We start from the raw sequence: 569,507 nt of genomic DNA, 5'->3' as shown, positions 1-569,507 counted from the left end.
TTTGTAAATTTTTTGCCTTCACACCCTCACTCCCATTCTGCCACCACCCTCCAGCTCCACATCCATCAGAGCAAGATTAACTTCTCGCTAGTTGCTCCGTCCCAAGGGCTTCATAGGGAAGGGGATAAGCAAGGAAGTCGCCTTCTCCCTTTGGGTTATTTATTTTCTCTTCCTGAGACCCAGTCAGAAAGAGGAAGGTGGGGCTTTCCTGGTGGCGCAGTGGTTGAGAATCCACCTGCCAATGCAGGGGACACGGGTCCAAGCCCTGGTCCGGGAAGATCCCACATGCCGCGGAGCAACTAAGCCCATGCGCCACAACTACTGAGCCTGTGCTCTAGAGCCTGTGAGCCACAACTACCGAGCCCGCATACTGCAACTACGGAAGCTCGCACGCCTAGAGACTGTGCTCCACAATGAGAAGCCCACTCACTGCAACCAAGAGTAGCCCCCGCTAGCCGCAACTAGAGAAAGCCCGTGCGCAGCAGCAAAGACCCAACACAGCCAAAAATAAATAAATAACATAAATTTAGTAAAACAAAAAAAAAAAAAAAAGAAAGAAAGGGGAAGGTGTCGAGCTATAGGCTAATCTACCTCACCAATCTTGGGGATACAAGTTCAATAAGCCAAGTCTTTCTTTTAGTCAAGTCATATTGACCAGAACCAGTTACAAAGATCAAGAATCAAAGATTTTCAGGATTTCCCCGGTGGTCCAGTGGTTAAGAATCCGCCTTCCAATGCAGGGGACATGGGTTCGAGCCCTGGTCGGGGAACTAAGATCCCACATGCTGTGGGGCAACTAAGCCTGCACCACAACTACTGAGCCCAGGTGTGCCTCAACTGCAGAGCCCACGCACTCTGGAACCCACACACCACAACTACAGAGCCCACGCGCCGCAACAAAGACCTGACACAGCCAAAAATAAAATTTAAAAAAAATTAAAGAATCAAAGATTTTTTATTCTTGATACTCTAAGCCAAAACGTTATCTTAAACTGTAATATCAGTTTAACTCCTGCTTCTTATTTTCAAGCACATAAAAGCCATAACAATACTCAACACTGGAAAATCTCCAAACTCCCCAAGATGTGAAAAGAACTTCAGGAAATAGCCCTATTCAACAACACTCAAAATGTTACCTAGTTCAACCCCTAATTAGTTGAAAGTTTTAATCCATTATCTCACATTAATTTATTGCTTTGGTTTTTGGGCAAAGCAGCATCTCTGCTAACCCCTCTCATATAATAATCACTTTTACTGCCAAAACTGACTAAATCCCAACTATACTTTCACAACAGACAAAACTTTACAAATCTTCAATTCTTTTTATTTTTTTAATTGAAGCTTAGTTGATTTACAATATTACATTACAAATCTTCAATTCTTACTGAAGACAAAATATTTCAAGTACTCTCATTTTTCACATCTCTGCACAAATCATTTAAACATTTGGCACTCAATTGTTACAAATACACAAATATTTCACAATTGATTTAAAAGGTTCAGTATATCCATTATTGAGCTATTTGAAAACAGCTATAAAATACGCCAAAAATATAAACACTGATTTTTTAAGTGCTTCACACCCACAGCTTTTCATTACAGTTCTTCAGCTTTCCTCATATATCCAAGATATAAAGTCTTGAATTGCTTGGCTTTTTTTTTTTTAAAGCGTATTTGTTTTATTCTAATGGCATCCTTATTATTGTTACACTCATGCCAAAAGCAACTTTTTTAAAAATGTCAGTTACCTGAAGAATGTATCCATCAAAACATAGTCACGCAATCCATTTAAATGTTACCACACCTGTCACTTATGCACCAGGCTCAGTTTTCATTCAAACCAAATACAAAATTCCTTAATAAGGAAATCTCCTACGACTACATTGAGAAAATATTCCATACCCTTTTCCTTCTCACAAGGATGTGCATCAAAACCTGTTCAACTATTCTATACATCCAGATTAATTTCAAAAACAACGGCTTAGAAAAATTACCTTCCATGTACTCTTGGAAACTGCATGTAATTTTAAGCAATGACTACATAAGCTATATTTCTCAAAAAGAATACACTCACTGCCTCCATTTCCTCACTAAACAACTCCTTAACTTTCAGTCTGCTTTCTACCACCCTACCACTGCAACAGAAGTAAAGATACTATTTCCCCAGGTCACCACTGACCTCCACATAATTGTCGAATCTTTCTTGTTCTCATTCTTTCAGCTGTCTCTGGCATACAACACAGTGCATAACTTTTTCCCTTGGCTTTTAAGACACTATAACATCTTAGTTCTTTTGTTCTCAAATCCTAAGCGGCATCCCATCTTTCTCCCACCCCTGAAAAAACAAAATTGTTCAATTCTTAAGCACGTTCTCTCTTCCCACAAAAATTTTATGCCCTACTGGCGTCAATAATTACCTCCAACTTCAACGCAAAAGCTAAAGACTATGTCTCTCCAGAGATTCAGCCTCCACGTAACCGCCTATTAGATAGCTACACCTATAATGGAATTCATCCAAAACTGCCTCATTTGAAGATTTCCAAAATTTTCCAAGTAACCAAGGGCATTTTTCAAGTGTTCCAAAGCTCAAAACCTTTAAGCCATTCTTTTAGTGCACCATTTCTTCCTATACCCATTTAAGTAATAAAGGATTTAAGGCCTTAAATCTATGCCTTCCTTTACATTCTCTCTGCCATCAACTTTCTACAGGTACCTGAATTAAAGCCTCAAAGGTTCTAAGAATTTCTAAGGTATCTATATCAACTAGAATATCAATAATTGCCTCTTCTCTACTTCACTGAAATGTCACACCCGTATTTACCTGTCTGAACTATCTTAATTATGAAACTGATGTCAAAGTGGAATGTTTAATCTTTTAGAATACTGCTAAACTCCATCAACTTCTGTTCACAGACCACCAACCATCACAAATAAATACAAGGTCTTTATTCCTTTCCGATCCCTACACTTGTCATTCTCCCAGATTGCACCTGTTTTTTTTGTTCTGTTTTGTTTTTTGCCTCCACCCTCCACAGACAGGTTTTCTCAACAGCATACTGAACATACACCTATTTTCTCATTTTCTGTCCTTCAATGAAACAGCAGTTACTCTTTACTTGACATCCATAGTAACTCCATGGTGTTTTAGGGTCACTTAACAATATACTAAACAGCCCTACTTAATAGCAGCTTGAGTTCTTAAGTGTAATTTTATAGGCTTCCTGTCACTCTTCTTAGGGTGTGCTGGTGTGCTATCAATTGCCACTTCTCAGTGTTGTGTGCCTGACCTTCCTCATAGGATGCACCTAAATTGGCAGAGGGCTTAGAGAACAGCTCACCATGCTGATTAGAACAGCGAGTAAAATCAGAATGAAAAACTAAAGCGAAGGCAGGTGTGTTGTTTTTATTTTTTAAACCACAGAAATCAAGTCCAACCAAACCAGTGACTAAACCCTAACATATAAAACAGATAAAAATGAAATAAGTCTAGTGGAACCAGGCACAGGAGTTCAACGGCCCCACCTGCATATCCATCCTTCATTTCCCATCCAGTACAAAACCCGAGCCTTATGTACCACAAATGTGGACACTGTTTGACTTACCAGCTAGCACCTAGCTGTATTCGCAATAGCAGTATTTCACATAGGTAAAGTAGTACAGTATTGTGATTAGGAGCACAGGCTTTTAAGCAACCTTGACCACTTTACTCTTTCTCAAGTCTGTGAGGAGCACCAAAGAAGATAATGTACCTCAGATGCTTAGCCTAGATCCTAATCGCTACCATAAATGGTAGCAACTATCGGATTAATGTACACTGACCACTTTCTTTTCTGTTGATTCTATTTCAAAATACTGTCAATTTATTCAAACAATTCAAATAACTTTACTGTGGTATAATGAATATCATAAAGTTCACCCTTCCTAAGTGTACAATTCAATGATTTTTAGAATTTACGAAGCTGTACAACTATCACCACAGGCCAACTCTCACTCCAACAAAATCCTGTGTGACACTGGTCATTTCTTTGTCCCACAGATGGCTAGACCGTCAGAGTATATAAATTGGTTCATGGTAAGCTAGCTACATCCCATTACAGCTAGGATCTTTTGATAAAGTGAGATAAGCATTAAAACAATTAAACAGCTCAAACTACCTTTAAAAAAATGAAAGTTCTTCTGTGATAATAAAATAGTAAATGGCTACTTTAGCTAACAAGGATTTTATTCCTGTTACCACCACCTGGATTGTTCTGTAATATACAGGGGTATTTTTTCCACCATTACCTTAGCACACCCAATTACAAGGAATTTAAAAGGTACTAAATTGGGGCTTCCCTGGTGGCGCAGTGGTTGAGAATCTGCCTGCCAATGCAGGGAACACGGGTTCGAGCCCTGGTCTGGGAATATCCCACATGCCGCGGAGCACCTAGGCCCGTGAGCCACAATTACTCAGCCTGCGCGTCTGGAGCCTGTGCTCCGCAGCAAGAGAGGCCACGATGGTGAGAGGCCCGCGCACCACGATAAAGAGTGGTCCCCGCTTGCCACAACTAGAGAAAGCCCTCGCACAGAGACAAAGACCCAACACAGCCAAAAATAAATTAATTAATTAATTTTTTTAAAAAAAGGTACTAAATAGGGACTTCCCTGGTGGTGCAGTGGTTAGGAATCTGCCTGCCAATGCACGGGACACGGGTTCGCGCCCTGGTCCAGGAAGATCCCACATGCCGCAGAGCAACTAAGCCCATGCGCCACAACTACTGAGAATGCGCTCTAGAGCCCGTGAGCCGCAACTACTGAAGCCCGCACACCTAGAGCCCATGCTCTACAACAAGAGAAGCCACCGCAATGAGAAGCCTGTGCACCACAACGAAGAGCAGCCCCGGCTCGCCACAACTAGAGAAAGCCCGCGTGCAGCAACGAAGACCCAACGCAGCCAAAAATAAATAAATAAATTTATTTTTTTAAAAAAAAGGTACTAAATAAGCTTAGAATTTTTTTAAGAGGTCATCTGATCTTCAGCAATTCAAAGTATTTCACCAAGTAACTGATATTATACCAGGAAATTTCTCATCAAAATAAAATGAGGGGCTTCCCTGGTGGCGCAGTGGTTGAGAATCTGCCTGCCAATGCAGGGGACACGGGTTCGAGCCCTGGTCTGGGAAGATCCCACATGCCACGGAGCAACTGGGCCCGTGAGCCACAACTACTGAGCCTGCGCGTCTGGAGCCTGTGCTCCGCAACAAGAGAGGCCGCGATGGTGAGAGGCCCACGCACCGCAATGAAGAGTGGTCCCCACTTGCCGCAACTAGAGAAAGCCCTCGCACAGAAACGAAGACCCAACACAGCCATAAATAAATAAATAAATAAATAAATAAAAATTTTAAAAATAAATAAATAAATAAAATGAGATCTTGATTGGAGGGGAAAAACTGAGATGTTCATTAAGTTACAATAAAAAACTGACCCAAAGAAAATGTTTAATGCGACTAAATTACATTAAGAATAACTTTGTTTCTCTTTTACTAGTTGCTACAAATAAACTACCAAGTCAAGGCCAAACAAAAGATACAATAATATGGTAATCCAAATAACAGCAAATTCCAATAAAACTTAATTTTGAACATTCAAAATGTTTTAACATTCCAAGTGTTTCAACAAAAGAAACAATTATAACTTCAGGAATTTGCCCATAATTGATCCTACAGGAATAATGCAGGAAAAGTAAGGCTCAGACTCCCAATACCTCAAGGAAGCCTTGCCCCGTACCTGGAATCAACTGGCAGTGCTTTCCTCTGTCACTCCCAACAGCATCCTCATTCCTAACTGCACTGTCTTCCCACTAGAATTAAGCACCTAGAGAACAGGGACAGTGCATTATTCATGTGTATCCCTAGCACCTAACAGTTGCTAACAAGTAGCAACAATAAATCTTTGTTCAAGTAAACACCTGTACAGTAGTATATAACATTAACAACAACAAAAAACTGTCATTCAGGCCTAATTTGGATTAACCTACATTCTGAGCATTTCAGAGAAATAAAATGTCATGAGAATATACTATCTAAAAAAGTTTTTATAAATGTAATAGTTTAGCTTCATTCCCACAACAAAAAGGAACTTTCATCAGTGTTTCAAAACTTGGAGTGGGCAAAGGAGTAACAGAACACTTTCAGTCTTCAAATGGCCCAAGAAAATTACACTTATCCTACAATAAACTGCAATTTACTTAACATTTGCAAGAATTATCTTAACTAAGTAACAGCAGTAGTTACCTCTTGCTTATCAGATCATCTGACTGGCAGTTACATCTGATAAATAATTGAGAAAATAATCACTTAAGAAATGGATTATCGGGACTTCCCTGGTGGTCCAGTGGGTAAGACTCCATGCTCCCAATGCAGGGGGCCTGGGTTCAATCCCTGGTCAGGGAACTAGATCCCGCATGCATGCCGCAACTAGAAAAGATCCCGCATGCTGCAACGAAGATCCCGCAGCTAAGACCCGGTGCAGCCAAAATAAATAAGTATTAAAAATACTAGCCTAGGGGCTTCCCTGGTGGCGCAGTGGTTGAGAATCTGCGGGCTAATGCAGGGGACACGGGTTCGAGCCCTGGTCTGGGAAGATCCCACATGCCGCGGAGCGACTAGGCCCGTGAGCCACAACTACTGAGCCTGCGCGTCTGGAGCCTGTGCTCCGCAACAAGAGAGGCCACGATAGTGAGAGGCCTGCGCACCGCGATGAAGAGTGGCCCCCGCTTGCCACAACTAGAGAAAGCCCTCGCACAGAAACGAAAACCCAACACAGCCAAAAATAAATAAACTAAAAAAAAAAAAAAAAAAAATACTAGCCTAAGCTCTAAAAAAAAAAAAAAAAGAAATGGATTATCATTCATTAGTGTACTTCAGTGACAATACCTAAATAGGGTAAATCAGAAACCCTGATTGAATAGGGAGTTATAAAAGACATTTTCTGAACAATTGGGAAAATCTGAATGTGGATTTATATCAGATTTTTATTGACATTATACATTTTAAAATAATTATTCACTTTCCTAGGTGTAATAATGTTATTGTGGCTGTTTGCAAGAGAAGCTTTTTGTTGTAAAGAGACACTTGCTAAGGAAATATTTAGGCATAAATGTCAAGATGTTTGCATTTCACTTTCAAATCATTCAGCCACAGAAGATAATGTGTGGAGTATATACAGAAAAAAATGTGGCAAAATATTAAGTAGTAACTCTACTTAAAAGGTACACATTATACTCTTTCAGCTTTTATAGATTTGAAAATTTTTTTTTTAATTGGAGGAAAGCAAACAGAAAAAAGAATTAAGACTGCAAAAGGACAGAAAAACAATAAACACCAGGCAAGTATAAGACCGTATGGCAGGACTTCCCTGGTGGCGCAGTGGTTAAGAATTCACCTGCCAGTGCAGGGGACACAGGTTCAATCCCTGGTCCACGAAGATTCCACATGCCTGGTAGCAACTAAGCCCATGTGCCACAACTGCTGAGCCTGTGCTCTAGAGACCGCAAGTCACAACTACAGAGCCCGCATGCCACAATTACTGAAGCCCACGCACCTAGAGCCTGTACTCTGCAACAAGAGAAACCACTGCAATGAGAAGCCCTCACGCTGCAACGAAGAGTAGCCCCTGCTCACCGCAACTAGAGAAAGCCCACGCGTAGCAACAAAGACCCAATGCAGCCAAAAATAAATAAATAACTTTTTTTAAAAAAGGTATGGCAGAAATATATCCAAAACATCCATAATTACCATAAACATGAATGGTCTCCATGCTCCAGTTAAAAGAGAAGTTGGCAGCTTGTATTAAAAAGCAAAATCCAGCCGTGTGTTGTTCATAAAAGATCTACCTAAAACATCCCACTAGAATTGGCTAAAACTAAAAATTAAATCAATACCAAATGTTAGCAAGGATATGGAGCTCTTACCCATTCGGTCTTGCGAATTAAGTTCCAATGTCTATAGTATCCATTGTATGTACGAATTAAATTCTTCTGTAGGCGTCTAGAATGATACTAGCTATGGAACATCCTCAAGAGAATTGAGAAAATAGTCACTCAACTTTCTGTGTTCTGTGGTTCAAATGTGGCGCCTAATTAAGAACGACTGTACAATACTATGGAAAATAGTTTGGGATTACCTAGTAAAGTTACACACACCTCACACACAACCCAAAAATTCCACTCTCAGTTATACATAGTCTCAGCAAATTAGTTTACTGTACTTGTTTTGAGGTGGGGTGCAAATGTTCACAAGGGTAATGAGTATAATTTGTAATTGCAAAAAAACTGGAAATGAGTCGAACATCCATCGCAATAGAATAAGATGTGGCATATCCTTACAATGGAATACCACACTACTGAAAATGATGGAGAGCTGTAAGAATCAATGTGGATGAACCTAAAACATATAAAAGAAGTATCAGAAGAATCATACAATCCCATTTAGATCAAGACTGAAAATGGGCAATACTAAACTATATATTGTTTATGGATACATACCAAGTAAACATTATTCTAAAAAATAATAAGGCCAAAATATAGGGTAATGATAACCCCTGGGAAAGAGAAAAAGTAACGCCTAGGATATGGGGATTTTAGGTAGCATTAATGTTCTATTTCTTGGTTGGTCATTTAACTCGTTTTTGAAAACTCTACACGTGTTTTTCTACCTCATATACCTCCTTTGGTGTGTACTCTGTATTTTTCAATAAAAAATCAGTAAGTATGCAAAGTACAATCTCACTTTTTAAAAAGTATATACTTCACGTAGGGAAAAAAAGAAAGGATTTATTCTAAAATGTTAAAACCATTTTAAGTCTCCTTTTTTTCAAATTTTCTAAAATGTATTTTCTTATGTAAAAGAGTGCCAGCCAACCTGACTCAAAAACCAACTTTAAAATGGAAATTTGTAAATTAACTTGAAAAAAGAGAGGGAGAGGAACTGGTTTGGTATAGAAAACAACTTAAAGTGAGGCTTGTCAATCAATCCTAAAGCCAGTCAGTCACTTTTTTCCCAGACCCTATTTCAGTTAAACTTGTATTTTTTAAGCCCACTTATTCTCTTGCTTATGATCTGACAATGACAAACATTATATTATTATCAAATGAAAAATCCCACCCTTCAAAGAGCATGCATTCCAGCTGTGTAGACATGCACAATACAGGTAGCACTATACACCTTCCCCAAGCCCATGAGATTGCAAAGATATTGCAGGTTTTCATCTGCTTGCTTGGGAAGCAGCATGTTACGGTGGCAAAGAGAGTCAGAAGGAATACAACCTCCTCAGTTGAGACTTGAGTGTTTTTGTATGGGGGTGAAGGAACAGAAGAAGGCAAAAAAAAAAAAAAAAAAGAGACAGAGAAAGAGAAAACAAGGGAAAGAGAGGAATAAGAGGAAAACAGAAAGAAGGAGGATGGGAGTGGAAAGAATTAAAGAAGGCAAAGAGAGAAAGACATTAATAAAGAGAAGCAACTCTGAGCTTCCAAAAGTCTTCATAGGTATATCTAGGACTGATTTGATGAGAAGATTAAGACAGGTAAAAATTTTTGAGTAAATATTAAAGCACTAAAGTATTTTGGGGGGAATTCCCTGGCAGTCCAGTGGTTAGGATTCCACACTTCCACTGCAGAAGGCACATGTTCGATCCCCGGTCGGGGAACTAAGATCCCACAGGCTGTGACACGGCCAAATAAAGTACTACTGGGTTGTGTATGTACAGCATAACTTTAAATGAGTAAGTTCCTATGTGACATCTTACTTAAAAAGTTTATTATAACACAAGAAACAAAGTTACAGCAACAGGTCTAAATCCAAATGAAATTCTCTCGTCTACAAATCCTTGAAAGTATTAGCATAATGAAATTTCTGACCTAATCTCAAATATACGTTCTTTTATTTTTAGAGTTCCAAATGAAGAAAAACAAGCAACACATTCCTAACAATCTTTAAAAGTAGAGCATTGCCTAGTCTAAAATGAAACACCTACTCCTTAGTCCAAGCCCTGTTTCACAAATTAATTCCAAATAGTTAAATGGGTTCCAATTTAATTGAGTTCGTAACTCCAGTATGAAAATGAGTTTTCTGAAAATTGAAATTCACTGTAGTACACATGCTATGTCAGCCAGAAATTCACGAACCTGTTCTTCAATACCTAGGCCAAGAAATTTCACAACTAAAATAATGGGACTTCCCTGGTGGTGCAGTGGTTAAGAATCCGCCTGCCAATGCAGGGGACACGGGTTCGAGCCCTGGTCCGGGAAGATCCCACATGCTGCGGAGCAACTAAGCCCGTGTGCCACAACTACTGAGCCTGCGCTCTAGAGCCCGCGAGCCACAACTACTGAGTCCATGTGCCACAGCTACTGAAGCCTACTCGCCTAGAGCCGGTGCTCCGCAACAAGAGAAGCCACCACAATGAGAAGGCTGCTCACCGCAATGAAGAGTAGCCCCCGCTCACAGCAACTAGAGAAAGCCCGCTGCAGCAACGAAGACCCAACGCAGCCAAAAATAAATAAATATATTTTTTTAAAAAACTAAAATAACTTTCTTTAAAAAGCACAGGAGGGGGGCTTCCCTGGTGGCGCAGTGGTTGAGAATCTGCCTGCTAATGCATGGGACACGGGTTCGAGCCCTGGTCTGGGAAGATCCCACATGCCACGGAGCAGCTGGGCCCGTGAGCCACAACTACTGAGCCTGCGCGTCTGGAGCCTGTGCCCCGCAACGGGAGGGGCCGCGATAGTGAGAGGCCCGCGCACCGCGATGAAGAGCGGTCCCTGCACCGCGATGAAGAGTGGCCCCCACTTGCCGTAACCAGAGAAAGCCCTCGCACGAACCGAAGACCCAACACAGCCAAAAATAAAGAAATAAATAAATAAAGTAGCTATAAAATTAAAAAAAAAAAAAAAAAAAAAGAATGACAAGCTATTAAATGTAAGCTAGACTTACGATAATCCCATAAAGACATTTCATGCCCAATACTTCAGCAAAAGAATTTAAAAAAAAAAAAAAAAAAGCACAGGAGGCACATCTTTGAAACAAACACTGTCAAGAAAACAAACGAACAAAAAAAAGGTAGGAGGGGGACTTGCCCAGCGGTCCAGTGGTTAAGACTCTGAGCTTCCACTGCAGGGGGCGCAGGTTTGATCCCTGGTGTGGGAACTAATATCCCACATGCTGCGTGACATGGTCAAAAAATTAAAAAAATTAAAAAAAAAAAAAAAGGAAATTTCAGCATAGTTTGCATTATAATTGTCAAAACAAACCCCACTAATTTGGTCTTTGGACTTAAAAAAGAAAAAAAGGACTCCATCCCTAAATACTTATTTGATAGTTGGGTCAAAAATATTTCAAAACCTACCACAGGCTTCCAAAGTGATATTTCCTGTCTTTGCCTTACTTCAAGTTATATCTCCACTCTCCTTTTGGGGTAAAAAAAGAGAAAACAGCTGCTTCTGAGCTCTATCAGAGATCCACCATCTCACCAGTCAACACCACCAGTGCCACACTATTTAGCTTTTAAAGGACACTCCATATACTCAAATTAACAACTAAGAGCTAACTGATAATTGCTGACTTACCGGTTGCCTCACAAGATAGATTTGTTTAAAAGCAAAGGAACTTCACAGTCTGTGAATTCATGCAGACCATTTCTTTTGAGCAGGCATTAATCCTTTATAATACACTTACCACCCCCCCCAAAAAAGTGTCTTATAACAACAACAACAAAATCTTAACAGTTAAGTTGTCATTAAAAAAAAAAAAAAAAAAAAGAACTGAGGAATCAACACTTCAAAAGTAAAGGCTTCACTTCAGACCAGTTCAAACCTTCAAGACTGGTTTATACTCCCTATGTGTAGTTTATACTCAAGGGAGTAGAGAGAGCAACCAGTTCCCATCAAAACACAGATACTGAAATAAACCCATTCTCCTCCATGTTCTCCTACCATTTCTCACCAAACAATAAAAGTCACTCAGGCTAATACCAAGAGACACTCCTGGTGAGCACTGCACAGGCTGCACCAGTTACGAGGAAAGGGAAGCAGACGTGTTACTGTTGTTCCAGCCTGGTTCTAAAGGCAGCTCCATGTGACTACTGCTGGTCCAGCCCACATTTAAAGAGAGAGGCCAGAGGAAACCAGAGCAGCAGGAAATAGGCAGGAGGGGCAACTATCACAACCCTTTCCCATGGCCTCATTCCCATGGCACCACTTCCACTCGTATTTCAATCACAACAAAAACCTCCCTTCGCTCAATCGTTTTAATTATCTAAGGTCAGAAACTACAAGGAAGCAGGCGGAGAAAATCAGAGCTGTGGGAAGCAAGAGGACAGGGGCGGGGGAAAAATCTCACCACACATGTGAACTAGCCTTAAGGAGGAAAAATCAGGAGGAACACATTGCAAGCGAGCAGAAACGTAGTGTGGGGAAAACTAATCACTTCTGCCTAATGATAAGTGAAGGCTCCACAGCAATGGGAGGGTAGCCCTAACCAAGGGGCTCTGCAGGTAGGTAAGAGACGCTGGTGCACTGGACGACCCTACCATCTCCAGAGTGGAATTTATTCCCTTTCCTGAGACAGACACCACCCGAGTCACCCAATCCCTAGGATATAGGAGCGCTTAGGTATTATGTTCACCTTCCTTCCACTTTTGTTAGACAAACTGACACTAAAAATTACTAATGTACAATTCATGGTGAAAAGTGAGGAACACACTAACTACTGACATACCCCTTGGTTTAAAAAATTAGTATCATAATCGAAGAGAAAATATAAAATAACTGGGTTCACCCAAAAAGTGAATTATATGCCCTTCAAATAAAAGATGATCTTTGGATATCTTATGGAGACCTCAGCTCTCAATTGTTAGGGCACAGAAAAGCAGAAGAAAGTAAGCCTAAATACTGGTAGAGACACCTCGGATACAAGTAGAAACAATATCCAACAGAGGTGGAAGTAAACTACAGGACTATGTCAAACAGGAAGTAACAGGAATAATGATGGAATCAACTCCTAGAGAGAACAAGGATAAACGAAGACCAGAGTGGTGAGACTAGTGATGGCACCTGAAATGCCTGGACAACTAATTAGATTGAAAATCCAGGGGAAAAGGTGGGAAAGCAGAGTGGGAAAGCGATTCAACAGCAAAGAAAACTGAGATGCAATGCATCAATTAAAGAATAACATTTGGAATAATGTTATAAAAGAGAGCGATTTAATTACAAAGCCCCTCTCAAACCTACACTAAAGAACTGTGACACAGCCAGACTACAGAAACTAGGACTGAGGAGGAAAACTGAGTCCCAAGTGTCTGACACCAAAGCCTTCCAGAATGAGGAGAAATAGAACTGAACTATGCCTCCGGCTAGCCGGGAAAGGCTAGAGAGTGCAGAAGTTGGGCTCTGAGATGTCCAGTCCCAGGACTAGCGACAGGCGTGAAAGCGGAAAGGTGGTCAGCGACAGCGTGGCGCGGGAGCGCGAGGGGACAGGCAGGGAGGGACAACGGTGGGAGAGAAAAACCACACCCTCCAGGGCACAAACCCGACGGGGGGGGAGGGGTAGGCGCCCCCTGGGGCTGGGTGGAGCCGGGCCGCCAAGGATCCGGGTAGGCAGGAAGGAGCACAGGACAACCCGCGGGGGAGAGGAAGGACAGCACCCAGGCCTGGGCAAACTGAGGACGCACGAAGCCGGCGAGGTAAGCTCGGCCAGATCTCACGGTGGGCGCTGGGGCAGTATGAAGGGGTCTGGAGGAAAGAAGAGCTGAACCCAGGACTACGAAGCGCAAGCTGCAGCGCTCAGCGACCTGGAACGGGAAAGGAGAGAGAGAGGGTGCCAATTACCGCTGCTGCTCTCGCTGGACTCGGGACCCACCGCCGCCGCCGCCGCTGCTCGTTACCTGCCAATGTGCCTCTTACAAAGCGGCGGCGGCAGAGGCGGTCCGGCCCGTCACGTGACCGCCACGTCACGCGCGAAGGAGGAGCCGCTGCACTTAGCTCGCTGCGGCGGCTCATCAGCCCGCCCACAGCGCGCGTCGCTTCCTTTAGCCGCCCCCGACGCCCACTGGGCGAGGCCAACAGCTCCGAGGTGCGGGGAGGTATGCGGATGGAGCCAATAAGGGAGATTTAACGGAATTTCTCGTACTCGGAGTTATCAGGGACTTACTACCCACCGCATCCAGGATGCCCACAAGAGCAGCGTTGTCGCTCTGTGATGACCTCTCAAGGCACCCCAGGTCACTCCCCTGCGGCCGCTTTCCCCTCGTCACGTGATATGGTCCAACCACTCAAGACGACCCTCGCCTCCCAAACGTTGTGCGAGGGGGCCACGACTCCCAACCTGCTGCACAGCAAAGGCACCCACCACCACAACCTTCCCCTCCCGGGTTCGTAGATGGTGCGCCTGTGACTTCGGACCGAGGGAAGGCCGAGACGGAAAGAGGACAGGGTTAGCATCTGAGACTAATAACCTGGTACACCGCCAGGTGGCTGAGCGTGGTTCCTACTGGGAGATGTAGTCCCGGCGGGGGCGTGGGGTTCCGCTACCACGTTGCCGGGCTCACGCTCCGCCCCGCCCTCCTGCGCGGGAAAATGCCAACGGCTCGCAAAGGTTGCCGCGGCACCCACCTGGCTTCAAGCAGCATCTCCACGGGGCGGGAGGAGCGTCGCAGCTTCGGTCCTGTTGAATGTGGGCTCGAATTCTGCATCCCCAAGCCCCTTCTGCCTGAAAACACTAACATTTATTGAAAGCCCACTCGTTGTCGGTCGTTTATACAACCAATTTTATTAAATCATAGAATCAACCCTTTGAGGCAGGGATTGTCCCGGTTTTAAGCGTAGGGAAAGCATTCGGTTTCCTGTCTGAAGAGACCCAAACCAGGTTTTCTGTCTCCAAACAATGAATAACCCGCTTTGCAAAATGACCTCACCTGTTTTAACTCCAGGAATTAGGCATAAAGAAGAAGATAATGGTTTATAATTGTAGCATAGTATTTTAAAGTTTAAAGTATTTTCTCATTTACTGGCCTATTTGATCCTCAAAGGCCGTATCCGAGACTGGTTAGACACACAGACTTCGGAGTCCACCAGACCTTACCTCAATTCGAGCTTTTCTTTGTGATAACACCACTTCACCTGCTTGTGAAATTAAATGAGATTATGTGAACTACCACTTTGGCACAGAATAAACCCTCAGTAAGTATTAGTAATTATTTTCACACCCTGTATGCATCCTTTGGGCACAACAGGTCTAAGTAAAGGTGAGAAGGGAGTTAGCATATAGTGATCTTTGTGTAGGGCACTATGCTAATTACTAACTTGCTAGTTTCAATAATAGACTAGTTGCAGATTAAATTACTTGATGAAAAACACTTGGAACCTTAATGTCCTGCTTAGTTCAGGGGAAGCCTTTGTTATTCATCTGCATTGATCAAAGAACGCTCAGGCTGTGCCTTTAACAAACAACTTATTATCATGACCATTCATGTGTAGATGTATCTTATCTCTCTTTTGACAGTGAGCTAGGATTTTGTCTGGTCAATTCAGTCTTTCTCCTTTTTGTATTCCTGCCGTACAGAAAGGTGTGGGAGAGTCTAAGATGAAAATCACCCTTGAGAAGCAAAGACTTAATGAAAAGAGCATAAGAAAACACTTCCAAAAGGATGTATATAAACCTGATAACAGCTGTATCTGAGAAGTCGGAAAGAGGGTTTGTGACTGAGGGTGCTAGTGAAATCTATAATGTTTTAATTTTCTACACGGAGTAGTACTGGTGTTTTAATTAAAGATTAACTTTAAGAAAAGAGAGACCAGGGACTTCCCTGGTGGGACAGTGGTTAAGAATCCGCCTGCTAATGCAGGGGACACGGGTTCGAGCCCTGGTCCAGGAAGATCCCACATGCCATGGAGCAACTAAGCCCGTGAGCCACAACTACTGAGCCTGCGCTCTAGAGCCCTCGAGCCACAACTCGCCCACACGCCTAGAGCCCGTGCTCCGCAACAAGAGAAGCCACCGCAATGAGAAGCCCACGCACCGCAACAAAGAGTAGCCCCCGCTTGCCACAACTAGAGAAAGCCCGCGGCCAGCAGCGAAGACCCGATGCAACCAAAAAAAAAAAAAAAAAAAAAGAATCCACCTGCCAGTGCAGGGAACACAGGTTCGATCCCTGGTTCAGGAAGATCCCACGTGCCGCAGAACAACTAAACCCGTGCACCACAACTACTGAGCGTGCACTCTAGAGCCCACGAGCCACAACTACCGAGCACACGTGCCACAACTACTGAAACACGCATGCCTAAAGCCCGTGTTCCACAACAAAAGAAGCCACGCAATGAGAAGAAGCACGTTCACCGCAAGGAAGAGTAGACCCCTCTCGCCGCAGCTAGAGAAAGACTGCGCGCAACAACGAAGACCCAAGGCAGCCAAAAATAAATAAATAAATAAATACGTTTAAAAAAAAAAAAGAATGGAATGGGAAAAATAATAATTTTACAATGTAGAGACTTGACAGACACCACCTTAACCAAGTGACCAAGGTTACCAGCACAGTAAGAAGTCATGTTGAAAAAATAGAAATAAAAATAGAAAAATTAAAATTAAATTAAAAATGAAATTTTAATTAAAAAATAAAAAATTTTAAAATCATGTTGATATCATGTACACCCTGATATGAGGCAATGTGAAGAGCCCATCTCTGTGGTATTCTTCCCCAAAATCTATCACCTGAGTGTTATTGTAAGAAAATAGCAGACAAACCCAAACTGAAGAACATTATACAAAATACCTGACCAGTACTATACAAGTGGGTCAAAGTTATAAAGAACATGCAAAAACTGATAAATTGATGCAGATCAGAAGAGACTAATGACGACTAAATGCAATGTGGGATCCTGGTCTGGATTCTGGGATAGAAAAGGGAAATTAATGGAAAAAGTGGGGACATCTGAATAAAGTCTGTAGCTTAAAGGTTTTGTTCATTTCTTACCAGGATTACAGAAAATGTTAACATTCAAAGAAGCTAGATGAAAGGTATACAGAAACTCTCTTTTCTATCTTTGCAGCTCTTCTTTAAGGCTTAAATTATTTCAAGATAATTTTTTTTTAAAAGGCTGGTCACAACCGACTAAACTGAATTTTTTTTTTTAATAAATTTATTTATTTATTTTTGGCTGCATTGGGTCTTGTTGCACGCAGGCTTTCTCTAGTTGTGGTGAGAGGGGGCTACTCTTGGTTGCGGTGTGCGGACTTCTCATTGTGGTGGCTTCTCTTGTTGCGGAGCACGAGCTCTAGGTGTGCGGGCTTCAGTAGTTGTGGCACGCAGGCTCAGTAGTTGTGGCTCACAGGCTGTAGAGCGCAGGCTCAGTAGTTGTGGCACATAGGCTTAGTTGCTCCACAGCATGTGGGATCTTCCCAGACCAGGGATCGAACCTGTGTCCCCTGCGTTGGCAGGTGGATTCTTAACCACTGTGCCACCAGGGAAGTCCTAAACTGAATTCTTGACCCACGAATACATCTAGATCTTCAGGTTGAAAAAACTGAATTAATACAAGCAAATACTTAGAACATTGGCACGCTGTAAGTGCTTAACAAATATTAGCTAATACTAAGATCCAGTAATATTGTTAATTTTCTGCGAGGTTAATTTTTTCTTTTGTTCAAACAGACTTGCCTTTAGTGGCTGAAAATACATGGGCCTCAATATAGAATGTCATGTATCATCTGTACGGACCAGAGTCCAGACTAAAGTAGGAGAGACAGAGACTAATTTAGCATAACAAAATAGTTCATCATAACTCTCAAAGTTGTTATGCCTAAAATACTGGGTGCAAACTGAGATATCCCAGTTTCAATATATACTCTTCCTAGCATTAAGGTAGCAGGAAAAAACTTCCTAAAAAGACCCAGAGGGACAGAAAAAAGTTAATTAAGGAGTCTAAGCTAGACTTCTACAAACAGCCACCACTGTGAAAGGAGCTTGCTTGTTGTCCACTTCTAAGAGATAGATTATGTCTTAGCAGACAGTAGTTACAAGTAAGTAGTGAGGGGGCTTCCCTGGTGGCACAGTGGTTAAGAATCCACCTGCCAATGCAGGGGACACGGGTTCGATCCCTGGTCCGGGAAGCTCCCACATGCCGCAGAGCAACTAAGCCCGTGCGCCACAACTACTGAGCCTGTGCTCTAGAGCCCATGAGCCACAACTACTGCACCTGCGTGCCACAACTACTGAAGCCCACGCGCCTAGAGCCTGTGCTCCGCAACAAGAGAAGCCACCGCAGTGAGAAGCCTGCGCACCACAACGAAGAGTAGCCCCCGTTCGCCGCAACTAGAGAAAGCCCACGCGCAGCAATGAAGACCCAACACAGCCAAAACTAAATAAATAAATAAAAAGAAAAAAAGGTAAGTAGTGGTATGGGACTTCCTTTGTGGTCCAGTGGATAAGACTCCGAGCTCCAATTCAGGGGGCCTGGGTTCGATCCCTGGTCGGGGAACTAGATTCTGCATGCATGCCACAACTAAGAAGTCCGCGTGCCGCAACTAAAAAAAAACAACAAATAATCCTGCGTGCTGCAACGAAGATCCTGCCTGGGGCAACTGAGACCCGGCGCAGCCAAATAAATAAATAAATATTTTTTTAAAAAAAAGTAAGTAGTGAGACAATTTATTACCAATCTGGGGGAAAGATTTAGAGCCACACTGCACTCTCTGTACCAAAATGGTTTAAAGATAAGGGGGTAAATATTTATTGTCTGTCAGGCACAGTGCTATATATGTCCATCTTATTTTTATCCCAATTACAAATATTCAAGGTAGATATTCAGATTTTACAGAACAGAGAGGAGAGGACACCTTAAATAGCAGACCCAGTATTCTAAACTATGACTTCAAAGCCTGCTCTTTCCACTAAACCAGGCCGCCACTCAGCTTGGTTTAGTCAAAAAACCAGCCTGATTTAGTGAACAAGAATTGTCATTTTTTTTAAATAGCAAACCTTGGGACTTCCCTGGTAGTCCAGTGGTTGAGAATCCGCCTTCCAATGCAGGGGACGTGGGTTTGATCCCTGGTTGGGAAACTAAAATCCCACATGCCGTGGGGCAACTAAGCCCACATGCCACAACTAGAGAGCCTGCACACTGCAACTAGAGAAGCCCGTGCACCACAACGAAGACCCGGTGTAGCCAAAATAAAATAAATAATTTTTAAAAATTTAATTTAAATAAATAAGTAAAATAGAAACGCTTGAAGGAAACAAATAAATATTCAAGGCATGGAGAGGCAGAAAGGAAGCAATAAACAGATAAAACAACTCTTAAGTAGAAAACTTCTTTATGTAACATTAAAAAAAAAGATAAACAATAGATGGAGGAAACAAATTTTTGAATGTCTAATATTTTTACCATTAAAAAACCTCATACAGGGACTTCCCTGGTGGTGCAGTGGATAAGACTCCGCACTCCCAATGCAGGGGGCCTGGGTTCAATCCCTGGTCAGGGAACTAGATCCCACATGCATGCCACAACTAAGAGTTCGCATGCCACAACTAAGGAGCCCACCTGCCGCAACTAAGGAGCCCTGGAGCCGTGACTAAGGCACCTGCCTGCCACAACTAAGACCCAGTGCAACCAAATAAATTAAGTAATAGGTAAATATTTTTTTAAAAAAAAGCTCATACAAATTGAGAACCCTGAAATTTCTGTAGATAAGAGGACAAAGCATACCAACAATTCCTAAAAGAGGGAATAGAGCCCATCAACAAACATATGGGAAGATGTTTGTCTCACAATTTTTTAAGTTGAAAGTTATAACAATAATATGCATTTTGCCTACCAAATTAATAAGGAGTGAAAATAATGGTGTTACTTAATGCTAATCAGTGTTTCATAAAAGAGGCACTCTCTTATTTGCCTAATAGAAATATATGTTGGCATAAACCCTTTTGGAGAGCAAAAAGTTATAATATATTAAAACTCCTTCATCCAAAGCAATTCTGGTACTCTGCCCTAAGGAAATAATTTTAAATATGGAAAATTGTTATGCTGAAAAAAACATTTCTCACAGCTTTATTTATAACAGCAAAAAATTGGAAGCATCTTCCACGTCTGACTGTAGAGGAATGGTTAAGTAAATTATGGCATTCTTACTAGATCCCACACTATGCAGCCTTTATAAATAACATTTACAAGGAACATGCCAGGATATGGGGAAATGCTTGCTATATACTGCTAGGTATAAAAAGCCAAAACCAAATCTGCTGAGTGAATGTAACTATGTAAGAACACTGTGCATAGGAAAAGCTATAAAAATGCATCAAAAGAATATTAATATGGACCATGTTTAGATAATGGGATTGTAGGTAACACTTTCTCATTTTCACTTCTGTATTTTCAAATTGCCTTTAATACACAAGTCTTTTATGATTTAAAAAATGTTTAAACAGGGACTTCCCTGGCGGTCCAGTGGTTAAGACTCCATGCTTCCACTGCAAGGGGTGCGGGTTCGATCCCTGGTCGGGGAACTAAGAAAACTAAGAACTAAGATCCCTCATGCCGCACAGCGCAGCCAAAAAAAAAAAAAAAAAGTTTAAACAAAGCGTTTAGAGCTGGGATATTGAAAGCTATATGCTTTAAGAGAGGAATCCAAGATATATAAATATGAATATAATAACAAGAGAAGACTGAATTTCTAGGGTGGTATTATAGGCTGAATTATGTCTCCTTCAAATTCATATGCTGAAGTCCTAACCACTAGTAGTATTACAGAATGTGACTGTATTTGGAGACAGGGTCTTTAAAGAGGTAATTAAGGTTAAATGAGGTCACTGGGGTGAGCAGTAATCCAATATGACTTAGGTCCTTATAAGAACATTAGTGAGAGAGGAAAGACCATGTGAAGATAAAGGGAGAAGATAGCCATCTGTAAACCAAGGAGAGAAGTCTCAGGAAAAAAAACAAAAACAAAAAACAATGCTGCCAACATCTTGATCTTGGACTTCTCCTGAACTGTGAGAAAATAGAGTCCTGTTGTTTAAATCACCTAGTCTATGGTACTGTCCTAAAGCAGTCCTAACAAACTAGTACACATGGGATGTTAGAGCACTACTAAGCAGGAAGAATATGGACTGGCAAAGAATTGCCTTCCTTCCCCTTGGAAGAGATTTGTTTTCATTCTGGTAATTGCATAGTTGGGGAAGTAGAAAGACCTAGGACCGTTACTGTCTGATGAAGAACAGGACACCCTGTTAGAATAAAAAATAATAAAAAAAAAAGAACAGGACACCCCACACACACCTTGTACCCAAGCTTCATTGGTCCTTAAGGTCAGAGACCTCACTTAATGCATAAATGTTTCCTTCAAAGATAATTGTATATCCATCCTTTATAGATTAAGTACATTTTAAATGTATAGAGAAATTATATTTTTAAAACACACCACTCCTCTGTTCAAAAATCAACACGGTACTTTGAAAATAAGCATAAAATAACTGACTTTTTCTCAAAGCGTTCCACAGTCCAGTTCGTACTACCTGCTCCACTTTATTTCTCTCTCCTACCCATTGGAGCCCCTCCACTCCTGCATCCCAAGACCTTCACGACTCCCTACCTTCACTATCCGCCCAATACCTACACTTCCACAACGTAGATCTCACCTCCTCTCCAGGCCCACCTCTCCAGGGAATCCCAGCCCTCCTTAATCCAGTCTCACAGTATTATTAACTCTTCATATGTGTGGGTCTTGCTACTCTAACAGACTATAAATTAGCAGAAAATCGCATCTGGTACTTGTTCTAAATTCCCTCATGGTCTAGCCCTCATGAGACTCAGAGGAGTGACTCAGTAAATACTTGTGGTTTAAAGAGAAAAGAAGGAAAACTAATATTTATTGAGCCCATGTGAAGTGCCAGGCCCAGTGCAAGATGTTTTATAGAAATTACTTTACTTTTCCACAGCAACTCTGAAGTACCATCATCATCATCATCATCACACCTCAGAAAGAGTTAATTCAAAACATACTGCTAACAAGTTGCAGAGTCAGGATTAAAACCCAGGTCTCCCTAACTCCAAACATAGTGCTTTATTTTCTCCAAAATCATTAGTATTTTTGTCTGCCTCTCCCCATGAGACTGTAAGCTTCTAGAGACAAGGGAGCATGTCTTTTCATGTCTGAATTTCTAGCTCATAGCAAGCATACTCAATATTTTTAAAATGAAGAGTGATACTTTCAATGGTTATCTTTTAAAATTCTGTTTTTCACATTTTTTTAAAATAGATTTTATTTATTTATTGGCTGTGTTGGATCTTCATTGCTGTGTGAGGGCTTTCTCTAGTTGCAGCAAGCGGGGGCTACTCTTCCTTGTGGTGCGAGGACTTCTCATTGCGGTGGCTTATCTTGTTGCAGAGCACAGGGTCTAGGAGCGCAGGCTTCAGTAGTTGTTGCACACGGGCTTCAGTAGTTGTGGCTTGCAGGCTCTAGAGCACAGGCTTAGTAGTTGTGGCACATGGGCTTAGTTGCTCCGTGGCACGTGGGATCTTCCCGGACCAGGGCTCGAACCTGTGTCCCCTGCATTGGCAGGCGGATTCTTAACCATTGTGCCACAAGGGGAGCCCTTCACTTCTACGTTTTGCTTACAAGGGAGATGCAGAAATCAATACATACCCGCCTGCGTGTCCAAATTATAACTCAGCAGATTCTAGAGATGGAAAGAATACAAGGCAAGTTTGACCTTGGGTTTATTGTATGCCCACTATGTGCCTAGCTTTGCTCTGGGCTCTGTGAACAATTAAAAACAAAAAACCTGATACAGTGCTTCACTGTAGTAGGTGATAAATAAATGTCCACTGAGAAAAGGAAGAGAGGGACTTCCCTGGTGGTCCAGTGGTAAAGAATCCGCTTTCCAATGCAGGGGACACGGGTTCAATCCCTGGTGGGGGAACTAAGATCCCACATGCTGTGGGGCAATGGATCCCACACGCCACAACTACTGAGCTTGCACACTTCAATGAGAGAACCCACGTGCTGCAAACTACAGAGCCCATGCACTCTGGAGCCCTCTCGCCACAACTAGAGAGAGAAAACCAGCACGCCACAACTAGAGAGAAGCCTGTGAGCCGCAACGAAAGATCCCGCATGCCTCAACTAAGACCTGACACAGCCATTAAAAAAAAAAGAAGGAAGAAAAAGAAAAGGAAGAGAGACAGACTAGGGGAAGGTGGGTTGCCAAATATTCCAGGCAGGGGAAATTGTGTGAACAGCAGGCAGAGGGGGAAATAAATGCAAGGTAGGCTCAAAGACCAGTTTGGCTAAAGGGGGAGTTCTTTGGGGATCAGTGTAGTGGATGATAAAATTATAGAGGTCAGTAGCATCTGATTGTATAGTATCTTGATGCTAAGCTAAGGAATTTATTTCTTCCTATTACTAATCCCAGCTAAAATTCACTTTCCAGAGGAATTGGAATGCCAACTGGGTTTCTAGAAGCAGAAAGCCCTCCTTAGAGACGCTGAGGAATTAAGATCTAACGGTGGAATGACAGGTGGAGGGGTGGGTATTGTAGATGAGGAGGCCACCCCCTCAGCTCCTCTGCTGATATGGCGCCAGTTCTGCCAACTTGAGGGTGGGCAGCTGTGCTCGCTAAAGAAAGAATATTTTCACTCAGCACTCACTTGCCTGTCAATTTTCAGTTCCTGAGTAAACTTAAGCAAAACTTTCCTATTGAGCTTCCAAGAACATGCACATGGTAGTGGCCAGGAGAAATCTGCTCTGACGAGGATGAGGAAAATTCCCAGCCTGGCTGTGGAAGAAAGTGCACCTCCCATAGCACACAGGCAGGGGAAGGAGGGGGCTTAATAACCTGTTCAGCCCAGACCTTCCCTGACATTCCGCCAGCCAAACACTAATCTCCCAGCAGCTTGGGCCTTGTTCCGGGCCAAAGATAGTTCAGTATGGCCTTTTGCAGGGACAGAATGGCTACACCTGTTGGCTTCTTAAAGTAGGATCAAATGTCTTTGGGGTGAAGGACAAAACCACAGTGCTTCTCAACGTTTCTGATACCGGGCTCTGCTCTAGGGGAAATTGTGAAGTAGGTCATGGATCTGGGAAATGACTTGTGAGCTCATCTCCTTCAGCTTCCTGGCAGGCAAGGAAACATTATCCGTATTGTAAAAAGGAGGATCTGAGGCCCAGAGAGATTAGCTGTTATGCTTTCCTCTCCCTAGGCTGCCTCTTTGATAAACAATTATTGTTGCCTACTAAATAAATGCCTAAATGCCTGAGGCTAAATTGGACAATGGGAGACAATGAATCAGATTCTGTCCTCAAGGCTTTCATAATCTTTTAGGGAAACAGATATGTCAATTCTTTTTTTCTCCAGCTTTGTTGAGATATAATTGACATGTAACATTGTATAAATTTAAGATATACAATGTGATGATTTGATACACATATATGTTGCTGAATGTTTACCACAATAAGGTTAGTTAACAAGTCCTTCACCTTATATTATTACCATTTTGTGGGGTTTTTGTTTGTTTGTTTGTTTTGGCGGCACTGTGTGGCCTGCGGGAGGGATCTTTGTTCCCCAACCAGGGATTGAACCTGTGCCCTGCAGTGGAAGCGCAGAGTCCTAACCACTGGCCTGCCAGGGAATTGCCTCTTTTGTGGTGTTGTTATGGTGAGAACATGAAAGCTCTACTCTCATAGCAGCTTTAAGTATACAAGACAGTATTGTTAACTGTAATCACCATACTGTACATTAGATCTTCGGAACTTATTTTCTTTTTTTTTTTTTTTTAATTTTTTAATTTTTATTTTTGGCTGTGTTGGGTCTTCGTTTCTGTGCAAGGGCTTTCTCTAGTTGCGGCGAGCGGGGGCCACTCTTCATCGCGGTGCGCGGGCCTCTCACTGTCGCGGCCTCTCTTGTTGCGGAGCACAGGCTCCAGACGCGCAGGCTCAGTAGTTGTGGTTCACAGGCCTAGTTGCTCTGTGGCATGTGGGATCCTCCCAGACCAGGGCTCGAACCCGTGTCCCCTGCATTGGCAGGCAGACTCTCAACCACTGCGTCACCAGGGAAGCCCCGGAACTTATTTTCTTATAACTGAAAGTTTGTATCCTTGACCAACATCTCCTCCATGTAAATCCTTCCAATGTAGGAAAATACTAGAGAATTAATTATGCCAGAGGAGATGGGGATGGGGTACCAGCTAAGACCTCAGAGAGGAGAAACTATGCAAGCAGGATGTGAAAAAATGGAGATGCCTCTGGGTTAGAAAGGAGTAGGGGGGCATTCCTGGTAGGGAAGGGACTCCAGCATGGGCAAAGGTCTGAAGACAAGACAGTGCAGAGCAAGTTCAGGGGAAGGTAAATGGCCCCATGAGGCTGGATATAGGGGTACAGAATGCAGTAATAGTGATTAAGCTGGAAACATGAAGGACCTAGATAAAATTTAGAATTTTATCTTGAAGGCTAGACGATATGGCAGGGATTTCAGCAGAAATGTGCTTTAAAAAAATAATAAATTATGGTGGCATTGTGGAGGATGACTGAACTGATAATGTTATGGACATTCCCACTCTCCTCATCCTCAGTCTGGAGATTTCAGGCCTCCCTGACCAATTTACCCCTTTATCTAACCTGCTCCCAGATTTCTTCAGAAAAGGCACGAGAGTCTGACAACAGCTCAAATAGTGCCCACCTCTTACTTCCCTCCCAAATTAATTTAGTCAGGCTCTTTAGGTGGCAAGGAACTAAATAACACTAAAATTACTTTCATTCATCTATGCCAGAAGAATTTATTGAGTACATATTATGTGCCAGGTATTATTTTCATGGAGCTTACAGTCTAGTAAGGAAACCAGGGTGTGCTGGAGCTGGCTCCTGTGGGCTCATGAGAGCCAATTGCTAAATATTCAGAAATTTTGCAAGTCCTCAAAAATTAAATTACATAAACTTAAAATTAAATAAGTTATATAAAAATAAAGATAATAAATATTCCAATTCATTGCCTTCTAATAATTTTACTATTATCTATGCTATTGTATCTGTGTGGTGGAAAAACTATATAATGGTGTGCTACTGTGCATTTCTTCCTAACTCATGTTCAATGACATCATTGTTGGCAGCTTGAGATAGGCTATGGTGGGAGTATTTACCCACAGAAATCAGCAAATGCTACAAATCAGGGCTAGTTTGGGTCATTGTCTAGACTTAAGAAAGTGATGGAGAAAATATGAATAATGCATATCAAAAGTGTGTCTGTAGCTGTTACATTGTGGGCACCACAAAAATTAAATAAATATTTTTCCACCATTCAAAAACTATTATTCAGGGACTTCCCCAGTGGTCCAGTGGTTAAAAATCCGCCTTCCAATGCAGAGGACACGGGTTCGATCCCTGGCCGGGGAACTAAGATCCCACATGCCGCAGGGCAACTAAACCTGCATGCCACAACTAGAGAGCCCGCACTCTGCAAGTACTGAGCCCGCACACTTTGGAGCCCACACGCCACAAGTAGAGAGAAGCCCTTGCACCACAACGAAGATCCCATGTGCCGGCAACTAAGACAAATAAATAAATTTGTCAAATAAATAAATAAAAAGCTATTGTTCAATTCAGCAAGTAAGTTGCTCACTTCTCTGATGAATGAGAGAAGTTCCTACACTTTCCTCTCATTTACTGTGTGATAAGAAGTATACACATGTTGGGAATTCCAGGGTGGTCCAGTGGTTAGGACTCTGCACTTCCACTGCAGGGGGCACGGGTTCGATTCCTGGTCACGGAACTAAGATCTCACACGCCAGGTGTCGTGGCCAAAAAAAAAAAAGTATACACATGTAACCCAGCAATTCTGCTCCTGGGTATATGTTAGAAAAAAACAAAAACACTAATTCAAAAATATACATGCACCCCAATGTTCATAGTAACACTATTTACAGTTGCCAAGATATGGAAGCAACCTAAGTGTCCATTAACAGATAAAAGGATAAAGAAGATGTGGTGCATATATACAATGGAATACTACTCAGCCATAAAAAAGAATGAAATTTTGCCATTTGCAACAACATGCATGGACTTGGAGGGTATTATACTAAGTGAAATAAGTTAGACAGAGAAAAACACTGTATGATATCACTTATATGTTAATCTAAAAAATACAACAAACTAGTGAATATAACAAAAAAGAAGCAGACTCACAGATACAGAGAACAAACTAGTGGTTACCAGTGGGGAGAGGGAAGGGGGGAGGGGCAGTATAAGGGTAAGGGATTAAGAAGTACAAACTATTATGTATAAAATAAGCTACAGGGGCTACCCTGGTGGCACAGTGGTTAAGAATCCGCCTGCCAGTGCAGGGGACACAGGTTCGAGCCCTGGTCCGGGAAGATCCCACATGCCGCGGAGCAACTAAGCTCGTGCACCATGACTACTGAGCCTGCACTCTAGAGTCCACAAGCCACAACTACTGAGCCCTCATGCCACAAGTATTGAAGCCCCGTGCACTCTAGGGCCCATGCTCTGCAACAAGAGAAGCCACCACAATGAGAAGCCCACGCACCGCAACAAAGAGTAGCCCCTACTCACCGCAACTAGAGACAGCCCACACATAGCAATGAAGACCCAAAGCAGCTCAATAAATAAATAAATAGAAATTATGAATAAATAAATAAAATAAGCTACAGGGGAATTCCCTGGCAGTCCAATAGTTAAGACCTGGGGTTTTCACTGCCTGGGTTCACTCCTTTTACAGGAAACTAAGATCCTGCAAGCCAAAAGTGGCATGGCCAAAAAAAAAGCTACAAGGATGGATTGTACAACACAGGGAATATAGCCAATATTTTATAATAACTATGAATGGAGTATAATCTTTAAAAATTATGAATCACTATATTGTACAACTGTAACTCACATAATATTGTACATCAACTATACTTCAATAAAATTTAAAAACAAAATTTTTAAGGAAATATACAGTTGTCCCTTGGTATTGTTGATGAAAAAGTTAATCAATAGTCAATCTAAAAAAAGTGGAAAATTTTACTAGAGCCAACCTGAGGATTATAACCCGGGAGACAGTCTTTCAGAAAGCTTTGAGGACTGTTCTGCCCCTTGGAGGTCAAAGCACAAGTATAGAAGTTCTTGAGACAAAGGGTTTACATCAAATGACATATTATTGACAGTTTACACAATCCAGATCTACAGGTACAAAGCAGTGGCTCCTGGGTCACGTTGGCCCCTCGTAAGATTAAGAAGGAAGGTTATCTCCTAATGAGTTGTGACTCTTGATGAGATTAAAAAGGAATGTTATCGCCTAAGGAGGTCTGGTTAATGCAGATGCACAATACACAGTAAAGGGGAGGGAGGAGGCCCAAAGGGGCAAAGAAGAATTTTATGTTTAAATATTTCTGTCTCGCTATTAATTATGAATTTTATTTCATTAGCATCCAGAGGGATTGGTTCCAGGATCCCACCCCACCCCCCAGAGGATGTATCCACAGATGTTCAAGTACATTATATACAATGGCATAGTATTTGCATTTAACCTAGCTATACACGTCCTCCCGTATACTTTTTTTTTTTTTTTTTGGCAGTGCCAGGGGCTTGCAAAATCTTAGTTCCCCGACCAGGGGTTGAACCCACACCCTAGACAATGAAAGCTCGGAGTCCTAACCACTGGACTGCCAGGGAATTCCCCCTCCCGTATACTTTAAATTATCTAGATTACTTATAATACCTAATACAATGTAAATGCTATGTAAAGAGTTTCTGGTGCACAAGAAATTCAAGTTTTGCTTTTTGGAACTTTGTGGAACTTTCTTTTTAATATTTTCCAACCTCCCTTGGTTGAATCTGCGGGTGTGAACCCACAGATACAGAGGGCTGGAAGACAAACTGTATTTGGCCCCTGGTTCCTGGCACAAAGCTCCTAAAATCTTTGTAATTATCTCAGTGGTAGGATTGTCTGTCTTTTGTTATTCATAATAAACCCTTTCTCTCCCACCTGAGTTATACTAATGGATGACCTGGAGGAGTTCCCTACACAGCCTCAGGATGGAGCTGGTCATCAGGAAGACCCAGTGATTAGAAAGTTGGAACTTTCAGTCCCGCCCACTGACCTCAGGGAAGATTTGATGAGCTTCTGGACTGGATGGTGGTACACCCCAATTCCACTCCCGCTCTCAAGATCCTTCTGGACCTTGACCTGTGTACCTCTTTATCTGGCTGCTCATCTGTATCCTTTATAATATCCTTTACAATAAACTGGTAAACGTAAGTAAATATTTCCCTGAGATTTGTGACCTGTTTTAACAAATGAAGAACCCAAGGAAGGGGTCATGGGAACCTCTAATTTACAGCCGGTTGGTCAGAAGTCCAGGTGCAATGTGTGCTTGCAGTTGGCATCTGAATTGAGGGCAGTCCTGTAGGACTGAGCCCCTAACCTGTGAGATCTGACACATAGTGTCAGAACTGAGTTACAATGGAGGGTACCCTGTCTGTGCCCGCCTGAGAACTGGAGAATTACTTGGTGGTGTTGGACAACACTCTATAAACAAAAATATCAGCCAATGTTTATGTTGGAACTACACTTGTTAGCTGCAAAGATAGATTGGCTGTGGATACAAGAGTTTGTCAAATAGCAACAAAAGCATTCTGTGAGAATATGGAATTTCCAATAAGAGCATTTATATTTTGTTATATGTAAATTGTGTTTTACACATCCTTTGTATCACTAAATTTATAAATAAAATTAGGTATGTAGGGCTTCCCTGGTGGCACAGTGGTTAAGAATCTGCCTGCCAAGGCAGGGGACATGGGTTCAAGCCCTGGTCCGGGAAGATTCCACATGCCACGGAGCAGCTAAACCCATGCGCCACAACTACTGAGCCTGCATTCTAGAGCCCGTGAGCCACAACTACTGAAGCCTGCACGCCTAGAACCCGTGCTCCGCAACAAGAGAAGCCACCGCAATGAGAAGCCCGCGCACTGCAACAAAGAGTGGCACCCCGCTTCCCCCCCTCGCCGCAACCAGAGAAAAGCCCACGTGCAGCAACTAAGACCCAACACAGCCAAAAATAAAATAAATTTTAAAAAAATTAGGTATGTATATATATACGTTTGAAACTGAGAAGGGCTCTGTGGGGCCCTCTAGGATACAAAAGCCTTTCCATGTCCCCTATTTCTTGTTTGTAGGAAAAGGCTTCATTTAGCTTCCTTGACCTTCCCTGAATTTAAAAGGGCAGATTCAGAAAGTTGCTTATCAGGGAAGGAAGGGGTTGCAGAGACAAGGGAGGAACAGTCAAGAAACATTAGTGCAGCCTTGGGGTAGGGTCCTGTTTCCTCCTCAAGGAATATACAAAACAGGGACTTCCACTGCAAGGGGCATGGGTTCGATCCCTGGTTGGGAAACTAGGATCCCACATGCCTCGCAGTGCGGCCAAAAATAAAGGGGGGGAATATACAAAACAATATCTTTGAGTTATTCTCTGAGAACTAAGGTCCCCATCCAGATGGAGGATGGTAATTTCAGGCTGAGCACAAGACTCCTGGAGCACTGCTGTTACCTCACCACCAACCGATCGGAAGAAAGTCACACACCCTGCAGCCCTCACCCCAAATTTTGCCAGTAAAAACCTTTCCCCAAAAACCATTAGGGAGTATAGCTGATTCACTTTGTTATAAAGCAGAAACTAACACACCATTGTAAAGCAATTATACTCTAATAAAGGTGTTAAAAAAAATTAGAAACAAAAACAAAATCCATTGGGGAGTTTGAGCGTGGCCCTGCAATAAACCTTTCTCTGCTCCAAACTCCGATGTTTCGGTATGTTTGCCCTCACTGTCCTTTAGGCACATGAACTGTGTTCCGTAACACATTCATACCGTTACCAAAAGCTTGGCCTTTCTGTACACCGGTGCCAAATCAAATCTCAGAGACAGAGTTTTGGGTGAAGTAGAGAAGGATAGCTTTATTACTTTGCCAGGCAAAAGGGGGCACAATGGGCTCCTGCCTCGGAAAAACTATGTGTCCCAACCCGGGAGGATTTGATGAGGGTTTATAACAATGGTTCAAAGGTGGGGTCTCTGACAAGATTAGAGTGCGCGCGCAGGGCCTGCCCTCCTTAATCTCATCTTGGTCTCCTAATCTTGATGAGCTTCTCTGATCCCTTTAATCTTGCTTGGGTGTTTTTTTGGCTACTCCTCCCTTGATGAGAAACCATTTGAATCTGCCCTTTGGAACTCAGGGAAGGTCATGGAGGCTGGTGTCTTGGCTACAAGAAGTGGGGGTCAAAAAGGCCTCCATGCCTGGGAGCCCCACCGGGCCCCGCTCGGTTTCAACAGTTTTCAGAGAGCTAAATGTTAAACATTTAGCTAAAATGTTAAACATTTTACCAGCATACCCATTGGGAGAAAAAGACAGTAAATACACATAATATAATGTGAGGTCTTGGGACTTCCCTGGTGGCGCAGTGGTTAAGAATCCACCTGCCAATGCAGGGGACATGGGTTCGAGCCCTGGTCCTGGAAGATCCCACATGCCATGGAGCAACTAAGCCTGTGTGCCACACTACTGAGCCTGTGCTCTAGAGCCCGCGAGCTGCAACTACTGAGCCCGTGTATCACAACCACTGAAGTCCATGTGCCTAGAGTCCATGTTCTGCAACAAAGAAAAGCCACCACAATGAGAAGCCGGTGCACCACAACAAAGAGTAGCCCCCATTCGCCGCAACTAGAGACTAGAGAAAGCCCGCACGCAGGAATGAAGACCCAACACAGCCTAAAATAAATAAATTAATTAATTAATTAAAAAACAAAATGTGAGGTCTTAAGGACTAGGAAGAAATAATAAACAGAGACTGGGGTCAGAGTGTCAGGGAATGTGCTATTTTGGAGGGGCAGTCAGGGAAGGTCTCTAAAATAAGATAACAGCTGAACAGAGACCTAAATGAACTGAGGGAGTGAGCCATGTGAAGAGGGTCTCAAGTAGAGAAACCGAAACTGTGTAACTCAGATTGGGACTTGAACCCATGGGTTGGGACTTGAAACCAGCAAAAACCCAGATTGGGACTTGAACTCATGGTCTTTTAACAGAGATCACACACCTCGTCTCAGTTTCTTAAGGTCTCATTACAGAAAGAATTCGGTGAGAGGCAAAGTGATAGGTAAGAAGTGGATTTATTTAGAGAGAAACACACTCCACAGACAGAATGTGGATCACCTCAGAATGAAAGAGCAGCACCAGGGTATGGGGTTGTCAGTTTTTAAAGAGGTGGGTAATTTCATAGGCTAATGAGTGGGAGGAGTATTCCAGCTATTTTGGGAAAGAGGTGGGGATTCCCAGAAATTGGGCCACTGCCCACTTTTTCACCTTTATGGTAGGCCTTGGAACTGTCATGGCGCCTGTGGGTGTCATTTAGTGTGCTCAAGGTCTGGTGGAAGTCAGTCATCAGCCAACTTGGACCTAGTTGGTTCTAACCAGTTTATGTCATGTCCTCGGACTATGTCATTCTTTTTTTTGAATTTTATTTTATTTATTTTTTATACAGCAGGTTCTTATTAGTTATCGATTTTATACATATTAGTGTATATATGTCAATCCCAATCTCCCAATTCATCCCGCCACCACCCCCCCCCACCACCACTTTCCCCCCTTGGTGTCCATACGTTTGTTCTCTACATCTGTGTCTCTATTTCTGCCCTGCAAACTGGTTCATCTGTAACATTTTTCTAGGTTCCACATATATGCGTTAATATATGATATTTGTTTTTCTCTTTCTGACTTACTTCACTCTGTATGACAGTCTCTAGATCCATCCACGTCTCTACAAATGACCCAATTTCGTTCCTTTTTATGGCTGAGTAATATTCCATGGTATATATGTACCACCACTTCTTTATCCATTCGTCCGTTGATGGGCATTTAGGTTGCTTCCATGACCTGGCTCTTGTAAATAGTGCTGCAATGAACACTGGGGTACATGTGTCTTTTTGAATTATGGTTTTCTCTGGGTATATGCCCAGTAGTGGGATTGCTGGGTCATATGGTAATTCTATTTTTAGTTCTTTAAGGAACCTCCATATTGTTCTCCATAGTGGCTGTATCCATTTACATTCCCACCAACAGTGCAAGAGGGTTCCCTTTTCTCCACACCCTCTCCAGCTTTTGTTGTTTGTAGATTTTCTGATGATGCCCATTCTAACTGGTGTGAGGTGATACCTCATTGTAGTTTTGATTTGCATTTCTCTAATAATTAGTGATGTTGAGCAGCTTTTCATGTGCTTCTTGGCCATCTGTATGTCTTCTTTGGAGAAATGTCTATTTAGGTCTTCTGCCCATTTTTGGATTGGGTTGCTTGTTTTTTAATATTGAGCTGCATGAGCTGTTTATATATTTTGGAGATTAATCCTTTGTCCGTTGATTCATTTGCAAATATTTTCTCCCATTCTGAGAGCTGTGTTTTAGTCTTGTTTGTAGTTTCCTTTGCTTTGCAAAAGCTTTTAAGTTTCATTAGGTCCCATTTGTATATTTTTGTTTTTATTTCCATTACTCTAGGAGGTGGATCAAAAAAGATCTTGCTGTGATTTATGTCAAAGAGTATTCTTCCTATGTTTTCCTCTAAGAGTTTTATAGGGTCCAGTCTTACGTTTAGGTCTCTAATCCATTTTGAGTTTATTTTTGTGTATGACGTGAGTGTTCTAATTTCATTCTTTTACATGTAGCTGTCCGGTTTTCCCAGCACCACTTATTGAAGAGACTGTCTTTTCTCCATTGTATACTCTTGCCTCCTTTGTCATAGATTAGTTGACCATAGGTGTGTGGGTTTATCTCTGGGCTTTCTATCCTGTTCCATTGATCTATATTTCTGTTTTTGGGCCAGTACCATATTGTCTTGATTACTATAGCTTTGTAGTATAGTCTGAAGTCAGGGAGTCTGATTCCTCCAGCTCCGTTTTTTTCCCTCAAGACTGCTTTGGCTATTCGGGGTCTTCTGTGTCTCCATACAAATTTTAAGATTTTTTGTTCTAGTTCTGTAAAAAAGGCCACTGGTAATTTGATAGGGATTGCATTGAATCTGTAGATTGCTTTGGGTAGTATAGTCATTTTCACAGTATTAAATTAATTTATTTTTATTTTTGGCTGTGTTGGGTCTTCGTTTCTGTGCGAGGGCTTTCTCTAGTTGTGGCAAGCGGGGGCCACTCTTCATCGCGGTGCGTGGGCCTCTCACTATCGCGGCCTCTCTTGTTGCGGAGCACAGGCTCCAGACGCGCAGGCTCAGTAGCTGTGGCTCACGGGCCTAGTTGCTCCGCGGCATGTGGGATCTTCCCAGACCAGGGCTCGAACCCGTGTCCCCTGCATTGGCAGGCAGATTCTCAACCTCTGCGCCACCGGGGAAGCCCATTTTCACAGTATTGATTCTTCCAATCCAAGAACATGGTATATCTCTCCACCTGTTTGTGTCATCTTTGATTTCTTTCATCAGTGTCTTATAGTTTTCTGAGTACAGGTCTTTTACCTCCTTAGGTAGGTTTATTCCTAGGTATTTTATTCTTCTTGTTGCAGTGGTGAATGGGATTGTTTCCTTAATTTCTCTTTCTGATCTTTCGTTGTTAGTGTATAGGAATGCAAGAGATTTCTATACATTAATTTTGTATCCTGCAACTTTACCAAATTCATTCATTAGCTCTAGTAGTTTTCTGGTGGCATCTTTAAGATTATCTATGTATAGTATCATGTCATCTGCAAACAGTGATAATTTTACTTCTTCTTTTCCAAGTTGTATTCCTTTTATTTCTTTTTCTTCTCTGATTGCCGTGGTTAGGACTTCCAAAACTGTGTTGAATAATAGTGGCGAGAGTGGACATTCTTGTCTTGTTCCTGATCTTAGAGAAAATGCTTTCAGTTTTTCACCATTGAGAATGATATTTGCTGTGGGTTTTTCATATATGGCCTTAATTATGTTGAGGTAGTTTCCCTCTATGCCCACTTTCTGGAGAGTTTTTATCATAAATAGGTGCTGAATTTTGTCAAAAGCTTTTTCTGCATCTATTGAGATGATCATATGGTTTTTCTTCTTCAGTTTGTTAATATGGTGTATCACATTGATTGATTTGCATGTATTGATGAATCCTTGCATCCCTGGGATAAATCCCACTTGATCATGGTGTATGATCCTTTTAATGTGTTGTTGGATTCTGTTTGCTAGTATTTTGTTGAGGATTTTTGCATCTATATTCATCAGTGATATTGGTCTGTAATTTTCTTTTTTTGTAGTATCTTTGTCTGGTTTTGGTATCAGGGTGATGGTGGCCTCATAATATGAGTTTGGGAGTGTTCCTTCCTCTGCAATTTTTTGGAAGAGTTTGAGAAGGATGGGTGTTAGCTCTTCTCTAAATGTTTGATAGAATTCACCTGTGAAGCCATCTGGTCCTGGACTTTTCTTTGTTGGAAGATTTTTGATCACAGTTTCAATTTCAATACTTATGATTGGTCTGTTCATATTTTCTATTTCTTCCTGGTTCAGTCTTGGAAGCGTATACATTTCTAAGAATTTGTCCATTTCTTCCAGGTTGTCCATTTTATTGGCATAGAGTTGCTTGTAGTAGTCTCTTAGGATGCTTTGTTTTTCTGCAGTGTCTGTTGTAACTTCTTTTTCATTTCTAATTTTATTGATTTGAGTCCTCTCCCTCTTTTTCTTGATGAGTCTGGCTAAATGTTTATCAATTTTGTTTATCTTCTCGAAGAACCAGCTTTTAGTTTTATTGATCTTTGCTATTGTTTTCTTTGTTTCTATTTCATTTATTTCTGCTCTGATCTTTATGATTTCTTTCCTTCTACTAACTTTGGGTTTTGTGTGTCCTTCTTTCTCTAGTTCCTTTAGGTGTAAGGTTAGATTGTTTATCTGAGATTTTTCTTGTTTCTTGAGGTAAGCTTGTATTGTTATAAACTTCCCTCTTAGAACTGCTTTTGCTGCATCCCATAGGTTTTAGATCGTCATGTTTTCATTGTCATTTGTCTCTAGGTATTTTTTGATTTCCGCTTTGATTTCTTCAGTGATCTCTTGGTTATTTAGTAACGTATTGTTTAGCCTCCATGGGTTTGTGCTTTTTACGTTTTTTCCTCTATAATTTATTTCTAATCTCATAGCATCATGGTCAGAAAAGATGCTTGATATGATTTCAATTTTCTTAAATTTACAGAGGCTTGATTTGCGACCCAAGATGTGATCTATCCTGGAGAATGTGCTGTGGTCACTTGAGAAGAAAGTGTAATCTGCTGTTTTCGGATGGAATGTCCTATAAATATCAATTAAATCTATCTGGTCTATTTTGTCATTTAAAGCTTGTGTTTCCTTATTAATTTTCTGTCTCGATGATCTGTCCGTTGGCGCAAGTGAGGTGTTAAAGTCCCCCACTATTATTGTGTTACTGTTGATTTCCTCTTTTATAGCTGGTAGCATTTCCCTTATGTATTGAGGTGCTCCTATGTTGGGTGCATATGTATTTATAATTGTTATATCTTCTTCTTGGATTGATCCCTTGATCATTATGTAGTGTCCTTCCTTGTCTCTTGTAACATTGTTCATTTTTTTTTTAAATTTATTTATTTATTTTTGGCTGTGTTAGGTCTTCGTTTCTGTGCGAGGGCTTTCTCTAGTTGCGGCAAGCGGGGTCCGCTCTTCATCGCCGTGCGCGGGCCTCTCACTATCGCGGCGTCTCTTGTTGCAGAGCACAGGCTCCAGACACGCAGGCTCAGTAGTTGTGGCTCACGGGCCTAGTTGCTCCGCGGCATGTGGGATCTTCCCAGACCAGGGCTCGAACCCGTGTCCCCTGCATTGGCAGGCAGATTCTCAACCACTGCGCCACCAGGGAAGCCCAACATTGTTCATTTTAAAGTCTATTTTATCTGATATGAGTATTGCTACTCTTTCTTCTGATTTCCATTTGCATGGAATATCTTTTTCTATCCCCTCACTTTCAGTCTGTATGTGTCCCTAGGTCTGAAGTGGGTCTCTTGTAGACAGCATATAGATGGGTCTTGTTTTTGTATCCATTCAGCAAGCCTGTGTCTTTTGGTTGGAGCATTTAATCCATTCACGTTTAAGGTAATTATCAACATGTATGTTCCTATTACCATTTTCTTAGTTGTTATGGGTTTGTTTTTGTAGGTCCTTTTCTTCTCTTGTGTTTCCCACTTAGAGAAGTCCCTTTAGTATTTGTTGTAGAGCTGGTTTGGTGGTGCTGCATTCCCTTAGCTTTTGCTTGTCTGTAAAGCTTTTTTTTGTTTTTTTATTCCTATCAAATCCAATATAATCAACTGAAAAATTTATAAAATAATTAGTTAACATATAAAATGTCACTGGGAATAAAATAATCAGTTTTGGCTTTTCATCTGTTTTCTTTTTTTAATTTTTAAATTTAATTTTATTTAATTTTTTATACAGCAGGTTCTTATTAGTCATCAATTTTATACACATCAGTGTACACATGTCAATCCCAATTGCCCAATTCATCACACCACCCCCCCCACCCCCCTGCGTTGTCTGTAAAGCTTTTGATTTCTCTGTCAAATCTGAATGAGATCCTTGCCAGGTAGAGTAATCTTGGTTGTAGGTTCTTCCCTTTCATCACTTTAAATATATTGTGCCAGTCCCTTCTGGCTTGTAGAGTTTCTGCTGATAAATCAGCTGTTAACCTTATGGGAGTTCCCTTGTATGTTATTTGTCGTTTTTCCCTTGTTGCTTTCAATAATTTTTCTTTGTCTTTAATTTTTGTCAGTTTGATTACTATGTGTCTTGGTGTGTTTCTTCTTGGGTTTATCCTGCCTGGGACTCTCTGTGCTTCCTGGACTTGGGTGGCTATTTCCTTTCCCATGTTAGGGAAGTTTTCGACTATAATCTTTTCAAATATTTTCTCGGGTCCTTTCTCTCTTCTCCTTCTGGGACCCTTATTATGAGAATGTTTTTGCATTTAATATTCTCCCAAAAGTCTCTTAGGCTGTCTTCATTTCTTTTCATTCCTTTTTCTTTTTCTTTTTTGAGTTTAATGCATTTTATTTTTAGACAACCTACATGACATGTTTTTTTTCCTCAAAAACAGTGCCTCCGCTCCAAACAAATCAACATCAAAACGAAGAGCTCAAGTTGACATCAGTCCCATTTGTCTAAGTCCTGGTTTTTTGTGGATGAAAAGCAGCAGCCAGCCAGTTATGATGAGCAGGTGATAGATCCAAACAGTCAAATTTGTTAACATATTTCCATTTCTAGACCATCCTTAAAGAAAATCATATTTGATATCACACCATCCTCACAGTAGTCCAGCAAAGCAACCATGCCATCTGGATTCATGTTTTCACCAGTAAAGAACTGATAGTTTTTGAAATTACCAAGGATGTGCTTGATTTGTTCTGCAGTCCCTGTCATAAAAGGTTTTACTCTTTCTGGTCTCTGTTCTTCAAGCTTCCCTTTGATTGACTTCATGTAATCCTTGATGTACTTCTTGTAGGCTTCTTTTGTGAAGCTGGTTTCTTGCAAGTGATGGTTCATGACAATATACACACCAGTGATTACTGTGCTTTTGGTACCTTCGCCCTCAGGGCCTTCAGAGGAGGCATTTCCACCAATGAGTGAGTCATTAATGTTACCCTCTGTCCTACTGACCATCTTCCCCTCCACCTCCAGACACAGCCTGTCCACAACCTCCCGGATCTTGTACATGTCAGAGAACATCTCTTCATGGCTGATGAGGTCCCGGTAGATGATCACGATGGCGACTGGAGGGAGACAATGGTGGCACTAGCTTAGTAGGAGCCCAGAGCTCAGAGCAAGTGCAGTGCAGCAGAAGTGGCGCTCGGGGGGAGGGGGGAGTGATCAGAAAAGCCATTCTTTTTTCTTTATTCTGTTCCACGGCAGTGAATTCCACCATTCTGTCTTCCAGGTCACTTATCCGTTCTTCTGCCTCAGTTATTCTGCTATTGATTCCTTCTAGTGTATTTTTCATTTCAGTGATTGTATTGTTCATCTCTGTTTGTTTGTTCTTTAATTCTTCTAGGTGTTTGTTCTTTCATTCTTCTAGGTCTTTGTTAAAAATTTCTTGCATCTTCTCAATCTTTGCCTCCATTCTTTTTCCGAGGTCCTGGATCATCTTCACTATCATTATTCTGAACTCTTTTTCTGGAAGGTTTCCTATCTCCGCTTCATTTAGTTGTTTTTGTGGGGTTTTATCTTGTTCCTTCATCTGGTACAAAGTCCTCTGCCTTTTCATTTTGTCTATTTTTCTTTGAGTGTGGTTTTTCTTCCACAGGCTGCAGAAGTTCTTCTTGCTTCTGCTGTCTGCCCTCTGGTGGATGAGGCTCTCTGTCATTCTTTTAAAGGTTGTGCCCTGCCCCTTCCCTCCTGTTTCAAAACCAGCAAGGACAGGGACTTCCCTGGTGGTGCAGTGGTTAAGACTCTGTGCTCCCAATGCAGGAGGCCCGGGTTTGATCCCTGGTCTGGGAGCTAGATCCCACAAGCATGCAGCAACTAAGAGTTGGCATGCCACAACTAAGGAGCTGGTGAGCTGCAACTAAGACCCAATGCAACCAAATAAATAAATAAATATTACACACACACACACACACACACACACACACACACACACACTAGAGCTGATTAAAAAAAAAAAAAGAATCAGAAAGGACAAAGTCTGTGAGGGGGGAATGTGCTTGTGTGTTCTGGGAATAGCAAAGAGGCTGATTTGGCTGGAGCCTGGTAAGCCAGCAGAGAGCAGTAGATTGAGATCCAAAAAGTGGAGAGGACCTTATAATGGAAGAGACTTTGAGGTTGATTCTACTCTGAGAGATGGTAAGCATTGGAGCGTTTTACAGAGTGGTGTCATGATCTGAATTTACATTTTTAAAAGATTGCTCAGGCAGCTGTGTGAACAGACTGTAGGGGGAGTGGAGGAGCTTGGGAAGGTAAGGAAGCTGGAGACTGGTCAGAAGGCAAGAGATGATGTGGCTTGGACCAAGGAGGCAGCAGTGGAGTTGATGAGAAGCAGTTAGATTTTAGATATATTTTGAAAATCTACCTGACAGGAAACACTGTGGATGTGGGGTGTGAGAGAAAGAGATGAGTCAAGGATGACTCTAAGGTTTTTGGCCTGAGCAACTGGAAGATTGAAATACCATATACATGAAAGAAATCAGAAAATGGCTGGGGGAGGGCAGGTTGGAAGCCATGGTGGAAATTTTACTGGTTAGAGGCTTGAACGAACTTTCTGGAATGATAGAAATGTTCTCTCATTTAGAGTGGTGGTTGCCTGGGGGTAAACACTGTAAAAACTCAGTGAACTGAATTTTTAATATCTCTGCATTTTATTTTATATAAATTATACCTAAACATACACACACACATACACACACACTTTTATTGATAATGGGGAAGACTTAAGAAAAAAGGAGTTTATTTTAAAGGTTACATATGAGAGAGAATAGGATTCATACTGGAAACTCGTTGAAATTGATCCTCCCATCTCTCTCATGGGGGTCCCTGCATCTCCCCGTGCTTCTGCATCTTCATCACTTTCTCTTTTTTAAAAAAATAATTTTATTTCATTTATTTATTTTTATTTATTTGGTTTTATTTTGTCTGCCTTGGGTCTTCATTGCTCCGTGTGGGCTTTCTCTAGTTGCGGCGAGTGGGGGCTACTCTTCATTGTGGTGCGCTGGCTTCTCATTGTCATGGCTTCTCTTGTTGCGGAGCATGGGCTCTAGACATGTGGGCTTCAGTAGTTGCAGCACGCGGGCTCAGTAGTTGTGGCTCACGGGCTTAGTTGCTCCGCGGCATGTGGGAGCTTCCCGGACCAGGGATCGAACCCATGTCCCCTGCATTGACAGCTGGATTTTTAACCACTGTGTCACCAGGAAAGTCCTTCATCACTTTCTTAAGCTGTGACAATCAACAAAACAAGCTGATTTGTAGTATTTGCTGATTTCTGTGACATGAATATTTCAAGCCACAGGCTACAGCAAGCTACAACATCATCCTTGGAGGTGGTAGAGTGAAGTAGTGGAGAACACAGACTTCAGTGCAGGCAAGTTCTTTACCTCTCTGGGCCTGTTTCCTCATCTGTAAAATGAGAAGGTCATACTAATGCTGTCTCCATAGGGTTGTTATGAGGATTAAATGAGTTAATATGTGGCATCTTGTACCTTTTAACTGTTAATAGCTCTGCTGTTAATCTACTGTGTGTCCTTGGGCAAGACCCTTCCTCTCTCTGGATCTTAGTTCCTGTATTTGTAAAACATAGAGGTTTTGTTATAAATAATCTTTGAAGTCCTTCCAGCTCTAGAAATCTTAGGGCCTTCTATGACTCCAGTTAAAGAGAAATCTCAGCCTCCCTCTCTGGGTTTTAAGCTCTATTCCTGAAATCACAGGTACAAGACACCTGAGTGGTGTGAGAGACAGCCAGGTAGATTCCAAAGTGGATTCAGTCTGAAGTGGAAAGTTAAAATTGTCAGCCTTGGTCTCAGCCTGGGAAAACTCCTCCTGAGCCAACAATTTCCAGCATTTGTGACTCTAACTGTCAGCTCCAGGTGCTGGTCAGTTCGAACTGCTTCATTTGGATAACTGCCAGGAGCCTTTGTTTAGGAAATTTCTGATTCTCCCCTGTTAAGTAGGTGCTGAAGGGAATACCTTTTTATCTTTTCTTTTCTTTGTTTTTTTTTTTAATTTTATTTATTTATTTATTTATTTTTGGCTGTGTTGGGTCTTCGTTGCTGCGCGCGGGCTTTCTCTACTTGCAGCAAGCGGGGGCTACTCTTCGTTGCGGTGCATGGGCTTCTCATTACGGTGGCTTCTCTTGTTGCGGAGCACGGGCTCTAGGCATGAGGGCTTCAGCAGTTGCGGCACATGGGCTCAGTAGTTGTGGCTCGCGGGCTCTAGAGCACAGGCTCACTAGTTGTGGAGCACAGGCTTAGTTGCTCCGCGGCATGTGGGTTCTTCCTGGACCAGGGCTTGAACCCCTGTCCCCTGCATTGGCAGGCGGATTCCTAACCACTGCACCACCAGGGAAGTCCCTCTTTTCTTTGTTTTAATGGAGAGAAACAGGAATAAAAAGAAGAAAACAAATGCAGAGAGAGACGAGGTTAACAGAAATAGATTAATAGAAGTAGGGAAAAAAATACCAAGAGAAGGAGATTTTTCCTACATTTTCTAACAAAAGAAGACAAATACAAACAGAGCTGAAGACAAAATAAGAGCTTATTCCTACCACAAGTCTGGAGAATTTCTTGGAAAGGATCATGTTTAAAATAAATACACATGCAGCACAGATGGAGGTATTTCTTGCCTCTTTCTCTACCAACTCTTAACTCTGAGGTAACTCCTGTAACCCCTACTCCCAAATGCCCAATGGAATAATTTTACATATTTTTCCATTCAGACCCATATTCTCCTGGCTAAATTCTGTAGGACCTACACTTATCACCTTAGAACCAAAGATTCTAAACTGAAAAGTGACCTCAGAGCATACCTCCTCTCTCTGCAGAATTTTACATATGAGGAAACCAAGGCTCAGAGAGGTTGAGTAACTTGTCAAGGTCCCACAGACATGTGACAGAGCTAGGTTAGGTGGTAATTCATATATCTCAGTGGCACTTGTCCTATCTATGAAGGTCCCAGCAAGAAACAGATGGATAACTGAGAGTTTAATAAAGGAAAAGCAACAAGAAATGATGCAGTATCCCAGGGCCAATGACAGTGGGAAACTTGATCACTATGGGACCTAGGGGGACAAAGGGAGGGAGCAGAGAGTGTCTGCAGAGACCCTGCTTTTAGGAAGGCGGGGTGTATGATGGGGAATAAACAATCTCACATCCCTCTTTTTCCCCCTTTTAGCCTCCATTGGCTGAACCTAACTAGAAGCCAGAGGACAAGGAAGTCTGTTGATAAAAGACCAAACTGAGGCACTGAACAGGGAGGGTGGAAAGCAGATCTGGAGGCTACAAGGAAGCAACCTATCACCATTTTATTCACTGAAATTTCAAACAATGCTGTTCATGCCCCATAATTTGGCCTTAAAGTGTGCAACACAGCAAGCTGCCAGGAACATAAGATACAACAGGAGTCAAGAAAGCTCCAAGTTAGGACACTGAGCTGTCATATAGTGATGGAAGCAGAAGACTAGCTGGGTGGATGGAAGTTTCCAGGGGCTGCTCTGCTCCTCAGCCCAGTGCTGAACCCACACAGACTTGGTGGAGAGCCTTTCAACAGCCCAGGCCCTGCCCTCAAGGAATCTGAGTCTAGTCTGCAAAGGGTGAGGCCTGACCATAGATGACTCCTCCTGGAGACATGCATGATGCTGATGGGCAGGGAAGACTTCTCCACCAGGGCGACTTCCTGGAGAATCAAAAGTGGTGCCAGCTATAGGAGAGAGGGGCTGGCATCTCTGCCCTGGGACGTGTGAGGAGACAGTTTGGTGGAAGCTCAGGGAGACCTAGGGAAACTTCTCCTTCCTCAGAATAAAGTTACTTCTCCAGGCATCTGATTTCACAGTTCCTTTTGGCTGTATCTGGTCTCCTCCTCTCCCACCCTTATACCTCCCTTCCCTGAAGCCAAAGGAGTCTGGGGTGGAGTTAAGACTCTCAGAAGCAAGTTAAGCCAGTTCCTGCACGCCTGAACATGTTCTGTTGAGGAGTAGCCCCTGCAGAAAACTACTGTCCCCAACTGTAGCCACAGTCAGCTACAAATAGTGCAGAAAGAGGGCTAAGATCTCAGAGAAAACACAAATCAGCACCTGACTCCAAACATAGATGAACCCAAACTGGACCTGTAGATGCTGGGGCCTTGCCTGCAGGGCAGAGCTAATGCTCATCGTGCCCTAACCCTGGTCAGCAGTGGCCACTTCTAAAAACATCTCTTTCCTTGAGGCCTTGCTCCAATTCTACCAGCTCAGCTTCTAGCTGAGTTCTTAGAGAAGCTGCATCCCAACAATGACTCAAGGAGCCCAGCTTTCAGCTTCTCTCTCTAGGGTTGTTCAGGTCCCCTGTGTCCTAGGGAAAAGCCACACATGGCTCCCTCCGGCAGGGGCAGGCTGGCTAAGCCTCTCACCTCTCTGTGGTTAAAAGGGGAGGATGCAACCAGGAAGTGTAAAGGGGCCCCTAGTTCTAACTTGGGTAAAGGCCTGGCTGGATGCTTGAAGGCTTGGATCCTTTTGTCCAAGTTAACTCCAGCTAGTTCCCATGCTCCTGGCTGTCCCATAGTCACAATTATTTGGACTGAGTTTAAGTGAGGGAGGCTGGCCATCTTCCAGGGACTGTGAAATCTCAGCAGACGGCTCAGCTTGTTGGGAGCCCTACGAACGCTTCACAGTTGTGCCCTATTTCAAAGCACCTTCACATCCCTTATCACAGAAGTTCACAATCAACCCAGAGAGACTCAAACAGCCTACAGTCAAACAGCTGGTTAATGATTAGAGACAGGATACAACTAGGAACATCAACCTCAGATCCAGTGCTCTTTCTCCAAGCTGCCTCCTACCTAATTCCTCCAACCAATGCTCAGTTTATTGAATTTGGAGATGCCCTGGCAACAACCTGTTGTTCCTTGAACAGCAAGGTCTATCTGGCTTTAAACAGTACACACACACATACTTTTGAGAAATTGTGTGCATATATTTTTGTAAGTCAAATCTGTACATAAATGCATAGGGGAGCTTGGTTCAAGGACTGAAAAGTTCATTATAGAGAACAAAACAAAAAGACCTCCTTTAAGACTTACATTACATTACAGCCCTGCCTACCTCTCCTCCCTCCCTTCTTAAAAAAATGTTTTGTGCATATCTTTGATCACACTCCATATGGAGTTTGTTTATACAGGGGTGGTGCCTCCAGAGGTTGGGAAGTAAGTTCTGGCTCCCCCTACTGGGCTCATGATGAATTCATTGGCCCAAAGGAATTTACTCAGTCTCCCCAGAAGATTCTGGGGCTCTAGGAACGATCATGTTCCTGCCTGTGCTTGGAAAGACCCCGAAAAACAGGGCTCCCTGAGGAAGGGTGTGATCATAGAAGACTTTCTAAAAGAGTTAGGTCCTGAACTACACCTTGAAAGATTTTGACAGGAGGAGTTGGTGGTGAGCAATTTTGAGAAGGGAAGTGCTGTGTGAATTGAGAGGATTGGATGAGCTGGCTGGCCTAAGCAGAATGTTTGTGCCCCAGGGAAGGGAAGTGAGGAATTTTCGTTCTAGGCTTTTTGAGCAAAGGAGCAATCAATATTCTCTCTCCTCCTTTATTACTAACTTCTTATTCACAACCAGCACATATTGAAGAAAAACTGGGAGGGGTGTATTTTAAGTGACACTACTAGAAAATACAGATAAGCAAAGGAATAACAAAAATATCACTGAGGGACTTCCCTGGTGGCGCAGTGGTTAGGAATCCTCCTGCCAATGCAGGGGACATGGGTTCAAGCCCTGGTCTGGGAAGATCCCACATCCCGCGGAGCGACTAAGCCTGTGCACCACAACTACTGGGCCCACATGCCCCAACTACTGAAGGCCACGTGCCTAGAGCCCGTGCTCCTCAACAAGAGAAGCCACTGCAATGAGAAGCCCGCATACCACAACAAAGAGTAGCCCCCGCTCGTCACAACTAGAGAAAGCCCACACGCAGCAACGAAGACCCAATGCAGCCAAAAATAAATAAATTAATTAATTTTAAAAAATCACTGAAACTCTGCTGCCAAGAGACCCACTACTGACATTCTAGTGATAACATTTTAGATTTTTCCTGTACCTAAATGTAGATATGTATGAATTTTACAAGAGATCCTGCATTAGAAGCTGGCTTATAACTTTGTTAATTAATAATATATTCTATGTTATAATCATCCTATGTCACTACATATAGATTTACCTGTTATATACCACTTTTAAAACTTTTTATTATAAAAAAATTCTAACATTACATAATTAGAAATACTAGCATCATAAGCCCCCATATACCCATCTTGCAGCTTCAACAATTATCAACATACCTCTCTAAAATAATCTAGGGACTTCCCTGGTGGCACAGTGGTTAAGAATCCGCCTGCCAATGCAGGGGACGTGGGTTCGATCCCTGGTCTGTGAAGATCCCACATGCCGCGGAACCACTAAGCCTGTGCGCCACAACTACTGAGCCTGCACTCTAGAGCCTGCGAGCCACAATACTGAGCTTGTGGGCCTAGAGCCTGTGCTCCACAACAAGAGAATGCAATGAGAAGCCCGCACACCGCAACAAAGAGTAGCCCCACTCGCTGCAACTAGAGAAAGCCCGTGCGCAGCAATGAAGACCCAATGCAGCCAAAAAAATAAAAATAATCTAACCTTCTGGATTATTTATTTATTTATTTATTATTTTTTTTTGGCCACACTGCGCAGCATGTGGGATCTTAGTTCCCCAGCCCGGGATTGAACCCGTGCTCTCTGCAGTGGAAGTGCAGATTCTTAAGCATTGGACTGCCAGGGAAGTCTCCCTCTGGATTATTTTAAAACATAACCTTGACATCATGTAATTTCATCTGTAAATAAAATATCTCTAAGAGGTAAGATTAAAAAAAACATAATCAGTAAAAAAAAAAAAAACAAAACCCAAACATAATCAAGATATCATTGTTATACCTAGAAAAAGTAACAGTAATTCTTTGCTATTATCTAATATCCAGTCAGTGTTAAGTTTTCCCTGATTACCTTTTTTTTTTAATAGTATTTTTTTTCTTGGCCGCATCGTGTGGCTTGTGGGGTCGACCAGGGACTGAACCCGGGCCGGTAGTGAAAGCACCGAGTCCTAACCACTGGACCGCCAGGAATTCCCTCCCTGATTACATTTTTCAGTTACATTGTTTTGAATTAGGATGTAAACACCCTCTACACATTACATTTGTTTTCTATGCCTGTCTCAAGTCTCCCTTAATATACAATAGTTCTCTTTTTTCGTGCTAGTTGTTTATTGAAAAAAGTAGCTCATTTTCCTTACGTTCAGCATTTGGTTGTTTGCATCCCTGCTCTACCATAATATGTTCTTCCATCCACTGTATTTTCTGAGAACTGATAGATCTAAAAGCTTAACTCAGATCAAGTTTGATTTTCTGGCAAGAATACTTCTTAGGTAATGCTGTTAACTTCCTATTGTAACCCATCAGGAGGAACATAGTATGTAGTGGTCTCTCTCTCTAATAAGATTGACCAGAGAATATTTAAAATTTTTATTTAACCATTTCCTTATTAATAGACTTAGGATACTTCCAGTTTTTTGTTTTTGCTAATTAATGCTACGACAACCATTCTTATACATCTGTCTTTGCATGCTTGCCTAGAATATTTCCTAAAATTCCCAGAAGTCTGGGTCAATGGATATAATCAATAACTTTTCAGTGCAATAAATACCATTTTGATAGGCTAAGCCTTCCTAATAAAGACCACAGTAAATAAAATAAACCAGTAGCCCAGGAACAGTAAAGTCAGTGCTGACTTTTTCTGCTGACTTGGGCATCCTTCTCATTCTGACTAGCAGGTCCAGGTCTGCACAGGCAGGCACAGGGCAGATCCTATTGTAAAGCTAGTTTAGGTATGTTAGGCCTTAGCTAGATCTTCTATTTTCTCCTGTTATCAAGGGGGACTGCAGAGAGCTGTCCATGTTATTGGCTAATAAATTCAGGATGGGAAAGCATCCTGAGACTCTACTGTCTACACTGTGAAAAGATGACCTAGGGTAAAAGTTAAAAATGTTGAGGCAGCTTGACATAGTTAGGAAAAAGCAACCAGAGGTAGGCAGTTCTGGGGATTACTGCCTCGGTCCTGGAAGGAACAGGTTTTTCAGGCAGAAGCAATTAAAGTATGGTTCTGAGCTTTAATTTTTGCATTTACAAGTCTTAGCACTACTATATAAGTACATTTCCTCTTTGTATCATCATAAAAGAAAAAAGTTTTTCTTAAATCTCAAATGTGATTTCATAAAAATTGGTATCTGAAAATTCCTTAGAATACCCCTAGTATTAATTTGCTAGGGCTGCTGAAATGAATTACCACCAACTTGGTGGTTTGAAAACAATGGAAATTCATTCTCTCACAGTTTTGGAGGCCAGAAATCCAAAATCAAGGTGTCAACAGGGCCACAATCCTTCGCAAGGCTCTAAGGGAGACTCTTTCCTTGACTCTTCCAGCTTCTGGTGGCTCCTGGCATTCTTTGGCTTATAAATGCATCACTCCAATCTCCTTCTGTCTTCAGGTCATCTTCTCTGTGTGTCCCCGTACATCCTTTTCTGTCTCATAAGGACACTCTCATTAGAGTTAGGGCCTAGCTTAACCCAGTATGAGCCCATCTTAACCCTTCCCCTAATTACATCTGCAAAGACCTTATTTCCAATTAAAGTCACATTGAGGTTCTTCTGGTAGACTTGAATTTTGGGGGGACACTATTCAACCTACAATTCCCAATGTTTTACTGGAAACCGTTAGGAAAATAAGATTCATTTAACAAACCTGCTATATTTACCTGCTTTGAGGACAAACTGCTTGAGGATCACTGCCTATTCTTCTTAGCCTTCCCTGCACCATTAGAATAGTTGTTGTGGATCCAGGAAATCTAACGTCTAATTTGAACTCCTGTCCTCATCATATAAGATTAAAAAAAAAAAAAATGATGTCCAGAGAGGGGAAAAGACTTGTTTAAAGTCATGCCCATGAGCAGCAGCAGTAGATCTATAACTGAACCCATATCCTCCCCTTTCAGTCCACACTTACCTTGAGCAATTGGCATTTGGGGGTGGCATGAATTTACCTCCTCCAGGGAAGAGCAATAGTATCTATTTTTTTTGGGGGGGGGGCCGTGCTGTGCCGCATGCGCATTCCCCAACCAGGGATCCAGGGATTGAACCCCTGGGCCCCCTGCACTGGGAGCGCAGAGTCTTAACCACTGGACTGCCAGGAAAGTCTCTTTTTTTTTTTTTAGTATGTTTAATTAGGTAATATAACATCCCCCTTCCTCAAGAAAAAAGAAAGGTCTAATGGTGGGAACTTAAGCATGGTGATTGGCGCAATAATTCTGTGCTTCTAGCAGAAGGGCCTGGGAGCAGAGAGCTGCGGTGGTGGTAGTTAAGGATGTTTCTTGGGCAAGCAACACATTACACGGCCCAAACGGCCACTCCTCAGGCCAACGTACCCAGCACAGTGTTCCATGCATCAACAAATGGCCTTGACCCTGGAGTCAAAAGAAGCTGCATTATTTTTTCCAGTCCTCTGTCCAGGCTGTCACCAGCTAAGAAAAAAGTAGCTACGAGTAAGGGAAGTTTATTTTCTTTAAGATGGGAGTTGATCATTTGTTTTCTTCCTGTTCTTAGCACTAGGGATGTTAATTACAGCTCTGAATACTGCTTAACAAGAAACGCAGTAAACATGTGACTCTGAGCTCAGTTAATGAGTATTATTATCTTTTAAAAATTCTGATTTAGGCAATTACACACTAATCAAGAGGAGTGTTCAGATGTGAGGCTCAACCCAGGGGGAATTTAAGAGGACAGCTCATACCTGTCTTGGAGAGCTGAATCGTGAGTTTACAGTCCCATCTTGAGTTCAGTTCACACCTCTCTCTCTCTCTAGTGGTAGTTTAGAAACAAATTTCTCACATGTGTTTCTCTAGATTATTCTTTGGAGGAGATGAAATGAGGGCAGGAGAACCAAGCTAACAAACCCGAACTTTCTTTTGTCTTCATCAGTAATTCCAGAATCAGAAGCCCACGTTTCTACCTTCCCAAAGCTTCCAGCCATTTCAGCGCAATAGCATGAAATGAGATGTGGCTAAAAGCAAGAAACATTGAGTGTTCCTCTTCTCCCCTTTCCCCTCCACATTGTTGTCTCCCAGACACCAGCCAACTGAAAAGGAAGGAAAAAAACACTTGGGTCATAGGATCTTACAAGATCGACCCCCCCCCCAATCCTAAGCCACAGGTCTTGACACCCTGACTTACTTTTCCTGGGTACCTGCTCTAGGAAATGTATAAGATCAGAGAGCCCTGGACTGGCAATCTTTAGCTTTATTAGGAACACTAATAAATTTAATAGAAAATTAATAGTTAATTAATTTAAAAAAAATTTATTATTTTTGACTGCATTGGGTCTTCGTTGCTGCATGTGGGCTTTCTCTAGTTGCGGCGAGCGGGGGCTACTCTTCCTTGTGGTGCACGGGCTTCTCATTGCGGTAGCTTCTCTTGCTGTGGAGCACGGGCTCTAGGTGCGCGGGCTTCAGTAGCTGTGGCTCTCGAGCTCTAGAGCGCAGGCTCAGTAGTTGTGGCACACGGGCTTAGTTGCTCCGTGGCATGTGGGATCTTCCCAGACCAGGGCTCGAACCTGTGTCCCCTGCATTGGCAGGCGGATTCCTAACCACTGCACGACCAGGGAAGCCCCAGTTAATTAATTTAATGGACCAGATTAATACTAATCAACTTCGGAAGTGGCAGGCATGAGGGAACCTGGGGCATAAATGAGGTTCCAAAGACTTCTGCAAAAGGACCCAAAGGATGATGGGAGGAGCCAGCAGCCCATTTGGAATGAGGTATGTGCCTGAGAACAAGGAAGTTCTTTCATGGCCTGGGAGTAAGGACTGCTGGCAGGAAAGGGAGGGACCACATAAAGTCCACAAAGCCCTTCTGTGATACACACTTTGCTGCAAAGTCTGGTTAGAAAGTGACAGCAGGGCCAAGATTCCACAGAGGCCAGAGGTCCAGGCCAGGCCCTCCCCACATCCCGTGTCACCTTTCTCTGAGCATGTTTCATGCACATGAGTCCCATGGTAACTCCAAACCTCAGGTTGTGAGAAGCATGTCTGTTTTAATCCGCATTTCCCCAAAATAATTTGACCATGGAGCATTTTGCAACCACCAATTACTGTTCCATGGATTGGGGAGTCTGAAAATCTCATTTTGGGAAAGGCCAATTCCAGTCTTTTTCCAAATGTAACTCTTCTCCTCTAGGAAGCCCTCTCACTTGCTTCAACTCATTCACCTCCCCCTTCCTGTTTTGCAGCCTTTGATCATATAGGTAGGTGCCTGTATGAGTCACGTTCTGAATCAGTCTCTAAGGGCAGCTGTATTCAGCTTGCCTGGCTCTGTGGCCCAGCCCTGATGGGTCTCCCAGAGATGACTGAGGAGAGTGGTGGGGTTCAGCAGTCTGCCTTTCTCTCAGCTACAGCCCCAAACAGCTTCTGGGAAGAGCATCAATCACTATGGACACTGCATCCTCCTCTTAAAGCTAGAATCTATGGTTCCAACTTCAAAAAACTGATACTGTTCCCAGGGCACTTTCACAGTCTTTCTCAGGGCCCCTCCACTGAAGCAGACGGGGCCTGTCACCAACCCTGTTTTACGTAAGAGGAGCTGGTCACGTTGCTCACATCCACAGTCACTCAGAGCAAAAAGACCAGCACGCCCCCTCATCGTCAGTCTGGTTTTCTCTCCAAGTACCACACTACTTCCCCCGGGCATACCCACTCCCAACTGGACTCCAGAGCAACTGATCTTGGGCCAGGGCTGGGGGCAAGGAGCAAGTAGGTCTTAGTGTTTGTGTGTTTGCCCTTGACCTGCCTTTACCCTTGAGGGAACTCCTGTGTTCTTCTGCTCCAAGCAATCCAAGCACCCCAAGCTGCACCCCACTTCCAACCAGTCATTTGGGGCCTTTTTCCTGCTGTCTCTTGGCTATACAAACTCAAACTTTGCATTGGAATAATATTTATTTATTTTTTTTACTTGGCAAAAAGTCAAGTGCCACATTTTTAAAAACAAAATCTCAAACAATCAAACGCATTACCCATCACAGAAGAGGGTCTGGCAACAGTACAAAACATCCTACTTAAGATTTTTTATACAAGTAGGTTTAAAATGAGTTCTGTGAGAACTAAGAAATCTACAGCTTGTAGTTTAATAATAGAAAAAAATTAAGACAATTAAAAGATCTGTAGCATCCAGCATTTTGCTTAATTCCCTGTTTTATAGCACCTATTTCTCTAGGTTAGAAGATAAGAATTCTAGAACCTGTGGTGTATGCCTTGTACCACAGCAAGATAGGGTGGACCTGCTGTCTCCCCTCCCCACCAGCCCCCATCACCAAGGAGAAGACACTCTTTTTTTTTTCAATCTCCCCACTTACTCCCAGAGCAGAGGGGGATAACTGGGAAAGCAACTTAGAAATTAGAGTGCAGGAATATGACTTCCTTTCCCCAGAATGGGCTGCTGACAGAAGCAGAGTATGTGTTTAGAATGGTGGAGGAGTTTGTGGGTGGGAACAGCTATTATCTGCAACATGATGCATAAAAAGCAAGGAGTAACTGGACATCACGGTCAGTTGCCTGCAAGTTTAAAAACCTCAGACTAAACAGACAGTTCAAGTGAGGAACAAATTACTAATCACATAGATGCTTTTACATGCACACCACTGTTGGCTGTAGGCCACCCCATCCCAGGGCTGAGCCAACAGAGTGGCTCCACTGTATTAAGAAAAACAAACATTACACACATGAAGCACCCACTACACACAGATAAATCCCCTGTTCATCCCCACCCTCCAGAACTGAACCCAATTTAGAAGACAAAAGCAACACCCACTGGGGAGATTAGAAGAAAGGCAAAGAAGTTTCTCCTCAAAGCCAAGGGGACCGAGTATGTGAATTTTAGCAGACTTGAGGCCCCCAGCTCCAGGCCCCTGAGAAACCAGATCAGGTCTTATTTGAGAGGAGGGAGAGGGAGGTTTGGATGGAGATTCTTTTTACCAAGTCCTACCAAGGCTTCTGTAGCCTCCAGAGCTGCACCTTGGATGGAGACCCTGATGTTTTGGGGGAGTGGCCATTGATTTAACCAGATGGGAAACTGAAGTGGAAGTGACACATACACAGAAATGTTCTCACCTGGGGGACACACAGATGGGAAGGCAGGTGGGAGATGGATTACTTTGGAGTCCTGGCATGAGTCCCCGGGAAGCTTTCAATCTAACTCAAAGGGTTTCCTACTGGTGATTTGTTTTCCTTTCTTTTTTACTTCCTATAATCAGTGTTGTTAGACTTTACAAAACAAGATAAAAACTAGTCCCAAAGCTGGACTCTGTGAATATAGTTGTTTCTTTTATAAATATTTTAATTACAGTAATCCTCACTCCAGATAATTTCAGTGACAAACGGTACTTGCAGGCACACAAGTTCTCACACACACACACACACACAGAGCCCCCAAACTTTCACAGAAAGTCTGACAGCAACCATATAATTATAAAGGAGCCCTACCTCTCAAGAGTGAAGTAAGGGTGAGAATGACTATGTCAACCTAAAGAAGCCAGAGAGGGGAGACTGTGTGTCGCTTAAAGAAAAAATATAAACAGGAATTAACAACAATGTCTGGTTGAGAAGCCAGAAAGAAAAAAGATAGTAAAGTAAAATTCTGCTTACCAAAAGGGAAAAAAGGAAAAAAAAAAAAAGAAAACCCTTTAGATTTCTGTACAGAGGTTCTTCCTGCCAAGTGCCTAAACCATAGGCAAACTCTGGTGTTCCCACTAAAATATGAGGGACTCACACAACTGGAAAAAAATCAAAAGAAGAAATGGAAACTGAGGATGGAAGTTAGTGAATTTCTGTGCATTCTGGGAGAGACTTAGTTGCCGTTAACTCCAGAGCCCAGCGTAGTTTCCATGGAGCCCTGAAGGGAGGGGTCCTCCTGCCACGAAGAGCTTCGTTCCGGACGAGTCATAGCAGTGCGTGTAGACAGCGTTGGGGAAGGAATCAGTGTCCGAAAAGTAACTCCTCCAGGTTTCGTCATGATTCTGTGGGAAATAAGAGACTCTGTGAGCACTCGCCGTGGGGCAGAAAAGGGAAAGAAGGGACAAGAATGCTTTCTAGGCTCCTTAAGAGGAGAGGGTCCTGTATCTATACAGGAGACTGGTGCTCATGGGAGTTGGAGCCCCATTTTTCCAAATGAACATTAGGGAGGAGCCAAGCAGGCTGAAGAATTGCTATGCAAACCTAAGGTCTTCTCAGGACTGCTGGAACCAAATGCTTTAATAATTCACTGGCAGCCTCAGTGGGAGGTTCCTCTCCTTCCAGCTCTATTTTCACCTGGGGGTTACCCTGGGCCAACCGGTGTGTCTTACTGGGCCTGTTTTCCCACAGACATGCAGACACAGAAACAAAACCAAGGGAAAGTGCCTTTCTCTGCTCCAAGGAGTGTCTCTTACTAGTGAAAAACTATGTGGTAGGAGGTGTGTCAGTGGGGGTGGGAGCGGGTGGGTAGAGTGAATACAACTTTTCTGTCACTGTCCAGTAACCATGTGAGGCACGGGCTTACTCACCAGCCAGCCTCTGCCAGTCGTTAGTTTCAGATTCTCCCCTGCTAGTCTGGGCTTGGACCCATAACAAGCTGAGCGCCTCTCTTCCAGGAACCTCTGAGCTCGGATGTCATAGAACAGCAGGGAGCCCTGCCCTGTGCCCACAGTGATGATGTGCTCATAGAAGCTCACTGACCGGATACCTGAGAGAGAGAAAAGTAAAGGGCAATCAGGTCTGCTAGCCTGAACTTCTCTGACACCGAGTTCACATGGCACCCCTAAATACCACAGCACCTTTCCCAAGGCAGACTTAGCTCACGCACAAGCCAGAGAACCCTGATGCCACACTGCCCATGCACACACTAACAGGAACCTTCCCATAAGCCTCAGAAATACCAAATGCCTGGTGATGCCCAAGATGCTTTGGGCCCAAGACCGTAAGTATGCCCTGAACTTGCTTGCCTCCCCTCGACTCACTCCGAAGTCACCTTTCATAACTCTAACTTCTTCTCCATTATATGTTTCCAACCCGTACTGAAACTGAGGGTAATCTGCATATTTACAAATCATTACATTAACAAGGACTTTCTTGTATTTGACCTAAAACCACTACCGTGGCACTGCAAAAGGTCTTTATCTGGTATTAAGTGTGTTATGAGAGTGGCAAACAGCCTAGAACTGAAGCACTCAAAGGAGCACTGTCTCTCACCTGTGAATTTAAGACAAGTCACCTAATCACTTTGGGTCACAGGGAAAATACATCTGCTGCATCTGTGGATCAGATAAGTGCATGGGATGTGAAGATGTCTCTAAGTACAAAAGAGGTGCTCGCTAATATTTGTGAAATCAATATTTCCTTATTAGGTTTGAAAGCTACTCCTGTAACAGTAACCAAAATCTCTTAAAACTTCATTGCAGACATCATTCCGGCCAAGACTATTTATTCTTTCCCTTACTACTTTCCTTACACACATTATTCTCTCTGTTCTGAAATGTATTTCAAGAATAACTGAAAACAGATCTAAAACAATGGCCAAAACTGCAGCATCTACACGAAAATAAATACTACTTGAAAGAGAGAAGATACTGTGCCTTTTAGGACTCTCAGGATAAAGTGGCCACATTTTTGCATGAGAAGGGGGACAATGTCAGATGAAGAAGAAAACACACTTTGTTAGTTGGACAATCTGGATTCTGGTCCCTGGCTGTTCCCCCACCAACCTGTGTAGTGTTTGGCAAGTTATTTAACCAATCTGGGTCTCAGTCTCCTCATCTATAAAATGGGGTGTAAACTGCTTCCCACAGGGTTCTTGGTAAGATGAAATGAGATGTCAGACAAAGGTATTCTGAAATCTTAAAGTACAGTACAAACGTAAGTCTCTCTTTTTATTCCTCAATGAAGAATGAGGGTGCCCTCAGAGAGAATATGCTATTAAAGATTGGGAGGCGGGGGGGCCTGAAGTCTAATTCACCCAGTGGGTAAGAACTAAACTGAATGTTTTCTTCAGCTTTATTGAGGTATAATTGACATAGAATACACTGCACATACTCAAGGTATACAATTTGAAGTTTTAACATATGTATATATCCATGACACCACCACCACAATCAAAATAACATATTTATCACCCCCCAAAGTTTCCACATGCCCCTCTGTAAAATCCTCCTCACCCCACCACATCATCCCTTAGCATAAAACAATTTTATAGTTCAGGTAGGGTCCCAGCAAAAAACTACCACAAGGAGTAGGGCTCTGTGGAAGAAAAAGGAAACCACCAATACGCTGACTACTGGTTTCCATCAAAGGCTTCTGTGCCCACACATTTGTGTGCGGTGTTTGAAGCTTTGCTGCCGTATGCAGGTATTCAATCTCCCCTCTGTGTCACCAAACACCTCCACCAGGTTCCATAAAGATCACTATATTTGTTTGGAAACCAATATTGAAACTGAAGGTCAAAACCCATTCACAACGCAGCTGTAAGGCTGAGGGGCACACGGGGGCCTCTTACCACTGCCTCGCTCCCTGGAGCAGACAGACTTGACATTGTATGATGGCTGCCGTGGATCCAAGAAGGAGACATGAGCTTGGGAGCCCACTGCATACACGGACCACTCACTACCATAGGCCAGGCACACATTCTCACGGCAATATGGCAATTTGGTGGAGAGGAGCTGAAAACAGAGAGAGAAGAGATGCACCTATGGCATTACCGGAAAGCACAGGGCAGGGCATTGTTCTTAGATGCCCACCTCTGTGGGCTTTCCTCATATACCAGACAAACAAAGTCACAGACAAAAAGACATGTCCCAATTAAGGAAATAACATCCTGTTCCACCCCTACGTATGTAAGAGAAAGAAAGAATGATGATAATAAACAAGATCTAGGTACTGAAGAGGGGCCAGTTAGGGAAAAAGGTCAAGCTTGAATTAAATAATCAGAAGCAGAGAGAAAGGCCAAAAGCCACAGGCTGTTTCCAGGGATAACCCCAGGGCACTAAAGCCAAGGTCCCACTCTGTTCTCTGCCAGGAAGAGCCACTACCCTTCTCACTGATCTTCAGGTAAAGGGGCTGATTTCTGGCTACCCTCAGCCTAACTCCCCAACTGTATGGGAGCTGTACACTATAGAAAGCACACTCGTGGGACTGCTCAACCCCAGGTAACCCCAATCAGCCTTAACCCTGGATCCTTGTCATTTAGCCAATCCTCAGTGGCTACTGCACGTAAGGTACCAAGCAAGGTGCTCAAAGGCTGCTGTGACATGAAGGAAATCAATAATTCCTGGAGCTCTGCTTCCTCTTGAAAAAGAGTCTATCGTAGAAGTTATAAGCTGCAAAGGCCTCTGGGACAAGAAGAGGACAAACGATCCACGGGTAGGTTTAACTTTAGGCAAAAGGTGCTTGCAAATATTGTAAATTAAATCCATATGTTACGTGATTATTTTAGAGATGATTAATCTTAGTTTAATTGATCTTCGGTTGCCAATGGTTCCTAACATTTAGGTTTTTCCTGCCCTCACAATATTGCAAATAGTCAGTAATCCATAAGCAAATACTTAAATGCATTGTGGATTGGAAGATTGCTAGTTAAAGGAGTCTCCCAGCAAGTCTTTGCAATGTGAAAGAATCACCCCCTCTGACTCCCCCCCGCCCAGTTCTGGACATTAGTTTAATCAGTCATTTTCACCTTCTCTGAAGAGCATAAAAATTTACTCAGTTTGCCAGTATCCCTGTCATAAAATTGCTGTAAGTTGTTCTAAATTAATTATTTCACAGGAAATAGATAGATCTCTTATTGTTGGGTAACGGAAATGCGTAGATTATCCTGTACGTGTTACTCCAATCAACTGATAACATAGTTTCTGCTGGGTTCCCTCTGACTTCTTTAAAAGACTTTTAAGAGGGGCAGGCCAGACTCAGAATTTCACGCACTGTGCAATCACATGCCCAGACCCTTGGAGAATTCGTGCTTTAGACAAGAATGAAAAAGTTTAGGGAGGATGAAAGTATTTTAACTATAAGGTGAAACTACTAAGTCATGTTCACCACACCTTAGACAGTGTATTTTCAGCCTTCCAGAGATGAAAGTAGCCATCCAGAGATACTGCTCCCAATTCCTGCAAGAGCAATGAAAAACAGGTTATACTCACAGCAACTAATATATAACAGTAAGCAGCGGAAGACCCTGCAGGTTGGGGTCCTCCCATTACTCACTCCTATCCTATGATGGTGCCAGGGATTATCAGCCCATCATCTTACCCTACAAAATGCAGCTGTACAGCATACTAAAGCAAGGCTGCTTCTTGAGAGAACCCGAGAAGCAAGTCCTGGTTTGAACATAGACAACCATGGTTAAAAAAGCCCATACTATACAGTCATACACATGACATCCTGTTTGATAGTTAGAGCAGAGCATGCACATGAAAGAGTTTTGTAAGTGTCAGTGTGAGAGTTTCTGTAAGTCGAGGGTCTACGCTGGGAGAGAGAAGTCTACCCCTAACCCATAAGTATGGATGAGAGATAGGAGGCGGCTAAGGGAACTACCCCTCAAATTGTGGCCTGATTCAAATTTTGGGAAAAGAGCCTTTCTTCTCTTCTGGCTCTGGGTCTCCATACTAACACTCTACTTAATAGCCCAGCAGTTTCAGATCTGACTCAAATGATTAAGTTAAGACTTGATGGCAGTGTTGAGAAGAGGCAGTAAAGAATGAAAAGAAACTGAATACAAGAGAGAAGAAAGTGACTGCATGTAGGAAAATCACACCCAAAATAGAGCACCGACAAGATCGTGTGCAAATGAGAGACAGTCAAATCAGAGTGGCCCTGGGGAAACTCTGAGAGGCTAATAGATATGAACCATCCAGAGAATACTCAGTGCAAGGGGTGGCTTTCATAATTTCAGTCATAATCTTTCTCAAGAGAGAGATTATAACTAAGCATCCCTCAGCCTTCAAGAGATGCTCTGTGGGCTCAGAACTGAGTTATGTAGTAAGCTCTGACTTGGGGAAGGAGAAGGAGAAGGAGAAGGAGAGTGCACCCCCCAAGACATAAGCCAAGAAGCTGAAGCAAGAGGAACAGGCGTCAGGGAACCTCTGGCAAGCTCATACCTTGTTCTTGTTGTTGAAGGCCAGAGCTCGGACCTTGCAGTTGTCAGGGTTTGTGTCCTCCTTGGGGATGTCCTTTAAGGCCTTGTGAGTGATGTGAGCATACACAGGGACCCGTGACACATTGTGCCTTGCGTCACTTTTGGTCAACACATCATCTGTCACCTCCCAGAGTCCCATAGAACCATCGCGTGAGCCTGTAGGGCAAGGAAACCACAGATGTCAGACATATCCAACTCTCCATGAGACAGTCCCACAGAAGCCAAATGGGATTTCTTAGTCTAGCTCTTTGTGCACCATGCTCACATGTGCTGAAGCTTGGCCAGGTGGCCCACACCAAAACAGAAAGCGGTATGTATTTTAATAGCCACACTAAGAGGATGATTCAACTGAGGTGTGGGAGTTAAAATATAACCTTTAAGTATAATGTAGTTGGTGGGACTTTTGAAAAGAGAGCATAATACATTTGATAAAGCTCAGTAATTTTCCAAGCCAAATGCTTAGGTCACTTGGGCATGCGTGCATAGGTGATTTCTACTAGGCAATAGGGTTTGGGAACTTCCACTCTAGATCAGTGGCGCTTAATATTTTCTGAGTCATGTATCCCTCTGACAGACTTAGGAATGTTAAAGACCCCTTTCTCTAGAAAAATACACAAAAAAACCTACCTTGCACACTCAATTTCAGGGAGCTTCATGGGCCTCTTGAAGGAACCATAATCCCTGAATTAAGAATGACTGTTCTGGGCTTCCCTGGTGGCGCAGTGGTTAAGAATCTGCCTGTCAAAGCAGGGGACACGGGTTCGAGCCCTGGTCCAGGAAGATCCCACATGCCACGGAGCAACTAAGCCCCTGCGCCACAACTACTGAGCCTGCGCTCTAGAGCCCGCGAGCCACAACTATGGAGCCCGCGTACTGCAACTACTGAAGCCCGTGCGCCTACAGCCCGTGCTCCTCAACAAGAGAAGGCACCGCAGTGAGAAGCCCGCACACCGCAGTGAAGACCCAACACAGCCAAAAATAAATAAAATAAATTTTTAAAAAATGCCTTAAGAATGACTGTTCTACATTAAGATGAATGCTTAAAAACATAAATAGTTTTCCTTAGGGAACATAATGAAGTACTTAAAAACAAGTCTGTGGTATAGTCATAAAACAGTATATCAAGAACCAATAAAAAGGGCTTCCCTGGTGGTGCAGTGGTTAGGAATCTGCCTGCCAATGCAGAGGACACGGGTTTCAGCCCTGGTCTGGGAAGATCCCACATGCCGCGGAGTAACTAAGCCCATGCGCCAGATCTACTGAGCCTGTGCTCTAGAGCCCGTGAGCCTCAACTACTGAAGCCCGCAAGCCTAGAGCCTGTGCTCCACAACAAGAGAAGCCACCACAATGAGAAGCCCCCACTTCGCCACAACTAGAGAAAGCCCACGCCCAGCAACAAAGACCCAACTCAGCCAAAAATAAATACAAAAATAAAATAAAAGAACCAATAACAAAAATGTTTTCAAATTCCTTTCCAGTAGCATTATCTGCCAACACTCCTTTGAGACCAGAAGCTGCCCTTCTCACATTGCAAATCTCCTGAATACTTCACAGTAAAAATTGTCTAACATGGGAGAAATATCATCCAACTTGTTTGTATCATAAGGTTTGCGGACAAAGGTTCAAAGCAGAGGGCTCATCACGTGTGAAATCTAGAAAAGGCCAGAGAGAGAAGGGCACATCTAGAGAACTACATACGGTTTATAATGCAAATATAAAAAATAAAACTATACAAGTTTTATTATGAAAAATTTCAAACATATTGACATGTTGAAAGAATTTTACAATGAATTGTATACTTACACCTATAGTCTACCATCAGCATTTTCTTATACTTGGCATATCATATATCTATACATATATCCATCCCTCTGTATGATCCCATTTTAACCTACTGGTAATCCCATTTTAACAACTGAAATATGTACTGAAAAAAGACTAGCAAGATCGATTTCAAATTGTTAACAGTGACTATCTCTGGGCACAAATTGTGTAGGTAATTCTTTCCTTTTTTGTTTATTTGAATTAAAAAAATTCTTACAATAAACATGTATTACTTTTACAGTAAAGAAAAAATTGTTTTAAGAACTAATCTGGCAGCAACATGAAGATCAGATTGGAGGAGACAAGACTAGAGGCAGAGAGAAAATATGGAAGGACATTGGGGTAATTCAAAAGATAGATGATGAGCACTCAAGTAGACAAGATAGAAAAGAAATTGATGGATATAAGAGATGTTTTAGAAAACAGAATCAACATGGCTTGGTAATCTAAGGAGACTGAAGAGTCTTACTTCTCTGGCTGTGCACCTAGGTGGAAGGTAGGAGAATTTACCAATATATGTCAATGGCAGGGGGAGGTGAGGTCCTGGAAGGGAGATGATGAGTTTGAATACACTGAATGTGAGGGGAATGTTCAGGGGTTGATGCTCATCATCAAGTCTGAACATTAACACTGGTTAACAAGTATTGAGCATTTTCAATATGGCAGCCACTAAGCACTATCTCATCTGATATTCCCAATGACCCTGTGAAGTATATATAATCATTATCCATGTTACAGATGAGGAAATCCAAGTCTCAAAAGCCTTAAATAACTTGCCCTCTGTGCTAATAAGTGGTAAGACCAGGATTCAAATTCAGATCTTTATTATCAGAGCCAATACTTTTTTTTTTTTAATGCAGCAAAAACTAATGTTAATGGTACATCAAACATTCTTTTTTATAAATAATAAAACCTTGTTTATATCCAATTTAACAAGACATCTACATTGACTTAAAACTATTTGGACTTTCTTGCTGATGTGACCTCTCAGAGTATGAAATTCCTGATTTGGATGTGAACAAAGCATAACTGAAAATTCAAAAGAAACATTTTTTTTTTTTTTTTGGCCGCACCATGCAGCTTGCGGGATCTTAGTTCCCCGACCAGGGATTGAACCCAGGCCCCCTACAGTGGAAGCATGGAGTCCTAACCACTGGACCGCCAGGGAACTCCCCACGAGAAATATTGTTCCCTGCCCTCCTGCACAGCTGAACGTTAGAACTATTTCCAACTGAGCTGCTTACTGCAAAATTTTGAGGCAGTTTCTCAATCTTTGTATAGTATAACACTCCTCCAAATTGGGCTCCTCGTTAATTGTCTCTGCACATATTAGTTTTAAAATGTATACTGGGGACTTCCCTGGTGAGCCAGTGGTTAAGAATCTGCCTTCTAATGCAGGGGACGTGGGTTCGATCCCTGGTCAGGGAACTAAGATCCCACATGCCTCAGGGCAACTAAACCCGGGCGCTCTAGAGCTCTCGCACCACTAGAGAGCCCATGTGCTGTAACTGCTGAGAGGCCCACGCGCCAACGAAAGATCCTGTGTGCCTCAACTAAGATCCGACACAGCCAATAAATATTAAAAAAAAAAAAAAGACAGCACAGATCAGTAGCTCACACTTCCTGGGCTTCTTTCACTGTGGTTGTTCTGCCTTTGAACAAATGGGAAGGTTGAGCTGGGAGGATTTTTTTAAAATAAATAAATAAAATGCATACTGTGTTTTTACTCTCTATCTTCCATAATTGTATGTGGTGTTGTGTACCATGTAATATGTCAACAGTATGTCACACGGCAACTCCATCACTAAGGTAGGGAAGTGTACTAACTTACTTTGATGATTAGGAAACTGAAACACAGCTTCTTTCAACATGTTAACAATTTGGAGAACAGAGCATTTGAAGATTAGTACTTTTACAAAGCTGTATTTCCTCAATTTAGATGGCAAAATTATATATTAGGAACATTGATGGAAGGATTTTTGTTGTGTATGTTGATTTATAGTGATTCTACAGTTTATAAGGTGTATTCTATATCATAATTAAAGTCTCAGTAGAAGATGAGAATATCACGAACATTTAGATTTTAATTTTTCATTAAAGTATGGTTCACTTACAATATAATATTAGTTTCAGGTGTACAGCACAGTGATGCATTATTTTTATAGATTATACTCTACTTAAGGTTATTATACAATAATGACCATATTTCCCTATGCTGTACAATACATCCTTGTTGCTTATTTTATTTTTTATAAATTTATTTTATTTATTTTATTTTTGGCTGCGTTGGGTCTTCATTGCTGCACGCGGGCTTTCTCTAGTTGCAGCAAGCGGGCGCTACTCTTCGTTGCAGTGTGCAGGCTTCTCATTGTGGTGGCTTCTCTTGTTGCAGAGCATAGGCTCTAGGTGCACAGGCTTCAGTAGTTGTGGCTTACAGGTTCTAGAGTGCAGGCTCAGTAGTTGTGGCGCACGGGCTTAGTTGCTCTGCAGCATGTGGGATCTTCCCGGACCAGGGCTTGAACCCGTGTCCCCTGCATTGGCAGGCGGATGCTTAACCACTGTGCCACCAGGGAGGCCCTGTTGCTTATTTTATACACAGTACTTTGTATCTCTTAATTCCATACTTCTATCTTGCCCCCTTCCTCTCCCCCCTGATAACCACTAGTTTGTTCTCTTTATCTGTGAATCTGTTTCTGTTTTGTTATATACATTCATTTTATTATTTTTTTTGATTCCATATATAAGTAGCAAAGTGTTTGTCTTTCTCTGACTTATTTCACTAAGCATAATACCCTCTAGGTCCATCCACGTTGTTGCAAATGGCAGAAATTCATTCTTTTTTAATGGCTGAGTAATAGTCCATTGTGTATATATACCACATCTTTTTAAAAAATTTTTATTTTATATTGGAGTATAGTTGACTAACAATAGTGTGTTAGTTTCAGGTGTACAGCAAAGTGATTCAGTTGTACATATACATGTATCTATTCTCTTTCAAATTCTTTTCTCATTTAGGTTATTACAGAATGTTGAGCAGAGTTCCCTGTGCTATACAGTAGGTCCTTGTTGGTTATCTATTTTATTTTTCTATTTTATTTTTTTAGGCCACGCCACATGGCTTGTGGGATCTTAGTTCCCTGACCAGGGATTGAACCTGTGCCCTCTGCAGTGAAACCGCAGAGTCCTAACAACTGGACCACCAGGGAATTCCCTGGTTATCTATTCTAAACATAGCAGTGTGTGTATGTCAATCCCAAACCCCCAGTCTATCCCTCCCCCCCCTTCCCCCATGGTAATCATAAGTTTATTCTCTAAGTTTGTGAGTCTGTTTCTGTTTTGTAAGTAAGTTCATTTGTATGAACTTTTGTTGTTGTTGTTGTTGTTTTTAGATTCCACATGTAAGCAATATCATATGATATTTGTCTTTCTCTGACTTACTTCACTTAGGATGATAATCTCCAGGTCCATCCGTGTTGCTGCAAATGGCATTATTTCATTCTTTTTAATGGCTAAGTAATATTCCATTGTATATATGTACCACATCTTCTTTATCCATTCATCTGTTGATAAGACACGTAGGTTGCTCCATATCTTGACTATTACATATGATGCTACTAAGAATATTGGGGTGCGTGTATTTTTTCGAATTAGGGTTTTCATTTTCTTTAGATATATATCTAGCTGTAGAATTGCTGGATCATATAGTAGTCCTATTTTTAGGGGTTTTTTTCAATTTTTTTAAATTAAAAAAAAATTTATTTATTTGGCTGCATTGGGTCTTAGTTGCAGCACATGGGATCTTCGGTGCGGCATGCAGGATCTTTCGTTGTGGCACACGGGCCTCTCTCTAGTTGTGGCGCATGGGCTCAGTAGTTGTGGCGTGCAGGCTCTCTAGTTTGGTGCACGGGCTCTAGAGTGTGAGGGCTCAGTAGCTGTGGCATGCGGGCTTAGCACCCTGAGGCATGTGGGGTCTTAGTTCCCTGACCAGGGATTGAACCCATGTCCCCTGCATCGGAAGGCAGATTCTTAATGAAGGCAAATTCTTAATTACCGGACCACCAGGGAAGTCCCTATTTTTAGTTTTTTGAGGAACGTTTATACTGTTTTTCATAATGGCCCCACCAATTTACATTCCTACCAGCAGTGTACTAGGGTTCCCTTTTCTCCACATCCTCACCAACATTTGAAGACTTTTTGATGACAGCCACTCTGACAGGTGTGAAGTGATTATTATCTCACTGTGGTTTTGATTTGCATTTCTCTGATGATTAGCAATTTTGAGCATTTCCTCATGTGCCTGTTGGCCACTGTGTATCTTCTTTGGAAAAATGTCTATCCAGGTTTTCTGCCCAATTTTTAATTGGGTTATTTTTTTATATTGAGTTGTATGAGCTGTTTATACATTTTGTTTTTTTGTTTTTTGTTTTTTTTATAAATTTATTTATTTTATTTATTTGTTTTTGGCTGTGTTGGGTCCCCGTTGCTGCGCACGGGCCCTCTCTAGCCGCGGCGAGCAGGGGCTACTCTTCATTGCGGTGCGCGGGCCTCTCATCGCGGCGGCCTCTCCTGTTGCGGAGCATGGGCTCTAGGCGCATGGGCTTCAGTAGTTGTGGCACTTGGGCTCAGTAGTTGTGGCTCGCGGGCTCTAGAGCGCAGGCTCAGCAGCCATGGCGCAAGAGCTTAGCCGCTCTGCGGCATGTGGGATCTTCCCAGACCAGGGCCCGAACCCGTGTCCCCTGCATTGGCAGCTGGACTCCCAACCACTGCGCCACCAGGGAAGCCCTGTTTATACATTTTGGATAACACTTATTGGTCATATCACTTGCAAACATTTTCTCCCATTCCATAGGTTGTCTTTCTGTTCTGTCGATGGTTTCCTTTGCTATGCAAAAGCTTTTAAGTTTAATTAGGTCCCATTTGCTTAATTTTGCTCTTGTTTCTTTTGCCTTAGGAGAGAGATAATGAAAAATATTACAATTTATGTCAAAGAGTGTTCTGCCTATGTTTTCTTCTAGGAGTTTTATGGTTTCCAGTCTTCCATTTAGGTCTTTAAACCATTTTGTTAGTTTTGCATATTGGTGTGAGAAAATGTTCTAATTTCACTCTTTTACATGTAGCTGTCCAGTTTTTCCAGCACCGCTTTTTTTTTTTTTTTTTTTAATAGGGAGCATTTTCTTTTTTCAAATTTTATTTATTTATTTTATTTATGGCTGTGTTGGGTCCCCGCTTCTGTGCGAGGGCTCTCCCCAGTTGCGGCAAGCGGGGGCCACTCCTCATCGCGATGCGCGGGCCTCTCACCACCGCAGCCTCTCTCGTTGCCGAGCACAGGCTCCAGACGCGCAGGCTCAGCAATTGTGGCTCACGGGCCCAGTTGCTCCGTGGCACGCGGGATCCTCCCAGACCAGGACTCGAACCCGTGTGCCCTGCATTGGCAGGCAGATTCTCAACCACTGCGCCACCAGGGAAGCCCTCCAGCACCGCTCTTCATTGGAGACTGGTTTTTCTCCATAGTATATTCTTTGTCATAGATTTATTGACCAGAAGTGTTTGGGTTTACTTCTGGGCTCTCTGTTCTGTCCCATGGATCTGTCCCAGAGGCTGCTCTTCGCTGCGGTACGTGGGCACCTCATTGCGGTGGCTTCTCTTGTTGCCAAGCATGGGCTCTTGGCACGCGGGCTCTAGAGTGCAGGCTCAGCAGTTGTGGCACATGGGCCTAGTTGCTCCACAGCATGTGGGATCTTCCCAGACCAGGGCTCGAACCCATGTCCCTTGCATTGGCAGATGGATTCTTAACCACTGTGCCACCAGGGAAGTCTTACCATGCTGTTTTGATGAGCAAAGCTTTGTAGTTTAGTCTGAAGTCAGGAAGCATGCTATCTCTAGCTTTGTTCTTTTTTTCCTCAAGATTGCTCTGGCAATTTGGGGTCTTTTGTGATTCCATATAAATTTTAGGATTGTTTGTTCTAGTTCTATGAAAAACGTCATGTGTATTTTGATAAGGATGGCATTAAATCTGTAGGTTGCTTAGGGAAATACAGACATTTTAACAATATTAATTCCTCCAATCCAAGAACATGGGATATCTTTCCATTCCTTTGTATCATCTTCAATTTCCTTCATAAATGTTTTACAGTTTTCAGAATATAGGTCTTTCACTCAGAGCCAATATTCTTTTTCCTTTTTAAATTGAAATATAGCTGATTTACAATATTATATTAGTTTCAGGTGTACAGCAAAGTAACTCAGTATTTTTGCAGATTATATTCCATTATAGGTTATTACAAGATACTGGGTATAATTCCCTGTGCAGCAGTCCCCAACTGCTGGGACTAGGGACCGGTTTCACGGAAGACAATTTTGCCATGGACCAGGGCGTGGGGGGGTGGGGAGTGGAGATGGTTCAGGCAGTAATGCGAGCATTGGGGAGCGATGGGGAACGGCAGATGAAGCTCTGCTCGCTCACCCACACCTCACCTCCTGCTGTGTGGCCCAGTTCCTAACAAGCCACGGACCGGTAGCAGTCCGCAGTCTGGGGGTTGGTGACCCCTGCTATACAGTATATCCATGCTGCTAATCTATTTTACATACAGTAGTTTATATTGGTTCATCCCATACTCCTAATTTGTCCTTCCCCCCTCCCTCTCCCCTTTGGTAACCACAGCTTTGTATTCTATATCTGTAAGTCTGTTCCTGTTTTAGAGACAATATTCTTAAACCCTGCTATACTGTTCACAAAATGTAGACTTGGAAGCTATCAGCCTGAAAACACAGAATACTCACAGCCTATATGAAAAAAGAGAAGGGAAGCTCCCAGAAAAAGCCATGTCCTGGCTCCTAACAACCACACTTAGTGCAAGTTACTGTCATACAGATGGTCCCTAAAGAGGTGACATGATTCAGCCTTTGCCTTCAAGGAGCTCTCATTTCTTGGGGACACAAACGACAGGGAATCCAAAAGCTTCTGAACCACTACTGAATAATTTTGAACTGTGACTATGCTTGTCCATTAGATTTATTTTCCCTCCTGGCTGCTTTCTATTGCCTTGCAAAGAATCCAAAGAAGAAACATTTATGTTCCCTTAGCTTTGTTCGTAGCAGTTCTAAGCATGGGCTTTGAACTCAGAGCTGGATTCAGATCCTGCGTCCACCTCTCACCATCTGTGTAGCCTTTGGCAAATTATAACTTCTCAGAATCTACATTTTCTCATTTGTGAAATGAGGCTAATAATGCAAACCTTCTAGGACTGTTCTGAGGAGTCTATGAGATAACACACGTGAAATACTTAATTTAGCAACTCTTACGATTTTTTTTTAAAATTTGGGAATCTGGAATGGGGGATTATATATTTACATATAGGTACCCAGCAAAACTGGTTGGCACTCTGAGCTTACTTTGTAGGCTGCTGTGGGTATTCAGAAAGCATCTGAGTACCTCTATGTTATCTTCTCTACACTCATTTCCATGTATTTTTTCTGACTGTTCTACCACTGGGAGAGAAATTCCCCCAATCCTATATAGCTTTATCAACACTATGTAGTTGTACAGAAAATGATAGTTGCTCCTAATACTTTGCAGAGCACACCAACTTTTCCAAAAGCACTTTCACAACTATTGTCTCAGTGAAGCCCCACAAAAATGTTGAGGCTAACATGCCAATACACAGGCTCTTTGGAACAAGGCAGAGTATGAATAATAAGTGTGCTAGTACTTCCACTTTCCAGATCAGGAATATACAAGGGGAATGACTTATCCAAGGTCACATGGTAAGTCAGGAGAAAGAGTATTAGAAACAAGGTTTCCTGGCCCCTGCCTGATGGTCTGTTTACTGGGCTATTTCCAATCACACTACTCTCCTTCAACTTTTAGCTTCCCTCCCTCCCTGCCACACCGGAACTCCCTACAAAAGGGCAATTTTACCAGATACCGCCATAGTGTCACTGATCCATGCAATGGAAAAGATCCAGTCCTTGTGTCCATCCTTCAAGAGGAGGGAGTGACAGGTACAGAGAGAGAAAAAAAAAGGAAAAAAAGAAATCAGTAAAATAAGGATTACCATGTACACCCCTGAAAAGCTTACGAGTCTGACTGAAAATATCTTTGTAAAAATTACAATTCTGATCTCTGGTGATTTCAACCCAAATGGCATGATCCCACAATTTTTAACTTCTGTCTTGAGAATCTCAAAGCTGGAATGAAACTGGCATTCTTGCGGACAATAAACATGGCCGGTGGACACACAGCTCTAGCATTCTCTCTCTGGATGTTCTACTTGTGGCTCCTATGCACAATTACCCACCTCTCATCCCTCCAACACACCTCCTGGCACTCTCCCCTTGCTTCCTGGGACTATAGCTACAACTGACCTCTATGCTGTTCCATCTGTCTGGCACTCTCTTCCTCCAGACATCAGTATGGCTTACACCCTCATTTCCTTTAAGTCTCCCTGCTCAAATGTCATTCTTATCAAAGAGGCCCTCCCAACTATCCTCTGAAATAGCATTCTCCACCATGCTCTCTCCCTTTAGCCTGCCTTTACTCTTCTCCATGGCACTCATCACACTCTGACATACTGCTGGTACATTTTTGTTGGTTTATATGCCTCCCTTCACCTGAGCGTAGGCTTCAAGAGGGTAGGGGCTTTGTCTGTTTTATTCACTGCTATGTCCCCAGTGTCTGAAACAGTGACCGGCCATAGAAGGGTCAAAAAATAGTTGCTGAATGAATAACTTAATAAACCCTTCTGACTATGGGCAGTAGGAGATGTGTAAACACTGTGATGTGGACTCAAACACCAACCCACCACTGATGGCCTCTGAGGTGTACTGCTCGCCTCTTTATCAAACATACCCTCTGTCAACATCTCTGATACTCCCTGTGGTGAGTGGAATACCAACTCTCAAATCTCCATCCCCATACCTCACCATTACGTACCCCCAACCCAAGTCCGCAGAAGTCTACAGAAAACTGTCCCTTCCTGGGGGGCTTGTGGGATGAGGACTGGGCTCTGTTAAAAAACAAGGCTACCTCTAACTACAATTACTGGGGAGACTTACATCTCCCACACACACAGGATCTAGTGTAGGCAGCCGGTAGATGGCAAGGCTGTTGGGGTTGTCTCCTCCGGTGGCTAACAGTGTTCTAGAGGGATTCAGCTCGATAGCATGGATACCACAGCCCTGCTGTGTCACACCGCCAGGCTCCCGGTCCTTCAGAATGGGGATCTTGGTGATCTGGCTTGTCTGGACATCCACTACAAACAGCTACAAGAGAAAAGGGATAAAGAAGCTGAACGCAGTTTCTCTTCAGTGGGGCTAACGCTGGGTACAAACATCCATTCATTCACTCAGTTACCCATCAAACATTTAATTAACGTCTACTATGTTAGACCCTGAGCATTATTAAATGCATGGTCAGGGCGACACTAGTCAAATGAAACACGTAAATAAGAAAACATAACAGAGATAGATAAAATATGCTACATAAACACAGAAGAGGAAGAAGTAAATTCTGCCTGGGATTCAAAGATGGCTTCAAAGAGGATTATGGATCTAATGAACCTGATGAAAGGGTTTCTACCAATTCAAGCATATTTTATATAACTTTTTTTTTTTTTTTTTTACTATTTATTTTATTTCTTTATTTTCCTCATTTTTTTTTGGCTGCGTTGGGTGTTAGTTGCGGCACACAGGATCCTTGCTGAGGCATGCCAGATCTTTTCGTTATGGAGCGTGGTCTGCTCGGGTTTCTCTCTAGTTGTGGTGAGCGGGCTCCAGAGCGCGTGGGCTCTGTAGTTTGTGGCACGTGGGCTCTCTCGTTGAGGCGTGTGATCTCGCTAGTTGTGGCACGCAGGCTTAGTTGCCCTGTGGCATGCGGGATCTTAGTTTCCTGACCAGGGATCAAACCTGTGTCCCCTGCGTTAGAAGGCGGATTCTTTTTCTGTTTTGTTTTTTAAAGATTTTTTTTTAAAAATTTATTTATTTATTTTATTTATTTTATTTTTGACTGCATTGTGTCTTCCTTGCTGAGTGCGGGCTTTCTCTAGTTGCGGTGAGCGGGGGCTCTTCGTTGCAGTGCATGGGCTTCTCACTGCGGTGGAGAAGGTGGATTCTTTACCACTGGACCACCAGGGAAGTCCCTATATAACTAATTCTTATCTAACCATGCACAGAAACTTATAAACAAAACACATCACAACCACTACTAGACATACCTATAAACATTACCACATTTGCAAGAGTGACCTGAGACATGACAAGGTAAGAGATAGTCATATCTCACTGCTTATCTATCACACACACATTCTGTTTTGTGCCACCATGCCTTTGCTCATGCTGCTGCTTCTGCCTGAAATGCTCTTATCCACTTCTGTACCAAACTAAACCCCTTTCACTCTCCAAAACTCAACTCAGAGAAATACTTTATGGAAAAGATCAGTCTTAGACAAAGGGCATTCCCAGTGGAGTCGTTTTTTTAAAAAAATATTTATTTATTTATTTAGGGTGCACTGGGTCTTAGTTGCGGCAGGCAGTCTCCTTAGTTATGGCTCGCAAGCTCCTTAGTTGCGGCACATGAGCTCCTTAGTTGTGGCAGGCGGGCTCCTTAGTTGTGGCACATGAACTCTTAGTTGCAGCATGCATGTGGGATCTAGTTCCCTTACCAGGGATTGAACCCGGGCCCCCTGCATTGGGAGTGCATAGTCTTAACCACTGTGCCACCAGGGAAGTCCCTGGAGTCTATTATTATTAAACTCTTTATGTGATTCAATGATTCATTTATTCACTCACTGATTCAGCACCAACTAAATGCCAAGAATTGTTCTAGGTGCTAGAAATATAACTACTAGGAATGATCTCTGCTCTCATATACCTTATAGTCTAGGTAGTTCATTTAAAATCTTATCAGCAATTCTCAGAGTGAAGCCAAATCATGTCATATCTTTGTATAAAGTAGCCTACTGCTTGCACAGGAAGATCTATGAAAGGAGAAAGTATGTAAGCCTTAAATTTAAAATAGAAAAAGGAAAGGAAGAATAGCTAGAACAAGACCGCCAGGTAGAGACTGCGGAAAAATTTTAAAAGGGAAGGTGGAGAGAGGGGAAACACTCCCGAATCTGTAAGCCCTGACAACTGCTTAAGGCAGACCCCCTGCCTAACAGGCACAGTCACTGATGTGTCTGACAGGCATTTTTATTTTATTTTTTATTTTTTTTGACAGGCATTTTTTTTTTTTTTTTTTTTTTTTGTACATTGTTTTATAGCTACTTTATTTATTTATTTATTTATTTTTTTTGGCTGTGTTGGGTCTTCGGTTCGTGCGAGGGCTTTCTCTAGTTGCGGCAAGTGGGGGCCACTCTTCATCGCGGTGTGGGGACCGCTCTTCATCGCGGTGCGCGGGCCTTTCACTATTGCGGCCCCTCCCGTTGCGGGACACAGGCTCCAGACGCGCAGGCTCAGTAGTTGTGGCTCACGGGCCCAGCTGCTCCGTGGCATGTGGGATCTTCCCAGACCAGGGCTCGAACCCGTGTCCCCTGCATTAGCAGGCAGATTCTCAACCACTGCGCCACCAGGGAAGCCCGACAGGCATTTTTAAACTCAATGTGTCTAAAACAAATACTCTTCCTCCCCAAATTGCTCATTTCATCTAATGTCACCAAAATCTGCCTGGTCACACAAGCCTGGGATTCATCCTAGACTCCTTCTCCTCCCTCATTCCCATCATCCCAGCTAGTCCTGCCAAACTATCTCCTAAATATTCTTACAGTTGGCTCCTTCCTCTCCATCCTCTCTCCTCTAGACAACTGCAACTGGTCTTTGTGCTTTCAGGCAAGGTCACCATCAAAACTATTCTCCATACTATAATCATTCATCTTCATAAAAATGAAAATCCTCCCATGTCAATTAAAAAATATCTAATGGTTCCCCTTTACCTAAATTCAAGCCCCTTAGCATGGCATCAAGACTCTTCTCAATGTGGCCCCTACCTATCTCTCTAGTTTCAAATCCTGCCATGGACCTTATACTCTAGAAAGAACTGCTTATTAATTATTATTCACACAAAACTCTTCAGTGAAATATAATTATTTTGTTTCATGCTCATGCTGTTCACAATGCCAGAAATGCTTTCTCCTACTCTTTTCTTTACCTGGCCATCATGTCCTTACCTTTCATGATTCAGTTCAGACATGTCCTCTATGAATATTCCTTAATGTCCAGGCTGGTTAAGTTCCTCTCTTGTAGGCTCCCAAGACAGCCCTCTACCCACAATACTTAGATCTTATCACAGTTTCAAAATCTTTACTTGTCTCGGGCTTCCCTGGTGGCTCAATAGTTAAGAATCCGCCTGCCAACACAGGGGACATGGGTTCGAGCCCTGGTCAGAGAAGATCCCACATGTCGCAGAACAACTAAGCCTGTGCGCCACAACTACTGAGTCTGTGCTCTAGAGCCTGCAAGCCACAACTACTGAGCCCAAGTGCTGCAACTACTGAAGCCTGCGTGCCTAGAGCCCATGCTTTGCAACAAGAGAAGCCACCGCAATGAGAAGCCCGCACACCACAACAAAGACCCAACACAGTCAAAATAAATAAATTAAAAAAAAAATTCTTTACTTGTCTCTCTTCTCCATTAAGCTAATAATGTCCTTCCAATTCCAAGAGCAGGGGGTTTACCCTATTTGGTTCGATTCTCCTGCCCCAACCATGCAGAGCTACATAGTAAGCGCTTACAGTAACCACCTTTCAGGGGGTCTGCCCAATGATGTTAGGGGGCTCCAACATCCCTGCACTCAGAGTGGGGGCTTGTAGCTGAGTTTGATACAGTCCAGATTTCCAGATCACAGCACTGTCCTGGGGTGGCCTCCTGGCTCAAGGAGAACCAGTCCAGAGGCTAGACTGGACTGGGTCATTCAAATTCTCTCAGCAATATGGAACTGGCTGCTGGCACTAAACCAAACTGTCTGTGTGGCCATTTTCTACCAAAGCCAGTCCCCAGAGAAAAGGAAACAGAAGACAGGAAGCATGGACATCCCTGGTTCCTAGGGGCTTTCCAACTCCTAGTTGTTTTTCTGAGATCCAGGGATACTTCCTGCTCTTCAGGTTTGCAAGCTAGCCCTTCCAATAAATGTGAATGGATTTCTTACCCTTTTAAACAAACGATCTCTAACCAACACAGCCCCTCAAATGTTTAATAAAGCAAAATGTACTGCCCACTTACACTTTTGTGTTGTGTGGTACAATGCAACCATAATATATTAGCTTCTAGATCAGTGATTCTCCAACTGATTACAATACAATATAATACAATACAATAACCTGGGGAATTTTCTTTTTTTAAAAATACTACAAAACAAACACAACTCCCAGGGACTTCCCTGATGGCCCAGTGGTTAAGACTCCGTGCTCCCAATGCAGGGGGCCCGGGTTCGATCCCTGGTCAGGGAACTAGATCCTGCATGTCACAACTAAGAGCCCGCATGCCACAACTAAGAGCCGGCACAGCCAAATAAATAATAAATAAATATTTAAAAACAATTCCCAGGCCCTACCCTAAAACTCCTCCAATTAGAAAGTTCTGAGTTTGGGGCCAGTAAAAGTGAATTTTTTTTCAAGGATCTCCAGGTGAATCTAATGACTGCCCAGGTTTAACAATCACTGATCTAGAGCCTTGCTATTCAGAGGAGTATCTGGAAGCTTGTTAGAAACAAAGAATCTCAGGCCTTCACCCTAGACCTATTAAATCAGCATCTGGAGTTTCTCAAGATCTCCAAGTACACTGAAGTTTGAGAAGCACTGATGTAGAGAGAATCTGCTCTGTACACTAAGGACGATGCATTTGATAAGACACAACCCTATGCCTTAAAACAGGGCTCCATTTCTGCCACCCAGAAAAGGTGAAGAGAAAAGGCTTCATCTATTCATGTCCAAGAAAGTCTTAAGCCCAACCTCTCCAGTTTTGGACTTGGGAGAGACCTAGGTTTGAATTCCATTGGTTACTTAGTAGCTATGTGATCTTGATCAAGTCACTTTCACCTTTCTGAATCTTGTTTCTTATCTATAAAACCTGAATAATATTATTTATCTAATAGGGTTGCTAGGAGGTCTAATAAAATGTAAAGTATCTAGCACAGGGCTCAGCACAGAATAGGTGCTTAACAAGTACTAGCTAATAGTAACATTCTATTCTAATGTTTGTTTCATTCAGTAGGTTATAAGAAAGGCTTCTACACTAGATGAAAAAGATTTCATACAAGGGAAATGCAAACAGCTGGCTCTGTAGAGGCCCGGGAAAACAAGAGTTTACCCCCAACCTCACCCTCATCCTTGCAGAGGAATGACTAAGCACCATGTGAAGGATACAGCCTTTTTGCTTTTTCAAAGGAAGGAACAGGGATGTGGATGGAGTGCCACAGACGATCTCCCCAAGCTGTCTGACAAAGGGTCAAGGCTTCATACAGCTCCTGTAACATTTCCCAGAATGAGGCTGCTCCACATTACCCTACTGGGATCCCTGCCAGAAACCAGCAGCACGGCAAGGTAAGCTTGAGGCTTAATGGCTCCCTGCACCTTACAAGTTAGGACAGAGGGAAAAAAGAAAGCAAAGGCCTTACAATCAGGAAGATTGTAAGATTAGTGAGTACACCTCTAAATGCATGTATTTGCATATAGACATATGCAATTGTGTGTATAGAAAGTCAAGGTGGCTGAATAAAATGGGGGGAGGGGAGATTCACAAAGTATCAAAGAGTGTTTTAGATGGAGGTTAATGGAGAAAGGAAAGCAAATCCACGTAGGTCGCACAGACAGGATGACTATACCAAGTCAGATGGTAAAAGGCAAGAGGGCAGCTTAAGTATGGGAAAGGGAGGATAATTGAAATCAAGCAGAGGAATACATTTTCTCTCCCAAACGGAGATGGGGAGGAGCAAAGGAGAGAGCCAAGATCCAGAAACACAACAGAAAATGGTTAGACAAAATGTATCAAAAATTAAAAATGTGTAAACTCTGCAATTTCAATTTTAGAAATTTATGATAAGGAAATAATGACAGGTGAACAATTTTAATTACAGTGAATTTTATTTATTTATTTATTTATTTATTTGGCCCCGCTGTGCAGCACACGGGATCTTAGTTCCCTGACCAGGGACTGAACCGGTGCCCCCTATAACAGAAGCACAGAGTCTTAACTACTGAACTGCCAGGGAAATCCCAAATTACAGTGAATTTTAAACTAGTGAAACACCACAGGGGATTGGAAATATCCACACAATGGATTATTATACAGCCTTTAAGAATGATGGAGTAGAGGATATTTATTAACATGGAAAGTTGGTCATGCTACGTTATTAAATGAATACCCTCCCTTTTAAAAACATGAGTCCAGGGACTTCCCTGGTGGCTCAGTGGTGAAGATTCCCAATGCAGGGGGCCTAGGTTCGATCCCTGGTCAGGGAACTAGATCCCACATGCATGCCTCAACTAAGAGTTCGCATGCCACGGAGCCGGCGAGCTGCAACAAGGAGCCCGTGAGCCACAACTAAGGAGCCTGCCTGCTGCAACTAAGGAGCCCATGTGCCGCAACTAAGGAGCCTGCCTGCCACAACTAAAACCCAGTGCAACCAAATAAATATTAAGAAATAATAATAAATAAAAGTAAAAATGCATCCAGGAATGTTGATTTTTTTTTTTTTCCTCAGGGAACACATATGATGTGCATAATTAAAAGATAAAAGAAAAGGGGCTTCCCTGGTGGCGCAGTGGTTGAGAATCTGCCTGCCAATGCAGGGGACACGGGTTCGAGCCCTGGTCTGGGAAGATCCCACATGCCACAGAGCAGCTGGGCCCGTGAGCCATAATTACTGAGCCTGCGCATCTGGAGCCTGTGCTCCGCAACAAGAGAGGCCGTGATAGTGAGAGGCCCGCGCACCGCGATGAAGAGTGGCCCCCGCTTGCCACAACTAGAGGAAGCCCTCGCACAGAAACGAAGACCCAACACAGCCATAAATAACTAAATAAAATTAATTAAAAAAAAAAAAAAAAAGATAAAAGAAAAGGACCACAGGCCCTGAAATGAGCTGCACTTACTCAGGACTCCAATGATGTCCAGGAGAATCAGGCATTCTGTCCAGCCCATCTCTAAAAGCTTGCTGCCTACTCACCTGCATCCTGCTGTGCAGGAGACAGGGGTATGGCCGAGATCAATAAGCTGCTTGAACAATATCAAGACTCTATAGCTGTAAATATTTTAGACTGTTCAGGAGCCAGAAGAGTTGTCATATCTAGAAAGTTGAGTCACTGTTTCTATTGCAAGTCTATTAAAGGAAAGACCCATGTGGTTGTTTAAAGTAAAATAACATTTTTGGGGTCCAAATTACAAAAGTAACACATCATAAACTTGTAAAACATAGAAAAGGGGAAATTAGAAAATGAACACCACCACTACCTACTACCACTTGGTGTATTTTTTTCAGGTCCTTCACTATATACCCAGTCACATGCATACATATTTTTCTCCATTTATAAAAATGTGACCTCATACATATTATTTTATATATTTTAATACCTTTTCAAATTAATCTATATACCTTTAAATAATTTTTAATGGCTTTAAGGTGATTCGCTGCATGGGTATGCTAGAATTTATCAAACACATTCCCTGTTATCGAACATTTATGCTGTATCCAAATTTTCAGTAATGCAAAACACACTGCAGTGAACATTCTTGTATCTAAATCCAGGTGCCTGTGCTATGCTAAGATCTCTTACTCTTTCAATTGTGAATCTAAGCTGCTCCTCCAAAAGATGGCTATAGGGCTGGCTTGCTGAAATCAGCAATGGTACTTCGTGTTAGGTCCTGAGTTCTGATATTTTCCCACTAGAATCATGATTTTGTGGGAGGAGGACCATATTAGGATTTACAATTATCCTGAATTTAAGTAACATAATAATTCTTTTTTTGGGGGGGGGCGCGCAGCTTGCAGGATCTTAGTTCCCCAACCAGCGACTGAGCCCAGGTCCTCGGCAATGAAAGCATAGAGTCCTAACCACTGGATCACCAGGGAATTCCCAGTAACATAATTCTTTACAAGTGTTATAGTTAACAATCCAGTAAACTGATTCTTAACCCGATTTTGGAGGGCTCTGTTGAAAATGGAATAAGTCCTGAGAGTCAGCTTTGGCAAGACACCTAAGATTTTGCCTGGTATCTGCCAAAGTCACCAAGTGAAGAGCCTCTGACAGTACACCACAGAGGTTTAACTACCTCAATCACCTCGACAAACATTTGGTAAAAAATTTCTCTTAGGTTGTAAAATCAGAACTCAACTGGGTGTTGCCTTTATCTAAGTACAAAGCCCATGTCCTACTTCCAAGTGATATACGATCCAATCAGAGAATAGAAGGATAAACAAAAGAATTGGTCAACTAGCCTGATTTTACACAGATCCTCATTTCTTCCTATGGAAGATGAAAATTAATTCCTATAGTACTGAAGGATACTAATAGTTAATGTATAGATTATTCAGAAGAAAAGATATTCTCAGCTTTTTGCTCCCCAGAGCATTTCAAGGCATAAGACCTCCTACTCAGAATTAACAGGAAGCCGTATCTCTAAACTGCAAACTACTGGAGAGCAGATTGTCATTACACACTAATTAATTATCTAGTATATTAAGAGATTATAAACTTTTAATAATAACAGTGTTAAAACAATAACATAATCCCTATTCTCTCATTCTTACTTCCTGAGCCTTACAGCACAAAGACTTAATGATAATATGATTATGTCTCTGCCCACTGAAAAGGAAGAACTCTCTCCAGGTGTTATCTGGAACTCCAAAAAACTTCTGTGACTTGAGAGGGGAAATTCCTTTTGCCGTATATCCTACCACTGTATTTCCAAGCTCTTTCTTTACACCCTTTCCCTAGAGAGGAGGTATACTACGTGACTGCTCAATCTTTGTCAGCAAACAAGACAAGCACTGAATGGCAACCTGGCAAGGCCACTTTCACCATTGCTTTAGGCTAAGAAAAAACATCTAGCTGAAGTAACATTTTTTTTTTAAATTATAGAGTTTATTGACAATACTTTATCTACAATACTGGAAATAAAAAATGCAAGAAAGATTGCTCAGAATCCTATCCCTCGGGACTTCCCTGGTGGTCCAGTGATTAAGAATCCACCTTCCAATGCAGGGGACTCTGGTTCCATCCCTGGTCAGGGTACTAAGATCCCACATGCCGCGGGGCAACTAAGCTCGCACGCTGTAACTACTGAGCCCGTGTGTCACAACTACAGAGCCCACGCGCCCTGGAGCCCCTGCACCACAACTAGGGAGAAGCCCACGTGCTGCAACAAAGAGCCCGCACACCACAATGAAAGATCTTGTGTGCCACAACTAAGACACGACACAGCCAAAAAAAAGAAAAAAATCCTATCCCTCTTTTCAAGTCTGTTTTTCATTTGTCAAGTTCCTGTTCAGTCCTTAATCACATGCATGTATAATGGTGCATAGCTATAATCAGCAAAGAGAGAATTCTGTATCTCATTACATTTAACATATCAAAAGCTCTGCATGTTATTACAGTCTTCACAATTATGTCAATACCTCCATATTATCATGCAGATTTGATTTACCATAAATTACTTAAGTATTCTATTGTTAACATTTTGATAAAATAGCTTCCAATAATTATTTTGTTAAAAAAGACTTCTCTCTTCCTTTGGATAATTTCCAAAGTATGAAAATATTAGGTCAAAGGGTATAATACTTATTAGGCTCTTCATTCAACAAACAATACACCCCAGGTCTTTGAAACATAATGCCAAATTACTTTCAAAAAAGGGTTTTAGTGGCAATAAATATATGACCTGTTCCACCACATCCTTATCAGAACTGGTTAACGCTTTAATTTGTATACAGAAAAATATTTTGCTTTTATCTATATCCCTTTTATGATGAAATTAACTATAATTTCCTAATTGTACTTTTTCTTATATAAATTACATCTAAATGAATTATTTTTAAATGTTTAAGCTCCTTGGGATGTGACTTACATACAGAAAATAACCAATTTACAGGGTAGAAAAATGGTCACTTATCTTATCTTATGTATCTGAATTTGGCCAGAAATACACCTAAAGGCTAGAACCATCAAACTACTGTTACCACTTCCTCCTCCACCGCCATTAATTACATCAACAATTTACTAAGTACATGTTCTAGGCACCGAGCTAACCAACATCTTATTTAATCTTCTTCATGACTGAGCTAGGCAGATACTACTCACTCCATTATTATTATTATTTTTTTAATATGTATTTATTTACTTATTTGGCTGCACTGGGTCTTAGTTGAGGCACGTGGGATCTTCGGTGCCACATGCAGGATCTTCGTTGTGGCATGTGGACTCTTAGTTGCGGCATGCATGTGGGATCTAGCTCCCTGACGAGGGATCAAACCCGGGCCCCCTGCATTGGGAGTGTGGAGTCTTAACCACTGGACCACCAGGGAAGTCCCCACTCCATTTATTTTAAAGGTGAAAGAAAGGCTAAGGAGAAATTACTTGGCTTGTCCAAGGGTACAAAGCTAGTTAAGAAATGGAGCCCAGATTCAACCCATGAATCTCTGAATCCAAATACACAATACAAAATGACTTAAACTTGTTGATATTTCTGACTTAAGTTTACTATAACTGTTCTAGTAAAGAGACCAAAAAATTGGAAAGTAATGACTTAAGCTAAGATCTGACCTAAAAAAAGAATGGGCAGGGGCTTCCCTGGTGGCGCAGTGGTTAAGAATCTGCCTGCCAATGCAGGGGACAGGGGTTCGAGCCCTGGGCCGGGAAGATCCCACATGCTGTGGAGCAACTAAGCCCGTGCGCCACAACTACTGAGTCTGCGTTCTAGAGCCCACAAGCCACACTACTGAAGCCCGCATGCCACAACTACTGAAACCCGTGTGCCACAACTACTGAAGCCTGCGCGCCTAGAGCCCGTGCTCCACAACAACGGAAGCCACCACAATGAGAAGCCCGCGCACCGCAATGAAGAGTAGCCCCCGCTCGCTGCTACTTGAGAAAGCCCACGCGCAGCAATGAAAACCCAACGCAGCCACAAAAAAAAAAAAAGAATGGGCAAATTTCTTGCTTTGTTGAGACCAGAACTGGCATATAAGGAAAATAATTATTTGTCAAGGGCTTCCTCAAAGTGCAGAAATAAGATTTGATTACATACTACTGGTTGCTGAACAGATATTAACCAAGATGCCTACAAGGAAATTCTTCCAGATCCATTAAAAATGATGTCCCACCTATGCCCTGAGTGTGGTTTAGAAAATACAAGGAGGATTCAAAGGAATGGTCTAGATTTAATAAGGTGACAAAAAAATTATTGCTATACAGCATAAAGTCTAAGCCAGTGGTTCATCTAAAAATTGCCTGAGAGCTTGTTTAAAATTCCAATTCCTAGGTTTCACGGAAGGAAAAATCCTAAACCAGTACTGGAGTGGGGACCAGGAAACTTGCATTTTAAACACATACCTCAAGTGATTGTGATGCAGACAGTTCCTGAGTCATGCTTAGGAAACAAAGGCCTAAGCAATCAGAAATCAAATATACATCAATTTAGAAGAAGGTGGACTGGCAAAAGAAGACTAAAGGAAGAGCCCAAGGAAAACAGGAACCAAATCAAGTAACCAGACTAACTCATTACTAACTTTCAGCAGGTAGTTAGCCTGCCAGGCACCTCCCAGCAAACCTCTGCTCTCAGCTACCCAGGTTTCCCCATCCTCCAAGTCGACAGGGCTGCAGGAACAGGCCATAAATTCACCAGGGGCCATGCTGCGAAGCATGTGACTCAATTCTCCAGATGAGAAAGGTGATCAACAGGATTATTCATTATTAAAGGCTAGACATGAGTCAGAAGGAAAAGAAAAAAAAAGTTATCCAAGTTATCCACAGGAGATTCAGTTAGTCTTGTCAACCAAATCCCCAGCGACTTGAGTCACTCTCCCTTGTTTCTGCCCAGCATCAGCCAAATGGGTCTATCCAGAGTCGCTCAACATTCCTTGTATATTCCTGACTCTGCTATGGAATGGACATCCTTGCTTCCTTCCCATCGTTGAAGCCTCTTCCTCCTCTAGGAAATCCTCTCTGAATACCCTAGCTAGGAATGACTTCCTCCCGGGAGCACTCCTGGTTGGCGCTTCTAATGAGGCATCTATGTTGTTATTAACTTTGCACGCAGCTATGTATTGTATCCCAGCCAAGCTAAGCAGAGGTCAGGCAGTCCTCTGCCATTAGGGTTATTGCAGTGAAAGTTTGAGGAGTACTTGTCATAACATAAAGAATTCTGACAAGGAATAAGGAAAATTAGGACCCAAACTTAACTCATTATAGAATATCAGGCAAATAACTTTTCTCCCTTTGGGTCTGTTTCTTCAACTCTAAAAGAAAAAGTGGAGGCCAGCGGTCACAGTCCCTTCCAGCTCTGTCTGAGATTTGCTTCTATATCACTGCAACCCCACATGAAGCAGTGTCTTGCCATACATGGGAGAAACTCAATAAATGGTTATAAATTTAGTAAAAGCAGACACAAACCACAAAGTTGTCCCACTACATTCTAGCCAATGAAATGCAGAAATATTACTCCATTTCTTCTCACATTCGAAAACTGTCCTGATGAAAACATCCCCACCTAACATGTGAGAGGGACTGATGGCCTCCAAGGATCCAAAGGCATATAAGGGCATTCAAGTGGAATCAGCAGTTTAAGAAGCTGAATGTTGGGACTTCCCTGGTGGCGCAGTGGTTAAGAATCCACCTGCCAATGCAGGGGACATGGATTCGAGCCCTGGTCTGGGAAGATCCCACATGCTGTGGACCAACTAAGCCCGTGCGCCACAACTACTGAGCCTGCACTCTAGAGCCCGCGAGCCACAGCTACTGAGCCCATGTGCCTAGAGCCCGTGCTCTGCAACAAGAGAAGCCACTGCAATGAGAAGCCCATGCACCGCAATGAAGAGTAGCCCCCACTTGCCACAACTAGAGAAAGCCCGCGCGCAGCAATGAAGACCCAACGCAGCCAGAAATAAATTAATTAATTAAAAAAAAAAAAAAAGAAGCCGAATGTTGCAGTCCAACCATAATCCTGGATTGAACCCAGTTGCCAATTTTGGGTCAGTTTCTTCCTTTTATCTCCTAGACCAGGAAATATACGAAGAATCCTGCTTAAGGTCAAGCTAAAAAGCAATACTCCTAGATATCACCAGGAAAAACTCTCATTCATCTTGAACCAGAACCGGGCACTGCTCCCATTCCAAAAGAAAAAACGTCCATGTGTCAGCTTGAGAAGACCTTTTTCTCTGACTGTAATGTCTATCAAGGATCCTGCTAGAAAAAAAAGCCTGGAGCGCAAGAGTCACTATGTTACTCCTATGCTCATTCTCCAACGTCCCAAGCTTCCAACAGACTATACCTGAAATAAAGGGCTCAGATCACTTAAGAGAAAAACTGCCCGCCTCAAGCTCTGAGGTGGTTGTCAACTGAGGGCACAATGTTTGAAAACGCATGCATGTGTGCCTGCGTGTACACGTGCGTGTGCCTGCGTGTACACGTGCATGTGCCTGATTGTCACAATAACTGAGGGTGCAGGGTAGAGGGGGACTGCTGGCATCTATGGAGCAGAAGCCAAGAATGTGATATCTCCAGCAATATGAGGTAAAGTCCCAGAGAAGGAAGAAACCACCAAAACACCATCAACATTCTTGTTGAGAAAAGCTGCCCTAAAATTCTTGAATCCTTCCACAGGACTGCTGTTCAGGCCCTAACCTTTTTTTTTAATTTTTAAATTTTTATCGAAGTATATAGCTAATTTACAATATTATATTCATTTCAGGTGTACAACATAATGATTCAAAATTTTTATGGCTTATACTCCATTTAAAGTTGTTATAAAATATTGGCTATATTCCCTGTGTTGTACAATATATCCTTGTAGCTTATTTATTTTATACATAGTAGTTGGTATCTCTTAATCCCCTACCTCTATCTTGCCCCTCCCCCCTTCCCTCTCCCCACTGGAAACCACTAGTTTATTCTTTGTATCTGTGAGTCAGTTTCCGTTTTGTATATACATTCGTTTTATTTTTTAAATTCCACATATAAGTGATAACATACAGTATTTATCTTTCTCTAACTTATTACACTAAGCATAATACCCTCCAGGTCCACCCATGTTGTCACAAATGGCAAAATTTCATTTCTTACGGTTGAGGAGTATTCCACTGTTGTCTGCAAGTGTATGTATATATATGTAAGTATATCTTGGCAATTGTAAATAATGCTGCTATGAACATTAGGGTGCACGTTATCTTTTTGAATTAGAGTTTTTGCTTTCTTTTTCTTTGGCTATATACCCAGGAGTGGAATTGCTGGATTATATAGTAGTTCTATTTTTAGTTTTTTGAGGAACCTCCATGCTGTTTTCCATAGTGGCTGCACCAATTTACATTCCCACCAACAGCATACAAGGGGTCTCTTTTCTCCACATCCTCACCAACATTTGTTGTTTGTGGTCTTTTTGATAATAGCCATTCTAAGAGGTGTGAAGTGATACCTCACTGTGGTTTTGATTTGCATTTCTCTGATGACTAGGGATACTGAGCATTTTTTCATGTGCCTGTTGGTCATGTATATGTCTTCTTTGAAAAAGTGTCTATTCAGGCCGTCTGCCCAATTTTTTTTTTAATAAATTTATTTATTTATTTTATTTATTTTGTTTTTGGCTGCGTTGGATCTTTGTTGCTGTGCCCGGGCTTTCTCTAGTTGCGGTGAGTGGGGGCTACTCTTTCATTGTGGTGCACAGGCTTCTCATTGTGGTGGCTTCTCTTGTTGCGGAGCACAGGCTCTAGGCACTCGGGCTTCAGTAGTTGTGGCTCGAGGGCTCTAGAGTGCAGGCTCAGTAGCTGTGGTGCATGGGCTTAGCTGCTCTGCTGCATGTGGGATCTTCCCGGACCAGGGCTCGAACCCGTGTCCCCTGCATTGGCAGGCGGATTCTTAACCACTGCGCCACCAGAGAAGCCCCCTGCCCAATTTTTAATCAGGTTGTTTGTTCTTCTGATATTGAGTTGTATAAACTGTTTATATATTTGGGGTATTAACCCCTTATTGTTTATATCACTTGCGAATATTTTCTCTCATTCAGTATGTTGTCTTCTCATTTTGTGGATGCTTTCCTTTGCTGTGCAAAAGCTTTTAATTGGGTCCCATTTGCTTATTATGCTTTTTTTCTTTTCTCTTAGGAGATATACCAAAAAAATACTGCTATGATTTATGTCAGAGTTTTCTGCCTATATTTTCTTCTAGGTGTTTGATGGTTTCCAATCTCAAACTTAGGACTTTAATCCATTTTGAGTTTATTTTTGTACATGGTATGAGAAAATGTTCTAATGTCATTCTTTTACAAGTAGCTGTCCAGTTTTCCCAGCACCAATTTTCATTGAAGAGACTGTCCTCTGTCCATTGTATATTCCTGTCTCTCTTGCTATAGATTAACTGATCATAAGTACATGGGTCACGCCCTAACATTCTTGACCATTAATTCCCTCACATACAGAGGGTGACTAAAGTCTGCAACACACTACATGAAATAGGACTCCTGGAGCCCATACCTGCGTTAATCCAAGCAAGGCCTTCTCAAGATGAAGACAAGTCAGAAAAGGGCAGCCAACTCTAGCACCATCACATATAAGAGGCATAAACTTATTCCTACTGCTCCTCTTCCTAAAGCCTTATAACATCAATTAACTTGACATAGTACTTTAGACTTTTTGAAGCATTTACACAATGATTTTCAAGCTACAAACACTTCTGCACATGTGCCCAGCAGAATGAACTTGCCAAGATAGCAATTCTATCACTTCCACATCTAAAATCTTCCTCTCAAAAGAGTCAAATATTCTCAAAATAAGATAAAGACTAATTCTGGGATAACTGTGAACATGTCTTACTAGACAAAGAATAACCATATGCCATTTAAAAAACTAAAACCTAACTAGCAGGCTAATATCCTAACTACAAAATATAGAAGGATCATACAGATAAGAATGCTGTTGACAAAGGATTAATCTCTAAAATATATAAACAGCTTATGCAGCTCAATATTAAAAAAACAAACAACCCTGTCAAAAAATGGGCAGAGGGCTTCCCTGGTGGCACAGTGGTTAAGAACCTGCCTGCCAATACAGGGGACATGGGTTTCAGACCTGGTCCAGGAAGATCCCACATGCCGTGGAGCAACTAAGCCAATGCACCGCAACTACTGAGCCTGCACTCTAGAGCCCTCGAGCCACAACTACTGAAGCCCGAGTGCCTAGAGCCTGTGCTCCACAACAAGAGAAGCCACCACAATGAGAAGCCCCCACACCACAATGAAGAGTAGCCCCTGCTCGCCGCAACTAGAGAAAGCCGGAGCACAGCAACGAAGACCCAACGCAGCCAAAAATAAAAATAAATAAATAAAATAAATTTATATTAAAAAAAAGGGCAGAAGACCTAAATAGCCATTTCTCCAAAGAAGACATACAGATGGCCAACAAATACATGAAAAGCTGCTCAACATCACTAATTATTAGAGAAATGCAAATCAAAACTACAATGAGGTATCACCTCACACCAGTCAGAATGGGCATCATCAGAAAATCTACAAACAACAAAAGCTGGAGAGGGTGTGGAGAAAAGGGAACCCTCTTGTACTGTTGGTGGGAATGTAAATTGATACAGCCACTATGGAGAACAGTATGGAGGTTCCTTAAAAAACTAAAAATAGAATTACCATATGACCCAGCAATCCCAATACTGGCCATATACCCAGAGAAAACCATAATAATTCAAAAAGACACATGCACCCCAATGTTCACTGCAGCACTATTTACAAGAGCCAGCTCATGGAAGCAACCTAAATCCCCATCGAAGGACGAATGAATAAAGAAGATGTGGTACATATATACAATGGAATATTACTCAGCCATAAAAAGGAACGAAATTGGGTCATTTGTAGAGACGTGGATGGATCTAGAGACTGTCATAGAGAGTGAAGTAAGTCAGAAAGAGAAAAACAAATATGGTATATTAACGTATATACGTGGAACCTAGAAAAATGGTACAGGTGAACCGGTTTGCAAGGCAGAAATAGAGACACAGATGTAGAGAACAATCGTATGGACACCAAGGGGGGAAAGCGGGGTGGGGTCGGGTGGGGGGGATGTGCTGAGATGAGTTGGGAGATTGGGGCTGACATGTATACACCAATATGTATAAAGTAGAGAACTAATAAGAACCTGCTGTATAAAAAATAAAATTAAATTAAAAAAAAAAAAAGAATGCTGTTAACCTGAGATGTACACTTGGCGAAACCCAAGGAATTCTGCAAGCATTTTAAAGCATTTTCTAAAGGGCTGTAACCCCACTGGGAAAATAAAATAGTAATACAAGGAGGAATGAATAAAAAATCCAGTCAGGGGCTTCCCTGGTGGCGCAGTGGTTAAGAATTTCAGGAATTTGAATATGTAAACTCAAGTTTATAATATTATAGCTATTTTCTCAACCCTGGTAACTACTATTCCACCCCACCCCCAAAACTAGGCTTCTCCAAGTGCTTCTTCCTCTCATCTGGCAGCAAATTGCAGCCCAAGCCTCATCTTGTCTGCTTCATTGTGATCTACCAAGCCTACCTGTGAAGTCAGCAGTATACCTCTGATCATTACTTTGGGAGTTGGTGAGAAAGATAAAAGCAGCTCTGGCAACAGGAGTTAGCCTGGTACTATCACTTAGGCTTTGGGGTCTTGCTGAAAATAATTCCATAGGAGATTTTCCTGTGAAAATCCTATTTACTTAAGCCTTTCCCCAAATCACCCTTGTAAATCCTTTCTAACACCCTCTTACTGAGAGGCTTCATGGTTCCCTGTGGTGGAGGTTCACCCTAGCTGCAAGGAGCAATTTTATCTATTATAGGTGAGTGAGTCCCTGAAAGTCAAAAAATGGGAAATAAGAGTTCATGTCTAAAATTAAAAACCTCGACTCTGCACACATTATCACTCTGCCTATCACCATCCTTCCCAAACCAACCCCTCTCAAAATATCCACTTTCTTGAATTGTTTTTGGTACTCTCCTGGTTTTCCTCTGACCTCCCTGCTCCCCCTGTAGCAGATCTTCCTGCACCATAAATGTAGGTGTTCTCCAAGGTTCTGTTCTTAACCTCTCTGTCAATATCAATGGTTCTTACCCATTTTTGGCTCACAATACTCCCTCCGAAAATGTAATGAAATCTATGGACTGCTCCCCTACACCACCCTCCCACATCATGCTCAGAAAATATACATCTAATGATATTTTTGCAATTTTAGGGAAGGTTTATGGAACCCGAGAACTTCTCTACCCTCTCTCCATGGTAATAGAACAATTTTAATAATCCCTTATACATATGTGAATCCTAAACCACTAACTTCTATCTTTACCCCCTCTCAAACTTCAACTGATTGAAAGCATAAACTAAACATTTTCTCTTCAAATGTTCTTTTGTTTCAAACGTTCTTCTGGCAAGCTTCTCTTATTTAGCTTTTCTGTATGGCTCTGTACATAACCTGAGTTTGTAACACTAAACCGGGAAAATATACCTACCCATCCTGGTTCCCAAACCCATACTTCAATTAAGGTTATACTACCTCTCCTTCTTTAAATAATTTAGTAAAAATATGAGTGTTGTAATGTTGTTAATAATTAAAACATAGGCTGGGGAATTCCCTGGCAGTTCAGTGGTTAGGACTCCGAGCTTCCAATGCAGGGGGCATGGGTTCGATCCCTGGTCGGGGAACTAAGATCCTGCAAGCTGTGTGGTGTGGCAAAAAAAAAAAGCAAAAAAAATAGGCTAGCAATCTTATTCCTGTGCTTATTAGGCCCAGGGAATTCAGAGAGGTTGAATGGACTGCCCCTAGTTTGAGTGTTAGCCCATAGCACAGGGAAATTCCCACCCCACCAATCAAGCTACAGAATAATTTACAAAACCTCTACTGCTTTTTTCACAGAGGATGACCCACTGCCTCAGCAAATGTTTCTATACTATAGTCCCAAGTCAGTTAACTTGGAAATGGCCTAACTTTTCAGCATCTGTGTACACTTAGTTAAACGCTCATGAATACCAACAGCAGCCAAGACAAAAAGCGCTTCTAACCTGCAGATACATATTAAAAGATTATTTTAGAATATAAATAGTTGTGGTATACCTTTCCAACTGAATACACTTAAATCATTTCACTGATGGTAAAATTTCAATACATCAAAACTTAATTTACTATTGAGAATCCAACATGAACTCCTCCCTCCCCAAACTCTTCAGATATTATCCAAAGATAGTGCTAACTATTTAAGTAATTTTCCTTTTAAACTGAGGGAAGTCCCAGGGAGTGCCAAGAGCATTGGAAAAGGCTTTGGATTCATTATCACCACTACTATTTCTGAACAAGTAAGATATTGCTAACTTGAAATATTTCCCAAGATGTATACAGCTACCTTCTCAGCACTCGCATTTTACAGATGGGAAAACAAAGGCACAGATAAGAGAATCATTTGCCAAATATCACAAAGTTCAGAGAAGAACACTGTTCTTGGTTCCCAATTTTGGTTCTGAAAGCTAAGCAAAGAAAAACACTAATTATAAAAAGAAAAGAAAGCAAGACTCCACTTAAACACTTTAAGTCATGAGGAAACGAAGACAGAAAGAGGCACGTATCAAGAGTAGGTTATTACTCAACATTATTCTCACCTTCAAAAGAGGGTCAATAGGGGCTTCCCTGGTGGCGCAGTGGTTGAGAATCCGCCTGCCAATGCAGGGGACACGGGTTCGAGCCCTGGTCTGGGAAGATCCCACATGCCACGGAGCAACTAGGCCCGTGAGCCACAACTACTGAGCCTGCGCGTCTGGAGCCCGTGCTCCGCAACAAGAGAGGCCGCGATAGTGACAGGCCCGCGCACCGCGATGAAGAGTGGACCCCGCTTGCCGCAACTGGAGAAAGCCCTCGCGCAGAAGCGAAGACCCAACACAGCCATAAATAAATAAATAAATTAATTAATTAATAAAAAAAAAAAAAAAAAAGAGGGTCAATAAATTCAAGAAGCAGGAGACTACGATGATTAATTCAGTTCAAAATTCAGCAACATTTGCTGGGCAAAACACTATGATGGTTTGTATGGGTATGGGGTGTTAAATGAATTCCTCTAAATGGAAGACTCTTTCTGCTCCAAGTGACAACGATGACAGTTCTCTTAAACCAAGAGTAGTGACCTGAGAGACTAGGAAAAGGAAGTTTTGTAGGAGCTTGCCACCACTATTTAGTTTTGAAAGGCCACCCGCGGTGCCCGGTTGTTATAAAGGTTGCTTTATAACAAGCAACCGTCAACAAAAGAGGAAATGAAAGCTTGGCCTCAACCACCATGGTATTATATCGTTCCTTAAAACTCATGTTTAAATCTTTGCCTATGTCCTTTATAAACAAATACTTCTCCTAGTACTTAAGACTTTCTTGATCTAGAGCCATCTTCTCTTTCAATTAATCCAAGATGTGTTTCTGTCCAGGGTAAATTCACCCAGCCATTATGACATTTCTTGTCTATTCACCCAGGGTGAGGTGAAAACAGAGAGCAGCTGGACCTACATTTGATCTTTTCTCACATGTTAATCAGAATCACTTCCCAGGGCTTCCCTCGTGGTGCAGTGGTTAAGAATCCACCTGCCAAAAAATAAAAAAAAAAAAAAAAAAAAAGAATCCACCTGCCAATGCAGGGGACACGGGTTCAAGCCCTGGCCCGGGAAGATCCCACATGCCGCAGAGCAACTAATCCCATGAGCCACAACTACTGAGCCCGTGTGCCACAACTACTGAAGCCCGTGTGCCTACAGCCCGTGCTCCGCAACAAGAGAAGCCACCGCAATGAGAAGCCTGTGCACCACAATGAAAGAGTAGCCCCCACTCACCGCAACTAGAGAAAGCCCGCGCACAGCAACAAAGACCCAAAGCAGCCAAAAATAAATAAACAAATTTATTAAAAAAAAAAAAAAAGATCACTTTCCACCTGCAGGCCCTGTCTTTTCTCACTTGCCATTCCTCTGACATCATGCTATTTGTGCTCTTCTGTTCCAATCATATCCACAATATCCAATCATGGATTGACATTTTATCCATGCCTTTAATTGTTCTGGTTAAATTTACTGATAAAATTTCCCCTTCATTCACTTATAACTATCTTCTAAGTCATTCTACGTAAAAATACTCTCTTACTCATGTCATATTCAATTTTTCTTGCTACTGAATCCTTTTCAGAAGGCTACTTTGCAAAGACCAAACATTTATTGGGTTGGCCAAAATGTTTGTTTGGGTCTTTCATAAAATCTTATGGAAAAACCCGAATGAACGTTTTGGCCAACCCAATACATCCTGAAATATACCACCGAACATACGTCCCTGCCCTTTCTTATAGGAAATACATCTTTAGATTCTATCCTCTGAAAAGAGAGTGTTTGTCTTATTCCTATCTTTAGCCAAGTACGAGTTTTTTTGTTTTTGTTTTTTTTTTTTTTGTTAAGCCTTTTTTTTTATTTATTTATTTATTTATTTATTTATGACTGTGTTGGGTCTCTTAGTTTTCGTGTGAGGGCTTTCTCTAGTTGCGGCAAGTGGGGGCCACTCTTCATCGCGGTGCGGGGGCCGCTCTTCATCGCGGTGCGCGGGCCTTTTCACTATCGCGGCCCCTCCCGTTGCGGGGCACAGGCTCCAGACGCGCAGGCTCAGTAGTTGTGGCTCACGGGCCCAGTTGCTCCGTGGCATGTGGGATCTTCCCGGACCAGGGCTCGAACCCGTGTCCCCTGCATTGGCAGGCAGATTCTCAGCCACTGCGCCACCAGGGAAGCCCCCAAGTACGAGTTTAAATACTTCTACATATGCCCTTAGCCTAGCAGACAACACCTAGGTTTTCACTATCCTGTATCCTGAATGATGCCCAGACCATCATTCTTTCCTCTGAGCCCTCTGACTTAAAAGACAACATAAAAACGGGGGGCGGGGGGAGGAAATCAAGAAGCAGTGGCATATCCATATGGCAAGAGGCCTAAAGAAATAGACTCCTCTGAAGATTTACCAGAAAAGAAATGTGGAAGTGGGAAAAGGAATAGAAAAGAGAAGAAGTCATGAACAGATAGGAGGGAATGGAAAGGAGAATAAGGCAATCTCCTCCCCCAAAGAACTGATGGGGAAGACCAGCAGTGAGAGATTCTAGGGCACGTGGAGCCATATATCCAGAACTAGGAGAAAGTTCACATCCACCCAGAAACTTACCGTGTTGCATTTTGTGCCACACACCACTTGCCTATGATTCAGCCACTGAGATGCAAACACTTTATTAAGGGTCCCCAGGTGAAACTCTCTCTCCTTCAGGAGGCTGGGAAGTTGCTGTGCTGCATAACCATGCAACACTCGAGAGTAGTTGGTTTCATTCTGTAGCCTGACTTCTCGGTTCTTCAGGTAGTGCACTAAGGATCTCTTCACTGGGGGGAGTCTTTTCCTTTTGTGAAGTGAGTGATCCCAGCCAAACTGTGGAAAGCAAAATTAGAAATCACTGCTTTGGCTACCTTTGTCAGAATAAGGGATCCTACTGTATTAGAGAAATCACTAAGAACTCATCCTGCAGGATTTACATACAACAGAAACACAAATACAATGGAACAGGAAAGTCAATCTAGAAGTCCAGTTTAACTCTTCAAACATTGAAAAGATGCTGCTCCTAGTGATACCTATGGAAAACAAGGGCTGAAAGAGAAAGGAATGAAAGCAGAAAAGAGTATGAAAGGTTTACTAAGGCCTTTTATAAGTGAAGGATTCAGGTACCTTAAAGCTATCCTTGATAGAGAAGGGAGTGAAGGGCAGAGAGATTAACATACAGACCTGGGCTGCATCTTTAATGGGCCCCCTTCTCCCTCTCAGCCTGTACTCCCCGTGGAGCATGGACGGTGCAACCCAAGGAGCCCAACTGGGGTCCCAGGTCTTTCAGGGATGCCCTATCAGTGGCCGCCTTCCTGTGACCAGGTCCACGCTCCAAGCAGTTACAGAATTCCAAAAATCAAACACCAACGGGGTGGGAGGCACAGGAAATCTGAGTCTGAAGAGACCCAGAGAGCAGGACAGGAGTGATACCTGGAAACTGCTGTTTCATCTAGGGGTCCAAGTGCCAAAAGACCCAGCTCAGAGCTTGGCTATCCAAAGGGAGGCTCATTCCCATGTGAGAGACACAATCATTTCCCCTTCCCCGGGCCACAGGAAGGCGGACTTCACTGTCTCTCCCGGTATCTTACGGGAGGTTTTGTTCCCGATTCTCCTCGACTTCGGTTTCCCTTCCTCAGAAACCCAGTTTGTTTTCTCCTCAAGCCCCGTTCCCGGCTGCAGGCCTCCCCGGAATATGTCTCGTTTTCACGTGCCCCTTTAGCTCCTCACCCCTGCGCCCTATCTGCTTTCCAGTGAACTCCTGCGGACCCAGCCCGGATCCTATTGACCAGGGCTCCGCTCTTCACCCGTCCCCCGTCCCCCCAAGACCTTGGACCTCGTTCCGGTTCCCTGATTTGCTAACCCTATCCTCTGGGTGCCTCGGCCTTATCACCCGGGGCCCGGCCTCTCAGCCCTCACCTGTGGGCCCTGAGCGTCGCTCCCAGCTCCCGGCGAGGCGGGTGCTTTCCGCTTCCTGCTAACTGCTTTCCGGGCCATAGTGGGCAGCGCCGCCGCGGCCCCGCAGCCACATGGGGCGGGGGAAGCGAGCGGGAGCAAGACGGCAGGTCATATACTGGGCCCCGGAGCCGCGCACCGTAGTGCGCCCGGTCCGGAAAATGGCCCGGACCCCGGGAGGCAGTAGAAAAAAAGGGAGGCAAGCAGAAGGGAAGGAGGGAGGGAGGGAGGACCGGGGCGGGAAAGGGAAGGGGAAGGGGAAGGGGAGACAAGAACCCGAAGCTTTCCGACGACCAAGTCTGGTAAGGACGGCGAGCGGCTGGAACCAAAACACCCTCTCCCTCTAGCCCGCGCTCCGTCATCCTCGCGCAGTCGCACTTCGTAGCGCGTCGCCACGGAGATGCAGTGCGGAGAGAAGGGCAGGGTTTAGGGCTCGCTGTAGAGTTCGCGGCAGTTGCTCAGCGGCCGCCAGCCCTTTTTCAACGGCCGTTTGACTGCCGCTAGAGGTGGGCGACCTGGGGGCAAAGGAATCTGGGTTCTGGCCCCCGACCTCGGAGCCCCACCCGCCCATCCGCAGGCACCCGGAAGTGAGGGCGATTACCCTCGCTCGGGGAAGGAATCCCTCCCAACACGCCTTTACCCCGCAGTCACCGCTGGTTATCTCCCTTTGATCACTGCACGTTTCCCCAAACCTATGAAACCGAGCCCAGGCGCCAAGGGCTGGACACTGTGAGAGGAGGCATTAACTTCCTTTTCCCAACCCGCAAGGTGGTGTCCGACTCGAAATCCACGCCAGCATGTCCAGACTTTCACACTTTAGAGAACCTGCCCTGCCCGGCACAGTCAGCCCAGGTTCCCCCAACACCAGCCCCAGGGCCTCAGGCCACCCTCTCCCCACTCCTGGGGAGCTCTCAGGCTTCATTTTCCACCCAGTCTTCTCCCTCCGCTGGCCTCCTCCCCCCACCTGACCCTCTGTGCTGCCCTAATCGCAGCAGCCCCTCAGTCACCTCTTCCTTAGCTGCTGTGTGGGACCTCGCCTCCCTTTAGAGTCCTGTGACCTGCCGGCCACACTGTCTTTTGTGCTCTATGAAATAGGCCTCCCTCCGTAATTTATGTTTCTTACGTCTTCCATGCAGTCCTAAGGTGAGGACTAGAACAGGGGACTGCTACTGCCTGCCTCTTCCTTGGGGCCCAGGTTACGTCTCCATCAGGGCAGACTGGGTGAAATTCTGAACCACAAAGAGAGGAGCCTTTAACTTGTCAGTCCAATTAGGGCTGTCATTGGTCACCAGACAAGGGGGCTTCTTCAGGATCACCCTCGCCTCCATTTTCAGAAGATTATGTACGGATTTGTGTGCCAGCTCCCACCTTTCCTCAGGCAAAGAAATCCTTTGAGGAAGCAGGAAGCTTTTCCTTGGGGCTGACGGCCCTCAGGCTGTAGTGCCCAGTTTACCCACTGATCCCTTCAGGCTTCAGGCCTCATACCTCCAGGGAGCTCTGTTGGCCCATCTGAAGTTCTGCCTACGAGGAGATTTGGATTTGTTTTCCAAGCCGAACCAAAGACCAGATTGAGATAGTGTCCTCCGCCATCCCAAGTCAGCACTGCCACTAACCCCTAATGCCACCTTGGGAAAGGCAGCCCCGTCTTACTTGGTCATGCCTATCCCTTTAGAGACATACATGCAGTGAGTGGGTCAGTAGTGGGTCAGCTTCCTTTTTTGAGCCTGTTGTTCCAATTCTGTCTTGCCTCACAATGCCCTGGATGACCCAGGAGCTCACTGGACAAGAGTCTGGAATTCCTTTGAGAATCTCTAGGTTTTTGTTGGGCTGCACTTGGATCTTGGTCTCCTCTGCCAGTGTCACAGGCTGTAGGTTCATCCTCGAGGTTGGTGCACTTCCTCTTGACATCCCAGGAACTATCTCCGAATGCACCTTCCAGCAGAGCTCACCATTTCTGTGGAAATAAAATAGAATGAAGATTTATTTGAAAGTTTAAAAGTTTACAATTGTTTTTAAAAGACTGATAATATGAACTATTGGTGAGGAGGTAGAATGACTGGAACTCATACATTGCTAGTGGGTGTGTAAATTGGTAGGAACAATTTGGAAGAAATCTATGGCAGTACCTACCAAAGCTAAACATGTGTACCTTGTGATGGAGCAGTTCTACTTCTGGTTGTAAACCCAACAGAAATGAGTGTTTATGTCCACCAAAAGGCATTTACAAAAATATTCATAGCAACTTTATTCATAATAGCCCTAAACTGGAAATAGTTCAAATGTCAGTCAATGGTAAGAAAGATAAACTGGGGTTCCCATGACCTCTTCAGGTGCGATAATTTGCCGTAATTTGTCACTGAACTCGGAAATAAATACTATTACTGGTTTATTATAAAGGATTTTAAAAAGGATACAAATAAACAGCCAGATGAAGAGGTACATACAGTGAGGTCTGGAAGGGTCCTGAGCGTGGGAACTTCTGTCCCCATGGAGTTTGGGGTGTGCTACTGTCGTGGCACGTGGATATGTCCACCAACTTGGAAGCTCTCCAAACCCTATAGTTTAGGGTTTATATGGAGGTTCCATTATATAGGCATGATTGATTAAATCATTAGCCATTGATTAACTCAATCCCCTGTCCCTCTCCCCTTCCTGGTAGTTAAGAGGGTGGGGCTGAAAGTTCCAATGTTCTAATCACAAGGTTGGTTCCCCTGGCAAATAGCTGCCATCCTAAAGTTACCTAGGGGCCCATCTTGAGTCACCCCATTAACATAAACTCAAGTATGGTTGAAAGGGACTTATTACGAATAATAAGAGCTGCTCCTCTAACCATTATCACTTGGGAAAAGAGTTTTAGGAGCTCTTGTGTCATGATCAAATGTATATATTTCTTATATCACAATATCACAGTAATAGAAGTCAGAATAGTCATTATTTTTGGTGGTTACTAGCTGGGAAGAGAACCCAAGGAGGCTTCTGGTGTGCTGGAAATTTCTATATCTTGACCTTGGTGGTGATTATACTAGTGTATACATATGTAAAATTTCATCAAGCTGTACATTTAAGATTTGTGCAGTTTATGTAATTATACCTCAATATAAAGAAATAAACATTCTATGGGAATTCCCTGGTGGTTCAGTGGTTAGGGCTCCGTGCTTCCACTGTAGGGGGCACAAGTTCGATCCCTAGTCGGGAAACTAAGATCCTGCATGCCACACGGAACGGCCAAAAATAAATAAATAAATAAATAAATAAACATTCTAGGGGCTTTCCTGGTGGCGCAGTTGTGTAAGAATTTTAAAAGAATATTATGTACAATTTTATTGAAGTATCTTTTACCAGCTATATCTGTTGTCTCAAATTCAAGGAAATCTTGGCATAAAAACAAACACGTAGGCATCAGTTACTGATAGAAAAGTACGGCTTCCCTGGTGGCGCAGTGGTTGAGAATCCACCTGCCAATGCAGGGGACATGGGTTCAAGCCCCTGGCGGGGAAGATCCCACATGCCGCGGAGCAAATAAGCCCCTGCGCCACAACTACTGAGCCTGTGCTCTAGAGCCTGTGAGCCACAACTACTGAAACCCGCGCGCCTAGAGCCCGTGCTCTGCAATGAGAAGCCACTGCAATAAACCCATGCACTGCAACAAAGAATAGACCCCGCTCGCTGCAACTGGAGAAAGCCCACGTGCAGCAGTGAACACCCAACACAGCCAAAAATAAATAAATAAAATAAGTAAATTTATAAAAAAAAAAAAAGTAAAATGACATACAAAGTGGAGCAAGGATTCTCTTATCATCAGGCAATTACATAATAACATTTTTGTTCTGATAACAAAAATAGCAAATTTCCAGAAAATAATTAAAAAATAATTACCAAGGGCTTCCCTGGTGGTGCAGTGGTTAAGAGTCCGCCTGCCAATGCAGAGGACACGGGTTCGAACCCTGATCCGGGAAGATCCCACATGCTGCGGAGCAACTAAGTCCGTGCGCCACAACTACTGAGCCTGCACTCTAGAGCCTGCGAGCCTAGAGCCCGTGCTCCGCAACGAGAGAAGCCACAGCAGTGAGAAGCCCACGCACCTCAATGAAGAGTAGCCCCCCCACTTGCCACAAGTAGAGAAAGCCTGCACACAGCAACGAAGACCCAACGTAGCCAAAAATAAAAATGATTTTTTAAAAAAAATCTTAAAAAAAAAACATTACCAAGAAATAAATGCAATAAATATTTTTTTATTTCCTTCCATCTATGGGTGTGTTTATTTTTTGAAATAAAATTGCAGACATAAATTTCCCCTATTCTTTCTTTCTTTATTCTTCTTTTTTTTTTTTTTTTTAATTTTTTGTCTGCAACACGGTGCATGTGGGATCTTTGTTCCCCAACCAGGGATCAAACCTGTGCCCCCTGCACTGGAAGTGAGGAGTCTTAACCACTGCACTGCCAGGGAAGCCCCATCTCCTATTCTTCAAATTTAACATAATATTATGAGAACTTCCCCATGTTATTTATATATTTTCTGAAAACATCGTTTTTAATGCTGAAAAATAATTGAATGAAAGAATATATCATACTTTAACTCTTTAATTATTGTTGGATTTTGTTTTATTTATTATTATTATTATTTTTGGCCACGTGGCTTGCAGGATCTTAGTTCCCCGACCAGGGATCAAATCCATGCCCCATGCAGTGAAAGCGCGGAGTCCTAACCACTGGACGGCCAAGGAATTCCCTATTGTTGGATTTTAGGCTGTGTATCTGGCAGAGTTCTCTAGAGGAAAAGAACCAGAGGATATATGTATATATTTATATATAATATAAGGATATTAATATTACATATGTATATATACATATATATCTCAGAAGGAGAGAAAGAGGGAGAGAGAGATATTAGAGAGAGATTTATTTCAGAGAACTGGCTTACGTGATTGTGGAGGCTGGCAAGTCCAAAATCTGCAGGGCAAGCTGGAAACGCTCAGGCAAGAGTTGTTATGGCAGTCTGGAGGCAGAAATTCTTCCTCAGGTAAATCTGTTTTCCTCTTAAGGGCTTTCAAATGACTGAATGAGGCCCACCCACATTATCAAGGGTAAGCTTCATTACTTAAAATCAACTGATTGTAGAATTGAAAAAAATTTTTTCCGGTTTTATTGAAACATAATTGACATATAACCTTATGGTAAGTTTAAGGTGTACAACATGATGACTTGATATACATAAATACTGCAAAATGATTATGTGAAAAATAGGAAAAATATATATTGATCTCTGCCTCTAGTTCCTGGCACAGAGCTCCTAAAACCCTGTAATTTCCTAAGTGATAAGAGCACTAGGAACATCTTTTGTTCTAATAGTCTTTGATCCTGTTTCCTGACAGGTTTCCTAAATCCCTTGGAATTTTCTGGGTGATAGCAATGTCTTTTGTTTTAATGAGGTGACTCTTGGTTGGCTCCTGGGGGAGGCTAGTCACCAGAAAGACCAAGCCATGATTAGAAGCATGGAATTCTCATTCCCACCTCCAATTCTCCAGAGGAGGGAATGAAGCTAATAATTGATCATGCTTACCATGATGAGGCTGCCATAAAAATCCCAATAGTATAGTGTTCAGGGGACTTCAGGTTGGTGAACACATCCATACACTGGGAGGGTGACACACTCCCAACTCTACAGGGACAGAAGCTCTTGTGCTCAGGCCTCTCCCATACCACCTTGATGTATCTCTTCATCTGGCTGTTTATCTGTATTCTTTATCATATCCTTTGTTATATAATAATTGTAAGTGTAAGCATTACCCTGAGTTCTGAGAGCTGTTCCAGCAAATAATCAAATCCAAGGCAGTGGAGGCCATGGGAACCCCCAATTTGTACCCAAGTCGAACAGAAGTTGTGGGTAACCTGGTGACCTACTACTTGTGATTCGCATCTGAAGCAGGGGGCAGTTTGAGGGACTGAGCCCTTAACCTGTGGGATCTGACACTATAGTGTCAGAATTGAGTTAATTGCTTGTTAGGAAAAAAAAAAAACCCAGGAGGAAGACTGCAGTTTTCTTTATAGATTACCACAATTAAGTTAAGGTTAACTAACACATCCATCACCTCACATAGTTACCTTTCTTTATGTGTGATGAGAACTTTTAAGATTTACTATCTTAGTAACTTTCAACTGTACAGCACAGTATTGTTAACTAAGTAGAATATTGGCCATATCTACAAAATACCTCCACAGCAACACCTAGACTAATGTTTGATTAAATAACTGCACTACAGCCTAGCCAAGTTGACACATAAAACTAATCATCCCAGTCCACCCCTTGTCAACTTGACACCTATACTTAACGCCTTAAGCTATACTTAATCTCCAGATAAGGACAATAACAAAATCATACTTTTGCCTAGCATAATACAACTATCCTGCATACAACCAAAAATACACCAACTCTTTCCCCAGAAGAGGACACAAAATCTCTGGGTGATGTTCACTCTTCTCTTTGATATCCTGTAACTGAAATACTTTGGTGTAAAGGTAACTTTATTAATGCATCTTATGTTATATGATAGGAGGATAAGAGAGGGAAGAAACAAAGATATTTGATACACATCACAAACATATTCAGAACAAAAAAGGGAAGAATTATGCATAAGCTTACAGTCTTCTCCTTGTTTCTGCAACTGGTCATGTGGTCATAGCTAATAGCTTCTTCCAATACCCATTCCATGCTCCCTTTGCCCTCAGCAAGCACCTCAGCTGGTTGTGGTATTTTGTGGTAGGAGGAGTTAAACCTTGATTCCTGAAGAGTCTGGGTCATAAGTAGTCCTGCCTGAATTGGGTTGTTGTAGTTTTCCATAGGCTTTAATTACAGGGCCTGGTAATACTAAGAGACTCCCTAAGAGATCACCTGTATTCCAGATGTAATCTTCCATAACTCCACTGTATAGTAGCAGACCAACTTTCCCTTGGTAATCAGGATCAATCATCCCAGCTAGTATAGTAACTCCTTCTTTGCCTGTTGATTGGAGGCATGAGGAGCTCAAATTAGCCAGGTGGCAGTCTTAACTTTGGTTCAATGGAATCGTTGTATCTCCCAGCAGATGCATTCTTCCCTTTGGAACTAAGATTTCTAGACAGGCAGAGCATTAGGTCATGAGGACAGAAAGCAAACATTTTGCTAGTAGATTACTAGGTATAACAGTGAGGGTGCCACTCCTATTTCCACCCCTTGATTCCTGGACCTATGAATATTGGATATTGAAGAAACAGCACTAAATATTAGATGCTGATTTAGAGAACATGCAGGCTCCTGGAGAAATCTTTGTGCATATCTCTGATTTCATGGGATAAATTCCCAGAAGTAAGGGTACTAAGTCAATGGGTATAAGCATTTTTAAGGCTCTTGATAGATTATGTCCCATTGCCCTTCAGAAAGTTCATGTCAGAGTTTGCACCCTTTAGCAGCATGAGTATTATCTATTTCAAAGCATTGTTATCATTACTGCTACTGCATATTATCATTGTCAACTACTTTGAATAAACTGTTCTCAGAAGAGCTTTCTGTTGAGGAGGTAAATCAAAAATCTATAGCCAACATGGGCCAGATTTTTTTAGGTATAGTACATTGATAGAGAAAGACCGGCAAGGTCTTTCCAGCAGGAAAATTGCTGCACTTGTTGGAAAATTGCTGCAATTATGATAAAGAAATTTCTGAAGCTACCTTACCTTCTATTTAATATCCTCACCTCCAACCTCATTAGAGCAGGCAGCGCTCATTCTGTTTGCTGGTGGCCAATAAAAAAATGATCATACAAAAGCTAGCTTTGTGATTGGAAAGACCCATTTATAGGTGAAAAAAACTAGTTTCCGATGAAGTAGGCAGTTCAAGTGTATCTTGCAGAACGGAATGAACAGGGAATTGGAACTGGAACAAGGATCCTTGTGTCTATTCTCATTTCTATATATCTGCCTAATTGATCATTGATGTTTGTTTGTTTTTGTTGTTGTTTGTTTGTTTTGCTGTAACACACAGCAGCATGAGGGATGTTAGTTCCTTGACCAGGGATCAAATCTGTGCCCCCTGCAGTGGGAGCACAGAGGTTTAACCACTGGATTGCCAGGGAAGTGCTGATCATAGAGTTTTAAAACACCAAACTTAAGGGTCTGGAAGCAGAAAAGGCAGCTGGAAATCTGTTCATGTAGGGTAACATGGATTAAAAGTGCCCTACTCAAAGTTTTAACATAGTACAAATTTTTCATAATATTAACAATTCATTTTTATTTTCAAGTGTTATTGATAATAGTATTCTGGGTTTTTTAAAAAAAGAAATGGATAATAAAACATTTATGGATATAGAGCAGTCTCCCCTTATCCACAGGGTATATGTTCCAAGACCCCCAGAGGATGGCTGAACTGTGGATAGTACTGAACCCTATATATACTATGTTTTTTTCCTGTACATCCATACTTATGCTAAAGTTTAATTTATAAATTAGGCACAGGAAGAGATAAACAAGAATAATAATAAAATAGAACAATTATAACAACATACTATAATAAAAATTATGTGAATGTGGTCTCTCTCAAAATATCTGATTGTATATATTTAATGCCTTTTCCATCTTAACTAAGCACTTATCACATACTATGGCCATAACTTTTGAACTTAACATAGGGCCACCTAAATACATAAAGCAAATATTAACAAAAGTAAAGGGAGAAATTGACAGTAACACAATAATAGTAGGGGACTTTTTTAAAAAAGTATTTATTGGGCTTCGCTGGTGGTGCAGTGGTTGAGAATCCACCTGCCAATGCAGAGGACATGGGTTCGAGCCCTGGTCTGGGAAGATGCCGCATGCCGCGGAGCAACTAAGCCTGTGCGCCACAACTACTGAGCCTGCACTCTAGAGCCCGTGAGCCACAACTATTGAGCCTGCGTGCCACAACTACTGAGCCCACACGCCTAGAGCCTGTGCTCCGCAACAAGAGAAGCCACTGCAATGAGAAGCCCACACACCACAACAAAGAGTAGCCCCTGCTCTCCGCAACTAGAGAAAACATGCATGCAGCAATGAAGACCCAATGCAGCCAAAAATAAATAAATAAAATAAATAAATTTTTTAAAAAAGTATTTATTTATTTGGTTGCACTGGGTCTTAGTTGTGGCAGGCAGCCTCCTTAGTTGAGGCTCCAGGGCTCCTTAGTTGCGGCTCACAGACTCCCTAGTTACGACACACGGACTCCTTAGTTGTGGCATGCGTGTGGGAGCTAGTTCCCTGACCAGGGATCAAACCTGGGTCCCCTGCATTGGGAGCACGGAGTCTTATCCACTGAGCCACCAGGGAAGTCCCAAGAGTAGGGGACTTTAACACCCCACTTATATCAATGGACAGATTATCCAGACAGAAAATCAATAAGATTTTTTTGGCCTTAAATGACACATTAAACCAGATGGACTTAATACATTATATAGACCTATATATAGACCATTCCATCCAAAAGCATCAGAAAGCACAACACATTCTTTTCAAGTGAACATAGAACATTTTCCAGAATTGATCACATGCCAAGCCACAAAACAAGTCTCAATAAATTTAAAAAGATAGAAATCATATCAAGGATCTTTTCTGACCCAATAGTATGAAAATAGAAATCAACTATAATAAAGAAACTGCAAAAAACACAATAACATGGAGGCTAAACAATATACTACTAAACAACCAATAGGTCACTGAAGAAATCAAAGAAGAAATTTAAAAATACCTGGAAACAAATGAAAATGGATGACCTAAAATCTATGGGAGGCAGCAAAAGCAATTCTAAGAGGGAAGTTTATAGTGATACAAGCCTACCTCAGGAAACAAGAAAAATCTCAAATAAACAATATAACCTTACACCTAAAGGAACTAGAAAGAGAAGAACAAATAAAACCCAAAGTAGAAGGAAAGAAACCATAAATATCAGAGCAGAAATAAATGAAACAGAGACAAAAAAATAATAGAAAAGATTAAAAAGCTAGGAACTGGTTCTTTGAAGAGATAAACAAAATTGATAAACCTCTAGCCAGACTGGACCCAAATCAGTAAAACTGAAATGAAAGAGAGGTTGCAACTGACACCATATAAATACAAAGGATCATAAGAGATTACTACAATTATAAGCCAATAAAATGGACAACCTAGAAGAAATGGATAAATTCCTAGAAACAATCTTCCAAGATTGAATCAGGGGCTTCCCTGGTGGCGCAGTGGTTAAGAATCCACCTGCCAATGCAGGGAACACGGGTTCGAGCCCTGGTCCGGGAAGATCCCACATGCCGCGGAGCAACTAAGCCCGCGCACCACAACTACTGAGCCTGTGCTCTAGAGCCTGCGAGCCACAACTACTGAGCCCTCATGCCGTAACTACTGAAGCCTGCGTGCCTAGAGCTCTGCAACAAGAGAAGCCACCACAATGAGAAGCCCACGCACCACAACAAAGAGTAGCCCCCGCTCGCCTCAACTAAAGAAGGGCTGCATGCAGCAACAAAGACCCAAGGCAGCCAAAAGTAAATAAATAAAATAAATAAATTTATTTTTTAAAAAAAGATTGAATCAGGAAGAAATACAAAATATGAACAGACCAATTACCAGTAATGAAACCGAATCAGAAAAAAAAAAAAAACCCTCCCAACAAACAAAAGAACAGGACCAGATGGCTTCACAAGTGAATTATACCAAACATTTAAAGAAGAGTTAACACCTATTCTTCTCAAATTATTCTAAAAAACTGATATGAGGCCAGCATCACCTGGTATCAAAACTAAAGACACTACACAAAAAGATAATTTCAGGCTAATGTCATTCATGAACATAGATGCAAAAATCCACATTAAAAATCGGCAAATTGAATTCAACAATACACTGAAAGGATCATGCACCATAATCAAGTGAGATTTATCCCAGGGATGTGATATCTGCAAATCAGTCAATATCTGCAAATCAGTCAATATGATATATCACATTAACTAACTGAAGAATCAAAATCATACGATTATCTCAATAGAGGCAGAAAAAGATTTTGACAAAATTCAACATCCATTTATGATAATAACTCTCAACAGAGGGCGTATAGAGGGAATATACCACAACATAATAAAGGTCATATATGACAAACCTACAGCTAGTAGCATACTCAATGGTGAAAAGCTGAAAGCATTTCCTCTAAGGTCACAAACAAGACAAGAGTGCCCACTTTTGCCTCTTTCATTTAACATAATATTGGAAGTCCTAGCCACAGCAATCAGAGAAGAGAAAGAAACAGAAAGAATCCAAATTGGACAAGACAGAGAAATAAAATAAATCCAAATGGAAATGAAGAAGTATAACTGTCACTGCTTGCAGATGATGTGATACTCTATATAGAAAATCCTAAAGACACCACCAAAAAGCTATCAGAACGAATAAATGAATTCAGTAAAGTTGCAGCATACAAAATTAATATACAGAAATCAGTTGCATTTCTATACACTAACAACAAATTATCAGAAAGAGAAATTAAGAAAATGATTCCATTTACTATCACATCAAAAAGAATAAAACACCTAGGAATAAATCTAACTAAGGAAGTAAAAGACCTGTACTCAGAAAACGATAGGACATTAATGAAGGAAATTAAAGAAGACACAAACAAATGGAAAAATACATGATGCTCATGGATTGGAAGAATTAGTATTGTTATAATGACCATATTACCAAAGGCAATCTACAGATTCAGTGCAATCCTTATTGAAATACTGATGGCATTTTTCACAGAACTAGAACAAATAATTCTAAAATTTGTTTGGAAACACAAAAGATTCCAGATAGCCAAAACAATCTTGAGAAAGAACAGAGCTAGAGGAATCATGCTCCCTGACTTCAGACTATAAAACAAACCCACAGTAATCAAAACAGTATGGTACTGACACAAAGACAGATAGATCAATGGAACAGAAAAGAGAGCCCAGAAATGAACCCATACTTATATGGGCAATTAATCTATGACAAAGGAGGCAGGCATGTACAATGGGAAAAAGAGAGCCTCTTCAGTAAATAGTGTTGGGAAAACTGTACAGTTATGTGGAAAAGAATCAAACTGGACTACTCTCTCACACTATGAACAAAAATAAATTCAAAGTGGATTAAAGACTTAAATGTAAGACCTGACACCGTAAAACTTCTAGAGGAAAACATAGGCAGTATGCTCTTTGACAACAGTCTTAGTAATGTTTTTTTGGATATGTCTCCTCAGGCAAGGGAAATAAAATAAGAAATAAACAAATGGGACTACATCAAGCTAAAAAGCTTTTGTCCAGTGAAAGAAACTATCAACAAAGCAAAAAGGCAGCCAACTAAATGGGAAAATATATTTGTAAATAATATATCTGATAAGAGTTTAATATCCAAAATATACAAAGAATTCATACCACTCAACATCACAAAAACAATCTGATTAAAAAATAGGCAGAGGACCCAAATAGGCATTTTTTTTCCAAAGAAGACATATGGATGGTCAACAGATGCATAAAAATATGGTCAACATCACTAATCATCAGGGAAATGAAAATCAAAACCACAATGAGGGCTTCCCTGGTGGCGCAGTGGTTGAGAATCTGCCTGCCAATGCAGGGGACATGGGTTTGAGCCCTGGTCTGGGAAGATCCCACATGCCACGGAGCAACTGGGCCCGTGAGCCACAACTACTGAGCCTGCGCGTCTGGAGCCTGTGCTCCGCAACAAGAAAAAGGCCGCAATAGTGAGAGGCCTGCGCACCGCAATGAAGAGTGGCCCCCACTTGCCACAACTAGAGAAAGCCCTCGCACAGAAACGAAGACCCAACACAGCAAAAATAAATAAATAAATAAAAATAAAATTTAAAAAGCGCCCCCCCCCAAAAATTATAGTTTAAAAAAAAAAAACACCACAATGAGATACTGCCTCACATGTGTCAGATGGATATTGTCAAAAAGATAATAAATAGTAAGTGTCGGTGAGGATGTGGAGAAAAGACAACCCTCATGTGCTGTTAGTGGGAATGTAAATTGGTGCAGCCACTATGGAAAATAGTATGGAGGTACCTCAAAAACTTAAAAATAGAGACACCATATATTCCAGGAATTCCACTTGGGTATTTTCCCAAAGAAAATAAAAACACTAACTCTAAAAGATATTAGCATCTTACGTTCATTGCAGCATTATTTACAATAGCCAAGATGTGGAAGCAACCTAGGTATCCATCAATGGATGAATGGATAAAGAGATGTGATGTATGTACACACACACACACACACACACACACACACACACACACACACACAATGGAATAGTACTCAGCCATAAAAAAGAATAAAATTTTGCCATTTGTGACAACATGGATGGACGTAGAGGGTATTACGCTAAGTGAAATAAGTCAGACAAAGAAAAATATTGTATGATTTCACTTACATGTGGAATCTAAAAAACAAAACAATGAACAAACATAACAATACAGGAACAGACTCATAGATACAGAGAACAAACAGGTGGTTGACAGAGGGGAGGAGGGTTGGGGAATGAGTGAAATAGGTGAGGGAGATTAAGAGGTACAATCTTTCAGTTATAAAATAAGTAAGTCATGGGGATGTAGTGTACAGCATACAGAATATAGTCAGTAATATTGTAATAACTTTGTATGGTGACAGATAGTAATGATTTCTCATGGTGATCATTTCATAATGTGTAAAAATATTGAATCACCATGCTGTACACCTGAAATTAATGTATTATTGTAAGTCAATTGTACTTAAAAAAGACACACACAGAAGACACAAGACACCCACCATACACACCCAACACACAAGACAGCAACACACAAACACAGCACATAAGACAGACACCACATACTCACAACACACACAAGAAACACATACACACCACACACAATACACACAAGACATACAGCACATCACTTAACACACAGAACACACATCACATACATACACACAATACACAAGGCACACACACACAAACATAACACACACATACAACAAAGAAGCTGTTGCTTTCTGGCTGTATCACAACACCTCTCTACCAGCTTAGAGGCCTCCAAGGAGCCCTAAATCATGACAGTAACTAGTTGAAATTGTACCACCATTATCTTGAGTTACCTACCTTATCTTTAAAAGAAAATGTCCTAATAAGCTTTTGATCCAACGTGGAGGACCTGTAATTTGGAACAAGTAAATTCATCTGTCTTTTTCTTTGGAAAAAGTAAAAAGAACAATCTTTTTTTTTAAAATTTATTTATTATTTTTTGGCTGCATTGGGTCTTTGTTGCTGCGCACAGCTTTCTCTAGTTGCAGCGAGAGGGGGCTAATCTTCGTTGTGGTGCATGAGCTTCTCATTGCGGTGGCTTCTCTTGTTGTGGAGCATGGGCTCTAGGCAAGCGGGCTTCAGTAGTTGTGGCACGCAGGCTCAGTAGTTGTGGCTCGCGGGTTCTAGAGCGCAGGCTCAGTAGTTGTGGTGCACAAGCTTAGTTGCTCCGTGGCATGTGGGATCTTCCTGGACCAGGGCTCGAACCCATGTCCCCTGCATTGGCAGGCGGATTCTTAACCACTAAGCCATGAGGGAAGTCCCAAGAACAATCTTGAAAAGACTTTAACTATGCTTTAAGATCCATAAGTATGCTTTGGATCCTCAAAGGAATAAAGAAAGAATAATAAATTGAATAAAGCATAAAGAAGAATAAAATATTGTGAAATTAAAACAGGCAAAAATAAAACATGAACAGGTATATATAAAATCAATCAATTTAATTAGTAAGTACTGTGGTGGTTTTAATAATGTCCACAAATTATTTGACACGTCTCCCTCCAGGAGGTAGAGCTTAATTTCCTTCTTCTTGAGTGTAGGCTGGGCTTACTGGCTCACTTCTGAGGCATATAGTATGGAAAGGGAAAAATAGTAACTTTACAGTAGGAGGACTTGGCAGATACCACCTTAGCCAAGTGATCAGGGTTAAATTCAATAATATTGACAGACTGATATTATAAACTCTCTGATGTGATGTGATGTGATGAGATGAGCACTTCACACCTATGGTATTCTTCCCCAAAATCTATAACCCTAGTTTAATAATGAGAAAACATCAGAAAAAACTAAATTAAAGGACATTCTACTACACGTCTGTCCAGTACTCTTCAAAAGCGCTGAGGTTAAAAAAAAAAAAAAAGCACTGAGGTTGTGAGAGACAAGGAAAGACTGAGAAACTGTCACAGACTGGAGGAGACTAAGGGGACTTGACTACTGGATGTAATGTGATATCTTGGAGTGGATTCTGAACATATAAAGGACATTAGTGAAAAAACTGAGGAAATCTGAATAAAGTTAATAACATTGTATCAATGTTAGTTTCTTACATTCTGACATGATAAATGTATCATGGTTATGTGAGATGTTACCATTAGGGGGAGCGGGGTGAAGAATACACAGGAAATCTCTATATAATCTCATAATTCTTCTGTAAATATAAAATTATTTCAAAATGGAAAGTTTAAAAAATATAAACAAATGAATCAATTAGAAATCCTTAAAAGGATTTCCTTAAATGGAAAAGTACAGTTATGGAGGTGGGGGGAACCCTCAATAAACAAGATACACAATTTTAAATAGACACAGTCAAAGGAGACTTAGTGAATTGGAATATTGTTCTGAGGAATTCACCTAGAGGATGGCACAAAAAGATAACGTATAGTAAAAAGACATGGAGGATAGAAGGGGCATCAGTGAAAAAGTGGCAAAGTACGGGTTCTGTCTCCAAAAACTCTGAGAAGACTTGGCAAAAACTGTCTCAATCTCACCAGAACTTTGGGAGATAGTCAAAAGTTTAAAGCAACTAAATGGGAGATATTCAAAAGTTTAAAGCAACTAAATGCTAAAAGTTTAGCAAATAAATGCTAACCCAGGAGGAAGGCCACTGAAACACAGCAGGAGATCTTTGTGATGTTTTATCTTACCCTAGCCCCACCGTCCTCCCTGCTCACTGGTACAGCGGCAGTCTTAAAGATGGCAGGCAATGTTCCTGGTGTGGGAGTCTGCTTCTGGAAGAAGCAGAGTGGACCTTGTTCCAAAGGAATAGAGTTTGTCTTTTTGACTTCACTGGGGTTTCCCCAAAGGACTGATGCAAAGGGCTTTCTTTTGTTTCACTTAACCTGGAACTCTATCAGGGCAGAGAAGCTACACAGAGGACTTTCCCTAAAAACATTGAAAGGCAAATGAACAAACTAGCACCTGCGTGGGCAAAAAATAATAGTTGGGGCAAACAACAGACACACCAAAATCCTGGGAGGAAAATCCCGGAGGTGATATTTAGGGAGGGGAGGGAATAAGGGCTTTGAAAGTTTCCTGTATATATTGGAGAATCTAGAAAGCCATATACATGCGAAGGGAAGGACACATGCTTAGAGAAGAACTGAGATGACCGTACACGTTCACCTCTGGCTCTTCTTTAAGCTCAGGGCGAGCAGAAAGTGGAGGTTAAGCTGGGGTTGCAAACAACCTGGCTAAGCATGGGAGTGATCCAACATAGATCACTGCAAAGACTTGGAGATATATTTTTCTCCTTTTCTGCTTTGTTTTTTCTTCCTTCTTTCTTTTCCTCCAAGAATGTAAGGACATCTCCCTGTAAACCACAATAAAGAAATGTGGTTATGTAGGAGAAGTTACTTGCTTTTAGAAAATAAACACTCAAGTACTTAGGGGTTTCTAACTTTCCAACATTCTAATGATATTTCCAACTTACTCTCAAGAGGTTCAGAAAAGAGAAGCAGGTTTGCTAATTTAGTAATCATTTCTTAGGCCCTTCTGTGTGATGGGTGTGGTGGATGGCAGAGATCTGACTTGGACTTCATCCCTGTCCTCCAGGAACTCATACGAGTAGAGGAATCCATCTACCTAAAATGCCAGACAGTCTAAGGGCCGTATGATGTGTGAAAGGACCATGGGAGCTCAACAGAGGGAGAGGAACAGGAATGGCTTCTTAAAAGAGGTCATATAAGCTAATTCTTGAAGGATGTAGAGTGTTTCAAGGGAGACAGATGGGTAGAAGCTGGCTTTGTTTGGAGGGGTGAAGGAGAGTGACTGCTAATTGTTCCCCAATATCCCCATCTTTCAGTTAGTAATGAATTCTCCCTAAGTTTAGCTGGGTGCTTGGCAGTCAGCTATAATACATTTTTAACCTCTCTTACAGCTGGCTATGACAATGTGACTACATTCTGGCCAAAAGGGAAGTGAGCCAAAGCGATGCTGGCAACCGCCAGGTCACACCTTTAACAGGAAGCTGCATGCCTTTCTCATCCTCTCTTTGGGATATAATAATGGTGAGTCAACATTGACCCTGTGGATGAGTGTATTCCCATGGGTGGAGTAACAAGATGGCTAGAACTGAGTCCCAGGATGACCTTGGGGAACAGTGTTTCTGATCAGCCCTGCACAGTCTACTAGCTCAGAGTTTTACCCAGGAGAGAAACAGAACTTCTACCTTGATTAAGCCACGGATATTTTTGTCTCCATCTAGTCAATATCCTAACTAATAAAAGCAGGAAGAAGAGAAGAAAGGCAATGAGGATATGAAACATACTTAGAAAGACAAACTCTCACTTTTTTCTTTCTTCTTTCTTTTTTTTCCTTCCCTTCCCCTCTTCTAATCTATCCTTTGTTTCCTACAGTTATACATAAATGTATATACACACACAAACACACATTTGCTCTTCCATATCCCCTTGGTTCCAGATTTTTAGCTCTAGACATATCAACAGATTCACATCTTCTATGTTCTTCCTGCTTAATCTAGCCACCAGTGAAACAGCTCTAAGTATGGAAACCATTTCCTTCCTCAGAGGCTCCCCACAGAGCACAGTGAGGCAGTAGGCATCTGGACAAGCAGTGGACAGGACGTCTTCTTGGTCACAGTGGGCAGAGGGTATTGCTTTCTTTGTACAAATCGATTTGTAGGGAATAGAGGAACCGTATTTTTCCTGGGAAGCTTTCTCTTTTTCCATAAAAGGGTGTTTTGAGGAAGTCTTCAATGTGGGAATCACATTGTTCCCCTTTTCCAATCAAAATGTCTAACTTCTCTATGTTACTTTACAGAGTATTGTAAGTATTGTTTTGGTCTTCTCAGTATCCATGCTTTTGGTAACAGAATCCTGTTTTTACTTTCAATTTCAGGTCATGGGGTTTGGCCTCGGGCTGACCCAGTCATTTGACCCTAGGATTGCATACGTAATCCAGTTCTGGTCAAAGCTGGAGGTATTGGGAAAAAGGCTTTCATAATGCTGGTGTTACTACACTAGAAGAGTATAAGGCTGGAGCTGCTGGGATCAGTTTGCCATGGGGGGAGGCTAACTAAAAATAAAGTCAAGGAAAACAGAACTGAGGAAAACAGAACCAAGGGATGAAAGCCAAGCCTGATAACTTTGTCTGGGAACCTGCTGCAGTTTAAGTAGAGTTTCTGTCACTTGCGACGAAACAAGTCTTGACAATCCACAGGGCATATCAAAAACATCTGTCTAAGTGACACTTTGGCAGATGTTATGCCTACCCAGATGTTTCTTTTTAAAAAATTGACTTATGTTCCATCCTATTCCAGAAAGTATTGTTGGTCCCTTCTAGTAAGAAGATCCCTCCTTTGTGTTCTGTCCATTTTGCTGTGTAGGAAAAGGAGCACCAACTGGAATTTAGGGTTCTTAATCCCACCTCCACCACTTCCTAACAGTAAGACTCTGAACAAATCAAGGGAATACATCTGAACCTTGGTTTCCTTATTTGTCAAATTGATGTATGATTATTTATTTATTTACTTTTTAAACGTTTCTTTAATTAATTTATTTATTTATATTCATTTTTGGCTGTGTTGGGTCTTCGTTTCTGTGCGAGGGCTTTCCCCAGTTGCGGCGAGCGGGGGCCACTCTTCATCGCGGTGCGCGGGCCTCTCTCTGTCGCGGCCTCTCTTGTTGCGGAGCACAGGCTCCAGACGCGCAGGCTCAGTAGTTGTGGCTCACGGGCTTAGTTGCTCCGCGGCATGTGGGATCTTCCCAGACCAGGGCTCGAACCCGTGTCCCCTGCATTGGCAGGCAGATTCTTAACCACTGCACCACCAGGGAAGCCCGATGTATGATTATATACACATTATTGACTTATACTGTGGATCACATAAGATCACATATATAAATTATAAAATGTTTTAAACATGTTAAGAATTACTATCAAGTGGACTTTCAGGATCTAGGGAATCCTTCCTTTCCATAGCCTGATTGTGTTGTGAAATTTGGGGTAGAGTAGAAAGGCCACATCATCCTCCAAATATTCTGCTATTTACACTTTCCTTATGAGAGTGTCTATTTTCCCACATCCCAGCCGACACTCAGTATTATCAATTTTTTAAATATTTGCTAGTCTGAAAAAAGCAGCTAATTGCTACATTTTAGCCTTGTGAATGGTGCTTTCCAGGCAGCTGGAGATATTTTTAAAAATCTTCCAAACCAGCATCCTAAAATCTGCACAAAGAGCAGAGCAGCAACTGCTTTTCTCCTGCCCTAGTACCAGCTGACTGTTCAGCATGGTAGTTAGATAAAATAGTTGGCCAGAGGCTTTTACAGGCTGTTGTGGCAGCAGAAGAGGACACCTTCACTTCTGCCTCATTTGTTGTGTGAATGAGCGAACACACACCCTCAGTGAACCTGCTAAATCATGGCCCAATGATCCACATCTCTTCAAATCCATTTCGGTCCCTGCTTGGTAACTTCTGAAATCATTCAGTTCAACTTTGTTCTCCCAGGAGTAAGTATCTGGGATGAGGGACCTATTCATACATTTAAAATATAAAAGAATGATTAGGGGAAAAGATGGATAAAATAATATTCTATTCTATTTTATAACTCTTTATGCTTTTCAAAACACTATCACAGCACCATTCTGCTTAAGCCTTTCAAAAACCCTGAGAAATAGACAATATCATCTCCATTCTACAAAGGAGGAATTTGAGGCTCAGAGAGGTAAGGCAAGGTGCAGAAGCAACACAGTGAATTATGGCAGAGGCAGGACTAAAACCATATCAACTGTCACCCAATCCAACAGTCTTTCCCCTATATCACACTGTTAGGGACATTGTTCACCTTCTGTAGTGGTGAGATCAATACTCACAAAGCCCCATCACAGTCTAGGAAGTTCATTCTAGGAACAGGTAGCTCTGTTAAGGGCATCTGTCCCTCTGGTTCTTTGTAAAGCACCTTCTCCTTGGCCAGAGCCAAGAGGTACCTCTTATACTAGATCCTGTACACCTGTCACCATCAATGTGTAGTCAGAGCTAGTGACAAAGGGTTCACTCATCCTTCACGACTAGTTAAGGATGGGGTCAAAATCAAGCAGTAATCACTATCCCAGGCTCCCAGGTCAAGTTGTAACATTACTGAAGATGTTGATAATGAAGTTTTTCTACTATTAATGGGAATTCAGCTGAAACAATCAGCAAGAACCTACAAGAGAGAAATTTCTGGCCTCAGCCAAGAGATTATATTTCAGCCAATTCTCCTAATTATATGAGCCGGATGGGAGAGGGTGGGGGCTAGAGGAAGAGACAAAGGATGAAACATGATTCAGGAAATTGTAAAAGAGGGAGATGAGAAACCCTAGTGCTTCTGGGAAGGAATGCCAAGATGTACCCCTTTGCCCAAGCGATTCAAAGAGCCTTTCACTCTCCTCCCTCTCTCCCTTCCTTCCTTCCTCCCTCATTCCTTTCCTTCCTTTCTTTTTCTTTTTCTTTTTCTTTTTAGCAGTCTGGCTGTACAGGGATTAAAAAATGCTGGGGATTTAATTTCTCTAATTACTTGGAAGGCCATCTGTGCCCTGCTTTGACACATAAGCCCCTGCTCTGGTGAAGGGACTGCCTGCTAATCTGGCCAGTCCTCCTCTTCTCCAGCCTTCCTTACTCCCCATTCCCTACCATCTGGCTATGGGATCACTTTTGTCAGAGAGTAGGGCTGGGAGATGGAGCCCTAGGCAGAAAACCTTCCCATCCAGCTGTGCCCCAATACCCTGGGCATTGGCAAACATCAGGGGACCGTTTGACATCCTCCCACTCTTGGCCACCAACCAATATCCAAGAGCTGCATCTGGGTGGAAACCTACTCTGGCTGAAGGGGTGTTTTTCTCCTCTCTCCACAGAGACTTCTGCACCTTTATCTCCCTTTTGCAGACCTGACTTAAGTTGAAGCCTGAGTCATCAGGGTGAGCAAGGAAATATCTTTTCTACACTCAAATGCAGGTTAATGACATTACAGCAGAATTCTAGAAACGATAGTATATTGATCTGGTTAAAATTGATTCTCTATAATGAAAATCATGAGCAAAAATGAATTTTTCAGATTCCTATTTACCATTTAGAATGACACTGGTTGTGGGCTGTTTGGGAAGAGGAGAAAGTTGATTTAAATTATTGCTTTTTTTTTTTTTTTTTTTTTGCCATTGAGCAGCAAACTCCTTTCAACTTCATCTACTCCTCCCTACTCTCCCAAGAATATGGGAAAGAAAGAAAATAGAGCTAAAGGTGAGGGCAAGAGGAGTAGAAAATGAAGTTTCCTCAAAGGGTGGCCCACTTTTCTTAACAACTTCTCTTTCTTGTTATCTCACTGTTCACTCTACCCAGCCATTTCTGCGACTGATCTGCAGCCTACCTCCCCACGCCCAGCCTTCCGGAGCCCCCTTCTTTACTTGAATAAGCCCAGCCCCTTGGTTCAGAGCTTGGTTCAGGGCTGGTCCCGGCACAAAGTCCATTATGTGGGACCTTGCTTTTCCTTCTGTCTGGGTTTTACAGAAACTTCATCCTGTTTCTTTTACAGAAACTTCATCCTATTTCTGAGTGTGATGTGCCCAGGGAATCAGCTGTGAGCTCAAGCGGTTCAAGCCCTGGTCCAGGAAGATCCCACATGCTGTGTGGAGCCTGTTTTCGAGGAACCACCATAGTGTTTTCCATCGTGGCTGTACCAACTTACATTCCTACCAACAGTGTGGAACAGTTCCCATTTCTCCACACCCTCTCCAGCATTTATTATTGTAGACTTTTAAAAAATAAATTTATTTATTTATTTATTGACTGCCTTGGGTCTTCGTTGCTGCGCGCGGGCTTTCTCTAGTTGCCGCGAGTGGGGGCTACTCTTTGTTGCAGTGCGCGGGCTTCTCACTGCGGTGGCTTCTCTTGCTGCAGAGCGCAGGCTCAGTAGTTGTGGTGCACGGGCTTAGTTGCTCTGCGACATGTGGGATCTTCCTGGACCAGAGCTCGAACCCGTATCCCCTGCGTCAGCAGGTGGATTCTTAACCACTGCAGGAAGTGGTTCTTAACCATTCTTAACCACATCAGGGAAGTCCCAAAGCTGTACAGTTTTAAACTTGTAGTTTCTTGGGAGAGAAACTAAGGCACCTGTGCCCTTTAGGGCCTGAGCTGCTCCATCAGCCTGGCTAAACTTTCCCTGGATCTTCAGGGGTGGACAGTCTTCTGCGTCCCAAGAGCAGTAAATTGACACCACTTCACGCATCCATCTCCATCTTCATCCTAGGCAGGGCTCCTTACTCCATACACCCTCCCCTCCCCCCAGAGAGCCTGGGAACCACAGGACCCTTCCATCTGCAGGCAGCCTCAGAAAGTCCCACCCGCTCTGCCCTGCCTCCCTTCTCCCACAATCCACAGCCCCAGCCCTCTTTTCATTCATCTCACAGCCTGTCTCACAGAAAAGTGACAAGCCTTTCCATTCTAAATTTGAGATCCAGCCTTGGTCCAGCTCCAGGACTTAAGCTGTCACCACATGGACTGTGCCAGCTACCCCTCCCTCAACTCGAGACCAGAGATTCCAGCTGCCTATATGTCGTCTTTACTTTGGGACCTCAGAAAGAGCAGGTCCACAATCCAGCTCCTCATTTCTCCCTGAAGTCTGCTGCCCGCACTGGTTTCTCCATCTCAACTCTTGCAGATGTTCAGCCAAACAAAACAAGACGAAACAAAACAAAATAGACAAAAAGAAACCAAATCTTGGTTGTCCTTCCCTCGATTTATCAGGAGTCTTATTACTTATATTCCTCCTCTAGCTACTGCTCTGGTCTAGAGGCCAGCGTCATTCTTTGGAGTCTATGGTGGTAGCCTCTTCACAGGACTTGCCTCACCCTCATCACCCACTTCTCTGTTCCTCCCTAAGCAGCCGTTGAAATACATTAAAACCACAACCTAGATCATGTTCTCTTTTATTCACAAGGCTCCAAGTCTCCCCAAATACTCAGACTGACAGTCCAAATGCTCAGGTTGCTATGGCAGGTGTGACCCCTCCTCACACTCTCTGATCCCTGCAGACAGGAGTCACACCCCAGGTTTGTGAATGCTTCTGGCTCAGGTGCACCTCCAAGGCTTTACAGGCTCTGGTCCTTTGGCCTGTCATACTCTTCCACACTTCATCACCCTGCCTGTCAGAAATGGGGACCCCACCCATGAACGCCCAATGTTTTAGCCACAGAGACCTGAACTTCAGTCATCTAAGCAGGAGGCCCTCATTTGGGACTTTAAGATTTGCATGGGGTTCAGGCAGGTGAGGGCCGGGAGAACACACACCCACAAGGGCCGGGTCCATCAGCATGCCCGTGGCCACAGGAACCTGTGGGCAGAGCTGGGCTTGGAGTAATAAAGTGATAAACTACGGAGACTGGCTCCTGTGTGATGGGAAGGACCCCTCCTCTTGCTCTCCTACTCCAGCTACCTCCAGTGGCCCCAGAGATCTGGAGCCTCTGAAACGGTGAATGTAATCAAAAGCAAACAAAACATCGCCACATTAAAGCCTTTCTTAGAACGTAGTAAGCATTTGAAAAACGGCTAATATTATGTATTTCATTACACCATGGTTTTTTTTTCTTCATCTTCTAATCAATGACAGAAGAAACGAAGGAAATAGGAGGTCACTCACTTCCAAGAGAGCCCTGGATGCTCTGCAAACCTGTTAGCTAAGATATCCAAGCTACTCAGGACACCCAGAGCAAGTAATTACTTCTTTCTACTGTTGGGAAAACTGAGAAGGAGTAGAAATTTAATCTTCTACCCAGTGGAATAGCACGCTGTAACAGAAGGAGCATGGGTTTTGAAAGTAGGTTTTTGACCTGAGTTCAAATGCTGTTTATGCTGTCTAATTGCTTCATGATGTTGGACAAATTCCATCACATCTTTGAGTCTTTCTGAGAGATATTAATACCTATCATACAGGGTTATTGTGAGGAGTAAACAAGATGATGTATTTGTATGCCAAGCACATCTAAGTAGTGGTGGAATCTATTGCTTTTGCCAGTTCCAGTATTTAATTTCCCTTATTCTAGTAGCATATTTTGATTTTTCTTTGGAGAGCTCCCTTTCCCCCACTGCACACTCTAATGGTGGATCTGGCAGTCAAGGTGCCCTTCTGCCCAGGACAAGTGGGCTTATGACCCAACTTAGGCTAGCCAGACCCTTGATTCCTGTAATGTGAACCCTTTGCAGAGTGAAACAGAGATGAAAAATGTTTGGATTTGATGCTCCCCAGGTGTCAGCTAGATCCTTGGAGCCACCTGGTTCTTGTCTTTTCTAAGGCCTGGTGGTCCAGCTGTTCTTTCAAGATTGTGAGCACCCCATGTCCTTCCAATGACTTCCTTTTTCTATATCATATTAGCCAGAGACAGTTTCTGTTACTAGCAACCTTGGAACCCTAATTGCTGCCCAGATGTTAGGTAAATGTTAGTTCTCTCTTATCTGCTTACCTCTTCCCAGCAATCCCCCATACTCTCTTGTCCTCTTCACATACAGAATATTCCAGTGTTCCAGGAGAACCTAAACAGTGGACTTCTGTTGTACTTAGGCTGGAATTAGGTCTAGACCATTAATTCAGTTGATGTTACCAATCCATCAGCAATTCTTATCAGTTCTACATTTAAAACCTGCAGGATCTGATCACCTTCAACTCTTTACTACTTCACTAGCGTAAGCTACCATCATGTCTCGCCAAGACTACTGTAATCATTTCCTAACTGCTCTCCATGTTCTCATTCTTGCCCATTATGATCCATTCACCACCTGGAAGCCAATGTGATCTTTTAAAATTATAAGTCAGATCATGCCACATCCAGCTCTCAACTTTCCAATGATTTCCCATCACGTTTTGAATAGCACCAAAGTCTTTCCGTGACCTTACAAGACTCTGTATGATCTGGCTCCTGGCCACTTCTTCGATCTCATTCCCTTCCACTCTCATCCTTGCTTACTGCTCTTCACCAACACTGGCCTTGTGCCCTTTGAACATGCCAAGCTTGTTCTTGTATTCGACCTTTGCACCTGCTGTTCCCTAAGTGTCCCCCTTCTCATGAACTTGCCTGGTCCTCTGCTCTCTCTCTCACACAGAGTGGATGCACAAAAGATAGATACTTGTTGAATTAATGAATGGATAGAGTTCTGATATATCAATAAAATGGAATACTCTGAAACTGTTGGAAGAGAATAAGGTAGAATGTGCTAATTGGAATGACCTCTAAGATATAATGTAAAGTAATAAAAAAGAAAGAAAAAATATACAGTACATTGTGTGTAATAGGCTTCCTCCTGGTAAAAAGATGTACTTTTGGAAATTTACATAAGAAATTGATAACATCACTCTACTATCTATGAGGGAGACTTTTCACTGCATATCCTTTTGTTCTACTTAATTTTTAAAATCATATTCATGATAAAATTGCTTCTTCAATAAAAACTAGTAATTACAAAAATTAGTAGTGAACTAGAGAAAAGAAAATATTTAATAAACCTAGGACAGAAATTGTTATAATTTGGTACCATTAAATTTTGTAACATCTTTTTTTTTTTTTTTTAGTCTGCTTGAGTTCATAGTGCTAACTGTAATAAAACGTGTTGACATATAGTGTTCCTTCTTAACTATTTTTTCTCTCATAACTTTTAATTTATCTAGATATGGTGGAAAATTAATGTACAGTGATAACCTAGGTCAAAAGTAAATTTAATCAGGAACGCTCTTCAGAAACACTTGCATATTTTTATAGTATTTTAATTTAATTATTTTGTTTAATTAAAAATTTTTAAATTTAATTTTGTAATGATTTTATGAAAGGAGTAATTACTTTAGGAACAGATAAACATTTCTCTTGAAACTTCTTTAGATTTTAGTCAATGATTTTTCCCCTTTCAATTCAATTTTTTTTAATTCAGTTTTTTATGCTGAAGTATTTTAAGGTAATCTAGACATTCCTAAATCTCTTTTCTTGCATTCCCAAACGATCTAATTCTCAGTTCCTATTCACAATTCTCCAATTGTACCAAAAATGACTTATACAGGTGGTCTGTCCAAAGTAGGATCCAATCACAGATCAGATTGCAAATCTTTGAATCTGGTTGTTATGTCCCTTAAGGCTTTTTAAATCTATGAGAGTATTTTTTAAAAATAAACTTTACTTTTTAGAGCATTTTTATGTTCATGGCAAAATTGGGCAGAAAGTACAGAGAGTTGCTATGTAGGCCCTGCCCCTCCACATGCACTGCCTCTTCAACTTTCGACCTCCCACACTGGAGGAGTTTTCTTTTTTTTAATTTGATAAACAATATATAACATAAACTTTGCCCTTTTAACCATTTTAAAGTATATTTTTCTTTTCTTTCTTTTTTTTTTTTTCTTTTGTTTAAATGACACTGGTTAGCTAAAGAACCCAGGCCAGGTTTCCTGTAGAATGTTCCACTTTCTAAATTATTCTGATGGCTTCCTTGAGCTGTCATTAAATTTGGTCTTCTATTTCCTGTAAGTGGAAGTTAGATTTAAAGGCTTGATTAGTTCAAGTTAAGCACTTTTAACCAAAATACATCATGGGTGATATTGTATATTGCCTCCCCCTCACCTCCCTGGTTTGTCCCACCATTAATGAAAGTAAGACCTACCTCAATCACTGGACTGAGGAAGTGACAACTTGATCCCTCCGCTTGAAAATTACATTTTTCTTCCCTTACATCAGAGTGGGGTTGCTTTGGACATACAAATGTACAGTTCCCTATCAACCATTCACTAATGATTATCACCAATTAATAAACTTTGCCTGAATTAATAATGTGATTAAGTACTGGGAAATGATGATTTTTCAACTACTTTCTTTTTGTATACCTTTATTAGCAAGCCATCTTTGATATAGCAGAATATTCTCTCATTACTTGGGCAATTTAGTTTCAATGAAATACCTGGAAAGGTAGGATAAATGTTTGATTCTTTCTGTTTAATTTGTAGCTGCTTCAAATGGTAAAAGTACTTTTCTTCTGGCTTTATCTCTTTGGATTTCATTTTGGATTTTTAGAGATTCATTATGTTTCATTCAATAACAATCATTATCTTTTCAGTTCTCAAACTGACCTAGCTTTAGCTAATAGGAACTCCTTCAAGATTAACTCCTGTGGGGACTTCCCTGGTGGTCCAGTGGTTAAGAATCTGCCTGCCAACGCAGGGGACATGGGTTCAATCCCTGGTCCGGGAAGATCCCACGTGCCGCCGAGCAACTAAGCCCGCGAGCAACTAAGCCTGCGAGCAGCAACTACTGAGCCCAAGCGCCGCAACTACTGAAACCCGTGCACCGCAAGGAAGAGTAGCCCCCGCTCGCTGCAACTAGAGAAAGCCTGCGTGCAGCAACGAAGGCCCAGCGCAGCCAAAAACAACCAAAAAAATTAACTCCTGTGAGCTTTTTTTTAAAATAAATTTATTTATTTAGGCCGTGTTGGGTCTTCATTGCTGCATGCGGGCTTTCTCTACTTGCGGCGAGCAGGGGCTTCTCTTTGTTGCAGTGCATGGGCTTCTCTTTGCGGTGGCTTCTCTTGTTGCAGAGCACGGGCTCTAGGCATGTGGGCTTCAGTAGTTGAGGCACTTGGGCTCAGTAGTTGTGGCTCGAGGGCTGTAGAGCACAGGCTCAGTAGTTGTGGCACACAGGCTTAGTTGCTCCATGGCATGTGGGATCTTCCTGAACCAAGGATCAAACCCATGTCCCCTGCACTGGCAGGTGGATTCTTAACCACTGTGCCACCAGGGAGGTCCCAACTCCTGTGAACTTCTTTTTTTTTTAATTTTTATTTTATGGCAGTGTTGGGTCTTCGTTTCTGTGCGAGGGCTTTCTCTAGTTGCGGCAAGCGGGGGCCACTCTTCATCGCGGTGCGCGGGCTCTCATTATCACGGCCTCTCTTGTGGCGGAGCACAGGCTCCAGACATGCAGGCTCAGTAGTTGTGGCTCACGGGCCCAGTTGCTCCGCGGCATGTGAGATCTTCCCAGACCAGGGCTCAACCTGTGTCCCCTGCATTGGCAGGCAGATTCTCAACCACTGCGCCACCGGGGAAGCCCCTCCTGTGAACTTTTGATATAACTTCATTGATGTTTGAAAACTTCCTTGATTTTCCATGTAACATGTCCTAAGCTCACCTTGTAACCTCCCTGCCACAGGAATGTAATCCACTATTTTTCTCTGTGTTAATATGCTCTTTAAACATATTTATAATTGCTACATTGCAGTCTTTGTTGGTGAAATCGGACATTTGGTCACTCTCATAGGCAGTTTCTGTTCCCTGGTTTTTTCTTTTTTTGGCTCTCTCTGACTATCTCTCTGACTGCATTCTGCTATTAAACTCTGCTAATTGTCTGCTGGTTACTCTATTTTCCACAATGCTAGGGCATAGATTGCTTCACAGAGCAATCCAGTTAAATTTGGGCTCCTTTGAAGGGATAGTTCCTGAGGTCAGTGTCTGAGATTTGTTCTAAGCCAGAAAGGATATTTGCAGTTATCTCTTTTCCTATTTCTCTCTGGCAGAGTAGCTGGTTTATATCTGAGCCTATTGTCAAAGAATCTGTCTCCTCGCAGCTGTCTTTTGCCACAACGCCCACTGGTTTTGAGAGCACTCTTAGGATTGAGTTTCTCCATAGTTGGTTGTAAATGAAGTCAATTCCTTTGGGAAGGGATTAGAACTCACTGTTCTATGGCGTGCTTCTCCCCTGGTCAAAATCTGTGAGCCACATCTCTGGTGCTGGATGTGGACACAATGGTGCACTTCTTTCTGAGTGACATCCCCACTTTCAGGGCTGAGTGCTCTGTGGATGAAGGGAAGAAGCAGGCCTGGGTCTCCTTGGCTTGCCTCTCTGCCTGAGACCCCTGCCCATGAGCCACAAGAGCAATCAGTATTCCCATCTGCACCACGCCCAATGAGTGGGGGCTGGGGATAATAAAGGAATCCCACACCTCTTGGCTGCCCTCACCCAGAATACAGCCTCAGCAACAGGTAGCTGGGGGCAGAATGAGAAATGCTGATGTATTGTCCCTTCCAAGAAATAGCCCTCTGACTGAGAGCCTGGGGGCTGAGGGAACCTTGGGTTCTCAACTGTACAGTCTGGAGTAGAGTTTCTGTCTCACTGAGTTGGGAGGAAGGGGACAGAGAGTGAGGTTCTTGGTTCAAACACCACAGACTGTGACAGCTCTTACTGAGTTTTAGTAGATTTTTTTGAATAAATGTTTCTTCATTTGCTTTATGCCCTTAGGGCCATATCCAAATACTTTAATTTTTTTTTTTAATAATTATCACCAGCTTCCACTGAGATCCTCATGCTCTCATGCCAGAAGTGGAACTTCTAGATCATTTATATTTAATGTAATTACTGATATGGTTTAAACATACCGTACTGCAATTTGTCTTCTGTTTGTCCTGTGTGTTCTTTGTCCTTCCTCTTCTCTTCCTCTTGCTCCTCCCCCTCCCTCCTCCTCCTTCCTTTTTCTCCTCTTGTTCTCTATATTGCTATTGCAATATATTTTATTCTATATATGTTATAAACTACAAAATACATTCCTATGTTTTAAATTTAAAGAGTCAATTATCTCAAATATATTTTAAAATGAGATATCTTTTGTTTGTATCTACATATTTACCATTTCTGGCTCTCTTTTTCCCTTTATGTAGATCTAAATTTCCATCTGGTATCATCATACTTCTATCTAAAGAACTTTCTTTAACATTTTTGGTATTATAAATCTGAAGGTGATAAAATTTCTCAGCTTTTTTTTTTTTAATATACGTTTCAAGTGTATAGCATCACAGTTCAACACCTGTATATACCACTAAGCCTATTACCATCCATCATCATACAGTTAACCACTTTCTTCCTTTTAGCCCACTCCCCAACCCCATCCCCTCTGGCAACCAGTAATCTGATCTCTGTATCTATGAGTTTGTTTTTGTTTTATTTTGTTCTGTTTGTTTTTTTTTTTTTTTTAGATTCCACATGTAAGTGCAATCATATGGTATTTGTCTTTCACCTTCTGATTTATCTTAATTAGCATAATACCTTCAGGATCCATCCATGTTGCCGCAAATGGCAGGATTTCATTTATTTTTATGGCTGAGTAGTATTCCACATCTTCTTTATCCATTCATCCATCAATGGACACTTGTGGTTGTTTCCATATCTTGGCTATTGTAAATAATACTGCAATGAACACAGGGGTGCAATATCTTTTCAAATTAGTGTTTTTGTGTTCTTCAGATAAATACTCAGAAGTGGAATTGCTGTATCATATAGTAGTTCTAGTCTTAATTTTTTGAGGAATCTCCATACTGTTCCACAGTGACTGCACCAATTTACAGTCCCACCAACAGTATATGAGGGTGAAAACTCTCAGCTTCTGTTTGTTTTTAAAAAGTCTTTATTTTTCCTTTATTTTTAAAATTAATAGGTGATATCATATGGTATTTGTCTTTCTCTTTCTGACTTACTTCATTTAGTATGATAATCTCTAGGTCCATCCATGTTGCAGCAAATGGCATTATTTCATTCTTTTTTATGGCTGAGTAGTATTCTGTTGTATATATGTATGTATATATGTACCACATCTTCTTTCTCCATTCATCTGTCAATGGACATTTAGGTTTTTTTCATGTCTTGGCTATTGCGAATAGTGTTGCTGTGAACACAGGGGTGCATTTATCTTTTGAAATTATAGTTTTGTCCAGATATATGCCCAGGAGTGGGATTGCTGGGTCATATGGCAACTCTATTTTAGTTTTTTGAGGAACCACCATACTTTTTTCCATAGTGGCTGTACCAACTTACATTCCCACCAACAGTGTGGAAGTGTTCCCTTTTCTCCACACCCTCTCCAGCATTTGTTATTGTAGACTTTTCAATGATGGCCATTCTGACTGGTGTGAGGTGGTATCTCATTGTAGTTTCTCTTTTTTTTTTTTGGCTGTGTTGGGTCTTTGTTGCTGCATGCGGGCTTTTCCCTAGTTGTGACGAGCGAGGGCCACTCTTCGTTGTTGTGCGTGGGCTTCCCACTGCAGTGGCTTCTCTTGTTGCAGAGCACAGGCTCTAGGCATGTAAGCTTCAGTAGTTGTGGCATGTGGGCTCAGTAGTTGTGGCTCACAGGCTCTAGAGCACAGGTTCAGCAGTTGTGGTGCACGAGCTTAGTTGCTCCATGGCATGTGGGATCTTCCCAGACCAGGGCTCAAACCCTTGTCCTCTGCATTGGCAGGTGGATTCTTAACCACTGCACCACCAGGGAAGTCCCAATCTCATTGTAGTTTTAATTATTTGTATTTCTCTGATAATTAGTGGCGTTGAGCATCTTTTCATGTGCCTGTTGGCCATCTGTATATCTTCTTTGGAGAAATGTCTATTTAGGTCTTCTGCCCTTTTTTTTTTTGGCCACACGCACCACGTGGCACGCGAGATCTCAGTTCCCCAACCAGCGATCAAACCCACGCCCCCTGCAGTGGAAGCACAGAGTTCCAACCACTGGACTGCCAGGGAAGTCCCAGTCCATTTTTTAAAATATATTTATTTAATTAATTTATTTATTTTGGCTGCACCAGGTCTTCATTGCGGCACACAGGATCTTTTAGTTGCAGCATGCGGGCTTATTAGTTGTGGCATGTGGACTTAGTTGCAGCATGCATGTGGGATCTAGTTCCCTGACCAGGGATCGAACCCGGGCCTCCTGCATTAGGAGCGCGGAGTCTTACCCACTGGACAAACAGGGACGTCTTTTTTTTTTATTATTAATTAATTTATTTATGGCTGTGTTGGGTCTTCGTTTCTGTGTGAGAGCTTTCTCCAGTTGCGGCAAGCGGGGGCCACTCTTCATCGCGGTGCGCGGGCCTCTCACTGTGGCGGCCTCTCTTGTTGCGGAGCACAGGCTCCAGACGCGCAGGCTCAGTAATTGTGGGTCACGGGCCCAGCCGCTCTGCGGCATGTGGGATCTTCCCAGACCAGGGCTCGAACTCGTGTCCCCTGCATTGGCAGGCAGATTCTCAACCACTGCGCCACCAGGGAAGCCCAGGGACGTCTTTTTGATTGGACTAATGGCTGATTTTTTTTCTCCTGGTTCTGGGTCACATTTTTCTGCTTCTTCGCATGTCTTGCATTTAAAAAAATTTCATGCCAGGGATTGTGAATGTTCCATTGTTGAGAGTCTGGATTTTTTTTTTTTCCCCCTTTATATAGCATTGACTCTTGTTTTGGCTTGCTGTTAAATTACTTTCAGATAAGCTTGATCCTTTCAAGGCTTATTTTTAACATTTGTTGGGAAAGGTCTAGAGCAGCTTTTGCTCTAGGGCTTGTTCAGTCCCACTTTAAGATGAGATCCTCTGGGGGTCTCTACTAAATTCCCCAGGTTTTCAATGGGTTCTCTCCTCTCTGTCTGGTTGGAAACTGAACTTCCTTCAGCCCTGTGTGAGCTCTGGGACTTGTTCAGCCACCAGTTCTCTTATAGTCTGACAAAGACTCTCTTTGATTAAACTCTAGCCAGGCTCCTCTGAGCCCTCTTATTCATGGACTCAATTTTGGCCTATAAAATCTATAGACTCTCAGCACAAATTATTTTGTTCAGTCCCCTTCCCCCACATTAAAAGTCTTACACAAACACTAACATTGTTTCTAACAGCTCAAGTGTGCATCCTTAGAATAATTCTCCTTAAAGTGCCTGAGAAAGCTCAAAGTTACCAAAGGAATTTGTTTTATCCAACACCCGACAATAGGCCCCGACCGCTCTTTCTTAGAGCATGTGTTTCAGGAAGGGGGACCCCTTCCAGGGCCCGAGAGTGGGCTCTTATCTAACACTCAGAAATGAATTGTCTGAGGAGACACACATGCTGACAAAGCAAGAGACTTTACTGGGAAGGGGCGCCCAGGCAGAGAGCAGCAGGGGAAGGGAAACCAGGAGGACTGCTCTGCCACGTGGCTTGCAGTCTTGGGTTTTATGGTGATGGGATTAGTTTCCGGCTTGTCTCTGGCCAATCATTCTGTCTCAGGGTCTTTCCTGGTGGTGCGGGCAGCTGCTTAGCCAAGACGGATTCCAGCGAGGAGGATTCTGGGAGGTTGGTAGACCATGTGGACTGGCGTCTCCTCTCTCCTTTTGACTTTCCAGAATTCCTCCGATTGGTGGTGGCTTGTTAGTTCCGCGTTCCTTACCAGGACCTCCTATTCTAAGATAACTCATGCAAGTGGCTACTATCTTGCCTGACCAGGGAGGGCGGTTTCAGTTAGTGTTTCCCCTAACACATGTACTAAAAAGGGCTTACAATTATAAGTCTTTCTTCTGTCCTTTTGAGATGTATCTATATCTCTTATAACCCCAAAGTGTCTTTCTCAAGGACTGAAAGCTATTCCTTTGAAATGTAATCATCAGGATAGATAAGGCTCTCCCAGGCTCTGTGGAAGGATAGACTTACTTAGATAATTGCCAGCTAACAGACACAGCTGACTTAACTGGCATTTACCCTGACCAGGCCTTTGTAATTTTTCAATTCCCTTAGTCTTTTCAGGCCTCTACCTTTCTCCCTGCCTACTCCCTCATTCTCTCCCAGTCACCCCTGTACCAATCAAAGTTAAGCTTGGTTCATGCTGGACTCTCTTCCCTGTTGCAACAGTATGTTACAGATGAAAATTTGTCCTTACCACTTTAGCTAGCATCTGGCTTTGTTTATCTTTGACAAGGTATTTATCTAGCCTTACAGAGTTTCATCCTAGTCACATGCAGCTTAGTGTGTATTCAGCATCAGATTCAATGGGGCCACTATGTATATTTCTGGTTCTCCTTTTCCATGGTGCTTCTGATGGTTAAGTCCTGCCATCTGGCCTCTTACTATTTTGGGATCCTGCTGAAACCATGCACCTCAGATTGGGACTTGAACCCATGTGCCAGGACTCGAACCTGGCCAAAACCCATAGTCTTCCAACTGAGGCCACACACCTGGTTTCAGGACCTAATGAAGCTCAGGTTCTTGATGTCTCATTGCAGGAAGAATTCAGTGAGAGACAAAGTGATTGGTAAGAAGTGGATTTATTTAGAGAGAAACACACTCCACAGACAGAGTGTGGGCCATCTCAGAAGGTGAGAAAGGCACCAGGGTATGGGGTTGTCAGTTTTTATAGGAGTGGGTAATTTCATAGGCTAATGAGTGGGAGGAATATTCCAGCTATTTTAGGAAGGGGTGGGGATTTCCAGGAATTGGGCTACAGCCCACGTTTTGATCATTATGGTCGGTCTTGGAACTATCATGGCGCCTGTTGGTGTGTCATTTAGCTTGCTGATGTAAGTGTATACTGAGGCTCAAGGTCTAGTGGAAAAAGTTGACTTGTCTGCCATCTTGGACCCAGTTGGTTCTAATCAGTTTATGTCATGTCCTTGGGTTATGTCATTCTTTCAAAGGTTGTGCCCTGCCTCCTTCCCTCCTGTTTCACTACCATTCCTATTGCTACCAAGGAGCCCTGTTCTGAAAGTGCAGAAGTAGCCACCACTAAGCCTCTCAGTGATGCCAATGCCCCTTTCCCCAGAGCATTCCTCAGGGTCCTCCTGTGGAATGGTCATTCGGTGCGTTTTCTGGTTTTTACATGCTATATCCACTTCAACTTTCCTCTTCTCTGAGCCTTCGATCCCTACTTGCACCATCTCCCATAGCGGTTCTGACATTTCTACTTCATATACATAGCTTTCTGCAAGAACCTTCCTAGCAACATGTTAGCACTGTCTCTCAGAGTCCTTGTCAGGGTGTTAAAGCCTGTGTCCTAGGAAATGCTCCCATATTGATAACCTCTCCCTCATCTAATTTTAGGTTCAACTTCTCCCAACGTAGATGCAGCCTCAGATTCTCAAAATGCATTCCCATTTATATTCTCCTGGCTTCTGTCAGATCATATTGGTTATGTTCTCCAGCTCTTTTAGGTATAGTCCCTTTACTCCCTTGTCAGGTCCTGGACATTCGTGTTGTTACTTAATCCCAGTTATTGGTCTAATGGCCAGGTTGGGATGTTGGGGTAGATCCAGATGGGGAGGCACATTTGTAGTAAGGCAGAGATTTCTGCATCATTTTCAAGCAATGGGGAGAACTAATCTTTAAGGAGTGGGTAACTTATAAAGGCCCAGAGGGGGCTTCCCTGGTGGCGCAGTGGTTGAGAATCTGCCTGCTAATGCAGGGGACACGGGTTCGAGCCCTGGTCTGGGAAGATCCCACATGCCACGGAGCAGCTGGGCCCGTGAGCCACAATTGCTGAGCCTGCGCGTCTGGAGCCTGTGCCCCGCGACGGGAGGGGCCGCGATAGAGAAAGGCCCGCGCACCGCGATGAAGAGCGGTCCCCGCACCGCGATGAAGAGTGGCCCCCGCTTGCCGCAACTGGAGAAAGCCCTCGCACGAACCGAAGACCCAACACAGCCAAAAAATAAATAAATAAATAAATAAGAAAATCCTTTAAAAAAAAAAAAAAAAAAAAAGGCCCAGAGGTACAGGGGTAACTGGAGGTTCAAGAGGTACAGGCAATTAGATTTTACCATCCTATGCCTCTGATTTCCACTCCTCAATCAGGACTCTAACCTGGGTGTAGTCAATTTGCCATGGTTGAGATTTCAATTCTCTGGAATTCCTGAAAATCTTATAATTAAGTTCTGGGCCTGATCCTGATCCTGATCCACACGTTTTTCTGCCCTCTGGCTACAGGAGATGATAGTCTCTCTATAGGTGACCAAGAAGACCCTTTGACTTTCACACTTCACCTTTATAGTCTTTCTCCAAAGTATTTATTACTCTCAATGACAAACATCCTATAACTTCTCAAATGCCTGGTACATTGTTCTCCCCCACCCGCCATGTATTCCTTTCCTCAGGCAAAAACATTCCAGTTTACTACTGGTGAAAAAATTTTTTTTAATTAATTAATTAATTTTATTTTTGGCTGCGTTGGGTCTTCGTTGCTGTGCGCGGGCTTTCTCTAGTTGTGACGAGCGGGGGCTACTCTTTGTTGTGGTGCGTGGGCTTCTCATTGCGGTGGCTTCTCTTGTTGCCGAGCACGGGCTCTAGGCATGCAGGCTTCAGTAGTTGTGGCATGTGGGCTCAGTAGTTGTGGCACATAGGCTGCTCTTTGATTGAGCAGCTCTTTTGAGCAGCTCTAGCTGCTCCGTGGCATGTGGGATCTTCCCTGACCACGGCTCGAACCCGTGTCTGCTGCATTGGCAGGCAGATTCTTAACCACTGCGCCACCAGGAAAGCCCCACTAAAATTGTGAAAATTTTAACAATTGCATTACTACCACAGGATACACAATGCTCCACCTACCACTAGTGATGGAATCCTCATTGCCAACAAGCTGGTGAGTGATCCATCTCTGAAATCCCATTTTAGAGTTTGCTTTCTTGGCTCACTCCTGGCACCAATTATTGTCAATCAGGTTCCCCAGGAAGCAGAAATTTGAATCTTGGAAGTTTATTGGAGAAAGCTCTTGGGTTCATTGTAGGAGAGTGAAGGAAGCAAGGCTGGGCAGAAGTTAGGCTGCAATGTATTCACAAAAAAGCTTCAGTCTATTCCAGGCAGAGCACTGGAGTCAGGATGGCCCTGTGGAATTGTCCCTATTTGTGTAAGGGGAAACACTGACTGAAACCGCCTGCCCTGGCCAGGCAAAGACAGTAACAGTTTGCATGAGTTATTTTACAACAGGAGATCCTGGTAAGGAACGTGGAACTAACAAGCCAGCACCAATCGGAAGAATTCGGGAAAGGTCAAAAGGAGAGAGGAGATGCCCGTCCACATGGCCTACCAACCTCCCAGAATCCTCCTTGCTGGAATCCATCTTGGCTGAGCGGCTGCCCGCACCACCAGGAAGGACCCTGAGACAGAATGATTGGCCAGAGACAAGCCGGAAACTAATCCCATCACCATAAAACCCAAGACTGCGAGCCACGTGGCAGAGCAGTCCTCCTGGTTTCCCTTCCCCTGCTTCTCTCTGCCCGGGCGCCCCTTCCCAGTAAAGTCTCTTGCTTTGTCAGCACATGTATCTCCTCAGACAATTCATTTCTGAGTGTTAGACAAGACCCCACTCTCGGGCCCTGGAAGGGATCCCCCTTCCTGCAACATTTGAAGCCAGGGTAACGAGGCCTTTATTACGAGGCCCTTGCACCAATCAGTCTTTGAATGTGGGCTGCCCTGGGGAAGAAGGCATGATTTTAAATGAACCTCAGGTAAGGATGTATGGGGAGCTTAACTGCAAACTATCAGTCATTAACACTGCTAGCAGCTGGGGGAATGAAAGTTTCAGTTTTGAAGGGTGGAGATCTGGGGAGCACACCAAAACAGTCCTAAAATATACTTCCTATTCTTTGAACCATTTACAATGGGAAAGTATTCGTGCGTTTTGTGTAATAAAAAATGTTCAAAAGCCTTTTAAAATAAGCAAGCAAAAAAGAAATTAGAAATCACCCATAATCTTTCCACTGATTTAACCACTGTAAATATTTTGGCATATGTCCTTTCAGAATTTCAGATTCAGAATTATATTGTGCATGTGTGTATAATGTTACCAAAAAAATGAGACCATATGTATACATTGCTAGTAGCTCTTTTTTAACTTAGTAATGTTTTAGAATAATCTTTTCATATTTACATACTCTGTAACATCCTTTTTTAGACTTTATTTTTTAGAACAGTTTTAAATTTATTTATTTTATTTATTTATTTTTGGCTGTGTTGGGTCTTCGTTGCTGTGTGCGGGCTTTCTCTAGTTGCGGCGAGCGGGGGCTACTCTTCATTGCGGTGCGCAGGCTTCTCATTGCGGTGGCTTCTCTTATTGTGGAGCACGGGCTCTAGGCGCATGGGCTTCAGTAGTTGTGGCACTTGGGCTCAGTAGTTGTGGCTCACAGGCTCTAGAGCGCAGGCTCAGTAGTTGTGGCGCACGAGCTTAGTTGCTCTGCGGCCTGTGGGATCTTCCCGGACCAGGGCTCGAACCCGTGTCCCCTGCATTGGCAGGCGGATTCTTAACCACTGCGCCACCAGGGAAGCCCTAGAACAGTTTTAGATTTACAGAAACAAATTGAGTAGATAGTGCAGCGTTCCCATATTCCCCCAGCCCCACTGCAATTTCCCCTACTATCAATTTTTTTTAAATTAATTCATTAATTTTTGGCTGCGTTGGGTCTTTGTTGCTGTGCGCAGGCGTTCTTTAGTTGTGGTGAGCGGGGGCTACTCTTCGTTGCAGTGCGTGGATTTATTGCAGTGGCTTCTCTTGTTGCAGAGCACGGGCTCTAGGCACGTGGGCTTCAGTAGTTGTGGCTCGCGGGCTCTAGAGGGCAGGGTCAGTAGTTGTGGCGCATGGGCTTAGTTGCTCCGCAGCATGTAGGATCTTCCCGGACCAGGGCTCGAACCCGTGTCCCCTGCATTGGCAGGCGGATTCTTAACCACTGCACCACCAGCGAAGTCCTCCCCTACTATCAATATTAACACACTGCATTAGCGTGGTACATCTGTTACAGTTAGTGAATCAGTATTGAAGCACTATTACTGGCTAAAGTCCATAGTTTACATTAAGGTTCATTCTTTGTACAGTTCTGTGGATTTTGACAAATCCATGTCATGTATTCACCATTACAGTATCATAGAGACACGGGCCTAATAATGCTATGTATTTCGCCTATTCGTCCCCCTTCTCCAAGCCCTGGCAACCACTGATCTTACTGCGTCTATAATTCTGTCTTTTATAACATCCTTTTTGATGGCTGCATAACATTGTCTCATGTGGATGTATCCAACTAACCCTCTATTAAGGGACATTGATGTTACCGAAAACTCTGCCTCTTTGTACACCAGTGCCGAATCAAATCTTGGAGACAGAGTTTTCTTCTGATTGATTTTTTTTTTTTTTTTTTTTTGGCCGCGCCGCATGGCATGTGGGATCTTAGTTCCCCAACCAGGGATGGAAGCTGCGCCCCCTGCATTAGAAGCACAGCGTCTTAACCACTGGACGGCCAGGGAAGTCCCAGACAGAGTTTTGGGTGAAGTAGAGAAGGATAGCTTTATTGCTTTACCAGGCAAAGCAATACACACTGGACGTCTGCCTCAAAAAACTATGTGTCCCAACCCGGGAGGATTTGATGTGGGTTTTATGACAATGGTTCAAAGGTGGGGTCTCTGACAAGATTAGGGCGTGAGCGGGGTTTGCACGTCCTTAATCTCATCTCAGGTGGTCAGGTCTGCTAATGCTTGATGAGCTTCTCTGGTCCCTTTAATCTTGCCTCAGGTGGTTTCGTGGCTGCTCCTCCCTTGATTAGCAACTTTTCGAATCTGCCCTCAGGAATCCAGGGAAGGTCATGGAGGCTGGAGTCTTGCCTACAAGAAACAGGGGACTGGGCTTCCCTGTTGGCGCAGTGGTTGAGAGTCTGCCTGCCAGTGCGGGGGACACGGGTTCGGGCCCGGGACCGGGAGGATCCCACATGCCGCGGAGCGACTGGGTCCGTGAGCCACACCTACTGAGCCCGCGCGTCTGGAGCCTGTGCTCCGCAACAAGAGAGGCCGCGATAGTGAGAGGCCCGCGCACCGCGATGAAGAGTGGCCCCCACTCGCCGCAGCTAGAGAAAAAGCCCTCGCACAGAAACGAAGACCCAACACAGCCAAATAAATAAATAAGTCAGGAGCTATTAAATAAATTAATTAATTAAAAAAAAAGAAAAGAAAAGAAACAGGGGACAAAAGGGCCTCTATGCCTGGGAGCCCCACCGCTCAGTTTTACTGATTTTGTTACATGACTTAAAGACTAGAATGATAACACCAAACCTTGGATTCACACAGCAGCAAATCAAATTTTGCCGACCTTGGGCACATGATTGATTCACTTGCCCACATACTCACACTTAACTGTGTGTGCTGATGTTTCATTATCTTTGGGCAAAGGAGCCTTTTAGATCTCACACACTATCTTGGAAACCAAAGAAAACATCTGGCATTCACTCTGATGGAAGAACCAAAGCAAAGCTGTAAACACCATCTGTCAATTTTGCCTTCCAAAGGAGCCTTTACAAATTTCTGGTGGTTTGCTTTGCCAAATCCTTGTCACAGTTAGCAGCACCAAAAACAAAATCATTGAGGTTTCTAATGATGTTCTGGGCCAGGAGGCTGGGCTCCCAGAGCTTCCTGTTGCACAGGTGCACATCCATATAGGCTACCTCTACTCTCCTTCACAGGTGCCTATATCTACCTCCTCCAGCCAGGCAGCTATGCATGGATGTGCATTTTGTCCTCTGTACAGAAGTACCTGGCTGAAGATCCAGAAAGCTGAAATTCAGCTGCATTCAGCCTGCCAAATTGTAAACCTTGGCATTGCATCCACTCAGAGAGGGTGACTTTTTCTATCTTACACAAAGGCACAGTTTAGTTTAGTTGCCGGCCTTGTCCTTGAGCTTGCTGAAATTAACTCTGTTGTAGTTGTCTGTCTACATGTTCGTCTTCCTCCAAAAAAAAATTTGTTTTTTGGCCATGTGGCTTGCAGGATCTTAGTTCCCCAACCGGGGATTGAACCTGGGCCACAGGAGTGAAAGCACTGAGTCCTAACCACTGGACCACCAGGGAATTTCCCAAAGATTCTTGATGACTGAAACCTGGTCTTATTTAATCTTTGTTCCCATTGCAGCGCAGGGTTTGGTTTATAGCTGACATCAGTGTATTAGCTAAATGATTACTAAGGACAGACTCTTTTAGCTCAGTGCCAGGACAGTCTCCCTATACCATTAAGATTTTTTAAATAAAATTAATTAATTATATTTTACTATTACTATTTACTTTTACTCTTTTACATAATGACCCTTCCCACACCTCCTGCTGTGTTTTTACTAGGTTTTCTCCTGTTTTTCACATCCATCTCTCTTACTGATTCTGTGAACTACACAATAACTTTTTGAAGTTGGTCATTACATTGTCATTCTCAAACCAATTCTCTGTTTTTCTCCTGAAAACTACATTTCCCAGCTCCTTTGCTGACTGGATATTAGCTAGATTCACTGCCAGCTAGGCACTGAAAGGAGAGGGAGGAAGGGAGAAGTCAGGGTGGTTCTTCCTCTTTCTTATAACTGTGGGAGCATTTTCCAGCAGGGCCTGCTATCTTCTACACGTTTTCTACTTCCCTTCTTCCTTCATTCCAGGTCCTGCTGCCCATACACCTCCAGCCAAGTCCTGCTCCCTCCAGAGACACAGTTGATAGTTTGGTGTGTATCCTTTCATGTTTTTATCTATGCATTTTTAAAATTTATTTATTTTTGGCGTTGGGCCTTCCTTGGTGTGTGTGGGCTTTCTCTAGTTGTGGAGAGCGGGGGCTACTCTTTGTTGCGGTGTGCGGGCTTCTCATTGCGGTGGCTTCTCTTGTTGCAGAGCATGGGCTCTAGGCATGCGGGCTTCAGTAGTTGTGGCACACGGTGTCTAGAGCGCAGGCTCAGTAGTTGTGGCGCATGGGCTTTGTTGCTCCACAGCATGTGGGATCTTCCTGGACCAGGGATCGAACCTATGTCCCCTGCATTAGCAGGCGGATTCTTTTTTTTTTTTTTTTTAATTTTATTTTTGGCTGCATTGGGTCCTCGTTGCTGTGCGCCGGCTTTCTCTAGTTGCGGCGAGCAGGGGCTACTCTTCATTGTGGTGTGCGGGCTTCTCATTGTGGTGGCTTCTCTTGTTGTGAAGCACGGGCTCTAGGCACGTGGGCTTCAGTAGTTGTGCCACACTGGCTCAGTAGTTGTGGCTCGCGGGCTCTAGAGCTCAGGCTCAGTAGTTGCGGCACATGGGCTTAGTTGCTTCGTGGCATGTGGGATCTTCACGGACCAGGGCTCGATCCCGTGTCCCCTGCATTGGCAGGCGGATTCTTAACTGCTGCGCCACCAGGGAAGTCCCTATCCATGCATTTTAATATCTATCTATATGTACTTTTAATTTTTCAAAAATGAATACAATATACATTGTTCTGCAATTTGCTTTTTTATTCCACAATATGTTGTGATAGTCACTGCCAAATTGCTCTACAAAAATTTTTCACCAATTTATACTGTCATCAAGAGTGTATACTCACCATCGTTAATCATCAGGGAAATGCAAATCAAATCCACAGTGAAATATCACCTCACACATGTCAAAATGGCTATCATCAGAAAGAACACAAATGGGACTTCCCTGATGGCACAGTGGTTAAGACTCTGTTCTCCCAATGCAGGGGGCCCGGGTTCGATTCCTGGTCATGGAACTAGATCCCACATGCATGCCTCAACTAAGAGTTCTCGTGCCACAACTAAGGACCCCACGTGCTAAAACTGAGGAGCTGGCGAGCCGCAACTGAAGAGCCCACCTGCTGCAACTAAGACCCAGTGCAACTAAATAAATAAATAAATATTTTTTAAAAAGAACACAAATAAATGTTTGTGAGGATGTAGAGAACACTTGTACTCTGTTGGTGCGAATGTAAATTGGTGCAGCCACTATGGAAAACAGCATGGAGATTTCTCAAAAAACTAAAAATGGAACTATCATATGACCCAGAAATTCCACTCTTGGGTATATATCAGAAAAAATGAAAACACTAATTTGAAAAGATACACGCACCCCAATGTTCGTGGCAACACTATTTCCAATTAGTAAATTGTCATGAAAACAACCTAAGTGTCCATCAACAGATGAATGGTTAAAGAACATGTGGTATATATACACAACAGAATGCTACTCAACCATAAAAAAGAACAAAATTTTGCCATTTGCAGCAACATTGATGGACTTGGAGGACCTAATGCTAAGTGAAATAAGTCAAACAGAGAAAGATAAATACTTTATGATATCATTTACATATGGAATCTAAAAAATACAGTGAATATAACATAAAAGAAGCAGACACGGATATAGAGAAAAAACTAGTGGTTACCAGTGGGGAATGGGGGAGGGGCAACATAGGGGTGAGGCAGTGGGAGGTACAAACTACTTGATGTAAGACAGGCTCAAGGATGTATTGTACAACAGATGGAATATAGCCAATATTTTGTAATAACTGTAAATGGGAAGTAACCTTTAGAAACTGTATAAAAAAATTTTTAAAGATACAAAAAAAAAAAGTGTATAAGAATGCTTATTTCTCCATCCATGCCAGCTTTGGATGTAATTAATCCTTTTAGCTGTTGCCAATCTGTTAGGTGAAACATGGGGCCTTGTTTTATTTTAAAAATGACCAGTGATACAGAAACAGTTATAGACACAGAGAACAGATAGATGGTTGCTAGAGGGGAGGAGAGTAGGGGGAGGAAATAAACAGGTAGGGAGATTAAGAGGTACAAACTTCCAGTTGCAAAATAAATGAGTTATGGGGATGAAATGTACAGTGTGGGGAATATAGTCAATAACTATGTAATATCTTTGTAGGATAACATATTGTAACTAGACTTACTCTGGTGATCATTTTGAAATGTATAGAAATACCAAATCACTATGTTGTGCAACAGGAACTAACATAGTGTTGTAGGTCAAATATACTTCAAAAACAAACAAACTCATAGAAAAAGAGATTTGTGGCTACCATAGGTAAGGGTGTGGGAAGGGGGAATTGGATGAAGGCGGTCAAAAGGTACAAACTTCCAGGTATAACGTAAATAAGTACTAAGATGTAATGTACAACATGATGAATATAATGAACACTGCTGTATGTTGTATGTGAAAGTTGTGTAGAGTAAGTTCTAAGAGCTCTCATCACACACACAAGTTTTTTTTTCTATTTCTTTAATTTTATATCTATATGAAGTGATGGATGTTCACTAAACTTGTGATAATCAGTTCATTATATATGTAAGTCAAATCATTATGCTGTACACCTTAAACTTACACAGTGCTGTATGTCGACTATAGCTCAATAAAACTGGGGGAAATAAAGCAAGCAGTAGAGCTAGATTTGGCCCATGACCATAGTTTGCCAACCAGTGAAGAGCCGAAAACTTTTAATGAACAGATAAATGGGACTTTCCTGGTGGTGCAGTGGTTAAGAATCCACCTGCCAATGCAGGGGACACAGGTTCTAGCCCTGGTCCGTGAAGATCCCACATACCGTGGAGCAACTAAGCCCGTGCGCCACAACTACTGAGCCTGAGCTCTAGAGCCCGCGAGCCACAAGTACTGAGCCCACGTGCCACAAATACTGAAGCCTGCACGCCTAGACCCCGTGCTCCACAAGAGAAGCCACCACAATGAGAAGCCCATGCACTGCAAGGAAGAGTAGCCCCCGCTCACTGCAACTAGAAGAAGCCCGCGCACAGCAACGAAGACCCAACACAGCCAAAAATAAATTAAAAAAAAAAAAAAAGAATCCACCTGCCAATGCAGGGGACACGGGTTCGAGCCCTGGTCTGGGAAGATCCCACATGCCTCGGAGCAATTAAGTCCGTGCGCCACAATTACTGAAGCCCGCATGCCTAGAGCCCGTGCTCTGCAACAAGAGAAGCCACTGCAATGAGAAGCCTGTGCACCGCATCAAAGAGTAGCCCCTGCTCATCGCAACTGGAGAAAGCCTGCGTGCAGCAACGAAGACCCAACACAGCCAAAACTAATAAGTAAATTAATTAATTTTAAAAACAGATAAATGGCATATAACCTATTTCAAACTAAAAAAAAAATCAGTGATATGGGCCATCTTTTCATATGTTCACTAGCTATTTGTGTTTCTTCTTTAGTGATTGCCTCTTATCAAGTTACACCCATATTTTTCTATTGAATCATTCTATTTTTCTTACTGATTTGTAGGGACTCTTTGTATGTGGGGAAAATTAACCCTTTTCCTATTATATAGGTCACAGATATTTTCTGCCAGTTTATCTTTTCACTTTGTGTAGGGGGTCTTTTGCCATTATCAAATCTGTCAATCATTTCCTTTATGCCTTCTGAATTTGGTGTCATGATTAGAAAAGTTCTTCCCAATGCATGATTCAAAAAATATTTTTCTATATTCTCTTCTAATATTTTAGAATGTGTGTGTGTGTGCGTGTGTATGTGTGTTTATATTTTCATCCTTTTGGAATTTGAAATCATCTTTATCCATTCATGGTCATCAGGATAATTGCATCTTCATATGATGGTCATCACATAGGTCTTAAAATCAGAAGGAACTCCAGAGGTCACCCAGAGTCTTTGAGCTTCTGGGGAAGGGCAGAGGGTTTCAACCTGACCTCCAAGATTGTAAGGACTCATCCAGACTTTTCTCTTGAACTTCCCAGGAGGAAAGATGTCAGTAATTTTATCTACAGCTTTAGAATTGTTAGACCCAAGCCAAGCCTTGTCCCCCTTGTCTCTCCAGCCTTATCTCCCTCTGCTCTCCTACATATACCCTTTGCTCTACTTATTAAATCTGAATTTCCTGGAACTTTCCTGCATCCATGCCTTTGCTCAAACTGCTTTGTTCTCATTGATTTGGGCACCCTTTGTTCTACCTGTCTGTTAAGGCCTAACATAACTGCTTCAGCTCTCCATGTAGTCTTCTTTGATTTCTCAAGTCTGCCTGAATTCTCTCTCCTCTCTACCCCTCAGGCAGGAAAAGTGCTACCTAGGAAACTCAGGTGATTTTCTGCCAGGTACCATCATTATCTGTACACCTGTATGATTTCCTTACTTAACCTTCTTTGGAGCATCTTTACAGACCCATGGTGCCTGGCACATAGTAGGATTTAGTCCATGTTGGATGGCTAAATGAATGAAAGATTCTAGTGCTGCTTGTATGTTTTTCCTGTCTCTGCTTTTAAATACCCAAAAGCCTAGTGTATGAAGGGAAGGAGAAAGAAGAGGAAAAGTGGGAGGAGCACAAACTGGTGCTCCTTGCCTGGGGGGATGCTTCTAGGCCAGCAGGTATGCTGGCACTGGGAGGGAAAGACACAGCGCAGGGAAAGTAGAGGACTGGCACCCTGTTCACCATCTTCTGGCCCCAGGTGAGCTAGCGCTGGGATTCATATGTGGAAACTGACAAGTATGAGTCATTCCTAGGAAGATGAAGAGCTATTTGTTTTTCTAGGAAATATCCTCACTTCCTTTCCATTTCTTTTTTTAAAAATATTTTTTAAAAATTAAAAAAGTTGAAGTATAGTTGATTTACAATGTTGTGTTAACTTCCTCTGTACAGACAAGTGATTCAGTTATACATATATATACATACTTTTTTGGATAATATTCTTTTCCATTATGGTTTATCATAGTATACTGAATATAGTTCTCTGTGCCTTTCCATTTCTTAAGGATGAGTTGCCTCCATGGGGGTTGGAGGGACATGGCAGGCTGGCCCAGGAGTAGGTGGTCAGCAACTTGGTCCCCACTTAAAGCAAGAAGGCAGAGAAGGAAAAATTACTAGATCAGGAGACCTAGGCTTATGAGGAAACTCAGGAAGTCCCTGCCTGATGGGGGAGGTTTGTCTCTGGCCTCAGGGAGTCCTACTCTGAGAGGAGGCACAGGCCCAGTCCTCCAAAGAGTTTTCCTTCCTAATCCTCCCTGGCACCACGGTTCCCGATTCCTTTTCTACTTCTCTGGCCACCACTTTTCCATCTCTCTCCTTTATCTTCCCATGCCCTATTTGTCAGTGTTCCAAAGGGCGGTATCCCCAGAAATTTGAATTAATCTGATTTTCCATTCTTGTAGCCATACCTGCAAAAATTTGACTCAGGTCAAAAACTTTAAAGTCATCCTTGAGTCTTCTCATTTTCTCACACTGTGTATCTAATCTGTGAGCAAATTCTTACAGCTTTATCTTCAAAACCTACCCAGAACCTGACCATTTCTTATCACCTTCACTACTACTACTTCTCAGTCTACAGCACTATCATTTCCTGTCTGGATTACTGCAATAACCTCCAAGTGGTCTTTCTTCTTCTGCCCTTGCCCTTCTTTAGCTATGCTCAGTGTAGTCACTACAGTGATCCCGCTAAAAATTTAGATCATTTTCCTTCTCTGTCAAAACTCTCACTTAGAGTAAAAGCCAAAGTCCTTAAAATGATCTACAAAACCCTGTATGATTTAGCCCCCTGTTACCTCTGGGTCTTCACCTGCCTTATTCTCTTCATTGCTCACTCACTCCATGCCAGCCATATCTGGCTGCTTACTGATCCTAGAACATAGAAGGTGAGCTTTCATCTCAGGGTGTTTGTACTTGCTGTTCCCTTGGCCTGGCATTTTGTTCTCCTAGGTATCTGCATGACTCATGTCCTCACTTCCTTCAGGTCTTTTCTCAGATGTCATCTTTCCTTGGCCATCCTTTATAAATTTCAACACTGGATACTTTCTATTTCCTTTCCTTGCTTTATTCTTCTTTGTAAAACCTGTCACCACTATTATTATTTTCCTCTAGAATGTAAGATTTGTGAGAGCAGGTTTTTTTTTGGGGGGGGTGTATTTTTATATACTGTTGTATCCCTAGTGCATAGAACAGTGCCTGGTATACTGCAGGCACTCAATTAATACTTGCTGGATAAATGAATGACAAATTTATTTGTTCAAGGAGTACCACTATGTTATACCTGTGTACTCCTTATCTCTTTCCTGATTTCCAAGCTCACATTTCCTCCTGAGCGTCTCTGCAGAAAATCTGCCATCATCTTAATCTCAGTTTGGCCAGCTAGACTCATTATTATCTCCCTTAGTACTTCAGTAAACCTTAGGCCTTATTTCTGTTAATAAGACACCTCCAAAACTTGGCTGTTTCTTCTTCGTGATTTCTCCTTCCATATAGCAGGTCTCTAAATCTTGTTGAGTCCATTTCCTAAGTCTTGCTCCAGCTTATCTCCTAGTCTCCATTCCCACTGTCTATGCTTTAGTTCAGGTGTAAGTCTTTTACTCAGTGTAGAAGTCTACAAGGTAGTCTCCAATCCATTTTATTCACTGCTACCATTTTAATTCTCCTGATGAAGAGATTTGCTCAGATCACTGCTCTCTCCACAAACCTTCTGTGGCTGCCCATTATCTGTTGAATTAAGTAGGCAAGTAATCCAAAAGTGATGATTTGCTATTCTCTGTTCAGTTTATTTTTTTAACATGTATTTTAAAAAATGTTTTATTTATTTATCTATTTATTTATTTATTTATTTATGGCTACATTTGGTCTTCGTTGCTGCGTGCGGGCTTTCTCTAGTTGCAGGAGTGGGGGCTACTCTTTGTTGTGGGGCGCAGGCTTCTCATTGTGGTGGCTTCTCTTGTTGAGGAGCATGGGCTCTAGGCGCATGGGCTTCAGTATTGTGGTGCATGGGCTTCAGTAGTTGTGGCTCATGGGCTCTAGAGCGCAGGCTCAGTAGTTGCGGCACACAGGCTTAGTTGCTCCGTGGCATGTGGTATCTTCCTGGACCAGGGGTCTAACCCGTTTCCCCTGCATTGGCAGGTGGATTCTTAACCACTGCGCCACCAGGGAAGCCCGGCAGGCAGATTCGTAACCACTGTGCCACCAGGGAAGTCCCTTAATATGTATTTTTATGTATTTATTTATTTTGGCTGCACTGGGTCTTCGTTGCAGCATGTGGGATCTTCGTTGTGGCATGTGGAATTTTTTTTTTTAGTTGCAGCATGCGGGCTCATAGTTGCGGCATGCAAACTCTTAGTTGCAGCGTGCATGTGGGATCTAGTTCCCCGACCAGGGATCTAACCCTGGACACCTGCATTGGGAGCACAGAGTGTTACCCACTGGATCACCAGGGAAGTCCCTCTCTGTTCATTTTAACTGCCCCCTTCTGGAATGCCCACTTTCTCTCATTGTGGATTAAAACTGCTGCACTCTTCAAAATACAATTAATCTTCTCTGAAGTTCTGGAGAGAAAACAGGGCTAGAGAATTAGATACCAGAGTGTACACATTCTTTATGTACAGTACCAAGAAAGTATAGAGATGTAAATCTCTCCTAATCCTTTAGCCAAAGGTCAATTTTTCCAGAGCAACTGATGCCATCATCACTCTGACTTTTTTCTAGAGTTACTGTTTATGCTTCTATTTTTCCCACCAGTTAGGAACTTTTGGGAACAATGACTCATCTCATTCAGTTATGAACCTCAATGCACTTGATTCTAGGAGACATCCAATAAGTATAGAAGGCAGTAAAGGTTTGGGATTGGATTACCTGGTTTAAACCCGTTGGATGTCAGAACTGGAGGGAGATCTAGAGGTCACCTTTCAACCCATTCATTGTGTTGCTGAAATTTGGCCTCTGTTCACTGGTGCCTAATAGAAACATGGAGACAGTTTTGCGTGAAGTAGAAAAGAACAGCTTTATTGCTTTGCCAGGCAAAGGGGGTCACAGTGGGCTAATGCCCTCAAGACTGTGTGTCCTGCCCTGGAGGAGGTAGTGAGGAGTCTTACAGTGTTCAAGGAGCAGGGAGTGGTCAGCTCGTGGACATTCTTCTGATTGGTTGGTGATGAGGTAATCGGGAGTTGGCATCATCAACCTTCTGGTTCCAACTGGTCTGGGGTCTACATGCTTGTGGGCAGCCTACAGTTAACTTCTTCCACCTGGTGGGGGCAGGGGTTCAGTATCTGCAAAACAGCTCAAAGGACATAGCTCAGACTATTATCTATAGTCCTTCAGGAAGAACTAAAGGTCCTTGACTTTGTTTAATGGCTAAAATATTATTATTGTGTCTTGTTTGACTGTTTTTCTTTCTTTCTGCATTTTTTTCAGTTCTCTGATTAAATTTATTCTTCGACTAAATTTTTTTTTACAGACAAAAGGCAGGCAGAGGACATGGGTGGGGGTCTTTTCTGGTAAGGCCTCATAGGGTCGTGCTCCCTTACAATTTGTAAATGGGGACAGTGAGGCCCAGAAAGAGTAGGACTTTGTACCAAGTCAATGACCCAAGACCAGAAGCCAGACATCCTGATTTCCAAGTGGGTCTCCTTGGTAAGCCTTTGTGCTTCCCTTCGAGATTCAAGTGTCTCGGACTCCCACCTGGGCCCCTTCTCCAACCCTTACGCATTACCCTCTCAGTGACCCCCACCTTTCGTCCCTCCCCTAGGGTGTGCCGGGTTCACTGGTTCCAACAGCGACGCTCTGAATCCTAGCAGATGTTCCGCCCTTGTGGAGATTAGTCACGTCACCGTTGACTCCTCCCATTGGCTCGAGGGATGGAGCGCGGCGCTATGACGTCAGACGCCCAAAGGGGAGGAGCGGTGAGGGGAAGGAGGAGGGAAGTGGGGCTTCAACATGGCGGCTGTGGCACTGGCGGTGGCTACGGTGACGGCCTGGCCTGGGGAGGGCAGAGTTGGAGGTGGTGGTCTTCGCTCTCCCTAGGGGCCGTCAGGAGCTCAGCGGGGACCGAGCCTGGGAGGCCGGCCGGCGGCAGCACCTTTCGGCTTCTGGGACAGCGGCGGCAGCGTTCAGGTGAGGGGGCCTCCCGCTGGGGGAGGGGGTGATGGGCGGAGTTGGGGGAGGGAGCAGGTACCGGGAGACGGATGGGGGAGGGATAGGGAGGAAGCTGGAGGCTGAGTGGAATGAGAGGAGCGGCAGCTCAGGGGGTGTGAAGGCGAAGGGGCCAGAGAGGGGTGACTTGGGGAGGATTCTGGGAGAAGGGTCGGAGTGAGGGGACCAGAGTTGAAGGGGGCGGAGGGCAGATGGGATGCGGGAAAATAAATGAGTTCGGATTAAGGGGACTAATACTCTACTGGAAAATAGGTGCAGTAGACATCTATCTGGCTGGAGCGAGAGCTCGGTGGGAATTAGAGGATGTTGGGGAGAGGGACCCAGGTTTTAGTAAAGGTTAGTGATGGGGAAGACTTGAGGGTGAGTTGGGGACAGGAGATACAGATTTAGTTTTCCCTGAGGCGATGAGGTTAGAGGGAAAGGGAGGAGACCAGATCCGGGGCGAGTGATCTTTGGGGATATATTTGGCCTTGCCTGGTCTTCTCCAGGCATGTTAATCTTGCTTCTTTTGTTTGTTTCTTGGGTGGAGACTTATCTGTACAGTCCCCCTGGGCTTCAGAAACAGCCCCTAATCTTTCTTGTGGATCATTAATTTATAGTTCATTTATTTGATCTCTGTCAGCGATCTCTGACCTTTGTGTTGTCGCCACATGTTTTTGTTTCCAGACAGTTTCTTAAAAGTGTGGCTAGGCATAAAAATACATTTTATATTAAACCGAAATAAAATTTTGAGAGTTTTTAGACACCATGGAGTATTGCAAAACCAGATTTGGTAATTTAGTTATCTATTAAATAGCTTCTGTTCTAACTCCACTTACTAGGGCTTCTTTCGTTCCTCAGTTCTAATTATTAGAATTTGAGAATTTGGATAGATATGATGGATGTTTCTCTTTAGAATTTTGTCAGATTTGATGATGTGAAAAACGGGGCACTTAGTCTTTAGTGATAGACAGCTCTTTCTAGTTAATGTCCCAAACTAGTTAAACTGAAAGTTTCTGGATTATTTTGTAGCAAAGAATGTAAAATTTCTGAAGTCTAAAAGAATTACATTGTCTGCATTAACCTACTTTTTAAAGTGGGATTTTATAAATTTTTGTTTCTAATCCATCCTATTCATTCTTTGTTACTTATTTATTCAACGTTTATTGACTGCCAAGTGTGTGGCATTAATAAGTCATTATAATTATGGAAATGGAAAAATTAATATTTCTCTAGTGAGAATATCACTGCACAGCCTCATTGGAAGAAAAAGTGTTTTCAGAAGTGAAGACTAAGGAAGGCTTATAAAATTATGTAAATATAAGAACTTACTGAATTTTTCTTTTGTTTAGTATTTGACTCATTATTTCATCATGACCTACTTTATGTATATCTGAAAGATTTTATTTTTCTTTTTGATTTTGAAGAAGACAGTAACAGTATCCTAATATAATATTAGGTCTGTGGACAATTCTCATCAGTAGTTTTTAGTTCCCATTTCTTAGGCTGGCAAACATCACTTTATCTTGGGTGACTTTTCTTTGATGTCTTGACTGTGGTAAGGTATTTAAAATGCGGATTCCTGTAGTTTAATTCAGTGACTAAAATTCTCTCTGAATTTTTTTAGCATTATGTATCTTCATTACCTCAGAGTGTAGTTGTCAGTATTACACATTTTTCCTGTTATTTAATTATATTGTTGAATGTTTTGAGGTTTTTTTATATGTAGATTATTTTAAGTGTAAACATTTTCCCCACAGAGCAACCAAAACCAAAACCAGATCATCAGTTTATCATTAATCAGGTAATTTTCTTCAGACAGTCTTTCTCAAGAAAGGCAAAAGGTAGCATACAGTACCTTAAATTAGGTATTAAATAAGCTTCTTCTTGGAGTCAAGAAAACCTTGAGTTGAAGCTTAGAAATCAACTGGATTTAGTTTCCCACATAGCATGGGAATCCTTGCATCTGTATCACGAAGATAAGTGAAAATCTATCCTCTTTTCCAGAATCTAATTCCTTATAGGAAGGAGCCTTTCAGTCAGAGAAAGATGTAAGCAGGGTGTTGCTCTTCTAACCTGTAGCACACAATTTCTTGTAATATTGGAAAATAATTTGAATGTAAGAATAATATTTTCCTATGAATTGAGAATTATAATTTCAGATTTAAAAAATTTTAGGTGAGGGCAGCTAGATTTACTAAGGGATATGTGCTAAAATTGGGTCTATATTAATGAGCTAGGCATTGTTAAACACTTTACATAATCTCACTTAATCCTTACAATTTGTTTAGGTAAGCAGGTTGTGAGAGGCATGCTTTTTAGGTGTTGAGGAAACTGAAGATTAGAAAAGTTGAGTAACTTAACCAAGGTTACTAAATTTGTCCAATTTCAATGCCTTTACTGCATCTGTTACATCATTTTGCCATTCGGTTCCTATCAAGTAAATTTAAAGTATAAGCATGAGTTTTAAAGTAATACCATTTTAAACTACTTGTTCTCACTGAAATAGTAGTGTAACTGGAATGATAAATAGTTCATTACAATTTTAGTCACTTAAGATATCATCAGTATTCTAGGAGGAAGTAAATACCTGAATATTTTGTACTTAACAAAATAAACTGGATAAACTGGATAAGGGACTAGAAGTTTTTATACTTGTATTGCTGAGTCAGGTTGGACCTGCTTCAGCAAGGGCCAAAATTTGTATTTGGCAGCAATCCTCATGTGTTCTCAGAATTTTGGATTGGTCATTGTCAGTTGCTTAATGCTTACCAAACACTTCCAGTGTTTGAGTCACTGAATTGGCTCATGGTAATTGTGAATCTTGTAGTTTACTGAGTCAAGAGCCAGCAGTGTGTGTGTTTTGGTTGTTTCACTTCCTCCCCAACACTTAATATTGTCAGAGTTTTAAATTTTTTTCTAATCTCTTGGGTTTGAAATAGTATCTACTGCGTTTTTATTACCATTTCCCAAAGTTGAGCATCTTTTTTGTATGTTCATTGGCCATTTGTGCTTCTGTGATGTGTATATTCAAGTTCTCTGCTTATTTTTGAGTTTTCTCTTTTTCTGATTGATTTTTAAGAGTTCTTTATTTATTTTGTGTACTAATTATTTGTTAGTTGATGGTTTGCAAATATCCTCTCCCAATTTGTGACTTGTCTTATCTCTTCATAGTCTTTTGATGAGAAAAGTTCATAATTTTAATGAACTGAACTGTTCAGTCTTTTATGCTTTTTATATCATATTTAGGAAATCCTCTTCTACTAGGCATGCTATTTTAACAAATACAAGAGTATACGTGTCTGTCACGTGGCATCTAATCTGACATTTAGTACCAATATTTGCTTGATTAGAAAGGCCAACTTCTCAAGAGTTGTGTTTGTATTGTCTTTGGAGTTACAGGGTCAGACGTTTTTTTTTAAAATAAATTTATTTATTTATTTATTTATTTTTTGCTGCATTGGGTCTTCGTTGCTGCGCGTAGTTGTGGCGAGCAGGGACTACTCTTTGTTGCAGGTGCGTGGGCTTCTCATTGTGGTTGCTTCTCTTGTTGCAGAGTACGGGCCTTAGGCGCGTGGGCTCAGTAGTTGTGGCGCACGGGCCTAGTTACTCCACAGCACGTGGGATCTTCCCGGACCAGGGATCGAACCTGTGTCCCCTGCATTGGCAGGTGGATTCTTAACCACTGTGCTGCCAGGGAAGTCCTGGGCCAGAGGGTTTTAAAAGCAGCTTGAGTTGTGCTTTATACACAGGTTACATATATTTCCCCAAACTGAGAAACTAACAGATTTGTGAATGATGTATGCATTTTACAAAATGTTAATAATGTGGTATGACGGTGAGAGAGTTTTCTTGTGTGGACAATTCATGAGTCACTCATTCTGAGCAGTTAGGATTTCTACTAAAATATGTTCAGAAAGATTTTTTGATATCTAGTCCTGTCTAGTGTGGGCTTTATCAAGAATAATTGTGGTTTGTGAGAGAGCTGATGTGGAAACATTTTGGAAGAGTTTTTTTGTTTTTATTTTCAAGTAATACAATATTATATAATTAGGATAAAATTAGGTAGAATGTAATTACATTAAGTAAAAAGGAGGAATATGTAAATTTTCATAGTTAAGCAACAACTTTGGACTTCCGTGGTGGTGCAGTGGTTAAGAGTCTGCCTGCCAATGCAGGGGCCACAGGTTCAAGCCCTGGTCCGGGAAGATCCCACAGGCCGCAGAACAACTAAGCCTGTGAGCCACAACTACTGAGCCTGCGCTCTAGAGCCCGTGAGCCACAACTGCTGAGCCCACGTACCACAACTACTGAAGCCCGCATGCCTAGAGCCCGTGCTCTGCAACAAGAGAAGCCATGCGATGAGAAGCTCGTGCACCGCAACAAAGAGTAGCCCCCTCTCGCCACAACTAGAGAAAGCCCACAAGCAGCAACGACGACCCAAAGCAGCCAAAAATAAATAAAATAAATAAATTAATTTAAAAAACCCAAAAAAACAAAACAAAACAACAACTTGTTCCTGTGTGTGTGGGGGGGGGTTGGTTTTTTTTTGTGGGGGGGTGAGTATCGTATGTTTATGGTATTTAAATTATGTTAGATACATTTAAAAGAATGAAGTACTCTTCTTAGTATTGGAGAAACTACATCTGTTTAAAGTTATGATGGGGAATTCTCTAGTGGTCCAGTGGTTAGGACTCCGAGCTTTCACTGCCAAGGGAGCGGGTTCAACCCCTGGTCAGGGAACTAAGATCCTGCAAACCACGTCGTGTGGCCAAAAAAAGAAAAAAATTGTGATGAACATTGCAAATTGACTAGAACATATGTGAGGGAGGATATAGTTTTTCTGTTTTGTTTTTTAAACTCCCTGCCCAGTTCTTTGGACTGTGTGGCTCCTATCCACCATTAAACCCTTATCTCTTAGGTTATTTTTATAAAAATCTTGAGCGATTTGATTTACTCTGTCGTGTATTAAAGCCTCTAAAAACTTTTTTCTTTTTTTCATGAGAAGGCTATGGAGTACTATGAAGGTTGGGAACTGTTCTTCTAAGCAGTTGGATGTTCTGATCCTGGCAAAGATCATGTTGAAATATAGAACATCCACCAGACTTTAATTATACTGCAAATACTGTATAGTGATATACAGTACACCCTTGATATTTGTGAAAGATATGTCCCTAGAGTTTTGAGAATCCTTGCATAAATGCCATACTTTAGAATGTCCCTCATAGCTTATAGAAGAGTATAATGGAAAATTTTTAGTTACCATCAGATTTGATGGGTAAATAGAAGAGAACAACAAAGTTAGAGATTTTGATGCTAAACTCAGTCTTCACCTACCTTTAACTCCCAATCTTTTGCTGTTTGTCACTGCTGGTTGGCCTATCCCCAGCCTCTTTTAATAACCCTTTGAAGACTCAAGGTCAGACTGGCTTTGCTTGTCTTGTGCTGCATCTCATCATCATGGTCTTAGTCCCAGGCAGGGTTCATATCCTCATTTCTTCCTTCGTTAGTAAGAATGGAATCTTCCTAATCCTGACATCTTCCTATAGTTTGGGAGTGTTAATATTTCCTTCTAGAGTTCAGTGGCGAAGGATATGGGCAGTAACTTCCCTATTTCCTCCTTCAGGCAGATTATACCTTATACCACACCATGTATGATAAATGACTCCTTTCTGTGGGTGGAATTCAAAGTCAAATGTCAGCTAGATTACAAATTATTATATGGAGTGGAATTTAGGGGTAGCTTGTGAATTCTCAAAAAATTTTCTTCCATCAAAGGTTACTCTATTTCCAAGTGATAATAACAATAGGAAATCAACCAACCAACCTACCACAAATTTTGTTCTGAAATACTTTAAAATTACTGAAGGTCTTGAATTGTTTATATCCTGTCCCATCCATTTTCTAAAACAGGAAATTCTAGCTAGTTCTTGTAATTTAATAGGGAATCTAACTTTATCCTTGTAGTAGATAGTTTTTACGATAATATTTCACTTAGCTAGCTTATTCAGAGACCTCGGTGTTTTATATAAGCAGATTTTGAAGATAATGGAACATTTCTTCTTTGAGAGCCCATGTTAAACAAAATTATTGGTAGATTATTAAATGAGAATCTTTTATAACTATACCTTTTATAATGCAGTCAGTAATAATGTATGGCTTACTCCATAATAATGTAGGTCTTACTCCAAATGTCTCTAGGAAGCTATGCTTTTTGAGTTGTTGGGTCTCTGTTTTAAAAAAAAAAATGTTTTTGGTCTGTATGTATTACTGGCAGTAAAATTTAGTGAAAGAGTGTACATATTAGGGTAACTGAGGCTTATTTTATTTAGTATTGTAAGAAATTATATTTAGGCACAGTTGTAGTTTGAGACGTTCTTGATCTGTCCAATACGATAGCCACATAGTGCAGATATAAAACATTTTTATCATTATGGAAAGTTCTTTTGGACAGCACTGTTCTCGACAAATGCTTGTCAAATTTTATTGTGCGTGTAGATCACCTGGAGATCGTGGTAAAATGTAGATTCTGATTCAGTAGTTCTGGGTGGGCTTGCGATTGTGTATTTTTAACAAGCTCCCAGGTTATGTTGATGGCCCAAGGACCATACTTTGAATAGTAATTTTTTTTTAATGAGATTTTTTAAAAAAATTAATTAATTAATTTATGGCTGTGTTGGGTCTTCGTTTCTGTGCGAGGGCTTTCTCTAGTTGCGGCAAGTGGGGGCCACTCTTCATCGCGGTGCGCGGGCCTCTCACTATCGCGGCCTCTCTTGTTGCGGAGCACAGGCTCCAGACGCGCAGGCTCAGCATTTGTGGCTCACGGACCTAGTTGCTTCGCGGCATGTGGGATTTTCCCAGACCAGGGCTCGAACCCGTGTCCCCTGCATTGGCAGGCAGATTCTCAACCACTGCGCCACCAGGGAAGCCCTGAATAGTAATTTTTTTAAAAAAATTTATTTATTTTTGGGCTGCGTTGGGTCTTGTTGCTGTGCGTGGGCTTTCTCTAGTTGCAGCAAGTGGGGGCTACATTTTGCTGTGGGGCGTGGGGTTCTTATTGTGGTGGCTTCTCCTTGTTGTGGAGAACGGGCTCTAGGTGTGTGGACTTAAGTAGTTGTGGTGTGCGGGATCAGTAGTGTGGCTCGCAGGCTTAGAAGCTCTGCGGCATGTGGCATCTTCCCAGACAAGGGCTCGAATCTGTGTCCCCTGCATTGGCAGACAGATTCGTAACCACTGAGCCACCAGGGAAGTCCCTCAGTAGTAAAGTTTTGAATTTACTATAACATGAGGTTGATTTGGGACCTTTTTATGAGATATTTTCTTAATATATTATAAGCTTTTTAATTAACGTCTTTTGCCAGGAGAGATTATATTGTAATGGACAGAACTCTGGACAGTGAGTTGAAAGATCTAAAGTTCTAGTTCTGGTTTCCCATTTAAAACTAACCATCTCTTTCAGACTTGAACTTTTTAGTTTGTGGAATGGGAATACCTGCTTATATCTCCTAGCATGTGAGGTTCATGTAAGATGATGTATGTGATGGTCTTTTCAAAAGTACCTAAGACTTTAACATATAGTTTTGAAAATTATAAAGTTTTTAGCATATACTTTGTTAGAAGCATAATACTTTTCCACTGTTAGCTAACATTCTTATTTTTCAAAAGCTAATATACTGCATTTTATCCGGGAATCTCAGTAACTTTTATTTATTTTTTTATGCTTAATGTTTGTCTTTTTCCATTAGAATTAATTTTAATGAGGGATTTTGTCCTGTTATATAGCTGCCACTTAGAGAAGTACCAAGCAATAATTGTAGGTACACTTTAAACAGATGTTGAGTGAACGAGGCATGAAGCCTGAGAAATTGCCTATTGCTGTGACCAGGCAGGGATAGTTTTTCAGATGAACAAAATTTGATTGGGAACCAGCAAGGGGGAACAAAAAAGTAATTAGTTAGGGACTTTTCTGCTGGTGCAGTAGTTAAGAATCTGCCTGCAATGCAGGGGACCCAGGTTTGAGCCCTGGTCCAGGAAGATCCCACATGCTGTGGAGCAGCTAAGCCCATGCACCACAGCTACTGAGCCTGTGCTCTAAAGCCTGTAAGCCACAACTACTGAGCCTGCGTGCTACAACTACTGAGGCCCGCGCGCCTAGAGTCCATGCTCCACAACAAAGACAAGCCATCACAGTGAGAAGCCTGCGCACCGCAATGAGAAGCCTGAGCACCGCAAGGAAGAGTAGCCCCCACTCGCCACAACGAGAGAAAGCCCGTGCACAACAACGAAGACCCAATGCAGCCAAAAATAAATAAATTTAAAAAAAGAAAAAAGAAAAAAAGAATTCTCCCTTTCACCCAAAATGTGCACACACACACACACACACAAAATTAAAAAAAAAAAAAAAGTAATTATTTAGCTAGTTTTTCCATTGGGGGAAAAGAATAACAGCCAGATAACATCTCTCTTCACTATAGAATTCTATTTGCATAGTCCTGTGGGGTTTTTTTTATTATTATTATTTTTTGGCTGCGTTGGGTCTTCCTTGTTGCACGTGGGCTTTCTCTAGTTGCAGCGAGCGGGGGCTACTCTTCATTGCAGTTTGCAGGCTTCTCATTGCAGTGGCTTCTCTTGTTGTGGAGGAGGGGCTCTAGGCATGTGGGCTTCAGTAGTTGCAGCACGCAGGCTCAGTAGTTGTGGCTCGTGGGCTCTAGAGCGCAGGCTCAGTAGTTGTGGTGCACAGGCCTAGTTGCTCCGTGGCATGTGGGATCTTCCTGGACCAGGGATTGAACCCGTGTCCCCTGCATTGGCAAGTGGATTCTTAACCACTTGCTACCCGGGAAGTCCCAGCCTTTTTAAAATTATTATTATTATTATTATTTTTAACTTTTGGGTTTATTTATTTATTTATTTATGGCTGTGTTGGGTCTTCGTTTCTGTGTGAGGGCTTTCTCTAGTTGCGGCAAGTGGGGGCCACTCTTCATCGCGGTGCGCGGGCCTCACTATCGCGGCCTCTCTTGTTGCGGAGCACAGGCTCCAGATGCGCAGGCTCAGTAGTTGTGGCACACGGGCCTAGTTGCTCCACGGCATGTGGGATCCTCCCAGAGCAGGGCTCGAACCCGTGTCCCCTGCATTGGCAGGCAGACTCTCAACCACTGCGCCACCAGGGAAGCCCCTTAAATTACTATTTTTAATCTTTAACTTTTATAGAGGGTTTCCTATTTGATCTTCAGGGACTCACTTATAAGTCAATGTAAAAATGAATGGGTTTCTTATTATGGGTGACGGTCTCTTGGTACCAGCTTTCTTTATTCTTTAGAGTACGTACAAGCCATTGAAGTGTGGAACTACTCTTATTAAAATAAGATTTGGTTTAGGAAGGTGAGGAGGTTCCAGTAGACAGTGGTAACTATTGCTTGTGTTATCTTATTTTGTACTTATAATAACCCTTTTGATTTACTTTATATTAACATTTCTTATATTATTAATCTTTGCTTTTACTTATAAGAAGAATGTGTTTGTTGAGTTTTGTTATTAGAGATATATTACAACCCGTTTTGATAGATACTTGTAAAGCAACTAAGATTTGTTGAAAGGTCTGCCATGTGCTTTTTGTTTTCCTTTATTAGAAATCATTTCATAATAAAATATATGAAGTTATAAAATATAGAAGAAAAATTCTTTTGTATATGTATTGTATGTATCTTTAGCTTTAGAAGTAGAGCTCTTAAGACCATTGCCAATAATCTTATTATGTTAATTGCTACATGCGGTAATCTGAAGCAAATCTGTTAGTTGATAATTTTCAATGGATGAGGAGCCTTTGTTGATTTTGTTTCCTAGACTCTAACCACATAGATATCTTTTCTATAACATTTCCTATCCTAATTTCCCATTTTCTAAAAGGCTTGTATTCTATGCTTTTTCTTTTTTTGAACCCAGGCTGAATATTGGTCTTTGAACAGGGGGAGTAAATTCTTTCATATTAATTATGATTATAAATCTACTTAGTTTTATTCTTATTCTACGTTTTCTGTTTACCCTCCTTTTTTCTTGTTTTTTAAAATCTTTTTCTTCCTTTTGATGAATTTTCTATATTTGACTTCTTTGCTTTAGTTATTTGAAAGTTGCTCATCCTATTCCTTTTTTTATGTTGGTTGCTGTTAAAATTTTTATATGTAATTTTAAAATTTATTTATTTATTTGGCTGTTCCGGGTCTTAGTTGCTGCATGCAGAATCTTCGTTGTGGTGTACGGTATCTTTAGTTGTGTCTTGTGAACTCTGAGTTGTGGCATGTGGGATCTAGTTCCCTGATCAGGGATCGAACCTGGGTCCCCTGCATTGGGAGCGTGGAGTATTAGCCACTGGACACCAGGGAAGTCCAATATATGTAATTTTTATACATAAAATCCATATGTCCTGTATATGTAATCTCTACAATAAGACAAGTTTGTTTTACTTCCTCCTCCCTCCCAAATTTCTCCCATTTTCAGGTCATCTCAGATTTTAGTTCCAGATCACTTATTTACTTTTATGTCAGGAGTTGCCTTGGACTACGTTTATTTTACTGATTTATTTGCCCACTGCTTTTTCTGATGTTTTCCATTTCTCCTACTTTAGATTAACTTTATGCTTTGGTAGACTATATCTCTGAATTCTTTTTTCAGGGAGGAACCAATGAAGAGTGAGTTTTCAGTCTTTAGATGTTGAAATGTTTTCATTTTGCTCCCTTATTTGGATACTAGGGTTCTAATTCTACAACTATTCTTAATCAGATTTTTGAAGATAATTGCTCCATAATTTTATAGCCTCTGTTGTTGATAGTGAGTTCTTGAAGCTAGTCTTATTCTCTTTCCTTTGTATATAACCACTTTCTATCTGGAAGCTGTTTGTTGTTCAGACTTTTAAAAATCTGGTGATGATCTAAATTTTTATGATGTGTCTAGATTTCAGTTTTTACCAGTGCATTTTGCTTGGTACTCACCTCTTCTAGTTTCAAGACTGTGTTATTTATTTACTTAGCTCTTAGAGGTTTTATTTCTCTTTTTCCGTACTCTCAGTTCTCTCCTGAAAGTCCTGTTAGACCAATTTGAGAACTGCTTAAAACTATTGATCCTGAGCTTGAAACACTTTCACCATGGCATATTTTTTCCACCTTCTAAACTCGTCTGTATTTAGGGCTGGGTTTTTTTTTTTTTTTAAGGATTTTCTTATTTATTTATTTATTTATTTATTTATTTTTGGCTGTGTTGGGTCTTCGGTTCGTGCGAGGGCTTTCTCCAGTTGCGGCAAGCGGGGGCCACTCTTCATCGTGGTGCGGGGACCGCTCTTCATCGCGGTGCGCGGGCCTTTCTCTATCGCGGCCCCTCCCGTCACGGGGCACAGGCTCCAGACGCGCAGGCTCAGCAATTGTGGCTCACGGGCCCAGCTGCTCCGTGGCATGTGGGATCTTCCCAGACCAGGGCTCGAACCCGTGTCCCCTGCATTAGCAGGCAGATTCTCAACCACTGCGCCACCAGGGAAGCCCCTAGGGCTGGGTTTTTAAAAATAGCTTTATTAAGGTATAGTTCATATATCACAAAATTCAGTCGTTAAAAGTGTACATACAGTTCAGTGTTTTTTTAGTATTCACAGTGTGGTGGAACCACCACTACAGTCTGTTGAAAATGTTCCAGAGCATTTTCAGTACCCCAAAAAGAAACCTCATGTCCATTAGCATTCACTCCCTATTCCACTCTCCCCACAGCCCCTAGCAACCACTTATTTACTTTCTGTTTCTGGATTTGCATATTTTAGACATTTCACATAAATGGAAATATAATATGTAGTCTTTTGTGACTTGCTTATTTCATTTAGCATGTTTTCTGTGTTCAACCATGCCATATTTTTTTCCATAAATTTATTTTATTTATTTATTTATTTTTGGCTGCGTTGGGTCTTCGTTGCTGCACATGGGCTTTCTCTAGTTGCAGTGAGCGGGGGCTACTCTTTGTTGCGGTGCGCGGGCTTGCAGTGGCTTCTCGTTGCAGAGCATGGGCTCTAGGCGCGTGGGTTTCAGTAGTTGTGGCATGCGGGCTCAGTAGTTGTGGCTCGAGGGCTCTAGAGCGCAGGCTCAGTAGTTGTGGCACACAGGTTTAGTTGCTCCGCGGCATGTGGGATCTTCCCAGACCAGGGCTCGAACCTGTGTCCCCTGCATTGGCAGGCGGATTCTTAACTACTGCACCACCAGGGAAGCACCATGCCATTGTTTTTTATTGCCAAATAATATTCCATTGTATGGATATATTATGTTTTATTTATCCATTTGTCAGGTGATGGACAGTTGGGTTGTTTCCACTTTGTCTATGTGGATGTATGTTTTCATTTCTCTCAGGGATTACACTTAACATCTTAAATTTCGAACAGTCTAGTTTGAACTGATAACCGACTTAACTTCAATATCATACAAAGACTCTGATCCTGTATGGTTCTGTACTACCCCCTTTAAAGGTTGTTGTCACAAATTGCAACTTACGTGCAACATGGATGAACCTGGAGGGCATTAAGGTAAGTGAAATAAGCCAGGTATAGAAAGACAATAACATAGGTTTTTTTTCCGGTTGCGTTGGGTCTTCATTGCTGCGGGCGGGCTTTCTCTAGTTGCGGCGAGTGGTGGCTACTCTTCATTGAGGTGTGCTTGCTTCTCATTGCAGAGGCTTCTCTCATTGCTGAGCATGGGCTCTAGGCACGTGGGCTTCAGTAGTTGGAGCACGTGGGCTCAGTAGTTGTGGCACACGGGCTCTAGGGCACTCAGGCTTCAGTAGTTGTGGTGCTTGGGCTCTAGAGCACAGGCTTAGCAGTTGTGGCGCATGGGCTTAGTTGCTCCGCGGCATGTGGGATCTTCACAGACCAGGGCTCGAACCCGTGTTCTCTGCATTGGCAGGTGGATTCTTAACCACTGTGCCACCAGGGGAGTCCAGTAACATAGATTTATAATAATTTTTGTGCATTAAAAAAAACAATCCGTACTAAATAAAAAGGGGAGTTGGAAACCGAAAACAATACTGTTAGCCCATTTATTCTTTTTTTAATAAATTTATTTATTTACTTACTTATTTATTTATTTATTTATTTTTGGCTGTGTTGGGTCTTTGTTGCTGCGTGCAGGCTTTCTCTAGTTGCACGGAGTGGGGGCTACTCTTCGTCGTGGTGCACGGGCCTCTAATTGCAGTGGCTCCTCTTGTTGTGGAGCACAGGTTCTAGGTGCACAAGCTTCAGTAGTTGTGGCATGTGGGCTCAGTAGCTGTGGCCTGCAGTCTCAGTAGCTGTGGCCTGCAGGGTCTAGAGTGCAGGCTCAGTAGTTGTGCCTCACGGGCTTAGTTGCTCCATGGCATGTGGGATCTTCCCAGACCAGGGCTCGAACCTGTGTCCCCTGCATTGGCAGGCGGATTCTTAAATACTGTGCCACCAGGGAAGTCCTAGCCCATTTATTCTTAGCAGAGATCTTTATTTCTTCCTGAGGTTTTGAGTTACTGTGGTATTCTGCTATTTCAGCCTGAAGGACTTTTTTTTTTTTTAATTTTATTTATTTATTTTTATTTTTGGCTGCCTTGGGTCTTTGTTGCTGTGCGCGGGCTTTTCTCTAGTTGCGGCGAGCGGGGACTACTGTTCGTTGCGGTTCCCGGGCTTCTCATTGGGTGGCTTCTCTTCCTGCAGAGCACAGGCTCTAGGCGCGCGGGCTTCAGTAGTTGTGGCACTCAGGCTCAGTAGTTGTGGCTCATGGGCTCTAGAGCACAGGCTCAGTAGTTGTGGTGCATGGGCTTAGTTCCTCTGTGGCATGTGGGATCTGCCTGGACCAGGGCTCGAACCCGTGTCCCCTGCACTGGCAGGCGGATCCTTAACCACTGCGCCACCAGGGAAGTCCCACTGAAGGACTTTTAACAGTTCCTGTAGGCAACAAACTCTCTCAGGTTTATTTATCTGAGACTGTTTCAGTTTCTCCCTCATTTAAAAAAAAATATTTTTTTGGGTTGTGTCGGGGTCCTAGTTGCGGCATGTGGGATCTTTCATTGCAGTGCAAGGGCTCTTTGTTGCAATGTGTGGGGTTCTCTCTAGTTCTGGTGCACAGGCTCAGTAGTTGTGGCACGTGGGCTCTCTGGTTGTGGCACATGGGCTCTGGAGCACATGGGCTCTGTAGCTGTGGTGCAGGCTCCAGAACGTGTGGGCTCTGTAGTTGTGGTGTGCAGTCTCCAGAGCGTGAGGGCTCTGTAGTTGTGGCGGGCAGGCTTAGTTGCCCCGTGGCATGTGGGATCCTAGTTCCCTGACCAGGGATCGAACCTGTTCCCTTCATTGGAAGGTGGATTCTTAACCACTGGACCACCAGGGGAGTCCCCCTCCCTCATTTTTTGTTTTTTTAATTAATTTATTTTTGGTTGCGTTGGGTCTTCCTTGCTGTGCATGGGCTTTCTCTAGTTGTCGCGAGCGGGGGCTACTCTTCTTCGTGGTGTGCGGGCTTCTCATTGTGGTGGCTTCTCTTGTTGCGGAGCACGGCCTCTAGGCGCGCGGGCTTCAGTAGTTGTGGCATGCGGGCTCAGAAATTGTGGCTCATGGGCTCTAGAGCACAGGCTCAGTAGTTGTGGCGTACGGGCTTAGTTGCTCCGTAGCATGTGGGATCTTCCCGGACCAGGGCTTGAACCTGTGTCCCCTGCATTGGCAGGTGGATTCTTAACCACTGCGCCACCAGGGAAGTCCCCCTCCCTCATTTTTGAAGGACAGTTTTTGCCAGATACAGTATTCTTGGTTGACAGTTCTTTTTTCTTTTGGTAATTTAAATGTGTCATCCTACTGTCTTCTGTTCTCCATAGTTTCTGATTAGAAATTGGCTGTTAATCTGTTGAGGCTCCCTTGTAAATGATGAGTTGCTTCTCTTGCTTTTAATGATTCATTCTTTTTTTTCAACAGTTTGGTTATAATTTGTCTTGGTTTGAATCTCTTTGAGTTTATCCTACTTGGAGTTCATTGAGCTTCTTGGATTTATAGATTCATGTCTTTCATCAAATCTGGGAAGATTTTGGCCGTTATTTTTTAAAATAGTCTTTCTGCCTTTTCTCTTTTCTGGGACTCCTGTAATGTGGATGTTGATATGCTTAATGGCATCCCACAGGTCTTTTAGGCTCAGTTTGCTTTTCTTTATTCTTTCTTTGTAGACATTGCTCTATCTTCAAGTTTGCTGATTCTTCATTTTGCCTGCTCAGATCTGCTGTCGTACCCATCTAGTGAACTTTTTGTTTCAGTTAGGATATTTTTAGCTCCAGAATTAAAACTACCGAAGTATAGAAAGTTGAACATGAAAGCCTTCTTTTACCTTCTTCCAGAACTAACCATTGTTAACAGTTTGGTATGAATCCTTTCTGATTTTTGTGTACATACAAAAAGCCATGCAAATATATGTGCTTGTTGAGTTTTTTTTAAGCATTTTGTTTTGATACAATTTCATAATTGCTTGAAAGTAAGTTGGGGACTTCCCTGGTGGCGCAGTGGTTGAGAATCCGCCTGCCAGTGCAGGGGACATGGGTTCGATCCCTGGTCTGGGGAGATCCCACATGCTGCAGAGCAACCAAGCCTGTGCGTCACAACTGCTGAGCCCACGTGCCACAACTACTGAAGCCCGTGTGCCTAGAGCCCGTGCTCCATAACAAGAGAAGCCACCGCAATGAGAAGCCTGTGCACTGCAATGAAGAATAGCCCCCGTTTGCTGCAACTAGAGAAAGCCCGTGCACAGCAACGAAGACCTAACACAGCCAAAAATAAATAAGTTAACAAAAAAAAAAAAAAAAAAGAAAAGTAAGTTGAAGACATGGTTCCCTATTACTACTTTACAGTGCGTGCTTCCTAAAAATAAGAACATTCTCTCACATAGTCACATACTAATGATCAAAATCAGGAAATTAACTGTTATTGAATCACCCATTGTCCAGCAACATTCTTATAGCAAAAGAACATCCTGGATCATGCATTACATTTAGTGGTTTTGTATTTTTTAATTGCCTTTCATCTGATACAGTTTCTTAGTCTTTGTCTTATGACTTTGACATATTTGTAGAGTGCAGACCATTTATTTTATAGAATGTCTCTCAAGATGGGTTTGTTTGATATTTCTTGATGATTAGATTCAGGTTGTTTGATACTTCCTCATGATAGTTTCACTTTTGGCAGGAATACCACAGAATTGATGTGTTCTCAGTGTATCATATATGGAGGTGTCAGTTTGTTCCATTACTGGTAATGTTAATTTTGATCACTTGGTTAAGGTGGTGTCTGCCAAGATAAAGTTACTGTTTTCTCCACCATACTTAATAAAAAATATATTGTGGGGAGATACTCTGAGACTATGTACATATCCCGTTACCCTTGTGGAACTTGAACCCACTTGTTTTAGCATCTACTGATACTGATTCTTCAAATTATTGATATGATGGTTGCCAATTATGAGTTAGGTTTAATGCACAGTTTTAGAAAATTAAAATGTGATTATTCTGCAGCCTCTTTCATTTTACACTATAGCAGTAACATCTTTTTATTTCTTTATTTTAGAAAGTTCCAAACTTATAAATGTAGATCTAGCCATAACAGCTGTCAATCTGCCTTTCTTCCTCCCTTCCTCTTTTTCTTTCTTTCTTTTTAATAAATTTCAGGTGTACAACATAGTGATTCACAATTTTTAGAGGTTATACTCCATTTATAGTTATTATAACAATCTTATTTCATATACATGCCCTCTTCCCAGTTATTTTGGAGCAAATCCCAGGCATATCATTCCATCTGTAAATATATTCTTGTGTATCTCTGAAAGATAGGAATTATAAAAAAACTGTAATACCGTTGTCCTACCTTAAAATTTAACTTATTTAATATTATCAGATATCCAGTTAGTGTTCATATTTTCCCAATTGTTTTGACTTTTTTCCTCAGTGTGTTTGGATTGGGATCCAAATAAGATCTGTATGTTGTGATTGCTTTATTTATTTAAGTAATACTTTTTAAAATTTTAATTTAATTAAATTAATTAATTTATTTGGTTGCACCGGGTCTTAGTTGTGGCTCGCTGGCTCCTTAGTTGCAGCACATGGGCTCCTTAGTTTTGGCATACAAACTCTTAGTTGTGGCATGCATGTGGGATCTAGTTCCTTGACCAGGGATTGAACCTGGGCCCCGTGCATTGGGAGAGCAGAGTCTTAACCACTGCATCACCAGGGAAGTCCCTATGATTGCTATAGATTTATTGCTTATGCTCTTTTTTAACTTATAGATTCCCTCCTTTCTATTTTTCTTTTTTTTTTTCTTTGAAATTCTGTGTTGATGGAAACAATTTTTCCTGAAAAGTGTCTTACAGCTAGGAGTTTGCTGTTTAATTCAATTTACTACTATTTCAATTAGAATTTAGTGTCTATATATAAATATAAGTATACATATATACAAATATATGAGGTTTGTTTCTTATTTTCCTTTTTTTCTCCTTCCTTTGTCAAGTTTTGGTATCAGTATTATGCTAATCTCATATGATAACTTGGAAATTTGGCAACATTAATTCAATAGGTACTTACTAAGCACTATTTACAGACACTGTGCTTGGTGAAATGGTGAACAAAGCCAAAGTGGTTCTTGTACTCATAGTGCGTAAAGCCTAGTGGGGAAAGCTAGGCAATAAATAAACCCTGTATAAAACTACAAACTGCAAAGCTGTGTTTGTCTGTTTCCATTTTATGTGTTGGAATAATTTAAGTAAAATAGGAATAATTTGTTGCTTAAAGATTTGCTAGAACTTTAAATAAAATCATCTATTCTGATGCTTATATTTACATAAAATTATTTTATTTGCCTGTGAAATTACTTAACAACCCTTACCTTCTCCCCTCAGATCCTTGATATTCTGTGAAGTTGTGCCATTTTTATATTGTTTGTTCCCTGGTATTGCACAGTGTTCCCCTGGGGGTATGAGTTCTCAAGTTTGGTGAGCAAGGCTCTGTTACTTCTTTGTTTCTATGGGAAAAAAATCATTCAGATTTCACAAGACTGAAACAGTCAGAATGATGCAATCCACTGAATGTGAAGACTGTTGAAAGGACAGAAAAATTATGTTTTTGATTACTTCTCTCAGATCAGATTAATAGCCTCTGGTATGATAATTAGCTTCTTTGTATTTTAAATTGACCAATTATTTTGTATTGGCTTCTAGTAGAGTGAAATTGTTTTATTAGTGTCAAATAGTAAGCGTTTTCTTCTCCTTCAACATGGGTGTGGACTATGTATACCTACTGAGTCATAGATTCAACAAGTAATTACATGTGTTTATGTGCCCTCATAACTAAGAATATGAAGTCTTGTGATATCTTGCTTATATATATTACTATAAAAACGATTGAAGTACGTAGTTATAAAAGAATGTGTCTAGATCCTTAAAGGTTTTGCAAAGATTGTCAGAGGTAATTTACTCCAGGCCTCTCTTTTTACCGAAGAAGCCCTGAATTTTTTTTTTTCTTCTTCTTCTTTCTTTGAAAGGTTTTGACTGGCTCTAAACCATACCAAATTGATGAAAGAACTGAGACTAGAACCTAAGTTTTTAACTGTCCAGAGTGCTCTTTTCTCTCTTGTATTCTGCCATAAGTTGTGATGTGGTTTTTGAAAGAGTTGGGGAGGAGATGATATTTTTGGTTCAGCAATTTCTTGAAATTATTTTTTCCCAGTTAATGTTTATTCATAGTTTAAAAAATTAAGTTGGATAGGTTTATGGCTGTATTTCCTCTTGGGACATTGTGCTCTTACTTGCTGAACTCTAAATTACATTAAAGGGAATGTTAAGTGAATTTTAGTGAATTGGTTAAGATATTGACTTGAAATTTTTAATTGGCTAATGCTTTATGTCATGACTCCCAATTCTAGCTTTTAGCTAGTCAGTACTTTCCTGTTCTTACATTATGTTAGCCTCACAGACCTCACCATTTCATACTATTTATTGGTAACTACAGGAAATCATTGTTTAACTTTTTTAAGGGCATTGTTTTGTCTAATTTCATTCCCAAGTTACGTATTAGTTAGCTATATAAAATTATCATATTTTCAGAAAGTTTGAGAGGGCAAGAAGACATGAAAAGGCCACCTCTGCTAAAGACTAGACACTGTGCTTGGAGGATTAAGAGGAGCCCAGAGTCCAGGAAGATCCTTGTTTGGATTTTTCTTGACCCATTTTGGAATTAACTAGAATTCTTAACTGCAGTTCTGATAAAATCACATTGGGTCAGTAACTTGCCTTGACAATACTATATTATCTTTTTTATGTACTACTTGTTGCTTTTTAAATTTTAGTGAGCTGATATTTAACTATAACCAGTTTTTATTAAACTGTGAAATGAACTTTGCATTGAGTCACTATTTGCTTTTCTTAAAGCCTTTAGTATACTACATGGTTAGTAGCTTTGGTAAAAACCTCATTTGCAAGAGAAATTAGCGAGAAACCTTGTACAGTACAACAATTTGGCTTTAAAAATAACGTTTTGTTTTCAAAGTTTTTCATGAGGCAAGCATTTTGTTGAATTTTAAGTCTCAGAAAGTTGTTTTTGCCCACTAGCTTTCTGTATAGAGTGAAATAGGTTTTATGTATTTGGGCAGTTGTGCACTGTTACTGCACTTTTGTTTGTTTGGAATTTATTTTGGTATGGAAATGTGAGGTGAGCATCCAACTTTACTTTTTTCTAGGTGGCTACTCAGCTGTCTCATCACTTCACAGATTTTAAATGGCACTTTATTTATTTTTAAAAAAATATTTATTTATTTATTTATTTATTTGGTTGCTCCAGGTCTTACTTGCGGCACACAGAATCTAGTTCCTTGACCAGGGATCGAACCTGGGCCCCCTGCACTGGGACCGTGGAGTCTTAACTGCTAGACCACCAGGGAAGTCCCTTAAATGGCACTTTAAATGTCTACATTTGGGGTATTTTTAGGGATTTCTACTCTGTTCCATTGATCTGTTTATGTGCCAGTACAGCACAGCTTTAAGTGTTGTATTTTGTAATAAGTATTTTAATATCTGATAGGCTATTCTCCCTTTATTATTTTCTTTGGAATTTTCTTGGCTATTGTTAATTGTTATTTCCATTGACCTTCAGAGTCAGCTTGTCTAGTTAAAAAAATGAAAACAGAAGACTCCAGTTTTCATTTGCATCATGCCAAATTAATATAGCAACTTAGGAAGAATTGATCTTAATGATGTTGTGTGCCCTAGCCAAGATTATCATATATTTTTCTGGAATTGTATAAGTCTTCTTTTGTGTCTCAGTAGCTTTAGTTGTCTTCCGTTACATCTTAGTTTATTCCTACTTCTTATCTCCTGTGGTATATCATGCTTCCTTTATACTTCTTATCTGGTCATTGTATATATGAAGGATATTTGTTTCAGAATATTAATTTGTAATTAATTAAACACCTTTTTGTATTATATTTGTAATAGTTTTTCAGTTTTTGGGCTTCCTTGGGAAAGTGTATCTTCTGACTTTTTATACTTTTTACTTCTTTCATCTGATGTTAAATAAAGCAATTGTGATAATGGACATCTTTGTCTTGTTCCTGTGCTTAGTGGAATCTTTGTAGTTTCCCCATTAGTCAGCATTCTCTGGCTTTGGTATTGAGAGGGATGATTTTTGTTATTGTTTTAACCTTATGTTAAGGACATGGCTATATGATTTTTCTTCTTAGATCTATTAATATATGGTGAATTATATCAACAGATTCCTAATATTGAACTATCCTGTATTCATGGAATAAATCCCACTTGGACATGATGTATTCCTATAATGTACTACTAAATTTGTGTTTTTTATTTTGAAGATTTTTAAATCTGTATTTATACATGATATTTTTCTGTAGTTTTTTTCTTTTATGGTGTCATATTCTTACTTTAAAAAAATTAGAAACCTTCCTTCTTATGTTTTAGAACCATGAAAATCTCATTGGACTAAGGTTTCTTTTGGGTGGCAAGGGCTCTTTGATAATTTTTTTCTCTTTCCTCTTTGGTTATAGGTCTGGTTAACATTTCTGCCTCTTCTATGGTCAGTTTTGATAGTATTTTTCTAGAAGATAATCCATTTTATCCAGGTTCTCAAATGTATTTGACAGAAGGGGAACAAAGCAATGACTTGGGATTATTTGAATTTCCTCTATCATTTTGTATACATATCCACCCACCTCCCTTTTAAAATTAAGTTAGCTGGATGGTTATAATTTTCCAAAGAACCAACTCTTGGGTTTATTTATTAGTTGATCTGTTTTTCTGATTTTTAATTGATTATTTTCTGCTTATATTTTTGCTGTTTCCATTCTTGTGTTTTCTGTGGGTGTGGTTATTTATACCCTAAGTGCTCATGCTGTGAATTTTCCTCTGAGACTGCTGTGTGCTATAGATTTTCCTGAGTACTGCTTTAGCTGCATGTTGTAGGTTCTCAAGTGCAGTATTTTCATTGTCGTTATCTTTTGCATTTTATTTTTGGTTCCCTCTTTTTTTTTTTTGGCCATGCCACGCGGCTTGTGGGATCCTAGTTCCCTAACCAGGGATCGAACCTGGGTCCCCAGAGGTGGAAGCGCGGAGTCCTAACCACTTGACTGCCAGGGAATTCCCTTTTGGTTCCTGCTTTGATCCATGAGTTCTGTAAGAGACAGTTTAGTAATTCAGGTAGTAGGACTTTTTTGTTTTCTGATGTAATTAAATTATAATTTTTTGCCTTTTGACTATTGGTTGTGCTACTGTTGATTTTTGAAATTCATTGGAATTTTCTTTGTGGCCTAATAATTACTCAGTTTTTTGTAAAGTGTTCTGTCGGTACTTAAAAAGGTATATTCTGCTCTTCATCATGGATTGCATTCTTTATCATCAGTAAAGTAGAACACCTATTACACTTCCATGAAGTCTGTTACCTAGAACCATTTGTGTGTTTTCAGGTATTCTTAGTGGTCTAGAAACCTCCGATTTATTCTTTTTTCTGTCTCTGAGATTACGACCTTTTACTAGTTACATACTATGTTGTTTCTTTTTTGGTTTTGTTTTGCTTTGTTTTAACATGAAAACATCACTTCCTTTATTTTGGGTTCCCAAAGTCAAAAGTAAGATTAGAACTAATATTCAGTCTATCACAGATATTTACTATGCTCAGTGCAATAATGCACTAACAGTTAAAAAAAAAAACCACTGCAATATTGTACATCTTTTCTGTGTTTTACATCATTTTTCCTACAGCTACTGAAAATTCCAGCGTCAGTTTGAAACACAACCTACATGACAGGCTATAAATTGTTAATAGTTCTGCTTCTTTGGAAAAGCACTATTGTGGCATTTGCTCATTTTAGCAGACAGCACAAGGGGAAAAAAATAAGAAAAAATAGTTCTCTTACCAGTGTCTGGGGTTTGTTTTCCCTCTGTTGCTCACTATATTTTTTTCCCCTTAATTACAAAGTATGTGTATGTATGTCAGTTGCTGGATATGTTCTCAATATAGGAAAGTTGGAAAGCAAATAGCATAAAAAGAAAAAACCAAAAGCCTCACCTGTAAACCCATCACCCAGATATAACCACCATTGTAAGACTATGTCTTATCCTTATTTGTTTCCGTATTCACATAGATATACTTCCCTCTTTTCCAAAATGGCAGGGTGTTTAACATATGGTTGCCAGCTTTTTATTTTGCCAGTAAAGACATCTTTATTTTATTTATTTATAAAATAAATTTGTTTTATTTATTTATTTTTGGCTGCGTTGGGTCTTCGTTGCTGCGTGTGGGCTTTCTCTAGTTGCGGCAAGCGGGCTTCTCATTGCAGTGGCTTCTCTTGTTGCAAAGCACGGGCTCTAGGAGCGCAGGCTTCAGTAGTTGTGGCACATGGGCTCAGTAGTTGTGGCTTGCGGGCTTATTTGCTCTGTGGCATGTGGGATCTTCCCAGACCAGGGATCGAACCCTTGTCTCTTGCATTGGCAGGCAGATTCTTAACCACTGCACCACCAGGGATGTCCCTAAAGACATCTTTAAGACGTTACTGTGTAAATGATATCACTTAACCTGAATACTGAGTATTTAATTTGGAAACATGAATATTTTTCCTTCATTTTATTATACCATTATAGATTTATGGTATGTTTAGAGTTGGCTGATTATTCAGTCTACTACCCTTATCTTACCCATGAAGAAACTGAGGCTCCAAAATGTCTCTTGAGACCTGAGAGAGAAGAAAGCTTTTTGTTAATGAGTATAGTCTAGTCTAGTATTGACATTTTAATGGCATCTACATGTGTGATTTTTTTTTTTCTTTTTCTTTGGCCGTGCCACAGGGCTTGTGGGGCCTTGGCTCCCCAACCAGGGATTGAACCTGCGCCCTTGGCAGTGAAAGCTCGGAGTCCCAACCTCTGGACTATGCCAGGGAATTCCCTACACGTGTGATTTTTTTCATATATATGTTGTATGGGTGTTAACTTGGTTTTCAGACTTGAAATTTGATGATTTCCAAAGCCATCTTTCTCTGTAAATTGGAGAATTTCCAGGATTAATTTGCATCTTGGGAAATTCCTGATTACAGCTCACATTGTTGTGTGTGATTGGGATAGCTTACTGAGTTGTTAAATTGCTGTTTTGTATTGGGAAGATGTTTGTAGTGTGTAATTTAATGATGATATGAGAAAGGGAAGAAAGAAAATTAGAACATTAATATTAAATTGCCCTTGGGCTTTCTCTTCTCCTTACGAAGCTGCCTGGGCCTTGCTAATATGTTTTCATTCTCCTGGTCTCCTACCCTTACTTCCTTTCCCCTACCCTCCTCACCTTTCCCTTTTTTCATTCCTTACTCTATCTCTTCTGCCTCTTGCATTCTAACTCCTTCTCTCCCTGCAGTTCTATCCTTGTTACCTATTTCCCCATCTCTCTTTGTTCTTAGATGTCTTTAATCAGTGATTCAAAATTTTAAGTTTTCCGGTTTTCTTCCTGTAGTGTTTGAACTAAAGTGGCACTGAACCAGCAAAATAAAACATTGCTTTTAATTCTTGGTTGCTTCAGGGAGTTCTGTACTTTATTAGTGTAAAGTTTATGAATTAAAAATGTGTGTTATTGTTAGTTCTACTTTCTACTTTTCCTTTAATAGAAGCATTTATATTTATTTTAGCGGAAATTTATGATTGCTTAAGAATTTTTTTCTCGTGAGCATTTGTAATTTTACATTTGGGGCAAATACATTGTTTTCAGTCTTGTTTTGGGTACATTTGTTACTTAGTAAAAGCAACTTGTAAAAACATTTTAAAACTTATACTTATTTCCCATCATTTATATGCTTTTAATGAACACTCTTCATGCCATCACAACCTATTTTCTGAATTTTCCGTAATTTAATAATTTTCATGATTGAACATTTAGATTATAGGAAAGTATTATAAAATAAGTATTTATAATTACATATAGGAAGTTTATGTGGAAGCTCAAACACACACACACACACACACAGACACACACACACACAATCACTTGATTTTGCTCAGATGTTCCAGGAAAAAAACGTTGACCCTAAGTAGCTATTAAAATGCTTTTGATACTTCAGAGGTAGTGAAGTGTTACTGCATAGCAGACATTAGAAAAATCTTTAAGTGACCAAATATGGATGGATTTCTCATATTCTTATGGTTTATGGAAAATATAATAGGAGTTGCGTTCAGTGAACTATTTTAATATTTAAAGAAAACCCCTAGATAATCTACATTTTATCAGCTCTATTGAGGCATAATTTTAAAGAATTTTCACCTGTTTTTTAGTAATAAGGGGGACTGTGTTTTAATTTTCATTTATTAGTCTTTTTTTTAGTAATCTTTTATTTATTTATTTATTTTTATATTTATTTTTGGCTGTGTTGGGTCTTTGTTTCTGTACAAGGGCTTTCTCTAGTTGTGGCAAGCGGGGGCCACTCTTCATCGCAGTGCGTGGGCCTCTTCACTATCGCAGCCTCTATTGTTGCGGAGCACAGGCTCCAGATGCGCAGGCTCAGTAGTTGTGGCTCACGGGCCTAGTTGCTCCGCGGCATGTGGGATCTTCCCAGACCAGGGCTCGAACCTGTGTCCCCTGCATTAGGAGGCAGATTCTCAACCACTGCGCCACCAGGGAAGCCCTATTAGTCTTTCTTTAAGAGAAATTTTGCTTTGTTGCTGATAATATGCATGTTTTTTTTTAAATTTAATTTAATTTAATTATTTATTTTTGGTTGTGTTGGGTCTTCGTTGCTACACGCGGGCTTTCTCTAGTTGAGGTGAGTGGGGGCTACTCTTCGCTGTGGTGCGCATGCTTCTCATTGTGGTGGCTTCTCTTGTTGTGGAGCATGGGCTCTAGATGTGCAGGCTTCAGTAGTTGTGGCGTACGGGCTTAGTTGCTCCTCAGCATGTGGGACCTTCCCGGACCAGGGATCGAACCCGCGTCCCCTGCATTGGTAGGCGGATTCTTAACCACTGTGCCACCAGGGAAGTCCCAATATGCATGTTTTAATGGGGTAGGGTGTAGTTATTGATTTGCATTTCCCTGACTAGTGAAAAATGTGTTAAACATCTCATGTGCTTCTTAGTCATTTGTGTATCTTCTTTGGAGAATTGACTATTCAGATTCTTTTGCCAACTTTCTAATTGGATGTCTTTTATTATTGAATTGTAGAGTTATTTATATATTCTAGATACAAGTCCCTTATCAGATAGATGATTTGCAAATATTTTCTCCCTTTCTGTGGGTTTTCTTTGGTTGAAGCTTTTTTTAAAAACCCATTAAAAATTCATTTAAATTTGATTGATATATATACACTAATATGTATAAAATGAATAATTAATAAGAACCTGCTATATAAAAAAATAAAATAAAATTCAAAACTCTTCGAGGGAAAAAAAATTCATTTAAATTTGGTGGAACTTCTTTAAAACATTCCTGATGTTAGCTTGTTCACAGAATTATTTATTAAATCAGAGCCTCAAAAAAAAAAAGAAATCAGAGCCTCTCCCAAGCCATTTACCTCTCAAAAACAGCTGCTTCTTCAAACAGCTGATATCCCACAATATCAGTAAATATTAGGAACACAGAGATGAAAACACTAATTTCCTGCACCTGTCTGTGAGCATATTCCCAGGTCTCACTGCTGGATGCTTAGATTCTGCTTCTTTCAACAGAGATTTAGAAAAAGTACATTTCTGGTCTTTGCCTCTGTGGGAAGATTGAGGCTGCCAAGAATCTTGCTTCTGGGTTTAAAAGTCTCCCTGTATTGTTGTGGTTTATGTACATTATGATGACACTGAAGCCTGTAAGAGTCTATGAAATGTCTTCTGTACATAGAAGAAAGTTAAATCATTTTCAGTATGGTTTGTTGGTTCTTTGAAAATTGATGATCCATATACTTTAAAATTTTAACTCTCCATTAACTAGTAGAATATCAACCAGAATGTTTCATCCCAACATCATGCTGGAAAACTGAAACTTTTAAAGTAAAGCTTTAAAGAAATTATAAAATTAATACTTGTTTGCCATACAGTGTTCAGAAACTGTAGAAAAATTTTATGAATTATTCCCAGTGCTACCACTTAGAGGCAGCCACTTTAAATATGTTTAATGTATTTCCTTCCGATGTTTTTCTTTTCACAAATTAAAAAATATGGCTTGTTTCTTTTAAAATCTGTGAATGCTTACTTTTTCCATAATACTTTTTTTTTTTTTTAATTTATTTATTTATGGCTGTGTTGGGTCTTCGTTTCTGTGTGAGGGCTTTCTCCAGTTGCGTCAAGTGGGGGCCATCCTTCATCGCGGTGCGCGGGCCTCTCACTATCGCGGCCTCTCTTGTTGCGGAGCACAGGCTCCAGACGCGCAGGCTCAGCAATTGTGGCTCACGGGCCCAGTCGCTCCGCGGCATGTGGGATCTTCCCAGACCAGGGCGCGAACCCGTGTCCCCTGCATTGGCAGGCAGATTCTCAACCACTGCGCCACCAGGGAAGCCCCCATAATACTTTTTATCCTTAAAGGGGTTGAGCACAACCTTTGTCTTCTACTCAATGTTGTGGTTAAGTCCATAACAGTTAACTAACCAGTAACTTTCTGTGACTAATGGAAATGGCACGGTAATTGTTCGCTGTTGACACTTAAAACTATACTTGAATGACATTTGCTGGCTATTAGGCCTTAATATGGGGTCACCTACACTACCTACAATGTGGGGTCACTGGACGTCAGGACAAATACATGCTCTTGCTACTGTTATAGTATGACTTTCTAACCAATGTAGGACAGATAAGTTGGGATGTGAAATAAGCTACGGAAATGCCTCTGTGAAGTGGCCTTGGCAAAGTTAGAATCAAGAATGGGCTATTGGAAGTGGTTTGTTTTGTTTGTTTGGTAGCTGCTTTTTTCCCCCCACTAAAGAGAGTTAATTTATTATCCTTCAGATTGTAAAAATTAATGAATAAATTTCTCTTTTACCAATGACTGAAATTATTACTTATTTCACTCATAATAGCCATTATGAAAGTGAAAAAATGTCACTCATCTTTCTCTTTCCCTTCCTCTGTACCTAAATAATCATTCTTTAGTTTGCATACCATATCAAATTCAGAGCTACTTTTTTTTTTGGTAACAGCTTTGTTGATATAATTCATATCTCATACAATTCAACCATTTAAGAATACAATTCAGTAGTGTTTAGTATATTCACAGAGTTTTGGGACTATCACCACAGTCAGTTTTAGAACATTTTCATCACCCCATAGAGAAATTTGGTTCCTGCTAGCCATGGTGACTGCATTGTAAAAACTGTTTTAGCCTTGCTCTTTGCGAAGTTTAAAAGGTATTTTACCAGTTAAAGACATAGTGTTAAAATAATGTTAATTGAATTTGTAATTTTCAACTTGTGTTTCATTCTTTCTTTCTAAAGGAACCTAAGCTAAGAGAGAGATAAACCGATTTACTTGCACTTAAAATTTTTTTTTTTGCTTTTAAATTGGGAAGAAATCCATTGTTAGAAGCCATACTTCACTGTAGAAAACCCTTGTCATCAGGCAGAAAGCATACTAATAGAATTTGGTACAGCCATATAATATGTTGTTTTGAATTTTTGCATTTTAAAAATGAAACTTTATTCTACTCCTAGTGGAGTAGCTTAAAATATTATTAGTGTTATTCAGTGATTCTATCTAATTTCAGTGTGATGGGTATATATATACACTTTTTAAAAATTTGAAGGTATAGTAAAATTTACCCTGTTTTCAGTCCTGTGATTTGTGACAAATGCATATAGTCCTGTAACCATTAGTGCAATCAAATATAGAAGTTTCAGTAACCTCAAAAAATTCCCACATTCCCTTTTATATAGTCAGTTCCTTCCCCCACTATTAGTGTCCAGTAGCTGGATTACTTTTTTGTTCTTGTAGTTTTGCCTATTCTGGAATATTGTAAATGGAATCCTATTCCGTACATATATGTATGTAACCTTTTGAGTTTGGCTTCTTTCACTTACCATAACGCATTTGAGATTCATCCAAATTGTTGTAGTGTATCAGCATATCACATACAGTCCATCCATTTAAAGTGTACAATCCAGTGGCTTTTAGTATATTCACAGAGTTGTGCAGTCATCACCATAATCACATTTAGAACATTTTCATCACCCCAAAAAGAAACACTGTATCTCTTAGCCATAATTTCCCCATCCACCTGAGTTAATTTTTATATACGGTGCAAGGTATGGATTGAGGTTTATTTTTTGCATACAAATGTCTGGCATCATTTGTTGAGAAGACTGTTCTTTCCCCTTTGAATTGCCTTGCACCTTTGTTGAAAATCAGTTAACTATATGCATATGGGTCTGTTTCTTTTTTTTTTTTTCCACTGTCATTATTTTAATTTCATTTTGAACAAAAAATCCACTTGTTGCATACTTCACAGAACGCAGCTCTTCTGATCTACACATGTCTGGGTCAGTTTGAATCCTTTTCTCAGTGAAGTACAGCCTAAAGCACTTGAGTGGTTGGCCGTTACGGTACATCTTCGGGACATTTTTTTCATATGGGTCTATTTCTGTACTCTGTTCTGTTGGTCTGTGTGATATACTTATGCCATTTCCATACTGTCTTAATTACTCTAATAGTAAGTCTTGAAGTTAGGTGGTAAGTTCTCCAGCTTTGTTCTTTTTCAAAATTGTTTTGGCTATTCTGTCTCCTTTGCCTTTACGTGTAAATTTTAAAATCAACTTGTCAGTTTCTTAAAATCCTGTACAGATTTAATTATTTTGAATAATTTTCACATGATGGGTGCAATATACTCTCCTTCTTTAAAAAAACTTACAGTGGAACATACAGGCATACCTCGGAGATATTGTGGGTTCAGTTCCAGACCACTGAAGTAAAATGAATATCACAATAAAGCAAGTCACGCAAGGTTTTTTGGTTGCCCAGTGCATGTAGAAGTTATGTTTACACTATACCATAGTCTATTAAGTGTGCAATAATAGCATCATCTAAAAAAACAATGTGCACGGGACTTCCCTGGTGGTCCAGTGGTTAAGAATCCGTCTTCCAATGCAGGGGATGTGCATTTGATCCCTGGTGGGGGGACTAAGATCCCACATGCTGGGTGGGGGGGTGGGCGACTAAGCCCGAGGGCCACAACTACCGAGCACGTGGGCCACAGCTAGAGAGCTTGTGTGCCACAACTACAGAGCCCATGAGCCACAACTAGAGAGAAGCCTGCATGCCACAACGAATTTCCCACGTGCTGCAACTAAGACCTGATGCAGCCAAAAAAAAAAAAAAAAAAAAATTAAAAAGGTTATTGCTAAAAAAGTCATAACAGTTATAATAGTAACATCGAAGGTCATTGATCACCATGACAAATATAATTATAATGAAAAAGTTTGAAATATCTTGAGAATTACCTAAATGTGACACAGACACGAGGTGAGCAAATGCTGTTGGAAAGATGGCGCCTTAGACCTTAGACTTGCTCAATGCAAGGTTGAGCATACCTTCAATTTGCGCAGTAAAGTGAAGTGCAATAAAATGAGGTATGCCTGTAGATCATTTTAAGTATGATGCCTTGCATTGTACTGTAGGTAATACAGGCTAGTAGAGACCATACCATATATTCGTTATGCTTACGTCTTAGGTTAGTTAAAGGTATAAACATCATATCAAGGGAAGTAAACTTTTAGGTTGAAGATCTCAGATTGTCTGTGCAAGAAAAGGACTTTGTATCTACTCATGTAAGGGCAGAGTGCAAAGATAATACTAAGCTAGATGTGTGGTTTTATGGGTTTTTCCTCCTTCCTGTTTTGGAATTTTTTTTTTTTTGGCCACACCACACGGCTTATGGGATCTCAGTTCCCCGACCAGGGATTAAAACTGGCCCCGGCAGGGAAAGTGCCGAGTCCTAACCACTGGATTGCCAGGAAATTCCCCTTTTTTGAAATTTCATACAAAATTAAAACAGTACAAAAGGTTGTATGTCATTGATTCCCTAATTCAGAAATGTCAGTCTTACAGTTACATTTGTCAGTAAAAGGTCTATATTTACATACTGGATAAAATGGGATATATAAAAAATCTTGACAGAACTACAAATATTGACATTAGTAGCTTATATCAGGAAGATAAATGTTTAGTAATTTTTTTTGACAGTTTGTGTATAAATTGGTCAATGGCCAGTTTGCTGTTCTAATGTTTTTTTTTCCAGAACATGCAGATTTCAGAAATGTTTTTTTCTAGAAAAGTGGTTTCTCCCCCTTTCTGCTTTCTTTTTTGAGACTTTGGGACTGAGAAGTTTGAGGGTTATGTCAGTCCTGGAACTTTTTAGTCTTCTGGTTTCTTTTTGTAGTCTCGATTTTCTTTCTTTCTTTTTTTAAGCTATTTATTGATTGGCTGCGTTGGGTCTTCGTTGCTGCGTGCGGGCTTTCTCTAGTTGCAGGAGTGGGGGTTACTCTTCGTTGTGGTGCGCGGGCTTCTCATTGCAGTGGCTTCTCTTGTTGAGGAGCACGGGCTCTAGGCGCGAGGGCTTCAGTAGTTGCGGTGCGTGGGCTCAGTAGTTGTGCCGCACGAGCTCAATAGTTGTGACTTGTGGGCTCTAGAGCGCAGGCTCAGTAGTTGTGGCGCATGGGCTTAGTTGCTCTGCAGCATGTGGGATCTTCCCGGACCAGGGGTCGAACCCACATCCCCTGCATTGGCAGGTGGGTTCTTAACCACTGCGCAACCAGGGAAGTCCTCAGTTTTCTTATAATGGTTTGTTTATATCCCCTCAAGGCATAATGCACCTAAGAAATATTTCTTTGTTTTTCAGGTTCTAAATGGCTTCTAAGAAGTTGGGTGCAGATTTTCATGGTAAGTGGACTGTTAGATATCATGGTTTAAGTTTTGATCTGATCAGAGAATTTGAGATCACATTAAATAAGTGTCCTTTTTTGTTTACTTAAACGAGCGGCTTGAGGAAAATAAAGTTGTACAACAATGTAGCATATTCATTCCATAGGACTTCACATAACTTTAATGTGAAGTTCAAATGGATAAACTTTAGAGTATCTCTGTATTTATTGTACTTGAAACTGCTGGAGGTAGATAGGGAGCCTGCCTATTTTGGTTGTTTTTCAGCAGTATTTTGAAGTAGTTACCATTCCTTTTCTTATTCTGGTCCATCTCTTCCCCATCAGGTGTGAAAAATTCTAAGCCTTTAGTTAACGTTTTATGATGTTTTGGTTTAGGTTTTCTCCCCCCATAAAAAGAAATGATTTACTACAAATAAGACATGATTAGCAGATCAATATATTACAGAAGTATCAGTAGTAGTAATTACAATTTTGCATTTGAAACTAATAGTTTATCATCTTTTTCTAAGATATGACCTTCCAAAATGGAGTACATTAATAAACTTTTATTATCTGCATTTGATAGGAATGGAGGTGCCTAAGAAGTTAAAATTAGACCCTCTTTTCGTACAAAGATAAGAATTAAAAATCAGAAATATCCAGACAACACAATTATTTTAAAAGGGGTTTTAAAACTAATCTTCCATTTTAAAAATCATGTCATTGTAAGAATGATTTGTTAGACTGCGTGGCAACGTGTATTGTTATGCTCTTCTGATCTACAAATGGTTACTTGATAATTATCACTTCTCTGAGTCAGGGTGGTGCAGCAGTTCTTTGGTTTTTAACTTGCTTGTATATTTTTATAAAACAGCTTTAATATTTTGAACTGCCACTGTGCATATACTTACATACATTGCTTGCGTATGTTTTGTTAAATCCTTTTGGAATTAAGTCATTCAGACTCTGGAATTTGCATTCTGTGTAACCTGTCAGGCATCAGATCTTCAGGTAAGCTATCTCCTGTTGTTTAAGGATTATTACAGGGCTCTTTCAAAGTATTCAAATGATATAGAGAGGCAGATCTGTAGTTGCCTCTGATCACTTTCTCAAGGGAAAAGAGAGGACAGAGCCAAGGAGAGAGGAAAGACCTAGGGAGAGAAAAGAGCAAAAATGAAAAAATTAAATTTATAATCTTACTTCAAAAGATACGTTTTCTATCTTGAATCTTTAGAAACTCCTTTTTGATTGGAGTGAAAATAAGTTGGACCCCAGTTTATATGTTCCAGCTCAACAATCCAGAGAGAAGATTATAGTTCTGAAGTTACCTGATCAATGATGACTTATTTTTTTAGGACTTCCTCCATCTCTTTACATTCCTAACCAAAATTTTATTGTTTAAATGAAATGCTCTACCTGAGTAAAATTTGAGAAGGATTTTCTCTTTCTCTCTTTGGCTGCTTCTTCTTTAATTTGCTGAGCTCCTACTTGAATTTCAGTGGCTTTAGTTGGGCTGTTAGAATAACGAATCTTATTTTTAGATATCATGTAGTTTAAGGAATAGAAATTAAAGTGAATAGGTGGAGAATATTTAATAGGCAATCTTGTAGGCATCTGAATGCAGGAAATCAAATTCAGCCTGGCCTTACAAGGCTGAAATTAGAAAGCCAGGAAACTGAGGCTACTACTCCCTCCATCTTTCACTGCTTTTCTCCGCAGATGTGCTCCATTTTTATTCTTCTGTTTATAGACTTGCTTTCTTGGCCTACTTGTGTAGAGTGCACAGGGCCAACAATGGCCACCCAGTTATGGTGCTTCTTGCTACTTGATCATATAGTGGCTAGCATCATATAGCTGAAGTTTTTGTATCTTTTGGTCAAGGGAGTATCTGACTGGAACATTTTAGTTTATGAGCCTCTGGGTTGGTTTCCCCTAAGTTAGATATTATCTGACTCGGGGTTAGAGAGAGAGAGAGAGAGTGAGTGTGAGAGTGTGTGTGTGTGTGTAATTCTAGGGCACTTGGGGTGTGGACAAGGAGGTGACAACTGCTCTCATGACTGGATATGAAAATGCTTTTTTTTCTGTTTAAATACTTGGGCTGACTGTATCTTATGCTGTGCTGTCTTAGGACTAGTGTTTGGTTTTTCTTCAAGTTCATTCTTTTCAACTGAGGTTGAACTTCTTCCACTGTCATTAATAACCACATACCCCTAAATAATAGAATAAGAAATACAAACAGTTACTTTTCAAAGGGCTTTAAAAATATTGTCCTTATATTATGCAAATTGCAAACCTTTGGCTCAGTTTAAAGCACGCCTTTCCGAATGTCAATTCTCTTTAATTTTTGACTCATTTTCCACTTGTTTAATCTAAGAAAAAAGTTATTTTCCAGAAGTGACTTTTAAAGGATTTTTTTAAATGTTTCAACAAACAGATAAGTTACTCTTTTAATATCTGGAAAAATGCCCTGATATTCTAATTTGGGAAAAAAATAAGTCTCTGTAATTGGACTTAATAAAACTAAACTCCCTCCTTTCAAACGCCAAGCTGTCATATTTATGACCATTTAGCTAACTTCTGGAAAGGTTTATTTTTCTCTTGGTTTAATTTCTACTAAGATATTGAAATACTTTTTCTATTGAGTGATAGAAAAAGGTGTTTTATTATTGTTTTTTAATTTTTTAGCCACACTGTGCGGCATACGGGATCTTAGTTCCCCGACCAGGGATCGAACCCGTGCCCCCTGCAGTGGAAGTGCGGAGTCTTAACCACTGGACCGCCGGGGAAATCCTAATCTGTTATTGCTTTTTAAGTACAGAGTAATGTAGAGAAGTCAGCCATCATTTAATCATTATTCTCCTGTATGTCATATGCTCCCATCCCCCTTCTTTTAAGACTTTCTTTTGTTTGCAGCATTTTAACTATGATGTGCCTTGGTTTGATTTTCTATGTATTTATCCTGCTTGGAGTTAGCTAAACTTCTTGGATTTGTAAGTTGATGTCTTTTACTAGTTTTGAAAATTTGCAGCCATAATCTATTCGCACATTTCTTTTGCTCCATGTCTCTCTCTTATCCTTTTGAGACTCTAATCACATATGCGTTAGGCTGTTTGATATTGTCCCAGAGATCTCTTAAGGCTCTGTTCTATTTTTTTTTTCTTTTTTTCTCTTTGTGTTTCAATTCTTTTAATTTCTTTTGACTTAATTTCAAGTTCTTTGATTCTTTCCTCTTCTGAGTATTGTCTTCTGGTTAGCATAGCCTGGCTTATGAACTATCAAAAATTTTTTCTATGATACTGCATTTTTCATTTTTAGTGTTTCCATTTGTCTCTTTCTATTTCCATCTCTCTGTTGAAATTTCCCATCTGCTCACACATGTTCACCTATTCTATTAGATCCTTTAACATATTTATTATAGTTATTTTAAAGTTCTCTGATAATTCCAGTATCTTGGCTATCCCTGAATTTGGGTCTGATGACTGTTTCTTCTCTTGATGATGGATCACATTTTCTTCCTCCTTTTTTGTGTATCTTTTTTAAAATTTAATGCCAGATACTACATATTAAAAAGCTGATTTTGTAGGTTATCTTGTTTTTTGTTAGGACATGAGTAACACTTTCTTTTGACTTCACATCCTGTATTGATATCTGTATAATTGTGTGTGTGTGTGTGTGTGTGTGTGTGTGTATGCGTGTGTCTCGCTCTGTTTAACTATCTATTGATGTAATTTTGCAAGTGTTACCTGACTTACAGCTTTAAGGTAATGATACTCAGTCATGGAATTGCAATTTTCAGTTAATTTTAAGTTTGATCTGTTTTATTCTTCTTTTTCAAAAACCTCAATTTGAACACACAGTAAAATCTGAATTAAGCATAATCCAGTTTCTACCCTCTATTAGGAATTTCTCTCCCCACATGGAATTACCTTTTTTCAGAAAAACAGGCAGGTCACAGGATCATAAACATTATCAGCAATTTAGAAAGAAAGGAAACAGAATGAAACCTTCCCAGAATTTATCCTGAGTCATTACACATTCAGCCCAGTTCTTTCCACCTTAGCATAATGGCGAGCAGTGTGCAGAACCTGACTTCAAGTAACTGCCACAGCCATCAGAGATGTACTTTCTTTTTCTAAATGGAACTGAGGAAAATGGGCTCAGACATCTTAGAAAGATTTTCAGTAATAAAGACTGAAACTAAAAGGTACTTGGGGGTGAGCCAGAAGATTTTTTTTTTTTTTTTTTTTTTTTGAGCCAGAAGATTGTTAACCACAGTGCTTTAATTCTCTGGGCCATGTGGTTGAGTTTTTATTGAATCTATTTAAAAAATAAAATGTATTGAGAAATAAGAGAAATTGATGTCTTTAAATAGATATTCTGATATATTGGATAAAAATGAATAGTTCCTAAGGCATAGTTGGTTATATTTGCAAAAATGTTCTTTTTAATCCTCACAGCAACATCATTCATTGTACTTATGGTAGTCTCTGGCCATCATTCAAAAAGTTGCTTTTCTTGTTGCTATCTCTTAAATGCCTTTTGCCCTTTAGCCCTACCCCCTCCTCCCAATAATCACAAAACTGTTTACTCATTCCGGGTTAACAGGTAAAGGGGGGAGGGGGAAGGTTAGAAGATGTGCTTAGTCACCTTGGCATTGGCTATGTTAGTGAAATGAAACTGCTTTTTAAAGCAGTTACCTGTAATTGGTGCTAATGAAGGGACACAGCAGTTGTTTCAAGGTATTCTACTTGATCTGGTCTGTCTCTAAGCCAGGGCCTAGTTCCATTTATAGAATATAAATTGTCAGTGTATACAACACTGTCATAGTTTCCTAACTGAAAGGTAGGCAAGGAAACTGAATACCCTTCTTGAAAGATATTATCATTTGGCTCAATGAGTACTTTTGGCTCAAAAGTACTATCTTAAGTATAGTACTTTTTAACAGATGGTTTTCCCCCCTCAAGTCCCCATTATCAACCTATAATAGAAGTATTCATTTAAGAAAGTTTTGTTAGTATTAATGTGGATAGGTTTTCTTAGATATGTATATCATATATGCATATAAGTATTATTATATATAGGATTTTTCTAATATGTGTGTGTCATATAATTAACCTACTTTGAATGTATACTTAAAATTTTCTTAAACAAAAGACTTAATTTTGTGATTATTAACTTGACTGTAAATCTTTCCCATGCTTCTTAGAAAATGCTAGTTCCAGCTTTGTTTCCAGTTAATCAGGGCACTAGCCAAAGTTAGACTCTAACTTTCAGTAACTTTTGAGCACCTGTTTCCATGGAAGACAGATAAAAGTTCTCTACAGTTAAAAAGAGCGTTGCTTTTGATCTCTGTAATATAAAGCATTTTATAAGTGGCGGAAGGTTTTAGTGTTATAACCAGAGTTTTGTTGGCAAGCTGTGATGGTACCTGATACTTTTTTTTGGTACCTCTGGTACATTTTTGTGATTTTCTGCAGAACCTTAGAAATGTGCTTACATCTTGCATGAGTACTGTGTTAAAACATTTTCATGACTAGCTTTGCCATTTTAGGTAAATCATTTTGAATTTTAATAAATACTAATTGAATGTGAGTTAGTGTGAGAGTTAAATACAAGAGAAGTGTAAGACCATGTCTTCTTTATTTATTCTCATTGAGCAAATCTCATCTGCTGGATGTTTTGCTGAACTTGGGGGGGTGTGGATAGGAATTTGATTAAATGCTTGATCAGAGTCTCTGGTGCAGGGTGGGGGGTAGTATAAGGATACAAACTATTAACAATACAGAATGGTAAGACCTGTTCTGAGATTGAGAAGGGAGTTGTTCTTAAGCTCATTCTTAAAGGACAAGACATAATTAATCAAGTAAATAAGGGTGGGAATGTGACAGGCATTGCCAGCTGAGAGAACACTTACAAAGGTATGACCAACTTGGAAACTTTCCTAGAGTGTTAACAGTTATGGTTATGCCTCAGAAAAATTATTAAATTGAACACAGTTGTGGATTTAATTTGCTAGCTGAGTGATAGTTAAAATGTTTTAATTCTAGCTAGAAGTTATATGGGAAAGAGGTAGACGCCCTCCCCCAAGAGTGGGAGAGGGGGCCTATTCTTCTTTCTTTTGGAGGGTTTCAGGTATATCAGAGCAATATCTACCTTGGGAAATGGGAATGATGAGACGATTACAAATATATCTTGACCTTGCTTGATAAGTGTTGAAATCTACAGAGTTCTTAGAAGGAAGAGAAATCTCTTTATGGAAGAGGTGCAATTGTCTTATTCTGTCCATGAGCACTTAAGAAAATATACTAGTGTGAGACCCAGAAGTAAGCCTTATTTTACTAGCTGCTAATATTCAAAAAGCAAAATTTATTTTATGAACTATGTTTCATTCTCCCTGATGCTTCTGCCAGTTAAGTTAGCCCCAAACCTGGTCCAGAAAAGAAATCATGATCTGATTTGGAGTGTATACCTAGTGAGAGTCACATACAAGGACCACTCTCATTTTTGTCTGACCCTATAAATCGATGATAATGTCCCGATCTTTCTGTATTACGCATCTGTGATGGGCAGAGAACATTTAGGGAGTTAAAGCAGTTCAGTTGTGTATGGTTTGTGTCTCCTGATAATCCTGGTCTGATTCCCATGGTCTTGTCTGGTTTTCCTTTTTTTCATAAGTGCTGTACTTCTTAAATATTTCCACATCTCCAGAATATAGCTTAAAAAAAAAAAACTAGAGGAGTTCTTTGTATTAATTAAAAAATGATTCTTACTAGAGTAAAGAAATCCTAATCAAGGAGGTTCTTTTGTGAAGATTCTATCATCAATTCATCAGTATTTAATAAGTGCCTAATATGTACCAGGAAGTACTGAGGTTTTGAGACTACATCAGTGAATAAAACAGACTTAAATACTTACCTGCAGGGAGCTTATATTCCATTGGGCAAGACAGACAATAAATATAATTAAAAGGCAAATTACATATATGTTAGAAGGTAATAAGTGCTATGGAGAAAAGATAGATGATGATGGGGGATTACTGCTGTGAGGGTGTGGTAGTAATTTTAAATAGGGTGGTCAGGGTAAGCCTCACTTAGAAAGTGCCATTTGAGCAAAGACTTGAAGGAGTAAGCCATGTGAATATCTGAGGGAAGAACATTCCAGATAGAGGAAGCAGCCAGTGCAGAATTTTTGAAGTAGTTTTGACCATGTCATGGTTGAGGAATAGAGGATCACTGTGACTTAGTTCAGTGAGCCAGGAATTGAGGGCAAGAGAGGTAATGGGCGTTGGGGATCGGACTTTTAGGCTACTGTGAGTACTTTGGCTTTTACTGTAAGTATAATTGAATATAAACCCTAATAAGATCAAGTAACCTCAAATAGGAGTTCCTTATTAGAGATCTAGGGTCAGGAGAAGGTAAGCAGTCAGAGAAGGAACTCTGTAACTTCTAATCTTAGGATAGCATAAATTAATGTTGTATCCTAGACGTAAGATTATACCAAAACAAATAATAAGTTCTTTGCTGATATTTTGTACTTTATTTTTGATTGTAGGGACTTTCAGTTACCTTGATGATGTCCCATTTAAGATAGGAGACAAATTCAAAACACCAGCTAAAGTTGGTCTACCTATTGGCTTCTCCTTGCCTGATTGTTTGCAGGTTGTCAGAGAAGTACAGGTAAGTGGTAATTTTTAGTTAAAGTTTAGTACATTTAACATTTTAAGGAGTAAGAATTTGATGTATAGTGAAATAGAAAAAAAAAAATTCTTCTGTCTCTTATTTGTGTTTCTGATAGCTCCTGTTATCGCTTGGCTCACATTGTCTCTCTCACTCACACACAGGCGTGCGTACAGACGCACGCACATTTATATATGTTTATATATCTGTTACAGATATTGTGTAATCTGATAGATTGTATGTTCCTGGGATTCTGTGCCTTGTCCAAAACAAATCCCCATTGCTCATCTGACTTGCTTCTTCCCCTCTTTCCTTCTCTTTATTAATGTCCTCATTACCTTCTTGGTCACTCAAGTTGCAGAGTATTTTCTCTCTGCTGTGTCTTCCCTTTGCCATTCAGTTTATCCTTACCTTATTTTTTCACCTGGGCTATTTCAGTAGCCTCTTTAATGGGCTCCTCTGCTTACAGCATTTTCCTTCTATTTTTCATATTGTTTCTAGAATAATATTCCTGAATTTAAAAACTTACAGTGATTCACCAACCCTTACTGAATCGTCTAGACATAAGGTTATGGTCGAGTACCTTAGCTCATCATCTCCTCTATATTCTCTCCAAACCAGGATACTATAGCAATTTGTTGAATGTACTGTGTGTATTACCTGTCTGTACCATGCTCTTCTCATGAGTTGTTATCCCCACTTGAAATATTCTTCTCTTTCTCACCATACTAAAAGCTGTCTGCTTGTTAAAAATCTATCTATTCTAGACTGCGCTTAAATGCCGTCTCCTCAATAGCTTCTTTTTCAACCCTTACATCTTTAAAGCTCAGTTATATATAAATGTATAAAATTACATCTTGAAAGCAGCAAATAGCCCCATGTTACGTGACTTCCTACACACTTATTGACTGCCTGCTTTTGAGTGATGCGCTGGTAGGGCTGAGGATAGAGATAAATGCCTTAATCACTTTCCTCAAGGAGCTTACAGTTTAGAGAAGGAGTTACATGGAAAAACAGAAAGGTACGCTACTCACCCAAACACTTCTTCCTGTGACTCGAGATTTTTTAAAATACAACTTCCTGGCAAAGAAGGGGGATTTACTAAGGCATTACCATGTTACTCTAAAATGTATTCTTTGAAAAAAAAAAAAAATTGGGAATTCCCTGGTAGTCCAGTGGAAAGGACGCCGTGTTTTCACTGCTAAGGGCCCGGGTTCGATCCCTGGTCGGGGAACTAAGATCCCACAAGCCACGCAGCACGGCCAAAAAAAATAATAATAATTTAAAAAATAATAATAATACTGAAAAATAAAATAAAATGTATTCTTTGTTTTACCTTCCACTCTTTTGTAGGGAATAATCATAGTGGGAGAACTTCAGTTACATTTTTTAAATAAAAGTTTTATTGATATAATTCACATACCACAAAATTTTCCCTTTTAAGGTATGCAAATAAATTTTTTTTTAGTATATTCAGAGTTGCATAACTATCATTACCATCTCATTCCAGAATATTTTCATCACCCTGAAAAGAGACCCAGTGTCCGTTAGCAGTCACTCTCTATTTTCCCCTTCCCCCCCAGCCCCTGGCAACCACTAAATCTACTTTCTGTCTCTATGAATTTGCCTATTCTGGAATATCATATAAGTGGAATAATACAATATTTAGTCTTTTATATATAACTTCATAAATATATATGTGACTGATTTATTTTACTTTAATGTTTTCAAGTTTTATCCATACTGTATGAATGAAGTATTAGTACTTCATTCATTATTATGGCTGAATAATTCCATTGTACTGATATATACCACAGTTTGTTAACCACTCATCAGTTGATAGACCTTTTTTTTTTTTGGCTGTGCGGCTTACGGGATCTTAGTTCCCGACCAGGGATCAAACCCATGCCCCCTACAGTGGAAGCGCGGAGTCTTAAAACCACTGGACTGCCAGGGAAGTCCCCAGTTGATAGACATTTTTGATGGTTTCCAATTTTTTGGCTTTTAGGAATAACGCTGCTGTGAACTTTTTTTTTTTTGGCTGCATTGGGTCTTCATTGCTGCGTGTGGGCTTTCTCTAGTTGTGGCAAGCCGGAGCTACTCTTCGTTGCGGTGCGCGGGCTTCTCATTGCATGGCTTCTCTTGTTGCAGAGCATGGGCTCTAGGCGAGTGGGCTTCCGTAGTTGAAGCACATGGGCTCAGTAGTTGTGGCGAGCGGGCTTATTTGCTCCGTGGCATGTGGGATCTTCCCGGACCAGGGATTGAACCCATGTCCCCTGCATTGGCGGGCGGATTCTTAACCACTGCGCCACCAGGGAAATCCGTGCTGTGAACATTTGTCTACAGGTTTTCGTGCAGACATAATGCTTTCAGCTTTCTTGGGTATATACATAGGAGTGGAATTGCTGGGTCATATATATATCTTTAACCTTTTGAGGAATTGCCAGACTAATTTCCAAAGTGGCTGCACCATTTTACAATCCTACCTACACTGCATGAAGTTTCTAGTTCCTCTACATCCTTGCCAACTTTTGTTATCATCTGTCTTTTTGGTTATTTATATACATCCTAATGGGTGTGCAGTGGTCTTACGGTTTTTGTTTTTGTTTTTTTGGCCACATGGCATTTGGGATCCTAGTTGCCTGACCAGGGTTTGAACCCACGCCCCCTGCAGTGGAATCATGGCATCTTAACCACTGGACCGCCAGGGAATTACCTCTCTTATGGTGGTTTTGATGTACATTTCCCTAGCTACTAATAATGTTGACTATCTTAGATGTTTTTGAATACTGAATCAATACTCCTTTTGTGTATGGAGACTTTATTGGGCCAGAAGAGATAGAGATTTCCCTTATGAAGTTTTACCTTGTTCTTTTTCCTTGGTGGCTTTTTTATTGGCAGCAACAAATATTCAGTAAATACCACTCTGTGTGCAGAATACTGCTAGCAATATGATTTAAATAACACCTCCATCTTGTTTCAGTAGTCCTCATATTCGCTGCCTCATTGATTCATTCAGAAGGCTTGTTTGGAATCGCACATTGTTGCCGTTCATAGGCTTTGCTGGGAATTTTCTATTTGCTCAGTGTGACACACTAGTGAGTGCCTGGTACTGTGCCTGACATACGCATCACACCCACTAATAACAAAAGAGGAGATCAAGGCTCCAAGCTCCATTCCTGTGTGGGCTAGCGGCAGTGTTTTTGTTCTCTAATTGCAGAGAGCTTCCTTAAACTTCGACTGCCTAGGGTCTCCAGTGGGGGATTTGGCTGTGTGGCGTGGTGTTGGCGCTGGCTCCCTCTCTATCCAGAGAAGAGTCAGACCTAGAGCCCTGGACAGCTTGAAGTTTCCTGTAACTTTTTCATATTTGCCCTTGCATGACAATACAAACTTGAGATTTCAGACTAAAAATCGTCAAAGTGAGCCAGTAAAACATACATAAACCTTTGCACCCAGGTCCGGAAAGTTTTCACTGAAATGGTGGTAGTGGCCACAGTAGCGGAGGGTGGCCTTTAGTGTCACGGTTTAGAGCAGACTCTGGTTCAGCAATTCATGGGCTAGAATTGCCATGTAACAGCTGTGTAATCTTGTACAGATTTTAAGGTTATTATAAGGATTAAGTAAAATAATGCATTTATAATGCTTATTCTGGTTCCTGGTACTCCATAAATGTTAGATGATGTTACTATTTATTATTGTACACTCAAAAATCACATTCTTTTTCACTGTACTATTTCTGCTGTTTTTTTCTCTCTGTTTTTTCCTATGTTCCAAGTATTCTACATTACTTTGGTAATTACAAAAAAACGAAAAAGCACTAAAGAGGAAAGAAATTTACACTTGTTTTGGGGAGTAAAACTTCAGAGATCTGTGTTTACAGGCAGTGGGAAGTTGGTCACAGCCTCAGTTTTTGGTGGAGGAAACCAGTTGCATAATTGGATTTCCTCCACAGTTAGAAGCAGCAACCTTTGCCCAGTGCTGTTTTCTCACTATTCAGTTAGTGGTAGAAAGGAAGCCCTGTGATCCCCCAAGTGTCTTGTTGGGGCCCAGTAACTGGCTCAGGGTGTGTAAGTGAACTTCTTGACATGTGTGTTTCCAGGCTTCCTTTGTGTTGTTTGAAGCTGAAAGGTTTAGGGATGACCTGAGGCACTTTATTATGTTTCTTCTACTCTAAAACTCTAGGCCTACCGTGGCTCTAGGTCATGGTAGGCCTCCTTCCTCTCCCTTTCCCCTCTTTACTCTTATTGTGCCTCCAACCTTGAATGTGCACATGTTGTTTAGCTTTTACTCTTTTCCACAGTGGCTGCGCCAGTTTACACTGCCACCAACAGTGTGTATGAAGGCTCCCTTTTCTCCACATCTTCTCCAACACTTGTTATTTCTTGCCTTTTTGATAATAACCATTTCAGTGGGTGTGAGGCGATATCTTATTGTGGCTTTGATTTGCATTTCCCTAATAATTAGTGATGTTGAACATCTCTTCATGTGCCTCTTGGCCATCTGTATGGCTTCTTTGGAAGAATGTCTATTCAGATCCTCTGGCCATTTTTTAATCAGGTTGTTTGCTTTTTGTTGAGTTTGCATCGTAAAATCTTAATTTGATTATGTCTAGATTTCTTAATAAGCAGTTTTCCTACATTTAGAGTACAGTCTGTTCATTGTAATTTGGTAGTGGTTTAGAGCATAGAATCTGTTGTCAGACTGCCTGGGTTCAGATCCAGGCTCTACCACTTAACAGCTTTATGACCTTGAGCACAGCCCCTGTAATGCTGAAAAAATCTAGAGAACTAATATGTAAAAAGTGCTTAGAATCATGCATGGCACCTTGTAAGTGCTTCTTAAATACTAGGGGCTGTTGTTATTATTGAGCACGGGATCTATTTAGGGCATTGTGTTAGATAATGGAGACCTTAAGAGGGTCTAAAGCCCAGTTGCTGCCCACAAGAGGCTTGTGATAGTGTTGGGGAAATGTTTAGAGGAAGACTAAAGCTGCTTGTGGTCATATGTGCTCAGCATCAAATGATAGAGACAGACACTATGTAAGAGTTCAGAGGAGGGAATGGGCCATCAGGAAAGCTTTATAGAGGAGGCAGCTGAGTTCTGCCTGAGCCACCAATGAAGAATTCTAGGAAGGGAAATGGCCTGAGGGGAGAGAAGCAAGGGAAGTGGCAAGGTACATTTGGCCTGGTATGTAGGACTAGAGGTGGTGGGAGCTCTTTCTAGTTAATTTCTAGAAGTAACCAGGGAGCATAGTTTGATTAAATCAAGTAAGATTAGGAAGTCTTAGTTTTCCTGAGTGGGGATCCTCCCATACACCTTAATAAATGCTGCCTTGCCCAGTTCTCTTGTGCCAGGGTGAGGGAGAAGTGAATTGGGTGGGGGAGGGGAAGCCACCTGGGTTCACACTTCCTTTCTCTGATATATCTTTGCAGTATGACTTCTCTTTGGAAAAGAAAACCATTGAGTGGGCTGAAGATATTAAGAAAATCCAAGAAGCCCAGTGGGAAGCAGAGCACAAGGCTGAGGAGGCAGAAGCTAAGGTGAATTCTAAGAGTGGCCCAGAGGGTGATAGTAAAATGAGCTTCTCCAAGACTCACAGTACAGCCACAATGCCACCTCCTATCAACCCCATCCTTGCCAGCTTACAGCACAACAGCATCCTCACCCCGACTCGGGTCAGCAGCAGTGCCACAAAACAGAAAGTTCTCAGCCCACCCCACACAAAGGCAGATTTCAATCCTGCTGACTTTGAGTGTGAAGAAGACCCGTTTGATAATCTGGAGTTAAAAACTATTGACGAGAAGGAAGAGCTGAGAAACATTCTGGTAGGAACCAGTGGACCCATTATGGCCCAGTTATTGGACAGTAACTTGCCTAGAGGTGGCTCTGGGTCTGTGTTACAGGATGAGGAGGTCCTGGCATCCCTGGAGCGGGCAACCCTAGATTTCAAGCCTCTTCACAAACCCAATGGCTTTATAACCTTACCACAGTTGGGCAACTGTGAAAAGATGTCGCTGTCTTCCAAAGTGTCCCTCCCCCCGATCCCTGCAGTAAGCAATATCAAGTCCCTGTCCTTCCCCAAACTTGACTCTGATGACAGCAGTCAGAAGACAGCCAAGATGGCAAGCACTTTCCATAGCACATCCTGCCTCCGCAGTGGCACGTTCCGGAATTCCCTAAAGCCTTCCACCCAAAGCAGTGCCAGTGAGCTCAATGGGCATCATGCTCTTGGGCTTTCAGCTTTGAACTTGGACAGTGGCACAGAGGTGCCAACCCTGACCCATTCCCAGATGCCTTCCCTCTCTGTCTTGTCTGTGTGCACAGAAGAATCATCACCTCCAAATACCTGTCCCACGGTAAGCCTTTTATAAATTTATTTATTTTATTTATTTTTGGTTGCGTTGGGTCTTCATTGCTGCGGGCGAGCTTTCTCTAGTTGCGGTGAGCGGGGGCTACTCTTCATTGCGGTGCGCGGGCTTCTCATTGCGGTGGCTTCTCATTGCGGAGCATGGGCTCTAGGCACGTGGGCTTCAGTAGTTGTGGCACACGGGCTCAGTAGTTGTGGCTCGCGGGCTCTAGGGCTTAGTAGTTCTGGCGCACGGGCTTAGTTGCTCCACGGCACATGGGATCTTCCCGGATCAGGAATCGAACCCATGTCCCCTGCATTGGCAGGTGGGTTCTTAACCACTGTGCCACCAGGGAAGTCCCACGGTAAGCCTTTTAAATCCCCCTGAATTAAAGCTCCACAGATTTCTAAATTCTACCCAGCAGTTGCCACCCTCATATTCTTCTTTGCAAGGTTTAGGGCAGGATGGGGCATGACCAAATTGACCTTGCTTACATTAAGTATATGTAGTTCTGTTTATTTTTCTGAGGACAGAGATTATTAGCTTTGCACCTAACCTGGTTAATGTTGGCTTGTTCCTCCCTGCATCTTTTTGGTCTTTTCCTTCAAAAAGATAATGTGTATCATGTGAATGATGTTTTCCTGCCTAATCAATTTGTTCTTTTCTGTGCTGCCCTGTCTTGTGTTTGCATTTTTTAAAGGCTTTCTTTCTTTGTACCTTTTTACTTTTTCCTATTACCTTTCTTAATTTTTTTATGGTTGCTTGGTATTCCTCCTTTTATCTTCTCCCTACCTCCCTCTCCTCCCTCTTTCCATCTCACTCTGCCTTGAAGTTTGGCTGTTTTGTGTTTGACTAATTTGGAGTTATGTTTCTTCAAACTGGGCGGTACTTTAGTAACTGGGGCATAATTTGTATTGGAAGTTTCAGCAAAAGATAGAAATTTGTCATTATTTATTTATTTATTTATTTATTTATGGCTGTGTTGGGTCTTTGTTGCTGGGCGCGGGCTTTCTCTAGTTGCGGCGAGTGGGGGCTACTCTCCGTTTCTGTGCACGGGCTTCTCATTGCGGTGGCTTCTCTTGTTGCAGAGCACAGGCTCTAGGCACGCGGGCTCAGTAGTTGTGGCTCGCGGGCTCTAGAGCGCAGGCTCAGTAGTTGTGGCACACGGGCTTAGTTGCTCCGCGGCATGTGGGATCTTCCCGGACCAGGGCTCGAACCCGTGTCCCCTGCATTGGCAGGCGTATTCTTAACCACTGCGCCACCAAGGAAGCCCGAAATTTGTCATTTTTAAACCTATAGGTTTTAATCCTTCAATTACTTTTTTTTTCTTACTACTAAGAATTGTGCAGTTTTCTCCAAAGGGAGGGAGAGGGGGAAGGTTGGAAGTCAGATTTAGTGTTGAAGGGTGGATTGATACGAAAGTTGTAATTTGTATCATCTTGAAGAAAATCTGATTTGTCACACCAGAGAGATGCATATACAGGGAGGTTACTTTATTTTATGTGGTTGTTTCAGCCCCACAGAACAATACATTACTGCACTATAGAATAGAAATCACAGAAGACCAAGAGCCTTTTGCTACACCAGTTCAGATTTTTTTAAATGACAGCATATCAAGACAGTATTTAGAGCCAGAAAGGAGCCTGATTGTATTGGTGGGAAATCTCTGAGAGACCATAATAAGCCTGATATTAGCTGGTAGAAAAGATGAGCCTTGGCCTGCCTTACAAAGAGTGCAAGTTCCCAGCAGTGACATTCTTGGTAAATGATTGTCTCTGTGTGAGTGCTTCCATTGTCAGAGCTTACTGCTGCCTGTAAACTTCCATGGACCGTGGCTCAGAGAAACTAAATAGAGTGCATAACATCTCCTAGGATGGACCTTATCCTAATTCCTCCTGGTTTGTGGTTGGACTTTGGTCAGCAGGATACTCCTCTTCGCTTTGTGACTTATTGTGTGCTTTAGAGGAATTAAAAGCACTCTGAAAGGTTCCCCCACCCCCACCGACTTAAGAGTATCAGAGGAACCATGCTTCACCCTGGCCTGGGGACTGACTGCCTTTGTGGGGCAAATATAAACAGAGTTGGAGTTCTGGTGATCTTTTAAGGAAGTCATGACCCTTACCTCCAGGGAGCAAAGCCTAGTTTCCATCCTGGCTTTCTATCCTTAGTGCGAGTCTTTGAGGCCCACGGTAGGAACCGTTCCCAGTGAGAGAAGCACTTCTCTCCAAGATAGGGACTTGAGGCAGGGGGTGGTGATGGTGGTCAGCTGGGCTGTATACATCCTTCAAATAGGAGCTCCTAGGGGAGTGTTCCTGGAATTTGGTTCTTGTCAGCTATTTCAGGCCCAGTGTTTGGGTCTCATTTTTCAGATTTTGATTTCATGTTTCACTGTTTTATATATACTAATCTTAGAAGTTGAGAACTCCATGGGATCATGTTAAGAGGAGCAGTCTTGTGATGTGCCCTTATTCTGTGTCCAGCACAGACCTGCCTGACCTAGCACCAGGGCCTCTTCCCACTCACCGCCCCTCAGCCCTTCAAGGGGTCTTGCTCTGCTCACAGGTTAGGCTCATTCTGCCATTGGGTTCTCTTTCTCCGGGTATGGATATATATTTCCCACTCTTTCACAGTTACTTCAGCAAAATATTTGCCTTTTTCCTTATACTTCTGAGTTCTCAATTTACTGATTTTGGCCAAGAAGCATACGAGTAGTGCCAGTTTGCTTTTAAATTGTATTTTAAATAATTTTCAATACACACAATCTCTTAGCTTTTCGGTGTTTGAATCTGTTGATCGTTTCTTATGTTGCCATTGCTTCAATACTTACAGTAGAGTCCTTCTCCATCTCTAGATTTAAAAAATGAGGGACTTCCCTGCCGGTCCAGTGGTTAGGACTTGGTGCTTTCACTGCTGTGGCCCCAGGTTCGATCCCTCGTTGGGGAACTAAGATCCCACAAGCCATGTGGTACAGCCAAAAAAAGAAGAAACAGAAAAGGAAGAAAGAAATAGGAAGCCTCAAAAAAGAAATAAAGAAACAAATGAAAAATTTTTAAATAAATAAATAAAAATTAAAAATGAATTTATTTTTATCAAAGTACTACAAGCATATTTTAATGAAATCAAGTAGCATTTAAAAAGCTTGTATTGAAAAACAGTAGCTCCCTGCCTCACCTCTCCCCAGTTCCAATTTTGCTTCCCACAGTCAGGCACCTTTGACCTTTAAACTGTTTATGCTGGGAATTATCTCTGTATTTCTGAATTAGATGCTTATATTTTTCTAAATTTATCAATTTTAGACAGGTTTATACTTCCTGTTGCAGTAGTTGAGGATTTAGCTCTGATAACAGCCCCTCCTCTACCTTCTTCCTGTATCTCCCATCATGTTTATATCACAAATTTCGGTTCAATTAATGTTATTGTTCATATTATTATGATTGGGTAAATATTTATTACTGAGTTCAGATGGTGTACTGTGGTGAGGATGATGATTTTTTTGGTAGCTTTTTGTTTCTCTAGTTTAACTGCCCCATTAAAAAATTCTGCATGGTTTCTTTGTGCCTGTTGCTAATTTTGTCCAGATGCTCCAAAAGAACTGTCAAAGACCTAATGATAATTTTCTTGTTCAAATACATTCAAGCATGTTGGTTAACCTGTCTGATTTTGAGTCTTTTTTTTGGCGGGGGGTGTCTTTGTTGTTGCACGCGGTCTTTCTCTACTTGTGGTGAGCGAGAGCTACTCTTCGTTGTGGCGCACGGGCTTCTCAGTGCAGGGGCTTCAGTAGTTCTGGAGCGTGGGCTTCAGTAGTTGTGGCTCGCGGGCTCTGGAGCGCAGGCTCAGTAGTTGTGGCACGGGCTTAGTTGCTCTGCGGCATGTGGGATCTTCCCGGATCAGGGCTCGAACCTGTGTCCCCTGCATTGGCAGGTGGATTCTTAACCACTGTGCCACAGGGAGGTCCCGAGCTATATAATTTTGAACATGCTTCTAGGATAGCAGGCTCCTTTCCCTCCTCCCTCCCTCACCCCCGCCCCCCGCAAAAAAAAAAAAAAAAAAGGAAATAAAGAAAATTTTGTTGAAAAATTTTCCCTGGTTCTTCAGAGCTGGGCCAAGCTGTCAAACAGCTTGTGACTTTGTTCCCATGGTGGTTCTGTCCTTTGGCCTGGGAGTGAGCTGCCTTTTTGCCTTGGGGCTGACTCATTATCAGAAGTGGTGGGAGGATTTAATCCTGGGAATCTGTCCACCAGTCAGGCTGGGGTTAGTAAGGTCCTGTAGCCAGTGCAGTAGAGGCAGGGCCCTAGAGACTACGGTCCAGTCCTTGAGGGCACAGCCTGCAGTGGGTAGTAGTCCTTCAGTCTTGGCTCCGTACGACAGCGGCTATTGCAGGGAATCAAAGCACAGTGCATGGTGTGGGGCAGAGATGGAGTGCCCTCAGAGCACGGGAGCCCTGAGCTGGCCAAGTTTGGGAATGGCGCTGGCAGTCTCTGCCCAGCCAGCGATAGTGGAGGCGAGGATGGACACGTTACTGGCAGAGTCAATACAGAGTGGGGGTGTTTGAGGTTACTGATCCCTTTAGGACTCAGATATGGCAGCTTAGGAAAGGGATAAAGGAGCCCTGGAGAGAAATAACAGCAGCCAGCTTGGGCATCAGTCCCGAATGTAGTTTTCAGAACTTCTTTCTCCACCTCAAGCCCAGGGGATTTGGGCATGGAAGGGCATGTGGCTCTTGTGCTTCCTTGCTCTGCAAGGTGGGATGAAGGCAGAGGACAGCCACAGTTGCAGGTGTCTTCCAGTTTTTCTCTCCCTCAGCTGGAGCTCCCCTACCACTCTTCAGTCTTCTTCAGGATGTCTGGCCAGAAACCTGGCCCTTTCTTGCAGGCAGGTTGCTTGACTGGGAGGTTTGATTAGGTCAGAAACGACAAGCCCGTGGATTGGGCTACCTCAGTGACATGTCTTCCGGGGCCCATGTCTTTCTTCTTGCCTTAATCCTTTTGTTTCTCCACCACCAGGTCACACCTCCTAATTTCTCAATGTCACAAGTGCCCAACACTCCCAGCTGTCCCCAGGCTTACTCTGAACTGCAGACGCTGTCCCCCAGTGAGCGGCAATGTGTGGAGACGGTGGTCAACATGGGCTACCCATATGAGTGTGTCTTGAAAGCCATGAAGAAGAAAGGAGAGAATATTGAGCAGGTGAGCGGTTAGTCAGCCGTGGGGCAGGGCGGGGGTAGGAGAGAGGTCTCACATCTCTGGAGCTGGAATAGTGTCTTGCCTTTATCCTAGAGTCCCTCAGACTCACAGCACCATTGTCTTCTCCTGGGACTTGAGGGGGGTGGGCAGGACTCAGGGTGCTTTGTTGGGCAAACCAGCAGCCTCAGCAGCAGTGCTTCTGCTTTGGGGGCTGCTCTGGGACCTAGGCTGAGGGAGAGCTTTGAGAGTATTGGAGTTGTTGACTGTTGCCCAGTTATCCCCTTCTCTGCTTTTCCTGAGACAGCATTCTAGGCTTGAGGTATGGTCAGATGTCTTCTTCCAGAAATGCTTATCCTGTCAGGACTGCCCAGGGAGTTCCAAAATAGGGTACTGGAGTCCTAAACCTTGGGGGCACTTTCTGACTTGGGTGGTTTCTTAGAAGAATATCTTGAGACTTCCCTGGTGGTGCAGTGGTTAAGAGTCTGCCTTTCAGTCCATGGGACACGGGTTCGAACCCTGGTCCGGGAAGATCCCACGTGCCGTGGAGCAACTAAGCCCGTGCGCCACAACTACTGAGCCTGTGCTCTAGAGCCCGCGAGCCACGACTACAGAGCCCACGTGCCACAACTACTGAAGCCCATGTGCCTAGAGCCCGTGCTCTGCAACAAGAAGCCACCGCAATGAGGAGCCCACGCACCACAACTAGGGAGAAAGCCCGTGCGCAGCAATGAAGACCCAACGCAGCCAATGATGATGATGATAATAATAATAATAAATTAATTAATTAATTTAGAAAAAAGAAAAATCACCATTTAAAAAAACCAGAATATCCTGCCTAGGCTGTGGAATTGACGTCAGCTGGGAGATGTGAGTCAGCCGTGACAGGAGCTCCTTTGAAAAACAGCTATGCATGTTTAGAAGGGTGTACCTATCAGCAAGTAGTCACTGAGGTACTGCTGTGTTGGACACAATTCAAGGTACAAAATCAAGTCCTATCTAGGATCTAATAGCCAAGGTGGGGAGCAGATGTCACACTTGTTGGTTTGTGTAAGACTTTTGGGAAGCACAGACAAGAGTGGCAATAGGTGCTTAAACCTTTCTCTTTTCTTAGATTCTCGACTATCTCTTCGCACATGGGCAGCTCTGTGAGAAGGGCTTTGACCCTCTTTTAGTGGAAGAGGCTCTGGAAATGCAGCAGTGTTCAGAGGAAAAGGTAGGAACCTTCATGCTTCACGGGAACCCTCTGGAAAGAAGGGACAAAGTAGTCTGTCTTGGGGGTCCTCCTGGACTACAGCCTTCATCCCTTCCAGTGACTGTGGCAGAGGTAGTTGAAGCACAGAATCTCCCACGTCCAGACAGGCATTTGGCTAGTTTGGCTCAGATAAAGTATCGGGTTGAAGACTATCTAGAATCCCAGGGAAGGGACGGGAAAAATGACCTGGGCAAAAAGCCATACTTTTGGATGTTGGGGGAGATTGCTAGTCACTTCACCTAGGCTGCTCACCAGAGAGCAACCATTTCTGGGTTCTGTATCCTGCTGGGTGGGAGCACAGATGTGGATGGTGGGACCTGAATGAAGGTCAGCAAGGTTTGGGACTGGGCATGGCTCCTGGTGGACGATTGGCCGTGGCATCAACCTGTCTTCCTCCATGGCCTCGCTTCCTCTACGGCCCTCCTCTGCTTGCTAGGGGACCTCAGAGAGGCTCATGAGGCTCTGGCAAAGAACGCTTCCCCAAGCCCCCTTACACACATATTCCTCCACTCAGCTGTGCTGTGTGGCTGGACCCCTTTCTTGAGTCTGTATTCTCTTATTTCCCTTAGATGATGGAGTTTCTTCAGTTAATGAGCAAATTTAAGGAAATGGGCTTTGAACTGAAAGATATTAAGGAAGTTCTGCTATTACACAACAATGACCAGGACAATGCTTTGGAAGACCTCATGGCTCGGGCCGGAGCCAGCTGAGACCAGGCCCTGCCTAGGCCCTGCCACGGAGCCCCCCCTGCCGAAGGCCCTGAGGAGACTACCTGTGGGGAAGAATGGGCACACTTCCGGATTTTCTTTTGGGGGTGGAAGGTCAGGTGTAGAGACTGTGCTTGCCAAGTCTCTCTGAGCCTAGGTCCTGAGCTGGGGAGAAAGTGGGGAAGATTTGGGCATGCAAATGCCCCCAGAACTGTCCTGGCTCCTTCCATAGTAAAAGTATTTGTATTCTGAGAAGTGTCCTTCCCACCTTGGCCATCCAGAGAGACTTCTCTGGTCTTTCTGGGGTCTGTATGGCCTCAGCCGAAACCTAGCCCAGCTGCCAAAAGGAGTTGGAGAGGAGGTGGGAGGGCCAGACTCAGTGCTGCTTTGGGGCTAGATGTTTCCCTTCTCTGCAAGGGTGGACTGACCTCTAATCCAAGTTGAGTGCAATTGAAAGGTTCTTCCAGGGTTTTGTTTTTTTCCCCTTTTAATGATGTCACTTAGTGTTACACTGGTTCTGCAATGTCTCTGAGGTGCAAAGAATGCCCTTTTCCCCTTGGGGCCCTGAGTTTGCCTTTTCTGCCAGGCAGTTACCATACTTCCCTGCCCCAGCCTGTTTCTTTTGGCCTGGTTTGGACCACAGTCTTCTGCTACCCGAGATTTTAGAGCCCCCTGCTCTAGAAAACAGTTGTCAGTTTAAGAAATCATTGGCCCCTTCCCAGCACATCAAGTGGGGAAGAAAGAGGCTGTGATTTAGTCACCCAGCACTAACTCCACCTCAGTTCTCCCTGGAGAACAGCCTCTCCCTCCAGCCCCTTGCTTTAGGATGACACAATGAATAACACCTAGTCATAGAAATCAGTCTCTTTGGTTTGTTTTGTATTATGTTGTACATCATTAAAGATCTAAATACAAAGGATATACAGTCTTGATGAATCTAAAGTAATTTGCTAACTATTTTGATTCTTCAGAGAGAACTACTAATAAAAATCTAAAAGGTATATATATCCTGCTGTGATAACTTCTTTATTGCCAAGGAATGTTTTACTGCAGGGTGGAGGTGAGTGAGTGGTAAAGGGATTTGCTGGGGATGGAACAGGAGCTAACCATTTTCTGTCATTTCAGTACTTTCTTCCAACTCCTCTTAGACCCATGGGACCCAGGAGCTGGCCCCCCCCCAGTCTGCCCTGGTTTTAGGTTTGTAAAGGCAGGTGTAGACAAGGGTCTGTTTAAACTTGACCTAGCCCAGTCTCTGGGTCAAGGACATAGACATATACCTTCCTGCAAGACTGACTGGCGGTGAGACAGGCTGGGCCTTCAGGGGGATCACTCAGAAATGAGGAACAAGCCCCTTGTCCTCTGAGCAGCATCATGCATGATTTTGTGTTCCACAGGCAGGACTGGGATTCAGACTGCTTTACTAGCTCTCAGTAGTGCTGATGTATCTGATGGCACTAGATTTATCCCTAGAGCTTCTTGTCCTTATACTTAATACTGTCCCACAGCCCCTCTTGTGCTCTTGGCTTGGATGGGTCTCTAATTGTTTTTAGTGATCACGTGAGGAGGGCATACAGAACCTTTGGGCTGGGAAGCACCACGCTGGAAAGAGGCTGCCCTCTGGTGGTCAGATCAGGCATGGCCATTGTCTCAGAAAGCCCCTCTTCTGGCCTTTAAAATTAATTAAACCCTTCTTTTAAAACCTGTAAAAGTTATCCTTTACCTGTAGGAAATCAAAGTTTCATACCAAAATGGTGTCTGGGCCAAGGGCTATGACATGAATTTCAACTTGATCCAGGGTGGCCTTGGTTAAGTGATGGGCCACCTGGAGGCCACTTGGTATTTCTTAAGCTTCTTTCTGCTAAAAAGATACAGAAAGAACTCACATGAAGGTGTGCGTGTATGTGTGTAGAACTGCTTTAGAGCCTCAGACTACTGACCAGAGCACTCAGTGCCAAGACCCTGAACACAGGCCATTGATGGGGGAGTAGATGGCCAGGGCAGTCCTGGATGAGGGTGAGGCTAGGCGATAGGCTTGCCTGAGATACTGCAGCTCTTCCACTATTCCGTGAGGGAGCGTGGGGGTGAGGATTCACAGACAGGAGCCAGGAGCATGACGCAGGTGGATGGTCCCAGCAAAAGGTAGAGATTGGGAAAGAATAATGCAGTGACGCGAGCACCCTCTTCTGTCTAAATACTGGATTGCAGGGAGGGAGGGGAACTGGAAGCATAAAGCCTGTCCCACATCTGCTGCTGTTAAAGACATCAAATCAAGGTTTATTCATTTTACATTTTCAAAAGCTAAAGTCCCAAATCAATCTCCAAGGGCTGATGGGGCAGAGCTCACCCTCCCCTGCCCCACTAGCACCAATGTTTTCGTTTCTGACCAAGTCCTGGAGAAAGGCACAGAATCCAGCTGATAAAACCTCTGGGCTCAGCATGTTATCTTCCCTAGCTTGTGACCTCAACACAACCTCTAGGTTACCACTGACCATCCCCCCATCCACTGATCCCCAAATTTAGAAACATCTACAGGGTTATTAGACCTAACTGTGTTTCCACAGACAAGGGGTCAGTAAAGGCAAATCCTCCTCCAGCCCCAAAGAAAAGGGAGGGGCCTATTAAGTTTTTCAGGCTGATCTGTCCTTCCTTACAGATACTCCTGTGCTTAGAATTGAGGGACAGATGCTTGGCCCTGAGAGAGGAGCTGGGACCCAGCCAAGGCCACGTGTGGCTAGGGAGAGGCCAGCATGGGCAGGACCAGGGAGTGGGTTCTGGTATCTGTAGGGGGACCTGGCAGAGGCCCCTCCAGCTCGAGAGCCCAGCCATCACATACTGGATCTTGTTCTAAGACACCGCTGTCCTCTCAGGGGCTGCAGCTGGCCTGTGGCAGGCCAGGTATAGCTGCAGCTGGCTCCTCAGACTCTGGATGCACTTGGACTTCAGAGCCATGATTTCATCTAACTGGGTCACAAAATCTTCAAAATCCTGGAAAGGAAACAAAGGACAAGTGGAGCTTTTGCTGTTGCTGCCAGATCAGCTTTTCTAGTCCCTTCTCTTGTATGAAGATTTCAGAGCCCAGGCCCTTCCTCCAGCTGGAAAATCTGCAGGAAAGTCACCATGGCACGGGGTGGGACCACTTCTCTACGCAGAGAGGTATTTTGCAGGGCAGAAGGGTGGTTTCGTAGAAGTACCTCTGGTCTGCATAAGGCAAGTAAGTCACTGTTACCATCACAGGGAGGGGCACCGACAAGCCACTAGGAGGGCAGAATGGCAAAGAACAGAGGCTGGGAACATTTTGGCCTGGGAATGGGGAGTGTAGCACCATCTCCCACCTGTCCTTGCATGCCCTCAAGCCAACTCAGAGGGGTGGCAAGAGCAGGTCCAAGGCCTCAGCAAGGTTAGAGTGTGACAGCAGACCCTTTCTGCACACACAACTACAGCAAAAAAGGATGACTGTCAAACTAGCTGCAGGCTAATTCCCAGCAACCCCTGAGGGTCCAGCCAAGACCACTTACATTAGGAGCCAGCTGGCTCATCAGGGTCTCCTCCTTGAAGCCCAGCTTGGCCATTTCATCCAGCTGTTCCTGGTGTGCTCGGATGAGTACCTGCCTGGGAACCAGAGGGGATGCTGTGATCCTCTGGGCCTCTCGTCTCTCCTGGACAGCTTTCTGGAAGTGAGCCTCATTTCCAGGCCAGGAGCTGCTTCTGCCCAAAGAGGTCGAGGCTTCGACCAGAACCAGCTCACCACCACCTCCTGCCCCCTCACCCGTTCTTTTCAGGCTTTGTCAAGGGGCTGAGTACAAATGAGATTCTGGGAAGAGATGGGCTTCTGGAGCTGCCCCCTGCCTCCCCAGGTACCCTGAGGCACAGGGCTGGATGCTGCTCCTCCTCCGCAGGAGCTGCCCACAGCTTCCCTGCAAGAAAGCTCAAGCCTGTGCCACTGCAGCTGGCACACTTGGCACAAGGTAGAGCCTGCCACCTAGCCTGCTGTGACTTCTACTTTCTTTGGGGAGTTAAGGGACCAAAGCAAGGGGGTTTGAGCTAGAAGCTGGAGGATCTGCCTTCTGTCAGAAGAATCCAGCTGATAAAACCTCTGGGCTCAGCATGTTATCTTCCCTAGCTTGTGACCAACCTCTAGGTTACCACTGACCATCCCCCCATCCTCTGATCCCCAAATTTAGAAACATCTACAGGGTTATTAGACCTAACTGTGTCAGACTCCACTGATGGATAGAGACCACGGAAACAGCAAGACTGTCCACCTTGTAGAGGTGGGCTCCTCAGCTGCACATCCCTACACGCCCTTCTCTTTGCCCACGGCCCAGGCCTGAGCCCCAGCGAGCAGCTGGCAGACCGTCTGCCCAGGTGTCAGGAGCCCTAGCAGAGGACCGCAGCCTCACATAGGAAGCATCTGTTCCCACAGGGCTGCCCTGCCTTCCTGCTTCTGGGCCTCCGACCCTGCTAGACCTCTTCCCCTCCTTTCTCTCACATTCTCAAAGGCTCTCTCATTCTGCTGTACCATCCACAGCCTCCTTTGGGAAAAGCAGCACAAATCACCAGCCCCTGTTTTTTACCTTCACCATCTTGGAAGGTGACCAGCCTGCCTTGGCTCTGGGGTCACAAGGCTGCTGCTGCTGTGTCCCTGGGGAGCACTTCCAGGAACACAGACCCAACAGAATGAAGAAGAGGATTCTGATCTCACCATAGGTCTTAGGCTTGCTTATAGGGTCAGATCCTCCCTTCTTTCACTCATATCTCAGCTTTCCCAAGCTTCTTTCACTCACATCCCACCTACCCTACCTGGCAGGCCTGCTCCAGTACATTTTATTCCTGCTGTTCATGTCAGATGCATCTAGGCAGGCTCCCTTGAAAAGGTGGACAAAACGCCTTTCTCTGAGCCAATCACAGCCATTCCCAGAACAGACAAAACATTCAGCTGTAGTGGGAGTAGGGGTGCCAAAGGGGCTCAAGTCTAGGTAGGAAAGTCCAACTTACTGTGCGTGCCCCAGGACGGGCTGACGGAGTGTCCTGGCAGTCTTGGGAGAGCCTAGCCTTGCTAAGTACCTTGGGATTGGCCTGCGTTTGAGCCACGCGATGTCCTCATTGTAGCAAGACAGCTTGATGGGGTCTGTGGACAAACCCAGCTCCTGCCAGCCAAGCCCTGCCAGGTGCTTTCTCTCCTGGGCCCAGGGCTGGCCGGCCACATCACTACTTCCTGCTTGGGTGGTGAGTGTAGGCCCAGAGTGGGGTCCCCCAGTATGTATGGTGAGGAAGGGTTTTTCTGGGAAACCCTGGGAGCAGCCCAGCTCTGTCTCAGCATCGCCATCATAGTGCCGCTGGGAGAAGAGTGCAGTCTCTCTGCTCTGACAGGGCTCCCCCAGGTCAGCCTCCCTGTTGGGCAGCTTGTCAGGTGGGTGCTGATGGATGGGTGACAGGGACAGAGCTGGAAGATCACCCCCAGGCTTACTGTCGGGGGGGGATGATGAGAGCCACAGGTGCTCAGTTGTTGAAGACATTGGCAGGTCTGCCTCTTGATCACCAGATGACACTGTGTGGCCCACAGCTGGCCCCCCTGTGTCTGCTGCCACTAGACTGTGCGCAGCTCCATCCTGGGCCGGCTGCTCCAAGTGGGGAGAGCCCTCATCGTCTGGGCTCTCCAGGAGAGACACGGTGAGGGAAGCCATCAGTCCAGAAGCATGCTCAGAGCATGTGCCTGATCCCCCTCTAGAGTCTTCTCCTTGGAAAGGGTTACTGTTTTTTGTTGTTCTGGTCGCCACAGTTGGGCTACCTTCACTGACTTCTCTCAGAGGTGTGCTCACTGTGTCTCTTTGGTCTGGGGATCCAGGAACTGTGACGTGGGATAGTGAGAAAGTGCAACCATCTTCCTCCAGGGATGGTGAGCTGCCCTCAGCCTGCCGAGGAGCCTCATTTTTGAAGGCATCCTGTCTGAGGTCAAAGGCTGGGCTGCCACCCCTTTTCTGGTTATACACAAAGCCTACCTGTGAGCAGTAAGGCTTCTCTGCCAGGTTTTCTCTGGGAGGAGGCTCTGAGGAGGTAGCGTCCTCCTCTCTGCTCCAGTCCAAGGGCACCTGACTTGGGCTGCGGCCGTGATCAAGTGCTATCCTGTGGCTTGCGGGGTCCCTGGAGTATATCCAGCTTCCAGTTAGACCCTTCTCGTCACCTTCTGTCCTGGGGCTGAAAAACAGACTCTGCCGCCTTTCGGCTACCTGCTCCTCAGGACCTTGCTCCCTCTGATGAAGGAAGAACGAGCCTTCGCTATTCTCCAGGGTGTTTCCCTGCTTTGCGGTCCTCTGACAGGAGACATGTGAAAAAGAATCTTCACTGAAATCGCTGTCATCAAGGTCCTCAGCTTGGGCTCCATCATGGCTCTCACAACAAGAGTGGAAGGGAGGAGGGGTGTCATTCTGGAGCTGCCCCTCTGGAGGCCGGGACTGGCATAAAAACCGTTCCAGTGGTTGGTACTTTAACTTCTGCTGGAGGAGAGGTGGCTGCTGGAACTGCTGGTGATAAAAGCGCAAATGTTCCTCCCTCTCCTTCTGATGCGGAGGGATGTTTGTCCAAGCTTCAGAGGCAGGCCTGGTTGGTGTGCCCCCCTTGCTGCCCTGACTGTACTCGACTAAGTGGTGGACGTTGCCAAAGGAGAGCTCAACTCGTGACACAAGCTGCTTTTGCACTGGCTGCACAGTCTGCGCTTTCTTGCACCGGGAGGGCAGCTTACCACGGACTGCTTCTCCTCCTGGGCCAGGGGCCCTGCTTCCCCACCCGAGGGCAGTTTTGTTGCCGACTGGATTTTTCTCAGAGCATAATGCAGCTGATTCTTCTGCCCTTTTTTTGGCTAAATGTCCAGACCGCATGGTTCCTTTGATAGAGCTAGTTTGAATGACCCACTCTTGGGGAGGACTCCCTCTAGAGCCACCCCTTTTACCAGGAACCTTAGGTACAGAAGCAAAAGGGATATTGGCTGGGTGACTGGCCAGAGGATGGGCCTTCGTTCTCGTGGAGCCAGGTGCCACTGTGAGCGACTGTTGGAGCCCCAGCTTGACTTTTTTGGGAGAACACTTGTCCCCTGGCAGGGCCACAGGAGAGCTCTGAATTCGTTTTGAAGAAGAGTTTCCAGATGTTGGATTTCGACTGCTGGCTGAAGTGCAACATTTAATGCCTTTCTTTAGTTCTTTGACCCTGTAAACGACCATTTTATGTTAAATGTGCATTCTTGCATGTTCTGTAACTTCTTTCCTATAGCTTTCAGGGAAAACAAAAACCAAAGAAAACTATTACAAGGACTGGGAATTACTTTTTTATCTGGGAGAGAACTGGAGGAAATGGGGAGATTCTATTTCAGCATGAAACACCTCTCTTTACCTGAACAAAGAAGACCAGTGTCTTCTCTCAGGATAGTAGTGTGCATCCAATATTCCATGATCAGGAGAGTTTTGGAAATACCACAGTCCCATGTGAGGGCCAGGCCAGAGGAGCTAGTCTCAGAACTATGCCCACGCAGGGCCCACGCCACGCTTCCTGAAGATCGGCCAACTCAGGAGCCTAGTGTCTACCCCTTACCCGCTCTTCCATGATCAGAGTCTTCTTTTCCCTGCAACCACCTCCTCTCAGGCTTCTCTGAGAAAATGAGTTCCCTCGAACCTGCTGGGCACTTCAAGAAGCAAAAGCCCTCTGGAAATAAGCAGGCTTGTGCTAATTCCATTAAGGGAAAAATGACCTGTCTACTCACAGGGTTTCTCAACCTTAGCACTAGTGGTGTTTGGGGTCAGATAATTCTGTGTTGTGGGGAGCTGTCCTGTGGAGTGTTTAGCAACCTCCTTGGCTTCTACCCGAGATCCCAGCAGCATTTCTCCCCAGTCACAACAATCAAAATTGTCTCCAGACATTGCCAAATGTCCCCTAGGAGGCAAAATCGCACCCTAGATAAATAGAGAAACATGCTCTATTTTACAAGGGAATTTTAGAGAGCATGGAAAAATCCAGAATTAAGTCTCTGCTAGGATTCAGTTGCCAAGATCAGAGATCATTCACAAATATTTATTACACATCTACTAGGTACCAAGTACTGTCTGGGCAGGAGAGATACAGTGGAGAAAAAGATAAGGTTCCTGTTCTCACGGAACTTAGATGGTAGCCTATCTTTCCTTCCCAATGAGTTTATAAAATGCCATGGATACTAAAGATTCTTCAACAGTAATTAAAAAAAAACAACCAAGTTCCCCTCAAATAGTTTGTTAACTTTGGAGATGGCTTCTTGGGAGACTGAAGAGGAGGTGTTGTAAGACAGGACCAGCAGCAAAGCAGCCAGAGGAAAGAATGGTAATGAGAGCATTTTCACACATGTAGGAGACATGTGACCCCAGGGTCAGAGATGGGAGGGACCCTGGCAGATACCAAAGTCACTAGAGCCCTGACCTGGCAGTAAGAGGTGCTAGTTCTGCCACCAACTCCCAATGAGCCCTTTTAAAGTTTTCACCCTTTTCTGGGACTCAGTTTCTCCTTCTATAACACAAGGCTGGTCTCTTCTGGACCTACACAGCTCTGAGTACTTCTGCCTTGACAAGTAATAGGTATTCTATCCCTAGTAATTAGAGCTGAGGCTAGCAGGAAGAAAACCTCACTAAGCCTTCCACTCTGGGGAAATATTTCATCTCCCGCTAGCCATTTAAATGCCACTGATGGGGAATTCCCTGGCAGTCCAGTGGTTAAGACTCCACGCTTCAAATGCAGGGGATGCGGGTTTGATCCCTCGTTGGGGAACTAAGATCCCACATGCCGCACAGCGCGGCCGGAAAAAAAAAAAAAAAAGCCATTGATGGAGTTGTCTCCTAAATAAGGGAATGTGTCACCCTCCTCTTGTCACATTCACACTTGTAAAATGGCAGGGCCTCCTAGGTCACATTCTCCAAATGACCAATTGCACATTCCCCTGGCAGTAGGATTATTGCCCCAAGAACAGGCTTGTGGAGCTCAAGGTCAGATCCTTGTGTGTGTATCACACACACATACACACACGACCTGCCACCTAAGGGGGACTCACCGGTCAGCATAGCGCAAGGTATTCAGAGTGTGTTCGGTGGCCACATGGCTTGGCGAGATGTTGGCGATCATGCAGGTTTTGGCATTGCCAATGAAAGAGTCCTTCAGAACCTGTTTGAAACAGAAGGCAGGTCAATGAAGTCAACTAACCAAGGGCCTACTGACTACTTACTGTGTGCAGGACACTGGGCCACAGTCACCCTCACCCTCTTCTACAAAAAGGTAATTCACAAAAGGAGAAACACAAACAGTCAGTAAACAAAAGGTAGTCACTTCACCACTAATCAAAGAAATGCAAACAAACCATTTTAAAAAACTAAAATTTTTGCACCTATAATATTAAGATTAAGACTCATACTACCCTGCTCTGGTGAGGGTCTAGGGAAAGGGTGCTCTTGTACACTGCTACACTGCCCATATACCGTGTAGCATGAATTGGTACATGCCTTTGGGAGGGCAGTTTGGCAATATGGTAAAAATTTGGTAAAAAATGTTCACACTCTTGGTTTGGCAATCACACTTCCAGGACTTTATTCTAAAGAGATAATAATTGCTCAATTGATCCAAAAAAAATAATAGTATACACAGGATATTCATTACCTTATTATAATAGTAAAATGTGGAAAATCTACAACTCTATAAACAGGTAACAAACTAAATAATTGTAAACTGCATACAACCATAAAAGATAATTATGTATATTAGGTACCTGGAAAGATCTAAAACTTATGTTTGAGTGAAAAAGGTATATTATTCTGTAAGTGGATCCATGTGTGGAATTATTTTTTTAATTAAATAGGACACAATTTCTGGGGATGGAGGACATGTTTTGAAAAATAACAAAGCCAATGTCAGAATCAGGACTAACCACCTATAAGAAGGGTTTCCTGGATCCCTGGTTGAAATCATGTCTGAGAAGAAACAATCTAACCCAATTCTGACTAGTAAGGAGCTATGTTATTATAGGTTCTGCCCCAGGTCCTGTGGAGCTGCCAGTCTAGCTGCACAGGGTGAAAACCTCTCCCAGAATACAAAGATCCTCACCTAGACCGCCTTCTACCTAGTCTGTCCCTACTGTGCACAGGACTTGGTGCAGAAGGGAACCAGGGGCGCCCATAACTGTCTTCACAGCTGTTCGTACCTAGGCAGACCCCTCCGTGGGCCACTCTTCCGCAGCCATTACAGATGCGCACTTATTGGCGTTTCCCATTAATAAAGAAGCACATTTTCGTGGCAGAAAAATGGAAGAAAAAAATTACCTATGGTTCTACCACTCAAAATAATCAGCTAACATACGCATAATTTCCGTGTAGTTTTTTCTTCTCATTTCATATTTTTAAACTATAGATCTTAGTCATCTTTCCCGTCAGGACATGTCAAAAATCTAGCTCATTCTTTTTAACTGCAGCCATTATTTTTTGTCTTGAAACACTGGTCTAAGTCTTACAACTAAGGAAGTACCAAGTACAGCTGTACTACCATCCCCTTCAAAGGCTCAGAGACTCCACTAAATCAACAAGGTTTCTTTACATTAGAAATAAGCAGAAAGCTGTTGGATGGTGACCACTGCTGCCCCGCAGGGAGCCTGGCTGCTTCGTACTGCAGGTATCCCTGCCTGAGGATGCCCCTTTCTTCTCCAAGACTGAGAGCTCCTGGAAGGAACGTGACTCCTCCCCCTCCTCTCTCTGCCCCCTCCCTTCCCCCTCCCCCCCCCCCCCACTCCAGGTAGCATCACGCCTTGCTGGCAGTGGATGCTCTGCTGAAGGAATAAATGAATGGAAGAAGGAACACATGAGTGAACCAGAACTCAAAGCTCATATATAACTTTACCTGAGTTAATTTGCTTTGCCTGAAGGGAGTGTGAGTGTGTTCCTGATCCAATGCACGGATACATTCCTTCAGCTGCAAAGTGGTAGAATAATAAGCACATCAAATATCCCATGCAAAGTGAGACTAACAGATCAGATTTTTCTTAAATAAATCACAGTCATGCAATTCCCAAAAGGAAGTCAAAATGCCGTGTTAGTTTCTTGTTCAACAAGGAAAATCAAGCTAGACTGGGAAACGTCATCCTGTGCTAGCTGTGCCTAGTTAAGGGCCCCCCAATTTAAAGGCTGTGATCCTAGAATTAGCCCTGATAGCGTAGAACAGACAAACCCAGGGACATTCCCACAGGTCCCAGAGTCCAGCTTATGTGGTGGCAGTTCTGGCTTGCCAGCTCCCTTTCTCTCCTCTTCTCACACTCTTCCCAACTACAAGATGCACTTCAATAGCGAAAATATCTATACTACTCCCCCGCCTCCCTGCTCACACATGCACACCTATAGGTATGGACTCAAGTGCAGATTCAAGTTGTCTGGATGGGACAGGAGAAATTCTAGAGTCAGAGCTGGGAAGGAACTGAGAAATCATCTAGGTCTACCTCCTCATTTAAAAAAAAGGAGGGACTGTGGCCCATAGGCAAGGGCATGTCACTTGCTCCTGGGCAGAGCCCCTCAAAGAAGTGCTCATTGGACATCACTAGTGCTAGCAGACACCTGCATATGTAGATCTCTAGGGGCAACATGCCCATCAGAAAGAGCAGGGGTTGGCGGGAGAGGATCAGGGAGGAGAGATCTTCTGAGTCCTGCATCTCCGCTAAGTGGCAGTAAATGAGAAGAAAGGGAGGGAAAAGAATGGAAGGAATCCCTTGGCAGTGCCAGCTCTGGGAGTTCACCAAGAACAGGTAATTAGCTTTGAGAGTCTGCTGTGGCTGTTCTTGGCAGCAGCTACAGATGCCCACAACTAACCCCTCTCTATCTAAGAAGCTGCCGGGTTATAAGAAGGTGTAAGGGAATTTCCTCTTTCATTACAAATCAGTCCAGTATCCCCAAACTTTAGCACTGGGAAGATTCTCTAGAAGGGATGAGCAGGTACCCAAACCTGGTCCCTGAGTTACACCTGCCCCTTATGTACTCAAATCCAAGTGTGGCTATCAATCTCTATGAGCCTTTGGGTCCCTTTAGCCTTGAATCAGAATGGAAAGTAGACTTTACTAAACTCTAAGGGAAAACCAAGGGAAAGACCCAGGAAAGAAGGGGCACCTTTGTGCACCTCACAAAGCACAAGATTTTGATCCTATTCTGTAAGGCTTGTTCTCAGGCCCCTTTACATGCTATCGCCCATGTGAGATAGACACAGTCAAGCCCCAAAGGGTTCTCCAACTTCACAGGTACTTCTCAGGTTTCTTGGTTAATTCCTGGACCATAAATTTAAATATGAGAATCAAAGATTTCTAGCTAGAGGCTGTGGACCCTTGGCCAATTCACTTAACCTGAGCTTCAGAATCCTGATCTATAAAGTGGGAATAAGAGAACCTGCTTTGTTGTGAAGAGTAAACTGACTAGCACATAGTACGTGCTCAAATATATTCTGGGGCTCCTTGGAGAAATGGTTGATTCCAGGGCTAGGGCAGGGAAGAGTGTGTAACATCTTATAGTACCAAAAGGCAAGGAGCTGCTCAAAAAATGATAGGGGCATGTCAAAAGGATACAGAAACCAACTTGAAAGAACTCCCAATGGCCATCTGGGATAATGTGAGCAAGAAAATAAATAATGATAGAAATGGATTCTAATTTAGCAAATAAAAGAAATATCCATTTACTATTATAACTAAATAACCAAATAAATAAATTAAAGAGAAAAAACAGCTCTTTCTTTTTTTTTTTTTTAAAGGATTTTCTTATTTATTTATTTATTTATTTATTTTTGGCTGTGTTGGGTCTTCGGTTCGTGCGAGGGCTTTCTCCAGTTGCGGCAAGCGGGGGCCACTCTTCATCGCGGTGCAGGGACCGCTCTTCATTGCGGTGCGCGGGCCTTTCTCTATCGCGGCCCCTCCCGTCGCGGGGCACAGGCTCCAGACGCGCAGGCTCAGCAATTGTGGCTCACGGGCCCAGCTGCTCCGCGGCATGTGGGATCTTCCCAGACCAGGGCTCAAACCCGTGTCCCCTGCATTAGCAGGCAGATTCTCAACCACTGCGCCACCAGGGAAGCCCAAAACAGCTCTTTCTTACAGCAGCATTCTAACTAATTAATGTAGAATGATGAACATAGAAAATCTCATCAGGTAAACACCACAGTAATAATTGTTGCAGGTAAGAATCATCAATGGATACTAAAATTAGGCAGCAAAAGTGTGATGTAAACAGGATATTTGCATAGTTTCAAAGTATCTCTCCATAAGATACTTATTACAAAGGGAATAATCATAACTTTACAGTGGAGTAACCTAGCACAAACCACCTTAACTCAGTGATCAAGTTTAACATCACCAGTAATAAGACATATTGACTGATACGATACACTGAGAAGCGTACAACTTCTGTGGTATTCTTGCTAAAAATTCATTATCTCAATCTAATAATGAGAAAATATTACACAAACCCAAATTCAGAGACATTCTGCAAAATAACTTGCCAGCATTCTTCAAAGGTGTTAAGGTCAAAATTGACAAAAACTGAGGAGACTACAGACCCATGATAACTAAATGTAACATAGAATCCTGGACCCGAAAAAGAACATTAGTGGGACTATTGATGAAATTCAAACAAGGTCTGTAGATAGTTAATAGTATTATATCAATGTTCATTTCCTGGTTTAGATTACTATAGTTATGTAAGATGTTAACATTAGGAAGGCTGGGTGAAGGAATGCTACATGTTTATTTCTGTAACTTTTTTAAAATCTAAAATTATTCAAAAATTTTAAACAATAATAAAAAGATGCTGATTCTCTCACCTCTCAGCCTCCCAATTTATCCCTCATGAGGCCTGGAAATAATGTGTCAAGCTGGAGATTTCAGTTCTGATCAAAAGGACTTAAATACTGTGGAGGGGCACAAGACAGGACTATGCATCTATAAGAAGTAATGAGGGTCTCTGTACACAGCCATGGAGTGAGCTCCAGGATACTGTTAAGTGAAAAAAGTAAAGTGTGCTAAAGTACAGTATGCTACCTTTTTTTTTTCCTCCTGAGAAAGGGGTGAATACAAACATATATATTGGTAGAAAATCGTTATCTAAGGGGAGGGAGGTAACAGGATTGAGAGGATAGGGAAGAACACTAGACTTTTCTGAATGTGGCTTATTTTATAACTTTAACTCAATACAAAATTGGTAAGCTTAAACACACAGAGAAGAATTATTTCAAGTGACTTTGCAACACACTATTATGACTGTATATCCCTAGTGGGATACAATTTAAGGGTAAAAAGGAAACTGCAAAGAAATCTTAATCTGAATTCATTAATCATATTATGAGTAATATTAACATGATTTTGGTATACATATATATTGAAGTAGAGCAAATAAATTATATTAATGTTGTTAGGAACTAAGAATTTTAGCATAAGAGAAAAGGGAGAGAAATATAAATTTTAAAAAGTTAAGCAAAAATCCTGTAGTCTTAATTTTGAATTAATTTATTAGTGTGAATCCCTGATATACTTTTACCTTTAAAAAAAAAAAACTACGGGCCTTCCCTGGTGGCACAGTGGTTGAGAATCTGCCTGCCAATGCAGGGGACACAGGTTCGAGCCCTGGTCTGGGAAGATCCCACATGCCGCGGAGCAACTGGGCCCGTGAGCCACAACTACTGAGCCTGCGCGTCTGGAGCCTGTGCTCCGCAACAAGACAGGCCGCGATAGTGAGAGGCCCGCGCACTGCGATGAAGAGTGGCCCCCACTTGCCGCAACTAGAGAAAAGCCCTCGCACAGAAACGAAGACCCAACACAGCCATACATACATACATAAATAAATAAATAAATAAATAAACCCAAAGTTAAAAAAAAAACAAAAAAAAAAAACTAGGGCTTCCCTGGTGGCGCAGTGGTTAGGAATCCGCCTGCCAATGCAGGGGACACGGGTTCGAGCCCTGGTCCAGGAGCATCCCACATGCCGGGGAGCGGCTGACCCCGTGCGCCACGGTTGCTGAGCCTGCACTCTGGAGCCCACAAGCCACAAGTACTGAAGCCCACGCGCCTAGAGCCCCAGCTGCGCAACGAAGAGTAGCCCCCGCTTGACGCAACTAGAGAAAGCCGCGCGCAGCAACAAAGACCCAATGCAGCCAAAAAAAAAAAACACCTATTTCCAAGCTCTGTCCACCAAAAAGGCCTAGAAGTGAGGACTAACAGTGGTAGTAAGTACCACTAGCACTCTAAATGGTCTCTAAATACCATTTCCCTCTAAAACCAAGGCTTGTTGAAGAAATGGCTGATTCAAGGTCTGGGGAAAAAAATGTACAAGATGAACCTACAACATCTTGTCATACCAGAAAGCCAGGGACTAGTAGGAACATACTTGAAAAGACTCCCACTGGCCAAAAATGTGTAATTTAAGAAGAAGAAGAAGAAAAAAAAAGATGACAATGAATTTATAATAATATGAAAACAAACAAAAAAATAAACAACAACAACAACAAACTCATGGTCATATTTAGGTTACCAGGACATCAACTCGTTCTGAAAACTGGTGAGTGAAGGCAAAAAATCAAGCATTTATCTTGCCTCCATTGTATGAATTATATTTCAGGATAATCAGATAGTTGTGGGAAAGTTCTTTCCAGTTAATAAATACAGAAGGAATATTAGAATTAGAATATCACCATTTTGGGATCCCTAATGAAGCAATGGATAAAGGTAATAATGCTCATTGACAGCTGCTAAAACCATAAGGTGAAAAAGGTTGACGGGAAACATAGTAATGGAGGAATTAGACTGATAACACTTCAAAATCACAAAAAGAGATAATCAGACATTCTGTACCTCCTGTTGTGTTCCTATACAAAGTCTAAGAACTACTCATGAATTATTCTTGCCAAAAAAACAGAACTTAAATCTGATCAAGCCTCTAGATCAGCATTTTCCCAATCAAAATATGTGAGCCGCAAATACAAACCATATATGTAATTTTATTATAATAGCCATATTAAAAAGAAATAAAACCATATTAAAAAGAAATAAAACTAATATGTATAAAATAGATAACTAATAAGAACCTGCTGTATAGCACAGGGAACTCTACTTGATTTTGCTGTACAGTAGAAACTAACACAACATTGTAAGACAACTATACCCTAATAAAAAAAGAGAGAGAGAGAAAAAAATAATAAGAAATAAAACCAGATGAAATTATATATTATATTAAACATAATCTTAACTGTATATTAAATATAAAATCTTAATTATATATTTTAGTTAATCTGACACATCCAATAATATTTTGGCATGTAATCAGTATGAAAAAATATTAATGATATTTTATATGCTTCAATGTGTAATTTACACTTAGAGCACATCTCAATTCAGACTAGCCACATTTCAAGTACCCAATAGCCACATGTGGCTTAGTGGCTACCATTTTGGACAGCACAAATATAAATCTTAACCACTTTATAGAAAATAGAGGATAGAGTACCATGTTAAACATCAACATGGGATGCAGTCAGCCTAATCCAGAATGTGGGAAATCTCACAGGTCAAGTGACTGAGTTTTCTTCAACAAATACATTAATATTAAAAAAAGAGAGAGAGAGGGGGAAGAACTGATATGGCATGAAAGAGGAATATCAACCAAAAGCAATCCGAGGATCTTGTTTGTATCTTGATTTGAATAAATCAACTGTAAAATGGCATTTATGGGTCAACTGGTAAAATTATAACACTTACTGGATAACAGGTATCATTAAATAATTATTTCTTTAGGTATGCAATGGTATTATGTTATATTAAAAAATAAGAGTCCTTATCTCTGAAATACATCAGTAAATATTTGTGGAAGAAATGACATGATGACAGGATTTGTTTTAAAATAATCCAACCAGGGGAAGGAAAGGGTTGGTTAGATTTTTCGCATGTTGAAGCTGGGGGACAAGTATTTGGGAGATCATTATACTATTTATTCTACTATTATATGTTTGAAAAAATAATTTTAAGACTTGATGAGAGGGAGAAAGTGTACCTAAGTTAACCATTCAAGCAACTGCAGAAATACTTCTCTGTTCCTAATTGTCAGGGATTGACCAGAGGAAGAGAAGGCAGGGAGAGAAGGAAGAGTTGTCTAGAACTGCCGAGAATCTGATTGGGCAACCTTCATCTCCGTCTCCAACCTTGGAATTCCACTGCCTTATTCCACCCCACCCTCACCTACTTTGGCTGCATGTAAAGAGGGGCAAAATCTCTCAAGAATGATTTTTAGATTAAAGGTTTTGAACAACTTACAGCCAGAAGACTCTGGTTTATTTCCGCACCTTCCATCTTTGTCTGTCTATCTGAGTCTCTGGCATCTGCTGCTCTTTCACTGCCAGCCAAGTCAATAAAAGAGATCCTAGAGAAAAGACACAGCAGGGATGACTTCTTTGGGGCTTTGGTTTATTTTTACATCAGCGAGCATTTTGTGACCCCAGGAAGAAATCAACACTGACCCATCCTCAGGAAAGTAAAAGATATTACTGTCAGCTTTCCAAAAGTATTGCAAGATTCTAATCTGTCAGTTACTGCTGGCACTGTTCACTTAGACCCTTCTGTTGGTTTTAATCATTTGTGAGAAAGTATGACTGAAATTAATTAAACATTCTTCCCATAAGGCTAAATGACCACAATGCAAATCACTTAGGTGACCACTTAGATAATTAAATAGAAACTTCCGTGGGCTGCTTTCCAGCAAACCCCCCTCCCCGCAAAAAAAAAAAAGACTCATTACTCAGAGGTGAGATAGGTTCATCCATCACTGTGGCAGAGTTTGCTAAGATAGCACCAGAGAGGCAATGAATGTACCCAGTTGTCTTATGGCTTTTTTCAGGAAGGATGGATTAATTTTCTTTCTTTCTTTCTTTCTTTTTTTTTTTTTTTTTTTTTTTTTTTAAAGATTTTCTTTTTTTTTAATTTATTTATTTATTTATTTTTGTCTGTATTGGGTCTTCGGTTCGTGCGAGGGCTTTCTCCAGTTGCGGCAAGCGGGGGCCACTCTTCATCGCGGTGCGGGGACCGCTCTTCATCGCGGTGCGCGGGCCTTTCTCCATCGCGGCCCCTCCCGTTGCGGGGCACAGGCTCCAGACGCGCAGGCTCAGCAATTGTGGCTCACGGGCCCAGCTGCTCCGTGGCATGTGGGATCTTCCCAGACCAGGGCTCGAACCCGTGTCCCCTGCATTAGCAGGCAGATTCTCAACCACTGCGCCACCAGGGAAGCCCCTCTTTCTTTCTTTTTTTTGCCTGTAAGCTCTCTGAGATGCATTTCCTACTATTCCTCTGCTGATGCTGTTTTTCACGTTAGAAGCAATCAATGTCCCTTTTAATAACTTAGGGTTGACCAACAATAGGTCATTACTTCATGGTTAATCAACTGAAGGCACTTTAGTACAATGATTTATTTCAGAGCTAATAACTCTACTGTGTATCCCTGAAATAAAGAACTCCACAGTGGCAGGATGTCCTGTTGTTGACAACACATATTTCAAAGTCACATTAGGGAAAGGCACACAATGCGATTCCCTGTGTATTTCCAGCTCACCTGCCAAATGTCCTCTTGGCTGAATCTTTGATCTGAATTTGGATGATAGCATGAGAGCGGGAGGAGTCTGCATTAACTCCAGTGGCCCCAGTGCTGCGCTCCTTGCTGCCCTTCAAGATCACCTGAAAATAAAATCCACAGGGTGACTTCTGCAAGGAATAAACAAAGCCCTCTGGCTCCTAAGAGTTCACTGAGAGCAGCAGAGACCAGACATATAGCTTTGTCAGTAGACTGCAGTCTTTTCCCTCTATGAAGAAAGCTGCCTAAACTCTAAATCATACAGAATAAGTACTCAAGAGCAATGAAAACAATGTGGAATACTAATCTTGGGGGAGAACATTCAATAGCTCAAGAGCTAATTTACTTCTTGATCTCATATACTCTTTTTAATATCTTTGATGGATTTATCCTGACTAAAATCCCCAGGGCATAACTTGGCTCCGAAGTAAGGTCCCATAATACCCATCTGTCGTAGTAACCGAAGCAAAGGACAGAAATGTGCATCACAGAATGAATGATCACATCCACCTGTTCCACCACGATGCAGTCATAAAGGAGACCAGGACTGATGTGTGGGAACATGGAAGTGATGAGTTATCACAATTGCCATGAGCCCATGATTTCCCTTGAGACCACTGCCCCTCCAAATGGGAGTAAAGGCTAACTTGGGTCCCTCTGGCCACAAAGGAATGGGGGAGAAGAGGTGAAGCCTCAGGAATGGCCTCAAGCCTCTGAAAACACAGCCATATAAGAATATCCTGCCCTGATTTGGGGGAGTGTCGATTACTGAGAATCAAAAAGGTGAAGAACTTTAAAAATATTTGACAGACTCCTCACAGTAGCCTAAGGTGAGGTGAGTATGATTATTATGCCCAATTTACAGCTGAGGAATAAATTCAAAGGTTGATTTGCTCACAAACAGCTGTTTTGTGGCAGAACCAAATTCCACATCTAGTATGTCTGATTCCAAAGCCCATGTAGTTTCTACTACACTGTGGGGCACTTAGGACAAGTTCATCTATTTTGCAGTGAATTAGACTAAGAAAGTCCTATCTAATTTTTTTCTCAATCTCTCAGAAGTTTAATTTTTATCATATTGAACATAGCTACAGTTTCCAGATTAAGAGTCCAAAAGTTGACAGAGTCAAACCTTCAACAATAGTCCATAAAATATCTTAACAAACAGGGGTAGGTACTTTTAAAAAAATTAACTAACTAATAATAAATTCCTCCATGGCCTAAGCAATAGTTACGTCTCTAAATATTATCAGTGAGATTCAGAATTGTATTTTAGAATCAAATTTAGAATCAAATTTTAAATGCACTCATTTTGTAAATAGCTTGCTAAAAGTTTAAAGGGACTATCTGATGAATCCTTTTGTAAAGAGCAGAAATTGTTAATTTACAAAACTGGATTATCAACTGCATGGATAGCATGTTGCTGCTAATCAGAAATCAGAAGAATTAGAACAGTAATCCCTTATTCTGGGTGTGGCAACTGCCCAAAAAAAAAAAAAAAAAAAAAGCACTGATAACTAAACCTGGATGCTGGCTAGGTCACTTAAGGCCAAATCTATAACTGAACCATCTAGTTTGTCTGCCTATCTATCTATCTATCCATCCATCCATCCATCCATCCATCCATCCATGCCTCGCTTCAAGGCTTGCCGGATCTTAGTTCCCCGGCCAGGGATTGAACCCCGGGGCCACTGCAGTGAAAGCACAAAGTCCTAACCACTGGAATGCCAGAGAATTCCCATGAACCATCCAGTTTAAATGCACTTCCTCATCCTGGCCTCTCTCTATCACTCTGATTTCATACTTTCATAGATTACAATGCAATGATGAGGGATTATTTTAGATTTGTATTAGTCTTTTTTATCAAACTTCTTTTTCATTAGAAAAGAAAGACATGCTTACTGGGGAAAACTTAGAAAATACAGGAAAAATATAAAGAAGAAAATATATACCTTCCATAACCCCAGAGTTAACAAGATTCTGGTGCATTTCCTCCCAGGGTTTTAGGGGTCTCACAGCTCTTTTGATATATATATATATATATATATATATATATATATATATATATATATATATATGTCTTTTACAAACCCCATGAAGAGACAGGGGAGATCTTTTAAATGCCTACATTTGTGAATTGTGTAAGCAATATGCTTGATGGATAAAGAAACGATCACAGAGAAGTTAAGTGGCTTATCCAAGGTCACATAGGCAGAATATGGTCAGGCTAGGGATAGAAGCCAGGTACCCTCTGCCACATGTAATCAATGATGTTACTTCTGCTGGAATCTGATGAGAGCTCAGAGAGGCCTCAAGGCCATACCTAGTCAGGAACTGTGGATACTGACAGGAAGCTCAAGGGGTGACCTTGTGGTTCATCCCCAGGGGAGTCAAGAAAGACTGTCTTGGGCTTCCCTGGTGGCGCAGTGGTTGAGCGTCAGCTTGCCAATGCAGGGGACTCGGGTTCGAGCCCTGCTCTGGGAAGATCCCACATGCCGTGGAGCAACTAGGCCCGTGAGCCACAACTACTGAGCTCTGTGCGTCTGGAGCCTGTGCTCCGCAACAACAGAGGCCGCGATAGTGAGAGGCCCGCGCACCGCGATGAAGAGTGGCCCCCACTCGCCACAACTAGAGAAAGCCCTCGCACAGAAACGAAGACCCAACACAGCTAAAAATAAATAAATAATAAAAATAAAGGAATTCCTTTAAAAAAAAAAAAAAGAAAGACTGTCTTCTGAGGTTCTATTATAGAGTTTTATACTTGGCTTTTCATTGTGCCATGATGTACTAGATACCTGTGAGTGTGTCTCAGAAAATCTAACATGTTGAGGTGACTTTTCCTGACTAAATGCCTTTTAGAGAAGACATGAAGGAATTTCTGGTCCATGGTCCAGTTTCCTCAGCTTCAGTAACAGTCTGCAATTACCATGTTTTTCAGAAACTGTGGTATAAAGCAGCTGAGCTCTGAGGAGTAAAAATGAGGCAGTCTGTGAAGATCATTAGATAGACTTCTGTAAATGATATACAACTCAAGTGTAGCAGTTAAGAGTAAAATATGAAGTTAGACTGTCTGGGTTTACATGCCAGCTCTGACAATACGGTTGTTTAAACTTTTGCAATGTGAGAAGTTTTATAAATCACTTAACTTTTCAGGGCCTCAGTTTCTTATCTATAAAATGGTAATTTCATAGGTTACTTTTGAGGACTAAAAGAGATAATACGTAGTATGTAAAGCACTTAGTACTACGATTGGCACATCATAAGTTCTCAATAAATATTAATTAAAGAAAATATACTAAAGAACTAACATCTTTTTTTTTTTTAATGTATTTATTTATTTTTGGCTGTGTTGGGTCTTCGTTGCTGGGCACGGGCTTTCTCTAGTTGCAGTGAGCAGGGGCTACGTTTGTTGCAGTGCGCGGGCTTCTCACTGCGGTGGCTTCTCTTGTTGCAGAGCACGGGCTCTAGGCGCGCGGGCTTCAGTAGTTCTGGCTCGCGGGCTCTAGAGCGCAGGCTCGGTAGTTGTGGCACACGGGCTTAGTTGCTCTGTGGCATGTGGGATCTTCCTGGACCAGGGATCGAACCCGTGTCCCCTGCATTGGCAGGAGGATTCTTAACCACTGTGCCACAAGGGAAGTCTCAAGAACTAACATCTTTGTGTAAACTTCCAAAACTTAAACTATTTCTTTTAAAAAATGTAGGGACTTCCCTGGTGGTCCAGTGATTAAGACTCCGTGCTTCCAGTGCAGGGGGCATGGCTTCGATCCTTGGTCAGGGAACTAGGATCCGCACAGCAGGAAGTGAAGCTTCATCTGCTGCTCCCCATCACTCACATTATGCGTTATCACCTGAACCATCCTCCCCCCACCCCCAATCCATGGAAAAACTGTCTTCCATGAAAGCGGTCCCTGGTGCCAAAAAGGTTGGGGACTGCTGCTTTAGACAAATCATGTTATGTAAGTAGTAAAATGGGGACCTGCTACAATAGAAAGTAGAGACAACTATGGAATTCTGTGGCACTGGGAAATATTCAGGGACTTATTAATAAGAATAATAGATGTGACAAATTTAACTAGCATCACAGTAAGCATTATATGTATATTATCTCATTTCCTTCTCTGTCACACAACCCAATCGTCTGCTAACATCCACGTATTTCGGGCTCAGAAAGGTAAAGGATGTGCTCAAGGACACACGGCACTGGGACCCAGCTCCATCCAGACTTTAATCACGAAGCTTCCTGCACAAATACCAAAGACAGGCTATGAGCACTTCAGTAGGATAGGCACTGTGTATAGACTAAGTCTCTATCACCGGCATACAACTGAGGCTTATCTAGGGGAAGCTCTTACTCTGTGGGCCTCTGCTACCAACTACAGCCAAGGCAATGTTAAAAGACGAAACAGATTTATTAGAAGTTCAGGAATGGATACCTGTAAGTACATGAAATGTCTGTAGGAATGACTTAAAAGCCCAAAAACCTCTACAAGGGAAAAAATGCCCAGCATTTGCCTGACAAGCAAAACCTAGATTCCAAATCTGGTTGCATCAGCAAGTCCTCTGTAAAGGCAGGGAAGTCCTGGTCCCTGCATTGGTAAGACCAGGTAATAAAATACACCTGGAAGGAGAAACTTCTTGGAGGAAGGACAATCCTGTGTGAAAAATGAAGCTGCCACTTGTGCAGGCAGGTAACAAATAGCCATGCCTGAGTGAGCCTGCGGGTGATCTGTGATGGTGACATACATGAAGATGACACCTGAGGGTGACACTTGAGCAAACACATAGGTGATACCTGAGTGAGCGTGAATGGTAACACCTGAGAGAGAGTGAGAATGTGACACCTGAGTTAGCAAGTGCTGTTGTTTCAAGTCAGTAAATGTTTATGAGGGTAACCATGTCAGATATCCATAATTTATACCAACTTTCCACCTTGATCTCAGCTGGCTTCCTTCTTGTACAACCTCGTATGTATTACAGACTGAGGGTATCAATGGCAATAATATGTTCACTAACAAGAAACTTCTGCTTGTCTTAGAAAACACACCTTAGGATAGAGCAGTGCCATAAACTCTTCCAGGGTGAGAGCGATTTGACACCAGATTGCCCACTAACATAGTTATGACCCATAGCCAAGGAAAAGGGACTTCCTTTTAGTGTTTGATCCTTTCCCATTCAATTGGTCTAATTTCCAAGGACAACAGCATCGTGAGGACCAACTCTCCTGAAACTCCCAGCCAAATGAAGGAATGACTAGGGGAGGTAGGGGCAAGAGGACGACAGGGAATAGGTGTATAAGAAACAATTGTCTTAGGACTCTGCAGTGGAGGGAGCTCTGGACAGGTTAAGAATGGTCAACAGCCTCAGAAGAGCCCGTCAACATGTCCCACACATTTTTGTTCTGTGCCTGCCTTTGCAGTCACTAGAAAGGGGCTCTTGGCTCTTAGGTGCCTGTCTAAAACAGTCACACTAAAGTGCCATCCTTGGGTTTTGGGTACCAGGATTCAGGAATCTGATAATCACATAAATACAAGGTTCCAGCCCTTAAACAAAATTTACCTATTTGTCCCAAGAAAAAGAAACTGTTAGAAAAAGACATGTATTAATGGCGGGCCACCCGCCATTTCACACACCCAAGTCCCCGGAGGGATGTGCTGTGAAGCTGTTCTAAAGGTGGGTATTGTCAAGTACCCAGCCTGTCCTTCGAGCCTTCTCCCTTTGACTCTAGCCAGGCTTGTTGGATGTACTAGCATGACTATGATGGCTGCATGTTAGAATCACCTTGGGAGCTTTTAAAATAATACCCACCTTCATACATTGCTGGTGGGAATATAAAATGGTGCAGCCACTTTGGAAAACAGTTTGGCAGTTCCCCAGAAAGTGACTCAGCAATTCCACTCCTAGGCATATACTCAAGAAAACTGAAAACGTACGTCCACACAAAAACCTGTACCTGAATGTTCATAGCAGCATTATTCATAATAGCCAAAAGGTTGAAACAACCCACATGCCCATCAACTGATGGATGAATAAAATATGGTATATCCATACAACAGAATATTATTCGGCCATAAAAAGGAATGAAGTACTGATACATTCAACAACATGGATGAACCTTGAAAACATTATGCTAAGTGAAAGAAGGCAGAGACAAAAGGTTGCATACTGTGTGATTACATTTATATGATATGGCCAGAATAGGTAAATCCAGAGAGATAGAAATTAGTGGTTGTCAGGCACCAGGCACAGGGGAAATAAAGAGTAACTGTTAATGGTACAGGGTTTCATTTTGGTGTGATGAAAATGTTCTGGAATTTGATAGTGGTGATGGCTGTACAACTTTCTGAAAATACTAAAAAAAAAAATCACTAAATTATATATTTTAAAAGGGTGAGAAAAGCAGATTTTAAATACCTTTGGAATGATACACAAAAAACTAAAAAATATATCAGTTGCCTCAGGAAAAGGGAATGGAAGGAATATTTTCATTGTACTTTCTGAATTTTGAATCCATGTGAAGGTATTACCCATTAAAATTTGTATTGAAAATAGAATATTTCTCTCCAGCAGCCTTTACCAGAGCCCACTACCATAAAAATACACATTAGCAGCTTTTGAAACTGGCTCAAAAGTATCCTCTCATGCATTAGGCTCTCCCACATGCCTTACTTCCCACTATCAAGGCATTGAGACAACAACCTTGTAGAGAAAGGAGCCAACCTCTCAGAGTAGGATTCATATTTTATAAATGTGAAATGGTATGTTTGTCATCGCCCTTTGCCTAAATCTGAGTCCACTATATTTGCGAGATAGCAAACTGAAGTCTTCCCTGGTACTTAGGCTGCTACAGTGGGGTAGTAAAGGAGGAAGAATTACCTCTAAGAGAAGCTCCACACTATCCACCTGAAGTTCTCGCAGTCCCACTATCTGTACCACATGCTTGCTATCTTCTCTTGCGAAGAGCCTGTGGATGCAAGAACATGGTTGGTTTGGCAGAGCTTCAGTAACAGACTCCCCAGAACCCAACCCACCACTCCCCATTAAGTAGCAGTTTTGCTGTTTGGGTGGGATCGATATGCATTCTCCTCACCACCCCCCCACACCTCCTGACTCCAGCCCCAGGTTTCAGAGGCAGTCTTTGATTGTTTTAATCAAATCAGCATCTTTGGCTACAATGAATAGAATGAGCATTTAACCCAGACCTATGCCAATCAGTGGATGGTGTATTCCTGGCTACAGTGATTGGTTCAGGAGTGGATATGGGATCTTCGCTGGTCCCATCAGAATAAAGTCCTAGCCTCTGGTTGTTAGGTGCTCTCTTTTCCTCTCTAGAAGTGAAAGCATGTGGCCCTGGGAGCAGTGGCAGCCATTCTACATCTACAAAAGAGGCAGTTTTGGAATGAAGCTAATACCATGGAAGGTAGAGCAGAGAGATGCAAAGAAACCGGGTCTTTATAACATCACTGAACTGCTAGAGTAAAAAGACCCTAAGACTTGACTATCCTCTAGGCTTTCTAGTTATATGAGCCAATGACTTCCCTAAATGCATAAGCCAGTAAGAGTGGGGTCTTATTTTACTAAATACTTTCAACATAAGGAGTCCTGATACATCTTCTAAGGAAGCAAGAAGAGCTGGTGTTGCAACTGAAAGCCTCAGGCCTGCGTGTAACAAAATGAATGGTTATGGTCTACCATCATCATTGAACCAGATCCACCAAGGGGCATGTATTGAACCTATCAAAGACTCCAAGATTATTTTCTCCCTTAATAAGATACTGATTGCCAAATAAAATAAAATAATAATAATAATAATAATAATAATAATGGAATTTCACTTCATAGCCAAAAAAAGATTTTCTCAAAAAATTTTTTTCTCCATCTAAACCTTATCCCAAGTTTCCAAATTTTTACAGAAGGATAGGAAAACAGCCTCACCAATGCCCATGATCTCTCAGAAGACAACTCTATTGGAACAGTTAGGCTTCTGGAATAAAAGAAGGATCTAGCTTTCAGAGCCTTCACATCACTCCTGAACATACTTCCCAGGCCCCAGAAAAGTTCCTAATGAATAGCCTAAAATGCACTGCTGTATTTTTAAATCATATAAGCAAGAAGTATATTTTTATCACTTTTTATGCAAAGGTAAAGACAACTTATCTTCTACTTTAAAGAGTTAATCTTAAGATCTTTAAACTTTGGGTTCTAGTTTAAGAGGTAGACTGAGCACATATACTTCTATCTACCTTTGACAAAGCCCCTCTTATAGAAAATATATTTTATTTTAAAAACAACAGGATAAGTCATAACAGCTCTAAACAAACAAGAAAGAGTATTATCAATGGAGCAGGACATTTCAGAAGTCTCAGAAAGGTAGGAAATAAAGAGATATTAGCCAATTAACCAGAGACATAAAAAAAAAACAAACCCCAAAATCCCACAGCTCAAGACACTTTCAGAATAAGTGTGGGTATTCCCTAGTGAGCCCTAGAAAAGCTTTAAACCCAGGAGTTAGCATATTCCCATCCCCTTGGCTATAATTAAAGAACGTAGAAATAACAGGATAGTATATCGGGGTCATTCATTAAAGAACTGCACTCAAAAACAGCTGGATGGGCTTCCCTGGTGGCGCAGTGGTTGAGAGTCTGCCTGCCAATGCAGGGGACACGGGTTCGAGCCCTGGTCTGGGAGGATCCCACATGCCGCGGAGCAACTAAGCCCGTGAGCCACTATTACTGAGCCACTATTACTGAGCCTGCGCGTCTGGAGCCTGTGCTCCGCAACAAGAGAGGCCACAATAATGAGAGGCCTGCGCACCGCGATGAAGAGTGGCCTCCACTTGCTGCAACTAGAGAAAGCCCTCGCACAGAAACGAAGACCCAACACAGCCATAAATAAATAAATAAATAAATAAACCCAAAGTTTAAAAACAAAAACAAAAAAAAACAGCTGGATATCCTGACTGTCCCTTCACACAAAGAAACAAAACACGCGCGCGCACGTGCGCACACACACACACACACACACAAACACACACACACAACAGTGGCTTTTATTTTCATGCTAACTGTTCTTTAAAGGAAGTGGCCATTCTGACTGGAAAGGGCTCCTAATAAGGGTATTGAGGCTTGAAAGAGAAGCTGTGATGCAGCTAACTTGAGGCTTCAAAACCAACACAGAGACTAGGAAAGAAAAGCAAGTCTTCCCCAAAGCAATCCCAAAGTAGCACCCTTCTTTATCTGGCAATTGTGTCATGACTGAACCCCCAACACCTGTACATTCTCTGAATTGTGGCATACTGAATGTCCCTTTTTTGTTGAAATAGTCCACAGGATGGTGGCCTGCCTAAGCCCACTCCAGTGACCTCTCCAGTTATGCTACTCAATACTCTAGTGCCCCTCTATGACGGGGGCCGCCCTATCGTGCTCTCCATGAACTGGAGCTGCTCCTCCACCCCTACTCCCCATTCCAGTGCTTTCCTGGAGCACATGAAACTTGCACGACCTTTTGGACAGCTCTGTAGGGGCTTAGATACCTTTGCTGGGGGCTAGTCTCTTTCACTGATTTGGTTTCCCCAGACTTCCACCATGCTCAGCCTCAACTCACTCCTCTTCACCTGGTGTGGCTGCTCCCAGCATGTCTCAGGTCTGGTTAATTCTGTCCTGACAACCTCTTATCCTTCCACTTCCCCTGTTCCCTCTCTCTCCTACCTGTTCTCCCAGTCACTTCATACCTCCACAACTTTGTGGCCTCCTACTCAGTTAAAATCACCTGTTTCAACCTAAACAAAACTTTATGCCAGAAAAATACAATAGGGATTTAAAATCAGTTACTGAATGAATACATTTCCAAAGTACTGTATTATGCTGCAAGGGCAATAGGTTAAGCCTTATAAGAGTTAATGTGAAGAAAAGATTTTCTTTTCTTTTTACTGATGTCAGAAAACTATCATTTTTACCCTAAGATTATTGAGAAGAAAAACAAGAGGAAGTGGGAAACATTATAGTTCTTCCAGTGTAATAATAGGTCAAAAGAATAGGAAGGGATTTACGTATATGTTGGTTTCCTGACTTCCTGAAATTATAATCTTTTTCACAGACCAAAATAAAAGGGATATAGTCTTTTGATGAGCATTAGGATACTGATCACTTAAAATTTTAATACTAATGGAAGGCTAATTTATATTTTTCTCTAGCTGAACTGACAGTTTGAAAAAAATATGCACCTGATTCAGGAGACTCTCATTTCACAAAAGGGCATTAGTGTACCAAAGTCTCTCATTAAATCCCATAATTCAGTGGGACTCTGGCTTAAAACAATAAAGAACAGATTTACAGTTTCCAACTCATATGCAATACCTTTTTCTTCTATTTAGGAGGTCATAAAGCTGTCCACAGTAGATTTCATAGAAGCTGATCCACACAAAACAGTGTCTTCTTGGCTGGGACACTTCTAGTTGTCTGAAGATATCTTTGGCAGCCAGAGCATACAGTCCTGGGTTCTGATGAGTTCCTATCATGGTATAGGTCTTTCCGGCACCTGTCTGTCCATATGCGAAGCAAGTGGCATTGCCTCTGAGGGAAGAATCATTTGTATTTACTTTTAAATATTAAGAGAAATGCTAATCTACACACAGATTTTTAAATGACAAAAGTCAGGGGGAAAAAGAATCCTTGACAAAATTCAGCTAGAAAATATAGAGCCCTTTAAGGAGAAGAGGGCTTTACATTATAAAAACAAGGGAAGAGGAAAAAAATTCTCAAAGCAGTACGTGAGTTTTTTTACTAGGAATTTTTTATGGAACTGGTAAGACCATAAGACAACTCTAGAAGATAAGGAAACAAAGATCTCATGTTAGGTGCTTTAGAGGATCCTAGAGAAAAAAAAAGAATTGTGTTAATCCTGAAAGATAAGTTTGGTGAAAGAAGTAATAGAGAATTAAATACAATAAATAATAGAAGATCATACGATAAACAGGATGGTAGTGACCACTCATATGAATACTAAGGAACTTTAGACAGAGGTAAAATCAATTTAAGTAAAATATTTGAAAGACTCACAAAAGAGATCTTAGAGCCTCAGTTTTCACTTTCATTGATAAATTACTGGACTACTTGATTTCCAAGATCCCTTCTAGCCCTGATGTCCTATGATTCTAAGTGGGAGTCACTATTCTTGCATGTGGATACATGCATGTACACACAACCTGTATGAGTGTGAAAAACTGCAAAATAAGAGATGGACAGAAGAGTTGGGAGGCCAACCTGCCAGCCAAAGTATGTTTTAGGAGGAGATGAGGCCAAGATTACCTGAGTACTGTGAGGTCCTATGTACTATGTAGCTCTAGTACTATGTACTACTAAGTAGAGAGTGAACATAATGTTATGCAGGAAGTAGCTATTACAGACTCTTGAACAGGAATCACATGGATTAATGACAAAAGTAGCTACTTGCAGCAAGAAAAAAATTCTATGTATGGACACAGGGGAGGGAGGCTGGAGGTGGGCAGAGAGATGAATACACAGAAAGGACATGAAGCCAGATAGAAACCAAAGAAAGAATGATATGACAAGAGCAAAGTAACCATGGAAGTGTGAGAATCAAGAGATGGGAGCTAATCAGATTTAAGCTGTTTAGAAGCAGAGACCGGTTACTCCTTGTGTTTTAAACCATGGCTCCCAGCAGTGTGGGCACTTGAATACACTGGCAGAGACACAGTTAGGAAAAGAATTACAAGAGGAAAATTTGAACACACTGAAGAAGAGCTAGCAAAATGAGAATAATAAAGAATAATATCCACCTTATCTTCTGAACATTTTCGTGATGAACTTTTTTTAAAAAAAACAACAGATGAAGAAAGCTCTTATTACACTTTACAAGAACTAACCTAATAATTTCACCTAACTTGCAATTCTCTTTTTATTAATGTCTTAACAGTCTAACTTATTTTAGAAACTTGCTCTCTCAAAAAGCACTCCCTAAATTTGGTGCATAGGAATTGAACCTGAAAGAGATTTCACTTTTTTAAAAAAATTTATTTTAATTAATTTATTTATTTTGGCTGCACCGGGTCTTAGTTGTGGCATGAGGGATCTTTTACTTGCGGCATGCAAACTCTTAGTTGCAGCATGTGTGCAGGATCTAGTTCCCCGACCAGGGATCGAACCCAGGCCCCCGCAGTTGCGAGTGTGGAGTCTTACCCACTGGACCACCAGGGAAGTCCTCAGAGACTTCAGTTTAACCTGCTCATGGAAAAAATAAACGTAACTTCTACACAACAACAATAAAGACAACACAGGGATTTCCCTAGTGGCACAGTGGTTAAGAATCCGCCTGCCAATGCAGGGGACATGGGTTTGATCCCTGGTCCAGGAAGATCCCACATGCCATAGAGCAACTAAGCCCGTGCGCCACAACTACTGAGCCTGCACTTTAGAGCCCACGAGCCACAACTACTGAAGCCCGTGTGCCCTAGAGCCCACGCGTTGCAACAAGAGAAGCCACCGCAATGAGAAGCCCGCGCACTACAACAAAGAGTATCCCCCGCCCGCTGCAACTAAAGAAAGCCAGCGGCAGCAATGAAGACCCAACGCAGCCAAAAATAAATAAAAATTAAAAAAAAAAAAATTAGGGACTTCCCTGGTGGCTCAGTGGTTAAGAATCCGCCTGCCAATGCAGGGGACACGGGTTCGAACCCTGGTCCGGGAAGATCCCTCATGCTGCAGAGCAACTAAGCCCGTGTGCCACAACTACTGAGACTGTGCTCTAGAGCCCATGAGCCACAACTACTGAGCCTGCATGCCACAACTACTGAAGCCCACATGCCTAGAGCCTGTGCTGTGTAACAAAGAGAAGCCACCGCAATGACAATCCCGCGCACCGCATCAAAGAGTAGCGCCCGCTCACTGCAACTAGAGAAAGCCCACGAGCAGCAACCGAGACCCAACACAGCCATAAATAAATAGATAAATTTATTTTAAAAATAAAAAGACAACACAAAAAACAGGCAAATGAAGATATCTGAATGGCCAATAAGTACATGAAAAGATGCTCAGTATCATTAGACACTGGGGAAATTAAAATTAAAAAACACGAGGAAATTCCCTGGTGGCCCAGTGGTTAAGACTCCGCACTTCCAATGCAGGGGGCCCAGGTTATATCCCTAGTCAGGGAACTAGATCCCACATGACACAACTAAGAGCCTGCATGCTGCAACGAAGATCCAGCATGCCGCAGCTAAGACCCAACACAGACAAAATAAATAAATAAATATTTTTTAAAAAAACCCACAATGAGATACAGTTCCATTAAATTGGCTAAAATAAAAAAGACTGACAATATCAACTATGGTGAGGATGCAGAACTGCAATTCTCATACACTGCTTCTAGGAGTATATAACCGTGCATGGAAAATTGTTTGACACTTTCTTATAAACATACACCTATCCAATGACCCAGGAATTCCATTTATAGGTTTTTATTTGAGATAAATTAAAAGATGTCCATAAAAAGACTTGCATAAAAATGTTCATACAGCTTTATTCATAATACTCCAAAACTGGAAACAACAACCCAAATGTCCATTAACACGAGAATGGATAAAAAAATTGTGGTAGGGCTTCCCTGGTGGCGCAGTGGTTAAGAATCTGCCTGCTAATGCAGGGGACACGGGTTCGAGCCCTGGTCCTGGAAGATCCCACATGCCGTGGAGCAACTAAGCCCGTGTGCCACAACTACTGAAGCCCATGTGCCACAACTACTGAATCCCGTGAGCCTAGAGCCCGCGCACCGCAACAAAGAGTAGCCCCCATTCGCCGCAACTAGAGAAAGCCTGCGTGCAGCAACGAAGACCCAATGCAGCCAAAAATAAATAAAAATAAAAATAAATTTATAAAAAAACCACACCATTATGCTATGCAAAAGAAGCCAGGCATAAGATATATATTGTAAGATTCTGTTTCTATGACATTCTAGAACAGGCAAAACTAATCTATAGTGACAGAAAGCAAGTCAGTGGTTATATAAGACCTGGGGGTGAAGGTGGGAGGATTAACTAAAAAGGGACACAAGAGAACTTTCTGGGGTGATGGAAATGTTCTATATCTTGTTCCAGGTATTGGTTACTTGGATACGTGCAACTATCAAAACTCATCAAACCTGAGTACTTCTTAAGATCTGTGCATCTTAATGTATGTAAATTATACCTCAACTTTTCTAAGTTATAAAAGTTATTTTACAAAATAAAAGTAAAAATACTCTGAAATCAGTTACTCTAGCAGGCTGTTCAATATTTTCTACCTGTACCTGACTACATTTTAAATATACAACAGAGGCCCCTAGTACCTACTCTGTCCCATTTAATGTTTATGTGTGAATAATTATTTTAAAATTAAACTATAGCTAGAATACATAATTCCTATTATCAAAAGTTCAGACTAACTACAACCACTTACACCTTCTTATTCTGAGGACTTTGATGAAATAATATTGTTGACAGGGACTTCCCTGGTGGTGCAGTGGATAAAACTCCGTGCTCCCAATGCAGGGGGCCCGGGTTCGATCCCTGGTCAGGGAACTAGATCCCATGTGCATGCTGTAACTAAGAGTTCCCATGCCGCAACTAAGGAGTCCACGTGCTGCAACTAACGAGCCAGTGAGCTGCAACTAAGGAGGCTGCCTGCCACAACTAAGACCCGGTGCAACCAAAAAAATATATATATACATATATATATATATATATTGTTGACAGCTTATATTTTTCCGCTAAGTACAGAGAATCAATATCATCAGTATAAATGGAAATTTTGCTGAATATTTCTAAATGCTTTGTGAATCCTATAAATAGAGACACTGAATTTTCCAGAAGAGTCTAATTTAAATTCATTAGGTCAAAACACAATTTCATGTTTAATTCAAAATAATTGAAAAACATAAGTAACATTTATAAAGAAATAAGATTTATGGAAAATAGAAAATAAAAGGCAGGAGGAGCAAATAATTTCTATCGTACCCATTGAAAATATGCTGAATGAGTGGGTGAGTAGTTTTCATGTATACATCTTGATTGGTGCACGCCTCATCAAAGACTTCATCAAAATAAAAAACATGCTGAAAAAGAAATTTGGTTTTTATAGAAAGAGACACTTTCTTGATTTTCTTCATCACTATTCTAGTTAACACACGATAAAGGCGCAAATACATTTTTAACTAATAGTAACTGTCCATGACAAACTTAGAGATAATAAGCAATCATTAACTGTCAACTGACAGGGCCTTCTTTTACTTGAGATCTCTGTAGACATGTTCTCACAATGTAAAAACTAAACCACACAATTTTTGTTCTCTCTTAAGGGAAGTAAATTAAAGAGTCCAACAGTGAGCCAATCTTCCTTAGGTCTAGGAGAGGAACTGAATTCTATGGAAATTATCCTCATAGCCCACCTAGAGCCAGCATATTTGAAATTTGGGGGGAATTCTAGAGGAAAATCTTTATTCCATAGGTTACATAGCTTAATTTATAATTCCATAAATATTTATTGCTCAGCTGGTAGCATGTATATTGCAGTAGGCACTTCAAGGGGCCCAAAGAAACAGACATTACCCTACCATTACCCTACTCCACAACCTAAAGATGTTAATCCGGACAAGTATACAAATGACCACAAGGTAGAAAAAATTTGAGAGATAAAGCACATGTGGAATTCAAAAGAAAAACATAATCTCTCTGATTGGGAAAGACATTCTGAAAAAGCTTGTACTAAGAATGGGCCATGGGGGAAGAAGAGGAATTTAAGAGGTAGGGGCTGAGGCAGGGAAGGTATTCTGGGCACGGGGGAAACATGAGCAAAGAGTCAAAGCAGGAAAGCACAAAGAATCTTTAGAGGACAGGGAGGATTCAATGTGTTTGACATATAGGATCTTGGCAGGTAGAAAAGTGAAATAGAAGGTGAGAATAATGAGTTAGGACTATGTTGTAGGGGTCTTGGGACACCAGCCTTAAGGGAAGGGGTAGAATGCTTATATTTAATTCAGTAAAAGTGGAAAGACAAAAAACTGTGCAAAGGAGAGGGATGACCTGAGCCATTTTATTGGAAGACTAATCTGGCTTCATACTGTGAATGGATTGGAAACAGGAACACTAGTAATTCAGTGGTGAGGTTAAGAAGGGTCTAAATTAGACAATGACAATGGAAATAAAAAGGAAATGGATGCATAAGAAATTTGGCAATGACTGGTTGTGATAGCTGGGGAGAGAAAGGAGTCCAAGATGACTCCCAAATGAAAAACCATGGTAATCTGAAAGGAGATAGGAAATCCCATTAAATTGGGTCTGGAAAACATTACTTCAGCAGCCGTAATAATTTCCATAATTTAGAGGCTCACTATGTTGGCAGCCCAACTGTATCTGAGTAAGAAATCCTAATAATTTCAAGTCTGATTGTAGCATCATAATGGCAGTCTACACATAATGAATGAGAGATGAGGCCCTATCTTCTGCTACCTTCTGGGCCTGCTCTAAATATTCAGTTAAGAAAAAATTTTATGGGCAAGTCTGGAAAAGTGGACTTGAGCCAACTTATCGTGGGTCACCGTACCCCAAGTTCAATGCTGTTTCATGTACCATTACATTCCATTAGAATGGAAATTTGTTAAGTCATCTGAAAGAAATTGGGTCCACAAAGTCAAATTTATCAATTAGAAAAAATCTCCAGGGAATTCCCTGGAGGTCCAGTGGCTAGGACTCCACGCTTCTACTGCAGGGGGCACGGGTTCAATCCCCGGTCAGGGAACTAAGACCCCGCAAGCTGCAAGGCATGACCAAAAAAAAGAAAGAAAGAAAGAAAAATCTCCAAAAGTTAGGAATTGAGAAAAAAAATGAATCTGTGCAGCATGATAAAGAGATCTGTGAACATTCAGTGCTCTGAAAAATATGATTGATTTTAAGAACAGTTAAATGTTTCTAACTGTTTTAGCTCGGTCATAGGTAGATGGGGGTTCATTATACTTTTGATTAAGCTTGAAAATGGCAATAATAAAGAGTAAAATATATTTCAAAAATCTGACTTTAATGGACATGATTTATATCTAACTCATAACTGGTCTTTAAGCAAGGAGACAAATCCATTCTTTGCTCAAATATCACTGTAGGTTTTTATAGTTAAGTATGAAGTCAAAAGCATTTTTGGCATTTCTCAGGAAAATAAAAAAATGAATGGAAGTAAATGTGGATATATATTTTTGGGGGGGTTTCTTTTATTTCATGAGTATATGGCTATTCTTCTTCTCTTTCTATAAGTGCTCTTGGGTAAACACCTTTGAAAGCATGTATTGACTAAAGGAATTAGTATCTTTCCTTCCAATAGGATTTAAGTACTGATTTTCCCAGTAATTTTGTACGAATCTTTCATGAAAGATATGTGAACATACAAGATTACTATTATAATTCATGTGCATCACATATGCTTTCATTTGATCATATTTTATCAATGAAGTTGGATTAACATTCACTTTAGGCAGTTCCCTGGTGGCCTACTGGTTAGGATTTGGACTTTCACTGCCGTGGCCTGGGTTCAATCCCTGGTCAGGGAATTGAGATGCTGCAAGCAGTGCAGCGCAGTCAAAAAAAAAAAAAATTCACTTTAGTTTTGATATGATCAGAGTTGCATAGTTTATTTTTTAAAGAAGTTTTTTTAAAAATTATAAGTGTCTTTATAGACTATCTCTGGAAAAATACACTTAAGTAATACTGGTTGTCTTCAAGGAGGAAATGGGATTAGAGACACTCTTCATTGCATACGGTTTTGATTTTGAAATAGGTAAATCTATCCTATTCAAAAGTTCTTACTTTTTTTTATAAGAGTAACACTGCTGATTGTATAAAAAGATTTTAAACATGGATAACAACAGATAAGAAAATCAAATTATCTGTAAATCTTACTACCACTAGAGATGGCCACTATTTACTTTGATATATTTCAGTACCATCTTTTTTTTCTCTATATATATTTTTCTTTAAGAAATTGGAATGAAACACAAACAGATAGGTCTCCTTGTTTTTTCACTTATTATGTTGCTATCCTAAAATTTAATGGTAAGTAGGACAGCACACTATATGTATGTGATCACATAAGTAACAAAAGAAGATTTGAAAGGGTAAGATGTTTAATTAAAGGACACATAAACCTATTTGAATTCCTGAATAAGTTTAAAAATAAAACCCAAAGAATCTAGTATCAATATTTATTTGCTATGTTTGCTATGAACCTCCCTTTTCTTCTTTCTACTTAAGAAAAAGGGGGAGAAAAAAGGCCTCTCAACACATATATTATAAGCATCGACAGGTAAGGACTTTGACCTATGAGAGCGAAGGTCCAAAGTTCAAACAGCAGATAAAGTGCTAAGGAAACAATGGGTATTCAATAAGTATTGACCAATGGCAATGACAAAGAAGTAAGGTTATTGTGTTTTGGGATAATGGAAAAATACAAAAGATAAGATGATGCCTCCTTGAGGGAATTACTGTGACAGAAGCATCATTAAGGCAGTCTTGGGTAGATGGTGATTGGATAGGGCTATTACCATGGCTATAAGTAGCCATGGAACTAGATAGTATTACAACTAATTGGCCATTTGGACTGTCTGCAATATAAATACCTCCCACCTAGACCTAATAGACTGTGCATTGACCAGCAATCAATAAGGCTGTTAAAGTGACTGGGCTGGTTATACAGTGGCCTAGTAATTTAGTGCCCATAGAAAGACACGGTAGATTGCTTTGAATGTTACTGTGAAAGTCAATTTTGGTAAGCAAAGAAAAAAAAGAACAATGCAAGTGTTAAAGAGGGGAGAGTATTAACAATTTGACTTCAGTGTTAAAGGATTTATTCCAGTAGAGTAATATCTCAGCTGACTAAGGTGAATTGCTTGCACACCAGATTACTCACCACTTTTTTTTTCTTTCTACCTGTCACTGGGTTTTGTTTTGTTTTCTTGCACCACGTGGCTTGCAGGATCTCAGTTCCCTGACAAGGGAATGAACCCAGGCCACGGCAGTGAAAAACACCAAATCCTAACCACTAGACCACCAAGGACCTCCCAGTCACTGGGTTTTGAAGCAAGAGAGAGAGAGAATAGAATGAACATAATATGAACATGCAGGGAGGCAGATTCAGATAAGAGAAACTCTGAATTCCCAAATCTTAACATCTGGTGGATTATCCCCTATTTAAGATTATTCATAATTGCTTCATAATTTTAAGAGTACCTAAATTATGGTATCTACCATCTGTGGGGTTTGCTGCTTTTATAAGAGAGTGAAGGAATTATCGCAAGGGTACCTATCAGCTAGGAATAAATTTCTTTCAGTATCAAACCCTTTGTTCTTGGACTCATCATGATCATTCTGGCAGGGAGTGAACATTTTTTAATGTTTTTGAACTACAGTGTTTTATTTAACCCTTTATATGTTCGATATAAAATCACATCCCTGGGTTATATTTACTCACTGCAATCTACCTTGTACAAAGTGGTCTGTTCAGGAGCCCAATTTCCACCAAATTAAGCCTAGGCCCAAATACAAGTGAGAATCAAAATAAGCAGTTGGCTGGCAATCTGGGGTCTTTTTGCTCAAAAATATACCCTCCATCATTAAACTTCAGACTCGCACTCAGCAGAATGAGAAGTTCACACTGTGAGAGACAGGAGAGAATTGAGACTGTGTGACCATCTCATAGTCGCTCTGGTGCATACGCTCAGTGACTGGCCCTGCTTACCAGCAGTTCATTATTTAAACTCTTTTTATTCCCTCATTTGCTCTTTTCTGACTGAATATGTGTAATTAAGTTCACATAAAGCATGTTAAGTGACTGTATGATGCAACTCTATTGCACAAGAGTGGAGGAGTTACGTTTTTGTATCCCCCATTGCACTATATTTTTTAAAAATGAAGGCTAAGGTTTATCAATGATTTAATGCAATGTCACATCAGGAATGAATGCCAACACCCAAACCCAAAACTGGATTTTAGAATTTGTACTGCTACTCAAACAAAAAAACAAAAAATTGACACTTGATAATGTTAGTTCCAAACCCAGAAGGAAAGCATCATACCTGCAGAATATATTGTGTGAGGTCAACTGCTTCTTTCTTCTCATGAACAAGTAGAGTTTCTTTGTCTTCTACAGTAATAATATTAATTTCTCCACGACGTACCTCCCTCATGCCCAGAGGGCGTTTTCGAACACAAACTCTGATTTTCTCCATCTCAGTCCAAGGATTCTCTTTCTCTGAGGGGTTCTGGCTGATATATAAGTGGGCTTTAATTTTTAATAATACGATAAAACTACTTAAGAGGTCAAAGTATCAGTACATTTTGTTATATATTAGGTGTAATACACGCACACACACATATACACACAATATGTTACATACTGAAGTGTTGACACTGAGATCTTTTATTCGCTATAAATCCTCCTGATTACTTCTATCTCCCTCTCTATTTCACCCCACCCAAAAGCAGGTTTCTTGCTTCCTTTCAATCCAATTATTATTGTACATTTACTGTTTTCTGGACCATTCAATCTAATTTCTTTTTTTTATCCTACCTGGGTTTATTAAATACCTTGAATTTGGTGGTAGGTTTCAATGTATTTTCCCCCTGTTTCTCCCAGGTATATTCTGTCACTCCCTTTGTCTTGTTTTCTTGCATCCTCTTTTTGCCTACTCTGATATATATTTATTTGTTAGAACACGATCCTATATTTCCTCTTCCCAGGACAATTTTATGACTGGTGCTAATTCACCACTAAATTCATCTTTCTATCCAGATACATTTCTTCTCTGGCTGACTTCAGTGAACTCATCAACCTTAACATCCAGAATATTGAGGCAATATTCCTTGGGTTAGGAACATGCTGTGAAGCACAGGAAGCTCAGCTCAGTGCTCTGTGATGACCTAGATGGGTGGGATGGGGGGTGGGTGGGAGGAAGGTCCAAGAGGGAGGGGATACAGGTATACATATAGCTGATTCACTTCATTGTACAGCAGAAACTAACACAACATTATAAAGCAATTATATGCCAATTAAAAAAAAACAAAGACTACTCAAGCCCTTTGAAGCATGTTTTGTTTTTTTTAACCAATGTAGAGTAGACGTCTAAAAAATGTACCATTTTGACAGTAAGTGTGGCAAAATCTTGACAATCATTGAAAGTGAATGATGGGCATGTGGGGGCTCACTGTTCTATTTTCTCTTCTTTTGCATATGTTAGATTTTTTAATAAGAAAAGAACAATTTTTTTTCTTTTTTGGCCATGCTGCATGGCTTGCAGATCTCAGTTCCCCAACCAGGGACTGAACCCCGGGCCAGCAGTGAAAGCGCTGAGTCCTAACCACTGGACCGCCAAGGAATTCCCCAGAAAAAAAAACACAAAGTTTTAATGTATTCTAAAACGCTCTGGTTTTACTGCTCAACCTTCCCTAGAAGAAATAAAATATATCTGTCTGACATGCAGAGTTAATACATCTAGAGTTAGGTCTGTTCAAGATCTTAAATAAGTCAGGGCAGCCAGTTATCTAAACGCCTTAGACTTTTATTAAAGTTCTGAGTCCAGTAATTTATTTTGAACTTACCTGATTTGAGGTATCCAAAGAGAATGCTCTTTGGACACAGATGACTCACTAATAGGAAGCCTTAAGTTGGTGAGGGAGTTTCTCAGGGTTCTGAAACTCTGGCTCCTACTTAGGGTTTGGGTGAGAAGACAATATTGAGAATTATTGGGGAAAATGTACTTTCTTACCTCCATTTCTCTAATATAATAAGGAATGGGCAGAGTATGATAATAATGATATAAAGTGAGAAAGCTCAATTGAATAGCTTTCGTTCTGGGTTTGCCACGTACAAACCTCTGTGAGAGCGCTTATCTCACTATATGGTTGCCTGTCTTCCCACTTACCCTGCCGCCTAAGAGTCTGAGAGTCTCCAGATATCCTAATCATCTTTATATCTAGGATCAGGGCAAGCAGAGGTGGTACTTTATATTTGCCAAATAAATAAAACAGCGATATTTAAACTAAAATATCCATTCTATCTAAATAAATAATGCAAAGTCACATCTTTATTCTATTTATAAATAATTCCAATTTAGATTTTTATGTGTTGTTCAATGAAAGACTAACATTCAAGAAACTATTTGTTCTTTCACCACTGAGCTAACCAATAGGACAGCAACAATCCTGGCATTGATGATCATAGAACAATCTAGTCCTTTCACAACTGAAAGAAGAAAACAGTACTATATGCTCTGTGCTTTGCTAAACCAAACCAAAAAAAAAAAAATTTTTTTTTCTTCCACAAACACTATAGAATTCACTTATGTATTTCAAATTACTAAAGGCATTTTTATCTTTAAAATTGGGTCTTCTATTTTTTTAGAATAAAAGAACTAGTTGGTTATGAAATCCTCTGAAACCTTAGCCAATGTAAGACCAGATGTAAATACTTTGTTTTAAGGTATGAATAATAGCCTTTATTTTTTTTAAAAAAAGTGGCTTAAGAATGTATTTTATTTCTCCACAACTCACCATCTATAACTTTTAAAATAACAAAACAAACAATACACATTATTTTTAAAAGAATGTATTTTCTATCATATACCAAGGTTGTTATTAGGGATTACTTGATATTTCACCTCTTAGGGACCTTATTTCAAATTCTAACTCGAAGCACTGTCACTCTGACAACCAAACTCTAAACTCCATCAAAAGTGTCTTACTCTTTGAAATGACCAAAATCATCTGTCCTTCCAGGGCTGGACTTGTAGAAAGCCCTCAAAATCAGGACCATATTTCAATATGTGCAGGTAAATCAATTGCTCCAAAGACCTATTTAATTCAACTAGTCGAATTAAACAGCTGTTTTTAACTAAGCTTCATGCCTCCTGGCTGAAGTGAATTTGATAGCCTTAAAAAAAAATCCTGTGGATTGTGTAATTTTTTTTTTTCACTACAGAGACTAGTTAACTATTGATATTTTACCTTCATGGATGCATTAGATGTATCATGTTACACTATAATAATAAAAATATGTCTGCTATAGGAATAATAGCAGACCCTGGTAAGTAGCAGCTGCTTGATGCACGTGAACAATATTATCTTTCTCCCAGCTGAAAAGTCCAAATTCTTCATTAATTTCCCCCTATCAAGGTACTTCCATTATCACCGCAGAAGCTGTTCACTATCATTTTCTGTAAATATGGAATAGTTGGTCTCCTCTGGTCATGGAGAAGCCTGCCCTTGCCTAAGGCTACCCTCCCTCCAAAATTAAAAAAGAAAAAAATAAGTTATTACCTGATGTAGGAATGAGGGATTCCATAGTTATACCCTGAAACATGAGAGACTCTTTGCATAATGGGACTATCACAATCTCCCTGTATTGGAGAAAAGTGATTTGATGAAAAGAGTGAAGTGTTAGTTTCTTCTTGTAGGTAGGAATCAGCAGCTGTGGCATTCAGAATTCTTGTTTTTGTACAGTACTGGGAATCATCTGGTAGCAAATGCTCTAGTACTTTTACGTAACTAGACTTCTGTTCACTTGCAGATAAATGTGATAAATCGCACAGTTCAAACTGATTGTGGCTGGTAGTTCTGTCTTTGTTGTCAGCAGGAGAATCAAAATGCAGTTGCCTTCGAGGGCCAGATCTAGATTTCTGAGGCTTGATGCACAGACTGCTTGTCTGTAGAGGATACTCTGGGCTACTGACTGCTTTATCTTCTTCCTGCATAATCTTAATGATTTTGATAAGTTGGAAGAGACGTTTGCGGTCATTCATGTCATGGACTCCCAATTTGGAGTAGTCCTTCATTGTAACATTGGCTAATTCATCTATTTTCTGAAGGCCAAGGGCAGTAAAATGAGGATAATACTGTGCTAGTTCAGCTTCACAAAGACATTCATATAACCAGGATGTCATTTTTGTGAATGGGTTTCTATAAACTCTGAAGAGAAAAAAAAAAATTCATTCACTTGAAATATAGTATATGTAATACAATTATTCCTTTAAAAAATGAAAACCACAAAAGAAACATGCAGAAAAATCCATTCTAGCGTACCAGGTTTTCAATAAATATATTTTTCTTCTAAAATGATTAAACAGCATAGTGCATAAAGATGCTTATAATGCATTTGTAGTAAGAGATGTAATTTGTCCATCTGTTTAATAAAAAGAGACTTTCAATTGTGTATACACACAGGTACATGCACACACACATAACACAAGTCACTTACTTATTTCTAGGGAGTTCCTTCCAACCTTGCAATGTCTACTTAACATATACCACAAACTACTAAAACCTTGTTCCCAACTGCTGATTGTTACAGGACTAATTTTAGATGTTCAAGTTAATGTCAAGGCATGTTGCACAACTGTTTCCCATGATTAATGAACAAAGGTTAAGAGCTCTTTCAGAATGGAAAGCAGAATTAAATAGTGGACCACAGAGGATCATAAATGAATATAACTCAGAGGAAATCACATTTGTGTTTGCTGAGTATTGGCAGACGTTAGTTGAATAAAGAGGTAAAAACATCATTAATTTAGAACCTACTAATTCAGGATTTCAGATTATTCTAAAAGGTAGCTGGTTGTAGATGTCTACCTATACAGAACATAAATAAAAGAATTCACCTAGGGGGACTTCCCTGGTGGCACAGTGGTTAAGACTGTGCTCCCAATGCAGGGGACCTGGGTTTGACCCCTGGTCAGGGAACTAGATCCCACAGGCATGCCGCAACTAAAAGTTTCGCATGCCACAACTAAGGAGCTCACCTGTCACAACCAAGACCCAGTGCAACCAAATTAATTAATTAATTAATTAATTTTAAAAAAAGAATTTACCTAGGAAATTAATACTATGGTCAAGATTTTAAATGGTTATACACTAAAATGCTTAAAAAAATTTAACACCAAGCTATTTAATTAAATACTAACAAATGATGTGGTAATAACACATAATCCTGGTCTATTATTAAAATCCTGGAGAGGGCTTCCCTGGTGGCGCAGTGGTTGAGAATCCGCCTGCCAATGCAGGGGACACGGGTTCGAGCCCTGGTCTGGGAGGATCCCACATGCCACGGAGCAAATAGGCCCGTGAGCCACAATTACTGAGCCTGCGCATCTGGAGCCTGTGCTCCGCAACAAGAGAGGCCACGATAGTGAGAGGCCCGCGCACCGCGATGAAGAGTGGCCCCCGCTTGCCACAACTAGAGAAAGCCCTCGCACAGAAACGAAGACCCAACACAGCCATAAATAAATAAATAAATAAATAAATAAATATTAAAAAAAAAAAAATCCTGGAGAACTCCCTGAGGAGTTAATCACTGTTAATCACTGTTAACAAACAGTTAATCACTGTTAATCAAGTTCAAGAGAATATTCAAAAGTAAGTAAACTACATTTTCTCTTCAAAATTTTTAAAAAATAATTCAGAGTTTTGGGGAGCTTCCCTGGTGGCGCAGTGGTTGAGAATCTGCCTGCCAATGCAGGGGAAACGGGTTTGAGCCCTGGTCCGGGAAGATCTCACATGCCGCAGAGCAACTAAGCCCATGTGCCACAACTACTGAGCCTGTGCTCTAGAGCCCGCCAGCCACAACTACAGCAGCCTGCGCGCCTAGAGCCTGTGCTCTGCAACAAGAGAAGCCACCGCACCACAACGAAGAGTAGCCTCTGCTAGCCGCAACTAAAGAAAGCCCGCACGCAGCAATGAAGACCCAATGCAGTCAAAATTAAATAAAAAAAAAAAATTTATTTTAAAAAAATAATAATAATTCAGAGTTTTCAAAATTCTATTAGTTAGTTCTTGGTAAAGCTTTTTTGTTTTTCATTTTAATTTATATTTTATCTTCACTCTAGGAGAAACAGAGAAAGAGGTCAGGGCCAGGTAAAAGTGATGATTAAAGGACCTTGTGTTGGGACTTCCCTGGTGGCACAGTGGGTAAGACTCCGCACTCCCACTGCAGTGGGCCCGGGTTCGATCCCTGGTCAAGGAACTAGATCCCACATGCCTGCCGCAACAAAGAGTTCGCATGCCACAACTAAGGAGTCCATGTGCTGCAACTAAGGAGCCCGCCTGCCACAACTAAGACCCCACGCAACCAAATAAATAAATAACTTTTTATTTTTTTTTAAAAAAGGACCCTGTGTAATAAACGTTGGAGGAAATGTTACTTAGGCTAAAGAAAAGGCCAAAGGGGCTAATAAGTAACACATTCTAAACTCATCCTGCCCTTTTCCATTTGTGGTAGATTAAAAAAAAAAAAAAAGTCACAAATTCTTTGCAGGTCCTTCCATCAAGAGATGGAATTTATTTCTCCTGTTGCATCTAGGCTGGCTTTGTGACATGTTTTGGCCAACAGAATGTGGTGGAAATGACACTATGTGACTTCCATGCCTAGTCCTCAAGAGCCCTTGCAGCTTCTACTGTTCTCTAGGGACTCTTCTGCGGTCATGTGAAGAAACCCAGCCAACAGCCATATTCAAAGCCAGACACATCAGAGAAGCCATCTGAGACTATTTAGCCCCAGTGGCACCACCAGATGACTACAGCCATATGACGGTCCCAGGTGAGACCAGAACTGTGAGCAAATAAAACAGTAATTGTTTCAAGCCACTAAGTTTTGGGGTAGTTTACTACACAGCAGTAGGTAACTGCAACACTGACAGCTTCTATGCCTTTTTAAATGCTGTATCTTTGCCTGAAATGTTCCCAACTCCCTCTGCCTACTAAAATGAGCCATGTCCATTCTTTCAAGAGGGCTCAATAGCTTCCCTTCACCCCCATGAAGCCTTCTTTCTTATCTCAGCCTCTTCTACCATTTTACCACCAAGTACCCTACGCAGTAGTTAAACCAGGCCACCAATCAATCCCTTTACTACAGTGTCTTCTACCGGGAATACCTCTCTTTCCTTGGAAAAACCCTATTTACATTTTTCTTCTGTGAGGCATGCCCTAGCAAGGGATAACTGGTATTTACTCTGTGTTTCAGTAATAACAATAATAGCAGCTGGTATGTACTGAGCATTTATTATGTACCAAGCACTGTTCTAAGCACTTTGTTAACCTCTAAACAATCCTATAAAATAGATACATGTGTGACCTTCAGCAAGTTACTTATTTAACATCTCTGAAACTCATTTTTCTCAACTGTAAAATGGAAATACAATAGTCCCCACAGTTTCTAGGGTTAGGATTCAATGAGAAAATACTTGTAATAATGCAAGTATTAATCAGCAATAATACCCAGTATGTACGTAGTACCCAATAAGTGTTGGTAGCTATCACTACTGAGATTGTTATTTCTATATTACTATTACTGTATTACTACTACTCACCCAGAACCTAGAAAAGAATAAGCCTTCAATGTTTTGGTGTGTTTTAAGTTATTTTTAAAAAGTTATATTCCCTACTTGGCTCCGCCTAACCCAGGGGAAGAGGTTAAGTGCTATGCAGACTTCTCAATTTCCACAGGCTGTACAAGATCCTGTATTTCACATACTTATTCCCTCAGCGACATACCCAACATTTCCCAATCCAACTCTGATAATCATGGGTTCTATTGCATCCCTTAATCAGTACCTTTAAGACCAACATATTTATATTGTGATGCTTGGATATCCCATAATATCATGGGAGGGGAAGATACCGGAGTTAGCAGTAATCTGGACATGTTGATTAAAGCAGCCAACAGCATGCTTCTACATAAACTGGCAGCATAGAACCTTTCTGAGCCCTATAGTTAGCCTATGTTCTTTTGTTTTAAAGTTGGATATGCTTCCTATATATAAAATAGATAACTAATAAGGACCTACTGTATAGCACAGGGAACTCTACTCAATACTCTGTAATGACCTATATGGGAAAAGAATCTAAAAAAGAGTGATATATGTGTATGTATAACTGATTCACTTTGCTGCACAGTAGAAACTAACACAACATTGTAAATCAACTATACTCCAATAAAAATTTTTTTTTAATTAGATATGCTTCTTTGTACCACATTTCATTTCACAAAGGTCCAGCCCCTCTCTTCTTCTGGGATAATCATCAGAATCACTACAGGAACTTTAAAAAATATAGATACCTGAGCCCATCCCAGATCCACAAGAAAACAAAACAAAAAAACCCTCCCAGATCTTGAGGGGGAGCAGACATAAGAACACTGAAAAGGTTTCCCCAGGTGATTATGATTATACTGCATTGATATATCTATCAAAATTACAAATGCAAATACACTGACCCAGCAATTCCACTTCTAGGAACATATAGATATTACGTACAAGTACAAAATGACATAGGTACAAAATTATTCATTGCTGCACTTTATATAATAGCAAAGAAATGGAATAGAGACTGGTTAAATAAATTATGGTACTCCATTAAATGTAATACTATGTAGCAACTACAAAGAATAAACTCTCAAAATATTACTGAAGAAAAAGAAAGCTCTACAATATATTAAGCGACTAAAACAAGGTACAGAACAGTTTGTATAGTAAAGCTATCATTTGTCAAAGAGAAAGAGATAATTGATCTATAACAGATCTATATATTTGCTTATCAGGCATAAAATATCTTCGACAGGATGTACAAGAAGGTAATAATACTGGTGTGGGGGGACTAGTTGGTGGAGGGTAAGCATGGGAAGGAGACTACTGTATGCCAATAAATGTGGTAGTTATTATTACCTTTCCTACTGTTATTTCTATTTCACTGCTGTCTCCATCACCCAGAGCAGGACCTAGAAGAGCTGTTTTGTAAATTGTGAAACTATGTAACTATATTACTGATTTTTAAAAATATAGTTTTAATTTTATCTACTTCCCTTCTTCCCAATCTCCCCAAATTGATCTGATACAACTACTTGTTACTATTTTGGTGATTTTCCCTCTAGCCTTTTTTAAAAATATATGGTTGATGTACAATATTATATTAGTTTCAAGTGTATGACATAATGATTTGACATTTGCATAAGTTATGAAATGATTACCATGATAAGTCCAGTAACCATCTATCCCCAAAGTTATTACAATATTATTGACCATATTCCTTACGCTGTATACTATATCCCCATGACTACTTTATTATATAACCAGAGGTCTGTATCTCTCAGTACCTTTCACCTATTTCGTCCACCTTCCCCCCCACCTCCCAGCCTTTTTTTTAAGTGCACTTTTTTTACATTGTATTTAACACTGTACTCATAACTATACTGAAATCTACTTTTTTAATTTAAGCATTTTCATACCTGTTTGTTATAGCCATTAAAAACAATCCACACTATTATAATGTTTGCTGAATAGATGAATTACCCCAGGGAGATGTGATTTCTCTCTTCCAACTATAGTGTTTTAATTGTAAAACTTACAGGGTATTTATTACAGACTCATATTTTTTATTTTTTAATTTACTGCCAGCCTTGTTCCAGAGATGATAAGGTGGCTCTGCCTTATACTATAGTAAGAATTCTTAAAGAGAAAAGGAACACAATCCCACCCAGCCTAGCACTGTGCTAGCGACAAATATTTGTCAAATGAACAGAATCTGCTTAGATAGGACACATCACAAAAGCTTCTACCATTTCTACTTTTTACCTAAGGCAACTAAATGATTAAAAGACTCCATTAAGGGACTTCCGTGGCGGTCCAGTGGTTAAGACTTCACCTTCCAATGCAAGGGGTGCGGGTTCGATCCCTGCTCGGGGAGCTAAGATCCCACATGCCTCATGGCCAAAAAACCAAAACATAAAACAGAAGCAATACTGTAACAAATTCAATAAAGACTTTAAAAATGGTCCACATCAAAAAAAGAAGACTCCATTAAGCCTGCTTATGTGGCTATGGAGCCATTTTTTCTGTTTCCTAACTCTCTACAAGACCCATCACCCAAGGTAATGGACACAATCTCAGGGTCCTTACAACCAAGAAGAGCCTAATATATACAATGTCTTTACCAATATCACCCTGAATACTTCATATAGGTCAAAGAAACATTTTATATAGGGATTTCCCTTGTGGTGCAGTAGTTAAGAATCAGCCTGCCAATGCAGGGGACATGGGTTCGATCCCTGGTCCGGGAAGATCCCACATGCTGTGGAGCAACAAAGCCAGTGTGTCCTAGAGCCCGCGTGCCGCAACTACTGAGCCCACATGCTGCAACTACTGAAGCCAGCATGCCTACAGCCCATGCTCCACAACAGGAGAAGCCACCACAACAAGAAGTCCTCACACCACAAGCTCGCCGCAACTAGAGAAAGGCCACACACAGCAACAAAGACCCAACACAGCCAAAAATAAATAAATAAAAATAAATAAATGCCCTGTTAAAAAAAAAAAAGAAACGTTTTATATAACAAGGCTAATCCCATTATTTCAGCTTATGGTCATACTACCTTGATGATCTGATGAAACTAAAATTTACTAAGTTTTATTTTATGCCAAGCACTATGCTTAAGTACTTTACATAAACTATTTTATTTAGTCTGGTTATACCAGAATTCTATTTTAAAAACCCTGTTGGGGCTTCCCTGGTGGCACAGTGGTTAAGTGTCCTGTTTTGTGTTGGCTTAATCTGACAATCCTATATTAGAATCAAGTTCCACATTTGGGGTAAAAATACTTCATAGGTGTTATCATGTGCTTCATAATACATCACATCAGAATACATACAAATGTCTGCAAATTGCAGACTGATTTCCTTCATTGTAAAGTTCTCTCATCAACCAATCAATCCAATGGTTTCATCCTCTGTTGATCGCTACCTGCCTCAATCGCTACCTGGGGTTGCAAAATGGTGATTTTCTGAATCTATCATTCTCTGTGGAATTTTCCTATAAAGAAAAACTTTCTGTCAACAACTAGGGCTATTTGATTATCCAAAGTAGAGTTTGCACATGAAGGCGGGCATAAAAGTATTCTTTCTTTTAATTTCTAATTTTCAGAGTTAAGTAGTAGTAGTGCCCTAGTTATTTTGGATGGTGTCCAATGAGTTCTTTTGGGGTTTTGCTTTTGCTTTTTTTTGAGGGGGCGAGGCAGGTTCAAATTCATTATTAACTCATGGGTTTTATATATTTCATGTGTTTCTATCAATTACCTTAGTCTTTGAGAGCTTCATCTTGTATATTTCCTGGCCAAAACCTAAAATCAGCTTTCTTCCAAGAAACACATATCTCTGTTTTAGAAGTAGCTGCCCTTTGTCCCACATCCAGCTAAAGGTTACGTATTCCTGGCAATTCTTAAGCAGAGAGGGCCTGGGCATTAGGGAAAGAGGGGATAGAATAAGCACAACCACACCAGCCCTTCTCTTCCCTTTGGAGATCAGGAATAACGCTATACAGCCACAAGTAGCTAATCCAGGAAAGTCACTACTCACTTCATATTTGAGTTACTGAATAGTCTTTCTAGATCAAGTTCTGACTTCAGTGTCAACCCCAAACAATTAGTTGTGGCTTCTGGGAGGCCTTATTAAGAAGGACATTGAGGCATTTACAATCATTAATAGAATACAGGATGAGAATTTGGGGGGCTGGGGAGGGCAAGTCATTTCCATTTTATTTCTTGCAGCCCTGCTTACATACTGGAGTTAAGAATTTACCATTGACATCTTTGTCGCACTGTGACTATGAGGATGTCAATAGAGTTCCTCAACATAAAGGTGATAGGATATAATAACCACTAAGAAGTGGAATGACCGGACAATGGAATATAGATAAAATTTTTTAGTAAATTAAGTATTTCAAATATTTTAAGAAATCTGTCTGATTTCAAATGTCCCCTACTATTACTAGTTCATAAAAATTCAGATAAAAATGACAAAGGGGTAAAGGAAGAGTTAGAGGTCAAGATGGATGATTGTTGATTTTGTTTAGTGTTGGAGAATTCCTATTACATTAGGTATAACTTTACTGGGTAACCTAGAGCAGAAAGGGTAAATACACAGACTACAAATACACAACGCAAATACCAATCCGTGCTGCTTCTCTCCCCTCCTGTACAAATGGTAAATAATCCAAATCTATTTCAATTTTTTCTTTCTTTCTTTCTTTTTGGCCACGCCACATAGCATGCGGGATCTTAGTTCCCTGACCAGGGATGGAACCCATGTCCCCTGCAGTGGAAACGCTAAGTCCTAACCACTGGACCGCCAGGGAATTCCCTCAATTCTTTCTTATTAAGCCCTGAAATAGCTTCAAGATTCCCTTTTGGGGGCTTCCCTGGTGGCGCAGTGGTTGAGAATCTGCCTGCCAATGCAGGGGACACGGGTTCGAGCCCTGGTCTGGGAAGATCCCACATGCCGCGGAGCAACTAAGCCCGTGTGCCACAACTACTGAGCTTGCGCGTCTGGAGCCTGTGCTCCGCAACGAGAGGCTGCGATAGTGAGAGGCCCGCGCACCGCGATGAAGAGTGGCCCCCGCTTGCCGCAACTAGAGAAAGCCCTCGCACAGAAACGAAAAACCCAACACAGCCAGAAAATAAATAAAGTGAAATTCTTAAAAAAAAAAAAAAAAGCAAATAAACACATAACTCTAAAAAAAAAAAAAAAAAAAGATTCCCTTTTGGGTGTGTGTGCACAATAGGGTACAAATCCATGCGTTTTGACAGTTGAATACACCTGTGAAACCACCACCACAATTAAAATACAGAATATTTCCATCATCCTCAAAAGATTCCTCACGCCTCTTTGCATTCCATCCTTCCCTCTGCCCCTGGCCCTAGGCAACCACTGATCTGTATGATGTTTCTGCCATTATATATAAGTTTGCTTTTCTAAAAGTTTATATAAATGGAATTATACAATATATTCTTTTTTGTATCTGGGTTCTTTTACTTAGCATAATGATTATGAGATTCATCCATAATGCACATATCACGCCCTCATTTTACTTAGGAGGAGAAAGACTGGAATGAATCAGTGAGTTGCCTGCCCAAGGTAACACAGCTCTCAAGTGACAGTTCTAAGATTCAAACTTAGGTCTTCTCATGGCTAGTCCCATGTTCTTTGCACTATTCCATGCTGCTTCCTTCAAAAGTAGCTGCAAAGACAGCTCCTTGCCAGCCCCCCTAACAGGCCCTCTATCTACCCTGCTCAACAGAGTGGCTGTCTCCTGCAGATCTGTGCTGCAGCATGGAATCTTTCACAGCTGCCACCACCTGGAAAATGCCCTGCCAATCAGTAAAATCCAATGGAGGCCAGATGGGCAGGTTTTTACATGTAGGGCCCACTCACGTTCAATGCCACCAGTATGCAGAGTGCTCCTTTGTGACAAACCCAGAGACTGCTAGGTCTCAGCTGTTGGGGTAACAATCAGAAATAGAGTCTTGGAAGAAATCCAGTTGGCAGAAATTCAAACTTTCTTATCCTGGTGGCAGAGAAGATAAACTGGAAGGGGAATACATGCAACTTTATACATAATTAAGGAAGTTTATTCACATTCCAGGATGTGGATAAGATCCAACTATTTAACATGTCCCCTCAAATTTTCCATTCATCTACCTAAACTATGTAACTCTACCCACCTAAACTGCCTGAACCTGAATTTGGAATCAGATAACTCTCAGTTATTTAGCTGTGTAACCTTGGACAAAGTCACTTAGTTTCTCTGAGTTTTATTTCCCTCTCTCAAAGGATGTGATAAAATTATTTATGTAAAACTAATTTGAAAATTGTAAAGTACTCCATAATGGAGCTATGCTCTCTTATTCGGCACTGGATCACTGTGCCTGGCATGTAGGAAGTGTTGACTTATTAGAAACAAATATATAAAACATATTAAAAACTTTTAACACAATTAAAAGATGGTTTCTATTATTCAATTGATGAAAAGCTGAATACATAACAGAATCTAAAGGTAAGAAATTAGACATACTGAAGTAGATGTACTATACTTGCAAAATATACTAATTAATTAATAGTAATGCTATGTGTAGGCTTCTACTAATGTAATACTGTTTCATCAATGACAATTGTACAAATACTTTTCTCTCCTTCATTGCCATAAATAGTTGACATAAGTGCCTGGTTACTATATATAATGTGGAAACATTAGATGATGCTACATATCAAAAGACCAACACCTGATACAAATATAAGTCATGTGTATGTGTGGTCACTTTAATTGATTTTCTTTTAATCAATTTTACTGAGGTATAATTTATGTATAACAAACTAGACCCATTTTAAGTGTACAGTTCCATAAGTTTTGACAAATATATACCCATGTAACCACCACATTAATCAAAATACAATCAAGACAGTCCCATCAGAAAAGTTCCTAAGGCCCCTTGGCAATCAATCCTCTCCTCCACCTTTGGTCCCAGGTAATCTTTGACTTGCTATCTGTCACTATAGATGAGTTGTATTTTCTACAATTTGTTGTAAAATAAAATCATATAGTGTCATTGTTAGTTTAAATCTATTTAACATTTATTGACTGAAAATTTTGTGATTTTCCTTTCTTAGGCCTTTGGAAAAAAGTTAAAATGATCATACTATTTACCATAGCTCTTTTTTCACTGACCTAAATGACATCTGCTAATAAAGGAAAAAAGTTCTTAAATCAGTCTAATTTAACTGAGAAAAACAAGTAGTGAAACAAATTTGAAGAAAATAGCATAATCTACTGTCGCGTATAATTGTCAAGATTATTCAATATCTCTAATAAAGGTTTTTGATCACTATAAAAGTAGAAAACCTAAATCTAAGGTCTATGTATTCCTTGCCAATCAGAAAAACGGGGGAAAATGGCCCAAGTTCTAAGCATCCAAGCTATTTTTAGTTTCTCAAATTTATGTGACATTCCCAAAATTTCAATTATCAAAGATGAAAAGGAAAAAAAGGGTCAATAAATCCCTCAAGGACATCATTAAACTTTAATAACTTTACTGAGATATAATTCACATACCATAAAACTCACCCATTTAAAGTGTACAATTCAATAGTTTTTAGTATATTCACAAGGTTGTGCAACCATCACCACAATCCAATTTTAGAACACTTTTATCACTCCAAAAAGAAACATTGTACCATTAAATTTTAGATGTTACACTAGCACCTAACAGAGAAAAGCGCTTTTCCTAAAACATTCACTTCTATAATTATCAAAAATAAAATTAACCATGGAAGAAACTGAGAAAATGTATTGAAGTTTTCTGGGGAAATTTGAGCTGTGGTCAAGAGCTATTAAGAATGCACAGGCTGAGTTATTTTTTACACTCTTCTAGCACAGAATGAAAATTTCAAGAGCTTCAGTTGAATAAATTAGAAGGGCATACCAAACATGTTCTAGGTGGGTGTGATGGCCATAGTTTTCAAGAAGTAATTCAGTATAAGTCTAATAATGCATAAACCAAAGCCAATCTCATTCTATTAAGAATCTTAGGAACTCTACCCTTATTTTAAAGAAAATAAACCAGCCTGTTTAAAAAAAGAAAAAAAGTCTGACTCGTTTGTACATGGATTTCATAGTATCAAATAATCTTTGTTATTTTTATAATGGTTAATTAAATAATTCCTCTTTAAAGGTGTATTTATTTTTGTTACAAAGAATACAATGAAGAGGAAAGTAAAATGTGGCTTTGGATAACATTTATAGTAGAAAAAAACAAAAGTTGAAAGCATCTGTGTGTCACAGCCTTTTTAAAAGAAAAATATTCAAAGTTAGTTCAGAAATAATTCATGTTCCCAAGTTTAAAAAAATCCTCTCCATTCAACAATAAAATTTCAAATTATTTATGCTGAGCAACCCTGGAAACAACTAGAAGTTCACAAATGCCAGAAATAACCTGATCATTTGTGAGGTAATTAAAGAAAACCACACAGTAAACAGAACTTAAATGTAATTAATCTTAGACCAAACCTGACAAATAAAACTTACAAAGTTCTTTAAATGACCATTAAATTTTAAAATAAATATTTCTGCATGGAAAAGCATTTAAAAGGCACTTTTAACAAGTTATTTATAATGTAGCTGTAAAAGTGTAATATTTATTTCTAAATATGATTCTATTATGTTAGAGGAAAAGTTCTTAATGAAATGGCAGAGAACATATGGTTGTCTAGAAAGAAAATAAGGGGCAGTGAGGCAGGTTATCTTCACTAAGGGGAAAAAGGTGTGGAAGGAGAGAATACAATAAATTAGAGAAGGCAGAGAGTTATGGAGAACTCTCAGAGTGAAGGATCATGGGGCTAAATCAGAAACACTGAAAAACAGTTTGGCATTATCTTACCAAGTTGAGTGTTCATACAGCATACAACCAAGCAACTCAACTCCTAGGTATATACCTCAGAAAAACTTCTGCATGTGTACTTCAGGAGGCACATACAAAAAAGTTCACAGCAGCACTGTTCACAAGAGCCAAAAACAAAATAACCTAATGTCCATTGGCTGAAGAACAGATAAATAAATTTGGGTATATTCATACAATGGAACATTATACAATAGTGATAAAAGGACAAACTACACTAAACAATTTATCAATCTCAGAAACATCATGAGGAAAAAAACAAATCCCAGGAAACTACGTTCCTTTGCATAAGGTTCAAAAGCAAGCAAATCCAGTGTATTATTTAGTAAATACAAAATGAAGGATAATGGTTATCTCTGACGGAAGAGCAAGAAAATGGTGAACAGGAAAAGAATACAGGGATATTATCTGCTAGGTCTTGGGTATTTATTCATTTTGTATTGTGCTTTATAACTTACATATATGTTTCACACATACCCTTTGGAATGTACCACATAATATTTAGGTAACATAAAGGGGAAAAAAAAAAAAGAATCCTACAGCTAGCCAGGTCAATAGAGATTGTCTAGTCTATAGCTGATCTAGTCTATATTAGGCCCATGAAGGATTCCTTCATACCTTGTAGTTTGGCTTGCATACTGTTTAAAATTTTTAAAAATTAGTTGCAATATTTAAAAAGCAGGAACAGTTAAAAGTATCCAGTTTCTGCTTTTCTTGAAAATTAAAGATACAGTTACATTGGGCCTACAATAAGATAAAGCAACAATGGATCACAATTGAGTTATGGCTGCTCTCTTTAGAAGAGCATATACTATCCATACGCCATGGTCCCCTGCTCCCCATTCCCTTATACCCACCAACTTTATTTATTTACTTTAATTGGTTAGCCCTGTGGGCATCAGAGTTTGAGAACTAGCATCTGATCCAACACCTTCATTTTATGTGGTAACTGAGGCTCTGAATGATTAAGTGACTTGCCTAAGGTTACACAGCTTTGATACGCTAAACCTCAGTGGCCTTTTCGAACACCTTACTATTTTCCACTTTCTACTTGCTCAATTATACATGTTTTAAATGAATATACTGTTCCTGAAAGCAAGGGACTACACGGGAAGGTCAGCAGGCATTAGAACATATTATACGCTCTCATTAATACAGAGGTAGTATGAAATACAAGGACCAAAATAGCTTCTGATTGCCAAGAAATATTTCTTCAACTGAGTTCCCCTAAACTGTGACAATGACCACTTAAAAAAATAGGGCTGCCCTGGTGGCGCAGTGGTTGAGAATCTGCCTGCCAATGCAGGGGACACGGGTTCGAGCCCTGGTCTGGGAAGATCCCACATGCCGCGGAGCAACTAGGCCCGTGAGCCACAACTACTGAGCCTGTGCGTCTGGAGCCTGTGCTCCGCAAAAAGAGAGGCCGCGATAGTGAGAGGCCCGCGCACCGCGATGAAGAGTGGGCCCCGCTCGCCGCAACTAGAGAAAGCCCTCGCACAGAAATGAAGACCCAACACAGCCAAAAATAAATTAATTAATTAATTTAAAAATATATATATAACAACTTTATTGAGATATAGTTCACATACCATAGAATTCACCCATTTAAAGTGAATTCAATGGCTTTTAATACATTTACATACTAAACCCCCAACCCATCCAGCCCTAGGCAACCACTAATAATGATCACTTTTTTTTTTTTTAATAAATTTATTTATTTGTTTATTTTTATTTTTGGCTGTGTTGGGTCTTCGTTTCTGTGCGAGGGCTTTCTCTAGTTGCGGCGAGCGGGGGCCACTCTTCATTGCGGTGCGCGGGCCTCTCACTATCGCGGCCTCTCTTGTTGCGGAGCACAGGCTCCAGACGCGCAGGCTCAGTAGTTGTGGCTCACGGGCCCAGTCGCTCCGCGGCATGTGGGATCCTCCCAGACCAGGGCTCGAACCCGCGTCCCCTGCACTGGCAGGCGGACCCCCAACCACTGCACCACCAGGGAAGCCCTAATGATCACTTTTTTTAAAAGTCACCGAACCCACTGCATTAGTAACAGACACAATACAAACCCAACATTCTCAATGAATTTGCATTAAGATGTTCGTGTACCCCACATTAGGCATAAGATCCCTAATTAAGAACACAAGAAATGCAATATTATCAGTGGGAGATTAAAATGTGGATAATACAGTATACACTTTTCCTCCAACAAGGGAATTAAGTTATTTCAAACTCTAGGGATTATTCTATCTATAGACCGCTGGTCTTAAAAGAAGACAAGGGATACTAGACAGCTGCTTAAAACAACAGCTGCAAAGAATGAGAATATATGATACCTAAATGTAATTCTTAAGGCTGGATGTGAATTTGGGGATACAAATCATGTGAGTTATACCCAAAAGTACTTTTTGAAAGATTGTTTCTTTTTGTAATTGAAAAACAAGCTTCAACTTTGTTTATGGTTAAGTAGCTAATGCTTTGCAATTACTGCAATTCCTTTCAAGAGCCCCACTATGACATTTAAAAATTTCTAAGTCTGGTGCAAAACATGGGAGCAATCACCTAAAAATAAGCATAACAAAATTGCTGAACCCAGTTATCTTAAAACAGTTCAAATATTACCTCTCTAAATATAGAGGTTTAATTTTGAAAGAATTCCCAGGAACAGGTGGTAACCAATATTGGGTTTAAACTCAGTGTTTTATTTTTTAAATCTTGATCTAATCCAATTGCAGAAGTTGTCATTTTCAGATTTTTTGCCATTTTGCAGTTATAAAATACTTTCAACAAAATATATCTCACATGTTTAATTGGAAAAATAACGATTACAATCAGTTTTTATAAATTACTAAGATGACAGAGATGCTTTTACTTAGGGTTACATCCTCTTGGGAACCGTTGCCACAATGGCACCAGAAATTACTTCTAAAGGAGTGATGCTGAGAAAGCAAAGAACGATTAAAACAACAATTCCATTCACTGGGATCTAAATTATTAATGCATAATTAATTATGCTACCTGATTAATCTTCCAAGACTTTTTGTGAGAGATGGACATTGTCATCACCTCACTTTATACAAATGAAGAAACAAAGGCATAGATAATTTATTAAAAACAACTATATGAATTTGTTTTTGAAAGTGATTAGATATCTATTTGTTGGCTACAAAATTCTATACCACTAGTTTTAACCAATCAAATCTCAGCATAAGCAGGTAATTTAAAAGACTATAATAGACACAGTACTGCTCCTCATTGCTTGTGAAATCTCAGCTAGTCTTTTTGGCCTGGATATTGTGCAATGTTATTAACTGAGTACTTTCAGAATTCCAGTGTAACTTTAGTTCACCTCACAATAAAACTAACAATCTTACAGATGTCTTGCAGCAAAAACATGCAGGTATCACTATCAAAATGTCCCCACGATTGAGCATCTGAACTACTTGTCAATAACCAAACTCATTAACTCCCCACAAAATCTGTTCCTCCATCTCTTTGTTCCTTGGGGAAGTGAGGGTTGGGGTAGGGTAAGTGACAAAATACCATCTATCCAGTCACTCAGAGCTAAACTGGGAAGCATCCTTAGACTCCTCCTTCTCCTTTAATCCCAAATCTGATCAACAGGTCCAGTCAATTTAATCTCCTAAATATCTGTCAGATTTCCCCTTTGCTATCCTCATTCCTACTACCACAGCCCTGGTGGTTCAGCCTCAGATGGTGGTTCACCTAGATCATTACATGTCTCTTAACCGCTCTCCCTGCCTCCAGTTTTGCCCCCTCCAAACCATCCTCTACACTACAGAACCAGATCATTGTTCTGAAAGCACAGTTATGACCATGCTGCTCCCTTATTTAAAAACTTTCAGTGGCATCCTGTCACCTATCTAAAGGACAAAGTCCAAGCTCCTTAGCATGTCCTGCAAAGCCTTCTACAGTCTAGCCCATTCCTCTCTCTCCCACCTACTCTTCAGTTTAGTCAGCTTCTTAGACTGTTATCTCTGTGCATTTATTCACATTGTGCTCTTAAATGGTCTTCTCCAACTCTCATCAAACCTCACTTTACCTGTCTACCTCTTACCCATTGATTAAAACACAAATGAGTTCTTTCCTGGTCTCCCCAGATGTGGTTGGATTTCCCTTCTATGTTCATATCATACCTTTTGCATATCTCTATCATTGCAGTTACATTCTGTAATAATTATCTATGAGTATGTCTATTTCCTCCACTAGAATATGATCTTGTGGTCAAGGAATGTGTCTTATTGATCTTTTTATCCCTGGAATCTAAAACAATGTCTGGGAATAATAAACATTCAATAATTATTTAACGAATAAATATCCCTACACTATTTTTAGAACTATACAAAAGCATTTGATACCATTTGCAGTCATAGGTGATAGAAACTTTTGTATCAGGGTAGTTTGATTACTCAAGAAAACTAAAGCAGAGCTGGTGGTGCCCTGACTCACTGCCCCTGAGCAAGAAAATGAAAGAAGTTTCTTTCACTCAAACGAATTGCTATGGACACAGCTATGGTCACAGTTACAACAAAAAGCTTTCATCCAGTCATTCAAGAAATAGCTTGAGGGACTTTTATGAGCTGGGCCCTTTCTAGACATTGAGGAACAAAACAGATAAGGTCACTGCCCTCAAGGTGCTATTATTCTAATGGAAGGAGATAATCAATAATCAAATAAGCAAGATAACTTCTGATGGTGATAAATGTGTTTCTGTGAGTTCTGGGAGCTGCTGTAGCAAATTAATCAAACCTGAGGAGGGGGACGTGGGAACCTCTAATTTGTAGCCAAATGTGAGAGAAGTTGTGGGTATCTGCGGACCTACTACTTGTGATTGGCATCTGAAGTGGTATGGGAGCAGTCCTGAGGGACTAAGCCCTTAACCTCTGGGATCTGACACTATCTCCAGGTAAAATGTTAGACTGAGTTAAACGGTAGGACACCCAACTGCTGTCACAGAGAATTGTGGGGACCCCACATATTTGGTTTTTCCCTACACACGAAAAAGACATACTTGTGGAAAACTGAATTTTTCCAGTACGAATGGTACCTATTAGTTTATGCCTGTGGAAAAGTCTTCTTGTTTAATAGGATATGAACATCAAAATCCTTGAGACAATATCTTGGAAAGTATAATGACCACAACACTCAAAGTACAAGAAGTAGAACTCTATTACTCATTTAACAAAATTTGCTGAGGACCTACTCTGAACAAATTATGAATAGGTTTGCTGAGCCAGCACAGGAAACTGGATTAATTCATCAATTAAACTGAAGGGATCTGAGAAGAGTGGTTCAATCAACCCCTCACTTTACTAACAAAACTGCAGCCCAGAGAAAAAAACTGCTGTTCCTGCTAAACTGGAAGATGAGAGAATCATGCCCTAGTTTGCCCCAAGGACATACTATGAATAGCTAAAGATTTTCATTAACAACATAAACCAACAGTTTTTAATGAAATGTTATGTGGGCAGTAGATTAATGTACTATGCTAAGAAAAATTTAATATTTATGTAAAGCCCTTGATATGATATAGTGCTTTGCACAGGGTAGATGCTCAATAATGGTAGCTATTACTTTCCAGCTATATGGTCTTTGGAAGGCTGAGTGCATGATGTCTACCTGGCATCAACGGCTTGACTAAATTGATAGTAGAGCCACATGACTTCTAATCTAATTCAAACATTTGATTTTCCACATGGAAAAAGTGAAATCTAAAAGGGATAAATGACCTGCAAAGCCAGCCACAGTGAAAAAGACAGAGCCAAGACCAAACCCTGAATCCCCAGTTCGGGTTCCATTACATGCCACAGGTCTACAGTTTAGCTATAAGGTTATGTTCAAACTTTTATAAGAAGGTAATAAGAACAGAGCTGCTATACCTGACTTTTTTCAATCCTTTTATTAAAGTCATCATTGAGCTATGATTTTGATATAAGAATCAACAAAGCATATTGGGAATATATAGCCTTAGGAGTTAACAACGAAACAACAGTCTTGGTAATGCAGTTCTATCACGGACACCTGATAAATGGATAGGCTACCGGAGCAGCTGTTATATGTGCTGAAGTAGAGAGACTACAAGCAGAACAGAAATACAAAAGAGAAAACACTTAAAATGTGACAACAGCTGTGGGTCACTAAGACACTGAGATCAAGTCTTTTGGCATACAGCAACAACAGAATGGTTCGTTTTAAGCAAAGACTAACCGGGAGTCTAATAAAAACACTGGGAGACCAAGACTAAAAGGCACAATGCGGGAAGAGTTGTAGTAAGCAATCCAAAAGTTTTCCCTTTCACGAAGAGTGGAAAGCCCAACCGTAAACTTTCAGGTCCTTTTGCATATGAGATCAGGATGCCCTCCCCCTTCCCCCATAAAGATAAAAAATAATCTCTGTATGGGAGGGAAAAAGGGGCAGGGCATAGAGGGGAATCCAATTTATTTGTGGTGAATTAAATTCAACTCAACAAATATTTCCTGAAAAATCTACTATGTGTAAAACATTGTGAAAGATGCTTGCCTTGCCTCAAAGACCTCAGAATTATATGGGAGAAGGGAAGAGAATGGGGTTCACGGAAGCACCCAAGGAGGAACAGAAGCTTTCTAAGACAGGTTCCAGTCAGGGCTATAGGTTCAAAGGGGTAAAGAGGACTTCGAGACTCAGAAAAGGTTTCACGGGAGAAGTGAGGGAGAGGGTAGGCGAGTGGGTGAACATTCGGACCATCGGGAGAGGTCAACTCCCGGTCGCCTCCCAACTGCCCGCCTCCTCACGCGCTTGGCGGGCGCCCTGCTCACCCTCTCCCGCGGGGCAGGCAGCAAGGCTCCCGAGCAGCCCACCCCGCCCCGGTTCTCCCCCGCCATTTCTCACCTCGGAGGCTTCCAAATTCCTCCTCGATCAACCCTGTCTGAAGACAGGAGAAAACGCTGACAGGAAAGAGCCCCAAGGCGGGCGACCGAGGCGTGCTGTCAGCTCACTAGCTTGAGCCTGCCGCCAGGCCGCATCCCCATGGTAACACCGCCAAGCGCCGGTTCGAACGCCCGCGCCGACGCCCGCGCGCTGGCAGACCAGCACCATTCACCAATGGGCATCCAGGGAACTCGTGGACGTGGGCCGCCTTCTCTTCTAGAAGACCAATCAGGGAACTAAGGAAACGGTGGGCGTAACTCTCAATTTCCGTCTTTCGATCTTTCAACCAATTACTCCGCTCAAGTGAAGATCTCGCGATGTTCTAAGTGAGAGAACCTCACCTTTGAGGCGGGTCCAGAATCCTTCTGCCCGGAGCTGTTGGTCGCCCAAAGCGAAATCGAGCTCTCCGGATTGGTCGACGTACCCCCGGTCTCCGTTCAAGGCCCGCCTCCTGCCTCATTCCACTTCGGAAGGTGAGTAACCTTAGGGAGGGTCCATTGGCTTTAGTTCTCCGCGGCGGAAGTGAGGCTCGGAGCTATGGAAGTCTGCAGCTGACTAACCTCCCGTCGCTGTGGGGTCAGAGGTGGTCGTTCCCTCCTCCAAGCTGGCAGTGGGGCGTGGTTAGGCCAGGCCCCAGACGCTCGCAGGACCTCAGTTTTCCTGTATGCGTAGGGAGAAGGGATCAGTGGCCCCACGAGCCTTGCTTGCCCTCGTGCAAGTGGTGATCGGGTGGGTCGTCGGAAGCCCAGAGTTACGGGTGTAGGGCCCAGCGACCCGAGGGCCATTCCTTCCCCTCCTTGGGCCTCAGTTTTAACATTGTTGTTACCTTTTAAACCCTGCCTACTTTCCAAAAGAGGTTTTATATTTTCTAATTGCTTCATTTATTGAATGGATAATATCGTGGCAATTATAGCAGAAATATAGAAAGTCACACGGGAGTCCCACTACCTAAAAAAATAACTTCCTTTTTCCTTGTTGTGGCTTAGTTTGGACCTTATGTATTTATTATATCTCCTAAGGGGAAAATGTATGAATGACAAATTAAAATAAGCTGAATGCAATCAAATAGGCAAATGTAGCTAATGTAGAGTCGAGGTTGAGAGCAGTGATGTTGGGAGACAGGCAGATCTGCTTTTGAGTTACTACCCAGACACATGTCTGAGCTGTAATTTCCTTTTTCCTCTTCTGAAAACTGGCAGTAGTGCCTCGTGGGGTTGTTGTGAAGATTAAGTGAAATAACAAAGGTAAAGCACTTGGCACAGTGCCTGACAAGTAGTAACTCTTCCAAAAACGATAGCTGTTATCTTCATAATAGAAACAAGCCAATACTAGCCAATGGAGCCAGCAGATGTACTGTAACTGAGTACCCAATTTAGTTCAAAACTTGTCAGTTAAATAACTAATAATTCAGGAAGCAATACATTCTTCAAAAGAGTGGAATTTCTTCCTAGTAGCTATATCAAGAGGAATTTATCTTGTGGGGCCATCAGGGATATACATGGTGTGATCACCGGTAGTTTTGCAGAAAATGTGAAAAGCCATTTCTTGATTCAACTGTCAATAAAAGCTAAGAGCATGCCCTTAAAACATAACATAGAGAAGCTTTCTGATAATCTTGTATGATACAGGGGTAAGCGTGACTCATATATTCAGTACGTCTATGTCAGACCCTACATATACATTATTTATTTTAAACTCTACAGCAACCGTGAATAGTAGGTTTTTGTTTCCTTGTTTGTAAGATGAGGAAAATGAGGCCTAGAAAAGTTAAGTATTTTGCTCAAAGTAAGACACCGTTAAATTAGGGAGCTAAGTCACACTGCGAAGCCAGCCATGCTTTTCTGTGTTGTGCCGTGCTGTTTCTGACTGAAAGAGGATGAAAATACTTGGAATACCAGATGTACAAGCAGCTTTACCCAAATGGAGGGAGGTGGGCTGCAGAGATACCTACAGTGGAAGCAAAATCTTTCTCTAACAGGAAATTTCAGCCTTGGGAAATGAAGCGATGGGATGAGGTGATCACTGAACTCTAGACTCATGTGTCCATTTACCTTGTGGGTAGTCTATAGCACTTCAAATTCAACTTGTCTCAAACAGGAATCATTTGCGTACATTCTACTCCTACCTAGTCACTCAAACCAAATACCTCTCCCTTTCCCTCTCCCTTGGACAATGAAACATCAAATAGTGTTGATTTTCTCTTTGAGACCTCTCAAATTCATCCCTTCCTCTCCTTTCTCACTGCCTCTGCCTTAATTTGACTCTGTATCATTTGTCATCTGGACTATTGGCAACAGGCTTGTAACTGGTTGGCCTCCTTGCCTTCTAATTCTTTCTCCACTTTCCTTGCTGTCAGAATGTCTCTGTAAAATGTCAACCTAACCATACTACAGCCATGTCCAAAACCAGTCCAAGGCTCCTCATTGCCTGCGGGATAGAAACTAAGTTTTATCAATGGGATGTCATCTTGTGCTTGACGGTCTTTGCTCACACTCCTCCCTTGGCCTGGAGTGTCCCTTGCCACCTTTATTCTGCTTGGTAAACTCCTAGTCATCCCTCAAAATCCTTATGGCGTACCCCTTGACCTAAAGATATCACCCCTTCTTTGCTACATTTACATCTTACACATACCCTTGTGATGCAAAAAACACATTTGGTAACTTGTCTGTTTAAACATCTTCCACTTTCACTAGTATTCAGCTTCCTATCTACTCTTCAATCCTGTTACACTGCCTGTCGAATGGGACACACTCAACACACATTAGATGAGCGAATGAATCCTTTCAGGCTCTAGTATTAGAATTCCCTGTGTTTGCTTTCCAGAATTGTACAGCAGGTGGCACTAATAGGCCATTTAACAGATCTCCTTCACTAGAAATGATTTTTGTCCCAACCTTGTCTGACTTGGCTTCATCCTAGAAGCCAATATTCATGTCATTACAGGTGAAATCTCCTGTTTCCTCCCTCAGCCAAATGGCAAAGATAGCAAGGTGACTCAGCAGCTTGGTCTCTGTGAGAAAAGAGAGTGGCAGATGTCCAGGGAAAGGTGCAGTTGAGGGAACATTTTTATTCAATTTATGGTAGTTGGGAGCTTTTTTCTTTCTTTCTTTTTAGTTTTATCTTTTTGCTGTTGTTGTAAGAGAGAGCTTTATTCAAAGATGGGAGCCTCATTTCTGCCCACTCCTTTGAAAGGGAAGAAGGGACTTGGAGAATTGGAGAAAAGACCACTGGGATGTGGGAAGTGAGAGAAACATGAGCAGTCACAAAGTTGCTTGTGGGCAGGCAGGGTTGGCCTTCCTCCTCGCAGTGGAGTGGCCTGGGCAAATTTCCAGGACACCAGTGCCCTAAGTTAGGAATTTGTGTGCTTCCCCCAGGCTAGCATCCAGTGTGTCCCCAGTACTTGGTGCTTGGGAACCCTCAGGCTACTCGGTATGGTTTTGAACGTGTGGTTATAGGTTCCTGCTTCCCAGAAAAAAAGCAGAAGAGGCATAGAAACCTTTATCAGAGACACAAAGTTTAGGGGCCTCAGACTACACTTTACCCCTCCAGGATTGTCTTTGGGCACCAAGACCTTCATCTATACCACCCTCCAACTAAAACCTCTTCTGTAGAAAGGAGTCCAGTTAGACATATTTAAAATCCTCCATATGAATATAGATCAAAGTGTGGGAATTTTGGAACTGGAAATGATTTTATAAATCATTTTCGTGTTCTCTCTCAGGGCTACTTGTGCCCTAAGCCCTGCTCTTTCACGGTAAGCAAAGCAGTATAAAGGGAAAAAAATACAGATTTTGGAGTTAGACTTACTTGAATTCAAATCTCAGCATTCACAGACCAGCTATGCCTTTGGGCAAGTATTTTAAACTTTCTGAATCTCAGTTTCCTCATCGTAAACTGGAGATAATAATGCTTATTGTGAAGAGTTGTCTTGAGCATTAGAAAAGATATACGTAAAGAACCTTGCACAGGATACATGCTTAATTGATAACATGGTGGGGTGAAATACTGTTTCTGCTAGAGGGATTTTACACTAGGAGGAACAAGTCGGGGGGTAGGATTTGGAGAGCTCTTTCTGTATGTAAAGGTACATTTATGAGGGCTTTGGGGGTTGAACTATGCTTGCAGTAGCACTCTGATTAATTTGATGAAAATATTGGAACACAGCACATCAGTATAGCCATTATCTGTGAATTATGTTTTGGCACCTAAGTCCTGAACCTCCTAGGCTGTGAGGGAACTCTATCTATAGAGAAAGCCAAGAGTACTTTTCATTAGCTTCTGGAACCTTCTGATGACATTGAGGGTTTTTTTGTTCGGGTTTTTTTAACCACCTAAGGCACTTTGCCACTTTTCTGAAGTGTGAATTGCCTGCTGTCAGCCTGGAGTTCTCACCTCCGCAATCCTGGCTGCAGGCATCTTTGCATATTAGACGCTGTGTTCTTTAACCCCCTGAGGTTTGAATCCACTCAGAGTTTGTGCGTGCCAGAACGTGTGTGTGTGTGTGTGTGTGTGTGTGTGTGTGTGTGTGTATGAGGGAGAGAGAGAGAAATCTGGCTACTTTCAAACCCCAGGACAGTTTCAGCTCCATGGTCTCCAGAAAAACAGAAAACCTCCAACAATAGCTCCATTGACTTTTATGTAAATGGCACTCCTCAGGAAAACACTGGGCTATTTCCCAAAGTCCCAGAACGTACCCTGAACATTTGTTTGAGTGGGAGGTGGGGAGACAGTTCTGTTGAGTCAATGAACATCTGTTGAGAGCTGCTGTGCTGGGTCCCAGGAGACAGCTCATAGTCTGGCTCTTACCTGCCAGAGGTACAGACAAAGATTTGCCATACTAGGCATGCGTGCTTGTGGTGGCTTTGTACTGTGTCCACTTAGCTGAGCTGGAACCGAGTTTCCCAGGATTCCCTTCCTGTATGGTTCCAATTGGGGTTGACCTCAAGAAAATTTTGTGCAGTATTTGGAAAACGGAAGTGAAGTAGTGGCCAGTACACTGTGAAGGATACCGGGCATGATGGCAGTGCCTACCTTTTGACACTGATCTGCTGGCTCACCTTGGTGGTGCAGGACAGCACCCAGGCCTGCAGCTCCCCAACGCCTGCTGAATCTCCTCCTTCAGCTGCTCTGACAGTCCTAGGCTAGATGTACGTTCAGCTCTGTGGCAAAGGGCCCTTGCTTCTCCTGCAACTCACCCGAGTCAGTGAGCTTGGAGACAGTGAACAGAAGTCGATTTGTTCTCACAGGTTCCAGTTCTTTCTCTCCTCCACTTCACAGCCAGCTTTTCTTCCCAACTGCTGGCCTCACCGACTTACAGAGACTTCAGGCCTAACACCAGATGCAGAAGTAACAGAGTTGTGTGGATTTCTCCATCAACTTCCTAATTGGACAAGGTCTAATCCCTATACTAAATTCTTACTTTACCGTTGCTCAGAGTGTTCTGTTTCTCTTATCAAACCCTACAGTAGAAGATTATTCAAGCCATGTTAAAGGCCCAGAAGATGGAGTGATTAGAAGCCAGAAGGCTTCACAGAAGAGGTGACATCTGAGTTGTTGCTGAAAGGATGAGGAGGTGGTTAAATGGATGGGGAAGGAAGAAATTCTAGAGGACGGCTGGCTCAAGCCAAGCAATTGAAGGGCAAATAGGAGTTCTGCCTTTCTGGCCTCTCTGTGGGTGCAGAGCATAGAGAGAAAGTGAGCATCTATCTGATCCTAGCTCTTCTTGTTCCATCAAGATGAACCGTTGGTCAGTCTGCTTCTTAGATGTGGTCACCGCTGAATACTGCTATCTACTGAGATACATTTTTGATGGGTGCGCCCCTGTCAGTGACCTAAGCCTCCTCCCCACAGGAAAATATTGGCCTGCTCCCGTCTCCCCAGTAGTTCCACATGGCCACCCCAGGCCTGTCTTTCTTGGCCCCCCATGCAGCATCTTTGTTTCCTCATGCTGTATTGGCGATGGCAGTGGTGTGGAGGGAGGGCACTGTGCCCACTAGTCTGGGATCCCTAAGCTTATTGAGGGGCTCCAACATCCATTCCATGGGACTCCACTCGAAGCAGGGGCCAGGTGCCCTACACCTATAACTTGCTAATACCTTCTGAGCATCTTGATAGGAAAGCATGGGATCAGGTACCTGTTTCTGCCTAAACCTGGAACCAGTCATTTGAAATCTTGCTTCACCAGTTCTTTGGTGACAGGGTTCCTTCTGGCTTCCAGAATAAGGAACGTTCTCAGCATAAATAGGGAGGCCAGGGAAACAGAACACCATATTTAGTAAAAGCCTGATACCAGTTTACATATGAATTTTAAACTCAAAAAGAACCATACTTTACATACTGTTATGAACCGTTCTTTTTCCACTGAAAATCTTTTTACAAGCAGCACGTTTGACTCTACCTCATTTTTTTAAGGGCCTCATAATCTTCCATCATATAGATGAAATACTGTACTTATTTAACCATTCCCATATTGATATTTGTTTCTGCCCTTTTTTTCTTTTTGTGTGTGTGTGTACATCTTAAACATGTATTTCTATATGTCAGTATGCCTAGAATTGGAATTCCTGGGTCTAAGGGAATGTGCATTTTATGTTTTGATAATTATTACCAAATTGTCCTCCTAAGGGGATATGCTATTTTAATCTCCCACCAACAGTAAATGAGAGCACAGACCATTTCAAAAACCCATTCTGAGATTATTTCCAACCCTTAAAAACTCTCATTACAGGTGTAGAAAGGTTTGGAAAGGTCACAGTGTTGGGTGTGCTTGGTTTTTTGGGTAAGGAACCACTGTTCTCTAGAGTAACATTACCATCTGTTGGTAGTCCTGAGAATTGCCCTGGAACAGGTTGTAATTTGGGTCTGATTTTTAGGCCTTTGACAAATGCAAGCTCATCTTGATTGAGCACCAACAAGGGGGCCATGGAGACCATCAGCATCTACTCCAGCCACCCTTTCAGCATCAGCTCTGCCACCTGTGAGCACCAGCTCCTTCTTTGGCCCTGGAATCTTGGAGATGAGACCCTCCGACTCGGGCCTCTCCCTGCCTGGGCCACTCTCTCAGGCCTCCGCTGCATTTGAGACACCTGGTTTTCTTTCAGTTCTGCTGTCTCACCTCGGAACCTTTGCCCATGCTGTTCCCTCTACCTGGAACAAATCTCTCCTCTTTCCCTTTGACAGCTTACCTTCTACTCATCCTTTACTTCTCTGCTCAAACATCCCTTCTTCCAGGAAGCATTCCTTGATCCCTCAGTCAGGGTTAAGTTACCAATCACACATTTCCCCTTTGGAGCACATACCTTATTGGCAATTATTTTTAAATTTGCTTAACTATTTGATTAAAGCCTGCCTCTTCCACTAGAATATAAACTATGTTCTATATTCTTGTGAGGGCAAAGGCCAAGCACAGTACTTGGTACATAGTAGGTACTCAATAAATATTTGTCGAGTGAACAAATGGTACAAGTTTTTCTTTTGCAGGGCTTCACATAAAGGATCTTCCATATATTTTGTTACCTTGATTACATGTCCTCCTTCAGATGATGAATTTTTTTTTCACTTCTGCAGATATTCCTACTCCCTTCCTGTCGTTTGTTGTTGTTGACATTTTTTTCTGAAATGGAAAAAAGGCTAAATGGAACAGACTAAAAAAGTCTGTCTTCATTGTATTTCTGATTATAAAAATAATAAATGTTCTCTGTACATTTCCAAATAATACAGATATATATGGAGCAGAAAATGGAAGTCTCCCCATAATCTCATCCCCCCCAGAAAACAGTATTAATGATGTGTATCCTTCAGACATTTGTCTGTGCATAATGAAATCTACTGAGATTACATTCCAAGCACTGTTCTAAAGCACTTTACAAAAGTTAAGTCATGTAATCCTCATAGCAGCTCTTTACAGTAGAGCTATTACTATCCTGTCTTACAGCTATGGAAACAGGCTTAGGAGCTAATCACACAGTGAATACATGGCAGAGTCAGAACTTGAACCCAGGCTCCAGGTTCACACTCTTGACTACTCTGCTAGTTCACCTCTGATGGGGTAGGAAAGAGACTTCCTACCATGTGTTCCCCTTTATATTTTGAGTTTTGAACCATGTGAATGTATAACATTCCAAAACGGATAAAAGATTGAAAAAAAATCAATAATAAATTTTTAGTACACTAAGCTACCCTTTCTAAGTGACCCTTCTGAGCCATCAGAAACCACATTGTTGGGGTCTCTTTGCTCCAGAGACTCAGGTTGGAGGCTGAGGGAAATAGGATTGTGAATTTGATGATAATATTGTACTGCATCTCTCCCATTCCCCGCATCTCTCCAGTTTCAGTGGGGTTGCTTCTGAGGATCTCCAGTCTCTACATACACACGCCAGCCCTGTTTTAGCTGGGAGACCTGGAGGAGTTGGGATAGAGCTACAGTAACAGGTAGGGACCAAGGTCCTGCAGTTACACACAAAGGTCTGTCTCTGACTCCTGGTTTCCCCCCATTGGTTCTCAGCATGCTGCCTTTGTCTGTAGGTGATGAGGTCACTGCTAGCTGGTCTGTGCTACTCTGCAGCACCAGAGTGCTGCCCCCAGTATGGATCTTCCTGTTTTGTGTAACTTCGAACATCTTTTTTGTTAGGCCGTCAGATAGACCATGGCCCTGAGAGCATGTGGCTTGATCATCTTCCGAAGATGTCTCATTCCCAAGATGGACAACACTGCAATTGAGTTTCTACTGCTGCAGGCATCAGATGGCATTCATCACTGGACTCCTCCCAAAGGTGCGAGGCCAGGGGGGTGGGCTTTGGGGAAATGCCAAGCACTGTTCAGAAATCCACCCTGCCAGGCACCCTGCAAGGCTTGCTTCCCAGTCATTGTGTAGCAGGAGGGGGTGGGGTGGGCAGGAGCTCTTGATCCTTTCTACATACAAAGTCTCCATGCCAGGCCAGAGAAGAACTGGAAATAGAACTCTGTGGCTGAATTCCAGGGCAGAAGCAAGACCTGGTTTTCTTTCCTTTTTTTTTCCTCTTCTGTGCGCCATGCAGCATGTGGGATCTTAGTTCCCGACCAGGGATTGAACCCGTGCCCCCTGCAGTGAAAGCACGGCGTCTTAACCACTGGACTGCCAGGGAAGTCATAACACCTGGTTTTCTTGCATCAGTCACCAGAGCCTCTGTGGTAAACGGCTGGGTAGGGGAAAAGGCACTGGGCTGGGAATTGGGGACCTTGGGGTCAAGTTATTACTGGGCTACAGGTCAGGAGCCCATAGTGAACAGCCCCCAGACAGAAGGGAGCAAGTGGGGTCAGGGAGGGGTGAACAAGACTCCAGGGTTGGAGGAAAACAAGGAAGTGGGAATAGGAAATAAAATTTGCACATTCAAGTTTCACTGAGGAGAAACAAGGTGAAAAAAAAAGAGACAGAAGTGTCACCGATACTATGAATAGGAATATTCACACTTGCCTCCTGATCACCTCAGTCACACTGCACGGTCCCTCTCGCTGAAAGATTTCAAAGGACCTCTCTGAATTTTTCCCTGCTTGGGCCTGGGGGAGAAGTTACCCTGTTAACACTGCTGGGCAGAATGCTGAATAGATGCTGCTGGGCAGGGTGTGCCCAGAGACTCCCACACAGTTCTGAGGGAAGGTCGGGCATCCTGGATCAGCGTCACCTGTCTCACCACCAGCATCCCTCCCACCTTCCTCCCCTGGTGCGTTACCTACCTGTCTTTGTGTCCGTGGCTGTATGAGGTGCTATACAGAGAAAATTCCCTAGCAGCCATGAACGAAAATGGGCTTTTAAGTCCAAGCTCCTGGCTGCTTTCTGTGGGAGCTGTGCAGCAGCAGCTGACTCAGGGCACTGCTCTGAGGACCCCTGGGAAGGAGGAGGCTAGGATGTAGCCCTGTCTTTGAACTAAGAAGAGAACAGCTAAGAATTCCTGCTCTCTATGAGCTCCTGAACCAGGAGGCCCCCAGCAACTTGCTGGAGCCATGTGTTGACCGAGGCTGCCAGACCCCTCCCAGGCCTTCTTGGCCGCCCCTGGGCAAGCTGAGAATTTGCAGGGAGGGCTCGAGGCAAAGCTGAGGGCTGCTCCTAGTCTGCAGAGCTTCAAGTTCTCTTACAACAGTTTCTTGGCAGTTGTCTGTTTGCGTTTGGGCCTTGCCAACAAATTTTCTTAGAACTGGCTCTCAGCTTGTCCTTAGTCTAAGTTCCCATCAGGACTTTCCCTATGAAACTGGAATCTGGCCTTGCTCAGTTAGAAAGATGAAAACAATTTGGAAGAGCCTTGATAGCTACTTGGAAACAGCTGCCGGTGCCTTGGTGCAGGGTTTGGAGACAGACTGTTGGCCCTGGGACTTCAGGGACCAACTGCAGACAGTGTTAAGTCTTCACTGTGCATTGTAGGTGAAGTGCTCCCTCTTCAGCTAGCTCCCACCTGGCAAGAAAGGACTGCCCCTCCTTGGGAAAATCACGTTAAGGTGTCCCAGGGAAGGGTCTCCCTGAGAATATGGGATGAAGAGAACTCCAAAGAAAAATAAAGCAGAGGTCTGAGGGAGGCTGTCTCTCACCATCGAAGAGCAGTATTCTAGACCAGACTTGCCAAATATATGGTTTGTTTCACTCTCTGTAGAGAAGATGGGGTGGGGAGGAGGGATTGCCCAGACACCACAGAGCCAGACACTGCCTGCCCTGTACCCCATTCCTAGGCATGTTAGGATATTGCCAAAGCTTAGCAACACCTAGAAGAGTTGCCAGAGACCCCAGCTTTAAATCATTTGACCTGGAAAATCCAGCTTTGTTGAAGATTATATCCACCTTCTCTTCTTTTCTCCTAACCAGGCCATGTGGAACCAGGAGAAAGTGACTTGGAAACAGCCCTTCGGGAGGCTCAGGAGGAAGCAGGCATAGAAGCAGGCCAGCTGACCATCATTGAGGGATTCAGAAGGGAGCTCAATTATGTGGCCAGGGAGAAGCCTAAAACCGTCATCTACTGGCTGGCGGAGGTAAAGGACTATGACGTGGAGGTCCGCCTCTCCCATGAGCACCAGGCCTATCGCTGGCTGGGGTTGCGTGAGGCCTGCCAGTTGGCTCAGTTCAAGGAGATGAAGGCGGTGCTCCAGGAAGGACACCAATTTCTCTGCTCCACAGTGGTCTGAACTCACCAGATCAGGGTCTTTTGCCTCCGTAGGGTCCTTGAGGGCTTCTGAGGTGAACTACCTTTGCTTCCAGGGAAGCCTGTGCCGGTCTTTGGCTCATTATAGCAGATTGCAGACAGGCTGGTAAAATCAGCTGAGGACCCTCAGAGAAGAGCAAGCAAAAATCTCAGCTGGGTGGAAAGGAAGGGAAAGGAGTTTTTTAAAAAAAAAAAAAAAGGCCAAGCCCAGTGAATGCATCCTTATACTTTATGAATAAACCTCAAGCAGCTTATCTCTCCTTCTAACCTGCTGTATTTATTTCATGGGTTCTTGCCTTGGGTGGGGAGAAAAGCTAGAGTGAATCAGAGCTCTGACCTTAGCTGGAGGGAATCCTGTATCCAAGCACTGTACCCCAGAGAAGCTGAGGGACGGAGTCGGAATCAGAGAGACCCAGCACTGCCGGGTGGCTCTCCTGCCTCTGGACCTCCAAGCACCCTCACCCCACCCCACCGGTGTGCCTGAGACGTAGTGACTTGTAGTGGACAGGATATACAAGCAAGTGGGACTGGAGCGCAGGAATGGAGTCTGCTACACAATCGGCCCACCATATCCGCGGATATCGAGGGCCGACGGTGGGACTCAAACCCTTGGAATTTGGTATCCTCAGTGGGTCCTCAAACCAATCCTCCGCGGATAACGAAGGACGACTGTACTCGCTAATGTATCTTTCCCTGGCACCAGGCACATATGTTATAGGTGCTCAGTAAATATTTCCTAAGATAACTCGAGACCCAAGGAACATTGGAACAAATCCCCAGTCACAACAGGGAAAGGAAGGACAGGCAACCCTGGGCCACCAGGTCAGTGACACATACGCTCCAACCTCCCAGCCCAGTCCTGACTCCCAGGGTCAGCGTGGTTGTCAGCATGACTGAGGCCACTGGCAAGGGGCAGGCCTGAGCCTGGGGGGCTCAGCTGGACCACCCAGCAGCCCTGTCACTACCCCGTGCATTCCTCGCCTGCAGCTGCCTTCCCCGCCTTTAGCAAGCCCTCGTCATTGGCATTTTTCTCTTCCCACCTGCTCCCTTTTTCCACAATTCAACTGTAAGATCCAGAGCCGCAAGAGCTGCGTCTCAGCCCTCTTTCCCCTAGCTACTAGGGTTCAAGGAATGCAGGGTAGGTGTTAGATCCTACAGCCCTTCCAGGAGCTGTTAGCAGCTGGATTCATGTGGATTTCATTAGAGAGTTGTTGCCCAATGAAGTACAGAAGATTGGATGGGAAGGGGCATTGGCAAAGGTCAACCTGGATTACCAGGGTCAAGAACAGCCACCCCCAGAGGAAGGAGAGAGAAGTCACCCAGGTCTTCGATCAGGCCTCCAGATGTTTTCAGTCACTGGTTCTCCGTGCAGACAGGGCAAAAGTACTAGCGAACAGGATTTTGGAGCCCTGCCAGGGACCTGAATGGTTTCGTTCCTCACCCCTCTGAGCGGCACTCCCGGAAGGAGGCCTGCTACAGGAAGTTTTTGGAGCTTAGTGCTCTCCTTCCAGGCCAGCAGGGACCACATCCACTGATTTAATAAGTGCCTGCTGGGCAGTGGTGCCAAACCACAGACTAACAAGAGCTGGCTGGCCCTGTGCGCTCAGCATGGGAGTCTGTGGAATCTCAAAATGTTAAGACCTCATACATCAGAGTTGGAAGGGACCTGGAAAATGACCTGATTCTGCTGCTCACTTTTTTAGCTGAGGATATTGAGGCTTAAGAAGGTAGATGGCCCTGGCAGTTGCCTATATGTGAGGTCCTTTGAGGATGAGGTGCCAGAGGGAAGACTCTGCCTTAGAATATCTTGTACAGCTTTGGAGTCATTCTTCTGGGACTTACTTACAAAGTTTTCCATTAAAACACAGGTACTTTGGAGAAGGTGGGGCGGGGAGGGGGGGAAGCCCATAAACTGTGTTCAGGTGTTCACTTTGTAGGATGAATTGACAGAAAGGTGGGACTGGGGCATGTTATGGGCGGTGGATGAGGGAGGGAGAGAGTGGAACCGAGATTGGGATGTAGTAGGTGAGTAGGCTTTGTTGTCATCACCACTTTGCTTTCGGCCACCTGGGCTTATTCAAGGGCTATAGGGCTGAGACTGCAATTTCCCCTTCAATCTGAGGCCCTCCAAGCTCCAGAGCATCTCTTCCTGGAAGCTTCCCCTGATAACCACTCACCCTATAAACACCAGCCTGTCCCCACCTACACCCAAAAAGGCTTCTCTTGGAATTCCACATGTTTTCCTCACTACCACCTGCACCACCCCATCTAATGAACTAATCCCCACAAGGGTGGTATTAAGTTGCCCCCTTCTGGGGGCATTTTTTTTTTTTTTTGGTTGCATTGGGCCTTCGTTGCTGTGCGAGGGCTTTCTCTAGTTGCGGTGAGCGGGGGTCACTCTTCGTTGCGGTGCGCGGGCTTCTCATTGCGGTGGCTTCTCTTGTTGCGGAGCACGGGCTCTAGGCGCGTGGGCTTCAGTAGCTGTGGCGCGTGGGCTCAGCAGTTGTGGCTCGCGGGCTCTAGAGCGCAGGCTCAGTAGTTGTGGCACACGGGCTTTGTTGCTCCGCAGCATGTGGGATCTTCCCGGACCAGGGCTCGAACCCGTGTCCCCTGCATTGGCAGGTGGATTCTTAACCACTGCGCCACCAGGGAAGCTCCTGGGGGCATTTGATAGAGGCTCTGGAAAACCAAAATACCCTCTTGACACCCAAAAGCAATACCTTACACCCCCGCAGTAAGCAGTTGTTTGCTGAATTGAAGACCCAAAGGAATGAAAGTATAAGGGTGGTTTTAGTGGTAGAATTTAAATGGAAATGCTCGTGCTGGTGTGGGACCCCAGGTGGGACCCCACGTTTGAGGAGCAGAGGCTGACTTCTCCATCAGTCCAGCCTGTGGCCCAACCCGTCCCTTACCTTCTAGAGGAGGGCCGTTCCAGCCCCGCCACTGCCCCCTGGAGGTTGTGCTACAGGTTTCCAGTGAGGCTTGCTCTCAGCCTTCTTCCTAACCCTCCCGCTTCACTTCCTTTCCCCTCCTACCCCACCTCCAGCTCCCCATTGTGTACCGGGAAGTGCTCAGCAGGACCCCCTGAGGAGGGGAAAGGGGGCTATGGAGGGAAAAAACAGCACTAGGATACTGAGTATAGAGGCACAGCCTCTTCCTGTTCTTCAGACTGGGAACCCCCAAGAACAGAGCCTCTTCCTCTTCAGTTTTTTCCCCACTCCCCTGACCCCCCCCTATTCAGACTTAGGGCTTGTCTCATAAGGCCAAGAATTCTCCCCTCCCCTAATGGGTGAGGGGCGTCAAAAGGTACCAATTTTCAGTTATAAAATGAATAAGTCATGGGGGTGTAATGTACAGCATGGTGACTATAGTTAATAAACTGTAGTGCATATTTCAAAGGTAGGAGAGTGGATCTTGAACGGTCTCATTACAAGAAAAAAAATTGTTTTGTGACTGTGTATGGTGACGGCTGTTAACTGGACTTACTGTGGTGATCATTTAGCAATATATACAAATATCAAATCATTTATGTTGTATACCTGAAACTAATATAATGTTATGTCACTGACCCCTCAATTAAAAAAAAAATTCAGTCTCTCTTTTCCCCTATAGTCCATTAAAATGGTAAAGTACATTGAAAAAAAATTCTCTCCTCCCCTTAAGCTGCTGGAAAGATCCTTGGGCATGATAAAGTAAATGGCCAGCCTGAAGATAAAAGCCATGTTGCTCCTTGGGAGCTGGGGTGTGTACCAGAGAGGGGAGGGTGTCAGCAGGAGTCCCACTGAGTCGGACAATGGCAGGAAAGGAAATCACCCAGTTGCCCCTGTGGTTTTCTTCAAGGCTTGGTCTGGGCAGGCCTCCCCTTGCAGGGATGGGCTGTGCAGCTGTTCCCAGAACAGAAGGTAGTACTTCTTCAAATGCTTTTCAAAATATGCTCATAAGTATGTGTGTGTGAGCCAAACAGAAGCAGAAGTAGACTTAGATCTCCCCTATTCGATATTTGTATATATTGCTAAATGATCACCACAGTAAGTCCAGTTAACAGCCATCACCATATACAGTTATAAAAAATTTATTTTCTTGTAATGAGACCATTCAAGATCCACTCTCCTACCTTTGAAATATGCACTACAGTATTATTAACTATAGCCACAATGCTGTACATTTCACCCCCCTGACTTATTCATTTTATAACTGAAAATTTGTACCCTTTGACCCCCCTCACCCATTAGGGGAGAGAAGGATTTAGACCTTAGAGGTCTTGAACATCAGAGCTTGAATTTTTTCCTAAATGACCTGATTGAATTTCAGAAAGATTTCCTTGGCTGCTATGTGGATTGAGTTGAAGCGTTCAAGAGTAGAAAGATTTAGGAGTCCACTGCAATGGTCCAGGCTAGAATTGATAAGATCTGACATGGGGTAGTGGCCAGGGGATGAGAGGTCAACATTGGCCTTGGACTTGAGGAGGAGTGAAGGGACCAGAAATCTTGGTGAGGGGAACCAACAAAAGAAGACTTACTTGCTCTGTAGCCAACCAGGGTGAGGGATACTTTGCCCATATCTGGGGGAACAAGAGCAAAGATCCTCCCAGAAGATTCACATCTTGGTCTTAGAGAGAGGGCTTGGCCAGGGTTTAGCTGATTCACAGAGTGCTAAAAGGGAAACGGAGGCAGACTCTTAGGGTACACACGGTCACAGAATGGGGGTGTTAGGCCCCAGTCCCAGATTTCCTGCAGTGGCCACTCAGTCCCTCCCCATTACCTCTGGAGAAGGAAGCTCCCTGTTCCTGCATACCAGCCTCCTCACCCCCACCCCCAGCCCAGGGGTACAGAAAAGACCAATGGGGAACTCTGGCCATGACAAAGCTACTGAAAGCTCCATGGAGGAGGGGCAGCCCTCCCTCCTTACCCAGATCTACAGAGAGAGAGAGAGAAATTTGGAATGTACAAGAGGTGCTGGCAGAGACGGGGTGTTGGACAAGGCTCTAAAAGGGAAGAGTTTCTGGCGTCCTAGCAAACAGGGGTAGAGGTAGCTTCTAGCCCACTTCCCTCCCCTTCCCCATCCCAAGACCAGCTCTTCCTCATGGTTCCTACCATTCCAGCCACTGCTGCCCAACTTCTTGAACCTCTCCTTTTTGTCGTCAGTAGGGGAAAGGGAAACACTTGCTGGCCTAGAATCAGGCCCATTGGGTGGCAGCTTCAGAGACACACATTTCAGTGGCTCCCCAGCCTTGGATATGTATAGGCCGGGGCTGGCCCAGGCTGTTGAAAGATGGGTGAAGACTGGGCTGGAGATTCTAGGCTTCTTGATACAGACCACCAGGTTCCAGTCCAGTCTTGGGTACTAATCTTCTGTGTGACTCAGGCCAGTGCCCTCCTCTCTCACCGTTTTAGCTTGTTCATCTGTGCTTTTGTGATTAACAAGGTCAATGGCAGAGGCCAGATTAGAAACCAGATTGCAAGCCAAGGGCTAGTTTGCTGGGATTTGGCCAGTCAAGGGCACTCTTCCCTTTGGCCCTGTCCCAGCACACAGTGAGTGTTCAGTGGGCATGGTGTGTCCCCTCCCCCATCTAAGCTGCCTGCCCTCAATGCCCTTCTAAAATTCTTAACGTTTTATTTGACCTCACTTCAGATCTTTTTTTTTTTTAAATTGGCCACACTGCATGGCATGTGGGATCTTAGTTCCCCAGCGGCCAGGGATCGAACCCGGGCCCCCTGCAGTGGAAGTGTGGAGTCCTAACCACTGGACCTCCAGGGAATTCCATCAATGCCCTTCTAAAGGGTACTCCTCCTCCATGCCAGATGGCTTAGGCCTTCCAGATTACTTTACCCAGCCTCAACCCCCATGCCATCTCAGACAGCACACACTACTTGGTCCTGGGGTATAGAACTTTATGCAACTATGGAAATGTTCTATAATCTGCACTGTCCAATATGTGAGCCACTAGTCACACATGGCTTTTGAACACTTGAAATGTGGCTAGTGTGCCTGAAGAACTGGATTCTTAATGTTTAATTTTAATTAATTTTAAAATTAAATTTAAGAAGCAACATGTGGCTAGAGGCTACCCAATAGGGTACAGTATCAGTTTTAGGCAGAGTTTTTCTTTGTTCCTTGTTTCGAATTAAGAGTTGATAGGCGTTACCATTTATTTAACACTCTTTGCCAAATTTTGCATAAGTACTTTACAGACACATCTCAGTGAATCCTAGAAATTCTATTTTAAAGATGAAGAAACCAAGGCTCGAGAGGTTAGGTCAACGGGCTTCAGACTGCATAGCAAGTGGAGGGCCATTCAAGTGTGAGTCATGCTCTCCAGCCATTTAGGGAGGTTTCCAGGACCCAGCCTGGGTGCCCTCCTTCTACAGTCACTCCACACACAGCCCATGGCTGTGCACCAGGGCCCAGGGAGACTCATCACTGAATACTGATTAGTAAATGCTCTTGACAAAAAGGAGAGGGAAGCTAATTCCATTTACTCCCCATCTCCTGGCGACTCCTGGCTCCTGACATTCCACTTCAGATGTCTCTTCTCTTGCCTCTCTCCTGGATCACAGTGTCCCTCGGGTCACAAACTCAGAGTTCAACTGGGTGCTATGTGCAGAGGTTTGGGAAGAGGGTGTCACATGCAGGCCCAGAGGGAGCCAGTTGGGCTGGGAGCTGGGGCCTGGAAAAAATCCATGTTATTTTTAAACAAGAAAAAAAAAAAAAACCCATTATATTAGCTTTTATTGAGCACCTACTTGTGCTAGGCACCTTATATAAATCTGTGCTTATAATTCCCTTAACAACCTGGGAGGTAGCATTATTATCACCATTTTACATATGAGGAAACTGAGGCTCAGTGAGGTTAAGCAGCTTACGTAAGGCCACGCAGCTTGCAGATGAGTGAGTGGTAGAATCATGGGTGAGTGCTCCTAAACTTTCATTAGCATAGCAATCTTCACACTGAGAAAATAGAGGGGGTGGAGGAGTGGGCAAAGAGATGCATTCTCTAGGGGGTGAGGGACTGATTCTGCTGTCCAAGCCATTAAGGGAAGCTGAGCTCTGCCCTGTTTCCCACCTCCCCCATCTGGCAAGCCACTCCTTCCCCAGACTCAGCTGTAAAGTCAGGAGAAACTCACTCTGGCTGAGGTTGCTTTTCTTAGAAAGGGAAAGTGGCTAAAATGAAAGACCTTACCCTGTATGTATATTTGTAGGTGTCGATGTGCGCAGTAGTTTTTGTGCTAAAGCACACCACTACCAGAATAAGAACATCGCTCCCTCCCCTTTTTTTTTCTATTTCTGGCTGCACCCCCCACTTGTGGGGTTCCCAGACTAGGGATCGAACCTGTGCCCCCTGCAATGGAAGCACAGAGTCCTAACCACTGGACTGCCAGGGCAGTCCCTAACATCACTCCCTTTTAAGCCACACCTCACGTGTGCCGGGAGTGAGGCAGCTGAGGAATCTGGAAAGGACTGTTTATTTCCTACTAGAGTCCCAGAGACATCACCTAGGAAGGGACCAAGTCAACAATCAAAACCTCAGATTTGCTCCCTGGCCTCTCCTTCCAGGCTTATGCAGCCTCGGAGGTACTGCACCACGGACATATGGTGCCTCTCTCCCTCTCTCCCTCTCTCTCTCTCTCTCTCTCTCTCTCTCTCACACACACACACACACACACACACACGTTCTTGAGTTAAGGCATCAGGTCTGGCCTGCATGGCCTTGCAAGTCTTTGCCCATCAGGCGGTGGCCCTGGCCAGGGCTGAACCATGTGTGTACACAGATGCATAAGTGCGGTATCAGGAGCTCTTCACAAATGAGGGACAATGATGATGGGTCTGTGCTGAGCCTAGGCCACCTGTCCTTTGGGAGGGGACCTCCTGCCTCCTTGTCAGTTGGCCAAGTACCTCTGTCTCTTCTCGCCAGCTGGGGTGGGGCCAGGTCAGCCACAGGTCAGGCCAGTGCTGGGGACTCAGGACCTGGCTTCCAACACCGAAAATGTGCCCTTTCTAAGTGTGGCTGGGGGCTATTTTGGGACCTTAAAGAGGAACAAGTCACCACCTCAGGACAAAGATGGCCACTCAGGCCAGGATGGAGGGTGAGGTTTCTCTCTGTGCTTTTAAAACCCAACCGTGTTTAACAGGAAGACAGCTGACCTTTTTCCTCTGTGCTCTCTTGCCCCCGGCCCAGGGAAGAGGTTTCTGTAGACTGGAGTGAGTATGGAGAGAAAGAGAGCTGTTAGGATTGTGCACTGGAGTGGGAGGTTGCTTCAGCATCTTCTCCCCTGGCCCTACAGGAGTTGGCTCCAGCACATTTACTTCAGTACCCACTTAGTGGGTGGTACAGAGGTGGGGACTTCCTGGGGATACACGGTGTGGCTGTGATGCAGGGTTAGAGGCCTACATGAAGACTGGGGTTAGGGCTGTGTGGTTTCTGGGTCCCGGGCTGGGTCAGGATGCCCAGATGAAGTAGGCGACCTCGTCCAGGTCAACGGGGTAATCCGTGAGCAGCACTGGTGTCTTGTCGAAAAGCTCACCCTTATAGCTGCGCCACTTGCCTGCGGGCAGGTAGACATCCCGCTCCTGCTTGCCTGGCTCCAGTACCGGCGCCACAAGCAGCGTGTCTCCGATGAGGAACTGTGAGTCGATGCGGTGCGCCGTCTCGTCGCCGGGCGCGATCCACCAGAGGGGGCGCACGATGGGGTCTCCCGTGTCAGTGACCTCACCAGCCAGCTCCAGCAACAGCGGCGCCACGAGTGAGGCCCTCAGTGCAGTGAACTTGTGCGCGATGGCCACCACTTCGGCGTCGTACCGCCAGGGTGGAACGGAGAACTGCATAGCTGGCATGAAGGCGGCCACTTCCAGCCAGCGCACGTAGAGCTCGCGCTCGGGCACATCGCCGCCGCTCACTGTGCGCTCAGACACCGCGTTGCCACCCACCATATCGGGCAGGATGAACGGGTAGCCCAGCATGCTGACAGTGAGCACGGCGGGGATGAGCGAGCGCAGCCCCAGATCATAGCCCCACACCGAGTCGCGGTCCACCAGGCGGAAGAAGCACGAGATGTTCTGTGACTGGTAGCCCACACGGACCTCGGCCAGTGAGAAGAAGGGCAGCGCCATCTCTGTGTAGCGCCGGCTCCATATGTTGGGGTCGGACAGTGGCCTGTAGGTGCTGAAGTCCCGCGGCAAATAGCTGACCTCTCCAGCGTCGAACTTGAAGGAGGCCACGGCGTAGCGCGAACGCAGTCGCCGCAGATGCCCCTGAAACCAGTCGCGGGCCTCCGGGCGCGTGAAGTCGAGCACGGCGCCGATGCCATTCCACCAGCGCACGAGAGCAGGCAGCCGGCCCGTGGGTTCACGCACAAACAGCTCGCGCTCCACGCCTTCGCCAAAGCACGATGAGTTGTAGTTGACAAACGGGTGCACCCAGAGCGTGACGCGAAAGCCAGCGTCGCGCAGGCGGCGGAACATGTCGCTGGCGTTGGGAAACTTGGTCTCATCGAAGTCGAAGTCGCCATAGGCAGGCGTGTACATGTCGTCGATTTCTAGATGGCTGCTGTTGAAGCGGTGCTGGCGGATCTGCTGAGCGAAACGCTGCACCTTGTCCTGGTCCACCGAACGCCCGTACAGCACCCACGTGGACCAGATGGGGTCCCGGAAGGCCTCAGGCGCTGGCACCCTCGATGGCTTGTTGAAATAGCGCCGCACCATATATTTGTGGATGGAAGTGACATCGGAGCCGACACACACGCGGTAGCTGAGCTCGGGCGCAGCAGCGCGGCCGGTGGGCGGCTTGTAGGGCGTGTCGTGGTAGCGGGCCTGCAGCCGCAGACAGCGCTCCGTGCTGTTCCAGCCCAGGTGGAAGGGCACTGAGTCGTTGACCTTGATGGCAGCTGCACGCGACGACAGCCAGTAGCGCTCGAGGATGCCTCCAAATGCGGCGTCGGAGGAGTAGACGTCGCTGGTGACGAAGGGCTGAGGCTCCTGCTGGCCGTCCAGGCGGATGGGCCAGTGCTGGGTCTTCATCTCCGCGCCGCCGTACCAGTGCGCCCCCGCGTCGCCCAGGAACATGGCGTGCTCCACCGCGCGCACCGGCGCCGCCTCCTCCCAGCGCACGCGGTAGCACATGACCGTGTCCTTGGGCCGCACAGTCTGGATGAAGAAGTGCAGCGGGCGCCCATCCGCTGTGCGAGAGCAGCCAAGCCGGGCGCCGTCGCGGCTGCAGGAATCGAGGTCCAGCGCGCCCGAGCGGAAGGCCAGGCGGAAGACCTGCTCGCCCTTCTGGTTGCGAATGGAGAAGCCGCCGCGGTTGAGGTCCAGCAGCTCGGTGCGCAGGCGTTCCGCCTTGCGTAGAGAGGCGCTGTAGTAGCACCAGGCCACCACCGCGGCCAGCACCAGCAGCAGCCCCAGCACTGCGGAGCCCAGCAGCGGCTTCAGCTCTTTGGACGGCTTGGGCTTGGTAGGCGAGAAGTTGTCAGGCAAGAAGGTGTACATGGTTGCAGCTGCGACGGCCTCGGGGCTCTTACGACCTGTGTGGCTCCCAGCACGGCGGCGGGGGTAGGCCTGGCTCTTTTCCTGAGGATTCTGCGGCATCAGCCCCCAGTTAAGGAAGGAGCAGGCAGTGGGGCCACCCGACAAAGCCCATCTGAACTTGGCCTGCCTGAGTCAGGAAGGGGAAGAGAGAGGTGGAACTGAGCTTTCTCATTCCATAGTATTTACATTTGCTGCCGCAAGAAAGAAGTGTATATTTTGGGAAAGTGTATACTGGGACATAAGGGCTTTACTCTTACCAGGACGTTCTGTCTGCATCTTACCTACCTTTCTCATGGGCCCCACTGCTTGCCAAAATTAGTCAGGACTCTGCAGGGGAGGGGCAGATGATATTCATCACCATTTTCCTGGTGGAGGAACAAACCCTGACAGGGTCAGGGAGCTGTCCAGGATCACAGAATTAATCAAGCCTCCCTGGATCACACATGGAGGCAGTTCAGGCTGAAGAGAAGGGGAGGAATCTGGAGATGGCCTGGTTTCCCAGAGATGTGGCCATGGTGGGAGAGGGGGGATAAGCAAGCCAGCTCCTTAAGACCTTTAACACAGCAGGAGGCTGGCTTTCCTATGCCAGGAGCGGGAGAGGAGAGATGAAGGGGAACAGTTCAGGCATGGAATTTAATCTTGAGTCAGAAGCCATATTAAATCTGGAGATTAGAGAAGATACTCAAAGCCAGACTCAGTCCAAGGGCCTGGTTTGGAGGGGGGGCAAGGTTGGGTTTGGACTTTAGGACTGGGGTCAGGAGCCTAGCATGGGGGCTTGGTGGCTTCTCACATCTCCCTCTCTTTGCTCTCAAACTCCACTCTGCTCTCAGCCATCAGGATCACCAAGTCCATTTCCCTGCCCACCTTCCTGCTCTGCTCCCAGCACCACATCTGTGGGCCAGCTACCTTCTGGCTTTGTCTCTAGCACTCACCCACTGTCCTGTTGGCCCCTACCCTAGTTAGAGCACTGTCATTTCTCCCCTGTATCATTGCAACACTTCCCCAATAGGCCTCCCTGCTTTCAACTTGTTTTCCTCCAATGCCTTCTGCTCACAGCAACTATAGTGATCTTTCTGAAACACTTATCAGATTACATCTCTCCTTAGTTTAGGGAGCTGCTCATGACCCCCATGATGAAGTTCAGCAGTGTAAGCTTTGCAAATTGAAGTTCAAGGCATACATGGTCTCACCTGTCCTTCTGATTCCATCTGCAGCCAAGCCTATCCTATGACTACCAAGCTCATTCCTTTCCTAACCTCAATCCTCAGGCCACCTGCTTTAGGAAATTTCACCCACCCATCTTGGGCCAACTTCCCTCCCCCACCTACCAGCTCTCTGGCCATCAGACACCCCCTACTACACAATCCACTCTTATATACTGTATACTAAAGATTCAGATATGACTACAGAGAAACACAGACTTGGGAGGAGGTGTGTGTCCAAACCTGCTGTTCAAGGCTACTGACCTTTCCTGTCTCAGCCCTCAGGGCAGAGTCCAGCAAAGAAATAGCACCAGCCACGTGCATACACAGACATACACTGCCAGCCTGCCGGCTGCCCACCTGTTCCAGCTGGAGGGAAGGAGAGAGGGAGACTGGCAAACAGTAATTAGACTCCTCCCAGATGCCAGTGTCTGTTTCCAAGTCCCCAGCAATTTCCAAGGAGATACCAGAATTGCTCAGCGTTCTCACTTCCCCCACCTCTCCCATGAAGAGATTATCAAGAATGCCAGATGCCAGGTGCAGATTGGAATTTTTATCCCAGATGTCAACATACAGCTCCCCATAATGCCCCACCTCTACCCCAGTGAGGTTCTATCTCAGGGCCTTATTCTCTGAGCTCCCTCCACCAACTCCCTAAACTGGTCAGTTCCAGTTGATCTAGAACAGCCTCTTATTCTCTTCCTCTCATCCCATACAAGTTAGCGTTCAAAATTCCCCCAACCTACTATGGACTTCCCTTCCTGTAGGTATAGGCTGGAAAAACCTTCCTGGAAAATGCAGGCATAGCCGTTAGCTGATTCCCTTAAGCTAAGCAGGACCCAAAGAAGGCCTTAGGTGGCCCACGCCAGACCTGCTGTACATTTATATTCAATTCATTCAAGACAACCAAGGCCCCATTCTGGGCACTAAGGGAATAGGGAGAAAGGGTCCGTATCTGAGTAGGACAGAGATTGCTCATCCTCAAAACTTTCATATTAAGTCAGCCTATCTCATGACCCCTGGAGGCATGGCCAGCTCACCAAGGTGACCTCAAAAGCCTTTTCAAACACTTAGGTCTTGAGAATTTTTACTTTCTAGGGTTCTGAGGTTCTTTGATGAAGGACAAAAACCCAGAGGCCCTCTGCTGGTCTCCCTAATGCCACCATGGCATCCAACCCTAACAATAATGCTGAATAGTAGGCACAGCTGCAGTGCCCATTTTATAGATGAGGAAACAGTGGCCCAAACAGAAAAAGGAACTTGTTTGAAGTCACTCAGGTAGCAGGGTTGCCTGAATCCAAAATCCCAGCTTAACCCTGACAGGGAGCTAATGGTCTGACTGGCTATCTGAATGCAGGAGAGAAAAGGAGCTTTGTGGCCAAGAGGGTGGGACAGGCTTCCATCAGGGGGGTGTGGGCATGGTGAAGCCTGTATTCCCAAGGGCTGGTGCTGCTACTTGCCCCAGGAAGGCTTCTTGGGGATGGGAAGTGGCAATTTTAATGGCATCTGGTACAGGGGCTGTGGGGGAGGAACTGTGGTTCTGGTGTTAACGGTGCCGCTAGAGACCCCTGTAATCTGCTGCCTCCGCCATCTGGCCAACCACAGGCTAATGCTGGCAGGTAGGGTTTGCCCTAACCAAGCCTCTCCCCACTTGACAGTCAACCTCAGTCTTGGCTTCCAGCCCCTAGCAATGTCTAAGGGGGAGGGTCGGGCCTAGCCGAACTGAAGGCAGGCCATTCCACGCTGGGTCCTTTGTCCAACACAATTCCCAGGGGTAGGGTGGGGGGTGGAAATGTCAAAGGCAACTCGATCCGGGCCCTCTCCCCGTCCTGCCCAGCGAGCGGATCCGGGGATATAGAGTGACTGAGCCTACAGCCTGGAATACTTTACACCCACTCCCAGCGCTGCAGCTATATGTCCGAAAGGACAGACTGAGGTCAAGAGGGCGGTCGCCCGCTGGGAACCGCGGCAGAAGAAGGGGCCCAGGTGTCCAGGCTCGCCCCACCTACTCATCTGTAGGAGCGAAAGTTCGGGAAATATTTTCCCTCAGCAACCCCCCAAGGTCTTCCCGCTGGGCGCACTCACGGAAGTAACCCCAGAAGTGGGGGTGAAGGGAGGCTCCCGCAGATCCCCTCCAAGTTAGCAGAAGTTGAGCTGCCACGGTGCGGCGCGGGGCGCTGCCTAGCTGGGGACAGCTGAGGCTGTCCTGGAGCCCCGCCCCCTGGCTGCTCGGCCACGCCCCAGTCATTCGGTCTCGTCTTGAGTCTCAGAGTCCAGCTCCGCCCCTGGCGCCCGACCATCCTCCCACATTGTCACGCGCACTTGAGGTCACGCCCCTTAGCCCCCACCTTCCTCTTCTGTTCTGTGCCCAGCTCCTGGCACAGGCCCGCCGCCAGCCCGGTGCCTCCCGGTTCCGCCCCCCGCCTGCAGGCCCGCCCCCTCTGGACCATTGCTTACCCGCACGCGGGCGGGGCTCTGCCCCAGGTCTGCTGGGAACTGTAGTTCTGGAGGGAGGTGCAGCTGTCGAATGTTAGGGTTCTCGCACCTGCAGGCTAAATTTGGGGTGTGTATGAGAAGGAGAGAGCCGCAGGGTAAAGGGACAGAGCTGGCCCTTGGGATTCCTTTTCCTACAGATTTGGGCAGGTTAAGGCCGTCTCGGTATAACGCTCTCATTAGCTCTTTTCCCATATGGAAAAAGGGTAGCGGAATTCTGGGAGGATCTCAGCGGCTCAGTGCAGGTCGGATCCAATCAAGGACCCCACGGAGTGGAGCCTAGTTCCATCAGCCGGGAGGCCTAAGCTGTCAGCTCCCACCGGACCAGACCAGCAGTGCCTGAGATCAGGGACTGAGAAGACCGGATTCTGCTCTGTATTTTGCAAAGTCTTCCCCCACCCACTCCCCTTGGTGGCAGCCCTTAGAAGTGCCCCTGCTGCGAGGAGGTGGGCGTGCCCCGCTATACAACTGCACCCAGGAGGAATGGGGTGCAAAAATACTGAAGATACTAGAGGCTCCAGAACACCCCACCGCTTGCTCCCTGAGGGACAGGGAAACAGGGCTTTTCTTTTTTTTTTTTTTTTTTTGGCTGCGTTGGGTCTTCGTTGCAGCACGTGGGCTTTCTCTAGTTGCAGGAGTGGGGGTTACTCTTCGCTGTGGTGCGCGGGCTTCTCATTGCGGTGGCTTCTCTTGTTGCGGAGCACAGGCTCTAGGCACGCGGGCTTCAGTAGTTGTGGCTCACCGGCTCTAGAGCGCAGGCTCAGTAGTTGTGGCACATGGGCTTAGTTGCTCCGCAGCATGTGGGATCTTCCTGGACCAGAGATTGAACTCATGTCCCCTGCATTGGCAGGCGGATTCTTAACCACTGCGCCACCAAGGAAGTCCCCCAGGGCTTTGTTTTTTAATTTTTTAATTTAATTTAATTTTTTTTATACAGCAGGTTCTTATTAGTCATCAATTTTATACACATCAGTGTATACATGTCAATCCAATTGCCCAATTCAGCACACCACCATCCCCACCCCTGCGGCTTTCCCCCCTTGGTGTCCATACGTTTGTTCTCTACATCTGTCTCAACTTCTGCCCTGCAAACCAGTTCATCTGTACCATTTTTCTAGGTTCCACATACATGAGTTAATATACAATATTTGTTTTTCTCTTTCTGGCTTACTTCACTCTGTATGACAGTCTCTAGATCCATCCACATCTCAACAAATGACTCAATTTCGTTCCTTTTTATGGCTGAGTAATATTCCATTGTATATATGTACCACAACTTCTTTATCCATTCGTCTGTCGATGGGCATTTAGGTTGCTTCCATGACCTGGCTCTTGTAAATAGTGCTGCAATGAACATTGGGGTGCATGTGTCTTTTTGAATTATGGTTTTCTCTGGGTATATGCCCAGTAGTGGGATTGCTGGATCATATGATAGTTCTATTTTTAGTTTTTTAAGGAACCTCCATACTGTTCTCCATAGTGGCTATATCAATTTACATTCCTACCAACAGTGCAGGAGAGTTCCCTTTTCTCCACCCCCTCTCCAGCATTTGTTGTTTGTAGATTTTCTGATGATGCAGGGCTTTGTTTTGTAATTTGAAATTTCTTGATCATGAAACCCTCCAAAATTGTTTTGGACCTCTTGGACTTGGGTGGGGGAGGGCAGCAAGAGTATCTGAACATAGACTTTGGGATCACTGTGATGGAGACTCTGGGAACAGAGATAAAGAGCTTTGAGTATAGGGACATGGCTCTGACTGTAGGATGGGCAATTCTGGGTCCACTGAGATATGGGGGTGAAGGGACATCTAGGTTTGGGGGATATTGGGGAAATGGCAGCTGTGGGGTCCTCCTAGGATGGGAGGTAGATGGGCCCTCCTGCATGGCTAGGTGGGCCCATTAGTTTGGGCTCTGGGATGGAAAGGAGGAGGTCATGCCCCTCATAGGGCTATTGCCATGCGTCAGGAAGGCACTCAGGGCCACCCAAGGGAAGTACTGAGATGATGGAGTGGGGAGGGCTCAGGGCAAGATGACTTTGAGAAACTGTATCTCAGTTGAGGGGGCTTGGCAGAGGCCTGAGTGACTGGCTCCTCATTGCCAGATCCTGCTGGGTAAGGACACGAGAGGCAGCCTTTAGGATGAAGAATTTATTCATTGTTCAGCCCCCTTGGCCCGGCCAGCCCGGGCTCTACCGGCAGTGGTAGTCAGGATAGGTCTCAGACACAAACTCAGGGTGGACGACATAGTTGTTTCTCTGGGGGCCACCGGTCTTCTTGAAGTGACTTGTGTCCCATCTGTGGGGAGAGATGGGTCAGCCCTTTTGGACCCTCATACGTCTGACTCCAATTCTCAATGCTAATCTTATCCCAACATTTTGCCCCGAATAATGGCCCTAGGCTCCAACACTGACCTCTTGACCTCAGGGTCTACTGTTAAATTTTTGATTCCCAATACCCGCTCCCTAACACTGACTTTTTAATCTTTAATTCAAGCCTTGAACCTAACGCCCTGATCTCTTGACTCTAAGCCCCACTGCTAACCTGTAAACCCTCAATGCCATCTCCATGCCCTCTCATTTAGTTGCCAGCTTTGACTTCCCCATGGCACCATCGCCCCCTGGTGTCATCTTCCAGTCGGTGCATCACAGAGGTCAGTTATCCCAACTAGTCCCTGGGTCCCCCGCCATGCCAAGGTTACAGCTTCTGTGTGGGTGCGCATTTGCATGTGTGTGCGCCAGATTTACCTGAGGTTCGGACAAGGGTAGTATGACGGCGGGGGAGTTATAACAGCACATTGCATTCCCGGCCGGTGCTTGCAGGGCGATACAGTCCTGGAGAAGGAAGCGGTGGGCAGGAAGGGGTCGGATCTTTTGACTTCCCTCTACGCCCCAACCCAGACCAAGACTCTGAGCCGCACTTCAGGTGTCAGTCCTACGGCTCGGAGATCCTCCCTTCCGGCCTCCTGTCCCTTCAAGACCTCGAAACGTCGCCTCTGGGAAGACACCTGAAGTCCCTCTCCCCCTAAGGCCTCGTTTCTGCCGCCCAGGCTGGGCCGCGGAGAACGCTGTACTCTGGGGAGGGTTGAGGTACAGTCACTGAGGACCTGGGAGCCCTCGGATCCTCAACATGGGACAGCGATTACTCCAGCTTATCGACGAGGCGACGTTTCTCAGGCTTAGGCACTTTCTCGCTCCTCCACGCCCTTGTGAGGGATAAGACCCAGTTTCTCACAATGAATCAGTCTCTCTCAGCCTGGGGAGGGACGGGGTATCACCACGGGGTTAGGGACAAGGTTCAGGATCTCCCTCCCCCTTTCACAGCTCTCTAGACAGACGCGGACACTGGAGTTCTCCCAGGCTCAGCCAGCCTTGTCTAACACCAAGTACAGGGAAAAGGCCGCGTTGCAGTCTGGGCTTCTGCTGAGCGCCTGAGCTTCAGTTTCCTCCACAATAACACGCGAGGCTGTCTACATCCAGAGGTGGTGCGGGGCTCCGAGGAGGCCAGGGCCCTTCTGGTAATGCGGTCACCATTTCCTTGCCTTCTCAGAACCCACCGATGACCCTGCCCATTACCAACGGTGACCCGAGGCCCAGGAATAGGGGACACTGTTCTGAGGACACATGGCACTCCGCAAGCTAGAACCTGCGTCTCCAGGGCCCGGTGACCAGGTAGGGGGCGGGGCCGGCGGGTGTGGGAAGGGGGAGCAAACTGGTGTGCGGAGTTTGTTCCTCAAAGAAACACTCGGGCAGAGCCTCCAGAAGACGTACAGGAGCCAGGTTGACCTTGAGCCCAGTTCAGGAGGGATAGGATCAGGAACTCGGGTATCTCCGTGCAGGTTCACCCGCCTCAGCAGTACGTTCAGGCCGTGAGGCCCGAGGGCGGGACAGGGAGGCGCCAGTAAGCGGACCGCGCGGGCTGGAGGCGGGGTGGGGTCTGTCACAGAGACAGGTCAGAGCAAGAAGTGGTTCGGGATGGAGTGTCCGCAGCTGGGGTAGGGGGGACTCTGGGGGCGGGGCTTGCTTGGGGGCGGGGCCCGGCTACTGCGCGCTCGGTCCTGCGAACCTTGCAGTCGGCCGCTCTGTGCGCAAAAGCCGCAGGCGACGTTCGGTGCAGGGTGGCCCGGCGACGCAGTAGTCCATGCCGCGCAGACAGTAGTGGCGGCCCGAGCAACCGCTTTCATAATCCTGGAAGGGCAGGCGGCCCGGCAGCGGGTCCACACACCCGCAGCGGGGCGTGATCTGCGGCAGCGGCTGCTTCCGTGACAGTGAGTTCAGCATGTTCACCACTACCTCGCGCTCTGCGCCCACGGGCCCCAAGCCCGGGAGACCCAGACACAGAGTCACAGGAATGGGAAAAGACAAGGTCAGAGACAGGACGAGATGGAGACACAAACAGATAGAGACAGGGTTACAGCCTCTCCAGGGCCCTCGGCCTCCGCCCCGTACCTCGGGTCTCCATCCCTCCGTCCTTCTGGCCTACCCATTTCCCTCCACTGTCCCACCATCCGTTACCGTAGGCGTTGAGTCGCTCCGGCTTAGGAGGGTGCACCAAGGGCATTCCTCGAACTACTGTCTCCATCCCGGCCTCCTGGAAGTGGCACACACGCTGCCTCAAGCTCTGACCCGGAAGAGTTCCTCCTTTGGGGGTTCTCCCAGAACACCCAGACTAGTCCCAGGCCGCGCCTTCTCCCGCCCTCCAGAAGCACCCCTACTCTCCCACGTTCTGAGTGTTTGGGGTTGTCGCTGGGCAACGCGGTTTACTCCGCCTCCCAGGTGGTGGGGGTGGGGGAAGTGGAGCTGTAGGTGGACCAGGTCTGGACCTGCACCTCTGACATCCCTGTCTCACCGTTTGCCTCTGATTTTACCCTTCTTTGTCTAGCCGACTCTGTGTAGCTGTGTCTCCGTGTCTCTCTAATAGGGATTTTTCAATATTGCAGTGTTGCCTGCCCATCAGAATCACTTGGGGAACTTATGAAAAATTCTGATTCTGATTCTTGAGGAAGTTCTGATTCAGAAGGGTTTGGTCAACCTGAGGTCAACCATCAACCTACAGTTAAGAGCCCCTACTCTTGCCTGGTATCCTTACATCTTCCCTCTTTCTTCATGCCTGGGGCTGTGGCTGGACTCTTTCCTATCTCTTTGGAAGACTCTCCTGTATCTATCTGCTCTGCCTCTGGATGGCCTTGTTCTCCCTCCTTTGCCCTTGCTCACATCACAAAGGAGGGGAGAGAGGAGCGGGTAGACTCAGCCTATCAATGACTTCTTGACCAGACCATGTGGGAAGGTGCCAGGTGGCAAGCTTCAGGAAGGTAGCACCTCAAAGAGTGCACACCAGCCATGTCTCCACAGAGCCTAGCCAGAGATTGGGACCCAGAGGCCCAGCACAGCTTCACTCCTGAGCTCCCTTGTTTCCTAGAAGATATAAACCCTAGTCTCACAAATGGGAAAAGGCCTTGGAGCATTGTTGGTGGGAAAAGGATGAGAAACTAATGGTGAAATATCAGACACTGTGGTTTGGGAGGCAGATGGGGGGTGGGGGGTGGTCCCAGGCCCCAGGCATCTTTGCTGGGCACAGTAGATACCTTAGGCAGCCGGGGAAGGTATGAGGCACGTTTGTTCCAGCCCGTACAGTTGTAAGGTCCCATCTTCCATGTATTATACCGGTTACCGCACAGGCGCTTTGGGTTGCATTTGTCTGCTTGGTCATAAGGGTGGAAACATAAGACAGTATTACTCCTTTTTCTGTCCCAGGATCTGGGACCCCTTAGATGTTTTTCCTCGGATCCCCAGCACAAAGCTGGACTCTCACTGATCTCCCTTAGGCCAGAAAAGCCCAGCCTGGCCCCATACTTGTCTTAGACACTGAGATGCAGCCTATATCCCACCTAAGACAAGCTTCTGAGGGGAGCCTGGGTCCTCTGAGCTGATCACTTTTCATCCTGGCACCACCCTCTCTGAATCAGCCAACCTGGAAACCCTGGAAATGGGCCTCCTCCCAAATCCTCCCTCTCATCTTCCACATCCAGGCTCAAAGTTTGCTTATTCTGCCTCCTTAAAATCACTTGACTCTATTCTTTCTTCCAGTCCCCCATGATATCACTCCTGTATCTCTGCAGTGCCTAAACCAGGAGACAATAATGTCATGGTTAATAGGATGGACTCTGTAGACCGACTCCTGTGGTTCAAATTTCAGCTCTGCCAGATATTAACTGTGTGTGACCTTGATCTAGTTAATTAATTTCACCTTGTCTCTGTTTCCTTAATTTTAAAATGGGGGTAATAATACTATCTACCCCATAGGGTCATTGTGAGATTTAAATAAGTTATTATATGTAAAACATTTAGAACAATGCCTGGCACAGAGAAAACTATCATCATCATCATTATTATTATTGTGATTATTATTGTTATTAGCCTACTGGTCTTCCTGCCTCATTCTGAAATCCTACAATCCGATCTCTACATAGAAACTATGGCACTTATGATAAATGAAAATCTGACCAAGACAGTTCTCTACTTAAAACCCTCCGAAGCCCCACCCATCCAGTCACCTAAGTGTCCTGTAAGTTCCTCTCTGATCCACCACGCTAACAGTGTGAAAGAATACACGTGAGAGATTAGGAAAGGAGTTCTAGGAGCCCTAGAGGAAGAGCAGGTGCGTGTATGTGTGGGGCAGTGTGTTGGGACTTGGAGTTCTAGGTTGGTGGGTTGGACATACTGAGTTTGAAGTGTTTGGGGCCATTCAGGTAAATTTGCTCATAATCAGATAAAGGAAAGTGGAATCCTGGTAAGAGGACAAGGCTAGAAATAAAGACTTAGAGCTGTCAGTAATTAAAGATGTGGGTTAGATTAAACGGTCTCAGGAGAGGAATAAGGAGAGAGGAGGGCTCCGATCAGCATCCCGAGGAACCCCATGTTTCCAGAATGATTAGACAAGAGACCCAGGAATTTGAGGCATCAGAGAAGCTGAGGAAGGAAGGAGTTTCACAGAATAGAGAGTGGTCAGAGTGAAATGCATAGGGTAGGTCTCATGAGGAAAAAACTGAAGAGTCCCATGGATGAGGTAATTAGAACCATACAAGATCAGTTTTAATAAACATTAAACATGAGTGTAGGAGATGCAGACTCCCAATTTCAATTGAAGATTAATCATCAATTCATTCAACAAATACTTATGAAGCCTGCTGCTATTCTAGATGGAGGGGGCACAGCTCTAAATAAAACAAGACTCTCTGTTCTTTTGGAATGTACAGGGAAACATAATAAACACCTAACCAAATGAGAAAGATAATTTCTCATAAGGCATAAGGAGTGAGGAAGTAGAGACATAGACTCTATTTCCAAGAATCTTGGCTGTGAAGGGGAGGAGCAAGAGAGAATTTTTAGACAGGAGGAAATTAGAAAAGACTTCCCGGTTGAGGGGAGAGAGATGTGATGAGGCAGAGGGTTGCAGGAGAGAAGGGAACCTGATGGAACAGGGTCACTAAGAAGATGGGAGGAGATAGCACCGGAATACACATGGAGGAATTTGTTTGGAGGAGGTTAATGCTCCCTCCCTCTCTCTAGGGATAAGGCCCAGGCCTCTTCCAATTCTTTGGCATAGACTGGGAGCTCCCAAAAGGCAGAGCCTGGATCTCCTCCTCCAGGGTCAGGGGTCAGGATCAGGGTCAGGCCAGGTGGTTGGGAATCAAGCTGGAATGGGGGTAATTAGAGAAGAAGCCCTGGTCGAGGATGGGGATAAGGTTTGTATAGGATCAGGGTGGAGGTCAGGAGTCAAGTTGGGTTCAGGGGTAGGGTCTTTGTTGGGGTCACTGAATGGGGTCTCAGTTGGGTGATGGATGAGGCCCTACCTTCCTCTTGAGAGAGCCAGTATTTCTCAGGCAAGTAGGGGTGACCTGGTATGGAACTCTTATAGCTGTAGTCCTGCACAGCACACTTGACCATCTTCTGCAGGGCTTCAGGATCCACGTGGCGCTGCACAGTCTGAGTCAGGCCCTGGCAAGGAGAGAGGGGAGGAGATGGCTAGGTGCATGGAGACCCCAGCCTTGGTATCCTGCTGGACCTAGATTTAGCCCCTATTGAGGTCAGCCCAGGTGGGTCTCCCAACCCTCTCCCTATGCCAGAGGGATCCCCAGGCCAGCCTTGGTTCCCTCTGCATAGTTCTTTTGCTTGAATCACCCTTTTCTTCTTTTTCTTCCATCCAAGTCTCGGACTTGGAACCCAACATTTTCCCTCAGTCAGAGTGGTTTTCTGATGTTCTTCTCATTTCTGTCCTTTCCTTGACTGGGACCTATAAGGGCAGAGCTGGGTGTTCCTGTCCTCTTTCTTCCAGACTGTGTGCTGCCTGGGAGCAGGGCCTGGGTCTTCCCCAACAGAGCAACAGGCCCGTGGAACAACCTGGAGCCTCAGGAAAGGCTGGCTGCCCTGGGAGCTGGCTACCTTAGGCAGGTGTTTTGGACAGGAAGGGCTCTCTGTGAACCTGGCACCTTGAAGGAGATGAAGGATGGGGCCAGAGGGGAACCTACTTTAAAATCTAATTCTCTGGCTCCAACCTGACCCTAATTCTGCTGTGGCTCTCATCTTGACACCAATATTACCCTTGACCCTGACACTTACGTTGTGCTGGTCCTCATCCTATCCTGATTTTTTTCCTGATCTTGGTTCAGGCTCTGGGCCCCTCTGCTTCTTGGGGTTCCCCTCATCTTATCCCAATACCCCTTGTTTGGCTGGATCTGTAGAATCCCAGATCAAGGGCCCCCTTGTCCTCAGCCAAAGGCAGATTGCCAAGTTAGTTGTGGACCCATGTTTCTGTAGGCAGCTGGGATGAAAAGGAAGCTGGGTTACAGGGGTGGGACACCGAGCAAAGTCAGACACCAGAAAGGACTTTCTCATCATAGTGGGCAGCAAGGTGCTGGGATGACGCCATTGCACCGCATTTCACCCTTATGATCTGAAGAGCAGAGGCTTCTCTTGGCCTGGGATGAGACCTTGCTGCTCCTACTCCCCTGAAAACCCCCCCTCAGCTGAGGGGCTTCTTGGATCCTCCGTGCCCAGCTGAGGTTTTGTTCTGTGGGCAGATCCTACACAGTCATACTCCATATGGGTGGAGAGGCCCCATGACTTAGCACTCCCCTGAGTTTTACATACACACAAACACATGCATGTCCAGACATACACATAGATCTGTGCACCCAGATACACTGACAGATGTACAGATGTACATCTATACATACACACTCAGACACGCTCACACACACACACACACACACAAATAATCATTTAGAAGAACTCACAGACTCTTCATTGTTTCCATTCGAGGCTTTCCTCAGATGTCTGTGATCTTTGATTATCTGCTCATGTTTATGAGCAGGAGACTAAAAAGGCTCATTGGAGGCTTTGAGCTGTGGGTGGGCATCATTGTAGGATGCTCTGGCTAGACTACTTGTTGCAAACTCTGTCAGTATCTGTAGGTCTTTTCTCTTGGGCTGATCAGATCCCTCAGAAGAGACTCTTTCAGTGACCTACCTGCCATTGTTCTGAGAACCTAGTGGAGAAGAGGGCTGCTGGGGGTTTAGCATTCAGCATATGGAGGTTCATCTGTTTTCAGTACGGTACCCTGACCTTAGCTGGGCCTGGAATCCCCAGTCCTGAGATCCTTGCCAAAAAATAAGCCTTCTGACTTTTTCAGAGATGGGCGAGCAGTCATCCTATGGCATGGAATAGAAGAGGGGGTTTAATTGCTTCTTAGCTTTCAAATCATTGTTGTTTCAGCCTTGGTCCTGTCCCATCTTCTGTTCCAGAGAAACCTAGTATTACCAATTTCTGAGCCTTTTAAAAATTCTGCAGTTTTAAGTTGAATTATGTCTTGTGTTTCTCACTGCTGGCTTTGGATTCAGCTTTCTCAGATCTGCTATGTCAGTTACTACTTATGTATCACACTTTCCAGCTTCTGAAATTTTGTTGTCATTGTCCTTCTTTCTCACTATTCTTGCAAATTTATGTCTTAAATATGCATTTATTGTAGTTTTCGAGGGGTTTTTAGGAAGGAGTCAAAACGTGTTCAATTTTAACCCAGAGAATTATAGTTCTTTATATATTCTACATATTCCTTTGTCAGTTACATGTTGCAATTATCATCTCTCAGTTTGTGGCTTGTAACTTCATTTTCTTTTTGGTGTCTTTTGATGAACATAAGTTCTTAATTTTAACATAGTTGAATTTATTCATCTCTTATGTAGTGCTTTTGTGACTTAGGAAATCCATCCATAATCTAAGATAATGGAGATAATGTCATAATTTTTTCTAAAATTATAGAGTTTTACTTTCCATTTTTATGCCTTAATCTGTCAGGAATCTGTTTTGGGGTTTGGTGTGAATTAGGGGATCAATTTAATTTTTATCCACATGGATAACCAGTTGTCTCATTGAGTAATCTATCTTCTCCCACAGATTTGTAATGCCACCCCAAGCCTGATACATCTTTTCCCATAGCTTTACTTTCAGTCATCTCTGTTGCATATCGTTTCCATATATGTGGGGCTCCATTTCTGGTCTGTTTTATTCCATTAATCAATTTGTGTATCCCTACAGTAATATTATGCTTTATGAATTTCTATAGCTTGGTAATAAATATTAATATCTGACTGGGCAAGTCCCCTTCTTCTTCAGGTGTGTTTTAGCTAGTTCCTGGGCCTTCGCTCTTCTCTATAAATTTTAGAAAGAGCTTGTCAAATTCTTCAAAAACTCCTGTTGAGATTTTAATCAGAATTGCATGGAATCTTTATGTTAGTGACTCTTCCTATTCATGAGCATGTTATGCCTCTTCATTTAAGTATTTTTTTTGAAGTATTCAAAGTTTTATAATATTATCCGTACAGTTTTGCACACGTTGTTAGATTTATTTCTACTTACTCTCACTCTTTGTTGCTAAAATGATATATATATTTTAAGATTATGCTTCCTAAATATGCTTTTTCTCTTAAATTCATCCAACTTTCTAAATTCTCTTATTCTAATAATTTGTAGATTCTATAAACACAACTGTATCATCTGTGAATAATGACAGTTCTTGTAAAAATTCCTTTCCTAGCCTTGTACCTTACATGATATTGTTTTCCAATATACAATTTACATGATATTGTTTTCCAATATTTTGGTTCTTTCTTTAAATTTTACAAGTTAAAACTTATTATATTTATTTTCTATGGACAATGTTTGTTTAAATTTATCTCATGTTTACCAGTTTCTTAGCTCACTAGTCCTTCTTGCATCTCAGACCTTCCTTTTGTTATCATTTTCCTTCTCCCCAAAGTGTATCCTTTAGAAGTTCCTTTATTATGTCTTTTTTTTAAAATTTATTTAATTAATTTATTTTTATTTTTGGCTGTGTTGGGTCTTCGTTGCTGTGCGCGGGCTTTCTCTAGTTGAGGCGAGGGGGGGCTACTCTTCGTTGCAGCGCACCGGCTTCTCATTGCGGTGGCTTCTCTTGTAGCGGAGCACGGGCTCTAGGCGCGCGGACTTCAGCAGTTGCAGCACGTGGGCTCCGTAGTTGTGGCTCGCGGGCTCTAGAGCGCAGGCTCAGTAGTTGTGGCGCATGGGCTTAGCCGCTCTGCAACATGTGGGACCTTCCTGGACCAGGGCTCAAACCTGTGTCCCCTGCATTGGCAGGCGGGTTCTTAACCACTGTGCCACCAGCGAAGCCCCCTATTATAAGTCTTATTGTAGTAAATATTTTAGTTTTTGTTTGTCTGTAAGTGTTTTTATCTTTCTTTTGTTCTTGAAAGGAAGACACGTTGAAAATAATTTCTCTCTGCATGTTTTTAAGGTCATCTCTTAAGCTGGTATTGTGCAGTTTCACGTGTTACCTTAAGAATCCATGGATTCATTTCTCTTGTTAGGTGTTGAAAACCAAGAGCCTTTGTCTCTTCAGATAATGACTACTCTCCTTTCTGCTCTTTCCTTCTGGAACCCCAAGTAGTTGTGTGGGATCTTCTTTTTCTTTCATATTGCTTAATGTTTCTTCCATATTTTCTATAGCTCTCTGTCTCTCTGTGCTGCATTCTGGGAAATTTCTTTTGCTCTGCTTTTTTTTTTTTTTTTCCCCCACACTGCACAGCTTGTAGGACCTTAGTTCCCCAACCAGGGTTGGAACCCATGCCCCCCTGCATTGAAAGCATGGGGTCTTAACCACTGAACCACCAGGGAAGTCCCCCTGCTCTGTTTTTCATTTCACTGATGTTCTTAAGCTGTGTCTAATTTGCTCCTTAATCCATCCATTGAGTTTTGGTTTTAACACAAATATCTTTTATTTCTAAAATTTCATTTCTTTAAAAAATCTGTCTATTCTTTTAAAAATATAATCTCTTGTTGCATCCTCATTTTGATGAGTTCACATTTTGCTCAGAAAAATTCATAATTATTTTGTGTTCTTTAACTATTATTTCCAATATCTGACATCCTTGGAGGTTTAAGTCTGCTGTTTGTTGTTTCTGTTGACTCTGTCATATGGTGGTTTGTTTCCTTATGTCTTTTATTGTGAGCTCAGAGTTGATTGACCGTACTCTAAGGATACCTGGAAACCTACATTGAGGATATTTTCCACCATAGAAGATGTACATTCATCGTGTGTGTGTGTGTGTGTGTGTGTGTGTGTGTGTGTGTGTGTGTGTGTTGGGGTAGCAGGGAGGAAGGGAGCCAGAGATCACTGGACTTTCTGGCTCAGTTTGGAATTTACAGGTTCAGTTGCTCCATCTTTCAGCTAGCTAAAGGCTTAAACTCCTGCTTGTAGTACTGATAGTGGTGTTTGTCCTCAGGGCAATCCTGTCTTCTTAGTATACTTACCACTCATCTCTACTGACAGTCCAAAACAAAATGAAAATTAATTTTTATGCAGGACCTAGTTGTTTGGAAGCAGGAGGGCCCTTCAGAGTTTCTAGACCACCATACTGCCAGAAGCGGAAGCCTTTTCCTTCATTATTAATCCCATTGCTATCTGACTGTCATTCCTCACCACTCACTGAAGCTGTTTAGCCAGGCAGCTAAGTGTTACTACATCCAAGAGATCCCTGTCTGTGCTGACAGCATTTGACACTGAGCTTTGTCTAATAATGCTGTCTTTGTTGGCTTCTCTATGATTTTCGTCCTATCACTGTCTCCTTTTATGGCTCTTCTTCCTTTACCTACTCCTGAAATATTGATATTCTCCAAAGTCCTATCCTTGGCCACTTTCTTACTCTTTTTTTGGCAATCTCTATGACTTCAGCTACCACCTATATGTTGATTTCAGAATTCATGTCTGTAGCCCAAACCTCTTTCCTTTGCTTCAGATAAGTATATCCAGCTACACAGCAGACATCTTTTCCTGGAAGTCCTTGAATATTTTTGTCCCCAGATGAACTCCAAATCTCTCTCTAATCTGCAATTCCAAATCTCAGTTGGTAGCACTGCCATTCCTCCAGTTTTCCAGAGTCCAAAACCCAAAAGTCCTCTTAATCTCTCCCCTCTTCTTTATATCGAGATGGTGACCAAGGTGTGTTATCTGCGTCCTAAGAATTCCCTCCTATTGAGTTTGGAAAAGCAGGCAGACACTCATATTTTGCTGGTGGGCATGTAGATTATTATAACCCTTATCACAGCAATTTGAAGTATATATCCAAAGTTTTTTAGAGTCACATATCCTTTCTCTCAACAATTTCTATCTATGAATTTATCTTAAGGGAATAGTTTATATATGCAAAGAATGTACAAGAATAATTATACTAGCAAAATTTTATAAATAATCTAAATTTCCGATAATATAAGATTCCTCAACCATATTTTGGTACATTCATAAAATAAAATACTATAGTCATTAAAATTACATTATAGAATATTTTTGACACAGGAAAATGTACTTGATGTATGGTTTTGTGAAAAAAGCAAGATTCAAAATATTAGTATACGACACCACCTTCATAAAAAAATATTTGCTTCCTGAAAGGGCATAAAATAATAAATTAACAGTAGTTATTTTGGGTAGTGAGAATTATAGGCCGTTTTCTTTGTGCTTCTCTGAGTGATCCCCACTTTCTGATTGAGCATATATTTATTTTGTAACTATAAAAATTATTTTAAAAAGACTCTCTATTCAACAGTAGGAGAGTACTATTGAGAGTATCAACGATAGTCTCCTATTCAAAAATACTCTCCTATTTTTCACTGCTACAGTCTCTCCTTATCTCCCACCTATATCCTCTTCCCTCATCCTTCACCACCTCACTGGGCTTCCTGCCCTCAACTCCAGCCCCTTCAATCTCCTGCCACAGTGGCCAGAGTGTGTCACTCACAATGCAAGCATGACACTCCCAGGCTCAAAAGTCTGGACCATTATGACCACACTTCTCAACACAACCTGAAGCCCTTCATGGTCTGCAGGCTTCTCTCTTACCATAGGGCTGGCCTCTCCCTCTGCTCCAGTTCTCAGTTCCTGGTGGGTCCCTGCCCCTGGGCTGCCCTTTCTCACATTTCTCTTCTGCTCGGAGCGTCCTTCTTCTGGATCTCTTAGCAGACCTGCCCTTCAAGTCCCGGGAGCGGCTTTCTGGCTGTTATACCAGCACAAGCCACTGCTGGTGCATGTTCCACACTGGGCAGTCCTACTTTGTTCACTTTTTGCCGAGAGATCCTCAAAGGCATGGCTTGGCCCTTCACTGTAACCACATTGTCCCTGACACATGTAAATACTCAGCAAAGTTTTGTTGGGTGGTACACACAGATAAACTCCCTTGGGCAGAGTCACAATTAGACTTACAGATCTTCTCTCCATTTTGTGAAAGCCGCACAGCCCCACTTGGCCATCTGTCTTCAAGTACAGACACAGGAGACTGTAATAAGCATGCATAAAAACATGCCTGTAGGCAGAGCCCACAGGCAGCCTCAGGGCCTTTGCACTTTCTGATCACTCTGCCTGGAACCCTATTCTTTCAGTTCTTCACATGGCTATTTCTCACTCACCTTTCCAGTCTCAGCTCAATGTCACCTTGAAAGAGAGAGACCTCTTTCATTACTTCTATTTAAGTAGCTCTCCCTGGTTACTATCCATTTCCAGTACCCCGTTTATGTCCTTTACAGAATTTGGGACAATTTACAAAACTCTTATTTATTTCTTGATTATCATCTATCTCTCCCCATCTCCTACCCTGGTGGAGTAGGAGGGTACCATGAGGGCAGGATCTCATATTACTTTATATATATCATGATAAATTCCATGTCTAAGCAAATGAATCACACACACACACACACACACAAAGCTACAAATAATTACAAACACATAATGACAACCACACACTGTCAGTGATCCAGACACCCACAGCCATACACTCTGGACTGCCCGCCGCCCAACCCCCGCCCCAGCTCGCCACTTACCGGAGTCACAAACCTGTTGGCTTCCCAGGCCCACAGAGGTGGGTCCTTATAGACCTCCTTGATGGAGGTAGGAGCCCTGTAGGAGTCACTGTAGGTGCTGATGGGGGTCTTGGTCTTATGGGAAAAGAGGAACATAGTGGGGTCTAGGGGATGCCGTGTTGGGCTCTACCTACCAGGGGCTCCTGCAAGACATCAGTGACCACCCCCCCCCTTTCCCAGACAGCTCTGCAGGTGCCCCAGCTGCTGCGACCCCCCTCCTGTGGAGGATCTCTCAGCTTCCCTCCCTCACAGCCTTCTTGCTGCTACCCCACCCTGATTCCCTCTCTAGGATGGGCACTGCCCATTATGATATCACCTGGCTCAGCCCATCCCTGGAGAGGTGAAGAGGTCTGATTTCCTCCCTACCCCAGTCTCTTCCTGCCTCAAGCCTCTCAAAAGAGCCCAATTTCCAAGAGTTCACAAGGTCCCTGGAGATCTTCTAGGCGAAGCTTCTCACTGTGATGAAGAGAAACAGAGATTCCGAGGGGTCAAGTGAGTCATCCAGGGCCATTGCAGCTGGTGGGTGGCAGGCCTAGCCTGGGAGCCCACAGGTGGAGGTAGGGTGAAATGTGCGTTCAGAGGATCGGTCCTCTGCCCCTCCCAGCCCATCTGCCCCTTGCCCCCATCCCAGGTAGGGAGCTGAGGCTGGCTTGTTTGATGCTTTTAATATCATTATTTTTGTTACACGATACACAACCAAGGATGATGGTCAATACTGCGATGGAAATGTTAAAAAAAATTTTATACACGGCTCATGTCTTCCACACACCTTCCTGGAAATAAATTAGTGAGCACGGAGAAACCTGGCTGGGTGGCAGCCAGAGCTGAGGGTAGAGGGAGTGTTAAGGCAGTATCTACAAGGGGCAAGGGTGGCAGGGGGCAAACTAAGGCCTCGATTCCTCCCCTCCAACCTCCCACATAGGGAAGGAGGGGGCCATGCACTCTCCCTAGACCCAGAAAGTGCTGGCTGCCAGCTTCGTACTTCTCTCCGCTACACTCGCTACACTGCCTCAGCTAGAAGCCCTTGCCTGCCAGGGAATTAGGTATATCTTGTGGGGAGGGAGCCTTTCCCTTATTCCTCAGGGCCAGAGAGGTTGAGCAGTGGGCCAGAGTCACACAGCATGTCAGCAGCAAAGGCAGCAGTCTAAGTGAGCCTTGGCGGGGGCCCTGCCTGGAAAAGAGGAGGTACCCATGTTCTCGAAGGGTGAGTCAAGGAGGCCAGGGTGGTGGTGGTAGTAGTAGTAGGAAGCTTGGTTTTGGGGCCCAGATGACGGGGGGTGGGTATGCTGACCGGGGTGGCAAGGGAGAAACAGGCTCAGGTGGGGGCCAGTACGGGCCTTGTGAGTCCTGCAGGTGCCTTCTCCGTCCTTGCCTCCCTTTGGCATTTTCTCATCATCTAACCAGGGTCCCTGCACTGGAGGAGTTAGGGGTGGGTTGGAGGAGTTGAGGGTGGAGAGCTGCACCTCAGCACTCAGGAGCTGGCAGCCCCTGGGTGTGGTGCAGGGAGAGGTGCTACCCCTCCTAAGCCAGCAGCCTTCCTCTCTCTTCTCACTGCCCTCGCCCCCTTCCAACTCCCACCTCCCAGGACTGGCAGCCAGGAACTGGGCTGTGGGTGTGCCCTGTGCACGCTGGCAGCATGTGAGTGGTATATATTAGAGTGGATTGGCCAGCGTGTGTGGGGGGTCAGCATGGAGGAGTGGCCCTGGGATACGGGGTTTGTGCGGCATAGACCTGACCAGGCATGGGCTATCTGTGCTTTTGCTTTCCTTCGCACGGGGCAGATCTATACTGCCCAGGCCCAGGGGAGGGCCTTGGTCACCTTCTCCCTCTTGCTTTTCATCCTCAGCTTTTCTAGCAACCACGCCCACCCCTGCCACCACCAAGTAACAGCAGCAGAAGCAGTAGTACATACATTCTGACTCTCAGACACACCACACAGCTACACACACCATAGATACCCACATATACGTGCACATCCACAGACACACACAGACACACACTCAAGCATTTCCCAAAAGATCCGATTGTATTCAGGCATACGCAGGTCCCACAGGAACCTCCCCCTCTCTTTTCCACACTGACACGCAACTCAGGAAGCCACCAGATGTACTCAAAAGACACACAGAGACCTCCTCATCCACCTCCACAGAAATTACTATGAAGAAATTCCTTCAGGTTTGGAAGAACCTTAAAAATAATTTCAGATGCTGCTCATTGTACAGTGGAGGGAACTGAAAGCCAGAGAACATAAGTGGCTTGTTGGAGGTAACGGGGAGAGTGCCGGAGCTAGGACCAGAACCCAGACTTCTGACCGCCAGCCCACTGCACTGCTGAGCAGCCTCTCACACTGTTAACAGGCCACACAGTCACTTCCCCACCGGGACGCCGCAGACATCTGGAGACACAGGCCCAATGCAGAGATGTAGACACACGCCCTCACAGCCCCAGGCACACACACGTTCTGCCAAGCTGTCCCTGCCATACACATGCAGCCACTGTATTCTCTTAGGCTTGCTTCCTTGAAGATTCTTCCTGGGAAGCAGCCTCTGGGATCTTGGGCTAGAGTGAGACCGGAATGAGGCATTCGAGGCCAGCCTTAACTCCTGTTTCCAGCCCGGGACAGAGACCAATGAACAGAACAGAAGTGTAAGTGTGTGTGTGTGTGTGTGTGTGTGTGTGTGTGTGTGTGTGTGTGTGTGTGTGTGTGTGTGTGTGTGTGTGTGTTGGGTGGGGGGATGAGGCAGGGCACAGAGAGATAGATGCATTAGTTATAGGGGCAGGTGAGGGCAGATCATACCACCCTAAACTCTGGCTGTCTCTAAGGCCCACCTCACCCTCCACACAATCCAGAGAGCAAGGAAGGGGGTGAATGGGGCAAAGAGGAGAAAGAAGGCAGTGATCCCCGAGGGGTGGGGGACAATATCCCACTGGGCAGCTTTGTCAGGCTTCCCATCTAGAGATGAGGGGAGAAACGCAGATGGTACGTGGGCCAGCAGGGGGGCATGTGGAGGCGGCTCTAAGGGGCTGGGCCCTGCCCCTACTGCCCTGGGCCTTTCTCCTTCCCAGCGCCTTTCCTTGGCTGGTGCTGGGGGATTCATGGCTTCACGTGGGTGGGTCCAAACCCCTGGCTTTGTGATCCCTCCCCCACTCATTACTGTTGGCCTCCCTGCAGTCCAGTCACCCCTTTCCTCTACTGGGCTGCAGCTTTGGGGAGGGGGCAGGATGCTGGGCAAGGTCCCCCAAGTAACTGAACAAACCGCCCCCTCCCCTCCTCAGCACCCCCGGGGGTGGAGAGAGACCCGGTTTTGGTTTCTCCGGCTCCATGAACACACAGAGGTACACGTCCTACCATAGGAGGAAGCAATGACTGTTACGAGGTTGGCGGCTGTAGGGGGCGCGGGGGCCGGGGGCAGGTGGACGAGCTGGGGAGGGGTTGGCCCCTGCCTGGTCCAACCTGGCCCCTGGCGGCCCCATCCCGGCCGGCCGCAGCGGCCCCGCCAGCTACTGAATGTGGCAGGCGGTGGAGGACGTGGCCTGGCAGCACATGCAGGTGGGGTTCACGGACTTGGGGGGGATGAGGTCCAGGTCCTCATCGTCGGGGATCTCGTCTAACCGGTAGCCGTCCTTCAGCAGCTGGATGTTCAAATCTTGGTTGATCTGCTGTAGGCAAAGGGGAGGGAGGTCAGGCTCGGGGCCATCTGGAGACACCACGCAGGGCCGGGGCCACATGCCCAGGCCATCGGCGCCCAGCCCGTCCCTTCCCAGGTCTCTCCGAAACCCCAGGCTTTGCACCTCCTCGGCCCCAGCCTCAGTTCCGGCCTCCCTTACAAGCACGTCCTCCCGGGGCCCCGCCCCGCTACACACCACACCCCATTCTAAGGGCAACTTCCCACCTTAGGTCCTGCCTCTGTTCGGGCCCTGCCCTCATTTCAGGCCCACTCCCGTAAGGTGTCGTCTAGGTAAGGGCCCTGTTCCAACCCAGGTCCAAGCCCCGCCCCTAATCCTGGGCTCCCGGCGCTAGAGGCGGAGTCCAAGGCCTCACCTTTCTTACCGGCCAGATCTTATCCCAGGCCCCGCCCCCGCATGGGCTCCGCCTAGCTTTGCCCACTGCTCCTCTCAGGGTGTTATTTGGCGTTGGCCCTACCCCTTCTCTTGGAGGTGGTCCTGCTTACGTGTGTTTAGGACGGGAATGGATGGGGCCTCACCTCAGCAGAGGAGTAGCCAGAGGAGGAATATCTGGACATGTCAAAGTCATCATCACTGGCCGCAGGGGAAAGAAGACAGAGAGGAAGTGACTCCCAGATATTAAATAGAAAACTCTTTACCTCCCCCCACCGTCATCAGTCAATACCTCACCCCTCCCTGACACTTCCAAATAAACAGCACGGTCTCAGTAAAAACTGTGCTTGCTGTGCGAATGCAGTTTTAAGACAGCTTCCTTAGCTCCACCCTTCTAAATTAATTGTCCCCCTTAGCCTCCTAAATCCCCCAGAGCCCTCCCTCCTTTTTTTTCTAGGCTCAAATTACCCTGGTTTGTTGGGTTTTCCCAAAGTCCAGATCTAGCCAGGTATGTTCCCAGCAGTAGGGCGCCTTCCTCAGAGGGGGCAGGGCGCCATGCAAGGCATCAGGGCCCATTTTAGGGGCAGCCATTGGATCAGCTGTCCCAGGACAGCAGTAGATTGCATAGATCCCTTTTCCTCTCTCTGTTCTCCCCCACCTCCAGGTAAAAAGTTCCATTCCTTGGGGGGGTTCACACTTGGAGGAACACCCCAATTCCGACAATATAGCAAGTACGTCCTGTACAGCCCACTTGTGTGTTTGCACAGGCTGCTGTGGCTTGCCCGGCTGCCCCAATGTCTCTGTACACACCTGTCCGTGTCAAGGGCTACCAGTGGCTTCTCGTCTGGGCTCTGGTCAAGCGAGGAGTAGCCTTTATTGGGGACGACCAGCCTGGGTGGAGAATTTTGGGGACTGGATTGGCAACTGAAGCACACAAGCCTGGCAAGGAACTGGGTTAGGCCGTGCCGACCACCTCCCTCACCCCTACCCCACCCCACCCTCGCCACCTTGGATCCTGCGAGACTCTCTCCTCTCAGAGAGGAGCTGGGCCTGAGGAGGGAGGGAAGACGGGAGGCTCAGAACCAGCAGAGATAGGTGCTGGCTGGCAGAGCCCTGGTGGGGTGGAGCGGTGGGGGGGGGGGGCCTCTACCTTGTCCGGGCCATGACATTGTTCTTCTTGGGTTGCTGGTTGACGGGGCTCCCCATGCTGCCATTCTTCAGGGAGCCCTTCCGGGCCAGCTCCCGCTGCTTCTCTGCAGGGGAACACGGGAAGGAAGCTGTGTCCTGCCCACAGGGGCACCCTGCCTTACTGTTCGGGGCAGCCTGGGCTGGGCCTCCATGGTGAAACCCCTTGCTTCTCTAAGAACTGAGGCAGGGATCCAACTCCAGGCCCTGATGCTCGGGAGAGACAGTACTTGGCTCTACACAACCTGAGGCAGATAGTGAGGGGGCAACATGAGGAGGCTGACCCCTGTCTTCCAGGAGCTGTACTCCCAAGTGGGGCAGCTAGTGTGTGCTTGATTCCAGAGAAAGGTTGGAGCAGGAGAGAGAGAGAGCAGAAGGATGGCAGGGCTTCCTGCAGGTGACACCTTGAGATGGAGAGAGGAGGGCATTCTAGTAAGGAGGGATAGTGTACAGAAAAATGCATTTAGAAGTTGAGCGTAATAAGTGTGGATGTGGATGGGATGGAGGGGTGAAGATGGAGGGAGGTCAGTTTAGAAAAGTAGGTTACATTTATTCAGTCATTTATTTATTCAGCAAACATCTGTGTCACCAGTCATGTCTCAGGTCCTGTGCTAAGGGACTGGGGGCTCCCTCTGATTACAGACTCAGAGCATGAAGGCCTTGAATGCCAAATAGACGAGTTAGGGATTAATGCAGAAGGAAAAGAAGCCACTGAAGGTTGTGGAGTGGGAGGGGCAGCATGGGGCTGGCAGGAGGCTAGGGGAGCCCCTCTGCCTAGACTACTTCTGACTCATCTGTCAGCCTCTGAATTCTCTGAGGCTCCATAGCCTACTAGATTCATGGGGCTGGCAACCAGGTGACCCATTGCCTCATGTGTGGCCCTGTTACCAGTAGCCAGTTGCTGCCTGGGCCCTAGAGGAGGCCTGGCTACCCATTCCTCCTCGTCATTTCAGCCCTGATGTAGGAAAAAGGACTGCCAGGGGAAAGCTCTCATAAAATAACCACAAGCTCCAGAGAGGAAGGATGGGATGGGCATTTCCAGCTACTGTGACTCTGGAATTTCCTCGACCTCCATGTCTCCATGCCTCTCATCTCCCAGTCTCTAACCCTCTTTCTTTGCCACTGCTCATCTGACTCCCTCAAACCTGCCTCCACCTCCTTTCCAGCAGGCAGCACCTGCCATTACCACCCCAAGCCTCTAGGGGGTGCAATTTGCCTTAAAGTTCCTGGTGGGGATTTTCCTCAGTGCAGCTGGGACGAGGTTGTGAATTTTCTAGAGGAGCTTTGGTGGTAATGTAATGGGCAGGACAAAAAAGTGTTATTTTATTTTATTTAAGTGTTATTTTAAAAGCATGTTGGAATTGTTTGAAACTGAAAAAATGCTAACAATAAACTGGGAAAACCAAACTACAGACTACTATGCAACTATTTAAAAAATGAAGTCATTCTCTATACAATGATATTGGAAGGGGTTCTAAGACATTAAGTGGAAAACAAAAACAAAAACGAAAAAAGTTTCAGAAAATATGTACAGTATGATACCACTTGTGTTAAAATACAAAATAAAATGAAAAAACTAAAAAACACTTGGAATGATGATCTCTGGGGAGGAGAATATGACGGGCGAGAGTAAAGGAGAACTTATACTTGTTAAAATACTTGTATTGTTAAATTAAACAATAATAAGCAGATAAAACTGGCTGCTCAAAAACAGTTTGAGTTTGGCGTCCTGGGACAATGAACAAATTCCACTGAGAGGACTGCTCTCTTGTTTAGAAAAACAGCCTGAGGGGCTCCCCGGATTTGGTCTGGAAGGAGAAAAACAAGGTTAACAAAAAGCTGAATAACATAACAGGACTCTGTGAAAAGGAGTACTAGCAGCTGCAGAGGGAGAATGTTTTAGAACAGATGGGAAAGGGTTCTCAGGACCAAGGAGGGGTCCAGTATTTGATGGGCAGCTGGAGCCTGAGGAGAAAGATGGGCAGGAGGGTGGCAGGGATGGCAGAGAAGTTTTGAAGGATAGTGATGGCCTGTATTTAATTGTTAACTCTTTCCTGGATGCACTATGTTATAATTTCTCTTCGTGAAAACAAATTTTTATTTTTTTATTTTTAATTTTTGTATTTATTTATTTTTGGCTGCGCCTCGTGGCTTGCGGGATCTTAGTTCCCTGACCAGGGATCAAACCCAGGCCCTCGGCAGTGGAAGCACAGAGTCCTAACCACTGGACTGCCAGGGAATTCCCTGAAAGCAAATTTTTAATTACAAGTCTGTTATGCACGGCAGCCCTGGGTGAGTGAAACTGGTCCCTGAAGGGAGAGACGCAGTGTTCGGCGTAGGGTGAAGTGAAAGCAGCAGCTGCGGGAGCTCTGGGCAATGGTTGGGAGACATGTGACTTCAAAGGAGCAGGCTGTAGCATAACCTGACTTTGGAGTGGACATGAGATAAACCCCCAAGGGAAAGGTGACCCTGGAAAGTGGGGGAGAGATTTGGGTTTATTAAGAAAATATGGAAAGCTCCCCCAAACAGGAGCCAACGAGATCCTGAGATCTCCAGATAGGCTGACATAGGAATGGGGAGAGGGACTCAGCTTCTAGGCTTTGGGAGCCTCATTCCTTTCTACCCCTTAGACATAGCAACTGACACCCCACCTCTGAGGCAGCTTCCTCTTAGCCTGGTCCAGTGTTTGATGGGACTTCCAACCCACTCTCTGGGGTTCCATGCTTTTACCCCTGCAGCTATCCCCTGGAATACCTGGAGCCTTCTTGGCCTCAGAGATGCCTCTAGAGTTCTGGGCTCCTGTAGAGAACTGTAATTTCCCTCTTGGCCTTGCAGGAGATAAGGTGCCTGGCAGTGCCAATGACTTGGTGGCTGGAGTCTTGGAATCAGCTAGCCTGAGTTGGTTTATTTGTGGTACCTCATTGTAGACCCAGCCCAGAGCACCTTGTCTGTCCACTCCCCACATTTCCCTCACCCCCCAGACACACTCACCCAGCTTCACTTGGAGCGGGGATGGTTTGTAATTCATGGCTACTGACTCACCCTCCCGGGCGTCACAGTCTCCGTCTGAGATGGAGGCGGCGGCTGGGTCCTGGGGGAGAAAGCAGAGAGATAGGGAGCTGTTAGGGAGTGAACACAGGGGGCTGCTCTCACCTGTCCTCTGGAGGTATTTTTCCCTGGCAGCAGGCAGGGTACTCAGGGAGGGAGGGACAGACCCATCTACCATGGGAGGAAGACACGGAGCTGGGTGGAAGAGCCAAGCATCTCAGCCCTACTTACACCCACCTGGGTGTCTATCTTTTAAGTCCTGTGTGATCCACCTCCCCCAGGAAGCCTACCGCAGTTCCTTAAACCCAAAGGACCACCTTCTCCAACCTCCCATACTAGTTGCCCTGCTCCTCAGGGCCCTTCCTATGTACTTGTTTGGAAAGATCTCTCTAGATTCCTGTGAGTTTACGTCTGCATTAGGTCGGGGCAGGTGCTCCCTGAGACAGGCCTTCTCCCTCTGTCTCTCCTAGCACTGGAGGATCCCTTCACAGGATCCAGAGAACTGACTGTCCAAGCCAGGCTAGACTTCAAGGCTGCAGCCACAGCGGTTCTAATGAGGACTTCTCCGTTTCACAGATGAGCCCTAAAGAGTGTCTCCTGCGAGAGCCTCAACGGTTGGCTGGGAATGGTAGGTGAGAAGACAAATCATGACAAATCAGCCGGTGGCCAGTTAGTCCTGTGTTGCCCACACAGGGCTTGACGCTACAGATGACAAGGAAGGTAGGAAAGCGTGCATCCCGTGCATCGTCCAGGGTCTGCAACTGTTTCGATCTCCCTCACTGCTCTCCTTACTGACTTCTTCCCATTGCGATGGGCGCTGTGCTGCCCAGAGTCCTACTCTAGCCTCACTGTTCCCTCCCAAACACCCCAAATCTCTGCTACAAGATCCAGGGCCTTGGCCCACCCTGCCTCAGTCAGTTGGAAAGGGCTGGAGCCATTCACATTCTCCCTGAGAAACTGATGACCAACTATTGATACAGGTGCTGCCACCCTAACCATCTGCCTTAGGCGGTATGCCTAAGGCCTAAGGATTGCAGAGAGGATCCAGGGCTGTGCCTGCTCTGCCTCTGGGGACAGGGAGCGCAGACAGATAGGCAGGCAGAATGCTCCAGGCCCAGGGATCTGAGTGGCTTCTGGTGACCCATCAAGGGAAGGGTATATAGCCATTAGGGTGGTTTCTGTTCCCTTTAGAATGAAGCAGTGGGGATGAAAACACGCTTGTCACTAAGGGAAAAGGGAAAAGTCTAGAATGTTTGGGAGGGAAATCCTGGCCTTGTCTATGTTTCCTTAGGCCATCCAGAGTGCAAGGCCCAGGGTGGGCTGTGTTGCCAGAGTGGTTTGTGAGCTCCCGAGGGCAGAACCTGGGCTTGTGTCCTCTGCTCCGATTTCCATCCTTAGCTGTCCTTGAGGGGGATGGGACAGGAAGGTAGAACAGGTGTGGGGGGGGGGGGCGGGGAGCTGCAGTGCCTGCATCCCAGGCAACTTCCCATACCATAGTCTTTCCAAGTCCCTCATCCTCTGCCTGCCTGGCTCAGCTCCTTCTTGGGAGACTGATTACTGGCAGCATCTGTCCCCTGCAGCCCTGGAGCAGGAGGCCTCTAGTGGCCCTTACATGCCTCTCAGTGGCCAAAACAGCCTCGCAAGTGCTGCCTGTAGGGAACGTGGAGACCTGCCGGCTGAGCTCTAGGCTGCAGGGAGGGCTCACTCCCAAAGCAGCCTGAGGGCGGGCTTCTCAAAGGGTAAAACCCATAAATGTGCCTGTGGAGCCCTACCAGGGAAGCAGTGGCAGATTTCCAATTTCCTCTACTTTTTCTGTAGCATTTGTCACATGTCACACATACCACATCCATTTGGAAATGGTTTCCTCCCCTGGGTTCCAGGACACTATGCCCCTTGGCTCTTCTTGCCTCTTTGACCATCATCTCTGCCTCCTCCAACAGCTAACTTTAAGAACTCAAGCTCTCAGGCATTCGGGGCTAACTTTCCCTCCTCAGTGCAGATGAGTTCATCAGAGTTTCTTCTCTCAGGCTGGAGGTACTAGGCTGGAGGGAGATGGTGCAGGAGGGATGGGGGGCTGGGAAGCTGTTGAGCCACTCTGGTCACAGGGACCCACGTTTGGTCCCCGCAGCCACTAGGCAGGTCCTAGTGGCATTTGACCCCTGAGTGAAACTGCCAGTCCCTTTGGGTCAAGAGCCAGGGTGCAAAGCCCTAGACTGGGAGGTCCCATGCAAACTCACCATTTAGCATTTCCCCATCATTGTCCATGATAGAAGGCCATCTTAGTGGCAGGAACAAAGATCTCTGGCACTGTGCCTGCAAACTGAAGCCTTTACTATGGGCTTCCTGTATGTCTTTCCTGAGACATGCAGCCAATGCACCATGACCATCACATGGAAATGTAATCAGGGAGATTAAATGTGAAATATTCATGAATATAAGTATCAGAGAGGAATCCAGGCAGAAGGAAGCATCTGGCTCCAAGAAATCAGGGAGAATTTAAAATGCCCCCCCAAGGACACCAGACAGGAGTTAGCTAGATCCAGGAACTAGAGTGGCGATTAGCAAGATTATTAATAAACAGTCAGCAGAGACAGACATTGAAATGCATCTCTAACAGCAACCCATGCTTCTACAACCCTGCATACAAATTCTCCAAAGACTACAGAGATGATTAATAGCTCAATCTCACTGTTTCTGGGACAGAATATATAGGCTAATGGCAAATGCAAAGCCAGTATAACTAGAGGAAGGAAAAAGTGCCAGAAGAATCTTTAAGAGTTAGTCTGGTCCAGTGCTTTTCATTCAACTGTGTTTCCTGAACCCTGTGCATTGGGCAGGGCTGAGTGAGAGAGGAGAGTAATAGGAGGGGATCTGGCTTGCCTTCAACCAGAATAGATCCGCTTTGATTTCATTTACATATCAGCCTTTCTGCAAGATTTTGGTTGAAGAAAGTGTTTTATTGCTTTTTAAAAAAAGGTGGGGGAGGGGTTTAAAACACATTGATTTAGTCAAATCTTTTAACAATGTTTTACTATAGAACTTATTAAATTTACATGAAAACAGAGAAAACAATACAGGGAGATCAATTTAGATTATTCTTTTAAAAAATCCTGGGGACTTCCCTGGTGGTCCAGTGGATAAGGCTCTGCGCTCCCAATGCAGGGGGCCCGGGTTTGATCCTTGGTCAGGGAACTAGATCCTGCATGCATACTGCAACTAAGAGTCCACATGCTGCAACTAAGAAGTCCGCATGCTGCAACTAAAGGTCTCTCATGCCGCAACAAAGATCCCGCATGCCACAACTAAGACCCGGTGCAGCCTAGATAAATGTTTTTAAAAAGTTAAAAATCCTCTAAAATAAAAAAAAAAAAATTATCCCTCTTTAAAAAAGAAAATCCTGGCTCCTCCGTTTACTAGCTGTGTGGTCTGGGATTTAGTTTCCTCATCTGTAGAGTGGGACTAATACTAATACCTATGTCAAAGGTTTCTGTGAGGATAAAGTGATACTATGTAATCTAGTGCTTAATATGCAAGCATTTAGAATAGTAGTTAGTATACTACATACTGAGCACTACATTTGTGCTAGCTATAAAGTTTTTATTAGTACAGGCTCCGTGGGACGCACACAATCATGAACAATGTGCCGTGGCAGTGACTGATCCACAGCAGCAGCCCTGGTACCACACGTGCTGGGGCCTGGCTTATGTGGGAAGGTGTCTGTGGAATAGATGCTCCCTCCACAGGGTGAGGAGGGGCCTGATCAGGGGGCATTCTGTCTCCTCTCTCGCCTCACTTCATTATGCTGCATTTCTCTCACTTATTTAACAGTGGTAGGCCTGGGGCTCATAAAGATAAACAGAAATAGGCCCATCCTTAAGGAACTCCCAGTAATTATCAGTAAATGTAACAAGGGCCATAAAAGTAGAGGGAAAGGAACAAAGTAGTCAGAGAAAACTTCACAGAGGAAGACACTTGAAAAGATTTCAAAACATCAGTTCACCAGTTAGCTTAAGAGGAAGGAGGAAGGATGTTCAGGGAACATCTGCAAAGGCTCCGAAGCCTGAAACTAGCATTGCATATTCGAGGAACAGTATTTTGCTATAGTTGAAATCTAGAAGGCATGATGAAAAGTGGCAGGAAATAAAGTTGTGGGGTCAGGAGGGCTCAGACTGTGGGAGGGGATGGGTCTTGATTTTGTTCTTTACTCAGAATATGATGGGGAAGCCGGTGAAGCCTTGAGTGGGGGAGTAACATGATCAGATCTGAGGTGGAGAAAGACCCTCTCATAGCCATATAGAAGATGGATGGGAAGGGAATGAGACTGAAGGTTAGAAAACTACTGCAACAGTGCCAGCAAGAGATGACAGGGACCTGAACTAAGCAGAAGCAGAAGATAAAAGGCCAGAAAGGAGGATGTTAAAGAGGGTAGAGTGGCAGACTTTAGAGATAAGATGTAGAAGAAGGAGTCCAGACATTCCTAGTTTTCTGTCTGGAGTAATTTGGAAAGGGGCACTAATTACTAAAAGAGACAATGCAGGAGAAGGCATAACTACACTCAGGGAAAATCAGACGAGCTCAGTATGGGACATGTTGAGCCCCAAAGTGTCTTTTGGACACTTAGATGGCATCATTAGTCAGTAGGAACTGAGGTTTGGGATCTCAGGAAAGAGATGTGGACTGGTGGTGATGGAAGCCCACAGAGGAGAGTAAGTCTCCTCAGAGAGAATGAGCACAGTGAGAGGAGACAGGAGCCAAGAATGGAGTCCTGAGGAGCATCCAATCTTAGGGAATGACTGGAAGAAGAAGACTGAGTAGGAGCAGAAAGACGAGATGTAGGGAAAGATCTAGGGAGACCTTCAAGTAGTTTCAAGGTGGAAGAAATCAACAGGGTCAAATAAACACATGAGTCCATAAGACAAAGACAATATTTAGAAATAAGGAAGTCACAGGTGGCCTCAGCAAACAGAGTTTTGGTTGAATGGTAAGAACAGAGCCCAAATTACAGGGGATTTAGGAGGGAATAGGAGATGAGGAAGTAGAGACAGTGAACACAGGCTATTTTTTCGAGGAGCTAAACTGAGAAGAGAAGGAATGAGAGTGAATGACTGTCAGAGGGAGCTTTGAAGTTGAAGGATTCTTTGGAGCTAGGGAACACCTGACCACTGTCCTAGACTGAAGGGAAGGAAGTTGGGTGAACAAGGAGATGTTTGATGAAGCATGGTCCTTGAGGAGTCAAGAGAAGATGGAGGGCTGCCCTGGTGGCGCAGTGGTTGAGAGTCTGCCTGCCAATGCAGGGGACATGGGTTCGAGCCCTGGTCTGGGAAGATCCCACATGCCGCGGAGCAACTGGGCCCTGGGCCCGTGAGCCACAACTACTGACCCTGCGCGTCTGGAGCCTGTGCTCCGCAACAAGAGAGGCCGCGACAGTGAGAGGCCTGCGCACCTCGATGAAGAGTGGCCCCCACTCGCTGCAACTAGAGAAAGCCCTCGCACAGAAATGAAGACCCAACACAGCCATAAATAAATAAATAAATAAATAAATTTATTAAAAAAAAAAAAAAAAACAGAAGATGGAACCAGAATCAGACCAGAGGAGGAAGGCTCCTTGCTGAAATGGAAGGGAGGTGAAGATGGGTGGGGGATGCAGATAACATGGAGGCAGAAAGGTGGGTGGAAAGTTAAGGGAGTTCATTCCTAAAAGCCTAGTTAAGTAAAAGAAGGGGCTGAATGCTAAGGGATTGAGGAAAAGAGGGACACTTGGTGGCTAGCCAGGAGTGGAAGGAGATCAGACTGGTGGGGGTCCCAGCTACACAATCCTCATCTTTCACCCACCCTTGATCTCATCTTCAGGATGAAAGGCACTCTCCGTGGTGCTGAACAATTCTGCCTTTGTCTTGTGGACTGAGCACAGATGATTCAAACGACATGATTCAATTTTCACTTTCCCACAGGAAAGGTAACCTCTGTCCTCACCTTCAAGCACTAATTTTCCAGAAGATGGAAATTGAAATGGATTTAGAAAGAGGTATGAAGAGGGAAAGTGCTTGCACCAACATTATCTAACCTTTCTTCCCCTAACACACATGAATTTTCCTCTAGTTCTAGGAGGGAGTTAGTGGAGGCAGTTCTGAGTTATGAAATATTGAAAGGCTACCTCTGGAATAGAGTCATGTCTGTACCTTGTTCAATTCCCCTGGGTGAAAGCAGGAAGCAGGACAGAATTAGAGCAGGAACAGGGCCAGGAAGAACGGTAGTGCTGACAAGGAAGCAGGAAAACAGGGAAAGATCTGGAGATCAGGCCACTCTCTGACAGGTAGATGATGCAAGATAGGGTATCAAAGACCAACTCTGTTTCTGTCACAATTTGTTCAGCTCAGAAGCTACCTGGGGCTGTGGTCCCCTGAAGGGTTATGCCACTCCCCGAAAACATCTCTTGGCAATGGGTGGTAATAAGCATGTTTAGACATCAGTATTTTAGAGGGAGATCCCAAAAAGGCAACACTATGCCTTTGTATCCAATGTCCATGGCTTGGCAGAAACCTAACCTCCAGTCCAAGAATATTCAGTAGCAGTCTAGACATTGGTTAGACCTCTCTACTTCCCTGCAGATGGTTGTTCTTTCAGCCTCTAAGGCATTCATCTCTCTCTGACTCCACACCTCAACATGAGAATTATTTGGCCAATCTCACACTGGTCAGAATGGCCATCATCAAAAAATCTACAAACAATAAATACTGGAGAGGGTGTGGAGAAAAGGGAACTCTCCTGCACTGTTGGTGGGAATGTAAATTGATATAGCCACTATGGAGAACAGTATGGAGGTTCCTTAAAAAACTAAAAATAGAACTACCATACGACCCAGCAATCCCACTACTGGGCATATACCCTGAGAAAACCATAGTCCAAAAAGAGTCATGTACCAAAATGTTCATTGCAGCTCTATTTACAATAGCCAGGACATGGAAGCAATCTAAATGTCCATCAAAAGACGAATGGATAAAGAAGATGTGGCACATATATACAATGGAATATTACTCAGCCATAAAAAGGAACGAAATTGAGTTATTTGTAGTGAGGTGGATGGACCTAGAATCTGTCATACAGAGTGAAGTAAGTCAGAAAGAGAAAAACAAATACTGTATGCTAACACATACATATGGAATTTTAAAAAGTGGTACTGATGAACCTAGTGGCAGGGCAGGAATAAAGACGCAGATGTAGGGAATAGACTTGGGGGCATTGGGCGGGGGGAAGGGGAAGCTGGGATGAAGTGAGAGAGTAGCATTGACATATATACATTACCAAATGTGAAATGGATGGCTAGTGGGAAGCTGCTGCATAGCACAGGGAGATCAGCTCGGTACTTTGTGATGACCTAGAGGGATGGGATAGGGAGGGTGGGAGGGAGGCTCAAGACGGAGGGGATATGGGGACATATGTATACATATAGCTGATTCACTTTGTTGTACAGCAGAAACTAACACAACATTGTAAAGCATTTATACTCCAATAAAGATGTGGAAAAAAAAAAAAGAGAATTATTTGGCCAATGACAGTTCCTGCTCTGTGGTACGATCTGAAGTCCTGAGTCCCATTTCCTGAGTCCAGTTGTTGGGCAGCTCCCACTTTTATTCCCTATCTCCCCCTTCACCAGGATTTCTCCAGGAGCTGCCTAAATTGCCAGGCAATTGGCCAGGACTTCAATCCTTTTGGGACACATAAGTTGGCCCTTAGGGGCCCCACTTATAGGGAAGGACAAAGACCTCTCTCAGACATAAGGTCTTTTGGGGGATATCTGAAGGAGAATCAGGGAAACATAAGGGAGACAGTCTTTCCAAATACTGTTCGTAGCTCTTACAAAGAGGGGAAGAAGAACAGAAGAGCTGGGGAAGTCTGTGAAGCCTGAATTTGGGAGAGGGAGCAGAGGATCCTGTCGAGCTCAGGGAGGCCTCTTTTACCAGTCTAAATCCCCTCAATCTTCAAGGTTTTTCCCTAAAAGAAGACTCAATTCAAACAAAGTCAACACACTGAGTGTCCATTCCTTTTCTGCTCTGGACTGGGTGCTGGTAGTAGAGAAGGAAAGCACACTTTCTCCACACGCACCACATTCTGCACAGCATTATGGGATAAAGCAAAGTTCCCCAGAAAGAAGTGGAAAGGATTCTTATGGCTGGGCTAGAGTTCAAGAACTCAAGTTAGTCCTGTGTGTAGCTGAAGATTTTCTGTTTCCTTAAACAGCTCCTAGGATGGAATTCATTACCAAAAACAAGCACCACCAAGCTTTAGTATCTTTGTGGTGGCTGTCATTGGGAGAACCAAAATGCAGAACCCCATGGCTAGTGACAACTTTAGCCATGGTGAGTTTAATAGATTTTTCTATTATAAAGTAATACATGCCAAAATTAAAAAAAAATCACCTTGAGTTTTACCACTTTGAGGTAATCTTTGTTAATGTTCTAGTGTATTTGAGTCTTTTGTGTGTACTACAGTAGCAACACTAGGGGGTTTCCCTCTCTGGGAGCTGGTGTTTCTCTTGTCCTCATGGTCACAGGGGTGGGCTTCTAGGTACCATGTTGGCTCTGTGTGGTCTTGCCCTTGCTTAGACCAGGCGGAGCCAATGAGAGTCTCCCCCAGAATTGGGAAGTGGGACTATGAGGAGATGTAAAGCTCAAGACTGTAGATTAGGTAGGAGAGAAGGCCATTGGGCAGGGAGACAAGAATAAAGCTGATGTCCAGAAAGAAGCAAACACAAGAGATAGAGAAAGTCTTCCCTAGGTTTCAGGTTCTTGTTCTAGAACTTGCCCTGCCCTTCTAAGGTTTGACCTCATGCCTGTCCTTAGATACTATGAGAAAATCTAGTGTCCTTACTGTCTAGTTGCCTTTTTAGCTTATACTAGCTTGAGTTGGATTTTGTTACTGTAACCAGTAAGTACCAACTAATAAATAGGCATAGAACAACATTTAAAGAAAAACACACTGTATCTTATATTCTGTATTTTATAAAGTTAGTATTAGGACATAATCAACTCTCCATAGTTTTACATAGCTTTCTTAACCATCAGCTTAATGACTGCATAATATCCATAGAGGGGATGTGCAATAACTTTTTAACCGTTCACTTATTTTGGACATTCAGGTGGTTTGCACTTTTTCACTATTATAAATAATGCTACACTGAAATCCATATATATTTGCATTTAGGATGATTTCTTAAATAAAGTAGAATTACTAAGTAAAAAAGCATGAGTGCTTTTAAGATTCTTGATACATATTGCCAAACTGCTTTCCCAAAGGATTGTTCCAATTTACAATGCCTCCAGTCATGACCAAGAGCTATAGCGGGCCTTTTAGTATTTTATTTTTTGCTGTGTACCAAGGCATTTCAGGTCATCACATCTATCTATCATCTTCCAAGAGAGCTCTGCTCCAGTCCTTATTTACCTGGTTCCCTCTGGGGAATCTTCTTTCAAAGAATAGAATTTCCTCTGGGCATCATCGGCCAGACAAAATCTCCTGACTTGAGGCCACCAATTAAGAACAAAAGGAGAGAAGACTATTACACTGCAGCTTGGGAAAGGCTCTGAGTAGAGCACCAGTACTGCCTAGAAGCTGGCCACCGTGCTTCAGCTGGTCCCTGGCCTAGGCCACCACATCAGCTGTAGGAACTGTGACTGAAATTACAGAGCCAGGAGGCAAACCTCATAGAGTAAGTCTCCCTTGCTTTCAGACTTGGGGTGAGACAATTAACCAAAATGGCTCTGGAGCTATTCCAGAGAGAGTGGCAGCTCCTACTCTCTTACCCATTATTTAGTTTTCAAAAATAGCTACTCAGAAACAGGGAGAGAAAAGGATGGTGAAAGATACAAAGCTAGTACTGGGATGGCAAAGAACTGTATTCATGTTTTAAATGGGGAGACAAGGGACCAGTGAGTTTTTAAAAAGATTTAGAATCCTACTTTGCCTTCTTCATGGTTAGGACTGCTTATCCTAGATTGATGTTCTACTTTCATTCCCATTTCTACTCACCTGGAAACCCTATGACCAAAAACCCTTTGGGAGACAGGACAAGTGCCTCAACTCAGGGACACCCACTGTAGCAGCTATGGCATGGGGGAAAGCCTCTGCATAAAGGCCCAGGGGACAACTCTCGTGACCCAGGAGATAGGAGCCAGGGCCAGAAATTGAGAAACCTTGGTTCCTCTGGGAGGCTTGACTTGGCCTAGTCCCTGACCTTCATCCCCATCCTCAAGCTCATCCTCTGAGCCAGACGTTGAGGAGGCGCCTGTCTTTCCTTGGACCAGCTAGAGACACAGGTTTTGGCCTATACAGTCTTGTGATCTGAAAGGTTTTTGAGCCCCAAATCCTGCTTCCCCCTCACCTGCTCCCATTTCAACCTCTTTAGGGAAAGACCATCTCACTTAATGAAGAAAGGGGGGAAGGTGTAAAGTTCTTTAAAAAGTAGATCAACGATGGCTAAAATGGTAAATTTTATGTTATGTATATTTTACTACAATGGAAAAAAAAAAGATTGAGTGGCAGGGCCTGAGGCAGAAGGAGAAGATGGGATGAGGGTGGGCAGTGGAGAGGAAGCAGTCCCTTCTCTTTTTTAATTCAGTTTCGGCCAACACAGACTTTGGAGATGAGACCTTTCATAGAAATGATTCTAAAATCAAGGGAGGGCTTCCCTGGTGGCGCAGTCGTTAAGAATCTGCCTGCCAATGCAGGGGACATGGGTTCGAGGCCTGGTCTGGGAAGATCCCACATGCCGTGGAGCAACTAAGCCCGTGAGCCACAACTACTGAGCCCGCAAGCCACAACTACTGAAGCCCGTGCTCTAGAGCCCGTGCTCCACAACAAGAGAAGCCACCACAATGAGAAGCCCGCGCACCACAACGAAGAGTAGCCCCCACTCGCCGCAACTAGAGAAAGCCTGCGCGCAGCAACAAAGACCCAAGGCAGCCAAATAAATAAATAAATAAATAAATAAATAAATAAATAGATTAAAAAAAATAAAATCAAGGGAGTGGGGCGAGGCAAGGGAATCTGGGGTTCTGGCAGGCCCCAAAGGAGGGAAAGAAGGGGACCAGATGTTCAGGGATACTAAAGCTTTAAGGAATGTGGTCCAGAGGATCCTTCAGTTTCTTTCCAGGATGTGGATTCTAGTTCCCCAATGTAAGGAAGGAGGCACAGAACACTGAGGAGAGATGCTGCCAGGAACTGATAGAGGGCATTTGGTTGGAGAGTTCTTAAGACTGGTCCTTCATCCAGTCAGCACATGGTAGGAAGCTGAAGCAAGAGAAATGTCAACAAACATTGACATTTGGTCTCGGCCCAGAATACTTGTGGATCTCATCTGGATCTTGGCTCCAAATCTCACTTGAGGATTTTTGATAAGCTTCAGTTACTCAAGAAACTGAGCCAGGACGGCACTGGTTCTTGAATCTTTTGGACTCCTTGATTTCCCAAGAAAGCAAAGTAGTAGTCTGAAAGTCTATGGGATGCCTTCCCAGAGCTGCCACGTCTGATCCCTTTCCTCTGCCCTTGGAAGAGTAAAGAGCTACTCAACTGCGATGGACAATGGACTTGAGGGCTGGTATCAAATAGCTCCTCTCTGTTGCATTTCCTGCCCCTGCCTTTCCTCTCCTTTTCAGCCTCTTCTAACTCTCTAACCTCCATTATGCCTGGCAAGCACCACTTTCTGCTCACACAGACAACTTGCAGTTCTAAAACTCAGCTCTCTGGCCAGAGCAGTCTCCTGTTCTTTCCTTTTTGTCATCCCAATAATTAAGCATTGGAGAGCTTGCAACTGGTTAAAAAAAAGTTGATGTTCACTGAAGACCAACAAGAGGCAGGCAGGGCACAATGCATTTTGGGGAGGGAAAAACACCAAGACCTGGTTCTTGCCAAGAGGACTTTAGTTGAAAGTCTAAACTTTCAAACTTTGGGGAGTCGACAGACACACAAATTAGCCTATTTTATGCAGAGAGAGGAGCATGGGAGGCAGGAATACATGAAGGGTGGTGGGAGCACAGAGGAGAAAGTGATGGCCGTGGAGGTTTGTTATCCTCCCTGACAAAGAGGGTCAGGCCTGTGAAGGAGCTTGATCAAAGCAGAGGCTCAGCTATTGGGTCAATGGATACTTTGGCAAGAGGGTTTAGAGCAATGACTGGTGAGGCTTAGCCCTGGGACTAGGACTCTTTTCTTACTACTTTTTTTAATCTTCTTTTTTTTTAATATTTATTTATTTGGTTGCACCAGGTCTTAGTTGTGGCCGGTGGGGTCCTTAGTTGCGGCTCACCAGCTCCTTAGTTGCAGCATATGGGCTCCTTAGGTGTGGCATGCGAACCCTTAGTTGTGGCATGCATGAAGGATCTAGTTCCCTGACTAGGGATCGAACCTGGGCCCCCTGCATTGGGAGAGTGGAGTCTTATCCACTGCGCCACCAGGGAAGTCCGTATTCTTACTACTTTTTAATGCTGCTGCTAGTACAACCCCTACTCTGCCACAGGGCACTCAGCCCACCCCATTTCTGTGGGTCAAGTACAGAAATGTAGTGGGTTGAGTACATCAGGGGCTTTTCCTTTACCACTGAGATGCACAGACAACTCTCCCACAGGGAAGGGTCGAGAGGCTCTAGGTGGGTGGCTGGGAAGTGTTTTTATTGGGAAGGCAAACAGGGATTCAGAGTCCTAAGAGAAAGATATGGTAGCTCTGGTGAAACAAACCTTCACTGCCTCAAGCAGTCACTCTCACCAGGCCTGCTTTGTACAGCAGGGAGGTCAATGCTAAGGGCTCTTGGCAGCTCAGGGCCCAGCTCAGAAGTGGAGGAGGTCAGAGAAGGGAAGAAGAGCCATAAAGGCTCATGAACCCTATCTGAGTTTCCCTAGAGAAGTCAGTTCTTTGAGTGGCCAGTTGGTGGTGGAAGAGTAGGGGGAAGGGGAGATTCTAGACTAGCACAAGCTCAAGGCAAGTTTTCAGCTATGAAGCCAGCCAGTTGCTGGTTATGCATCTTTCCAGGGAAACAATACTCATCTGCAAAGTTAGATGGTCTTGGGGTCCCTGCTGGAGGGCTCCCCAGGCTCAAGGTGGGACAGAGTCTTTCCCTGCCCACCTGTCACTCCCTGGCTGGTGCAGTGACACTGAATGGATAACTCAAGGGTACAGCCTCATTCCTGAGGCATCCACAGGAAGGGACCCTGAAACAACAAATAACCAATACCTACTCAAAGACCCCCTCTAGCTCTGAGCCCACGCCTCTGAGGAACACCTCTTTTGCTCTGAAGACACCCGAGCAGGCTTCATCTCTTCTAGACAGTTCTGACACACCTGTACAGCTTACATCCTTCCATACCTGCTGAGCCTATCTGTGTACCTCTAGGATAGTACTTTTTTTTTTCAGTTTTAGTGCACATTACTTTAATGACAGTAGCTTCCAAAATTTTACGTACACTGATAACAGGGAATAAAATTTAGGATAGTACTTCTTAAACATTAATGTGCACACAAATCACCTGGGGATGTTGTTTAAATGCAGATTCTGATTCAGTAGGTCTGGAGTGGAGCCTGAGTATCCACATTTCACAAAAGCTCCTGGGTGATGCCAGTGTTCTTAGTACAGGGACCACACTTTGAATAGCAAGGCTCTAGGCCAGCCCCTCTACACCTACACCATGCGCAGGCAGCCCCTCAAAGAGCTCTCTGCCCCAGCCTTAATCTGGTTACATTCTTAGTGTGAAGACAGCATGATGGCTTAGTGGGGGAGGAGATTAGGGAGACTGCCCAAAGCTCATGTTGGGGAGGCAGCTCTGCTAAGAGCTCTGGCTGGGCCCAGGCAGGGAGCTGCTCAGAACAACTTAGCCCAGATGTGGTTCTTCTGGAATTTATCAAATTGTTTAATATCTCTTGGACACCTGCTATATGTATAGCTATGGTGCTAGACGCTTTATGTATGTTATCTCATTTAATCCTCCTAAAAGACCAAGTAAGGTAAATATCATTCCTGTTTTAAAAATGCAGAACCAGGTTGTATAAAGCAGTATGTTCAAAGTCACACTTTGAAGGTGGTAGCACTAGGATTTGAATGTAATTTGCTCATTTAAAAATATCCCAGCCCCCCCCAAAAAAAAAATCCCAGCCCCTCCTCAGAGACATCAGATAAAGTCATGAGATTAACAACACATTAGAACTTACACAGCCGTGGGACTGTTGTCTTGTAAAGCAGGCACTTTGAAGGCTGGTACTAGTCTAATCATGTCTCCAATGCTCAGCCGATACTTGGAGCCCCTCTTTAGAAAATGGCATGCACGCTTTCTCATCACCAGCCTCCTACTCAGTGAGTTCTCCATAGGAAGAAAATATTAGAGCCATTGAAGCAGTCAGTAACTCAAGATGGAGAGAGACAGAGATGGCAGGAAGCAGCAAGCAAGAAAAAGCACTGGGAACTGTGAATGCTGAGCCCACAAGAGAAAAGCACAGGGCAGTACAAGAAAACGAGATAAAAAGATCTCAGCCACTAATTCAGTTCTGGTCCCACATTTTCTATTATATTATATTCTAGGCACTGTGCTAGGTGCTGCTGATACAAAGATAATGTGGTCTTTGCCCATGAAGAGCTCATAGGCCAGTAAGTAAGGTAAATGAATAAGCAGATAATTTTAATAGTATACCAAGGGCTAGAACAGAGGTTTGTATTGAGTATTTTAGATACACAAGATAGAAGCATCTATCCCACCCTTAGGAATTAGGGAAGACTTCTTCAAAGAAAGCTAAAGCATGAAGGGTGAGGTAGAAGTGAACCAGATGAAGAAAGGAATAGAGAACAAAAAAGAAAAGAAAGTAGTGGGGAAGAAGACACGCATGACTATATGGCAAAAGGAATAGCTCAATTTTGCTGGGATGTTAAATGGTAGAGGGTGAAGTGGCAGGTGATGAGACTAGAACGGGATGAAGGCTTAAAATCATGAAGGGCTTTGTAAGTCATGTTCAGGGCTTTGGACTTTAACTGGAAATAATGGGGAGCCACTGAAGGATTTTAAGCCCATTGTCAGATTTATAGAGACAGATCACTCTGGGAGCAGGGTGGGGAGAATGAGAAGGAATGATTAAACTAGAGGCAGGGCACTAAATAAGAGGCATTGCAAGAGGTGATAAAAGCTGGAAAAAGGCAGTGTCAGTGGGGTTGGAGAAAAGGGGATGGAGAAGAAAAACATGTCGAGGTCAAACTGCCGGGGCTCAGTGGCTGATTGGATCTGGGTTTGAAGGAAAGACATAGGCAAGGATAATTCCCAGGTTTCTTCCTGACTCAGATGCCTGGGTGAATTGTGATGCCACCAAATGACAGAGAAGCAGAAATAAGAGTAAGTTTAATGATTTTGTTTTGTGCATGTCTATAAATATGAAGGGTTGGAGAAAAGAACTTGGCCAACATCAAAATTGAAGTGGGGGGCAGAAGAAGACTGACAGCTGCGGTCAGAGAGGCAGGGGACCAAGGAGAAACTGATGTCATGGACGTCAGGGAAGGACAAGGTTTTGAGAAGGAAAATGTGAGACTGGAGGGTGGTTGAGGCTGGGGGAAAGAGCCAGCAGAGAGGGGCCAGCTGTTCAAAGACATCGAGAAACAGAACTCAAGACATACTGTTTGTTCTCTGGTTTGCTGACATTTCAGCAAAAACAATTTTGTTCTCAACAATTATGGGTTTGATCCCTGGCAGGCTTGAGACTCCCCACAGAGAGAAACCCTTCAATAGAGAAGTCCAGCCATGGTCCAGAGATCAAGGCAGGTCCACTATTTCTTAGGAAGTGTGGGCAAGAGTGGGCTTGAAGGCAAGGGATTCTGACCAGGGTCTGGCCAACCTCAAAATAACAGCAAGCAGAGGGGTGTGCAGTTGCCCCAAGTTCTGGCTGCACCACAGTCCTGACTACCTTGGGTCATCCCCCCCAGAAGATGGAAAAAAGCAGGAAAGACCCTCGGTTTCGGGACTTCCCTGGTGGCGCAGTGGTTAAGAATCCACCTGCCAGTGCAGGGGACATGGTTTCGAGCCCTGGTCTGGGAAGATCCCACATGCCGCGGAGCAACTAAGCCTGTGCGCCACAACTACTGAGCCTGCAGTCTAGAGCCCGCGAGCCACAATGACTGAGTCTAAGTGCCACAAATACTGAAGCCTGGGCGCCTAGAGCCCGTACTCCGCAACAAGAGAAGCCACCGCAATGAGAAGCCCGCGCACCGCAAAGAAGAGTAGCCCCCGCTCGCTGCAACTAGAGAAAGCCCACGTGCTGCAACAAAGACCCAATGCAGCCAAAAATAAAAAATAAATAATTTATTAGGAAAAAAAAAAAGACCCTGGGTATCTAGTCCTTGGGCAGGAAGCCTGCAGAGACTTAACAGGAGCAGCCTGGGAATCCAGAACAGAGGGATTCCCAGAGGAAGAGCTTGCATTGAGATTTTTCTAGAACCTGGAACACCTGCTCCACCAACCACAAACATCCAGCAGAGGCTCAATCTTAGAACGTATACTCTGAGTGATCATGATTACTTAGTGATCATGATTTCTCACTTTTAAAACCTTCAATAATACTTTTCTGCAAAAATAAACAAAGTAAAACTGAAGAGTCTTTTGACTTAATTATTAATCAGATACAGTAATGGAGTCTAAACTGCATGTCTCCACTGTGAGAAAAGTTAAGAAATGGTACAGTTAGAGTTGGTGTAGATCCTAGTTTTTGTGTCTCCTGCATCCAAACACCAGAACCCATGGGTGAGTGCGCAGGGCACTGAGGTATAGGAAAGCCAGGCTTGCGCTAGGGCAGAGGACTGGCAAATTCAATGAGGTCGGACTGACTTCTCTACAAACCTTGACTTTGGGGGCCTATTGCATTTTGAAAAAAATTATGTTTAGAAGATGAAGAGGCATTTCCCTGGTGATGCAGTGGTTAAGAATCCGCCTGCCAATGCAGGGGACATGGGTTCGAGCCCTGGTCCGGGAAGATCCCACATGCCATGGAGCAACTAAGCCCACGGGCCACAACTACTGAAGCCCGCACACCTAGAGCCCGTGCTGCACAACAAGAGAAGCCACTGCAGTGAGAAGCCCGTGCACTGCAACGAAGAGTAGTCCCCTCTCGCTGCAACTATAGAAAGCCCACGTGCAGCAACGAAGACCCAACACAGCCAAAAATAAATAAATAAAATAAATTTGTTAAAAATAAAAAAAAGAAGATGGACTGTGTTTGGCTATTTACAAAAATAGGTCTATGAATGCTGCCAGAGTTGAATGGATGTTTTATGCCATTTGATGCATTAGAAACAACCCAACAAGCTGGAAATTTTTTGCTGTGAAAGGGATGCTTGTTCTGTAGAGTTAAATCTTGGTTACAATTAGAAAGGAAACTCCAAAAAGTTCCTATGTCCCCTGGCAGGGGAATAATGCTTTTTCTTCACTCCACAACCTTGTAGCAGTCGGAAAGTTAGTTACAAGGCCTCACATCTGGGCTTCTAAGAAGCCCAGAATAACCATTTCCAGGAGTATTTTGGCTTCTATATGGACACCTAATTTCATAGGCAGTAGGAATCTGCCTTGTTCATATTATAACTTCCACTCTTTCCCCTACTCCCTTCTATCTTTCACTCCAATGAAAACCTAAGCATTGGATCCTTGGTGATTTTATCCTATTGCAGTGTTTAAGAGAGTAATTGTCAACTCCCTGTAACATGTAGGTGGGACTAAGACAAGTCCTCTCTCTATAGATAGGAGAACTGACGGTCTATGGAGAGAACCCGAGAATCCTGGATCCCAGTCTACAGTCAACACAGGGCTGCTTTGGATTCTGAGAGAATTTTGCCACCCACCCCCCTCTGGCCCAGCTCCAGCCAGCTGCAAATTGTCTGGATCCAGCCGCTCCGACACACTGATGTTATCGGCCTCGCAGTGCCTGGAGCACGCAGATAGGAACAGGCAATGGCGCCGTCTCACCGGACGCGGTAATGTAATTTAGTTTCTGAAATCCAAGTATAAAATCTTGAAAGCTGACTTTTTTTTAATCTACCTCAGGAGGGGGGGGGGCGGGTGATGGTGTGGAATTCCCAGCAGAACCATCTAAATAGGGAAATGGCTTCTGTCATGTATTAATAAATAGTTCAAAGCAATGGAGAAACATACAGAGAGGTTTTGTAGGGAAAGTAAGTGCCTAGTCTTTCTTGCTTCCTCTGAGCTGTGAGGACCACTCCATTCGTGTGAACCCCAGGCTGGGGCTAGAAGTGCCTCTCCCGAGCATTCCTGTGAGAGCCCCCTGAGCTAGGGAGATGGGACAGGCACCAGCCTCCGCTGGGGGCATGCCATAGCAGTTTGAGGGGGTCTCAACGAGCCCTTTTTTTTTTTTTTTTTTGAAAGAAGTTCCTCAGACCAGGATGAAGGCAAAGAAGCAGTCACTTGCCTTTCCTTCCGTTTCCCCAACCTCACCTCTTCCCCCGGCTTACTACACTTTGCGTCACTGGTCTTTGCTCCTAATGGAGCACCAAGATCCTCCCCACCTCCTGCCCCTCTTCTGGCTAGATCTTGTCCTTCAGGGCTGAGCTGACACATCACCCCTTAAAAGTAGCTTCCCATGAACACCAGGCTACGTTAGGTCCCTCTACCACATACTCTCATAGTCCTTCCCCTCATACATTTCAACTCCAAGTCACCTTCTCGTGGGGACTGATCACTGCTAGCCGAGCAGACAAGGCTTTCTTTGTGACCCAAGGTCAGGCTCAGATTTTGCTTGCAGATAAACACTCCCATCACTGTATGAGTGCGGCCCAACTCTTATTGTCAAGCGTCAGAGGAGTGGGCAGCCCGCGTGGAATCCAAACCATCAGAAAACCCTTTGGAGGGAGACAGGGGTTGGGCTGCTCTGATCCTCTGTCTGTTCAGAGTGACTTCTGACAACCTGGGGCTTGCAGCCGTGTTTACCAGGCAGTGAACCACCCAAGGCAGGGGAGCTCTTGGGAGTTCAGACATTAGGGCAAGGAGATGGCAAAAAGAAACAAAAAAACACAAGAAATCTCCCCAAATGGTACACACAACCTCTGGCTGAAGAGTAGGGCCTGGGGCTTCCACTTTTGCCTGTGAATTGCACTGAGAGTCTAGACAGGTCGTTTCTCTCTTTGAGCTCCCAGGTCTGTTTTTATTCGGGCCCTGAGATTCTAGAAAGAGCCTCCAGGCCAGAGAGTAAATGAGTTGTCCCAGGTCAATGCCAGATGGCAGCCCTGGGATTAGAAATCATGGGCCCTTCTTTCCAGCCGGCTGCTCCCTCCCCTGAGTCCTGAACTGTTTCTTCTTCTAAATGCTCAGGATTGTATTCAATTTAGTAAGGTTTGTGGTCACATAATTACTGCTCCTAAGTAAAACAATGACTACAGAGCATCCGCTGTAAGGAAGGCAAACATGGGGGCACCTTTGACCTTGAGAGAACAGCCAAGAGCAAGCTCTGGCTGAGGTTAGGCCTGTTCTACTTGAACAAAAACCAACGCAAACAACTCTCTTGGGATCTGGCAGAGACCTCATCTGTTCTCATTTCTTCTCCAGGCTTCCTCGTGTGTCAGAAGCTTGCGCTTAATACCACAGTAAGGGCCTCTCCTGGAAGCTGGAATACACTATTTTCAGGGGCAAGAGGGATGGTCTGGATCCAGATCCCCTGAGCATCTTTTCGTCTATAAACTAGTGACTACATTGTTAACGCTCCCAGCTCCAGGAGCACCAGACAGCTACACCTCTTCAGGTGAGGCTGGGGCAGCCCTCGTCCTAGCCCAAACTCTGCCAGGCCCACTCAGGCCTCAGGGAACACTGAACGTTCTTTTCTCCTCCCTGCCTTTCCCTGTCCCGTTATGACTGGCTAGTGCTAAGAGAGGGAGCCTGCAGCGGTCCTCTGGTGGTTTCACTATTGCTATCGCACCTGCTTCTTTGACCAGAAAGTTCTCTGAGGATGAGGCACGTAATGGCCTTTGGGCTCAGACACTGCCTTCAGTCAGGGACCCAGGAGCCTATGAGAGGTGGAGGAAGCAGTGGAGGAGATCCTTGCACAAGGCCCAGAGCAAGGCTGTTGGAAGGGATCGGATCCTGAGTGTTTTCACTCAGGCTCAATGCAGGCAGACTTACCTTCCCTCCTCAATCACCAGCCCAAGCAATCAAAGCGCACAGTAACCTCATTTGCTGGCTCTGATTCATTTAGCCATGGACGAGGCCTGGAGGTAGAGGAGGAATTTCAACTAGAAAATCCAGGCCCTAGCAGATGATTACGATTCCTCTGCCCCTCTAGACTCCTCACACACACCCCTCCTCTAAATGATTTGGGGAATAAGGAAGGGAACCCCTCTATAGTGCGAATTTAACTCTCCTCTACCTAGAGGCCATGTGCATGTCTAGGGCTGGGGCGACAGGCTGTTTCATTTCTGCTTCTACTTGCTACACCTGCCCCCACCCCCACTTTATGTCAGTGCCCTTCCCCTAAAAAAAGATGTCTTTAAATTCAGTGTACTCCCACTGCCAGGCTGAAGGTATAGTGACAGCTTGTGAAAGGTTCCGGCTTCAGGCCTTGAAACCTGCTCAATGCTTCCCCTCAGTTTCCCCTGCCTCATACCCCCCACTCTCAGATTGAAGAGGGGAGTACAGGGGTATTAGACAAAGGCTCTTTTAACACTTCTTGTTCCTCTAGACTCTTACCACCCCCTATCCCCACTCACTCAGAGTCCTACAGCCCTGAGGTAACAGGATGGCAGATCCTGACCAGGGACAGCCCAGGAGATGACATGGTGGTCTTGAAGGCTTATTTCACTTTCACAGTGATGGTGACCTCAACAGAGAGCTCAGTCAGGCTAGATGTGTATGGGCGTGGGGGTGGGGCAGGGGTTGGAGGGGATAAGGGGGCGTCCCCGGATCCATAGGACTAATCTTGGAAAGAGAAGAGGCCAGGCCCCTTTCGCAGCTAGAGACGTGTGCAGGAAAGCTATTCAAAATCAGATAGGCAAGGGCCTTAAGGACTCAGGCACCTAGCCTTTGCAGACCTGGCAGGGACTGGGCTCCTTTATTTATTTATTTATTTTTGCGGCAAGCAGGGGCTACTCTTCATTGTGGTGCGCGGGCTTCTAACTGCGGTGGCTTCCCTTGTTGCGGAGCATGGGCTCTAAGTGCACAGGCTTCAGTAGTTGTGGTGCACAGGCTCAGTAGTTGTGGCTCGCGGGCTCTAGAGCGCAGGCTCAGTAGTTGTGGTGCGGTGCACAGGCTTAGTTGCTCCACGGCATGTGGGATCTTCCTGGACCAGGGCTTGAACCCGTGTCCCCTGCATTGGCAGGCGGATTCTTAACCACTGCACCACCAGGGAAGCCCGGGACTGGGCTCCTTTAGGAGCTATCCAGGGTTCTGAACTGCCTCCACCTGAAGACCTTGGTGGCTTTGGACAAGAGCCCTGCCTGCCAATTAATGCAGAACCTAAATGTCGCTGGCTCCTCTCTGCTCATCCCTGATACCAGCTGCCTGCTTGGACCCATGGCCCACACGGCCTGAAGTAGTTCCAGAATGACTCTAATCACCCTCTATGGCTGCAGCCTGGGCTTCACGCCAGCAGCCTGACTCCCTGGCCAGCTTTTCAACAAGAGGTGAGTTTGAGGATATTGGTGTGTGTGAAAAACTATCTCCCAATCCCTGTGGAAGCTCAGGACTAAATGAGCCTGGCTCAGGGACAAGGTGACCATAGGGAAGGGAGAGACTTCTCCATGTGACACGTCCTCAGACAGCTCAGCAGCTCCTCCCTTCACCTCAGCGGCTGCTGCACACACTCAGTTCACACGTGCACACACATACACAAATGCCAGATTCTCTGTACTGTCACTGCAGAGCCTGTATGCTGCAGAAAAGGTAGAGTCTTCTTCGTCTGCACTTTTGTAGAATGCACCTGCTTTGTTCCCATCATGGACATTACAGAAATTTGGCAAAGAGCACCAAAACTTAAGTAAATAAAATAAAGTATTTCTTTCTTTTTCTGAATTCAAGAGGAATTCATGGTCATTGTAAAAAGTCCAGATAAGCAGAAAAGAAGAAGAAAAAAATCATCACCCTCAATCCTACCATCCAGAGCTATATCCTGTGTTAACCTCCTGGCATACAGCCTGGATTCTTGTGTGTGTGTGTGTGTGTGTATGTGTGTGTGTGTGTGTACAAGTGCGCACACATGTGAGTCTTGATAAGAGCAGTATAGTGCAGTGGTTAAAATCATGGGTTAAGTTCTGCCTCTGCCATTTACTTATCTGTATGGTCTTGATCAAATTTCTAACATCTCTGGGCCTGTTTTTCATCTTTAACATGGGGAAAATAATAGTACCCATCTCACAGGGTTGTTGGGAGGATTAAATGGGATAATGTATATAAAGTGCTTACCACAGGCCCTAACACATGGTAAGCAGTCATACACCCTCAGATAAATCATTCTGTAATATTATTTAATGCCTAATTTAAAAACACAGATTATTCTCCATCTCAGATAAAAGCTGAGGAGAAGATGAATAAGTTCAGTTTACTTCATTTCTTGTCTGGCCTAACTTTCTAGGCCCCCGGGGGATAAAATGGGTCTTGGGAAAGAGAATGGCCATCTAGCTCAGAAAGGTAAAAAGCAGTCCTTGATCCAGGGCTTCTAGCTTTTAGCCTGAGTTCTGCAGCCAGGAGATGGCAGGGGCTTCCTTCTGGTCAAGGTCCTCTCCTCTCCTTGAGCTTTGGGCCCCAGCCCTCTGGCCCACTTGCTCTGGCCAGCACTTTCTGCCTCTCTGCCCTGGAGTATCCCACTCTCCTCCAGGGGCTTCTTCCTCTTGTCACCCACTCAAGTCCATCTGCCTGGCTGAGCTGGTTCCCTCTCTGTCGGGGTCCCAGCCATTTGGTTCCTATATCCATCCCACCCCACCGCCCCACCTCTCCATGCCTGCTCTTCTGACACTGACTTCCTAGTTAAAACCCAATGGTCTTTTCTCAGGTGATCTTCCACCACCTTTCAGCATCATTGGGCAGTGCTGACCAGATCTTTCTAGAAATTCTGTTTTCTCTTGGCATTTATGAAAACATTCTACCCCTGTTTTGACCACCCTTCCAATGGTTCCTCCTCTCATACTCTGGACATAGATGTTCTTCTCAGTAAGGCCACTGGCTCTCTTTCTATGTGGTCTCTCCTGGCATGTGGAAATATAATAGTAACGTAAACTTATTATTTCAAGTAATATCTCTCTGGGTTCTACTCTCAAATCTATAGCTCTATCTCTGACTACTCTCCTAAGCTCCAGGCCCACACTTCCAACTGCCTACTACTTCTGATGCCACACTCCTCCCCCCAGCCTAGTTCTTCCTTTTAACTACCCTTATTTTGTTAATGACACAACCACTTTCCCAGTAAACTAAACTCAAAAAATAAGGGGTCATTTAAAAATTTTTTTATTTTGAAATAATTTTATATTTATAGAAGAGTTATGAAGACAGTGCAGAGAGTCCTTGTATGCCCTTGACCCAGCTTCTCCTAATGTTAGCATCTTACAGAACCATGGTACATTGACCAAATCAATACTATTCACTAAACTACAGACTCTATGCAATTTCTCCAGTTTTCCCATTGATATCCCTTTTTCTGTACCAGGATCCATATTGCATTTCATCGACATGTCTCCATGGTCGCCTGAGTTTCTCAGTCATTTCTTGACTTTCAGGACCTTGACTTTTGAGGCATACTGGTCAGGTATTTTCTAGAATGTTCCCTCAATTTGGATTTGTCTGCTGTTTTCTCATGATTAGATTGAGGTTATGGGTTTCTGGGAAGAATACCACATAGGAGATGTGTCCTCATCACAACATATCAGAGGGAACATGACTTATTGCTAGTGATGTTAACTAATCACTTAGGGTGGTGTTTGCCAGATTTCTCCACTATAAAGTTACAACTTTTCTTTTATTCTGACCATATTCTATTAGTTGTAAGCTAGTCACTAAGTCCAGGCCACACTCAAGGGGAGGGGAATTAAGTTCCACTTCCTAGAGGGGGGAGGATCAAAGAATTTGTGGACATATGTTAAAACTACCACAGTAAATAATACATATTTTGGGAGAGATTCTGATAGGCTATGCAAATATCTTGTTTTTCCTTAAAGTTTCATCCCCTAGTTTTTAGCAATCAGTGGATCCTGCCAGCAACAATTATTACTATGATGTTCTAATGGCAATTTTAAAATTTCCCTCATTCTTTCTATAAATAAATGTAAACTTTAAATTTTAATAAGCTTTTCTATACATAAAAATTGGAATTCTTCTGCAAGGAAAATTTGTCCCTTCTCCCCAGTTTATTTATTTATTTATTCAATCATTTATTTTTATCAGTATGGATTAATGTACATTTATGTCCCTGTGGGTGGTTATAATCCAATGTAATTGTTATTTATTTTGTTACTCAAATTGTTCCAGCTTTGGCCAGTGGGAGCTCTTTCAAGTTGGCTCCTGTCTCTTTTTGACCTGCCTGTGGGGTCATTTTGACCCACTTCTTTTCCCTTTATCTTTCTGGCAAGCTAATCATGAACCTATGGTAGCACTTTCTTCAAAATATCTAACATTTATCTTTTTTTTTTTTTTTTTTAAGCCTTCTCTCAGCCAGCATCCTGCTTCAGGTCCTTATCATCTTATTCCAGGCCCACTGCAGTGGTGACCCACTCATTACCCTAACGTGGCTCTTCTTCCTCCAACTTACCCTGTGCATTGCTCTTAAATTACCCTTCTGGGAATTAAACACTGCTCTGATTACAGTATTCCCTGGTTCAAGACCCTTCAATGGCTCCCATCACTTAAAAACTCCTTGACCTGACATTCAATAGTTGTAACAACGTTTTGCCAATCTGGCTGCTTCTCCAATTGCTCATCCAATTGCTTCTCCAATTGCTCATCTTTCTAAATCCTTTGTTCTCTTTGCTCCAGCTGTCAGCCCTATATGCAGATGCCTTCCAATTTCTGTGTCTAGCCCTACCTAGTGTATAATTTTAAGCCATTAAAAAAACTATACTGGTGTCTATAACTTACAAAAGTAATACATGTTCAATGGGGAAAATTAAAACAATACAGAAGCAGTTAAGACAGAAAATGAGTCTCTACTCTCCTCTGCCCTCCCCCTTCCTCAGGTTGTTTAAGAATGAAGTGACCTTTCCAGATTGTTCAGTATCTCTCCTATCTCCCTATTAAGTTGCTACATCATAGCAAACAGATTTAGAGACATGCTTCTTGCCTTAAGGGTTTATAATGCAAATCAGAAAAGGTTAAATTCAGAAAAATACATATCTTTATGTTTGTATTGCACTTATGCTTTCAAAGCTTTTCCCTTAATATTATCTCATTTAGTCTCTGACAATCCTAAGAGATAGAAAACAGCATCTCTATATTGTTATTATTATTAATATTTTTTAAGAGCAGTTTTAGGTTCACAGCAAAATTGAGGGGAAGGTACAGAGATTTCCCATACACCCCCTGCTCCCACATATGCAGTCTCCCCCTTTATCAACATTCCCACTAGCATGATACAGGCTTACCACTTTTATTGTGCTTCGCAGATATTGCATTTTTTACAAATTGAAGGTTTGTGGCAACCTTGCATCAAGCCAGTCTACTGGCACCATTTTTCCAACAGCATTTGTTCACTTCATGTCTCTGTATCACGTTTTGGTAATTCTCACAATACTTCAAACATTTTCATTCTTATTATATTTATTATGGTGATCTGTGATTAGTGATCTTTAATGTTATTAATGTAATTGTTTTGGGGCACCACAAACTATACCCATATAAGATCATGAACTTAATAAATGTAGTATGTACTCTGACTGCTCCACCAACTGACCATTCCCATCTCTTTCCCTTTCCTCAGGCCTCCCTATTCCCTGAGTTACAATAATATTGAAATTAGGCCAATTAATAACCCTACAATGACCTCTAACTGTTCAAGTGGAAGGAAGAATCGGATGTCTCTCACTTTAACTGAAAAACTGGAAAAGATTAAGCTTAGTGAGGAAGGTTGTCAAAAGCCAAGATAGGCTGAAAACTAGGCCTCTTGCCCCAAACAGTTAGGCCAGTTGTGAATGCAAAGAAAAAGTTCTTGAAGGAAATTAAAAGTGCTACTCCAGTGAACACAAGAATGATAGGAAAGTGAAACAGCCTTATTAATGATATGAAGAAAGCTTTAGTGGTGTGGATAGAAGATTACACCAACCACAACATTCCCTTAAGCCAAAGCCTAGTCCAGAGCAAGGCCCTGACTCTTTTCAATTCTGTGAAGGCTGAGAGAGGTGAAGAAGCTGCAGAAGAAATGTTTGAAGCTAGCAGAGGCTGGTTTATGAGATTTAAGGGAAGAAGCTGTCTCCAGAACATAAAAGTGCAAGGTGAAGCAGCAAGTGCTGATGTACAAGCTGCAGTAAATCATCCAGAAGATCTAGCTAAGATAATTAATGACGGTGGCTACACTAAACAACAGATTTTCAATGTAGATGTAACAGTCATATTGGAAGAAGATGACATCTAGGACTTTCATAGCTAAAGAGGAGAAGTCAATGCTTGGCTTCAAAACTTCATAGGACAGGCTGACTCTCCTGTTAGGGGTTAATGCAGCTGGTGAGTTTAAGTTGAAGCCAGTGCTCATTTACCATTCCGAAAATCCAAGGACCCTTAAGAATTATGCTAAATCTACTCTGCCTGTGCTCTATAAATGGAACAACAAAACCTGGATGACAGCACATCTGTTTACAACATGGTTTACTGAATATTTTCAGCCCACTGTTGAGACCTACTACTTAGGAAAAAAGGTTCCTTTCAGAATATTACTGCTCAGGAATTCCCTCGTGGTCCAGTGGTTAGGGCTCCGTGCTCTCACTGCCAACAGCCCGGGTTCAATCCCTGGTCAGGGAACTAAAATCCCACAAGCCGCACTGTGTGGCAAAAAAAAAAAAAAAAGAAGAAAAGTACTGCTCATTGACATTGTACCTGGTCACCCAAGAGCTCTCTGATGGAGATGTATTACAATGAAATTAATGTTGTTTTCATGCCTGCTAACACAACATCCATTCTGCAGTCCATGGATCAAGGAGTAATTTTGACTTTCAAGTCTTATTATTTAAGAAATACATTTTGTAAGGCTATAGTTGCCATAGGGAGTGATTCCTCTGATGAATCTGGACAAAGTCAGTTGAAAATCTTCTAGAAAGGATTCACCATTCTAGATGCCAGTAAGAACATTTGTGATTCATGGGAAGAGGTAAAAATATCAATATTAACAGGAGTTTGGAAGAAGCTGATTCCAACCCTCATGAATGACTTTGAGGGGTTCAAGACTTCAGTGGAGAAAGTAACTGCAGATGTGGAGGAAATAACAAGAGAACTAGAATTAGAAGTGGGACTTGAAGATATGACTGAATTGCTGCAATCTCATGATAAAGCTTTAATGGATGAGGAGGTGCTTCTTATGGATGAGCAAAGAAAGTGGTTTCTTGAGATGAAATCTACTCCTGGTGAAGATGCTGTTAAGATTGTTGACACGATAATAAAGAACTTAGAATGTTACATAAACTTAGTTGATAAGGCAGTGGCAGGACTTGAGAAGATTAACTCCAATCTTGAAAGAAGTTCTACTGTGGGTAAAATATTATCAAACAGCATTGCATGCTTTGGAGAAATTTTTCATGAAAGGAAGAGTCCATCAATGCAGCAAATTCTTTGTTGTCTTATTTTAAGAAACTTCCACAGCCACCCCAACCTTCAGTAGCCACCACCCGGATCAGTCAGTAGCCACCAACATCAAAGCAAATCCTCCACCAGCAAAAATCTTACGACTCGCTGAAGGCTCAGATGGTGGTTAGCAGTTTTTAGCAATAAAGTATTGTTGTTTTTTAAATTTTATTTATTTATTTTTGGCTGCGTTGGGTCTTCGTTGCTGTGCAAGGGCTTTCTCTAGTTGCGGCAAGCGGGGGCCACTCTTCATCGCGGTGCGCGGGCCTCTCACTATCGTGGCCTCTCTTGTTGCGGAGCACAGGCTCCAGACGCGCAGGCTCAGTAGTTGTGGCTCACGGGCCTAGTTGCTCCACGGCATGTGGGATCTTCCCAGACCAGGGCTCGAACCCGTGTCCCCTGCATTGGCAGGCAGATTCTCAACCACTGCGCCACCAGGGAAGCCCCCTAAAGTATTTTTAATTAAAGTATGCACATTGTTTTTTTTTTAGACATAATGCTATTGCACACTTAACGGACTACAGTATAGTGTAAACATAACTTTTATATGCACTGGAAATCAAAAAAAACTGTGTAACTCACTTTATTGCAACATTTGCTTTATTGCAGTGGTCTGAAACCAAACCCACAATATCTCTGAGGTATGTCTGTACATTTGTTACAATTGATGAGCCTATATTGACATATCATAATCACCCAAAATCCATAGTTTACATTATGTTTCACTCTTGGTGTTGTACATTCTATGGGTTTGAACAAATGTAAAATGACATGTACCCATCACTATGGTATCACACATAATATTTTCACGGCCCTAAAAATCCAGTGTCTATTCTTTATCCCAATTTGATAGAGAAAAAAGATGATACCCTGTAACGCTGAGCAGCTTCCCTTAAGTCCCCTAGCAAGGGCTTCATCCCAAGTTTCCTGACCCCTTTCCTACTTTACCACATAAAAAGGCCATACTGAAAACCACAACACAATGAGCGGCAACACTAATGGGAGGAAGGCCAGAAGCCAAAGAGAATCCCTCAGAAGGCTGACACATCAGTGATCCTGTCTTTATCTTGGGGGATGTGAGAGTAATTTTGTCCCCGTGCTTCTCTTTTATGGTGAAGGTGAGACTGCACATATCTAAACAGGAGATAAGAGACAGGAATGTATCTGATCAATGTGGATGGCTTTCTCTTCCCAAAGAAATGCCCAGCCTCCCAAAATCCTCAGGGTTCTGCAGAACTTGAGAAGGAAGTGAAAAGAAATGAGTCAACTGTGGCCAGTGAAAGCTGGAGGTGCCCAGCAGGGACAAGATTGGCCAGACAAGTGGCATATAGGTATCTGGCAGCATTTCCATAGCCAATTCATCTCACCAATTTGTTGGTATGCATACCTGATTGGAGAATGTGGGAATTATGAGGCAAGAGCTAATCTCCTGGGTAGGCATGATACAGTAGAAAGAAAATGATTTTTCACCATTTGTTTCCTAAGATGGGGGAAAAATGATTAGAGAAAAAATAACATTGGTTTGTTATAACAAATTCAAATACAGAGAAGAATGTGAAAGTTCTCCTGTAAGTCAGAACTGTTACCAGTTTATTGTATATTTTTAGACTTTTAAAATGTATAATTGTATTTATAAATTTAAACATAGATGAATCAGATCATCCATATTCCAAATGTATGTGAAAATGTTAGCTTTTATGTTATATGCATTTTACCAAAATAAAAATATATATCTTGAACAACTTTTCATGCCAATCCATATTAGATCTTACCTCCTCTTTTACAAGGCTGGCCTGCCTATATGCTGTGGGGTGGATGTACCATGATTTATTTAATCAGTCCCCACTGATGGAGATTTATGTTGTTTGCTTTCTTTTCTTTTTCCCCCTCACTATCATAATGTTGCAGCTATTATAACTACTATAATGTTATAATATTATATATATTTATTTATAACTATTATAATATCTTGGAGGGGGGGAATCTTTATACACTTATCTATTTCTTCAGTTTAATACATTCCTAGAAGTAGAACTGCTGAGGGGGTCAGTGGGCATGCACACATTATGTTGCCAGTTTTCTTTCCAGAGAGGCTGTGATAATGTACATTCTCACCAAAGGGGTATGGGGGATACTCAGGTTTTGAAGTCAGAAGACCTGAATTATATGGTTCTAAGGCCAGCTGGCTGTATGACTTTGGCAAGTTACCTTTCTTAATATCCCTTTACTTTCCAGGCCAGTGTTAGAATTAAATGAAATAATGTATGTATTGGGTTGGTTCATTTGGGTTTTTCGTAAGTAAGATGTTATGGAAAAACCCAAACGAACTTTTTGGCCAGCCCTATATAAAACACTTTGCAGAATGCCTGACACCTATAGCAAATGGTAGCTCTTTTTTGTTTTATGTTGTTCTCTCCTCATTTACTTGGTTTCCATCTAGTCTAAAGTATTCATCAGTCCCAATTTCCTTGGCCACCAAAGGGAGCTTGGGATACTAACTAACTTGAGATTTTCTAATCAGCAGCAAGAGGTATTGCCCCCTTACTGAGTCTGAATTTCCCAGGAAAGCTTTGAAGCCAATTTCCAGAGCTCTATCTTTAGTGACTAAATCACAAAGAGACAAGCTCTCCGCCTCTCAATGACCTTTCCTAGGATCTTAATCAGGCCATGCTTTACTTCCCAGAACACTGCCAATCAGGCCATTTCAACAGCTGGCCCTTCAGCTCTCCAAAACAGGACACTGCATTAGGCCCTGGAGGCTACAAAGAGTACATGGAAAACAGAGAGGAGACAGACCTTAAGACACAGGTACCCCGGGACACTGGGGAGTCCAGCTTAGATTCCCATCCCTATGTCCTTCCACAGTATGGCCCAAAAGCAGGAGGGTTGGAACTGGATTATGGCTTCTTGGGGCTTTAAGTTCCAAAAATATGGGTTTAGGGTTGAAATTAACCAGGTCCCAGTGACAGAAGGTACTCAGTGACAACTCTCCAAACTGCCAAAAGGGGGCAGTGTAGTGTTATGGTTAAGAGCATGGGCTTTGACTCCACACACCTGGGCTTGAAACAGGGCTTTGCCACGAATTAACTGTGTGACCTTGGGTCTCACTTGCCTTCTCTGAAGATTAAGGGTATACCTTCTTCATACTGTTGAAAGGATGAAATTAAATGTCTGTCTGGTGGCAGACACACAGTACTCATAAAAAGCAGGACACAAATCTGTAGGGTGTATATGATTGAATATGATAGCCAGATATGACATGGCGTTACCAAATAAAAGAGACAAGATTGACTCCATTTATTTATTCATTCATTTGTTCATTCAGCCTTTCATTCAACAGATATCTAGTGAATGTTTACTATATGTTAAGGAAACTTGTGAGGCACAGGAGACATAATGAGAAATAAAAATAGATATGATCTCTGCCTTCATGAAACTTGGTCTTCATAAGGACCCATGTGAACAGAATAATCATACAAACATAAGTAAAATTATAAATGTAAAAAGTGAAATAAGGAGAAGGCCACTGACCAAGTCTAGAGTTCAAGAGAAGCCCTCTATGATGAAATTATAGCTGAGCTAAGATCTGAAGGATGTGTAAGAGTAACCAAAAAAAAGGTAGAAGGTGCAGGAAAGGCATTTCAGGCAGAAGGAACAACATGAGCAAAGGTTCTAAATCAGAAGAGAGTCTAGGACATCAGAGAAGTGGAGGAAAAGCCAGTGAGGTTGGCTGCGGTCATGGGGTATGAGATCAGCTGGAGAGGAAGGCAGGAGCCAGACCACACAAGGCCTTGTAGGCCATGTTAAAGATTTGAGTCTTCATAGTAAGAACAAGCTGTTAAGATGTAATGTGCTGTATTGGGCATCCTTGCTACTTGGCAATGCTTTCCTCTGATATTTCCTTTCATGGGGATGAAAAGGATAGGGCTTTACACAATTCCTGCTGCAGCCATCTGGGAGAAAGCAGCAAAGAAGTACTCTGCAGCAGGTCTCTTCCCAAGACAGAATGAGTCCCTCTAGATCCTCACTGCCCAAGGAAGAACTAGACATAGGAAGAATGTGAATGGGGCAACCAGGGCTGTGAGACTCATCAGAAATTCTATACTGGGTAAATGGGCTGTCACTACAAAGCTAATGTTTTCTTTTTTTTTTTTTTTTTTTAATTTTATTTATTTATTTATTTATGTATTTATGGCTGTGTTGGGTCTTCGTTTCTGTGCGAGGGCTTTCTCTAGTTGCGGCAAGTGGGGGCCACTCTTCATCGCGGTGCGCGGGCCTCTCACTATCGCGGCCTCTCTTGTTGCGGAGCACAGGCTCCAGACGCGCAGGCTCAGTAATTGTGGCTCACGGGCCTAGTCGCTCTGCGGCATGTGGGATCTTCCCAGACCAGGGCTCGAACCCGTGTCCCCTGCATTAGCAGGCAGATTCTCAACCACTGCGCCACCAGGGAAGCCCAAAGCTAATGTTTTCTGGCTGCTGCGTAGCAAGCCTCCAATTCTCAGCTTCCCTGCACTATCAGATGCTCCTTTGCATTGGTCATAATGACTAAGGGACTAATAGCTATTAGGGTGGGTGGTGGTGGTGCAGCACTCCTGGGGGCAGGGGCAGGGCCCAGGGGTGGGTTCAGGTTGGCAGGAAGCAGCTCTCAAGCTCTGTGTGCCTTTCTGGTTAGCTGGCTCACAGTACCCGTGTTGCTTGCACTGTTTGCTTGGGGCATATACACACTTAGAAGTGCAAAGTCTTTCCAGTCTCTCCTGTGTGAGGAGAGACACTGGGAGTGAAGATACTGGGCAGCACGGGAATGCTAGAAGTCCCAGAAGGTGGTGGTCGTGTTCTAGCCCTCAGAAGTTTTTGAACTTGGTTGGAAAGAGAAAGGGCCTAAGAGTGCTGGAGCTGCCCATCCAACCCCTCCTCCTGCCTCTCCCGGCCCACAGTCGGGCTAAACAGGAAACCAGGCTTGGTTCCCTGCCAGGGCCCAGGCTGGGGCAGGAAGCTCAGGAAACAAGTGAGAAAGACCCTCCTCAGCATAGAAGAAGGCTGCTCAGAAATCCCTGGGAAGGTAAGATCAACCCAGCTCCTGCTGAACAATCTCCCAGGGGAGGAAGAGACTGGAACTGCCTCTACTCTCCAGCATGGCCAAGTGTGGCCCTCACAGGATTCACAGAGCTCAGACCTAGGAGCTCCATAAGGAAAGACAGTGCTGCCTCAGCGAGAACACACTCCAAGTAAGGACCCTCCCCTCAGAACCCAGGTCCACTGTGAAGTGGGTTGGGTACATGTGGTCTAAAGACAACCTAGGGCCATCTTGGGTTGATAAGGAAGGAAATGATGGAATAGGGTAAGGGCAGTGGTAGAAAAAGTAGACCTAAAAAAGAGAGGGCTAGGGATATCTGTAATATCTCTGGGGACAAAGGCAGAGAATTGACAGGGGTTCTCTGTTGTCCAAATGTGAAGGAAACTCCTAATGAAATAATGGGCTGAGTCACAGACAGAGAACAGACTTGTGGTTGCCAAAGGGGAGGAGGGGTGGGGGAGGGATGGATTAGGAGTTTGGGATTAGCAGATGCAAACTATTTTATATAGAATGGATAAACAACAAGGTCCTACTGTAGAGCACAGGGAACTATATTCAATATTGTGTAGTAAACCATAATGGAAAAGAATTTGAAAAAGCATATATATATATATATATATATATATATATATAACTGAATCACTTTGCTGTACAGCAGAAATTAAAACATTATAAATTAACTATACTTGAATAAAAATAAATTTAGAAAAAAAGAAAGAATGGACTGAGGCGATAGCCATCAATGGCTGCTAAAAGCATTATGTGAAAGGCTGACGGAGGGATCAGGCTAACTACACAACTGATCAATCTGAACAACACAAAAAGTAGGACAACCATGTGTCCTGTGCCTCCTGACATGATGCAAGAGGAAATACAAAGCACCACCTTGGAAGGATCCTTCACAAAAAATGTTGAATCAAAATCTGATCAGACCTTGAGATTTAATTACCACTTTGCAGAAATACAGGAGACAGAGGACTATAGATGAAATAATTATTCAAAGTAATCCAGTGGGTGGGTACAGGTGAAACAAGATTAGCCCTAGGTTGATAGTTATTTAAGTTGAGTGGTTGATTTTACCTTTTTCCCTACTTTATATGTGTTTGAAATTTTCCATGACAAAATGTTTTAAAATTTTGAAGAAGGTCTGCAGACAGGAAACTGCCTCCTTCTCCAGCCCACAGACCTGTGGGAAGAGTAGTTGCAACATGGACTTTTTCAAATGTTTCCTGAGCCCTGAGAGTTGGCCTGTGAGAGCGGAAACAGCAGCAGGACATCCTCCGCTAGCCTCAGTAGTGGGGTTCTCCAGGAAGGTCCACTCCACCAACAGGACTCTGCAATAGCCATGGCTGGGACGGGCAGGGCCTCCTTCAGCCCAGGCCCACTCAATTGAACCCCCTCTGGGAATCAATGGGAGCACAGAGCACTTCCATCTCTAGCCCGGCCTGATCAGGGTCCTGTCAAGGAGGCCAAGGACTCTTCTCATTTGGTGATAAGTAGAATAAACCATCTTCTCACCCTCTCCTGTAAAAGCTCCCTTGGGAAGCACATGCAAAAAATGGAAATCGGGCTTCCCTGGTGGCTCAGTGGTTGAGAATCTGCCTGCTAATGCAGGGGACACAGGTTCGAGCCCTGGCCTGGGAAGATCCCACATGCCGCAGAGCGGCTGGGCCCGTGAGCCACAACTGCTGAGCCTGCGCGTCTGGAGCCTGTGCTCCGCAACGAGAGAGGCCCGCGCATCGCGATGAAGAGTGGCCCCCACTTGCCACAACTGGAGAAAGCCCTCGCACAGAAACGAAGACCCAACACAGCCAAAATCAATCAATCAATCAATCAATCAAACATACGCATCTGATTCAAGATCCTCATTAAAAAAAAAAAAAAAATACCACTGCTTTTTAAAAAAAAAAAAAAAAATGGAAATCACCAACCCCTTAATCACCATCAACTTTTAGATCAGAAATGATACAGTAATTTGCAGTTCATTGTCATGTACATGATCTTCTTTATTTATAAAATAAATAAATAAAATAAAGAGTCTGAAAGATTAGGAGCCTGGCCAAAGGTCATAACAAAAGGGCTAGAGCTAGAATGTACCCAGCCGACTTCCTACCAAGGCTGTGCATAGCTCCTGCCCTGGGGCCCATGTCCTTCACTAGCTCTCCCTGATCTCTGCACCCCCCTCAAGGATACTCAGACCAATTCCCCTCATGGGAGTTCCCTAAGACTACCTGGCTGCTGTAGCTCAGCCCCTGGCGAACAAAGGATCTGAAACAAGAAGTTCCATCAGGAAGCTGATAAGGAGGCTAATAGATGAGCAAACCCTGGGGGCTGACTGGTTCCCTTTGGTGCCAGAGTTTTCTACCATCCCCCAATTTGGTCTCCCTCCTCGACTCCATGTAATTTTCCCTCCTCTTCCCCAAACTACTTACTAGCCACCACCTCCTCCCTACGTCATTATCCCCACTTGGCCTTTCTCTAAGCTTATGATCTCCTCTGAGCCAGGGCTGGAAGCAGCAGGCTTGCTGAGAGCAAAGAGGACTTTCTGGAAGCTGAAACCCTCAGGGAACCCCTCTGGGATTTGCAGGAGGCCCAATGGAGGCCCCTCTCACCAGCTGCTGCAATTTACATGCCAATGTGACTGCTGGCTTTCCCACCAGAAGCAGGCCTGCTCCTGGACAGAACAGCTTGTAGCATTTGGTTTTTGTGGTAAGGAGAACGTGAACCCCATGCCTGCCACACAAAGAACAGGACATCCAGGGTGGCACTCTTGCCTCCCTCTAAGAGCTCCAGATATATATATATTTTCATCTCCAGGAGGATGTGTGCAAGTCATCCAGTGGTGGAAGATCCAGGTAGGAGTTCTTCATCAGCAGAGCTAAGTTTTTTGCTCACTAAATATTACACATCACAACTCTATTAACAGCTTTTCCAGCCTCACAACAAAGTGGGCAGCACAATCATCAGCTGTGCTACCAACAGGAGGGCGGCTGGATTGGCTCTCCCATGTTCTCCTGCGTCTTTCTCTCCTGAAAGCTGACCTCATGGTGCAAAGGGAGAGGATGGAGAAAGGCCAGTCTGTAAGGGACTCAGACTGCAAACTCAGCTGGGAGCCCCCACCCCACTTCTGGGAGCAAGGAGCAAGTCCCTCCTTGTCAGAGCACTCAAGCCCTTTCTCACCCTGTGGTCTGAGCTCAAACATCACTTTCTCATAGGAGCCTTGCCTGACATCCCCAATCTAATATGGGAGGCTGTATTATTCTCTCTCATGTCTTTTCTGTCACTTGTCATAGTTTGTCATTGTAATTTTGTTTGTGCGCTTTATTTGTTTAGTATCTTTCTTTCCCACTGGATTGCCAGTTCATAAGGGCAGGGACCATGTTTGCTTTATGTATCATATTATTCCTTGTGTCTGGTATAGTGTCTTGCATATATCAGATGCTCAAAGGATATTTTTTGAGTAATAAATGAGTGCCCCAATCCATGTATCCCCCTGACTCTCCCACAATTCCCCACGTGTACCTTCTACTCTGCTAACGAACTCCCACTTAGTCATCCCCCTCTGGGTCTCTCCTGCTCCCCTCCTTAGAATCACCTCCTCCCCACTCCTGTACTCATTTTTAAAGGATGCAGCTGTAGTCTTCTGTAGTTCTGTTTCATGAGAGCAAGTTTCTTCTTTGTCAGACTGTGAGCTTTGGGAGCAGAAGCTATCTGCCAAGGAGTTAAAAGAGGAGTTGGGGTGATGAGACTTACAACACAACACATCAAAGTGTACACTCCAAATCAGGATATCATATGTATCAAGTTATATGCCACAGGTTATAGAGGCTTTTGGGCTTGGTTGAGAACTCACTAGAATAGTCAGAGAAGGCTTCCTGGAGAAGGGGAGTTTATATGGACCTTTGAAGAATGGGTAGGAGCAGAATAGGCAGAGAAGAAGAGGGGAGAGAATATTTAAGAGGAGGCCTCAAGATGCCAATAGGTGAGAAGAGGTGAAGGGCCTGGCTGGACCTACCAGGAAGAAAGTTGGCATGAATGGTAGAACGTATGGCCACCTGGAAAGGCAAAAACCTAGTGTAGATGCCTCAAAAGCCAGTGGAGAAATTTAAGTTGATGCAGAAGAACTGAAATTAAGCCCCAGATTGTGAGAGAAATATCATGGGCCTGGGAATCAGGATACCTGGGTTCTAGTCTAGGCCATGCCAACCTCCAGCTGGGCAATGGCCAAGCCTATTTATCTTTGTGGAATTCTGCTTGCATATTTGTAAAATAGGCAAAAATTATTTTCCCAATCTATTGCACAAGGTGGAGTTCAGGTGCTTTGGAAACATCTTTGCATCTACCTTAGAAAGAAATTTAAGATAAGGATAAGACAACTGCATCCATAAACTTCACACAGAGACAATGTTTTAAGGCCACAGGAAAGGTAGAATGGAGAGTTCACATCTTATTGAAGGAAAAGAAAGGACACATGAAGAATGGGGCATTTTTGTGATTGGCCTTGAAAAATAAGAAAGATTAGCAAACACATACTAACAGAAAACAAGGAAAGTGCTGCTCATACTAAGTTCCACAATGAATTTTTTGGGGCATGTTTATATTGCACATACTTAACAGCCATGTTTATTGCTAGAATGTTGTTCCTAGCTCCTTTACACAGACTGTGGCATTTTGCAAAGAGCAATGTGTCTTCTAGGTGCCTGGCCTTTGGCCCAGTTTAGGAACTGCTACCACAGGAAACGAGAGGCAATGGAGTCCAAAGATAGAAGCACGTCCACACTCCCACCTAACTGCCCTGGTTCCTCCCTGTGAAGCCACAGATAATATGAAGTCTAACCATCTTTCTTTTCTTAACTCCAGCCCTTTAGGCATTTGAAAACCTTAAAATGCTTTTTCTAAGACTGTTGTTGTTTATATTTTGTTTTGTTTTGTTTTTGCAGGTTGAACAGCCTCAGTTCTTCCAACTATTCTCACAGGACATGGTTTTGACTCTTTCATCATTCTAGTCCCTCCATCTTTTGAATAATGACATCAGCACAAAATGCAGGACTTTAGATGGCACTGACCAGTGCAGAGTAGGACTATCACCTCCTAGGACCTGAACTTCAAATTTCTATTAACGTAGCCTAATAGCACATTAGCTTGTCTGGTGGCTGTGTCACATAGAAGACTTCCATTAAGCATCTGTCCACATAAGCATTAGCTCTCTTTGAAGGTCTGCCCTAGTCTACCCACTCACACAGCCTTAGCCTGATTCCTATTTAAATTCCACATTGCTGAATTCAGCCAGCTACATCTCTGAGAATAAGAGTCACATTACACACATGTGGTAGAGTTTCTACTAAATATGAAACCGCCACCTCACTAGCCCCAGTGGACTCTTACCTGTATTAGCAGCCAGCCTAACCCAAGATGTCACTCCAGGTTCTTGCTTTGATTCTACATTGCTAAGGCAATGTGTCCTGAGTTCAATATAACAATATGTACAGCTACTAAATATGATCATGAAACCTCGACTGATGATAATGGAAGTACAATATCAATATTTTGGATAGTGGCAGCCCCACTGTAATCTGTACTGGTCAGATCACATGGAGAGGGCTGTGTCTACTTCCAGGGGTGAGAAACTCAAAAGTACCCACTAGAGCAGCCAGAATGACTAGGGATTTGGAAACCAGACTCCAGGAAAATGGTGGAAGGAAAAAGCAAAGCGTTTAGCCTGGGAAAAAGAGTGCTAAGGCTGTAGAGCCGACGGTAGGGCCTTCTCCTCGCCAGGAACTGCTGGCTTAAGGATCTCCTCTTGTAGCCTACTCCTTCTTCTTGCTCCTTCAGCCAAGGGCTTATAGTTTCATCTTAAGCATGGCCAACACCTTATGAGATATTTATGAGATCTCTTTCTGAATCTGCCTCTTTTCCCCTCTTATCTGCTCAGCAGAGTCAAGGTTCTTCCCTCTTACATGGCCTGTTTCCAAAGGATTATTTACTTTATATCAAGTCAATACTTCAAAAACCCACGCTGAAAATCAGGGGAGGAAAGTTCAGTTTTCTCCATTCATTTCTTAAAGAACCATATCCTAAGACTCCAACCCTCAGTGAAACAGATTGCTAAGCTGGCTAACATCTCCAAGAGACTTCTTTTCCTGTGTTCTTTGCCTAGGATAACTATGATGATTCAGGGCTGCCAGGATGGCAAGCAGAAGCCTAGAACTGATGTTTCCCCCACTGAAGACTATGGCAGACATGGAAACTCAACCATGTCACTGTTTCTCATTGAACCAGGACTTAGCCTCAGGATCTACCTTAACACATGCTCCAGGCAGCCCCTACTGATCAGTGGGCATTAGCATAAGGGGTGAATAGAACTGAGGCATGAAGCACCACACCAGGATTAAAAGTAAAATACGAAATGGGTAAAGTGTACAGTATATGAATTACATCTCAATGAAGCTGTCAAAAAAAGAAAAAAGAAAAGCTAATGGTGAAAATGCTGATTTCACCAAAGCAGCGTTTAGTAGAGGGACCTGGGAAGTAAACCCCCCTCAGCATTGTCTTGAGAAAAACGAAGCACCTGACCTCGTTTGGTCAGAAGCAAAAATATTTGCTTCTGCACCTGCCAAAGTTCACTAAGAACTTCCTACTGATGGCAACAAGTTCAGACCCTGACACAAAGCAGCAACATCCCATTAGAAACTAGCATAGGGCAAAATGGCGTGGGTTATAAAAGAGGCTCAAAAGAGCTGGGAAGAATAGAAATCTAGACCCGATCAGAAGAGAGACTAATTTCTAAGTCAGGGTTTCCCAAAGAGCATTTCATGAAACACAATGGTTCTGTAAGACGTTAATAGATGTAACATGAAAAAAGGTTCCATAGTTCTGCAAGTTTGAGAAACACTGGATTAAACAAAGCTGGAAAGATTTCTTTATTGCAGGGCTTCTCAGAGTCTTTAAAATGCTAGTAAACATTGTGATAGGATGGAGTTATAGGGTTTCCGAAAGGAATTTGTCTATAGGTACTTTTTTCCCCCCATAAAGTATCTCAAAGGACCAATATTCCTGAGAATATACTATAGGAAATGCTGGTCTGAGCCATGCTTGACTGAGAGCTTCACTAATTCCTTTATAAGGATAAACTTGGGAATTAATATGGGAACTATAAATCATTTATAGCTTGTACATAATTATGTTTAAGTTAACTACATAGTAAAATATATATGGTTCTCACTCCATAGTTTGGGTGCAGTTAATTCGATAAAACTTAGTTAAAGTACCCCTTCAGGTATTGTTATAAATAGATAGATGGGGTGGACTTTGGTTATGACAGCCAAGAGTCTGGTGATGGAAACAGGCAAAACCAGGACAGGAACCACCGTAGCTGTGCTCATTTCTGCCTGGGTGTGGCTTCTTGTCATACTTAATACTTCCCAGGGCTAGAATGGTCATTCAGAGAACATTCTTTATGGCCATTAGTCCCCTCTTACTTGTGTACACACTCACATACATCATCATCATCACAGAAACTTAAAATTCACCCTCAAGAAACACAACCATCTGACCCTCAGTTTGACATCTCTGAATAACAACAACAAATTCAAGTACACATTTGCTTGAACTGGCTCCTAAGAATGTAAAATCTAGAGGGATCTCCTACTAGCCCCCATCTACCCGTTCCCCAGCCCAGACCCTCTGGGCCTTCTTCCTAGACAACCTCCCCACTCCCTAGAGCCCAGGAGTTCACTCGGCTGCCCCACAGTGAGGCCGATGGGTCATGTGCCAATTTCTGAACTCCAGAGCGGAGCCAGATCCACAGCTGGCTCCAGCTCTGCCCCCTTCCTGCCTTCCTTTCTCCGCCCAGATGGCCAGATTCCCACCAGTCTCCTAAGGAAACAATGACTTGCGAGCCTGCTGAGCCACGCCTCTTGTTTCCTTCAACCAGCACCTCTGGGTAGCTGCCCTGAGCCTGATTCTCCGCTTCCTGCCTCCTCTGGGGCTCCCTGCACCAGTTCTCCCAGGGTCTGCTGGAAAGCATGAAGCGGCTAAGCCAGGAAGCTAAGTCTCCCATGTCCCCTTTCCAGACACAAGGCTCCACCTGCCCTCACAAGGAGGGTGGAGGGTCCCTGAAGCTAATCAGGTTCAAGTGAGGAAGGCTCTGTTTTCCATCTCTGTTCACTCTGAGCTATAGTCAGTCAAGGGCAGCAGGCAGTTGGGGGTTGGAAATGACTCAGCTTGACTCCCAGCAGCCATGGAGTCAGGTAGCCTCCTGGTACCATGTGCCTCCCTGCAGAGGCTACACTTGGGGCATCTGAGAAGCCAAGTCACCCCTGAGCAATCTCAACCCAGAAGCCTGCTCCCTTGGCACAGCTTGCCTGGAAGATATCACCCTGGGTGCTGTTTCTACACCAAGTGCAGCTTTCCAGGCTGGTCTCAGAGAAAGGAGGTACATGTCCTTTTCCATTCTGCCTCTTGCAAGTGAAGCAGTAACTCATATATCCATCCATTCTAGAGGAAATCAGTGAAAGGGCCCAGCTCAACCAATCAGCCAGAAAACCATAGGTTTGACCAGAATGACGGTAAAAGCAAGGCCAGAAACTGCAACAGAAACACTCTCTCAGCCAACAAAGGATTTTATTTTTCCTTTATCAAAGTGCTTCGGGGGTTGGGGGGGGAAACAACCTACCATGGCTCCTCACTGCCACCAATTCACTTGCATTCATCAAAGCAGGTTACAGAGGAAAAGTATTCACTGGCAGATGAGCACACTTAGCATCCTTTTGAGGCTGTGGGGCTAGTGTCACTCTGCTCTTTGGTTTTTCAATAACCCCAAGATTGCGGCTTCAGAAGCAGAGCAAAGGAAAACAGCAGCCTTCTCCCGTATAAGCAGTCCCTGAAGCCAAGAGGTATACAGACCCCCTCAAATTTCCTGGGGTGGTGATGGTACCTCTTGCCATCCAGATATATACATGCCAGAAACCTGGGAGTCATTCTGGACTCCCTACCTCTCCACCCCACCTCCAAACAGGTACCACATCCTGCCTATTCCACTTTATTAGTCTCTGTACATAAATGTCCCCTCTCTCTTTCTGCTTTAGTGTAGGCCTTTGTCATCTCTTGCCTAGATTATTATTATACCCACCTTCATATTCGTTTTCCAACCTCCAATCTCACCTTTTCCAATCTCTCAACCACTCCTGGAATGATAGTCCTAAACTCAAATTGGATCATGTTATTTCCTTAACTATAACGCTTTATTCATTCAAATGCACCCTTTCGATTCTGCCTCTATGCCCTTTGCCTGGAACTCTTGTCCTCACCTCCTCTTCTTGGTCTGCCAAGTTTCTAGTCCTCTTCTAAGAGCCAGTTCAGCAATGTCTCCTCTGTGAAGCCTTCCCTGACTACTTGACGAAAGGCCTTACTGTTTTCCTTTGGCGCTGCTGGACCTGGTTCTTACTTCTTACGGTGCTCATCACCCTGAATGCCTCAATCTGTCTTGACTGTGTATATCCATCCCTGGAGCAAGAGGCTGTGTTATCGAGCTCAGCACAACAGTCAGCAGAAAGTAGGTTCTTAGTGTTTGTTGACTGAGGAGATGAGCAATAAGGGAGGAGCTGGAGGTCTGAGCAAACCTGACCCTCACTTTGCAATATAGGAAGAGAGAGAAGGGTGTGCCTCTTCCTAGAACCTGAGAAATGCTACTGGGTCATGAGTTACCTGGACCATTAGGAGAATCCACCCTTAAGCTGAAGAGTCCTTTTACTACAAGGAGGTGACTTAAGGCTCCCAGACCACAGAATACATGTAGGTCAATTTTCCATAGTGGCTTCTTGCTAGCTTTACAATGTTCCCTCTGCCACTTTCAGGAGCTGCTGTGACCCACTCACTAAATTAATGTCCTGACCATCCCCATCCCTGAGCGCAAGGAGTCAGGAGGAGTCTGAAATTCCTTTCCAAGCTCACGTGGTCAAAGGGTCAGAACCTCAGCTTTCCTCATCTTCTCCCAAGCAAGGTGTCACTCTTTCCTAGGAATGCCCTACATTGATCACCACTCTTTCCTAACGTGTATCTAAAAGCTTCCTGTAGCCATTTGAGCCCATCTTTCTCCTGGCCACCCCCTGGAGAGATCTCACTTATCTTTATCTGTAAAGTACCTGGAACTGAGCATATGCTTGTGAACTATACAACTGAGTTAACGGATAACCTGGGTTTCAGTGAGGCCAGACTAGTATTTCTCTCAAGAGCACAGAGACCCTGTCCAGTGCCATATGCTTTCCCCGCCCCCCACCCCCCCAAATCTCTTCCTCTCCATTACAGCCAAAGAGAAGACATAGACTGTGAGGCTGTACCAACCAGCCCAGCAGACAGACAGTAGGGCCAGAGAGCCTATCCCTGCTGCTCATACAAACAATAGCCCAAATTCAACACAATTGCTCAACAGAGAGCCTTGGACAGCTGGGAGCTTCCCTAGATCAGTAAGGTGTGTGGCTTGGCCATAGAACTGACATACAAGGTGTGCCTACCCCTGTCTTTGCGAAAATCTGTGCTCAGAAACACTCAGGATTGTCTAGGAGATAGACACAGGAGGAGGGGAACCCAGGGACTAGGTCTCCCAGAGGAGCTCTCATTCCTTTCATAAGGAGACAGAAAAGAAACCTTGGGGAGCTCTCAGGGAGAGGCCCAGGCCTGGTTCAGCTGCTGCGATGCCGCCAGGCCAATTAAATAATTGGTGTGATGAGGAAAGTAGGGAGGCAACTCCCTTCAGGCAAACTCCCACCCCAGACAGGAGGCTCCGTGCAGCTGTGGCAACAGCAGCAGCAACAACAGAGCAGGGATCTCTTCCTCTTCCTCCTACTAGCTGAGAACTAATGCTTAAATTAGCACCTTGGAAACACCCAGTTCTGCTGGCTGCGCCTTCTCTCCTAGCTCCTGCCGCTCCCCTGGGCCTCTTTTTCACGTGCAAGTTTCTCTTTCAAGTAAATTAAAAGAAAGATGTTTTCCACCTACAGTTCATCTCTCCAAGTAAGGAATGGCCTCTGGATTCTTCCAACCACTATGGGTGGGAGAGCGTTATTTGATAATCAAGCCCATGTGACAGGCCACTATCGGTACAGCTTGGTCCAGAAAGGGGCAATGATACTGACACAAGCATTGCCTTGTTTCCCTTAGGGCTTAAGGAGACAGCCCCGCCTCTGCCCTCAGAGGGACTCACACTGAGGGGGGTGAGCAAGAACAATAACTTCTGCTGAACTGTGAGCTCCAGGAGGCAGGGCTATATCTGTGTCTATGTTGCTAACCACTGTGTCCCCAGTACCTAGTATATACCTGGAACAGAGCTGGTGCTCAATAAATATTTGGTGAATGAATTTGCTGAATCAATGACGTCAGGTCACTATGATATTCTTTGGAAGAGTGAGGAGCTATTGTTTAAACTTTAAAGAAATAGTTTGTCTTCATTTCATAACTGGGAAACTGAGTCCAGAGAAGAGAGATTTCCTAGAGGTCTTAATAAATAATGGCAAAAAACGAAATAGGTCACAGCTGAGTCTGAGACCCTGGTTTTTAAGGTCTACCCAAACACCCCTAAAGGGCCACTTTGCCCTTCTTTTCTGCAGTATGCCACCTTGATTCCTTATGCCCCGAAATGAAGACTCTTGGGGAAACTCCACACAAGATTCTGCTGGTCTCAATAATACAAAGAGCATTTCAGGAGTTCTGGGGATCCTCTAGACTTTGACCTGGGAACAGTGGTGGAGAGGCAGAGATCTGCAGGGCAATGGCTATGACCCCCAAATGGGGGATGACTGTATTGCTACTTCCGTAAGGCTCTCATTCAACCTCAACAAAGTATCCTCTTGCAGAGAAGGGCTCCTTTAGCCTTCAAGAAAAGGGTCTGAAGGCAATCACAGCTTTTCTGATAAGTGCCTCCTTGCCGTAAGCACTTCTACTTCAGAGCCACACAGATCAGAAGCAGCCCAGGAGTCTTCTGAGGACACTACTCACTCAAACCATCGTTGAAAACTTCAGGCAAAAACAGAGGCATCAGGGACAACTGAGAGAACCTGGTGACCCCTTCCTTCTCCCCTCTCCCTGGACAGCTATTGCCTCCCTCCTTAGGAACCCCAGATGGGAGGCAAGAACCAACTCATTGCTTTCTTCTCATTCATTTGGACCTTCTCCTCCTTCATCTGCCCTCCCTTTTGATTCTTGATTAGATACGTACAACTGGAAGGGCAATCTAGTTTGACAAGCCAGGTTGGCTGGAAAGATAATTCAGAAAGGAGTGTTCTCTTAGCCCAGCCCAAAGTTCTTCAAGTTCATGGGACAGACTTCTCAACCAGGATTTTCCGGCCCTCAAATAACCCAATGATGGCATCAGGCTAGGAAAAAAGTCCAGCAGCATCTCTCTCCCCAGTTTAATATTACACATCTGTAGAGCTTCTCTGTTTGGGCTACTAGAACTAAGTAGTCACAAAAGGGGAAAAAAGACACTTATCTCTGGCTAGGTGGCCTCTAATGATTCTCTCTACCATCCCCCAAAAGGTGTGGCTTAGAGTTGGTCATGGGTCCCTGCCAAGGTCTGTCTTGGCTGCTGTAATGGATAGATTACTTGCTCAGAAAGCCACAAAGCACATCTGTCAGCCAGGGGCGGGGGTCCCAAGGGTAGAACCTGTTCCTCACCTCCGCCTAACACAGAGGGAAGAGGGTTAGGGAACCCCAGAGCTTCAAGACCTGGAGAGCTCTGCTCAGCTCTAGCTGAGCTCATAGAATAGGGCATCCGCACCTTCAGGTTCCTGGCCTGCCTTGCCTCCTTCCAGCTCCCACCTGGGCTCCAAGGGGGAAAGGAGAAGGAAAAGCAAAGCGAACAGAGCCGGGCACTCCCTCCCTTCTCCCTTTCCTTCTCCCAGTTGGAAAGACGCCGCCGCTAGGCCTCGGCGTCTCTCGCCCGGCGGATGTACAAGCCAGTCAGGTAGACGCCCCGGGACGGTGGCCAATGGGTATGGTCTCCCCTAGGCCGGCCTCCGTGCATCGCCCTCCCCCTTCCATCCCCTCCGCGCCGGCAGCGATGACATCATTCTTCCCTGACTCCGGGACCGCGGACAGGCGGCAGGATCGGCGCCCAGCAAGGACTCCAAGCACGTAGGCCTAGGATGCTGGGGGCTCTTCCGAACCGGTGGGCACAGGCGGCTCCAGTGCGGCCCCGCCCCCTCTCCTGCCGGTTCCCCAGCTCTCTCATGTGCGCTCTGGATTCTCCATCTCGCCACCGAGCTCTTTCCTTCCCGGCTCCAGCACCCCCAGCACTCTCTTGACTGCACTCTCTTCCGGAGAAGAACGGAATTCCCGGGTCCTGCATGGATGCCCTGTCCCCACTCGTCCTCTGCCCGGGCCCTGCGTTCCCATCCATAGCCAGTGAACTGGCGGGGAGGCCCCTCCTCCTCTACAAACCTATTCCCGTCCCTCAGACTGACTGCTCCTGGCCCCCTCCCCCGCTCTGAGCATCACAGGCCTCTAGGTCTAAACGCCTCCCTACCTCTCATCCCAGCCCCCTGGGCCTGCCACCGGCGGTGCCTCAAGACAGTTCCCTTCCTTTCCCCGCTATGGGCCTCCCTCCACTAACGGTGTGCACCATTGTGCCCCCGCTCGGTTCCATCCGACGGCGCTCCCCGTAACTCCCTTGGCCTGCCTCCGCTGGCAGTGCTCTCCGCCCTTACAGGCCCCTTTGCTGTCATCCCACGTATCCTCCCACCGTTTTCTAGTCCTCCAAGTCCCCCTCCCCCGGCGATGCGTTTTCACGGCTCTCTACTCCATCCGAGGCGCCCCCTCCGCACAGTCCCCAAGGCTTGCCTCCCTCCCTCCCCCTCAGGCAGCGTCCCCTCCCGGCCCTGGCCTGCCCGCCGCCCGCCCCCTCACCAGCGGCTGCATCTCCGAGTGCGCGGTGGGCACCTGGAACCGGTCGATCTCCTCCATCATGGTGCCGGTGGGCTAGGGGGCCGGGGGTCGGGCGCGGCCAGGGACGCCAACGGGACCGCGCGGGGCGGCGGCCCCAGGAGCCGGGTCGGTGGTGCAGACTAGGCCGCCCCGGACCAGTCGGGCAGATGGAGGGTGGGCACGAGGCGGGAGGTTTGCAGTTGGGCTGAGGCCGGCGTGGCTCCGTCAGCTTGCCTAGCGCTACAGCGACCGTGGCCCTGCAGAGCCGCAGGTCTTGCCTCGCCTCCACCTCCGCCGCCGCCTCCTGTCAGCAGCTCAGCCACTGCCGTGACTCGGCAACTCCACTTCCGGGTCCGGGACACCGCCTGATCCTGCATTATTCATGAGGAGGCGGTGTCTAGGCTCACTAGCCCCTCCCACATGCGGGAGTTCGAAAGGCGCAGCAGCCGGTCATCTGGCCTTAGGGGGCGGGGCTTAGTGGAGCTGGTGGTTCCCCGCGCGCCCAGCCCCGCCTTCCCCTCGAGCAGGGAGGGGGCATCAGAGGCGCCTGCGCCTTGGCTGCAGGTTAGTTGCTGGGTAACCGCGTCAGGGAGGAGCCGATTCCATTCTGCGAGGGCGCGGGGACCCAAAACGTCGGGTGTCCCCAAAGAACCCCTGAGACTGGGAATTGAAGTGAAAGAGAATCCGGATTTCCTGTGCATGATTGAGGGGACGGACAAACTTCTTGTCCTCTGGCAGGGGAGCGTTTTGTAGGCGCTCCAAGTGTTGAGGTGCTTCCTGCTTCTTCGAAGATGCCCCACAAACCACCGCCTCGCAGGCAGGTAACACACACCTCGACCTGCTCTATCCCGACGACCTCTGACCTTCGCTGCCAATGACCACTGATCATACCTCTGCTACTGATCCTTCATCTTCCTTTCCCTGTTGACTTATCTCCCCCCTGTGATTCCTGGCCTGTGTTCCCAGTGACCTCTGACCCTGTCCTGCTCTCTCCCACTAATCCTAGCCTCCTCTCCCACACTGCCCCCGACCCACTGTTTCCTACCACTCTTCCACCTGTCCTCCTCTCACCGTTCCATTCCCTCACTCCACAGACCCAGCCTGACGGGCCCATCCTCCTTAAACCCCCATCCCCACTCCTACCAATATGTTCCTCATCGTCCTCACAGTCTTGTCGCAAATAAGTAATTTCTCCTGCCCTTTGCTGAGTGCTCAGTGCTGGGCTAGGTGGAGACACTGGCCTTTGGGAACTCACAGGAGAGTACAGGAGAACTGTACCGGAGACACAGAACAGATTGTGTGTGGGAGTATGGTTCAGATCTTCTGTGTTGGGAGACTTGTGAGGAGAGACAGTTCAGGCAAAGAAGAAGAGGGCAGAGACTCCTTTCCCATCCCCTTTCACACACTCCTCACTCCAAACTGGCCCCTCCAAGCTGTCCTTGTTGCCACCTGGACAGATGTCATCCCTTCTCACAGGAAACCCAAGAGTCACCCCTCTTAACCCACCCAGCTTCACCCTGAAAGGAGAGGTAAGGCCCAGCTTCTCGAGGAGCTCTCTGTGGTGAAGCCACTCAGTCCTTCAAGAACCACTTTTTCCAAACCGTTTATGAATTATCATTTTGGGACTAATATGCAGTTTCTTGCTTTGTGAGGCAGAACTTCTACTTACTTATTCTTAAATAAGCACTATCTCAGGCCTAGGTATTTTGAGGTTTGGAGACCAAATCTGTGTGCATGCTGTTTGTGACTTTACATATTTGGGTCTGGCCTCCTCTGTATTGTTAGCCTTTGCTCCTTTGCTTCTTTCACCTGGCCTTCCATAGCAGGTGCACCCATCGTTCTTAGATCTCTGCAACCATGGGGAAGCTGCTATTCCCGTATGGCCTCGCCCTAGTTTTATGTCAGGGTTGAACTGTGTTTTGAAGCTCATGTACTGGGCTTGGGGCTACCGACTTTTAATTTACATGCAGTTTGTTTTAAATTCAGCATTACTGAGGTCTGGTTTACATACAATGAAATGGACCATTTTAGCTGTACATGTTGACAGGTTTTGACAAATTTATATACCACCACAATCAAGATATAGGACGCTTCCTCTACCCCCAAAAGTTTCCTTGCACCTCGTTCCAGTCCATTCTCCCCAACCTCCCAGCCCCAGGTAACCACTGATCTGCTTTCTGTCACTCCAGATTAGATTTTTCTAGCAGTTTGAACAAGCTTGGGAATCAGTTTCTCCAGCCCGTTAGGGGAGACATCAGAGGCTAGGTAAACTGAGAGCAGAGAGAGGTGACAGCAGACAGGAGACAGAAACCCAGGTCAACTGGCCTTGCGCACATCAGCACTGCCCCCTGGAGGGAAGGGTTGTTTCAGAACGGGGTAAACATCGGTGTGTGGAGTGTGAGCACAGGCTGGGCTGTGCTGGGTTGTATTCATCACCCTCTTGTCTCATTGAGGCCCAGTCTGCGCCAGTGGTGAGCTGGGTGTGGGACTGCCTTGAGAGCCTTGAGAAGTCCCTGTCATCTGGGAACTCAGTCCAGTTGGGGAGACAGAACACAGGCATATAAAGATAAGGGAGGATGGGATCCCTGGGGCTGAGAGGGAGAGAGACATGCAGGTTGGAGCAGCATAAAAGCTTCAGGGAGGGGGCAGCTACGACTTGGATGCCCGCAGTGGAGAGGGGAGGTCAGGATTGGGTTTGTTAGGGGGCAGAGAAGAGTTTAAACTCCATTGTTTGTATCGCTGATCAAACCTTTTATTGGCTCCCTCTTGCTCTCAGAATAAAGTCCCAAAGTCCAACTTGCTTAGTATGGCCTACAAGGCCTTGCCAGGTCTAGCCTTTGCTACCTACCCTACTTCAGATCTCATCATTGCTCTGTGACGATTCCACAGTCCCAGCACACCCTGAACTGCCCTCACTTCCTGGACATCCACACTGTCTTTCTCCTCTAGGCCTTTGAAATTGCTGTTTCCGTTGCCTGCCTGGTACAGTCTTTTCAGTCTGCTGCCACCTGCTCCATGCCACCCTGCCCCAAATCTCTCTTTCATCTCCTGTTCATACATCACATCTCAGTTTGCCCATCATATTCTCCTATAAGGGATTAAGTCACCTTTCCGGAGGCAGGATAGGGTGATATCCCCACTAGACTATAAACTCTGATGGCAAGGATGGTCTGTCTCATTCATTGTTGATTTCCCTGAACCTAGCACAATGCCTGGAATATATTAAATTCTGAAAAATGAGTTGAATATGAATGCTGAATGCTTCCAATTGTTCTTTGGAAATTTTGATCTGAGTGAGTTTGAAGGATAGAAAGGGTTGAGCCTGGGATGAGGAGATTGGTGGGGAGTGATAACAAGGAAACATCACTGTAGAAGCATACTTTTCTGGGTTTATGTTTGTATCTGCTTTGGTAGCAGGGCTATGAATGGTTCACATTTGAACCACATGCACCCATGCCTTAAGAGCTGGGTGTTGGAAATTAAGAGGACAAAAATTCTGATGATATAAATATTCTCATTTGACAATTATTTATTGAGCACCTACTATATGCCAGGTACTGTGCTAGGTATTGGTGATATAGCAACAAAACAAACACAAATCCCTGCTCAAGTGGAGCTTATCTGTTAGTTAGAGATAAATTGTCAATAAACAAATAAGTAAAATACATAGTTTATAAGGTGGTGATAGGTGTCAAAAAGAAAAATAAAGCAGGGAAATGGACTAGGAAGTTCAGGGAACCAGAAGATTATGATTTAAACATAGCAGTCAGGGGAGGCCTCACGGAGGTGACATTTGAGAAAGATCTGAAGGAAGTGAAGGAATTAGCTATGTGATATCTGGGGTCGGGGGCGGGGAGGCATTCCAGGCAGAGGACATAGCAAGTGTAAAGTTCCTGAGATGAGAGCTTGCTTACACATGTTCTGGATCAGCAAGGAAGGGAGGAGGAAAATGGCAGGAAATAAGGTTAGAGACATGTATCCCTCTACTCCAGAGGGTTAATCAAATAATCATGGCATATTAAATTGATCATGATGAAGCTCCATGAATCATAATTTGTAATTAAAATTCATGAATGTCAGACACCATAAACCATGACCAGCTCAAAACATCACTGCTAATATCCCAATAAAAAAGTGTCCTTCCTGAAAATTTCAAGAATTCCAACTGGCTGCATGTGTATATGCAAGAGGAGCTTTGCATCTTTGCCAAACATTGCCTGGCAGGCAGACTTCTTAGTAGAGGACTGAATTAGAGTCTTCTGTGAACTCCAGTTAAAGGCTAATTTTAGTTTATGACTAACAAGTTTTAGTACTCCTTTATAACTCAGTTATCATAAAAAAAAAAAAATCAAAGTCTGGCATTTTGCTTCAGTTGCCTGTAGGAGCCAAAGAAAAGACTTGCATTTTGGATCATTCTGTGATCTCTTCAGAAGCCCTTCTGGGACAATACTTTTAGAAATATTGATCTTGATGAGGTGTGACTAGGGTAGGGGTAAGTGGGCAGGAGTCGGTGCAAGGCCAGAAGAGAGTCTTAGATGATTCAGAGATTTTGAGTCTGATGACTGGTCCTGGGATCCACAGAAGAAAGGACAGGAGGAGGTGAGCAGACTCTAAAGGAAGTTGATGCTTTGTCCAAAGTAATATCCCTGCCCTTGTGACCCTTCTCCTCCGTGTCATCCTCACTCCCTCACATCCTTCCTTCCTCATCCTCTTACCTTCTTTAAGCCCTAGATATGATCCTGTGCCCCTTTACTTCCTAAATCTCTCAAATCAGACCACTTTTTTCCTATTCACTGCCACCCTGCTAGCCCTACCTACCATCATCTCTCACCTGGAGGGCTGTAAAAGCCTTGTAACCAGTATTCCCCTCGCCCACTCATGTCCCTTCCAATCCATTCTCTACACTGTACCAAGTGATCTTTTCAAGCTGTCAATCTGATTATGTCATCCCTCCCTCAGAATCCTTCAGTGACTTCCTACTGCTCTTAGGAGAGGGACCAGATTTTTAGATAACCCTTCAGGAGCCTGTATGGACTGAAGCCTGCTTGGGTCTCTAAGCCTTAACTTGTTAACACTCTTCCAATTATTGCTGTACGTCTGTTCTATGTGTTGTCCCTTCTTTCTGGAACACTCTTTGTGCCCTCCCTCCCTCACACATGTACTCACTCTTAAGATTCCAGCCCCAACGTCAGTGCCCACAACCACCTTAATGCCCCCTGCCCTGTTGATGAGAAGAGAGTTAAGTTTCCTCTATTTATAGTCTCATTGCCCTTGATCCTTTCTTCCGCAGCATGCATCCCAGGGTGTAATTATTCACTTGTTTGTGTAATTATTGGATTATTGTATGTCTCTCCCATTAGACTGTGAGCACCTTGAGAGCAGGGCCTGTGGGTGTTTTTGCTCACATCTGTATTCTCAGCTCCTAACACAGCGGCCAACACATTCAAAGCTCTCAGTGAACGATCGTTGAATGAATGATGGGATGTGGCTGAGAAAGTAGCATTGGGTGCAACGGAAGCATGTGGGAGGAGATCCTAACACTGATTCTGGGGGAATCAGGGAAGATTTCTAGGAGGAACAACATGATTTAAGGTTTGGACAAGAGTCCAACACGTAGGATAAGAAGGACTGACCCCAGAGAGGTTAGAAGACTACAAGGAAGAATAATGTCCTTCTGGGGAGGAGTGTGTTTATAGGGAGTTTCTAGTGTTTATAGGTTACATGGTCAGTCTTATTGCATCTGCTAATGAAGGTAAGAACTAGATACAACCATTAGATTGAATAATTAGTAAGTCATTGCGGGACCACGGAAAGAACAATTTTAGAGATAAAAGCCAGACTAAATTGAGCTAAGAAGGCAGTAAAGACCCTGTAGACAAGGATTTTTTTTTTTTTGAGATGAAATTAAGACTTGAATATGTTAAATGCTGAGGGGAGGCATTTGCCTGGCATAGATAGAGGGAAGTTGAAGATGAAGGAGATAAATGAAGACTAGAGCCAAGTGTCTGAGGAGGTGGGAGTGGATCAGCTGTGGACAAGAGGTGAAACACTTTGTAACAGGAAAGGAGAAAGGAGGAAGGGATGGATGCAGATGATGATAATTTAGAGGCTTAGTGACAGGAAGTTGAGAGAGTTTTCTCTGCTCTTCCCCTAGTAGTGTTACAGAATTCCTTCTGGAAGTGATAACTAGAAAACAAATTTTGCCAATGGTTGTTCCATTTTGTTATGACTACAGTCATGCTATTTTGAGAGTTATGGTCTGAGGTTTGTCATGCACAATTATCAGATTACAAAACAGCTGTGAGCATTTGAGGCCAGAACTTGATCTCCTCCCCCGTTTACCGTGGAACCTAGCACATTGTTAGTACTCAGTATATGCCAGGTACTTGAATAATAATGGCAAAGGTGTCTTATGCTTATCCCTGGGCTTTGCAACCTGCAAGCTGATGCTGAAGAGTAATTTTGGTTCTTTGGCTCCAGCTGTGAACAAGCCATATGAAATTGTTTTCTGCCAGTTAGGAATTGTTATGGAGTGTTCAATCTTCCCAATTGCTGGGACAGAGTTGTATGGAAGAAGCGAGCAAAGGACATGGCTGTTGATCAAACTCTGGTTTCGCTTCTTTTTTTTTTTTTTTTTTTAATTTTTATTTATTTATTTATTTATTTATTTTTGGCTGTGCTGGGTCTTCGGTTCGTGCGAGGGCTTTCTCTAGTTGCGGCAAGTGGGGGCCACTCTTCATCGCGGTGCGGGGACCGCTCTTCATCGCGGTGCGCGGGCCTTTCACTATCGCGGCCCCTCCCGTTGCGGGGCACAGGCTCCAGACGCGCAGGCTCAGCAGCTGTGGCTCACGGGCCCAGCTGCTCCGTGGCATGTGGGATCTTCCCAGACCAGGGCTCGAACCCGTGTCTCCTGCATTAGCAGGCAGATTCTCAACCACTGCGCCACCAGGGAAGCCCTGGTTTCGCTTCTTTGTATCTCACAACACTTTGTCCTATTCATAGAGTCGCTGTATTCTGGTTTGTGTGGTGTGTTTACGTCTTCCATTTATCTCACTTCCTAGATGTGAGAACCTTGGAGTGGGACTAACTCAACCTTTATTCTTCTTTAGTTGTCATTCTAGCATCTGGTACATAGTAGATGATTAACAAATGAATGAATTAGTTGATGAGTAAATAAGTGACTGATGGAAACGTATGTACTGTAATACTCTGAACCCTAACTTTTCCTTCTGGACCTGCAGAAGAAGCAGCTCATGCCTCCTTTGTTCTAGCCAAAGCACCAAATTCTGTTAACATCCCTACTCCTGATGTTAACCTTATTTTCCTATTTCTGTTCTTACCTCACATCCATTTTCTCATTTACTTATTTTTTCCATGTGTCATACATTCAGCCTCAAATCTTGCTTTGGAACAAATTGGAATATAAATGGATAAAACAAATCTGCTAATCCCTGGACAGACACTTGGTTCCAGGCCTCTGTCTCTTTGTTAATGATTTTCTTCCCTCTGTCTGGAATGCCTAAGCCCATCCTACCTCTCCTGCCTTTTATGAGCCTGGCAAACTAAGGCACATATATTTTAGCTAAGCTCTGTAAGTTGCAAAGAATAGAGGCTCACTCAAGTTACCTCAAGTAAAAGGTGGAAAGGGTGAAGGGGAAGGTGTGTATGTGGGGGGTTGTGGGTAGGTATTACAAATACCTAGAATTAGAATTGGAAAACTATTGGTTCTGAAACAGATATAGGTACTAATTACTTTCTCCATATCTCTCATGGCCTCTCTAATTTTCTTAGCAACTATATTTCATTCCCTATTTTCATTTCCCAAGCAGCCGACTTTTCTATGGTTTCAGCTTCCTCATAACTTAATGTGTTTTCAGCTCATCATGGCCACTCTGGCCTCTTCTATCTCACAAGGATTTCTCCATCAATGTCTCCATCCACCCACCAGTTCTCTCTGTAGTCCCAATTCAAACCCTTGGAGAAGAAATCTGATTGTCCCCAGCTTACCTGTTCATGCTAGGCTGTATCAGGGAGGGATAAGATCCTATGACTCTCCAAGCAGCCAAAGCTATGAGCAGGGCAATTCCCCTTAGAAGGAGATATTGTCTTTCCTTGGCTCCTCCCATGCAAGGTATAACCTGCTTTATTCCAAAATAACTTCTACATTGCTTCTGATAAACCTTTCTCATACATTGTGCAGAAAGGGCCTCAGATTTTTTCCAATCCATTGCCTCCATTCAGGGCAGATATTTACGTTACAAAAGATTCTGTCCTTTACAAAAGTTTTTTGTTTTTGTTTTTTTTAATAGCACATTTCTGCAATGAATTTTTAAATGTATCATACTTTATGTATAACTTTTAAAGACCTTGATATAGGAGACATAGTCTGGCCATGATGGAGCAGTTCATGCTGGACTTGCCATCCCACTATGAACAACTGTAATCCTGGACACAATATATGAGGCAACTGGTTTAGGCATTCCCCCATTCCTAAGGGAAGGAAAACACCCAACATGAGTCATATGTTTATCCTTGCTTTCTGCCTTGGGTCAATTTCTTAATCATGGCTCAGGGAGAGAGATCCAAAGGAGAGCACAGTGATACCAGCAAGATAACCCAGTGTTGGAATTAGCAGGCAATGACTTTAAGGCAGTTGTTGAAAATATATTTATGGACTAAAAGAAAATATTGACTTAAAGGATGGGGAGGGCTTCCCTGGTGGCACAGTGGTTAAGAATCTGCCTGCCAATGCAGGAGACATGGGTTTGAGCCCTGGTCCGGGAAGATCCCACATGCCGCGGAGCAACTAAGCCTGTGCGCCACAACTACTGAGCCTGTGCTCTAGAGCCCACGAGCCACAACTACTGAGCTCGCGTGCCACCACTTCTGAAGACCGCGTGCCTAGAGCCCACACTCCACAACAAGAGAAGCCACTGTGATGAAAAACCCATGCACCACAATGAAGAGTAGCCTCCGCTTGCTGCAACTAGAGAAAGCGCAGCAACCAAGACCCAACACAGCCAAAAATAAATAAATAAAATTTAAAAAAAAAGGGTGGGGAATCTAAGCCCCAAAAATGGAAACAGTAGAAAAATAAATATCAGAAATGAAAAATTTATTGGCTGGGCCTAATAGTGAAAGTGAAGATGGATCCATTGAAATTATCCAATCTGAAGAACAGAGAAAAACAAGATTAAAAAACAAAAAAGACACAGACATAGAGAACAAACATATGGACACCAAGGGGGGAAAGCGGGGGGGTGGGGTGGGGGGTGATGAATTGGGAGATTGGGATTGACATGTATACACTAATATGTATAAAATAGATAACTAATTAGAACCTATCGTATAAAAATAAATAAATAAAATTAAAAAAAAAACAAAAAAGAGGGACTTCCCTGGTGACACAGTGGTTAAGAATCTGCCTGCCAATACAGGGGACATGGGTTTGACCCCTGCTCTGGGAAGATCCCACATGCCGCAGAGCAACTAAGCCCCTGCACCACAACTACTGAGCCTGTGGGCACCCTAGAGCCCACGTGCCACAACTACTGAAGCCCGAGCACTCTAGAGCCTGCATGCTGCAACTACCGAGCCCGCATGCTGCAACTACTGAAGCCTGCATACCTAGAGCCTGTGCTCTGCAACAAGAGAAGCCACCGCAATGAGAAGAGTAGCCCACGCACCACAACGAAGAGTAGCCCCCGCTCGCCGCAACTGGAGAAAGCCCGCACGCAGCAACAAAGACCCAATGCAACCAAAAAATTAAAAAATAATAAAAACAAACAAACAAACAAACAAAAAAAGAGCCTTAGTGACCTGTGGTAATATGTCATATATGTATCTGTAACTTGTAAGTAGTTGGAATTCCAGAAGGAAAAAGAGGAGGGAGAAAAATAGTTGAAGAAATAATGGTCAAAAATTTCTTAAATTTGGTGGAAAACATAAAGTATTATCAGAAGCTCAGTGAGCCCCAAGCAGTATAAATACAAAGAAAACCACACGTAGTCCCCTCACAGTCAAAATACTGAAAGCCAAGGATAAAAATAAAATCTTGAAAGTAGCCAGAGAAAAAATGACACAATGCATAGAGTGGGATAATATGATCATGGCTGACTTCCCATTGTAAACAAGAGAAGTCAGAAGACAATGGAATGTCATAGTTTATGCACTGAAAGAAAACTACTGTCAAGCCAGAATTATATATCCAACAAAAATATCCCTCAAAAAGAAGAGTTAAATAAATACATTTTCAGATAAACTAAAGTGGACAGAATTTGCCATCAGCAGACCTTCACTACAAGTAGTACAGAACAAAGTTCTTTAGGCTGAAGGAAAATGACCCCTGATGGAAGCCCTATCTATGGGAAGGACCAAAAAGCACTGGTAATAGTAAATATGTGACTAAAGATAAAATACTAGATTTTTTTTGCTTCTATTTATTTTCTTAAAAGACATATGACTGTTTAAAGCAAAAATAACACCATTGTAAGGTGAAGCTTGTAATATATATAGAAATAAAATATGTGACAACAACAGGGCAAAGATGAGGTTGTGGTGGTAAATAGAATTAAGATGTGATAAGGTTATTACATTGTGAAATATGAAGTGGTATCTTATTTATTCTTATTAGACTATAACAGGTTTAGGATGCATATTATAAACCTTAGAGCAACCACTAGAAATTAATACAAAAAGGCACAGCTAAAAAGTCAATGGAGAAAATAAAATGAAATACTAAAAAACTCAATTAACACAAAAGAAGACAGAAGATGAACAGAGGAAGAAGCAGATGAAAAATAGGAAACAAAGGGCAATATGTTAAAGACAACCACACCAACACTTTCAATTAAAAGGCAGAGTTTATCAAGCTAGGGGGGAAAAAAAGCAAGACCTAACTATATGCTGCTTATAAGAAATATAGTTTAAATGTAAAGACATAGAAAATTTGAAAATAAAAGAGTGGAAAAACACACCATGTAAATAGCAAGCATAAGAAAGCTGCATGGCTGTAGTATTATCAGAACTAAGTAGGCTTCAAGACCAGGAGTATTTCCAAAGACAAGTAGGGACATTTCATAATGATAAAGTGTCAATTCAAGAGGTGATATAAAATCACAAAAGAGTATGTACCTATTAATAGCACTTCAAGATACATAAATCAAAAACTGACAGAGCTAAAGGGAGACATAGAAAAATATACAATGACAGTTGGAGATTTAACACCCTTCTCTCAGTAATTGAAAGATGTAGATCTGTTAACCAACTTGACCTAATTAATATAGAACCCAAGAACTGCACAATGTTCAAAAAAATAGACCATACACTGGGACGTACAATACGTCTCAATACATTTCAAAAGATTAATATCTTACAGATTTTCATTCAATTCAAATTCAGCATTCATCCATGTCAGAAAGAATCTCAGCAAACTAAGAATAGTTTGACCAAAATGGAATTAAATTAAAAATAAATAGCAGTATCCTTAAAATCCCCAAATATTTAGGTATTAAAGAATGCACTTCTAAATGTAAAATAAAAGTGCAAGGGAAACTAGAAAACATTTTAAATTGGATGGTAATGAAAATATAACATCACAAATTGGGGGGTCATGCTGAAGTTGTACTTAATGAAAATGCGTAGTTTTAAATGCCGATTTCAGAAAAGATTTAAAATCAATGTTCTAAGTTTCTATCTTAAGAAAATAGAAAAAGATGAGCAAATTAAATCCAGAATAATAGAAGCAAAATCTATTCATCGCTTCTATTTATTTTATTAATTTATTCATTTATCTTATTGTTTCATAGAAATAATGAGGAAAAACAATAGAGAAAATTAACAAAGTCAGAAGTTGGTTCTTTGAAAAGATTGATAAAATTGAGAAAACTTAGCAAGGCTCATCAAGAGAAAAAGAAAACACAACAGCCAATATCAGGAATGAAAAGTGAGATATCACTACAGATTGTACAGATATTAAAAAGGATAGTAAACGAATATTATCAACAACTTTATGGCAATAAATTCAACAACTTAAATGGACAAATTTATTGAAAAACACAGTTTGCCTTAATTGACACAAAAAGAAATGGAAAATATAAAGACCATACTTACTTAAAGAAATTGAATTCATAATTTAAAACCTTCCCACAAAGAAACTCCAGGCCAAATGGTTTCTCTGATGAATTCTATCAAATATGTAAGGAATAAATAACACCAGTCTTACACAAAGTCTTAGAGAAAATAGAGGAGAAGGGAACGAGTCCCAACTTACTTGATGATGTTGGTGTAACTCTGATATCAAAATCAAAGCTATTTCAAGAAAAGAGAAGGATAGGCCAATATCCCTCATGAACATAAATGCAAAAAAATCTGACAAAATATTAGCATATCTGTTCCAGCAATATATAAAAAGAATAATATATCTGACCAAGTGAGGTTTATCCCAATAAGACAAAATTAGCTCAACAATAAATACCCAATCAATATATTTCTTCACATTAACAGAAAAAAAGGAGAAAAACCATATGACAAATCATAATAGATTCAGAAAAGAAGTTGACAAAACTCAACATCCACCCACAGAAGATTAGAATAAGGGCCAAATGAGATGATGCACTCCAAAGTGTTTAGTAAACTGAAAGGTGCTGTATAAAGGGAAGGTATTTTTTAAAAATATTTATTTATTTATTTTTGGCTGCATTGGGTCTTAGTTGCGGCATGAGGGATCTTCGTTGAGGCATGTGGGATCTTTCACTGCAGCGTGCGGGCTCTTCCTTGCGGCTCACGGGCTTCTCTCTAGTTGTGGTCTGTGGGTTTTCTCTTCTCTAGTTGTGGTGCGCAGGCTCCAGGGCACGTAGTTTGTGGCACGTAGGCTCTCTAGTTGAGGTGCGTGAGCTCAGTAGTTGTGGCGCATGGGCTTAGTTGCCCCGCAGCATGTGGGATCTTAGTTCCCTGACCAGGAATCAAACCCGCATCCCCTGCCTTGTAAGGCGGATTCTTTACCACTGGACAACCAGGGAAGTCCCAAGGGAAGGTATTTTTATTTTCATCCCTCTGTTGTGACACCCTGAGATTTATAGCTTCCTTTCTGATAAGGACTTCATGGGACCCGGACAACACTCTTTTCAGCTATTCAATAAATGCCCTCAGAATGAGACTCAATTGCCATGTACAGCAGACCATGATAGAATAGTAAAATAATAACACTGCCACTGTTACTTTAGCGCTTACTGAGCGCTGGGCTCTGAGTAAGGTTCTCATCATGCATTGTTTTATTTTATCCTCACAGCAAATCTGAGGAGGGCACTAATATTTTTCTCTACCTTACAAATGAGAGAGTGAGGATTAGGGACTAAATACCTTGCTCAAGGTCACACATATAGTTCATGGCAGAGTCAGGAATCCAGCCAAGGCTAACTCTAGAGCTTCAGATTTTAAACCCTACCCTGCCTTGCCTTCTGTAGCCTTATCTGGGAAGAGTCCCATAGTGTTGGCTTCTTCCCTCTTGGGCTTCCAGGGAGGCATGAGCTTGGTCTCATGTTCCTTTGTCAGCATTCTGAGTACTGTGCTAAGACTGCATTAATAGGAAAAAATAAAAACCCTCTTTAACTGTATTAATTTTTTAAATTCTTAATTAGCATTTTAAATTATAAAAGTAATGCACATTCACTTTTAAACTAGAGAAAGCCCACACTCAGCAACAAAGACCCAACGCAGCCAAAAAAAAAAAAAAAAAGTAATGAACATTCCCTTTTAAAATATTTTTTTTTTATAATTATTTATTTATTTATTTTTGGCTGCATTGGGTCTTCGCCGCTGCTTGCGGTCTTTCTCTAGTTGCAGAGAGCGGGGGCCACTCTCCGTTGCGGTCCGCGGGCCTCCCACTGCGGTGGCCTCCCCTGCTGCAGAGCATGGGCTCCAGCCGCGCGGGCTCTAGCAGTTGTGGCCCACGGGCCCAGTCGCTCCGCGGCATGTGGGATCCTCCCGGACCAGGGATCGAACCCGCGTCCCCCGCATTGGCAGGCGGACTCCCAACCACTGCGCCACCAGGGAAGCCCCCTTTTAAAATATTAAAGCCATGAGAATGAGTATAAGGTGAACAGTGTTGGTTCCCTTCCCCACAATTCCCCAGTCACATTCCCTGAACCCAACTACTGTCAACAGAATCTATATATTCTTCCAGAAATTTTGTATGTACATCCAAATACACATACACACACATTCTTAAAGTAAGCAGATGAGTCATCTGTTTATGTAACTTGCTTTTTTATTTAACAATAAAAAAGCGTGGAGAGCTTTCCATAATAATACATAAAAATTTACCTCATTCTTTTAAAAATATGCATAATATCCCATTGAATGGCTATACCATAATTTATTTAACTAGGCCCCTATCAATGAATATTTAGGTTTTTTCCCATAGTAAAAATATCACAAAGACGGTGCCGCGAGCAATTTTGTACATACGTCTTATGCATATGTATTAGTATTTCTATAGGAAAAATGCAAGAAAGCAGAGGTGCTGAGTTGAGGGGTATCTGCATTTGAAATTTTGGCAGGTATTGCCAAATAACCCTATAAAAATTTTGTGTCCAGTTGGCACACCCACAACGGTGTATGATAGTGCCTGTTACCCTTCATCTAGTGTTTCAAAATTTTGAGATCCCTTTCAACTCTACTTATTGAGCACCTTCTGTGTGCTTGAGACACTGCACTAGGCTCAAGGATTTGAAAGGCAGTCAATGTAGCTGGAGGAAGATTTCTTGGTGAATTACTGTTCCTTTGGGACTAAGAGCTTTTACCCTTTTAGAAACGGAAACTGCAAGCTGGTGAGGTATTTAGTTTCAGTTTAGCTTAATGGAAACCTGTTGGTGAGTTTTAAAATAAGGACCAAGACAACTGAAATGGTAAACGGAGTCTCCTGGGCCCCAGGAAGGAGGATGCAGCATCTGTGGGTTTGCATGCTTCGAAGAGCTGTTCTTTCCAGGAACAAACAAGTTTCAGCCTTGAACTCTTGGGTGGACATGTGAACTGTTGAAGCCTTTTAGTCATCCCTAGGGCAAGTGCTTCCTAGTAAGCAAAGGGCCACACAGATCCCCTGTGGCTGATGGCAGAGCAGGGTCTGTAAATGGGAATAATAATGCTACAAACTATCATTTATTGGACACAGACTCTGGCCAGGCATCACACTATGCATTTTATGTGTGTTGACTCATTTAATCCTCATAACAGGCCTATGATTGTCTTCAGAGGGTATTTTTATGATGCCCATTTAAAAGATAAGGATACTGGCTTCCCTGGTGGCACAGTGGTTAAGAATCCGCCTGCCAATGCAGAGGACATGGAGCAACTAAGCCTGTGCGCCACAATTACTGAGCCTGCACTCTACAGCCCATGAGCCACAACTACTGAGCCCTCATGCTGCAACTACTGAAGCCCGCACGCCTAGTGCCTGCGCACCGCAACAAAGAGTAGGCCCCTGCTCACCACAGCTAGAGAAAGCCCGCGCGCAGCAAGGAAGACCCAACGCAGCCATAAATAAATAAATAAATAAATTTTTAAAAAAAGATAAGGATACTGAGGTTCAGAGAAGACAAGTAACTTGCCTAGAGTCATAGACCTAGCAGATGGCAGAGAAGGGACTCAAACCCAGGTATGGTTGACTTCAAAGCCCATATTTGGGCCCCATGGGTACATCTGATCACATATTTGTTTTTTAAATGTTATATCTTCATGTTAGGGAGCAGCTTAATAATTTTCAATCTCCTTACTTACCCCTAAAATATGTTCAGGGACAAATGGGTTGCTTATACTGTGCAGTAAGTCATATACCAAAACAAGTCTAAGTGCAGATAAATGCCCAGTCGGTGGCAAAAATGATCATCTGTTACCTTGACCAGAATTTTCATTTTCAAAGTGCCCTTCCATGGCTGTGGCAGGAAAAGAGTTGGAGATGACGTGGATGCTGTGTTAGGGATTTTGGGATTCAACTCATGGGTGATGGGGAGCCCTTTAGAGGCTTTAAAGCAGGAGAGTGATCAAGTTTATGTTTTAGGAAGATCACTTATAGTAATTAAGAGTTTGGGTTCAAATTCTGGTCACCTTTGGGTCAGTTGCCTGATCTCACTATGCCTCAGGGTCCTCATCTGTAAAATAGGAAAAATGATAGCTCCTTCCCCATAAGGTGGTTGTGAAGATTAAATGAGATCATGTACATACATTGCTTAGTAAATGACTGGCCCAGAGTAAGTGCTCAATAGCTGAAAATGGTGACAGATATAATTATCAGAGTGGAGAGAAACTGGAGTTAGGGAAATCAAATGTAGTTCGGCAAGAGGGAGTAAGGGCATGAGTTAAGGGGGTATGAATGGAGAAGATAGTTATAAAGAGTTAAAGTGATAGAATTGTTAGACTTCAAAATAATGCTAATAAGGGGGTGAATAAAAGGCAGGTATCTGATGGCTCCCAGTTTCCAACCTGGGTGCCTGAATGGTGGTAACACTTGAGTGAGATAAGAAATACTGGAAGAGATGCAAGTTTGGGGTGGAAAAGGAACATAATGTGGTTGGTTTTTAAGATACCGAGTTTGAGTACTCTGTCACCAATTTGAACATGAGGTTCTAGAAAATCTAAGCTACAGAAACAGATGTTGAGCTTCATCACAAAGTGGAAAATGAATCTATGTGTGGGGATGAGAGCACCCAAGGGGAGCGTGTAGAAATAGAAGACTAGGAGGTAAGCATATATTCTTGGAAGGGTCAAGGATATTGAGAAAGAACTATTGGAGGGGCTGGTGACATGGAAATGGAGGTGGAGAAGAAGTTTCTAGAAGGAGTGAGGGAGCCCTCAGCAATGTCAGGTCCTGTAAGAGAACTGAGAAGTGGCCTCTAGGCAGCTGAGTCATTACCAGTTCCTGCCCTCAGGATGCTCACACCAAAATCTGTAACAATGAGAATAGAAAAATGCTCTACTATGAAGGAGTTCAGGCTGGGACATCTGTTATCCCATTGATCACCAGGGTTACTTTGACTGCCATGATGGTCTCGCGGGGGCATTTCCTCTTCCTGCACCACTCCTCCATAGACTCCTTCCTTGACTTAATAGAATAACTGGAATGACCTATCCAAGAGTAGAGGATCTTCATGTGGTCAATGGAGGACCTCCCTTGCTGGAGTCTCCCAGCTGCCTCTGATGTGCACCGCAGTACTTTGTTTCTTTTCATAATACTATCCCCTTTTGTAGACCAAAACCCAGAGACAACAGAGTGTCTATTTGAAGTTACATTTCATCCTTCATCTCACAACAGCCAATGCTTATGGTGGTGATGGGAGGCGGGGCAGAGCCTTGCTCAGAGTGTAGACAGGAAGAATAGAGGGAGGTAGGAGAAAGGTCAGGATTAGATAACGGACTAGGAGGCTAGTTGGGTAGGGTTTGGTTAGGCAGAGATAGTGGGAGCAGGGAGAGAGAAGGGGAAGATGACGTTTTTGGCAAGAGGAAAGGTAAAAGCAAAGGTGGGAAAGCAGAGGTGGGAAAGCAGAGACCAAGCTCAGGAAATGTGAGTAGCCTTGCTGGGCTGCATCTCAGAGTGGCGGGAGAGCAGGCTGGAATGGAGATGTGGAGCCGGATGACAGAGTTCTGAGGGCCAGAGGAGGGACTTTGGGCTTTCTTCTTCTGCGGTTTGACAGATTCTGGGAAGAACCATCAAAAGCTTTTCAGGAATTCAGGCTTGTCTGTCTCAGACTTCTCCTTCTGGAAGACCAAGGGCCCAAAGTGGCAACCTGACATTCAGTCTCCTTTCGCCATGGTTGGGGAGTCAGGGCTGTAGCTGATTTCATTGGCCTGTTTTTCATTTATTGTAGTGTGGCTTTTATAGTATGTTAATTGAAATATTTCCAACTGCCAAAAACAATTACACTCAAATTGCCTTGTCAGTTCTTTTATTGCCAGATAAATGTTTTACAGACATATTTACGGGGGGCAATGGTAACTGGATCTCGTTTCCTACTTAAGGCTGGCTGCTTGGGCTGGGGTTGGCCCTCCAGTACTCTGCTGTGGGCCAGAAAGCTGTTGGATGTTACGACGCTTCCATCTCGTTACCTTAGGGATCAGAGGCTCTTCAAAGGAAAGCAGCTTTCTGGCTCATGTGGCTTAGCCTCAGAGAAGGGTTCTCATCTCTGGAAACCTTGGCAACCTGGCAGAAATCTGAATCCTGCTGCCTGCCCTACCAGCAACAATCCCTGCCCAAGCTGAGACATGCCCTTCTCTCCCCCTGGAATCCCTTTCCCCTCCACCATCAAAGCCTCTCCCACAGACCCTGCCACGGAAAAGTTGTGGAGCCCTTTCCATCTAACTCACTCACTTTGCATTTGGGAAACCAAGGCCCAGAGACCTCCCCAAGATCACACAGGTGGTCAGCAAGAGCTGGGAGCCGAGGTCTCTGCCCAGTGTGCCATGCTGCCACCAACATGCGCTCTTTGGCTTCTCTGCTAGCTTGACCCGTCCTTCAGGGCTCTAGATCTGCTTCTTGCAAGAGCCCCTCCCTCACATCTCCAGCCTCCACTGACCTCCCTCTTGCTCCATCACCTGAAACAACTGTTTGTTCAGTGCATATACTGCAGGGTTTTGGTTTGTTTGTTTGGGGGAACATTTTACTATCTCTGTTATTGTTCTGCTCTTGCCATTGTACATGCTGCTTTCTTCATCTGAAAAGCCTTTCTGAAAAACATTTTCTCCACTTGGATGACCCATACTTTTCTTTTGATACTGAGCTAAGAAATAGCCACCTCGGGGAAACTTCCTTGTACACCCAGGCTGGGTAGGTGCCTCTGTGCATTCCCATAGCACCCTGGTCACACGTCTCTACTGCTGGCACAGAGCAGACTTTCACAAGAACGTATGCTGAGTGAGTAAGCGAGTGAGTAAATAAGGAGCACTGATCACACTCATCGGTCCTCCACGGACCCTGAGCAAACGTGGGTAGGGACCTCATCTCTCTTCATCTTTGTCCCACTGCTTAGGTTAGTCCCCGACCATAAGTAGATGCTCAAGAAATGTTTATCAAGTTGAATCCAGCATGCTGCTCTTGAGAACATAAAATTTTAGCATGTTAGAATTGGAAGGTCATCATATCCAATCTTACACAGTTTATTGATGAGGAAACAGGCTAAGGAAAAATATTTTTCCCAGGGTCATGATTACTAATGGGTTTGATGGCATTCATTCATGTATTCAATAAGTATTTTGAACACCTACTATATTCTGAGACAGCAGTGTACAAAACAAAGTACCCAAACCTTCATCATAAACAAATGTTTATGAATATAATCTGCCTTCAAAATCCTCTTAATGCCTAGTACAGAGCTGAGCACTTAGTATATAGTTTTAAAAAACATTTGTTGAACTAGTTGCAAATAAGAAATGCCAGGTGCTAAGTCACCTGGTTGCTCTTCATGGGTCAGTCCCACTGATGCTGGAGTCAGGTTGCCTCAGATATAGGACTTCCTTCACTGGGCACCTGTTGCCAAGTCTCACTGTTTGTGAGACTTGGGGAAGTTCAATGTCCCTTGTCTTTGAGGTCCCTGGGCAGAAGCCCCCCTGTAATACTGTTTTGGACATTCCCATGGAGATTCACTTATGACTTACCTTCTGTTTCTATTCTTTTTTCAGAGCGTCAACGTGGGCAGAGGAGCCAGGAAGAGAGTAAGTGCTGAGACCACACAGTTTCTCAGCGAGAAGCTAATAGCATTTCTTCTGTTGAAATATTAGCTATATATTTTTAAAGAAAAGCAAAAAGAACATTAAAATCACCCTTAAGCCTATCACCCTGGGAAACCTCTTAGTTAACGTATGATGCTATATCCTCCCAGATATTTCTATGTATATATAAAAATTACATGTATTTATTTATTTTTTTATAAATTTATTTATTTATTTATGGCTGCGTTGGGTCTTTGTTGCTGCGCGCGGGCTTTCTTTAGTTGCGGCGAGCGGGGGCTATTCTTCGTTGCAGTGTGCGGGCTTCAGTAGTTGTGGGCACGTGGGCTCAGTAGTTGTGGCGCACGGGCTTAGCTGCTCTGTGGCATGTGGGATATTCCCAGACCAGGGCTCGAACCCATGTCCCCTGCATTGGCAGGCGGATTCTTTTTTTTATTTAAATAAATTTATTTATTTATTTTTGGCTGTGTTAGGTCTTCATTGCAGTGCGCGGGCTTCTCATTTCGGTGGCTTCTCTTGTTGCGGAGCACGGGCTCTAGGTGCGCAGGCTTCAGTAGTTGTGGCTCGCAAGCTCTAGAGCACAGGCTCAGTAGCTGTGGCGCACAGGCTTAGTTGTTCTGCGGCATGTGGGATCTTCCTGGACCAGGGCTCAAACCCATGTCCTGTGCATTAGCAGGTGGATTCTGAACCACTGCACCACCAGGGAAGTCCCTTTATTTTTAAATAGAATCAAACTGTATGTTATTTTACAATCTGTTTTTTACATAATATATTTAGAGTACTTTCCATTGCCAATAAATATACTTTCATAGCATCATTTAAAATTACTGCATAATATTTTACCATGTGTTCATTAAGGCCATTCCATAATTTTGTTCAAACATGCCCCACTGTTGGACATTTAAATATTTCCTCTTTTCCACAATTATGATCAATCCTCCAACAAACATTCATGCATTTAAATCTTTAGGCATATCCTCGGTTATTTCTTAACATAAATTCCTATCCATAGAAATTTGGGTCAAAAAGTATAAATCCTTGTTAGGCTTTGGATAAATATTTCCAAATTGCTCTTTAGAAAGGTTGTACTAATTTATGGGTGTCCATTTTCCCACAACCTCGCCAACACTGGATATTGGTTTTGTTTGTTTGTTTTGGTTTTAGTTTTCACCAGTTTTTGTTTCACTTTGTTTGTTTGTTGTATCCAAAATGTATTGATTGGGATGCTTTCCCATTCATCTTGATTCAGGGGCTTTTAGTGCTGCTTCCGTCTGAAGGCACATCCTTCTGTAAGCCTTGCTTTTCCTCCTGCAGGCTGGCAGAGGACAGTAGAGCAGCCAACACACAAAACTACTGTGTGTGCATGTTGGCTAAAGACGGTGGGTGATTTTATAGCGTCCTGGGCATTTCACATCCATGAAGTAGGAATTTGGGCTCTGCACCAGGTGCTTCTTTTTGTGTTTCCTCTTCTCCTCTTCTGGAGAGGGATGAAGGAGATCCTCTGCATGTTCTCGTGGGGAGGTGGTCACCGCCCTTCACCAGTTTTATAGTGAAAAAATTGCATTGTTTTATTTTGCATATCTTTGATTGCCAGTGAGGGTGAATATTTTTTACTATGTCATGGGCCACTTTGGCAAGGTATTTAACTGTCTATCGGGGTAGGGGAAAACTTCTAGTTCTTGATTTTTTTGCTCCAAGGCTTTGATGGGACTATGAGGCTTAAAGTTACCAAGTACTGGGAGTATTGCTGTAAGAGTAACCTTGAGGTGGCAAATTGGAAGGTAAAATGTGAATTAGAGTTGAAGTAGCTTAAAGAACAGCTGGGTGTCATTTCACATTTGGTCCTGGCTATTAGCATCCAGGCTGTATGGGAAGCAGTAAGGAGGAGCCAGCTTTTCTGGTCCCACTACTGGGGCCAAAGACCCACCACAATGTTCCAGCTAAGTCCAGAACCCCAGGGCTGAGGTGGCCATGATCTTCCTGGCAATGAGAACTCTGGCCTGAGCAGTTCCTTTGGGCTCTTCCGTGAGTGGTCTGTTGCACGTTTTGCGTTCTATGTATTGGGACAGAGCTTGGCTTCTGGGAGGATTTGTGAATGAAAGGGCTTTCTGCAGCACTGCTTGCTTGTCTAAGCAGGTCAGGCACTCTTGATTCTCACATGAGGTTTTTGTCCAGGATGAAGATTCAGGGACCGAAGTAGGGGAAGGGACAGATGAATGGGCCCAGTCCAAAGCCACAGTTAGACCCCCTGACCAGCTGGATTTGACTGATGCAGTAAGTAAGCAACATCCTACCCTCGCTCCTTCCACCTCCTCCAGCCTCAGATATGTATTCTGCCCAGAACCTAGGTTGTGAGATGTCTGCTGACACCCCGGGGAATCATCAGAGGGGGTGGGGGGCCCTCTACATTTGACCCTGTTGGTATTTCTCTCCCTTAGGAGCTAAAGGAGGAGTTCACCCGGATTCTGACAGCCAACAACCCACATGCACCCCAGAACATTGTCAGGTACAGCTTCAAAGTAAGTCATCCTCTCTGGGGCAGGAGCCTCTAGGTGCTCCTTGGCTTGGTGACTTGCTGTGTTGCAAAGGCCTCTCAGCTCTCATAGAGATCACCTTTAAACTGAGGTCTGTGGCTGGAACCCTGAGATTTTACATGGAGTTTTCCAGAGATTTTTGAAGTTTCTTTATGAATCTCCCTTCAGTCTCGCTAAAGTGCCCTGCAGAGCCACTCTTTTCAGGAATCCTGAAGTGAATCATTTGGTAGGAAAAATACTTTTCCAGTGTATACAGTGTGTTTGTCACTAACATCAACTATTGGGTCTCCAGAAGCCAGTGTGCCAGTGTCAGGTCGTATATTAGAACTTTTACATAGGATATCTCATTTAATCCTCAGGTTTCTTTGATATAGGAACTATTTTTATCTTTATTTTATAGAAACCAAAGATAAATTAGATAAAACAAATTACAAAAGTCACACAGCTGGGATTCAAAGCAAAATTTGAACTAGTTTGATTGACTCTAAAGCAACATTACACTGCTTCTTTAAAAAAAAATTATACATATATATACACATACACGTATCTGTACATACACACGCACACATACAGAGTTTTGAATATATAATAGAAATCTAGAAACCCATGGTACTAATTTTAAGAGTCAAAAGAGCAATGAAAATACACTGGAAATTAAACCTCCCTCTCCTGTCCCTTTCCTTGGAGACAACTACTATTAGCAGTTTCTTTCTCTTTTTTATAAACAGTTTTATTGAGATATAATTTACATATTGAGATAAAATCACCCATTTATTTTTTTAAAAGATGGTATTTAGTTTTTAATTATTAGTGTTTAAGAATTTTATATTTTCTGAATTAGCAGATATTCTCTAGTATTAGAAAAATATATTAAAAGATCATTGTGTCTTATCCAGTCAATCATCCATTTTAAAGTGTATAATTCAATGGCTTTTAGTATATTCACAGGTTATGCAACTATCACCACAATCGATTTTAGAATATTTTCATTTCCCCCAAAAGAAACCCCATACCTCTTAGCTGTCACTCCCCAGTCCTGCATTCCTTCCAGCCTTAGGCAACCACTAATCCATTTTCCAGCTCTACAGATTTGCCTGTTCTGGACATTTCATAAAAAGAGAATCAAACAATATGTCATCTTTTGTGACTGGCTTCCTTCATTTAGCATACTGTTTTCAAGGTTCATCCATGTTGTAATATGTATCAGTACTTCATTTCTTTTTATTGCCGAATAATATTCAATTTTATGACTCTACCATATTTTATTTATCCATTCATCAATTGATGGACATTTACATTGTTTCTGCACCTTGGCTATTACGAACAATGCTGCTATGAACATTCATGTACAAGTACTTTTGGCCATGCTGCATGGCTTGTGGTATCTTAGTTCCCTGACCAGGGACTGAACCCAGGCCCTGGCAGTGAAAGCACTGAGTCCTAACTACTGGACCACCAGGGAATTCCCTTGTGAACTGTTTTTTTAACACACTGCTTCTTATTCAAGATTGAGTAGTCAGCCCCCTCCACAAAGAGGATAGGACAAATCCACTGTATTTCTTGAGAGGTTCCACTCCTGAGTTGTGCTAATGGCATCCCTTAGGCAGCCTGTAAAGGGGCGGGGGGGTGGGATGGGCAGAGAGAAGCTGCCTCGCCTCCCTGAGCTTATGCTGGAGTGTGATACACGCTATGGGCTCCTGTTCTCCTGACCTCTGAAAGAGAGTCTCTTTAGGAATCAGTGTGCCAGCCATGGGAGGCATGCTACAGGCAGTAGCTTGGTGTCAATGCACCTCTCTTGCCCCCTGGGAAGCTCAGTGGTTAGAAGAGATTCCTGTGAGTCAACTGTCAGCTGGGTAGCCATAGGCTCCCAGGCAGGCTCACCTCATGAAACCTTCTAACAGCCTCCCGGGCCTGCCTGGCCTCCTCCCACAGAGCTGGCCTCCAACTCATTGGTCCTTCACTGAGATCCAAGAGCTTTAGGTCTCCAAAGCTATTACTTTCCCTTGAAGTGCTGGCCTGAAGAGGCAGATGGTTCGGATCTAGGCATGCCTCTCCTCCTTGCACAGAAACAATGGGATCTGAATTCCATCCCTAAACTGAAGAGGAAGGTTCTAGTCACCACTGGGGACAGGATGACAGTGAAATCTCAAATGACAACTATATGGATAATTTATTCCCGTGGGACCCTCCATCGTCGTCATCATAATAGCTACTATTTTTACTGAGCACTTATTATGTGTCAGACTCTGTATTAATAGATTGCTTTCATTATTTTCAATACTCAACTATCCTGCAAATTAATTATTATCCTCATTTTGCAGATGAAGAAATTAAGGCTTAGAGTGGTTAAGCCCAAGATCATGCAGATAATAGGGAGCAGAATCAAAATTTGAATCCAATTCTGCCCACATCCATAGATCATGCTCTTAACCACTGCACTGTCCCATCTTTCCATCCATCTGAGTTACTGAGGGAAGAAGAGCTTTGTGGTGACTTTTTAAGGCAGAACATCCCAATCTGTGTGCAGAAATAGTGATTCTTGCAGTCCTCCAGGGATAGGTGTGTCTGGTACCAACCCATGGGTTGGTCTCCTCTCCGGTGAGTTTACCCCAGTGTGCCATGCAAATGTAATAATTTTCTCTATGACTTGAAAAGGGTTGGAAAGAACTTTTTTGAAAAAGGAAGTGACCCCTGGTCTCAAAGTCAACTGTAGGACTAGGATGCTGATCAATGAGGAGGCAGCCTAGAGGAACAAAACTATAGGGTCTATGAAAGCAGGGATCATATCTGCTTTTGCTAAGCTTTGTATCTCTGGAACCTAGAATATACTTGACACATTGTGTCTATTCAAAAATTATTTTGGGGGGGCTTCCCTGGTGGCGCAGTGGTTGAGAATCTGCCTGCCAATGCAGGAGACACGGGTTCGAGCCCTGGTCTGGGAAGATCCCACATGCCGCGGAGCAGCCGGGCCCGTGAGCCGCAACTACTGAGCCTGCACATCTGGAGCCCGTGCTCCGCAACAAGAGAGGCCGCGACAGTGAGAGGCCCGCGCACCGCGATGAAGAGTGGCCCCCGCTCGCCGCAACTAGAGAAAGCCCTCGCACAGAAACGAAGACCCAAAACAGCCAGAAATAAATTACATAAATAAATAAATTTAAAAAAATAAAAAATAAAAATTATTTGTTGAAGAAGGAATGAGCCCAGTTGCCTGGGCAAGTGCCTTGTGTGACTTGACAAGTGCCAAACCCAAATCTTTTCTAGATTTCTGTGATCCTCTTGTATGGAACAGGGGAACTGGGGACTTGGTGTCTCTGAGGATCTATCCAGCCCTGGCACCCATTAAACAGAGTGGAGAAAAAGCCAGGCCAGGTGTGTTTGATGACTGTTTGTGACCTCTCTGAGGTCTGGTTAGACAGGTGAGACAGGATCCCTTGACATGGATGTAGGAGCCAGTGATAGGTAAATCCAGAGTTGCTCAGAGTTGGAAGATTGTATTTTAAAATATGTCTTTGACAGCTATATATAAACTAATAATGAAATTAAAACATTCTCTAACACCATATATAAAAATAAACTCAAAATGGATTAAAGACCTAAATGTAAGACTGGAAACCATAAAACTCCCAGAGGAAAACATAGGCAGAACCCTCTTTGACATAAATTGTAGCAATATTTTTTTTTTGGATCTGTTTCTTAAAGCAAAGGAAATAGAAGCAAAAATAAACAAATGGGATCTAATTAAACTTAAAAGCTTTTGAACAGCAAAGGAAACCATAGAGAAAATGAAAAGACAACCCACTGAATGGGAGAAAATATTTGCAAATAATATGACCAATAAGGGGGTTAATATCCAAAATATATAAACAGCTCATACAACTCAACATTAAAAAAACAAACAACCCTGTTAGAAAATGGGCAGAAGACCTGACTAGACATTTTTCCAAAGAGGACATGCAGATGGCCAACAGGCACATGAAAAGATGCTCAACATCACTAATTATCAGGGAAATGCAAATCAAAACCACAATGAGATATCACCTCATACCTGTCAGAATGGCTATCATCAAAAGACCACAAATAACAAATGTTGGTGAGGATGTGGAGAAAAGGGGACCCTCGTACACTGTTGGTGGGAATGTAAATTGGTGCAGACACTGTGGAAAACAATATAGAGGTTTCTCAAAAAACTAAAATAGAACTACCATATGACCCAGCAATTCCACTCCTGGGTATATATCTGAAAAAACCAGAAACACTAATTCAAAAAGATATATGCACCCCAATGTTCATAGCAGCACTGTTTACAATTGCCAAGATATGAAAGCAAGCTATGTGTCCATCAACAGATGAATGGATAAAGACGTGGTATATATATACAATGGGAAACTACTCAGCCATAAAAATGAAATTTTGCCATTTGCAACAACATGGATGGACTTGGAGGGTATTATCCTAAGTGAAATAAGTCAAACAGAGAAAGACAAATACTGTATGATATCACTTAATGTGGAATCTAAAAAACACAACAAACTAGTGAATATAACAAAAAAGAAGCAGATTCACAAATACAGAAAACATACTGGTCGTTACCAGTGGGGAGGGGGAAGGGGAGAGGGGAAATATAAGGGTAGGGGATTAAGAGGTACAAATTATTAGGTATAAAATAAGCTACAAGGATATATTGTACAACACAGGGAATATAACCAATATTTTATAACAACTCTAATTGGAATATAACCTTTAAAAATTGTGAATCACTATATTGTACACCTGTAACTTATATAATATTGTACATCAACTATACTTCAATAAAATTTTAAAAGAGTAATGGAAATAAAAACAAAAATAAACAAATGGAGGCTTCCCTGGTGGCGCAGTGGTTAAGAATCCGCCTGCCAATGCAGGGGACACGGGTTCGAGCCCTGGTCCAGGAAGATCCCACATGCCGCGGAGCAACTAAGCCCGTGCACCACAACTGCTGAGCCTGCACTCTAGAGCCTGTGAGCCACAACTACTGAGCCTGTGTACCGCAACTACTGAAGCCCACATGCCTAGAGCCCGTGCTCTGCAACAAGAGAAGCCACTGCAATGAGAAGCCCGCACAGAGCAACGAAGAGTAGCCCCTCTTCGCCACAACCAGAGACAAGCCCACGTGCAGCAACAAAGACCCAACACAACCAAAAATAAAATAAATAAAATAAAATAAAATTAATTAATTAAAAATAAAAAATAAAAATAAACAAATGGGACCTAGTGAAACTTAAAAGCTTTTGCACAGCAAAGGAAACTATAAACAAGACAAAAAGACAATCCTCAGAGTGAGAGAGAATATTTGCAAATGAATCAGTGGACAAAGGATTAATCTCCAAAATATATAAACAGCTCACGAAGCTCAATATTAAAAAAACAAACAACCCAATCCAAAAATGGGCAGAAGACCTAAATAGACTCCTCTCCAAAGAAGACATACAGATGGCCAAGGGGCACATGAAAAGCTGCTCAACATCACTAATTATTAGAGAAATGCAAGTCAAAACTACAATGAGGTATCACCTCACACCAGTTAGAATGGGCATCATCAGAAAATCTACAAACAACAAATGCTGGAGAGGGTGTGGAGAAAAGGGAACCCTCTTGCACTGTTGGTGGGAATGTAAATTGATACGCCACTATGGAGAACAATATGGAGGTTCCTTAAAAAACTAAAAATAGAATTACCATATGACCCAGCAATCACACTCCTGGGATTCAAAAATACACATGCACCCCAATGTCCATTGCAGCACTATTTACAATAGCCAGGTCATGGAAGCAACCTAAATGCCCATCGACAGACGAATGGATAAAGAAGTTGGGGTATGTATATACAATGGAATATTACTCAGCCATAAAAAGGAACGAAATTGGGTCATTTGTAGAGACGTGGATGGACCTAGAGACTGTCATACAGAGTGAAGTAAGTCAGAAAGAGAAAAACAAATATCATATATTAACTCATATATGTGGAATCTAGAAAAATGGTGCAGATGAACCAGTTCGCAAGACAGAAATAGAGACACAGATGTAGAGAACAAACTTATGGACACCAAAGGGGGAAAGCGGGGGCAGGTGGGGAGTGACGGTGTGGGATGAATTGGGAGATTGGGATTGACATATATATACTAATATGTATAAAACAGATAACAATAAGAACCTGCTGTATAAAAAAAAATTTTTAAAGAAAAGAAAAGCAAAAAAAGTCTTCATGAGAACTTATAAAAAAACTTTATTTCATTTGCTTTCTCTTCTTTAAACTGGCAATGCAATGAAAACTTCAGGTTAACTGAGGATTTAGTAAGTTATAATTCTGTTAATAGATGGACTATCTTAGGCCTTTAGAACAAAGGCAGACTGTATTCTGATTGCAGCCCTTTTAGGGACCCCTGGGCTGACTCAGCCCCTTTCTTCTTAGGAAGGCACATATAAGCTAATCGGCTTTGTGGACCAACTGGCAGTTCACTTCAGCCATGTCGGAAACCTGATCCCCAAAGACTCGGATGAAGGACGGCGGCAGCACTACCTCGATGAGTTAGCAGCAGGTAAGCCTCTGGGCCAGCCTGAGGCTGCAGCCTAGAGCCTGGTCCCCTTTCTCTGGTCACTCTAGGGAGGAGATGGCTAAGCCAGAACTTTGCAGAGCCTCTTCTTACGTAAAGTTTAACAGCTGGCTGTCCTGGGTAGGTCTGGGAACTAACCCACGAGGCTCAGGCCAAGGAGAACCCTGGGGAAGGCGAGCTCTGAAAGGCAGAAACCAAGAAGGCCTTACCCTGCCAGGGAATGGGAGAGTGGGCTGGACTTTGAGCTCAACAGCAATATCCTACCAAGGTTCTCAGGAGTCCGCCAAGGTGGTGATTTCAGAAACAGAAATCCTTGAAGAAGAAGAAGAGCCCAAGGAAGCTGAAGCTGGGAGTCAAACAGATGTGCCTGCCGCTGAGGTTCAGTATAATATTGCTCTCCATCCCACCCCTTCCCGCTCCAGCTATGGCTGGAGGCTTCAGGGGTGACTCGCTGGGGCGGGGGGCTGAAGGTGAGAAGTTAAGAGACCTCAGGTGCCAACACCTCTGGCATAATCACTCTCTCCCACTTCCATCCTATCCCAGGACACGACTTCTCCCCACTCCCCATCCTGCACCACCTTCTTCCCACAGCTGAGTCCTGGTCCTGTGGGTCTTTCTTTCCAGGCACCTGAGAAAATGGCCGAAGAAGAATCGATGACGCCTAAGCAGCCCAAGGAACAAAAGCTCACCAACAAGTTCAACTTCAGTGAGAGGGCCTCACAGACCTTCAACAACCCCCTCCGGGTAGAGCAGCCCCCCACCCTCAGCCCCTTCCTCTCCCAGTTCCACACTGTGCATAGCGGGGAGGGAGCAGGCCTGACCCAGCACCAGCAGCCCTCAGCCTGGCAGGTGACAGGACAGATGGAAGAGTTTCACTCTTCCGGGGGAGTTGGGAGCATGTGTTCAGGTCCCAGTAAGTCATCCAGGCAGGAGTTCAGAGGGAGTAACAAGGAGGCTGGATCGCTCTACTGAGAGCCTGAAACTTGAATTGGGCCTTGAAGTGAAGGTCAGGATTTGGGGAAGGAAGGGGAGGCCAGAATGTACCAGGGAGTCAAGATTAGGAGCCAGTCTGACTGAAGTTGATGGTCTCCGTGATAGACTAGCTGGTAGTTCCCTGGCTCATAAGTATGGAGGACCCTGAGTACCAGGCTGAAAGAATCTCTCAGGGTTTCAGGTGAGAGACTCACATATATAAGGCAGTGTTCTCCACAAATCAACCTGAAAGGAGGGCAGAAATCTACAGGGTGGGGTTTCGGTGGCTCCTAACCACCCTCTGTAGTCCCTAAGCTGATGTTCAGTAATCTGGGTGATACACAACAGGGAGGGGATGCATTCCCCTGGTGGAGTCAGAGACCCAAGTATTAAGGGGAAACCTTCTCAAGGTGAGGAATATTAGCCCAATGGCCTGCCAGGGGTTGACCTCTGGTCCAGCATTGGAGGCTGGCCAAGGGCTGAGTTCTTGCAGATCTGTTCATCCCCCACTTGGAGTTCTTCCTGGTTGAAACTGGCACAATCAGGCTTCACTGCCCCTACTTTCTAGCTTAGGCTTCTTCTGAAGGAGCCCTGGATGGAAATTTTAGGCTTTCACCACGTCATTTTGTCCTTTGCCCAGGCCATTCTTTACTTCCCCAGTGCTGTGTCCCACCCCTTCCTCAGCTCCAACAAAAATGCTTCTCCTGCGGATATACCATTGGGTTAAGTGAGAAGGAGTTGAGGGCTTTCTGTGGGTCACCTGTTGTCATTGTTCTCTAGGACCGAGAATGCCAGATGGAGCCTCCTCCCAGGGCAAACTTTTCAGCCACAGCCAATCAGGTGAGACCCTGGGCCAATCTAAAAGCCATCACTCCCTCCCCCTGTATCCTTGTCTGTCTCCCTTGGCAACAAGGGAGACTGGCGTGGTCAAAGATCCCTCTGGAAATCTGCCCTCCCCATCCACCCACCTCCCTGCCCCTTGTCCAGTCTCTGAACTCCAGGCACATGAGACAGTAGGTCTCCGCCCAGAGAGCTCTGTATCAGCCCAGGGCAAGACTGTCCAAGGGGGAAACAGGTATGGCTTCTGGAAGTTCCTCCAAAGTGGGGAGAACATTCGTTCCCCCAGACTCTCTACAGCCTGTGGCACCTCTCGGCTGACTCTGAAGTGTTAGCACTCTGACCCTGCCCATCCAGCAGCCTTCAGTGTTCCTGCAGATGCTCCTTCCCCCTCAAGTCCCACTGGATAGCCATGCTGATTTGGGCAGGATATGGTGCCAGGTGACCTGAGCTCAGCACCCAACTCTGCTGCTCACACTGCAAGATCCTAGGCAATCATGTCACCCTTAATGCCTTAGTCTCTTTCTCTGTCAAATGAGATGACAAGCAGCCTCACAGGGTTGTTGGAGGGCTCTGAATGAACACTGAAGTACAGTGCAGTGTGGAGAACTGGCCCATGGGTGAATTATTAAATGTAAGGTGTGCCTCTCTGGCCTCCAAGGAGCAGTGGCTGCTCAGATCTGGGGTGCACACAGTGCGGCCTGGGACATTTGCCCAGCCCCAGATCCATGCTGCTTCCTCTGCTACTATCCTTGGGCTTCTCTTACTGTCAAAGCCAGTTAGCAGGGGTTCTCTTACTTTTTGTTTATCTTTTTATGCTGAGAAGTTTTGATCAGGGCTGTAGACAGCCAGCCTGAGCCAATATGTTTATCCCATCCTTATAGGGGGAGTCATTTTAAAAATTTCCTAGTTCAGAGTCTCATAAATCACTATGAAAACTGTGAGCTAGCTGATCTTTGCCCATTTGTTCTGCCCTAGTGGAGGTGGTAGGCTGGAACGATACTGATCTCCAGCTGACAACTGAGCCCCTGGGTTGCAGGGTGGAAAGCCCAGCCCCGGGGTGCTCTGAGAGCCCCTACATTCCTGTCCTAGAGCTGACAGTTAACAGGGAAGACAGACACTGAATACATAATTAAGGTGGGCCAAGTAGAGGATACTATGAAGACCTGTGACGGGTTGAAGATCGACTCCTCAAGCCCTAAAGGCTGAAGAGGAGCTGGCTGGGTGAAGATTTGCCCTAAGATGATCCTTCTCATCTCTCCCTTGCCTAGTGGGAGATCTATGATGCCTACATAGAAGAGCTTGAGAAGCAGGAAAAGACTAAAGAGAAGGAGAAGACAAAGACCCCAGTGGCTAAAAAAATGGGGAAGATGGCGATGAGGAAGATGACATCTATGGAGTCCCAGGTTTGGTGAGGGCTCCCATGGCTCAGTCACAGAGAATGACTGAGTGGTACCTTAGCTCCTGGGTAGACAGAAGCCTGACTGTCTGTGAGGACTTCACAGACACTTAAGGCAGGGTGCTAATGATACTTATGAACAGTTCCTTCCTTGTGGGAAGGTGTGAGGAGAGCTATAACTGCCTCTGGCATTCCACAGATCACCTCAATTTTATATAGGTCTGGAGGCTAGCAGGAATTCAGGATTGTTGGGCTAGGGGGCAACAGAAGACATGAATGTTATTAAAAGCCTGATGTGCACCCTGGAAGAGCTGGGGAGTCTTCCCAGGGCAGAGTGGCATGTGAGGTAAGGCACCACCTCCCTGGCCAAAAGTTCATGGGGATTGGGAGGGTGATTTTCTCTTGGACCTTCAGTCTTTGGGTTTACTTGCACTCAATTCTTCAGGTCCAGGAGCCAAGTCAGAGCTGATCACAGCTGATCATAGAGTCCAAGCCAATGAGTATGGCAACCCTGCGTTGGATTTGCCATGAAGAGCTATGCAAGAATCGTAATAGAGGTCATGGTTGGGAGCTCACTGTGGGTGTAGCCAGCATAGGTTTAGAGATCATCATGGAAGTTAACAGTGATAGGTCACTGCAGGGAGGGTCACCACAGGGAGATGCTGAGGGGCCACATTTGTCCCTTCAATAGAGAGAGAGCTGGGTCAGGAGCCAGAGTCCCATTATGGAGATCAGGATGAGTTTGACGTGCAATGGGGAGGGAAGGACAATGTCCACAAGAAGCCAGGGTCAAGTTCAGCACCTCGGAGAGCTCCCAGACAGCTCTCAGGGAAGTGGTTCTGCTCCACTCCAGAATAGAAGCCAGGTCATACTCTTCCTTCGCCTGAAGTATGCCCACTTCCACTCAATTCCATGTCCGTGAAAAGTCACATTTTAAGGGAGGTTTGAGGGTTCCCGGCCCTGGCTTAATAGGAACTGCCCAATTCCATTTCATTTAATCACAGAGCAAGCACTTGGTGATCATGACCGTGCCGAGTACTGGAACCCTGAGGTGAAAGATAAGTCCCTGCCCTGCAGGTTGCCCTGTCCAGACCCTTAACTTTCCCTGCACCGTTCCCTAGAGGTTAGGGGCTTCAGAGGGGCTGTTGGCCTGGGTCCAGTTTCGCTTGAAGATCCATCTGGGGTTTGGCTATGGGCTCTGGGACCTTGGTTAAAGAAACCTTAACTGCAGTCACCAGGACCCACAGGCCAGAAGAAAGATCCCTGTGACTGAGACTGAAAACTGTCCTTGGGTCTCAGCCCTACCAGAGTTGGTATCTCAGGAGGCAGGACCACACTGGGTTCTTCCAGCTTCGCTAACATGAAAGGCTGTGATGCAGGCAGATTCCAGCCCTCTGGACCAAGAAATACAGTGGAACAGGACACTGGGGGTATAACATAGCCAGTTAATACTTTAGTACTCTGTTCAACCTCCCCCCAACGGAATTGATCTTTAACTGGGAATCCCAAGTACTGGGCCAGGCTATCTGTAGAGCAGATTGGGGGTGGCAGTTGCCTTCCCCTTTGCTGAGGCCCAGCACATGAACAGAGTGATACCCCTTTCTCAGAGACCCAGATCTGATTAGGTTGGTATAAAACTCAAGTGTGTGGGAGGAGAGAAAGCAGAATAACTTCATGATACTCTGTCGGAAGGTCTGCAGTGGTAGATCTCAGGTTTCTGTCTCACTAATGATTTGGGTAAATGTACAGAAATGATCGTAAATTTGTCTTATCTGAGAGATTAGGACAGCAAAGGGGGAAAGGGCTCAGAGGCCACAAGTTCAGTCAGAACCAACAAAGAGCTCTGTCTGCCCAAGTAGCATAGTTTCCGGAAACATACTCTCTCCTCAGAGCGCGTCTGGATTCCTAAGTCTCCCAGGACCAGGACAGTGTGGTCAGGCTGGGTAGGAACTGGCTCTCTGTGTGGGGCTGAGAGCACAGGCCCTAGAGTCCACAGATTTGAGTGTACATCCTGGCTTTGCCACGGAGCTGGATTTTTCTAAAACCTGTTCCCTCATCTTAGACAGCCTAATGATACCTGATTTGCAAGACTGTCGTGAGAACCCAAGATAATATATGCACAGCCCCTAAAATAGTACTTGCTTGATACTGGTTGACAGGTGGCGGCTGTTAATATGCCATGCATGGCTGATGGAGCTGGGAGGGTTCGCCTGAAGGAGTGCTGACTCGAGGAATGAGGCGCTGTCCTCCTACATCAGAGGACCTATCATCTGGCACACAAGTCTCTATGGCTGGAGGACAGAGTTAGGGCCATGGGTATAAGACCCAGGGAAGTAGGTTTCAGCTAACAGGCTGTCTGACCGTACAAGATACTGCCTGACTTGGGGAGACATGTTTGCCAGGAAGCTGCTGAGTGGGAAGGATTCCTGCTTTGGGTCAGGGAATAGGGGGGAGTGGCTGGAACCAGGTGAACTCCGAGAGCTGTGATTATAAGACTCCAGTGAATGTCCTTGGTCAGTTTTCTGAAATAAGCTTGGAGTCAGTTTGAAAACTGATGAGAGAGTCTCAAAGGCAGTCCCCCATGTGTGACTTTGTAAGTAATTCCCCACCACAATGGGCCGCATGTTTCCTCTGACACCACCGTCACCATCACCACCGGGCGCTGGGTTACTAACACCATGGTGCTTATTACATTTAACCCTACAACGACCCCATGACGCAGGTGGCATTATCCATCCCCACTGTATCAGAGTACCCTAAAACACAGAGATGTAATTTACCTAAAGTTGCCACTTGGCTCCTAATCTGTGGGATGGGATGGGGATGCAGGTCTGTGTGGTCCCAGATCCCGTTCTCTTAACCGCTGCCTGACACTGTCAGTCCTGGGAAATCTCATCTTTGAGAGCCATGGGCCTGGCCCTCTGGAGCCCCTCTGGAGGGCTGTCCACTCCACTGGTTCATTCCTGCCACCTGCCCTAAACTCTTTAGGCCCTTCTTGCCAGCCCTAAACTCTTTGCTCCTCTTTTAACCTGCTAAATGGTTTACATTATGGAATTTCACATAATGATGATCTTGTTTTTTTGTTCAGAATGAGTCATTTCCCCCTGACATGAAACTTCATGCTTTCTCTTTGGCCTGGGCCGTGGACAGGGCCCTGGGTCAGGAGTCAGTTCTGCCTTGTACTCCCTGTGTAAAAGCAGGTCTCTTTCCTCTCCCTGGGCCTCTGTGTCCTCCTCAACTCTTGACTAAATAAGTTGGACCAGAAGATCTCTGAGAACTTTAACAGGAGCCCTTGTTGCTCAGGCTGGTGAAACTTCTGTCCCCACCAAAGAAGTCTCCTACCTACCCTGTCTGCTGTCCACTCCAATACCCCTCCTGGGCTCTCTTCAATGCCCTGTCTTGTGCTCAGAGATACGCCTTCCCCAGAATAAGCTCAGGACGAAAGAGCAGGAGGCAGGCTCCGCTCAGGGGCCAAGTATGGCAGTGCAGACTCCTTGTGCCACTTGTGAGCTGGGCGTTCCCAGAAGAGGATGTCAGGGAGAACTGGGCCTTGGGCCACAAAGAGATGCCTTTACAGAGCTATCTGGGGTGGGCGGTGTCAAAGAGGCACTGCTGAACCAATTGTAAGTCAGGGCTGTGGCTCAGGGCACGACCTTCCAGTTGCTGGCTTAGGACCTGTGGCTCCTGTATCTCCACAGAGTGATGACATCACCAAAGTGGCCCAAGCTGCTAAAATCGTGGAGCGGATGATCAACCAGAACACATATGATGATGTTGCTCAAGGTTAGATTTAAAGTGCTGGCAACGACTATTATTACCTGTATTAAAAATCCCTCACACAAAACGAGTACTTGAGTGTCCCATGCTACGTCCTACAGGTGCAAGGGGAGAAAAAATAACCCCTTCTCTGGATGTCACTAGGGAGATAAGACTTAACACAGGTCAAACAGGAGCAATGGCGTAAGAAAAAAATGGGTGTGGTGATGAGATCTGACAATGGTGCAGCAAAAAATCTGCACATTAGTGATTTCATAGCATCTTTCTAACAATCCTGGGAGGCGGCAGAGCAGAGATTTTTATCCCTTCTTCACACACGACAAAGCTAAGGCCAAGGCCACCTGACTAGTGAAAGGCATAGAGGACCCAAACCTAGGTCTTAAGCCTCCTAATTCTGTGCTCTGTTCTCTACTCTGTCCAGCTTAGGGACCATATACGTGATAGAATGCAGACAGAAACTGCTCTGGGGATCCTCAAGAATGGAGGAGGGGAAGTGAGGAGTGACAGCAGTCAAGGAAGGCGTCAGGGAGGGCTGAGCTGGATGCCAAGGGATAAGCAGAGTTTGAGTGGGAGATTAGCAGAGGGCAGATGTGCTGGGCAGGAGACAGCACGAGCAGTGACTCAGCGGTGAAAATGAATTGGAAAGGACTCTGGGGACAAGGGGCAGCAGGCTCAGTGACCCCGACAGGGGCTCTGTTGGAAAGTGGTGAGAGTTCAGGCTGGAGAAGTGGTCGGGGCCAGTTAAGGAAGGGCCTTGAATGTCGCGCAGGGAATCTGAGCTTTCTCTGCAGAGAGTTCAAAGATACCGTCCGGGCAGGGACACAGCCTGAGGAGAGCAGGGCTGGAGGAGGGTACCACTAGGCAGAATACAGCGGCAGAGGCGAGGGTGAGGTTCCGGTGTGGGTGGAGTGGGCCTCACTGCACCTTACCCAGAATGCATCATCAGGGTTGGAGAAAAAGGTGCAGTTACAACAGTGAACAGCAACCACCAGCCTTCCCTGGGAAGGGCCTATGTACCAGGCGTTGTACTGTGCAATTTACATGTATTATTTTATTTCATCCTGACAGCCACACTGTCAGGTGAAAACCACTATTATCTCCATTTTATAGATGAGACATTCAGGCTGAAATGTCGCCACTTGTTCGAAAACACAGCTAGTGTGTGGTGTCAGCGGCACAACCAGGACTCGAACACAGGCCCCCTGGATCCATAGCCTAAGCACTTTAGCACGAGGCCACAGAGCCACTGAGCTGGAAGAGGCATTTCAAATAAACACTCAATAGGTCTATGTGAGTGATTAATTAGTGACGAGGTGAAGAAAGAGATTGATTCAGAAACGCTTAAATCCTGGGGGCCTGGGAAATTCTGGTGTCTTTGACAGGGCCAGGGAAACGGAATCCTTCCCATGGCATGAACAGCACATTCCCAAGTGGCTTGTAGTTCCCTAAGAGGTTGTGCATTTATTTGGAGCAGCTGCCTCCCCAGAGTTGGCAGCTCCCCGCTGCTGGCTGGTCTCCTCTGCTGACAGTCCAGGGCTCTTCTTGGTGACTTGATGCTCATTGCTCACCCATGGGACAGAGAAACCAGGGCTGCCAAGACCAGCAGCCTAAACAAGCCCCCTTGTTATCATTCAGGCTGGAAAATGACCTTGAGTGCTTTTCAAAGCTGTCAAAGTACAAGGTAGCTGTGAATGAATTTGTCACTCACACAGCTTGGCTTCCTGAAACCCAGACTCTGCAATCAGCCCACCAAAGAGCTGCAAACATGATTAATATCCATGGAGAAATTGGCCTTGGTGAACCTTTTTCATTTATAAGAACACAGTCACATAAAAATGCATTGAACCTTGATTTGCTTAAATTGCATACACTTTTCCCTTTGGGAAGAAGTGAAAACAGAGAAGTGTTACCAATTAATCTCCTCTCTGAAACAAAGTCTTTTCAAAGATAGTCTGAGCTCAGGCATCTCTGATGTGATCAAGGCTCATGCCTCTGACCACTCTAATTTTTTTTTTTGTCTGAGCCATTTTTGAGGGCTGACTGTTGTCCCCAAACCTCGAAGTGTGGGGCGTTGTGAGAGAGGCTGAGGCCATGCCTGGGCATGTCCTTGACCACGTTGGATAAGAGGATCATTTTCTAATGGGTTGGAAAGAAGACCAAGAACCATTTCCCTTCTGTTGATCTATTTTGTTGCCGTCTTTAAACAGTCATCAGGTGTCTGCTCTGTGGCTGGCCTTGTGCTAGGCACTGCGGGTCCAGAGATGAAAATAACGTGCTTCCTGCTCCCCAGGAGCTGTCTGCCGGGGGGAGACAGGCAAAAGGATAAAGAGGGGCAACGCTGTATGACACACGTTTCAGCGGATGAGAGGCAGGGCTGGGACAGAGGAGGAGGTGAGCTCTGCTCAGCAAGAAAGTGAAGGCCTCACAGAGCAGGGGGAGTTTGAGCTGGATCTAGAGTGAGTGGGAGTTTTCAGGAGGAGCAGGACATTTTAGACACTGTTTGACATAGAGGGTAGGTGAACAGTTGGCTGGAAATGACATGGAAGTAGTGGCCAGGAGCCTCGGTTTGACCAGGGAACCCCTGTGCAAGGGGAGCCATCGAGGGGTTTTCAGGGCAGTAGGGGAGGTGGTTTATTCTGCAGAATGTGAACTGGAGGAGGAGTGTCTGGAGGTAGAGAGACCTGCTAGGAGGGTGGCGTTAAGAGTCTGGGTGATGGCTTTTGGGGCCTGAACCTAGGAAGTGGCTATTCGTCTGGACAGAAGTGAATGGACTAAAAAGATAATCAGAAGGAAAACATGAGAAATGATGGAAAAAGATCAGTCAAGGTTTACCAAGATTTCTGGTTTAGACAAGTAGAAGGATGGAGGGGGCTTCTACCTAAGTTAGAGGAAGTGGGAGGTAGAGACAATTTAGGGCAGGAGATGAACTTGAGCTCAGAGGACCCATGAGGGAACCAAGGCAGCTTCACTCCAGCGGGGCTTGGCAGTGGATATGAAGATGGACAGACCTGGAATTATTATCCTCGAGGACATAACCACTTTAATGTAATTTACCTCCAAAAACAACAACGACAGTAACAACAACATTGTAGAGAGCTTACTCTGTGCCAGGTATTTTTCTAAGTACTTCACATATATTAGCAGTTAATCCTCACAACAGTCCTTTGAGATAGGTACTATGACTATTCCCACTCTGAAATACAAAGAGGTTAATTGATTTGGCCGAGGAGGTCCAGACAGAAAGTGGCAGTCCCAGGGCTGACTCAGCCTGTGTGTGTTTAAGATTTCAAGTACTACGAGGATGCTGCTGACGAATACCGGGACCAGGAGGGTACGCTGCTGCCTCTCTGGAAGTTCCAAAATGACAAAGCCAAGCGCCTGGCCGTCACCGCCCTCTGCTGGTGAGTATAGACATTGCAGAAAACCTGGAATCCCTGAGCGCCTGCTGGGTGCCAAGCCCTGAGCAGGGCGCTTCTACCGCGCTTACTCACTTTGAAGGTGACGCGTAGCATTATGGAAAAAAGTGACACTGGGATTCTTATGGGATCGTCCCCGGTCTCTAAGCTCAACAGTAGATGTCTACAGTGTAGTTAAGGCACCACTGTACATGGGAGAGCCACGTCCATTTCCTGGGCCAAGGGGTTCTTATTTCTTTTGCAGGAATCCAAAGTACAATGATCTGTTTGCAGTGGGACATGGCTCCTGTAAGTAATCTGGCTATTTGTTCATTTTCTCACTCAACCAGCAAACACGAAGTACCTACTCAGTGCAGAGCTCTTTGCCAGGTGTGAAAGATACAAAGATGACTATGTCTAGCACCCTCAGGGTGCTCACAGTCTAATGGAGAAGACCCACTGTCATACTGGCATTTAGTGCTGGATGAAGGAATATGCCAAAATGAGCCTCGAAGGAGTTATTATGGTAAAGAAAGAGGGGGAGAGGACTTCTGGCAGAGGGAGCTGCACATGCAAAGGTCTGGAGGCATGAGAGATATGGCAGGAAATGAAGCTGTAGAGGGGGCAGGGTTAGCCCGCAAAGGGCTTGGTAAGCCATTCCAGGAAACTTGGACCTTCTCCGGAGGGGAAAACACTGAAGGAATTTGAGAAGGGCTGGGACACAACCACTGCAGGGGAGATTTGCAGGCGTGAGACTGGAGGCTGGAGACCAGCTAGGAGACTGGGGAGGCATCCCAAGGAGAGATGGCAGGATCTGAACCACCAGCGTGGAGTGGAGATGGAGAAGTGGATTTGAGAAGGATGAGAAGGTAGACTGGACCAGACCTGGGGAGGGATTTGGTGGTGAGGGCTGAAGGAGGAGAGTTTCCTGAGCAGGCCCTGGAGCAGGCGGGGTGGGGAAGGGGGGCAAGCGCTTGACGTTCATCACTGGCCCCGAACCCTGGGAGACCACCGCCTTCCGGGACGCTCCCGTCCCCGCCAGTTTCCATCACCCCACAGCAGGAGGCAGCACCGTGGAAACTGAGTGGCACTTTGCTTTCCCTTCGTGTTCCTTGGTCCCTGCAGAAGCCCCTGCCTCTGCACTGGCCTGGGCGTTCCCTCTTCCTAACGGGAGAGGGCCCCATACTTCGCGTTAGCCGCAGCTCCCTAGGCGAACAACATGTTTTCTGGCTAGGAGGATTAGCTTCTGCGAACAGAAAAACCTTCCCATTCTCCAAGCTGCTGCTGGCTGGCAGGCATACAAGCTCCTGGTCTCTGCCCCTCAGACCGCCTGTCCGCCCAGCCCATTCTTTGACCGGTGTCGGGGAGGGAGGGGAGGGCCAGGAGGAGTGGGTGTTTGTCATTCCTCTCAGGGAGAAGCCCTTGGAGCTGCTCCCAGTCTCATGGTCTGGGCCGCCTTTGAGGATGCCCTAAATGCCCGCTTTGTGTCCCCACTCCTGAGGATGGGCTACTGCCAAGAGGGAAGCGCCCACCCCCTCTGGCAGGGAACTAGCACATTCCTCCCCCTCTGCTGCAGCTACTGGGCCGGGAACAGGGTGGGGGGCTGAGCAGGCCCTCCCAGGAGTGGGTGTGGACCCCTCTCTGAGGCTGATCAGCCCAGGCTCTCTGCCCAGGACTGAGGTGGGGATGTGGGGTGCTCCCCAGCAGGTGGGAGGAGAAACTGCTTCAGCTCTAGCCCTATCCTCCTCTCGCCGAGGGCCAGGAGGGGCGTCAGCTGGTTGGGGGTCATATAGAGATTGTCCATGGGAGCAGCCTTAGCCAGGAGCGGTGGAGAAGAGTAACCCACCCCCCAGGAATCGATGGCCCCAAGCCTAACAGGCCCAGAGGCCTCCTTTGGGCAGGCACACACCCAGGAAGGGTCTCTTTGTCCTTTGTTGGCCACATCCACGTGCCTGGATGGCACCGCTATCAGCGGCAGACCTTCTGGCTGGAGGGTCACTTCCCATTGGTATGACCTGGGGCCAGAGGCTGCTCTCAGCCTTGGTGTTTTCACTGGTGACCTGGAGAGGCTGACACCTGCCGGCCCTTTGTCCCAGGGCCGTCATGAGACATGCGTGGAAGAAAAGCAGCAAATGTGCCCCATGAGCTGTAGGAACCACTCGCACATAAAGGACAACCATTGCTGACTTGTCTGGCATTCTGTCTCCTAGCTTTCCTGCAGGACCCTCCGGGGCCCTGAGCAGAGAGCGGGGGCTATAGGGACAGAGGGGTATCAGACAAGGCGCCTACCTCTTCTCTTAGAGAGCTGGGCCCGGCAGCAGCGGCGGCGGCGGCGGTGGTATTTGCTGTCACTGGTACGGGAGCTGTTGACCAGTTTTCCAAAGGGCATCTATTCTCCAGAGCCTTGTACGTGTCAGCATCAATCTGCAGAGGCCTGAGCAGAGCCAGGCTGGGCTGGAATGCAGAAGGGCCCCTGCATTCACTCCTGAGGTCGCCCCTGGGAGTCCCATGCTCTCAAGTGCCCAGGTGCCTCCCTGGAAGAAAGAGGGGCAAAGCTGAGGCAGGCAAAAGGCACCGTAGTTACTGGACGGGGTCATTGTGAGGGGCAGCTGGCTCACCAGCGTCCATCACACTGTCTTTGGAAATTCCCAGCAGCCAACCTGCCATTATCAGACCCGGCCTCCTGTGGACAGACTCTAAAGTGAGAATTTGGGTTTGTTGTTGGGTTTGACCCTGATGAGTTCAGCCCAGGGCTCCTTTTGCCTGGAATTCCCAGATGTTGATTCTCTGACCCAGCCAAATAAGACTTGGGCAGGGGTAGGCATGCACCCTAGGAAGGACTGGGGCCAAGGCTGGTTGTCTGGAGCCAGGCCAGGAGCAAGCAGGTGAGGAAAAGAGCCCGGGCAGTTGCCTGCAACAGCACAGAAGCGATCACACCCGCCTCCCCTCGTGGCTGCTGGGTACCAGATGGTGGACACGTCAGGCTGCATGTAGGGCAGAGACTGGGGTGCCCTCTAGGGCCAGGCTCCGTGTCTCAGCAGAGTGAAGAAAGGCTGTCAGCAGGTGAAAGGTGGAGGAACACTGGAAGGCAAAGGAGCTAGTCTAGGAAGAGCTGGCCCACGGGGCAAAGCTGGGATGCAATTATATCAGCCTGCTGCACTGAAGGGGTGCTTTCCAGCCCATTAGGCAGTTCACAGCAGGGAAATGGGGACTCCTAGTGATCTGTTGGGCAGGGATGGTGGAACAGATCCTAGACACTGTGTGGTCCTGACTGGCTATCACACAGGAGACGGGGAGGAAGCCTCCCAGCAGGACACATCTTAGAAAGGCAGAAGAGCCAGCTGTCCCTCAGCCCAGCCTCTGAGGGACAGCACCCTCAAAAGGGGCCAAAGTCAGGCCCTGAGTCCCAGCACTAAACCCATTCCCACTCTGCCCCATCACCTCCTGGCTGGTCCCTCAGCCTGCCCAGGCCAGGGATACACTTGTAGGGATTTAAATCTTTCCTGATCATTTATTTGTCAGCTTCACTAATTAAGCAGTGTTAATTTCATTTACTGAAAATGGAAATTCATCCACCTCATTTCTCCCCGTTCATCCTCCACACACAAAATCCATCACTCCTCAGCTGCAGGCTGTGTAAAATTTACAGGACTAATTATGTTGTCAGGTCTCTTTGTAAATACAGTCCATAAAGGCCACTGTGCTCACCGGGTTGTAGTGCAAGGGCATTCCCATTGTTAGTTTAATTACTGGTTAGTTATTTAGGTTCTCAAATGTTTGCCTCATTTTCCCTAAATCATATTAAATGTCCCGCTTGATGTATTCTGTCTCCAAGGCCTTGCTCCTATTTCCCACACTGTTTAAATATGACTTCTAATCAGGTGAGAGCTCTTGGAAAAGCCCAGCTACCTGGAAGGCTGGATCCAGCCTGGCACCACGGTCTCTGGGCCACACTGGAGGTTTGGAACACTCTAGCACTGATGTACTTTCTTGGGGGCAGCCTTGGGCCAGTCCCCTGCCTTTGGAGACTGAAAATCCTAACCCAAGGGGCATATCTGTTCCTGGAGTCCAAGGTGGCAGGGCTGGGGTGTGGGAAACTGAGGGAGGGTTTCATTATTGTCATCAGAAGAGCTGGGGATCATTGCCTCCATCCCCCTGACTTCTAGAGGGATTGCTTCCAAACCACCCCAGAAAAAGGTACCATCTGCAGGGCTGTTGGGCTGAACCCCACAGGCCTGCAAGCCTGGTAACTGCCCAGCTGTGAGACCAAAGAAGGAGCCCAGAGAAAGTGACAGAGACACCTGCAACTTATTGGATAGGGAATCTTACAAGTCAGAAGCAAAAGGTCCTGGAGCAACACCCACACCGTGTATGGCAGACAGGACATGGCCACAATCCTTGCTGCTGGGGGAGAAGGAGGCTACCATTTATAGGGGGAATTGGCATCAGGTTGGCTCATCAGTCGCCAGGGAAACCAGCAGCCGGGGCAGGGGGCAAGCACGTAGGTAGTTACCGATTAAGTCCTATGATTAAGAGAATTAGATGGTCATGTGAGTAAGGTGTAGGTGAAGCAGGGACTGGTTGATCAGGGGATGCTCAGAGAGCAAGAGAACAGCCATCCTGAGTGGCCTCTCCCTCTGATTCCTAAAAGTAGAGTTTGGGTCAACCTTCCCTGAAAGCCTACTGTATTAGTTTCCTATTGCTGAGGTAACAAATTACTGTGAACATGATGGCTTAAAACAACACAAATTTATTATCTTACAGTTCTGGAGGTCAGACATCTAAAATGGGTTTTGCTGAGCAAAAATCAAAATGAATTTTGATTCATTTGAATCAAATGAATTTTGATTTGAATCAAATGAATTTTGATTCATTTGAATCAAATGAATCAATGAATGAAGCAGGACTTCATCCTTTTGGAGGCTCTAGGGGACCATCCATTTCCCTGCCTTTCCCAGTTTCGAGGCTGCCCATATTCCATGGCTTGTGGCCTCCTTCCAGCTAGCAATTGCATCATTGCGATATCTGCTTCTGTTGTCACACCTCCTTCTCTGACTCTCCTGCCTCCTTCTTTCCCTTATAAGGACCCCTGTGATTACACCGGGTCCACCCGGATAATCCAGGATAATCTCCCCATCTCAAGGTCTTTAATTTAATCACATCTATAAAATCCCTTTTGCTGTGCAAAGTAACATATTTATGGGCTCCGGAGATTAGGACATGGACATTTGGGGGGCATTATTCTGCCTACCACAGCCCCCTCCGAGTGCCTTTTTCATGCCTTAATAAGGGAGTCATTAAACAGCTGCTGCCCTAGAGTCAGCCCTGGGCTGGATTCATTTGGGAGCCACAGGAAGAGAGGAGGAGGCCTGCTGACCGACACTGGCTTGGTATCCTTGTCTCTGCAGCTTGTCATCTGCTTCCCTCTGACCACTGACCTGGCTTTAGCCAGATGCCCCAACATGCCCTCTGTCTGCCTTGCCCTCTCTGAATCCTGAGCAGAAGCCCAGGCTTCTCCTGACAGCCAGAACTCTCCAGAGTGATCTAGAGCTCTTCCTTGTTAGGGCAGGGGTAGAGCTGTGGGGCGGAGGCCCACAATGGTGACTGCCAGTCCAAGAAGGCATCCATCCATGCTCCTCACTGGGCACTACTCTGCTAGGGCCCTGGGAGAGGGACTTGAGGGCAGTGAGAACTTTGGTCTATGGTGGAATTAAGCCACCCGTCCCCTGAGACCATGGCTTTCTGAGAACCGCCAGATTAGGCTCTATTAGGGAGTTGATTCTCCTCCCCCAAATCTCATGGATCATTGAGGGTCAGAGTCAGGGAGGCCTTAGAGATTACCCAGCAGAGCAGGGTTAGCAGGAGGCAACTCTCTCCCTGGACAGAGTAAGCCTTCTGGGCCACGCCAGGGCATGCTCCCTCACTCCGTCCTTTGGTGGCAGGCTAAGGAAAAGACCTGCTCACAACCACCTGTAATAATGCGGTACAGGTAGAGGAGTTCCTGGGGGTAGGGTGGGCACTCACAGAGGAGAGGCTGAAGGGTCTAGAAGCCTTCCTGGAGAAGGGCAGAAGTGCAGAGTGGAGCTAAGGGCAGGCCAGCGGCCCTCTCCCCCTGCCTTGGAGTCACACACCACGTGGTTTCTCCTCCCCACCTCCCCTCCGCCCTCCCTCCGTCTTTCTCTCCCTTTCCCTTCCTCTGTTCCTCTTTCCCTTTCACCCAGCCACACGTACTCACTGAAATCCTATGGCCTAGAATAACCTGGAATTCCTTCACTGGCCCCAGACTTCAGGGCTCCTGCCTCCATGTAATGGAGTGTGGGGCTGGGGGCTCCCATCTGTGTCACTGGGCCCTCCGGTCCTGCTGTGGGGAGCCAGGTAGTCTGTGGGATTCAGGACAAAGTATCCCAGGGCCCAGGGCCCAAGGCTCTGTGAGCCTTGAGCCTGATGGGATTGTATCTCTCACTGGGAACTGAGGCGCTGTAGGTGACCTTGATGCCAATGTCTTACTGGGACTGCTGGTGACCTGGTTGGCGGCATCATATTGGGAATGATGGCAGGCTGGGCGATGATGTCACTAGGACTGCTGGTAGCCTGAGCAACGATATTACATGGAGACCATTGGTGGTCTGAGTAGCGATGTCATTTTAGGACTTTTAGAAGACAAGAACCCCGGAGCAGAAGCATTTTCCTTCCTGAACCACTGCGTGCCCTCCCTGTGGCTCAAGCTGGACCCTCGTACCTTCTTCTCCAGGGGCAGCCCCCTCCTTGCACAGGAAGACTCCCGTGCAATTGATCAGGGGAGAGGTTCCTGACAGGAGTCCCAGAGCTGGTGACAATTAGCCACAGCAAGGGGAGGTGGGCTCCCCCACAGACCGCTGCACTGGTGGGCAGGCCGGCTGGCCTCAGCTTCCAACTCTGCCCACCTAAGGCCAGCCTGGCTCCTGGCTGCTCCCTGCTCCCTAACCCTGGCTCCCAGGAAGCATCCGCTGTGCTTGCAGAGTGCCCAGGGTGAGGATACCTGGGACCTGGTCACAGCTGAGCTCACGCCCAGAGCCCAGGGAGCCCAGCCCAGACTGTCCCTGAGCCCAGCCCAGTCACCTGCTCCCTCAAGAAAGGGGCAGCCTTAGAAACGAGACAGAGAGAATGACTCAGCAAAGCTCACCAAGTTGGGGCTGCTTCGCTATCCTTCCCGCCCAAGGGCCCCTCACCTCAGGACTGGCCACTCTGTGAGGAGGGCCCAGGCCTGCAGTGGCCAGGGGCAGAGGAGAGAGCCCTGGGGGGCCGGCGGAGCTAAAAGGCTGCCTTAGCATAGGGCCCCCAAGACAGGGGGCTGCTCTAGACTTCCACCTCTCCAGCTCTGGCTCTTCTGAGCTTGGGAAGGGTCCTGGGCTGGTGGCAGGAGAGCGGGAATGGAGGGCTGGGACTGTATTCCATTCAGTGACTGCATTACCAGCCTGGGCGCCAAGTGTGCGGAGAATGAAGGAGTGTGGGAGGCGTTCCCTTGCCATGGGGTGGGCCGGGAGGAGGACGTCTGCTGAGCGGTCCACTGTCGATCACCGAAGGCTGCGCCCAGGCCAGAGGGATAGCACCGTGGCCTATGGAAGCCTGACTGGCTGGCCTGGGACCCTTTGAATCTGGGAGCATGCTTAGAGCTAGGGCTCAGGCTGCAGCTGGGGACTGTGGGAGCAGAGGGTCTGGGAAGATGCCCACAGGTGGCTAGTGTGGGACTCCTACGGGCAATTCTGTGTTAGTCCAGACTGAACCCCTGTCCTTGGCTGGGGATGAGGGGTACATGGCCATTATCCCAGCACCTAAGGGCAGGAGATGGGCTGGGCATCTGGACCCTCTCTGAGGATACTGCTCCTTCCCAAGCCCACCCACATTCTTCACTTAACAACTCTTTGAGCCTGCAGCCCCCCTTTCCTGCACCCCAGGGAGACTAAGGAGAATGACTGTCCATCCCTCAGATATGCCCGGTCACCTTATCTGTTGGATCCTCTCGTGAACCCTGAGAAGGGGGTGGGTCAAGTCGCATGATTCTGTCTCACGGACAGAGAAGATGAAGCCCCAGAGGTCTCCCACGCTCTCTGTCAGAGGCAGAGCAGGGCAGGGCTTGTCCACCCTGTGAGGGAGGGGCCGGGGCTTCCCCAGCAGGGACTGTCCAATCACCGCCGCCCTCTTCCCCGAGGCAGATGACTTCATGAAGCAGAGCCGGGGCATGCTGCTGTTCTACAGCATGAAGAACCCCAGCTTCCCCGAATACACCTTCAGCAGCAAGAGCGGCATCCTGTGTCTGGACGTGCACGTGGACCATCCCTACCTAGTGGTGGTGGGCCACTACGATGGCAACGTGGCCATTTACAACCTCAAGAAGCCCTACTCCCAGCCCTCCTTCCGCAGCTCAGCCAAGTGTGGCAAGCACACAGACCCTGTGTGGCAGGTCAGCCTTGGACCAGGGTGGGAGAAGTGGGTGGGACTGAGTAGCGTGTGGGCCTGGGAGCCACTGGACGAGGGGCCTTGGGGAGGAGAGGGCCACAGGCAAGGGCATGGGGATGACAGCTACCAGCTTAGAGACCAAGGAGCTGGGTGTGAGAAGGGGCAGAGAAGGGCAGAGGCGAGGCGTCAGGAGGCAAGAGGGTTTGTGGTAAGAGCTGGGGTCCGCTGCCTCAGAGCTCCCATCAAGCAGGGCCCATCTGTCTGCTGAGGACCTCGGATCTCTTAGGTGTAGTGCTCAGGGACTCAGAGCCCATGGTGGGAAGCCCCCAGGGCCTGATGGGCCTCTGCTGAGTGTGTCAAGGGCTCCAGGGGTCTGTGGTCTTCCTCAGCTCCCCACAGGGGCTCTCTTCTGCCATCTGGGCTAGATTTGGGGAACTCCCAGACAGGGGTAGGCACTGCTGGTTCTTTGCCCTCTGGGTGGGGCTGTAAGGCCTGGTAGGTGACGTCTGTCCCTGAGGGTTCCGTGTAACACCCATCTTCTCCAGACAGGCATAGAATGGGACCATTACCTAGTCACTGGGGCTAGATTTCACCCTGACTCTGCGTCTCCCATCTTATTGCGCTGGGAGTGGATTTCACAGTTTCATTCTCAGTCTCTTAGTTCTGGCTTTGCAGGCCCTTCCTCACTGTGTTCCAAAGGTCCCCCTCCTTCTGAAGCTGTGTACCCTTACCCCATGGGCAGGCCTGGGAGAATCTAAACATAGATTTCTGCCTCAAGTTGCCCAAGGCCTCTGGGCTCCTCAGGCAGTGCTGGGATCTGTCTTCTCACCTTCCTCTCCCCCTTGCCCTGACAGGGTCTGCAGGCAGGCTCTGCACCCCTGCCTCTCTGGCCCTGAGCTTCCTGAGGCATGTGGACACCCACCCCAGGCACTGGCTCTCAGCTCCCAGACAGGCCCGAGCAGAGGGAAGGCTGTCCAGGCACAGGGGATATGGTGGCCTCTCAGCTTCATCCTTTACCCAGAGCTGGGGCACCCCCTCCCCCTAAACACCCTCCCCAGAGTTCTCGACCAAAGCAGGAGCCAGACTTGCAGCCTCAGGAGTTCTCTCCTCTGAAAATCCCACCTCCTCATGCATCGCGTCCAGGCCCGCGGAGGTCTCCAGACACGGGGAGGGTGTCTGCAGAGACTTTAAAGCCCAGGGCGAGGAGAAAAGACTCGCTTTGATCAAACTGAACCAGCACCAGCCCCGGCCCGGCTTTCCCAGCATGGGCAGACAGCCCAGGGCCAAGCACGGGGCATCTCCGGGTGGCCTGACTATCCTCTTCAAGCCCAGGAGAGGGCAAGGGGCCAAGGCCAGCTACCCTACTCCCACCCTGCTCTGTTCTCTGAACCAAATCGCAGGTTGGAGAGAGAAGTAGGGTGTGCAGGAGACACAGTTTCCCCTTCACTGGGCGGGTGCCAGGGACACTGGACGGGGTGGCCTTCTGTTCTCCCACCATCTTGTCAGGAAAACAGGGCTGCCGCCTTTGCAAAACCGAAGACTCAGAGTTCTTGGCTGGAATCAGGGCTTGCGACATGGGAGGGGCCTGCCTCTCACTCCTTTGATGACTTCCTGTTCTCTTCTTTCGCTCTCATTCCCTCCCTGCTTCCTCATTCATCCATTCATTCGTCAACTCCTGCCTGTTCTCTCCTCTGGGAGCTGAGGATGCTCAGGGCTTGGTGTCTGGATACGGCAGCCACAGCTGAGCAGGATACGGAGTGTGCTAAGGAGGGCTCATGGGGGCGCTGAGGATTGTCCAGATTGTCTGGGATGGGGACCAGGGGCCAGAGGGCCAGGGAGGTCTTCCTAAAGGAAGCAACGCCTAAGCTGAATCGTGAAGAATGAGGAAGTATTCGTTAGATGAAGAAGGGTACAACGGGGTCACGCGTGCACTGGAAAGACACGGGCGTCAAGCAGAGGGGCCTGCTGGGCAACAGCACACCGCATGGAGCTCAGCGTGAGGGAGAGGGAGGAGAAGCAGGACCTGAGAAACGTACAGGGGCTCAGTCGTGAGTGTGCTTCTCTAGCCTGTAGGAAGCTTGGACTTTGCGTGTTAGTGGTCTCAAATGAAGTGTCAGTACAGAAGCCCGATGTATTAATAACACGAGAGTGGGGCTGCTCTGTTAGGATCAGGGTCCTGATTGCTTGAGGGTCCCCTGTTATCACTCCCCGCGTCCCCTGAGCTACTTTCACGAGGCTCCTAAGAGTTTGTCCCAGCAGAGTTTGAAAATCACTGCCCAACCATCAGAGGGTTTGGGGCAAAGAAGTCCCACAGTCAGGTAGTGTCTTGGAGATGTCCTCTGGCCACAGTATGAGAGATCTTGAAGCCTGAGCTACAACAGGGGCAGTGGAGATAAAAATGAGGAGATAGGGTTGAGAGCTGTTGAGGCAGTAAAATCAAGAACAGGAAACGACCGATTGGATATGGGGAAAAGGAAAAATTGGTGACGGTGCCTGGGACTCCGGCTTGGGGGACGCAGTAGGAAATCCACGGATTTCTGGCCAGAAGTTAATATAAGAAGCCGGAGGAGGAGGTGTCCTACAGGCACTTGGCTGTATATCCTGGAGCTTGAAGAAGAGCCAGGCTGGCGAATGAGGAGTCAGAGACATCAGAGTCTAAGTCCTTCTCGATGGGACTGTGTCTTGGGAGGAATGAGATAGGTTGTTTTAGATCTCAAATGCCAGGCTGGGGGCAGAAGGAGTTTGTTCTGTTGGCAGCGGGGAGCCATGGAAGGTTTTGGAGCCAGGGAGAGAACTGTCTGTCCAAAGGAGACTGGGTTCCTGTCCCATGGCACAGGCTACCTCCCAGGGGAGCCCATCTGGGTAGTGCAGCCCTGTTCAGGCCCCGCTGTGAAGCTTCAACCAGCAACACTCTGTAGGGTGTGTGTGTGTGTGTGTGTGTGTGTATTCTGTGCTACACTGGGGAAGGGAAGGGGGCAGGAAGGATATGAGCAGACCCCTGGGGTCAAACGTGCCTGCCCTAATCAGATAAGGCAAAAGGGAAGGAATCGGTGAAACAGGCCTCCATCTCCTCCCTATCACCTGCTTCCTGGGCATTCATGCATTCTCTTAACCCCACTTCCACCTGCCCCCTCTTGGCCCTCTTTATTCCTACCCTCCCACCTCGACCCCAGGAGCATGTGTGTGACTTGCACACACACGTGCACACACACACGTACATGCTCACTTGCATATACACACACACCACCCCCCAACTGGGCATCAGGCTGCTAAGTGGGGTGTGAAATACAATTTCCGAGCACGCTGGCGGCCGCTCATTAAACTCTTCCTTTGGCAGCTCCCTCGCGCCTCTTACAGCCTGGCCTTTGACACCCCCGGTCCCCTCCCCCCTTTAAAGGGACTACCTTTACACGGAAGAGGAAGCAGTCTCAGCATCAGGGCTGCTCTGACTTGTGCCTCACAAGCTCTGTGGTGTTCTAGGCCCCCCAGTGAAAGCACAAAAGAGCAGCCTGTCCGGACAGACCCAGGCAGGACTGGGTCTGCCCTCCTGCAGCTCTGACCAGCCAGGCCTGGGGCGTGGCCCCGGAAGAGCAATCCCCTCCCCGCTACACACACCCCTCAAGGGCCAGGTGACAACTGTGGTTACAGGCAGCAGCCCTGGGTTCCTGTCCTCCCTCACTGGGCCTCTCCTTGTGACAGGGAGAAGGGACAGTGGCCCCAGCACAGGAGGCCTGGAGGGAACTGGAGGGTGGAAAGATCTGGGCACCCAGCCCTGCCCCAGCTCTCCCGGACATGGCTCGGCCAGGCCTCCACATCTGGCAACAGAAACTTGAGCCTCAAGCATGTCATCTTCATAAGACAACAGCTCTGTCTCCCAAACACTTTCGCATATGTTTGCTTCCAGCCCAGAGAAGATGAGTGGGGCAGGATTATTAACCCCAATTTGCAGATGGAGAAATGAATCTCACATCTGAGATTTGGAAGCAAGATTCTGGAAGCAGGGGCTAGTGGTGAAGTGAAGTTGGGAACAGAAGAGAGCCGCCTAGAGAAAGACCAAGCCTGGATGGGGAGGGTGGTGGAGGGAGGCTGCTCCTCCCCACGGCCCAAGGAAGCAGGAAAAAGCCCCCCAGGAGCCTTGCCACCCTGATTCCTAGCATGATGGTAATACTGAGGATATTAGCTAATAATATTTATTGAACACTTCATATTTGCAATGTTCTGACCTAAGGGCTTCACATTCATTGTTTCATTTATTCCTTACAACAAGCCCATGCTATTATGGTTCCTGTTTTGAAAATGAGGAAGCTGGTTGATGGGCTCTGTCCTTCCCAGGCCCTGTAAGGAGGTCAAACCCAGAGCCACTGCCTTCTTACAACTGGGCTTCTAAAACTCAACCCAGGGAGGAACCGGGCACCTCCAGTGCTGAGCCCAGACACTGGGCAGTGCCCCAACTGGCCTGTTGCCTCAGGATGCTCAGGGAGAGAGGAATGAGTGGAAGGAGGGAGGGTGGGGAAATCAGGGGACTCTGGGATATGGGCTCCCAGAACTGGCTTCTGGACCTCAGATGGGTTCTTGAGGGGCCCTAACCCAACACCTTAGAGCTCACAGTTTGGGATGTTTCAGGTCAAGTGGCAGAAGGATGACATGGACCACAACCTTAACTTCTTCTCTGTATCATCTGATGGCAGGATCGTGTCTTGGACGCTCGTGAAGGTGCCTGTTTCCCAGAAAGGGTCGTGCAGGGGTGGAGATAGGGAGTTGGGGGAGCTGAATGACAGAGGGACCCCCAACCTTGCTGGTCCAGCCCCACCCATGTGCTTCCCCGTCCCTGTGTGACTGCAGAGCGAGCTGGTTCACACAGATGTCATCAAGCTGAAGGTGGAGGACAGCACGACCAAGGGTCTCGAGGACTTGCAGATACACACAGTGGGTAAGAGCCCCAGCCCCTCACATCCACGCCTGGCCACGTCACCCCAGCCCATGAAGTCTCTGGTCCTCCCTCTTTTGGCCGCACCGCACCGTTCCCCCACTTGTGCCTGACCGGAGGTAATGAGGAAGCCTGGCCCAGTGCACCCAGCCCTTGGCCGTTTGCAGACCCTCCCTGTTTATGCAGACTGGGTGCTGTTATGCAGATCCATCCCTGTTTATGCAGATCAGGTCCCTGTTTACCCAGATCCTCTCCCTGTTTACTCAATTCCTCCCCTGTTTATGCAGACTATAACCCTGTTTGCACAGACCATATCCCTGTTTGCAGACCCTGTCCCTGTTTACCCTGACCCTGACCCTGTTTAACTCAATCCCTGCCTTGTTTATCCAGGCCCCATTCCTGTCTGCAGAAGCCCTGGCCCGTTTGCAGAGTCCCAACTGCCCGGGACAAGCTGCAGGCCAGAGGCCCGGTTTCTGTTTGCCTGGCTGGCCCCAGCCCTCCCTCACAAGCGCCTGGGCTCAGGCCATCCTGGGTAGACGAGGTGCTGGGAGCCTCCCTCCCAGAACTGGCCTAAAGCTGTTCCCTCTTCTCCCAAGGCTGTGGCACTGCCTTTGACTTCCACAAAGAGATCGACTACCTGTTCCTAGTGGGCACAGAGGAGGGGAAAATCTACAAGGTGAGGCAGCACTGCCCTCAATGCCAGCTCCTTACAGGGCCTCTTAGACCTGGGAGCTTATCGTTCTCAACAGACCCTGTTCGGACAGATCTTAGGGCTCATCAGTTCTAGAAGGCTTCCTGCGGGAAGAGAATGCATTTCTTGACCTGCTTGGGTGGCGGGAAGAGTGACTGAGTGCAGGAAAGGGGATGGAGAATCTAGAGGGTGACTTTAGCCCAGCCCAGCATCCTTCCCTCTGGGTCCTGCTCCCTTCCTGGGAGTGGAGGAGGTAGAGCTGGGAGTGGAGGTTGGGGGGCTTGGAACATTCTGGGGAGACTTCCTGGAGGAGAGCTGAACTTGAGCTGAGATTCCAAGGCCAGGTAACAAGAAAATTTATCTCTGAATACCGGGTTCATCCCAGCCGGCAGCGGGATGGAACTTCAGGGCCAGTTTCTGCCAAGTCTCAGTGTTAGTAGGTGAACATCCTTCTGAACCTTCATCCACCCAGAAATAGCTCTGCTGCAAGCTTTTCTTAGGCTCAGAGACTCGGAATGTTAATTACAGGCCGCCTCCCAGGAGCCTCTGAGGCCCAGGCAGAGCTGGTCTGAATGCAAAAGAGGTCCCCACCCCCTCTCCACCCCTCCCAGTGGCCGTGTGGGAGAGAGGAAGAGGCTAGTTGGCCACTCAGTCTCCTGGAGGGAGGGTGTGAGGGGCCGGCCTGTCAGGGCAAGAAACCGAATGAGAAATCGTGAGATTGGGACTTGCTCCTGGCTCTGTACCTGCTCTCACCTGGGCGAGGTGGGATGTTTATCACTGCTGCAAGGCTTCTGTCCTTGCAGGTGGATCCAGCGCTCTGTCTGCCTGTCCACAGGCCTTGGTCTGGACACACGCGAGACACCACACCTCCCCCAGGGCCCCTTACACCTGCTCTGCCTGGGTTCAGGGAGGGAAGGCCTTTTCTGCCAGGCCTGGAATCCTCTGGGCAGACTTCCCTCACCCTCCAGGAAGACTCCCCTGCCCAGCCCCTTAAGCACCCCCCCCCTTTCTCTCTGGTTGCTTTGAGGGTGAGAAATGCAGCCAAGAGCGTGGCCCCAGCTCAGCTGTGACAGTGATGTGGGGCGAGGACAGAAGGGGAACCTCAGGGTCTGACCCTCCAGGGCCTCCAGGGCCCCCAGGGGAGTGGTGGCTGCTGACCCCTCTCACTCCTGACCCCCGCCCCCCCACCCTCACCCCAGTGCTCCAAATCCTACTCCAGCCGGTTCCTCAGCACCTATGACGCCCACAGCATGGCAGTGGATGCCGTGTCCTGGAACCCCTACCACACCAAGGTCTTCATGTCCTGCAGCTCCGACTGGACCGTGAAGATCTGGGACCACACCATCAAGTGAGGGGCCTGCCCTCCCCCAGGCGCCACCCTGGGCTGGGGCCGGCGGGGCTCTGGCACCGTGAGCCCTCTGTGCCCTGAGCTTTCCACCCCTCCCCACTGCAGCACCCCGATGTTCATCTATGACCTAAATTCAGCCGTGGGCGACGTGGCCTGGGCCCCATACTCTTCCACTGTGTTTGCAGCAGTCACCACCAATGGGAAGGTGAGTGCCCCCTTCCTGACCCTGCTGACCCCCTTCTGAAGGTAGGATTAGCTGTCTCAAGGTCTCCCCCCTGGAGAGCCCACGCCATGCCCAGGTCAGGTGGGGGAAGGCAGAACATAAGGACTGTGTATCCTCAAGGGCCAGGCCACCCAGGGCCCTGTCAAAAGAGGGATCATTCATCCCGTGAGGCCTGGAGGAGAGAGTGGGGCTGTTCACCTTGAAGGAGAGAGCACTCTGGGGGTTAAGATGCCATGAGGAGCAGTTATCTTCGCTGAGGGCCCTGGGGAGGGAGCTACAGGGTGGCAGGTGCCAACTTGATGTAACGAAAAACTTCTGAGTCAGAGTTGATCTGTGACTGAAATAGTGTCTAAAAGGCAACGAGGTCCCCATCCCTGGGAGTGTGCAAGCTGAGTCTGAGAAGGGGAGATGGAAGGGGGTCTGTGCAACAATGAGAGTTGGTGAAAGCTCAGAAACAGTTTGTGAGAAAATTCTTATGCAGTACATTTTCCTTTTGGACTTTGATATAAACTGAGAAGCACCTACCAGAAAAGAATATAGTGATTAAGGCATCACCCTCAAGTCAGTCATCTATTTGCTGAACAAATGCCTAACCAAGGGTCAACTGTGGTTCCCAGCTCCAGGCCAGGGCCTGGTGATTCAGGTTCCTGCTCTCACAGAACTTACGTTCCAGTGAAGGGAAGGAGACAAAAGGAACAACAACAAAACCCCCAGTAGTGTTAAGTGCTAGGCAGAGATTAAAAGAGGATGATGTATGTACACCAATGTTTGTAGCAGCATTATTCATAACAGCCAAAAAGTAGAAACAACCCAAATGTCTGTCAACTGATGAATGGGTAAGCAATAGGTACTATATCCACAAGGAGTATTATTCAGTAATAACAAGGAATGAAGTATTGATGCATGCTATATCATGAATGAACCTTGAAAAATGCTTAGTTTAAGAAGCCAGTCACAAAAGACCAAACATTGTATGATTCCATTTATATAGATCTAGAATAGGCAAATCTATAGGGACAAAGTAGATGTGTGGTTACCTAGGGCTAGAGGAGTTGGGAGAAAATGGGGAATGACTGGTAATAGGTATAAGGGTTCTTTTGGGGGTGATGAAAATGTCCTAAAATTGGTTGTGGTGATGGTTACATAACTGTGAATATACTAAAAAAGAGGAATTGTATACTTTAAATGGGTAAATTTTATAGCCTGTGAGTTATATCTTCACAAAGCTGTTATATCTTTAAAACGAGAGAGAGTGATGTAAAAGAAAAGGACTCGGTGGTCTCTTAGATAAAGTGGTCAGGGAAATCTTCTTTAAAGAGGTGACATTCAAGCTGAGAGCTGAGTCACAAGAAAGAGCCAGCCAGGTGAAGATGCGGGGATGCATTCCATACAGAGGAACAGCTAGTGCAAATGCCCTGAGGGGAGAATTAGCTGGAAGGGTTTAAGAAACAGGCAGGTAGGGTGGCTGGGGTCTAGTAGGCAAAGGGGTGAGAGCCTGAGATGAGAGCAGACAGTGCAGAATCTAGAGTAAGGACTCTGGATTTTATGTAGAGTGTCCAGGGAGACTATTGGAGGATTTTAGATTTTTTAAAGTTAGGTCTGGCTGCTGCATGAAGGATGGATGATAGAAGGGCAAGAGCTGAAGCAGGAAGACCAGTTAGGATGCTGCCACAGTCATCTAGGCAAGAGTTGCTAATGGTTCGGACTTAGGATGCAGTAAAAAATAAGATCAAACATTTGTTGAGCACCGTTTTTTTTTTAAAACAGTTTTATTTTATTTTATTTTTTATTTATTTATTTGGTTGCGCTAGGTCTTAGTTGCGGCAGGTGGGCTCCTTAGTTGCGGCTCGCCAGCTCCTTAGCTGTGGCATGCGAACTCTTCGTTGCAGCATGCACGTGGGATCTAGTTCCCTGACCAGGGATCGAACCCGGGTCCCCTGCATTGGGAGCGCAGAGCCTTATCCACTGTGCCACCAGGGAAGTCTCTGTTGAGCACCTTTATGACATGCACTGTCTGAACACCTGACATATATTAGTTGGTAGAAAACCTGGCTCTGCGACTTACTGGCAAGTTAGCCTTAAGAGCCTCTTTCTCTTCGTTTATAAAATGGGGATAATAACAGAACCTACCTTATAGAGCGGCTGTGAGGATTATAATTAGATGATGCAACCATGTAACATGCTTGCCCAGAGTCTAGTACATAGTAAGTGCTCCATAAATGGCAGCTGCTTTTAGTGTTAATTCTGCATAGACTTAAATTTTTTCCTAAACGTTTTATCCCCATTCCCTCAACCACAGGAAAAACAAACAAGAGACACACATTGCCTCTCACACTGCCTAGGCTTCTGTCATCTTTCCCCAGAAAGTTCAGGGGCAGTTACTCTGAGGTGGGTGACAGGGGTCTCGTTTCCCCGAGTGTGCTGACACCCACCTCTTCACAGACCCATGTGTTTGACTTGTCCATCAACAAGTACGAGGCCATATGCAACCAGCCTGTGGTGGCCCAAAAGAAGAACAAGCTCACCCACGTGCAGTTCAACCCCATCCACCCCATCATCATTGTGGGCGATGATCGTGGGCATGTCACCTGCCTCAAGCTCTCACCCAATCTGCGCAAGATGCCGAAGGTACGGTTTTGGGGAGTTCGGGCTGCCGTGAGAGAAAGTCTCCAGGATGGCAGGGGGTTGAGAGAAAGGGGAGGAGCCAGGGGGTGGCCCCCAGGTTTCTGGCTTTGGAGACCCAAGGTAAGGGTGGTATTATTGCCCAAGTGAGGAGCATAGGAGAACCAGGAGACAGATCCGTTGTGACATGCTGAATCTGAGTTACCTGTGGGACCCCCAGGTGGAGACATCAGGTAAGCAGGTGACTATGAGGATCCGAAGCCTGGGGGAAGCACACGGGCATCATTGGCTTGTTTGGTGTCATGCAGGCAGGGGCTTGAGGCTTAGTTTCTGCTTCATTGGCTGGGCTTGCACAGGGCTTCTGAACTGGGAGCTGCGGGTCCACACGGGAAGTAGGAAATGAGCCATGAGGAGGGTAACTAGGTCAGCAGCTAGGCAGTCCTCCTTTTGAGCTCTGGTTCCTTTCTGGAATCTCTGATGATCCAGAGACCCTGCCCAGAGCCCAAGGGCCCTGAATACAGGCCACTGAGCCCAGAGCCATGACCTCAAAGTCTAGCTCTCAGAGTCCCAATTCAGACTTAAGAACCCAGGCCTTAGAATCCAGAGCCCAAAGGTCCAACTTAAAAATCCAGCGTCCAAAAACCTACAGCCCAGTCCTGTCCATTTGGGTGCTAGGAGAGAAAATGGAATTTGCTTCCTGCCAGGCTCTGGGCCAGGATCAGAGCTGGGCCAGAGCTGGGCCATGTTGCCCTGATGACTGTACCCCCTGGTTGCAGTTTGAGGCATTTACTTGCAGTTTGAGGCAAGGGCAGGGGCCTGTCTCTTTCAACTGCTGACACCTGCCCCCCAGTGCCCTACCAAGGCAGGGGCCACCGCACTAACCTGCTCATGCCAGCCTGGCCTATTCCCCACCAGGGCCAGGGAGGCAAGGGCTGGGAGTTTGGCGGGGCCTGTAATTGTAGCCAGCTGGGGGAGGGGGTGGACTTGGCTATAAATACTCAGAAGGCTGCTGAGTGCCTGCAGCTGTGGCCCAGAGGCTGTGGTGGGCTGGGGCTGGGATGGGATGGGGGGCGGGGGTTGGGTGTGGTCTAAAACTCTTTGCTAAGCACAGCTAGCTGGCCTCAAGGAGGGGGAAGAAGGCAGTACAATTTGTGGAAAAGATAAAATCTGCTCTTAATTTAGTGAGGAGAAAAACCCAGGCTTGAGCTAGGAGAGCTGGACAGCCCTGTGGGAGGGATGGTGGTGACCCCTTGGGGCTGGGGTATAACCATTACACCTTGAAGGCAGTAGATCTGGGTGGGGGCCTGCCCTGCCCACTTTGACCCAGGGATGCAAGGATCTCCCACAGTCCCAACTCCTCTCAGAGCAAGGTTCAGCATCTATATATCTGAGGACCTGAGGACACGGGTACCTGGGAATCAGAGGACCTGAGCAGGTGATAGCTGGGGGCTAGTTCTTGGGTGGATTGGCAGTTCCTGTGAAACCGCCACCTGACTCTATCAGCAGCCAAGTGATTCGGGCCAAAGGAAGTCCTCTGGGCATCCCTACCGCCCCTCTCTGCAGGCTGCAGTCTCCCTGATCTTCCCAAGAGGGCTTGGCCACAGAGGCCCGACTTCCCAGCCCAAAGAGCTTCCCAGGATTGGTGTCAGAGCCCAACTTGTCAAAGGTCAAGGCCTACTTTCCCCATCTACTGTATAGATAGAAACAGTTTGGGCAGAACTTGCCCAAAGTCATATAGGGAGTTAATGACAAAGCTGGAACTAAAACCCAGGTCTCCTGACTCCCAGGAGATGAGGTGAGGGCAAGAAGAGAACACGAGGTTAATTTGGGAGGGAGAGGGGGAAGAGAGAGAAAAAGACATCTTTGTCCTCTGCCTCAGGAATGTAGAGGTGAGCTGGGGAGTGGCAAAGGCACTGGGCCGCACGGGGAGGGGAGACAGATCTGGGAACAGGTGCAGGGGTCACGCCAGGAGGAAATCTAAGTTCCACAGGGTGTCAGCAGCCAAGATGGGGCCAGGAAGGGGCCTGCTGGCCCTGCATTCTCCTCCCACCTCACAGCCTGGGCCAGATCCAGACTGGGCCCTCAGCAGGCAAGGCTGGGGCAGGTGCCAGTGAGCAGTGGGCACAGGTGGCTGAGAGGACGGGGGCCCGGGCACAAAGGGAAGACAGGAAATGGCAACTGCCCCAGCCTAGCCCACACCCCACCGCCTGGACAGAAAGGAGGATGGCACTGGTGCTGGTCTGCCAGGGAGCTCTCAGGGCCTGAGTGACACATACCCCAGTGCCGCAGCTCTCTTTTTCGCAGGGCCCAGCTTACCAGCTAAAGGATTAGAGTGCCCTGTAGGCAGGGGTGAGGGGGCATAAATTCAGGACCCGCTCTTCTGAGGGACAGTCCCAGCCAAGGACATCTGGAATCACATGGGATATCCCAACCGCCCTCCTGGGTCTCCTGATACCTGCCCCCACCATGGGTATGTCTGACACAGCAGGCCTGGCCCCAAATGGTACCCCACGCCCAACCTGACCTGAAAGTGCTAGGTAACAGTACTAGGTGAGGGCACCTGTGGCTTTGTCCACACTCTTTTCCCTCCACAAACACACACCTCTTAGCTCAGTGTTAGGACTCAGCCAGGGACCTTCCTGTGGGAAGGGTGATCCCAACAGTTAGAGGCCCTGGGCTGCAGCTCTTCCTGGCTTCCCCCACTCCCCACGCCTCCCAGCATCAGGATCCTATGTTGATCTGAGGTTCAGAAACACAGCTGGATGTTTCTTGCAGGCCTCAGCTGGGCCCCTGCCACCCAACCTGACATGGGGAAGGATCCTGGGGGGGTTGGGGGCGGCAGGCAGGGGTCCGGAATCTAACTGGGCAGGAGAGAGGCGTGGCACAGCTGCCTAAGCTGGGCTCAGGAGGTGGTGCTGGGAAGTAGAGAGAGGTGGCCCATCCCTCACCATTCCTCCCCCATGTGTACTTCCCTTCTCCCCAGGAAAAGAAGGGCCAGGAAGTGCAGAAGGGTCCAGCTGTGGAGATCGCAAAACTGGACAAACTGCTGAACCTGGTGAGGGAAGTGAAACCTAAGACCTGAGGGCCTGGCCCCAGGGCCTGGCCCATGTCTTGAACCCCGTACTTGTAGCACCTGGTACAAGTGGGTGCTAAGCCTGGGTACCCTGGTACCCCAGCCCAGGCTTAGCACCCAGTATGTGTGTGACCCCACCCCTGATCAGGTCCCAGAACCTGCCCTTAGCACCCTGCTCCAGCCCTGGTCCCAGCACCTCACCCCAGGACTTGGCCCTCAACAACCATTACCCCCTCCTACTTTCTGCAAATAAACTTGGGTCTGGAAGCCCACCCACAACCTTTCATTTTGCTGCAGCAAGGCCCCCAGGAAGAGGAGAAAATCTCAGCGTAGAGCCATAGTTCCATTTATTATCCAGCAAACAGTAGGAGGACCAGAGAAGGGGCCCAGCCTGGACACCCTCCCATTATTGCCATGGATTGCTTCCCCAACCTCGAGAACCTGGAGGCGCTTGGCCTAGGGGGCGGGTGGACCCAGCCCCTGACCGCTGGGATGGAGCAGAGTCCAGATGGCCCTGGCCCTAGCACCAACTCATGAACCCCCCCACCCCAGGCCTGTCTACCGAGGGCCAGCAGAGCCCCTCTTGGAGCCAGGCCGACCAGACTCTGGGCTGCTAGGTCCAGCTCCAGACAGGCTGGACTCTTGAGTTCTGGACCCCAGGCTGGCTGGACCCTGGGATCCCGATTCCAGGTTCCAAGTGGGGTGGACTTAAGTCCCAGACTCCGGGCTAGGCCAGGGGCCTTCAGGGCTGCAGCAGGTAGCTGCCTTCATGGCTGAGCTTCTGGGGCGGGGGCGCCTTCTCGGGACAGGGGCCAGGGCTCGAGTTGGGACTGGATTCGGAGAGGGAGTCGATGTTGGCAGAGCGGGAGTGGCAGGCCCAGCAGAGAATGACCCAGAGCAGCAGCAGCAAGAAGCCTACGAGGCCATTGCAGATGATGGCGATGAGGGCCCCCTGGGAGATGGCTGCCCCCATGACGGGCAGCACCCTCAGACAAGCACAGACTGAGAAGCTGCCTCAATGGCAAGGCCCATGCCGAGGCGGGACTCCGGTATAGCCGGCCTTCCGAGGAGGCTGTCCTGTCCACACACTCAATGATTCCCGGACAGTGAAGACGTCCGCCTGCAGTTCTGAGCCTGTGGGGGGTACAGAGCAAAGGCAAAGGGTGGTGAGGAGGAAGGGGTGGGGTTAGGCCTAGGAGGAGAGGCGTAGGGAAGACAGCCCGCTCCCACACCTCTGGCCTCCCAGCAGGCCTCAGTACCCCACAGAGCCAACACCTGGCTCTGGGCACCTGGATGGGGGTGTGGCTACCGTGGGGAAGCTGCACTAGGCAGCCTATATCTCATTCTCCTTTTGACCAGTGGCCATGGCCTGGCCCTGCCCACTGAACATCCAGCCCTCAGAAGAACTGTGTGAGTGGGTGGGATTGAGGAAGCCCAAGGCCTTGGAGGATGGGCACTGTGACCAGCTTCAGTGTGGCCTGGGCACCTCCCCCGACTCAGGACTCCAGCCAGCCAGCCCAGGAGACCTCCAGAGGCGCCAGCTCACACAGAGGGAACTTTGTGGAGGCCTGGCAGGCATGTGTGGGTCTGTGTATCTAAGGCTGTGTACCTAGGTGCACCTTTCTGTGAGACTCTCTCCAGGTCAGCTGCATGTGTCTGTGTGTCTGGCCCTTACTCTGTCCCTTGGTTCCCTTGCCTGGATCTGTGCCTCTGCCTCTGTATACCCACCTCCGTGTGTACCTGTCTGTCTCCCTGTAGCTCTCTTTATATCTGTCTCTCTCTGTGTCCCCATCTCTGAGTCTCTAAGGGTCTCTCTTGTGTCTCGTTTCTCTCCCAGTCTATTTCTTTGTGTATCTCTGTATCAGTCTCTGTTTGTCTCTTTCTTCCTGTCTCTGTGTGTATGGGTCTCTTGTGTCTCCGTCTCTCTTTCTTCCCCGCTGTGTGTCCGTCTGTCCCCATGGACGTGTCTCTATCTCCTCTCCGTGCGGTCTGTCTCTGTAGTTCTGTGCGTCTCTTGTGTGTGTCTGTCTTTGTGTCTGTCTCTCTTTCTCCCCGGCTGTGTCTCTGTGTCTCCGTGTGTGTCTATGTCTCTTCATCTCCGTCTCTGGTTCTCAACGCCCCCCATGCCCGTGGTGGGAGGACCCCTCTTACCTGAGTTGAGCCCGGTGCGCGCCCGCGGGAGGGTCCGGGGCAGCGGGATGCTGGGCGCCGACTGCTGCTCGGGAGCCTGCGGGCGGGGAGCAGCGGGAGGCGGGCAGGGGTGACGTCCCCTCCCCCCGGCCCTCCCCCTCGGCAGCGCAGCCTCCACCGGCCGCTCCCGCCGCGGCGCGACCGGGGCGGCCTCTGCCGCGGGCGGTCTGCGGCGAGCGGGGACCTCCTCCCCCTGGGGCGGCGCCTCCTCCGCGGCCGAGGCCGCTCGCCTGCTCGCACGGCGGCGCTCGGGCGGCGGCGGCCGTCTGGGCGCGGGGTTCGGCTGGGCTCGGCTACGTTCGGCTACGTTCGGCTGGGCTCGACTGGTCTCCCGGCTGGGCTCGGCCAGGCTCGGCCGGCAGCAAAAACAGAGAAAGAGTCCCGCCTTCTCGGAGGCCAGCGGCCGGCGGCCTGTCAGAGGAGGAGCCATCCCTCGCCGCTGCCGCCATTTAATTGGCTGGCCCTGCCAGGCTCCCTTGCCATTGGTTGTGCGCCGGTGTGAAGACTGGCCCGCCCCTTGTGCAGGCGGGGGCGGGGGCGGGAAGAGGGCTGAAGGGGCTACTCAGTGTGGATCCCTCCACGGGGGGGAAGGGGGCGGGGCCCACCTACTTGCGGGGATTTCTTGCACTTTCAACACCCGGAATATCTGCACACGCAACATCTGAGAAAGGCCAGGGCCGCCCTACCCCTCTACCAGGAGACCACCCTTCCATATCTGCGAGAGGTCTCTGTCCCCATCATCTGGAGGGAGGCACTGGGATACAACATCTGGGAGGAGAATGAACCTCCTGGTCTTGGAAGTCCCCTATACTCCCGCACGTCCACTCCCACCTGGGTGTGGACTCTGCATCCCCACTTAAGAGGGTCTGTAGTTGGTCTCACATTCCCTGGCCCCAGGAGGTGTGAGCAACTCTGCCAACATAAGTTGTTTTGACACATTTATTGAGTTCCCACCCAGTACTGGTCAGGGGTTTGTACTTTACCCTGCTATGGGGGAGCCTAAGACAGAGAGGAATGGGGTATTCTGAGGGATGGCTCAGCCCTGGCTGGAATAGGACCAGGCATGACTCTCCATCCCAGAAGCTCCTGACTCCTCCATCCTAGAAGCTCTCCTAAGAGAAAGATAAGCTTGGGCAGGAGCTATCGGGTAGGGCTTCCTACCCTACTTCATATGCAAGTGATTTCTGAGTGTTCTGAATGGACCCTTTTCTCATTCCACTGGACGTATTCTCCCATGGATAAGCAGAGCTCTAAAGCTATACCATGAAGTCTCTCAGTGCTCCCAAATCCGATGTTAACTTATCTCTGGAATTCTAGATGCAGATCCAAGTGCCAACCAGAATCAGGGTGGTGTTGATTACTGGTTCTGCCACTTACCTAACTTTGTGATCTTGGGCAAGTTACTCAACCTCTTTTAGCCTCAGCTTCTTCATCTGTAAAATGGTTTTAGTAACAGCTACCTCTCAGGATTGTAATTCACTATTTATACCAGACCAACCATAGCTCAGCAAATACCAAGTGACACAACTCCAAGGACCACATGGGTAAGGAGCCCCTTCCCCCAATGAGATCCCTATAAAACCAAGTGCTATCTTGAAAATGAGAAAGGGAAGGGTAAAATAACCTGAAAGACTGAGTCATCCAAACCTACTGAATTTCTTAGAGACTGACTAAAATAAATTTTTAGGCCTGCCTGAGTTTACCAGAGTGGATTAATTTTAGTTTCCCCTGCCCCTGTTACCCAGCAGGGTGGGGGCATTGTGAACAAGATCAAATCAGTTCTAGGAAAGAGAGAAGACTAATAATATTGCACATCTGAGTGTAATATGAGTGAATTTGTGACCCAGCTGCAGGAGTTCAGATTTTATCCTGAGGACAGTGGGGAGCCACTGAAGAAATTTTGAACAGAGGAGTAAATGTGATCATATCCAGAAATTAGAAGGATGATTTGGGCTGCTGGGTGGAAGGAGGGATTGAAGGCATTTGAGAGTAAAGGCAAGAAGTAATGACAGGGCATTGAAATGAGGTAGGGGAATAGGAGTGGAGAGAACAGGAAAGCATTGAGACTATTGGAGAGTTACAACTGGCAGGACTTAGAGACCTAGACCTATAGGATATGGGGGGTAAGAGGGAGGAAAAAGTCTGGGATAACTCCCAGCTTGGTGATAGGGATACCGTGATGCTATTTACTAAGATAGAGAACACAGGAGAAGGGGTAAGTTTCAACAGAGGATTGGGGTGCGGAGGTGATGAATTCTCTTTTGGATATGTTGAATTTGAGGTACGAATTGGACATCCAAGTTGAGATGTTCAATAGACAGTTGGATAAACAGGTCTGAGGTTCAGGAGAGAGGTCCAGGCTGAAGATAACATTGTGTGAGTTTCAGCAAAACAGTAGTAGTCAAACCAGAAAAGTGGAAGAACTCACCCAGGAAGAATAGGAACTGGTTTAAACAAAAAGATATATTTATAATCAGATACCTGAAACCTAAAGACAAGGATGCCTCAAGAACAACTGGAACTAATAGACACAAAAGCCATTAGGTTCTCTCTCCACTTATCTCTCTTACTTTCTGCCTGTCTCCTTCATTTCCGTCCCCTGCCCTGCCCCAGCATTGTCATCCCCACCCCCAGTCTGGCTTCCAATGCTCTTCTGGTCCACGTGGTGAAAAACAAGACTTCAGACAATCCCATAGCTTAAAATCTTAATGTCTAGGCATCCAACAAGACACTGGCTTCATTTTCTTGGTTGCAGTTTGCAGATTTCTCAGGAAGTACTCTGATTGGCTCAGCTTAGTTAGATGCTTACCTCTGGACCAATCAACTGGGGCCAAGGGATGGATGAGGATCAAATTGCCTAACATGACCCACATCATAACTGCATGGACACTGGGGTGAGTGGAGGAGAAGAGAGATTCTGAAAAAGCAGAATGGCAGTTGTTCACTATAGTCCATCCTTTGCCCAACACAAACACATTTTTTCCCTATATGTATGATTCCAAAAATGCCCTCACCTATATAATCCAACCATCTCACTGTACATATGCCAATAAATTCACTTCCTTTTCAGTGGAGGGCAGCTCAATGACACATCCAGCTACTGCTTCTGGAGGTTATATCATAGGACCAATATTCTTCGTATATAGGTTCCCTGGGTAATGTCCCTTCATGTTCTAGTCAGGTCTCTATAGGATGTGAACATGGCTTCTAATAATCCCATTACCTTTGTTTGAACTGCCTTTGAACTACCTTTAAACCACTCCTCCCCACGCCCCCAAAAATCCTCCTGATAGGGCTTCCCTGGTGGCGCAGTGGTTGAGAATCTGCCTGCTAATGCAGGAGACACGGGTTCGAGCCCTGGTCTGGGAAGATCCCACATGCCACGGAGCAGCTGGGCCCGTGAGCCACAGCTGCTGAGCCTGCGCGTCTGGAGCCTGTGCCCCGCAACGGGAGGGGCCGCGATAGTGAAAGGCCCGCGCACCGCGATGAAGAGCGGTCCCCGCACCGCGATGAGGAGTGGCCCCCACTTGCCGCAACTAGAGAAAGCCCTCACACGAACCGAAGACCCAGCACAGACAAAAATAAATAAATGAATAAATAAATAAATAAATAAATAAATAAATTTAAAAAAAAACATTAAAAAAAAAAGTATTAATATTAAAAAAAAAAAATCCTCCTGATATTTAGAGATGGAAGAAATAGAGAATAAAATGGAGTAAAAAGAAAGCATTGTATAGTGGTCACTATCCAGAACATTGTCTATAATATTTTGGCCATGAATAACAATGAAAATGATGGGACTAGGAAATCTCTTGGCAGCTGTGTGTTGACTCACTTCTTTGGCTGCAGAGTTCCTCCATCGGCCAATCTGGCTGCCCCAGGTTTTGCCCACAAAGACAAGATTTCTTATCCAGTGCTCTGAGACCACCATTGTGGAGGATTTCTCTGTGGGGTACTCTACTGATTAGCACTACACTTTCTGGTGGTATCTTAGGGATTTTCCTGGAATTGAGCAATCACAGATCTCTGCATTTATGAGGATTGGGTATGGTTTTATTTTTCCTCCCAGATGATACGATTCTTTTACAACTATTCTTTTAAAATCAGCCATCTGTCAGTTTCATCTGTTGGGGGTGGGGTGGGGAGAATTCCTTTGGCTAATACTATATTTCATTGATCCTAAGGCACATTTTTTTCTAGTTTAAACAACTCTGAAATCAGAATATGTCTTACAATTAATGGCATGTAATAGTTTTTAAACCTCTTTTTTTTAGTAATGCATATTATTCATTTAGTAATTCAAATAACTTGCCTCTTATAATTGATGGAACATGCGATTTACTAAATATAGTAATTTTATCAGTCAGAGTTCTTTATCACAAATAATAGAATCCACTCTGGATAGTTGAAGCATAAAAGGGATTTGTTAAAAGATATTACTTAGCTCAGAATTGTTAGGAAGGCTAGGGAAATGGACTTGAGGATAAGTTTCTAGGAACAACACCCAAACCACACCATACAACCTGATGAGGAAATCACCATCATTACCGCTCCAAATACTAAGCTCTATGGCACTTCTGTGGTAAGAACTCAGTTTTGCAACCACTAGGAAACCACTGCTGTTACCACTACCATTCCCAAAAGCTAGATACTTGCGCTATACGAAAATGAAGTCCTGTGTCCAACCTGCTTCCTTTCTTCATCAGTCAGAATTCGCTAGGTAACACAGTAGTTACAAACAACCCCCAGATCGTACTGGCTTAAAATAGCAAAGATGTATTTCTTGCTCAGCTACAGTTCTAGCACGGGTGAAGGGGGGAGGAAGAGTCTTGCTCACCGTGGTCACTCAAGGATCTAAGCTTTTGGAAGCTCCACCATTTTACAATGATGCCACCTTCTTGATATGAACCTTCAGAGTTGGCTGTGGCAGAAGAGAGTGAGGGAAAACGTGTACTGGCTTCTGCTCACATTGCATTGATCAAAACAAATCTCGTGGGCTTCCCTGGTGGCGCAGTGGTTGGGAGTCTGCCTGCTAATGCGGGGGACACGGGTTCGGGCCCTGGTCTGGGAGGATCCCACGTGCCGCGGAGCGACTGGGCCCGTGAGCCACGACTGCTGAGCCTGCGCGTCTGGAGCCTGTGCTCCGCAACAAGAGAGGCCGCGATGGTGGGAGGTCCGCGCACCGCGATGAGGAGTGGCCCCCACTTGCCGCAAATAGAGAGAGCCCTAGCGCGGAAACGAAGACCCAACATAGCAATCAATCAATCAATAAAATAAATCTAAAAAAAAAAAAAACAAAAAACAAATCTCGTGGCCACAAGTGCAATCCTCCTGGTGCTTAGAAGGAGAGGAGAACCAGAAATATTGGTGAAATTTGGTGGTACTTACCTTGCTCACTTCCAATCAAAATCTCACGTGGGGGAAGTAGCATGCCTATGGACAAGCTGCAATGGGTGCTGGGAATTTTAGTTCTGACTTCTGTACTGAGGAGGCTAGGTCTTAAAATGGGAATTTTCCCATATAGAAAAACTATTTAAAAGTTGAAAACATCCATGAATACAACAGACTTCCACTTCCATAATCAATACTAGAATTTTGTAGGACCATGCTCTCTGAATCTTCAGGTTTGCCAAGAAGATGCAAGGTCTGTGCAAGCTCTTGGAGCAGTTTCCCTTTTTAGCACTACATCTGGGGGCTCTTTCAATCTCTCTGACTATGGCTTCTGGCTTCATGGGACATCTTAGGCTGGAGTAACAGGACTGGAAACCTTTCTTCTTCAACCTGCCCTTGAATGATGCCTTTGCCTCCCCTGCATGCCATTCAACTCATTTTACGATGAGAGGTACCATCACATGCGCCTGGAAGGGTAAATCCAAAATAGTGGTCTGCAAGCAGTTAGAGGACAACAGAGTAAGTGTTAACTTACTTAACTTGGATAACAAAATGTGTTTCATTCTTGACCTCAAACTGCTAGGAGCTAGATTATTATGCGCCTTGCTGAACTGTAGACGCTGAGTTATTGGCCGTTCGCTGATGTTGATGCCCTGATTAGGAAACTGAGAGGTCCCAGAAATCAGGATGGAGGTACATTGGAAGAGCCAGAGGAATTGAACAAGCCCTGCTTTTTGTCCCCACCCTGCCTTCTCTCTCTCCTTTTTTCTCTCCAGACAAGCTTCTTATGCTTTCTCAGTCCACATAATAATAACAAACCCAGCTTCTGACAGTTCTCAACTTTATAGCTTAAATCCAGGTACCTAACAAAATGTTGGCTCATCTCTTTCAGTTCCAGTTCAGGCTTATTCTTCTCAGTTTCAGCTCCAGAATTTCTAGGGACTGGCTCTCATCAGCCTGGCTTTGGTCAGATGCCATTCCCTGCACCAGTGACCTGTGGAGGGGGTGGGCGGTGGGGTCATAGGATGGTGACTCCCATGATAACCATATGAATTCCCACCAGAAGGGAAACAAAACATAAAAGAGGATACCATACTAACGTTCATGGATGCAGGGGAAAATATAAATATTCAATGTAAATAAGGAAGAAGCTCTCAGAGAGAAGGAAAACTGGGAGGGAACATAGTTTTAAGGAAGCCAAGAAAGGACAGAGGTTCAAGAAGGAGGGAGAGGTCAGCAATCCAAAATGTCAAAGAAGGTCCCGTAGTTTATAGAAAGGGACCATTGGATTTAAGAACAAGGAAATTGTTGATTATCTTGGCAAGAAGTAGTCACAGTGGACAGTGGAGATGGGGTATGTGGTGGACGCCAGATTTTAGTGGTTTCATGAGTAAGAAGTGGATGCAGTATAGATGATTGACTGGAAAAGTTAGGTGGAAGGAGAATAGATACAGAAGGATGTAGAATTAGAGGAAGTTTTCTTTTTTTTCTAAAAATTTCTTATGTGTTTCTTACACAGGCATGTTTAAGTACTGGTGAGAAGGAACCAGGAGAAAGGATATAATTGATGCTATTTTTATTATTACTCTCCATCTCCCCTGAGCTGTACAGATCCAGGCATGCAGGGAGAGGGATGGAAGCTAAGGCCCTGGCAGAAGGTGTGAACCACTTCAACTTTTCCTAGGCCACACCGGAAAGTAGGGCAGAGAGAGGAGGTGCCTGGTCTCAGCATTGGGTGACCCAGGTTGGGGCCCAGGGAGCACCCAAGGCCCTGGGATCATACCATGGTCTGTGCCCAGACAGAGAGGCCTTGTGTAGAGAACAAAGGGGCCCAGGGCTGGAGCCAGCAAGTGGGGGCAGGGTAGACACAAAGCAGTTACACTCTGGGACAGGCCAACTTGCCATGTGCTCTGGTTCCCATCTCAGAACCGTGCCTGTCGCTGCCCCCTCCCCGCTTACTCCTTCCTCCTCATCCCTGCCAAGCAGTCACCTGCTTTCTCAGCTCCACTTCGCCGCCTCCCATCACTCCTCAGCCGCTGCCCCCACCTCCTGCTCTCAGCATCCCTGAAGCCGGCTCACCAAGGTCACTTTCATCTCCTTGTCACAGCCAATGAATACTTTTCTGCCTTTATCTTTGTTGACTTCTTGGCAGCAGTGAGGCTGTTGAGCAGTGAGGCCCTGCTTGAAACCCTACCTTTCCTTGTCTTCCATGAAGCCACTCTCTCTGGGAACATTTATTCCTCCTCCTAAAATGACAACTATTGTTTATGAAGCACCCAGAGCTGTACATGCATCACAGATATCCCTCACCTTCATACAGACCAGGTCCATGGAGCAAATGAGGGAACCTGGGCTCAAGGCAATCAGGGGGCTTTTCTAAGGCTCCACAGCAGCCGTGATAGCCTGGATTAAAACCCGAATTTGCTGCATTGCCCCCAGCTCCGGCATGCTGCTTGGCTGCCTCACCTCTCTGGCCCCTCCTCAGCCTCCTTGGGGGGCTGTGCTCTCTGCACCCACTCTCCTCCCCTCCCCTCCCCTCCCCTCCGCTCCCCTCCCCTCCTCTCCCTTACCCTCCCCTCCCCTGCTGCTGCTATTGTTACAATATTAAGAGCTAAGATTTATGGAGTGTTTACAACATAGTAGGCACTGTGCTAAGTTCTTTATATACATCGTCTCATAAAATCCTTACAACCCTATGAGGTAGGTGCTGTTTTCCCATTTTCCACTTAAGGAGACTGAGCCTTAGAGAGATTAATCACCTTGTCCCAGGTCAAAAGGAGCCCGGGTTTGTCTGACCCCAGAGCGCATTCTTGTAACAACTGGCCAGATGGTTTCGTGCTTTACACTTGACATGTCTACATCTGACCTCGGCTACCCCTTACGTGCCATGTAACCACAGGCAAGTGATTGAATGTCTGAGCCATGGTTATTATCAACTTCCCCAGAGTCTGTACTCCTCCTGTGCTCGCTAGTTCAATAAACAGTCCTACCATCTTCCAAATCAACAGGGGTTGCAAGTGACTCTTCCCTCTCCCTTCCCTCTCCACCCCACATTCATCAAGACGTGGGGTGGAGAGGGAAGGGAGAGGGAAGACTGTGTGCTCTTAAAGGCACAGTTCTCCAAACTAGTGGTTACCAGTGGGGAAAGGGAAGTGGGGAGGGACAACAGAGAGGTAGGGGAGTAAGAGGTACAAACTATTAGGTATAAAATAAGCTACAAGGATACACTGTACAACACATAGAATATAGCCAATATTTTATAAAAATTATAAATGGAGCATAACCTTTAAAAATTGTGAATCACTATATTGTATGCCTATAACATATAATATTGTACGGCAACTATACTTCAATTTTTTTAAGAATGAAAAAAAAAAAAAAAAAGCTCAGTAGTCACTGCCCCAGCCCTAATCCTTCGACCTGCTCTCAGGCCTCACACATCATTCACTCAAAGCGCCTCACTCAGGCCTGCTGCTGCTCTCATCACCATGGGTTCCACATTCTCTTCCTCCTTCCCCTCCTCTGCACGGCCCCCAGAGCAATCTTTCCCAAACACAAACCTGGCCAGGTCTCCCCAGCCCCCAGGGCCCCCTGACTCTCAGTAGAAGCCCCTGAACCTCAGCCTGGCTTTCAAAGCCCAGCCTGCCCGGCCCCACCTCCTCTGCTACCCCAGCTCCCGCAGGAGGGGTCTCACATTCCTGCCCTTCCCCCCGGGGCCGTGTCCCTTCCCTCTCCACAGTCCTCCCCACAACTGGTATGTGTTCCTTCTGGTGATACTGAGCCCAGAGGTGGGTGTGCTCAGGTGTGCAAAACTGGTGATGTTTCTCTATCTATTTTAGAAACTAAATAATTATATACATGAAATATATATTTATATATAAATTATATACATTTACATAAATATATAAGCCAAATACATAACTATATTTTATAAACTAAATATATGGTTGCACAACAATGCGAATATACTTAATAGCACAGAACTATACACTAAAATGGTTAAAGTGGTAAAACCAAACCAAACCAAACTAAATCTAACTCCTCTCCAAGGTCCCAGCCCCTGGAGCAGTAGGAAGGTCATTTTGGGGGCCCCTCCTCACCCCATCCTCTCTAACTGTGCAGAGGTCCTGGGTATTTGATGCTGTGATTCACATGGTCTCTGCTGAGATTCCCAGGCTGGAGCTCAATGTCCAGGAGCCTCCCTTCCCAAGCCCACCCTGACTCCTCTCCTAGGGCATCTTTAGGGAGTGTTTGTGGGTTCCATCTGCCCATGCAAACGCTGACCCCCTCTTCCTTTGGAGGGACTCTCTGGATGGCTTTGCCCCCTCTCCCCTCTCCTTAGCAAAATCCCCTCAAGAAGCTTAGGCCTTCAGAAGGCAGAGTCAGGAAGATGTCTGTGGTTGGCTCAGCCTTGGGCCTGAGATCCTCACCCCAGTAGACAGGGAGAAAAAAAAGGCCCAGCCTTCTGCCTGAGACAGGAAAGAGAAGACAGGCGGCAACTCAGTGAGCTAAGCCGGCACACCAACACCTGCCTCGGGCGGTCAGATCTCTAGGGGGCAGCAATCAAAAGGTATCTTTTCCTGCTTGTACAGACACACACTAACACACAGACACATAACCCATAATCAGAGACACACAGCATACAAGCAGAGACATGTATGCAGAAACAACAAGCTTACCCACAGACACGGGCATGCACATGAAAACACACATCCATATGGGACACATGTGTCTAACACTCACTACACACATATTGCATATCCAGGAAAACACACTTAAAGAGGTTCACAGGTCTCCATAATACACACACACACACACACACACACACAGAGACATGCCCGCCCAAAGGTAAACCTACCAACAGACTCAACAGTTGTCAGCAAATGTGTTTTGGACCAATGACCGAGGAAAGAAGTCAGAGATAAAGACCCAGGTCAGTTTTCTAGAGATTGGAAGAGTGTGTGTTATGTGGAGGAGAGGCTGGTGGGAGACAGCCAGGTAGAAATAGGGAAGGAAGAGATCCTGACACCAAGGAACGAGTGTAATGATTATTTATATGGTACCAACTACTCACCTAGCCCTCATTTACCCATCTGTTCATTTAATAGTTACTGAGCTGGGTTCTCTGCTGGGCTTGGTAGGCAGAGAGCCTGGTCCCCAGCCCTGTCCTCGCAGGCATGGGCTGTGAGGGAGAGAGGCCTATCCGTGAGCAGCTGTAGCAGAGAGTGGCAAGTGCTGTAATGGGGGATACCCACTCTGGGCAGCAGTGGAAGGTAGGCAATGTCAGGGAAACTTGAATATTGAACAAGTAGGAGTTGGGGGGATGAAAGAGATGGGTGGGGAGGTCAACTTGGGCTAAAGGAACAGCATATAGGAATGTCTAATATTAGTTTTCTGTTACTGTTTTAATAAATTATCGTACATTTAGTGGCTTCAAACAACACAGATTATTCTCTTACAGTCTGAAGGTCAGAGGTCTGAAATCAGTTTCACTGGGCTAACGTCAAGGTGTGGGCAGACTTGGTTCCTTTTGGAGGCTCTGAGAGGATAATCAATTTCCTTGCCCTTTCAGCTTCTAGTGGCTTCATGTGTTCTTTGGCTTGCGGACACTCCCTACATCTTCCAGCCTCTGCTTCCATCATCCCATCACCTTCCCCTCTGACTCCGACTCCTCCTGCCTCGTTTCTATTAGGATGGTTGTGATTACATCCACAGCACCTGATAATCCAGGATAATCTTCCCATTTTAAGAGCCTTAACTTAATCACAGTTGTAAAATCCTTTTACCATGTAAATTAACATTCCCAGGTTTTGGGAATTAGGATGTGGCTTTATTTGGGGGCCATTATTCAGCCTACCACGGGGTGGGGGTGGGGGGGCTATGTTATCTCACAATTTTCAAAACATCCTCTAATGTTAATCTTGTTATCCGCAGATTGAAGAGGAATCTGAGGCTCGAGATTAGGTGATTTACCTTAAACCAAAAGAGATAGATAGATTGATAGATAGATAGATGATAGTCTTTTAAAACTGAAACAAGTTACATGCTTATTATTTTTAAATGATTTATAAGCCATATAAAAGAATACAGAGAAAAATGCAAAAAGTCACTCAAAAATCTCACCACCCAGAAATGGTCAGTATTAACATTTGTGTGCATAAAGCATTGAGAGATTGAGAGAGAGAGGTAGAAATAGAGCCAGACAGGTAGAAAAATGAATGAGACATACCACAGAAGCTATTTTCTTAACCAAAGTACCAAGTGTACTGTTACTTGAATTTAATAGAGGGGAAAGAAACTAAAGTGAAAATGAAGGAATAGCTGAACTTCAGCTAAATATTCCTTAACCTCAAAAAAATATTCATTCTTAAAAGACCCCTCTCAAGAAAAACGATTTCAGTTGAGAGATTGGAGTAGGATTTTTACAATTATGTTTCAGTTTTATATGCGTATTAGTTGCTCTGAACTGTGAAAGAAAATGTGATTAGTACTTCTGCCCTCCTTCGCACTCCTTTTCTCCATTCCAGATTATATTGCCAGTGTTGTTTTTACTTTATCAGGATTTATAATATTTACATTCTGTTCTGCAACTAAAATTCCCACACTTGAATCTTAATCTAAATGGAATTAAGTCCTTTTACCATGAATTTCCCTTTCTCAGCCCCTTATTTTGATTCATCTCTTGGCTGATCGGATTTTGTCATTGAGTAGTTTTTCCAGAAGGGCTCATGAGTTCTGTATCCCCAAATTCATGATTGAGATCAACCCCTTGGTTGGTTATATTTTGGGGTGATACTTTTTTACCCTCAAAACTTTGTAGATTTGGATTCATTATCTTCGTTTGATGAATGTTATCTTGGAGAAATCTGAGATCAGACTGAATTTTCCCCCTGACATGACTTGCCTTTTCTGCCTAGATTCCTAAAGTATTCTTATTTTATCCTCTAAGTTTGGTTACTAAATCAGTGTGTCTTAATGTCAGTGCTATTCCGTATCAATTCCTCTAGCATATGGTGTGCACTTCCAATCTGAATATTCAGTTCTTCCTTCATTTCAGGGAAAGCTTTCCTGTGTTTCATACCTTAATAACTTTTTCTGTTCCATTTTTGGAACCTCAACTTTAGGGCTGCTAACAATTATGCTTATGGTAGCTTCTTTGCCCTATCTATTAACTTCACTCTAATTGCTTTAATATCTTTACCTTTTCCCATCACATTTACTCGATATCTCAAGCCTTTCCTACACATTACTTTGGTGTCCAGTCGTATCCATTCTGTGTTTTGCTGTTTCTGGTTTATTTATTACATCTGTAATTGTATTGTTTTGGTCCTTTATTATTTTCCCTTAGTTCCGTGATCTCCCTTTTCATCTCATTCTGTTGTTTCATCATCTTGTCTTTGAGTTCTTGTTCTATTGATTTCATGCTATTATTAAGGCCTTCTATAACAGGAAGAACTTGCCAAGAATCTGCTTTTATTCCTTTGGTTGTGTTTTCTTCTAGATTGGGCTCTTTATCTATTTTTGCATTCTGTCCTCCTTGTTCCTTTCCTTCCCTCCCTCCCTCCCTTCCTTCTTTCCTTCCTTCCCACCTACATTGTGGCTGTGGTCTCTGTGCCTAGAGGCCATGCCCTTTCCTTGCCTCTTACATCTGCCATGGCTCACATTTAGCAGACCTCTCCTTGCTCTGGAGTTGAGCCCCTTCCCATCTTGTCTGGACCAGTTTATCTTCCCCTGGGAGCTATGGTTTAAAAGTTGGCTGTTGCTTTCACACCCACCCGCCCCATTTCTGCAGCCTGAGGGTGGCTTGGCTGGGGCTGCCTGCCGACCTTGATGGGGCCTGAGCGCTGCCTCTCCTCTGAGGCCCTGTTAGACATGCTGCTCCAGCTGGCGGGTGGGGCGCATCCCATCCTGTGGGCTTTGGCTTGCCGCCCTAACCTCAGCCCAGCACCCTGGAAGATGCCGAGCCACGGCAGCTCTTCCTGCCTCTCCCGAGGTCTCGTGGAGGAACACAGGGGCTTCTACTTACAAAGGTTTTTTTCCCCCAGATTTTTCCTAAGGCTACCTACTCACTCAACAGTCCACATCTCTCAGATTACAGTATATTAGTGAGAATTCTTGGCGTTCTGTTGACTTGCCTTTTCTCAATGCTACTTTTGGGCATGGGGTTGGGAGACACACCACTCACTCATTGCACCAGAATCTTCTGTTATGTTCCTTGGCTATCACATTTTAAGGTTCATAAAAAGAATTTCCGGGCTTCCCTGGTGGCGCAGTGGTTGGGAGTCCGCTGCCAATGCAGACGACACAGGTTCGAACCCTGGTCCAGGAAGATCCCACATGCCGTGGAGAAACTAAGCCTGTGCGCCACAACTACTGAGCCCACGCACCACAACTACTGAAGCCCGCGCGCCTAGAGCCCGTGCTCCGCGGCGGGAGAAGCCACCGCAGTGAGGGGCCCGCGCGCTGCAGTGAAGAGTGGCCCCCGCTTGCTGCAACTAGAGAAAGCCCGTGCGCAGCAATGAAGACCTAACGCAGTCAAAAATAAATAAATGAAATAAATACATTTAAAAAAAAAAGAAGGGGCTTCCCTGGTGGCGCAGTGGTTGAGAGTCTGCCTGCCAATGCAGGGCACACGGGTTCGAGCCCTGGTCTGGGAAGATCCCACATGCCGCGGAGCGACTAAGCCCGTGAGCCACAATTGCTGAGCCTGCGCGTCTGGAGCCTGTGCTCCGCAACGGGACAGGCCACGATAGTGAGAGGCCCGCGCACCGCGATGAAGAGTGGCCCCCACTTGCCACAACTAGAGAAAGCCCTCACGCAGAAACAAAGACCCAACACAGCCACAGATAAAATAATAAAATAAATAAATAAAATTAAAAAAAAAAAAAAGAAGAATTTCCTTGTTTGGTTGGACTTGAGCTCGTAACAGCATTTTTGTTTTGGTTTGTTTTGACTTTTGTTCAGTTTGTTAGTGGGGGGGGTAGGATGGAGTGGAGTGATTCTGTGACTGTGGCGTCACTTTGCCGTCCTATCTCAGAGATTCCCAGACTTGCTCTGTCCATACCTCTCCCCTCAGAGCCCTCCTCTGGGCAAGATCCTAGCAGCCCCGCCCCCATCACTTTCAGGTCCCAGAGGTGAGACAGGGGCCCGCCGGACTAGGCCTCAGCACACAGTGGGTGCCCAGCCCATGGTAATGCGGGAATGAGCAGGGAGTGTCTCACGGGGGCAGCATCAGAGGGACCTCAAATGCTTCACAGGAGCACATCGGGCAGGGAACAGCATGAACCAAGGCATGGTGATAGGAGAGCTAGAAACAGTGATTGGGGATCGGAGCAGGGTGGGGTGAGGGTGAGGTGTCCAGCTGGAGGAGTGCCAGCTGAAGGGAGCAGGAGAGAAGCTGGAGAGGAGGGCAGCCAGGGCCTAGGCGTGCAGACTGGCCTGGGGGCTGCCCCTGTGTGTGACCAAAGCCCTTAGTGTCTGCACTCTCAGGGATACTCTGGTGGGCAGGGGCGGGCACAGGTAGGGAAGCCTGGTCCTACCTCTCCTCCCCATCTCAGCCCCTGCCAGGGAAACTCCTCTGACTGCGCCACTCCCATGGCCTCCCTGTCCTAGTGTCCCAAGAGGCTCCTGCTCTGTCCACCCCAGCCACAGGCAAGGCCTCCGCCCAGCCACACTGGGCACACGCTGACACATCACAGACATGCCCCTGCTCACCCAGTCACACAAGAGCGTAATTGTGCGGCCGTGCACCATCACACAAACGTGCCCGTGATGGCGCGGTGACACGCGCTACTGCCAGCACACTTTGCACACAGCCCCACGCTGTCTGGCTCCCTCTGGGGCCTTTGGCTCTGATTCTCCTGAGAGCTGGCCCTGCCCCCTGGTGGCCACTCCCCAAGCCACTGCCCTTCTGGAAGGACCCAAACGGTCCACCCCCTCCAGGGCCTGGTTCCTGTGCAAAGAAGCTTCTAGCCTTAACAACCTCTCCCCTCAGACTGGCGCCGTCCGACCAGCCCTCTCGGATCCCCTTGCTCCCAGGTAGGCCAGCGCTGTCAGGCAAGGCCTTCTCAAATAGGCTGACCAACTATCTCAGTTTCCTGGGGCTGAGGGGTATTCGGTGCTAAAACTGGGCAAGTCCCAGGCAAACTAGGACGAGCTGGTGAGCCTGTTCTGGGACCTGTGTGCCTCCAGAGTAGCTTTTCCTCAGGCTGGACCCTTCAGATGCTCTCTGGATCAGCCTGTCACCTCAGACTGGCCCTTCCAAGCACGATCTCTTCAGCAGTGTGTCCCACACCAGTCTCCCCTCAGACTAACCCTGTCACGCCGGCCCTCTCAGACCTGCTCACCTTCAGATTAGCCTTCCCCAGCAGAGTGGCTCTGTCAGATAAAGCCCCTTCCAGCCTCTCTCCTCAGACTGGCTCCATCAGACTCCTCTCCTCAGACCTCCTTCCCCTCCACCCTCCTCTGAGGAGAGGAGAGGGGTGCCCCCAGGCCTTTAGCCTTACATCCGCGGGCAGGTGCTACCTCCTGAAGGCCCTTCTCCACCTGTCCACACCCAGTAGCTCTGGCCTGTGGGCACAGTGAACACGTGGGCCCCAAGGCATAGAGACACACAGGGGCAGGACACGGGGCTGGGTTTGGAGCCTAGCATTCTGTTCTCACCATGTGACAATGAACTTTCTCAGAGTCCCAGCCTAGGGAGTTAGTGAGCTCACCGGCTCTGGGGAGTTCTCAGAGCCAGAGGCTGCACGGAGGTATTCCTGCCTGCTGTCTCCCGACCACCTTCCCTCTCCTGGCTGGTTGCTGGGAGGCAGACGTGGGACACATGTGCTGACGGCTGCCTGCCCGGGAGACTGAAGGGCAGGCAGGCGGCCGAGAGGGGGCAGCAGAAGCCAGCACAGCCCCTGGCTCAGGCCAGAGAGGCACAGCGGTCACAGGCTGGGGTCTGGACCAGGGCAGGGACACACAGAGGGAGGCAGAGAGAGGGAAGGACTGCCAGACTCAGGGAAGAGGAACAGAGACACAGAGCTGGCGATGGAGATACACACACACAGAGACAGAAACACAGAGAGAGGCAGAGAGACTCTGAGATGGAGATAGACCCAGAGAGACCGAGGGAGGAAGGCAGAAAAAGAGAAGACTGAGAGATAGGGAGGAGGGACAGAGGCAAAGACAGAGATGGTGACAGAGAAAGAGACAGCTAGAGAGACGAAGAGGGCAGCAGAGACAGGAGACATACAGAGAGAGAGATGGGAGAGGGACATACAGCAAGAAACACAAGGACAGGGACCGGGACAAAGACACGTTCAGAGATAGGCATGGGACGGAGACAGAGACAGGAACGGGTTCAGAGAGAAGAGGATGGGGCAGAGACAAGTTAGTGTTACAGGAATGGGGCACAGAGGAGGGTTCCCGTCCCCAGTGCCCCTTGAAGGAGCAAGGAGAACTGTAGTGAGCGGAAAGGCTGGGCTGCTCTGCACCTTGGGCCTGGGATCCAAGTCTCCCCCTGCAGTGCCCCTAACCCCCAACAGCAGTGTTTTAATTCTCCAGGTTCTGACTTGGCTCCAAGAACTGATGCCTATAGTTGTCCCCAGCTCCCCAGAACCACGATGAGCTACAACGGATGTGGAAGGGACAGCAGGCGGAGGCAGCAGCAGACGGCAGCCAAGACCCTCCAAGGCGAGCAGCCTCTGTGAGCTCGAGGGCCAGGACCCCCAAGGAGGGGTGACCACCTCCGGGCTCAGGTCCAGTCTGGTCAGAGGCAATGACACTGGTCCTCCAGCCACCTCAGGGCTTAGGATGGGGCTGGGTCTCTCCCTTGGGGTTGGGGGCAGGGAGATGGCCCAGTCCTCCTCTCCATCAGCCTCTGAGGCTCCAGCAGTCCCCCTCCCCTCCATCTCCTCCCCAGGCCCCACGTAATTGCTTTCCCATGTTGCTAATGGAGGCCAGATTGCTGATGCCCAAGCCCTGGGTGGGCGGCGGGTGGGTCAGGGCTGACCAGGGCTCTCAAGGCAGGAAGGCAGCACGGGCCAGAGACTCCCTAATTCAGCCCTCCTGCCGCAAGGACGGGGAAGGGGGAGGTTCAGACCCACCCCGGGAATACAATGTCCTGCGTGAGAGTTGGGGACCCACTACTCCCTCCACCCCTGCTGGACCTGGAGTGCAGGTTTCAGGCCCGAGCCATACCTCAGAGACCAGACAGACAGAACTGGGGGTCCAGGACACAGAGACAGGCCCACAGCCACTTCTCAGGATGTCCGTCCTGGGCGCCTCTTCCTGTGGATGAGGAGCAATGTGCTCCCACAGCTGGGGCTATTCGCCTTGAAACGCCACAGGCCTCTCTACCCTGACACCGGCCTTTGCTTTCCATGTCGTCTCCCGCCTGGAACACCCCTCTCGTCCTCTAGTGCCCGGCCTGGAGGAGAGCCAGCCACCTTCGCTCTCAGCCCCTCACCCGCCCGGAGTCCTGCCCAGGCCTGACTCATCAGTACTCCTGGAACTGCGAACCCCTCCTCCCAGGGCATCATCCCAGGCTGGCAGCGAGACCAGCAAAGGAATGTCCATTTCCTGACCCTGGTCTGAGGAGGAGGGTTTGAACCGGGGTGCATGTGTGACTTGGGGGCAGCGGCTCAGTGGCGGTGCGCTGCTCGGTGCCTGCTTGGGCGGCGGGGGGTTGGTTGTGCGTGGACCAGTGTGTTCTGGCTTTGACTCCACTTCTCTTCTTGCTCCAGCCGCCCGGAGCGTGGCCAAGCCTGGCTCCCAGGTTGGGGCTGTGGCCTAACCCTTTGGCCCCACCCCCAGGCCAGAGGTGCCTGCCAACTTGGCCCCAGACCTGGGCATTCCCAGCCAAGGAGCTGCAGGGAGGTGGCTCCGACAAGGGGGGCTGGACCTGAGCAGGCCTGAGGCAGCCAGGGGCCTCTCCTCTGAGGGGAAATCAAAGGGATCCTGGAGTCCCGGTTTGGGGACCAGAAGGGTGTGGGCAGAGAGTGTGGCATTGGCCCAAAGACTGAGCACCCTGTAAAGCCGAAGCCCACTCCCCTCCCACTCACACTGAGTCCTCACTGCAATCTAACCCTGGGGTAAACCTTGTACTCCGTGATTCCCATCCTGAAGCACGAGTCCAGTGCCTGGTCACGTACCAAGTGGCCTCCTTCGGGCAACCTCCCTGCCTGCCCAGGCCACTCTGCGCTCTGCACTCTCAGCCCTGGCTGAGCTCCAGGCCTGACCTGCTAGAACCCCGGCCTGTGTCTCCTGAATGGCAAGGAGGACAACCCCTCCGCCCCGAGGATGAAGCCTGGCCTCCTCCCCTTCTTGCACCTCTGCCCCGTGGGTAAAGCCGGGCCTGGGCACCCGTGGAAGGCAGCTCCAGAGATGACCCCTGACAGACCTCGGCCCTGCCAGGATTCAGTAGCCTCCGGGGCTGACTCGATGCCCCCCGCGTGGGACCTGCCTCACTGGGGCCCCTTGTTCCCCACAACTCTGCCCATGGCCTCCAGGGAGCTCTACCCTCCAAAGAGGCGGGAAGCCCCATCCCCGGACACATCTGCCTGAGAGCTGAACTGCCTCTCCCCACCTGTCTGGAGAGGGCTGTCTCTCTCCAACTCTAACTGCTTCCCTCCTCCAGGCCTGGAAGGGGAGAGGCCCTTGGACAAGGGCTACCCTCCCAAAGTGGGTCTGGTCTAAGGACTCATGAAATGGTGACGTTTAATGAGAACCCCCCACCCCCGTATATACATCTGTAAAAAATTCAAATACAGCAAGTTACCACTGAGTCAGACTAGAGGGGACTGACAGGGCATTAAATACTGCGGGGCAGGAGCAGGAAAAGGGGAGGGTCGTACAAAACAGGGGCGGAGGCGGGGCACTGAAAAGTGTGGGTGCTGGGGGAAGGGGATGGCCGGGCCCCCCCCCCAGCGTCAGGAGCTTATAATCTGATGGTGGCAACAGAGACCCTGGAACAGACAGGAGGCTGGGACAGGAGGCGAGACTGTGGATGTGAGGGGCTCCCCTCAGGCCCCCCAAGGGCTCCTGGGAGTCGCTGGCGTTGGAGGGCCCAGCCCCAGGGCTCAGGACGGAGGTGTGGGTGCTCTTTGGTGGGTGGGTTAGCTGCATGGCCCCCTGCCCTGAGCAGGGAGGGGGGCCGGCGTGGTGTGGCGGGGCTGGGGGGCGGCAGGCCCGGGCCTGCCGGGGTCTCTACAAATTGTGTCTCAAGAGAATGCCGAAGGTCCTCCTGCCCGTGTGCAAAATAGAAACCGGGGTCTTCGGGCTCAGCTCCGGCCTCCTGCTCCTCTGCAGGTGCGCTGGCATGTCCTCACGGGATGCCGGGCTCTGGGGGGACAGGGCAGGAGGCTGTGAGGGAAGAGGGTGGGGTCGGGGTCCCCTCGGGCTCCCCTCCACCACCCAGCCTCACTCCACTTACCAGATCAGGAGACTGCCGGCAGCGGCGGCAGCGGCAGCCAGGGCCAGAGTGACGAGGACACTGATGAAGAAGGGCGCTGAGGGTCCTCCGCCGCTGCCCAGCTCCCCGGGGTCACAGATCTTCGTGGTGGGTGGGGGTGCCAGGGAGCTGGTGGTGCTGGTCGTGGTCTCTGGGGAACATGGGGGAAACTCAGGGCTGGGCCGGGCCGGGGCTGGAGTCCCACCTCCATCTGGGGTCCACAGGCACACTGCTCCTGCTTCTTGTGTCAGACCGGGGCTGCCTCTCCTGTCAGACAGCCCCTGCCTCACCCATCAGGCAGCTCTTTGCTTCCCCAAGGCACACAGAGGACCCCTCCATCCAGAGGCCCCCACCGGCAGTGTCCAGACAGCAAGGACAAGGAACAGCAGGGGCTGGACAGACCGACGAGAGTGTGGCAGCCACACAGACTGTGGAGACCCCTGGAGCAGATGCTCCAAGTCCCGGGAGGAGCAGGAGGGAGCCCAGGGGGCGGGCTCACCGGGGGCCTGGGCCTCGGTCGTGAGGTGTCGTGGCTCCTCAGTCCAGGGTGTGGCGTGGGCGGCCACACTCCAGTCACTCCACGTCCCAATCTCATTGTCCTTGGCCGCCACCTGGATGATGTACTCCTTTCCAGCGTAGGCATCCGTGATGGTGTGCGCTGTGCCATCCGACAGCTCCACCTGCAGCCAAACCACGGGGTGGGGGGGGGTATAGGGACGGCGGACCCTGGGGGTCACGAGAGTGAGGCACCCCCAGAAGAAGTGAGAACACTTGTGGGGAGAGAGGAGTGAAAACACCCCTGGAGGGAATGAGGACTTCCCTGGGGGGAGGACACTGAGAATATCCCTGGGAGAGTGAAGACTTCTCTGGGAGGAGACCCCCCCTCCCACCACCACCACCCACCCCCCCCCCCCCCGCAGGGAGCAAAGACAGTCCTGAGGGAGGAGATCTTTAAGGAGATGAGAAATGCCCCGAGGGGAGAGTAAGGAGGACTTTGCTCAGTGTCTTCACTCTGCTGTCACCCCAGCTCTCTCACTAGCCCCAGCCCAGTCCCGACCTCAGTTCCAGCTGGAGGCGACAAGAGGAATGGGGTGAGAGAGGCGTAACGTTGTGCTGCCCTCTCCCACTCCATCAAGGAGCTGTTTAAAGGGAAGGTTACAAACGCAGGCATGGAGCTAGGCTGCCCGAGTCCAAATTTTAGCTCCATCCCCTACTAACTAGGTGACTAAGTTACCTAACTTCCACATGCCTTGCGGTCCTCATCTGTAAAATGGCGTTAATGATCTCTCTCACAGGGTTGTAATGAGGACTCAGGCACATGGTGAACACCAAAGAGACTTCAGCCAGCTCTGTCGTTATCACGGGTTCCAGCTCAGAGCCTGGGCTCCCAGATGCCCGGCGCACCCACCAGCCTGGCCCTAGCTGGGTCTCCCCCTCAGGGTGGCCTCACTTATGGTCATCGCCCTACCTGAGGTGGGAAAGGGGTGGGGGGGCAGCTCCTGGGGCGGCAGGACAGCAGGACAGCTGCTCCATTTCCTCCTGGAGGCATGGCCACCCCACCCCCGCCCAGGCCGGCCCCATCCTGAGGGTCTCCCCCCACCCTCCAGGCTGGCCTGCCTGTCCGTCGCCCCTCCCAGGCCCAGGCTGGGCTCTGGTTCATCTCAGCGGCACCCGCCGCCTCATTAAGGCGCCTCGTAAACAGGGGCAGCCGGCAGGGGCGGAGGAGGGGGCCCGCTCTGGGCCACGTCTGGCTTCAGGGCTTTTTGGGTCCCTGTTACACTCTTCCCCCAAGAAAACCAGGGTCTGGGCTACCTGACCTGACAGTCTGTGAGTCCATGTGCGTGTGTGTATGTGGATTCATGTGTGTGCAGCTGGGTCCAAGTGGGGCGGGAAAGCCTCCCAATTCCTCCAGGGTTTGTGAGCCTGAGATAGGAGGTACTGGCAAAGGCCAGAGTCGGTATGAGAGCCATTTTGGGCCCAGATCTGGGCTCAGTAAGTCCTACTCCCAGCCCTGGAAGATCGGTGGGCCCCAGAGACCCTCCTCTCCTGGAGTTGGGGCCCAGTTCCACCTCTGGTCCCCCAGTCCCCTTTTGCTCTGTAAAGACCCCCTCTGGCTAAGGAGCCCTCGCTCATTCGGCTCCTTCTCCCTCTTCCCAGGATTTGACCCTCGGGCCTCCTCCTTTGATTCTGTCCCCCGGATCTCCACATCTGTCTTCCCCCAAAGGGGGAGGGCCATGGGGAGCAGATCAAATTACCACCTCCTTGGTGGGCTTATGGTGGGAAACCAACCGTACCTCTAGGAATGTGGCCTAGAAGTGCAGTGCCCTCCTGGAAGCCACATCTCCTAGGCCTGGGCCCTTCTTGTTAGGTTGTCACTGATCCCTTAATCCAGCCCCTTAAGAGAATGGCTCCACAACTGTCAGGAATTCCCTAGTTGCTGGCATCCGCCTTACCTAGGAGTCCTCCATCCAGTCTCTAGCAGCAGACATCAAACATGCCCTCCCAGCCTTCCTGCTGAGTTAGGCCCAGAGCAGAAGATGCAGGGAACCCATGCTGGGTCCCAGGACTCGCCTCCCCCTTATCCATGCTGAGACAGCCCCTGCCAGACCTCATGGTGCCCATTCTTGTGTAATTCCTGACCTGTATCTCTCATATCCTCCTGAAAATCCAAGTGATGTTTCTCTCTGCTCTCCCCTCCACTCCCCCTCCCAATCATACACCTGCCTCTCTCCAAGCTTAAGGACTGGGGAGAGTCCATTCTGTTCAGAGCAAAACTCAAGTTCAAAAGAGCCATAAATCTAGCCAACCACAACACCAATGTGACATGGAGCAGGGATAACATGTGCCACAGGCCACTCACGTTCTTGCCACGGAGCCCACATATTTTGCTCTGCCCGCGTCAGCGTTGGGGTCAGCTCTGCCCACGGTGCAGGCCAGTGGGTGGCCTTGGCATGTTAGTCACACGCACGTAGGGAGCATGGTTCCTGCTGGGGGCCACGTGTGTGCGTGCATGTTCCCGCGTGTGTGTGGTAGGCAGTGTGCCAGGTCCACTGCAAGGCGTGTGCACTGCGACGCGCGGGGCTGCTGCCTGCAGCTAGTTAGCAGGAGAGGGGGGCTTGTGAAACTAGACCCTGGTTATTAGCAATGCATTAGTCGCGGGCAGCTGGCCAGGCGGGAGGGACTCCGGACTCTGTCAGGGAACATATGAGCGTGTAAGCAGCCTTTGTGGGAGCCAGGCCTGCAACCAGGACAGGCGCCCTGGAATCGAATTACGCGCTTTAAAGGCCAGCTGGGAGAGGCGCAGGAGGAGATGAGGCTGGAACCAGGTGGACACGGTGGGGGCACAGGTTGACCCTGGGTGCCAGCCTGGGTGGCCCCAGGGTGCACCTTCCCAGCCCCAGACGTAGCCCACAGACCTCACAGGCCACATAGCACCCACAGCCCTATGGGCCCAGGGCCCTCAAGGAGAGAGAAACTCAAGTCTGCCCCAAACCCCTGGCTGCTCCCCAGAGCTCGCTCTCGTAACTTGATCAACATCCCAGACCACAGCCTGACCCCATACTGCCCCCCGTCCACTGCTTCGGTCCCGGTCCAGACCACCTTCTGACCCATAACTTTAAGCTGACCTCTAAGGTAGACTTGACATTGGAGCCATGACACTAATCACGGCCTGAGCTCACACCCTGGATTGAGCTTGACTCTATTGCCAGATTCTGACCCCTTGGGACCATCTGTGAGTCCTTGAGGACAGGGACTATCTTGCCCCTTGGGTCCAGCACAGGCTCAGAGCCTGGCCCAGAGTGTAAGAGGGAGATGTCTGATCAGGGCTGAAGCCAGAGGTAAGAAAAGGGAAACACTGCCTGCCGTCTGCCTCCCAGCATTTCTCTCCACTACCATGCGGAGCCACAATGACAGATGCGTTCCTGTTGCCCTAATGGGGGTCACCAGGAACCCCTAAGGACCTTAGATCAGGACATCGCCCTCAGCTCCATCCATCCTTCCAGGCCCACCTGGTCCCTTCTTCCCCCCGGAAAGCCTCTCTGACTGCCCTCAGGCTTCACATTGGAACAGCTAGCAGCAGGGATACGGGGGCCTCCCATGCCGTGTGGCTCTGATTCGGGCTCTCGGGATCTGGGCAGGGCAGGGTTGGGCACTCACATGCTGCCACTGGTCCAGGATGAGGGGTCGATAGCGCAGAAAGAACTTGAGAGGAAAGGACTCGGGGTCAGGCCAGGTCGAGGGGGTCTGCCATGTCACCTCTAGCCGGCGAGGGTTGCTGGGCACTGGTCGGGCTACCACGTTTTCTGGAGGGTCAGGCTTCACTGTTGAGGAAACACAGCTTCAGTACCACACTGATCTCTTGGAACAACCCCATTTCGTCAACCCCAGCCACCATGTCAACCAATGCACATCAATCATCATCGCTCTTCTCTGTTGTCAATTTTGGCAACCACCGTTAACAACCATCTCATTACTTCCACCTTTCACATCCCTGTCATCACCAATGACGGTCACTATAGTCACTGTCACCAGCTCATGGTATCAACATCATAAATTTCATCCCATCATCAACCCCATCCTCATGATGACCAGCATCCCAATTACTAAGCCTATGTCATGCCCTACCATTACCCTCATCATCACCTGGATCACCCCAGCCTGTACCAGCATCATATACTTCCCCAAGCCTGGCTTTTCACCTCAACTTTTCCAGTTCCAAACTGAGACACGGCCTCCCTTGGAAGAGTCTGGGTTTGAAGCTGCTCTGTGGGTCAAGGTTAAAAGACGGTCCACAGGTGTTGCAGATCTGGGTTGGAAGTGGGCTGAGGATCTGATGAGAGCATCTAAGGGCCCAGCTCACATAGCAAGAGGCTGGCTGGGGACCCAGCCATGCTGGGGGTGGGGCAGGCAGAGGCACAGGGTCTGGCCGGGGTGGGGCAGGGGCGGGCAGAGGGTCTGGCCGGGATGGGGCAGGGGCGGGCAGAGGGTCTGGCTGGGATGGGGTGGGGGGGAGGGCGGTATCTCTCCCAGTCCTGTCTCCTGTTCTGACACCTCATTCATCACAGGCCGTAAGGAAGCCATTAGCGTTGGGGGGGGGGGGGGTGGAGGCTGCAGCTGCACAAGGGTCTGGCCCAGCCTGCCCCCCTCCCCCTCGTGCATGCTCTGGGAGCCAGAGAGACGATGGGAAGAGCCGCTGGAGAGGTCTCTTGGCCCTGGCAGGTGAAGGACATCCACTCAGATGTTCACAGGTATATACATGCCACGCATATATGTACACATTATACGTTCCACATATACCTGGGCACACAATGTGGACACCCCCACCAATGCTCATATACACGTTGGCAAACACCCACTTACTCCCACTGGAGTATGCAGCAGGGACCCACCCCCTCCCCACGCACCAATGGTGAACTCGTCGAAGGTGATAGCTGTGGCGTTGTGGCCCAGAGCGTTGCTGACACTTATCGAGACCTTGTACTTGACGGTGGAGAACAGGTGCATGTAGCGGATGTGGCAGCGGTTCTTGAGGGCCGGGTCCTTCTCACAGACCATAATCTTGGAGCCATGCCTGGGGAGGGATGAAGCCCAGGCACCGTTACCAACATCAAGGTCGGCTAGGGCAGAGGCTGGGGGAAGGTCAAGCCCAAGGCTGGGCTAGGGTCTGGACTGAGGGCATGGTGGGGGGCTGGGGGAGAGGTCAGAGGTCAGGGTTGGAACCAGGTCACAGGTGCGTCTACTCACAGCACAGTCACATTGAAGGTGTTGGGGATGTAGGTGGGAGTGGGCAGATGCCAGCTGCAGTAGAAGCCCTTGGGATAAGTGTTGGAGCGGCAGCTGAGTACGGGCTCCCGCGGCGGCACTGGGGGTGAGGACAGCACGGTCAGGGCATTCTTGGAGCCCCCAGTCCCCTGCGTTAGTGTGGGGACAGGTGGGCCCCAGAACCCCAGCTCTCCCCCTTCAACCCATCAGCGATGCCAGAGGTGGCGGGGGGAGGGTGCTGTCAGCGAGGGTCTGAGGCTTCCCAGGCCACAGAGAGCCAGATGTTTAATTAAAGGAAAACGGGCTGTATGGAGAGAGAGCCCCCCCACCTGCTCAATGGAGGCGGGAACTGTGGGGAGGCCTCAGCTCATCGATCACAGGATGGAGGTGATGTCTGGGGGAATCGGCCCCAGCCCCAAATCTCCTGCCACACTGCGTCCATTTCCAGAGGAAGATTGTGCAACAGAGGCCAAGGGGGGGGTCTTGACCGGGTCCTCTGGTTGGTGGGGTGATCAGGGTGCACGCCCTGGAGAAGAGACATCCCAGGCTTCCCCTCGGGAGAGAATGAGAAACACGAGGACAGGCCTGGTGGCTCCACATGAACGACAGCACTGGGCGGCTGTTCATATGCATGTATGTCACATATGTGTCTCTGTGTGTGACATGAATGAGTGATGTGTGATGGTATGTGTGTACGTATGTAGGAATGTCTGTGTATGGCTCTCAGAGCACATGACTATGTGTGACTGTGTGTGTGTGCAGAGAGGAAGCTGCTGTTCCCTTGGTGTGTACCTCACCCCAGCCCCAGCCCCCAGCTTCTCCATCACAGACCCCTAAGGAAGCCCTTTAGGAAACTTCCTTGGTGGTGCAGTGGTTAAGAATCCGCCTGCCAATGCAGGGGACACGGGTTTGAGCCCTGGTCCGGGAAGATCGCACATGCAGCAGAGCAACTACGCCCATGAGCCACAACTACTGAGCCTGCGCTCTGGAGCCCACGAGCCACAACTACTGAGCCCGTGTGCCACAAATACTGAAGCCCATGCCCCTAGAGCTGGTGCTCCGCAACAAGAGAAGCCACCGCAGTGAGAAGCCCACGCACTGCAAGGAGGAGTAGCCCCCGCTCACCGCAACTAGAGGAAGCCCGAGCACAGCAACGAAGACCCAACGCAGCCAAATATAAATAAATAAATAAATTTATTTAAAAAAGAAAAAAGAAGCCCTTTATATGGTCAGCAGCTGCCTTTACTCTGGGGAACGCGGAGGGCCAGAGAGGGATGGGGACCTACCTGTGGTCACACAGCAAGCCAGAGCTGGTACTAAAACACCAGGATGGGGATACCCACCAACACGACCACACACACATACTTGGGAAGTCCTCTCTGCTGTCTAACCACTCTTTTTGCTGCTGTGAGCACTTAGCCCAGCTGTTCCACCCTCGGGCATTTGGTAAGGCATGAGGACAGCCGGCTCAGGTTCCTGGAAGGAGGCAGCTTCTGTGATCTGACCCAGGCAAGGCATGTCCGTCCACGGCTCCAGGGACACTGACACCTCCCGCCTGTGCCCCCCCACCCCGCCCCCTGCCTGACAGGTGGACAGGAAATGGGAGGGGGGCAGCTCAATAAGCCAGGGACGGTGAGGGGGAGTGCATGTCCACACTTGCTGAGTGGCCGTGGTGATACTTGGGGAGCCGTGGGCTTCCATCCACAGTGTGCACGGGATTGCGAGTGACTGTGTGTGACTGCGTGTACGTGTCCAGCATATGTGAAGTACGTATGTACTGGGGCCGAACCCCCAGGGCCCGATCTGGCTTTGCAGCAGGGGAGATGAAGGGGTCAGAGAGGCATGAGGGGAGCTTGTATGTGGCAGGTGGCAGGTGGCGCGGGCTATGCTGTGGGCAGAGGTGGCTCCAGCCCCTGGCCTGCAGGGGAGAGCTGGAGGCCAGCTGAGCCTGCACGAGGGGCAGCCTGCTTTCTGCCCGCTGCTGCCTGCCTCCCCCAGGAAGCCTTCCTGGCCCCACGTCCATCTTGTGTCTCTTCCATGTTCATCCTGCGCGCCTCACGTACCCCGTGCCTATCTGCCCAGGGGCACAGAGGCGTGCGGGGGGGTGGGGGGTGGCCAAGGACACAGGAAGCGCCTCGTGGGGGCCTGTGGGCCAGGCCGGCGTTGGCAGCCACCCCAGGAGGAAAGGACATTCCGAGGTTGGCTGAGAAGCCTCCACTGCCCCCTCCTACCACCACCCTCCCTTACCCCCAGCTTCAAAGGAGAAGGGCACTGGGCGGGGGGCGGGGGAGGGGGGACTGAAGCCTGCAGAGTCAGCTCCCTGCCACCTGGGACTCTTTGGAGGGCAGAGCGGGCCATGGCACTGGACTCGCAGGCCCCCGCACCCGCCCAGCCTCCCCAGTGGCCGGTTTCCTCCATTTCCCTCTGACCGTCCTCCCCCCTCGGACCCGTCTCCCCTCAGACATCCCCCCGCAAACCAGTTCCCCTCTCTGACTGGGCAGGTCATGGGGGGCGGGCGGGGGGGAGGGAGGGCAGGCAGGGCTTTGTCTGTCATCTGGCTACTCCAGCCTGGCCCTGGGCCCTGAGTAGGGAAGGGCTTGGGTTTCCTGACAGGGACCAGGTTTCTCAGAGGGAAAAGGAGGAAAGAAAAACAAAGAAAAGGAAGAAAAGGAGTGACTTGCTGCAGCTGGAGCCCAGCTGAGGGGCCGGGTGGGCGGAGGTGGGTGTGCTGAGAGAGACAAAGTGTGAGGCTGTGGGACAGTGTGCAATTAGGAGGCCTGCTGGGAGCGTGCTGCAAGTCAGGGGAGAAGCTGTTTGTAAGATTGCCATTGTGAGGCTGTGTGCGTAACTCCGAGAGGCTTCCTGTGTGTGACTGGGACTCTGGGCAGCAGTCTTGCTGCGATTGGCTGTGCGTGGCCGGGTGACTGCATTTGTGTGGGGCTCGAGGTGAGGCTGTGTGACTTGGGGGTTGTCTACACGTGTGAGGCTGTGTGGCTGAGGTCCTCCGTGTAAATGCGCTGTTGTGTGTGAAACAGTGACAACGGGACTACAAACCTGAGACACTGCGTATGAGACGGAACTTAAGTCTGAATGCATTTTTCGAATTGTGGGTGTGGGAAGGTGCCCAGAATTCCAAGTGTGTTCACACGTATGAGCTGAACACCGTGTGAGAGCATGTTAGAGGCTGTGTGTGAGCAAAAGCCCATACACATACGTGTCATGATATCACATACAGGCATGCTCCTGGATGCCCAGACTTCCTGAATTGCCCCCATGGGGGCTCCTGAGATGCCCAAGTGACAGCATCAGCCTGTGGCAGGGCGTCCCTGAGTCCCACGCGGGGCTGTGTGTGCGTGTGCATGCGTGCGTGTACCCCCGCTGGCCCAGGATTTGTTTGTTTTCCTAATTGGCTTGTTTTCCCATGTCCAGCCCACCAAACCGCATGTTTTTCCTCTCATCTCGCCAGCCCGCCTGGGCTGGAGCCCCCAGCACGCACGAGGCCTGCCCGCCAGTTCAGAGAGGAGGAGGGGCGGGCTGCCCACACCCCTGGCCAGGCCAGATCAGGCCAGGCGGGGCGGGGTGACCCTTCCAGCTCCAGCCCTGCCTGGGCCGCACCCACACTCCTCCTCCTCCTGCCTGGCATTCAAGACCCATGGCCTGTCCTAACCTTATCTCGTGACATCCCTCGAGGCACCCCAACTTCTGGACTCCTAAATGCCCACCATCTACCCATCTTTTCCCCCCAATTTCTTCTTCAACCACAGGCTGCTCTCTCCTTCCCCACCAAACAGAGCTGAGGAGGAAGCGATGCTGAACCAGGGGTTCAGGAGCTCCTGTCCTGACCAATCAAATACAAATATTTTAAACCTGGACAAAGAACTGTCTATTTAAAATCAGTCACTTAATCTCTGATTTATTTCAGCTTAAAATCAGAATGACACGGAATTAGCAGTGTCTAAGGAAACAAAAGGATGCTACTGAAAGGAACCTTGTGATCCTGTTTCCTAATGTGGGGGGTCCTTCCATCACCCTGGGTAGGGGCCTCCTTGCTGGTTGTGACCATCTGCCTGAGGGCAGGAAGGTGGGTCAGGAGGAAGCAGTTCAGGGATCAGCCTGGTTAAGGGGACTTTCAACGGAATATTTTTATGACCAGGTTCCCTTGGAAATAGAGACATGAAAATCTTATATGTTTAGGATAAATATTGAATAATTTTTAGTCTGAATGGCCCACAAATCAGGGGTAGCTTTGTCCTGTTCTCTGAGCACTGGCGAGAAGGATAATTTGATATTGAGTGTTGCCAAACCCAGTCTCTTGTTACTAATATAAAGTGACTGAAACAATCATGATTAATGTCCCCTGTTCCTCTGACCAACTCTTTAGAAGGAAACAAGGCAATGAGAGATAAGTATCTGTAACTAATGCTACAGCCAACTCATGGCCAGCTCTCCTCTGACAGGCAGGGCCTGGGGAGTGATCAGCACTATATATAAAAGGTCTGGGTTCTGGTCACAAAGGGCAGCTGTGGGTATGGCTGCAGGCATTACATCTAGACCCAATCCCCTTCCAATGACCTCTCAAAGAAAATCGAGTCATCAGGAATGGGGGCCCAGAGCCACCAAGGCCCAGCCATCACAGCCGGCCTTGTCCATCCTGAGGACTTCTGGGACTCGAACTGAGAAGACAAGGGTATGGGTGACTTGTACCAAGTTGGCCTCATATTCCTTGCACTCAATATATGGCCTTTTTCCCCATGTAAGGGCCCAGGGCTAGGCTGCATGGTCCACTTCTAACGTACCCTGTGGTGGGCCAGGGAGGACTCTGGTGGGCTGATCCTGCATATCTCAAGCTGGCCGACAGGGGTCACTCCACCCTCGGTTTGCAACTAACGCGTTTCATGATGACTGCCATCTCTCCAGTTTAAACACATAAAAGAGGTTTTCTGTGGGGAAAGGAACATCCCTACCAAAACATACCTGTACCTCTCCTCTAGCCCCACTGACGGGTCAGTGTTGTGGCGGACCCTGAGCAACACTTCAGCCTAACATTTCCCACGGTTGTCCACACCAGTCTCCTGATAGTGGGGAAAGGGCCTGCTTCCAGGTCCCTCAAGCGTCTCCTCCCCTCAGTAGCTCCCAGGAGTAAAGAAACCATCTTCAGACAGTGGGGTGCATCACCCAAGTGGGATGAGGCCGGAGAAGCTTGAATCCTTGGCTCAAGAAGAAAAGAAGCTATTTTCAGAGTATTTACTCTGTCAGTTGGTGCCTCTGGCTGAGCTCCAGAGGCCTGCCCAGATGACCATCAGCAACACTGATAACCTCACCATCCCGATGCTCCAAACGCCTCTTCTGAATCACACTCACCTGCTCTTCCTTCTACCTTCCTGCCGCCTCCTTCTCATCTTTCATCTTTTTGTGGCTCGTTTCTTCCATCAACCCCTTTTACAGTGATGGTCTTCAGGGCTGGGTTCTGGGTCCTCTTCTCTCCTCATCCCACAATCTCACCCTTGGCCATCTCACCCCCTCCCAAGGAGTTAATGCTGACACCCCCCCAAATTCCCGTCTCCAGCACAGGCCTCTCCCCGAGTCCCAGACCCTCAGATTCACTGGCTACCAGCCATCAACTCCCGGTTGTCCCCCGGGGACCACAACCCAACATGTCTATAGCAGATGGTGGTGCTGCAGATCCCTCACCCGTACCCGCTGACTGCTTCTGCAGTTATTTGCCTCAGAGCTTTCTTTGGCCACCAAAACCTGCATTGCCTGTCAGGGCATCAGGCCAAAAGTGCTGGGGAATTAAAGCAGCCCCACCCCGACCCCTTAGTGTATAAGCATCTGAGCCCCCGCACTCCTTAGGCAGGAGAACTCTGAGACACATTTTCTGCCTCGGTTCCCGGGGCTCCCCCAGCGGGTTAAGCGCCAGTTGCCCAGAAGCAGTGGCTAGATAACTCCCCCTTTACCGGCTAGCTTAACTTCCTTTTCTATCCCTTTCCCATTCCCTTATGATGTTTCTGTCACCTGCCAAACAGACTACCTGTATGCAAATTCTCACCTGATTCTAGGGAAACCCAAACTGAGACACCGTGTAAACAGAACACGCTATCTTCTCCTCCAGCTGACCCTTCCACCTTGTCTCTGTTGCAGCGATTGGTACCACCAGCCGTCTTGACTCTTCCCACTCTCTATTCTCCTGTCCTCCCTACCTCCAATCCATCACCAGCTCCTGGAGGTCCAATCGCCCCCTCTCAACTTCCCCAACTCTATGCCCCGGTCCTAGGTCCCCCTCATCTCTCCTGCATCCCAGCAACAGCCTCCTTCCTGCCCCCGCCTTTGCCCATCCACCTGCCTCCCCGCAGCACAGAGAGAGGGACCTTTTAACAACATGACTCTGATCGTGTCACTCCCCAGCTTCTAGGATCATGATCTGCCCCGTCCCCTCCTTCAGCTCCCTTCTGCCATTTATACCAACCCAAGTGGCCTTTTCATGCCCTCCCAGCCTCTGAAGCCTATGGTCACACTCAGCTCTCTGCCAGAAAGAACTTTTTCAGTGTATCTTCCAAATCCTCCAAGTCTCCATGTGCTTCACACTCCAGGAAGCCTTCCTTCTTCCCTGGAGCTTCCCAGAGTGCCACACCTCTACCTGCATAACCGTATACCCCATTTTCTTCCCTAAGGCCCTCAGGGCCAGACCCTGTGAGAGGACACAGTGGAGTGAGGCCACTCCAGCTCGGAGCTGGGACTCTAGGATTCTTCCCCACCAGGCCCCAGGTGGGCCATGCCTGCCAGCCCTCCTGTGCCCATCTTGTCATAGGGAACAGGATTTCAGGATCTCAAAGATCTCCAGTGGGGGTGGATACAAGTGCAAAATGCCAGGGGTCTGGACTCAGGGGGTGAGACTGGGCTCAGAGGTCAGAAGAGCAGGCTCAAATACGATCAGAGAGCAAGGGTCAGGGCCTCCACCACTACCACCAGGAAGGGGCTTTGAACCGGGCCAAGGGTCCGGGCCTCATGGACAACGCCCTTGAGTGAAGTGGGAGGTCAAATGAGGGGTGCTGGGAGTAACACTTACAGCCCACATTTAGGAGGACTTGGTGGCGCAGGTGCCAGGAGTCGCGGTGGAAGCAGGCGTAGACGCCGCTGTGGCCCAGTTCCAGGCCACGGAGCACGAGCTGAGAGCCATTGAGCAGGTCAGGGGCCAGGTCTGTCCCATTCACCCGCCACGTCACAGCTGCATCCCAGTTCGCCGTCCCACACGGCAGAGTCACGTCTGAGCCCAGGCGTTTGTACTGCACATGGGGTGTCTCTGTGGGGGGCAGGGAGGGCACAAGGCAAAAGTCACAGGTCACAGCCCCACCCAGCACCCCCAGGCAAACGTGCACGGATGAGAGCCCGTGAATGTGCACAAGTGAGGAGTCCAGGCCGAAAGGCTCTGAGTCTCACGGTGTGAGTGTCCTGGGGAGATGAGGGGTATGCAAAATTCCTGTGCGGCCGTACAAGGGTACAGGTACATGAGTGCCTCCAAATTCGTACGTGTGTGTGCACGTCTGGGGACCGTGTGTGTATGTGTGTATGTGTAGAGAGTTTGTGTAGCGTGCTGGGAGAGAAGACCCAGTTCACCTCCAGTCCCCAGGTCCTTTTAAAAGTTTTCCTGACCCCCACGACCCCAACCTCTTGCCACCAACAGGCCCAGCCCCAGTCACTGACATCTGCTACCCAGGCAAGCTGGGGCTGAGGGGCCCCTCTCCTGAACTCCTCCCTCTGTCTCTTCCCATCTCTTCATCTTCCCCATCCTTGTCTTTCTGTCCTGCCTCTCTCCCTCTCCCTGACTCTGAGCCCCTGACAAGCCCCCCGCTCCCAACCATACAGAGCTGGGGCAGCAGCAGGAGAAGGGAGAATGGGCAGGGTCCAGGACAGGAGCCCTAGGGAACTCCTGGCAGCTGTCAACATCATCATGAGGCAGGAACTGCTTGGGATGTGGGTGGGGGAGTGCTGGGACTGAGGGAGCTCTCTGACCATTCCTCTCTTGCCCCCAGGAGGGGCCTGTCAGAGCCAAAAGCAAACCCCAGCCCTGGCCTCGGCAACCCAGGCGTGATGGACGGAGCCCAGGAGACTGGAGTGGAAGGGCGGGAGGGAGCACCTGTTGAGAGGCAGCGCTAGGTGGGGAGGCGAGTGGGACAGAGGAAGTCCAAGGCACCGATTCTACAGACAGCCCCAGAGAAGCGGGCACCGGGAGATGCGAATCTACCCTCCTCATCCTGCCTCCCAAGCCTGGAAGGACAAATGCTTCCCTGATCCCAGCCAGATCTGTGGAGTGAGGGTGGGAGGGGCAGAGCGAGGGGGAGGGGGGCGGGGGAGGGGTCGCGGGATCCCTCGTTAACACTCCCTCACATCTCCCCTCCAGAGAGCCACCCCGCAGAGTCGGGGGATTTTCAGAGGCAATTCCTGTTAAAGAGCCAATTAAGTTGGGCCAGTGGCCTCTTAATTAGACTTGTTAACACCACCAGGACTGCAGGGGGTAGGGATCCCCCCCCACCCCCCCGCCCCATGCCGCCAGCCGCCCCCTTCCCTCCTTTATAGACCCCTCCCCAGTTCTGCTTTTCTCTGTGCTGAAACATCTGTCCCTGTTTGCTGCCTCGGTCACCCTCCCTGTGCCGGGGATCTCTCTGTGTCTCCAGCTCTCTCCCCCGCTGCCTGTCTCTGTCTCGCCCCTCTCTGAGCCTCTCTGTCCCCGTCAAAGGAGAGGGAAGCAGGAAACCCAGCCAGCCCTGACCACTCGTCTGTGGGGCCTGGGACCAGCCGAACAGAGGATGAACAGGCGGAAGGGTGGTGGCCGGGGGGCCTTGGAGGCCACAGCTGTGAGGCTGGACCAGAGACTGACTGGGGGCCTCCCTCTGACCAGAGGCCCAGTGTCCATGGCTCAAGCCATAGAGCCCCCCCAGTCCACCAGCCCTAGCCACTGAGCCCCCCTCCAGCCTCCCTTCCAAAAACCTGGAGCTTCCAGGAAACACGCCAAGCCCCTCTCTCTGCACACACACACAAACACACCCCCACCCCCCGCCCCAGCAGAGACTCTGCATCCAGCGGCCTGAGGAGGAGGCTGAAAACTGACCATCGTGGAGGGGGTGTGGCCATCACGGTCCCAGCAGCAACACATCAACACTGACCAACAGCAGCTCAGAACTAACATGGCCCCGGTATGGCCCTTTAATACTGGGGGGCAGGTACAGCCGCAAGATAAGGAAACCAACCCAACAGCACAATGAATGTAATGGCAGTGGGGTAACACGTGGGGAACCCTGTCTGCCTCACAAAGGAAATGGAAACACAACCTGACAACAGTGACAAACCAACCATGTAAGGGCAGGGCAGGAATGAAAAAATGACAACACAATGACAGATGACAACTACAGGCCACAATGCAGAGGCAGAGGGGGTAATGTGACATGACAATCACACAGTGTCACAACTGCTACAATTAACACAGCAATGGCAATACACACAGCCATGCAACAGCTCCAAAGATGGCAGTGATTTAATCCTTTGTCTCTGGACAGCTTTCCTCCCGCCCCGTGGGTGCCCCTACTGATGTGCTGTCCATTTCAGAAATTAAATCAAGCAGCAGGGGGAGGATGGGCTTCTTGGCCCTGACGCGGTGACAAATGCTCCAAAGGAATCAGCTGTGAAAAGGTTGTTAGAAGCCAGGATAAGAGACAGAGACAGGATGAGGTCATGGACATGGAGAACACACAGGGACAGAGCTGACGGCTCCCTCACACCTGTGCACATGGGCTCACATGGGGACCACATGCTGGAAACAGTCCCCCCAGGCGTCCTAAGCAACTTCACATCACCATACACATAGGATGAAGACAGTCACCACAAAGAAGAAAAAGCACACACAGGACAACCATCCACAAGGTCACAGCTACGCAGGGACACTGTGCCACTTCAGGGACAGTAACACCTGATAAAAGGCCACATGCATGCACAGGAAGGGCGCTGTCACCCAGAGGCACAGTTACACTTGGGGACATGGTCTCACACACAGAGAGACAGTTTAACAGGGACACGAACACACGAAGAGACAGAAACAAAGAGAAACTAACAAACTATCACACATGGGGTACAGTCTAAACCACAAGGACACAACCCCACAAAGGCCACGGTCACACATCAACTATGTCACACACAGGGCACAGCCCACAAGGATATAACTACACAGAGAAACGCACCCAAACAGGGACACAGCCTCACTCACACAAGCACACAGTCTAACGCACAAGGACAGTCTCACACTCTCAGAGATGCAGCCTATGCCCACACACAGGGCAGGGGCGAGGCCAACGGGAAAGACCACTGGCGGGCCTAGGCTGGTCCGGTCAGCACAAGAGCCCCAGGCAGGCCGACTGCAGGTGGGGGTCGATGGGCTGGCCCGGTGGTCCCTTCAGTCCCTGCCCACTGCGGAGCAGCCCTGGGGCAGGCCAGGCTCTCTCTGGGCCTCAGTGCTGGGCTCACGAGGAAGAGGCCACAGGAGCCTCGACCTACTGCCCTCCTTGAGCCCACAGCCTTGAGGGTCATGGAGCTCAGCCATTAGGGTCTGCTCTGCGCCTGGGCCCCAGAGATGCCCCCACCTTCTCTGCCTCTACCTGAACCAACTGAGGTGGGGGGCAGGACACAACCAAGGCGGGGAGCTCCCTACACTTGGAGGCTCCCTCGTTCAAGGAGTCTCGAGGTCAGACCTCGTCCTGACGTGGCTGTCTGAGGTGCTGCCTCAGATGCAGAAGGGCCAGTGGCAACGTTTCCCAGCAGGGGTGCAGCTCCTTGCCCCGTGGTCTGTGAGGACGACTCAGCACTCACTGGACAAGTTGTGGGGGAGGTGCAGGAGGCTGCCAATGGCGCAGCCTGAGCGATCCCTGCCCCCTCCAGCCAGCCCGGCTCACTGACCGGGCCCCTTCCCTGGTGTGCCAGCCCTCTCCCACTTGTCACCCTGCCCATCCCCACACCTTGTCCTCAGTCTACCATCTCTGTCCCTGTATTCCTTCTGGGACAAGGGGAAATATTCTTACCCACTGTCTCTCTCAGTGCCTCCCACTGCACCCCCATAAATCCGAGGGGACCCCATTTCACCAGGTACTGTACAGGGCCCTGCCCCTAGCTGCCCCCAACTCCCATCCCACCTGCCTGTACCCTGTATCAGTGCTAGTGGGCAGAGGGACAGATCATCTCAAGCCAGAGATACCATCAGCATGAGACCGCCCAGGAGTGACTGGGGGACTGTGTTTATGGGACGACATCAGTGGGTCACCCCGTATATCAGTGTCATATGACTCATGTTCATGTGTGACGATGCCAGCCTATGGCAGTATGTGGCTCTTGGGTGGGTGCGTACAGCTATGCTGGGGAGGGTTCACGCTCAGTTCCCAGAGGGGGTCAGCAGGGAGCTCCCCCGCCCAGCACTCACCCTGTGGACTGTGTCTCTGGGCGTAGACCACGGCAGCGGCAGCGGCAAGCACGGCACAGCAGGCCCATGGGACAGGAGCAGCCATCTGTTGGGAAAGAGTGGGCGGCGGGGAAAAGGGGCAGCATCAGCCCAGGCAGGAGCCTCCTGGGGAGCCCCCCCTCCTCTCAGGCAAGACTGGGAAACCCCAGCCCTAGGGCCAGGGCACCTTGACCCCAAATGCCCTTCTTAATGGGGCTCAGGATCCTCTTCAAGCAACAGAAAACATTATTGGCATCTGTAGGCAGAGGTCTGCTAAGATGGTAGAAGGCAACCTACAATGGTTTGTTGTTCAGTACAGCCGCTGGAGGCAGGATGGGTTACAGATCACTGGTAATGCTAGGGCCATTTTTCTAGGAAAAAAATAACTTCACTGGTAAGGTTAGCTAATTAGCTATAAACATCACAAACTGAAAGGGTGATGTTCTAACTTAATTGGAGGTCTATACTTCTCCAAATTGCCTTGAATGAAAGGCCCCCTGCCACGCTCCTGGGGAGAGAGCCCCTCGGATCTGCCCCTGCCATGTTCCCCCAACCCACCCCCATCCCCAGGTGAGCCTTGCCCCACTGGGCTCTGGGAAGTTCAGAGCAGCAGGGTACCAGGGCAGTGGTACATTGTGACCAGGTCACATGTGGCTTTTGCTTTAGTGGACACTTAATGATCATGAGAAGGATGAGGGATTTTCCCTGTCAGGGACCACAGCCCGTCCTTCAGCCCAGGGGCCTGGGAGCCCCAGCCCAGCAGATACGCATCAGTGTCTACACACTCCCATGTGGGTACACAAAGCACACTCAGGACATGTTCCCAGAAGCCAGGATGGATCCAGTGGCCCCCCTACCTGCTGTCCTGCTTCCTGGGATGGGTCCAGCTGCTCTCACCCCACTCCACCCCAGCACATGCCCATACCTGAGGGCAGGGAAATAACTATTTCCTGCAGGAAAGGTTCCAAACCTGACTCTCCTGCCCCAGTCTGAGGAGAGAGGGGGACTGTCAACAAGACAGAAGCAGAGATCCAGAGAGGGACACTGCCAGACACTCAACCACGGCCACTACCAGAGGTACAGCCAGACACACAGAGGTACAGCCAGACACACAGCAAAGACACTAGCCAGAGACACTGCCCAAAACAAGAGACAGAGCCCCAGAGAAAGAGCCCACACACAGACTGGAGAGACTGTGCCGGGCACGATCAGACAAAGCCAGAGAAACAGGTAGATAAACCAGATAACTAGCCAGAGACACGGCCAGAGAACAGCCAACACACAACCAAAGGACCCGCAAGAAACCCTGTGAAAGACTCGGCCAGACGCAGGCAGACATAGAGAAAGAGTAAGCAGCACAGGCAGAGAAACCATCAGCAACATAGCCGGAGAGCCAGAGACACTGTCAGAAACCATGCCAGAGAAACTGCCTGACACACAGGCAGAGAAATACCAGAGGAACCGATAGACACAAACAGGCATACACCCAGGAAAACTGCCAGTGAGAGAGCCAGAGACACAGCCAGATGCTCAGTCAGGAAGTATCCATACCACTCAAAACACTGCCAGGGACATGCAGACACACAGTCAGACACACTGCCAGAGAAACAGCCAGAGACACTGCAGACAGAGCTACAGCAGGGGAGACAAGTGTGGCTGTCAGCCTGGAGCGGCGGGTGGGGGAGCCGGAGAGAATCTGACTTCCGGGGCCTCCTCTATGGGAAGGGCTCCTGCCTACCCACTGCTATACTCGCCCCTCACCAGGCGAGCCCTCCCCTCTGCACCGGGCGCTCCTCCAGCTACAGCCCCAGGAGCTCCGGCTGCCCCTCCCTGGCACAGCTCATCTCTCTAGGCCCCAACTGGCCTCGGCTACCCCTCCCACATCTGTGACCCCTGAGGCCTTTGCTACCACCTGGCCTGGCTCCTGACCCTCTGCCACTCCCCCATCTTTAGCTACTCCTCGGGCCTAGGAGGGTAAGACAATGGCCAAAGTCACAGTCAGCAAGTGGTGGGGCGAAGAAAGGAACCCAGGATGAGCCAGTGCTAAACTCAGAGCAATGGAACCCAGGATGAACCAGCACTAAACTCAGAGCAAAGGAACCCAGGATGAACCAGCGCTAAACTCAGAGCAAAGGAACCCAGGATGAACCAGCGCTAAACTCAGAGCAACCGGACCCAGGATGAACCAGCGCTAAACTCAGAGCAACCGGACCCAGGATGAACCAGCGCTAAACTCAGAGCAAAGGAACCCAGGATGAACCAGCGCTAAACTCAGAGCAACGGAACCCAGGATGAACCAGCGCTAAACTCAGAGCAACCGAACCCAGGATGAACCAGCGCTAAACTCAGAGCAACCGAACCCAGGATGAACCAGCGCTAAACTCAGAGCAACCGAACCCAGGATGAACCAGCGCTAAACTCAGAGCAACCGAACCCAGGATGAACCAGCGCTAAACTCAGAGCAACCGAACCCAGGATGAACCAGCGCTAAACTCAGAGCAACCGAACCCAGGATGAACCAGCGCTAAACTCAGAGCAACCGAACCCAGGATGAACCAGCGCTAAACTCAGAGCAACCGAACCCAGGATGAACCAGCGCTAAACTCAGAGCAACCGAACCCAGGATGAACCAGCGCTAAACTCAGAGCAACCGAACCCAGGATGAACCAGCGCTAAACTCAGAGCAACCGAACCCAGGATGAACCAGCGCTAAACTCAGAGCAACCGAACCCAGGATGAACCAGCGCTAAACTCAGAGCAACCGAACCCAGGATGAACCAGTGCTAAATTCAGAGCTGGGGCTGAAGAAAGAGAGATATGAGGCTGGAGGCCTACCTGGTCCCCACCTCAACCCCTGCAGGGTGCCCTCAGACCCTCCCCGACCATCTCTGCCGTCCTCCCGTGCCTTTTCCTCATAGCCAGGAAGATACTCCACCTCAGAGCCAGCCCACTGCCCACCACACGGGAGAGGAACCAGGGCATCAGGAGGCAGACGGGCAGGCAGAGTGGACAGAGGTTAGATCACAGAATGGGAGTAGAGGGACAGGGTGGTCCTCTGCTCCCTGCTCCTTCCTGGTCCCAGTTGGGAGGGCCGTGCGGGTGAGGAGATGGCCTGGCACGAGTGTAAGGCATACAAGCAAACACACACACACACACACACACACACACACACACACACACACCCAGGTCCCCACAGGGGGAGGGGTGGCTTCTTCATCAAAGTCGCCTCCATCAGCCCGATGAGTTACTGTAAGGGCCGGGCCCTGGGCCAACGGGGCTGCAGCCATGGGAGACGGGCGCTGCTGAGAGCAAGCGCTGCAGAGAGGGGGGATGGGGTACCACGACAGATGCTGCACGGCTGGGGACACCCAGAAAAGGGAGAGACCCAGGGAGGGGGGAACAGAGAGGCAAGGAGAAAGGGAAAGCAGTGAGCGGAGACCCTGAGGGACAAGAAAAGACCAAGACAGGGAGAAACGGGAGAAGAGGCACAGGAAGAGAGACAGGGAGCATAGGACATGGGCAGAGATTCAAGGACAGAGGGAGAGACAGGCCCAGAGAGAGTGACAGAGACCCCGGCAGGGTCTCTGTGCCCACCAAGAGCATCTCTCCAAGCCCACCCACCTCCTGCAGTGTGAGGAGAGGATGCCGTCAGTGCAGCAGCGCTGGCTGATCCGAGACAAGAGCAGGGCTTCCTGAGGGCTGGAGGGCTTCTGCCTATGAATCCAGGAGCCCAGCCCCCAGGGCATAAGGGTGGACAAAACCCCCATCCCACCCCACCTGCAGGTCCAGGGGGCCCCAGGCCAATTTCACTTCCCTCTTCCCTCCGAGTCCCAGCTGGACCCATTCCCAGGTAGGGAAGCTGAGACCAGAGGCATCCAAGCTACACCTCTGCCCTACCCTAGCTCACCTCAGGCCACCCATCCCAGGGCAAAGAGCATCTTTCCCAGGAATTTTCCAAGTCCACACCCCATGGCTCTGGGATAGATCTGGAGCATAAATCCCATAAAGCCCCAGATGAGGGCTATGCAAACTGGCCCAGGCTCCCTGCAGACCCTTCCAGAGGCCTAGCCTGGCCACCAGCCCCAGCCCCAGAAATGAGGAGGGAACAGAGGGCACCCCGCTAGCAAGTGCCCAGCAGCCCAAACCCCTTGTAAGCAGAAGCCCAGCACCTCTCCTGACACAGAACCCCACAGTGTTGCCACACACATACACACACACACAGGTGACACATCAAGAGACAACCCTGGGCCCCCAACTTACTGTCACTGTTCCACCATGACACAAAGACATTACACACTGATAACAACACCCAGTGAAAATGACACAGTTGCACAGTTGACAATGACACACAGGGATATTGACAGTCACCACAGTGACAATGATGCAGTGAGTGACAGTCACACACAATGACATCAACAAACAAGGCAATGACACCTATTGACACTGACACAGTCACAATGACAGTAACCTCAGAATCAAAGATGCAATGAGACTGACAGTCACATAGGCTAACAATGACAGTGACATCCACAGTGACACAGGGATGTTGACAGACTCAGTAAGATGGACAGTCACACAGAGTAACACCAGCCCTCAGTAATGCTGACACCACGGAGGCTGACAGTCGCCAGCAGGGACACTGACACAGTGATACGTTCCAGATCAAGGACCTCAACTACCCAGTTTCTGGCTTAGGATCCAGGGCCCAAGACCCCTCTTGCCAGCCCTGGTAGGAGCTCAGGTGCCCTGCACCTCAGCCCTCAGCCCCTGCCCAGCTGAAGGCAAAACCTAAGAAAGGGAAGTGTGAGTCTGGAAAAGCCTCTATTTACCCCTGCAGAAACAAGGCAGTTTAACTTATTCAACCCAACCCTGGGGAACCCCTGCCACATCCAGGATGGGACTGGGGGTTCTGGGCACCACTGCCTGGGGCCCAGCTCTGACTGCGTGTGTGTCGACGTGCAATAGCACGTTCTGAGCTTCGGGCTTCAGGGTGCTGGCTGGTGTGGGTGTGTTGAGGGTCAGGTAGGTTCAATCTGGCCTGGACAATGAATGAACGGGGAGGCCCCACGTGGTACCTCCGAGAAACTGAGATCCAGTGAAGGTCACTGGCCTGGACCCCACCCCCCTCGGCCTGGGGCTGGGGTGAGGTCAGAAGCATCCCTCTGATGGAGGGCATCTGGCCCACAGCAGGAGCCAAGGTGACATCTCCATACCTTCCAGTCTCCCTTGGCAACCCCAGACTCCAGGATCCCCCAGGGTAAGGGAAAAGGCACTCTGTGTTCGGGCCTCATCCCCTTCTTCTCTCCCTACCACAGCCCTAGAAGATGCATCCTGGGAATGAGGCAAGAACCCAGGGCAGGACGACCCGCTGATTCAAAGGCCTAGGAAACTCTAGGGGCCTCAGACCTGCAGAGGAATTAGGGTGGAGGAAGAGAGACACCTACACTTGGAGACAGAGAGGGAAAATGAGAGACAGAGCAGGGGCAGAGACAGGGACAAGGACATGGTGGGCAGGGAGGAACAGCGCTGGCTGCGGGGGAGGCTGGGAGAGACAGTCTGCGCGGGCGGGAAGCTCCAGGATGGGGAGGAGGGGCTGAGGCCAGGAGGCCCCCAGATCCCACCAGGCCTAGGCAGCCTGGACAGCGTGGGCGGTGGGGGGGGGGCAGAGGCCTGAGCGGTCCAGAGGCTGGGGGTGGGGCGGAGGCCAAGGAGGGAGGCCTGGCCCCTGGCAGCTGGCCCGGCAGGCCCCCCATGGGGGAGGGGGCGGGCCTGGGTCAGGGGCCAGCTCCTGGGCTGGGGCCGGCTGGCCATGGGGCAGGCTCCTACTCCCCGCGGTGTCTCCCCCTGTCTCTTTCTCCTTTCTCTCTGAATCCAGACCTGACCCTCCTCTCAGCTCTCAGTGCCCCCACCCTAAGTGGCACAGGACCCAGAAGCCATGCCTGGGTTTAGGACTCAAGCCATATCTCCTCCTGGGCTACCCATCCCCACCCGCTCCGGGAGCAAGCCCCCGTGCTCAGGGGAAAGGACCCCACCCAAACATATGCCCCCTCCTCCCCCGCAGAAGGGGGCAGGAGAAGCTGAGCACCAGTGGGAGGGGGGCCAGGAGGGAGGCAGGGGGAGCGGTCCCCCAGCTCCAGCCTCTGGCTGAGGCTGTGGAAAAGGAGGCGGCCCAATGTGAGTGAGTTGGGGGGGGGTGGGTATCCGCACCTGCTGTTGTGACCTCCACAGCCGGAGATGGGGGCCTGGGGGGGGACAAGATTCCGATGGATTTTGGCAGCAGCCTGGACTCTGAGCGCTCAAACCCCCCACCCCCCAGCCTCTTGCACCGTGGGGACCCTGAGATCAGCATGTGCATGCCCTGCTGCACGTGTGTGCGGGCGTGTTGCGGGCCTCCCATGACGGGCCTGGCTGGGCAGCTGGGAGGTGTCCTGGGGAGATGGGAGTCTGAATCCCACCAGCCGTGCGCACATGTGGAGCCCCACTCAGGGGCCTGCACGCTGCCTGGTGACCTGGGCACCGGCTTGTATATGCTCACATATGCAGGCCTGGACTTAAGCAGCCCTCTCGGTGCAAAAGGTCTGGGCTTTCTCCCTCAAAAGTCATCTGATCCAGCCCCCTGCCTCTCAAATGGGAAGCAGGAAGGGGCAGATAAGTTCATATCCTCCCTTTGGGCACATGGGCTCTGGATAGCTTCACAGCACCTGAGGTACAAGCGCCAAATCCCTCATCCCCTAACCCCAGTCCAGAGTCCCTTCTGGCTTCTAGAAGAATCAGGAGGATCCCTCTATCCAGAAAAGGCCCACACACCAGTCGGGTTAAGTCCAGGGGGAGTGGGGGCTTGGGGGCTGGCCTTCTTGGAGGGACAGATGCTGCAGCAGGAGGTTAGACAGCTGGAAGAACTCCATGAAAGGCGGGGGATGGGCAGAGCAACAGGGTTGACTGAGACCTCCCTCCGCCAACAGGGGAGCAGGCTCTCAGCAGATGAGGCAGGGGCAGGAAGGAGGCTGCAGAGCCCTCCATGGAGACAGAAGGATGGACAGAATAGCTTTCCACACTTGGGGGCTGGGACAAAGACCTATTTGCCTCAGCATCTCCCACTACACCCCACCCCTGGCCCCATCACTGCTATGGTGCAGACACACCCTCGAATATATACACAGAGGTTGATGCTTGCAAGCTTGTGTGTGCACGCGTGCACACGCACACACACACAAAGGGGGGTGGGGGTGGGCAGTGCATGTGAAGCATTGATGTGTAACGAAAAGAACTGAAGACAGTCTTTCCGACAGAGCCAGAGGTGAGCAGGGGAACAGAAACGTCAACTGTCTTCACGTGTGCTGTTCTCCCTGCCCCCCAACACGCACGCACACTGCACACACTACTTCTGAGGAAGCTTCTGGTCTGCTGGGCAAAAGCAAGCCATCCTTCCTCCCCCTTCCTCCCCTCCGCACAGTGGGGAAGCCAGAGCAATCTGTTCCTGATGGGTAAACACAGGCATGAGTATGCGCGCACACATGCTCACACACACACCAGTGATTCAGGGGTACGTGACACCCAGTGCTCACTTCACCCCAAGATGGGACGCACACTCGGGCTCTCACTACCACTGGCAGAGCTTCCCAAAGTCCCCCACCTCCACCACACACAGCCAGAGCTTCACAGACACACCCAGGCAGCCTCTCGCTGCCACAGGCACTTGGAGTCTCCCATCACAGCCACTCATCACGGCCTCCCACGTGGACACCCGCTGCCACAGCCTCACACACGCTGGTATGCGCGCACACACGAATCACAGCCACAGTCACACACAACAGACTCTCTCACACGCACTCAATCAAAACAGTCCTGGTCTCACATATGGATACCAGCACCCACTCAGAACACTCACCCTTCCACACAGATAACAGAGCACCTCCAGAAACGCAGAGCCCCGCCCCCTCCCCGCCCCCCCTCCCCAGCACCCTCAGCCCTCACACCCCTACGCTCAGCAGTAGGAAATAGATACATACTCCATGCTGGGACCTCGGGTTGCCTGGCCTGTGCCTGGGGCAAGAGAGGATAAAGCTCAGGGTGGCCTAAAGCAGGAAGGGAAAGTTCCTGAAAATCAAGGAAACAGACTATTCCTTACTCAGCTCCTTCCTCTCCTGGCCCTGCTTTTGCCAGTATTTGGGAATGAGGGGAGATCCTGGCCAGAGCAGAGGGGTGAGGGAGCCCCCGGGTGAAGAGATGGTGGCACTGGTGGCAGCAGGAGCCAGCAAACCCCAGAAACCAGCCTGCTCCCCAGGGCCCTCCTGCCTCACCTCCTCACCCCCTCTTCTCCAGGATGAGCGGCAGCAGCAGCTCTCAGCCGAGCTACCTGCTGAGTGACCCCAGGCCTCTTCAAAACCTCTCTGTGCCTACAACTGTCTATAGGGAACCTGAATGTCAGGGCTGGCTGCAGGAAGGGAGGCAAGGGGAAGGAGATGAGGCCTCGACCTCAACCCCCAACCCCTGCCAAAGCCCTGTCATCACTGTCAGACCCCAAAGAGAGATGGGGACAGCACTGGCCAAGCCAGTGCTCCTCTGACAAACCACTGAGGACAAGAATCCTAAAGTGTCCTTGGACCCTGCAGCCCCACCTCCCATCACAAGAGAGGACGCTGTGTCGCTGTCCAGGCAGAAAGGAATCCAGGCTGTGCTGGCAGGGCCCCAACTGGAGAACAATTGGCAATGCTGCTGACATCCTCACCACTTGCCACTCCAGGTGTAGCTTGAGCCCTGATGCCCCATCCTAACGTGAGCCTGAGAGGGCTCCACGGAAGCCAGGCGGGGGAGCAAACACCGGGCAGCAGAACCTAAGGAAACCAGGCAGGGCAACCCCATAAAGCCAGGTGATGGGGACTTAGGAAAAGCAGGCCGTGGGGACAAAAGAAATCAGGCAGCAAGGTCTGCGGAAACTAGGCGACAGGGCCCAAAAGAACGTAGGCTGTGGGGGCCAAATGAAGCCAGGCCGCGGGGACTGAAGTTAGCTAGGAGGTGGGGACACATGAAGCCAGGCGAGAGGCCCACAGGATGGGAGAAAAGAAAGCTATCAGGAGCTCATGCCCTCTGTCTAGATGTCCCCCACACCCTGGGCCTCTCTCTCAGTAGCCCCCTTCCCACCCAGGTGCTGGTCCCCTCCCCCAGGCCAACGCACACAGCCAGAGCCCCCTCCTCGCTCAGAGGCCTGGTCCAGTTGCAGCCACTGGGCCCCGGCCCCATCCCTGGGACCTCAGGAAGTCCCAGCCCCTCCCACCGGCTGCAGAGGAGGGGGGCTGAGGGGGGGGAGAAAGAGAAGAGAAGAGAGACAGCTTGGCAGAGGGAGGGCCGAGCAGCCGCGGGGGGCGGGGGCCGAGAAAGGAGCGGGAAGCGGCGAGGCGGGCTGGCGGGCTGGCGGGCGGCGCGGGCGGGGGCGTCTCTGCCGCGGCAGCGGGGGTGACAAGTTCTCCGGCCCTGCGGCTGCGCGGCCACTGACCTGGGTCCCCGTGCAGGCGCCCAGTCGGTGCCTCCGGCGCTCCGTGGGTGCGCCCGGCCGCCCGCGGGCATCGGGCCCCGGGGGTTCGGGGCTGGGGCCCGGGCGGCCTGGGGAGCAGGCGTGTCCCCCCACCCACCCACCCCCATCCCCACCCCCGAGAGTCCCGGCGGGCGGGCGGGCGAGGCGGCGAGCGGGCCGGGAGGAGGGGAGGAAGGAGCGCGCGGCGAGCGAGCGAGCTGAGCTAGCAGAGGGAGCGAGTGAGGGACGGCAGGCAGTGAGGTCATCCTTTGAATCTAATTGTCTGAGTCAGGAGGAGATGTGGCACTCGATGCAGGGGGAGGGGAGGGGGAAGGGACCCTCCCGGCTCCGGGCCGGGGCCCCTCCTCACACCCAGGGCCGGCCACGGCCTCCCTTCCCCCGCCCAGGGCCAAGTTGTCTCGGGCCAATTGGGACAAACCCCTGCCGGTCTCACTCAGGGCTGACCTCTGCTGCCATGGGGGCTCCAACTCACATCACCCCCAGAGAGCGGCCACCTTTCTATTCTCTGGGGGTGATGGGGACCCCCTCCCGGCCCAGGTTGCCCTCCCGCATGTCTGAGGGTAATGGGAAGCCCCCATCCCACCCCCAGGTCGTATTTCTGCCCTGTGAGGAGAAAGGGGGAACCTCCACCAGCCTTCCAAGGGACCTTCGTGCACTCTAGAAACGTAGAGTCCCCAACTCTATACTCCCCAGGTGACTTCTTGCACTGGGAATCTGGAGGAATCTGGACATTGAACCAAAGCTCCCCTTCTTGCCTCCTGAGAACGACACTGCAATGCCTCCCAGTCCTGCACTTTGGGGGGCATGAGGACCCCCAACGGAGCCCAGGGTATCTACTCTGCATGCCCAACTCTTCAGGAGGGGCAGGAGACAGGCCAGAACCCCAAGGTCCCCAGAGGCTGCTCAGGGGAGCAAGCCACTCAAGTGGTGGGAGGGCAAGACGACAGTTGGGCCCTGGGCCTGTCAGATGTGCACGCACAAGCACATGCACGCATGTGTACACACGCATGCGGGGAGACCAGGCGGCTGGGGACACTCACACCAAGGGCCACACACCCCTCCCCTCGCCCCCATGGGGGAGGGGTGATAAATATTTAAGCGGCTTTTAGCTCTGAAGGGGCTGAAGCTGGGGGAGGGAGGGGGATCCACAATGCCTGATTAATGGGGTTACCGGCTTGGATCAATCCATCTGCCCGCCGCTCCCTCTTCCCTCCTCCCTCCTCCTCCCTCCCTCCGCCTAATGCGCTTTATCAGGAGACGCTTTTCTGACTTGGCAGCGTCGGGTGTTTTAAATAGACCCATTTAGAGCAGGGGTTGGGGGAGAAAGGAGGGGGGGAAGGGAGACAGAGATTGAGACAGGCTGGGAGACAGAGACGAATCAGGAGAGAGAGACAAGCCCCGGAAGAGAGAGACTGGGAGCAGAGAGACAGAAGGAGATACTGAGACACGGAAATAAGAGGCTGAGGATGACACTCCCATGGAGGCTGAATGGGGCCGGGGATCGGGGGGTGATGGGGAGGCCGAGGGGAAGCTGGGGGGCTGAAGAGCAGAAACAAACAAACAAACAAAAGAGACAGACAGAGAGAGAGGAAAGGAGTCACCCACGGCAAGAAGAAACCCAGAGAGAGGTTCTCTGCAAGGGCTGAGTGCTAGCCTGGGAGACAGCAGATATCTTTTATTTCCAAAAACAGTTTTTCATCCACTTTGTTAAATTAAAAAGCTGTCTTTAAAGTGGTGCTGAAGGTGCTGCTGCGGGAGGGTGGACAGAACTGCCAAGTCCTCCCTCTCGGCCTCCCTGTCTGCCCCCACAGAAGCTGCCTCAGCCCTAGCCCCCAGGGGTATTCTCCAGCTCCCCTGCCTCTGTGATCCTCTGGGATCCCCAGGGACAGGGTCAGGGCATCTGAGCTACTGTTCATTGGCAGAAAGTCCTTCCTGCTGTCTGGCCTCAGTCCCTCCTGCTGCAGGGAGCCCATTCTCTTGCCTGACCACTAGCCTTCTCTTCTCTGATCCCAGTTCCAGCTCCCTAAGATGTCCCCAATCGGGGGGAGGATTATGGCCCTCACAGCTGAGCAGCTCACTTTCCCAACCGGCCATCACACTCCTTCCAGGTGTGCCCCCTATTATTGGGTAAATCTGAACTTCTGTCAGATACCCCACTCCAAGTCCCTAGGTCCTCTGGGAACAGTGAGACAGAAGCTTAACTCTCTCCAGCCTTCTGGAGCCTCCCTTCCTCCTCTTCAGAACCCCAGCTCCATTTTGTCCCTTTTATGACCATGTTGTCAGCCTGGATACCACCCCCTGCGCCCTCAACAACACCCCATTCCTAGTTCCGAAGGGTCAGCCCCACCCCCCAACCCCCCCAACTCCCAGGCCGGGAAAATGGCCAGTCTGTTTGGGAGCTGAGATGAAAAGCCCGGCCGGGCCTTTGTGGGCCTCTGGCGGGTTTCGGACAATAGGCCCTTCCGTTCCGCTCCAGCGCGCCTCGATCCCATGGACACCCCCACCCTGGGGGCTGCCAATCCGGGGGCCTTGCCTGGCCGGAATGAAAGGCGGGGAGAGTCAGGCCCAGCCCCCGAGGCTGGCCTCAGAAGATTTTGGACTTTCTGACCCTCCATCCCATCTCCTCCAAGCCCAGCTGCTCCCTGCTGTCAAGCCAGAGAGATGCTTTGGGGGCAGAGAGGGAGTCTGACGGTGAGACAGAAACATACTCCCACATCCAGATTCAGCTCCCTCAGTGCAGAACCCAGTTTTCTGACCTGGCTTTGCCCTTGCCTGTGTGACTGTGGGTAAGTCTCTTCCCCTTTACAGGCCCGTCATGAGGGCATGAAAAGCCTCAGAAGGAAGGAGGAGGGGAGAGCAGGAAGGGCTCTCAGGCCCTCCTTCACTCGCATCCCCAGACCCACAGCCCCAGTGCACCTGCCAGATGCCCTGAAACCGACCTGCCTCCCCTGGGTCCCCAGCACGTACCTCTTCACCGCTGGCCGCACACCGAGCACATCAATGTCCCTCCTCCTCCTCCAGACCAAACTCTTCCTGAGACTTCCAAAACCAAGGAGGCGGGACGATGTGACAAGGCTGGATTCTAGAAGGGCAAAGGGCACAAATCAGAGGCCACAGAAGAGACCTTAGTCCAACTCAGAGCTCATTTCACACTCACAACCCCACTGTGAGAAGGAGAGACTGAGGCAGGCAGCAGGTAAGTGTCTAGAAGAGAAAAAGTTGGGAGTGATCCAGACTCCCTGCGGCACCCTTTGCAGACCTCAGGTTCTGAACCACAGGGACAAAAGGAGGCCAGAAGCCAGTGGCCTGACACCACACATAGATATGCACCCAAAGACAATCCAAAATCCCCACACAACCAGTTCACAGACACAAGCACCTCCATGTCACACATATTCTCCCATGCATACTCACACAGAGACACATGGCCCCCAGCAGGGCATAAACACCCACCATCATACTGTTTTCTCCTCATCACCACTACGATTTATTGAGCATCTGTTATGTGTCAGGAACAGTTAGGCACTTTATATGCATGATCTCATTTAATCTTCATGACTTCTCCGTGAGGTAGGTTCTATTATTATTCCCATTTGACAGCTGAAAAAACTGAGATTCGGGGAGGTTAACTTGCCCAAGACCACACAGTTGATCCGTTCCAGAGCATAGATATGAGGGCAAATCTAGCTCCAAAGCCCTTCTGCTATACCAGTTTGGCTCTGCAGATCTCTCTCCCACCAACACAGTGACTTTCCCAATAGTAATAGGAACAGCTAACACTTGCTCAGCGTCCTTGATGAGCCGGATACCATGCTGAGGACTTAACATACAGTTTTTGCAGGTGGGAAAACTGAGGCTCAGAGAACAAAAGCACCTTGCCCAAAGTCACATGACTGGTAGTTGGTAAGAAAGCTGGCTATTCTGAAAGTCACTGTTGCTTCTAGGACTCCACTTACTTAACAGAGCCCTCGACTTCTACAAGACCCCGGAAGATTCTCAGGGTTCAACTGCTCCTCTCCCTGCCAAAACAGGTCCCAGATGTGTCTGCCAAAGGCATGATCAAGTGCCTAAACACATACCCATGAGAAAGGGACTCCATGTCATCCAACTCTGCCCAGAGAGGCAGAGGTACCACCAACCAGGGAGAGATGGCCAGAAACTAAAACAAGGTGTTAGAGACAGGCTGGCTGGTGGTAACAGATACAGACACACCAAGAGATAGGTAGGCCCAAAGACAGGAAGACAAGAGACAGACACACGGGACCAAGGAATGACAGAGACAGCGGGAAAAGGAGACAATAGAGGGAGAGGAGGATACAGGCCAACGTGAAAAAACACAGAAGGATAGACACAGACATATAGAACCATCCCACCTTCACAAGAAGAAAACTGAAAACAAACAAGACTCAGGCAGTGTGTGGTACGTGTGTAAGTGTGCACTCGAGTGTGCCTGTGTTGGGGGCATGCAGAGTCTGTATCACTACACACATTACACCAGCTGCTTCCAGCAATTTCATCTGATTAATAATAAATGCCCCGTAATTACAGCCACTCCCCCAGCCCTTCTTCCTGTTTTTTGTCAGCTGCCACCAGGCCAGCCCCCTGTGGACCCCACGGCCCCCTCCATCCTCACCTGCTGCCTTCTACAGGGCTGAGAGGACATGGGCTAGGGAAGGAGGCCAGACCCCCAACCTGAAGGGGAATACCCATTTCTCTATCTTGGATTAATGCCCAATGCCCCCAAGCAAAAGGTCGTTTCCCTTAGGTCTCACTCAGAACTCTCCCCCTTCCCTGGGTATAACCTGTGACCCCTAATGTGGCCTAGAGGCCCAGGTCTGGGGACACAGAGAGGAATGAACTCTGAACTCCCCTTGCCCACTCTTCATCACTCACTGGCTGGAAGAAGTTTCCATTCACAAAGCTTCCCCAGCCTTGGAACCCCACAGGCTCAAAGGAGGAAGGGACGAGGACAGCCCCCCTTTTCCCACCCCATCATTCCAACCCAGGCAGCCCCAGAGTCTCTGCCCACTTGTGTACTCTCACGCTTTGGACACGCCGTGGCTCCGCCTCCATTCCTGAGCCCCCCCAGGTCCACCTCCTTCCAGGCCTCCCACCCTAGCTCTCCAAGGCAGCTCTATCAGAATCAGCTGCGGGTTTGTGCTGATCTGTTTCTAATCGCTGGGGCCTGGTTCACGCTGGCCCCCACCCCCCAATATTGATTCCATTATTTGGAGAGTCATTGACGTCAAGGACCTGGATGGGTGCCAAAACCGCCTTCTTTCAGGGCCTGGGCCAGGGCCCAGCCCCTCATCTCACGATTTCACGGAGGGGCCCAGAAAGGTCAGCTCACGGGCCAGGGTCACGTGACATCTGCCCTCAGAGGCTGGGGCTCTTCTTACCTTTTGGGGCCCACTGTGCAGTTCCTTTCTCCTGGGGGAGAGGGGCTACACAGAGGCATGGGGGTCGGAAGTGAGGTGGGGACCTATAGAATAGGGTGTGGAAGAACCTCATTGGGTCTTGGGCTGCAAGGAAGAGCTCTAGGAGGTAGGGATGGAGGCAGTGGCTCAGAAAAGGCTACTTGGGGAAGATTTTGTTCTTTGCCACACACTATTTTGGAACATCCTGAAGCTGGACTTGAAATGACTATTAGAGTACTATTGACTACTCGATTTTTATGTCTGATATCAGATGTATCTCCAGGCTCTCTGAGAAAGAAATTCTCTGCAGTGCAGGATAACAGTTTACCCTAAACGTTGCCATAATTTGACTAACTGGCACCACTATTTTATAAACCTTTGTTCCATATAAAACAAAGGCTCTGTCTCCTGTGCAACTCTCACTCATGCTGCCTCAGTTTCCCCACACTCTCCCAGTCTCTCCTGCCTCTGTGCCTATCCGATCAAGATGCAGCCACTGCTACACTGACCCACACCAGCAACTCCTTGGCTCTGGATGGACAGGGTATTTTTAGGATCCGAACCCTCTGTTCTCAGACAGACATTAATAACCAATACAGACAGTCCGTGGTGCCCACAGCAGCTAAACAAACTCGGAACCCAGCCTCAAAGGCTCATACATGGGGTCCACTGCCTTAGCTATAGTCCAAGAAACCCAGACCCAGAGAGAGCAAGGGACATGACATGCTCACAACCACGTGGGGAGAAAAGGACTTTCCCATCTTCTGAAAAATCCTGAAGCTGGGGAGAGGACAGAGGTGACCTCTGACCTCTGCCACAGAAGCAGGGTCATTGCCCTGCCCCAGTCTCACCTAGTCCACACCTTTTCAAGAAAGAAGCTGCCTATCCTTTGCACTCCTTCCCTGAAGGCAGGGAAGTCCTTCCTTTAGTCTAGCTGCAAATCACTCAGGGGTCCTTTGAGCCAAACAGGGTTATACAACAGAGGCTGTTGGGTCTCAAGCCACAAACCCCAGAGAGTCCCCTCTCCCCATGGTCTGTCCCACTCAATGTTCATTCCTCAACATTTCTTGAGCACCTAATCCCTGTCAGGTACTGTGCCAGGAGTTAGGGACATGGTCCTGCCCACCAACAGCGCTCTGTCTGGCTAGAGAGAAAAAGATGTATAATTTACTCAGCAATGCCCTCCCACTGTGTACCTGGTCTGTGCCAGGGGCAGGGTGGGTGGGTGGTAAGCAAAGCAGACCCCAGTCCCTAGGTCCCAGAGTTCACAGGCAATTACTATGCAGCCTTGGTGAGTACTGTGAAGAGGAAGTACAGGTAATATATGGTGGGGCATGCTGACTTCTTTCAGGACTGAGGATGCTTCAGTCCATTCCTAAACCCCAGGACGGGCCCTTGGACTGCCCAGAAGTCACCACCATAGTCTAACTTCAGTTCCTTCCACTGTAGCTCCAGCCCCAGCTTCTGGGAGCTGGTTCCCCGCAGCAGCAGGGTCTAACTCTTCCCCACATCTGCCCCAGCTCTTCCTCCCACTCCTTGGCTCTGGTGACCCCCAACCCAGCATGCTCTGTGCTTTGGGGGCTCTCTTTGCCCTCTGCAGAGGTAAAGGGGGGTGACGACCTCAGGGCTCTCAGCCCACAGGGACCACTAGGCTCCCCAGCCCCTCCCCACAGGAAGCCAGGAGCCGGGGTGGGTGTGGTCACCCTGGGCCACAGGAGTTTACACAGCTGAGGTCTCCTCCACTCCCCGCAACCCCACAGCGGGTCTGGAGGAGGGGTCAGCTCTCTCTTCTCAGCCTCCTTGTTCTCTGCGACGCCCCCCCCTCCCAACCAGGCACACAGGATTCCCCCCCAACCCACCTGCATTTCAAAGAAAATATGCTCCATCTGTTTCCGATTCATTTACACTTCAACTCGCCATGGGAGGGCAGAGCAGGGCACTTCGCCTTCGAGCCCCCCACCCCCATAGGGGGGCTGGAGAGCACGTGTCCCCCTCTGGGACAAGGAGCAGTTACAGCCTAGCCATCTGAGCCTGAGGGCCAGGTCCCTACTTCGTGGGCTCCCAAGGGATGCTCAGGTACCTCAGCAGCCCCGCCCACTGGCCTCCACAGTGGGAAGGTATATAAAGCCCCGGGCAGTGTCTCCAAGGCAGGTGGAGTCCTAAGGTTGGTTGCAACCTGACCCAATTGCCCCCCCTCCCCAGGGCTATTGCTCTTTTGGGAAGAAGCAGAGTGGAGAACCCTGGGCATACCCTGGAGACAGAGTAAGTACTCAGGCATTCCAGGAGACACTGTGAGATACAACATAACTTGGTCCAACCCCTTTCCAGCCAGGGCAGAGGAGAGAGAAGCGGGTGGGTTCCAGTCTAGTCTTCTCCTCCAGCCACCTTCTCACCACAGATCTGGGGCTACCATCTCCCTTAAAATCAGAGATTCACCATCCTGGAAAGGTCAAAGGAGCCAGAGGTCTACACCTCACCAAGTCAATCTTCACACCTCTCCCATCCTAAGGATGATTGGGATGGGGGAGATGTCTTGGGAGAACATGAATCTCATTTCCCCATACCTGACCCTCTCTATCACAGGAAGGGTACCCAAAACTATTTAAGGGGGATGTGCATGTACATGGGGGAACTCTAAGGGTACATGTCACCCCTGTACCAAAAAAGCCACTCAACCTCCCTGCCATGAGAGCCTAGTCTCCTCTGGAAGAAAAGGCAGAAAAATTTTACTGGGTCAGTGTTTCCCACCACCCTCTCCATCAGCCCACAACCCAAGTAAGAGACGTGACCAAACGTGTATCTCCTCCCCTCCCCACCTTTGGAGAGGACAGATCTTGTTCCTGTCCCCAACTGCCCTGAGACACACCATAAGCATGGGTGTATTTAACTATGAGTTCTAAGTTCCACTGGGAGTGTGAACACAATCTTAATGTGGGTTTGAATGTGAGCCCCAGGTGGAAGCATAACTGTGTGTCATTCTAAGTGTGAACCCCAGGGCTCCCATGTGAATATGAAAGCCTCAAGGTGCAAGCATGAGTCTGAGTGTGAGCACTAGGGCCCTAGTGTGGGTCTGAGCACAAGCCCCAGGATGGAAGCAAGTTTAATGTAATTGACAGGGATGTCAATCTGAGTGTGAACTCCAAGATGCAAGTATAGGTTTGACTGCGAATGTAGGTCCCAGTGTGCATGTGACTGTAAGCCCCAGGACGGAAGTGTGAGTCTGTGAACCCCAGGATTCCCAGACAAGTCAGTATAGGCATTAGAGACCTAGTGTTCGTCTGAATGTGAGCCCCTGGTCTTCAGGGCTTTCTGAATGTGAGCTACATTTCCCCATGTGAGTCTGAGTGTGAGCACTGGGGTCCCATTATAAGTCTGGGTCCCTAAGTGATCCCAGGATGGAAGTGAGAATCTTGCATGTTCTAGTGTGAATCTGAGGGTGAACTGATGTGAGCATGAGTGTATCAACCCCAGTGTCCTACGTGAGTCCTTGAGTTCAAATATGGGCCCCAGGTTCTCCATGTGAGTCTGAGTGTGAGCCTCAGAATGTGTGAATCTGAGAAAGCTCCAGGGTCTTAGTGTGAGTCCCAGTGTAAGCCCTAGGACTCCAGTGTGTTCTGAGCATGGGCTCTAGGTCTCAATGTTAACCTATGAGCCTCAGGACAGAAATGTGAATCTAAAGTGTGAGCCTAGAGTCCCAATGTGAGTCTGAGTGTAAACTACAGGACTGAAGTGTATCACTGGATATGACAAGAACATAAGTGTGAATCTGAGTGCAAGTTCATTGTCCTGGTGTAATTTCTTGGTGCGAGTCCATATGAGTTTAAGTGTCCCAGTGTGAAGCTGAGGATGAATTCCAGAGCCCCTAGAAGTCTTGAGTGTGAACTTTAAATTCCTACTTTTCACATAAGGCTCAGGGTTCCAGCTGGAGTATTAACTGTGATGGAGTGTGAACCTTGGCTGCATGTCACCGATCCTGACCAGGAGCCCTAAGAACCAGTCCAGAAGATTTGTGTGGGTTTTGGCAGTGGAGCAGGGATGCGCGGTTTATTGAGACACAGCCCCCTCCACCCGCCAAGCCCCGGCTAGCCCTACAGCCGTAGGAATATCCAATTGTTCAAGTCCCACCACCCCCATACATGCATTGGTACACCATCACACCCAGAGTTAGACACACAAAAATGCACTCAGTGTTTCAGACCCCCTGGACAAACAGCAGTTACAGATGCACAAACACACCCAGCATTTCATACTCCCACCACTTCAGTGACTACAGCCACACGAATACCCCAGCGACACAGACACAAATATACCAAGTATTACAGGCAACACAACTAGTGTTGCAGACACACTCCTACAACAGCATGCAGACACACACCCAGTGTTGCAGACAAGCTGCCAGCCACACAGACACACACAGAGGCTTCTCAAAGAGAGAGACTAGACGGAAAGAGAAAGAAAACCCTGAATTTTCAACAAGGCGTGAAATAGTCCTACCCGCCTGAAGCTACTGAAGGGGGGAGGGGGTCTAGGGAGCGCAAGAGGAGAGGCTCGGGAGAGGAGAGGAGGCGAGGAGGAGAGCTGTCCGTCTGGTGACCTCCCCGCGGCCCAGCCCCCACGCACGGGGAGATACACTCCTCCGAGCAACACAGGGATACCCAGGCCGGCTCATGTAGAGCCGCACTGTGGGAGACACACACCGGCAGACTCACAAAGAGACGGGGATACACCACAGGCGGACCCACACGGACACACAACACAGGAACACTTACAAAGAGATACTGGAGGAGACCCACTAAATGGAGATACATCCAGGCAGACTCACGAGAAAACCACAGGCGGGCGCACGCTGACACACACACACACACACACACACACACACACACACAAGCGGATTCACACGGACACACACACTGGCAGACGCGCAACCGTCCATTCACACCCCTGGGCGCTTTTAAGTCCAGATTTCTGCTGGAGAAAGAAGCCGCCTCTGGGCGCGCGCGGGGGTCACTGCGACCCCTCCCCCCGCTCCGGAATTTTCCCAGACCCTGCGCGCGCTGCTGAGCGGTGAGGGAGAACAGGGAGGCTAGGGCAGTTGGCCCCTGCCACCTCCCGCCAGCCGATTGTCGCCCCCCCTCCCACCACGCCCAACCCCCGGCGCGCCCGGACGTGGGGGGCAGCTTCTCCTGCGCCCCCGCCCCCGAGTTTACGGGCAAAGTTTCCCGTGAACTTTCCTGTCCCCCTCCCCCCCGGTCTCGGGCCCATGCACGTCCCCTCCCTCTTCCCGCGCGCACGAGGGCCGCGGGTCTGTAGGTCAGCCGGAGGGTTTGAGGGTCCGGCCGCGCGCGGTCCGCGCTGGGTACTCACCGTGCCCTCGGGCCGCCGGGGCTCCGCGCCTCGACCTTCGACCGCTCCCAGCAGGGAGCGAGGCAGGGAGCGCGGAGCTAGCACCGCTGCCAGATCCCGCCGCCGAGCCCCGCGCCGCGCCGGCTGGAGCCGCCGCGTCCGCTGCCGCCGCCGCCGCCCGCTCTGCACCGGCTCCCCGGCGCTCGGCGGCTTTAACCCCCCCATCCTCCTCCCTCCCTCGCGCGCTCCCTCCCTCCTTCCCTCGCCCATGTGACCGCGGGCGCCCGCTCGGCCGCGCGCGCCCTCGCTCCCCTCCCCCTCCCGCCTGGTCTCCCCGCGCCTCCGCGGCCGCGCGCCACGACCCCCTCCCGGCCACGGCCCCCGCGTGCCCCCGCCTTGGCACGCTCCCGCGCCTGGCACGCGCGGCCCGCTCGCGCGGGCACACTCATCCTGCGTAGGCCTGTGAGCCCCCGCTCCCATTCGCCTCGTGCTGGCACGCACCCTACCCCCCGCGGGCACACTCGCCCGCACTGGCACGCTTGGCCCCCTCGCATTCGCCCTCTCTCGGGAACGCCTTCCAGACGGCTGTAGTCCCCGCGCTTCATGTGCAGCCTCGACCGCGGGTCTCAAAAACGCGCGCGCACACACACCCACACCCACTCCGCTGGATCCCCCAGGGCCGCTGGGCGCGCACCCAGTCCCCCGGGTCGCTCATTCACACTCACTCGCTCACTCAGCCTTGGCCAGGTCTCCGCTGCGCACACTCCCGCACGTTCAGGCCCTGACTGCCTCGCACCGACACCCTGGCACACCCCGGGCCAACTCTCGGGGTCCTCCCGCCGGCATCTCCGTGAGAAGAGCGCGAGCCAGAGCCCCCAGGCCCCACTTTGGGCAGGGTAGGCCATAGGTCTCCGCGCCTCCCCTATTCCTATCGCCCCCCAACAACGACCCCACCCCACACCCCGCCCAGGCACAGACACTTACACTCCTCGCGCTGAAGGAAGGAGTCTATTTGCTTGCATGACCCAGCATGGACCAGGCTGGGAACCTAGGCCCTCGCCTCCCACCAAGTCTCCGGTGACACGCCACAACTACCCTCTCCTTCTTCACCCCCCCCCCACCCCTGGACATAACGGCCTGAGGAGTGACCGCCAATGGGATGCGGGGCGTAGGGAGGGTGCGCCCTTTATGCCTGGACCTGCAGTGCCGGAGCGCGAGTGCCAGAGTTTGGCGCTGGAGTTTCACCCCTCGAGCTTTCCCGTCGCAGCCTGGGCCTCTGAGGGGCGGGTGTGCTCACTTCACTGGCCCCCGCGCCTCCGGTCTGGCTATTACATGGGGGATTAAGGTTAGACAACCTGACTCCTTCTGAGGCCACAGGAGAGCGCAACAGAAAGGGTGAACGCCAGCGGCGGAGAAAGAGTGGCCCGCCCCCATTCCCACCCCACGGATTTTTCACCTGACCTTTGACCCATAATCCCTGCACCTAGCCCCTCCCGGGAGCTGCGCAAGGCCTGGGGGCGGGGAGCGGGGAAGGAAATATCTCGCTGCTTCCTCACACCCTTCCCTAGTAGGCTGCCCAGAGCGCCCGGGCCCTTTCCCAACAAATGCCTCAGGGACTCCCATTGCAGAGGAAAAACCTTCTTCCCGCCACTGCCCAGGCTTTTCACTTTCACTTCCGTGGCCGCAGAATCCCCTCAGTGCAACCGGCAGGGGTCAGTCGGGGCTGTGGCTCAGAGAGAGTCGGCAGGGGCTTAGGGACACACAGAGAAATAGTGGCGCCCAGCTGAGATCCAGCTCACCCCCACACACAGTAGGTGTCCTTTATCCGGTCTCTCCGGTTCCGGAGCTTCCAAGTACCCAGGCCGAGGGCGGGGACGAGGTGGTGGGCACCGGGAAGGAATAGAGACGGTGCGACAGAATCTGTGTTGGGGTGGGGGGTGGGGGGGGCGGAATTACCCCTCCCCCGGCACCGAAACTAGGCCTGGGAGAGGTTGGGTTCTGGGGCGGGGGTCCCCTCCCCTCGAGGCGCCGACGGGCGTCGAGATCTGCGTGTGGGCTGACTTGACCTCCGGATCCCCCCGTGTCCTGGACTCAGCCTCTTTCTGCCAGGTTGAGAGCAGTGGGGAGTTCCGCCCCGGACCAACGTCACCTCTCCACCTGGGGAAGCCTGGGCTGCCGACGGCAGTGCCCAAGTCCGCGGGTGCTGAGGCAGGGTCCGTGCGGGGCAACGGGGGTCCGGCAGTCGGATAAATCGGTGTGTCAGAGGATTAGCCAGGACCAGAGGCGCACGTCGGACCGGATCCCGGCGTCAGTCGATCTCTAGCTTCTCCCGGCTCAGTACCCGGCGGCCGCGCCCGCTTCCCCAGGGCCGCAGCGACACCTGGCGGGCGGTGCTGGACGCGCGTTCTCTCTCAAGCTGTGGCTCCAACAGAGAGGCAGCGCCCACCTACTGAGCAACCGGGGTGCGACCCCCCTCTCCCTCCCGCCGCTACCGCCTGGTCCAAAAGCGATTCTCCTTGCATCTCAGCTGGGGCAACAGATTACTCGTGGGTTTCTGCTCCTGCTGGCTCCAATGCTCTATCTGCACGTGAGCTTCTGAGCTTTCTAAGCTTCCGTGTTGAACCCTCCTGGACCCCATTTCCCTGGGGCAAAGCCAAGCCTCGTTGGCGGCTCTTCAAAGCCTTGCAAGAACTGGCCCTGTCTCCTCTCCAGCTTTATTAGGCGCCCCTATCCCCAGTATCCCTAGCTCTGCACCAGCCCCCCTCTGTCTCATGGCACCCCTATCCTTAAGCCAAACCCCATTTCACTGACACCCTCTCCCAGCCCTACCCCATCTTCACCATCTGCCTCTGCTATGAGGGGCAGTGGGAAATAACACCCCCAGTTCAGAGCCCTAGTGCCCTGCAAGTGATGGGGATCCCAGATTTGATAATCCTGGAAGGCCTTGGGAAATTGGGGAGGGGGGAGGTTCCCCTTGACTTTGTAAAACTCCCTGGAATTTTATACCCACCATGAAAGACTTTTGGCTTCACCCTGGCAAGTGACCTTAACTTGAGCCACCTCCCACCCCCCTTCCCCGGAAGATAACTGTGCCATCCCAAGCCTTTGGGTAGCAAGGACCCTTCCCCATTCCTGCTGTCCTCAAGGAAAGAGAGCCCCCACCCCACCTACCTTTTCCAGTGCTCCTTCAGGAAATGGTGTTTATTTCTAACCTGCTATTACCATCAGAAAGGTCCACGTGAGGCACATACCTGGCTACCCAACATCACAAACACTCACACAGAGCCTCTATCTTACCTACAAATGCCAGACATAGGCTTCCCCCGTGGCGCAGTGGTTAAGAATCAGCCTGCGAACGCAGGAGACACAGATTCGAGCCCTGGTCAGGGAAGATCCCACATGCTGTGGAGCAACTAAGCCAGCGCGCCACAACTACTGAGCCTGCGCTCTTGAGCCCGCGAGCCACAACTACTGCACCTGCGTGCCACAACTACTGAAACCCATGCACCTAGAGCCCGTGCTCCGCAACAAGAGAAGCCACCGCAATGAGAAGCCCGTGCACTGCAATGAAGAGTAGCCCCCGCTCGCCACAACTAGAGAAAAGCCCATGGGCAGCAACAAAGACCCAACGCAGCCAAAAATAAAATAAATTTTTAAAAAATGCCGGACACACATTATGTAAAGTCACACACCTGGCCTCAAAGAGTCAAACTTGTATATTGAACCTCACTATGGCACACTGGGAGTCAGGGACCCCTGCTTGGGGCTGGGGGTTAGAGGTCTCAGAAGGGCGGGACTCCCCGAATCACACACTTATACACCATACCACACATAGACACAGTCACCCACACAACCACGTACTCAGTCACACCACGTGTCACACAGGCACACACGCAGAGTCACACACGCTCTCAATCACACAGAGTCCCACACTGGGGTTTGGCGGGTCCGGGCGGACTCCAGGAGGCTGTTACGTAAACGCCCTCACAGCCCCCCTCCTCGCTCCCCCTCACCCCCCTCCTGCTTCCTCATGCAGTGCCAGCGCCCGGGGCTGCTTGGCTGGGGCCCGGGAACAGCTCGGCCTCAAAGAGGCTCCAGGCGCCGAGAAACCTGATCCGACACAGCCCCAGGCTGAGCCAGGGAGGGGGACCCAGAGCACGCCCCCCAACACACTCAGGGTCCAGCTCAGCCCCCCAGAGACGACTCACCCACATCCTGGGACAGCATCTAGGCCCCACTTACAACACCCCCTGCAGACCCCCTTCTGGAATCCTGTCATCTGTATCGCCACCTGAGTGTGCCCTGAACCCTCCAATCTCTGGCACCAGAAAAGGGCAAAGATTCCCTAAAGGTAGAGAATGGGTGAGAGCTGAAGCCATAATGTTGGTGCCTAAGTATTCAGCCTGGAATTGCTGAATACTCCAGCAGTTCTCTGGAGCCATCTCTTCTTCCTCACTGGGGTTCTCTAAAGCCACTGAGAGATAGAGATGCTTTCACTCCTGCTCCAGGCTCCCTCAGATTTGTTGCCAACCGATCCCAACATATTCTATCAGAATTCTAAATCATCTGGATAGGCCCAAGGCCCCCCTCCCTCTCTTTGATATCCTTCCTTCCTCCTTAGTTGGAAGTTCTAACTCCAGTCTAACCCCAGTTCCTCCTGTTTTGCTAAGAAGGAAGTTTGAGGGCAATCTGAGACATTGGGAATGAAATCCCTGAAAGGAGGAAGTATTAAGGCTCAGGAAGCTCCTGAAAGTCAGGAGTCTAAGAGAAGGGGAGACACTGTCTGTGATACCCCCCCCCCCCACCCCAGCATAAACCTCACCCCACTCTGCAGCCCAGGCTCAATTTTTCACAATAGCTTTTGAGTATCTGCCTGGGCTGCTCAGGCCCAGGCAGAAAGGGAATTTCCCCCTATGTTCTCTGTTAATGAACAAAACATTTCATGTTGAAATTCCTCCTCTGCCCCCAGCCCAGTGTCTCCAGGGCCCCCCAGCCTGACCAAGCAGGGGTACCACTAAGAGGCGAGTAACAGAGTAGGGGGCAGCTCCCAGGGGAAGTGTAATTTACATTGAGGGGGGCATCTTTTTCATAAATAATTAGGGTGGCTTTTTTTCACTTTTGGCTAAAATCAACCACTCCTGTGGCAGCTTCCCAGAAAGGGCGGCGGGAGGGCAGCCGGAGCTGTCCCAAAGCCCAGGACATGGCCCCCCTCCCCTGGGCGAGGAGCCTTCCCCAAGTTGTTTTCCTGGTCTCTTCCTCTTGGATTTTTTTTTGATTATTAATCACATTTTCCATCTGCAGGCTCAGTCCAGACCCCCTCCCCCTGGGGTCAGGGCTGGACAGAGGGAGGAGGAGCGGTCTCCAGGAGGATGAGTTGGGGATAAGATGGGCAGTGATCCCTGGTCTTGGCTGACCTGAAAGAGGTTGTCAGTAGCACGTCACAGATCACACCTTCACCACCCTGGTATATAAAAGGATGTTAATCAATACAAGTGGAGTGAATGAAAGAACAGCTGTCCAGCTTTCACAGCACCCAGCTGGTGCTGGAAGGCAAAGCCCCCAGGGTCCTTCCCCTTATGCTACAGACAGGCAAACAGCTCAGAGAGGGGGAGTCACCTGCCCAGAGTCATACAGCAAGTTAGTGCCAGAGCCAGAACAGGACCCCAGGAATGCTGATGGCTCCTCCATTCATAAGGCAGTCAATAAATATGTATTGAGCACTTAGCATATGCCAGGCATTGATCTAAGAGATGGTATATAGCAATGAACCAAACAGACAAAAATCCCTTCCCTCTCAAGGATGTGGAGCAACTAAAACTCCACACACTGCTGGTGAGTGTATAAGTCAGTACAACCACTCTGGAACACTGTTTGGCAGGATCTACTAAGCTAAACATACGTATAGCCTATGACCCAGCAATTCCTCTCCTAGATATATACCCAAAAGAAATTATTGTGTATGTTCACCAAGAGTGTTCTTAGTAGCTTTATTCATTATAATCTCAAACCGGAAACAACCAAATGAATGAATAGATTGTGATATAGTTACAGCAATGGAAAAGGACCAGCTATAGCTACACACAACAAAAATGGATAAAGCTCACAGCCGAATGTTGAGCAAGGAAAAAAAAAAAGAGAACCAAACACAAAAGAGTATGCATTGAATGATTTCATTTATATAAAGCTCAAGAACAGGCAAAACTCATTTACGGTGATAGAAGCTGGAATTGCAGTTACCTTTGTTGGGGGAGTGGGAGGTTTCCAAGAGTGTACATAACACATATGTCAAAATTTAAGTTGTGCCTTAAGATTTGTGTGCTTTACTGTTTACTCTTTGCCTAAAAAAAAAAAAGAAGTTTAAAAATCTCCTGCCCTCATGAGACTCACATTCTAATCAGGGAAGATGGATACTAAAAAAAATAGGCAATTATTCAGTTTGTCCATGTGACAGTGCCGTGTCTGACTCCACAGGCCCCTCAGGGAAGAGATGACAGCCTATATGTCACTTAAGAGAAGCCTAGACTAAGTCCCTCTGCCCTCCCCCAGAGTGCCATACTCTTTTTTTCCTTAGAGCAGTTAGTGCGATGTTCACCTACCTAGTTACTTGTGTGGCACCTGTGAGCTCCATGAGGGCAGCCCTGTGGCCTCCACCTCCAGGCACCTAGAGCTGGGTCTGGCACAGAACAGGTGCTCCTACCATGTGAAATAGGTCTAAATAAATGTTGAATGAGTGAATGAATGAATGATGCAAGCAGGACCTGGGGGAGTAGAGTCCCAGGATACAGGGGAGGGAGCCTATCTGAATGGGTCACAGCCTCGAGGGATGGGAAACAGGGTTTGGTATCCAGTAAGGGTTTAAGCAGAAACCTAGAAGGCAGGATGAGGCATCCTGAGTTGCTCAGAGACCACATCCTGAAGTGCCTTTGGTGCCAAGGTCACGCAGGCCTGGAAAGGCATAAAGTAGGTGAGGAACAGAACCAGATTTGCCTTCTAGTGAGAAAGTTGAGTCTGCTGGTAGAGGGTGGTGAGAAAGGCTAAGGCTAGAGGTGGGACAGCTGGGGAGGAGGTGTTTGCAGTGACCCGTGGGAGAGAGACCTCCAGGCTGATCGGGGCAGGGCCATGGGGCTGAAGAGACGGTACAGGGCTTTGGGAGAGGGAGGGTGGGCACTCAGATTCATCTTCTTCATCTGCTCCCATGGCCCCTGGAGGCACCCCCATGTTGCCCTATACACAGAGAACAGGACCCCTGGACCCTCAGTCCAGGGTCGGCTCTCCCAAGGCCCCTCACCCCAGGTGATCCCAGGCTCCGGGCTGTCTGGAAAGAGAAGCAGATGGTCAGGGAGGGGTAGAGGATCCAGAGGTGTTGGGGAGAGAGGGACAGGGGAGAACAGGGAAACTAGGGGTTAGCAGCTCTGTGTGTCGGAAGATGGGAGCAAGAACACAGACTTACACAATCACAGATGAAGTTTTTCATCTTGTGTTGCAAAAATTTGCATGAAACTAATTCCCTGCTCAGAAACACAAAGTCCCTCCCTCCCTCCCTCCCTCTCTCTCCCCATCCCCGCGAGCCCTGATCTCCCTCACCTCCCATTCTTCATGGGGGAAGCACATGTCTTTAAAGGATTGTCCCCGTCCAGTGCCAGCGCACCTTGATCCCTGCTGCTGTAGAGCTGCCTCCCTGATAAGAAGGCTGGGATTTCCAAACCAGACTGAGGGCCACGTGGCCCTGAAACTGGCTCCCTCCCTTCATCTCCCACAGCTCCATTCCTGGACACCTTGTGATTCCCTGGGGCAGAGGGAGAACGGAAAAAAGAGGCCCCGCTTTCCCCCAGAAACTCAACTGTGGTGATTCAAAAGACAGAGAAAGATTAGAGATTTGGAGACTGAATGCCAGAGACACCAAGCCCCAGGGAAACAGACAGAGGCAGCGGAGGAGTTCAAAGGGGAAAATTGAGTTAAATTCAGCTCAACAGCCATTTATTAGCACCTACTGTGTGCCAGGCCCAGAGGGAACACTGTGTACAAAAGCACAGAGGACTCCCAGGTTTTTGGCATGAGTGGCTGGGAGATGATTGTGCCATTTACAGAACTGGAGAGGGGATTGGGGCTTGACATGGCCAGTTGAAGCGTCTGTGGGATGACAGCCAGCAGCGGCGAGGATGGAGAGGGCAGAGAAGTTGAGAGAGGGCGGGTGGCTGGAGGCGTGCAGTCTCGGTTCCACGGCTCCCAGGGCCCTCTACCCTGGCTCGTGCCGGTTGCACGGACATTCATCAACATCTCAGACTGACCTGAGCACTGTGAGGGTGCTGGAAGATGACAAGATAGATCAGGCAGCAGGGAAAGGGAGTGACGAGGGGGAGGGGAGGAGGAAATTGAGGCTGAAACCCTGGGAAGCATGATTAAAAGACAGAGAGGGCAGGGAAGGGGTTAGCCCCAGAGGCAGAAGGACAGCCAGGAGTCAGGGTTGTCACGGGACCAAAAAGGAGTCTGGTGAAGCTAAGAAAGAGCCCTGGGCTTTAGCAGCCAGGAGTGGGATGAGGCCAGCGGGGCCAAGCTGGTGCTATGGAGCTGGCTGACGTAGCTCCTCCACAGGGGCCTGTGAGCAGAGCGTGGGCCCCCCTTCCCCAGCCTCCCTGCTGTCCCGGAGCCCTACTTGGTCCGGCACCTCTCAGCCAAGCGCAGGGGAAGAAGAGGACGGAAAAGCTCCCCTGCCTCCAGACTTCCATACCGGAGTCCCTGGTTTCTGGTCTTGTCAGGAGGGTCCTGAGCCTTCTTGAGCTCGGGAGCCCAGAGCAGTCAGAGAGCCCTGGGGACCCTGGGGGTAATTGAAACCAGGGCTAAGACATTAGAAACCATAACGCTGACTCCCCAGCTCCCCCAGGATAGCACCTGATTTCCTTCTTGCCAGATCCTCCCTTCTGCTGACAGCTCAGCCCTCTAGGCCCCCACCAGCTGGGCCGATGATCCTCTTCCCCATACCAACTAGAAAGGGCATCCAACCGGAAGGCAACCAAGGCCAGCCCTCGGGGACCTCCTCTCTGTGCTCAGACAACCTCAGTGTATACTAGGCTAACCCCCCATATCAAAGCATCCCCAAATTCTAATCTTGATCTCTTATTGCAAAAGCTATCGTAGGGGGCTGAAGTAAGACAATGGGAAGGATTTCTCAATAGTGAAAGAAAAGAGAGAGGTAGAGATGTGGGGCAGAAGCGCCTCTCAACTAGCAGGTGCTCCACAAGGACGTGAGAAAGAAAGGAGGAGTCTTCAAGCCTGGGCCCCACCAGAGCCAGGTGTTGGCTGGGCTGGATGTGAAGCAGGAGCAGGGCAGGCTGCACCCCAGGGTGGCAGGGAGGAGGAAGGTCCAATAAGTTCTGTGGCCTGGAGTTCCCCTTCCATCTCTCTCCCTGCTCTGATGTCTCTCTCTGCCGCAGTCCTTATCTCTGACAACAAGGACAGGAAGCCGCCCGCATATTTGCTGGCCTGATGGGAAGGCCCTCGCCCTGCACAGCTGCCTGATGATTCCAGGATTCCCAAATTCCCTGGGAGTGCTGCTGTGGGAATCTGTCTCCCCCTCTGTCTCTAAGTCTGCCTCTCTCCTTGGCTCTTCAGAGGGACTGAAGGGATCAAATACTTACTCCACGATTTACTGGCTTTGCGGCCTCAGGCAAGTGACTTAATGTCTCTGTGCCTCAATTACCTCGGGAGTGAAATGGGATCATAATCATGCCTAATGCCTAGGACTGTTGTGAAGATTCAGTTAAATGAGATAATCCAGTCAAGTGATAAGCACCAGCCTGGTGGGTACTAGAGCCCCCTCTGGCTTTGGCTTCTCCCCATGCCTGTCTCTGTGTCTCCTCCTCTGTCAGTCTTTCTCTCCATCTAGCTAGCTGCCTCGTTCTCTGTCTCTCAGTCTTTGTCTCTCCACCTTTCTCCTGACCCCTTGTCCTCTCCCTGTGTCCAGCTCTGCCTGCAGCCCTCCAGACAACCCTGTTTGACCCTGCTCCAAGCCGGGTTGGCACAACTGGCCCAGGTCGAGTGGGGTGGGGTGTCCAGGGAGGTTTTTAATTCACACATGGAATTCCTGGCAGCAGGATCACGCCTGGGCCTGAACGTGGGTGAATCACAGTTAGTGGGAAGAGTGATTGTGTCTGTGTCCTTTCTGGAGGGGCAGGATTGCTGGGGGCTCAGCCTGGCAGCCTCTTGGAGGAGGGGGGACTTGCCCTGACTGCTCTGGCCACCCCTGCACTTGGGCCTAAGCCAGATCCGCCACATCTAGAGCCTGCTTGGAGGTAAGGCAAGCTGCCCAGAGCCCAGGACCAAAAGGGGAAGCCCTCCACCTCTACACAGGGTGGTCTACCTGCCCTCAAAACACTCTGGCTCTCCCTCACCCCAAGTCCTGTTCTGAGCTTCCCATACCCCGTTCCAAACCCTGTATCTCGGAGGCATGTCTCTGTCTCTCTTAACCTTGATCCATGACTCTTGCACCCCCAAACTGAGGCCACCAGGGATAGGAAACTGGGGGTTGAAGAGTCTAGGTTCCTCACTTGGACCAAAGAGCCCCTTCTTGGGGCGGCAGGGATACAAAAAGTCCAGATGTCCCTTCTATATCACTGGTTATCCGTGAAGGCAGAAGGCACCTGTGAAGTAGGTATTCTATAAACATAAACCAAATGAAGGAGAGGCAAACAAAGGACCCCAAACAGGGAATTGGACGGCTGAGTCTGCAGCAGGCAGGAGCATGGATAGGCTGTGGAAACGCTGCTGTTTGACTCTGTGGCTCAGCAAGGAGTCTTCTCTGGGGGCCAGGATTGGTCTCAACTAGCCCCAGACGCCCCCATACCTGGGGCCCCACCAGGCCCCTCACGTCAGCCCTTGGGCAGAGGGCCAGATGGGTGAACCACTAAGACTTGTCTCTCAATTCCCTATTCCCAGCACATCATTGCCTCAAGGTGCCCACCAGCTTCAAGGAGAGAGAGCTGGGGCTACAGATCCAGAGAGGGAGAAACACTAGTAAGGGTCACACAGCAGGCAGAGCCTGGCAGCCCTGGTGTCCTGGCAGTCAGCCTGGGTCTGTCATGGGGATCCTGTGGCAACACTGTGACAGGGGCCATACCAAAAACAGGATTTTATGTGGGGAGAGCACCTAGGAATCCTTGAACATGTGGGCAGCTGGGCCAGGGGTGGAGCATCCCATCAGGCAAGGGCAGATGTGCAGCTTCCTGTCCTTCCCATCAGATGGAGACAAGCATTGGGATAAGAGGTTCAGAGAGACAGAGCAAAAGAGAAGAGAGAGAGAACCTGGGAGAGAGACCAAGAAACAGACAGAGTCAGACACAAAAATAGAGATGCAGAGAAATAAAGATGTGAGTCAGAGACACAGAGAGATGGAGATGCAGAAGGAGGGAGAGTCAGAGACACAGAGAGAGGGAGATGCAGAAGGAGGGAGAGCTATGGAATTAAAGACACAGAGACAAAGATAGGGAGAGACATGGAGTCAGAGAGAAACAGTGTCTCAGAGTCATAGAGCAACTGTGACATGGAGTCAACAATATACAGACACAGACACTCAGAGACTAGGAGACAGAAAAGAAAAACAGTTAGGAGGGAGAAGTAGAAATGGAGAAGACAGAGAGACAGAAATATCGAGAGAGGCAGAGAGACGGAGAGAGAGTAAGGCAAAGGGAGACAGAGTGAGACAGAGAATGAGATCAAAACAGCAGGAATGGGGAAAGCAGGTGACAGAGGAGAGTCTCCTGGTCTCCACTCTCTCCAGCCTGGTCTCCCTAGGGTTTGGACCCCCCACTTGCTATTCTTTGGTTTCCATAGCAACAGGGAGGGCAGCACCAAATTTGCACATACATTTACATCCTTTCTATCTGCATAATTCAACAGGTTTCCGTGCATATTCATGAGACTGTGAATGAAGGTGACTCTCTCAATCCCTGCTCAAAACCTGGCTGTGGCGCCCCCTGCTTGCAGTACACGGTCATGGCTCCAGGCCCAACCTCGCAGGCCCTGACCCGTCCCTGCCAGACCCTGCTAACAACATCCCCCCTGCTCCCCAAACACCCCCCTGTACTTTCCTACCTCCAGACCTTTCCTCAGCTGATGCCCCTCTGCTTTCTAGGGATGCCCTTGCCTCAGCATCAGTCCTGCCGACAGTACACATGCATGCACTTGCACACACACTCACTCACATGTGCGCACATGAACTCTGGTGGAGGGGGCATGGCAGCGAGTGACCAGTGCTCACCCTGGCTCCCTGGTGGAGGAGGCCCCTCAGTCACACTCCCATCTGGAGTCAAACAAGGTGCGTGAAGGGATCACACTCAGAGGGGCTGGCGTGTATGCTGAGCTGAAGGCTACAGATCTACCAACAGAGAGGGACCTAGGACATTGAGGCCTCCACGTGGAAACTGACAGAGATCTGGTTCCAGCCAGAAGAACCAGAGGAGCTAGGATAGAGCCCAAAGGAGTCTCAGGAACAGAAGGGCTGAGGTGGCTCAAATGGTGGGGGAGAGGCTGCCTACAGCCAAGAACCCTTTCAAAGTGCCAAGCCTTGAAAGCTTTTGTGGGCTGGGAGGGGCTTCTCCAGGGCTTTCTCCAGCCATAATTTTGGCTTCATCATCTCCCCCTGGATCCCTACGGCAGCCTCCTCACTGCTCTCCCTGCCCTGTGTCCCCAGTCCACTTTCCACACTGTAACAGCCAGAGCTCCCTCTGAAACATCAATCTGATATCCCACATCACTCCCTCCTTATCGCCTTCAGAGACCTCCATCACTCGCAAGAAAAAGTGCCAGCTCCTTAGCCAGGCACTCAGGCCTTTCCAGTCCAGCACCCCACCCTCCTCTGAGCCTCATTCCTCATACTCCCTGCTTTGAACTTCATGCTCCAGTGATCACCTCTAAGCTCTTCTCACCTCTATGCCTTAGCTCATGCCTGCCATTCACCCCAAATGTCCTTTCCACTTTTCTTCCAGCTTTTTTTTTTTTTTGTCCGTGCCCGCATGCAGGATCTCAGTTCCCCCAACAGGGGATGGAACCGGCGCCCCCTGCGTTGGAAGCAAGGAGTCTTAACCGATGGACCGCCAGGGAAGTCAAAGCTCTTATTCAAGATTCAACACAGGCATTACCTCCTTCTCTTTGAAGCTTTGCCTGTCCCTAAGGACTGGACGAGAGATTCTGAATTCCTGAAATCTAATGAACTTCCCTAATTCCTATACTTACCATACCAATAATGAAATCACCTATATATATGGCTTATAGCCCTCATGAGGCTGGAGCTTCCGAGCCCAGTGACTATATTTGTCACATTACGGGTGATAATTAGCTATTTGTTGAATAACTGAGAGGTCACTAAGCCTATCGAAGGCCAAATTTCAAGCCACTACTACCCTGTGTCCCGACTCTGCACAGACCCTACAAAGGGAAGGGATGGGCCATTTCTTCGCAAATGCTGTCATCTTGTGGATAGACTCAGAAGTGCAGCCAGACATCACCTGGGAGTGGTGATGCCTTATAGCATCAGGCCTGATCCCTGAGTTCCAGGCAAATAGAGGGGAGTGAGGAGGTAGGCCCTGAAGACGGAGTGCCACTGGTGTCCTCTGAACAATCTTGATGAGTTCTAAGCAGACAGAATTGCAAGAGCAAAGGCTCAGAGGCAGAAAAATCTCATGGCAAATGGGAAGAGTGAGGAGTTAGTGTGGCCAGAGCCCAGAGTCCAAGGGGACCAAGCCAAAGATGGACTGTGGCATGTAAGTGACCAATAAAGGGGGTCTTTTAAGGCCATCCAATGAATGAATTTGGATCTTGTCTTCTAATCTGGGCATGGAGAGACTAAGGGAGCAAAAGAATGACAGATGTGGGTATGGCCCAGAGGCTTAGCCACACACTTGGAGACTCAATATTCATTCACTTATTAAATACTTATGGGGCACCTACTATGTGCCAAGCAATGTTCAACATCCATAGGTTATATCACTGAACAAAACAAAGATTCCTGCCCATTTGGAATTTACATTCTCATCAGGAGGAGACAGACAATAAACAAAAACATTAAAGAAGTAAATTATATTTCAAAGGCAGAAAGAAAGAAAGAAGAAAGAAAGAGAGAGAGAAAGAAAGAAAGAAAGAAAGAAAGAAAAGAAAAGAAAAGAAAAGAAAAGAAAGCAAGCAGGGTAAGGGAGATCAGAAGTAACTTGACTGCAGTTCTAAATGGAGTGGTCAAAGTAGGCCTCGTTGAGGTGACATTTGAGCAAAGACTTAAAGGAGGGAGGGAGACAGCCATGCAGGTATCTGGCAGAAGGGCATTCTAAACAAAGGGAATGGCCACTGGCTTGGTTTGGACAGTTCAGAGGGGAGTGAAGCAGGGAGACCAGCAAGGAGACTGTTTTAAGACAATGATGGGAACAAATCAGCAGAGGCTGTGGGAATGGAGAGAGACCTAGGAAGCAAAATTGTCAGGACTTGGTGCCTGCTTGCATATGGGAGGTATATAACTCCTCATCATATTGCTCTGAAGGCCCCATTTCACGGGGACTCGCTGTACATGCCACCTCCAAGGCAGGTAGTGAGAATGCTCAGCACATTCTATCCTGGCTGCTCCCCGCCTCCTCAACACACTGTCATCCCCAGCCTCTTAATTCCTCAACCTCATCTTCAGTGACTTTCCCTCCAGGCCACCCAACTATCTACTCTCATGCCCACTAGCAAGTCCTGTCAGCTCCTAAAACTCTCAAATTCACTGACTCCATTTCATTCTTCACCTACTGTATGTGTTGAATTGCATCCCTCCATAAAAATATATTTAAGTCCTAACCCCTAGTACCTCAGAATGTAACCTTATCTGAAAACAGGATCTTTACAGAGGTAAGCAAGTTAAAACAAGGTCATTGGGATGGGCCCTAATCCAATATGACCAGCATCCTTATAAAAAGGAGAAATTTGGACACAGAAACATACACAAAGGGAAGACAGTGTGAAGATGGATGACGGGAGTAATGCATCCAAAAGCCAAGATGGCTAAAGGTTGCTGGCAAATCAGAAGCTAGGAAGAGTCAAGGAAAGATTCCCCTGCAGGTTTCAGAGGGAAATGGCTCTGACACCTTGATTTTGGACTTCTAGTCTCCAAAACTGTGAGACAGTACAGTTCTGTTGTTCTAAGCCACCCAGTTGGTGGTACTTTGTTATGGGAGCCCTAGAAACTGGTACAGCTATGATACCCTATCCCAGTTCTCTCATCTACTCCACCTCACCCCACCCCACCCCACCCCACCCATTTTCATGGGGTCTAGGCCACTGACCCCTGCCCCTTTCTATCTTCACTTCTTTCCTAACCCAGTTTGGATTCCTTGGGCCTTCACCACATACACTTTCTTGCTAGTCTCCTCACTATTCTTCCATCATTTCTGCCCATGTTAACCTAGTCTAGAAGAATGCAACAGTGCTTCCTCTGAGTCTTCACTTGTCCCGGGCATGCTGCTGGAGCGCACACACCCTGACTGATATTACAAGTTCATGGTCATCAGCCTCAACTGGGCTTTTAGCCCTGACGGGTCATCCTCCTGTACCTCCCTAGGTATCTTTCCCAATTGCAACAACTATCTCACCAGCCTCCTTGCTCTACTCTCAGCAGCAGAGCTGGACTCCTGCTTCAAGAGATTAAAAGCCTTCTGAACTCTGAATTCTCTTATGTCCCACCTTTACCTCTTCACCCATCTGCATGCATAGCCATCCTCAACTCCTTCCCTCCTGTTCCAGGGAGTCTGCTCTCCTCTTCCCTTTGTGACGGCCATACCTCCATGCTCCAAGGCCCACTCCCTTTCATCTCCCCCAGGAGCCTCACTCTGAGTTAGTCAGTCTCCTGCACCTTTAATCCCTTTCCCTATTGGCTTCCCCCATCAGCCTACAAACAAATCTCTGCTAATTCATTAAACAAATAAATAAAACTCTCTCTGTATCCCACAGTCACCTCTCTCCTCCCATCACAATACAGTTTCCTGAAAAAGCTATCTCCACTTCCTTACCTTTTGTGCCCTTACCTTTTCTAAGAGATTATGGAGGAAGAAGCCATACTACAGTGAATTAAGGAGAAAGTGGGAAGTAAAGAAATTGAATCGGCAATTATACATCACTCTTATGCTCCCTCCCTCCTAAGCTTGGTCAGGCTTTCTGACTCTAAAGGCCTCACCTCTCTCTGGCTCCCTCCCTGCAATTCCTCCTGTAGGCCCCAACTAGGCCCTGTAGAGGTCAAGCAGAGAAAAGGCCCCAGAACCTAGCCATCTCTCCCTCAGCCTGTGTCCTATCTCCTGATTCTCTGAACTGCAGATCCTGTTCTTCCCAAGGGATTTTGACCCCAGCTCAGTTTCCCTCCACACTACCCCTGCCATCACCCTGGGAGAAGTCACACAGTTGCTGGCGGCAAGACACCTAAGTCATGACCACAGCCTCCAGGAGTGTGTTAGATGCTTCATGACCCTCTGCAGTTGAGAGGCCCAGCTGGGCAGCTGCTGAGAGGGTTTCCTGTCTCTCCCAATATCCCCTGAATCTCCATCACCCACCCCTCCACTCTGGGCAACTTACCTTAGAAAGCAGAAGATGCAGTGTTCAAAGTTTTGACCACAGCTTGCTGGCCCTGTGGTCCCCTCATCCCTGCTCTAAGCCCCTATTGGCCCTATCCCCTCGGCCTATCACTTCAACACTCAAACTGCTGTGCCCACCCTGCCACACAGGCCCAGAAGAGCCCAAACTTTGTGCTTTCCTGGTGACTGGACACCCAGGCTACTGGACACAACAGAGAAGACCTTAAAATCCAGTGGGAGACCCAATTCACTCAACTCTTCACTGAGTCTACTACTGCCCACAATCTGGTTCTGGTTCCTGTACCCCACTGGCTACCACTGCAATCTTCACCGCTCTCCTCAGGCCCCTGATCTGACCATGGTGAACCTGAGAGTCTATGGCCAAGGTGAGACAGAAAAGGAACAGCAAGGGGTAAAAAGGAAAGGATGAGACCAGAAGGGAAAATGTGGGACTGAGGTTATGTTTTTAAGGAAAAAGCATATTTGTAAGCTGAGTCATTAATAATGACAGCAATTAACATTTACAGTCATCCCTTGGTATCCTCAGGGAATTGGTTCCAGGAGCCCCCATGGATTTTTTTTTTTTAACCAAAATGTTTAAGTTCCTTATATGAAATGATGTAGTACAGTCAGCCCTCTGTATCCACGAGTTCTGCATCCACAGATATGGAGGGCTGAGTGTATACAGGCCCAGGTGGTATCTAAGAATCATATGTATATTCCTACATTTAATCCTCATAACAAGCCTATGAGGTAAGCACTATATCTTGCTTCATGGATGAGAACACTAAGGCACAGAACAGTAACTTGCTAGTAAGTGGCAGAACCAGGATTCAAATCCAGGCAGCCTGGTGACCAAGACCATGATTTTAACCACTATACTGTAATACAGGCATACTTCAGAGATATTTTGGGTTTGATTCCAGACCACCTCAATAAAATGAAGATCTCAATAAAGCGAGTCACATGAATTTTTTGGTTTCCCAGTGCTTACAAAAGTTATGTTTACACTATACTGTAGTCTATTAAGAGTGCGATAGCATTATGTCTAAAAAAACAATGTACATACCTTAATTTAGAAATATTTTATTGCTAGAAAATGCAAACCATCATCTGAGCCTTCAGTGCGTTACAGTAGTAACATCAAAGATCACTGATCAAAAAAAAAAAAAAATCACTGATCATAGATCACTATAACAAATATAATAATAATGAAAAAGTTTGAAATATTGTGAGAATTACCGAAATGTGACAGAGATATGAAATAAGCAAACGCTGCTGGAAAAAGGGCACTGACAGACTTGTTCAATGCAGGCTGGCCGCAAACATTCACTTTGTAAAAAATGCAGTATCTGCAATGTGCAATAAAATGAGGTATATGCTGCAGATGGAGGAAAATGTCTGACCTGGCAGAGTCCTTAAACAAGCCCAAAACAGGAAGCAGACAGCCACCCAGGGGTCTAGACAGAGTCAGGTTACTGCTTGAAGCTTCTTATCGACTCTAGATCCTCCCAGCACCAACCTGAGCCTACCCTTCCTGTCTCTAGCCTGTGAGCTCCTGGGGGTCAAGGGCAGGGACTCCCACTCCCTTAATCCCACCTCCACAGAGCAGGCCAAGCAGAGGCTCATCAGACGAATGGGCAGAACCTTTATTTCCTAACCCACTCCTTTGACCTCTGTCAGGAAGTAGATCAGAGGCACTGTAGGTAGAAGGCAATCCAGAACCCGGCAGAGACTCCACACCTGTCACTCTTCATAGCAGTCCCTTTCCACAAGCCAGAGGGAAGTGGAAGCAGGCCAGGGAGGCCCACTTCTGTAGACTCAAGTCTTGTTGGGGGTGTTGAGCAGTTACAGAGGCTTCTCAAAGAAGGCCCAGCCATCCTAGACATTCAGGCCTGGAGAACAGCTTGCCAGCAAGTCTTCAAAACCGGGTGTCTCGAGCCCTTCTTCGGGGTCGGGGGCCAGAGCTGGAGGTAGGTGTGGGGCCCAAGCCAGGGGGTGCCCCTGGGGGCTGGTAGCCACACTCATTGGGGTCCAGTGGATCTCGGCTGAGCAGTACCCATACCGCAGGCACATGGCGGCGTACCGTGAGGGGATCTAGGCCTGCGTCGGGTGAGGCTGGCACCCAGCTGTCCTCGGTCTGTAGGAAGCGCAGCTTGGTAAGCTGGTGCAGGCCTGGCACCCGCCGCTTGACAATCTCAGCACAGCTGACAGCCTTGCCTGCAGCCCGGCCAGAACCTGAGAACACCACATGCCGAGCACTGCCGCCCTCCAACCGCCCCAGCGCCAGGCCCAGCAGGTTGCGGATTTTGCTGCCATCTCGGACCCGCATCTCCAGGGTATCAGGCGGTAGCTGGGGCATCGGGGAAGGTGCTGGCAGTTCCACAGAGCCAGCTTTCCGGTAGTGCTCCATCCGGCTGCTGTCGTGTCTGAGTCCTGCTACCCACTGCAGGGAAGTGTCAGAGGAATGCTAGGCAGGGTGCCCTGGGCCACCCCCACCCTGGCTCTCTAGGACGTGGGCCCACTCCTCATCCCAGATTTCCCAGAAACAGGACCATATGCCCTCATCCCCAGGACAGGGGGCCACGCCTGCCTCACCCTGGGAGGGGCCTGTACCCCATTCCTCTGGACAGGGCCATAACCCTCCCCCGACCCCGGAGTCCCTGCGACAGGACCAAATTCCCCAAACGCTGGCCAAGCCCCCTCATCCCAAGCTCCCTAGCACTGGGAATGAACTTCCCTCATCTGGGGCTCCTGGGGACAGGGCCCGGGCCCTCACCCGAGACTCCCTGAGAACAAGGCTGAGTGCTCCTCACCCTGGGCTCTCCAAGGGGTGACAGGGACAAGGCCCCTCACTTCGTGCCCCCAGAGGACAGGGCCAAGCCCCTACGCCACAAGCTCGCCGACACAGAGCCAAGAGCCCTCATCCAAAAGCCCTCAAAAACAGAAGTGACCCCCTCCCCCACTCCGGGACCCTTAGGACAGGGCCGAGCACCGCTCACCCGGAGATTCCCAGGGTCGATCCCCCCAACCCAGGTCACTCAGACACTCGGGAACAGGGGCTTGACGCCGAGGGCCGCTCGGGCTAACCCTGGCGTCGAGTTCGCCGGCGGCCGGGCTCCGCGGTCCCCACCGCCACGGGCCGCCGTCACTGCCCGGCAGGCCGCAGCGGCCCAGCAGCCGACCTCCCCTCTCCTCCCCGTACCTCCAGGAGCCCCCACCCCACTGGGCTCCTGCTCTCACCACCACGGCAGAACACTCCTCAAGCTCGATCCGAAGCCAAGATGGTGCCGCCCGGGAGCGCGCCGAGGCCGCGAGGCCGCGCACGCCGGACGGGGCGGGGCCTGAGGGGGCGGGGACCCCCAGCGCCTCCACCCGCAAACCGAGAGGTGGGGGGACGCCGGAGAGTGAGCTGGGCCCGACGCGCAGACCCGGAGCGCGCGGGCTGTCTCAGCTGTTCAGCCCCGGGCGAGGAGCACTCCTGTTGGGGCGGAGAGAGCCCTGCGGAGGAGAGGAGCGGCCGTTGGAGGAGTCCCGCGTCCGAAGGATGCGGAGGCTTTGGCCCTTAGAAGATGACAGGGCGGGCGTTACCCGTTGAGCACACCGAAGCAGCAAAGGCGGAGCAGCGGCTTTCGCTTTGGACAAGAGCAAGAGGTGCCGTTTGAAGTGGCCGCTGCTGCGAGGGCGAGAGCCTTGACCAGCGAGTTCTGAGCTTGGACCTCACCCCGTGGGCACTGGCGAACCACGGGGGGGTTTTCATCAGGCGCAAGTCAAACCAGTTCGTGTGCACAGCGCACTGTGGCTGCAGCACGGGCGGGGGCGGGCCGCAACCGCTGGTGACTCCTGCCCGCAAAGTCCCGGGGGCATGTCCACGGAGATTCGTACGTTGCTCCGCGTATAATAAGCGCTCAAATATTTGTTATAAATCATTTGTTGAAAGAATGAACCAGAGAAACAGCAGTGGGAATGGGGAAAAGTAGATTAAGTTGGACGGTACCAGGAGGTAGATTTGACGACTGTTCGGACGAAGAAGGAGGGAAGAGTCTAGGATGACTCCCAGTTTCAGACGTGCTGAGTTTGAGATGCCAATGAGACCGCGCCGGTGGGCCGGTGGGCAGGCCAGATGGAAAGGGGCCTGGAGCCACGGCAGGCCCTGAGACCACACGGGGGCAGCAAACACTTGGTGGAGTGAGGGACCATCAGTTTCTCTGCTCTTTAACATGCTCTCCTTTCCAACCATACCACCGCCCCCCACGGCCCACCCCCAAAAGCCCCCTGCATCCAAACCTCTTTTAGTCTCCCCTTCTCGGCTAATAGCACCAAGTAGGCTCCCAAGAGAGAAATTTAAAGGCTCCCCTCTGCATTTGCACATGCTGCTCCCTTGGCTCTCAAAGACCCTGCATGTCACCCTCCAGGGCTGCTTCCCACATCCCTTTTTCTTCTGTGCCCCCAAAGAACCCTGGTACCACCTGTCCCTCCCCTTTTCCTTGACTGTCTCCCCAGCTAGCCTGTACAGGGCAGGAATCAGGTGGACCCTACCTGTGTCCTCCCCACCTGGTATGGCATCTGACATTTAGAGTGTACTTGGTAAATGCGGGATAAATGCATACATAAACGAATGTTCCACTCACATCAAGCAAATGAGAGCATTCATCCTGACAGCTCTACCTCTCCCGGAAAGCCAGACTAGGACAAGCATAGCTCTCAGTCCAACTAGTAGGAAGGCCAACAACTCTGGCCTATCAGCCTCATCCCCACCACCATACCCATACAACACCGGGAAGCTAACACTCCTCCAGTGATCTGTACAGTTTATTGTCTTTGGAACAGGACACTGATGAGGGGAGGGGGTGCAAGTAGCAAATCTCAAGTAGCCAGACCTCTGACCCCAGAGCCCCACCTGAATGCAGATGGGTAGGCTGTGAATCCAATAAATACAGAGCTGCCTCTGCTCTGCCCTGTTACAAGGGCAGGTGGGTACAGGGCCTGGAGCCTGGCTGCCCTGGCCCACCCTAGGATGGGAAGCAGCCATCACTCCTCTGCTGGCTTCACTTGCTTGGCAGCCTCTAACTGGCAAAGTAGCTCATCCCACTGCACGAACTGCTTGGAGAGAAGCATTGTCTGGTCGCAGGTCAAGGTGAGAACAGGCATCTGAGAGAGGGAGTGGAGAGGTTTGCATCTGCCTAAAGTGTCGGGAAGCAGGGGAATAGACAGGCTGGTTGGGATGGGATGAGGGACAGAGCTAGAAATGGAATAAAAGGACAGGGCTCCGGAAAGCACTCCTCAGGGGCCTGGCTGAGCAGAAAGGATACAGTCTTGTTGTATTCCTCCAGGAGAGCCTTGGACTCCTCAGTGATCTCCACACACTGGTCCTGTGGAGCCAAGGTGTGGCAGAGAAAGGAGTTGGACAAAGCCCCCGCTTCCCACTGCCCACCTCATCAGGGACCCTCGCTCCCCACAGAGCCTAGAAAAGGTAATGTTTAACCCCAGTGCCAAAAGGAGCAAATTTCTAAAGAGGCACTTTCAGGCTCCAGTATGGGTAGCCTAACTGCGGTCCTAAGGCTGACAGAACAGGGGGTGAACCACACATTTAAGCAAATATTCCTGCTAGAATATGCCTCCTTCTCCCTGTCCCCTATTTCTGAACCCTCTTTGACCTTTACACTAGGGCCTGGGAATAGTGAAAAAACAGCTCTTCCACCATAGTTAAGGACACATCATCCCCAGGAATTCATGGGTACCTCCCAACATCAGTCTTCTGATATCTCCGGGTAGCCCTACTCTGGGAGGCAGGAGACCTGGATGTGACCGTAGGCAAATCCCTTCCCTCTGGAAGGCAGATGGAAGACAAAGGATAAACCCTAAATTCCCCCTGAAGCTGACATCAGGGAAGCCTGAGGCTGCTTCCCCAGGAGGCAGGGGTGGGGACTAGGAGCCTCACCACCTCTATTTTCCCCTCCAGTCCTCTCCCCTCCCATACCTGCTGCTGGATGTGGATCTGGGCCAAGCGCTGCAGGCGGGCGGCATGCTCAGGAACGGCTGTAAAACACAACGCTCACTGCCTAGTGATGCTTGTGCCTTCCCCCGGGACTGCTCAATAGTCTATTAGGTCTTCAGTAGGATTAGAGTATTGAGTGGAGATGCTAAACAAACGCCAGCTTCATCGACCACTGCTTCTGGAGGTGGTGGTGGGACTCCCTGCCCACCCCAGTCTTACTCTAGGACCCAAAGGGGAGGGGAAGATGCAGGCCCCTAGAAGAAGACAAAATCTTTGGGTTCCCAGAGTTGCCCCATACACCCACCCCAGGGCTGTGAGCAGGGCCAAGTAAAGAAAAGCTTTGATTATCATGGGATCTGTTCCTTTGCTCTCAGCCCAGCGGGACCAGGTCTGCTGGGCCTAGGGAACAGGGAGCCTGCAGGTGGGCTGAGGATGAATGCCAGGTCCCTAAGCTGGCAACCTGGAATCCAACACCCAGAGCCTCAGCCACCATGCTGGGCCCACAGCTTAAGGGTGTCAGATGCTCAGCAGGAAGCTGATCAGGGGTAGGGAGGGGGAGCTGGGAAAAATACCTCCGGAGACAGATGAGATGGCTATCTGGATTCAATTAAAGTCACTGCTTGTCAAAACCTAGGCCTAGGGACTGCACTAGGCAGTGCGGCAGGAAGAATTCACACACATTGACACACCTGGCAGGTACTCTTACAGTAAAATCTGGGCTCTGCAGCACCCTGAAGGACAGATGCTGAGGGGTGGGGTAGAAGACAGAAGGAATCCCAGAGTTGGAGGCCGCTGGCCTTACATGAGTGTCCTTAGTGCCAAACTGCCTGACATTCTGAAGCTGAGCTCTCTGCCCTGGAAATTTTAATCCCGGTGCAGGTGTCCGGTACCCCCAGGGTGAGATAAAGACAAGGAGCAGAGCTAGCCTGAGCCCAGGGAAGTCCTGCCCATCCACCCACCTCCCCAAGTAGAGTAGTGGAGCTGCAGCCCCAGAGAGGTACCTTTGATATGAGTGCTGTCCAGCATGGGCACCAAAGCCTCCACCTGCTCCAGAAGCGCAACCTGGGAGAGGATAAACTGCTCCTCTGAGGCATAAACAGACAAGGCAGTGACACTGAGGCGAGCCTGGGCACGGCCACCCCCGTGCAAGGGGCCGAGGACCAGGCCGGGGAGATGGCTGAGCCTGGAGCTTCGGGCAGCTGGTCTGCCCACTGCCCCCTTCTCTATGTGCACATTCCCCCAATCTGCCTCCACCTCTCTTGGATGCCCCTGGTCTGACCTATCTTGAGCCCAAGGAGCCTCTAAGTTCCTCCAAATCCTACCTTTCTCCAAGTTTTAACTCTGAGGCCCCTTCCTCTAGCCTCCTATCAACAAACTCAGAGCCCCTCCTAGGCCACGGGAAACAAAGTACTTCAGACTTGGGTCCCCACATGCAAGGGTTCCTGGGAAGGTCTGAAAGAGGAGACGTGGAAAACTACCAGACAGGTTCTGCTCAGTGGATCTGAGAGGCACAGACAATTACAAGTTCCTGGAGAGCTGGGACAGTAACAGGACAGTCCGGTGAGGAAAACAGGACTGGGATGACCCTGTGCACAGGGGGTTTCAATGGCTGCAGAGTGGGAAGGGCATTCAAGAAGGGAGGACTGTTATGTCAAACATTTGGAGGCAAGAATGCTTGTCAATTAGTAGAGGAAAAAGAATTCATTTGGCTGAACTGGAGCAAGGAGAGCACAGGAAACAGCTAGATGGGAGGGTAGATCCGGAAGTCTATAGAAGGCTTGGAATGGCATGCTAAGGAATCAGGAATTTATCCTAGTAGGGAGAGAGACACACATACACTGAGGTTCCAAAGTAAACAAAGTAGCATGTTGGAAATGTGTTTTGGGAAGATGATACTGAACCACATGCAAGAAGGGGAAGACTAGGATCAAGAAGAGGACTTAGAAAAAAAAAAAGAAGAGGACTTAGGAGACTGCAACTATTCATGTACAAGGGGATGAACACTGAGGCAGTGGCGACAGGGAGGCATGGAGAGGCTGGACTTAAGAATCAGTGCAGGATGGACTTCCCTGGTAGCGCAGTGGTTAAGAATCCGCTTGCCAATTCAGGGGACACGGGTTTGAGCCCTGGTCTGGGAGACCATGCCGCAGAGCAACTAAGCCCGTGCGCCACTACTATTGAAGCCCATGTGCCTAGAGCCAATGCTCCACAACAAGAGAAGCCACCGCAACTAGAGAAAGTGTACGTGCAGCAATGAAAACCCAACGCAGCCAAAAATTAATTAATTAATTAATTAATTTAAAATAATAATAATCGGAGCAGGAGAAGACCTCCTGAACTTGGTGTCTAAGCCACAGCAGTGGCTCAGGTATGTTCTGGTTCACCATTGTATACCTCACACCTAGGATAGTCTGGATCACAGTAGATGATCACTTTTGAATGCATGAACAAACACAGGTGCTTGGCAAACCATACCTCGTGGAGTGGCTAACTAACTGATAAGCAGACATTGCTAAGACAATACTTCCTGCCTAGAATTCTGAAATCCCAGCGCTTTCTCGCGTGAAAGAAAGATGTTGAAACTCATGCCTATAACCTCACCTCTCCCAAATGCAATGCTCTCTGCCCCTACCCTTTCCTAGAAGCTCCTATGTCTACTGAGCAGAAGTGAGGAAGGTTCCGAAGGAAGATCCTAGATGCAAGCCATAGATAGAACACCGGAGTAGCTTCCACTGTGGCTGGCACCATGGTCTGCAGCTGGCTCTGAAGTATACTGTACCCAGTGCCTACTAGAGGACCACAGGACCACCTCCAGCCTCAGTCCAGAACCAGGCCAGATTCTAGAAAGCAGCTTCCAGGGCTGTATCCAGGAGAGGGCCGGCAGGGAAGTTATCTCTGTGCCCGACTTCCCCCACAATCCACATCCCCAGATGCATATGCACATACTGTCCAGCACTACCTGCTAAGATGAACTGCAGCTTAGAGGCATCAGGTAGGGCAATGCGGTCAATGTACTCAGGATCCAGGTATTTGATCAGGTCTTCAACTAGAAAAGTAGCAAGATGGAAAATGGAATAAGGTTGGGGAGTGGCGATCTGTCTTGTGAAGGATATTAGGGGAGGGGTCAGCCTTGGGGAGACCCTTGAGTGAGGAGCTCACACCCACAGTGTCCACCAGGCCTCCACCAGGTCCCCTATCCCCACTTCCCTGTCTCTACCCTCTGATCACCTGCTGGCCAGCCTCAAACTTTAAAACCCTGGGGCCCTCAGCATTCCCACTGATCTATCCTCAAGGCTGGAAGGCACCTTGCCCCTCAGTGCCATCAAGACATGCCAGAGCTTTATCTGATTTCTAGTTCCTGAACAGGTTGCTAGCTCTGACATAATCAAAAAGGGCTGGTTGAGCCAAGGCTGCGGCTCTCAGTGCCTGATTTCTTTCCTGCCTCTGAACCTTGCCTGTGGAAATTCCATACCCCTCCTCCCTCCTTCCCCAAGGGGACCTTTCAGGCAGAGCTCTTATCCCATAACTTAGGACATTGCCATGGGCTTGGGGTTTAACCACAAAGTAGAAAGCACACCCCAATTCACCATTTCATCAGGGCAATGTCTTCACCTGCTATCCCCAAAGGGCAACTCCAGTGACTTACTAGGCTGAAGAGCCTGGGCAGGGAACCAGGAAGCACAGGCTTGGGAAGGAGAGCAGGCAGGCACCTCATGGAAGCACTTACTCTTTTTGTACAGAATCTTCACCCTCTCCCTCTTGCTGGCGATGTTCCCCAAAGCCACCTGCACCTTGACCAGGCCATCGGCCACCTATTGGGGGAGTGGAAGTTAATTCCAAGATTTACAACTTGGCTCAAGTCTTGGAAGAGATAAAGAACCCTCATTCCCTCAGACTCCCAAACCTCCTTGTCCCAGCAATCGTCCCCTTCTCTAGTATTAAAAGAGATTCAACCCTACCTTCCGGGAATCCTCAGTGTGAAGGGGGAGATAATCATGTACTCTTTGGGTAGTTTCAAGTGCGACTGGGGAGGTGATGAACTACTTTAGAGTTTATGGGGCACTAGCATATACTATCTATTCCCTGATTCCCTCCTCTTGGCTGAACCTACCTAGGCTTTAAGGGTAGAGGATGAGGAATTCCAATATTAAAGGGTTGAATAGAGGGAGAGGCTATGGAAGTGAATGATCTCACACAGGTTTTAGGTTAGAGGGTAAGGAATGCCAATATTCAAGGGTCAAATATATGGGGAGGCAAATAAGACCGCATAGAAGCAGCCAGAGAGGTAGGAGGAAAATCAGGAGGATCTGCATCATAGATGTGAAAGGGAGAGAATGTTCTGAGAAGTCAGTTCTCACATGGGACACGATCTGCTAGTGACAACTAATTCCACAAGAAGTGTACAAACAGACATCATTACCTCTGAGGCACTCAACTCCAGGGTGTGCCTGACACTCCACCTTCAGTGAAAGGTCTTTCCATGGTTAAAAAGGGGATGGAAGGGAAACTGAGCTGCACAGTTGTCAAAATTCAGTCACTGGTGGGAAGGAGTGCCAGTCCATATTTGAACACTCAGTACCCAATCCCTTCCCCTCCTAATCCTGGCCCTCCCAGACCACACCTCTAACCCCCTGGAGCCTTCTTTATCCACCTCCGGTCTGCCTCTTTTGGGGTCCCATGGACCTCTCTTTACACAATTCACTTAGCAATTACGCAGGGCTCCACAATGGCCCTTCCACTGTGGGCTTCAGCTCTTACTGAAGCTCTCATTAGTCAGTTTCTCGAGCGTGTCAGGTCTCCCCAACTATCCCGCGAGGGCAAAGGCGGAGTCTCCACAGTGAGCCCACCTCAAGCCCACAGTGCCCTCCGTGGGAATGGACCCCGAGGGCCCGATATGCTCCGGGAAGTCTCGAACCTTTGTTATTTTAAAGGCCGGGCTGCGGGCAACGGGACTCTAGAACGGTAGCATCCACCTCGAGGACCAGGCCAGTAGACCGCTCTTGCTTTGCCCCAGAGAGGGACCACTGGACCCCAGATCGCTCACCTTCCGCGAGCCGCGAGACCCGCCCGGCCCGTACACCCAGCGCTCCAGCTCCTCCACACGGGCCTGTAGTCGCTGCACATCTGTCACAGCCGCCATAGCTCCCGCCGCCCCGCCTCAGCCAGGAACAGACAGAGGGCGGGACGTCCGTCCAAATAGAGAAGGCGGGCCAATCCGAGTGGACGGGCGCCCCTGCATACAGGAAGTGATGCCACGATTCAGCCCTTCGATGCCGGAAGCGGCAGGCAGGGCCGACGAAAGTTGTCAAAAGCTGTCTGGTAACCTAGGCGACGGCTACCTGTCAGGCCCTACCCTAACTTCCAGCCCCTGCTCGTCAAGACAACCTTTGCCTTTATTCCAGGGCACCAAATTCCAGGGTACCAAAGAGGTTTCCCTACCCCATTCTCCGCGTTGCACATATAAATATACCCATTATTCTAAGATTGGTCCATTCCCATAGAATAGTAGGAAGCCCCGTGAGATACCATAATCTTTTGGAGTCTTCTAAGGTTCAGGCGATTAAGTGTCGTGCCAAGGACACTCAACATTGTAGTGGCAGAATCGGGATTTGAACTCAGGCAGTCTGATTCATGAGACTGAGCTCTCCTACTCATGGCCTTTGCTATTCTGTCTTCTCTGAGAACCCCTGGCCCAACACAGCCTGTGTATACCACATAATTCCTCCCCCACCCACAGGCCCAAACAAGAAGGAGAGGAGGCAGTGGAGAGGGAGGGACTGCAGCTTTATTATCCAGATGTGACCTGAGGAACATCTTCACAACACCCCAACTCAACCCTTCACCTGGCTCCTGAAGAGAAGCAGGTCTGACTCGAAGAGGTGGAGTCCTAGAGATGATATTGACACAGGGGAGCACATGAGGAGATGATGGGGGTTACCGGGGGAAGAACTCTTTGGTAGATGCTGCTGGAGTTGGCCAGGGAGGAGGTGCCCTCCTTTTGCAATGAGGTAGATGTAACATCAGAAGAAATCTCTTTGGCTTCAAGTCCACATGGCATGGTTGAGGGGGGGAGTGGCCACCTCCCAGGTCTGGGTCCCAGAATGGGCACCTTGGAAGAATGGGTTGGAGGGGTGTCTCCTCCCCCCTCAGCAATGGGGTTGGGACTCTCAATTTCAGGTGTGAGTTCTCAGGGTGAGGCGCTGGAAGGGGGCCCTGTCAGGGGTGGGGGTGCAGGGTTGGCTGGGCCCTGGGAAGCTGGCACGGGCTGGCGACGGGCAAAGAGGACGCCTGGCAAAGGGGTGAGGAGATGGTAGAGGGCAAACACAAGCAGAAAAAGGCGAGGCAAAGAAACAGAAGAGGGAAACAAAAGTCAGTGTCCTGATTGCTAGAACACCACACACAGAGCCCTGCTGCAACCAATGAGGACAAGCCCCTTGAGTCAGTTAGAGGCTCCTGTGCCAATACAGATGCCCTCCAACAGGTAAACGAGAAATATTTACACTGATATATAGGCCCATGACAAGACATCCCATGGTATTCATGCCAGAGAGGTCATGCCTTGGATCCCATGCCATGTAGACACCCCCTTTAATCCATGCCAGTATAGCAATCCCCTGAACCCCATGTTACCCATGCAAGTTTGGATATCTCTGAACCTCATGCTAGTAGAGAAAGTCTAAAATCCCCATGCCAGTGTAAATACCCCTGACCTCATGCCAGTATAGACAGCCTGCAGTACCCATACCAGTGTAGACCACCCCGTTGATCTCTAGGGCCATGTTGATACTGCTGATACCACTGCCTGCCAGATTGAGAGGCCCATCCAACTGCTCTTCTGTCCAGGAGGGGGCAGGGGAGTCACATTTTGGGGAATCAGACTTCAGACTTATAAGCTCCCCCCTCCATCCCTATAGACAGCCCCCATTCCAATTCAGCCCCACACCTGTAATCACAGAGTTGTCTACTGAGGGATCTATCTGCCCCACCTCCAATGCCTATGGGGTGATGGGTCTGTCCTCCCTCATTGCACAGGCCCTAAGCCCTCTCAGCAACAAGCCCCTCCTCACCCCTCAGGGGAACCTTGCCACGGGGCAGGAAACTGGGGGGTGCGCCGTGTCGAGGTGGGTCCATGGGCCCCATCAGTACAGCCCTCTTCTCTGGGGGCTCCTCTGGTGCCAACTTCTCACGCGCAGCTCCAAAGGCTAGGCCCACAGGCAGTGCCAGTCGAGGGGTTGGAATTCCGCTCTCCTCTGAAAAAACAGGTCATTTCGCTCCCCTGACGCAACCAACTCTGTCTCTGCATCTGGTTCTCCCCACAGGCCTGGGACCAAGGGAGGTCACCCAAGCTCAAGCACCAAGTTCAATCTCCCCTCCCATCCAGTCTCCGAATAGAGGCTCTGAAGCTGGAGAGCCCCAAAAGGCCAATATATCTGACCAGGTTTGTCCCAGACAATTTGGGGGATTTCCTTGCTTTCGGTTGTTAAATAAGTCAGTCCTTACTATCCCCATACTTCGATGCTCCCAGACCTCAGAGTTCCCACATTTTAATGTTCCCTATATCTCAGCGTCCCCCTAAGTCTCAGAGACCCTCAAAGTTCAGCCGCTCTCCCCTCACACCTTTCTTAATGGGGCTCGGGCTCAGCTGCGCGCAGGCGTGGGCCGGCAGGCCGGAGGCGGAGCCCTGAGCAGTGCGGGGGCCGGGCGTGGGCGCGGGAGGGGCGGTCCCGGGACCCGAGGCGAGGCCAAGAGTGGCCCGAGGGGGCTGCCCCGCCAAGCTGAAGAGTGGGGCGTTGGTGTAAGCTTGACGACGGCCTTCCCGCCGGTTGCTGTCGATGGCGGCCTGGAGCTCCCCCGGGGAGCTGAGCGCCCGCGTCTCGCACTCGTACGGGTACAGATACTTCATGTACCTAGGGGCGGACGGGGTGGGGTGGGAGGCTGGGCCCAGCTGATCAAGCCCCACGCCCGGACACGAACCCCGGGAGCCCTCCGCGCCCCGCGCCCCACCCCCGCCTCCCGCGCCTTGCTCCCACCGCTCGCGCGCGCGCGCGCCTGGCCTCACTGGGTGCGTAGAGTGAAGGCGGCCGACGTGATGGTGGTGGGCAAGCTGAGGCCGCGCGTGACCTCCCGCCACACCTTGCGGTTAATGACTTCCACCAGACCGCCCTTGGCCGTCACCAGGCGAAACAGCGCGTACAGGTCCAGCACCTGCTTCGCCATGATGGGCACACGGTTCACTGGCGTCCCTGGTCGGGGGGTTGGCAGAGAGTCAGGACACTAAGACTGAGACCCTGTCTGCGGGCACCCTCAGGGACTCGAGGAGTCGGCTGCCTGGACCTACCTGGGTGAGCCCCAGGTACAGGGCGGGACCGTCAAGAAAGGAGGGGAACAGGGAGGGATGGGGAGGTGGGGTTGCAGGCAGAGACCACAGAGCCCTCAAGGCCTCCATTGTAGCAGGAAGGATGGGAGGCTAGACCAGGGGTTGGCAAACTTCTTCTGTAAAGGGCCAGATAGATGGTAAATGTTTTAGGCTTTGCAGGCCAAACAGTCTCTGTCAGAACTACTCCACTCTGCAACTGCAGCCTGAAAGCAGCTATAGAGGATATTTAAAGGAATGAACGCGGCTCTGTTCCAATAAAACTTTATTTACAGACTCTGAAATTCGAATTTCACACGTCCAGAAATGTTATTCGTCTTTTAATGTTTTCCACTATTTAAAAATGTGAAAAACATTCTTTTCTCATGGGTTGTTAGATGTGGCCCGCAGGCTTTAGTTTGCCGACCTCTGGGGTAGACCATAGGAAGGACTTCCTGACTGTGCTGAAGAGCCAGACTCCCCTAAGCAGCGGCCCGGGGTGGCTGCCAGAGGCGGGGGGATGGTGGATGGGAGAAGAAGCAGCCCCCGCCTCGGCTCGCCGACTCCGCAGTCCCCGCCGCCCCCGCCGGCCAGTTCTGACAAAGGGGCCTGTCTGCGCTGAGCGATGGGCCCCAGTTAATTCCTTACCGATCCCGTCCCCTTCCGCTGCCGCCTTTGGACCCGAACAATTAGCTGCGGCCTGATTAATGGGGGGAAATTATCGGTCCCGCGGGATCCCCTCCCCCCGCACAGGGAGCAGAGGAAGGCAGGGACCTGAGGGAGGCAGAGCTGGGAGAAAGGGGGCGCTAGGATCTGCTGAGACCACCCTACCCCACCCCCCAGTGGAGGGGAGACCAGGAGGAAGGGGCAGGGAGGGGACGTTGGGACCAGAATGACCGGGCCTTCCTGGGGAGCCAAAGGACCTGGAGCCCCACGGAGGGTTCCTGGTTAGGAAGGGACCCGAAAGGGGTGCTGGGCCTGGGGTGGGGGCCTGAGGGACTTTGGCCAGCAGCTGCACTAAGGGAGGGGGGCAGTGCCGCCAGTTAATTAGCAGCTTATCAGGCCACACTCGTGGAGTGAGTTAATTAGCTTTGTAGAGAGAGATAATGAGTCAGTCTTTGGACCCATGAATCTGGGGAGAAGCCTAAGTGATGGACTGCCGCCCAGCCTGATCCCCTCCTGGACCCTTCTTGCATTCACTTCTGGCTCTGAGATTCCTGGAAAGGAATTCCTTCTCCTCCACAGCCCCTGCCTACCCCTTGAGAAGTCCTCCCTTCAGTCTAATTCCAGTCCTTCCTGATGCAGAACACCTTGGGTGTTTCCTGCCTGAAGCAAGGGGAAACTGAGGAGAGACAAGCCTGGAGGAAGTGGCAGGGAAGAGGACCAAAGCATTCCCATCCCAGTCCCCCAATTCTGGGAACCCCCCCACCCCAGGCCAGCCTCCTACCAGTTCCCCCTCCCACCCTCCCAATTGATCCCACACTCATTAACCTGCCAGTGGGCTGGCCACTAATTAATCCCTGGGTGGAGAAGGGGGGCAGGGTCAGAGGTTAAAGACGCTATTGAGGGCCCAAAGGATACGTGCTGGCAAGCCCAGGCCTCTGCAAAAAGGACCCAAACTGAGGACTAAACCCTGGGGTTTCCCTTCCTCAAACCTGGTAAGTGGGGGTCCTTCCCTTACATCAACCCACTCACCCCTCTTCTGCATGAAGCTAAACAGGTCATCCAGAAATTCTTTCCTCTTGGGGTCTGCATCGAGCTCGTACAGCTGGGGAAAAACTGAGGTCATTTTCCAGCTCTGCTACCCAGCCCCCCACCACCACCCGGGACCCTTTGGACTCCAACCCCCGGATTAAGGGTCCCCAGCTGAAGGGGTAAGTAAGTTCTGAAATGTAGACTTCCTGAGAGAGCATTGGGTTCTCTCCCCTGGGGGCAGGTGTGGGCACTTTTTTTCCTGATACACACAGAGACCCTCTACTGGCCAGTGGTGCCCTGGGCAGCTCAAACCACTCATCTGGGGAGCAGGGGAAGAGAGAAAGCTACGGAGGCTTAGCCTGCCTTCCAGAGCCCCAGGGAGGAAGTCAGGCTGGCGCTGTGTTCCACATTGAGGAAACCGACAGATATATCTGAGCCACTCATTCACTCATTCATACCTGCAAGGGCTTCTTGCTGTTCACATGTCTGTGTGCCAGGGGTGGGGATGAGGGGCAGAGATGCCTCTAACCCATCCCTCAGGCAGGGTGGATGCTCAGAAAAGCTCCTGGATGGAAACCTTGGGCCCCTCAGCCCACATATCTTCCAGGAACAGCTTCCTGCACTACAGAAGCTGCCACAGAGGCAATGGCCCTGAACCACCCAGGATATGTAGGGTCAGGACTTGAAAGGTCCAGGGGTTATCCCACCTATTCTCAGTCACCTGGAGCTCTACTTCCAGTATCAGCTCTCAAATACCCCCCAGGAGGGACAATCCCTAAAGTAACAGAGTCTTTTACCCAGAGTGACAGTCCCTGTGTAACACCCATAGGTAACACTCCACCCGCCAATAAGAACTCTCAGAGCAAAAAAACACCCGTGAATAACAAACCCCAAAGATGCACCTTTAGATCTACACTCCCACAAGAACTGAGCCCTACGTCTTAGATGGATACCCACAAAAAACACACACAGTCTCCAAGTAATAATCCCCAGAATTACACCCAGGAGAAACAGTCGCTAGAGTCACATCTCCAGAGTAACAGAGCCCCGGGTAACACTATCAGTTTTACACTAACACCACAGAGTCTAAGCATAGATTAGCACTTCTGGAAAATACCCAGAACCAACACCCTACGAGTAACACCACCAGAATAGCACACCTAGGATCTCAGCCCTGCAGCCTAGAGTAGTGCCTTAGAATAACATACAAATGGGTTCCGCAGGGATGAAGAACCTCAAATTAAGGCCCTGTGAGTAAGGTCTTGTCGTTCCCAGCTGCACAGGAGCCCTTTAGTCACACTGCGGCTGTAGTGGCCATCACAGGCTGGGAACTGTCACCCATAGAACTCAGGCCGGGGAGAGGCCATGGCTGGGGAGAATGTGACAGGGAAGAGATGAGGTGGGTATCAGCTTGCCAAGGAGCGGCAACCTCCATTCCACTTCCAAGACAGAAGTAGACAGCCCAGGACACCCCCACTGGTCACTGGAATATGACCTTGTGACTTGATGTGTGAGAAGGTACGGTAGTGCTGGCACTGGGATCCCCAGATCCCCCTCCCTCAGAATTCTTGAAGGCTCCTGCACCCCTCCCACTTTCCCTTCCAGCTTCATGAAGAGCCTCCAGTCTGTCGGCCTCCATGTTTCTGGGCGTCTCCTGCACCTCACAGGGTGTGCCTACGCACTTCTTTCCATGTCTCAGCATGTCTGTCTCTCCCTCCCAGTCCCCGTCTAGCCTTCAGTCTTACCACTGTCTCTCTCCAGGTCTCTATGTCTCTGTCTTTCCATCCTGCAGAGCGCAGTGGGGGGTGGGGGAGGGTGCTACTGATCACCTTGCTCTGCTTTTGCCTAGAGAGTAGGAAGGGGGAGGGCCTGACACTGAGAGGGTCCTACCTGCTTGAACTGCTCCTCATAGGTCCACTCATGGGGATGAGGTCCAGGGGGTTGGCTGGAAGGTGAGCTGGTGCCCCGGGTCCCTGGATGGCTCTCCTCGGCTGCCTCCTCTTCTGTGCCAGCTTCCTCTCCTTCCTCATCCTCTTGGGCATCCTCCTCTTCCTCAGCTCCAACCTCCCCAAACCCCCCGTCAGGGGCCTGCAGGGTCCAGGATCCAGGAAAGGAAGGCCGCGGCGGTGGTGGTGGTGGTGGGCGTGGAGGGGCCAAAGGCCCCACCCCCTGGGCCAGTCGGGCTGCCTGCTGTCTCTGCAGGGCCTCCATTACAGCTTCCAGGCGCAGTCCCCCCACTGGTGGGCCGGCTGGCACCAGGCGCGGCCCTGAGGAAAGGGCTGCCTGTGGGGGAGAGAATTATGTGTGTTGCACCCGCTCCCCCAAAGCCCCCAACGCAAGGGGAGGTGGTTATGGATTCAGGGAAGTGCAGGGGGGCCATAAGGAAAAAGACAGAAAGACAGCTTTCTCAGAGGTGGACAGAGAGGTAAAAAGAGCAGGAGAGACAGAGACCAGACCCAAAGAGACAGAAACAGACATCCACCGAGGACAGGTAGAGACTGAGCAGATCAACGAGGGTGAAGACCAAGAAACAGAGAGAGATGGAGGAGAGAGAGATCCAACAGAGAGGGAGAGAGACAATGACAGGGAGATAGGGGGATAGAAATGAGAGATGGCGAGAGACAAGAGACTGAGAGGGACCAAGGTGGAGGGTGACAGAAATATCAGACAGAGACAAGAATGGAGAGACAGAGATGGAGAGAGACGAGATTGATAGAGATATCTGGTAGAGAGACCGGGAAGGTAAGAGAGATAGAGGAGCAAGAGACAAATATCAAAGACCTGAGTGACAAGCAGTCCAGGGAGACTGACAGACAGACAGAGGCAGAGGGAGACAGGCAAAGACCGACGCCGCAGGAGACAGAGACAGAAGAAAGAGATTAGAAATAGAGACAGGGCGAGACAGTAAATAGAGGGGGACAGACACAGGGAAAACAGACGGAGAGACGGGGCAGAGACGCAGAGGACTAGAACCGAGGAGGAGCGGGAACAGAGGGTGCCGGGGGGTAGAGCCCGGGACGGGGTCGGGGACGGGGACAGCCGCGTCTCCACGCCCGCTCTCAGGCTCCCCGCGGCCACACTCACCAGCCTGGCGCGGCCCGCTGCCCCCGGCGTCTCCACGGCGCTCCCTCCGCTCAGCCCGCCTGTCGGGCGGCCCCTGTCTCAGCTCGGTTCCCTGTGCGGGGCCCCTGCCTTGCGCTCCTGCCGCCGCGCGCTCCTCCGGCCGAGGGGCGCTCACTCGCTGCTCTGCCGGCTGCGGCCGCGGGGGCGGGACCCGAGAGGGGCAGGGCGGGCGGGGGCGCAGGGGGAGAGGCCCCGGTGGGCTCTGCCGCTTCCAGCCCCCCAACAGGTGTCTCCCACCCTCCATACAGCCAGATTCGGGGCGGGGGGAGAGGGCGCTGGAGTGCTGCTGGGAATCGTGCAAAGGAGAGTGAGGAGTCCACCACCACCGAACTCCGGACCAGGGCCCCTCCCAGCCTCACAAGTCCGGGGGCGGGGGGTCCCCACACCCGTACTCAGTGCCCGGCATCCACATACAAACATTCGTGTTCACACACCAACACACCCTGTCACAAGTTCAAGGTACACAGCCGCCCTGTCTCACATACTTGGTTACATAAATACTACAGCGCCAATGGCCTGGACAGGCTGTGATCTGAGGGGACTAACTCTGCGGGGTGCTGGGGTGAGAGTGGAGGGCCTGGGCAGAACAGAAGCTTCTCCCCTGCCCTGCCCAGGTGCTGTCCCCAACTGCACGCATGCTGCAGTTTGCACAATACGCGCACATGGTGGTGAACTCACTTCTGCACCCACACACTCAGAGGTCTCTGAGCTCATTCCACACCAGCAGCAGGGTACACATACCACCTGCAGGTACAAAGCCACACGGCTTTTAGCTCTTTTGACGTTCTATTATGGAAATTTTCAAACATATACCCAAGAAGAGTGAATAATATAATGAACCTCTGGCAATCCTCAGAATTTCAATGGTGATCAGCATCTTCACATACATCCTCCACCCATGTTTGCATGACTCCCCAATCTCTAGCTCCAGACACCTTTAGCCAACTGCTCCAGGCCCACCCTACTCCCAGTTATCCTCCAGATGCTGAGATGCTGTTCCTTAGCAGCCCTGGACCCCACTCCTCTTAAGCACCCTCATCCATTCCCCAGTTTCTTCCTGTGCGGAAGGGAATCGACCTACTAAAAGCATTGAGAGTCACCGGGAGGTGATGCCAAGTGTGTGAGTGAACAACACGCCTCTGTAGGATTGATACCTGGCATAGGTGTGAAACTCTGCTGTGTCAAACTCAGCACTGGGGAGCACCACCTGACCTCATTCATACCCAGTGAGGTACACTGGTCTCAGGGCCAAGATTCCTCGAGGGGGCAGAAATTCAGGGGTAACTTTTGCCTCCTCCCCAACCCTCTCCCAATGAGTCTGCTCCTCTCAGACCCAGCTTGCCCTGGTCTGGACCACCAGCTCTTCTCACCAGGATCTTGTGGTGGGAGACAGCTCCCTGCTCTCACTGTCTCCAGCCTCCACCCTTGTTCCCAGCCCAGCTCCCACTGTGGCACTAAGTCCACATTCTCTTTGGCCCATCTCTGGCCAGCCACACTGAGGCTCAGTCCTGCTCACACTCCAGTGCCCACCCGCTCAGATTTCAGGTCTGACAGCCAGTCAGACCCCACTTCCACCAAGAGGCATTGGTGATCCAACCACCTTCAGATCCAATGTCCCTGCCCCCATAGCTTGGTGTGGTATAAGTTCTCCTGGGGCAGAGTCCAGCCCCCTCCGCTGCCATCCCTCTCCAAGGCAACTCCTGTGCTCAGCTTGCCTCCCCACTGGCCCCCACCCCCAGCTTCCCTAGCTGCTCAGAAGAGAGGAAGTGCCTGGAGAGAGACGAAGGTAAGATTCCTGTTGGAAAGGTAGGAACTGGCTTGGGGAAATTCCAGTTCTGAGGGTTTGGAGATTGCTTTGGAGGGGGTGGAGAGGGGCAAGGGACTTGGACACTACTCCCAAAAGAAAAGAATCAATCAAGCATAGTAAATTCACCTTTGGGGTCTGAGCCAGGAGGGTACAACTGGGAAGGGCAAAGGGGAAGGAATAACCTGACTGGAACCTGGTTTCTCTCTCTCTCCATCTGTGAAGAGGAAAGGCTGTCTCATACCCACACATAGCCCCCTCTGATCCTATACCTCACAGAGACACAGACTGACCCAGACACCCATTAATCCAACACATACTTACTGAGCACTTACTTTATGCGAGGCACTGTTGGACACAGGAGTAAATAAAACAAAGTCCTTATTATAATGGCATAATTCCAGTGGGGGAAATGTATATTGTGTCACATGGTGATAAGTAAAATGGAGAAAAATAAATCTGGGTTGGGGGGAATAGAAAGGGAAGGGTGTCATTAGTTACCTATTGCTGTGCAACAAATTACACTCAAACTTAGCAGCCTGAAAAAACATCTATGTTTTCACAATTCTGTGGATAGGGAATTCGAGAGTGGCTTAGCTGAGTGGTGCTGCCTTTCATGAGGTTGTAGTAAAAATGTTGGCTAGGGATGCAGTCATCTGAAGATTTGACTGGGACTGGAAGATCCACTTCACTCACATGGCCGTTGGCAGGAGGCTGTTCTCCCTAGGTGGGCCTCTCCATGGGAGAGGACCTCATACCAGAGTGTCCTCCCAACATGGCAGTTGGTTTCCCCCAGAGAGAGTGACTAAAGAGGGAAGAGTGCTTTTTATGGCCTAGTTTTAGAAGTCATACACTGTCACTTCTGCCATATATTAGTTGTTAAAAGTACATAACTAAGTCCAGCCTGCATTCAAGGGGAAGGGAATTAGGCTTCACTTCTTTTTTTAAAAAATAAATTTATTTATTTATTTATTTTTGGCTGAGTTGTGTCTTCGTTGCTGTGGTGAGCAGGGGCTACTCTACCTGGCAGTGCGTGGGCTTCTCATTGTGGTGGCTTCTCTTGTTGCGGACCACCGGCTCTAGGCGCATGGTCTTCAGTAGTTGTGGTTCGCGGGCTCTACAGCACAGGCTCAGTAGTCGTGGCACATGGGCTTAGTTGCTCTGCGGCATGTGGGATCTTCCCAGACCAGGGCTCGAACCCGTGTCCCCTGCATTGGCAGGCAGATTCTTAACCAGTGTGCCACCAGGGAAGTCCCTAGGCTTCACTTCTTAAAGGGAAGAGTATCAAAAATTATATGGAGGTATTTCATTTTATTTATTTATTTATTTGGTTGTGCTGGGTCTTAGTTGCAGCAGGTGGGCTCCTTAGTTGTGGCATGCGAACTCTTAGTTGCAGCATGCATGTGGGATCTAGTTCCCTGACCAGGGATTGAACCTGGGCCCCCTGCATTGGGAGCTTGGAGTCTTAACCACTGCACCACCAGGGATGTCCCCTGTAGGTATTTTAAAACCAACACAGAAGGGCTGATATTACCCAAATGTTAAGGGAAGGACTCGCTGAGCAGAAACTGAAGGAGGGGAGGAAGAGCCATGCAGTCAGGAGAACAGCAGGTGCAAATATCCTGAGGTGGAAGTGTGATGTGTCAGAAGAAAAGCAAGGAGGCCCCTCAGCTAGAACACAGTGGCCAAGGTGAACGGTTGGATGTTTGGTCAGAGGTAACATGGACCTTGGAGCAGGTTCTTGGAGGCAGTGAAAGGACTGAATGAGATGGGAAGCATTGGAAATGTCTGAGCAAAGAGTGAAAGTCTGACTCTGGCTGTTGTGTGGAGAACCCTCCACAAGGGATGCAAGCATGAGGCTCAATTAGGACTTTGCAGTAATCCAGGCAAGAGATGATGCTGGCTTGGACCAGGGTGATAGCAGTGGAGGTGGCAAGAAGTGGTTAGATTCTGAATATGTTTTGAAGATAAACCTGACAGGATCTGTTGATGTCTTGAATGTAGAATGTGACAGAATGGGAGGTATCCAAGATGACTCCAAGGTTTTTTGGCCTAGGCATCTGGGTAAATGGAGGTACCCTTAATTGAGGCAGTAAAGACTACAGGAGGTGCAGGATTGGGAGAGAAATCAGTTCGCATTGAACACTTGAGCTCAGAGGAGGTTTAGACTGAGACAAAAAATTAGGCATAAGATACATAGATGGTCCTCAAGATCCAACCATGTTGTTGCAAATGGCAGGGTTTCCTTCTTTTTCATGGCTGAATAATATTCCATTGTAGATATATACCACATTTTCTTATTCATTCATCCTTGAGGGCATTATGCTAAGTGAAATAATCAGATAAAGACAAATGCTATATGTTCTCACTTATATGTGGGATCTAAAAAGAAACAAACAAAAAAACTCAAGTCACAGAAACAGAACAGATTGGTGGTTGCCAGAGGCCAGGGGTGAGGCAGGGCCAGGGGGAAAATGGGTGAAGGTGGTCAAAAGGTAAACTTCCAGTTTTAAGATAAATAAGTCTTGGGGATGTAATGTACAGCATAATGACTATAGTCAATAATACTATATTGTATATCTGAAAGTTGCTAAGAGAGCAGGTCTTGAAAGTGCTCATCACAGGAAAAAAAAGTTTTGCAACCATGTGAGGTGATGGATGTTAACTAAACTTGTGGTGATCATTTCACAATATAGACATATATCAAATCATTATGTTGTATACCTTAAACTAATAAAACCTTACATGTCAATTGTATCTCAGTAAAACTAGTAAATAGACATATAGATGGTATTTATTTATTTATGGCCACACCGTGGGGCTTGTGGGATCATAGTTCCCCGGCCAGGGATTGAACCTGGGCCCCAGCAGTGGAAGCGTCCAGTCCTAACCACTGGACCTCCAGGGAATTCCCTAGATGGTATTTAAAATCATGAAATGGTTGAGATTACCTCAGAGCAGTGTAAACCTGGGAAGTGAGAGGTTGAGGAAATGAGCCAGATCTAGCAAAGGAGGCAATGAAGGAAGAGAGTAGTGTCCTGTAAGCCAAAGGAGTCTTTTAAGAGTAACTGTGTCAATTGAAAGTGAGAAGAAATAACCACTGGACTTAGCAACAGAGATGGGGAGGAGCCTGGGAGCCTAGTCCTATGTGAAAGGTAGGGATAACAAAGGGAGCTGGGGCATCCCTAATAGATGTGGGCTCTGAGCCTAGAGGCAAAGCTGGGTTACAGGGTGGGAGAAATCCTGAGGCTTGGCTTTGCAACCTGTGATCAAATGGAGAGGCCCCAGACAGGACCTGTCATGGCCAACACTGTGGTGGTGGTAAGGTGTCAGGATGGCCACCTTGCCTGGGCCTCACATTCATTCTGAGCCACATATTTAGACTTTTGATGTTGCTTCCAGATGGTTATACATGTAGTCTTTTGTATTTTTACTCATTAGAATGTCGAATTTTTAGAATGTACATTTTTTTATAATCATGTTCCTTCCATTTTTTAATTTTTTTTATTAAAAAAAAAATTTTTTTTTTTTTAATGTGGGATCTTCCCGGACCAGGGCTCGAACCCATGTCCCCTGCATTAGCAGGTGGATTCTTTTTTTTTTTTTTTTAAAGAATTTTCTTTTTATTTATTTATTTATTTATTTGTTTATTATTTTTGTCTGTATTGGGCCTTCGGTTCGTGCGAGGGCTTTCTCCAGTTGCGGCAAGCGGGGGCCACTCTTCATCGCGGTGCGGGGACCGCTCTTCATCGCGGTGCGCGGGCCTTTCTCTATCGCGGCCCCTCCCGTTGCGGGGCACAGGCTCCAGACGCGCAGGCTCAGCAATTGTGGCTCACGGGCCCAGTTGCTCCGTGGCATGTGGGATCCTCCCAGACCAGGGCTCGAACCCGTGTCCCCTGCATTAGCAGGCAGATTCTCAACCACTGCGCCACCAGGGAAGCCCAGCAGGTGGATTCTTAACCACTGCGCCACCAGGGAAGCCCCTTCCATTTTTAATATACCAGAATCCTAAGAAGTGAGAGGCCTGGGCCTTGCTCATCCTCAGAACAGCGCCCAGGAGGAGGGTGAGGCAAGTGCAGGACCCTTGGGAGTGTGTACTTCAGGCACCTCTCTGGCCTCATCCTAGTCCCAGCCCCCCACTACCTTAGACACCACCAGATAGTGAGCCTGCTCCCCAGCCCCGGGAGCCTCCACAGAAGTGGGGGGTCCTGGAAAAGGCAGACTGGAGAGGAAGAACTACTGCTCTGGGTGGATGTGGACATGATACCCTGGAAACCTAGAAAAAAGCAGATGGAGAATGACTATGCCTTTCAGCTCAAAAGTGGCTGCACACTGCCACCCCGTGGTCATCCAGGGCAGGAGTCCCAGGACTGTGCCCAGAACAGCACTGGCAGAGGCGAGACCAAGAGCAGGACACACACCGCCTCACCCAGCCCTGAATTTCTTAAATTGTGGCATTCAAACCTGGTGGAGAGAATCTTATTAACCATGCTGATCTCAAGGCCTCAACCCAGAACTGATCTCTGGGTACTGGGCGCAATAATCTGTAGAGTCAACGAGCCTGCTAGGTGATTCCTGGGAACACTAAAGTATATAGTAAAAAGCTGCTGTCATAAACGGAATCACACAGCAAGGGAGAGGCCTTCCTGAGGCCCCCAGGAGTTAGAGGTTCTCCTGCTGCTCAGACACGAAAAGAAATGAAACTGTTCGACAGGTCTTTATTGACAGACACAGATAGATGGACAGAGAATGCAGCAAAGGCAGCGTCTGGAAGCTGTGAAAAGTGTCTGTGTGTGTGCGTGCAGAAAAGGCTTTCTCTAGGCCAGCGGCAACCCCATGGACCTGGGCCCACCTGTCTAGGTCCTCACCCCAGCAGTGGGCCCTCAGCTGAGGCCGGCCTCCCCATTATACCCTGGAGGGAGGTATGACCTCAGCATGTGCCACAGTCTTCTGGTTCTCCAGCTAACTTGGTTGCGAGGGTGGGGACAGGCCATGAGGGTACTTGCATAGCAGGGGAACAGAATGGGGTAAGGCATATGGTGAGGACAAGGAGATGAAGGGGGAGGGCATCACAGCTGCAGGTGAAGGGAGCCTCCACAGGCAGCTCCTCTTCTCCCTCATCCCCCCCAATGGCTGCTGGGTTGAAGGGTCAGACCCAGGCAGTTTGTAATAGCCACCCCCATCCTTAACTCCAGAGCCCTGACTAGGGGCAGAGAAGCTCTGGAAAGGCCTGAGTTCGTGAGTCGAGCTTGTGGGACATGTGTTCGAACATGACTGGCCCCTTTGGTATATACGTGGGGCTCCCTCTCTGCATGGGTGTGAATGCGTAATGCTGCCGTACACACAGGATTCAGTATCTGAATGTGTGTCCCATGTGTTCCCATGACTATGTTTAGTTGTGTGCATGTGTGTCCCTGCTCATACACCAGGAACTCAGTATCTGCATGTTGTGAGTATGTCCATGTCTTTTCACGTGGGCTCCAGCAGGTGGATGTGTGCAGGCCTGCCCGCTCCTGTCCATCCACAGGTCCTCCTTCAGGCCTGGCTGGTCAGGCATCCTGGCCAAAGAGGTAGGTGGTGAGTTCAAGCCGGAGGCCCCGGGCATAGGCTTGAAGAGTATAGAAGAGGGTGAGGAAGTCCTGGGTGCTGAAGATTGTGTCAGCCAGCGCGAAGGCCAGGGTAGATGGGATGACACCCCGGCCGTACTCCACCATCCATGTGTTTGGCCCCCACTCCACAGCCGTTGCCTCACCAGGCCCGTGCACCACTGTCTCCCCTGGGGGGACAGAGAGCACCCACATGAAGAGCCTGGCCCTGCCCTCCCATTGCCACCACCTCCCTGGCCTGCGGGCTGTCTAGGGGTAGGGAATGGAGAGGGAGCTTCAGGAAAGAAAAAGCCTTACCTCACTGGCCTGGCTGCCCATCTGCAAGGGTAAGAGGCTAAGGTGGCCACTCTTAAAACTTTCCTCTGTGGCATCACCTGGCTCATGTCCTCTCTTGGGGGAAGCCTCACCTGGCCCTGCACCATTGTTTGGGAGTCATGGAAGTCTGCATTCCCAAGCCTCACTCATGACAAGCAGAAGTTTAGCTAAACTTGGGCTGGGCCTGTTAGATAGAGAGAGGTGAATATAAGACTTGCTAGGCTTTCTGAGAAATGTAGCTGTTCAGTTACAGTGCCTGCCATGCTTGTAACATTCAACCTCAAACTTACTTAGAAATCCAAATGTTTCATTATACACAAGAGGGAAGACAACTATCTGCCTTGTCTTTGGGGGCATGAGAGCATTTCTGATTACCCAACTGTCTTCCCAACAACTGCTCGAATACTGGATGATTAAAATCAGACGTGGTTAACAGGAAGCTGTTATGTTTTGTTTCCATTTGACAGAGGAAGGCAACGGAGACCCTGAACCCTGCCTCAAGCAACCACCTGTGGCTTAACTAGAAGGCAAAGAAACTAGGAGGAGGGCCCCTCAACGCACCCCTTTTCCATGCCATGCCTCCTTCCCCCAACTATAGGCACCCAAGAATGAAGAGACCCACCTCTCTAACAGAGCCACCTTACCCACCTGGGTAGAAGACCTCACTTTTGGTAGTGCCCTCTCTCCACTGGTGGAAGGTGCCAGAGATGATGGTATCCGAGATCTCAGCCCAATAGCGCCCTGAGGGACAATCAAACGGACACTGAATATCAGGGTATCCGCACCACTCGATGGCCTGGCCGAACATCAGGAAGGAGGGCATGGGCCCTTGTACAGCCCCAGCCTCCCAGTCCGGCCCGCCGCCAGCACTGACCCGAGTGGCCGCTAGAGCCCAGGGCGGTGCCGAAGAGCAGCACGTACTCGGACAGGGAGGCGTGCAGAAGGCACATGGCGCCCATCCAACCTCCCGCGTTCACAAACACCCACTGCAGCTCCTCGTCGGGCAGCACGTGGCCTGGGTGCAGGCGCCGCAGCTCCACGATCAGCCGAGAGAAGGCCAGCTCGTGGTCCAGCCCTGGCGGGGGCAGAGGAACAACCAAGTCAGGGCCAGCATCGGTCACGAACTGGGGAACGGTGCCCCCAGAACCTCCAGCTACGCCCGGCCCTCCCCAGCCCCCTGCCTTCCACCCGCCCGCTCACCCGCCGCCTCACCGGCGTATTGCCGAGCCAGCTGCGCGATCTCTTCATGCTGGAAGACGAAGCTCTGAGTGCCCAGCCAGAGCCAGACCACCTGGGCCAACACAGCGGCGACCGCCAGGAGCAGGGCGGCCCACGCCCACCGCCGGCCCACGGCCCACTGCATCGCAGCGGGCGGACTGGCCCAGCGCAGCGCAGAGAGAGCTGGAGCCTGAGGCTGTAACCCTCACTGCCTCCGTGTCTCTGGCGCGCCGTCCACGACCCGTTCCCCCGCCACCGCCGTGGTACGGCTCGCCCTGGCCAATCGGAACTGCCAGGGCACCGGGGCACCGCCTCTCGGGTCGAACCATTATCTCTCGGGGAGCGGGGAGCCGGGTGCGCCGAAGGGCGGGGCGGCGCTGCGCGCGTCAGGCAAGGGGGCGGGGCCAAGCCCTCCTAGCTGCAGGCGTTGGGGTTTGTCTCTAGGCACGCTCTCGCCTAGCGCGGTTCTACTTGGGGTTGCGGGGATGGCGGTGAGACCCAGAATGGACTGGCCCGCCTGGGCTCACTGACTGGTGAAGCAGGCGAGCCCAGAAGCGGAGCCTTCCGGACTTGTGATGGTTAAGGCCCGCCTTTGCTAGCACAGAAGGTGGGAAGGAGGCTCTTCTACTTGGGAACGTTATGGACGGCTTTTGGAGGCGGTGACACCTGAGCAGTGTCTTTAAGAGCGATGGGAAGGGCATTCCAGTGAGCCAGTGAGACCTACTCCAAGAGCAAAGGCACCGAGGAGAGACACAGCGTCGGGTCTTCTGGGGGCCAACAATTCATTCTTTATTCTGAAGTACAAAATATGAGAGGAGGGCCTTGTAAGCCAACTGAAGGTTATCGGTGGCGGCGGGGATCGGGGGGAATGAAAAAGGAAGAGAAGCAGAAAAGAAACAAGAAAAAAGAGGCAGCATAGTGCAGTGATAAGAAAGACACTCTGGACAGGACTGACTGTGTTAAAAGCCTGGCTCCTGCCACCTACTGGTTGTGTGATCTTGGGCAAGTTACTTAAACTCTTTGTGACTCAGTTTTCTCATCTGTAAAATGGGATGAATAAAAGTACATACCTTCATTGTAATGAAGACTAAATGAGTTAATATTTACAAAGCAATTAGTGTCTGGCATGTGGTGTCATATGTGTTAGTTATATCAATAAAACATAAAGCAGAAGAGAACTGGAAGAGTGTAGTCTCACACATGAGAGTGATGGAATGGTCAACACAGTCAAATATAATTGAGTGGTCCTATGAAATGACTGGAAATGGTCATTGGGTTTCTCAGTATGGGCATGTAGCAGAGATTATGCTATACATTCACAAATCCATTCCTTTTGCTCTTGGGCAGCCAGTCTACTTTGTAGTTAGGTGAGGCCATGTGATTGTGTTCTGGCCAATGAAGTAAAGGCAGAAATGACATATGCCATTTCCAGGTCTGGCTCCTAAAATCTTTTGTGAAATTCTTGACACTTTCTTTCTTGTCTTATCTAATATAGTTACATACAATTAAGTAGTGGAGAATTCCGAATGCTGCATGGGACAGAGCTCTCCCTCTCTCCCACAATGGACTATGGTACTAAGCCACTGAGTTTGGAGGTTGTTTGTTACAGCAGCTAAGATTATTTACCCTGACTACTACAGGGCAAAAGACATGTTATAGTGTACTGTGCAGGTAAGAGTAGAGGCTGGGAAGATGAACTAATTTTTGAGAAATTTGACCAAGAAGGGAATGATAAAAAAAGGGATTATTTAGAGGAAAATGCAGGATTGAGGGAACATGTTTTTGTATTGGCTCTGGCTTCTGTGACACTCCTGAGTTGACCATTTTTTAAGAACCCTGCGTAGCAGGGACTAGCAAATCTGGTCTCTGCCCCCTTGTTTCAGACAGAGTCCTCTGGGACTGTCTAGGTCTGCAGCTCCCCTACCTGGTCTTTCAGAAATCTTCTCCAGCTCACGCTGTTTTATTTTTGTTTTATTTATTTATTTTGTACTGTTTTGTATTTTTCTTTTTTTAAAATATCTTTATTAGAGTATAATTGCTTTACAATGTTGTGTTAGTTTCTGTTGCACAACAAAGTGAATCAGCTATAAGTATACATATATCCCCATATCCCCTCTCTCTTGAGCCTCCCTCCCATCCTCCCTATCCCACCCTTCTAGGTCGTCACAAAACATTGAGCTGATCTCCCTGTGCTATGCAGCAGCTTCCCACTAGCCATCCATTTTACATTTGGTAGTGTATATATGTCCATGCCACTTTCTCACTTCTTCCCAGCTTCCCCGTCCCGCCCTGTGTCCTCAAGTCCGTTCTCTACATCTGTGTCTTTATTCTTGTCCTGCCTCTAGACTCTTCAGAACCCTTTTTTTTTTTTTTTTAGATTCCATATATATGTGTTAGCATACGGTATTTGTTTTTCTCTTTCTGACTTACACTCTGTATGACAGACTCAAGGTCCATCCACCTCACTAAAAATAACTCAGTTTCGTTTCTTTTTATAGCTCAGTAATATTCCATTGTATATATGCGCCACATCTTCTTTATCCATTCATCTGTCAATGGACATTTAGATTGCTTCCATGTCCTGGCAATTGTAAATAGTGCGCTGCAATGAACATAGTGGTACATGTATCTTTTTGAATTATGGTTTTCTCAGGGTATATGCCCAGTAGTGGGATTGCTGGGTCATGTGGTAGTTCTATTTTTAGTTTTTTAAGGAACCTCCATCCTGTTCTCCATAGTGGCTGTATTAATTTACATTCCCACCAGCAGTGCAGGAGGGTTCCCTTTTCTCCACACCCTCTCCAGCGTTTATTGTTTGTAGATTTTTTGATGATGGCCGTTCTGACTGGTGTGAGGAGATACCTCATTGTGGTTTTGATTTGCATTTCTCTAATGATCAGTGATGTTGAGCATCTTTTCATGTGTTTGTTGGCAATCTATATGTCTTCCTTGGAGAAATGTCTATTTAGGTCTTCTGCCCATTTTTGGATTGGGTTGCTTGTTTTTTTGATATTGAGCTGCATGAGCTGCTTGTATATTTTGGAGATTAATCCTTTGTCAGTTGCTTTGTTTGCAAATACTTTCTCCCATTCTGAGGGTTGTCTTTTCGTCTTGTTTATGGTTTCCTTTGCTGTGCAAAAGCTTTTAAGTTTCATTAGGTCCCATTTGTTTATTTTTGATTTTATTTCCATTTCTCTAGGAGGTGGGTCAAAAAAGATCTTGCTGTGATTTATGTCAAAGAGTGTTCTGCCTATGTTTTCCTCTAAGAGTTTTATAGTGTCTGGCCTTACATTTAGGTCGTTAATCCATTCTGAGTTTATTTTTGTGTATGGTGTTAGGGAGTGTTCTAATTTCATTATTTTACGTGTAGCTGTCCAGTTTTCCCAGCTCCACTTATTGAAGAGGCTGTCTTTTCTCCATTGTATATTCTTGCCTCCTTTGTCAAAGATAAGGACACACCGTTTTAAAAAAGAGAAAGGCTAATTATTAGAGAAATGCAAATCAAAACCACAGTGAGGTATCACCTCACACCAGTCAGAACGGCCATCACCAAAAAATCTACAAACAATAAATGCTAGAGAGGGTGTGGAGAAAAGGGAACCCTCCTGCACTGTTGGTGGGAATGTAAATTGATAAAGCCACTATGGAGGACAGTATGGAGGTTCCTTAAAAAACTAAAAATAGAACTACCACATGACCCAGCAATCCCACTACTGGGCATATACCCTGAGAAAACCATAATTCAAAAAGATACATGTACCACTATGTTCATTGCAGCGCACTATTTACAATTGCCAGGACATGGAAGCAACCTAAATGTCCATCGACAGATGAATGGATAAAGAAGATGTGGTACATATATACAATGGAATATTACTCAGCCATAAAAAAAGAATGAAAGAATGCCATTTGCAGCAATATGGATGGACCTAGAGATTATCATACTAAGTGAAGTAAGTCAGACAGAAACCAGTAACCAAAGCACATAATGCTGGGACTTCCCTGGCGGTCCAGTGGTTAAGACTCCACACTTCCAATGCAGGGGGCGCAGGGTGGATCCCCGGTTGGGGGATTAGGATCCTGCATGCCGCACAGCGCGGCCAAAAAAGAAAAAAGAAAAAAAAAAAGTATTTACAAAAATAAATAAGCAAATAGTTTAAAAAAAAAAAAGCTGATAATGCTTCCTGGTTTTCTCCATCCTGAATTCCCCTCAGGGCGCCGTTGTGGGGGCAGCTGCAGTGGCTGATGCTGTAGCAAAATCTGTTGTTCACTGGAATAGCAAGGCAACATTCCCTTTCCACAAAAAGTGTATCTTTTATCCCCCTTCCCTCCCTATTACACGTGCAGCCAGTGGGACATGTAAAACTCTGGTTTCTCAGCTCCCTGCTCCCTGCCCTCTACCTAGTGGCCTCTTTAGATTCCAGTCTGAGGCCCCTGGGGCAGAGATAAGGTAAATGACCTATGACCCAGTTTTTACATCTGAGCTCAGCAAAACACCTGGCTTGTCCTGGCCTGGTCTGGGGGAAGGGGCCTCACTGCTACTGCCCAGCTCCTAGCTCACTAGGTTTCTATCTTAAGGCTCACTGAGGGAGTTTCCTGGTGGCCTAGTGGTTAGGATCCTGGGTTCTCACTGCTATGACACAGGTTCAGTCCCTGGTCGGGGAACCAAGATCCTGCACACAGCATGGCCAAAAAACAAACAAAAACTCACTGAAGTCTCAGAGGCATTTCAAAGCATCAGGAAGAGCTTGGAAACTTGGGTTCAAATCTCAGCTTGGCCACTTATCCTCTGGGTGATCTTGAGGCCTCAGTTCTCCACTGTGAAATGGGGAGGAGGTTCAGACAATATTTAGATGGTTCTATAAAGTGTCGGGGAGGAATTAATTTGAAGTTTATCCTAGTGTTAGCCAACTGGTTTGATCCAAGGAAAAGTTGGAGAAGGGACAGGGGTGTGCAAAGGAAACACCCCTGACCCCACCCAGATGGTGGTTGGAGCTACTGATAGTCCTGTCCTCCCCACATTTTCAGATTTCTTATAGCCCTCTTACCCTGACCACTTCTTGTGCTTTTTGTGTGTGTGCATATGAGAGAGAGAGAATATGATTACTTAGCCCTTTTTTCCCAAACCCGTTTCTGCTGCCTGGTGGGGCCAGGGCATGGTTACAGTGCGGTACCCACTCCTCCAGACAGTACCTGAGCCAAGGTTTAGCTGAAGCAGATCAAGCCCTACAGTCCCTCACCCCCACCCCCTTGCCTTTCCTCTGCCAGAGCCACCAAGCAGGTGAGTGAGGTGACTGTGGATCCAGGGTTATACCCTGACTTACCCTAGAATGTAAGCTCTGGGAGGGCTGAGACTATGCCTGACTCGTGCACACAGGGACATCCCTTTGCGCCATGTGGAGCCTAGGGGCCTGGCACGTGGTGGTAGATACTCAGTAGGTAAATATTTGCTGAATGAATGACCAGATGAATGACTTTAAGGCAGCAAATAACTCTTGTAAGCATCCTAGAGCCGAGGGATCTGTAGTAAGCAGCTTTCACGGAGGTTCTTCCGGGGTAGTTAGTGTCTTTGGCCCTAAAGTGGGATCATCAAAGTCGCCCCCTGTAGTTGTAGGCAGTCCTGAACTCCGCCCCCAGGTGGCCGGGCGGGCCCTCCGGCAGTCACGTGCTGGCGGTTGTCCAATCAGCGAGGGCGGGCCGGGGCCGGGCCGACTAGGAGGTGGGGGCGAGGTGAGCAGGCAGAAGTTCCCGAAGGTTTCTCCACCCGGTGGCCTCCTGTCGCGCAGCGGAGCGTGTCCTGAGCGGCGTCGGAGGCGGACGCCATGGCCACAACCTTCCGGGCGAGCGGTAACCGCAGGGCGGCCGGGACTCGCTAGGACGCGAAGCTGAGCCCTCCCCTTCCTTAGGAAGTTGTCGTCCCTGCTCGCAGGTCGGCGCGCCCACCCGTCCAGGCACGCGCGGCGAAAGGACACGCCGGTGTTGGGGCTGCAGGCTGATTGGCGCTGGGAACGCCCAAGCTCTGGCCCTTAGCTCCTGAGTAGGGTGGGGACAAGAGGGTGCATCCGAGCTTGGGCCTGCTGGTGGGTGAGACCCAGGGGAGAAAGGGGCGTAGGGCTTTGTGACTGATCTTGACGGTCTGCCCCCAGAGCATCAGCATATCCGCTACAACCCGCTACAAGATGAGTGGGTGCTGGTGTCAGCGCACCGCATGAAGCGGCCCTGGCAGGGGCAGGTAGAACCCCCGCTTCTGACGCCAGTACCCCGCCATGACCCCCACAACCCTCTGTGTCCGGGGGCCACACGGGCCAATGGAGAGGTAGGTCTTTAGATCCTTCCTCTGCAGGCTGGGCCCGGGGGAAGTAGTTCCCCATCCACTGCCCTTAGAGCTTCTCTTCGCCCTACCGGGGAGTGGACCCTAGCCCCGCACCCCACAGGGGAGTGGACCTCTGGGTCATATCCCACCAAGTCTTTTTGACCTCAGAGTGGACTTCTTCCCGCCTTGTAACCTTGAAGCCCATCAGATGACTGGTGGTATGGGCCAGCAAATGCTTCTAGCCCATACTTCTCTGTAGGTGAATCCCCACTATGAAGGCACCTTCCTGTTTGACAATGACTTCCCAGCTCTGCAGCCTGATGCCCCTAGTCCAGGTAACTTGGATCTAGCTGCTGTTGGGGAGAAAAGAGGCTGGACCTTGTTGGGAGACTTCTGTTGCAGAGAGTGATACCCCTTTATCTTAGGGCCCAGTGATCACCCCCTTTTCCAAGCAGAGGCTGCTCGAGGAGTTTGGTAACTATGAATTTCCACTCTTACACCCTTCAGCCCGGGGCCTGGACTGAGCACTGGGGTTGGGCCCTGCCCCCAGCACAATGAGCCCTATATCTCTGTCATTTCTCCCTCCTTCACCACCTAGTAAGGTTATGTGCTTCCACCCCTGGTCGGATGTGACACTGCCACTCATGTCAGTCCCCGAGATCCGAGCTGTCATTGATGCATGGGCCTCAGTCACAGAGGAGCTGGGTGCCCAGTACCCTTGGGTGCAGGTCTGTGAGGTCGTCTTCTCCCCTAGATGGGCAGGGAGGGGGTGGTGCAGTTTGGTTTTGGGAAGTGGCATTTTTATTTCCACAGGTTGTGGTTCGGAGGGGTTGACTTGCTGTCCTTTTGGCTATAAAGCTCCCTACCCCTACTTCATAGATCTTTGAAAACAAAGGAGCCATGATGGGCTGTTCCAACCCCCATCCCCACTGCCAGGTATGTGTGTCAGGGGCTTCAGTGGATATCTGGGCTGAGTCCAAGACAGTGTGGGGTGGGGAACTGGAGTAAGGGAAAACAGAGGAAGTATGCTAGTGATGTGGAGGCTTGGAGGTGAAGGATCTGTCTGCTCTTCTCCTCCCCCTTGACAGGTGTGGGCCAGCAGTTTCCTGCCAGATGTTGCCCAGCGTGAGGAGCGATCTCAGCGGGCCTATCAGAGTCAGCATGGAGAGCCCCTGCTAATGGAGTACGGCCGCCAAGAGTTGCTCAGGAAGGTGGGAGAAAGCTGGATCTTGTGTCCCCAAGAAGCCCGTAACCTCACCCCAAAAAGGAGAGGTGTGTGAAGGAGGAGGGTAGAAGGGAAGTAGCAGAGAGACTTGCTAGGAGGACATAGCAATAAGCTAAAGGAAAGGTGATGATGGCTTAGACTAGGGTGGTAGTGATGGAGTGGTGAGAAACCATCGGTTTCTGGGTACATTTTTTCTTCTCCTTCCCTTGCCTATTTGCCGACCCCCCCTCACACCCACCTTGATGACCTCATCTCCATTTGGTCGGCCTAGGACCGTCTGGTCCTAACCAGTGAGCATTGGTTAGTGCTGGTCCCCTTCTGGGCAGTGTGGCCCTTCCAGACACTACTGCTGCCCCGTCGGCATGTGCGGCGGCTGCCTGAGCTGACCCCGGCTGAGCGTGACGGTGAGTCTCCCAGATGGGACCCTGGGGCCAGGCTTTGGATGGGGATGGTTCTGGTGGGGCCAGCATCTGGGCCCCAGACTGAGAGTCAGGCTCTGATTCCAGATCTAGCCTCCATCATGAAGAAGCTCTTGACCAAGTATGACAACCTATTTGAGACATCCTTTCCCTACTCCATGGGCTGGCATGGTGAGGCTTTTTGAGTACCCATATCTATCCCCAACACCATTTCTGGGCTCTTGGGTCCCAGCTTAGTGGACTGCAACTCCCAGCAGGCCTTGGAACACTTGCTGGGGAAGTGTTCAGAGCAGGGATGCTGGCACTGAGGGTGGAGAAGCGAACGTGGTGAAACTATGTCTCCCAGTGGGCTTTCCAATGCCTTGTCTCCTCTCTGGCAGGGAATGCTGGAAGATGTAGTTTTCAGGTATCTGCTATGGTCTGGGGGTAAGAGCTAGGCTGAAGAACTAAGAACGGACCCTTCCCAACTATCTCTGCCTTCTTCCCGCCAGGGGCTCCCATGGGATCGGAGGCTGGCGCCAATTGGGACCACTGGCAGCTACATGCTCATTATTATCCTCCACTCCTGCGTTCTGCCACAGTCCGGAAATTCATGGTTGGCTATGAAATGCTTGCCCAGGCCCAGAGGGACCTCACCCCTGAGCAGGTCTGGACTTGGAGCACCCTGGGTCCTCGGGTCCCCTTTTCTCTCCTATTTCCTCAAGGGATCCCAACAATCTTGACCCTGAGAAGCCCCACGACCTGGGTATTCCTAGGGACTCAGGAGCTGACTCCTTCATCCTCTGGCTATTCCAGTGGTCGTTCTCACCAGCCTCCCCACCCCACACGCTCTCCCCCAGTGTCTAGTGTCTCCTAGCACTCACCATTCTGGGCAGCCCTTACCCTCTCTGATTATCCCCTTTCCCCCTCCCAGGCTGCAGAGAGACTAAGGGCACTTCCTGAGGTTCATTACCGCCTGGGGCAGAAGGACGGAGACAGCAGCCATCGCCTGACCACACTGACCACAGGGCCTTCTGCCTGAGGGAACTAGGGCCTAGGGTTTGGGCAGATGTGGGATCAATAAAACTGTGCTTCTCAAACTTTAATCACATATTCTAACACCAGAGGAGTGTGAACTCTGATCCTTGGGGGTCTGGGGTTAAAGGCCGAAGGCGTAGCTCCAGCCACAACTTTTCTTTGCCAACAGATGTGCAAAAACTTAGGGCACAACCTCCCCACCTCTTTGCCCCAAATCTCTGAACAAAATTAATACTCAGTGTCATGTCTGGCTTTTACTCCTAGAGTAACAAAGGCATCCCAGTTTAAAATGGTTTTAGAATCCTTTGTTCTTGTCTTTGGCTGAGGCTTTGGGAAGGCCAGAGCCCCCTTTACTACCATCCCTAGGGTGTCAGCTCACCAAGCCTGGGACTGAAGGTTTGGTCGGAGTGGGTGAACAGGATCCTTGTCCCATTGGTCAGTGGCCAGACCCTGGGCTCCTGGCCAGAACCCTGGCTTTGTGAGTGGCTGCAGCTTGGCTCTGCTCCAGCCCACAGAGGCTGAAGGGGTGGGTAGGGAACGTGTACGTGGCTTTGTGTCCTTGGCCTTTCCAGACTCCCACGTGCAGCGTGTATGCACAGGCTCTGTACACCTCTGTTGCCCCTGTGCCCCGATCATTGCACAGGGCAGAAGACAGCTCTGGCAGGGAAGGGGATGCCAGAGTTAGGAGCCTCAGGGCCATGGTAGGAGGGGATGGTTTTTGGAGTGACTCTGGGTCTACCCCCTCCCCTCTGGAGCTGTTTCCCTGGCAAGACTGTAACTGTGGGAATAACAAGTCATACAACCCAGGAGACATGATGCCACCTAGGGTCCTCCAAACTTTTAGGTGAGGACAGGAGCTTGTGAGTAATGCGGGAATGGCCAGAACACTTTTTGTCTCCATTCTTCTCAAGGGAATTGAGTCTCTGGGAGGGGAAATCACACAAGGCTGGACAGTGATGATCTGACCCAGGAGAACCTTGGCAGCCTGCCTTCCGGTCCAGGATTCTTTCTTCCTAGAGACCCTGGAGGGGAAGGGTCAACTTGGAGTGTTACCCTGGTTTGGAAGAAGCTCAGACAAATGTGGTACATATTTCCCTTGAGCCCCCATTGGCTGGGGAGTGGAACCCTGGATGGGTGACATACATAGCTACACACACACCACACACACACACCTGATCCTACACCTTTTATTTGCCTGCATTTTGGAATCATCTAGGGAGTTTTAAACAGTACTGATTTAATTGGAGTGTGGCTTGACAGTTTCAAAACCACAGTGTCCAGCGACGTTTGAGACCCACTGCCTTACAACCAGTCCACCTCCTTCCTTATCTGGAGTCAGGGGCACCTTCAGCTTCTCTGGTCACCTGCCCAGTAGCTCCTAAGCCACTGAACTTGAGGCTTTGTTTGAGGACAGCTGGGGGGTGGACGGGGAGGGGCCTGAGAGCTCTGGTCCTGCTGTCCCAGGAGGAGAGGCTTTCAGGCCCGGACCCAGGAACCCGGCTCCAAACTCGGTCTCCGGCAGCCTCCTCAGTCCCGGACGGGACAGGAAGTGTCCGGCAGAGGTGGGTGTGGAGGTGATTGGCAGTTGGAGGCTCCAATAGGTCGAGCCCCCCTATTTCACCCCTCTCCTTCCATTGGTGCCTGGGCGGAGCCGCCCCACGGCGGGGCCCCAGGGCGGGAGGGAGTAGAGGCCGGGGCAGAGGGCGAGGGCGGAGGGCGCTGGCGGCGGCGGCCGCAGAAGGTGAGGCCTTATGGGGCCGCGGGTGAACTCGAGGGAGCCTTGCCAGGAGAGGGCGGGGCCTGGGGGTGTGGGATTTGAAGGGCCCGGAGTGACTGACGGACTGTCAGTGCGTGTGTGTGTGTGTGTGTGTGTGTGTGTGAGAGAGAGAGACTGCAAGGCTGTGTGTGACGCTGTCAGTGTGCGAAACTTCGCAAGTGTTGCTTGGTGAGACTGTCAGCTAGTGTGATTGCGGGTGTCGCTGTGCTGTGGCTGAGTCTGCATGTGGCTGTGTGTGTGTGTGTCAGTGTGCAGTTTGGGGGCAGAGACCGGGTCGTGCGTTTGTGTGTGTGTGAGAGGGCCTGTGACCACATCAGGGAATGTGTTTTGGGAAGGTTTCTGCGGAGTTTGAGACTGTGTCTGCCAGTGTGAGAGTGGATGGCTGGGTTTGTGTGTGCCAGTGTGTGACTTCAGCACGGCAGAGGAAGAATGAGACTTGCACTCGGCGTGTGTCCTGTGTCCTAACTGTTAGACTGTGGAGGAGTGGAGCTGGGTTTGCATTTTGGGGACCCACTTCAGTAGCCAATGGGACTGACCTCTCTACTTAGTGGCCAGGGTAAGCAGACCATCCCCAGCACACTTGGCTCTCCCTCCTTCTTTTAGTGCTTGAGAATCCTTGTCACTGGTCCACTGCTTCTTATTTTCTGTCTCCCTGTCTGACTCAGTTTCCTTATATTTCTTTTTCTCTCTCTACTACTGTCTTCCTAGAGCTAGTGCTCTCTGTGTCTTCACACTTTCGTCTCCCCAGGTATCTCTGTGTATCTGCTTTTTAGTCCTGCCTCTCATGTTCTCTGCATCTCTGTCTCTCTCTGTGCCCCTGTGCCTGACTCCCCTGTTCACCTTTGTCTCTTTGGCTACCTGGGGGCCTGAAATGGTGATGAGATGGGGGATCTGCCGTGCTAAGAGCTCCCTGGAAGAGAGGGCTTACACTGTGATGAGGAGTTGCTTTTAGAGAGTGCTGTGACCCCCCATCCCAGGGGCGGAGTGCTAAGTGTGTGTGTGTGGCTGTGCAAGGAAGAGGGAGATGTGTGTCTGTGTGTGTGTCTGGGTATGTGTAAATGTTTAAGTGTCTGAGTCTGAGTGAGGATGTCTGAGTGTATCGGTGTAACTGTGAGTGGCTGTGTCTGAGAGTGTGTGTCTGAGGGTAAGTGTGGGTCTTGTGTATCTGGCACCAAGGGACCAAAGGCATTTCCTGGTGCTGGGGCCTGAAGAGTAGAGGGGGAGGTGAGAAATGCCTGGAACGTCCAGGGGAGGGGGAAACTGGACTCTTTGGCTTTTCTTTATATCCCCCAACATGGGGCCCTCTTCCCCTTAAAACACAGACAGCTGTGCCTTGCTGGGGAGTGAAAAGAGTGGGAGCACGACTATGTGTCTGCTTTTTGATTTGACTGTGTCCACGTGTGTTCAAGGGAGTGTCTTTGTTGACTGTGCCTGGGGAGTCCACGCGTGAATGTGCCTGTGTTCTGCTGTGTGAAAACACAGGAACCTCTTGCTGACAGAGACACAGCAGCTCTCCTTTCCCTCTTGCTGTGCCTGGCTGTGCCTGGCTGTGCCTGTGGCTTCCTTTCCAGACTAGGGGGAGGCCTCTTCCCTTCCCAGGGCCTTGGGTGGAAGGGGGTGGGAGAGTAGGAGGGAGGAGAAAGGAGAGAGGAGGGGGCCTGGCTAGGGATGGCTGAGCTCCATGGCCCAGAGGGGCGGGGGCAGGGAAGGGGAAGGAGGGGACGATTCTGGGGTCCCAGAACTGAGTAGAGCGGAGACGGGTGCTGTAGCTGGCGGGAGGAAGTCCTGGAGGCCATGGACACTCAACCACTGGAATCATCGAGGTAGGGCGGGGCTGAGCACGGTAAATGCGGCCGGGGGGCCGGGGTGAGCCACTAGACACACTTGGACAGACACACAGACACGCGGAGGTCCCTGCTCAGCTCTACCTGGGAGGGATTTGGGCTCTCCCTCTTCTGGAGCCCTTGCCCAGGGCCCTTTCCCCATCCGCCCCTTCTCCTGCCCCCATTCCCTCTTCCCCACTGCCTTCCTCATCCTGCTTTCTCCCATCCAGGATTCCCTCTCTCCTAGCACCTCTGTCCCCCATACACACATGGTTGGTTACCTTTTTGGCCTTTCTGAGACCCTGCTGCCCCAGCCCAGCCCTCACCTTGTTGAGCTCTCACCGCCTCCCAGTCCTGATCTCTGAGCATCTCTTTGTCCTGTGGCCCCAACCCCAGCCTCCTGTTCCTGCAGGCTCCCAGCTTCTCTCAGCCTCCTCTCCCGTCCCGCCACCCTGTCTCCATCTTCTGGCTCCTCGCCCGCCCCCAGCCTCTGGCAGCAGTCAGGGCATCTGGATCTGCTTAACTCCGCAGCCTCAGCCTGCACCCTAGCCCCATCCGGCCTCGCAGGCTCAAGACCAGCAAGATTCCAGAGTCAGGCCCAGATGAGCGGCCCAGAGCAAGGAGCCAGGCCCAGGCGAGAGGAGGCCTGGTAGCCAGAGCAGGGCTAGGCCTCATGGCAGGGGTACCGGGTGGGCTCAGACCCACCATGACAGTCCCACCCCAGGGTGATGAGGGCTGCCTGAGGTCAGTCAGAGGCAACGACTATCCCTGGGCCAGGTGGGATGGACACGGAATTCCCAACAGCTGGATTGGAGGAGTTAATGGGAGTGACTGAGCTGGTGCCAACACTTGGTGCCAGGGGTGGGTGCCAAGGGTGGTGCGGGGGGCGGTGCTGGCAGAGTCTGTTGCCTCCAGCTTTTGTTCTGGGCTCTAAGCCCATGACTGAGAAGGGGGGTGTGAGGGTGTGTGTGCATGCATGTGTGTGCACTCACACACAGCGCTGGGCGTATGGTGGAAAGGGGACCTTACATCAGAGTCCCCAGTGATGTCTGATGTCCTTACCCCACTGGGCACCTGGTTTCCTCCGAGAAGGCCCCAGTCTGGAAGAGGAGGAGGCAGGCTTTAGCCTCCCATCTTGGGAATGGGGGATCGCTGACCTTGCCTCTCTCCCCACAGATGAGCAGCAGCTGCTCAGGGCTGAGCAGGGTCCTGGTGGCCGTGGCTACAGCCCTGGTGTCTGCCTCCTGTCCCTGCCCCCAGGCCTGGGGCCCCCCAGGTGAGAAAAACTCTGCTCTATGACCCAACTCTGACCTGTGACTTGCCACCATCACCGTGGCCCCTTCTCATGCCTAACTTGTGATCCTCCCAACCCCTGACATCCAATCTGGCAACATCTCTCTACCCTGCTCTCTGACCTCTGTCTCCAGATTATAACATGATGTTTTGACCCCATGACCCCACTCAGGTCTTAAAAGTCCACCCCTTATCCTTTCACTCTCACAAAGTGTGGGGTGGGGTGGGAGAGAGGGAAAGGAAGAGCCTCTGCTCAGAAGTACCTTCAACAGGGGTCCAGTATGGGCAGCCTGGCAGGGCCATGACGCTGTGTTGCCCTGGAGTGACTGCTGGGTAAGTGTTCCACCAGCCTGCTGGGCTGACAGGACCCTTTCATGACCCATTTCTTGACCTTGCCCAGTCCTCACACCCCTCCCATCCTTGCCCCTTGTATCTGTAATCCTCACCTCTCTGTCTGTCCTAACCCTCAAACCATCCTTATTCAACAGAACATTCAACCAACATGTATTGTGCACCTGCTAAGTGCCTGGTCTATTCTAGGCCCTGGGATACAGCAGTGCACAAGCCAGGCAAGATGCCAAGTAGTAATACCTGCAGGGCAGAAAATCAAAAGAGAGTCAGGTGGAAGAGGATAAGTGAGCGATCACTTTTTATTGGTAATAAGGGAAGGCCTCTCTGAGGAGGTGACATTGAAGCTGATTTCTGAAGGTTGGGGTATAAGCAAGCATTCCTGACAGAGAGAACAGCTAGTGCAAAGCCCTGAGGTGGGCGTGAGCTCCACACTCTTGAACGGAAAGAAGCACAACCTGACTGGAGTGCAGTGGGGGAGGGGGAGACAGGAAGGTGATGAAGAAGGAAAGGAAGGCAAGGGCTAGATCACCAGGGGCTTTGTAAGCCAGCAAAAGGAGTTTGAGCTTTACTGCAAGCACAGTGAGAAGCCAATGGAGAGCCGTGACATGGTCTGACTCATAGTTTAAATCTTCCCTCTATCTATCAATCATCATCTCATCTCACCCCCAGGGCCCCGGTGTCCTGGTTTCGGGACGGGGAGACAAGGCTGCTCCAGGGACCTGACTCTGGTCTAGGGCACGAACTGGTCCTGGCCCGGGCAGAAAGCACTGACGAGGGCACCTATATCTGCCGGACCCTGGATGGTGCACTTGGGGGCATGGTGACCCTGCAGCTGGGCTGTGAGTTGGGGAGGGAGTGTTGGCGGTAGCAATGATGAGACATGGGGCTCCTGGGGGAATCCAGGCCCTGAGTAAGCCCTCTGGGATGGGGAGGGGCTGGGGACTTCTCAGTCTCCAGCTGCACCCTCTGCCTCTAGACCCCCCAGTCCGCCCTGTTGTCTCCTGCCGAGCAGCTGACTATGAGAACTTCTCCTGCACTTGGAGTGCCAGCCAGGTTAGCGGTTTACCCACCCGCTACCTCACCTCCTACAGGTGTGTGCATGATCGGTGTGTATACCTATACGTTTGGGTGTTTAGCAAAACATGGGTACGGGAGGTAGGTAAGGAGGTCCTGAGGAAGGCCTGAGAGAGAAGGAGGACCCTCCTTTCCTTCCTGACCTCAGATGGCCTCCTCCCTGCCAGGAAGAAGACGGTACCAGGAGCTGATGGCCAAAGGTAAGACATGAGGGGGAAGCTGGGGGCTCTAGCTGGGTCTCACAGTGAGCATTTCCAAAGCTCAAGACCACATCCTCTCTCCTAGGATGAGTCCATCCACAGGGCCCTGGCCATGCCCACAGGACCCCCCAGGGGCTGCCCGCTGTGTAGTCCATGGGGCAGAGTTCTGGAGCCAGTACCGGATCAATGTGACTGAAGTGAACCCCCTGGGGGCCAGCACACGCCTGCTGGATGTGAGCTTGCAGAGCATCTGTGAGTACCCACTCCTAGAGCTCTCCCCAAATCCCTACCACAGAGACCCCAAACGGACCCCAGAGTACAGGTACCCCCCAAATTCAGAACCCTCCTCCCCTGAGCTCCCACATAGTTCCCTCCCAACACAGACCCATTTCGGCCCACAGATGGCCCCCATGGAGACTAAGAACCCAAGAAGATCAGAGCCCAGGAGGCAGGGTTACATCAGCTTCTAGAGACTGCTGCCACTACCCCCTTCCCTCCTAGTCCTTCCTGGCTGCCTAGCCCCAGTGCTGTCTCTCTGCTTCTAGGCCTTGTGCTGAAGGCAGTTCTATCTCATGTTCTCCCTGCCCAATGGAAGCCCTTGCTGGCCTCTCCTTCCTCTTGATCTGTGTGTGGAAGGGGGTCACCAAAGCTCTGGCTGGAATTTGGGCCAACTCATCTTCCTTGGATGGAAAGCAGAATCACTCTTTTTTTTTTTTAAATTTATTTATTTTATTTATTGATTTTTGGCTGCATTGGGTCTTCGTTGCTGCACGCGGGCTTTCTCTAGTTGTGGCGAGCGGGGGCTACTCTTCCGTTGCAGTGCGTGGGCTTCTCATTGCGGTGGCTTCTCTTGTAGAGGAGCATGGGCTCTAGGCGCACGGGCTTCAGTAGTTGCAGCACGCGGGCTCAGTAGTTATGGTTCGCGGGCTCTAGAGCGCAGGCTCAGTAGTTGTGGCGCAAGGGCTTAGTTGCTCCGCGGCATGTGGGATCTTCCCAGACCAGGGCTCGAACCCATGTCCCTTGCACTGGCAGGGGGATTCTTAACCACTGCGCCACCAGGGAAGTCCCAGAATCACTCTTTAACTCACTCAACAAACATTTCAAAAATCTGTCCTCAGATCTTAGCTTACTTTATAATCGGGATGACAGATAGGTCCTGAGCCTAATGGATGATCAAGCTTAAGATTTCCCCAACCTCCTTGGAAGTGCCTCCCCTCAGTGACCTTTAGGCACACACCCATCTTCCCTTGGGAGGTGGTGGGGAAGGGATGAGTACCTGTCTTGTGCCCTGAATTTGTGTCTCCACTGCCCTCAGTGCGCCCTGACCCACCCCAGGGGCTGCGGGTAGAGTCGGTACCTGGCTATCCTCGCCGCCTTCGTGCCAGCTGGACGTACCCTGCCTCCTGGCCCCGCCAGCCCCACTTCCTGCTCAAGTTCCGGCTGCAGTACCGTCCAGCACAGCATCCAGCCTGGTCCACGGTGAGGCCCTTGGAGTGCGTCCCAATCTGGGGCTGTGGGTCCTGTCTCTAGTTTCATGTTCCTAGGTGTTCTACGTGACCAGATCTGGCAGGTCACTGACACCCCGTGGACTTCCCCTACAGAGTACTCTCCATGGGCCAGGCCTTGTGCTGGGTGCTGGGGTTGTAGCAGGGACCGAGGGACTGAGCCTCTGCCCTGCAGGGCTGTAACTGATCTCAGCCCATCTGTGGGAAGACAGCAGTGATTTTTTAAAAATAACTTTTCTAGGAAAAGGAGTGCCTTTCAGCCAGAGGCACAGCCTCATACAAACACTCATATACTCAGATGTGGATAGAGGTGAATTCCCACGTCTGGAGATGGCAAAGATTGCCAGCATCAGGCCTGGGGAGCCGCTGCCTCAGACAATAACCAATATTTATTGAACACCGTCTGTCTGCCAGGCACTGTGCTACACATTTTACATGTATTATCTCGTTTAGGTGTATTCACCTCTATTTTACAAATGAAGAAACTGAGGCACAGAGAGAGGTCCAAGGTCACTCAGTAAGTGGTAACAGCAAAGATTTGAACCCAGGCAGTCTGAAGTCACAGCCTGTCTACAAAACCACTGTGCACTTTTGTCTTCTGAACACTAGGTGTAGACCTGACACCACCAGCCACCCTACGTGAGGCCCAGACGGCTGCATCAGGCTGACAGGGACAGGACTGGGAGGAAGGGGTGCTCTTTGCAGACTGGGTCTGGGGTCAGATAGGCTGAGTGCTTATAACCTGCATAACGTGCCGATGAACCATCTGCACTGCCAGGTGGAACCGGCTGGATTGGAGGAGGTGATCACGGACGCTGTGGCTGGGCTGCCCCATGCCGTGCGGGTCAGTGCCCGGGACTTTCTGGACGCAGGCACCTGGAGCGCCTGGAGCCCCGAGGCCTGGGGTACTCCGAGCACCGGTGAGAGACAGAGCCTAGGGAAAGGGCAGAGGCCCCGCTGCCCAGCATCTATCGGAGGAACTGCCGGCGCTAGGGGGCGGCGTGGCAATTGCGGCCCCAGGCTTCACCTGTAGCTGCCTGCAGCCCCGCCCTAGCTTAAACCCTGCCCCAGATTAAACCCCGCCCCTCAGCCTCCGCCCCTCAGCCTCCACCCCTGCTTACATCCCCAGAAGCTGGCTCTGCCCTTTCAAGCTCCGGCTCCGAGGCGCCCCTGTGTCCAACCCTGGCCCTGGCCTCGCCTGGCGCCTGGCGGGCCCTGGCCTCCGCCCCGACCCCGCGTGGATAGTTCTCCTCAGGTCTCGTCTCCCTCCAGGGCCCCTACCGAAGGAGATACCAGCTGGGGGCCAGCAACACGCGCAGCCAGAGGAAGAACCTCAGGCGGATAGCCCTGCTCCCCCAAGACCGTCCCTCCTACCAGACCCGCGGCCACTTGGTGAGCTTGGGCAGATGGGCAAAGGTGGTAGAGGATGGGAAAGCCCCAGAGAGAAGTGGGCACCGAGTTTGGTCAGGGAGGCTTGCTCTCACAGCTGGTACGTGACACTCCCCCTCAGACCACAGAGACGCCCTGGAGCAGGTGGCTATGCTGGCATCTTTGGGAATCTTCTCTTTCCTGGGACTGGTGGCTGGGGCCCTGGCACTGGGGCTCTGGTAAGTGACTGCCATTGGCCTCTCATCCTCTGATCCCACACAGGGGCTCTGATACCCATAGACCACACCCGTTCCCACCCCTCATGACTTTGCACTGAACGTGTCTGATTCTGGAACCATTCCTCCTCCTTCTCCCGCCCCCAACTTCATGATTCTCACCCTTTCCTCTCTTGACCCTTTACTAACAAACCTTTTTGGAAGAGACTGAGATGCCCCACATTGTCAGGGAGACAGCTTCCTTTTTGTGCTCCAGGCTGAGGTTGAGACCAGATGAGAAGGATGGACCCCAAAAGTCTGGGTTCTTGGCCCCGATGATTCCAGTGGACAAGCTTCCAGGTGAGTATGACCTCTGGGAGGTTTGGACTTGGAGATATGTGCCCTCATTTTGAGTGTCTGGATTAAGAGCCAGGTGCCTTAGTCATAAGGGTTTGGGGAATCAGAGTTGGGTCTCCTCATTCTTGTCTAACTTCTGGACTCAGGGATGGGCCTTTCATTCTTGAGTCCCGGGCTCAGAGTTGGGTCTCTTCTGTCTCTTGCAGGATACTGGGGCTTCTAGATGGACTCCCTCCTCATTTTCAGGGTATTAGGCTCAGAGCTGGATATCCATCCTTATTCTTGGGATGTCTGGATCAGAGCTGGATCCCCTGCCTTATTCTTGATGTGCCTGGGCCCAGAGCTAGGTCCACTCCCTCATCTTCAGGGTATTGGGGCTTACACAGAGGTGGGCTCCCCTATTCATTTTTGGAGTGTTGGGCTCAGAGCTGGGTCTCCTCCCTCATTCTCAGGGAATCTGGGACAAGATCCAGTCCTACTATCTCCCTTGATTTTCCTCCTCCTTCTAGGAGTCCCAAACCTGTAGAAGATCTTGGAAGGCTTCAGCTGATTCCATCTATAACTCTGTCTTGCTGGTGTGGATGGACGGACAGGTGGAACCCAGGCAGGACAGTAGATCCCCATGGAGGGGGGGTTCTCAGCTGGAAGTTCTGTTTGGAGCTCATTTCTATGAGACTCTGTGTTCCCAACTTGCCAGCTGAAAGGTGCCTGGACCTCTGACTTCATCCCAGAGTTGGAAGTCCACCTGAGGAATGTGTGTAGATATGTATGTCTGTGTCCATGTGTGTCCAAGTGTATGTGAGGCAGGAAACATGTGTTCTCTGCATGTATGTATATAGGTACCTGGGGAGTGTGTGTGGGTCCTTGGCTCTTGGCCTTGCCCCTAGCGGGGGTTGTGAAGGTGTGAATAAAGAGAATGAGGAGGTTCTTCTGTTTGTTGACATGTCTCACAACTCCAGATTTGGGACTCACAGGAGAATACACAGAACTTGGAGACCACAGTCAGAGACTATTGGGTGATGCTGCTTTATTATTTTGGCTACTGGGGGCCCCGGCCCATTTTCCCTATCATCTCCAAACTCAGTTGGGCAGAGTCCCCTGGAGCCTCTTCCCTTGGCAGTCAAACCACCGAGTCAGGCTGAGGTTCTGGGGGTGGATGCAGACGCTGCGTCAAGACAGGTGAAACCTGGGAAAGGAAAGGTCCAAAGCCATGGTCATAGCTTGGAGATGAGGGTAAGGCCCAAGGGTTAGAGGCAAAGGCCAGATGAAAACCCGAGTTGGCATCAGAATTAGCAATTGGGGCGGGGTTGAGATCAGCATCAGGGGTTGGGACTGAGGTCAGAGTCAGGGGTCAAATCAGGGGCAGAGTCAAAGCTCACACGAAGGCCTGGAGGTAACAGTCCCCATCAGCTTCCTGAAATTCCACTCGGATGACATTCCTCAGTAGTTTGCTTGAGAGTGGCTGTCAGTAGAACTGAGTACAGCATGATGTAGTGCTGGGTACCAGTGGCAATGCTAGGGGACAACAGGACCATGTGTTCAGAGGGCTTCTGACCCTAAGCTCCATCAGACAGCTGGAGGCTGGGCTTCCTGGGCCCCTTTCCCTCCATCCCATTCACCCAGACCCCTGGCCTTCTAGACCCCCAAACACTCACCTCCTCCAGGGTCTGGGCTTAGCAACAGTAGCAGCAGGAGGCTGCTGGTGGGTGAGGGCCCCTTCATGATGCTCAGCCTGGATACATCCTTCTTTCTCCACCTCCTTCCCTACCTTTTATCTGGGTGCCTTTTACCTGGGGCACCAGGTGAGTCAGCGGCAGGTGAAGATGTATTGCTCATCCTGTGACACTCCTGGGCCCTAATTACCAGAGACCCCTGTGCCACAGACCCCTTCCTCTTTTAGGACTGTAATTTCCCATGGGCTCCTAAATCCTGGGCAGAGAAGCTGGGGAGGGGGGTTGTGCATGTGAGGACTGATGGTACAGTAACTGAGTAAGGGCGGCCAAGGATCCACAGTGGCATCCAATGATGGACATTCACACTCACATACTCATAGTTACACATTCACAGTCACACCTCACTCGATCAACCTCACATGGTCAGACAACCCCGGATGGAATCATACAGTCCCAGTTATACTCAAAGTTCCACTCCCACACGGTTGTGTTTTCACAATCGTCCAACCACACAGTCACACTAGCACACCCAAATTCTGACAGGGGAGTTGTGGGTGGGCTGGGAGCAGATGGCAGGCCAGCACCAACTTGCCTTCATTTCCCCCTGCCCGCTTCCTGCCCTAGCCTGCTTGTCTTATCAGGAAAAATTGATGGGAATGGCTCCCTAAAGCAGGCCCTTCTGACTGAGGAGGAGTCTTGCCTGGGCCAGTCACATTCAAAGTGAGAAGCTGGGAGAAGGCCCTTTTTGGTGGTAATGGGTTGCCTTGGGGATACTGAGGTGTGGGTTGCTTTCCCCAGGAAGATGAGATAGGGAGGAAGGATGGGGTGGATAAGGAGGGCAGATGAGGGAAGATAAAAGTTCTTTGGTGCCAGGTTGCTGCTGTCCAACAGATAAGAGACCCAAGAAATCTTACGTTCCTGTTTTTGCCTAGTCCTGTCCCAGACATGCCAGCCTCTTACCAGCAGAGGCCTGGGGTTTCCAGCCCCTGGCTTATTGAGACATCAGATTCAAGAGCTCAGTTACCTCTCCTTTGTTCTATTCAAATGCCAGTTTCTCTCTATTGTGGGCCTGGAAGAAACCCCCCCTCCCCAACCCCTACACCCTCTGCATCCCATCCTCTTGCTAAAGCCCCAGCCTCCCTTTACCTTCCTGTCCCTTCTTTTTATATCCTATATCCAGCCCTCACCCCCTCTTCCCCTAGCCACCCACCTCCCCACCCAATGCAAAACTATTCCTCATCTTCCTCCTCCTGTCCTTTCCAGGAAGCTGGGGACAGCCTAGGGTGGGGGCAAGCTGCTAAGTTTAGTGCCCCTGGCACCCTGAAGAATTTCCCACTCCTGGTCTGGAGATTTGAACCCTCCTGTCCTGCTCTATATCTTAAACTGATCATCACCCAGTAATCCAGCCCTTATCTGGTTGTTGCAGGGGTGCCTTCTGCAGCCTTCTGCTTTGTCACCAGCTACCCTCTATGGGGCAGGCCTACTCTTGGGACGGGGACACACACCTCCCTGGGCATCTTTCTGCTGCAGGGCAGGCTGCAACAATCAGGAGTGACCATAAGCTCGGAGAGTAGGGACTAATCCCCCTCCCAGGCTGAACGACTTGAGCTTCTCCTCCCGCTCCTGTCCAGGGTAAGGCTTGGGGTGGGGGTGGGGTCCTTCCCTGGAGTTTGTCTTATGGATACTCAGGGAATCTGAGTATCCTGAGGGATTCTGAGGTGTAGGCCCAGGGCTGGACACGGTACTCTTTTGTCAGGGTTCTTGATGTAGACATTGTGAGGGAATGCCTCAAGAGCCTGGGTCCACTCTTGAAGGTGGCCACAACCCAGAGGTCACTCATCTTGAATTTCTAGTACCAGAGGCCTTAGGGTCTCTCACCCAGCCTCCAGTCTGGACTTGTACCCCAGAGCTCGGGTGCACCCACTGAGGCACCATCATCTTGTTACAAATCTTCAGCTGGCTGGCTGTCACACACTTTGGAGTCTTTCCTGGACCAGTCAATCCAGAGGCCTGGGAAGGAAGAAACAAATTCTTCCAGGTATGCACCCATCTCTCCCCTTTGGCTTCTCCAAAGATAGGGCCAAGTCTTTTTCCCAGCTACAACCCGCTATGGCAGGGTCAGCACCAGGCTGGAAGTTAGCTCTGACCCCACCCACAAACTGGGCTGTCCCTTTAACTTAATTCTGTGGTGCCCTCCCTGGTGCTGAGGCCAGTCCCTAACTGAAAGCAGGTCCACTAGGAGTCCCTGACCCTTCATCACTTCAGGAGCTAGTGGGTTTCAGCCCAACTCGGTGACAAGACAGAAAGGAAAGGTAGGGAGCAGTGGCCCTTGGGTTCTCCTAGGGAGGTTACACTTCGGGGGGCTGATGCCAAGTATCTATGTACCTTTTTTTTTTTTTTTTTTTGGCTGCGCCGCGCGGCATGCGGGATCTTAATTCCCCAACCAGGGATCGAACCCCTGCCCCCTGCAGTGGGAGCATGGAGTCTTATCCACTGGACCATCAGGGAAGTCCCTGATGCCAAGTATCTTTAAACTTGGGATCCAACTGGAGGAGCCAGAATCTGGGGTGTTAACTGTAGGAAAGACCTCCAACAGTTCTAAGTCATTCCCCTATGGCAGGCCGAGGGTGGCAGCTTCTAGGAATCTTTCCCTTCTCTCATAGCCTACTTCCTACAACTATGCGCTTAAAATATTTTAGATCCACTCCCAGGAGGAGAGTCTTCAGGCACCTGGCAAAGTCCTGGCTAGGAGGAAGGTGGCAGCAGAGAGCTGGGATTGTGAGGATTTATGGATGTGGGGACAAGGCTGGGAGGAAGATAAAGCCAGGATTATTTAGCTCCCTCCATACAGGCCACTCACAGAGATGAGTGTGTGTGTGGTGGGGCGGGGGGCTTAGGTGGTGGAAGGCAATCACTGGTAGTAAGGGGAGGCCTGACTCTGATGAGGGGCCCTTACGAATAATGGGAGCCTGGACACGGACGGACACCCTATCAGGGAGAGAGGCCCTGTCAATACGGAAACAGCCGGCGTGGAGAGGGGCTCCCAGCCCGAATGGCGGCAGCGGCGGCAGAATCAGGAGGGCAGGACGGTGGCTTCGGTTTAAATCTTTAATGCACCGGCTGGCTGGGCAGTGGCAGCGGGGGTGCGGCGGGGGAGGCTGCGACCGGAGCGCTGGGGAGCAGTGCCCAGTCCGCTTGACAGACAGCTCATCAGGCCCCGCAGAGGCTCCAGCTTCTGCTCCCGAGGGTGCGCTGAGCTGTGGGGCGACCCGACACAGGCATGAGGCGAGGCGGGGCGGGGGCTCCCGGCTTCGCCGCGATCGGTTCTCGCGGACTGAGCCTCGTCCATGCCCCGGGTGGGTCCGCGGTATCGCAGCCCCCTCACCTCCGTTCCCTCCGCCACATGCGCAGCCAGGGGAAAAAGTAGAAACAGCCCCAGTAGATCCTGCAAAGAGAAGGCAGAGCCGGGCGGGGCGGGGCGGGGCTGACCCCACCGACTCCGCCCCTTGGACGCCTCGCCCCTCTCGTGGAAGGCTCCGCCCCGCCTTTTAGAGGCGGTTCCTCCAGCCCACGCCCCCTAAGAGGCCCCACCCCTCCCGCTTCTCCCGCCCCCAGAGAACTCGCGCCCTCCCCGCCCCTCCCCCACCACCCCGGAGCGGCTAGGTTCCTCCTCCGCAGAACCCCGCCTTCACTCACTCCTCCTCAGCCTCCAGCGCCACCTCGTATCTCCTCAATCCAGACATGTCCTGGGTTCCGAACGTCTCCTGGGGAGCGGCATGATTGGATCAAGGTTTCCCCAATCCCGGTTCCCTTCTCTGTCATTCTCTGGACCAGTATGACTTGTTCTCGGGTAATATGAGACAGGTGCCCCCGGGAAGACTCAATTGCCACATCGGGACAGGGTTGGATTGAATATTTGGGAGGCACTAGACGTTAAGGGATTGGGAGGTCGGGCATCTCGGGGGCATGGGGCATTTAGGGGGTTAGAGCCAAAGGCCTTCGAGGTCATGGGGCTGGGATATTTGGGGCCCCGGGTGAGGATTTTCGGGGATTGGGGTCACCTGGAGGGGGGCTGAGGGGTCGGCGCAGCCTAAACGCCCACCCTCCCTGGCTCCACCCCGGAAACAGACCGGTACGTTACGTCACAGGGACACCGTCACGCGCTAGGGGTGGGGCTTACCTATTACCCGGAAGGGGCGGAGCCAGGGCATTTCTTCAGAGGAGGCGTAGTCCAGAAGGTGGAGCCAGAGCCTATCAATAAAGGGGTGGAGTCAGGGTTTATTACTAAGAGGCAGGGCAGGGACCCTCTTTTATAAGGGTGGAGTCAGATTTCGGAGCTCCACCCTGGGAAGACGGAGTCCTCAGCACCAGGCAGCAAGAAAAGAGCTTTGGGACTCTGTCTAGTACTGTTTTGCCAATTCCCTCTCCTCTCTGTCTTCTTGGCTTCTGCTCTGACAACTGCCTTTCTTGTCTGCCCCATTCTATTATGATTCTGGGCAGAGGAGGAATAGGGCTCCAGAGAGGGCCCAGTTTAGACAGGCCAGGCTAAGGAAATACTTGTTGGCTGAGTGGCCTTGGTCAAGTCACTTCATGGTTAGAGGGTCACAGCCCTTCCTCTCTGAGCTGAGACCTCCTTTCATGTGATTTTTGTTCCTGCAGTCACTAATCAACAAATATTTATCGAGTGACTACTATGTGCCGGGTGATGTGCTTGGGCATGAGGATACAGCAGAGAAGACAGGCACAGATTCTGCCCTCAGAGAGCTTGTCATCTGGGTTGGAGGGGGAGGGGAATCAAAAGAGATAATAAGATCACTACAATAGACGAAGCTGACTGGCTGGGGGCAGTAGAGGGTGCTTTGGTAAAGCCAAGAAAGAGCAACTAACCCAGTGTGGGAGGTTGGAAATAGCTGCCCTGTTTGGTCTGGGGAGGGGGGAAGGGAGCCTTGTGGCTGGACGGTATGGGAGAGAATGACCAGAAATGAGTGAAGTAAAAGTTCCCTCAGGCTGAAGTGTGGAGAATAGATTCACCTATCCTCTTCCCACCATCCCACAACTCTTTTCCCCTCTCATACCTATCTTCCCCTGCCTGGGCTACATACAGACAGGTGACAGATCCATGGATGCCAGTGGGAAGCATTGCAGTCTGGGCATGGAGAAGCTGTGCTTCCACCGCACTCACCCTCACTTACACTCACACTCACAGTGACACTCCTGCCCTGTTGCAGCTGGGTCAAGTCTGGTGCACGGGAGCAGGAGGCCTGGTCCCCAGGGCTTCAGTAATTCACATCCCTTCACTCAGATGCAGGGCTCTGTCTGTTGTATACTAAAGAATTTGGCTTTTGTCCCTGTTCCTGAGAGGGAGACTCTAAATCTTTGGAATATCTCAAGTAATACGAGTGTCTTTGTTATCTATGAGCCTCTTGGGTCACACCTGAGTTGATGCTAAATGAGGTGACTTGGGATGAGGCCTGGTCAGCAGAAAGACCAACCATATCATTGCAGAATTGGGGCTTTGAGCCAATCCGTCAGAGGAGATCGAGTCATGTTGCCAACAATTCATTCATGCCTGTGTATGAAATCTCAGTAAAAACTCTGGACACCAAAGCTCATGGAACTTCCTGGTTGGTGAACACGCTGATGTACTGGGAGGGTGACATGCCCTTTGTGTCTCCATGGGGAGAGAGCATGGGAGCTCTGTGCTGAGACTCTCCTTGTGTGTCTTTTTATTTGGATGTTCCTGATACGTATACTTTATAAAAAACTAGTTGTCAGTATAGCACTTCTGAGTTCTGTGAGTCATTCTAGTGAGCTATTGGACCTGAGGGGGGTTTGAAGACCTCTGGACTTGTAACTAGTTAGGCAGAAATGCAGGTGACCTGGGGACCCCACTTGTGACTGGCATCTCAAGTGGGGGCAGGCTTGTTGGGACTGTGCCCTTAAACCTGTGGAGTCTAACACTAGCTCTGGGTAGTTAGTGTCTGAATTGAATCGCAGTACATGAGTTGGTAGCAGAATACCTTTCCACTGAGTGCACTCCCCACTGTCTCCATCTATCTGGAACCTTTTTTCCCTTTCATAACTCCTTAGTAGCCTCCCTGTCCCCATTTCCCACTCTTTGTCTTTAGCTCTGAGAACTCAGCACTCAACATTTTGGACAAGGGAAGGGGGTTGCATTGTCCCTGTTAGGGGAAGGTTTGCAGTGTTGTCCCCTTGAAGGCATTTGAACATCAGTTTTAAGACTAAGGGTCAGAGCTTGGTTCAGGATTAGAGGTCAGAGCAAGGTGGGGGGGGCTCCCTCTTTCCCAGGTTTCTCCTTACTCCCACCTCTTCTCTGTGGTCCTAAGACTACTGGAGTGGGAAAGATGGGACCCAGCTGGTCCCCCAGATTCCCTGAGGACAATCACAAGTAGCAGGGTAAGGCTGGAGAAGATCTCCTCCCAGGTCTCCCTAGGCCTATCACAGTGACTACACATCCATCATCTGAGACCTACTCCTCTCTTGGACAAGCAGGGCTAAAGGGAAAGTTCTTTGGAAGCAGGTCCAGCTCCCATATCTCCCATCTCAGGACTCTAGGGCTTCACCCTTCTGGCCCAGCCATTACTGTCCCTCTCCCCCATTATTTTCCTATGCCCCGAACTGAGTCAGAGAAGTATTGATAGCATGAGGGGAACCTGGCTTAGAACACCCCCTTCTGCCATGCCTTCCCTATCCTGGGAATTGAGAGGGGATTTCTGAGGAGAGGGGCTGGTTAGCTCACAGGGACACAAGGAAACTAGAGATGAAGGAGGGGAGCAAGTGTTTCCCCCACCTGATGAGAGGGACCCAAGAGACAGAGACCAGAGGAGGAGACCTCTCAGGAGACACCAATTGTGGAGTGCTATTCTGTTTCCCATTCGCAGCCCTAGAGCATATGATGTGACAAACTTAACTGTGAGCCCTTTTTTGTCTGCTTTATCTTTCCATCATCCATCCATCCATTTATCAATTGATCGATCCGTCCATCCATGTGTCCATATGTCTCCCCATCTTTGTCTCTTCATCGGTCCATTCTCCCATCTTGCCTTTCATCTATCTTTTCACATCTTCCTCTTCATTTATTCATCTGTATGTTTAACCATTAGCTGTCTATTTAATGCATCCATTCATCTATTTATCAGTTATGGTAATAATGAACATTTGTTGATACTTAAGTGCCATGCACCATGCTAAATGCTCTAAAATCATTTTCTCATGACAAATCTATGAAGTAGAATGCTGTGAGTGATGTTTTTGTTCATGCAGACACTTTTTTATACTCCCTTTTCTGGTTCCTTTAGGGAATTTCTCTCTCACTTCACGTGGTCTTGGTGGCTGTGTTCACCATAGTGATCTGATCAAAGTACTCCATTCCCTGGCCACTGTAATATATTGAAGAACTGAGTATGTGTCACAAGCACAGTTCAAAGCTTTTCATGAGCTTTGATGTTAGGAGAAAGAGGCCTTCTGTTTTGGATCACTCACTATACAAATGTGGACTTGAGGCTTCCAGTGGCCATATTTTCTGCTGCTAGAAGATCACCTGTCTATAACAGGAATGAGGCCTCCACATAAAAAGAATTAGAGAGAAGTCAAGTTAAAAGATGGAGATAACATCATTTGAATCCCTGGGTCCACCCAGTGCTGAAGTAGACCAAATCTTAATCTAGTTATGTGATATGACAAATTTAACTTTTTGCTTAAGCTACTTTAAGTTGGGTTTTTGTCATTCGCAATAGAAAGAGCCCTAGATAATGATCATTGTATTATTATCCCCATTTTACAGATGAGAAAACTAAGATCCAGAAAGATTAATTTACCCAATGTTTCACCGCTTATAAATGGCAGAACATTGGTACATATTTGGAGCAAAACTCTGATATACTACCCATATATGTCTGTCCATCTGTTGGTTCAATCCATCTATCTATCCATCCATCCCAGTTATTTATCTGGCCATCCTTCAATGCTAAGACACCAAAGGCAATAAGACTTGCCAACTCCAATTTGAGGCTGGGTTTGGATCAGAGGTTAGCAAATTTTTTGTTAAAGGTTCAGCTAATAAATAAGGTTTTGCAGGCCATACTGTCTCTGTAGTCACTTCTCAGCTTTGCTGTTGTAGCCCCAAAGCAGCCATAGACAACATGTAAATGAACAGGCATGGCTATATTCCAATAAAGTTTTATTTACAAAAACAGGCAGCAGGCTGGCTGGGCCATAGTTTGCCAATCACTGATCTGGATCAGTGGGGAAGACACATACGTTCTGTCATTGTTGGGAACATGAGTAGGGAATGGAAACGTATATTCCTTGCATTTGCCATTCCTAATGTAGTGGAAACAACAGGGTTTTTATACTCAAACTCTTGTATTTGAATCTGGTTTTAGAACCCTGGACAGTCGAGGGAACGGGATCTGTAAAATGGAAATAATATGTATCTTGTGAGGTAGTCCATGTGCCTGACTCACAGTGGGTGGGCATTCAGTGGTAGTTAGGTTCATCCCCTTTTCTCATTCATCACCTCCCGTATATTACCAGCATCAGGAGGCCTCTCTGTTTTTAGGGTGTCCTGGGTTGCAGTGAGGATAGTTCAATCTGGCTTGAACTCAGGAGTTCAGGAGCCCAACTTCTAAGAATGTGCTTTCATACAAGTTATATAGATTAAGCTCTTGCAAACTCCAAATTTCTCTTTTTAGTAGCTCTACCCTAACTCTTGTCCGTACTGTTCCACAACTGTAACCACTCCAGTGCCCAGCAAAACAAAAGGCTCTCTAGTCAACAGGCCCCATTAGACTGAGAGGCAGTTTAGGTACCTTCTTTTATTAAGTCCACCATTCAGGATATTACCCTGATCCCCAGGTGGCTTTTTAACCTATTTCTTCCAAACAAATACTCTTCTCTAGGAGGAAAGATTGTGTCCATGTGTGTCTTTGTGTCTGTGTGCCCATGACGGTGTGTGTGTAATTGTGTATGTGTGTCTATATGTCCCCTTGTGTCCATACTGTGATTATATGCTTAAATGTCTGTGGTGTGTCCTTGGTAGATGTGAGTGATTGGCTGTGTGATTGATTATATGCCTGTGTATGTGTGTGTGGGTATGGACGTATGTATGTGGGTAAGGGTGTCCCCACTTTCGTGTTTGTGTGTATATGTGTGTTCTGTTTAATCCATCCCATTGTGGCTCTCAACCTCACAAGGCCTGCAGGGGGCATCCAGTGCATAGGGAAAGGGGATGCGAGGCTCCCGGCCTGTGCTCCAACCTCATGGGGCCTGCAGAGGGCATCTAGTGTCTAGAGAAAAATGGGTTGTGTGGCCTGTGGAAGTGGGGCTCTGGTCTGAGGAGCCTGGACTCTCTTATTCCAGAAAGGAGCTGGAAATGAGCTGGAAATGAGCAAGAAGCCTGATGACTCAGCTTCTGAAAGTCCCTGATCCTAGGAGGGGGTCTGCTTCACCCCGCAAATCCTTTTCCAAACCCTCTGTCCATATCCAGACAGCCTGCAGGGCAGAGCTTGTCTCTTTAGTCCGAGTGTGGGTAGGATATTGCACAGCACTTCTGGAGGTGACTGGACATCAGGATGGGGGGAAGTCTTGAGCAACAGTACACCCTCCTTCTCTGCCTCCTGCCCTCAGCAGCTTGAAGGACTGCCTCAGCCACTGCCAGGATTTCCTGAACACCCCTTCTCCTTCATTTTCTGCAGTTTGGGCCGCTGTGGGCCCCAGGGTTTCTGAGCCTGGACTGAGCTTTCTCAGGAGACGTGCAGGAAACGAGGGCCTCTGAAACCAAGCAGAAGGTGACCTGTGTCGCTGGTGATGAGCCTGGGGGGTAGGGGGGCCAGAGGGAAGGCAAAGGAGGCTACATGTAACAGGGAGCTCTGCAGAGCCTTGAGGATGGGTGAGGCAGGAGGTAGGACATTCCAGGGGGAATGAACAGCAAGCACAGAGGCTCAGGAGGGACAGGGCTTTGTGATTAATCCTGATGTGGGTGAGGCAGCGGAAGGCAAGTGGTGTGAGAAGCTATGTATGTGGGGGTAATCCCTGGGGTACTTGGGGCACCTCCTGGTGATGCCATGCCCAGTGGTCAAAGTTCATGGAAGACCCCTGTAACCTTAATCAGGCAGGACCATCAGGGACCAGTATTCCCTGGGCATGAAGGTTTGGGTCCCTTAGCAGGCATAGAATGTCAACCAGCTGAAGTGCCAGTTGGAGGTAAAGGGAATGAATCATAGAGGAAGTGTGGCAAACAGAATTTAAGATTCCTCCCTCATGGTGTGCACGTCCTGTTTAATCTCCTCGCTTTGAGGGGATCCCCTCGGCCTGTGAATATGATGGGATATCAGTGATGTGGTTAGATTATGCTATATGGCAAAAATGAAGGGGCTTTGCAGATGTAATTAAGGACTCAAAATCAGTTGACTTTGAGTTAGTCAAAAGGGAGATTACCCTGGGTGGGCCTGACCTAATCAGGTGAGCCCTTTAAAAAAGTGTCTAGGGCTAAGAAAAAGCAGCAGCAGATGCTCTCATGTTGCCCTTGGAGAAGCAAACTGCCATGTTGTGAAGAGGGCCATGGAGCAGGGAGTTGCAGGCAGCTCTAGGAACTCAGGGCTTCAGTCCTAAAACCACAACTGTCAACACCCAGTGAATTTGAAAGAGGACTCAGAGCCTGAGATGAGATGGCAGCCTGGCTGACACCTGAGATCAGCCTGGTGAGGCCCTGAGCAGAGGACCCAGTTAACCTGTACCCAGACTGTTGACCCATAGAAACTGTGAGATAATAAATTTGGATTGTTCGAAGCTGCTGAATTTGTGGTGATTTGTTACACAGCAATAGAAAACTAATATAAGAAAGAAGTAATAAATTCTAGTTAATCCCCAGGACTAGTTTCAGAACTGCTGACTACAACTTTTATTCATATTTCCTTCCTGGCTCTGAAATGTCTCCATTTCTTTAACTGACTCTTCTTTTCTTTCATCCTCCTTTATTCCATTCTTGAATATAGGTTGTTGTGGAAATATTACTACTACTCACCAAGATTCTGGTTTGCTTCTCCTCCTGGCAGTTGCTCCCTTGTAGTTAGGCATGGAGGTATGACCCACTTCGGCCAATGAAATGCGTGCAGAAATGGCATGTGCCATTTGTGGATAGAAGCATTTAAGGAAGGGTTCCCCTTGCTGTCTTGCCTGGCTGGAGTCATCATGGAAACATGTGTTGAGATGAAAGAACATGCCAAGAGATCAAAGCAGCCTGGAATGTTGAGCCACCACATGGAGTACAGCTGTGCTAGAGATCACCTAGACCCACAGCAGCCTTGGTATGTGTGCAGCATAGAATTTTGTTGTGTTCAGCCACTCAGATTTAGGCGTCATTTGTTATTGCAGCATCACCCAACCTGTCCTGACCAATCAGGTGTGCTGCTGGTGGTCACCAGGTGTTGTAGAATAGAGAGAAGATTACAGCAAAACTAGAGGAGGAATGGATGTCATTCTGAGTTCTTGGATTTAGATTTGGCCTTTGCTATGGGCTGAACTGTGTCCCCTAGAATTCATATGTTGAAGCCCTAACCCTCAATGTGACTGTATCTAGAGATAGGGTATTTAGGAAGTAATTTAGGTTAAATGAGATCATAAGGGTAGGGCTCTAGTCTTATAGGACTGTGGCCTTCAAAGAAGAGGAAGAGAGAGAGAGATCTCTGCCACGTGAGGACCTAGTAAGAAGGTGGTCATCTACATGCCAGGAAGAGAGCTCTCAATAGAAACCTACCATGCTGGCACCTTGACGTTGATCTTCTAACCTCCAGAACTGTGAGAAAATAAATTTCTGTTGTTTAAGCCACTCAGTCCATGGTATTTTAATATGGCAGCCCAAGCTAAGACAGGTGTGGTAATTGCTAAGGCTCTGAAGAGTCTCTCTTTGGGGAGCAGTGAATCTTTTTGGTTGTATAAACAAAAGTGATCTTATGTTAGGTGATACCCTTAAAATATTAAGTCTGGGGTTTGGGAAGAAGGATGCATGTGATGTTGGACAGCCGTAGGGTGGACTATCAAGGTATTTATCTTTTTTTTCACTGCCCACGATCTTAACCCCTTTCTGTGTTTGAGGAATTTCCTATTATATTAGTCTTACCAGTAGATCTTGCCTTCCATTGTAGAATCCCCAAAGGATTACATTCAGCTCCCTGAATCCCAAGAAAATATCTGTCTTGCTTACTATTGTACCATGAGCACCCAGAACAGTGCCTGGCGTGAATAACTATTTCTAGGTTCCAGACAGTGATGTAGCATCACTTTAGACACAAGGGTTTGCCAGGGCTGGGACTCTATGTCATGGCGGCCCTAAGGCCACTGGGGACCCTATGTTAACAGATGCTCTGACACTTAGGGCTGCCATGCCAAGAGGTGCCATTTGCATAGACTACATGGAAAGTGGTGTCCCTGGAGTGGTGCATCGCTGCTGTCCTGCCTGACAGGCTTGGGTGTTCCTGACAGTGATAGGATTTCCCAAGAGGAATGGTGGCTTAGGATTTCCCAAGAGGAATGGTGGCCTGATAGTAATGGGGGGACCTTGACATGAATGGGGCTCCTGTCAGCAGTGGGGACACCAATAGGTGTTGGGATGTCCTGCCAGGATTCCTGAATTGATGGAGAGCTTTACAGTGTTGGGTCCCTGGTAGGAAAGGGTGTCTTCCTCTTGGGGGAGGATCCTTGAATTGATGGTCTGACAGGTATGAGGTCGGCAAGGTGATTGAGGTTTTGATGGTAATGAGTCCAGATTTCCAGTGAGTGCGATTCTGAGATCCAGAACTCTGGGGGGTGGGGTGGGGGGGTGCGTCCTGTTGTCTGATAGGGCAGTGTCGAAGCTGCTGGGGTTACAGCCATCCTACTTCGGCCGAGTTGGAGCCCAGGGCAGCTCATGTCTTATGCTTCCCCTCCGGAGCCATGGAAGACTCAAAGGTCCTAGGAATAGAAGTGGGCTGGGAGGTCTGACTCCCCCATCTACTCTGATCCTCAGAGGTTCCACCCCATGCTTGGCCCCTCAGAAGCGGGTCCTTCAGGATCTGATCCCACCCTTGCAGTCCCCAGAAGCTCTGCCCTGCAGGGGCCCCAGCCAGGCTGGCTCAGAGGCCCCCCGAGAGACCCACTCCTTCCAGAAGTCCTGCCCACAGAACCCCTAGTCCTTCCTCTATCCCTACTCTCCAGATCCCAGCCCTGCCCTCCATTCCTCCTTTCCTTTCAACATTACCAGGTCCTAGCCTCTGCTATTCCCCTGGGAATGGAGGTAAGAAGGTGGGCATAGTTGTAGGCTGAGCCCCTTCTCCACTGCTCCACTCCTGGAAAATCTGAGGCCTGAGCAGACCTTGAGAACCTGTGCCCACTTCCTCCTGGAGGCTCTGGGGAAGCAGGCTCCCCTTCTGCTGGAGAGGCCGGCCCAGGAGGCCTCCAAGGGGCATATCTGTGTCTGAGCTCAAGCACTGGGGTCCTGCCTGAGACCTTCAGCTTCTTCTCTTGTTTTTTCCCAGCTCTTCCTATGAAGCCAAGCCTTTCTACCCCATCTGGACATCCCAGCCCCCAGCCCTCAGCCTAAGTGCTACCCGTCAGGCAGACGGGCTGCAGTCTCAGCTTTGCCACTCACCAGTTGAGTGGACTTGGGAGATCACTCTACCTCTCTGTGCCTCAATTTCCTCATACATAGAATGGGACTAGTGATCCCCACCTCATAGGGTTGTTTGAGGATACAATGATAATGCACATAAAGGACTCAGCTTGGAGCCTGGCACATGGTCAGCACCTCAAAGGAACGGTTTTCCCTGTTGTCTGAGGGCCACTTCCTCAGACCTGCACCTGCTGTACTATTTCCCATTTTTATTTAGGAGGTGGATCAACTCAGAGAGGTGGTATGTGTGGTAGCTAAGAGTCAGATTCTGGAGCCCGTCTGCCCAGCCAGGACCCCCAGCTCTGCCACTTTACCGGTCATCCAGCTTGGGTAAGTCATTTAACCTCTGCACCTCAGTTTCCTCAGCTGCAACATAAGAATGATGATAGCACTTAAAGCAGTGCCCAGCACCTAGTAAGCACTAGTGGTGATAGAGCTAGTACTACAGAGCCAAGTCCTCCCACGTGGACAAAGTCTCAGGGGCCATCATGAAAGTTCTCTGACCAGAAAAGTGCCTGTTTCTTCTGACAGAGGGCCTCTTGGAGGAAACTCCCCACTTGGGAGTCCTGCTCCCTTGTGAAGCTCTTATTCCCAAGGTTTTCTGGCTGTTTCTGAGTTTCCCGGAGGCCAGAGAAGGGAGTATGTGGTGGAGGCTTGCTGAGAAATTGAACATGAGATGATGAAAATCTGATCAAAACCGTATGGAGCTGGCTCTGACCAAACACTTAGCCATGTAACCGAGACAGCCCCCACCCCGAGAACTGGATGTGTTCCAGGTGTGAGTGGTGGTGGGGTAATCGTGGGAAAGGGTCATGTTCAATTCCATTTTCTGTTACTCAAATGTGTACTAGGCCTTGTTCTGTGCCAGGCCCTGGGCAGAGCAATGTTGGCAATGGCAGTTCCCTGGGAACTCTATCAGGGAGCCTGTTTTGTTTTTGGGCCGAGAGGCTTGTGTGATCTCAGTTCCCTGACGAGGGACTGAATTGGGGTCCCGGCAGTGAAAGCGCCAAGTCCTAACCACTGGACCATCAGGGAATTCCCCCGTGGACCGGAAGCTTTTTGTCCACCATAGAGGTGGACAAAAAGGCTGGGAGCTCCCTAAGTAGGGATGTCAGGTCCCTTTAGGGAGATGTTGGCTGCTGGGACCACAGGACTTCAGGTAGGGGGGTGTCACTCAGCTGCCCGCCTTAAACCTGTAGCAAGTGCCGTGTGCCCGAGAGAGGAAGGTGTCTACTTAGAGACAGGCAGCAAGGCCCCCATATCCTGGTTAGGGAGCTAGGAGTCCACCCCACCCCTCAGAGAGCGGGCAGCTTCATCACTGTCAGGTAGGCAGGTCCGTTAGAACTTGGAATAAATAAAGACTCAACACTTGTCAGTGAATCATAGTGAAACAGGGCAGGTGTTGATTAGATGAAATCAGAGTACTGAGAATGTTTAAGCGGATCAGGACAAGTCACAGATTGCTGGGCTCAGCCCTCCTGTGTCTGGCAGGGAGATAAGGGAAAAAGACCTAGTGTCTGGGAGGGTTGGTGGCTGGGGGTGGGAAAAACAGGGAAGGAGAAAGCCGGGAGGAAAGGCACTGGCTGGAGAAGAGGTGGGGAGGGCTCAGGCTTCTTCAAAATTCTTCACCCTCCAGGCCTCCAGGGTCCAGCAGGGGGCTGTTCCAGCCACTTCACCAGCACCTGGATTATTTTCTTTCTTCCTGAACCTCAGCTTCCCCTTTATTCCCAGAGGGTTGTCCCTGGGGCCCTGGGAAGTGAAGACTTTCCTTTCTTTCTATTTTTTAAATAAATAAATAAATTTATATATTTATTTATTTTTGGCTGCATTGGGTCTTCTTTGCTGCGTGTGGGCTTCCTCTAGTTGTAGCGAGTGGGGGCTACTATTTGAGCAGGGGCTACTCTTCGTTGCGGTGCGAGGGCTTCTCACTGAGGTGGCTTTTCTTTGTTGCGGAGCATGGGCTCTAGGTGTGTGGGCCTCAGTAGTTGTGGCATGCGGACTCAGTAGTTGTGGCGCATTGGCTTAGTTGCTCCGTGGCATGTGGGATCTTCCTGGACCAGGTCTCAAACCTGTGTCGCCTGCATTGGCAGGCAGATCCTTAACCACTGTGCCACCAGGGAAGTCCGAGTGGGGACCTTTCTGAATGTGCATGACTTTGGGGAGACTGTGTGAATGCTGGGGAGGGTTAGCCTAAGACCCAAAGATTTAGGAATTAAGTCTTTGTTTGGAGGGACTCTTAAAAATGAAGCTCCCGCATGCCCCACCTGACAAATGGGGGAAGTAAGGTCTTGGAGGGGGCAGTAAGGTCTTGGAGGGGGCAGTGAGGAAGGGACTTCCTCAGAGTTGCACAGTCAGGGGCAGAAACAGGATTGGGGGATTGGGGACCGGGCATTGAGCTCATGACCTGTTCCTGCATCCCTCCCCCCCCCCACCCCTGGGGCAGTGTCAGGGAGTTGGTGTCCAGGTGCCTCTCTCCTGGTGGCACCTCCTCAGGGCTCCCACCCTCACCTTCTCTACTCCACCTGTGTGTTTCTGCAACCCACCAGAGGGTGGGTTTGTGTCTGCCTCTGTGGCAGGTTGAACTTTGCTTGGTTTCACCGGGGACCCAGAAGGATTTGAGGAGATGTACCCCCCTCACACCTGTGTTTGTCCTCTGCCTGCTGCGGTGCAAGGCACAGGTCCAAAGAGTGTCCACAGCTGTGACCTCTGGAACTCCATGGTTGGCTGACTTAATGGATGGATGAGTTGGTGGGGGGGTGGGTGGATGGATGTGTGGAGGTCTAATGGATGCAGAGACAGCTAGATGGATGGCTGTATGCATGCATGAATGGATAGGTAATTTCCCCCAGGTAGCGGAGCCAAATTTCCTGGCTATACCAGTTGTTCTTGCAAACTATCCCCATTCCACCCACTCCTGTGACTCCAAGACCTGATTTATCTGAGGTTCTGGACACCTCCTCCTAGGAGCAGAGGTGAGGAAGAAGCTGCCGTGCTCTCAGCTCAGTGAGGAGGGGCTGGCACAACCCCTCACTGCTGCTTCCCTTCCAAGTTTGCCCACGCCTGCCCAGGCCTGCTTTTGTTACCAGATAAGGTATGTGGTGTAGTGGTGGCCCCTGTTCCCAGGTGAGGATGCTCAGTCTGGTGTACTAGCTGTCACCCCAACCCCAGGGGCACAGACTTGCTGCTCCCAGCTGGACAGGCCCTTAGGGGCCATAGTTGGGCAACCAGACAGCTTTCCCAGAGGACTTCCCGAGCACGAGGAGTTCATTCCTCCCACAGCAGTCTTGTGAGATGTCCCAAGAGTCGAGGGCTTTTGTCTCCCAGAGCTGAGACTCCTTCCCTGTGACTCCTCTGGTCTCAGTGTTGCCTTGGCCCTGGAGCCCATGTGGCTACGAGGTGGTGGGGGTCCCCCCATGCTGAATCTCCCCAGCTCCCTGGCTGTTCCTTTTTCCTTCCTCTCCCACTCTGACCTCTGGCTCCCAGGTCTGTCTGTCAGTATCCCTGAGAAGCATGGCCCCAGGATTGCCACTTGGACCCAGATGGGGCTGGACCTGGTCCAGAGTGACTGGGCGAGAGAAGAGGGCTGGCCTGGAGGTCAGATTCTGTATGGACAGATGAGCCCTCACCTCTGGCTGCTGACCCTTTTCTTACATATTTATCTGCTCTCAAGACAAATATTTATTGAGTGACTACCTTGTGCCAAGCAGTGTACTTCATACCAGGGAGACAGTGGAAACCAAAATAGACAAGATCCCTGTTCGGGAAGGCTGACAAACTAGCAATTATAACTCAGCATCTTGAGTGCTGCAAGAGGAGAGGAGCAGAGGGCCCTGGGAGCTTGGGAGGGAGGGAGGCTGCCTAACCCAGCGTGGAGTCAGGGAAGGCTTCCTGGAGGAGGAGTCATCCAGACCCAGATGGGAAGCCAGGCAGGCAGAAGAGAGAGAAGAGTGTTCCAGACAGAGGGAATGGCTTGGGTGGATGGGTTCTTTCCCCCCAGGCAACAGAGTTGGGCCTCCTGGCCCTCCCCCAGCCATGAGAGCTGGTTCCCAAGAACTCCCTTCCCCGCCCCCAGTGACACCAGATCCCTGAGACACCTGGATGCTTGAACACCTGTCCTGGAGGGCAAAAACTCAGAGGCCTGAGAGAGTTCGGGTCATTCAGGGGATGGGCACAGGTTTAGTGTTGCTGAGCCGTGGAGTGTGATAGGGCTGTGAGGAGGCATGAGGTGGGGCCCTGATCATGGGAGCTGATCCTGAGAACACAGCGTATTAGGTGGAGGTCGATGAGGACGTTGCTCGGGCTGCAGGGTGGAAACTAACCCGGCCATTCCACCTCCCCCTTCCTGTCCCAGTCCTCCTGGACAGACAGCAAACAGACAGCAGACAGACGGATTCGTGGGTACCAGCTGGGCTTTATTGGAAACATTGCAGTCTGGGCATGGAGAAGTTGTGCTTCCACCATGCTCATCCACACTCACATTCACACTCACACAGTCACACTCCTGCCCCGCCCCAGCTGGGTCAGGTCTGGTGCAGGGGAGCAGGAGGCCTGGTCCTCCCTTCTGGTCCTTGGTTCCCCAGGGCTTCAGTGATTCACATTCTTTCCCTCAGACACAGGGATCCCTCTGGGGCTATCATGGGCTACCTGCTGTAGCGCTTTCCCTGGGGGAAGAAGGAGAAGCAAGGTCATGGGCTGGGGTCTTGGGCAGGGGCTTGGAGGGAGGAGGCGGGGCTGGGGAGGGCCAGGCTTGCCTTGGCTGAGTTCTTCTGCAGTCTCCGGATGATGCGGCCCACCCAGGGCTGGTCTGGGGGTGCACAGAGCTGGTGACCTCTCAGCGTGGTGAACCTGGAGACAGAGGTCAGAGGTCAGAGAAAATAGAGCCCTGGAACTCAGCTTCCCGGCAGGCCCTGGTGTGAGGGGCAGCGGCTGGGGACCACACCCGGGAACCTGTTTCAGGAGCTTCCTTGCAGAGGTTGGGCTTGGCAAGGAGAAGAGAGATAAGAAGGTGGGGTGGGTTTCCCCAGGGGCTGATGGGGGAGGTGAGGTTAGTCAGGCTCGTCCCGCAACTCACACAACGGCAGGCACCCTGCAGCCATTGCTGATGAGCAGGTAGCGATAGGCTCGCACCAGGAATCCAGGGATGGGGCGCTGGGCCACAGACAGGCAGCAGTCTTCAGCGTCGTTGGCATCTCCCAGAGCTGGGGTGGGATTAGTGTCAGGACACAGGGACACTGAGGAACGGAGGCCACAGCCCTCACTGGTATTAAGGATACCTGTCTGTGTGCGGCAGCAGCTAGACCTGATTGATATTCGCTAAATATATTGAAGCACTTCTAAGCAGTTCGGCAAACGACCGCTGTCCTGAGCCCCACAAATGCCTTCCTGCTGCCCTGATCACCCCAACTTCTCTCCCAAGTCCTTTCAACTTCCCCACAAATGAAAAGTTCACACTGGTTACACTGTCAGTGGGGGGAAGGATGTGGGGTAGGGAATGGGGTGGGGTGGGTAACAGGAGGATGGCATTAGTAGAACTTAGGAGTTGTTAAATTTTTTGACCCTTCTTAGACCAGTGTCTCCCATTCTCTCCACCTTAAGAAAGTATATACTGTTCTCTCCTGCCTGGGAAACTGAGGCAGCAGGAAATTGAGCCTGAAGAGAGGGGGGTAGTCATAGGCCCTGGATACACCAAGAGACAGATACAATTGGAATTCAGGGGCCCAGGTACACCGCCACTCCCAGGCACACACACGGGGCGCAACCCAGGTTCACTGACACATGCAATCCTAACTCACAGAGTCCTTCACGTCCAGCGTCAAGCAGTCAGAGCCCTAGACACCCCTGCTACTTGCCCCCCACCCGAAGCCTCCCCTCAGCCTTACCAGGGGAGGTCCAGAGAATCAGCAGGCTGAGGGCTAGTAGTGCAGCTGCATGGGATGCCATGGAGGATGAGCGGAGACTGACTGCCAGCAAGCTGTGAGCGTGAGTGAATCTGGGCAGAGTCTGTGTGAAGCCGAGGCCTGGCTGGGAGCGGGTGAGAGTGCTGGAAAGTGCGGGGTGTGAAGGGGTCTGGGAACGTGAGAGTGGATGAAGCTGGAGGAAGCTGCCACTGCCACCCATTTATGGCCCGGAACTTTCACTTTCTCTGCTCAGAAATTCCCCTCCAAGTCCATTCTGTGGATTCCCCTCTGCCCCCCTCTTTCTGACGGAAATTGACCCTGCCCTCCCTCTTTTCTTCTCTTCTGCTTTCCTTGGCTTCAGCTCTAAGAACCTAAGCAGCCTGCAGTCTGGCCACGAGAAGGGGACCTTGTGCTGTCAGCTCCAGAGAGAGAGTCTACACTGTCACCTCCCTGGTGGCATTTGTGTTATCAGCCACAGGGCTGGCCCCTAGAGGTGATGGTTAGGATGGAGGGGCCAGAGTGAGGAGCTGCGTGCCCTTCCCTAGGTTTATCCCTTATCCTCACTCTCTTCTCTGTGGTTCTTCTCTCTGGTGCTGGTGGTGATGAAGAAGGCTCCCTGGTGCCCTCAGAACAACTGTGGAGCCTGGGGTAGCCTCCCCAGGTCATTACGGTGCCTGCCCATCCATTGTCTGGGAACCAGTCTCTCCCTTGGGACATGCAGAGTTGAGAAGGAATGTTCCTTGGAAGGAGGCCCACCACCTCTTCCCACATCTCAGGCCTCTGGGATTCAATCTCCTGACTCAGCAGCACTGTCCCTTTCTCGAGTTACCATTTTCATCTGCCCAACACCTGGGTCAACAGAACAGCTGGAGGGAGCCTGGCCTGGCATAACTCCCTTCATCTTTCCCTTCCTCTGGATCCTGGGAACCAAGAGGGGATTTCTAAGGAGAGGGGGCTGGCCAGCCCCCTCACACAAATCCCACAAATTTCAAGGAATAGACAGATGGGGGAGGGAACAAGTGATTTCCCATCCCTATGAGAAAAACCAGAGATAGATCAGAAGTCCTCAGAAGAGAAATTAATATGTGGGACACCCATTCACCCATCCCTACCCAAGCCCTGAACCCTCTTTTGGATGGGAGAGTGTTTCACTCATAAGTTTCTGACTTATTTTTCTTCCCATCCATTAATAATAATAGTAGTAATAGTATTTCTGATTGTTTACTAGGTGCTAGACTTCATACCAAGGACTTGACCACTGTTACCTTGCTTAACTTTCCCCAAGAAACTAGGAAGTAGTTTTTTTTAAATAAATTTATTTATTTATTTATTTTTGGCTGTGTTGGGTCTTTGTTGCTGCGCGCGGGCTTCTCATTGCGGTGCCTTCTCTTGTTGCGGAGCATAGGTGCACGGGCTTCAGTACTTGTGGCTCGCGGGCTCTAGAGCGCAGGTTCAGTAGTTGTGGCGCACGGGCTTAGTTGCTCCGCGGCATGTGGGATCTTCCCAGACCAGGGCTCAAACCCACATCCCCTGCACTGGCAGGCAGATTCTTAACCACTGCGCCACCAGGGAAGCCCTAGGAAGTAGTTTTTATTATCATATTATTATCTCTTTTAACACATAAGGAATGAGGCTCAGAGCACAAGGTCACAAAGCAAATAAGTGTCTTGAACCCAGGCATCTTTAAGATTTACACTCTTTCCTACCATCCCACACTGCCTGTCTGCCATTGATCACAGAACAGCACAGGGGAGTGAGGCTCTACACATAGCATGCCTAGGTTGGGATTTAGATTACATTACTTGCTAGCTGTGTGACCATGTGCAAAGTATCTAGTTTCTGGGTCTTAGTGTCCTTATCTGTAAAACAAGAATGGTAATAGCTTTTAATTCTTAGGATTAAATGAGGTAATTTGAGCAAAACCCTTAGTTTAGAGGCTGGTACATAATAAACATTCAATATTAACCATTATTATTATTCTATCCTTCTATTCAGATGTCTGTCAATGCATCTATCTCTCCATCTTTCCATGGATCCTTCTCTTTATGGTGGTTCTGATTTTTCTCTGTTGCCCCACCCCCCTCCATTCTCCACTCTTCTCTGCCCTGCTCCGTTCTCTAGAAGGGTGACCTCTACAGACAGTATTACTCAGGATCCCTTATCCTTTAGCTTCTGTTTGGGCTTGGCCCATGGGAGGCAGCAGCAGGAGATCAGTGGTAGGAGAGAGAGGTTGGAGTATTAATTCTCCAAATCCTTCATCTTGCTATAGTTCTGATAGTTAATAATTTACTCTGTGGCAGTTGTTCTTAAAGGGTGGTCTTCGGGGGCTTCCCTGGTGGTGCAGTGGTTAAGAATCCGTCTGCCAATGAAGGGGACACGGGTTCGAGCCCTGGTCCGGCAAGATCCCACATGCTGTGGAGCAACTAAGGCCGTGCGCCACAACTACTGAGCCTGCGCTCTAGAGCCCACGACCCACAACTACTGAGCCCACGTGCCACAACTACTGAAGCCCATGCACCTAGAGCCCATGCTCCGCAACAAAGAAAAGCCACCTCAATGAGAAGCCCACGCGCTGCAACGAAGAGTAGCCCCTGCACACTGCAACTAGAGAAAAGCCCGTGTGCAGTAACGAAGACCCAACGCAGCCAAAAAATAATAATAATAATAATAAATTAATTTTAAAAAAAGAGTGGTCTTTGGACAGCAGCATCAGCATCACCTGGGAGCTTGTGAGAAATGCAAATTCTCAGGTCCTACTCCAGACCTACTGGAGCAATCCATATTTTAACATACCCTTGATGACTCTGATACATGCTGAAGTTTGAGAACCACTGATCTACAGTTAGATTCTTTTGGGCTGTCTCCTCTCCGTGGGTTTATCTCTGAGGCTCCCGAAACACTGTTCCTTCCTCTGGCCCCTTCAGGCCTTGGTATGGTAATGGTTTCCCGCTATTGCTGAACCCTGAGTGCCCCACTCTTCCGTGTTGGTTCCTTAATCTTGACCCCCACCTCTTAAATAGCCCCTTTATTAAAATCTTTCTGGTTAGACTTTTTTTGAGCGTGCCATCTGTTTCCTGCCAGGATCCCAACTGATACAGTAAATGGTACCAGAAGACATCCCAGGAAATAGATTTCCAAAATGGGATCCTGGGATTGGGTTGCTCATATGTTTGCTGAGTGCACAAACCTCCTTGCATGGGGAAAGAGGACACGAGTGATCCAGAACATGAAGAAGCAACACCATCACTTAAGACTATCACTAAGTGAGGTGCAGTGTGGGATGCTGATGGAGGGAAAGACATTAGGAGATAAAATGCCTCAGGTACTTAATTGCTATGGCCGCAAATGGTGATTTCAAATGGTCATTACCTACATTGTTGGGTGGGCTGCCTGTTTCTGATTGTGCTGGCACAATTACATAAGAAAAAGAAAAGTTTAAGAACATGAAATTCTAATTCAAGTTATGGGTAGAGATTCAGACAACTTCTATGGAATTTTTTTAAAATTGAAGTACAGTTGATTTACAATGTTGTGTTAGTTTCTGGTGTACAGCAAAGTGATTCAGTTACATATATATCTATATATCTATTCTTTTTCAGATTCTTTTCCATTATAGGTTATTACAAGGTATTGAATATAGTTCCCTGTGCTCTACAGTAGGTCCTTGTTGTTTATTTATTCTATACATAGTAGTGTGTTTCTGTTAATCCCAAGCTCCTAATTTATCCTTCTCCTCCTAATTTATCCCCCTTCACTATGGAATTCTTAAGTCATCTTTAATTCATGTGATCCATAGCCGCATGGCAGATATGGCTATGGATCAAACCCCAAAACTGATTGTATGTGTGGTAGAGTTGCAACACCAGGTAAATGCACAACCCCACCATATTCCTAATACTAGAATAAGCACACTCTTGGGAAGGAGAAGGACTCTGAGACTTGGAATGGGGACGTTTAGGCAGAGATGAACAAAGCTGAGAATTTTGGACCTTTAAATTCCCTTAAACCTTCCTTGCTGGCAGAAGAACACTCCTCCCCCTGCAAACCATGAATGATCCAGCCTTCCCATCCATTAAAAAATGTTTTTAATAACTCCCTGGCAAAAGGCATGCAGGGGTCCTCTTCAGGACCCACCCTCACCACCCTTCATAGCCTCCAGGCCCATAATGAGAGTTTGATTCTAACATAGCCTGGATAGGAATGTACAAGATATGCTCCAAGAACAATAGCATGTACACTGAAGGAGTTGCAAGAACTTGTCAACCGTATTGGGAGAATCTCGGGGACCAGTGAGGACAAATTTATTGATATGTATGCCCTTATCCAGGATTTGGGTATTACTGTATTAGCTGAGCACCTGGGAATGGTGTTAATAATCTGTTGACTTGGTTACTGGAAGCCTGGACTCAACAGTGGCCTATGATCAATGAGGTTGAGGTGCTAGAACCTCACTGGCGTATTGTAGAACAGTCTTCCTCAGAATTTGAGGTGCATATGATTCACTGGGGGGATCTTATTAAACTGCAGATTCTGATTAAGTAAGTCTGGGTGAAGTCCAAGATGTTGTGTTTCTAACAAACTTCTAAGCGATGCTGATGCTGCTGGCCCTCAGAATATACCTTGAGTAGCAAAATGAGGACGGAGTGCAAAGGTTACAGAGATGGGAATGTTGGAGGCCCCTCTTATGTGCAACCACTAACTCTGAAGGGCCCAGGAAGATAATTCCTTCTCCAAGCCCATAAGAAAAGCACTGGTGATGGGAACACTAACTATGAAAAGCACTGTAGTGGTTTCTTTTTTTTTTTTTTTTAATAAATTTATTTATTTTTAAAAATTTATTTTTTTGCTGTGTTGGGTCTTCATTGCTGCATGCGGGCTCTCTCTAGTTGCGGTGAGCGGGGGCTGCTCTTCGTTGCGGTGTGGGAGCTTCTCGTTGAGGTGGCTTCTCTTGCTGTGGAGCATGGGCTCTAGGCATGCGGGCTTCAGTAGTTGTGGCGCATGGACTTAGTTGCTCCACAGCATGTGGGATCTTCCCGGACCAGGGCTCAAACCCGTGTCCCCTGCATTGGCAGGCGGATTCTTAACCACTGCGTCACCAGGGAAGCCCTGTAGTGGTTTCTTTAGTAGGCAGGAGATGAGGATGGGAGATGTTCTCTTGGGACTGGGCAATCTCATTTCAAGGAGAATAATGGAATCTTTGAGTGATAGAGTCTAGATGCTCACCTTCTGAGCAATAAGATGAATGAAATTACTAAATAAGCTGCAGGGACAAGTGGTAATCATTGTGCTTTGCCCGTAAGGATCTGTGGTGGTAGCTAATTGATCATAGTGTTCCTAGGAATGAAATAGATGGACAACTTACTGACCTATATAAGTGTAAAATGTCTAGGCCAGGTAGGGAGAAACTTGATTCAAATTGTATTGGGGATTTACAGTCTTTTACCCAGTTCCTTGACTTAAATCAGTTCCCCAGACCTGGAGCCCCTTGATTGGATGGTGGGGGGTGGGAAGGCTTGAGTCTTTTCACAGGTGGCCTCTATAGATCCTTCTTCTAGTCAGTTGTTCTCAAAGTGTGGTCCCTGGACCAGCAGCATCAGCATCACCTGGGAACTTGGCAGAAATGCGAATTCTTGGGCTCTGCCTCAACTCCATTGAACCAGAAACTTTGGGAGTGGCCTAGCAGTCTGTATTTTAACAAGCCTTTCTGGTGATTTTGACGTATGCTAAAATTTGAGAATCACTTCTCTAAGCCTTCCCTAGAGAGATCTGTAGCCGTTTGCCAGGGTGACTCTGACTGGTGAACAGAAAATATTAAGATCTTTGGGGGATTATTAGATACTATCTCATGTTAATACAAGTCTTGGGGACCCAAAACCCCATTGTGGTCCACTAGTCAGAGTAAGAGTTTATGGAGTTCAGGTGATAGAAGGATCTTGGTTCAGGTCCATCTCACAGTGAGTCTGTAAGACCTATCCAGTGGTTATTTCTCTAGTTTCAGAATGTAGAGTGGGAATAACTATACTTAGTAATTAGCAAGGTCTCCACACTGGTTCCTTGACCATGGAGTGAGGAAAATTATGGTAGGAAGGGCCAAGTGGAAGTCCTTTGAACTGTGCCTGCCCCACCATGTTCCCCCCTACAATAGTAAACTTAAAGCAACGCTTTGTTGCTAGAGAATGTGCATAGAATAGAGCACCTTCAAAGACTTAAAGATGCTTCAGCCCTTGGTACAGCATATTACAGCTAATAATATAGCACGTGCCTTCTTTCTGTACCAGTCACTTAAGGACCATTGAAATCCATTCGTTTTCAACTATAATGACAGAAATACACCTTCACTGTTTTATTATTATTATTTTTTTGCCAATGGTAATGGATATGTAAGGATATTGACAACAACATTGGAATAGCAGAGGAATTGAAAATGCTATACATTGATCAATGGGAAACTAGCTAAATTAATTATATTGCATATACACAATAAAATACCATTAAGAAAGCAAACACATATATAGTCTTTGGTTGAACCATATACCATTCTAAGTGCTCTACATTACATATACTATCTCACATAATTTCCCAACAATACTACTACTATCCCATTTTACATATGAGACAAGAAGTTAAGTAACATACCCAAGATGACACATATATATATATATATTTTTTCTATGTCATAATATTGACATTCAGTCCAGTAATCCTCCACTGTAACAGCTCCTTTACTTTGCAGACCTTCACTGTTTTACCTCAGGGATATTATCAGCTTTCCTGCTCTGATTATCATAAGATAATCTGGATATCTCACAGAGTATCAAAGTAGTCCTTTAAACTGATGACATTATGTTTACTGGTGCACAAGAAATAACAGTCGCCCTAAATGCCTCAGTAAGACCTATGTATGTCAGAGGGAGAGAAAGAAATCTTCCAAAAATTCAGGATCCTGCAACATGGGTAAAATTTCTAGGCTATTAGAGGTAGGGAGAAGCTGAAAAACAGTGATCTGGGGAATGTTGCACATTTATCATGAAGAGGCACAATGCTTAAAGAGCTGTTTGGATTTTGGAGGCAACATACATCATAGTTAGGTGTAGTACAGCAAAATATTTATTGGATATGGCATAAAGCTGACAGATTTGAATGAGGCCCAGAGCAAGGAAGGAGTCTGCAGCAGGTCTAGGCTCTGGGGAAAGTTGCCTGGCTACTTGGGCCTTATGACTCGTAAATCCAGGGAATTTCAGATTGTCTGTGGCAGAGAAGGGTGAGATAGGAGCCCCAGAAGGAGCATTACAGGAAAGACCCTTAGGGTGTTGGAGTAAGGACATACCTCTTCTGCTAACAATTATTTACTCTTTGAAAATCAGTCCTGATTTGCCCCTGGGCCCTGGTTTAAAACTCAGACTATAGATCACCCAGTGACAACGCAACCTAGGGTGTTACCTATAGCAAGTCATATAGTTGGATGTGCATGGCCAGAGTTCCACTGTCAAAGGAACATTGTACATTTGAGACCAGGCCTTAGAAATTTCAGAAGGCATGAGTAAAAGCGTGGGCAGGTGACTCAGATTCCTACTTTTATTGTTTTCTGCTTCTTCTTCTGATCGTACTTATGCCTTCATGGAGAAGTTTTCTATAAACAGTTAACAAAGAGAGGAAGTGTATGGTCTTGATTTTCAGATGGGTCTCTAGGGTATGCTGGCATCAGTCAAAAGTAGACAGTTGCTTACATTCAGGGGTGGCCCTGAAAGACAGTGGTGAAGGGAAGTCCTCTCAGTGGGCAGAATTTCAGGCAGTACATTGAATGTCCACTTTGTCCAAAAGGAGAGATGGCCTGAAGTTTGGAGCTATACAAATTCATGTGCAGTGGCCGCCCACAGCAACCCTGCCCTCACCTCTGTAAATTGACCCTTCACTAAATTCTTTTCTATTAAGACTTTTGGGTCATGCCATTTGTTTCCCTCCAAGATCTTATAGGATACAAGGGTATAGTGCAGAGCTGGCATAAAGGTTTCAAATAAATTTCAACACTGTCTTCCTGGAATGCCTGTTGGGAAAGATCCTGAGAATCAGCAGCAAAGGGTGAAATAATGAAATAATAATAAACAAGGGATTTACACCACATTCATTCAATAAATATTTATTGAGGGCGTCCTATGTTCCAGACACTGTTCTTGGCACTGGGACACAGCAGTAAACGAAACAGAAAGACATTCCTGCTCTTGCAGAGTTTTTATTCCTTTTTTTTTTTTTTAAATATTTATTCATTTAGGCTGCTCTGGGTCTTAGTTGTGGCACGTGGGATCTTCGTTGCTGCATGCGGGATCTTTTAGTTGTGGCATGCGGGCTTCTTAGTTGAGGCATGCACGCAGGATCTAGTTCCCCGACCAGGGATCGAACCCGGGCCCCCTGCTTTGGGAGTGTGGAGTCTTACCCACTGGACCACCAGGGAAGTCCCTGGAGTTTTTATTCTTATGAAGGAGACAGGCAGTAAGCAAACAAGAAAAAAAAATAGTATGTCAGATGGCAGTAGGTGCTATGAAGAAAAATAAAGAAGGCTAGAGGGATAGGGAGTATTGGGGAGGGTGGTCATGGAAGTCTTGTCTGATTACATTTGAGCAGAGAGCTGATCTGAAGAACGTGAGGGAGAGAGCCATGCGGAGATCTGGGGAAGATGCTTTAGACGAGAAAATAGCAAATATGAAGGTCTTGAGGAAAAAGTGTATTTGAGGAATAGAAAGGAGGCCAATGTTATGGGAGGGAAGTAGCAAAGAGTAGAGTGGTAGGAGATACAGTCAGATAACAACATGGGCCACATAGTGTAGGGCTTTGTAGGCCATTGCAGGGTTTATATTCTACTCTGAATGAGTTGGGGAACCTTTGGAGGGTTTTGAACAGTGACATGATCTGGTATGTGTTAAAGGCTCCCTGTGGCTGTCGAATGGAAGATAGACCAAAGTGGTGCAAAAATGGAAGCCTGGAGACCAGCTTGGAGGCAATTGCAATAATTCAGGGAGGACATGAGGTTGCTGAGAGTTGGTGAGAAGTGGTCAGATTCTGGAAATATTTTGAATGTAGAGCCAGTGGGCTCTGCTGAGGGGTTCAGCATAAGATATGAGAGAAAGAAGAGAAAGAGAGACAGAGAAAATACTTCAATGTTTTTGGCTTGAGCAACGTGATTGTTAGAGTTATATTTACCAAGATGTGGACGACTGTAGAGGAGTGGGTTTGTGAGAAGGTCAGGAGCCTTGTTTTTTAAAAATTTTTATTGAAATATAGTTGATTTAGAATGCTGTGTTAGTCTCAGGTATACAGCAAAGTGATTCAGTTGTATATATACAGGGGACCGCTGGTCCCGCTGGTCTTTTTAAGATTCTTTTCCATTATAGGTTATTACAAGATATTGAGTATAGTTCCCTGTGCTATACAAGTTCTTGTTAGTTATCTATTTTGTATATAGTAGCATGTATATTTTAATCCCAAACTCCTAATTTATCTCTCCCTCCAGGAGCCTTGTTTTGACTTTTTAAGATGAAGCTGCATTCTGGACATATAAGTGGAGATGTTAAGTAGGTAGTTGGTAGTATGAGTCTAGAGTTCAGGGGAGAGATTCTAGCTGAAGATAAAAATTTGGGAGCATATGGATGGTACTTAAAACCATAAGACAATGAGGTCATCAAGGGAGTGAGTGTAGATAGAAGGGGTCAAGTTCCAAGGCCTGGAGCTCCCTAACACTGACAGATCAGGGAGAAGAAGAGGAATCAGGGAAGGTGACAGCCGTCAGGTGTTCTGATGGTACCTTCTATCATGGCAAAAAGGGGGAGGGCATAGGCCCTACGGGTGGAAGGTTTAAGGCACCAACTCCCCAGCCATTGGTTTAAATGATCCAGTGGTGGGGTGGTGGAGACCAGGGAGGTGGGTTTGAAACAGTTTCTGACCACACCCATAGAGCCCTCAGTGTGCTACCTGCTTTACATAGTTCACCCTCTTCTCAGCCACGTGGGCTTCGTGGGGTTCCTGGTTCAGTGTGAGCTTTGGACAAATCTCCCAGCTCAGGGCAGTTCAGCTCATCTTGGCACCACACTCTCCCAAGGAGCC

At 46.6% G+C, this 569,507-nt stretch overlaps 20 protein-coding genes, 1 long non-coding RNA gene and 1 pseudogene across 54 annotated transcripts; 6 read left to right on the top strand and 16 right to left on the bottom strand.

Annotated features, from left to right (window-relative positions):
* Window positions 1–38,242: 38,242 nt before the first annotated feature.
* LOC103017515 (translationally-controlled tumor protein-like) lies at window positions 38,243–38,758 on the bottom strand. Its single transcript, XM_057548932.1, has one exon. The coding sequence runs from the start codon at window positions 38,723–38,725 to the stop codon at window positions 38,243–38,245; it is 483 nt and encodes a 160-aa protein (XP_057404915.1). The 5' UTR covers window positions 38,726–38,758.
* A 12,964-nt stretch (window positions 38,759–51,722) lies between these two features.
* DCAF12 (DDB1 and CUL4 associated factor 12) lies at window positions 51,723–93,893 on the bottom strand. The gene is made up of 9 exons (XM_007176878.2): window positions 93,499–93,893; window positions 92,158–92,412; window positions 69,833–70,039; window positions 68,697–68,757; window positions 58,917–59,110; window positions 57,861–57,926; window positions 56,321–56,483; window positions 54,336–54,514; window positions 51,723–53,810 (listed from the first exon to the last, which is right to left on the bottom strand). Exons 1-9 carry the CDS (start codon window positions 93,574–93,576, stop codon window positions 53,652–53,654), a joined length of 1,362 nt encoding a protein of 453 aa, XP_007176940.2. The 5' UTR covers window positions 93,577–93,893; the 3' UTR covers window positions 51,723–53,651.
* A 50,204-nt stretch (window positions 93,894–144,097) lies between these two features.
* On the top strand, window positions 144,098–197,781 carry UBAP1 (ubiquitin associated protein 1). Of its 2 annotated transcripts, XM_007176879.3 has the most exons (7): window positions 144,098–144,237; window positions 175,594–175,634; window positions 183,167–183,291; window positions 188,724–189,647; window positions 194,642–194,824; window positions 195,933–196,034; window positions 196,643–197,781. In XM_007176879.3, the coding sequence occupies exons 2-7, from the start codon at window positions 175,601–175,603 to the stop codon at window positions 196,781–196,783; spliced, it is 1,509 nt and encodes a 502-aa protein (XP_007176941.1). In that variant the 5' UTR covers window positions 144,098–144,237; window positions 175,594–175,600; the 3' UTR covers window positions 196,784–197,781. The 2 variants fall into 2 exon arrangements, with proteins under 2 accessions (XP_007176941.1, XP_007176942.1); XM_007176880.3 differs by lacking the exon at window positions 194,642–194,824.
* Window positions 197,782–197,853: 72 nt separating this feature from the next.
* Window positions 197,854–258,805, bottom strand: KIF24 (kinesin family member 24). Of its 4 annotated transcripts, none has more exons than XM_057547752.1 (14): window positions 258,568–258,805; window positions 238,742–239,389; window positions 237,026–237,133; window positions 235,504–235,693; window positions 230,405–230,502; window positions 225,753–225,968; window positions 222,274–222,361; window positions 215,383–215,504; window positions 214,095–214,200; window positions 207,671–207,742; window positions 205,842–205,951; window positions 201,776–203,980; window positions 200,296–200,389; window positions 197,854–199,765 (listed from the first exon to the last, which is right to left on the bottom strand). In XM_057547752.1, the coding sequence occupies exons 2-14, from the start codon at window positions 239,362–239,364 to the stop codon at window positions 199,625–199,627; spliced, it is 4,173 nt and encodes a 1,390-aa protein (XP_057403735.1). In that variant the 5' UTR covers window positions 239,365–239,389; window positions 258,568–258,805; the 3' UTR covers window positions 197,854–199,624. The 4 variants fall into 4 exon arrangements, with proteins under 4 accessions (XP_057403735.1, XP_057403736.1, XP_057403737.1 ...); XM_057547753.1 differs by having other exon boundaries at window positions 237,026–237,130; XM_057547754.1 differs by lacking the exon at window positions 237,026–237,133.
* A 127-nt stretch (window positions 258,806–258,932) lies between these two features.
* NUDT2 (nudix hydrolase 2) lies at window positions 258,933–270,022 on the top strand. 2 transcript variants are annotated; one of them, XM_007176887.3, is made up of 4 exons: window positions 258,933–259,079; window positions 266,934–267,036; window positions 267,236–267,377; window positions 269,435–270,022. In XM_007176887.3, the coding sequence occupies exons 3-4, from the start codon at window positions 267,251–267,253 to the stop codon at window positions 269,749–269,751; spliced, it is 444 nt and encodes a 147-aa protein (XP_007176949.1). In that variant the 5' UTR covers window positions 258,933–259,079; window positions 266,934–267,036; window positions 267,236–267,250; the 3' UTR covers window positions 269,752–270,022. The 2 variants fall into 2 exon arrangements, with proteins under 2 accessions (XP_007176949.1, XP_007176948.1); XM_007176886.3 differs by lacking the exon at window positions 266,934–267,036 and having other exon boundaries at window positions 258,934–259,079.
* Window positions 259,102–283,761, bottom strand: MYORG (myogenesis regulating glycosidase (putative)). Of its 8 annotated transcripts, XR_450518.2 has the most exons (6): window positions 283,577–283,759; window positions 277,911–280,416; window positions 274,288–274,420; window positions 266,122–266,218; window positions 263,802–263,934; window positions 259,102–259,266 (listed from the first exon to the last, which is right to left on the bottom strand). XR_450518.2 is itself a non-coding variant. In XM_007176882.2 (3 exons), exons 2-3 carry the CDS (start codon window positions 280,347–280,349, stop codon window positions 276,320–276,322), a joined length of 2,175 nt encoding a protein of 724 aa, XP_007176944.1. In that variant the 5' UTR covers window positions 280,350–280,416; window positions 283,577–283,761; the 3' UTR covers window positions 275,893–276,319. The 8 variants fall into 8 exon arrangements, 4 of the variants coding, with proteins under 4 accessions (XP_007176944.1, XP_007176946.1, XP_007176945.1 ...); XR_450517.2 differs by lacking the exons at window positions 259,102–259,266; window positions 263,802–263,934; window positions 266,122–266,218 and adding an exon at window positions 269,758–269,921; XR_450519.2 differs by lacking the exons at window positions 259,102–259,266; window positions 263,802–263,934; window positions 266,122–266,218 and adding an exon at window positions 271,631–272,447.
* A 2,395-nt stretch (window positions 283,762–286,156) lies between these two features.
* SPMIP6 (sperm microtubule inner protein 6) lies at window positions 286,157–299,516 on the bottom strand. 2 transcript variants are annotated; one of them, XM_057548869.1, is made up of 7 exons: window positions 299,382–299,516; window positions 291,833–291,977; window positions 289,565–289,680; window positions 288,495–288,570; window positions 288,046–288,280; window positions 286,728–286,814; window positions 286,157–286,278 (listed from the first exon to the last, which is right to left on the bottom strand). In XM_057548869.1, the coding sequence occupies exons 1-7, from the start codon at window positions 299,514–299,516 to the stop codon at window positions 286,173–286,175; spliced, it is 900 nt and encodes a 299-aa protein (XP_057404852.1). In that variant the 3' UTR covers window positions 286,157–286,172. The 2 variants fall into 2 exon arrangements, with proteins under 2 accessions (XP_057404852.1, XP_057404853.1); XM_057548870.1 differs by lacking the exon at window positions 299,382–299,516 and having other exon boundaries at window positions 289,565–289,677; window positions 291,833–291,932.
* A 556-nt stretch (window positions 299,517–300,072) lies between these two features.
* FAM219A (family with sequence similarity 219 member A) lies at window positions 300,073–354,802 on the bottom strand. 6 transcript variants are annotated; one of them, XM_057548984.1, is made up of 6 exons: window positions 354,441–354,802; window positions 307,656–307,755; window positions 304,630–304,732; window positions 304,290–304,370; window positions 303,626–303,680; window positions 300,073–303,080 (listed from the first exon to the last, which is right to left on the bottom strand). In XM_057548984.1, exons 1-6 carry the CDS (start codon window positions 354,498–354,500, stop codon window positions 302,922–302,924), a joined length of 558 nt encoding a protein of 185 aa, XP_057404967.1. In that variant the 5' UTR covers window positions 354,501–354,802; the 3' UTR covers window positions 300,073–302,921. The 6 variants fall into 6 exon arrangements, with proteins under 6 accessions (XP_057404967.1, XP_057404968.1, XP_057404970.1 ...); XM_057548985.1 differs by having other exon boundaries at window positions 300,073–303,077; XM_057548987.1 differs by having other exon boundaries at window positions 307,707–307,755.
* Window positions 354,803–355,096: 294 nt separating this feature from the next.
* On the top strand, window positions 355,097–415,236 carry DNAI1 (dynein axonemal intermediate chain 1). Its single transcript, XM_007177001.2, has 20 exons — window positions 355,097–355,279; window positions 374,124–374,156; window positions 376,347–376,445; window positions 376,610–376,690; window positions 383,157–383,283; window positions 383,567–383,676; window positions 383,923–384,042; window positions 385,051–385,110; window positions 386,379–386,513; window positions 390,205–390,289; window positions 393,567–393,684; window positions 393,944–393,987; window positions 401,871–402,118; window positions 406,738–406,827; window positions 406,957–407,044; window positions 407,638–407,717; window positions 408,932–409,080; window positions 409,186–409,285; window positions 411,746–411,931; window positions 414,909–415,236. The coding sequence occupies exons 1-20, from the start codon at window positions 355,250–355,252 to the stop codon at window positions 415,005–415,007; spliced, it is 2,082 nt and encodes a 693-aa protein (XP_007177063.2). The 5' UTR covers window positions 355,097–355,249; the 3' UTR covers window positions 415,008–415,236.
* On the bottom strand, window positions 375,427–376,100 carry LOC103007757 (40S ribosomal protein S27-like; annotated as a pseudogene).
* A 92-nt stretch (window positions 415,237–415,328) lies between the features above and the next one.
* Window positions 415,329–417,515, bottom strand: ENHO (energy homeostasis associated). The gene is made up of 2 exons (XM_007176889.2): window positions 417,150–417,515; window positions 415,329–416,132 (listed from the first exon to the last, which is right to left on the bottom strand). The coding sequence occupies exon 2, from the start codon at window positions 415,969–415,971 to the stop codon at window positions 415,741–415,743; it is 231 nt and encodes a 76-aa protein (XP_007176951.1). The 5' UTR covers window positions 415,972–416,132; window positions 417,150–417,515; the 3' UTR covers window positions 415,329–415,740.
* Window positions 417,516–436,266: 18,751 nt separating this feature from the next.
* CNTFR (ciliary neurotrophic factor receptor) lies at window positions 436,267–475,763 on the bottom strand. Of its 4 annotated transcripts, none has more exons than XM_007176892.2 (10): window positions 475,746–475,763; window positions 466,755–466,869; window positions 454,238–454,322; window positions 449,846–450,079; window positions 442,762–442,879; window positions 442,422–442,588; window positions 441,175–441,338; window positions 437,516–437,696; window positions 436,999–437,167; window positions 436,267–436,907 (listed from the first exon to the last, which is right to left on the bottom strand). In XM_007176892.2, coding segments are annotated over exons 3-10 (1,119 nt in total). In that variant the 5' UTR covers window positions 466,755–466,869; window positions 475,746–475,763; the 3' UTR covers window positions 436,267–436,906. The 4 variants fall into 4 exon arrangements, with proteins under 4 accessions (XP_007176954.2, XP_007176953.2, XP_007176952.2 ...); XM_007176891.3 differs by lacking the exon at window positions 475,746–475,763 and adding an exon at window positions 475,682–475,701; XM_007176890.2 differs by lacking the exon at window positions 475,746–475,763 and adding an exon at window positions 475,532–475,550.
* Window positions 475,764–492,755: 16,992 nt separating this feature from the next.
* Window positions 492,756–495,771, bottom strand: RPP25L (ribonuclease P/MRP subunit p25 like). Its single transcript, XM_007176894.2, has 2 exons — window positions 494,371–495,771; window positions 492,756–493,573 (listed from the first exon to the last, which is right to left on the bottom strand). The coding sequence occupies exon 2, from the start codon at window positions 493,538–493,540 to the stop codon at window positions 493,049–493,051; it is 492 nt and encodes a 163-aa protein (XP_007176956.1). The 5' UTR covers window positions 493,541–493,573; window positions 494,371–495,771; the 3' UTR covers window positions 492,756–493,048.
* Window positions 495,772–495,921: 150 nt separating this feature from the next.
* On the bottom strand, window positions 495,922–502,308 carry DCTN3 (dynactin subunit 3). The gene is made up of 7 exons (XM_007176895.2): window positions 502,170–502,308; window positions 500,853–500,937; window positions 500,085–500,171; window positions 498,127–498,210; window positions 497,108–497,166; window positions 496,440–496,499; window positions 495,922–496,248 (listed from the first exon to the last, which is right to left on the bottom strand). Exons 1-7 carry the CDS (start codon window positions 502,263–502,265, stop codon window positions 496,159–496,161), a joined length of 561 nt encoding a protein of 186 aa, XP_007176957.1. The 5' UTR covers window positions 502,266–502,308; the 3' UTR covers window positions 495,922–496,158.
* Window positions 502,309–503,228: 920 nt separating this feature from the next.
* ARID3C (AT-rich interaction domain 3C) lies at window positions 503,229–509,384 on the bottom strand. Of its 2 annotated transcripts, XM_007177002.2 has the most exons (7): window positions 509,064–509,384; window positions 507,174–507,246; window positions 505,185–505,368; window positions 504,743–505,032; window positions 504,193–504,375; window positions 503,871–503,960; window positions 503,229–503,413 (listed from the first exon to the last, which is right to left on the bottom strand). In XM_007177002.2, exons 1-7 carry the CDS (start codon window positions 509,382–509,384, stop codon window positions 503,313–503,315), a joined length of 1,242 nt encoding a protein of 413 aa, XP_007177064.2. In that variant the 3' UTR covers window positions 503,229–503,312. The 2 variants fall into 2 exon arrangements, with proteins under 2 accessions (XP_007177064.2, XP_057405100.1); XM_057549117.1 differs by lacking the exon at window positions 504,193–504,375.
* A 7,414-nt stretch (window positions 509,385–516,798) lies between these two features.
* Window positions 516,799–519,505, bottom strand: SIGMAR1 (sigma non-opioid intracellular receptor 1). The gene is made up of 4 exons (XM_007176896.3): window positions 519,234–519,505; window positions 518,896–519,096; window positions 518,670–518,762; window positions 516,799–517,876 (listed from the first exon to the last, which is right to left on the bottom strand). The coding sequence occupies exons 1-4, from the start codon at window positions 519,382–519,384 to the stop codon at window positions 517,650–517,652; spliced, it is 672 nt and encodes a 223-aa protein (XP_007176958.1). The 5' UTR covers window positions 519,385–519,505; the 3' UTR covers window positions 516,799–517,649.
* A 5,447-nt stretch (window positions 519,506–524,952) lies between these two features.
* Window positions 524,953–528,296, top strand: GALT (galactose-1-phosphate uridylyltransferase). Of its 3 annotated transcripts, none has more exons than XM_057548556.1 (11): window positions 524,953–525,086; window positions 525,386–525,555; window positions 525,812–525,887; window positions 525,978–526,026; window positions 526,151–526,280; window positions 526,432–526,488; window positions 526,641–526,763; window positions 527,049–527,181; window positions 527,284–527,367; window positions 527,688–527,842; window positions 528,110–528,296. In XM_057548556.1, the coding sequence occupies exons 1-11, from the start codon at window positions 525,062–525,064 to the stop codon at window positions 528,215–528,217; spliced, it is 1,110 nt and encodes a 369-aa protein (XP_057404539.1). In that variant the 5' UTR covers window positions 524,953–525,061; the 3' UTR covers window positions 528,218–528,296. The 3 variants fall into 3 exon arrangements, with proteins under 3 accessions (XP_057404539.1, XP_057404540.1, XP_057404541.1); XM_057548557.1 differs by having other exon boundaries at window positions 524,958–525,168; XM_057548558.1 differs by having other exon boundaries at window positions 524,962–525,190.
* A 1,396-nt stretch (window positions 528,297–529,692) lies between these two features.
* IL11RA (interleukin 11 receptor subunit alpha) lies at window positions 529,693–539,103 on the top strand. 10 transcript variants are annotated; one of them, XM_057547553.1, is made up of 14 exons: window positions 530,032–530,546; window positions 532,990–533,089; window positions 533,379–533,439; window positions 534,127–534,296; window positions 534,434–534,548; window positions 534,699–534,731; window positions 534,817–534,983; window positions 536,047–536,210; window positions 537,015–537,156; window positions 537,509–537,628; window positions 537,747–537,843; window positions 538,097–538,179; window positions 538,383–538,423; window positions 538,686–539,103. In XM_057547553.1, exons 2-13 carry the CDS (start codon window positions 532,990–532,992, stop codon window positions 538,397–538,399), a joined length of 1,269 nt encoding a protein of 422 aa, XP_057403536.1. In that variant the 5' UTR covers window positions 530,032–530,546; the 3' UTR covers window positions 538,400–538,423; window positions 538,686–539,103. The 10 variants fall into 10 exon arrangements, with proteins under 10 accessions (XP_007176964.1, XP_007176961.1, XP_007176967.1 ...); XM_007176902.2 differs by lacking the exons at window positions 530,032–530,546; window positions 538,383–538,423 and adding an exon at window positions 529,693–529,775; XM_007176899.2 differs by lacking the exons at window positions 530,032–530,546; window positions 538,383–538,423 and adding an exon at window positions 529,878–529,954.
* Window positions 539,104–539,215: 112 nt separating this feature from the next.
* On the bottom strand, window positions 539,216–540,435 carry CCL27 (C-C motif chemokine ligand 27). The gene is given in 4 exon segments (XM_028165083.2): window positions 539,216–539,262; window positions 539,265–539,362; window positions 539,556–539,691; window positions 539,832–540,435. Coding segments are annotated over 4 exon segments (348 nt in total). The 5' UTR covers window positions 539,899–540,435.
* A 2,294-nt stretch (window positions 540,436–542,729) lies between these two features.
* LOC103012303 (uncharacterized) lies at window positions 542,730–543,986 on the bottom strand. The gene is made up of 4 exons (XM_028165122.2): window positions 543,911–543,986; window positions 543,546–543,613; window positions 543,235–543,294; window positions 542,730–543,106 (listed from the first exon to the last, which is right to left on the bottom strand). The coding sequence occupies exons 2-4, from the start codon at window positions 543,590–543,592 to the stop codon at window positions 542,950–542,952; spliced, it is 264 nt and encodes an 87-aa protein (XP_028020923.1). The 5' UTR covers window positions 543,593–543,613; window positions 543,911–543,986; the 3' UTR covers window positions 542,730–542,949.
* Window positions 543,537–555,270, top strand: LOC103012015 (uncharacterized). Its single transcript, XR_450522.3, has 3 exons — window positions 543,537–543,699; window positions 553,733–553,845; window positions 555,152–555,270. It is a non-coding gene; the product is annotated as an uncharacterized LOC103012015 (long non-coding RNA).
* A 2,818-nt stretch (window positions 555,271–558,088) lies between these two features.
* On the bottom strand, window positions 558,089–559,612 carry CCL19 (C-C motif chemokine ligand 19). The gene is made up of 4 exons (XM_007176907.2): window positions 559,395–559,612; window positions 558,587–558,713; window positions 558,267–558,360; window positions 558,089–558,176 (listed from the first exon to the last, which is right to left on the bottom strand). Exons 1-4 carry the CDS (start codon window positions 559,453–559,455, stop codon window positions 558,156–558,158), a joined length of 303 nt encoding a protein of 100 aa, XP_007176969.2. The 5' UTR covers window positions 559,456–559,612; the 3' UTR covers window positions 558,089–558,155.
* Window positions 559,613–569,507: the final 9,895 nt, after the last annotated feature.

Source organism: Balaenoptera acutorostrata, chromosome 6 (assembly GCF_949987535.1).
Source record: "Balaenoptera acutorostrata chromosome 6, mBalAcu1.1, whole genome shotgun sequence".
Lineage (NCBI taxonomy): Eukaryota > Metazoa > Chordata > Mammalia > Artiodactyla > Balaenopteridae > Balaenoptera > Balaenoptera acutorostrata.
This window is presented reverse-complemented; position numbering and strand designations above follow the sequence as displayed.

Bases quoted from the DNA above. Each gene is read 5' to 3' on its own strand.
- LOC103017515 (XM_057548932.1), bottom strand. From the start codon at position 38,725: ATGTTCTCTGACATGTACAAGATCCGGGAGGTTGTGGACAGGCTGTGT.
- DCAF12 (XM_007176878.2), bottom strand. From the start codon at position 93,576: ATGGCCCGGAAAGCAGTTAGCAGGAAGCGGAAAGCACCCGCCTCGCCG. The intron at 68,758-69,832 runs GTAAGTCTCCCC...CTCCTCTTGAAG, and splicing joins ATCCTGTGTGTGTGGGAGAT to GATGGACACAAGGACTGGAT. The intron at 54,515-56,320 runs GTAAGAGGCCCC...TCTCTCTCTCAG, and splicing joins CTCCAGGGAGCGAGGCAGTG to GTATCCGGTCAGTGAGCTTC.
- UBAP1 (XM_007176879.3), top strand. From the start codon at position 175,601: ATGGCTTCTAAGAAGTTGGGTGCAGATTTTCATG. The intron at 189,648-194,641 runs GTAAGCCTTTTA...CTCCACCACCAG, and splicing joins CTCCAAATACCTGTCCCACG to GTCACACCTCCTAATTTCTC. The intron at 196,035-196,642 runs GTAGGAACCTTC...TATTTCCCTTAG, and splicing joins AGCAGTGTTCAGAGGAAAAG to ATGATGGAGTTTCTTCAGTT.
- KIF24 (XM_057547752.1), bottom strand. From the start codon at position 239,364: ATGACATCCTGGTTATATGAATGTCTTTGTGAAGCTGAACTAGCACAG. The intron at 237,134-238,741 runs GTAATAACTTAT...CCAAACCCTAAG, and splicing joins ATCCCTCATTCCTACATCAG to TAGGAGCCAGAGTTTCAGAA. The intron at 205,952-207,670 runs GTAAAGTTATAT...TGTTTCAAACAG, and splicing joins GGCAAAGCAAATTAACTCAG to GTTCTGAAGGACTCTTTCAT.
- NUDT2 (XM_007176887.3), top strand. From the start codon at position 267,251: ATGGCCCTGAGAGCATGTGGCTTGATCATCTTCCGAAGATGTCTCATT. The intron at 267,378-269,434 runs GTGCGAGGCCAG...TCTCCTAACCAG, and splicing joins TCACTGGACTCCTCCCAAAG to GCCATGTGGAACCAGGAGAA.
- MYORG (XM_007176882.2), bottom strand. From the start codon at position 280,349: ATGCCGCAGAATCCTCAGGAAAAGAGCCAGGCCTACCCCCGCCGCCGT. The intron at 276,436-278,290 runs GTGAGCTTTTCG...GATTTTTTCCAG, and splicing joins CAAGTGGCGCAGCTATAAGG to GCCCCAGCTCCCAGCCCAAC.
- SPMIP6 (XM_057548869.1), bottom strand. From the start codon at position 299,516: ATGTTCCTCTTTTCCCATAAGACCAAGACCCCCATCAGCACCTACAGT. The intron at 288,571-289,564 runs GTATCTACTGTG...TGCCACTTCCAG, and splicing joins ACCTTCCCCGGCTGCCTAAG to GAGGCCGGGATGGAGACAGT. The intron at 286,815-288,045 runs GTTCGCAGGACC...TTCCTTCTCCAG, and splicing joins ACAGAGCGGCCGACTGCAAG to GACTGTATCGCCCTGCAAGC.
- FAM219A (XM_057548984.1), bottom strand. From the start codon at position 354,500: ATGATGGAGGAGATCGACCGGTTCCAGGTGCCCACCGCGCACTCGGAG. The intron at 307,756-354,440 runs GTGAGGGGGCGG...TTTCTCCCCCAG, and splicing joins ACTCGGAGATGCAGCCGCTG to GACCCAGCCGCCGCCTCCAT. The intron at 304,371-304,629 runs GTAGAGGCCCCC...TTCTCCACCCAG, and splicing joins AATGTCATGGCCCGGACAAG to GCTGGTCGTCCCCAATAAAG.
- DNAI1 (XM_007177001.2), top strand. From the start codon at position 355,250: ATGCCCCACAAACCACCGCCTCGCAGGCAG. The intron at 385,111-386,378 runs GTGAGACCCTGG...TCCCTTGCCTAG, and splicing joins TTTCAGCCACAGCCAATCAG to TGGGAGATCTATGATGCCTA. The intron at 390,290-393,566 runs GTTAGATTTAAA...TGTGTGTTTAAG, and splicing joins ATATGATGATGTTGCTCAAG to ATTTCAAGTACTACGAGGAT.
- ENHO (XM_007176889.2), bottom strand. From the start codon at position 415,971: ATGGGGGCAGCCATCTCCCAGGGGGCCCTCATCGCCATCATCTGCAAT.
- CNTFR (XM_007176892.2), bottom strand. From the start codon at position 454,322: ATGGCTGCTCCTGTCCCATGGGCCTGCTGTGCCGTGCTTGCCGCTGCC. The intron at 450,080-454,237 runs GTGAGTGCTGGG...TGCCCCCCACAG, and splicing joins CCAGAGACACAGTCCACAGG to AGACACCCCATGTGCAGTAC. The intron at 437,697-441,174 runs GTGAGTGCCCAA...GTTTGGCTGCAG, and splicing joins TCCTGGACCAGTGGCAGCAT to GTGGAGCTGTCGGATGGCAC.
- RPP25L (XM_007176894.2), bottom strand. From the start codon at position 493,540: ATGGAGCACTACCGGAAAGCTGGCTCTGTGGAACTGCCAGCACCTTCC.
- DCTN3 (XM_007176895.2), bottom strand. From the start codon at position 502,265: ATGGCGGCTGTGACAGATGTGCAGCGACTACAGGCCCGTGTGGAGGAG. The intron at 500,172-500,852 runs GTAAGTGCTTCC...CTACTTTTCTAG, and splicing joins GAAGATTCTGTACAAAAAGA to TTGAAGACCTGATCAAATAC. The intron at 497,167-498,126 runs GTACCTCTCTGG...TGTGTTTTACAG, and splicing joins GGACAGCACTCATATCAAAG to CCGTTCCTGAGCATGCCGCC.
- ARID3C (XM_007177002.2), bottom strand. From the start codon at position 509,384: ATGGAGGCCCTGCAGAGACAGCAGGCAGCCCGACTGGCCCAGGGGGTG. The intron at 507,247-509,063 runs GTAGGACCCTCT...GTTTTTCCCCAG, and splicing joins ATGAGGAGCAGTTCAAGCAG to CTGTACGAGCTCGATGCAGA. The intron at 505,369-507,173 runs GTGAGTGGGTTG...CCCCCCGACCAG, and splicing joins TAGCTTCATGCAGAAGAGGG to GGACGCCAGTGAACCGTGTG.
- SIGMAR1 (XM_007176896.3), bottom strand. From the start codon at position 519,384: ATGCAGTGGGCCGTGGGCCGGCGGTGGGCGTGGGCCGCCCTGCTCCTG. The intron at 519,097-519,233 runs GTGAGGCGGCGG...TGCCCCCGCCAG, and splicing joins GCTGGCTCGGCAATACGCCG to GGCTGGACCACGAGCTGGCC. The intron at 517,877-518,669 runs GTGGGTAAGGTG...CTGTCCCCCCAG, and splicing joins AAGTGAGGTCTTCTACCCAG to GGGAGACAGTGGTGCACGGG.
- GALT (XM_057548556.1), top strand. From the start codon at position 525,062: ATGGCCACAACCTTCCGGGCGAGCG. The intron at 526,027-526,150 runs GTAACTATGAAT...TTCACCACCTAG, and splicing joins GAGGCTGCTCGAGGAGTTTG to TAAGGTTATGTGCTTCCACC. The intron at 526,489-526,640 runs GTATGTGTGTCA...CCCCCTTGACAG, and splicing joins ACCCCCATCCCCACTGCCAG to GTGTGGGCCAGCAGTTTCCT.
- IL11RA (XM_007176902.2), top strand. From the start codon at position 532,990: ATGAGCAGCAGCTGCTCAGGGCTGAGCAGGGTCCTGGTGGCCGTGGCT. The intron at 533,090-533,378 runs GTGAGAAAAACT...TACCTTCAACAG, and splicing joins CCAGGCCTGGGGCCCCCCAG to GGGTCCAGTATGGGCAGCCT. The intron at 536,211-537,014 runs GTGAGGCCCTTG...CTGCACTGCCAG, and splicing joins AGCATCCAGCCTGGTCCACG to GTGGAACCGGCTGGATTGGA.
- LOC103012303 (XM_028165122.2), bottom strand. From the start codon at position 543,592: ATGTCTGGATTGAGGAGATACGAGGTGGCGCTGGAGGCTGAGGAGGA. The intron at 543,295-543,545 runs GTGAGTGAAGGC...TTCTCTTTGCAG, and splicing joins GCGCTGGAGGCTGAGGAGGA to GATCTACTGGGGCTGTTTCT. The intron at 543,107-543,234 runs GTGAGGGGGCTG...GTCGCCCCACAG, and splicing joins ATGTGGCGGAGGGAACGGAG to CTCAGCGCACCCTCGGGAGC.
- CCL19 (XM_007176907.2), bottom strand. From the start codon at position 559,455: ATGGCATCCCATGCAGCTGCACTACTAGCCCTCAGCCTGCTGATTCTC. The intron at 558,361-558,586 runs GTGAGTTGCGGG...CTCTGTCTCCAG, and splicing joins TGCAGGGTGCCTGCCGTTGT to GTTCACCACGCTGAGAGGTC. The intron at 558,177-558,266 runs GCAAGCCTGGCC...TTCTTCCCCCAG, and splicing joins TGCAGAAGAACTCAGCCAAG to GGAAAGCGCTACAGCAGGTA.